Raw genomic sequence first — 559,287 nt, forward strand, 5'->3', positions numbered from 1 at the left:
ATTTATCTACTTGCACTTTGACATGCTTTCAAACTGCTAGGTTGGCAGGAGCAGGGAATGAGCAACGGGAGCTCACCCCATCACGGGGATTCGAACCGCCGACCTTCTGATCAGCAAGTCCTAGGCTCTGTGGTTTAACCCACAAACCACCCACGTCCTTTGCCACTCTTTTAGATGGCTTTGAAAGTGGATCAGACAGATTCATCAATGGGGCACAGATAGATTAGATAGATAAATGATAGATGATAGATAGAGATAGATAGATAGATAGATAGATAGATAGATAGATAGATAGATAGATATAGATAGATGATAGATAGATAGATGATAGAGATACACACATGTCCTCCAAGTTTAGAATCAATATGCCTCTGAATACCAGTTACTAGGGAGCAACAGATCTTGGCCTACTCCAGCAAAGCTCTTTCCCCCTAAAAGTTGGGACATATATGCCATTACTCCAATAGTACATCAGTCTCAATAATTTCCAGAACTTAAAGGAACCACTCCATCCATTCTTGGAGTGAAGTTCCAATACTACAGAACATAGATCTTTTGCCAGAACTAGAAGATTCCTTAATTGCCCACCACAAAAAGTCAGCCTCCAAAATATTCAACAGCAAATTCAAAAGGTTTGAATTCTAAGCTTTGGCTCAGCATTCATAACATTGGACTCACACTGTTAAGGGTGTTGTTTAAGCAAAAGGGCAGCACAACTTTTAATTATGAAAATTAAATTTCCTTATGCATGTTGGGAAGGGGTAAAGAAAGCATTTCCATTCATGTGTTTCACCCAGCTACATCTTTGCTCTCTCGCCTTCCTCTGGAACACTAACTACAACTTAATCAAACAAGTCCCATCTTCCTGCCTCCCACAGAACAGCTGTTCCAAACGTGAGTGGAATATTTCAGGGACTTGAGACCTTCAACGGCCTATTGCTAAAATGTTGGAGAGCACATATCTGAGCATCCAGTGCCAGCAGCTATGAACAGCCCGTTTGCAATATAGGGCTGATACATAAGATATACTTTCCTAAGGCTATTAAACAGTTCAGAGCTGGAGTGAGATTTGAATCAGGGATTTTCTGGTTTCCAGATTATGTACTGTGGCACAGGATTTTCACACTTCTCACAAACAGGAGAATGTGGACAAGCAGAAGAAGGGCAAGCAAGAAGAGACAGTGCAAACAGTCAAGATAATGGAGCAACAAAACCTCTAAGCTATCTAGAACCAACGTTCAGCCTGCCTTCTAACAGATAGGTACAGTAAAAATATTTTAGGGCCAAATAAAATTGCTTTATCTTCCTGCAAAGATGGCTAAGCCAGCATTTGGGACTGCTACAGCTGTAACATTCACATACGGCTTCTGGGCTAACCTAAAGGCTTTATGATCTCTGGGTCTCTCTGAATTGTGGCACTTGCAAACTTCCCAAGTCTCCTAATGATGCTTAGATCGAGAGCCTGCTGCAGCTGATAGATATGCACAGGAAGCCGTATGCAGGAAGAGCAGCCTTTTGCTTTTCCGGAATGATAAGCATATAGTTCAGACAGGTTGCTATCAAAACGCTAAACGAAGCACACCATTTCCGTTTGGCACAGCACTTTATATCCACCAGAGTGCTTCTTTCAAAGGAAGAAATATTGCTATTGACAAACTGAAATGTGCAAACAGGAAGGCACAGAGAAACATACAGACACAGGTTCTATGCAGCCTTAAAAAAAAAAACCCTAAATAGCAAGCTTAGCCAGGAAATGGAGTGTTCAATTGGCACTCAAACCAAGCTTTGTATTTCCTGACTGCAGTGAGTGCAAACCGGAGCTTTCAATGTTGCATCATTAACCCCTCCATCTAAATGCCTTTCCCTACTATTAAAATTGCAGTGGAATCGAAAGACTGGGGCAATAAGGAGGGAGGCATGCAGTAAAAATGCTTCTTCTATTCGCAAAGAAGCAAAAGGAGGTGGGGTGCAGGATTATAGGTGTGCCATCTCTTCTCAACACACCAAACAAGGCTTTTCCATTGGAAAACTACATTTCTCTCAATGGCGAGTTTAATATATTTTTTTTTTAATAAATATTTTATTCGATTTTACATAAAAGACGACAAAGCAAAACAAAAGCAACAAACAATACACCAAAAGCATACAGAATTACACAAACATAACATACTACAAACAACAGAAATAAAAACAATCTTATCTTCATATTGATCTTGCATTAACTTGTTTCTCTGACTTCCCCGAGTCTCCCTTCCCTGTATTCCAATTCATACAATTAAACAACAAATCCCTTCCCTCTGTCATAATTAACCTCCTTTCTGATTTGAATGTCTTAATATAGCTTATTCAATGCTTAGAACTTAAGATGTTGGGTCTTCTAATCCTTAAAATTTTACTCCAATAACCTTATACATTCAATCTGATGTTATTTTAACATTCATTAATCTTGTAGTGTTTCTGTAAATAGTCTTTAAATTTCTTCTAATCTTCCTCCACCGTCTCTTCTCCCTGGTCTCTGATTCTGCCAGTCATTTCTGCTGATTCCATATAGTCCATGACTTTCATCTGCCATTCCTCCAGCGTGGGTAATTCTTGTGTCTTCCAATACTTTGCAATAAGTATTCTTGCTGCTGTTGTGGCGTACATAAAAAATATCCTGTCTTTCATACGTACCTCTTGACTGACCATGCCCAGGAGAAAGGCCTCCGGTTTCTTCGGGAATGTGTATTTAAATACTTTCTTCAGTTCATTATAGATCATCTCCCAAAAGGTCTTAATCCTTGGGCATGTCCACCAGAGGTGAAAAAAGGTACCTTCAGTTTCTTTACATTTCCTACATTTGTTATCGGGCATATGATAAATTTTTGCTAGTTTGACTGGTGTTATGTACCATCTGTATATCATTTTCATAATATTTTCTCTTAGGGCATTACATGCCGTAAACTTTAGCCCAGTGGTCCATAACCGTTCCCAGTCGGCTAGCATTATGTTGTGACCCACATCTTGTGCCCATTTAATCATTACTGATTTCACTTCCTCATCCTGTGTATTCCATTTCAGCAGCAGATTATACATTCTTGACAATATCTTAGTTTTGGGTTCTAGCAATTCTGTTTCCAATTTTGATTTTTCCACCTGGAAGCCAATTTTTCTATCCAATTTATATGCCTCCATTATCTGATGATAATGGAGCCAATCACGGACTTTACTTTTTAATTTGTCAAAACTCTGCAGTTTCAATTTATCTCCATCTTGTTCTAGTATCTCCCAATATTTTGGCCAATTGGCCTCCATATTGCGTTTTTTGACTGCTTTTGCTTCCATCGGAGATAACCAGCTTGGAGTCTTGTTTTCAATCAATGGCGAGTTTAATAAAAGAATGTTTGTGCTGGCTGGGAAAGTTCCAACCAACAAGTAACTGGAAGTCAGGTGTCCTATGAAAGCATTCAAAAGACTTCACAAGGGTTAGAACTAGCAAGTAGAGACAGGTCCACCCACAGACTCCCAACCTTTCTGCATTGAGCAGAAAGATCTGAGAGGGTCTTCTGCTTGAATGCACTTGCAAGTCTCCCAACGGTCAGGGTTCCCGATCACAAGGGGCTTGCAAGTGCGTTCAGTCAAATGCGCTTATTATGAGCCCCATTCAGACCTTCTAGGAAGGTCAGGGGTAAAGCAGATGTCTTCAGCACATTTGTAGCATTGGAAGTTGAAGCCCTCTAGCATTCAAAATAATGCAGGAGTAAAGCTAGAGAGAAGACAATACATTTTGTACTTGGAATCATAGAATTGTAGAGGTGGATGAGACTCTTGAGGATCACCCAACCCCTTTCAATGCAGGAATATGCATTGTCCCATACAGGAATCAAACCTGCAACCCTGGCATTATCAATACCATGCTCTAACCGAATGAACTATCCAGGCATCTACACTATACACCTTCCACATTAACCTCCAGCTTTGATAAGATAAACTGCTGTTGTACTTTGGATGAGGCGTTTACCCCTCACTTCCAAGAGTCCCACAAGGCCTGGATAGGGATATAGCCATGCCTCGCACCTAAGTAGTTTTCCCTCTGGAGGAAACACATTTTTCATTTACTACTTTGTCCCTGGAGGCAACTTTATGAACAAACTAATTAACTGTCTGCTGCAACATACCCTTGTGCTATACTTCCAGCTTGTCACAGATGAAAACAGGGATTTGCTGCACTATAAAACTCCTATTCTCAAGTCAAGGATCACTTAGTAAGCTCCACTATGACTACAATACTATCACTTGGACGCTATATTCATTTAATCTACAACAGCCCTGTCCTTCACAGGTCCAGCAGCCAAGAGGGCAATGGTTATTATGGTGAAAGTTATAGCCCAACCCCCCCCCCATTTGTCTACAATACTATCCTCCGTGGTGAAAGAGCACTGATTACAGTGAGTGAAATGGCAAGCTAGTACCTCAATGCTCATGTGGTACGCAATGAGACACATGTGTTCTAGTCTTCCATGTTTTCAGACCCGGGGCCCACTTTGAACTCAAACATGCATTTGAGGACCTATTTCTTTTTTTAAAATTACCATAGATTTGTATACTGCTGCTGTTCCAGGTTGTGACCCATCTTAGATGACACTGCAACCCAGCAGCAGATCCTGGTCACTAGTTAAAGATCAATGAACGAGCAGACAAGGTGAATGATAACATTAAGCAACTTACCAGCAGCTTACACTAAAAAATACCAAAAGCAAGCATACTCGCATGGAAGAAACAGGGATGGCAGGATAATGATTTACCAGAAGCAGGGACAAGGCAATAGGGACCTTCTCTGGTAAATACAGAGAGTTGGCCTCTGTAGTAACTTCCTTCCTCTACTTTGGCACTGAGAGATGCCTCCAAACATTGTTGGCAAAAGCCAGCCAGGTGCCATTATCTTTCTAATTATTTAGTTCTAGGAAGAGAAGCCCTGTGTGTCTCAAAAGCTTCCTTTCATCATGTTTAATACCTGTGGGTTCAAATAAATGATTTTGTATATTCTGCTTTTTTTAACAAGTCTTACTTGAAAAGGGTTGCTGTAAAGAGTTGCTATAATTTTTGCAACAAGAACTACAATTTAACCTCTACTGGGGCTGTGTAGCTGAAAAGCAGCACAAATGTTCATATGTAAATATGCTGAGGAATCAGTTCAATTGTTGTAAAGGGGGCGGGAGAGCTGCAGCTAAACTTCTTTCCAACAACCCCTTGGATAAACAGACCTGTACAATTTAAATGCATGCAAGCCTACAAAAGATGCTGAATGAATTCCTGCTGGAAAAAAAATTCAGAAGTTTTGCATTGAGCCCTGCATACGTTTTCATGTAGCCCAGTCTACTTAGCGCTGGCTGGTGAGAAACAAATTAGATTATTTTAATCCATTTACACATGACTTAAACAATCTGTCCACATCACATTTTACTTAGCACAGGATGCTGTAACCTACAGAACCGTGCCAAGGAAAGACAATGGTCAACGTGCTTTCATTTGAGCAATTCACTTCCGCTAATTCACTTCACTTATTGTTTAAGCTTTCTGAGAAACCTACAGAATTCAATTTACATTTCCTGGCAAGTGGAACAGTTTAGCTAGTTATGTTTGTCCTCAGGTTGTAGCAGCACTTGCAGTACATTAATTGTAGATTGAGGAATTAAATTCTACTCCCACCAGTTTCAGTATGTGCCAGCTTATTGGACAGGCCTATGTCAATATCAACGTTTCAGTGTAATTCAAGCACCCCCTATCTACATGAAGTGATCCTCATAAGGGCATTGGAAGGGAATGTTTCCACTCTCAGAACTGTCAGAAGCCTGTATGTTTAGCTGTATGCTGCATACAGCTATATCTTTTTTAAAAAGTACAAGACCTGGAATCCACAGAAACCTAGTACATCTGTTAATGCAAAAAGCACTTTCTTAGTCCTCATTGTGGCAAAGAAAAGTTGCAAACAGTACGGCAGCATTTGCTGTAGACTCAGAAACCAGAGAGTTCATTGGCCGTGGGCACACAGTTCCCCTTCTCTCTCTCTCTCGTCATTTCCTAGTCTCCATAGGCTTCCTGTTTCCTCAGATATAAACTTGTAAATAGCCACTTGCCTAGTCTCCCGGAGCAAGCTAAAAACAAGCTCTGGGTCCACAATGCTCCTGCGATGTGGCCTGTCACACACTTCCATGCAGAAAAGGAGAGTGGGGAAATCCCAAGCGACTGAGTGGGCAAGTCTCCCCAGACAGACAGACTTTTGATCTAGGGCAGCGGTGGTTCCCAAACTTGTTTTCCCATGGATCACCTGAAAAATGCTAAGTGTCTTGGCAGACTGCTTATTGATTTTGCTGCCCGTTGTAGAAACTGCAATGTGCTACATTATATACTCTATGAATTTTAATTGCATTTTTACAGACACTTCATAGGCCACCAGAATGAAGCACACGGGCCTTACTTTGGGAACCCGTGATCTAAGGGCATTTCCCCTCCCCCTACTACTATTATATTGCTAATCACAATATTTAAATTTATTACCTGCCCTTCACCCTAAGGTGCCAGAGTAGGTTATGGCAATCGAAAAATGCAACATTAAAACTGCTTACAATCGCAAAAAAAGAGTGGGTCCCAAAAATGTACACACCTACTGCCAAGTTAGAGAGGTGCAGCTATGAGCCAAGTGTAAGAGCTAATCTCACCCTGCCCAGAACACAGTTCTCTGATCTAACAGCTGAAGCAGAGCTGCCTCCCTCTTCCTTCTGGGCTCGGAGGACTGGGCAAGAAACTGATCATCTTGACCAGGAGGAGGCAACCTAAGGCCTGGGAGCCAGATGAGGCCCAATCGCCTTCTCAATCCAGACTGCGGACAGTTCAGGAATCCGCGTGTTTTTACAAGAGTAGAATGTGTCCTTTTATTTAAAGTGCATCTCTGGGTTATTTGTGAGGCCTGCCTGGTATTTTTACATGAGTAGATTGTGTGCTTTTATTTAAAATGCATCTCTGGGTTATTTGTGGGGCATAGGAATTCGTTCTTTTTTTCCCTTCAAAATATAGTCCGGCCCACCACATGGTCTGAGGGACGATGGACCGGCCCAAGGCTGAAAAAGGTTGCTGACCCCTGATCTTGACACTTCAAAAATGAAGAGCTATCTTAAATCAGGATTCCATTGTACACAGGGTGCCCACCGACTGGATGTGCCTTCGTTCTGCCTTTGCAAGGAGGGGCAGGCACTGAAAGCATGTCTGAGGAGAAGTGGTTTCATTTATTTCTGTGCTTCTTCTGCAAGAAGAGGATGCAGCCAGAGTTGGCTAATTTTGCTTTCTCTCCCCGCCCCCCGCCGGCCTCACCCTTGTTCAGACTCCATTTGGGAGGCAGCCACAACACCAGTTTCTCCCCATCTCCCTTCCCATGTTTCCCCTCCCCTGACAGACTAGCCTTTTCAATGTCACACTAGGGAGTGTGGCACTCACGTGGCAATGGGCGCGTGCAGCATCTCCTTTACACACGCAGCACCACAGAAGCAAGACTGAGGGTAACCGGGAAGGAACAGGCGAGGTGTAGCCAGGCATTTGCAAATGCCATAACAGGCATGTTTTTCTTGCTAGCCTCAACTTCTACACTATCCTGGCTCCCCAGGTTCAGGAGGGGAAAGCGGGGGCACTGTTCTAGACACACTTCTTTTTACCTGAATAGAGTAGGAAGAGAAATGCTGGTGCAGCTGGTGGTAAAGGAAGCCGCAGAAGGCCAGGGCATGGAGAAAAAGCAACACTTCCCCAATTTTCAAGGCTGCTGTAATGACTTCCATTGTGCCTGACCAGAATATTTTGGAGAAAGCAAAACCTAAGGGTTTGTGAAGCAGTTTAAAAATAAAATGTGCACAACCGAAAGCAATTTTTGGTTTAATGTTCATTCAGGTGTTATTAACAGGCAGAGGGCCTTTTTAGTAGTGGTGCCCACCCTGTGGAATGCCTTCCACCAGATGTTAAGGAGTAATTCGATAACATTTAGGAAACATTTGAAGGCAGCCCTGTATAGGGAAACTTTTTATAATTTAATATTTTCTATGCTTTTCTAATATGTTTCTAATATTCTTTATGCTGGAAGCTGCCCAGAGTGGCTGGAGCAACCCAGTCAGATGGGCGGGCTACAAATAAAAAAATATTATCATCATCAACAACAACAAAGCCCAGGACTTTAGTAAGTCTCAGATTACTAACTGAGTGATCCTTCCTGCCTCTAAAGACCTGAACAGGCAGTTTTCATCACCACCACCTTAGCGTGGCTTCACCCAAACTCTCCAGTGTTGAAAGAATATCAAGGGATTCGTTGCTAGATGGACATTGTGAGTCTAGCAAGGCTGCAAGGAGAAAGGATGCTGAACTCTCTAACTCAGCTGGAGTCATCTGGTAAGCAGCCAAGGGAAGACTCTTGAAAGAGGAGGGGGAGAGCAGGAAATAGCAAGAGAGTTGTAGACATTTCATTTGTCATTCCTTCCACAATTTTCAGGCTGCAACTAACTGCCAGTGCCAAAACAGCACCACTAAGGCCCAGGAGGGAGGTCTCAGCAAACTTGGGAGAAGCCCAAGGTTTGCAGAAGTAGGAAAGATATTGGATGGCTTCAAAAGCATGAGGGGGTTTGACAAATTCATGGAAGATAAGGCTATTGTGATGGCTACTTAAACACAATGGTCATGTTCTGAGCTCCACTGTTGAGAGACACTATGCTTCTAAACACCAGTTGCTGGGAGTCACAGATGGGGAGGGCATTTCCAACATTCCCAGTGGAACTATTTTGAGAAGAAGTTATATTGATTCAGATCACCAACCAGGAAAGTGCCTTTCCTCTGCTAATCCCCAATACTGAGCATTAACTTCCTTTATTAATCAGTGCCTACATATACAATTAATAATCACTGAAAGAGAGAAAGCCTCACCCCTACAGTAAGTGGTTAGATAAACTCTATACAGCCAGTTGCTGGCATCTGTCTATCTTGGAAAACAATGGAGGAGTGAGCCTTTTGGGGTAGAGTCAAACTGTTTGAGAGTTACAGTGCCTGCTGTGGCTGTAGAGCATGGGTAGGCAAACTAAGGCCCGGGGGCTGGATCTGGCCCAATTGCTTTCTAAATCCAGCCCAATTGCTTTCTAAATCCGGCCCACAGTCTGGGAATCAGCGTGTTTTTACACGAGTAGAATGTGTCCTTTTATTTAAAATGCAACTCTGGGTTATTTGTGGGGCATAGGAATTCGTTCATTTCCCCCCCCCCCCCAAAATATAGTCTGAGGGACAGCGGACTGGTCCCCTGCTGAAAAAGTTTGCTGGCCCTGCTGTAGAGACTGATATGGGAGATACTTTTTTTGTTGCAGCTGGGGCAGATGAAGGCGTCTGCTTGCGCTACTTGCAGATGCACCATGGCAATTCTTCTCTCTATGCTCCTCCAAAAGGTCATTCCTCTGCTGGTCACTGCTATGGATGCAGGACCTGACTGCTTGTCTAGCAGCAGCAGCCCTATATATGCCCTGACACAAGAGACTCCTTGGTGTCTCTCAGCAGTTTGAAGTAAGCCTCTAATGCAGCCTGTGTCAGCCCTGGGTCCCCGGATGACAATGAACTAAAACTCCCATCATGCCTCTCTAGCAGGAGCAATGGCCAGGGATGATGAGAGTTGTAGTCCAACAACACATGGGAACCCAAGGTTGAGAAAGGCTGCTCTAGAGTGTTATCCGTCCACCTCACATATTTGGTGTTTTGTTTTGGGGTGTTTTTTTAAGAACTTGGAAGGCTGGCCTGCACTTTTAAGGCACTATTCAACTATTTTCGTTATTTGTTGTAGAAACAGGTCGCCGTTTCTCCAAGCTCCCCTCGAGTTCCTGCTCAGCTCAGTCTAAGCCTTCCACACGTGATCTGTGATAATGTGTCCCGGAGGTTTAATTATCCCACTTGCGCTAGCTAATGTTTACAGACTACGAGCCAAGAGTCCAATTTGCAGCAACGATTAAGAACTGTAAATCCAGAGGTCATTTAAAATAATGACGAGAGAGCTACCTATCGAGTGAGGGTTGTGGGTTTTTGTTTCTTGAGGTGGGGGGCTTGAGATATTGCCGGCCGTTTCTTCACGTTTCCACAAAGCTTTTAAGAGGCGCTTAGCAGGAGCCCAGCTCTTGCCATTATGGCCCAGGAGCAGGTCCGCCATGACCTCAATACATAAGATAAGGAAGGAAGAACGCCAGGTCAGCACTCACTAAGGCAGCAGCCACAGAACTCCTCTGCACCGTGGAGAACAGTCTGGAGATTAATATTTAACAAGGCAGAACAGAAACATAGCTACGTAAGTCTGCTCTTAAAATACTCTGCTCTGTACAGAGGACTACAGACCTAGCCTATAATGGAGACAGATCTATAGCAGGCGTGAGGAACCTTTGGCCCTCCAGATGTTGCTGAACTAAAACTCCAGCAATGGAGGTGGTCAATGGCCAGGGATGATGGGAGTTGTAGTTCACCAATATCAGGAAGTCTCCCACACCGGATCTCTGGGGTTGGGGGCATGTGGGATCCAGACAGAAGGCCCTGCCAGCACTGGGAAGCATTACAGAACCTTTCAAACACTGTTTTGGCTATATAAGAGCAGCAGCTCCTGAGAAAGTCAACTCCATTGCAGCTGTGGTCGTGGTTAAATGGCCCAGCCACCCACACATGGGTGGGGCCCAAAAACAAGACAATGAGCTCAGCATCCTGCTGGGAGGGTCCACCAATTCTGTTGTTTGGGAAAGGCCCACGAGATCAGGTCCTGAGCACATAGCTGCAAGTCAGGATCAAGAGCAAACCGCAGCTTGACCAAGTCAGCCCAAACGGCAAAACTATAGGTTTGCCATGAGCAAGGATTGGTTGGATGGGACTGTCATGCAGAGGGAAGTGGGCGAGCCTGAAGCGTTCAGCTACTTTGCAGCTGCGTGAGGATTCAGACCTGGGTCTCCCCAGGCCAGCACCCCACTGAACCAGCCTGTTAGTCCATCTAGTTCCCCACTGTCTCTTCTGACTGATAAGGATCTCTAAGGCCTCAAGCACATATTTTTTTTTCCTAGCTGCCCTACAGAAGATTCTTTTTGAAGTGGAAATGCCAGACATAAAAATTTAGCTCCCTGAAAAGGAGAGGGGGGAGATCTGATGAGAGAGACACATTTACACTTTTGGCTCTGCTTTGTAGTGTGTGTGTGTGTGTGTGTGTGTGTGTGTTCGCCCCACGGAATGTGGGAAAGGGTCTCTCAGGATCCTGGGAAAGGAGGAAAGAGGCAACAGGCCAGCTTGGACATTCCAGCTTTCTGCTACTACAACTGCTTGTAAAATGACCATTAAAATGTGACAAGGGGAAGAATCATTTTGATGTCCACTTGAAGATGAATGTAGATTACAAAATGGTGGTTGCTCAAGGTCCCTTTCCAGCTCTACAAGCCTATATTCTTCTGTGCTTAAAATACTATTAATAGTTTAAGGCAGACAGGAAGACAAGGGAAAGGAACAGAAAAGCATGCCAAGTTTGCCTTAGGAAAATGTTTACATTTCAGCTCAGAGTGGTTACATTTGCTTAGTCACGCTGATTCATAATAACTGCAATTTTTGAGAGGACTGAAGTTCAGGTCATTAAGCTAAACAATATGCATTTAGACCACAAGAATGTGAAAACAGCGGGTTAACTCCGCACTGGTTAATTTCAGAGAAGTACGGCATTAACCAAGGGAAAGCAAAAGTAAATTTCAAGAATTGTGTGCATGGCTGTTTATGCCCTTCAGCTAATAAAAAGAAAACAACTCGGCACCCAAGTAGAGCAGAATTCTCAATCATGAACCATTAATTATACAATCAGCATAAATTATGTAAATTAGCCAACTTGACAACCTCCCCCCTCCCTTACTGTATTATGTTTCTGCCAGTCATGAGAAAAAAGGTGGGGGAATGAGTGGCCTTAAGTTTTAACCCCTGTTTGCTGGGAATCCTTCCTAGCATCTTCTACTGTCAAGTATAACTTCAGAGCCATCGGTAACTAGAAACTTGCTTTTATAATGTAAGAAGTCCACAGGACGCAGAATTCTGCACAAAACATCAAATTTGTTGCTTGCACTGCAATGCAAATTACACAGAACATTCTGTTCTGAGGATCTTGGCTTTATCTCCTATTTTGCTGTGTCTTACAATCTCAGCTCCCAAGTTCTTTAACTGTTTGCATTTTTTTAGTTAGTAGCAACTCAAGCCTGATAACAAAGCTGGGAGTCTACTGGCCTTATCAGAACAGGAGATAGTAAGCAGGAACTATGCTATTAGGCAGGAGTCTCAGTGAGAACGTGCACCCACAGAGAACTGAACTGGCACCAAGCCTCACCTACCACCACTGAAATTAGACCACATTCACACCCTTCATTTAAAGCCCTGTGATAGACAACATGGTGTTATGTTAACATATGAGAGTGCTGGAGGTGAAATAGTTAAACAGGTTACCCAATCAGAACCCAGCGGGTAGAGTCAGAGGGACTATAAAACCAGCTCTGGGAGGGGCGAAGGGAGGAGTTCATTGGGAGTTGGGTGGTTGGTTGGAGTGGGAGTGAATTGGGATAGAGTCTGTGGGTAGGTTGAGTTAGTGTAGCAAAATAAGCTGAGTCAGGAACAGTTAGGAACTAGGAAGACAAGTAAATATCTGAGAGGTAATGAGAGAGCAGGTAGCAGAAGTTACAGGTCTGGACAGGCAACCCATGATTGTAATGGAACGATACCATTTATGAAACCACACGCTTGTTAAACTGCAATAAATAAACAGAAGTTTATGTTCCAATTTAACCCTGACCGGACTCAGTATTGTACCAGGTAGGGCCTGGGTGGTGGCAGCAAGAAATAAAGTGAGGGCACAGGGATCAATAGACGGTGAAACCTCCGGGGACCCTGTGTGATAGCCACACATGGCTTCCTCCAAACAATTCTGTTTTTTAAGGGTGCTGAGAGTTGTAGTGTAGACAATCTATCGCAGCCAATACACCTGGTGTACACCTGGTGCCTGCAACAGTTTCTCCCATTTGCAAAGGTGAACCTCCAAAAAAGTTGGAAACCCCCTGCTATTAACCACCGAGTACACAGTGGTCAATTGGTAAACCCAGAAAGAAACCTCCTAACAGTCGTCTTGCGGAATAAAGTAGGTATAGCTGAACTGACTCGAGGGGCCTACAGCAGCATGGTTATGGAACCGTCATCAAATGAGAAGCCAAGGAAATTGAGCCCAGATGGACGGTTTGGTTTGGGCTCCAGGGCAGAAATCCATTGCCCAGAGGCCTTGAAATAAAGCCTAGCCAACTTATGGAAAGGTTGTTTTTTTTTAAAGGGGGGGGGGGAAGAAGACCTCTTCCCAATGCTTGGCAAGCCTATGTGGGGAGAGAGTGGAGCAGCTACAATGGGGTGCCCATTGGGGAGCAGAAGGCAGAACAGTAACAGATGAAATGGGGTGGGCAGAGTGTTACAGGAGGGGAAATGGCTAGGCAGCAAGGGGGACCTCCAGGGGGTACCTTGCTCAAAGCCCTGTTAAGCCCATCATCAGCGCAGATTTCAAAAATGTTCAAAACACAAGTCAGTCCAGGAAAGCCTGCCCAGGAACAGAACTGCATGTGGGTGGTGAAATATCACAGTTGCTTGGCTATATTCCAGGTCTACTAAACAAGCCAAGAAGCACCTTTATGTGAATTTTAATGTACCCTTCTTAATATATCATGGTTGCAGGGGGCGGGGAGTTACTTCTGCAACAGACTATAAGAAGCCATAAATTGCCCAAGGCTCTGGGAGGCTACAAGGTTAGGTTACATACAGCTTTTTTTTGCCCCAAAACGTACTGACTAAAATGTTAGGACTCAATCTAAAATGCAACATATCCCTTCTTCCCCCCCGCCCCCAACTAACCACTGGTAGAACCGACTAATAAAAATCTAGCAAGCAAGAAAAAATATCAATGCACATGCAGTCTCCAGTGAAAGCAATGATGGAAGTCTGAAGCGTAAGCTTTTATATTCCAAAGATATATAGAGAGATTTTCAGTAACCAAGGCAAAAACGTACAAATATATCAAAAAGATAAACAAAGTCGGGGGGGGGGGAGTGAAGAAAAACGACCATCTTAGTCACAGAGTTATTCAAAGAATTAAGTTTGGCAGGGGCAACCTGTGCCATTTCTGTGTCCATGGAAATTCAGAGCAAAGAAAATGGCAGGGGATTTTGAAAGTGTAACTGAGTTGAGAGACGGCTTTGTTAATGTAGTGGGCCCTTAAGATTGGGGCAACAAAATATACATACTCCCCTTTATGTCTTACAAAGGATCATACTGGTATGGATGGAAGGAAAGCTATTAGCCATTAAAAAAACACTCAGTTACACAAAGGCCCAGCAGCATACATTTAGTGGGGGTGTGGGGTGTGGGAGTAATACTGTATGGATTTCAAAGACATGAAAAGGCAATGCTTTTTCTGGTAAAAAAAATAAGGTTCTGGTGCTCTTGATGTGAAGTGTTGTGGGTGCTAGCACAAAATGGCTGCTAATAGGTTGGTGTGGGCCTAGCCAGTACTCCATCCTGATAAATACTGTCACCATATAAGAGCACTGCTTATAGAAGAGCCTTCCAAACTGTGTGTCGCGACACATCAGCGTGGCAGCTACAGTGTGTAGGTGGGTTTTGCAAACGCTCCCTGTGCTCCTCTCAGGGATGAAAAGGAGTTAATTTAACTTCCTGTTTGCTAGCAAAACTGAATTACTGTGTTGCGAAATGATGCATATCTAAAAAAGTGTGTCACCAACATGAAAAGTTTGGAAAGTCCTGACTTTGAGGAATTACTATTCCCAATACGAAATTATTCCCAAATAAAATAAGGCCTACTGGTGTCATAATACTAGAGCATGTTTAGGTAGAAACCATAGTATGGTGCCTTAAATGTTGTTGACATCCCAGAACACATGCAGTAAACAAGTTTAGCAAAGCTAGCCACCCGCAGATCAGTTCACATCAGAACTGAACAGGGTTAAATTCCTCAGCATCACTCACTTTACATCATGGTTTCCAATCCTAGTTTGAAACCAATGCTTAACCTTAAGCCTAACTGTGGTTAAGGGAAAAAACAAACCATGGTTACACAGCAGTGGGGATCCGTAGCATTTTAATATTGCTACTTCTTTCAGAATGAAGAACTGCATGAATTTCCTTACTGAATACCAGAAACTGTACTAAAAAAATTGGAGAACCCATGTTAGAAAATGAAAGTGAGGACTGTGAAAACAAGGACTGACTCTAGAAAGAAATACAAGTATATTTTTCCAATTGGATAAAGCAGAGCAATCACTTCAGGCTTTTAAAACCACCTCCAAATGACAGAAATGTTTACCACTATATGTGAAGATTATTCTTGCAGGCAGTGATCTACAAGAATAATTTTCACATCTAGTGGTAAACATTTCAGTCATTTGAAAGTGGTTTATCCAATTGGATATATATATATATATATATATATATATATATATATATATATATACACACACACACACACACACATATATACACAACGGGGTTCAAACTAAGGTAAGTTGGGCTATCTGATGCACACCAAGGACACTTATTACAGGAATATGTCAACATGGTCATTCACCATCATTGCCAAATTACCAAGCAATTACTTGCTTCTGTGTTCAGCCAGTTTATAGGCAGATTTGTTCAGCACGACTATCTAGCGTCAGACGACACACAAGCCATCAAGAGTAGTCTCAGTGGACTGGAAAGCGAGACACAGACTTAGCATGTTTACAATTAGGTCTGGGAAGAAGAGCTAGAGTTATTAAAAGAAGCCTTTTGAGCAGGAACAGGTATGTTTATAATAAGCCTGTAGTAATTGGGAGACTCAAGGTTGGATTATACACTGCTAATTATGTATGCATCTACTTTTAATTCTCCATCTGCGATTTCTCAGAGACTATTTACAAAATGGTTTCCCTATAGACTGTCTAGATATTATTGATTATTTTTTTTCCTGTTACCATTCTTGTCTGTTACTAATGGGGCTTGAAATTAAAACAGCTTAATGTTTACTTTGCTTGCAGGCCGCCATCCATAACACAAGATTGTCTCCAGGATCAGAGTTTATCTAGAGTGTCAATCCGGTTTACCAGCAGAATCGCAGAGAAATGTAACAAAACACACAAAATACAAACAGAACGTATAAAATGTCTATTAAATTGCAATGTGCCATACAAATAAAAAATAACCATGCCAATTACTATGGAATAACCAGTAAGGGTCTATTTCTACTAAATGTAGTCTTTATCATGTTAGTATGAAAAAGCCCTAATTTTGTGTGAAAAAATGGACTATGGAGTATTCCATAGCAATTGCTATTATTTATGTATTGTTTATATGACACTTTGCATCTATAAAAGTATTAAGATTCTCATAAGTTCTGGGACTTGTTTGTGGAGTTGCAGAAACGACACACAGTGTTAGAAACTGGGGTAGAAGAGCTAGGAGCCAAATGACTTCTGGGACCTGGGTTGTGGGTGCCGAAACAGAATGTCTAGTCGCCACAGGACGGGGGTCGACAACACTTTTTATTTATTATATTGATAAGTATGAATTAATATCCAATTCACATAAGTGGCACATTGTTAATATCATATTTTAGGCAGAAATTGTTAATGCATGTTTAGTGTTTACAATAAAAATATTGGCACCATACTTCAGTATTCAAAACATTCTACTCTTTATTGTTAAACTCCTTAAAATATTGTCTATCCTTAACATTTACCGGTACTTTGAGGCTTCAAAGCACATACATTTCAGTAATCCTTGAGGGTTACCCAGGCACAAAAAATGGCACCCAGACTTTTTGAGGTGCTTGAAAATGGAGAATCTTTGGGCGCAAAATGCACCTGGCACCCTGCTAATTTCGAACCCTGATGACACAGGATTAATAAAAACTTGATTTAAGAATATTCAACTTCTAGTTAACCACAGTGCAACACACTCCCTTCCCCGAAACAGTACCCAAATGGCCGTCACAAAAACTGGGAACAGCATGAGCTTAGCTGTGTTCCGCCATCTTTACGCATGTTAATCTTGGCTGATAATGGAAGGCATACAAAAATTTAAGCCTAGCAGAGCTGACCTGAGTAACAATATATATTATTTAGAGAACACATGCTTGGCTAAATTAAAGACTAGAAAATAAAGTTCACTTTTCAAAACCCTGGGTCATAAAACTCCCATTAAACAAGATGTTCAAAAAGGAGTAGCTAAGGATATTGTAAGTATCAAAAAATGGGGAAATATGGCCCATATCTGTTAATGCACCAATTTCTAAACCTACTGAAAGCAATATTCTGTGAGTGGTTTATATTCTGCTCTTGAGTCTCCCGTTTCTGTAATTTTAATTACACAATAATAAATATTTTATGTTCTCTGTGCTAAAGGCAAAGCCTTTTGATTTTGTAACTAGTTAACACTACCCACACTCCAATTACCACAACTGCAGTGTCTTGAGAGCAGCTTCCTTCACATGTGCATATGCCCGCAAATAATAGTAACAACAACAACAACAACAACAACAATTTATTACTTGTACCCTGCCCATCTGACTGGGTTGCCTCAGCCACTCAATCCATTACATGTAATAGTATTCTGGAGGGAGTCTACAAGCACTTGGCCCAATTTAAGTAAGCATTCTCTCTACCCTGGGGGTGGGTACCCTTTTCAGCTTGAGGGCCGACTTCCCTTAGTGTGCAACCTTTTGGGGGGCCAGTGATGAAGAGCAAAAAGTGAAGGGGACCAGAAGCAAAAATGAGCAGAGCAATAGATGTGGCTCCTGCCTTTGTACAGGAGTCTACACTCCAGCCGTGCAAAAGTCAGTGTTTTCTACAAACACATACTTCATCAGGCAAGAAAGAGGCGAGCTTAACATGACACAGAGCAGGTGTAGCCTGAGTTGGGGGGAAGAGCCAGGTAGAGAAGTCTGGTCTGGAAGGTCACTTCTGGCCCCCGCAAGGTTCCTTTACCTGTGATATATTCCATTTAATGACAGTTGCAAAGACCACAGCATTACACAGAGCTCAATAAGAAGAGACAGCTACAGAACAGAGGTTGGGGGTGGGCAGAGTAGACATGCTGAGTAAGTTGTCCTTAAGGCTGCCATGCACTTCCGTAGCCTGCTGGCACAGCTGAGCCACTGTTAAGAGATTACAGAGCCTCGCAGTGACACTAAGCACATGGCAGGTCATCATTAATTTATCAGCTTCTATCAGAACAGGGCCTTTGATGGCATAAGTGTCAGAACAAGACCGACGCTCATTCGATCATCATCACCGAATGGCATGTTCATCTAAACCAGAACAGTGTTCGATAGACCAAAAGAACAACTTAGTTTCTCTAAGATGAGCCTAAAGCACTGAGGGCAGCTATCTTTAAATTCCAGAATTCCAGCCAGCCTTACATGGTGTGGTAAGAAGAAAAAAGAACACGTTCTGCTCCCCATTGATCATCATGGTCACTTTTGTGTACAATAGGTGCATCTAAATTAAAATTAAAAGCTCTCAGTTCAGTGGAGAGGCAGGAAAACTTCAGATTAAGTCCCAACCCAGTACATAAGCACAAATTTCCAGTCACAAACAACCACTTGGCAGAAATAAATGGTGTCCCCCTAAATAACATTCTGCCTCTACTTTGTTTCTATCAATGAAGTAGTAGGGTTGGTCTGTAGCAGTAATTTATTAAATTTGAACCTTACTGTTCCCAAAAATTATTCCCTTGTCATGAAGATGGTGCACTTGCCTTTCCATTAGATTTACTGCCTATGTGTCATTATTGGCTATATGGTTCAATTCTTGTAATAATTTAATAAGATACAAGAATATTTAATAATTCATTTCCTTCATCCTCCCTCCTATTTTAGTTCTTTCAGCTGCTTTATTTCTTCTCTTCATTTTTGCAAAATATCTCTAGGTTTTCCAGGGCTATGCATGGCTATCCATGCCTGCCTCCCACTTAAGTCAGACTTTTATCCTGTGATCTGACCACAAAGATCCCCAGAAAGGACCACATTAATCTGGCAACCACAAACCTACAGTTAAAACTGGAAATGCTTGGGCAGGGGGAAGAAGTGGGGAAATTAACCTGGTGCCTAAATACTAAATGTTGGTGACTGGCAGGTTTTACAAGGGAGAGTGTTTCAGAATAGAAAAATGTCTGTCTCTGGTGAGGTAGCAGCCACCACCTCACCTCTAAAGCCAACACACACACACACACACACACAGAGAGAGAGAGAGAGAGAGAGAGAGAGAGAGCACAGAACATCCTAGCCATTGGGTATGTTCACATCATATGGCAGAAGGAAGTCCTTATACCAGTCCCTGAACTTTTTGGGCATTCTGGCTCAAAACCAGCACCCTGCATTGTGATAAGCACTGGTAAGACAGCTAACATATTTTGAAACCACTAAAGTTTTCTAACACCAGAATTGGGGGTATCAGTCTTTCTCCTGCCTTTCTAAAATGAATTTATGAGGAAGAGGACAGAGAGCAGAAACCTCTTCTGAGTCCAAATGCCATTTGGCTACTACTCTCCAAAATGTGTTTCCTTTGTGGCCGTTGCAACTGGTCACTATCGGATCAGTTTTTAAGAATTGGTCCCTGCGTGTTTGGAATCTAATCTTTCCTCCTGCCTGTTCATTCCTGTTTACTAAGAGTGAAAGCCTGTGGGGGCAGAGATGGTCCGTCCCCCCCCCCCCCCATTTATTAAAACCATTTATATACCACTCTTCCCCTTTTAAAGAAAATTCCACCAGGGCAATATACAAGAAAACAGCAGAAAAAGGTGCACTCAAATCCAAAGTTAAAATAACATTAATTTTTTTATTTAAAAAACCCCACCAAATTACAACAGTAACAATAATCCATGGTAGCAAAACAAGTTCCTATAAATCCATCACCAGAAGCTGGGTATTATTTTTTTATTTAAAAACCCCCCAGCAATGTGTGGGTGAAGATGTGAATCTGTAATAGTCAATGAGACAATGCCATGGATAGGGACAAGGGGTTAAATCTCTGTCCAGCACTTTTAGAACTGTTTTGGCACTCAATCACAAATAAAGCAGAAAAACAGGAATGCAGTTATGAGGTCTAGGTGGAATTGCAGGTACGTCCTTCATTGTCTCCGATCTTATCCTTCCTCCCCATCACTTTTTGCCATCAGAAATTTGTCATTTTAACTGCTTGGCCCATGGCATTCACGCCGTCATTCCACCCAGTTCCATGCGGCCGTGCCCAGTCTCTGTAACCTTCTCCCTACAATCTTTCCCGTTCCATTAAGTGTCTATGGAGGTTTCCCTTTCACATCACCACACCACTCCCAAAGACGCAACTCGGCTGTAGCCTTTTGCCGTCGCTTAATGGCCCCCGTGAGACACAGGATTTTGTTCTCAATTAGCATTGCTGCTGCACTGCTTCCTTAAAATGTACATCACACCCCACTTGCTCGCCCCCATCACTGAAGTTCAACAAATGGTCTTCTGTTTGCTCCAGGCTCTGCATAACCCTCAGCCTGCAAAGGAAGGTGGGACTTACAGACCCAAAAGCAAAATGTGGATGCATGGAGCCTGACCTACGAGCGAGCGAGCGAGCCTACACAACATCCTCACCCCCAGCAGAATGCAAAAGTTAATCAGGAGTCCCAATGGACAGGTGCCTGTGTTTTTCCTGCCGTGAGTGTTAAACACACAATTTGTTTTATCCTGGAAAGTGTCGATTTGCTCAAGAGGCATAGATTTCTAAAAGTAGGCAAAACAGTTGCTTTCATACCGACAGCTGTAAACAGCAACTGCTCTCCAAGGGTACGGGGGGGGGGGCAGGAGGGGGCAGGATTCCCAGAGAATCCTATTTAGTCTTCCGTTTAGTTTTGCATTTGTGCCAATATACAAGGCAAAAGGAGCAGAAGAGGTTTAGATTTTCCATTTGACTCCTGCGTGTGTGTTTTTAAAAATGGTATTGCATTTAACTAATAGGGGCAGAGAAAGCCAGGCACCAGGTTGACACTTAATCATAGAATTGTAGAACTGGAAGGGACAAGGCTCAACTAGTCCAACCCTCTGCAATGCAGGAATTTTTTGCCCAACATGGGGCTCAAACACATGACCCTGAGATTAAGAGTCGCATGCTCAACCAACTGAGCTATCCATCAGAGCCCCAGCAAGGAGTCCTGCCCTCCTGGACAGCCAGCACAACTACTATAGGACCTTCCCAAACTAGACTGGGATGGGGGGTATCCCCAAGGCAGTCATAGGACCAAGAAGTTTACAGGCATATCAGCTGGGTCCTTAAACCAGCAGATAACACCAACTTGCCTTTTCCAAATGATTGCATTTGACAAGACTGGACTGACAGCTCTCAGGTGAGAGGGATATGCTACTACAGTGGTACCTCGGGTTACATACGCTTCAGGTTACATATGCTTCAGGTTACAGACTCCACTAACCCAGAAATAGTGCTTCAGGTTAAGAACTTTGCTTCAGGATGAGAACAGAAATTGTACTCCGCCGGCACGGCAGCAGCAGGAGGCCCCATTAGCTAAAGTGGTGCTTCAGGTTAAGTACAGTTTCAGGTTAAGTACAAACCTCCGGAACGAATTAAGTACTTAACCCGAGGTACCACTGTAGTTCCAGCCAAGGGCCAGTCAGGTATTAAGGAACAGTAATGGACTAGATGAGGGCAATAAATTGAAACTCAATCCTCAGGAGGCAGAGATGTGCTGGGGGGTGCTTCAACCAGTCCTGGGTGATACCTGCATTCTCCCTAGAGCAGGAGAGACCTCCAGATGTTGCAGAGGCTGTAACCCTATCATCCACTATCACCCCCAACACCTGTCATAATGAATGGGGGCCTGGTAGGGAGTTGAAGTTCAACAGAGCTACAGGTGAGCCACCTGGCACAAAGGATCAGGTGCTCAGTCTGGAAGCGCTATCAGATCTATCTTTATCACCTGTGGCTACCTCGGAACAGTGGTACCTTGGGTTACAGATGCTTCAGGTTACAGACGCTTCAGGTTACAGACTCCGCTAACCCAGAAATAGTACTTGGGGTTAACAACTTTGCTTCAGGATAAGAACAGAAATTGTGCTCTGGTGGTGCGGCAGCAGCGGGAGCCCCCATTAGCTAAAGTGGTGCTTCAGGTTAAGAACAGTTTCAGGTTAAGAACGGACCTCCAGAACGAATTAAGTTCTTAACCCGAGGTACCACTGTATACAAGTTTAGGAAACAAGCAGCAAACAGCATCATGCAACATGCGGGTGCATTTTCTATTGTAAATAACTGTCTTGAAAGTTGCAGTCCTCCCCCTCACTCACAACATCTGCCCATGTTGTGTGATGCCAATATTACTGCTTCTATACTCAGCGAGAGTGTTCCTGACTAACCCATCCTCTCTTGTTGCACTTCCAATGAAAATAAGTTTTACTACTGTTTATGCTTGCTTTGCTCTGTAGACAAAACAGAGGAGCAGCTGGAAACCTATCTGGGGAGGTGCCTCTTTGAACAGAAAAGGCTAAACTGCATTCCAGCTTCAAAAGTTCTGATGTCCTGGAAGACTTACAAGGGGGAGGAGAGGATATTTCGACACTTTTAAAGGTTACTTTGTAAGATTTAATTTGTGTTCTAGCATGCACTTGCACTGATGAAGTTACTAATAACAGGCTGCAGAGCGTACGAGCATTGCAGCCTAACACCCACCAGTGATTAGGTAGTGTTTATTACATGTATATATTGCCTCCCATTAAAAGAAGTCTGGAATCAATTCATCACCAAGAAAGAAAAAAATCCACGATAAACTCACATAAACAGATTAAAAAAACAAATTAAAACAGCACAATATCATATCATTTGTGCTTCACAAATTCTTGGGGAACTGCAAATGTATTTGCCTGGATCCAAAATGATGGCAAGGTTGGTGCCACGCAGGCCTCCCTGAGGAGAAATTTCTATAAACAGGGGGCTACTACAGAAAAGACCCATTCCCATACTTCCACCCTCCGGACCTCCCTTGTGGTGGCACACAATGAAAGGCCTCGGATTATGATCTCAGGACCCAGGCATTTTTGAGGACTGCATTTTGGTCGATCATTTGAGGCTGAGTTTTATAGTTCCCTTTTTTTGTACCTCGTAAACACTGGTGGCACACCACACATATACTATGGTTAGCCGTTATTTATATTTTTAAAAGAAACAGTGCAATTGGGATTCTTAGTTATTGCAGGGTTAGCCTTTTTTTAAAGAGGGGGAGAGCACACGTGCAGCATAGTAACAAATTCACATCTCTAGTTCACGATAAGAAATTCCGTAAAACTGTTAATAGCACCGAGAAATTACATTAAGGCAACAGTGAACATTTATTTCCATATTATTCATTCACACAGTCATAAGCCCTACCGTTTGTTGTTCAACCTGGAAAAAAGTATGAACGCCCTTCCCTGACCACCAAAAGGTCCTGTTCCGTGAAAAATTAAATCCTTAAGGAGCACCTATCTGTATACTGAATAGCGCATTGCAAGTACCATGGCAAACAAGCTATGCTTAGTAAACTGGCAAATGTCAAAAAGTTCTTTACCTCAGCGAAGTGGGAGGTCAGAGTGGAGAATTTCTGTGAGAATATGTACAAGGTTCAATCGGGCAATATAAAATGGCCAAGATGGCTACAGCATGACTGATTTAGTACAAAGCTTGTTTTTCTAGCGTGATCACTCAAAACAAGAATGATAGTACATTCATTTCCAAATATGAGGCATTTGGAAGAGGAGTAGGAATCAAAAGTTTGGTTCCCTTCCCAACCTCAATGACTCACACTTAATCATCAACCTTACCCTTTACTCATCTGGAAATTAATTATAGTACAAGTGATTACACAGAAACATTGGCAGGCCTCACTAGATGACTGGCAAAAATAAGGACACTTTCTACTTCGACTACTATGCCTGTTTGCCCTTCAGGAACCAGCACACCTTGGCTTAGCAACATCACATAGGATCTTCAACTTTAAATTTCGTATCTTCCAGCTTCACCCAGAGGCACACTTACTTGGAAGTAAGCTCAATTAAACCAGTGTGGTGTAGTGGTTTGAGTGCTGAGCTGAGATCTTGGGAGAGCAGGGTTCAAATTCCCACTCACTTTGTGAGCTCACTTGATGACTTTGGGTCATGCCCTGTTCTCACACTAACCTTCTTCACAGGGTTATTGTGATGATAAAACAGGGAGAGGGGTACAACATACTCTACCTCTTGGGGGGGGGGGGAGTGGGATAAGTGTAGTGCAGAAAATAAATACATACAATGGGAGTTCGTTCCAAGTAAAAATGCATCAGTTTGCACTGTCACTTTCTGAACACGTGCTTTCCCAGAAAGTCCCATTGTGAAGAGTAACGACTACCTTAAACTCCAATTGGGTTGGATCTAAACTTATAGTGCAATCCTCCACATTTACTCAGAAGTCCCACTGTGTTCAATGAGGACTTTCTTTCAGATAAACATAAACAGGACAGCATTATAATTTAGACTTGTGATGTTTGTTTGTTTGTTTGTTTGGCTGTAAACTGCTTTGGGTAAAATAAAGCAACTAACAAATTTAATAAATAATGATGATGACTAAACCTCATTGAGTTCAAAGGGTCCTTTCCTAAGCATGACTAAGTTCCCATTCAACCCACTGATTTGGGTGGGACCAAAATCAGTGGTACCTTGGTTCTCAAACTTAATCCGTTCTGGGAGTCCTTTCGACTCCCCAAACCATTTGAAAACCAAGGTGTGGCTTCTGATTGGCTGCAGGAGCTTTCTGCATTCAATCGGACGTTTGGCTTCCGAAAAACATTCGCAAACCAGAACACTCACTTCCGGGTTTGCAGCATTCGGGAGCTGATTTGTTTGGGAGCCAAGCCGTCCGAGTACCGAGATCCCACTGAAATTTGCTCTAGGTCAAACCCAGTCACTTCAGTCTTCCCATCATAATTTCATACTTCTGTATGGTCCTTACTTTAAAACAGGGACAAACCAATATGGTGCCCTCCTGATATCGCTCGACTACAGTTCCCATCAGCCCTAATTCTTATCCTTGGCCGATTGTCAAGGATGATGACAGGTGTAGTCCAACATCACCTGGAGGACACCACATCGCCCGCCACCACTTTGAAACGAAGTAGACTAAGTGGAAATGAGGAAAACATCTTAGTCCTTACTCTAAACCCATCATTCCATGCTGTCAAGACAAAATCCTCTATTGCCAGGGCCTACCAGAAGAAAGCCATCAGAACAGTGGTTCTTAGCACACTAGGAATCAGAAGGAATGCCATCTTCTTCAGGAGGCAGCAACACAGCCTGAGTATGGGAACAGTACCAGAATTCTTGACAGGATCTTATGCTCCAGACAAGGGAGGAACAAGACACTTTGATGGGGGGTGATAAAAAAAGCCAAATGAACTTCTCCCATAGCAATTAACATCTACCATCAGGAAGCTGCCTTATGCAAGTCATTACATTAGGCTGTCACACAGGAAGGGGAAAGAAGGGATGCAAGACCATCATCAGCTCTGCTCCCCCCCTCCATCAACTGTTGCCTGGCAACAGCCATTATATCAGGCAGCCACAGAGGAGGGAAGATATACAGGACCATCCCACAGCTGAGAAAACAACAACTTTTCCTCTCCTTGAACCCCTCCAACCAAGCTGATTATTAGAATTTATAACTAAAAACTCATCCCCTTGTTTGCTTCTTCCTCCACCCTCCTCCTCTTCAACCCATTTTCCTTTTGTGTCATGACATTCTACAGTGTACAGGGACTGGTCTTCTTTTTTCCCTGGTCTGTAAGCTGCTCCAGGAGCCTTGTTGGGTTGAAGAGTTGGATAAATAATTCTTTGATTAAATACATAAGCCTTTATTATCATTATTTGAAATGAGATTATAAGGAAGGGACTACAGCTTAGTGGCAAAGCACATGCCTAGCACAGAGAAGGTCTGAGGCTCAGTTGGTGGGATGTCCAGGTCAGGTAGCGAGTGGTGGGAAAGACTGCCTGATACCTTGCAGAGCCAATGCCAGTCAAAGTAGACACAATGGGCTGGATGAAGAAATAGCCCATACTTTATAGCAGGTGTGGGGAAACTTGGCCCTCCAAATATTGCTGAACTACCCATCATCCTTGGCCACACTTGTTAGGGCTGCTAGGAGTTATAGTTCAAAGGTTCCCAACATTAGAGGATTTCCATATGTTTCCAGGACTTGGGCAAGAGCACCATTATGTTTTTCCAGTGTTTCCATTCCTTTCAAATGGGGCTTGCATAGGATAATGTCCTGATGGATTGTGACCCACAGGTGACCCCAGCCTGCCAGTCTTCACAGCACCCAAGTCTCTCATTCAAGATGGCCACCTCACCTTGCCTCATGGCAGGGCTCCCTTTGCATTTCAACCCTCACTCATTTGCAACAACCCACACTCCTTTGTGGCACGCTTACGCACACATTTTTATCACCAACTCTTTAACCTCTGCTGAAACTCTAGATGGAATAAACTTTGGGAGATTTTATTTAAAGGATGTGAATAATTTAAGACCATAAAACATGAGGAAGTGCCTAGGAATAATGGAAGATGATGCATCACTTTGTGAATTAGCTAGAGGATTGTTTGCAGAGCTTGCACCAACTTCAGAACACATCAAGTTTTCTAACTGCCACTAAACTATAAACAGACCTTGGGAGTTCATCTGCCATGAGAGTTTTTAAAGTTTGGAATGCAAACACAACTATGGAGCCCTTCCTCGCCATGGTAGGTACAGGAGTCAAGCATGCAGAACACGAACAGGGAACCTGTAGTCCTCCAAATGCTGTTGGACTACAGTTTCTATCAGCCCCAGCCATTGTGGATTATGATCAAGGGAAGAGTCCAACAAGGTTATCACATTGCTGCCACTAGAATACAGATAGCCAGTGCAGATGCCCAGTGATGCCTTCAAAGTTAGACTCTGATTAATGCTTTAGCCAAACCTAATCAGCTTGGCATGGCTTTCCTTCACCCCTCCCTTGGTTGCCAGTCAGCAATGGGGACCCATAAGAAAATGAACACCCTTCTCCATGCAGAGAGAACTAGATCTAACTTAAAGGAAAAACAACTCCAATATCACAGGAAAAAGGCAAGTCATTTTTTGGGTGAAGGGGAAACAATGCAGCCCCCCATCCCCTGGCCAAAAAAACCAGAAGAAGTGTGCATGCATATGAAAGCTCATACCAATAACAAGCTTAGTTGGTCTCTAAGGTGCTACTGGAAGGAATTTTTGTGTGTGTTTCAAACCAGGGATCATCTATGATAGGATAAGGGATGAGATGCCGACTGCACTCATTTTTCACGGACAGCTCATTTGAAAATGAACTGTCACAGATGTACCCTTAATGAACTGCTCTCTTTCAAACTAGCGATAAAACAGTCATTGATACCGAAGGAGGAAAGATCTCGAGTCATACTAAACACAAACGTTGATTTGTTGTTAGGAAGGAAATCTACTGAATGTAGGCTTAGATTAAAATTTTAGTATCTTTTGAAGTCTCTTGCTCACTAGTGCACTACAGTCCCTTCCATACTGCTGCACACAGTCCAAGGAGACCTGACCTACGAAAGGGCTCCCCCCCCCCCATGAAATTAATGTGTTGGATTCAAAAGTGATGCGTTTTTAATGCTGTCGGGGGAAATTGGTAAAGAGAGTTACCTACAAGAATGCGTACCAAAAAAGCCAAGACTTCTACGCTAACATAGTATTCCCTTACATATTCTCTACATCTCTTACATCATGCGTCAGCAGAAGATAGTCTATGGGCAATAACCAGATTCCCTTAGAGCACCGAGTGTTGGGCTAGTTTGGTCTTGGCCTGATCCCAAGCCCAAGCCATGTTTTTAAAGCAACAGTACAGGTAGAAGCAAGGATGCTGGCAGTCACTCCCTTATGGGATTACATAATACCTGTTCTGCAAGGGCTATACGGATAACAAATTTGCTTCTAGGCACAGTTCAAAGTGCCTAGAATGATGACTTTTAAAGGCCTTGATGATGGTTCAGGTCCCAAATAGCTTAGGTACCTACTCCTCCTATACCAGCAGTTGATGGGAAGCCTTTTAGACCTGGTGGGTTACCTCTTTATATCCGCCTATCCCTGCAGGCCAAATTTGACAGGTAGGTGGAACCACCTTTTTCTCAATCATATGACTTCATAAGGGGACAGCAATGACTTTCAAGCACCATGCAGGGCTTGCAAAGAGCCCTGTGCTGTGCTTTGAAGCACTACTGTTCAGCAGGCTTGCCTTCAGCTCCCCACCCATGGTACACAGGCAGGGAGTTCTGCAAAGAATTGCTGCGCAAGTGAGTTCCGTGTGAGGAACTTGCACAGCCAGACCAGGCGCGTCCCACACCTGATTTGTTTAAAACATTTTTACCCTGCCTTTCAAACCTTCATTCATAGTCACTGCAAACAGAATATTCTTCTTTTAAAAGCATGGAGCCAACCGTAAGAGGATAGTACTGTACACCCTCATAAAATGTGAGAAAAAGGCTGGAAGTTGTTGCCCCATCCCCCAAATTCTAATGTTCATTATTTATACAGTGGCCTGGATAAACCTATACCCCATTCATGAACATACACATCCCATACGAGTCAGGGATTCACAAGTTTTAAAGTAGTATTACCAATAACAGCAGTCATTCATGTACTGAGGTTGATCTGTTTACAAGTGTCACATTATTCTAACCCGACTGAAACTAGAATTGAATATGACCCTAAGTTTACATTTGATCTAATTAGTAGATTTTCCTTAGGCAAACTGCAAACACTGAAGCAAATAATGCATCTGCCCAGCATGAGAGAGAGAGAGGGAGAAATGGCAAATGCTTCCTTAAGTCTTTACTTATACTTATATTAATTAGCTCTTAATGAGACTTGTTGCAGGAGGATCCAACATATTACCCAATCTCCTGCAGCCAGGTGGGACAATACTCAACTGAAAACTGCTATGCAAACCAAGTCATCTTCATAGAATTGTAATTCGCCACCAATCTGATTAATATAATTAAATGGCTATGCTGTTTAGCCATGTCTTAAAAAATCGAGGACCAAAATGATGAATTGTGACTTGTATTTTAAGAGACAGGAATTCCCCTAAGGACTTCTGCTCACAGATGGAATATCATCTACCATCAACCTTGAGCCTAGAACAAGTCCACACAAGCGGCTCAGTTTCTGGACACTATTTTGCAGCTACATAATGACACACAAGCACCACCTTATTATACAGAAAATCCACTGAGTGCTACACATACTTACACGGGTCCAGCTTCCACCCAGAGCACTCCACAAAATCAGCTGTCTGCCCCGCACTCCTGGCTGCATACCATAAGTTCGTGAATATAAGCTGCACTGGGGGAAAGTGATGCTTATATTCAGGCCAATATTGTAATAATCCATACAACAGTGTGTGTGTGTGTGTGTGTGTGTGTGTGTGTGTGTATATATCTCTCACAAGCAAAAAGGAGCATAAAGAAGGTCACAAATTCATTCCCCAGCATTTCCATGTAGGGCTGGGAGATCTACTTGTCTGAAACTCTGGAGAGCCACTGCAAGACAGCATGGATGATATTGAGTAAGATGGTCAAATGGTCTGACTGAATATCAGGCTGGGCAGTGTAGAAAAACTGATCAAAACACCCACTTCTCTCTATCTATGTCCATCACAGAAGTAGCAGCTAAGGTTCTCTATTCTAAAGCAGCCTGGTTATAAAATAAATTACCTCACTCCATTTCATCTAGACATGTTTTTATCTCTCTCTCTTTTTTCACAGCAGTGAAGCCTACAAAACAAGATTTGGAAATTTTAAAGACAGATTTGCAATAATTCAGCTGTGCGATCTTCCCCCCATTAGTCAAATCCTAAAATCCCCGCAGTATTTGCATTAGCTTCCTTTTATTTATATTCAGTTCCTCATGCCTTCTCTGCATCCAGCAGCTGACACACACTTTTAATTTCCTCCATGCTTTGAACCTCACTGGCTCCTTTCAAGTCTCTTCCACCATCCTCCCCTTTTCATTCCTCTCAGATAAAGTGCTGATTACCTAGAAGGCTTATCTGACCCAGAGGGCTAGGGGAGGCTACTATCTAGAATTCTGTTTGGCTGCTGCTGCTTGCGTCACTGCACATGGTAGCCAGAAGCTTACTTTCCAGTACAATACAATATTGGCAGCTACAGCTTCGGCAGTCGGAGGAAGACAGAAATAGGATTCAAATCCAGAAGATTTGGACGGAGTAGCCCTTTGTCTTTTACAGTGATTAAATTTAGACTTTCACAATGAGAACTGGCAGCCTGGTTTAAGCCACACTTGTCCAAGCACACACACAGAAAAGCAAGATGTCAAATGGCTCTTTCAAGGTTAGGCGTCGCCAGAAGATCTGCATGTGCTCTGATCAAGAGACAGGTGAGAGACAAAACCTGTTCCATATCCGCTCAGCAGTATGGAGGTGGCGACAGAAGACAAGCCAGTCCCTTTCTATAGGATGCACTCCGCGCTTTCTTTCTATTAAGGCGTGGCGTGATTTTGAGAGCTCCAAGGCAGGGAAAGGAAATTACAGCTCTCCAGATGTTGTTGAGGCTACAACTCCGAACATCCCTGACCGCTGGTCATGCTTGCTAAGGCTGCTGGAGGCCCACAGGCACCTCATCCCTGCTTTAAGCTTTCATACGTGGAAATTCTTTTGGTAGATTAAGCCAAGAAGTAGAACTAGGATCGCCCAGTGAACTCCACTGACGTGCAAGGATTCAACTGTGGACCTCCCCGATACAAACCCAAACAGTCTAACCAATAAAGCACATGTTATGGTTGTTGCTTTCGTTCTTGTAGGTATACTGGGTGTGGTTTTTTAAAGTGAAGTGGGAGCCAAGCATTTTTCAAAAAAATTAAGCAAACACATCTACAGTGGTACCTCGGGTTAAGTACTTAATTCGTTCTGGAGGTCTGTTCTTAACCTGAAACTGTTCTTAACCTGAACCACCACTTAAGCTAATGGGGCCTCCTGCTGCTGCCGCGCTGCCGGAGCCCGATTTCTGTTCTCATCCTGAAGCAAAGTGCTTAACCTGAAGCACTATTTCTGGGTTAGCGGAGTCTGTAACCTGAAGCGTATGTAACCTGAAGCATATGTAACCCGAGGCACCACTGTATTCTTTAACTATGCATCTCCCTCATGCCTCCTTTTTTTTTAGTCATGCATCTTGAGCTGCTACGACTTGCTTTCCACAGGGAAGGAAGTTGGGACAAGAACGTGCAATTCAACAAGCACTGGAAACTCAGTTTGAATCCGATGCAAACACCAACTGCAGAGATTTCTTTCCCAGCCCCCAGCTTGTATGCACACAGGCGCGCACACACACACACATAGCCCTACATTGCCCTGTGTGTTACATTCTCTAATCCTGGGGCAGCAGGACCATAGACATTGACACTACTAGCAAATTCAATCCCTTAGAAAAGTAATCTCTACACTAGTCCAACTGCAGAGCAGATGGCTTTGTACAACTGCTGGTATAACTCTGTCTTACACTAAAAATCAAATCAGTATTATCAACTTGTTTATCACTTTATACTGAATTGGGCTAAATCCACATAAAAGCAGAAAAATTAGGTATTAACCTAAAAAACAACAACCCACGAGTTCTTCCTTCTACACCTTAGCAAGGGGAAATACCTTTTCACCCCTCATTCACCCCCAGCTGTTGACATTCAGTTCTGTTTTAAAAGCAGGTTATGTGAGCTTATATGAGCGAATGCTAGTTATAATTTGGGGGGGGGGGGACTTATCCACACTGGGGTAAACGTATTTACAAGCTACTGTATTTGAAAAAAGCACAGTGCTGGACAGGTTTGCCACAACAAGAATGACACACATACACAAACACCAACCAACAGGTCAAAACATGTGCTGCAGTTACAACACCACAGTATGTGTCATATTTCCCATGAGTAAAACCAAAAGCAACCTCGCCTTTTTCAAGCATTTGTATCAGCAGCTTTCTTTGGGTGGAGCAAGAAAACTCTGAAGCAGGAGGTGGAAGGGGGAGGGGGCAAGGAAACTGCTTAACTCCTACGGTTGTGGAAAGGCAGGTCAAACTTTTAGCTGCTGGCAGTGCCAAGACGTAAAACCTGTTCTCCTCAAGCACTTCATGTGTAAACGCCAGTGTGGTCTAAACAGGAACAACATGCCAAATCATATTCAGGCTACATCTTGCTTGGTAAACGAAGAGGAAGAGAGCTTTTATGGGGAATTATGGGGGAAACCACTATGAAGGTTCATATAATATTACAAATGTGGGTACATTTGTAAGGATGGTTTGCCCTCAAGGCCTATTGCTGGCACAGCCGTACCCCTCTAGGATTCCCACACATCCTAAATTAGACCCAAGTTAAACTAAAGTGGAAAAAATGTGCAGCAAATTCCAAGCAATCCTGAGAGGGATCCATGCTAAGGTCATATGGCAGGCACATCAGCAGCATGAAATAAGTGCTCCCCAAGCTTTTAGTTGATGGATTCGTTAGAAGTTATGAAACCTAATGCAAGAATTGTGGTCTCCCGAGGATTTATAGAAGCAACAGAAAAGGGGGGAGGGCGACAAATGGTGCAAAGCAATAGCTATCCCAAGAGTGCCAATGCATTGTGCACTCTTCCTCAGGAGAGTCATGCTTAGTTATAGAAGATTCAGAGCATCATTGCAAAAAGCCTGCTAGCTGTAGAATGGCACACAAGCCATGCATCTGTATGTCACTGTATAGCTTGAACAGAGAGTCTAGCACCTTTCTTGCTTGGAACGAATGCTTAACTATCTGAGGCAAGGTGACCTACTCTAAGTTTTGTTTTCCCTTTTTATGCAAACTGCTTTGAGCGCAACTTGAATCATGAGTGAAGGGCCCAATTAGCGTTGGTGCATTGCCAAGACCTTGGCACGATATGCACTAGAGCCAATTAGATATCCAAATAAATAATATATTTGTGGGAAATGCGGTATATAAATAAATTGACTAAGGCTATAGCCCCTCCTACCACAACTGCACAGGACAGAACAACAGGAATTATATTCAAAATGCATTCCCCCACTTCTATCAATACTAATAGCACTTTTCATAAGCCTTCCACGTCTTTACAACAGACATGGAAGGTAGGTTAATATTATCCCCATATTACCGGGGGTGGAGGGTTTGGGAAGGGGGTAGAAGAGGCCAAGAAATAGGATTTTACTTAGAACCCAGTGAAGTCACAGCAGAAGTGATCCGGGACATTCCCACTATAGGCTCAGTCACTTGATCCTTGTAGTATGTCAGATGCAGAGCTTCCTACAGAAGTTCCCCTTTAGATGTTACCAAGAAGTGCCACAAGCTGATTTTTTTATTTTTGGGGGTGGGCGAACACAAACACCAAGCTGGCAGCCCTGATGAGTAACATCTGAAGCCACTCGAGAGTCAGAACTTCCTTTTAGAATATATCACATAGTGTACAGCCTCTAAAACACGGCTAGTCCATGTTTTTCCTGTATCTAAAGAACAAAATATTGAAGACTCAGTGGGAAGCAGAAAATACTTTGCTGCCTATCCTCACTTGACACCAGGTGGTGATGTGGGGGAAGCAGAAAGTTTGGTCACATTAAGGGAGAAAGAGCATTTAATTAATAAACTCACATTTGATTTTTTTTTCAACTACTGATGACAGCAGATTGATGTGTTTAAGCATAGATCTGACCCAAAAATCTAGAAAGGTGGATTCCTTTTTCATAAAAACAGTGCACGATTACAGAATGACTTCCTGCTTATTTCCCACAGGTAGAAAAGAAATTTTTCAAAAATCTTAATATTGAGCTTATCTGCACACTGTTTCTTTTCCAACTCTCATCCCACTCCTTGATCAGTAAGAAGAGTGGGGTTTTTTTTATTTTGTGCTTTAAAATATCATGCATTTAATATTTTATGCACTCCAGGCTTCCTAAAGTACATTGTCATATGCAACTGCATAAAAACACACATATTATATACATGCTTCTGTATATAATTTTATATATACTTAGGCTTTTTAGAAAACTGACAATGCACAAGCAGCTTGGGCATAAGTGGTTACTTGTTGCAAAGAGGTGGTCCAAAGCTTGATGGGGTCAGAACTGCCAATTGTGTTTCTAAATCCATTCAAAGCAGATTCCTCCTCCCACCCTACCCCACAGCCTGTCTCTACAGACACTTTTCTTCTAGCCAAGCACACATTGCTACTAGAGTTCAGCTGAGGAGAAAAACACCACAGGAGGACAAACTGTGATGAGGCAGGCAGGCACAGGTTCTGCACTCATCCACGTACTCCATTTGCTGCTCAAACATGAATCCCCAACACCCTTCATTCTGTGCGAATGGGGGAGGTAAGTGTTTAAGCACATAGCTCTGCCATAGTCACAACTAATTTGGGCCTTAACTTTTCAATGAAAAATGTTACTTGGATGCAGAGAAATATTCCAAGTAAAGGCAACATGGAGAACATTCAGACAGCGATACCAAACCACTCCCAAATTCAGTGCATGCCATAATAATAAAAAAAAAATGGGTATGAGAGGGAGAGAAATCTACTGTACAGTCATACCTCAGGTTGAAGTAGCTTCGGGTTAAGTATTTTCAGGTTGCGCGCTGCAGCAACCAGGAAGTAACTAAGCGCGTTACTTCCGGGTTTCGCCGCTCGCGCATGCGCACAGTCAAAATGATGTCACGCACATGCGCAGAAGCGACGAATCGCGACCCATGCATGCGCAGACACGTGGACGTGGGTTGCGTTCGCTTCTGGATGCGAACGGGGCTCCGGAACAGATCCCATTCGCATCCAGAGGTACCACTGAATATACTTATCACCACATAACTTTGCATGCAGAAGCTAGGAAGGGTAGTTAATGCTGGAGGCAAGCCTAAGGAAAGGTCCTTGGGACGAAGCAGCGTGAAGCCTAGATTATAGCCAGGCAAACATATGCAGCATGCAACAGGTTCCACAGTACTTTTATCTAGATTTTTTAAAAATAGTGAAGTTGCTGTAGCCTTTTCCTAAATATTATCCCCACAGAAATGTGTGAAAATAATCAGTGGGGACAGTGGCTGCAAACCTATGAGCATCTAGCGTAGGACTGCCATTCAACTTAGTGGGGCGCACTCCCAAGTAGACACACACAAAGGATTGTGCTGTTTAAGCCCTTTAGAAGTTACAAAGATCATTTAGACGGGTAGAAATGCATTTGAAGCACGCACACATACACAAGGCTAGTAGATAGACTGGAAAAAGGAGTAACAAATAAGATTCTTTTCCTCAGTAACGTAAAGGCCCCATCAGAACTATGTATTTAAAAGCAGTACCAAGCCACTTTAAACAGGCATGGCTTCCTGCAAAGAATCATGATACCTGTATTTTGTTAAGGGTGCTGAGAATTGTTAGGAGACCCCCATTCCCCTCACAGTGTTACATTTCTCAGCGTAGTTTAATAGTCAATCCATTTCCCTAGGGAACATTGGAAACTGCAGTTCTGGGAGGGGACTAAGGGTCCTCCTAACAGTTCCCAAAATTGTCTGGGAGAAACCATACCTGTTTAAAGTGGTTTAAAGTAGTGCAGATGGAGGCCTTAGACACAGGTTCTCTTTCATGGAGCCTAAATATTTCACTCCAGAATGTATTAATTATATGAAATAAACAGGTCAGCCCATTTTGAGGAGAACCAGCGTATCCTTTTAAAAAAATAATGCTTTACTTTTCCTGGCTGCATACCTGCAGCTCCCTTCTCTCAGAAATTTATCGTTTCAGCAATCTAGCACCATGCCAGGAACACAATTCATTTGGACTTGGTATGAATTACACACCAAATATTAAATAAACAGTGTCCACAGAGAATTCGCTTGCATTATTAAATTACATGAAGTAATTTATAAGTGTGTGCGGCGTGCGCATGCATACACAAGCATGAGACAGGGGTGGTTTTTTCCCCACCCCCACCCCGCTTCCCTTCTTTCACAAATTCAGGATTTCACATTACTACAGTAAACAAGCCAAAGAAGTCTCACTTCAAAAGTCATTTCGCTGCATTCATTTCGACATATTTGAAGTGGAGGGGGGGGGGAGGCATAACCCTCACAGTCTGATGTAATATACTCTCTCTTTCTACTTCCAGTTTTCTCAATGGCTTTTAAACCGCACACAAACACATACAAATTGAGATATGATCAGAACCCCAAAGGGAAACTAATGGAGAGAGGCAGAGAGAGAGAGAGAGAGAGAGAGAGAGAGAGATGAGGGGAAGCAGTCTGAAGGTAAACAGGCAGGGCTCTTGCTAAACCCATGAACCATTTCTCCCCCACCCAGCCAGCCACTTCTGCCTCCAGACGTTCACAGAAACACAGGGAGGGCTGTAGAAGAAGATACCCTTACAGACACACCCTCAGATCGGAGCAGACGGAATAGCCACCGTCCATTAAACACCCCCCTACCCCACCCCAGGCGTTTCAAGGGAAACACAGCCCCGAGGTGGAGCTGGGTGGGTGGAAGAGAGGAAGCCCTCGTTTGGTTCAAAAGTTTAAAGGGAAACGCCGAGGGATTGGACTGGGGGAGGGTCGGGGTGGAGGGGAGAAGAGGGCGACACCATGTCTCGCAGCCTGGGCTGGGCGCTACAATGTGCCCGGAGAGGCTTGCCCAGTGTCTGAGCTGGGTGCCTCTTTCGCCTTCACAACAGCCCTTGCCCACTTCCTGTGTGTGTGCGTGTTTGTGTGTGTGTGCAAGAGAGCGCGCGCGCGCGCGCGTGTGTGTGTGTGTCTAGGGGAGGTCCTCCCCCCCCCCTTCCCCCTGCCGTGAAGGCGAAGGGAGGCGACTGGCTTCCCCCTCCGCCGCCCCCCCAGGAAAGGCAAGCGAGGTCTCCCCGCCGGCGCTGCCTTCCCTCCTACCTACCTGGATGTAGTTGTTCTCGCAGTAGTCGGCGACCCTGGTGAGGTTCTGGTAGCTCTCGAGCAAAGCCCGCTTGCCAGAAGGGATTTCCTCCTCTAGTAACATCTGCAGCTCTGCCATTTTCCACCCCTCCGCATCGCTTCCTCTTGCATTAAAGAGACAGCGGGAGCTCCGCAAGCTCTCCAGCCAGCCCGCCTGGTATTGTGGGATTCCTCCTCCTTCTCCTCGCCTCGCTCTCGCCACAGAGACTTCGCTTCCCCCCGCCTCCCACCCACACCGAGCCGCTCTCGCTCTCGCCCGTCCCTCGCCAGCCTCCTTTTTCGCCCGCCTTCCTTCTCAGCCGCCGTCCCCCTCCCCCCCCCCGCCCCGCAGGAAAAGGCGACCGCAAGGCACGCCGGGAGATGTAGTCACGGCTCTTCCTTGCCTCCCTCCCTTCCTCTTTCCCGCTTTGCTCGGTCTATATTAGTAATAGGACGCGGCCGCCGTCATCTCCTTGCGCTCTGGCAGTGGCTTCGTTTCCCTGGGATCCGCGCGGGCGAACCCGGCAGGGTTTCCAAGGGATGGGAGAGTGACTTGGAAGGGATCCTGAGGGTCATCCAGTCGGACCAGTCCAACCCGCTGCAATGCAGGAATACGCAGCTATCCCGTGCGGGGATTGAACCTGCAAACCTCGGCATTATCAGCACCGCGCTCTAACCGATTTAAGCTGCCCTTGAGAGGCAGAAAGCTTTGAGTGCTGACATGCGCGTGCCGGAAATACTGTGGTTTCCCCACCCCCCAAGCCTAGCAAAATATAAATATTAGCCTCCAGCCCCATCCCCCCACAAACTGGACACCCGTCAGGAATTCTTTAGCTGTGGTTCCTGCAGTGCAGGGGGGGTTGGGCTAGATGACCCTCTGGGTCTCTTCCGACTCTGTGATTCTGTTGTGAACTGCCCTGAGATCTACTGATGAAGAGAGATACACAAATTTAATAAATAAGAATAATGATTGGGACACAGGTGGCGCTGTGGGTTAAACCACAGAGCCTAGGACTTGCCAATCAGAAGGTTGGCGGTTCGAATCCCCGCAACAGGGTGAGCTCCTGTTGCTTGGTCCCAGCTCCTGCCAACCTAGCAGTTCAAAAGCACGTCAAAGTGCAAGTAGATAAATAGGTAACACTCCGGCGGAAAGGTAAATGGCATTTCCGTGCGCTGCTCTGGTTCGCCAGAAGTGGCTTAGTCATGCTGGCCACATGACCCGGAAACTGTACGCCGGCTCCCTCGGCCAGTAAAGCGAGATGAGCGACGCAACCCCAGAGTCGTCCATGACTGGACCTAATGGTCAGGGGTCCCTTTACCTTTAGTCCTTATGATTACAGGGGGGGGGGGCAGCAACGTGTATGATGTAGACAGCCAGGTGCACCCACCCAAACCTCCAAAAGTGAAATTTCCACAGTACACAAGTGGGTTGGGCAGGACTATGCAGCCATAGTTGCAATTCATACAGAATTTGATGGGCCTAAGCCTCCTGACATCAGTGGGCTTTCAGGACATCTCATTCTGCAACAGAGATGGGAGTACAGCTAAATAAAAAGATTTGGGACCTATGAGATAGCTTTACCCTACATGTGCTCAGTCAACCACTTTGATCAGCTGTTGGCACTACTATAGGTGCCACATAATATCGGCTCTGCGTTTGTGCAAACTCGGTTGTTTGGTGTGGCAACACCCACACTGTGGAACTCCCTGCCTATTGAAATCAAGCAGGTGCCTTCACTACAGTGGTACCTCAGGTTAAGTACTTAATTTGTTCCGGAGGTCCGTACTTAACCTGAAACCGTTCTTAACCTGAAGCACCACTTTAGCTAATAGGGCCTCCTGCTGCCGCCGCACCGCCGGAGCCCAATTTCTGTTCTTATCCTGAAGCAAAGTTCTTAACCTGAAGCACTATTTCTGAGTTAGCGGAGTGTATAACCTGAAGCGTATGTAACCTGAAGCGTATGTAACCCGAGGTACCACTGTATACTCTTTTTGGTGACATTCCTGTTCAGACAAGCCTACTCATATGCTTAGGAAGTTGAGGTAATTTTAGTCTGTTTAGTAGTTTAACATGTAAGTTTAAAAGTGGAATTGTAATTTTTTCTTGCTTTTACTGGTTTATCTTTTGTAAACCACTCTGTTATTATTATTTTTTACAATCAAACAGTGTACAAATTTTATGAAACAGCTATATACATGTATGTATGTGATCTCTGCAGTGGTTTCCAGGCTCGTCCGCCCCCAGCCACTTGAAAATTGCTGAGAGTCTTAGCAGGTCACAATTTTGCTACTGGTTGTAGCATTTGTAATGCACTGGGCTAGATGCTGTGTGATTTTTAATTGTATTTCTATTGCTACTTTTATTTTTTATAGTGAGTGTCATTGTATTGCAATCTAAATTCCATAGAATTCAAACTGTAATACAATAAAATGCAATATAAAGATAAAAGAATCAATAGAAATGCAATTAAATAATCAATATGAATATTTATTACAGACACACCGTGGATCACCTGAAAGACGCTGTGGATGTACTGCAGAAGGTTAGTATGTGAGAAGGGCAGAAATAATAGTACAAATATGTAAAATGTTATCTTCGTGAAAGAGGAAAGCACTGAGGATTCTGACACTCACATCATTATAGGACTTTATAGCAAAGCATCTCCCTTCTCCATAGCTGGCACAAATGAATTTTAGGATGGAAGCCTTGATTATGAAACCTCACCATCTGCTTTGCTTATGGCTTCATGCTGATTGATTTTCATATGGAAAGAACATCAAAGGGATTGTGACAGGACATTCCGTTTCAAGGCAGTCCCAGAATCCTCTGCTGCTGCTTCTTTTCCTGCAGAAGTCACTAGCAAGAATGCCAATTAGTGCCAACTGCAAAGATGATAATAATGTGTAACATAGAGCTCAATGTACCCTCCTAAAACCAGGAATATCATTTCAAATTGTAGCTGGTAGGTGCCACAGCACCTACTTTAGAGATGGGTGAACAACCTTACTTCCTTCAGATTCACATTTTTCTGATCTTAAGTTTGGTTTTCCACATTTTCACATCAGCCTTGGTTTGTATCTTTTTGGGGGCGGGGGAGGGAAGTTCTAATAAAAATCCAGCAGCATTTTAATGCAAAATTCTCCTAACGTTTGTTTGCAATTTTTCCTACTATACGCATTTTTGCAAAGCTATTTCTCCTACTGTAGTACAGTCTAGTTACAGGTAGGTAGCCGTGTTGGTCTACTGTAGACAAAACAAAATAAAAAAATTCCTTCCAGTAGCAGCTTAGAGACCAACTAAGTTTGTCACTGATATGTGCTTTTGTGTGCATGCACACTTCTTCAGATATCTCTAAGGTGCTACTGGAAGGAATTTTTTAATCTAGTACAGTCTGCATGTTATTTTCACTAATAGATGCACTTATATATTGGAAAACTGCATTACAAAATTCAGACAAGTGTGACTTTGGAACCATGACTGTTTCTGTTCACGTATTGTTTCGGGAAGTGTGACAACTAGGTGGATAAGGTAGGTACAGATTTTGGCAGTGTGCACCTTACCAGCTGCCCAGTAGTGCTGACCCTTAATGCTGACCCAGGGTAGGGGAACATTCAGCCGCTCAGAATGTAAAACCAGTGGAATTTTAGAGATACAAATAAGAAGTTGTATCCAGCTATGTTCTGCTCAGAGTAGACCCATTGAAATGAATGGACCTAATTTACTTGTGTCCAGTGGGTCTGCTCTGATGATGAGTAACAGCGGATGCAGCCCAAAATTGACACCTTTTGACTGGACTGTGCAGCTTTGCATTTTAACGGTGGTTGGGATTAGCAATTATGATGCTTGCTTCCAAGTTGTAGAAAGCTTCATTGGGAGGGGAGGGGGCAGCCAGGGGGCAGGACGTTCTGCGGGGCCTCTTAGGAGTCTGCCTGCCTCCTCCCACTCAGCCACCCTACAGCTGAGGGGGAGGCCACGGGCGGACCGTTTGGGGCAGTGTGGAGCCTGCGGGCACCCAAGCCACTGCGTCACTCCCAGGAGAGACGCGTGGCTCGGGCGCACTGCAGGCCCCGCGTTGAGTGCCACCTGGCATTTTGTAACCCCCTCAGTGGTGACACCTGGGGCGAACCACCCCCACCGCACCCCCCTTCCTCTGCCCCGATTGTGCCGCAGTTAAAAGCACCACTGTGGGGACTAATGGAAAAGTTGGCAGCCCTGCTAGATATAGGCACTCATGAAGCCTAAGCACACATGGCCTGAAACACAGGTGCTGTCTATAGCTACACCCTGCTTTGCTTGACAGTTGAAACCACAAACTTTGGTGTGCTCCTGGATTACTGCCACTGAAATATAAAGTATGGAAAACACAGCAGTAATTGAAAGGTGTGTTGATACCTGCAACTGAACTAATTAATTTCTTACTGTCACAGATCACTAAGATTTGATCTGTGCAGAACACAAAAAGAATACTAGAGAAATTTACAGGGGGGGTTAAATGGGAGTTCTCAATGCTTTATATTTTCAGTCAAGATAGAGGGAATTTAGCTGAACGTTACTAGAATAATAAAGATATCCATGTTTCAGTGGGTCCTCCAGTTAGAGTTCATAATAAATGAAGAATCAGTCTCTTCCCCTAATTTGCAGTATAAGAGGGCATGAATAACAGATATAGCTCCAGTTTCACAGCAATGAAGGTCACTTCCAGATGACCTGTTTATTGAGCGTTCATTCTGATTACTGTAGTTTGTGCAAAGTTTGCGGGGAGGTTAGATGAGATTGGCTATTTATTGAACATTCATTCTTATTTGCTTGGGGGAAGCTGATACGATGTTGCATCTTTTCATCCAATAAATGCTGCAGAACAGGTATGTATTGGTAAGGCAATCAGTTCCGTCTGTCTCGTGTGTGTGTGTGTGTGTGTGTGTCTCCAGCCCCAGGGCTTTAGTGTACAGAGATTTGGGTTCTAGTTCAGGAAAAAGCTTCCGCTTATTCAAGGTGAGTCGCCAGCCTGGGAAGGAAAGGAGCCCACCTTTTCTGACTTCCTGCTGGGTGTGCTTTCTAAATGGCCAACGCAGCCCACTCTGATTGCCTGTTGCTAGGCAGCCTGTAGCATTTTGCAGTAGAAGGAGCAAGCACACTCCAGCCAGGCATTGCTAGGCAGCCAAAGCTGGTGGGGAGCCCAAAAATAAATGCAAGATTGCTGGTCTGAGAAGGAACAAAAAACAGAAAGGACAAAAATAAGCTGTGTGACAGCGCTTCATTATGTAACTTGCCCTATCTCCCCTAATCAATGAATACTGCAATTGTTTGCCATCTCTGTACCAATCTTTCCTTTTCCTATCTTTTCTCTTCTATATTCATGCCTTAAAATAAATAAATATAAGTCTAGACACTTCTGGGTTTTCTTCCACCCCCCTTTTCAAATATGCTGTGTGGAGGAATGTTATCTGTCTACAAACGCCATGTCAAGAAGCAGATGAGGTTCCATGCTTTATTACAAAACAGGGACAGTGAACCATCCCCCCCATGTTGATGGACTCCAATTCCCATCAGCCCCAGCCAGCACAGCCAGTGGTGAGGGATGATGGGAGTTGCAGTCCAACAAAATTCTGGAGGTCAACAGGTTCTCTGTGCCAGTAAGTCAGATATAGAGGAAAACAGAGATTAAGGATTCATTTTTATCAGAGGTGAATGGGTGTTTTTTTAAAAAAATAAATTGGCATTTCTGAATCATGCTTCTGCCAGGTTGAAGGAATTTGGTAAGTTTAGACTGGATAAGAGACAAGTAATATTGCATATTCATAAGGGATTTGATTTAGATTGTATCTTACTGGCCCGGTGATTTTTTCTACTTTCTTCAGTTTAAGCTTGAATTTTGCTATAAGAAGCTGATGATCTGAGCCACAGTCAGCTCCAGGTCTTCTTTTTGCTGACTGTATAGAGCTTCTCCATCTTTGGCTGCAGAGTTGTCTCTTGTGTTGTTGGAAAAGAGTGTTTGTGATGACCAGCTTGTTCTCTTGGCAGAACTCTATTAGCCTTTGCCCTGCTTTGTTTTGAACTCCAAGACCCAACTTGCCAGTTGTTCCTTTTATCTCTTGACTCCCTACTTTAGCCTTGCAATCCCCTATAATGAGAAGAACATCCTTCTTTGGTGTCATTTCTAGAAGGTGTTGTAAGTCTTCATAGAATTGGTCAATTTCAGTTTCTTCAGCACCAGGAGTTGGTGCATAAATTTGGATTACTGTGATGTTAAAAGGTCTGCCTAAGATTCATATCAAGATCATGCTATCATGTTTGAGATTGCATCCCAGTACAGCTTTCGCCACTCTTTTGTTGACTATGAGGGCCACTCCATTTCTTTAATGGGATTCTTGCCCACAGTAATAGATAATGACGGTCATCCAAACTGAATTTGCCCATTCCCATCCATTTTAGTTCAGTGATGCCCAGGATGTCAATATTTATTCTTGCCATCTCATTTTTGACCACATCCAGCTTACCAAGGTTCATGGTTCTTACATTCCAGGTTCCTATGCAATATTTTTCTTTACAGCATTGGACTTTCCTTTCACTTCTAGGCATATCCGCAACTGAGCAACCTTTCGGCTTTGGCCCAGCCGCTTCATCAGCTCTGAATCTACTTGTACTTGTCCTCTGCTCTTCCTCAGTAGCATGTTGGATGCCTTCCGACCTGAGGGGCTCTTCTCCAGTGTCATAACTTTTATATGCCTGTTGTCTTTGTCCATGGAGTTTTCTTGGCAGGTATACACAGTGGAAGTGAGGAACAGGTTTAAGGATTTAGATTTGGTGGACAGAGTGCCTGAAGAACTATGGATGGAGGCTTGTAACATTATACAGGAGGCAGCAACGAAAACCATCCCAATGAAAAGGAAATGCAAGAAAGCAAAGTGGCTATCCAACGAGGCCTTACAAATAGCAGGGGAGAGAAGGCAAGCAAAATGTGAGGGAGATAATGAAAGATACAGGAAATTTAATGCAGAACTCCGAAAAATAGCAAGGAGAGACAAGAGGGCCTTCTTAAATGAGCAATGCAAATAAATAGAGGAAAATAATAGAATGGGAAAAACCAGAGATCTGTTCAAGAAAATAGGAGATATGAAAGCATGAGTCTGACCAAACTATGGGAGGCAGTGGAAGACAGGAGTGCCTGCCGTGCTCTGGTCCATGGGGTCACGAAGAGTGGGACATGACTAAACGACTAAACAACAATAAAATATTGCATATTCATTGCATATCCATGTAGGTCACCATTATGCACCTTCAGCAGTACTGGAGACCTTGCAAGAAATATCTGAAGTGGATTTTCAGAAGAATGTGTGTGTGTGCGCCTTTTTTATCCCACTTTCCATCCAAAAGAGGCTTCTAGAGTGGCTTGTAATTGCCAGTTATATGGCAGTTCCTGCCCTCTGGCTTACAGTCTAAAAGACATCACACGAAAGGAAAAAGGAATGGGAGAGAGGAGGAAGAAGAAAAAAGCTCACACCCGGTATCTTTGTTACAGAGTGCACTTCTTGCCATGACCAGCGGGAATGGAAAGATTTCAAGATGAGGCGGAACCAAAAGTTGCTTGTCTTTCAGCATTTTTCCCAAGCACCTTATGATCACAAACAGTTACTAAGCAGAACAAGAAAAACAAAGGAGGCCAACTGGTAGAATACAAAGGAACGAATCTCTCTTGTGTTTGTGTTTTGCTGTAGCTGTATAATAAAGACACTCTCATTTGTTTCAGAATTCAGCTTCTCATCTCGGCCAATATTGCTTCTTACAGCACAGTGTGAAAGTTAGAGCTCTTGTCTTAATTACCATGAAAGGATTCCTTGTGCTTAAAAGGTTTATGGCTCCCTGGGGAAAATATAATGGTTGTGGGGAAGCAGAAGACTCTGGTTCATTCCTCAGATCACATCCATTTCTTCAATAATTTTTTATGGTGACTAGCCAAGGGCATTTTGATACCTGAAGCACAGAATCCTAAAGTCAATCCTTCCCACTAATAAAAATTTCCATTCTTTGGAAATGTTTTGTGTTTCCTCTCCTGTGCAAGGGTAACACATATAGCTGCTTTTTAAAGGGGTTCAAGAGCAGCATGGCTATCCTTTCCCCCCATATTGATGGAACATTGCTACTGGGCCAAGAATACAAGGGATTAAGCTACTTCAGGTGATAATGCACAAGCGGCCTTTTAGTATAACAGTTCTACATTCCAGCTTCACTTCTTTCACCAACGCTATCTGCATTTTAAGCATACACTGATCACTGTGGTATCTGATCATCAGCACAAGATATCTTTGGCAGTCATGTATATTTATTAGAAATACCTCTGCAATACTTGATTAATGCAGCAGGTTTAGATTTCAGTAAATATGAAAGGGAATTGAATAATGTTGATATAGCATAGAAAATGCTTGTGTTTGGATATGAACAAACAAGTTAATATGCTTGAGAACAGCTCCTGTTTATCAGTCAGCCTCAATTTCCTGTCTTTGTTCCTAGTAAATAACTGTCTCTGTTTTGTTGCTAAGGATGACTTGTTTTAATGTTTGTGTGAGTCGCTGGAGTTATAATTCTACAGGCTTAAGTTCCCTCCCTCAGGGTCTCCAGAAGTTAAATCTTGGAGAGGAATAGATGGCTGGATGCCTCTTGTCTAAAGTGCACACATGCCTATTTACTAATGTACAAGCATGAACACTAAGGCACCACACAGAGTATAGCTTTGCTATTTCATAAACTGCAGGTGCTGAGCTGTTGATGATAGTGCAATGCTTATTTGTTTAGAAAACTTATACACTGCCTTTCCAATGCAACTGCTTTGCTCAAGGCTGCATACAATTAAAAATAAAATGATCCTACAAAGAAATAAAGCAACAGTATAAAAATGGAAACAGGCTCAACAAATGCAAACCTTCTAAAATGAGGGTCTCCTACTTTTAAATTTTTATTTTTTTTAATCTGCCTGGTAATGTTTTTAACTTTAGATTCACTCTACTAACCTTCATCCATCCCATAACCACCTTCAGACATTTGGTTGTGGATATCAACAGCTTCCCTCATATCAGAGAAAAAGGAGAAATTATGTTTCCTTAGAATTTCTTAATAAAAACAAACACCTAGCTTTTTTTAAAAAAAGCAGGTGGGAAACAAGCTATTATACACATTATAATGAAGACACACTTATATGTGGAGTTACCTTATTTTTACAATTCCATATTTGCTGCATCTTATTGATTTAGCCAAAGCATAATCAGATCATACAAGTAAAATGTATCTGAAATGTTCTATTAATATTTAAATTGTGTGACGTCTCTTAGTGTTGCCATCGTTAAGCACAAAAAGCCACAATATACCCATAATGAGGCCTTTTAAGTTTTACAGTGTGAGAGGTGAAAGGGTATGAGAGAAAACCAATTAACTCTGAGAACAGATTCATTCTCCAGCTGCATTTCCTCCTCAAAGCCACTTGGTGGCGCTTCAAGCTTAAGGTGTACCTACAAGTAAAGGCCTTGGGCAATTCCTGTAATTCCAGAACACGCCCCAAACAAGATGCATTGATGTGGATTTCATCTTGTCTTGAGAAATGTTCTAAGAAGCGGGAAAGAGAAGGTCTGACAGGTCGCAAAATACAGACATCTCATCTGCTCTTAGCACATGGACGTTGCTAGGCAATAGGAAAAGGTCTAGGACCTGTGGCTGGGATCGCAGTAGCGCTGCATTCTGCAGCACATTCAGTCACCCTGGGTGAGTACAGTTTAAATAAACTGTGGTTAAAGGGGGGGGAGAGAGAGGTATGTCCCACCCCCGAAACACCTCTGAGTACTCACCTTATTTTGCTACCACCTGTAGCTTACAGAATCAAAAGGCAGAGATTCTCACAAGGAACAACTTTTTATTCAGCAGCCTTCTTTGACTATTTTTTACCCAGAAAGAATGGAAGATAGTGGTCCAAGCAGCAGATCCCTCCTGGTAGGGAGAAAAGCATTTAGACATGAGAAATAGCACCGTGCCACAGCTCATGAGCTAGGAAGCAGAAAGTGCCTACTTCAAATGTCACGTCATTCAGCCCTTCTATCAGCTGGTGTCACAAAGCACATTGCAGTTTTCAATGGTAGAAAGCAGTAGAATTCCAGACTATATCTCTTATATAGAGATCATCTTATTTATAGCCATCTGTGTATACGGTAGGGACGCGGGTGGCGCTGTGGGTTAAACCACAGAGCCTAGGACTTGCCGATCAGAAGGTCGGCGGTTCGAATCCCCGCGATGGGGTGAACTCCCGTTGCTCGGTCCCTGTTCCTGCCAACCTAGCAGTTCGAAAGCACGTCAAAGTGCAAGTAGATAAATAGGTACCGCTCCGGCGGGAAGGTAAACGGCATTTCTGTGCGCTGCTCTGGTTCGCCAGAAGTGGCTTAGTCATGCTGGCCACATGACCCAGAAGCTGTACACCGGCTCCCTCAAGATGAGCGCCGCAACCCCAGAGTCGGCCACGACTGGACCTAATAGTCAGGGGTCCCTTTACCTATGTATACAGTAGGGACACGGGTGGCGCTGTGGGTTCAACCACAGAGCCTAGGACTTGCCGATCAGAAGGTCAGCAGTTTGAATCCCCGCAATGGGGTGAGCTCCCGTTGCTCGGTCCCTGCTCCTGCCAACCTAGCACTCCGGCGGGAAGGTAAACGGCGTTTCCATGCGCTGCTCTGGTTCGCCAGAAGCAGCTTAGTCATGCTGGCCACATGACCCGGAAGCTGTACGACGGCTCCCTCAGCCAATAAAGCGAGATGAGCGCTGCAACCCCACAGTTGGTCATGACTGGACCTAATCGTCAGGGGTCCCTTTACCTTTACCTATGTATACGGTACTTTGGGAAAAAACAGGCATTTAACATTCCCATCTTTCCCAAGTTCAAGGTGGCTTATGAAAATTACAAAAGCACATTGGAACACAATATGAAAAACAAACAATTACCCAACAACTAGCTGCTGAAACTAAGAAAGAGCACAAGAAAAGCTCTGCTTGATCAGGCCAAAGCTCCACCTAGACCAGAATCCTGATCTCATTCTCATAGTAGCTAATGCCTATCAGGAATTAAGTGCAACAACACTCACACCAATTCACAGTAATTGGTATTACAGTCTCCAACAATGAAAGTGAAACATAGCCATCATGATAGCCTCATCCTCCGTTAATTTGAAAAATTCTCCCAAAAGCTAGCAAAGAAGGGGGTGGCTATTGATATTTTGTTTTATTAACCACCTTCACCACCCTAAAGTTCCAAAGTAAATAACAGCATTTTAAAACACAACATTAAAAACGGTTTAAAATAAATTACCAATCAGAATAATAGGGTGGGTCCTAAATGTGTGTGTGTTCTCCAGTTGTAAAGAGCTGCATCTTCAGATTACCACAAAAATTGTATAATTCCTCTTGGGGGGGGGGGGGCAAATTGCAAAACTAGGAGGCTGCCAAAGAATGCTCTCTCCTGGGCCACCCCACCCCCCTCTGAGGGCAGTGGAAATAGCAAGAGGGCCTCCTCTGTTGATCTTAACACCTAAAATGGTATGAATTAGGCCCAGAAGTGAACTGCCAACCAATGCAGCTGTTTTAAAGGTTAGATGACTTCTGAATGGAAACCTAGCCAGTAATCTGCATTTTTGAATAGTTGAGGTTTCTAAATAGTCTTCAAGGGCAGCCCCACGCAGGACACATTGCAGCAATCCAGTCTGGAAGTTACATGGCATGAGTGGAGAGAGGTACCATCTCCCAGCCTTTGAATGCCCTCTTCCACATGAGCCTGTTGTTAAATCCCCCATCATCTTTAGAAACCCTTCTCCGATTGTCCTTGGCTCTCTCAGAGATCAGGCAGCTGGCAACTGTGACGCTTGCTTTTATGTTTTGTGGCTCACTCGACACCCACTCTTATGCCATTCCAATGTTAAGTAAACACAAAGGCCATTACCTCATTTTCCAAGGCCTTTTCGGAAACTGTTTAATTTTTTTTTTACTTTATTTCTCTGACATTTATGTTTTTAGGGCTCTGCTGTTCATATTGTTTGATACATCATTTTATTTTTTAAAGAAACCTTTTGTATATGATAGCTAGCCATCCCGGGAGGAGCAGTTCTAAACAGTGTGGTCCGATTTATTTAAAACAAACTGCTGTAAAGGCCCTGACAGAGCAGACCTTGCTGATACTTAGGACCATAGGAAGCTGCCTTATCAGAGCATTAGTGCCATCAAGCTCACTGTTTGTGCACTGACCAATAGTAGCAATGCAGAGTTTCAGATGGGGTCTGTTCCATCCCTACTTAGAGGTGCTGGGGTTTGAAACTGAGACAAAACAGATGCTCTAGCATTGAGCATGCTCCTGTTTTAGTTGAAAATGGTTAGGCATAGGTTTTTAAAGATGCCTTTGCCAAATCTTTATCTGGAAAGGTAGCATGTAATTCTTGAACATAAATGTACTAAATATAATTTCCTATAGTAGAGATTCTAAGGGTTGTTTTTAGATGGGAGTAGCAGGTGTGCAAATGTGAAAAATAATACAGAACATATACGTAATATGAATATGAACATTCAATAACTAATCCCTGAAGTATTGCCTTGATGATTTTAAGTGTGTGTGTAGTAGTAACTGTGTTTTGATAATTTTGAAAGTGATCTGAAGATTTTAGCAATTTATACAATAAAACCCTGATGTTTCTACCTATTGCGATAAGAGTATAAATTATTACTATTCCCAAAGGAGTCTAAAACTGGTATGTTTATTCACTGAAAACAGAAAGAGCAAGGTTGAGCAGGAGGAGGGAGAATTCTTTCTTCTTCTTCTTCTGGTGAGCCACATTTAATGTTCCAGCAGTGAATTACTGCCTCCCCTCCCCACACCCCTGACTTTAACCTGTGAGAGTTTCTTCCTGAGAGAGGAGGCAGAGGAAGAGGAGGAGGAGGAAGGTGGCTGGAGGAGAGTGAAGAGCTCCCCAGCACTATTTGCAGGTGCTCTCAAGAGGCGGAGGAGGCCGAGAAGGGCAGAGAGGAGGAGGACGAGGAGGCCATTAGGCTAGTAGCCGTGTTTCCTCATGATCATCAGAAACTCCTGCTCGCTCACTTCCCCGTCTCCATTCAGGTCCGCTTCGGTGATCATTTCCTGCAGTTCCTCGTCCGTCAGCTTCTCCCCAATCTCGGAGGCGACGCGCTTGAGGTCTTTAAAGGCGATCTTGCCCCTTTCCGGGTCCTCGAACAGCTTGAAGGATTTCAGGATCTCCTCTTTGGGATCCGTTTCGGACATCTTCTTGGTCATCACGGAGTAAAAAGCGTCGAAGCCGATCTTCCCCGAGCCTTCTTTATCCACTTCGCCCACGATCCTCTTGATCTCTTCTCTGGTGGGTTCAAAGCCCAGGGCCCGAATGGACACCTTCAGGTCTTTCACGTCGATGGTCCCGGTGCCGTCGGAATCCAGCAGGTCGAAGGCATCGCGCATCTGCTGCTTTTGAGCGGGGCTGAGCTCAAGCTTAGGGCCTTTCTTCTTCCTCTGGGACCACTTGCTCCTATAAGCCATCCTTCGGGGCCCTCAAGGCAGCGCCGACCGGGCTCCTCAAGCCGTTCTGCCCGTTGCTACTGGCTGCTCCTCGCAAACGCCCGGAGGGAGAATGCTTCTGCCGATGGGGAGAAAACAGTTGAAGGTTGCCATGGCAGGGAGGATCATGGATGTCAGAGACCGGAAGTAGTAGAGGGACGGACTACATTTCCCAGCATGCTCCTCGAGGAGGCGGGGCAAGAATGAGCTGATCGCTGCTGTTGGGAGACATTTAACAGGAGAAGCCTGAGCCTTGGGCAAAAAAGGTGAGCGAACCTGTCACGGAAGGTAGGAGCGGGGAACAACTTGTGCTGTTTGTTCTGTTTTGTTATTTGGGAAATGAGGCGGAAGGTCAGCTGTTATTCGGCGCCGCCAGCCTTCTAGGCCGTGCTTAGGGATGACGCTTTGCTCTCAAAAAGTTGGAGGAGAAAAAACATTGTATTGTTATTTTTGTCCTTGCAGCTGTCAGGTTCTGTCTGTAATTGAGGGAATTGGGACTAGATATGTGTTGCTGGGAAGTCTCGCCCCCGATCCCCACCCCAAGAGTGTGTAATAATAGATGCCTAGTAATAATGGGTGGGTGTATATCGTTGTGTACTGGGAACAGGAAATCACTGGCGCTGAGGCTGGCTTTGCAAAGCTTATCTAAAAGCCCCCTGTGAGTGAGGATGGGGTGAGTGTAGATAAAAGTTGTTGGGAAGTTTTGAATTGCTTGTTTAGCTGTTCGCCAGGGGTGCGTGATGTCGCACTTGTCAGGTCACAACAGACGTCTAAGAAAGGAAATGACAGGTGCTGTTAAGTCCTGGGAAATAGCAATGGGATGGCCTGGAAAAAGTGGAATTTAACGGAGGACTGGTGTACGAGTGAATTCAGTGTATACCAGCAGTTACTCCAATACAGTCTTTTAAAACCACTTGTTCGAACTTCCTGATCAGGCTGGCGAAAGTAAGGTGAAACGATTAACCCCCATCCGTCCAAATCCCTTTTCTTTTAGCGCATGTTGCTAATGACACCTCTCATCCACTTTGAAGACGAGAGTACAAAATCTAGAGGATATGACCCATTTAGGCTGCAATTCTGTGCATGCATATATGGGAGTAAGCCCCTCTGAACCCAGTGGCATGAGCGCAGCCAGGATTTTTTTTTGGGGGGGGGAGGTGCTTTTGTTAGTGAGTGCAGGACCTCAGTTTGCTATGTATTTTAATTTATTTTTTATTGATTTGGGGGGGGGGCAGCTGCCCCTCTCTACCCCCCCCCCCGCTACGCCCATGCCTAGTAGTACTTACTTCTGTGTCAGCATTGGGTTACGAATCGTTAACCCCCCTAAGTATAATGATTTCGGAGCAAGCCCCATTGACTTCTTTGGGGGTCGGGCTTAAAAACATTCAGAAAGACAGGTCACGCGAGCTAAGTAATTGGGCCGTAATTGGGAGATGAACCTACACAAGACTTGAGCGAAAGGAGGGTAGTAAACACCCCTTTCCATGGCGCCTTTGGCACAACCCTTTACTCCCAATTCCATACTGTAACTGGAAAACAAATAGTTTATTATTCCCCGTTGATCCTTCCTCCCCTTCCTGTTCGCTGCCTCGCGTCTTTCATATTGTAAGCCTCTCGGGGCAGGGGCCTGTCTTCTTTCCAAAGCTGACATTATATAAATCAATAAAGATTAAACCGACAAGTTGTGTGCTGTAGAAGGGTGAAGCCGGGGCACTGTAAGGAGTGACAATCCAGGGTGGACTTTGGGTTTAGTTAGTTTACATATTTCTTTTCCACCACCACGCCAGAGTGGAACGAAAATAGGCAAGCCTCAAAACCACAGGCGTACGCCTTATTATTATTATTATTCCTTCACTTCGGGCTGTTTTACGAGGGCGCGAACACCGTCGCCTCCACGACTCCTTCCCGAGGCGACCGAGGGGCGACTGGGGCCGAGGGGAGCCCATCTTCTGTGGGGCTGGGGCGACTGGGGCTGTGAGGGGAGCCGCAAAGGCCTGTACTGGCTTTCCTGCCTCTCCTTGGCTGAAGGGGGCGGAGGCAGCCGCGGCCCTCGCGTCCCCTCCGCCACCGCCTCCTTCGCCAGACCCCCGTTATGTCCTGCGTTCACTCGGTTACAGGGAACTCCTGGGCGAAGGGAAGAAGCGGCGGCGGCGGCGGCGGCAGCGCGATTCCGGCGGCCGACGCGACAAGGGGCCCATCGGAGGGAAGAGGCGGGACATGGCGGAGACGGAGGAGAGAGGCGGCGGCGGCTCGCTGCACGAGACGCGCTTCGAGGCGGCCGTCAAGGTGATCCAGAGCCTGCCCAAAAACGGTGAGTGAAGCCCGGGAGGAGCGAGGAGACGGTTCGAGGGCCAGGAACCCGGAAGGTGGGGCAGCGAAGGCGACAGAGACCCCGAGGAGAGGGTGGGAAGCGCCGCCTCATTTCTGTGCCTCTTCGGGGGGCGAGGAGAAGGGTCCCCCTGAATTAGGGTTTTTCTCCATCCCAGCCACGCCACACCCACAGGAGCCGCTGCGAAAGACCTGCATCTTTTCTCTCCCTCCGCCACCCCCCTGCCTTCTCCTGCCAACCAGCTCTATTATGAATTCACTGGCCAATCTTGAAAATTTGCCATTTAAAAGACGGTTAAAACTGTTTGGAAAAACTGGCACAATACATTGGGGAATGGCCTTTCCTGGCAAGAGCATTTCTTTAGCAAGAACTCTAGTGCTCTTGGCTCTTTTTTTCCTACCTAGGCAACCATTTTAAGTTGTTTACCTTATTATTTGGAGGATTTGTATTCCACCCCTTGGGCAAGCTGACTGGCAGAACAGCTAGCATAAGATTTCTCTAAAAGTCTTTATGGTACAGTAGTTGGTTATTTAAATGCAGCAGGGTGAAGAACCTGTAGTCGGATAAAAAGACATGCATGCAATACCAAGAATCTAAAAGTAGGGAAGGTTTTCCCTTAGCACTGGTAAGGAGCAGTTGGAGCCAGGCAAACGTCTCTGGAAAGTACATTCTGGCTACCGCAACTCAGAAGGCCTTATCGTAGGCCTCTTCTCACCTTGCCTGCTAAAGGTATCAGACAAATTTTAATGGCCTGTTGGGTTGCTGAGGGAATAGGTGGTCCTTGCAGTTCTATGCATCCCTACTCTGAAGCCAAATTTGAGTACTTATACACACTTATGTGTATATAGAACTGCTGCCTTGATGCTCTTTGTGCATATTAAGTTCCATACAACAATTGTTCCTCTCCCCAGAATGAAACATTCTGCAATCTCTGTGTGTAATCCTGATACGTAGTTTAATATTTACAATGAAAAGTTAAGTTGAGAGCAGGACTAAAAGTAGTATGTCCAAAAAGAAAAGCTTCCATCTCTATTTAAGAGAGCCAAATACTCAGCCAACTCTGCTCCAGATTTTTTTTTTTAATGCCTTCAACTATTTTCTTTTTTAAAAACAAACAAACCAACAACCATGTTATCCCAAGCACTGCAAGCAAGGAGGGATTTGCCTTGAGCGTGTTATGTTCATACTTGATTTTGCGTTGGTAACAGCTTGTGGGTGTAAATGGTGTGATTTTCAAATCCCTTCTCTTTCCCACCCCACCCTTCTGTGAAATTGGCGGAGTCGCATAACACTGGAAAACTTAAGCTGCATTCGCTTCATACTTAAGCATGGTGTGAACATTTGAGACAGCCGTTGCACATGTGCAGATGACAGTTTCATGAATAGGGGCTTGGGGGATGGGGTTGCAGGGATGGGGAAATCAAAATGGGCATGCACACATTGAGTGAATACACCCTGCTCTAATGTTAACAACACTATGCAAATGTGGCCTGAAGCACAGTGGGATGAAATGACCTCACTGTGTTTTAAGTCGCCAATATGAACATACCCATAATATTAGAAAAGGAGAGGTGTCCTTCATAGTGTGCATGCTATAAATACTTTTCTGTCTCACTTTAGTAACAGAATCTTTAAAAAAATGTATCAATCTAAAATTTTGAGCTTGTGCAAGTTCCATTCTAAGAGCTAATGATTGGCTGGTGGTCAGGCATGCCAGCCATGTATAAAGTGGTAGCATAAGCAGTCAAGAAATCTTCTCCTTACCTGGTTTTCCGTAGGGCAGATAGTATTGGGGTAGCCATGGGAGCAGGGCCTATGGTAGAAACTGCTTGAAGCAGTTTGACAGGAATAACCTAACCATTGATTTAGGTAACCATAGTGGGGTAAAATGACTTTGGGGGTTTTTGTCACAGGAGGATCTGCTGTGGTATTTTGATCCTTGACAGGGCTTTGAATTTCTATAGCTTTTTTCCAGTACTGCAATATGTCTTCAACACAGGATGTGTGTGAGCTGCACCACAGTAGGGACAATTCTACCATAAAGCTAGCATGAGAGGTATCAACAGTCATGTTTTTTCTGTTTGTTTGGACATGTTACTTTCATTAATAGGCGAATCAACAACAGGGATGATATCATTACTTGAAATATCAAGGTGACTATGTTCCTTTGCACAAGTATACTTTACTCACTAGAGTATCCTTTCTGATTATAGAATGAAAATAAACGGACAGAAGGTGCAATTAGTTGATTTTTTAAAATCAGAAATTGTTGTGCATAAAGTCTTGAGTTTAGTCCTCATTATGGGTGTACTTAGTTCCCAGTAGCCTGGTGCTGTAAGTCATGCCGTCATGTTCTATTTATTTTGGACTGGATCTTTAACTTTGGACTGGATGCCTTAACTTAAGTTAGTTGAACTTTGGTCTCATTGAATACAGTGTGAACAATAAGTCATGGTTTAAGTTATGGCCCCTGGATTTCAATGGAACTTCAGTTAAATTAACCAAGTGTGAATCTAACCCTTTGAGTTGGCACAGAAATTAGGTGTTTAAAAATATCTGTCATTTATGGTGTTTCTCACTCTAAGATTATTTTCTCTAGGTTCATTCCAGCCAACAAATGAAATGATGCTCAAGTTCTATAGCTTTTATAAGCAAGCAACTCAAGGACCCTGCAGTAGTCCAAGACCTGGATTCTGGGATCCTATTGGTAGATACAAATGGTAAATATGATATGCAAGAGGTGTTTTAAGTTTGTATGTACACAAGCCCTGCTGTAGTGGGGGGCAGCAGGAAGGATGAATTACTGACTACTTTTTTTTTCATGGGACATTGCTGCAACTCACTGGTAGACCAAAGGGTTTGCATGCAGAACGTCCAGGTTCATTTTCCTACATCTCTAGGTAGGACTGGGAAAGACAATTCAAACTCCAAAGGGCCACAGCCAATCATGGTAGACAATATTGAGCTTGATGGACCAGTAGTGTGACACTGTATAAGGCAGCTTCCTGTGACAACTTGCATATGGAGAAAAGCCTTAGTTATAAAGAATATAAATGTGCACCAGATCACTGGTAGTAGGGGATGTTCTCAGCCTCTCTTTTTAAAAAACCAAGGCCTGGTATCATTTCTGAGATTTATGTTCCAGGTATTTTAACTTTGTTACCTGGGGAATTGACATGTGCATCCTGCTCTGCCTAGCACAGCATGATTACCTGAGCACTGCCACCTTCCCAGCTATTTCTGTTTAAAAGGTACCTAGTTCAGGAAAGAACTCAGTAGCTGTGAGGGTGCAGGCAAGATTAAGATAGAGATAATAATTGCGCAAAGAGACTTTCGGTACAGAAAATGTTTTTTCTGAAACTTGAAGAAGGTTCATTGACCACTGTCTACCAGCAGACTGCAAACTGACTTTTAGCAGACTGTCTCTGCTCCTCATGCTGATCTGCCACTATTGGGAAATATCTTAATAAAGATGGTGGCAATGTACATGTAAAATTGGTGGTCGAGCTGATGGAAGTGCAGTGTTGCCCCCATTCTTGTGCAGCATATGTTGGAGGTGGAGCTGGCCAGGTTAGACTGCAGTTTGGCTCTCCCTAACAGAGACGTTGTTGCTTGTAAGCACATGCAATAATTTCTCTCAGTTTACAGAGGTTTCTTGTCAAACAAGTTCTGCATGTTTTTGAAGCTCAAGCGTTTTTACCCATTAGCTATAATAGGGCAGAAATAAAAAATATGTATATGTAAGAGGAATCTGTATTTTTTTTAGTGACTTGGGAAGTATTATAGAGCTATACACACCTCACTAAAAAACAATGACGAAAGGGTTGATATTTGTTTTTTCGTTGCTGTCATTCTCAGTGCAACCCTCCAGAGGTGTTCTTTTTTTAAAAAAAACTTGTGTTATAATTAATATCCACAGCAGATTAGCAAAGTACACTTTTTATTCAGGCAAAGGTTAAATCAAATTAGGTACTCATTCTTGTCTTTGGAAAGGGGAAATAATAGTAAAGAAAATAATAATACCAGGAAGTAAGGTATTGTGGGAAGAGTGCTGCATGGAGACAATGCAATCTTGCTAACTAACATTTCTCTTAGTATTTTTTTTTAAGCTGCAGGAAATCACTTGCAGGGATATTTGGCTATTTTAAGAAGTAAACAAAACAAAACCCCAAATTCTAAAACTGTATTTTTTGGGGGAAGCCAAAATAAGTCAGAGTAGTGTGTCAAAGGTCCTTGATACACCTGGAAGGTTTCTGTGACACTTGTGCAGCTATAGTGTACAGGAGAATAGGAAAATGCAGTTTGAGGCAGGGAATAGGTATTGGGCAATTGCATTTTTGCAGCAGCAGCAGCAGCAGTGTTTTTTGCTCCAGAGCTGGATAATTGTGTCCGTCCTCCCCCCCCCCCCCCCGCCGCCGCCCCCCGGTGATTGCAGTGCTGTCTGTGACTTTCCCACACAGAGATTTGACTATGCACACAATAGACAAACTCATTTGAAAAGGCCATCTGGGTTATTGGACCCAGCTATTTATTTACTTGTTTCAGTTTTATATCTTTGACTTACCTGTTTCTCAAGCCTATTGCAAAGAGTTAGTACAAGTTATATATTCTGCAAAATGTTGTACATTTTGAACTGGGCACACAAGCTGAGTATAAATTACTCATAACTGTGGCCTACCGTCAGACAAAAAGTGAGAAGGAAAAGATGGAAACGAGGCCATTTATTAAATATTAAAAAGCACATTGTTTGAAGACTGAGAAACCAAGCCTATGTTAAATCTCAATCTTAGAATTTGTGTTACTCTACAGACAATGAGCACATATTTATGTACACAAAACTAGATAGTTTGTAGCGAGTTCTGTCATTGTAGAATCAAGGGCTTAGTAAGAATGAGCCTGTTGAATCTTACAGGAATTATAATTTTAAATGTCTTGAGGATATTTGTGATATTTATTGTAGGGATGCATGGAGCGCTTTAGGTGATATGCCCAAAGAAGATGCTATGATTGCCTATGTTGAAGAAATGAAAAAGGTAAGAGTTGCTAGGTATGTCGAAGAAAGCAAATATTCCACAATAATTTCATTTCTAGGCACATGAAGCTTGAAACTTGATTAGCTTCTAGCCAAGCTTCAAAAGGAATTGCTGCAAATTATTTGATGGACTTTACCCTAGGCAGCCTAGCTGTCAAAATGCTGAGAGCTTTAGGGATATTGCTGCCATGAAAGAGAAGTGAGCAATGCTTATGCAGTGCATTATGGAAGTTTATGGTAAGCAGCCTGCAGTGAATCACTGGAACTGGAGCTAATTCACAGCAAAAACAGAGATGAAGAGAGGCAATGGGCTGTGCAGGCTCTTTTAAAAACACTTGTACTGTAATATCAGTTGGAAGAGTTTCAGCTCCTCTGAGTATTTGTTAAAAGGAATGCATTACAAGAGTACTAGATGACTCAAAACTGAAACATGCAAAAAGCTAAACCTTGGGTACTTGTATACAGCTTGCACCAAGATTTCCATTTTGCTGTGTGTTTTCGATTATGTGGGGTTAGGATAGATGACAGTACTCTTTATATATTGGAAATCAATAGAACTATCTATCTGTCAATCTATAAATACTTCATAATAGCTAACAAAAATAAAAACACTGAAAACCTGCTTCGAGTACAAAGTCAGAATTTAATATTTATGCTAATATTATAGTGAACAGTAAACCCTGGTGTTAAGGCCATTGGAGGGTGTAGGAAGGTTAACAGAGATGGCAATCCTCATATGGGGTGAAGGTGCTGGATTGAGGACATAAGGAAAGGAAATTTCTGATGGGGAGAAAGAAGAGAGCAGAAAGCACGGGGAGAGCATGTGTAGGATAGGAGAAGGAAGGAAGGGCCCATGAGCGATGAAGGGGTGCCTAGAAGAGGTGCTGCAATAGCCTGGCAAAGGATCTAGCTTGAGGCTGATGGAAGCTCATCAGTGAGATACTCATCAGAGGAGATTGCGGTGTGGATTACACAGAGTCTAGAATGTTAAGGTGTTGGCAAATTCTGATTAATTTTGAGATTTGCAAGGGAGCTTTAAATATTCTTTAGGGCATTGTGCAGTTCATATTTAACTTCAACATGTGATTTGGTAGTATCCCAAAGCACATAATAAAAATAAAATATACACACTGTTGTTGTTTTTTGCCATGGTAAATGTATTTCTATATCTTCATATCTGAATCATGTCATCCACTTGCTTTTGGTAATCAGTAGTGCTACTCTGAAGTAAGTAGGCTGGGTATTGGAGTAAACTGGTTAGAATAGAAATTGAGTAGGCTTGAGCCTAAAATGAAAAGAAACATACTATACTTAAACTACTAAATGTAATTTGGGGCGTTGTTAGGATTAATGTAATACCACATGTGTTGAAGGAGCTTCTGATGAAATCATTCCAGTTAACATCTTAAATGTTTCCAAATTATTGTTGCTACAATATTATATATTGCCTAATGTTTTCTTTTGGGAAAGCATCTTTCATGTATAGATTTAACAGGCTTAAGCACGATAAACCTGAACCTCTGCCTTCCTTTCTGAGAGTAGTAGATAACAGAATGGAAGACAGCAAGAAAATATATCAGAATACTCTTATCTGCTGATGAATTTAGTTTCTCTGTATTTCCTGTACTGCCTGTTTTGTGGCGTCTTTATTCTGATAAATGTATTCATTTTGTAAAGGAGTTATAAATTATGAAAGAATATGCTCAGAAAATGTTACAATATTTTTATTCGCAAACATTTATGCTTTTGGCACAAAACCATGTGCCGAGTTACTTGAAAGTAAGTCCTACATTTGGTGGAACTTGTTTGTGAGTAAACAAGGATGGAATTTGGTATTTAAGTTGTTTAACATGTTTGAGCCTAGAAGTTTTTTGGATAAGCTCTTTGCTGTAGTGGCAAACATGATTCGCCATGCAGAGTTATTGGGAGAAACAACAGGAGTTTAGTTGTAGTAGTATTGCCTTTCTCATTTTCTTCAAAGGAAATTTATTTTAAAAATTATGAGTGTAGCTTCCTTAGCCAGCAGTCTGCATTCTCGCTTAGTATTCATATCCTTTACACAAACACATAAAAATGACAAATCAAGCCTGTTTATATTTGTGAGATTGGGCTGAATATACATAAAGAGAGGCAGTGATATTTGATAATTATATTTATTTATTTAAGGATTTATAAACTGCTTCCCAATGAATGTTTCTAAAGTAGTACAATGTAGTAATACCGAAAGAACAACACATATAGTAAAAATTAAGTATACTTAACAATCTATAAAACACTATCTTAAAAGCACTAAATTACAAGGTCCTGCATAGTATAAAGAATCAGTCTTCAGGGAAAGGCTTCTTAAATAGATATGTTTTCAAACAGCTGCCTAAAAGCTAAAATGCTAGTTGCTTGACTAAGTTCACTGGGAAGCTGATTCCATGGAGCTACAATCAAAATGCTAAATGTTTGGTTTGATGCCAGACATACCTATGGGGCATACAGAACAACACCCTATCAGAGCAGAGGAACAGTTATCAGACAGACAGCTGTATGGGGCAAAGCAGTCCCTCGGGTAAAGTTGATGTTGCAATTAAAGGGTTTCAAAATCCTCTTCTTCTTTGGCGACCACTCGTAGCCGAGTAAGATTGCCTTCCATGAACATGGTCTTCTTAACAGTGAGTCCATAAGTGATTGTGGAGGCCAGTTCTGGATCCACACGTCCTTCCACAGTGGGGACATAGGTTTCCATGAGGGAGTTGATCACAGTGAGGGTTTGCCGAACATGCCTTCCTCTTAGCACGTTTCTCCCTTTCATCCTGAGTTTGAGCATCTTCAAAGTCCATGATGCCTTTGGTAAGGCTCCAGTTGGAGCGTTGGCCGGCCAGTGTAGGTGGTGCAGGATTTTTTTATTTATTGTGATGCTGTGTTCTTGTGAAGTATTGCAATGTTATTAACTGATAAGCAATTCATAAATGTTTTGTATTCCTACAGATTCTTGAAACTATGCCAATGACAGACAAGGTTGAAGAACTCCTACATGTAATAGGCCCATTCTATGAAATTGTTGAGGATAAAAAGAGCAGAGGATCTGGCATAATAGCAGGTTGGGATATAAACTCTACTTATCTTAATTAACTGCAGGTTATATTAAGCTATGGTTTTGCAATTTGTTCAGCTTCTGTGAATAATTTTAATGGTAATTGCACTAATTGTTGTGAAACACCTCAGAGCCAGGTGCAAGAAAGCTCTTGCACAAAACACCTCTCTCCATTTTCCTGACATGCTCTAACTTCCATGCAAACGTGTTGCAAGTCTGTCTTGCCACCGTTTTCATAATATTAAAACACCTGCATGTCCTTTATTAATTCTGTTGGCTTAAGGTTGGCTGGTTTCACACAAACCACAATGAAGGTTAACCTGTTTCTTGGTTTGGACACTTCAACAACCCATGGTTACGCAAACTGGAAGCAAAAGCTTCTCAGCTGGTGGAATGCACAAGGCCATGGTTCTGGGGCTCATTCACATCAGGGTTTAGTGTAGGGTGTGAGAAACCTAAGGCTTGTTGTTGGACTCAAAATTCCATAAATCCCAGCCAGCTTGGCCAGCGGCGATGGGGGAGTGTTGTTGTTTTGCTTGTTTGTCTAAAACACACATATCAGTGATATGGAACCTTTGGCCCACATACCTAATGTGGACTGCCAGGCCTTCCCATTTGGCTCCCAGTGCTATTTCAGCAAAGTCATGCCTACCTGTCCCACACATTACCAGATGTGGGGCAGGTAACGGTGGGACTTGGTCAAAAGGGCAGTGCCTGCAAAAGCCTTTGCATGGTAGTTTTTCCCAAGGACCCAACAACCAGCAGATTGTCAGATGTTTGGGAGCTGCTGCACAAAGCGCTTTGCAAAGACTGTGCTCAGCCAAGCTCTGTGCTCGACCTGCTTAGGAAGCGCTGCAAAAGTGGCTCTGCAAGTTCTTTTTGCATTTCCCTCCCGAAAAGGGAGCATGTTTTTCCCAAAGCACTTCCCCCAGCCCTTTGAATAGAAAAGGCATTCTTGGCAGAGGGGAAGATGCTCCAGTCTTAGGAGCATTTCGCTCTCTGCAGAGACATCAAAGGGTCTCCATCTAGCCAACTGTTAGCTGATCATTGGTGAAAGAGCACATCTTCAAAGGCTGCATTACAGTAACCTTTTAATTTTAACAGGGGTCTATCACTTGATGCCATTATAATGTTTGATGATTGACAGATGGGTGCTCTCACTCACCTGTGAAAATGGCTCCCTAGTGGGTGAGGAGATAAAGATCCGGCCCACTGGACTACTCCTGATTTATATTCTTTAGCCAAAAAAGGATCCCAGAGTAGTTCACAGAAATCAGTAGTGAAGTAATCCCTTTTCTCAGATTTACAATCTAAAAGAGATGAGCGTATGAGGAAGAAGGGGTGGGCAGAGAAGAAGAGAAAAAAGAAAGCTCAAACACCAGTCCAATAATAACTGGAGGACTTTAGGTTCCTCTTCCTTGGTTTAGTATGATGTCCGAACATCTCTTCTATTGATCCTGGCTGCCCACTGCATGTACATGTAGCAAAATACATGTGTTTATCTATTTAACATATTCAAAGTACTGGCATGTCAAGTAGCCCTTACTGGTCAAGTGGTCAGTACTGAGCACCTCTGGCTTGCTGGGCTCTGCACTTAAGGTACAACTGATGCAGTCTACAGCCAGAACTACATTATTATGCAAATAGCCTGACATCAACTGGTTTAAAATATTGTCTCTGTGTATGTATTTGTGTGTGTGTGTGTGTGTGTGTGTGTGTGTGTATATATATATATATATATATATGTCTATATGTATCTAGTAGGTTCTCTAAAATTACATTTCTTGTCACTTGGCACAGAATGCCAACCACTACTGGCACATTTTAAAGACTTATTCCAGTCAAAGTACTACTCTTAAGAGGAAAAATAATAATTATGTAGCATGCAAATTCAAATATTCACTGGCATTAGCAACATTGCAGTGAGTTAGGCATAAATAGGTTCTCCACTATTTCCATTCCATTTTCATGCAAATGTGCAATAACAGATGTTAAAAATCTTTACCAATAACTGATTGTTTTCTTTCAATGGACAAAATATACGTGTCTCTGCTGCAACAAGCCAGCAGCAAAATTCAGAGCACATGTACTTGGTTCTTTGTGAATGCTAACATCCTGTGGTTTTGGAGCATGTGATGGCCTCAATTGATAGCCAAGTCTGGTATGACATTTTATTATGTAGTCCATTTCTCCATTCCAATGGGTATTCTACTGTTTACCTCAGAACTGCTATACCACTTGAATATTTTGCTTACAAAATGTGCTTGAATCATTTCCCAGTTATGGTTTTTCTTATTGTAGATTTAATATGCATATCCTAAATTCATACAGGAAAATTCAGTATCAAACAGTGGAACCTCTATGTAAAGTATTTAGGTCAGTGGGAGAAGGGAAAACAGAGGCTGCTATAACTGTTGTGGTGTATTAATAACTGATATTACATACAATACTATACTATATATGCCTACGCATAAATAATTCCCATTGAGTTCAAAAGGACTTACTCCTGAGTAAGTGGGTATAGGATTATAGCCTTGGGTCCCACTAACATAGGACTTACTTCTGAGTAGACATATATAGCATTGCATTGTTAGTGGTGTTCTTGTTCTCCTTGTTCTGAATAAGTCAGTTTTGTTACGTTTTCCTTACCAAAGTGCCGAACAACCTCATAGCTCTCTAGGTAATCTATGTCTCATTTATTATTTTAATGCACCTACTATAAAGGTTCTAAATTGAAACCAAACATTACTGTGCCAGGTTGATTTCTGACTGTTATAAACAATTTATACAGATAATTTATAGACTTCTTTTAGTTCTTATTATGCTAAACACACAAAATGTACAAAACCTAGATACCAGAACAGAAAACTAAAAAAGGGAACATGTGAGATTAGTCTCTGTCTAGGAAAGTGTGAGGAGAGTTCTTTCATGGAGGCCCTTTGCTGCTAGAGAAAGAGCATCGGGCATTTTTTAAAGTGCTTGTAAGGGCTGTAGTCTGGAGGTGCATTTAAATGTATCCTTGTCTCACTGATGTGCAAAGTTACGTGGTAGTCCTGATTTTAAGAAGCAAAAGGTGGTACTCATGTGGGGCATGCTAAATCCACACCTACCCATGGTTGCCTCCTTGCAGAATATATCCTGAAGGCTGTTTTCTATCAGCCTTGTTCTAATTTGAGATAAAAGTTGAGCTGATATTAAAGTGTGGGAAAGATAAGCACTGGACATGCAAAAGGGAATCTATATATCACTTGCGTACTCGCTAAAGGTAAAGGTAAAGGACTCCTGACAGTTAAGTCCAGTCGCGAACGACTCTGGGGTTGCGGCGCTCATCTCACCTTACTGGCCGAGGGAGCTGGCATTTGTCCACAGACAGTTTTTCAGGGTCATGTGGACAGCATGACTAAGCCGCTTCTGGCAAAACCAGAGTAGCGCACGGAAATGCCGTTTACCTTCCTGCCAGAGCGGTAACTATTTATCTACTTGCACTTTTTCGGCGTGCTTTCGAACTGCTAGGTGGGCAGGAGCTGGGACCGAGCAACGGGAGCTCACCGGGGAGCTCACCGGGGATTCGAACCGCTGACCTTCCGATCAGCAAGCCCTAGGCTCTGTGGTTTAGACCACAGTGCTACCCACGTCCCATACATAGCCTACTGGCTACTTGCTGTTTAAATCAGATTCTCCCAGGCTATTTTGGCCCTAAATTCCACATTGTTGCCCAGGCAGTAGAGTCCAGCTCACCCTGGAAACAAAACTGAAAACAAGATGACCAAAAAAGCAACAAAAGCTCCAACCAGTACCGGTAATTGTATGGTCATGCAGAGTGGAGATCTCCATTATCATCTGTGTCGCCACAGGTGCTATCCAGTAGGTGCATTTGAGAGTTGCACCTTCACATACACAGCTTATCCTAGCAGCAGTGAAGACCCTAGTTGCAAATTGAACGTTCAGCTCTCTGTGATGGAGCTGTGACCTTGGGGGAAGATATAAGTATTTCCAAGAAGAATTAAAAAACAACAACATGTGCACAGCCTCACTTATGCTCGGCATAGGGACAGTGATGTATATAATTGGGTCAGGTTTTCCTCATGAAAATCAGTATCCTTTTGAGAGGCACAAAAGTCTTCTAATTCCAATTAAAACTTCTCTTTCGGTGCAAAATAAATTTACAAAGCTAAACTTTTAGATAAAAAATAATGCTCTTAAGGGAAACATTTGAGGTGGGGTGTAAAAAAGTATGTGGAATTTTAGAGGCTTGTTGATGATTACAGACAGAACTTAGTGCAAAAGAAAGCATTATTTACCATGTTAAGTAATTTTTTAAAAGCCTCTTAACTGAAGCCAGTTATTTCAGTGTGCTGACATACCACAGAGGAATGAAATACTGCTCACAGTTTACATCCTTGGATTGCCATCTGTGTAACATGTGCGAGAGTGGAAAAGAGAAGCTTAGGAAATTACTTTCTTGTTGCTAATGTTGTGAAGAGTTTGTTTTGAAGGCTTGGTCTGATGCACTTCTGTTTTCAAAGCAAAGGAGCGCAATCTGTTCTGCAAGGGACAAACCCACTCTTAATCAGTAGCTGACCAAAATATTATTTTCAGGTTCGTAAAAAACACTAGACTCGAAAGAAGAATGTGGCTTCTACATCCAGCGCAAGAGGCCTGGCCGGCCTGCATGAACTTAGGGTAGGCTTGGAAGAGGCATGTGGAACACTGTGTTTGCATTATCTGGGTTCTGCAGAAGGGAATTGGGCAACTTTTTGCTTGAAGCGCTTGGGGCATTGAAGGGTTCAAGGGCCTTATTCTTTCTTGGGAAGCTAAACTGCATTGCTTTCTAAAAAAAATGTGTTGCTGCTCAAAATGGAGCCAGGCTTTCAGAAACATTTTTGTGGTGGTATTTTATGTGCCTTAAATTTAAGCTGCACTGAAGAGAATGAAGGGAAATATCAACATGGACTTATGTGCTCATAGGGCTGTGTATAAATAAAGAGGCCAAGTAGGTGTCAGAGTATAAGCAAGTGACTTTTTCCAAGTCTTTCTTTAAAAGCATGCTTATGAGATTTTAAATAAATGAATTAAGCTATACCATTCATTGGGACGATTTTGTTTCCCCCTTCACTGGTTTCAGTGCTGCTTTTTATTATGATGATAGTTATATGTTGGATTTATGACAATCTGGTTTTTTTTATTGATTGATTTTTCATTTGGATTGTATTTATATTTTATTTATTATGAGGACTTGATTAATTAGGCAGCATATAACTGGCAAAAATAAGCAAAATAAATCCAGAGTACCATAGTTCCATGAGCCCAAAGAGACTTTGGAGTTGTTTTTCTTGATTAGCAGCAACCACAACCCCTGGCCATGCCAGATGGCAAAGCATGTAATTGGAATGAAATGCGAAGAAAAAAGCCCAAGTAGCATTTTTTTGTTTTGAGCATTATTTGCGTAAGATCTGTGTATTCATCCAGAAACTGTGTCTTAAAGTAACAGCCTTCACTATAACGTCTTACAAAGAACAAAAACTTGACCTGAACAAAAACTTGACATATACTTATTTTTGCAGCTTCCAAGTGTTATATGTGGAAGTTTAGTATGAAGGTTGTATTATAGAAAATATGAAAAAATACTCATCACATGCTGCAACTTCCCAAATGGTGGTACTGTGTGTTTTAATACTCCAAATCCCCTTATCAGACTTCTTTCTGTTTTTGTTCTTTTTTTTATGGATATTCTGTTCTGATATTGTGTTTGCATGTTGCATGGACCAAGAACATAGTTGTATTGGGAATGGTTTGGCAGAGGGACTGTTGTGACAAGGGAAGTTGTAATCCTGTTCTTTTTTGTATTATTTCTATAAAAATTTTTTTTAAAAAAACCTCGATTTGGTTTGCCATTAGTTAGTAAATGTGTGTCTGTTTTCTTTATGAACATTTCTTACCCAATTCTAATAAATAGGTTTTCTGCATGTTACGTATTGAAGTTCCCCAAAAGCTCATTTCCTCCACGGAGAGTCCTTGCATTGCAAGAAGAGATTTTCTAGCAGAGGAGACTTGTTTCTGTTAAAGGAATGTTTGCTATTCTACAATAGTTCAGTGAAGTTCTGAAGGTGCAGAAAACTTGTAACATCTTATTTTGAAAATGTATCCCATGTTAGCTTTGAAACTTATTAGTTTAATTTCTAGGCTTGTGTGCTCATAATACTGCATTGTCTGTTTTCTTTGTTTAGCTTGGTTTATCTCACTTGGAGGGACGGAGGAGAAATTCAATTCTGTATTATTGTTGTTTATTATTTATTAAATTTGTATACCGCCTTTCATCCAAAGATCACAGGCTAGTTCACAACATAAAATTGCAAAATGCATAATAAAGAACAAACAAAAGCAAACCAATAACCCCCATCCCACAAACACATGCATTTAAAGCTGAATCTATCAAATTTACACTGTCCAGAATAATATGCAAACTGAAACACAACTATCCTTTGAAATGTGCACATATCTGAATTTTGTAATGCAGTTCTCCAGCCAACTGATGTATATAAAATGCTTTTACCAGGGGAAAGTATGTATAAAAATGAAGACAGTGGTGAAAACAACCAACATGTTTTTATTAAGAGAAATTAGCACTAAAATGGTGATGAATTTTCATGAGATTTTTTAAAAATTGCAAATTGCTGCAAAATGTGGAGAATGAGTTTAAGATTGGGGGGAAGTGAGAAACTGGGAGAATGAAAATAGATCCTTCCAGCTCTACTCACTGGTCACTACTTGAAGACTCCCTTTTTTCCCTTCTTGGGTCCTGCCTATGAAAAATATTGCCTGAATAGTTTGACGACATGTTTTCCCCATTTTTCTATAATGTAGAAACTGGTTTATGGTTCTTCAAACTCCTTTTGTTAATCTAGTTCTGCTTTCACTTGTTGTATAATCAGCATCTTCAATACAGATTACTTATTTAATAGTAAATAATAAATGCCTGTTCCGTGTTAAACACAATCCCACGTGCAAAGTTGTTTCTGTCGACACAAAACTATTTAGAAATAGGAAAGACTCCTTTTGGCAGCTATGAATCTGTGAAAGAACTATATGAAAACGCCAATGCAAAACTGGTTACCGGAAAGAGTTTTATGGTTTCTCTGAGCCATTTCTATTCCTGAACTCACTAGCAAATATTCTACGCTATTGGTTTTCAACTAGCAGGTTGAACTGAACTGAGTCACAGCCTGGGGGTGGGGGTCATCTGGGGGGTGACACCAGCAGCACTACCACCAGACACAAACATGATAAAATTAGAAGCTGGGGCCCATAATGCATATTTATGTGAAAGTGGACAGCAGGTCTGAAAAAAGTTGAAGTCTACTGCTGTTCTAAACTTTCTGTAGACCAGAAAAAAATTACAAAGATTATTAGAACCTTATAAAGCAAATATTAAGTGGTTTAGAAATACTTTTTAAATGATAGATTGGAAGCATAAAAACCCAAAGCAGATTACTAAAGTGTGAGATAACATATTTCATGAAATGAATAAGATCCTCCCTACATTTAAAGCAAATCCAGCCCATATTCAAAGCCCATTACTTCCCCCTTTGAATACTGGGAGCTGTAGTTTTCCCATCACTTAATTCCCAGCATCCTTAATAAACTACAGTTCCCATGATTCTTTGTATGGTGTGGATCTGTGCAAAGACTGCGTTGAAGCTGAAATTAAACCCAGAAATCAAAATATTGGGCAACAGAAAAAGATCAGGTACTCTTCTTCCAGTGCATTGGAGAGGCTAAATATCTTGCATTACTACACACGATTTACTTGCGTGCTACCACATATACGTGTGGGGCCAGGAAATAAATCAATAAATCAATTCAAACATGGAAATGGCGGGAGAGAGCTGGTGTCAGGAGTAGGTCAGCAATAAAAAAACTATAATAAAAAACTCTATATTTAAAGAATCCAAAACTGCACAGACCTAGTGATCACAGAAACTCTTCCCAGCAGGACTTGCCCCAATGAGGCAGTTGCGAGGACTGAAGGTCCCTGCCCTCCCACCGCCCTCTAAGGCTCCTCCTCTGGTTCCTTCCCCAGCAACCTAAGGGTCATTTGTGAAATATACTCAGAGTCGCAAAGTGATTTCATGCTCTTTATTCAGCTCATAGTGATGAGGAGGAATGAATGAAAGTCCCCTCAAAGTGTCTGCTTTATATACATTATTTACAGAATGGGCTGCACATGATTGGCTAATTCCGGAATTCTACTGTAAGCCAATCAGGTTGTGGATTCACTTCTATCTGGAGCATGATTGGGTGGTTCCTGCCAACCAATCATACTGCTGCATTGTTCTAGGACCAATCAGACTGCTGCATTCTGAATCCTATTGTTCTAGGACCAATCAGACTGCTGCCTTTTGGATCATATTGTTCTAGGACCAATCAGACTGCAGCAGTTTGGATCTTATTCAACTCAGTACATAACAATTTGTTTCATCTCTGCTCTGCTCTCTTCAGTTTTCTGTGTGTTCTGGGAGACCACAGGAAGCTTCCCTGGCTTCTTCAGAAGCCTACTTCCATTCAGTCTCTAGATCCTGCTCTGCTTCTGCTTCTGCTTCTGTGTCTGGGCTCTGCCGCAGCCTCTTCCTGCTCACTAAACCCTGTTACCTCTTCAGGTTCCAACACTTCCTCCTCCCAGTCTGCTCCCTCTTCTCCCTCTGACCATTTTTCGTCCCACCACCAATCCCCTGGCTCTGAGCTTTCTTCCCTTGGGGGGTTCCTTAGGGGGTTCCCCAACTGGTGCTTCCTCTGCATCCAGCCAGACCCTCCCCAGAGTCTGAAGAGGGCAGAGGAAGCCCCAAAGAGTCTGGAGGCACAGCAGGGCTTCGCTTTGGCCTCTCAGCCTCCCTACTTAACAGCCGATGAACGTGGTAGCATCCTCCAGCCTCCTGCCAGCCCCAGAGCTTTAATTCCAGTTGTGGATCTTTTTGGATACAGTATTTTTGGTCTAGGTTGGAGAGAGAGAGCGGTGGAGAGGGCATTTAGAGGGTACTCCTGACTACTCAATTTTTACGTACGCACGTGGCGGCCTGGAACATAACCCCTGCATTTGGGGGGGGGGACATCTGTATGCCAAGGCACATATGATTAAATTAGGGAACTATTATTTAATGAACACCATTTGTCAACTTCACCTAAGTGGGTGGTAATATGATTGCACCTCATGCTTTGTCTTCGTCTGCTGTTTCAAATTTTGTTCCCAAAACTACTGAGAGAGGGTGCGACATGAAAGAAGTAGTATAGTAGTAAGAAGGGATATCAGAGGTCAAGGATAGTGAAGAGAGGATGGGGAGAGAGTCAAAACTGGTACAGGTGGGTTTTTGTTTAACTGTATTCTATGACTGTGTCCAGTCCTGGGCACCACAGTTCAAGAAGGACACTGACAAACTGGAACGTGTCCAGAGGAGGGCAACCAAAATGGTCAAAGGCCTGGAAACGATGCCTTATGAGGAACGGCTAAGGGAGCTGGGCATGTTTAGCCTGGAGAAGAGGAGCTTAAGGGGTGATATGATAGCCATGTTCAAATATATAAAAGGATGTCATATAGAGGAGGGAGAAAGGTTGTTTTCTGCTGCTCCAGAGAAGCGGATACGGAGCAATGGATCCAAACTACAAGAAAGAAGATTCCACCTAAACATTAGGAAGAACTTCCTGACAGTAAGAGCTGTTCAACAGTGGAATTTGCTGCCAAGGAGTGTGGTGGAGTCTCCTTCTTTGGAGGTCTTTAAGCAGAGGCTTGACAACCATATGTCAGGAGTGCTCTGATGGTGTTTCCTGCTTGGCAGGGGGTTGGACTCGATGGCCCTTGTGGTCTCTTCCAACTCTATGATTCTATGACTTTCTTTCTTCTGCAACCTATGGAGGTTTGAGCCTTTCTCAAAGAAGGGTCCTGATTGGACTTTATAGCAGAGTTCTTGCATCCGTGAAAGATAGTTCAGTTGGTAGAGCATGAGACTCTCAGGGTTGTGGGTTTGAGCCCCACATTGTGTGAAAGATTCCTGCATTGCAGCAGGTTGGACTAGATGACCCTCGTGGTCCCTTCCAACACTACGAGTTTTTGATTCTGTGATCCATTGAATTGAACATAATCCTATTGTCTTCCTCTTCAGTCCATATGTGGCTAGGTAGGGAATGTGCTGGTGCTTCATAGGGAAGCCATATTGATCATATATCCTAACTAAAGTTCTGCAAGCCATATTTATGAGTGATCCAGCAAATAAAAATACCGTAGCCGTTTTCCTTAAACATCATCAAAATGGTTATTATTTGGGAATCATATCAATTTGGGGAGCTACTGTATTGCACTGGGACTGCTTTGTTTATCAAACAGATTTCCTTGTCTGAAACATTAGTCGACTCTGTTGTGAAAACGATCCACCCTTGTCACAGTGCCTGGAACAAAAGTATGGAAACTAATCTGCCTCGTCACCCTTTAATTTATCATATAGATCTGAGTAGCAAAGTCCCTTGCAGACAAAGGGAAGCAGTAAAACATGTTTAACAAGTCCCAGCTATTGATTTGCACAACAAGCAACTTGAATCAAAAGATTAAACATGCTAAAGTATTTGGCACCCCAAGTAAAAGTTATGCTAATACCGATCACACTCTTCTTGCCTCTGTTGTTTCACTGTTGCTCCGTTGGTAGACCTCCCCAAATCAGACTGAAATTAGTAATTAAAAAGAATCTTACTGAATTGAAGTGGCATAGGTGCATACATACTTCTGTTATTTAAGGCCAGAGCTAAATAATTCATCCCTGGAGTCAAGAAGTGACCTATTTTAATACCCTCACAGACTGATTATTATATATATAATGTTATGTTGGTACAAATACTGTATTGGCCTGAATATAAGCATCACTTTTTTCCAAATTCCAACCGTGAAAAGTTAAAGTATGGCTTAAATTTGCGACCTTACAAAAATTGGCTTTTACGATTTCGCTGCTGAAGCAGACATACGGTAAAAAGGAACTGGTGTGAGTGCCTGCGGAATTTTAAGAGAGTGGCTTATATTCGGGTATTGTCTTTTTTTCTCCCCCCCCCCCCCTTGAATTTAAAAGGTGCAGCTTCTATTTGGGCCAATATGGTAATAGTGTTTCAGGAAGACGTTGAATTTTCTTCTGGTTTCAAAATAGAGAATATATGACTGAATACTGAAGGCTTGCTTGACATTTAAAATTGTTGGCTTTGATAGTGACGGCCTATCTTGCATTCCTGTATCTGTAGCCATGTAATAATAATACAAAACTATAAGTTCTTTACTGACATAAATGTAGTAGATATAAAAGCTGAAGCATATCTATATCTGCTCTTCTCACACAACACTTTGCATTGAATACTTTTATAATGAAGTATCCCATTGCTAAAAGAAGCTTTCTAAGCCATGGAGAAGTTTGGCTTCTCAATAGTATTGGCGTACCTACGGTTTCTTGCCAAAGCAATGGATTCTGAACCAATAGCAAATAGTTAATGGTGTGTTTTGCCCGAGAGTAGAGAGCCTGTGGCCTTCCAGTTGTTGCTGGACTCCCAACTCTCATCAGCCCTAGACAACAAATTTCATGGCCAGGCATTATGAGACCTCAAGTCCAGCAACATTGGCAAGGTCACATTCCCTGCCCTTGAAAACCCTAAAAAATCCAAGTCTGGATTCAAGCTATGATAAGGAATTTTCACTTACCAGTAGAGATGCTGTGAGCCAAAGGAGGGAAAGTTTGGGGAAAATATATATAATATATATAATATATGAGACTTATATTTAAGGACAAGAGGTAGAAATTCTCTTGAATTATTTTTTTAAAAAAACCAAATATTTAATAACTACACAAATATTTTAAATCTTCTACAGTAAATATTCATTTTCTGAACTTGCTTTTAGACCTTGGATATTCGATAACGTCTATGCCAGCTGTGAATGGCAAATCTGAAAGCAGCGACAGCGGAGCAGAGTCGGAGGAGGAACCCCATCAGGAAGAAATAACAGAGCTAAAGCAGGTTGAGAAAGGTACAGCTTTATTTCTGAACCGCACCCACCTTTTCAAAGCTGTTTGTGCTTCTTTTTAGTCTTGCTCAAGCAGACTGTGGCTGCTGTGGAACACAAAAAAGCAATGGTCCCGTGTCTCCCTGCCCTACATTATTTTGTAAGAGTGAGCCTTGTTTGGAAACTTTAGATTTCAGAAGAGGCTTGGGAATCTGATTATCAAGATGTAATCCTGCCCCCACTTACCTAGGAGCAAATTCTGAACATGATGGAACAACATGTTGTTGGGATGTAAGCTTTTGTGTACAATCGTGGTGTTTTTTTTAATGGAAAGATATTTAATAGATTGGTAATAGGAGTGATGAGTGAATGCAGGACACGTAACTGCAGAGATGGAATGGGTGCCCACAATTTAAATACAAAGAAAGACACACAAAAAGTCAAAAGCAACATGCAGGTGGTTGGACTATGGGTGGTTCAGCTTTTCTTCCTTTTCTTTATTATTTTGTAACTGATGGAAACATTGCTTAATGAATTGTGTAGTACAAGTAACTTAACACTGCAATCCAAACCGTGGTCGGGGCTTAACTGGCTATCAGGCCCAGAGCCACATCCATAGCTCTGCCACCCACACAGCCTGGTGCAGAGGAGGAAGGGGACCACTTGAAGTCGTTACAGCAATGAGGCCCACGTTGGGCCCAGTGCTGACATGTCATTGCAGTGGGGCTGGCTTGGTATCCAGCAGATCCTGTGCTAGCTCAGCCCCTCGCTGTTTCAGGGCTTTCCGTAGGCTTTCACCAGTTGGGATCCTGGCAGTGGGGCTTCCACACATTTAGTTGGCAGAAAGGAGGCTTCCATAGTAGTGGAGTAATGCTGCCCACTTCATGGACAGAGACTGTCAGAGATGAGTAGAGTCAGTGCCAGATTTATGTATAAGCTAAACAAAAGCTATAGCTTAGGGTCCCACTCTCTTGGGGACCCCCAAAAAAATTGAAGGGAAAAAACCTGAATGTACATTTCCAAAATATAATATAAAAAACAAATAAAATAAAACCTACATACAGCAACAGTGTTTTGTGTTGTGTAGGCTCCTATGATGTAAGTAATGGGCCCCACCTGCTAGCCTGCTCCATAAAATATCACTGGTTTGCTCATTTCCATATAAAGGGTGCCTACATTCTGCATGGACTGGTTGCATGGCAACGTGTGCAAATGGCTATTACAGTGGTACCTCGGGTTAAGTACTTAATTTGTTCTGGAGGTCCATTCTTAACCTGAAACTGTTCTTAACCTGAAGCACCACTTTAGCTAATGGGGCCTCCCGCTGCTACCGTGCCGCCGGAGCACGATTTCTGTTCTCAGCCTGAAGCAAAGTTCTTAACCTGAAGCATATGTAACCCGAGGTACCACTTTAGGTCCATAAATTACCATATAGCATATATTCAACACAAAAAACAGTGGCAATTTGTTGTTGACAAAGGACAGCTGGACATAGAAAGGGCCCCATTACCTTCAGTAGCTTAGGGCCTCATCAAACCTAAATCCAGCCCTGAGTAGAGTTCATTAAATCTATGAACAAATAAAAAAGCAAATTTGTAAAAACTAGTATATTTCATAGTATAAGTCTGTTTGAAATGTTGTCCCCTTATTTATTGGTTTTACAGAAAGTGAGAGTCTGGGACCAGATTTGACGCCTGCTCAGGAGCTGGACTGTGTTGTCGCCAATGGCTGCTGTGAAGATGTCCCGAATACTGACATTCACAATGGCATACAGACTAAATCCGCTCTGAATGGTATAAATGTGGATGAAGAAGTAAAGAAGAGAGACAAGCGCCTTGAACTACCTATAATTTCTAATTTTGGGTCTTCTCACCAAGGTGCTTTCCTCATGTGCATTTTTCCAAATTAGTCTATATGTTTGTCAAGCAGAATTTTCCAGTGGTGAAGACTACCCTGGGAATTTGCTGTCTGGTTTGTAAAGATTATTTCCTCACTTTTTCCAAGCTGTAGTGGAAATGGTTGGAGATTTAAACTTTGGTCTGCTTGATAATATATTCTGTAAACTTGTTAAAATTTTTATGCCATATTTACTCGAGTCTAATGCACCATCGAATCTAATGCGCACCTCAGTTTTCAGAACCTTGAAACAAAAAAAAAATATTTGCTGGCGAATGTACCAGTAAATGTGTCATTGAATCTCATGCGCACCTTAATTTTCGCAATGTAATTCGTCCAAAAAAGGTACACATTAGATTTGAGTAAATACAGTATTTGACTGTAGTGTGCCCTCAGTTCATATACTTACTGTGTCTTTGTGTGATGGAGAATCAATGTAAACCCCTCCATGTACAGTAAATGACACTGAGGCTTCTTCTCATCTAACTGACAAGTTTCTTCCTCCTCCTCCCAAAGTGGTTGGGAGATTCATGCAAATAAAGTGCTTACCCAAAGGGCATCCATGTGGAAAATATAATTGAGAGAGGTGTGGTTCAAAGTAATTAGGATAAATTAACCTCAACAATCACATCTAACGATATTGCCCCGTTGTGAATAGCTATTGCAAGCCGTGCTTTCACTTGCTTTATCTTAAGCAAACAACTTACATAATAAGCTTTTTAATATTTGAAGTGTGATCTTGTGCTCACTGTTTAGACCAGCCTTTCTTAACCTTGGGTTACCAGATGTTGTTGGACTACAATTCACATCCACCCTGACCAGCGGTCTTGCTAGCTAGGGATGATGGGAGTTATAGTCCAAAATCTGGGGACCCAAGGTTGAGAGAGGCAGGTTTAGATTGATGATATATTTATAAGTTGATTGTAAGTGGACTTTTGTGCTGTCATTGTTTCATTCTTGCCCAAATTGGCCTGTTTGCACTTATTAAGTGTTTGGTCATATACCTGTACACACAGGTGCAAATGAAGATACCGCTGAAGAGGTCTCTAGCATTCAGCACTTGACAAGCGATTCGGATAGTGAAATATACTGTGATTCCATGGAGCAGTTTGGACAAGAAGAGGTACAGTTTATCAAGTTTTGTACTGAATGTGAAAAGGTAACATAAAGTGGCCAGAATCCAAAGAGACATGAAATTAGTTCTTTGAATCTACATAAACTTTAAACTTGTTTGCTTGAACAGCAATCCTCTCATGCCGCAAGGCAGACTGATGAAATCAGTTCCTGATATAGCATGAAGATAACTGCTCAAAGCCCAAAATTCCAGGGGTCTCACATAACTGCATTCTGTAAGCCTAAGCAATTATTTAGATTCTGCTAAATGGATGAAGGGTTAGAATCTGGAAGAAATAATAGAATGTACATCTAATACAACGCTTCCACAGTCTGTATAATGGTCAGCCTAGGTGTGGTTTTAAATGTGTCTATTGCTTTTAGCATGCTCTTTTAAAATATATATTCAGAAAGCAGGTCCTAGGGGAGCTGATAACTACTCTGATTGCAGCAAATGAGAAAGGAGAGTTTAACTCTTTCTTACCCTGCTGAGGTCCTTTCAAGCTGCTATTTACTTTAGAAAGAAATCTACATTTTTCACAACATGCATATTAAATGCAGAGGTGCCCCTGGACCACAACAATAGCCCACAAAAGATCTAACATAGGTGGTATGTTAGGTATATTAGGTATCCCAGCTTTATGGGAAATACTTTAAGGAAAATATAATAGCTAATTCTCTTAACTTGTAGATATTGGAGTCAACGAAAGGATTTTCAAAACATCCATTACATTTCTCAGAAGTAGACCACAGCAGTCTGCTGGGTGCTTCTGGTTTTCTTGAACTTGGAAACTACAAGACAGACGGTATAATGGTGGCTGCAATTGAAGGAAAAGGTGAAGTCAAGTGTGGTGGTGAGGATGGCAAGGCAAGTGATGGAGGCCCTCACAAAGAAAAGAAAGGTGGTGAAAAGGTGGATTTCTACGGAATCAGAAGAGGGAGAGGTACTGTTGGAATATTTGTTTTGTTATGTTCTTATGTAGATAAGCAAGGCTAGTGCCATACTTTTTATTTTATTTTTGTAATTTACAAAACAAATGTTTTCATAGTCTGATTTTTATATGGATTAAAAATCATGCCTTATTTCTCAATGCTTTCTCTTTCCCCTAAATTTAGGTCATAGAATGCACCCTTTGGGTGATGGCGCCCAAGGTGGACAAATGGGTAGTGGTGGAGATGGAGAACGATGGGGGTCAGATAGAGGACCAAGAAGTGGCCTCAATGAACAAATTGCAGTAGTGCTTATACGATTACAAGAAGACATGCAAAATGTCCTTCAGAGATTGCATGCATTGGAAACACTGACAACTTCACAGGTAAGATGTGCTTGTATTCTATAAAGTGATGTCCAGTGTTAGTCCGACTTTACCTCAGTGCTCCTACTCGGAGCATGACTTAGTTGGAGATCATCCTTATTCTTTATTTTAAAAAGCTTGATTATTGGAGTAATGTATGTAAGCATGTGTGTAATGTAGTGGAGTTTGTATGTAAGCAGGCTTAATTGCAAAGGATGGATGGCAGGGAAGAGGTGGCAAAATCATCACTCCAGGCATAAGTGTTCCATTTCATGATGTGAGCAACAATGTTACGTTGCAATGTTTCAGAAACCACAGTAGGAATATAATGTGAAGCTGTGAGTATAAATTTGAAACATAATTTGTCACTGTGTCAAATTTGTGTTTTATTTGCAGGCAGGAACTGCAACCATACATTCAAATAATCAGACTCCCTCACCTGCTAAGGTAAAATCTTACCTACTTTCAACAGAACAGCTTTGATTTTTATGTTGGCTTTCCTTTGACTGTATGTAGATTAAAATGGAACTTTTCATAACACAATTATCTTAAAAAGAGGTCAAAAAGCAGCGTTTTAAATGCTGTTGCCTTTTGTCTCCTGTTAATTTGATCCATTTGTTTTAGTTATTACCCTGATTAATCTCAAATATTTTTTGCAAGACAGATCTACAGGAGGAAATTTTAAAGCAGTTCTAAATGTAGAGACTAGGGAGGAATATACAAGTGACACAGTGCCCATTTGGGGCAGAACATACAGGTTCCAAATATATAATCTTAGATAGTTCTATGTCTATGTAGACATTTACCAACATCTTATATAACTGGAGAAATTATTTTTTTATGTGTTATTTTAGAGACCTTCCTGGTGGCCGTTTGAGATTTCTCCTGGTACTTTAGTCTTTGCTGTTTTCTGGCCATTTGTTGCCCAGTGGCTGGTACATGTGTATCTTCAAAGGAGAAGGAGGTAAGTGTCAATCCTGTTAGATTTGCTAATTTACTCTGCTAAGGCACGAGTTTGGATCTTTGGCCTCTCCCTCTCAATTTCCTTTCTTGATTGTGTATAATCTTATCAGCACGCAAGGATTTTTTTCACAAGGACCATAAAGATTCCATTTTATATTAGGGATATATCTTTTCACACAGTGTTTTGCTGGAATAGAACACCAGTCAAAGCAGAATCTTATGCCAAGCTGCCTCATGTGTTGCACTTGCAGAGTTTGTTGAGTAGTCAGTGCTGTCCAGTGGTCGAGTCTTAATTTTTTTCTGAAGAAAATAATGAAGACATCAGGCTTATTATTAGGTATGAGAGTAATGGACAGACAAATGGAAGATTTGTCCTGATAGCACTTGAATTTGGGGAATACTTCTCTTGTTTGGTAGGAATTTAGAAGCGCAAGTTTAATGTGAAATACGTTTTGCCATGAATGTATTCAAACTATTAACAATAAGTATTTTTTTTGTTGAAAATTTTCCACTAAACTTTTTCGCCAAGCCAAGCCTTGTATATATATTATATATAAAAGGGACCCCTGACCGTTAGGTCCAGTCGTGGCCGACTCTGGGGTTGCGGCTCTCATCTCGCTTTACTGGCCGAGGGAGCCGGCGTACAGCTTCTGGGTCATGTGGCCAGCATGACTAAGCCACTTCTGGCGAACCAGAGCAGCGCATGGAAACGGCGTTTACCTTCCCGCTGGAGTGGTACCTATTTATCTACTTGCACTTTGACGTGCTTTCGAACTGCTAGGTTGGCAGGAGCAGGGACCGAACAATGGGAACTCACTCCGTCGCTGGAATTTGAACCACCGACCTTCTGATCGGCAAGCCGTAGGCTCAGTGGTTTAGACCATAGCGCCGCCCACGTCCCACATATTATATATACAATATATATATATATATATTGTATCTGCTGAATTTTTGGACATTTCACCAACAACGGTCATGTTACAGGAATGTGTAAAGCAGCTTATTCATTTTAGTATTAAAATGAATAAAGTGAAACAGCAAATGGTATTAATCAGGGATGGTGTAATTCTAAGCATTTTAAGGCTTAGAACAAGAATATTGTGAAATGTTTATGGGTAAATGAAAGTGTTGGGGTAGCAATTTTGCATGCAATTTCATCAAAGTCGACAGACTGCTAAGAAGAAATACTTAGGATGGCATTTCAAGTTGGTGTTTTCTTCTCCCCTTCTCAGAAAACAGAACTGAGGATTCAATTCCTGATTTTACTTAAGGACTGCAAACATGGAGACTCTGGAAGGTGAATTAATTTAAGAGAACTGCAAGAACTGCAGATGCTGGGATGGCTACATCTTTCTTCTATTTTTTTCCTTTTGCACTACCTGGCATACCATACATGAATGGTCCCTTTCTCTTAGGTTACAAATAAATACAACTATCCCATCCAGCAATCACACGAACCCTAAATTAATTGTTTTGGAATGTACTTTTTGGATGAACAGTCTGTAGAGTTGAAGGCTATTACTGCAGCATCTACTGAGAGTGTTTCTTCTTCCCAAAGCTGGAATGAAGAAGTTCCTTCAATTAATGAAAAACAACAAAACAATAATGAAAGCCTGTGAATTGTTACTTTTAACATGATTTATTTTATAATGCCACAGAAGACTTTCCACATAGCATACAAAACATACAATAAGCAGAGGAAACTTTAAAGTCTAGAATAGTCCAAGTATCTGGATTGTATGACTGCAATTAACGTTGTAGCTCTGGGAGATCTAATATATAAATTGCTGCTACATAGATGAGGTAGTTTTTTAGGAAACAAATCAAGGGTTTGAAGCTGTAGATTGTACTTCCATGGGGACCATCAGTGCTTCTTTAAAAAACAAGTCAAGCATCTTAATTTGTTAGAACAGCAGTCAGAGTTTGAATATGGCACGATAGAGTCAGAACTCAGTACACAGAATAAAGTACATTAAATGGCCCTGGCACCCCCTAACCTATATTGTCTTATTGAAATTAATGGAACAAGAATGTAAGTACAGTTTATTGTAAATAGTCCTTAATGTTCAGTTTCAGAAGTTGCATAATATTAATTTAGAAGGTGTTCAAAATGCATGTTAAAAACCTACATTGCTGTCCCAGGAAATGTATAGAAACAGGCTGTTGTGAATGGATTGGCTCCAGTGCTAGGGCAATAGGAAGCTGCTGCTGCAGGAAAATCCTGCACCCAATACCTTAAAGGTGACTAAGCTGTGTTACATGTGCAGGCTAGACCTGGTAAAAGGGCCTCTATTATATATTTTCTCACTAGGGTTATAAACCTATGACTATTACCAAATACAGCAGGTGAGGCTTGTATGATTGAATGTTCCTCCATACCAGAAATTCCACATTATTTTAAATAAAAAAAGAGAGCTTTTCCTTACCATGTTTCTGTGTGGAGGATTTTTTTTAAAATTGGGACAAGCATTCAGTCCTCCCATCTTCTGTTAGAAGTAGTGACAGTCCTGGCACAGATTCAGCTGGTGTCAGTGTAATTTTGCCCCTCGACTCAAGCCAGTTAGCCCCTTCCTGCTCCCATGGCTAATCAGCACCGTCAGCTTAGACCACTGTGTGTGTGTCTGCATGTGCACACATGCACATGTGTATACTCTAAAGCAGCAGTTGGCACCCGAACTTCTGTTGCATTTGCAGCTTAGGGCCATTGCTTTTTAAAACTTTAGGGCAATATTTCTATTGTTTTAATATTTTTTACATACCTAATTGCTGCGGCATTTTCTCATACCCAGGCCCTTTACAAGTGCAAGTCTCTTTCCTTTAAACACTTTCAAGACAATTTTAGCATTGTCACTTTATTAGATTTCTACTTGATTAGATACCTATTTGAATATAACAGCCTGATAATTTCAGTAACAACATCTCAGACTACAACTAGAAGGGACTTTTCTATAGCAAACGAGAAAGCTAGCAATTAACTAACATTACATTTTGTTATATGATGTTATAAAAATCAACCTAAAGTGATTGCTTTTCAGTTTGTGTATTGAAAAAATAGAAAAACGTATTCTAGACCTGTGAAAAGAGCAGCAACTCCACAGCTGCTTACTCCTTCATGAACCTACTGCAGTCAACTGATCTACTTTAAAGTAATTTCTGGACTGTGACATTTTTTGCACTGTGTAACTCTTCCGAGTGATGCATTACAGAAAGCTCATGGGCAGTGTTGCATCTGCTCTGATGGCAAGGTCTTGAAGAAAAGCACCTTCATACCTGTTATATGCTATATAAATAATGTAATTACAGGAGTTAGAATTTCTGCCTTGTTTACTAGAACATGATTTTGAAGTTTAGTTTTAAAAGTTAGTTCATCTTAATCTACTGTAAATAACATTTAATAAAGAATGACAGGTGCATTATCCAAGGACATTTTATAACTGAATGATTGAATGAATGTAACATAGGCCTGTTTGAAGTTTTAAGATTTCAAGGTTCTCAAAACAGTGACCGGGTTGGAATATGACAATAAGAATACTCTTGTCCTAATTGTTCCAAGTTGCTTTATTCTCATCAAGGATGAAGGGGATCAGCTTCAGAAAATACTCTTTCTTAAAAAGGACAGTCTTTCTGCTGTTTCACAGCTGGTTTTCACAAGAGCTTCAGGGCACAGCTTAAGGAAGGGGAAGTAGGAGAGCAGCTGGGGAAATACAAAACTTTCAGTCTTCCCCAAAGGGTGGAGGGTGACAGCAGCAGGTAAACCAGGTAGTGTGTCTCCAGAACAGGTAAGTACTCCAGCAGATTGTCAGGTTTTGAGACTCTTTCCTCTAATAAGGCATTGGGGTTCAACTGGTGGGTTGAGAATCACTAGTGGGTCATGGCCTGACCCAGGGTGGGTCACAACAGGAGTGCTGTCACCATGCAAATATATGGTAAAAGATGAATAAATGGGCCCCCTTGTCAGGGTTAAAAGTGGGTCCTGGGCCTGAAAAGTTTGAAGATACCTGAAGGTACCATCACCACTGATTATATGGAGGAGGAAATTAACTGGAATTGCAAAGTAGGTAGGCTCTGAGAGCAAGCTAGCTCACAGTTCTCATTTTATTCATTTGCATTGACAGCTCAGTTGTTTCAAAGTATTGCTCCATACATCTTACAGAATACCAGTACACCTGCTGAAAATATTGTGTAATCATTTATTCTGGGCTGTTAAGATCAATTAATAACTTCACATCTTTATCATTTATTTATTGCATTTACTGGCAGCAGTATGTAGGCAGGTGTTAATTGCTGAATTACTCAGATTGCCTACAGGTAGAAAACTGACATTATACAGGTGAGATAACCTCTGTAATGACTGCTAGATAATTCAGATGATAGCTTCATTTTGAATATGATAATATTTTGAATTAAAGAAAGGTAACAACACCAAAAATAAAATGACAGTTGACTATATAGGTAATAGGCTGATTGATGGCATTGGTGAGGACCTAAACAATGTTCATAGGTAAGGTGGGTGGGAGAAACAGACCTTGACAATGACATTAGAGATAATTTAGTACATTGGCAGCTTAAGCAGCAGGACAGGCAGTATACAAATTACCTAAAGTATGTGGAACACAATGGGATAGGAGCATCTTCGGGCTGCTCTACAGGGACAGCTTGAAAAGTCAGAAAACAGTTTTGAATTGAGTCTGTAAAGTGGCTGAATTGGAGGCACCAAAATAATCACTATGCACTTAACCTCCCAGGTATGCTCAGCAACAAAGCAGCTCTTCCTCCCAACGTTTGACATTTTGTTCAGTGTCACTGTGTTATACCACCATTAAATACGTAATACTTAAAGACTTACATAAGGTGCTGTAAGTAGACTAAAAATATAGTTCAGAAGCTGTTTGGAATGAATGGTTTCAATACAGCTTATAAGAAATATATATAAATATATATGCAGAGTTAAAAGCAAATCAGGTTTTTAAAAAACTTAGGTGCGTTAGAAAATACAGAGTAAAACTTATGTTAAGGAAGCTTCTTAAATGTGCCGTTCTCTGGAAAATAATTCCATTTTCCCGTACTACAAGCTGAATCCAGATACTGTTAGATGCTGAGCATTATTCCTAGCTTCAAAATAGGAAGTATCTGTTTCATCATTTGGCTGTGGTATGAAGGGCATGGTCTGATTATGCAGATTATCCCAGTCCACACCATGAAAGAGGGGGTGAAGTTTCAGTTCTGGAATAAATTTTTTAACACAGGTTAGATTTCTTTGCATGAACACCTTGCACTTTCCAGCTTCTTTGTCTAATTCTGGATGTCTGCAATGTATTTTTTCTTAAATTTGTCTGACTGTATTTAGAGTCATAAGACTGAAATTAAATGTCTGTCTTAGTAAGGGTTTGCCAACGTACTCCTGCCCTTATAGATTTGAAATGTTTTTGCAAAGCATTCATCAAAGTTCTCTTTCTACACTAGGTAACCCTAAGCCAGCACTTTGTTCCCAGAACTTGCATGCTGTAGACAATATGAAGCAGTCTCTAGACAGCAACTCCATGATGTGTGGATTTGATAAACCAGATTCACACTAACAGGAAAAAACAGAAGCAGTAAGGCAGTGTGGTGTAGTGGGTAGAATGTGAGGCTGGCTCAGGGAATCTGGGATTCAAACCACTGCTCAGCCTTGAAGCTGAATAAACAAGCCATGGCTGTATCTCAGCCTATCCTACTCTTTTGAATTGCTACAAGGGTAGAACCACATACACTGCTATGGGCTCCATGGAAGAATAAATAAAATGGTTCTTGCCTTTCACTGGATTTTCATCTTGTGAATTTTGTAACCTGGCAGCTATAGTGTTGGGCTGACCATCTTCATGCATAATGACTAGAAATGGCTATAGCAGATAGTCTTCCCTCCAATAACATATGCACTCAAACTGCAGGTTTCTAAATTGCTAAAGAAAAATCATAATGGTAACATTAAAGAGAGAACTAACATATACTAACCCTTGAGTCCAGCTCGCTTACTGCTCTCAATGGTTAAAAGAACTTCTATGGCATTCTGAGCACCATCTGACAATTTCTCTTCATCTTCAGGCCACGGAATATCTAGAAACACACACAAAACATCTCTGTACTTATGCTGGCCCAACAACCTTTGAAATTAATTTTGCTCGAAAGTAAGGTAATTTACCCCTTTTCAGAATATTCTGGAATACTTGTTGTGGTGTTTCGTCATTGAATGGTGGAATTCCAGTTAAAAACTCATATAAGCAAACTCCAAGTGCCCACCAGTCTACTGCAGGACCTGAAGTGAAGAAAGTCGACATAAATTGACCACCATGAGAGGTATTATGTAAAGGTGTATTGCCTGGGAAGATACCGAGCGCCCAAACACCTGTTATTCATGAAAGCAGCATACAAGGCAGAAATTGTTTTCTAATCACCTTCCCTTTTCCCTTCTGCTATTCCCAATATGTTAATGTTTCCTTAAAACGACGAAAGGCAGAGCAAAGCAAGTCACCTCCCATTCTAAACCACCCTGGGACTTGCAAAGACCAGTTGTGTAAGCAAACAAAAACTCAAAGGTCTGCATTTCCTAGGTTTTAAAAAGGAACCAAGCACATAATTTAGAGCAGTGGTGGCCAAACTTGTCTCTCCAGCTGTTTTTTGACTACAACTCCCATCATCCCTAGCTAACAGGACCAGCGGTCAGGGATGATGGGAACTATAGTTCCAAAACAGCTGGAGGGACAAGTTGGCCACCACTGATTTAGGGCTTCATATTCAAAATAAATTCTGAGTTGACTAATGATTGCAGAGAACAAGTCATTATTATAAAAACACTGTACTTTTCTGTGTATAAGACTGTTTTTTTAACATAAAAATTATGTTTAAAATAGGCGTCTTATACATGGATAGTGCATGGGGGGAACGGGGATGTGGGATTAGTTTATACTGCAAGCCAGAGATTGTCAGCAGCATGTCATTGGTGGCTGCGGCAAGGGGTGGTGTTGACTGGCTGTTGCTGCAGCAATTGGGCGGGCAACTGGCTGCTTCTGCCAGCGAGGAGACATATGTTAGGAGGGGCAATCCTCTCCCCTAAAAGCTCAACAACTCTGGGCAATCTCTCCCCATTTTCTTAATTTTTAGTCCCCCCAAATTGGGGGCGTCTTATACAGGGGCTTGTTATCCACGGAAAAGTACAGTAAACCTTTATGTGAATATCTAGTGTAGAAATAGGCACCACAGAAGCTCAGACTCAACAGGACGTTCTCTCTGCAGTGCTAATAGGACAGCATATGGCGAACTTCCACTTACTTGCTCTTTGACAGCTTTAAGGTTTACAAAATTACGCCTAGCATGGAGAAGGTGGACAGAAAAAAGCCCCACCCCCTTTTCATAACACTCGTAGACATCCAATGAAGGAGAATGTTGGAAGAATTAGGACAAATAAAAAATACTTCTTCACTCAGCTCCCCCAGGAGGGCAGTGATGACCACCACCTTGGATGGCTTTAAAAGAGGATTAGACAAGTTTTTGGAAGAGATGGGTATCTGTGGCTACTAGACATGATGGCTTTGCTCTACCCTCCACAGTTGGAGGCAGCAATACATCCAACCACCAGTTGCTGGAAACTACCCGAGGGGAGAGGGTTCTTGTGCTCATGTTCTGCTTCCTGGTTTCCCACAGGCATCTGGTTGACCCCTGTGAGAACAGGACGCTGGACTAGATGGGCCACTGGCCTGATCTTAACAGGCTATTGGTATGCTCTTAATGAAACTGAATACTGATCAAGTGCAGTCAAAGACCAAGCAGGCAAAGCTGTTGAGACACCACAAGCCATTAAAAAGCAACATGCACCCTGCAGCTGCTGCACAGCTAAAGCTCCAGACAGCCCATTGTGTCAGGAAGGAAGGATGCACTTGCTGTGAAAACTTGCTTGCACTGCAGATGCTGGTACATTTTCCTGCTGTTTCACCCACCCCCACTGTCCAATGGGTTCTCAGTACACAGCGGTGAAACCACTCAAGAGTATGTGCTTGTGTGCAAGTATACGACAGGTGAACTGAATGACCCCAGTCATCAGACCTCAGCAACTTCGGTAATTGCAGAAGTTTCTGCTAGCTGGTAAATTGTTTGGTTCATACGTTATATCTGTATTTGAATACTCAACGGCAGATAGTCAGGAGCATACACATGAGAAACCAGCCCATTCATTTAATCAATAAGGTAGTTTTCATATGAAATAAAAACTAGGTGTATCAAGTTACCTAAAGCCTCTTTCTACAATTCAGTTTAGCTCTTGATTTCTAATAAATATATATCCAGCAATCAGTGAAGCAAGTAGCATTTAATAATGTGAGAGGATTTTTTTTGGGGGGGGGGGAGTAGGAATATGCATAAAGCTGTCAAAGTCTAATAAGATCACATCCTATAGGAAGTGTTAAGAAAACTGTATTTCATATTTGATAAAATGGCCACATTTTTCAAGACAAGTTTCCTGATTTTCACTACAAGACAACCTTATATGGTTAAAAGTCTAATGGCACACAATTCCCACACTTATGCATTTATAAATGACACTGTGGCCATAACTCCCAGCATTATTACTTTTCTTCCTGTCAATTCTGTCCTTAGACTCTGCTTCTATATATCCTCAAGCTGTCCTTCTCCCCTGATGGATCTGTGCAGATTACACCAACTTCTTTACCCCAATCTTAAGTGCCACTGTAGATGGATCCCTCTTGGTATCCATGACTAGACAAGGAGCTGCAGACACCACAGGACCCAGTTTGCCCACCTCAGCTCTAGTTTAGTATGTGTTTTGCTGAAACCAGATTGTCCTATTATAGGGAAACTATGTTCAAAAGAAGGATTGTAACTTGGGTGTGTTGGTTTCCTCCTGTGAGAAGCCAACATTAATTCTACAGATTTTTCCAGGTGATTAGTTACATGCTATTGCTACTGCATGTTAACCTTTGCAGGACAGACCTACTAACTGCAATTAAGAGAGGTAAAAGGAATTAGTATGTTTCCACCCTCCACATGAGATTTGTTCTTTAAAATATCACAATCATCATCATCTCTATGCAGCAGGCTTCAGAAAACAAAAGAATGGAGCACTCTGCTAGGATTACAACACGGCATTTGTAAGCAAGAAAGGAAGGACAAGGAAATGTTTTACTTATTGCCAGTATGGTCAGGAAAGAACAATGGAATTCAAGATCTTCCATGGAATGGGTCTTATGCCATATTAAATGTGCTGGACATTAAGATGCCACGGTGTTTTTATTACTTCTTGTTGCTGCTGCTGTATAGTTATTTATTTCTACCCCACCCCCTTTCCCTGACAGAACAGGGAAAAGATGCAGCAGCAGAAGCAGATACAACTATATGCCAAGTCATGCGGATCTCTCACTTTCTTTCATCTTAAACAGTGTGATCAAATTATGCTTTGACTGTTCTGTTAAGTGCTATAATCAAACTTACCAGTGACCTGAACTCCTGTGTGTAAAAAAAAAAAACACCAGGGAAACATTTTGATAAATATATATAAAAAACTTCATTACATTGCACTCAGTTTTTACATTTTTCTAACGAGTAACTTTTTACAAATTCACCAACACATGGTATTTTTATAAAGACAAGTATCCTAGCTTTGCTTCCTTAAAATGGTTAACTTAATATATAAACACACAATGAATATTTTGCTACATTGTCTATTTATCACATACTAGCAGAGATTAGAGGACGGTTTATAAATTTTGCAGGATCAAATGGCAATACTTGCAAACTATATTGCTCCAGGGTGCAACTCAAGGGTTGTATGTATGAATGCACCTGCTTAAGCTAACAGTGCACATACAAAAAGCAGCTAGTTAAGGATAACCATATTTTCTTATGCACTTGTTTCTCTCACATTGGGTCATACCATTTTTCTTCCTGTCATTCTGAACTGGTGCAAATCCAGAAAAACCTAGCCAGGAGAACAAACCAAACTATTAACCCATGGTTTGATCCTGTTTTGTTCCACCCCAATGTGGGAATAAATCATAGTTCAAAATCATCTGCAATGGAATTTAGACCATCCATAATTGTGATTTAATGAAACACTGAAAGCAAAAACTTTCACTTTCCTTCCCACCTGTGCAAAGAAAATTGAATTTAGGAAACTTTTAGGATAATAGTGCAATGAAAGACTAAATAAGGAAAAGAAAACACCCTTAACCCTTAGGAACTTCTAAAGTTAAACACAGATTCCAGTCATGTCTAACAACAAAGTGCTCTCAACTGCAGTGAGCCAGATCTCACTACAAAAATGAGGAAATGTGTGTAACAGATACATGAAATTATACTGCAGTTTGCTTACCATGAGCCTTTGCTAAGAGGAGCTCGGGTGCCAAGTAGTCAGGGGTTCCTAAAATGCGTTCTCTCTCTACTGGAGTAGCTCCTCTTCGGACACTCTTGGGGGTCCTGAATGGTGTACCACTGTTTCCTTGAGGGGTCTGATGTCCAAGAATAGATATATCAAACACAGGTATCAAACATGCTATACATTTATACTTTCACATTGGCTGTAGGCTCAATTACTTGAACTGTGGAGCCGAAAAAGCATCCAGCAAAGATGGCCCCTCTGAATCTAAGCCTCCTAATGAGGACTTCTCAAGCAAAAAGGTTTTCCAATTGCCTCCTTTTGTGCCAAGTCTTTCTCACATTCCATTAAGAAATGCCTTCACTGAATATGACCATTTTAAATGGTTTTTAATAATAAATGACATTTGTCTTATCAAGGCCTCTTGCTACACATGAACAGTGAGTGTGAAAGGAATGAGAGATTCTGAATCTTTATTTCTAAAATCCATTATGAAGCTAGGCCAACCACTCAAGGACAATGATGAAGCTATGGATGTGTCAAATCTCTAGAAGAAATGCACTCATGAAGACTGAAAGATGTGCCTGGGAACTGCATCTCTCCCATAAGATCTACTCTTGGGAACTTCTCACCCTTCTTCAAAGAGTCCACCAGCAACTCTTATTAATTAGTCTTAACCCAAAGACTTCCAGGGATGTATTTTTCAACAATGCCCTCTATGATCAGTATTATATGCAGCTTTTAGCAGTAATTATAGTTATTATAAAAACATAGGAGGCACTGTTTATGGATCCAGAAAGTAAAACGTGTTCATTTTTAAGGCATGAACATCACTAAGACTAAACTGCACCATTTGACCAAGATGCTCTTCCTAAAACAGCACTGAAGAAAATGCACAACAGCCACAGAGAGAATCTGTCAACAAAACAGATTTACATACATATATAATTGTATTTGGATGCCGCCTTTCCACAGTTCAAACTATGCTCAAGGTGGCTTACAACATTTAAGAAATAAGTAACTGCAACATAACAAAAGTGGTCATAAACAATAAATACAACATCAAAAACACACAACCAAACTGAATAATTTCCACATAAACCATAAGATCTAAAATCAAGATACAGAAACCTCCAACAACAAAAATCCGCAAATAACACGCCAGTCCAAGAGTCTGTTCAGCAGCCTCAGCTTTTGGAGTTGGAGTCAGTCAAGGCTCTGCCCTCCCAGACCAGGTAGAAAAGGCCTACAAGGCAGTGACCAGGTCTTCCAGGACTCACAGCAGTATAAGCATGTGAACGGGATCGTGCATAAATGGACTAACTCCACCCTCTAGATACTAACATGCATGGTTGACATGTACCACTACCCCAGCCAATGCACAACTGACATCAGTCCAAAAGGAGCTCTGCATAGATGCACATGCATTGGGCTCCCCATATTGAAACATAAATTCTGATTGACAACAGTTCATGTTCCCATGGAAAGATCACTATATATGTACATCATAAAGGGCTGGGGGTTTGGCCATTGTGTGCATTAGCATACAGTGGTACCTCGGGTTAAGAACTTAATTCGTTCTGGAGGTCCATTCTTAACCTGAAATTGTTCTTAACCTGAGGTACCACTTTAGCTAATGGGGCCTCCCGCCGCCGCCGTGCAATTTTTGTTCTCATCCTGAAGCAAAGTTCTTAACCCGAGGTACTATATCTGGGTTAGCGGAGTCTGTAACCTGAAGTGTCTGTAACCCGAGGTACCACTGTATAAAGCTGAGTTAGCCCATTTAAGATCGGAAAGCCTCATCATGTGTTCATACGTAAAAAGAGGACTTTGCTTAGTTGCACCCACTGATTTGTCATTTGTGTAAATGGAATCTAATTTCAACTAAACTGTCACCAAATGAAAAGAAGAAATGTGTACCCTCTTCTTCAAGTTAACTGCTTCCTTCAGAACCTCCCACAAAGCCTACAACCATTTCACACATAATGACTTCCCTGCGCAGGAAATTATACTGTAATACACAAAACCTATTTCAACACATAAGTGGCGCCCATTAACTGGCAGTAAATTCCCCATGGTGTGGTCATACACATTTTCACCAAAGTACATACAAGGTACTTACAACTTCTAAATCTGTGTAGGAATGAGTTAGATGTGGAACGGCTAGAGCCTGTTCCTTCTGCCAAGAAATATCACCAGTGATGTATCCATTTTTCTCAATATTTTCATATTGCAAAGCATTGGGGGGGGGGGGGAGTTAATTTTTTCTAAATCACTTATAATCAAGTATTATGTTCAAATACACCATTATGAATCAAATGTTGTTGGAAGAGGAAGGAGGAGGGAGGATCAGGCTAAGGAGCCTGCGGTCCGTCCGCCCCTTTGGGGAAGCTGGATCTGCTGGCCACCTAGCAGCGTTGTCCCTGCTGGGGGAAGTGAAGGAGGCAGGCGAGACGAAGCGACACTCTTCAGTGAAGCGGGAGGAGGAGGAAAGGAAGGGAGCCCTTACGGAGCCCCTTCCTTTCCTCCTGCTGCTTCGCTGATGAGGCGCTGCGCTGCTCTGCTGAACCCAGCAGAGCAAGAGGGAGAGCTGCACAGCACCTCTTGGTCTGCTGGCTTCCCAGCGAAGCAGGATGAGGGACGGAAGGGGCTCCGTAAGGGCTCCCTTCCGTCCCTCATCGTGCATCGCTCTGAAGGCATCACAACAAGAGGTGCCGTGCAGCTCTCCCTCTTGCTCTGCTGGCTTCAGCGATAGCTGCGGAGCCTGCATTCGCTCCATAAGACGCACACACATTTCCCCTTACTTTTTTGGAGGAAAAAAGTGCATCTTATAGAGCGAAAAATATGGTAACTGAAAAGGCAGCTATAACTCTGTCCCTTCAATAAGGGCATTTGACTTGTATCAAGTGGCCCTTTGATACTGCACAATGTTCAATAAGCCTGTTTCGTACCTACCTGAAATACGTTGTAAGGTGCTCCCTTTTGTGCAGGTGTAACAGTCATGGGATAAGAGCCACTGCAAGCAGAGATATCCATTCCTTCTACAGTCATCCAGCTAATTCTCGAAGGCTCAGATGTATTAGACACACTGATCTGACTGTTGTAACTCCGAAAAGCAACCACATTTTTCTTTAAGAGTTTCAGTGCCTTCATCTCCACAGATGAAGAGCAGTTATTGTCAGTGTGCATTTCAGTGACACCTTTCAGGTTTTTGTCCTGCTCATGATGCAATGGTTTGCTCTCCTGGACAGCATGTACTTCTTCACTTCTTGGCAAGGCATCTGGGCAATAAGGTGATGTTGTTGACATGTTCTCTGTTTTTAGCTCCTCAAAGGTGAGATCTTTAACGCTTCCATCGAAATCGGAAAGGCGCTTTTCCAAGTGACTCTCTGCAGTAGATACTTCTCGAAGGGACAGATCCGAGTCTACACTCATGCTTGCTAAAGGCTTTTCATCATCAATGGACAAGAAACTGGAATTCAAGTGTTCCTTTTTCTCATTTTTTTCACAATCTGCATCTAGATCATGCATGAGATTCTTTGCTATTAGAGGATTGGCTGGTTTGCAACCCCTGTTTTGTTCAGTGCAACAGCAATCTTTTGCTTGAGCTTCATTTGTACAGGTCTCTTGCAGGTGTCCATCAAGTTTTAAAGAACAGATTTCAGTTGTTAAACCCGTGCTTTGTTTCTCTGGAATTTTACAGCCCCGTTTGTATTCTGAATTGCTTTTTTTGGCAAGGATCCGTTCTTGTGAAGGGCTGGTGTCAATTGATTCAAAAGATCTTTTGACACCTCGCATCTCCAACATTGTCTCCTTATCTCCCAAAAGGGACAAGTGGTAACTAGATTTTGCAACCTTTTTAGTCAGAGCAGGTTGTTCCGTACAGCCCTTTTCTTCCCATTCTTTATATTCTGAAAGACATTTTCGGCCGAGGTCTTTAATAGCGCTAGTCCTTATAGAAATATCACATGAGTCAAAATGTCCAATCCGTCCTTTGCGCCTGTTCCCAGAGTCATTGCTGCTAATAGGAGAGATGACAGACTCCAGTGTTTTCTGCTTTAAGCCTTTAGCATCATTGACAAGCAGAAAATTTGTATCCTTGGCCTTCTCTGGTACATTCTCTTTGCCTGGGGCAGATGAGAGTATATCTTCTGCTTCCTGAAAATCAAGTACTTCCAAATGTATGAAAATGCTTAAAAGAATTAATAAATTATACAAACTTATTATACTATTCCCTATTCCTCCTTTTAGTCGAGACCCCCTGTCCCAGGGCAGCTTAACAACATACTGTATATTAAATTTGCAGTAGATTAAAACAAAAACCATACACAATTAAAAGGAATACAACAGCAACACAAAACTGTTTCCCTCCAATTCAAGTGCTTGCAGAAAGGGTTTGGTCTTGGCTGCTTGCCAAAAGGTGAGCAGGTTTCTCTAGGATGAAAATCTAGACACCAAGACTGAGAAGGCTTTGCTTTGTGATACATCCATCATACTTCAGATAGCTTCTGGGGTGGAAGGGGGCAGGAGAGAGAATAGAACTGGGCCCTCAATACAGACCTGAGTGCCCAAGAAGGTTTGTATAGAAAGGGGCAGTCCTTAATCATGGTGGTTTCTTGTTTGCATTTTCCCAGCCAAAATCATATCCACCATACTAAACACTTAACAGGTGGAATAAAACGCTTTACGAACAATGCACTCTGCTGCACATACATCATACTTGAAAAAAGAGCTGTGTAATCGTACAGCAAAGAAGTCCTAGGTGCCTGTTCTGGCGATACTCCTCTTCCCCTTACCCCAAATCTCCTATGCATCATAAAATCAAGGGCAGATCTAAGGTTTCTTCATTCTTACAGGAGCACCATAATCTTTCTATTTAGACCCTATGTGAAAGCAGAACTTGATTTGTTGCCCCAAGAGACCTTGTGTTCAAACCCACACGGTTTCTCCTAGTTCGGGGCTTGTGTTTCTTTACACAGCAGCATGTTTGAAAGAAGGAGAACAGGAGGAGGTTATGTGAGCCCTAGGATTACTATATGCCTACCTTGGAATCTGCTTGTACCTGTACTGAAAAGCCCAAGAAGATAGAAGGTTTAAGGACTGCCCTTCTGGGAGGTTAACTTTTTTAGGCTTTGGAATGTGGTACAATGCCCTCCTCACAGGGTAGATTCTGAATGATTTATTTAGAGGAAGAAAAAAAAGAAACCATCAGAAAGAAAAGAAGTTGTCCTGACCTGCACGTCTTTTTCCCACCTGGGGCTGCTGCAGCACTCTGACTCCATGCTGGATAATTGGGTGCGGGAATGGCTACTGGCGCTGGAGGTCCCAAACCTTTTCCTGCACTGATGCAGAGTTGGGGTCAGACTCCTCACAGGCATTCCTGGTGTTATAGGCGCAGAATCTAAACCTTCAGAAATAGAAATTCATGTTTTTATGAAGACACAAAAAGCATTGTAGCCAGTTTCATGGCAAATCAGCTCAACAGTGAGGGAAGACTAGAAAAAGTATGTAACTATCAGCTTGCCCTGCCTTACAGCCCCCCCACCCCCCCGCTCACAATTCCAGAAGAATTCTTGATAATTATTCTTACTGCAACATTCAATATGAATAATACAATAGAAGTACATTATGCAAGTGGCAATGAAGCAAGGTCTTATTTCAATTATTATAAAATACAATCAAGCTATAAAAAGCAGTAAAATAAATGCAGTCAAAAGACAAAAAGGGGGAAATGGGATTCGTGTGCAATATGGAGTTCTGCCCGGTGGGGAGGGTGTGAATGTGGTTGCTACACTTGGTCGCTACATTACACTGGCACCAAGATTAGCCACTTATCTGGAGGAAAGAAACCATCTCAATAAATAATATGAAAGAGAAAAGAAAACAAGGCAGTCAAGGCAGCTAGAATGCCCACCCATCTATCCTGGAGAATAAAACTGCATTCACATCACAGCAATTTGGTTTCTCTGTTGAAGGCTGAGGCTAAGACAAGCCCCAAATCTCAAAAGTTTAAAGACTATTTCAATAAAACAGTGTGAACCCTAGTTCTGTATATCTGAATTTCTTTGGGTTCAGCCACCAGAAACCTTTCTGGGCAGCTTGCAATACAGAAATACCGTATACAGGCAGTGACCATTTTAGGCATGTCCAATATGTGCATGACCACATGCGTGCACACCACACTGAAGCTGGAAGTGTCACAAAAGGGGGTGTGGCGATCACACACAGGGCCCCTGGACGTTTGACGGTCTATTGACGCTGTGCCACCACTGCGATTGCTTTTTCCTGTACCCTGTATCTCACAGGGACACACGGAGTCCAGTCAGTTGTTAACATAATCAAGTTTATTTTTAAATGCAGGAACAAGCTTATGGTTTCAGTTAATTTTTCTCTTGTCAGTTTCTTATTCTTAGTTCCTAACAACTCCAAACTGATAATTCCAACTATCTATCTGACTCCACCTACCAATTCCTCTCACTCTCTCACAATACAACTCTACCAACCCACACCTAAACCTCCCTCTTCCTTCTTCAACTCCCAAACCTCAACTGACTTTCAAAACCTCCCACTCTAACTTTTATTCCCCCCTTGCATTCTCACTGGCCAATCACATCACATCTATTTTAACCCTTATGACCCATCCTAGGAGGCAAACGCCACAGGGGGCAGAACGGGGTAGGGTAGAGGCAGAATGGGGTGTTTGCAGGCTTTCTCAATGGTGTTTCAAATACAGGTATACACAATTTCACTTAAATGCACATAACCCCTACATAAATTGGGAGTTGCCTGTATTAATAATAAACACCTACAAAACACCACCACACACAAATCTCAAAGCTGTACAAAAAGCAGCATAAATGATAATGAATAAATTAAAAGTTAAAAGAACCTGGAGCTGGAAGGAGACCACAATATGTTCCATGGCCTATGTTCCAAAAATGGGTCACCACCTGCCACATCTCTGATGGCAAGGGCATTCACAAGAAAGTATTAAGACACATGAAGATAGGAAACTCTTTTATACTTACATGCTTTCAGTAGCTTGTTTGACACAGAACTGTAGTCTTTGTGGTTCACGGATAGCGGGGAAACAAATCGTTGAGAAACCTGAGATGTATTTCCACAAAGAGGGCTTGGACTAGGTGCATGCACTGTCCCTGCCACTGGGGTATACTGTCAAAATGAGAAGCTTGTTCAACAGATACACAAACAACCAGATACAAGACAGTCCATAACATTTTATTATTTCATATCCTATACACACTTGATGTAACTGGATCTTTGCAACAAAAGGTTCTTGTAACATGCTTTATGCCAGGGACAAGGAAGTTGTAGCCCTCCAGATGTTGCTGGACAAGAACTCTCACCACCCCTGGCTATTGGCCATGTTAGCTAAAGTTGATGGGAGTTGGGGTCCACAACATATGGAGGACCATAGACTCCCCATCCCTGCTTTACAGGGAGAAGGAAACATCAGCTGAAATTCAGGGACTGTCTAATACAGTGGTGCCTCTCAAGACGAAAAGAATCCGTTCCGTGAGTAGAAGAAGAAGAAGAAGAGTTTGGATTTGATATCCCGCCTTTCACTCCCTTTAAGGAGTCTCAAAGCGGCTAACATTCTCCTTTCCCTTCCTCCCCCACAACAAACACTCTGTGAGGTGAGTGGGGCTGAGAGACTTCAAAGAAGTGTGACTGGCCCAAGGTCACCCAGCAGCTGCATGTGGAGGAGCGGAGACACGAACCCGGTTCCCCAGATTAGGAGACTACCGCTCTTAACCACTACACCACACTGGCTCTTCGTCTAGCGGTTTTTTCGTCTTGCGAAGCAAGCCCATTAGCGGATTAGCGCTATTAGCGGCTATTAGCGGCTATTAAAGGCTTAAGGGATTAGCGGATTAGCTGCTAAAAGGCTATTAGCAGCTTAGTGCCTTAGAAAAAGGGGGTGGGGAGCGGAAAAAAAACCCCAGGAATCGCAAGGCATTTTCGTCTTGCGAAGCAAGCCCATAGCAAATTTGTCCTGCGAAGCACCTCCAAAACGGAAAACCCTTTCGTCTAGCGGGTTTTCCATCTTGCGAGGCATTCGTTTTGCGGGGCACCACTGTACTCCAAAAGACTGAGAACTTTCTCAGGAAATTCATTAGAACCAGGAAAAGAGTTGTGCTCACAGGTTGAGAAACATGCTTTCCATGCAGGAAGTCTCAGGATCAATACCTACCATTCTGTCTGAAACTGCCAGTCAGTGCAGACAAAACTGAGCTTTATGGACCAAAAGTATAAGCCAGCTGCCTATGTTCTAATCATCTGGGAAACAGGAAATTATTTTGTCTACTTACAAAACCCAAGGAACTGATGAGAGACAGCACTTGTCCAGGAGTGCGTGAATAGTCTTGCATAGGTTTAGACATGGATGGTGTAGTGAGAATATCCATCATATTTAGTTCTGAAGAAAGAGTAAGAGTATTAGGGCCTACTTTATAATTTAGTTTTAAAAAGTATTTTTAGACTGCAGTGAAGCGCATTTAGCTCTAACTTTAGACTTGGCTATAGGCCCCATATGAACAGCAGAAATGGTGATAGGAGCACCAGGTTGGGAAAATGATTTCACATCATGAGCTGGTTTGTACATAACACTAAGCCAAACAATGGTTTAGTGTGAATATGTGGTTCCTGGAGAGAAAATGCTGCAGCTACAACACTCTTCCCTCAGTCATCTTGCTACTGAGCTGCTGCGAGCCAAGGCATCATTTAGCTCATGGTTTGTCTCGCTCCAGATAAACCATAAGCTGCAACAGAGGCTTAGGTTTACAGCAGAGGTGGGGAAATTCTGACCACCAGGGGGTCTGATTTGGGCTTTGAGGCCAATTTCCCATCCACCCCCTGATGCAGGGAGGACAGGGCTTAATCCTGCACTGGCTGCTGGAGGAGACAAACCACAAGCCCAGATTCAGATAGCACACTGAGCCAAACCATGGCTTAAGCTTATGGTGTATATCAGCAAGAGGTCCTGGAGAGGAGCACAGTGGTCACAATTTCCTCTCTAGGAACCCTCAGACTTGTGCATTTGTTCTAAGCCATGGTCTGACTTAATGTTATATTTGAACCAGCTCTACATCCAAGTCTTTCCTCCATCCCCAACATCTCCCTTGGATGTCCCATCACCTGAGGGAATTAATTGTGCTGTACTGAATTGTTATAATCTGTGTAAGATGCGCTGGGGATTATCTGATCAAATGGTATAAATCTTAGTACATTGTTTAGCTATTTATACTTGCACTTACCAGTAGAGGTCACTTCAAGCCAAAATATTTTATTCAAATTCTATAAGCTTGAGCATAGTAAAACTAAAAGCAGCTCCTTACAATGTTGGTTTTTTGGCAATGTGGAGAGTTCCAAGCTTCTCCAAATGTTTAAATAAGAAAAAAATATAGGCATGTTAAAGAGGCTTGTTTTGCATGTAGCTGGCAGCAGTTCCCACACTGTGGCTCTTGGAAAATAACTCTTTGAAGAAATTGCTTCTTTTGATCTACACAGAAGCATATACCTAAGGAAGGTCAGGATTGCTACTGAAGATGAAAAATATATGTGAATCAGATTGAATAAGTTTTACAGGGGGGAAAAACTTATACTGAAAAATACTTACATTACACCTTGCAAATATTTCCCTAAGAGTCACCAGCCTGAAAAACTATTTGACTTTCACATGTGCCAGCATTTAACTTACGGCACAATCCTATGCTTGTTTACCAGGAAGCAAGTCCTGCTATTCAAGGAATCCTACTTGCTAGTGAGTGTTTATAGCAGCTTTCCTCATCCTGGCATTTTGGATGACCATTCCCATCAGTCCCAACCAGCATGACCATTGGTCAATGATGATGGAATCTGCAGTCCAAAACATACGGAGGGCCTCAGGTTTGGTAAAGGCCGGTTTATAGGATTGAAGCAGTTGTCACAAGCCACCTGAAGGAAAAAAATGGAGAAGTTCATTTTTTTCCTCCAGGTTGCTTGTGGCAACTGCTTCAATGTCCCTTAACTTTAAAAAAATGTCCCTTTCTGGTCACCTGCAGGTGACGAGGCAGACTTGTTAACAATGAATCTTTGTACATCTAAACTAATGCTAAGCATCCATATATATCTGGGAGAATTCCAATCATCTCTTAGATACACACACATATACACATGTGTACGCATGAGATGGGCTGCGGTGTATACATGTCTCACCTCTGTTCAGAGTAACTCTGGAGAGACCAAAGTCTGTCAACTTAATGTGACCCTCATTAGATATCAGCATATTGTCTGGCTTCAGGTCTCTGCAGGTATAAAGAAAATGAAATAACATTGCAGCACAGATGCAGGTGGCTTATTGTAACATGGGGCACTATTTTCAGAGGTCACTCCCCACTTCCCACAAAAAGCTATCAAAGGAACATTCATGATTCATGCTAGGTCAGTAGGTCTAAGCACCAAGTAGCTTTGGTAAGAAATAAGACTACTAAGTTTGCATGCGAAGGACACAAATCCCTGTGCTTCAAAAGAAGAGGGCGTATTTGTCCTGTGTTAGTAATATTAGTAGCGTTATTTTTTGCCATTAAGTATGATATAAATGTAATAAATAACAAAAAAAATAAAAACAAAAAGGAGGTGGTAGTGTAAACTCCAGCAAGACACCTCAACAGGTACATAGGATTTTTTCTTCCTTTGCTGAGGTTTTGCATTTGTGTTAATGTTACTTACCAGAAAACAAAATACCATGAGGAGAACAAGCTAAGTGACATATTTGATTCCTTGAGGAACTGTGGTGAACTGCCAAGGCAACAGCTAGACTGACATTAAAAGTAACATAAGAGGGGAATTCAATTCTGCCTTGTTTAAACACCTGCAGTCTCCCTGGACTCAACTAAAAGTGGAATGAAATGCAGCAAGAAAGGCATCAAAAACCAATTTTACCTGTGGATTATCCCATGCCTGTGAAGGTAATCAAGAGCCAGTGCTACTTCAGAAATATACTTCACCGCCATTTCTTCATCAAAATAGCCATATATGTGAAGAAGAGATTTAACATCTCCACCAATGAGATACTCCATTACCTGCCAGCGAAAAATGTTACTATAAAAGACATTCATTGTTCTCTTGGGTTAGAGGTAACATCTATTATAATTCTATGCTTGGAGTGTGGGTGAAATTCCTGATTTCCTTACATTACTGTTTTCTAGAATGCATGCCAGTTTCTAGAGAGGCCATGTCAGATGTCATGATATAGGCAGAAAAGGAAATTAAATTATGGGGATTTTTAAAAGGGCCAAATCAATGATGCCTTAATACAGAGATATACTTAGGGTCTCTACAGCTTGTTTCTTTTCCAATTTGACTATCCTGAAAAAAGGTCAAAGTTGGTCAAGAAGAGAACAGAAAACAAAAAACAAATTTGAAATGTTTTTAAATGCTACCTTTCAGAGAAGACAGACTTCTCTAAAACTGGCTGGGGAGCATATTTTGGAAGCTACCTTAAGGCACTGTAAGTAGTTTACTCACCAAGTAGACATTGTTGGCAGACTGAAGTGAGTAGTATAAGTGCACAATGAAAGGACTTTTACTGAGAGCCAGGGCATCTCTCTCTGCCTGCACCTGATGGACCATATTCTTATTGATCAGGTCAGCTTTTTTTACTACCTGTAAAGCAATACATGAATGGGTTGATAAACAGAGGAGGGAGGAATTCATTGTTTGCTTTTTAAAATGTTTTCATCTATCCAATATGTCACACTTTCAAAAGATACTTACGTTTCCAGCATATCAAACCAAGTAGTAAGAAATAACTGAAAATGCTATTACTGGTAACTGGTAAAATAAAGGCATACAAGCTAATACAGCAAATCTGAAACCTAGGGGCTAGTCTCAACTCACTTACCTAAGAATAAGCCCTACTGAATTCAACAGGCCTTCTGAGTGGACCTAGTTAAGATTGCATTCCGAAACAGTAACAGCCAATTGAAGCACAATGGGTGTCTAGCTAAAGTGAAAGAAAGTGTATATTTGCTTTGGAAATAAATAGCTTGTGGAAATAGTTGTGGGAGGAGGGGAAGGAGGCTTGGAGCATAACTGACAGCATGTGACACCTGTAGGCGGGGCCTCCTTGGCTAGGAGCCACTACAGAAAAGCCTCTATGTCTCTCGGCTCCACCTTCGAGGAGGTGGGAAGGCACCAGTCAGATGGCAAACAGATGAAAAATATAGAAGAAGAAGAAGGAGGAGGAGGAGGAGGGCCGGATTTAGGTATAAGCTAAACAAGCTATAGCTTAGGGCCCCACTCTCTTGGGGGCCCCAAAAGAATTTAAAGGAAAAAACCTGGATGTACATTTCCAAAATATGAGATAAAAAACAAATAAAATAAAACCTACATACAGCAACAGTGTTTTGTGTTGTGTAGGCTCCTATTTTTTATGTGCAAATGGCTTTAGATACTTATTAGGTCCATAAATTACCATACAGTGGTACCTCGGGTTAAGTACTTAATTCGTTCTGGAGGTCCGTTCTTAACCTGAAACTGTTCTTAACCTGAAGCACCACTTTAGATAATGGGGCCTCCTGCTGCAGCTGCCTGCCGGAGCACAATTTCTGTTCTCATCCTGAAGCAAAGTTCTTAACCCGAGGTAATATTTCTGGGTTAGCGGAGTCCGTAACCTGAAGCGTATGTAATCCGAGGTACCACTGTATAGCATATATTCAACACAAAAAACAACGACAATTTGTTGTTGACAAAGGACAGGTGGACATAGAAAGGGCCCCATTACCTTCAGCAGCTTAGGGCCTCATCAAACCTAAATCCGGCCCTCATAATAATAGTAATAATAATAACATAAGGAAGCCGGTGGGCTCACCTTGACAGCGTACAGCTTCCCCGCTTTGCGGCCCAGGTAGACCTTCCCGAAAGCGCCTCGGCTGATGGGCTTGACGATGGCGAAGTCCTCGATGGAGGGCGGCTGGGGCGCCGCACCGCGCCTCGCCCGGGACGAGCCGGGCGCCGTCTCCTCACGCAGGCTGCTGTCCTGGGGAGGCGCCGCCGCCGGCTCCACCGACCCCATCCTCGCCTCCCTCCTCCTCCGCCCGCTCTCTTCCTCTCCCGTCCCCCCACCCGGCGCGGCCCCAGCCCTAGCTTCGCCCCGCGACAAATTCAAAGCTAAGCTCCGCCCCCCCCAGCGTGCGTACGTATGACGTCGGACGTCAACTGAAAAAAAGGGGTGGAAACGGTCCGCACGCCGGACACCCGGCCAAGTCGTAGAGGTAGACTCGAATTAAGAGGTTTTCGACAAACACTTCCGCCTGAGCATCGGCGTCTGTCGCCCTCCCGTTGGACTTCGAAAAGCGAAGGATATTGTCGCTTTTCAACACCACAGGGCGGGGCTGCTGGTCTGATATTCAAGAGACAGGGCGTGTTCGTTTCATCAGATGTCAAACAGATAAACAACTACAGTATATGGCTTTTAGAGGACATCTGAAGGAAGGGGTGTTTTTAATGCTTGATGTTTTTTATATTTTGCTGGAGTGCCTGGGGCACATAAATAGTAAAATAATCATCACCTCATCTCTCTGTCCGGAGAGAACCAACAACCACAATCATATCATGCAAGCTTTCAAGTTTTCCTGATCTCTTCATCAGGCTGCATGCTAAACAAAACAATGGAGTGGAGGTGGGGCGGGGAATAGAATTGTCCAGGAGTCCTTTATCTTTAAGGGTGTGCGAAAGGCAGAAATTAGATGGATATTGGTGTCTAATATCACCATTGGAATGGATGAAGCATCACCAGTTCAATTGCTGTATGTCATGCACCTATTAAAGGTCAAGGAACCTGGAGTGGGGGAGGGGGGTTATTGGAAACTTTTACGTGATTGTATACGTTTTAACAAAGTGTAAAGAGTAGGGTTAAATGTCAATAAAATGTAAAAAGAGATTTTGTGACAACTCAAATGAATAAAGCCAGTGCTTTTTTTCTAGGGGTATGCATACCGCTAAACATTTTGTGAATCTTTGTACTTTTGTCCATTTCCTGCATTTATTTTCTCCGATTTGGACTATAAAATGGTGATTTTCTTGAGTCAAAATGAGAGTACCCCTAAACATTTTTTTTAGAAAAATGCACTGAATAAAGCAGATGTAGTTGTTGAAAAATGCACATTTTGCATTTCGTTGTCATTTAACCCCAGCTTTTACCTGTCCGTTGAAGATAACACTTTATGTATTTGATGCAGTGAACTGTGGGTCAATGAAAGATTGTACCATAATAAATCTGTTGCTGTGTGTGTCATTTTGTATATAATCTGTCTATATAAATATTAGCATTTATAAATTGCTACTGAGTTCAAGGCCAAATGTGGTTTTGGGAGAAGGGCTATAGCTCAATGTCAAGATCTTGTATATAGCTTGTATATACCTTGTATACAGGCCCCAGGTTCAGTCCCCAGCCTCCACATAGGGCTGGGCCATGGTGAGAACAGGGTGCTGGACCTGGACTAGATGGGCCTCTGGCCTGATCCGGCAGGCTCTTCATATTTATTTATTCATTCGTTTATAACCCACAGTGCCTCCCCATTTTATCCTCACAACAACCCTGTGAGGTAGGTTAGGCTGAGGGTAAGTGACCCATGGGTTTTGAACCTTGGACTCCCAGGTCCTAATCTGACACCCTAATCACTACACTGCCCTCTTGTGTTCCTGCTATGCTCTTTAACGATGATAATAATGCAGGCCGTGCAGCTGGGTTGCCTGAGTGAGGTTTCTCGGTAGGAAAAGCATTAGCAAGCAACACGAATGCAATACGAGCTGCTCCTCTGCACCCCAAAGCATCTAGCTCTAGGAACCCCAACGGTGCATCCATCCCGCACTCAAAACTCCCCGCTGAGTCCTAAGAGCCGCTCCACGTTGGCTAAGAAAAGGGGAGAGACCTGCGGGTGACCCGGAAGCACTTCTTCCTGGGCCGCCTACATCCGGGCTAGCGGACGAGCGTTCGCGTCGGGTTCGTCGCGGGCTGTGCCGGCGGCAGGAGGCGGCCATTTTCCATGAGAGCGGAGTAGCCTCCAAGTTCCTCTTTTCCCCCTGCCCAGGAAGAGCCCGGAAGGGCCGAGAAGCGAGGCCCCGGCCTGACGCTGCGGAGAGCGGGCCGGGAGCGGCGACGATGTTTTCCTTCTCCACCACGGTGCAGCCTCAGGTAAAGGCCTCGCGGGGGGAGGGCGGGGAGTCTCGCTCCGGGAGGAGCAGCTATTGTTCTGCGTAGCTACTCGGGCTGCTGGGAGAGCCGGGCCCAAGATGTCGCCGCCGCCGGCGGCCGCGGCTGGAAAGAGATCTGGGGCGGAAGGAGAAGTGGCCGCCGGCTGCTCGGCCACTTAGAGAGAGGCGGGTTTCGCGCCGGCTTTTCTCGGGAGCGAGTCGAGGTTTCGCGACCCTACAAGAAGAGCCCAGCTGGATCCTGTTTCCGAACAGACAGCTTCCTCTCACGAAGCCCGCAAACAGCCTCCGGAGGACAGTGGATTGGCCTAGTATCGAATATCCAGGGCTCTGCTGCTACTGAATATGGAGGTTCTGCTTAGCCACCCGTGTTTAAAATCTCCGTGGGTCGCGGCGCCGTTCTCAATGTTATCACTTTCCCCTTTAAAAAAAGTAATCAGCGCAGCATGTCTTTTATTTCCATTTGCCAGTTCGGACGCTGGTGCTTGTGCATTTCATTAGAAAAGGGACAGATTACTGTATTTTCCCGTGTATAAGACTATATTTCCTCCCAAACTTTTAAAGTTTAAAATTGGGGGTCGTCTTATACACAGAATGTTTAAAATATTTATTTCTTAATTTGGGGCTCAAAAAATTGGGGTCGTCTTATACATGGGAGCGTCTTACAGATGGAAAAATATGGTATCCATGCACCTTACTGAGTGACATTCAATGTCATGCAAATAGACTTCTCTCAACCCCTTTCCCTACACAACCATCCACATCCGCAGTGGAGGCCCCCCTCAAAATAATAAAACATCTGAAACAGGTTTGGGGGGAATAGCGGGGCTCAATTCTTCCAGTCTGTTTACTCCTAGAAAAACACTATAGTGTTTATCAAATGATAATAAAATTATGAATCTTCGTTTTAGCCTACCTGCTTAATTGACTTTTTTCTGAACTAAAAAAGCCCAAGCACTTCAAAGTTTCCCTAATAGCATTGTTAGACACACAAGTTCTAGGTAGGCAGGTCTTGGGTTTAAAGGTCAGTTGGGTTGGTGTATAGTAGAGCATAAAGAATTTTATTATCCGTTAAAAAAAATTTAGAAGATTTTGTTTAGTTGTCATGGCTAGCAACTGTTGGTAGGCTAATCGTCCGTGAATGCTTTATATGGTTTAAATTGATGTTATGTTGTCATGTTTAATGTCCTAACATCTCAGAAAAGCATCTGCACCCTTCCTATCTAATGCTGTACAGTGGACGCTCGGGTTGCGAACGTGATCCGTGTGGAAAGCACATTCGCAACCCGCAGCCCCACATTTGCGCACGTGCGGGTCGCAATTTGGTGCTTCTGCGCAAGCGCCAAAACCCAGATGTAACCCATTCTGGTACTTCCGGGTTCAGCACAGTGCACAACCTGAAGCGTCTGTAACCCAAGGTATGACTGTAGTTGCCTTTTGAAGAATTTTGTATGATGTAACATTGTCCATGGATGACATTTATTGCATTCCTATGTAGAATGCTTTTGGGGGGGGGGCAGTAAATCATGCACTTGAGTTGGGGGAATGTTGAAAGCAAGATGGGACACCAAACAGGTATGTCAAGTTTCCTGTTAGAGTAGTATGTAAAGAAATGTGTTGTTGTTTTAAAAGTCCAGTCGTACCTCTTGTTACGTCAGTCTAAGGTTGCGTGTTTTCATGATACGAACATGGCAACCCTGGGAGTGTATATTTCCAGGTTTTACCGTGTGCGCATGCGCAGAAGCACTCTGAACTTCACGTGTGCAGAAGCAGCTCTCTAGTTGCAGACTTTTCGGGGTGCGAACGGCACCCTGGAACAGATCGAGTCCGTAACTAGAGGTACCAGTGTATGTTCTGTTTTGTTGAAGCTTATGCACTTAAGCAATTTCTTGTGATCAGAAGAAAAGCCAATGAGAGATGAGCCCTGAAGCAAAAACAGTAGAAATTGATTCTTCTTTGAGAACTGCTGAATGCACAGCTAGACAGAAAGAATACTAAATTACATTGAACCCTGCCTTTCTTTAAATATCAGGAAATTTGCGAGAGGCTGTTTCTCCTAATAAGCAGGGCACTGGTTTCTTGGTACTGAAGGAAATTAACCATTTCCTTGCAATAATATGTTCATTCTTTTAAAAAAGTTGTTGCTTTGTGTTATAGAAAACATGCCCAAAGCATGGTTGTTTTTAAAAAAGAATAGGAAAAAAGATTTGTTGTAAAAAATCAGATTAGATTAACGTAGTCATTTTAAAGGTAGTGCTTTCACATAAACTTTCTTTTATACTAGGTCACAGTTCCATTGAGTCACCTCATCAATGCCTTCCATTCACCCATAACTCCAGCTCCATCATTTGCTACACCATCTACCCAGTGTGTACAAAAGGAAGCAGCACCCGAACATGAGGTACAGAATAGTGAGGTAAGAATCTTCTGATAGGAGTGATAGGTTTATTTGTGTTCATGTATTGTTTAGCATGATTTAAATTTGCTTGGTGCCTTACATGTGGCATAAAAAGGAATCTTATAAAGCGAATTTTGATACTCCTTTTAGTATTCTATACTGTGCTGTAACAATCCAGATGGAGTAGTATTATTATATACAAAGCTCTCCACTTAGTTTTGAAAAGTAGAATTTTCTGATATGCAAGTATTCATTTGTGCACAGCTGGTTAAATATTTTCTGTGCACTGCAGTTACAAATATAATGACAATTGTTATTAAATTTATTACCCTGTTCTACTGAAGTTGCCTTTTTGAGGAATAAGACAACTTACTTGGTCTCTACCGGACATGTTAAAAATTTTTTTGGAAGGATTCTTTTAAAGACTTTTTTAGAACAAAAACTTTTTTAAAGGACTTGATTCTTTTAAAGGATTTTTTTCTGGGAAGAGCTTTTTTAATAATCTTTTTCAGACCAACACGGCTACCTACCTGAATCTAGAGATTTGGGGTTGGGTTGCAGTCCTGCATGCATTTACCTGAGAATAAAGTTCAGAGTTAACATGCATAGGATTGTATTGCCAGTTACAGCAGAAATTATAACTCTTTGATACTGTTAGTTTACGAGGATAACTAATGTAGAGCTACAGCCCTTCAGTTTGAATTAGCGATGTATATTTTGCAATAAGGTCAATGATAATTTCTTGATGTTTGAAACTGCACCTAATAAAGGCTTTTATTGTACATAGATACTACTTTCATTTGCTTTGAGTAAAGAGCAGTGACTTCAACTTAGAAATTGTATTTTGGAAATTAGTGACTGCACAGTTTAAACAATTGATGGAAATAAGTTGATATTTTGAATAGCCTCAATGATTGGGGCTTGTGGGAATGAAATGGGAAAAGTGTGTGTGTTCCAATCTGCTTCTACTTTGGGGATCCTTTTTAGAATCATAATAGTTGGACATTTCTTCTCTTTTTCTTGTTTTGAGTAATCTGATGATCTTAAACATTTCCATTCTTCATCTGTTCTTTTTACAGCCAGTACTTAATATACGAGACCTAGGACTTTCTGACTTGAAAGCTAGCCAGTTTGATGAACTAGTGGACAGGCTACTACCTGGCTATCGTGTAGAAAACAAAATCTCTTCACACTGGCAAACATCGTATATATCTGCACAGTCCTTCTTTGAAAATAAGTATGGTATGTCTTAGGATATTATGGCAGTGAAAAGTTGAATCACTTACTGAATTGAAGCCAAGGCAGCATCACATCCCACCTCTTAATATATGGTTCCAGTGAGATGCTTGCTTTCTGCTTCATTTCCATGCTTATTTCTTCTATAAGGCCTCTGTAATGCAGGGATGGCAAAGACATTTCAGCATGAATCCTCTTTCCCTTCTGGGCATCCTTCAGGTGGATGTAGGAGTGTGTGTGTGCTGAGCAAGACCAGAGGCAAAAGTGGGCAGAGCAACAAACATGAGTTTGTGCACCACAAAGTAGTTGCACAATTGTGTTATTAGACATAAAACACATATTGCTCACATCAGTGGCCATAGTTAAGAGCAATAAGAAACATGCAAAGAATGTGTGCACACCCATTTAATTCTATATGGGACTGTACCTGAACTTAGACATGTAAAGAACCACTTCCCTGATTTCATATGGTGAGTAAGAACTTTGTTGAGGCAACTGAGTACTGGAGCTTTTATATACTTAAATAAGTGATTCTTTTACAGGCGTAGTTCAGTGTGGGCTAGTAAACATTTTTGTGGACCTTTTTTTCAGGGCTGCTTTTCATAATATTACAGGGACTGAATAAAGTATTATTTGCAGCCTAAGAATACAGAAAGCAATCTTGTTCCCAAGAGGAAGCTCTGTTAAGCACAGCAGGACTCACAGATAAATGTGGATAGGATCAGCATGTTCATTTGAGAGTGAATCAGACTGATTAACTCTCAAATGAAATTAAAAATGTGAAGTTTATTTAAGTTATATACGTTTTGAAATAGATTTTGGAGACTCATTTTATCCTGTAAAATATTTTAAACCTATAAAGATTTTCTAAAGCCATTGTTTAGCTTAGTGATTGCAAAAGAATAATAATGTTTTTATGGTAACTTCCTAGGTTTCGCAGATGTCTTTAGTGTCTTGCGCTCATCTTACCTGTACAGACAGCATCCTAGCCCCCTCCAGAGTGTATGTTCAGATCTTCAGCGTTGGCCAGGTATGAAGTAAGAATATTCTTCTTGATTAAATTGATTTATCTGGCTGAAGAACGTAGTATATACTACAAGATGAATCCTGAGTTCCCATCAGTGGAACTCTGCTCACGTGATGCTTATTAGAGGAAGGAGGTTTTTCTCCCCGACTGATTCCTGTGCCTCTGAAAAGCTGTTCCAGAGGGTTGGGACTTATCCCTGCTTCACAGGAGGTGGACCTGGAGGCTGGGAATGGGACAACTCTGGATCAAACTCTCTAAAATTACCTATAATTTGTATGATATAGATGAAAGTATTTTGCATTTGAACATATTTAGAGTATATTATTATCTTTACTCAGTAGTCATAATAATTAGTTGTATTTTTGAAATTTTACTTTCATTGCCAGTGGTTAATGTAACACTTGTAGTGACAGTCAAGCCTTCTCAGGTTTCTGTTTCTCACAAGTTTAGAATTCTTGACTGAACTTCATTGAAGGGAAGGGAGTTAGTATATAACCTAACTAGCAATTGCCTAACTTGCAACTGGTGCAGGTACTCTTATTTGTCTGTTATTTACGGTTTCTATGAAGTTTGGAGACTCCACAGGAGCTTTTGTACATATGAATGTTCTGTATTTAGCAAGATCTTAGAACATATTCATTTCCAAAATGTCCTTAAAAATTGCTTGCCGGAATAGAGTGAATTGTTGTTGCTATAGGATGGCGAGTCTTGCTGCTCTTTTAAATAACATAACTGGGATCCAAAGAGCAGCCTGAAGAGTGCTTAATGGGGGGCTGAATTTTCAAATTTGAACAGCAGCCCCTTCCCTTCTTTTCCCGTGCTGTATTAAGCTGCTTTGAAACTCTAGATATTTTTGTATGTGATTGCTGTACAGCATGGAGGAGTACTGTTTTGGGGAAACTACTCAAAACACAGATACACCCACCCACCCACCCACCCACAAAAGCACAGAACCTGGTGTTTGGCTCTTTGCATAGGCTGTGTTTCAGGACTTACACTAAAAAATTAAGTAAGGAAAGAATTTGCATGAGAACTTCTGTTACGTTATCTTGAAACAATGTGTTATGTTTTTTAAGTTTTTATTCAGACACGAGGTTTTAAGACACTGAAATCAAGAGCAAGACGGCTGCAGTCTTCATCAGAACGATTAACAGAAACAGAAAATGTAGCGCCCTCATTTATAAAGGCAAGTCTAAAGATTTGTGTGTAACAATCATAACCTCTTCTGATGCCTGTTTTATACAGTGTCTTAAAAAATACCTGACCCATTAAAAATTGGAAGCCAAGCCCCTCTTCTCAGGCGTTTGTAGACTGAAGTAATTGAGGACAGGTAAAAGGTGATTGAAAGGGAGGGATCAGGAAGAGATAAGGGATTTATGAATCATGATGGTAGTTGTTAGAAAGCTGATGTAGGAAAAGATGGGTAAAAGGGATAATTGCTGATAGGAGGTATACAAGCAGAATCCTTCTGAAATACGTAGATGACTAACTATATACCTTTTCACATCTAGAATGTTAACAATTTCAGCTGAATGATACTGTAATCCAAGCACTGTAAAATCCAACAGACAAGAATGTCCTAGAGACTGATGGATAGTGAGATTTCACTGTAATTATTTGAATTGCTGCACAGAATTCTAGGGTGCTGTCCAGTTACAGTAATCTGCTTGTACAACAGACTTTCGCTCACACCAACTTTCCATTCCTCCCCACTGTGGCCTCCTGCTCTGGAGGGTTCCCCCGCCCTGAGCAGGAGGGGGTGCTTCAAGGGGAAGGACAGAAAATGGAAGTCTTGTCACATCCACTGCCACAAGGTTGGCTCTCACCCCGCATGATGCACTTGCGAGCCTTTCCCTTGCAAGTGGTAGCATTACTACTCTAATTATCCATTCATATAAAATGGAAAAGGTCAATGCATGCTGGACCTTAAGAGAGAGGAGAGTGCTCTTCTGCTCATGTTCTGTCCCTGTTTCCCACATGCATCTGGCTGGCCACTGTGAGAACAGGATGTGAGAATAGGTGACCTGATGCAGCAAGCTATTCTTATTAATGTGCCCAAAAATCTGACCCCTGATTTAAAAACTAATGCAAGTGTTTTCTCCATCAACTCCTTAGGGTCTCCTACTGAGAGATAGAGGACCTGATGTTGAAAGTGTAGATAAACTAATGAAAACAAAAAAGATACCTGAAGCTCAACAAGATGCCTTTAAAACTGGATTTGCAGAGGGCTTTTTGAAAGCACAGTCACTCAATCAACGTAATGGTTTGTTTGTCTTATTCAAAGTGTTCTGTTTTGTATATGCGGTGTTAGAATGGTGTTACAGGTCACATTTAAAATACACGGTAAATGAACCCCCTTTGTGCCGTATCCATATATGGTAGAAAAATAAGAATTAGGCAGCAGGTTCTTCATTGTCATTGTCCCACAATGTCATCCCCTTATCAGTTAGTCTAGTTTATTCAGTTTCCTTGGATTTTATACAGTACAAAAATTGCTTGCCTAATATATATTTTTCTTCTTCAGATTCCATAAGACGAAACCGTTTCTTTGTCCTTGTTCTGATCCTGCTTGGCCTATATGGTTTGTCAAAAACTCCTTTTTTATCTGGTAAATGCCCCTTTATGAATACTGGTTTGTTAACTTTTCATTCTTCTTTAATCTTTCATTTCCTGTTTTGCTTTGTAAGGCTAGTCCGTTATTTTAAGTCTAGATTAAAATCACAAGTTGAATGAACTCAAAAAGTGGTGTACGCTACTCCAGGTGAAAACATCTAGTGTTCTTTTCTCTGAAAGGAGTAATAGTTGGGAAAATATATCTTAGTAAAATTTGAACAAGAACATTTCATAGGCCTCACTTTTCTTAGGACAGTTGAATAGTTCGTTTTAGCAGCCTAAGTAGTTGTGTCTCCTACTGCTTTTCAATACAGTCGTACCTTGATTCTTGAATGGAATCCTTTAGTTTCTCAGATCAGACCATTATTTTTAAAGACAGAGTTGTATAGATCTAGTGTGTCATAGAATTACATCTAAGGATATTTCTTCAACATTCTTCCAACCCAAGTAAGTTCTTGGATTTCTTCCAGAAGCTTTGGCAAAACGTTGGCAGTGAGTTCAGTAATGGGTCATTGAGAGTTCCTCATTGTAGAGATGTGGTGTGCAGGTGATATGATTCAGATGTTGGAGATGGGCATGGGGGTACACTGCACAAGTCTTCATAGGTATAAATATTTGTTTAGCTGGGACTCAATGAATGGCCTGATAGTATTTGATGCTGAATCATTACTGCAGCTAAACAGATGTGGGCATAGTCAGTTCTACGAGCCACACGTAAGAGTACGATACACGTGAACTAAAGAATTAATTTTTTAAAGAAATGCTTAGTTGAACATTGGTAGGCACAAAAATTGCTATGACAAATGATACTGACAAAATGACTTGTCAATACATTAATCTGTTTTAACCTTTGCTTTTAGTGCGTTTTCGAACAACTTCTGGGCTTGATGCAGCTGTGGACCCTATTCAGATGAAAAATGTTACCTTTGAACATGTCAAAGGGGTAAGTTCAAATGCCTGATGTCCACCAACTATTGAATTGAAATTCATCTATGTAATATATTGATATACCACACAATACTTAAAACAGTTTCTAAGCAATTTACAAAAAACAGCAAACAGTGACACACAGAAGCCACAGTGTAATGCAGTGCAAAATTTGAAGAAAACTGCAACAGAACACTATAAAACAAAAATCCAAAAACCAGCACAGCAGCACATGTTGAAACATTTTTAGGGTACAGGATCCTTTCCTTCTTCAGCCTTCCTCCTGCTTGGACTGACAAATATAGAAACCACTTCCTGTGAATGCACCCTGAGGTCACACACATCCACAGACTACTGGCTTTTCCATGCATGTGGATCATGCAATAAACCCAAGATGAATATTGGAGTGGGTCTACCAATATAGTTGGATGGTGGCCTCTCACACTAGCTTTTCTAATATTTGCCAATATATGATGTGCCTCTTGTTGCTCAGCTTCTGGCAGCTTATCTTTGCTGTGTCAGGAACTGTTCCATGATGATGCAGTGTAGCATTGCCAGCGTAGGTGGCTACATTCTCCATTTGCCTCCTGTAATGACGAAATTCCCCTCTGTTGATTTTCACAAAAGAATTACCCATGGAAAACAAATTCTACAGATGGATCCCTGTTACTTTTTTAAAAATCAGACGACACAAACTACTGCTTCCTTACATGCACCTCTGAGTATTGTGTTTTCTCTTAAATTGTTCCATCATGATCTTACACGTGATCACAATTGAGGTTTAATTGCTCCCCCCCCCCCCCCAGCACTGTACTCTGATAAATTATGTAGGAATTAGTTCTTTCCCCCCTTTTACAGTTCTAGAGACTTTACCTAGTATATGTTATTAACTGTATGCCTTGGTTTTTCAGTAAATGTTTTATGTTGAATAAACATAGGCCAGAGACCAATGTAGTTCTGTGTCTGTTGTCCAGTGAGACTTTGGACTTTCTTAAAATAGCAGCCTTCCTCTTGCCACAGGGCAAACTGCTTTGGGAAGCATGGGAGTTTCCAGGCCAGCTGACTAAACAGCAGAGGGCCTTGTATTTTAAAAGGAAAAAAGTTATACTGGGGGTGCACATGAGCCTTTGGCTGTGCTTAAAAATAGCTCAGGATTGTGACCACAAGTCTACCTAAAGCTAATTTGGCCAAATTATAAAACAGGTCTTTTAAAAATGTTGGCATAATATATTTATTTTTAAATTTTAATTGAATGAAGGTTGAAGAAGCAAAGCAAGAGTTGCAAGAGGTGGTAGAATTCTTGAAAAATCCTCAGAAATTTACTGTACTGGGAGGAAAGCTTCCTAAAGGTAAGTGTTAGCTTTTGATTATTGACCGGTGCTTTCATGGGGGTGTTCATACCACTTGTTACATTGCAATCCTATTTGATTTATGTGAGGCAGGTAATAATGTGTTGTCCCTGAGAGGGATATGTAACCTCATGTGCCTCTTGCATGAACATTGTTAAAATCCTACAGCAGGTATTCCTCCACCGTCAGAGGCATTTCACAGGGTCCCCTCACTCCCCCAACACACCCTTGCATTGTGGGATAAATTCTACCAGTCCTGACATACTGGGAAGGAAACTAAAAAAAGAAAACTGCAAAGGGAAAGGAAGAATATATCCAAAGCAGGCATAGAAAAAGGCAGTTTGTCCACCTTTGCTACTCCTCTTTTTGGATTGCTCTGCTCTTTGTCTCTTTTAAATTTGTATTTAGTTCACCCCTCCCCTTTTGTAACTCTTGTGAATTAACCCTTTTCACTCAGGGGAGTGTGTTTGTTGTCCAGATTTTCTTTATGTATACTCTTTGTATTGGGTGGGGAACCTCTGGCCTTTGGGCCTAATTAAGCTTTGCCATTTGGCTCAACAGGCTAATGACCTGACATCATGTATGATATCAGAACCGGTGTGGGCTGGTAAAAAGGTAGCTGGGCTCTTCCAGAAAGGGCTTCTGAAGTTTACAAAGAGCAGCACAGGGTTCTTTGCAAGCCCTGGGTGATGCTTTGAAATCCTGACAGTCAGCTGATTGTTGGGGTTGGAAGCGCCATGTCACCTGACATTGTGATGTTAGGTGATAGACAGATGAGTGGTCCTGCCCTTATATTAAATACCTGCCAGATCCAGAGCCACATCCCTAGTTTGCATCGTTATCCTCCTTCTAGCTGGGCTGAAATCTGCAGTGACTAGGTTCACTTGTTGAGAAATTATAAAAATTGGGGTAAGCATGGGTGATAATCAGTTCTCCGTATGCTTTGTCATAATTTTATTTCATTCTTACCCCAGGTATTCTGTTGGTCGGACCACCGGGAACTGGCAAAACTCTTCTTGCTAGAGCTGTGGCAGGAGAAGCTGATGTTCCATTCTATTATGCCTCGGGGTCAGAATTTGACGAGATGTTTGTTGGCGTTGGAGCCAGTCGCATCAGAAACTTGTTTAGTGAGTACAACTTAGTTTTCCCTTGAACATTGGCTATTTTCATGAAGCATGTATACCTGAAGGAGCATCTCCACCCCCATCGTTCACTGAGGTCCAGCTCTGAGAGCCTTCTGCCGGTTCCCTCATTGCAGGAAGTGAGGTTACAGGGAACCAGGCAGAGGGACTTCTTGGTAGTGGCACCTGCCCTGTGGAACACCCTCCCATCAGATGTCAAGGAAATAAACAACTATCTGACTTTTAGAAGACATCTGAAGGCACCCCTGTTTAGGGAAGCTTTTAATGTCTGATATTTTAATGTATTTTTAACCTGTTGGCAGCCGCTCAGAGTGGCTGGGGAAACACAGCCAGATGGGTGGGGTATAAATAAACTAATTATTATTATTATTATTATTATTATTATTATTATTATTATTATCTTATTTCAGGAGTGTGGATAAACACACTTTGAAATCTAGCAGTTTCTTACTGAATAAATGCTCTTAAGTCTAATCTCTATTAAAATAAATAAGGCTCTAGCAGGCATCAGGAAAATTCAAAAACATTCTCTTATTATTATCATTATATCAAAAGTCTGAATTCTGTCTGAACAGTTGTAACCCAATATACGTATGTATATATTCATTCCAGTCTGGACCTTTATCATGGGCCCATTGTTTTATCCGTAATTCGGAGAACAGTTGTTTTCCTTTTGACTGTTTTCTAGCTAAAATAGCAGTAGAGACACCGAAAAGCTATTTTTCTGGAAAAGTGCAATTCATGAGGGTAGCCAGAATAAATTTGTGAATCTCATATTAGAAATGTGTGACTAATACAAAATGGTGTTTGTAGTATGAAGAAATAAATTTAACATGTTGCATTCTTAGGGGAAGCCAAAGCAAATGCACCATGTGTTATATTCATTGATGAGCTGGATTCCGTTGGTGGCAAAAGGATAGAGTCTCCAATGCATCCCTACTCAAGACAGACTATAAATCAGCTCCTTGCTGAAATGGATGGGTAAATACTAATTTTCTTTCTGAGCCAAGGGATTATCTGTATTATAGGAACATCACAATAAGGAGAATGAGGTTCATAGGGAGAGGTGTGTAGCCCCCCCCCCCCCAAGCAGTAAAATAATTTGAAATCTGATATGTCACTTGGAAAGAATATCATAGCCATTTAAGGCATGTTCAGATGCCTGGTATCCCCCTATATAGCAGGGTAGCCAAGCCCTGGGAAACCCCAGATTACTAGACTTTAGTTTATACTGATGCTGCTATTCCAACTAGTTAGTAAGCCTGCAGCACCCTCTTCTTTCTTTCACCAGGGCACAAAGTGGTTGGTATGCAGGCAAGGATTGTCTAGGTGCACAGCACAGCATAGTTTAGTTAGTAGGGATGATGCCTTGGTGGTTACACTAGAGTAGCAGGTCTACTGATCATGCTTTGGGCTGGTGTCACTAATTACAGCCTACCTACAAGCCTGTTTCATCGAGCCATTTGCCTTGATCACTGCTAATCCAGATTTAGGACATGTCAACTAAGCTTTCAAATTTGCAGCCATAAGATGGCCATGAAAAGAGGATAGATTCTGAGTTCTCTGAATACCAGTTGCTGAGGGGCAAAAAATGGGAGGGCATGCCCTACCGCGAGGCTTCCTAGCAGCATCCAGCTAGCTGTTGCTGGAAATGGGATTTTGATTCACTGGACCTTTGGTCTGGTCTAGTAGGTCTGCTCTAACGTTCTTACTAGTATTCTTCTGGCATGCCTGCAGATTTCCAAACAAATGGATGAGCCCCACTCTGGAGCCTTAGATTGCTTTGAGTCATGCCCAGTAAAGGGCTTGCAGTGTGCGTTAAGCCCTCACTGGACTGCATGGACATTGCTGTACTCATTGTAAGAACAGAGAAACTCTTCACACAGAAGTATATTAACAAAAGCTCTCTTCTCTCTCTCTCTCTCTCTCTCTCTCTCTAGCTTTAAACCCAACGAAGGCGTCATTATCATTGGTGCAACAAACTTCCCTGAAGCCTTAGATAAGTATGTGTGTGTGCGTATATATGCATAAAACGTAACTTTGCATGGTTTGATTTTGTGCATATATGACTTTGGAAGCGTAGGTCAGTAATAGCTATTAAAATTTACAAGGTACTATTCTTGCATCATGTCTATATTTTTATCTTTGAAGGCAGCACTCAGAAGGACTAGCCCCTTCTAGCTATCATTATCAGGAGCAGCAAAAATGACAGCAATGGCAGCCGGAATGTATCTATGAAGTGTTGGTTCATAAAGTACCTTTTGCCTTGGGGGTTCCTGTAATCCAAGGAGGGTTGTGAGGAGGCCATTTGCTTGTGTGAAACGATCTTTAGTAGGTCAGAAATATATTAGCTGCTCACTTTACCCCATCATGTTCTTAACTCTTTAAAAAATAAAAATCTTTTAAGTCATCTGGTTAGCAAGGATCTTAAATATATTGAATCATTCACAGAATTGTTTTTCCTCCCCAATTAGTGCTTTGATACGTCCTGGCCGCTTTGACATGCAAGTTACAGTCCCCAGGCCAGATGTCAGGGGCCGAACAGAGATTCTGAAATGGTACCTGAATAAAATAAAGTATGATGAATGTAAGTATAAATACACAACTGTTATCTTGGGGGCAGGCAATACAGAAAGTTGTTGCAGAGTTGCTGTAAATTTTAATCTGTTTCTAAGTTGCTCTGTGACCTCTCTAATTTAGATCTGTGTTTTGAGTTCTGAATCGCCTTGAATAAAACAAATCTCTCTGTTCCCCTTTCACTATACTGAGGAATCTGAAATGGCTGTAGCTTTTTTCCCCTTTTGGCCAGAGTGGATGAAATTTAGGGCACACGAGCTATTCCAGTGGATTAGGTAAAGGTAAAGGGACCCCTGACCATTAGGTCCAGTTGTGACCAACTCTGGGGTTGTGGCGCTCATCTCGCTTTATTGGCCGAGGGAGCCGGCGTACAACTTCTGGGTCATGTGGCCAGCATGACTAAGCCGCTTCTGGCAAACCAGAGCAGCGCACAGAAACGCCATTTACCTTCCCGCCGGAGCAGTACCTATTTCTCTACTTGCACTTAACGTGCTTTCGAACTGCTAGGTTGGCAGGAGCAGGGACCGAGCAACGGGAGCTCACCCTGTCGCGGGAATTCGAACCGCCAACCTTCTGATCAGCAAGTCCTAGGCTCTGTGGTTTAACCCACAGTGCCACCCGCGTCCCTTTCCAGTGGATTAAAGCATGCTAAATTGCAAGCAAATAGGTCCAGGGGCTTTTTGAGAGGTGGGGAGAGTAAAACAGATTTATTCTGCCCCCCCCCCAATCTAATTGGGTGGTGGTGGATAGGGAATAACGTCTTAATAAAGAAAGCATAACTGTTGATGTGCTTTAGCAAAGACCATTCCAAGCTCTTCAGTACTCCACAGGCAACCTTTTGGACAGCCTCACTATTTTCAATGTCCACAAACATATAGGAAAATATGGAGCTATAAGGTAAAGAAAAGTGTAGAAACACAGCAACACAAGACTTTGTAGAGGACCTGATCCGTCGGTTTATTGACATTGTACTTTGATGTGGGGACGGGAGGAAAAACCGCAATTCACTCCAGTTTTTGGCCCACACACAAAACCCCTAGTTATTACATGCTTGTGATTGAAATTCAGAATCTTGTCACCAGTGGGAGCCAGAGTCTTTGAATAAACCAGTGCTCTGTTCTTGATCCATATTGTGATTATAGTGGCAATAAAATTAAAGTTTGCTTTAATGTGAAAAGCAGATTTAAAGAATATTAATTTCTCAGATTAGGTTGATATAGGACTTTGTGTGTGTGTCTTACTGCAGCTATTGATGCAGAAATCATTGCAAGAGGAACGGTAGGATTTTCTGGAGCTGAGTTAGAAAACCTAGTGAACCAAGCTGCATTGAAAGCTGCGGTTGATGGGAAAGATATGGTTACTATGAAGGAGCTGGAATTCTCAAAGGACAAAATTCTTATGGGTAGGCTATTTCTGAATTTGAATTTCTGAATTCAGCGAGGTAAGTATTTTGACCTTGGGCACTTCGTTGAAGTTAAGTTACAAATACAGCGCTTACATGCTACACTGAGGGTTTTTGGGTTTGCAGAAATACAAAAAAGGGGGGAACCCCCAAATAGCCCAGTGAAGACAGAACATGCTCAATAGCCATGGAGCTCTGATTGGTGGTTGACTATTGAGAATAAACAATAGCAAACTGTGGGGCGGGGTGAATGGAATGGAGTATTCTGGAACGGAGTATCTTGGCTGGCACCTTGAGAAGAGCATTCCCCAGTGCAGTGTTTTGCTTGTTCTCCTTGGATATACTAATAGCAAAATTTAGTGCTGAGTTATGGCTGTGGAGCCCAGGTGGGACTTCTGAGCATGTGCAGGGGAATCTCAAGGTTTGAAGAAGTAGAAAAAATATTTAGGGAGGAAACAAATAACGGGACAAAAAACCCTTCAGAACAGTTCAGTGGACTGAGCCTACTAAGTCTCCACTTCACTGTCTGCATGGTGGTGAGAAAAGCAAACGGGTGTGGGTGTGGGTGTGCGTTACGAATAGAATGGAGCATCTGCTTGCATTTGGTCACTTTTCAGCTTCTGTGATTTCCTTTCTTTGATTTCAGGCCCTGAGCGTAGAAGTGTAGAAATTGATGATAAGAATAAAACAATTACTGCCTATCATGAATCTGGGCATGCCATTATTGCATACTATACTAAAGATGCGATGCCAATCAACAAAGCTACCATTATGCCACGAGGGCCAACACTCGGACATGTGAGGATTTTGATTTTGTAGAGAATACCCACTTTTGACTAGACTTTGGCCGCTTTACTGCTTTACTTTTTCAACAGAGCTGATATCAAACACCTGGCAATATATTTCCATAGTATAATGCAATTAAAATGAGCACCTGGTTGGTTGCCGTGGCATTCATAATGGAGGTTCACCTTCATTACGTAGGCGCCAGGCGAAAATGTTTCTCTATAACCAAGCCTTTGGCTGATTAACATCCTGTGGCCTTTTAAATGTGTTTGAGGGGAGGATTTACTGGTTTTTGTTTTTGTTTTGCTATGTATTATATGTTTTCATTTTGTATCTTTATGATCTGAACCACCCTGTGATCTTCAGTTGAAGGGTGGTGTACAAGTTTAATTATTATTATTATTATTAATAATAATAATAATATAATTGACATTTTAGAAATGTATTATATACACCCTGCAGTGCTGTCAGTTCAAAAAAGACAACCACATTGTGGATGAAAACATTCATTCATCTGGCTCTGCTGCATTTTGAACTTTGGGACTGTATTGCCCAGATACATGCACAAAATTGTTTCATAGCAGAGTTGGAGGTTTCCTACTCCTGCTGCAGGGGATGTGTGTAGAAGGTCTGTTACCTTTAGTGTACCGTAAGCCAAGATTGGCCATCAGCAAAACGTTGCTGTTGATTTGTTTCTCGCTAAGATACCGCATGACCATGACAGGTCTGGACAGAGCCTGCAAGGCTGCAGGTGTCTACTCTTTGGGAAGCAGGTTTTAGTTTGGGGTAGAGAAACCAACAAACGTCTCAGAAGAGTATCACGGCAGTTAGTATCCTCTAACTCGCCTTTGTTTCAAGATTGTCAAAGCAACTACAAAGTGTAATTTGCTATTTTCGTGAACTTTAATCTCTGCTCACACAATTTTGTATTAAAGGTGTCTTTGCTGCCAGAAAATGACAGGTGGAGTGAAACTAGGTCCCAGCTGCTTGCCCAGATGGATGTTAGCATGGGAGGAAGAGTTGCAGAAGAACTTATATTTGGGGGTGATTACATCACAACAGGTCAGGAAAACCCCGAAAGAAACAAGATTAGTGTTCAAAATGTTTAACTTCTAAATCGGAATTACTTTTGTATAATTTCTTCTGTTGTTGTTGTTCATTTAGGGGCTTCTAGTGATTTTGACAATGCTACTAAAATAGCAAGGCTCATGGTGACTAGGTTTGGAATGAGTGAGAAGGTAAGATCTAAATATCTCCTGTTTGAGTTTTGGATGCTGTCCTCTTTTCTCTCCGCATTGATTAGGAGTCCTTCAGGACGTGGTATCAGATCCTTGTATTAAATTGCTGTTATCCCTCTCTGGATCTTGAGACGGTAGTGCATTATAAAGCGAAATGTACGTTAAAAAGTGAGACTGTGTATGTGACCAACTCAGCCTTACGGATTATCAAATATATGAACAGTGGGGGTGAATAAGAAACACATTTTGTCATTTTTCCTTGGAAATTATACAAAGCAATTTAAAGTATGGACTTGACAAAATAGTAGTGATAAATGAGACACTGCTGCTCTCCTGGCCTCCCAACGCAGGGTCACTGGCACTTACCAAGAGGGGTGGGGTGAAGCATGGGAGTATTAGATTGGTGCAGAACAATGGAGCCAATCTCCCCAAGCTTCACCCCACCTCTTTCCCTCTGTGTTGGAAGTCAGGAAAGCAGCTGTGCCCCACCCACAGCACCTCACCAGCCGCTACTGTATATATTCATTTCACAGCACATTTGGGGGGTTGGGGTATGCACATTTTTGCTCTATACCACAGGGAGAGCTCAATCAAGCACCAGAAAGCATTTACTCCTTCTGCCTGTATTCCCTTATATGTTTTGTTTCCTCCTGGTCTGCCCCTTCCTTTCCGTCATCACAGATAGTGAGATTTCTCTTAGATGCATGATCTTTGTAATCTTTTTAAAAAGCAACAAGACGATGATTAAAAATTAATAGTGAATAATTTAATAGGATTATCCAGCAAAATGTGTGATCGGTGACGAAGGCTGCAGTCGTATACACTTGCAGGGAGTAAATAAGTCCAGTTGTGGACAGTGGGACTAACTTTTGAGTAGACATGATTAGATTTATGCTGACAAGCTCCCTCCCATCCAGATTTAACAAGAAAGCTGTGATATAGTGCTGGGATACTTCTGTGTACAGCCACAGCTGCTTAAATATCAGACACTTTGAGGGCCTGTTGCAGCACAGTAGATATTATTTGCTGGGATGTTAAATTGCACCACAATTGCAATGTAAAATGTCTCTTTCTCTTGTCTCTTTCTTTTGCTTTCTATAAGCTTGGTGTCATGACCTACACAGATACAGGGAAACTCAGTCCCGAAACCCAGTCCGCAATTGAACAAGAAATAAGAATGCTTTTAAAGGTAAGAAAAAGTGTGATGGAATAACTGGAATAAATACTGGGTGAATAAAGTTTTCCTTTCCTTGGGTTTCATGTATATATCTAGTAAACCATAAAAATGGCCTAAATTCTAATTCAGTTCATGGTCCTGTTAAAAGTTCAGGAACTTCCTTTAGCACTTACTAGCAATAGACGTTCTTCTAGCTCCTTGTTGCTAGTAGATTCCTTTTTCGTATTCAGTTATTTATCTACCTTATTTTTCCCTTCCATCCATTGTGTTCCTTACTTGTTTTAAACTAAAAGATTTTATGGAGTCTGGTTTCTGCAATGAATATACAAGAATAAAATTGAAACGTGAATATTTGTGCCTTTATTGAAAATATTAGTTCAGGGGTCAATCTTAAAACAGTTTTTAGAATACATGTCTTCGATTTCCAGTTTCATTGCAAATGGTTTTTTTTTATTCTGTGATAGGAATCATACGAACGAGCGAAGAATATATTGAAGAACCGCACAAAAGAGCACAAGAATTTAGCGGAAGCATTGCTGACCTATGAGACTTTGGATGCCAAAGAAATTCAGATTGTTTTAGAGGGGAAAAAACTAGAAGTGAGATGATAACTTCCTTGTTAAGCGTTCTAATGGATTACTTGCAAGAATGCAGTAGTCTACTTATGCAGTGTAGCTCCCCCCCCCCCGATGCGTGTGTGGTAATAATCACATTTCTTAAAGATAAGCAATTTGTCTTGTGTGCTTTTGTTACATTTTACCTAACTTTTTGTATTTCCATAGAAAGAGATGCCAGGAGCAAAAGAAGTCCCCACAAGTATAGATAATACGATCTCAGGGTTGAATCCCGCTTCTTTGGAAACCTCAAATACTGATGCTGAATAGTATGTTCTTAACATATCTTCCCTAGCTAATTGCTCCATGTGGACTTGGACATGTTCAATCTTGCGGCTTGAGATCCCTTGAAATGCTGCAGGATTTACAAGTTGCAGAGGGGATGAGACCTCCATTTAGTCTTAATTCCATGGGCAGTTTATAAAACCACCACTCATCATTTAGGGAAAAAACCCACAGATTTTATTTAGCAGGTCACATAAGACTACAGGAAGCTGGGAACTGGCATTGCTGTAACAGAGCTGCTCCTTGCCCCCCATTGGTCTTCTTATAAATGCCAGGGTGTTGGAATCCTGGAGCACAATAACTGGGCAAAGAAATAATAGGGTTTTCTGTTTGGATGCCTTTAGATCACATGACAGGGGAAGGGGACGGAGTGGAATTTAATAGCTATGAAGAATTGCACTGCCTCTTTGGAGTCAGTTGGGAAGACATTTCCAGTTTAGTTTAGGTGGTATGGGGGTGTAACTGCATTGCTCTGAAGGGTGCTATCCTGTTGGATTTTAAAAAATGAGATCGTGTACAGCTGTTTTGAGAGCTCCATCAATTTTCTTAGAAGGCCGTATTGCATCAGTAGGAGAGTATTTTAGATTCCTCTTTTTGTTCCTTTTAAATCACAGTCCATTTCCCCCAATAAAAATACAATTTTTTAATTTGAAATCTTCCAAGTCCTTCAACCCAGGTTATGAGCACATAGTACCCAAACAGTAAAATGTGTTCAGTTATCTTCTGAAATGTTAAGAGTTGGGCTAGGGTGGAGTGGGAAACAATTGCTAGTAGTGCTAGTGTTTTGTGGGAGGATGGGCAGTGGGTGGGGTATTCTCACAACTTTAACCCCTACACTTCTCCATTCAAAAAAGGCATTTAAAAGAGAAAAGGTTTTGTGCCAGTCAGTGGGGGGAATGGAAGAAAGTTGGCAGTGAACTTTCAGACTAGTGCTAACATGACGTTGCTGTGAATACAACTTGACAGTGTACTTACTTTTGAATTGGTTTAAGAATTCTTTCAATTCAGCAAATTCAGTGCAACTTTCTTTTTTTGCTTTTCCCATTCAGCTAATCTAGTAACACATGGAGGGACCTCAAGACCCTGTCTTAAAGCAGAATACCAAGCTGCTATGCTGACACATTACAAATATACTCTTTTGTAGTGACTTACAGTGAAAGATGTGCAAATAAGGCATGCGTGGCACCTTTTTTAAAGGCAATAAAGGTTTGTTTTAATTATGCAGAAAGCTTTTCCTCATTGTAAATTGCTTTATCTCTGGTTTCCCTCTTATGTAAATTGAGGTGTACAAAACATATCTTAAACCTGTAAATAAATTTGAGAGTTAACCGAAATGTGGAATTTTTTTAGTGAACTGGATTTCCGAAGAATCTTTCGTTCGTTTCCTTCCTTCTTTCAAAATTGATTTGTTTGCTGTTACTTCAGCACATCAGAGAAAAATAATGCAAGGGGGGGAGACAAGAGAGGGAAAAATCCCAACATTCCCTGGCTTCCCATCAGCTGGAAAATGTACCCATGGAAAGTTCTCTATTATACAACAGACTCTGCTCCATCTCAGCAAATTAATATCATATGCCTTTCATGCTATAAATTTGAACTGCATCTGCACACCTAGCTACCATATATGCTAATAATACAAAATTTTAATTAGCAATAGTTCCTATTGATTATCCAGATTTAATACTATTCCTCACAAAAGCTAGGATTCTGAAGTGAGATATCCACACAGCGGAAGTCGCCTTGAGTTCCAGTCACAACAGAGAGACAGCTTAAGGTCCAAAGAGTTTGACTGCTGCAGAAGATCAGGCTTCAGTAATACAGTTCGGGACTTGATATATTCATACACTTTGTAGGCTTTGAATAATTCATGTCACCCTGCATCCCATTGGACACTCAACATTCTGAGGCCGCCCAGCAATTCTCAGTCTTCATTAAGCTGCTTGGTTGGGTTGGCTGAACAAAGTCTCTAATGCCTCAAGTCACCAATGTGTGCACAGCCTATGACTGGCAGAGGCCGCAGGTTAGCACCACTGTCTGGCTTCAAACTTCTAGAGACAGCCACGAGTTTAAACTTTAAAACAAAGATAGCCTTTAATAAATGTCAGGCTGGTTGGATGCTACAGCAGAAGGTGTAAGATCAATACAATGAGTTTTGTTTAATAGGGTGAGAAGGAAAATACATGCTAATGAATGAAAACCTGCAGCAGGCTAACCCAAATGGAATAAAACTTACTGTCTGGAGCAGTTCCTTTACTTCTGGATGCAAAGAGGCCTTACACTGAACATTGTTACTGACTCCAGTACTCAAACCACATAATTAAAAAAGCTTATTTTAAGGGAGATAAAGGTAAAAAAGGTGGGGAGAGAGAGAGAGGGAGAGAGAGAGAGAGAGAGAGAAAGGGTGGAACTATTTAGGCCTGGGTAGCACAGATAAGCAGAACTAGTTGCACTAATAACAACCCTAGCTGAGAAATCAGACACAGTACAAATTTTGCTTGGGCTTGTTAGCCAACCCTCATTTTTAGCAGCCAGAGAGGTTCTGCTTTCTGCTCTACAAAGGCTAAATGAGCAGGTCCTTTTTTGTTTTCACTTTCGCAAAGAAGGGGGAGGGGTTCCTATGGGTGAAGAGCTGTGCGTCAGATGATATGCATTTCAAACAAATCAGCCCATCACGCTGACATAATCTGGTGGAGGTGTTGCTAAAGGTTAATTCAGGGCACCAAGCTTTTTGCAGTGGGGCCCAAATTTCAATCCCCTTGCTCCCCCTCTTTAAAAATATTTTGAAAGCTTTATTTATAGCGCAGTTGGAAGTCCTGCATAGAATATTATTCTCCAAACCCCAGTCAACCACCATATTAATTTTCTAGAGGCATCAATGCACATCAATTACATATGCAAATTATATGAAAATTTATGTGCTGGGCCTAGGCTCTGGATCATTTAAGTTTCAATTTATTTATCTACATAATTTATTAATCATTTTATATCAAGGGAACCTTTTTGACCAGATCTCTCCCCATCCTACGGTCCAACTTTGACATGTGTGTAGAGGCAACTGACAGATAAGGTGGTCCCGTCAAAATTGGCCCACAGGAATGGGGTAAGATGGTGCCCAAGCAGAACTGAAGTCCCAATGCATCAGCTGATGGGTGGTCCCTTCTGCTGGGATTGGTTGTATGTGCAGCTGATCTAGCCCTATCTCTACCTGCCCTGTGCCTGACACCACATGTGATGTCAGATGTAGGGCAGGTGGGTATGGTTTGGGTAAAATGGCCTTATGGGCCAAATGGCCTTATGGGCTTGGCAGGCCAAATTTGCCCCATGGGCTCAAGATTTTCTGCCCCTGATTTACATCCAAGCATGTCCAAGCTGTGCAAAAGAAGTAATTCAGGAAAAAGCATAAAATGCATTTTTAAAACCTAGAGATTGACACAAGGCATAGTAATAATGTGCATCATTTTGAAAGAGGCACTTCTTGGCATTCTTGCGTTGCCAGAGATGCTGCAATAGCTTCTTTTCTAATTACTTACTAAAATTAAATGTTTGGCCTCCACTGAATGCCTCCACTTGCTGATGCAGGTGCGTTAGGCATGGGGAACCTCTGACCCTAGTGGTTTGACTTCAGATCCTGTTCGCTCCAGTAAGCATGGCAGCATGCATCAGGCAGACACAGAGATTCATATCGGTCACATTCCGTAACGTGGGAAGCGGCTCCATCGTGCCAGGAGACGCTTACCTGGATGGTTCAAGGATTTCACCACGCCCGGGATGCGCTCCAGAAAGGTCCGGAGCCAGAGCGCGCTGTCGTTTCTGAGAGAAGCCTCATCCTCCTGCAAGTAGTAGAAGAGGCGCAGCGCTTTGGCTGCCCGGACGGGGCGCGCCGGCCCATCCCCGGGGCCCAAGTCGAGGCCTCCCAGAAAGGGGGGCAGGAAAAGGGGGTTGGCAATGAGCGGAGGGACGTAGAGCGGGAAGGTGAGGTGGGGCAGCAGCGCCTCGATGCGCGACCCGCCTTGCACCAAGCTGAGCAGCGGGTTGGCGCTGCTGCAGTTGTGGCCGGGGCTGCTCCGCGCGCAGAGCCGGGCGAAGGGGAGCGCGGCGCCGTCGGGGCTGCGGAGCCCCCGCACCGCCTGGTCCAGCGCCAGCAGCTCGGCGAAGGCCTCCCGGGTGAGGAGCGAGCCTCCGCCGCGGGCCACGGCCAGGAGGGAGGCGAAGGAGCCCTCGGTGCGCGCGCGACAGGGGCCTCTCCACGCAGTCCGTGTGGCAGTCGAGGCGCGCCACCGCCTCATTTCCCTGGAACTTTTTCTATTTCTTCTCACAGCGGCGAAGAGAGCCGGACTCAGGACGGAATTAAGACCGTTATCCGAGTAAGCCAGGCGTAGGGCAGCCCGGCCCCACTTAGCACGAGTTTCTAAAATATATCGAAAAGGGGGAATTGAGCGGGAAAAGATGGTAAAAATGGCCGCTGGGCGGAGGTTCGCCCTTCGGGAAACGCCCATCCGTAACCGCCTCAGAAGTCGGTTTGGGGGGATTCTGAGGGGAACCCCCTTCAGCGACGGCATCAGTTTCTTGGCTGCAATCTGGCTGCTATGTCTGAGGGAAACTCCGGAGAAAATCCAGAACGAGAGGGCGCAGTGCCTTTTTAAGCCAAGATGCAATGAAAGTGATCTTTTAACCAGTAACCCGTTTAACTGGGAATTTCCTTCTACTCTACTCGACTTTTTCCGCAAGGGTGGGCGACCTGCGGCTCTCCGGATGTGCTTGATGACTGGCCGTTCTGGAGAGGGAGTCCTAACATCTGGAGGGCGACTGGTTCCCCACAGTTAATCTAGGCTGTGTTTAGAAAAACAGATGCACATATACCATATTTTTCGCCCCATAGGATGCACTTTTTCCCCTCCAAAAATGAAGGGGAAATGTGTGTGTGTCCTATGGGGCGAATGCAGGCTTTCGCTGAAGCCTGGAGAGCAAGAGGGGTTGGTGCGCACCGACCCCTCTCGCTCTCCAGGCTTTGCGCACCGGGCTCCCACGGCTTGCGGAGAGTTGCCTGTTCTGGGGTTGGGGGAAGCTGGGGCTTCCCCCGCGCCTGGGGGGGAAATAAAAAGTTTTCCCTTTATTTCCCCCCCCCCAAAAAAAACTAGGTGCGCCTTATGGGACGGTGCGTCCTATAGGGCGAAAAATACGGTACTATATTGTTACAGACCGGAACCATTTGTTATCCTCAGCAAACTTAGCCGCTTTCCTGTTCACCCCCAACTCCAGATCAGTGTGAACTGGTTAATTTATTTTTCCTCACTTCACATAAGCTTTCCTGCTTACAAGGAGGAGCAAGTACTTATTCAGGACATTGAAATTCTTCTACCTATACACACCCTTTGGAGTCCTGTGGCATTAGAGGCATCACCAGAGATCATCCACACATTTTCAAGCCTGTCTTTGCAACCCTAACGACTGGAACATTTCCAGGGAAAAAAGAAGCTGAAAATATAAAGGCGCCAAGTAATGCATTTGCGTGTTTTGTGTTTGCACGGCACAATCGCAGTACTAGCCAGATTCCCTTGATTTGCTAGCTCATCATCATTTGGATGAGCTCCAGCCTAATGAAATACTGGATCAGGGAGAAAGTTGGGTTATTCTTTCAGTTCTTCCAAGAATTTTACTATGCAAGCTGGTGTTTCTTTCAAAGACTGTGTTCATACTTCTGTTTACTGTACACTTGCCGCATTTCCAGTGCAGAGTTTTTAATTCATGTTCCCATGACATGTTATGTATTTTGTACTCCATTATAAAATACTGCTGACTGGAGTCCTTAAGCCACTCCTAATTTGTCTCTTTCCTGCCATCAGCACTCTGAAACAGAAACAAATCTGACAGTAATGAAGCTGTCCTGATGAAGGCAGAAGTCGAAGGCAGAAAGAGGCATGAAACACACTGGCGGGGGGGACGACAACAACAACTTAATAGCGCTCTGAGGCAGGAATGTGAACACACCCCAAGTATAAAAAAAAATGTATTTTACTTTCAGTTTTACTTCTTATGCACATGACCTGATTTTTTAAGGAACTTGCAGCTGCAGCTGCTGTTTTGATAGTATTTAGCTCCTTCTGATAAAAAAATTAATGATGGGTGTGCCACGTATAAATATATATATATTTTAAAAGCTTGCTGAAGACCAGCTAGGATCCAGAAGAGCAAAAAGGCACAGTTCTTTAAAGCTAGCACTAAGAAGATTTCACAGAGGTTGAATGAAGCAGTTTCGGAATAAACTGTGGTGAGAAACTGCAGATTCACAAGAGTTCATGAATCTAGAAATGATTATAATTATGTGATTGCCAAGCAAGTTCTGTTCAATGCCACAGTGAAGGGTTTTTGGGTGAAACGTAATTTGGGACACAAGTAAGGCTTATATGAGGGGCTTCGGGATACAACAAATAAATGGCATGGAAAAATAAAAGAAAGGAAAATAATATTCAAGAAATAATAAGACAGATGAGAGACAAAATAAATTGATCAAAAACCCAAAAAATGAAAAAGAAAGCCAAAAATAAAGATCTTACAATCACATATTTCCAACTTATTAAAATAAGGAAGTAGAAAGTAAAATAAAATGCATGAGACTGAAGGAAGGTGAGGACAAGTGACCTCACCTAGGCCCGAAGTCACCCCCCACCAAAGCAGGCTCAAAGCTTCTCAAAGCTTTTCAAAATCATTTTCTCAGCAGCTAAGCATCAGAAACATTCCGCTCTGCTGTGACAAAGGTAGAGAACAGTCCATTGTTTCTCAGGCCTTTCTCATGCCTTCTGGCCTTGCTAAAAAACCACATTGCAACTTGCTTTCTGTCTGGGAACCATGCCAGAACAAGAGATTGAAACATATCTGAGCACTCTGAAACCCCTTTCCTGGGAAGGGTGGCAAGAGTCCACAATAGTCCCAAGACAGCTTTCTGTTCATGCTCAGAGGACTCCTGAGGGAGGAGAAAGGAGGAGGGAACGAGAAAGGGGTATGTATGCTTGTGCACATGACTGTGAATTCGTGCATGCTTTTTGTGACTTATCACACTTGCTCCTTCTACCAGTTCATGGATGGTAGAAATAAAAGCCTTTTCTCAGAAACTATTCCTTGAGCATCTGTTGACTCCCACTTCCCTTTCCTGGGCGCAATATTTTTCCCACCCGAGGGCAAAGCCTCATAAGGCTACAAGACAAAAGATATTTTCAATTGGCCAATAAAGCCAGCAGGATAACAGGATGAATCATAAACAAAATAATAGATCAAGGAGAAGAAACTACTGCCCCGGAAAAAATTAAAGTTTTATAAATTACTACAAAAAGCTGTATAAAACAGAGTTTAAAGATGAAAACAAAATAAAAAGAGTATTTGTTACAGAATAATTTACTGTCAATATTAGAAGAAGAATATAAATATTTAAATGCCGACATAGAAATAGAAGAAACTGCGCAAGTAATTAAAAAGATAACAAACGGGAAATTGCCAGGGCCTGGCGAAATTTCAATGAAAATCATGTATGTATAGACATAATGTATGGATCACACAATTTTACATGTACCACCTGCTTCCCCTAAAATATTGCAAAGAACCATGGCAACAGCACAATGATGAACAAATGTGAGTGATCCAGGAGACCACCCAGAAACTTATTAAGAGGTGTATAAATCACCTAAGTAAATACATAAATCTATATTTTAACTGGGGCTGCATTATCTTTCTCTCGTGTGCTAAAGAAAGCAAGTAAGGAGACAGAGGAGAGCAAAATTTCCAAACATTCCTTGGCTTCCCATCAGCTGGAAAATGTAGCCATGGAAATTTCCTTATTATGTAACAGACTGCCCCAGTTTGACATACTAAAATAATATGCCTTTCATGCTATAAATATAAATGAACCGCATCTGTGCACCTAGTTCCCATATACGCTAACAATCAATATTAAATGTTGATTAGCAATAGCTCTTACTGATTCTCCAGATATAATTCTATTTAATTCTTGTCACCTAGGCAGTCCAGGGCCCCTATGCACACTGCCCAGGCATGCGCCCTGGGGAGATCACTAGGTGGTGTGACTTCAGACCCAGAGGTGCACTTGATAGTCTCTGGAGACAGATAGATGCCAACAACAGTTCCTCCAACAATAAATTCCACAATGCTTTGAAGTTGTAAAAGATATGGAACAGTAGGTAGAGAAATAAATGTCAAGTGATAATAATCAGTCCCATATTTCTGCTGTAGTTGGCTAAGATAATTAAATAGCGAGTATAATTCTCTGTGTGCTTGTTTTTTAAAATAAAAACCATGTTTAGGACTCTCTAAGATGATGTACTTTCAACACATATGGAAAAATCTGCAGGCCTCACTAAAGCTGCAAAGAAAAAAAGGGTTTTGTTTTTTGCCAAAATCCAGAGGAAGAAAAATAAAAGCCAAAGCCTTAAAATGGTTCAGAAAAATAAATCTTCCAGAAATCTTTAGTCTCAAAGTCTCTGACAATCTTTAAATGAAGCGAGGTACCAGACCTTGTACGATGAAAGACAAGCTGTGAAGTTTTGTGTATTCAGCAAATATGATGTCCAACACCGAACAGTGATTCTGGATATTGACTACTGTTTCGTAGAATTCTTCGTCAGCATGGTTAGTAGCACGTTGTTAGTAGCAGTGACTACATGATTACATGTACAACTCCCATAAGCCCCACTGCCTCGTGTGTCATAACCACGCTGGATGGGGCTGATAGGAGGCTGGTCTAAAGTGCTGTTTCATTTCCTAATTAGGTTAACATACTTCATAGGGGCATAGAAAAGTGAATATGTCACATGCAAAATCATCCAAGCTTTTGTAATATGCCACATTGTTTCGTTTCCTAAGAAAAGATGTTTCCTTGTTTCATTAATATAGCAGCAGTGTGGGATTTTATCACTTCCTATGTATTATATTTTTATCCTCCATTTTAAACATTTGTTGGAAAATAATAAAATGCCCCTTTTGATTTGCTTATTAGCAACCTTCTTCACAAAATGAAGGTTCCTCATCTTGTGTCTTTGAGGTGCATCACCAACCAATGCATGTTAGCATGTTATTATTTTACAAAGATCAATAATGATTTCATGAGAATTTAGTTTTATGAACCATTTTGAATCATCTTCTTTTGCTGCTTTTGTTTTTGATGTTTTCCTTTTTCCTTTTGCAGTTTTACCTGGAGCGGCTGGTTTATCCATGTGTGATGGAAGTATATCACCTTAGAAAGTCATGAACATGGTTATTAAAAACAAGCACACATAGAATTATAGTTCCTATTTAATAATTTGAGCCAACTTCAGCAGAAACGGGACTGATTTTCATCACGGATACCGGTATGTATTTCTCTACCTACGGTTCCACATCTTATTTTTAAAATTTGAAGTATTGTGGAATTTGTTTTTGGAGGAATCGGACATGGAGGAAGGGGTCAATTTCCTTCATCTTCATCTGTCCTCATCTTGGTATAAGGAAACATTTTTTCTATTTACGGATTTATTCTAGGCATAACCAAATTTTGCTTGTTGAACCTTGTCTCATTAGATAAGTGTTAAAGCATTCCCACTCCTTTTGAACTACATCAATTGGTTTATTCCTTAATGATTCGGTCATTTTTGTGAGTTCCAAGTACTTGCTTAACTTTACTTCCCATTCTTCTCTAGTAGGGATCTGTTCACTTTTCCAGTACAGTACTTGGCTACCAGTACCCCAGCTGCCGTCACTACGTATAGAAATAATTTTGTTCTTTCTTTTGGGATATCCTTGGTTAAAATCCCAGGAAGGAATGCTTCTGGTTTTCTGGGAAATGTGAATGTTAATAGTTTTTCCATTTCTTTGTAGATCGTGCCCCGTAATTTTTTTATTCCTGGGCACAACCACCACATATGAAAGAAGGTTCCCACTTGTGATTTACATCTCCAACATTTGTTATTGTAGCTTTTGTTGATTTTCGCCAGTTTTACCAGGGTTAAATACCACATGAACTGCATTTCCATGAAGTTTTCTTTAATTTGGTAACATGCCATGAATTTTAATTTTATCTTCCATAGCTTCCCATTTTTCGAATTCTATCGGATAACCTAGGTCCACTTTTTCATTACATCTTTTATTTCTTTGTCTTTTAAATTCCAATTTAAGAGTAGCCTATACATTTTTGAAAGTTTTTATTATTATTTTGTAATCATTCTTTCTCTAAATTTGAGGTTTTGTTATTGAATCCTTTCATTTTTTGTCTTTTTCTAGGACTGCATATAGCTGGTGGTATTCTAGCCAGGTTATTCCTAACTTTTTTAACTCTTCATGTTTCTTCAATTTAGGGCAGTTGTTTTGTTCTTCTACTAAGTCCCTATAAACTGGCCAGTTATTCCTCGTGTGTGTTTTTTTTGTGTGTGTGTGTGTATTGCTGTTGCTTCAATAGATGAGAGCCACCATGGGGTTTTCAGTTCCAGTAGTGGTAGATATCTTTCCCATACAGCGTACAGGGCTTTCCTCACTATATGATTTAGGAATCCTCTGTGGTTCCTAACTTTGTCATGTCCTAAATAACTATGCCAATGATAGACATTGTCCCAGCCATCTATGTCCAATATTTCTGTATTTTTTTAACAATATCCAATCTTGGATCTAAGTCAGACTTGACGCTTCGTAATATAATTTAAAATCCGGGACTGTAAAGCCTCCTCTATCCATAGTCTTCGTTAATAGTTTGAATTTTATTCGTGGCTTTCCCCCCTGCCAGATAAATTTTTGCAAGGTATTTCTGCCAGTCTCTAAAACATTTAACCCCATTAATGATTGGTATAGTTTGAAATAAAAATAACATCTTTGGAAGTATTGTCATTTTGATTATTGACATCCAAGACAAATTTAGCCTCCCCCAGGTCTCCAAATCTTTTTTTATTTATTTGTATAAGTTTATATTTTTGTTTGTAATCCAAACGCCCAAATAGTTCACTTGGTTAGTTTTAATCCTGTTAATCATTCTAGTACTTTCTGCTCTTTTTTGTTCACATTTTCCACTAATAATTTGGATTTCTCTTTATTTAGTTTGAACCCCGAGACTTTCCCAAATTTATTCATTTTTAAAATGGTTTCCTGTATACTCTCGGCCGGATTTTCAGTGGTTATGATGACATTGTCTGCGAAGGCTTTAAGCTTGTAATACCTATTTCCTAAATTGATACCTGTTATTTTTGGTTCATTCCTTATGGCTGTTAATAAAGTTTCTTGTATAGTAATAAACAAAAGCGATGACAGAGGGCATCTGTGTCTTGTTCCTTTTTAAATGTTGAACTATTCCGTAATTTCATTATTTATAATTAATTTTGCTTTCTGATTGGCGTATATAGCTTTGATTCCATTAATTATCTTGTTTCCTAGTCTCATTCCTTTGAAAGTTTTCAATAGGAAATCCTATGAAGCACTATCAAAGGCCTTTTCAGCATGTAAGATTTTGTGATCCATTCATTATGTCCCTGCTTTCCCTAAAATATTACAAAGAATCATGGCTACAGCACAATGATGAAGAAATGTGAGTGATCCAGGAGACCACCCAGAAACTTATTAAGAGGTGTAGAAATCACCTAAGTAAATACATAAATCTGTATTTTAACTGGGGCTGCATTATCTTTCTCTCATGTGCTAAAGAAAGCAAATAAGGACACAGAGGAGAGCAAAATTTCCAAACATTCCTTGGCTTCCCATCAGCTGGAAAATGTAGCCACGAAAATTTCCTTATTATGCAACAGACTCTGCCCCAGCTCGACATACTAAAATCATATGCCTTTCATGCTATAAATATAAATGAACTGCGTCTTCACACCTAGTTCCCATATATGCTAACAATCAATATTCTACTAAATCCCTATAAACTGGCCAGTTATTCCTCATGTGTTTTACATGTAATAATGTAGTCACTGCTACTAACAATATTTTTTGAACAACATATAAAGTCAACTACAGGTGGTACATGAGCACTGTTCCACAGCATTTGATATATTCATTTACATACATTCATTCTAAATATGGTGGGGCATGTATTCTTTTTCATTACTGTTTGTATTATAATTTATAATTTTTGTAAAGTGATATGTGCATGCAGGTCATCGTCTGTAAAATTTTAGTTTCAGTTTATGAAGCTATTCTATATCCTCCCACCACTCTGACGAAGAATTCTACAAAACAGTAGTCAGTCTCCGGAATCACTGTTCAGTTTTGGACATCATATTTGCTGAATACACAAAACTTCACAGCTTGTCTTACATCGTACAAAGTCTGGTACCTCGCTTCATTTAAAGATTGTCAGAGACTTGAGACTAAAGATTTCATTTAGTACTTGTTATGGTTTGAAGGAATTCTATAAAGATTGTTTATTGTGTATGTATATGGTCATTGTGTTGCCTAGACATTGCTGACATACTCTTTGCAACACAGGGGTTTGTTTGGTTACTTCCAGATTTTTCGGGCTACAATTCCCATCAGCCCCAGCTAACATGGCAGTGGGGTTTATGGGAGTTGTAGCCCAAAACATCTTAAGAGCATCAGGTTGGGAAAGGTGGCTTTAAACAACAGCATTTTATCATACTAGAACGGATTCAGAACAGGGAGCAGGAGGCTATCTCACTTCACTAGTCCAAGCCTTCTCCCTCACCACAAGGCAGGCCCACTTAGCCACCAAATACCCCAACCAACTCTTACCAGAAAGATCACAGCCTGCCACAAGGAGAAAATAGTTGCACTGCATGCAGAAAGCTGCTTATAAGGCAAATACCCCAAGGTGAAATCTTCCAAATGTGAGTGATCAAGAAGCTGTGTAGGAAACCTGCTTGGATATGTTACACCCATTATCCATCTGCTATTTTTGTGTCCTTGATTGTTAATATATGGAGGCAATCCATTTTTTTATTTAAAAAAATGTTATTACAGTCTCATATATTGATAAGAGTGTTGTGAGTGCCAGAACCAAAAGGACATTTAGGCAGCCACAAAACAGTTGTTGGCACTCCATAATGTTGAGTACTGCCACAAAAAACCCCTATATGCAGAACAAACCAGGAGAGCAGTAATAAGTCAGATTAGTGAGCAGAAGAGCAAGATTCACATTAATATCATAGAAGCTCTGTTAACTACATATATTGTCCAAACATACTCCCAAACAGCTGAACGTTTTGTCCTAGGACAAATACTTAGTATTATATAGGTGTAAGGCTTACTAGATTTTCACTTTAAACTTTGTAAATCCTAATGGACACAATGATTTAGCCTCATACTTGTAACATCTTTTTGCAGTTAATCACATGAGAAGGTATTATCATAGCAATTATAAACTATGACTCCCAGAAGCTGAGTTTATTCTGTTTTGCCCTATGTATTATTTGAGTGAAATACTTCATCTTATAAGGGACGCGGGTGGCGGTGTGGGTTAAACCACAGAGCCCAGGACTTGCCGATCAGAAGGTTGGTGGTTCGAATCCCTGCAACGGGGTGAGCTCCCGTTCAGTCCCAGCTCCTGCCAACCTAGCAGTTCGAAAGGACGTCATAGTGCAAGTAGATAAATAGGCGGGAAGGTAAACGGCATTTCCGTGTGCTGCTCTGGTTCGCCAGAAGCGGCTTAGTCATGCTGGCCACATGACCTGGAAGCTGTACGCCAGCTCCCTCGGCCAGTAAAGCGAGATGAGTGCGCAACCCCAGAGTCGGCCATGACTGGACCTAATGGTCAGGGGTCCCTTTACCTTTATTTACTTCATCTTAGGTAAGTGCTCTAATTGTGTTTGTGTAGATCTGTGTGTGTGTGTGTGTGTGTGTGTACACACACACGCGCACACATAGATAGATATCTGAATGTATGGCGAGAGAAAGATAGTATGTATTATTATGCTGTATGTACATAGCACATTGGACTTACAGCTAAGAATTCATCAATGCAAAAATGCTATGTGGTAAAAAGAATTTGTTTTGGTCAGATGACAAAGCATACTTTTTTTTGGAGAAGCAGAAGTCTGTATTCAATTGGAAAGCAAAATATGAAAGTTGCACTCCATGGGAACTTCCCAAGCATGATGTAATGGAAAGGTGACCATGAAAAAATGATGAGCTAGCCAACTCGAAACCTTTATAAATGAAAGATGCAAGGAAGTCTCAGCAGTTCTAGCACTTACAGAACCTTAGTATATGAGGACTTGCCCCCACTACGGTTATAGCTTCTTAGCGAACTTCAATGTATACACAGCACAGAAGATTTCACCAGCAAACTTCAAAAAGCTGTGTACATTAAAACAACTGGAGGTGAGTCTGAATAGCCTACTCTTGTATGTATTGATGACTTTGATTGTTGTGCATGTTTACTTTACATAAGAATATAGTCTGTTCCTTCAATTTTTTTTGCATTTTTATTTTATTGTTTGCAGTTTACAAGTATCTGGGACCCAAATAGTTTATTTGCTGTGGGCACGCTGGGTAAAATTTTGAAATCCTTTGTATTCTAATAGCAGCACAGCTCTATTCTATCCTTTGCATACCTCATACCTTGCAGAAGGCCTGGTTGTGCTGGATGTGGCATGCAATTTGCACCAAATGTTGTTTGAGTTCTTTTTTTACAAAATGTGGCCATAGAGGTTGCAGTAGAAGAGGCTATCTGCTGTTTTGCTGCTACAAAAACAGTAATAATTCCACTTAGCCTTATATACACTAGTGGCTAAAATTGTGGAAACCTTTTTTAAAAAGTGTATTTCCGAGGTTTGATGGCTCATAATGTAATGAATGATATGGTTTGAATGGACCAAAAATGGTTGAAGACCACCACCACAAAATAGATGCTGTTGATGAACTAATAATGAACTGTGTTCATCAAAAAGCTAATGGTATGTGCATGTTCTGGCCAAGTGAACGGTACACACAAAGAAGCGTAAAAAGACTGGCTGTACTACACTAGTTACAAACAATGAGTGTTGTAACATGCCAAAGAAAGGGAGAAATGCCAAGATTCAGATGAACAACAAGAAGACTATATAAGATGAGACTTTTCAGATCGGTCTGTGTGTCTGACGCAGACGGGATTCCCACTGTCTGGTCACCCATAGCTTTTACTGAACCTAATCAATTCAGTAAAGAGCCGGTGAGTATGGATGTGTGAATGAGTGCATATTCCCTGTCTTGTTATATGCTATGTTTGTTAACCAATAAAGCAGTATTATATAGAAATTCCAATATATATTGGTTGTCTGAGGTTACTTGCACTTTCCTAGGGTACACTGGGTCTCATCATGTTAAACACCTAAACAGATAAAATAATTCATACCAGACTCCCTGCAAGGTGGGCAGGATAGATAGTCTGTTGATGCCAATGCCTAAGCCACTACCGCTCACATTCTGCAACCAATAAAGTTGTGGCCTAAATTTTGCCCATTAACATTAACCTAAAATTCTGTGTCCTTGTATCTTGGGGGTGGCTTGGGGCTTTGACACACAACCTATTTGGTCATAACAATAAAACCACTTTGTTTTGGAGTAATACCATAAAATTATATATCAATGGAAAGCTAATTTAATGAGGAATGCAATGCAACAAAGTTTATTCAACTATCTGTATTCTATCAAAAGGTATAGCCAAATAACCGGAAAAAGGAAGCACAACTTGCTTAGGTTGATATGCAGTAGCTTTCCTTCATTTGAATGTAGCCAAGGAGAATGAGTGTTTAGAGAGCCAATCAGGTGTCATCTTGTTTTGGTATTACTGGTGGGTGGAGGAGTGGTGTTACGAGCTATCAAATCTTGGAAATACACTTTTCCCAGAAGGTTTCCACAATTTTGGCCACTAGTGTAGATGCCTTAATATTTTACATTAGGAAGATGGGAAAGCATCTTTGGACAGGTCAGACTGTCTGTACATCTGGCCCAGTATTTTTTAACTAGCTGGCAGCCGGCACTCCTCAGTCTTTCCCATCACCATCTGATGGTTTTGGCTTGAGATGCTGATGCTTGAACCAAGGACTCTTTGCATGGAAGGCATATGTGCTATTACCACTGAGTTACAGCCTCTCCTTTGTGCTCTCTTATGGGGGGGGGGGAATGCACTACGAAATAATTAAGGAGCCCCTACTCCCAGCTGTTATTTAAAAAGGGGGGATGGGACAGATGAAGATGTATTTAACATCATGTCTACTTTGGTCCCCAGCGGTAACTAGAATATATTGGCTCCATCTAAATGTCCACTTTCTGGCTGGTGCTTGCCATTAATTAAGCCAATAATGATTGGTCATTGCCATTATGTTCCCTTAGGATTATCCCCAAGTGACCACACAGAAATCATAGAATCATATCATTGTAAAGTTGGAAGGGACCCAAGGGTCATCTAGTCCAACCCCCTGCAATGCAGCGCTCACCCTGTTGGGGAAACATATTTTAATTTTAGATGTGGATTCTTTGAACTAATTATTTTATACTTTTCAGAATAAAAGTAAAAAAAACGATGGAAACTGAGGATGAAATTGCCATTGTGGGGATCGGATGCAATTTTCCTGGAGGTGAGCACTGCTCCTTTAAATTACATATTAAGTTTAAGTCAATGTGTAGTGGGTGCTACCAGAGATCTTTATATTAGAACTAACAGGGAATATGATTATACTTCTAGTGCAATGATACAGCAGCATTCATATAGCAGCTTTTTAATGATCATAATCGGTATCAGCTCACGTGGTAAGGCTGAATCATGGATGCACACTTCTGATATACAGTTCTATGATAAAATAATATAGAATCATAATATCATAGAACTGGAAGGGGCCAAGAGGGTCATCTGGTTTAACCCCCTGCAACGCAGGAATCATTTTGCCAAACATGGGTCTCAAAGCCATGACCCTAAGATTAAGAGTCTCATGTTCTACTGGCTGAGCTATCATGTTGAGTTATTTACTCAGAATTTTTTAATTGTCTTATACAGTGGAACTTTGGTTTTTGAGCATCTCGGAAGCCAAACGATTTGGAAGCCGGATGCCAAAAACCCGGAAGTGAATGCTTCTGTTTTCTGAATGCGCCTCAGAAGTTGAACAGCTTCTGAGGTGCGATTCTCCATTTTCTCAATGGACTTTGCCGATCGCCCATCGGTTGTCGAACAGTCTTCCAGAGCGGATTACGTTCGACAACTGAGGTTCCATTGTAGTTTCTGTCAAACGAATCACACCAATAGAATTTAAGTTTCTATATTAATAAATAAACTATTGGGAAGTAAATAATATATTTTCAACAGGTGAAGGAATTGATAATTTCTGGCGAGTTCTAGTGGAAGGCAGAAACTGTGTTGTAGAAATACCTCCGGAAAGATTTGAAATCAAAAGCTGGTATGATCCAGACAGTCACAAACCAGGAAAGACGAGCACAAGACATGCCGCTTTTACCGAAGAGTAAGTGTTAACGCTTAATCACACGATGGTGGAAAATAAACTGTGAATCAGCTCCAAGGAAGCAGAACACTAAACTGTTTTTAATATTTTTTATTGTAAAGTAATTTGCCTAAACATACACATTTGGTGTATGTTAAAGAAAATAGATAATGCATTTCAAATACACTTTTCTATGTGTGATACCAATCATTTTTTCATAGGAAGCAAAAATGGTTTTGGTGCTATAGGCTTGAAGCAGTTTTGCTTTAGCTTAATATGATTGTCCCATGGACGGTACAATTCCTGATGAGTTCAATGGGCTTTGCTCCCAGGTTAACTGGGTATAGGATTGCAGCCTGAACTGTATAACTATTTAAGTCAGTTTATTTGGAAATAGAATTTACTGCAAATTGTTTCTTAATCTTAATTACACAGTATGTAAATTATTTTCGGAATCTGTGGCTACAGCATGTGGGTGCGTGAGATGGTGGACACTGGCTTAAAAGTAGCTTTGAAAAAGAATTGGATCATAGAAATTTGTCCATCAATGACTATTACTCAGGATAACTAAATGGAACAGCTATGGGTTTTTTGTTTTGTTTTTAATCCACAAATTTAAACTGTTTCAGTTTGTATTTTAATAGATGTGCAGTTGTTTCTTGAACATCTTCACCAGAATATTTTTTATATAGCCTATTTACTCATGGAGGATTTTATTGTATTTCCCTTAATCATATGGCAAATCCTATTTTATCTCTTTTTTTTTGGCAATTAAAGCGTCCATTTGAACTGGGCTATCAACTTGTTTTGTTGCATCTACTTGTTTTATATATAAAACAACATCCATAAGTTATTATCCAATTTTGAGAATAACTGCATATAAGCAGTGAACACTTGAATACTGTTTGTGAAGTAGCAGAAGAGGACTTTTGCCTTCCTATCCTGCAAATGAGCTTTTCAGAAACAGCTGTCTGCCCAATATTGCAAATAGGATGCTGGACTAGATAGGCCTTGATCCTAATGGCTGCTTAACCAGTCACAGGGTGGGCGGCTTGGAAGCCAGCCACAGCAAGCTCCTATCCCTGGGGAGCAACACCTGAGCAAGGTGGTCAGCCATTGGAGAATTCCCAGGCCAGCTGCCAGGGATATGTGGGCTTTCCTGCCATCTGTTTATTTGAATTTCATTTTATTCAGTGTTTTGATAAGAGCTGAAACTAGTGTGGAATCCGAAATATTCAGGCATGTGAAATGTTATGACTTGGATCCAAAATCTAGAAGAAAGCCTCTTCCCTTTGTGGAACGCCTGTTTCTGATTCAACAGAAGAGAGTAGTCTTAACTCTAAATAAGTCCTTTCATTTGCAAGAGCTCTTTCACAAGACTTTCCACTAGTGCTTTTCGAAATCTTTGAGTGCCCCTCTGTATTCTAAAGCTTGTATCTTTATTTACCATGTGTTTAATATAGCCTTTTGCTAGTAAGGTTCAGAACAGCACCCCTACATTTTCTCCCTCTACTCATGGTACTTTGGATCCAATTCTACAAATATTTATGTCCAGTATCCTAAGCCACTATTAAGTAGTGGCTCTAACTTTTCTTCTATTTTCATTCTACCTTCCCCAAGAACTAATGACCAAATTATTAAAACCTTTTATTTTAAAATGATTAATGGAAATAATTTTCTAGAAGTCAAAATATTTGATTGTCTTATTAATGAATGTGCTATGAGTTGGTTGCGTATTATTTTCTCCTACTTACAATGTTATTATCTGACTTCTGTTTTGTAGGTTTAATGCATTTGACAACAGGCTTTTTGGAATTAATGATGTGGAAGCTGAGCGTATGGATCCCCAGCAAAAATTACTCCTGGAATGCACATATAGAGCACTGGAAGATGCAGGAGTCCCTAGAGAAAACATAAGTGGTTCAAAAACAGGGGTTTTTGTTGGTGAGATGATAATTTGAAGCTTAAAACAGTTGCACTAACTTAGGAGCATAGACTGGAACATATAGGGCTGGTCTACATAACTCTCTTAGGTTGCAATCCTATACACACTTAAAAAGGTAAAGGTAAATGACCCATGACATTTAAGTCCAGTTGCGAACGACTCTGGGGTTGCAGCGCTCATGTCTGCAGACAGTTTTTCTGGGTCATGTGGCCAGCATGACTAAGCCGCTTCTGGCGAAACCACAGCAGCGCACAGAAATGCCGTTTACCTTCCTGCGGAAGCAGTACCTATTTATCTACTTGCACTTTGACATGCTTTCAAACTGCTAGATTGGCAGGAGCTGGGACTGAGCAATGGGAGCTCACCCCGTCACGGGGATTCGAACCCTCAACCCTAGGCTCAGTGGTTTAGACCACAGCACCACCCACGGCCACGTACTTACTTGGGAGTAATTCCCATTAGCTTAGATTCTACTCAGTTATGAATAGAATTTTCCTATTGTGGTGGTGTGTTAATGAAGTCTTATGAACACTTAAGGTTCATTTGCAGATCACTTAAAAACAAAAAAAAAGTGATTGGTAAGGGTGAAGTAGCACCCAAATATACATCAGAACATTTGAAAAATGGGTTCAACATACCAATATTTATTGAACAAATGAACTTTAATTGATGTCAACAGGTAACACATGCTAATGTAATTCAGCCCACTGTTAAAGATAATTGAGAGTATCTACTGCTGTGACTACACAATATTTTTGAAGAAAATGTGAAGTTGTCTATTCAGTAAATATAACTGTGCTTAAGAGCATTACAAGCCAAAGAAAGTTTAAACTGATATAATTCAAGAAACAAACATGTATCTATTGGTTACATGAACAACGCTGTTGATGGTGATTAATCAGTTACATGATTTGCAGTTTTTAAAAATAAAGTCTAGTGTATTAAGAGAGCTGTTGGACTTTATGATCATTAAAAGAACTTCTCTGACTATCAGCTGCTTTGAACAGAACATATAAATACGGATTTTATAGTAAATAAAACACATAAACAATACTATGCTATAAAGCAACATTTATGCAGTATTTCCAATATTCAGTTCAAATTTGAGGAATAATACGGTTTTCATATTATTAGTGATGTATGTAAAACATTCTTGTAAAACATGATCATTTGTACAGCAACGCTGTTAGGTAGGTGAACTGCATTCAGGTTTTATATACTGGAGACCTGTGGAGAGATTAGCAGAGAGCTAGGAAATGCAATTTATGGTGGATTTATTTTTTTTAACCCTAGTCTCACAACTTAAAGTCTATCCACTTAGCTGATCAGTACTCACAAACCTGAATAGCTGCATAGCATTCCCTTACGAAGATGACTCATTGAAAAGCCTAATCTTGTTGTGTAGATTGAAGCATGTTGTGTGTGGCAGATCTAGAGCAATAAATGCAATCAAGTTGTTCAGAATGAATACTGTACTCTCAATGTACTATGCTGGTAACACAGTACATCTTTGGTATTCACAGGTATGATGAATCAAGACTACAGGCTAATGAGTGGCAGAAACCCCAATGAAGCAAGCCACTACGATGGCACTGGGACAGCAATGAGCATAGCTGCTAACCGGATTTCATATACATTTAATCTGACTGGGCCATCGGTTGCCATCGACACGGCTTGCTCCTCATTTGCTTATGCTTTGCACTTTGCTTTGCATGCAATTAAACAAGGTAATGAGATGTAATAGTTTTCCATTCGTTCATATTCTTCCTTTCCTCTAAGGTCCTCAAAGTGGCAAACAAGTCCCCACTCCACGCGATATTGCCTCTCATATTTTATTCCCTATTTAGCAGCATCAGTTGCAAGGCACAGTAAAATATTGGAATATGTTTCTGGAAAGGTGTGAAGTTTGTATGTTGTGAAAGCCTCCCCCCCCCCCAACCCCCAGCCTTCTGAAGGCCACAGGCACTCACAAATAAGACTGACATATTTCAAAGTATAATGCTGGGATTTATCTTGGTCTTCCTTACACTATGCTTATTGCGGGCCAGTTATGTCATGTCATACAGGGTGCATTTTGTAATTTAGGTATGTTGCCTCACAGACCATAAACTCCAGTAGGCAAGCACTGAATGGAAGTGAGAGAGAAAAGAGCTTATAGGAATGATGTAGCTAACCGTAAGTTAGGAAAATAATTTTACATTAATTTAGTGACAAGTTGTAGACATTTGCTTTACTCACACTAGAACATTTTAAAGAGAACAACAGATTTCCCCTCACAAACAATGAGAGACTTACTGTTACATGTTGAGACCCCGAAACCACCCCCTCATTGATGAATAAGACACAAGGGCACAGGTATTAGGTTAAATGTTATTGGGCAAATTTAGGCCACAACTTTATTGGTTACAGAATGTGAGTGGTTTTGGCTTAGGCATTGGATTGACCCGACTATATCTGACTCCTGCCCGTCATGCAGGGAGTCTGTTAAGGGTCAACCACGGATAGGGGGAGCCCCGTCCATGCAAACCAACTCGAGCTAACCCAGGGTTCCTGACAGGATCATGCCATGGCCCTAGCCCTGCCCCAGGCTTCGGACAAGATCCACACCCCTGGATTCCTTTAACAGAATGCCCTGAAGCTTGGAGGGGCAGGCAAATGTGTGTGTTTTTATACCAATGTAATCTTTTCAGAAGACTAAATACTGAGCCTTATGCTGAACAGAAATGCATTCATTATTTTACCCTACAGGAGACTGCGAAGCTGCTCTTTGTGGAGGAGTGAGCTGCATAATGGATCCACAGGTCTTCATAGCTCTTAGTAAAGCAAAGATGCTATCCCCTGAAGGAGTCAGCAAACCGTTTTCTATAAAGGCCGATGGCTATGGAAGGGGAGAAGGTTGTGGAGTTCTTTTGCTGAAATCGTTAAAGAAGGTATGAGTATAGACACGGGATTCACAAACTCCTGACTCTTAATTCATTAAACCTAGGAATTATGCCTAATTCTATTTATAAAATAGTCATAGCTGGTAGAATGCTCACCATGTCTCATAATCTTTGTTATAAGAGAGAGAGCATATCATAAAATGTTAACTGAGTTATATTGCACTGGCTGTGTTTGCCATCCCTATGTTTCACAACTTTAAGAAGCTTTACCTCTTTTCATCTTCTTTAAAATAGGCGCAGGAAGACTTCAGCAAAATATGGGGTGTCATCAACGTGAGTGCAGTCAACCAGAATGGAAGATCCGTCACACCAATCACCAGACCATCTCAAGAGGAACAGGAGAAGTTGCTGCTCAGCATCTACCCAGATCGTGTTGATCCATCTGTTGTGCAATATATTGAAGCACATGGCACAGGGACACCTGCAGGAGATCCTGTTGAGGCAGAGAGCTTAGGTAATGTCATTGGTCAAAAGAGGTCTCCTAATCTGCCCCCTCTCAAGATTGGCTCCGTTAAAGGGAACATTGGGCACACAGAGTCAGCTGCTGGGGCAGCAAGCTTAATCAAAGTTCTTCTCATGATGCACCATGGGAAGATAGTCCCATCCTTGCACTTTTCAGAGAGCACCAGCAGCATAAATACAGGGAAACTGAATCTCTCCATCCCAACAACAGTGGAGAAGTGGGATGAGTCTGCTGAATATGGCAGAGTTGCTGGAATCAACTGTTTTGGATTTGGGGGCACCAATGCCCATGTGGTTGTCAGACAGTTTAAACAAACCCAGGTTATTTCTCCAGTCCAAAGGCCTGTCGAATTATTTGTCATTTCGGCAGCTTCAGGAAATTCTCTCAAACGGGCGATAGAAGACACAGCTAGGTACCTTAATACAAGTGACTCAGTGACACTCCCAAATCTGGCCTACACATCTGCTTGTAGAAGAAGCCATATAAACTACAAGTACAGAAAAGCATTTGTGGCATCTTCACTACAGAAACTAGAGCAACAGCTTTCCCCTGCAGTTGAACTGGAAACAGCTCCGCTGAAGAAACCGCCACAATTAATTTTTGTATTCTCTGGTAACGGTCTGGATCTGAAAGGGATACCTGAGATATTGCTAAGGTCTGAGCCAGTGTTTAGAGACAAATGCAAAGAAATAGAAAGGCTGTTTCTAGAATACCTTCCCACAGGAATCCTAAAATCAAAAGAAAATGAATACAAAGATTTCTCCAGGCCTGAAGTTGCCCAGCCCTTACTCTTTACACTGCAGGTGGCCTTGGTTACACTCCTGCAACACTGGGGCGTTAAGCCAATTGCTGCTGTTGGCCATTCAGTTGGCGAAGTAGCTGCTGCCCATTGTGCTGGCTTGATTTCCCTGGAAGATGCTGTCAAAGTCATCTACCACAGGAGCAGGCTGCAGGCTAAAGTCACTGGAGGCAGAATGCTGGTAGTTGGCAACATTCCCGTTGCAGAGGTGTCAGCAGCCCTTGGAGCATATTCAGGGAAAGTCTGTGTTGCAGCGTTTAACAGTCCTTTGTCATGCACCTTATCAGGAGATGAAGCGTCTATCCACGCCATTCAGAAAGATCTGGCTGAGCGCTTCAGTAAAAGAAACATATTTCTTCATGTTTTAAATGTGCCAGCTGCATATCACAGCCAAATGATGGATCCAGTACTGACTGAGATAGCAGAAAATCTATCAGAATTAAAGAAAGGGAAGCCAGAGATTGACCTAATTTCGACAGCAACAGGGAAGGCCGTTTCAGATGGTGATTTTGTTACAGGCACCTACTGGGCCAGACAGGTTCGGGATCCTGTTTTTTTTGCAGAGGCTATAACAACTGCAGCAAAAAGCAGAGATGATCCTGTATTTGTGGAAATTGGTCCCCAGCGTGCACTGAAAAGGTATATAATTGAAGCATTAGGGACACAAGCTAAAGTTTTTCCTTCCTTGCACCTTGACAAAGAATATATGACACTTCTCACACTTGTTAAAGGCCTTTTTGAATTGGGAGTCAATCCAGATTGGGAGCACATCTATGCAGGATATCAGGGTGTACCTGCAGCCTACCCCAGGTATCAATTTGATCATAAGACGCTGATGTCATTTTTAAACAGGCTCCAACAGGCAACTCAAACCAAGCTGAACACAAACCACCTGTCAATTCATAATGTCAGCAACGGCAGTTCAGAATTCAAGTATTCCATATCTCAGACAGTGACTCCCTATTTGTACGAGCACAAGCTCAATGGTGTTGCTCTGGTTCCTGGTGCCTTTTTTGTTGAACTTGCTTTGTCAGCTGTGTTGGCTAGATCAGGAAGAAAGGAGCCCTTAAGTTTGTATCAGATGAGCATGAAGTTTGAATCGCCTTGTGTTTTAAGTGAAAATTCTCATGATTTGAAGCTAAAAGTGGTATCACAAAAGGAAACAAAAGATTTCAAAATACTGTCCTCATCTGGTGCGGTATATGCATCTGGACAGATCACATGGAACCAAGAAACCTTTCTTGAAGAAAATAACATTTCATATAGACATGTTTTTCAGCGTTGTAAATCAATTGTCAGAAAGGATGAAATATACGAAGCATTATCTCGTTTTGGATTTCAGTATGATTCAGTATTCAAGCAGCTAAGTGATGTGTTTTATTGTGAAGAACTGAAGGAAGCCATAACCACCATTAAGGTGAACAAGCAAACCAGGGAAGAACTGCACAAGTATTTTATTCATCCAGTGATATTAGACTGCTTTCTGCAAATGGCTGGTGTGATGACCACAAAAACCAGGAACAACTGTACAGGGTTTCCTTCCAACATAGGCAGCCTTGTAATTGTCCGACCTTTGGAAGAGGAAATGATGATATATCTGAAAACAAGTAAGTCTACTGAGAACTATTTAGAATTTTGTGGATGCTTCACAGATAAACAAGGCTCTGTTTTGGTTGAGATTAAACGTGTTGGGATCACTCTTCTGAAGAGAACGTCCAATAGTGATGATCCTTTCCTTTTTGAAAATCAGTGGAAAGAGGTAACCCCTTCCCGGATTATCCAAACCCCAGGAGATGCACCCAGAGCTGCAGTGTTTGCTGACAAAATTGGAGTTTCTCAACAGCTCAAAAAATATTTACATAAAGATTCTAGGTTTTTGATGTATGAAGACTGGGAGCGATTACTGGTGTCAGGAAGCACAAATTCAGCTGCTCAGGACAAAATTAGGCTAGAGGTACAGGACTACAGTGATGTTTTGTTTATGTGGGGAATTCAAAGATCAAATGGAGAAAATCCTGAGAGTGTTGTTGCAAGCTTATCCAAATGTTGTGAAGCTTTCCGGCAACTTGTCGTTGCATTGAGAGAGAAGAAGAGTCAGGGTTCCATCAAGATAATTACATATAGAGCAACAGGCAGGACTGTAGACCACATTAACCCTGGCTTGGCTTTGTATGGGATGGTAAGATCCTGCATTCTTGAAGTTCCTGAAATCACATTTCAGATTATTGATATCGCTTCAACAAGTACAATGGACATAGCAGTTTTAGCAGATGTTTTAGTAGAAAATGAAGCAGATAAATATCCTGAAGTCTGGATTAATCAGGGGAGAATTTACGCTTCTGAAATTAGATGTACACAGGTTAATGGCAGGTCCTATAATGATCCTTCTCAGCCTCTTCAAGAATCTGAGCTGTCAACTTTTTACACTTCTGAGCCTCATGAAGTAAGAAATCTATTTGCTGAGCCAGCTGACCACATTGAGAGTTCTCTTGATAATCACAATGTTGAAGTGCAAGTTGAGAAAATAAGTATCCATTCTGAAGACTATTATCCTGTTAGTGTTTCCAGCTGTAACTTTGGAAACACATTATACTGGAATTCACAGACCATTGATAAATACAGGTTCTTGGCACTGGACTACAGTGGGACGGTGGTTGCAACAGGCAGTGATGTAAAAAAGATCAAAGTGGGAGATCATATTGTATCATGCTACCCAGTGGCTGCATCTTCAAGAATCAGGATTCCAGAAGCAGTGTGTTTCAAAACCCAGAAATTTCCATGTTTTCAAACTGTACCCTATGTCTCCTTCTTCAAAATAGGATGGGAAATTTTGCACCAGATGTTACCAAAGATGAAACAGAATAGATTTTTAGGCATTATTTCTGATGAACCACGGTCGGTTTTGTGTAAAGTGCTTGCTTTGTCAGCTCAGGAACAGGGCTGGAACACCATCTGTACAGCACTTGACAGCAGCCTGGAAAAAAGAGTAGCTCAATGCAACGCCCTTGTCTTTCTGCCCTTCCTAGAAAGATTACCCAAAGACGTCTTAGCCCGTCTTTCACATCTTCAGGATGTTGTGGTAATCGATGGCAACCACCATTCTGAACACTTGCGATCTCTAATTGGAAGCGGTCATGAAAACTTTCAAATTCATATTCTCAGTCTTGCAACCATTTTTCAGAAATCATCGCTGAAACATTCCCACAAGCCTTTCAGTGACTGGTTGAAATCAATGCAACGCAGGCAATTCAAGGGCTTGCCTTGTTCCGTTTTTCAGCCGACAGAAAACAGTGAGAGCATAGACACGATAACATCCTACTTTACCTGTAAGGCTGTCTCATTTGCTGTGCTGAAAAGCAATGGGCAGAACAGGTGTATTTCTGACATACCAGTGCGTGAAGCAAAGCGGAAGATGTTTAAGCAGAATGCTGTTTACATAGTCATAGGAGGACTCACTGGGCTTGGCTATGAAACTGTTAGATTTATTGCTCAAAATGGAGGAGGATGCATCGTGATCCTTTCAAGGAGAAAGCCCAGCATTGAAAAGCAGAAGGAAATAAGTGATTTGCAGATTCAGAACAAGTGGAGCAAGATCATCAGTCTGCAGTGCAATGTGATTTTTTGGCCTGAGGTTGAGAAAGCAATCAGTTCAATCAGCAAAATCTTTCCAAAGTGTCCACTCAAAGGTGTTTTCCACGGTGCTGTGGTTTTGCATGATGGGCGCATTGAAAATATGACGCTCTCTAGCTTTGAGAAAGTTTTAAGCCCAAAGGTTGCTGGTGCCATCAATCTGCACCACGCCACTCAGGGACAGGCTCTTGATTATTTTGTATGTTATTCATCTGTTGCTTCCTTCATTGGAAATTCATTGCAAGCAAACTACGCTGCTGCCAATTCCTTCCTGGACCTTTTCTGCCAATTCAGAAGAAACTGTGGACTGTCAGGACAATCCATCAACTGGGGTGCCTTGAATCTGGGACTACTGGAAGGTAAAAATCAACTTCAAAAATTGGTGGAATCAAAGGGTATATCAGTTCTGCAAGTGGATGAGATCTATGAGAATCTTAAAACAAGCTTAACTCTGAACCACGCTCAGCAAGCTGTCGTGAAGCTGAACTTCAAAACAATGCTCAACCATTACTATCGTCAAATTCCAGCAATCAGAAGTCGCCTGCATACAATTATGATTGAACATTTTGGCAGTCAGGCTGAGCATTTTGAACAAGCCATGTCCAAGGATTTTGCTGCACAAAAAACTGAAGACTGTATCATATCATTGGTGAGTCAGCTCACTAGTACAGATCCAAGTGACATTACAACGAATACACCCCTTTTGTCCCTTGGCATAGATTCCATGTTGGCCATGACTCTGCGCAATCTCATTTATCAAGAACAAAAGGTTGATATACCACTTGTGAAAATTCTTGATCCTCATAGCACAGTGCTTAGTTTAGCACTGCTTTTAGAAGAATGTTCTAAGGAACCTGGGGAACCTACTGTATGTACTCGAGTATAAGCTGACCCGAATATAACCCGAGGCACCAAATTTTAGCACAAAAAACTGGAAAAACTTATTGACTTGAGTATAAGCCGGTTCACCACACCACAAATCTGCTTTTTGGCTGCTCGTTCCTCCTCCGCTGCTGCTGCCAAGAGCCTCCCTATAAAACGAAAAGAAGATATTATTATGGAAAAACTAATACTGAACCATCTTCAATAAAAGCATCCTGGGCCGCTCATCCTTCTGCCACCGCCTTTGCCGCTCGCAAGAGCAGGCATAGGAGCCACGGTTGGGAGAGGCACAGCACAGCTCCTATGCCTGCCCTTGCGAAACATGGGCGGCGGCGGGACTAGCGGTGAGAAAGGGCTCCTTTCGGGCTGCTCGTCCCTCCGCCACTACCGCCTCACTCAAGTATAAACCGAGGGGGGCTTTTCCAGCATAAAAATATGTGCTGAAAAAGTCGGCTTATACTCGAATATATACGGTAAGTGATTTCTGAGGGGAAAATGAACTGTGAAGTAGAAATCTGAAATATCTTTTCCTAGCTTCAGTGTTGATTTTATTTGCATCATTTTTAAAAAATCTAATTTTTCTATTAATAGTGACCCTCAACAAGAACCATAATTTGGATTAACTAAATAGATGTAATTATAGTCTTAGTTAGTGCCAACTGCTATTTCACCACAGACACCGGTAATCATTTATATCTGCTGACAGTTAAGCTTTTCATGTGAGGACTTATCCATACTTACCTTGTGCTCCACTCTTTCCAGACACAGGTTCGTGCTTTAAAGCTGTGTCTCCAAGCATGTGTGGTTTTTGCCCTAGAGCTTTCCCTGCAAAAACCCACTCTTTAGCTCTCAGTCGGTGCAAATGTCAATTCAGGCTTTCAGTGGGTTGAAGTTTGCTCTGACTGAGTGCTAAAATGCAGGTTTTCATGGGGAAAGCTCCACAGCAAAAAAATAAAGGGGTGCTGGGACATGGAGCTTTAAAGTACTGTATGGAAAGAGCAGAGGAAAGGTTGATAAGCCCAGAGGCTCCCGAAAGAGCTTACTCTGAACCATTTTGGGGCCTTCTTGGTTTGCCCTTCCTAATGTCTTGGCATGCTTAAGACAAGTAAAGTGGTTTACGGGGATCACTTGCCCTTTATGAAAGGGTGCAGAGGCTGAGCTTGAGTTTGAACATTAAACACAGGATTTTAAAATGAATGTAAAATGTGTTTCAGTTTTGTTTTTTAATCTAAAAGTCATTTGCTACACTACAGTATGTTTTGTATGTTTATCTTCTCCCTTTTGAAAACTGATCAAGGAAATTCAAACAACCATTACAATACAGAGCATTTTTCACTGTGATCTCACAGTTTCCAAGGGAGATACGGCATAGTGCTTTGCTTCTGCCTCTCCTGGGTCTTTTAAAAAGTGAGCTGAGCAGAGGGCTGTATTTGGAGTTCAGTCCTCACTGCCATTGGCTGCCTTCATTCCCAGGTCTGTATGCAGTATAATTAACATTACACTTTCTATAGATTTTGCAGACTTTGGAGGTTAGTTAAGTATCATATTAGTTAACTTTGCATATCATGTTTAAAATTGTGAAGTTCATATCCCCCCCCCCCGATTTTTAATGTGGAAGACGTTTTTACCTTCATTACTACTTTGTACTTGCATATTTTATAATTTTATGCTATACAGCGAAGTCTTTTTGCTTTTTGCTTTGCATCAAAAATAACCATTATTACTCTTTGTGGTCAAATAAATTACATTGTTTTTAATCAGTTAATAAAGGTGTACTTGTTTTTAATCAGTTAATAAAGGTGTACTTTTTTGTGATTAAATGGAATGTTTATTCTTAATGTAGCCTTATGAGGCTTTGCCCTCGGGTGGGAAAAATATTGCGCCCGGGAAAGGGAAGTGGGAGTCAACAGACACTCAAGGAATAGTTTCGGAGAAAAAGCTTTATTTCTACCATCCATGAACTGGTAGAAGGAGCAAGTGTGATAACTCACAAAAAACATGCACGGGTTCACAGTCATGTGCACAGAGTATATATCCCCTTCCAGTTCCCTCCCCCTTTCTCCTCCTTCTTGAAGAGTCCTGCCTATGAGTTCCTCTGAGCATGAACAGAAAGCTGTCTTGGGACTCTTGTGGACTCTTGGCACCCTTCCCAGGAAAGGGGGAATGAGAGCCAAGAGGTCGAGGAGCCCTGGTGGTTCATCATGTCCAAGGTGTTGCAACCAAATGAGATAAGATTCAGTTCTCAGGCCTGAGTATTCTTGGCATTGCATTGACAGAGTCTATTCATTAGCCTTTAAAAGTAACATTTTGCCTATGCACAGCATCTTGTGATAAACAGAGAAAAACTTTAGCTGTGGATTTTTAGGAGAGAGAAAAGGAATTTTGGACAGTTTTGAGGCCTGCCTGGGGTGATTTCACAGACAGGATTTGGGTATCCTGTCCCTTCATTAATACAAAAGGGGGGGGGGGTATTTCAGATTTTTGTTGAAGGGGGACAAGACTCTCAGCATGTTTTAAAGATTCTTTGTAGGTATATTTAATATTACTTTAGTAATAATTCTTGCATTACAAAATATATTTCATTTTTTTTCAGCTGATACCTATAGATTCTTATACATGTGAGTGTACAAGGAAGAAATTTATGTTTAGTGCCGAACAGGGATGGGAAACCTGCAGCTCTTCAGCTATTGCTGGACTCCAAGTCTTATCTGTTCCAGCCAGCAGGGTCAATGGTCAGGGCTGATGGGAGTTGAAGCTCAGCAGTGCCAGGGTGGGAACCAGCTCCCATCCTTGCTCTAGGACTTGGGAGCTGACCATGGCCCTAGTGGGGATTCCTTCTGCATCTCAGTCAGGGTACTCATTCCTGAGGGTAGCTCATACACTGAAGCCTCTTAAAAGTGACTATGTCTGTTCATTACAGTGGATTTGATAATGGTCTCAAGTTTGTAACATGCCATGAGTCCTCCTTTATAATGGAGAAAGGCAGCCCAGAAATGGAAGAAGTCACATTGTGTCACTGATACTGCAAATGTGGGTGGAATAAGGCCTACTTACTGAGGACAGAGTGCAGCAGGGCTTATTCTAAACTACACCCCCCCACTGCAATTGTAATTCCCCCTCCTCAAACTTTTAGTAAGCAAAAGAAAGGGAAAGGGGGAAGGGGTGGAGAAATGAAAATTATCAGCAAAATAAAGGAAGAAATAGACTGCAAGGCTGAGGAAATCATTGGTGGCAAGGAAAAAATAGGTACATAAAAGAAGAATTCACTGGATGCGAAGATACAGGTTTGGGACAATTTCTCTTTGGTTCACTCATATGTGAACTGCACAAAAAATATTTCACACTCTTCCTCTTTTTCTTCTTCTACACAGCACAAAATGTGTCTAGCTGCATGTTAGAATAAATCATGGCCTTGATCATGGGCTTGATCATGGCCAGATCAATGTTTTCTAATACATGTTCCTGTAGATGTCTAATTAAGGCCCAGTCATTTCTAGTAAAGTGGCTTGAAAACATGTAAACAATATGAATATACAGATAGACTGTTCTGATATGACTGACATTTTTTGTTCCACTGAGCATCATAGGAGAGGTATGTTAGTGAACATTGGCCTTATTAGTTAACTTTTATGTGCACAGAAATTCACCCCAAAATGCCAGACACTGAATAGAAACAACAGAGGATGTGCAGTGCCTATGTACTCTCTTCTTGACGCTGCCAGAGAGATCTGTGCAGCTGCATAATTTTTGTGGTAGTATGAAGATTTGTAAGAGTGGAGTGGGGGATATAAGTTGATTATCTTCTTTTTTTGCTATAAGCCCTAATCTCACCACATATTGCTTTAATTAATTTCTTAATTTTCTGACACCCTGAGTAAAGACTTACTTTTAATTGTCAGTACGCCTGCTCCCTCGGCCAGTAAAGCAAGATGAGCACCGCAACCCCAGGATCGTCCGCAACTGGACCTAATGGTCAGGGGTCCCTTTACCCTTTACTATTTGTAAACTGATAGGTTTATGGTACTTATGCAACCAAAAAGCCCCAAGTTCTCAGAAGAGTACTTTTATACAAAGCTAGTAAATGCATATTAATAATGGTGAATACAACAACAGACACAACGAAAAGGGGGAGGGTGTGCATTGTGGCAGAGAAATATGACAAAAATTCTGCTGATGTGGCCAACAGAAAATACCTGAAACTTAGATTTCTGACAACAAGAGGAGACTGAAATGAAAACTATAGGTTTCTTTGTGCTGTTCCAAGAGATTGAAGCTATGTACACATTAGTGGCTTAGAATCACAGAATTATAGAGTTGAAAGGGCTCTTAGAGTCATCTAGTCCAACCCCCTGCAATGCAGGAATCTCACTAAAGCATCCGTGACAGATGGCCACCCAACCATAAAAGTTTGCCCTGCCACCGCTGCATTTCAAGTGACATTTGCATGTTTCTGTGCACACCAGAGACAGGGCAGAGATATATTTATCCAATGTGCATTACGTGTTTGGTCTCCCCATGCCTGCAACCCCTCCCCCTCGTCACTTCTAATCCTGAAGCTGACATCTGCACATGCACAATGTTGGTCTCAAATGCGCACACCAGCAGATCAAATTACAAAAGTGGCTGCGTGGGGTGGGGGTGGGGAAGGAGGTGGCCTGTTTTTCTGTGCTTGTATGAATTGATGTTTGTGGGGTGTGGGGCAGAATGGATGAATAGGCTGGGAGTCACAGGGAGGAGGGTGGGGCAGGGAGAGGGAGGGAGAAGAAGCAGGGGCGGAGGAAGGGGGTGCGACGGGGGCGGGTCGGCCCGGGTGTCACCACTGAGGGGGTGACAAAATGCCGGGCGGCACTCAGTGCAGGGCCTGCAGCGCACCCGAGCCACACGTCTCTCCTGGGAGTGACGCAGTGGCTTGGGCGTCCACAGGATCAGCGCTGCCCCAAATGGTCCACCCACCACCTCCCCATCAGCTGTAGGGCGGCTGAGTGGGAGGAGGCAGGCAGACTCCTTGGAAGCCCCGCAGGCGACTGTCCCTGCCCCCATGAGCGACTGGCCCCACCCTGTGGTCACGAGCGCTGCCCCAGGCGCCCGATCGGCTTGCTCCACCGCTGAGAGCAAGCATGAGTAGGGAAATATAAATGGATAGCTGCCGACTGCTATGTGAGTCCCACCACCAGGGGCGAAATTAGGCTTTATTTCAGCCAGGCCAAAGACCCAGTTGGGCACCCCCCATGCGCTTTTGTGCGCACACACAGGCCGGGAGCCTCACTTGTGTCCCTCTGGAGGCTTCGCCTGGGGCAAACAACCTGGATAGTCCCCCCTGTAGCTACAGCTCTGCCCACCACCACCACTTTGCCCCAAGGGATGCAGCCCTCAACCCATAAAAAGTTGATTATTTCTTATTTTAAAAACACACAGGGACACGACTGGCAATTATGCATTTAGCATCAGATCTAGTTTGACACTGAGGAATGCTTTCGGTTGGTCAGGGTGGAGATGGAATATACTGACAACTGGCTCTCTTTCTGTGGCTCCCATAACATATATGAGTTGCAGCAACTGGCCAGTAAAACCAATCTCTGCCTATTACAATATGAGACACTTATAATTATGATAGTGTTATCCACTGTGCTAAAAAAGTAAGATTTATTTATCTTGCCTAGGATCTCATAATTCATTTAGTGGTCTGAGGCTGTTGCTTCTGCCATGACAATTTTATCTTTCTGAACCTTATTCATGTTTCATTAGCTTCTGTGATCTCTGACTGTTGAAACACAGTGACAAAACCACGTGCTGTTTACTTGCCAATTAAGCATGATGCCTGTTCTGGTATAACCAGACAGCCTAGCCTGAATGTGTCTAGAAAATATGAAGAACAACTAAGGAAGCCATAGACTTTTGTACAGAGAGTAAGGACTGGGGATTCATTGACAGTGTAACTGATAACTGATCCTTATAAAGAGCACATGGAACCTGGGAAATCCATGCCTAAGGTAGGTGTTATTAAACAGAGGAAGTATTTGTTGCAGAAACAAACAAAATGGAGAAGTGCATTAAAAAAAAGCATGGGCTTTATTTATATGTGCTTGTGTTTGTTGTTGGTATATCTTAAAAATGTAAACTGAATGCTTCAAGTTGTTCTCTGTACTACTATTGTACATTATGTGTATGTTTTTCAAGCTTTTTGTTTATGTGAGTATCTGCTTATAATGTTTGAGGTGTGTGTGTGTAATATAGATTGAACAATTCAGTCTTTTCTCCTTGGAAAAGATAACATTCTGTTCTGTAGCTGATTAATTTGAACATAACTTTTATTGATGATGTTTTGGAGAAATGGGCACCCAGGACCAGTTTGCCCCCATCACACAAAGGTGGTGTATATATCTCTAATGCATACACACTTGAAGTTATCTGAAATCATAAAGTCGTTGAGCAGTTAATATTTTACTTGTGTGTTTCTAACTGCTTGTAGAAACTAATAGAATGTGCTTTATTTACACCTACAAAGTTATTCAGCTGCTTTTTTTAATGTGCCCAAGATGCTTTTATTGAAAATGGTTCAATATTAATTTTTCCACAATAAGATCTTCTTTTCATTTTATCGGGAGGCATAACAATTGTTTCATGATTTCCGTAAGGATATTGGGCATGATGCAGCCAAACTGAGTACCGACAACTTTTTTTCTTTTAATAAAAGCACTGGTCTTAATGCTATATGATATACTTAGGATAAATATGCATATTTGCAGGCATGTGTGTCCCAGAGAACATGAGTAGAGCAAGCGTGTTACTTCAGAAATTTCAAAGCCTGGCGCCTTACATATTTGTAGGTGCCAGGTGAAAACACCCCTCTTCACCCAGGCCCTTTGAACTGTGTGGGGCCAGAGCGCCAGCTCCTTGGGGTCAAGGCACTGGGGGCCCCTGATCTTTTTTTTACGGAGCTGGGCCCCCTCACTGGTCAGATGACTCTCTCAATCCGGAAAAGGTGAGGGGTGGGGGTATTGCTTTGTTTGTTATTACATTATGTACTTTTGTGTTTTTATATTGTAAACTGCTCTGTGATCCTTGTAGGTATATACATTTAATAAAAAAATCAATAAGTAGATATATACATTTAATCAAGAAATTATTCCGTACTTTCCAGTGCAATTGCCCACCAATCCCCTTATCCCAAAATTCTACCTTTTCTGGTGTGTGTGGGGGGGGGGGGAGTGTTTTTGTTGCGCAAGAGCACCCTATCAACTTTAATTGTGCAGCCTGAATTTTTTGGTATGTGACTGAAGCCTATCCAGAAATAGCAAATCTGGAATAACCCCTGGTACAATTTTATAAAACTTTCCAGAGGCATCTGGTTAGCCACCGTCGGAAACAAAATGCTGGTGTGCAAAGAGGAGAGCTTCTGTGCTCTTCTGAAAACATCTTATTTGTGTGGGAGCTGGGAGGATCCTCAGGTTCATTACGCTGTGACTACATTGTTAGTCATCAGTTAAAGGAAGAGACTCTGTGCATTCCATCTCAAAGGGAGGATGCCTCCGTCCCCTGCTCTTGCCAGTAGCAGAACTGCTGCATTCCTAAACTGTTGGTAGCTGTTTCTGCAAACTGGTTCCGATAATCATCTCACGCCTTAATGTACTGATACTCAATTATGATTTGTCATTATAGAAAAATTGTCCTGGGGAGTAAGGAATTAAAATTGTTGTTTTAAATGTCAATAGCACAATGCAGAAATAGACCAGGTTGAAATTTCTGCAAAGGGCAAAGTATAGGCGCTTACACAACAATTGCTTAACATTAACATAAACAGCCTCTTGCAAACAATGCAAGTGTGAAATACTTCACAGAGGGATGGGATGTGAGTGGGATATTTTTATTTTTATTGGACTTTCTTCGATAGCTCCTAATAAAAGAGAAAAGCTCATTTTACACAGGAACATCTTTTGTAAGGAGTAAAGTGAGTGCAGCTGCTCAATTTATATATCTAGGCCAGCCAAAACAGGATGTTTATAAACAGAAGCTGGAACGAATTGGGGAGAAAACTCAAAAAGCTGGAAGCTTACTCGTCTTATAAGAAAAAGTATGAAATCTAACCCCATAAAGACCAGATGACTAGATTCCTACCCAAATGTATCTTTCTGCCCTTCAAATAATTAGGACCACTTCATTGTCTCACTTGATGACAGCCGATGTCCACAACAGGATTCTCCTTTGCTGTGAAGATTTAGCCATCTCTGGCTTCCTGTTTATTAAAAATCCATCTTGATTTGTTTGAAGGGAGATTATGCACTGGCTTTTCATTGAGCTTCCATTGTGATTTGTTTGCAGGGAATAAATAAATGAGGATGGATCCTGGGGTGGGAAGCATATCAGTACAGTGGTACCTTGGTTCTCAAACTTAATCTGTCCCAGAAGTCCGTTCCAAAACCAAGGCACGTTTTCCCATAGAAAGTAATGCAAAACGGATTAATCCGCTCCAGACTTTTAAAAACAACCCCTAATACAGCAATTTAACATGAATTTCACTAACAATACAATTGATCCATAAAATGAAAGCAATAATCAACTGTACTATAAAATAAATAAGTTTTGTAGATGATAAAAATAAAAATTATTATTTTTTCTTACCTGCACTGATGGTTGTCATTGTTTGGATGGGTGTGTGTGTGTTATCCATTTCCGCAGTCACGCACTCACTCAATCGGTTGCTGAACTGGGTTCCACACTGTCACAAAAACAAATTAACCGAAAAAGCCTCATAAACAAAAACGCAAAAGAAATAGCAAAAACAAGAGTACCAAACTTAATCTGTTCCAGAAGTCCATTTGACTTCTCAAATGTTCAAAAACCAAGGCGCAGCTTCTGATAGGTGAAGGCACCCCAGAAACAATAGCCGACAGCCACATTGGACGTTCGGCTTCCAAAAAACACTTACTTCCGGGTTTTCGGCATTTGGGAACCAAGGCGTTTGAGTACCAAGGCATTTGAGAACTAAGGTACCACTGTAATAGAAACATTTTATTTTATTTTTAAAAGGTTAGATGTTAAGGGAGAGGCGCCAGGTTTCCCCCCAAGACTGGTGTCTGTGTGTCTGTGTGTGTTGCACCAGTAACCCTCAATATTTGGGGGGGGGGGCGCTGGGCCCCTTCAAACAAATATTGAGGGGCCTGAAGACACCTCCACCCCCTAGAATTGGCGTACCTGTAGTACGTCAAGTGTAAGTTACCTCACGCTCTCTAGAGCACTTTCCCCATTACAGTGGTACCTCAGGTTAAGTACTTAATTCGTTCCGGAGGTCCGTTCTTAACCTGAAACTGTTCTTAACCTGCTGCTGCGCCGCCGGAGCAAAATTTCTGTTCTTATCCTGAAGCAAAGTTCTTAAATTGAACCACTATTTCTGGGTTAGCGGAGTCTGTAACCTGAAGCGTATGTAACCCGAGGTACCACTGTATACTCCTTATTAATATCTATACAGTACCAATCTCTGAGGTACATTGAGATTCAGATTTGATCCTGTTGCAATAAACAAACAGAACAGCAGGCAGCAACCTACAGGTCACCTGGGCAACCAAGCACAGATGAAGGGAAAGTTCAAGGTATATTACCTTTAACTTATCTTTCCCGCCCCGACCTGGCCACAGTGATCCATGCGACGGTCATCTCCAGGCTTGACTACTGTAATTCGCTCTATGCAGGGCTGCCCTTGAAGCTGTCCCAGAAACTCAAGCGGGTACAGAATGCTGCAGCAAGGCTCCTCACGGGGTCTCTGCCATGGGAGCATATTCACCCAGTGCTTTTCAAGCTGCACTGGCTCCCGGTGGAGTACAGGGTCAGATTTAAGGTGCTGCTTTTGACCTTTAAAGCCCTTCACGGCCTAGGACCCTCGTACCTACGGGACCGCCTCTCCTGGTATGCCCCACGGAGAGCCTCAAGGTCCATAAATAGCAACACCCTAGTGGTCCCAGGCCCTAAGGAAGTTAGATTGGCTTCATCCAGAGCCAGGGCCTTTTCAGCTCTGGCTCCGGCCTGGTGGAATGCTCTGTCTCATGAGACCAGGGCTCTGCAGGATCTGATTTCTTTCCGCAGGGCCTGTAAGACAGAGTTGTTCCGCCTGGCCTTTGGCTTGGAGCCAATTTGATTCCCTCCCTCCCTTTCTTTTTTCCTTTCCTTCTCCTCCTGCGATGAGGCTACATTTTAATATTTTAATGTTCCATTATTTTAATGTATTTTAATTTTGTTTTTAAGTTGTAATCATTCAACTTGTTTTTATTATTGCTTGTAAGCCGCTCTGAGCCCAGCCTTGGCTGGGGAGGGCGGGGGATAAATAAAAATTATTATTATTATTATTATTATTACTATTAAAAAGAGGTAAGGGGGATTTATTGTTTCGCCGCCCTGAGAAGTGTAGCGGCGTGAGGGGAATAAGGGTCTCTCGGCAAGCACCGTTGACAGGATCCTTTGGGGGATGCTATGACTGTTTAATGGGGCAAGATTCTGCTTTAAATGTAAAGTGGAAGGTGGGGCCTTGGAATTCCCCTCAGTACTCACAATCTGCCCCTCAGGAGAGTCTTAAGTCTCGAAACAATGACTTCCCCTTCAGCAGCCAACCCATGTATGCGTATCAATCTTTATGGAACGGCCTACTTTTCTTACGCAGGATTTTGATGTCAGTCCTCTTTCTTTGACCTCCACAATATACCTTGAACTTTCCCTCCATCTGTGCTTGGTTGCCCAGGTGACCTGTAGGTTGCCGCCTGCTGTTCTGTTTGTTTATTGCAACAGGATCAAATCTGAATCTCAATGTACCTCAGAGATTGTTACTGTATAGATATATAGTACACACGCGCGCACACACAGACACACATTTATGAACTGATCTGCTCTTCAACGAAGAATATTACTCTGCGGTCATCACAAAGGGTTGCTTATATTTCAAGGAGTAGTCACCAATTAAAAATAAATACTTACAACTCTGCCTTTTTTTCCACAGGACGATTGCCTTCTTCAGTGACCAATGCAAGTAGAAAAATAAAATAAAGATGGCGTCTGAGAATGAAATAGCTATTGTGGGTATAGGATGCAACTTTCCTGGAGGTAAGTCTTTGAGAGGGGGGGAAGTGATATAAGAAAGTTATCCATGTTTCTTTCCCTATTTTTATTGTTCTATGGCATAAAGCTTTCTCATGATTCAAAGTAAGAGTAAACCAAGAACTCAGCACTAGTTATTGAGAGATACCAATACAGTGGTACCTCGGGTTACATACACTTCAGGTAACATACGCTTCAGGTTACACACTCCACTAACCCAGAAATAGTGCTTCAGGTTAAGAACTTTGCTTCAGGATAAGAACAGAAATCGTGCTCCGGCAGCGCAGCAGCAGCAGGAGGCCCCATTAGCTAAAGTGGTGCTTCCGGTTAAGAACAGTTTCAGGTTAAGAACGGACCTCCGGAATGAATTAAGTACTTAACCTGAGGTACCACTGTATTTAAACTCTTGCTAGAAATATTTTTAATATGTCCCTGTCATGAACATGGAGAAGTGAATGTCTGTGATATTGTGAAGTCCACTGCAAATTCAGGTTTGTTACATGACAAATCTTGGAATTTTGCATCTCATCAATACTCTTTAAATGTCTGATCTAACTTCCACAACAAGCACATATCAATTTAATTATGTATTTTGCCTTCCTGAACTTGGAATATGCTAACCTAAACCGTATGCCTTCACAACTAGATGGCTCTCATCTGCGAGACGCCATCCAAACAAATATGGTAGCAGCTGAATGCAATTTTCATAGGAACATCATGCAGAAAAATTACAGACAGTATGATGAGATTATGTGATTTAGGAAAAGGTCCAATTTTCTATGAAATTTGAAATTTTGTAGCACTTGAAATGCAAATTTAATTTGTATCGCATTTTGAAAGTTGGATTTCTCATGTAAATTCAGATAAACTGAACAAGACAGGTTTGACATTTTGAAAACGGAAACAGTATATTTTAATACATCTAAAAATGTATATTTAAATCTTCATGCAACAGGTGAAGGAATTGACAGTTTCTGGAAAGTGTTAGAGAATGGCAGAAACTGCACTATAGAAATACCTCCAGAAAGATTTAACATTAGAGAGTGGTATAATCCAGGTGACGACAAACCAGGTAAAATACGTACAACTCGTGCTGCTCTTCTTGATGAGTAAGTCACATATTTTGCTAATAAATCCTTCAGACTTTCTAAACTTGCACATTTCCCCCTTGAAATGACTCGCTGATGTAATATGTGTTATTATATGAACCTTTCAAAATATCTCTTAAAACTAACGAGCAATCTCAAAGTGCTGCGTTATAATGAATGCATTTCCACACTACGGGAGCTGCTTTGGGTGCAAATCTTATGCTGAAATTGTACACTATATGAACTTCACAAAAAAAGGTGATGTCATCATAATCCTAATGTCCCTCCACATTCTGCTCATCAGCTACAATTTCAAGTGTGGGTATTAATCTCTTTTCCAACTACATGATCGGAAGGCCTTGAGGGCAGGACCCGTGCTGAGGTGGTGTTGGTGAGCAGCATGAGCAGAGGCACATTTTAAGCCTCTGAAAAAGTGACTGTTTAATAATCGCCACAACAATAACAAATTCATTATTATCATTATTATTTCTTTCCACTTTATACCCCACCTTCCATCATGGAATCCAAGTTCCAGGCATTCACCAAGCCAGGTACATCTGGACCTGCTTAGCTTCAGTAAGGAGATGTCCCTAAGTGCCTTCAGACCAGATGTTGTCTCTATGCTCCTCCAAATGTCCCATAAATCACAGCCAGTGTGCCCAACAAATGCCTCATTCTTGCTTCAGATCTTGCCCTGGGACTAAGGCAGCTATAACCCATTTTAGCACTGTTGTCTCCCACATGAGAGTTATCCTTATTCCCAGCGCTCTTTTTCTAGAAAAAGAGGTGGTGGAACTCACAATGAACACCTCCCTTGTCCTCTTATAATGGCAATGGCACCCAACTGAGTGCCAAACTGAGTTCCAGTGAGTTCTGGTGAGGGAGGGGGAGCCCTGATTATACTGCAGTGCAGCTTTTCCTGGTGCAATAGTTTCAAGCCATGGTGTTTCACTGGTATTTCCACCAGCTTCATACACTGGTGCCTTGGTTTAAGAACAGCTTAGTTTATGAACAACTTGGATTTAGAATGCTGCAAACCTGGAAGGTGTTTTGGTTTGTGAACTTTGCCTTGGAAGCAGAACATGTTCCGCTTCCCGTTGAGTGTGTTTCATTTGTAAATTGAGTCCCTGCTGCTATGGGAAAGCACACCTTGGTTTAAGAACAGACTAAGGTACCACTGTGCTATGAAATCACATGGGCACAGTGTCCTATTTGCTGTGTCCTATCTTGACAATTTATGTGCTGGAAGCTGTACGCCGGCTCCCTCGGCCAATAAAGCGAGATGAGCGCCGCAACCCCAGAGTCGGTGACGACTGGACCTAATGGTCAGGGGTCCCTTTACCTTTACCTTACAACATGTAGTATTAGGCTTCAATGAATTTTAAGTATATCTTATCAGAGCATGTTGGATTAAGCAGTATGTGAATCACACCATATAGCATGTCATACCTCCATTTAATTTTTTTAGATTGAATGCATTCGATAACAGGCTGTTTGGCATCAGCAATGAGGAAGCTGAGCGTATGGATCCTCAGCAGAAGTTACTCATGGAATGTACCTACAGAGCGCTGGAAGATGCAGGAGTCACTCCTGAAAACATTAGTGGAACCAAAACAGGGGTTTTTGTTGGTAAGATAATAGCTATGATGCAGAAGATTTTGTATATTTACATTGCATACCATATATCTGCTTTAGAGGTGGCCACAACGATTGATAACACCACATCTATATGGGCGTTTACACCTGACAATTCCAAATAAAATGATGTTGGAAGACCCTAGATAATTGCTTTGTCAGAATTGACAATATTGGATCATATTGTTAGGCCTTTAAAATATGTCTTTCCAAGTAAGCTCCTAAATTCCTCTATTCCCCAGCAAAGGAAAAGGCCACAAGTTTGGTAATTTAAAAATTGGTTTACTTACAAACTCATCAAATATCAGCTTCATGTGCTTTTCCATACGTTCATCAGAAAACATTGCACAGGCAGGAAAACTTAGCTTAGTTACAAAGTGGTAAAAGTTCCTAGATTTATTGGAATATGAACACAAGGGTGGCTGGTGAGAGCCATATGGCTGAGCTGGAGCAAGCAGCTCAAACTTCTTCACACACTGAGTTTCTCAAGTAGATGGGACAATAAGCCTGATTACCTATCTCATCAAAAGGTTAGGGGAAGTGACATAGCTAAGCTTGGCAGGAGAGCTCACTCTGTGTTTTTAACCCCTTCATGCATTAATAAAACTTAAGCATGTTGGTTGTGCGAGGCTGGTTATCAGATTTACTGTGAAGGGAAACTGAGATGGGGAAACACATGCTGCTTAAGTGCCTTAGAAGAAGCACAGAATAAAAGTGAAATAATAAATAATTGTAGGCTAGGAGGTGAAGGATAAAAACCAGTACAGTGGAACCCCGGTTGTCAAACACTTCGGAAGTTGAACGTTGCGGCTTTCAAACGCTGACAACCCAGAAGTGAATGCTTCCATTTTTGAACGCGCCTCGGAAGTCAAATGGCTTCTGAGGTGCATTTCTCAATTTTTTCAGTGGATTTTGCTGACCGGCAATTGCGCCTCAGTTGTCGAACGTTTTGGAAATCAAATAGTCTTCCAGAACTGATTACATTTGACAACCAACGCTCCACTGCTTATGCCGTGCCTGATCCAGGAGAGGCTAGTTTAAAACTTGGAGCACCAGCAGCATAAATACAGAGAAATTGAATCTCTCCATCCCAACAACAGTGGAGAAGTGGGAGGAGTCCAGGGATTTTGGCAGAGTTGCTGGGATCAACTGTTTTGGATTTGGTGGGACCAACGCCCATGTGGTTGTCAAACAATTTAAACAGGCCCAGGTTACCCTTCCAGCCAAAAGGCCTGTCGAATTATTTGTCATTTCGGCAGCTTTAAGAAGTTCTCTCAAACGGGTGATAGAAGACACAGCTAGGTACCTTAATACAAGTGACTCAGCGACACTCCCAAATCTGGCCTACACATCTGCTTGTAGAAGTCACATAAACCACAAATACAGAAAAGCGTTTGTGGCATCCTCTCTCCAGCACTTACAGAAACAGCTTAATTCAACTGAAATGGAAACTGTTTCCCGGAAAAAGCCTGCAGAATTGATCTTTGTGTTCTCCGGTAATGGTTTGAATTTCAAAGGGATATGTAGAATCCTGCTGAAATCTGAGCCCGTCTTCAGAGACAAATGTATTGAAATCAAGCAATTATTTCAACAGCTTTCACCCACTGGAATTTTGAATTTAACAGAAAGTGAGCACAATGATTTGCCCAGGCTTGAAGTTGCCCAGCCCTTACTCTTTACACTGCAGGTGGCCTTGGTTACACTCCTGCAACACTGGGGCGTTAAGCCAATTGCTGCTGTTGGCCATTCAGTTGGCGAAGTAGCTGCTGCCCATTGTGCCGGCTTGATTTCCCTGGAAGATGCTGTCAAAGTCATCTACCACAGGAGCAGGCTGCAGGCTAAAGTCACTGGAGGCAGAATGCTGTGTTAAAATTGAATTTTCAAACTTTAGCTGATCATGTTTTATCTCAAAATTTGTCGTTGAAGAGTCGTTTTTATGAACTTGTTTCTGAAGAGACAGGTAGTAATCCTGAGCTTGCTGGAGAAGCTGGATTCAAAAACCACTCTCTAAATGAGCCTGTAGATTATGCAATCGCACTTTTGAAAAGCCTGGCTAAAACAATCCCTGTTGATCTTTCAATGCACACGCCACTTTCATCATTGGGTGTAGACTCTACATTAGCCTTTACTCTACAGAATCGTATCTTTACGGAAAGGAGAGTGGAAATACCTCTCACAAAACTACTTGATCCTCAGTCCACTGTGTCAACTTTAATCTTATACTTGAAAGAAAATTCTGACACAACCGATTCTCATGTTGTGGGTGAACATATCAGATGACACAGCGATTCTTCAAACAGCTCTTGTTTATTCACAGGCCAGAACAGAACTGAACTGAAGGGTTCAGCCAGCCTGCTTATATAGAGCTCCAGTACAACGCAACTGTAACAACTTTCTGTAACTATCCAATCACTGAACGTCACTTTCAATCCCTTATTGCATATGTGGACCTGAGTGAAAACTATCTACAGTATCCCTCTGCTGGCCAGGGTGAGAACTTCAGTACATAACAGTACCAATGTTGGAAGCTGGTTGTAGAAATGCATTTCCAGGCATTATACTAAATTAATTATCAGTAATGGCTTAATGTTCAGGGTTTGTTTTTTGCAGTTCAGACCTCAAAACCCCTTGATCGCCACGGTACTACTAGTCCCCAATATGGAAACCTCTCTCTATATAGGACACGTTCTGGCTATGCCTATCACCCCAGTCTGACGGGTAAGACATGAGCACAGTAGGTGGCTTGTGGCAGAAGATATAAATGCATATGACAAATGGAACAAGTCCAATGTCTTTTCAGTTTGGTGCACAATACAGTATTTCTATTTAGCCACAAATTTCTGATTGTGCAAAACAGTTAGACGTATCTGTATGTAACACTGCAGTCCAACACAGACCTACCTGGGATGAAGCTCAGTTGAAAAAAATTGTGTTTATTTCTAAGTAGGCATGTAGAGTGTTGCTCTGGAGGCATGAATATGATTGCAGCCTTCAATTTTTACCATTCAATTCACTGGGCAACCATTTTTTACTTTTTGAATGTTGTCTAAATTGCTACAACTGATTTAGGGTATTTTTGCACTGCTGAATCAGGAAATGGCATCCGTTTCTCTCCATCAGGTCAGGTTTACTGTAAACTGAATGGTGGGCATTGATAAAGGTAAGTACGCGTAAATTGCATGTTGCTTCACCATTTTTCAAACTTCAGGGCTTGAACTTCCGTTTCTTGGAACTCCAGGAATGCTCAGCGGCAGGGAGGTCTCTCTTCAGAGTCCAACAGTAGTCAGCCATCATGACTGTGTCCCAGCGACCCTGATACCTGATCTCCATCTTTTTCATGTCCTGATGGAATCTCTCCCCCTGCTCGTCACTCATTGAACCCAGGTTCTCAGGAAACCGGTCCATATGTGAAAATAGGTAGTGCATCTTAACGCTCATGTTGCAGCCCAGGTTTCTGAAAGCAGTCAGCATGTTGTTGACAAGTTCTGTGTAGTTTCTGGCCTTATTGTTGCCAAGAAAGTTATTCACTACCAGAACAAATGCCTTCCATGCTTCCAGTTCCACTTCGTTTACTGACTTTCCAAACTCTGGATCTCTGATGAGCTGACGGATCTGAGGACCGTCAAAGATGCCAGCTTTCAACTTCTCCATGGTCAATCCTGGAAAAGCCTGGCACAAGTAAGTGAAGCAGTCACCATCCTTGTCCAGAGCCTTGGTGAACTGCTTGATTAAGCCGAGCTTGATGTGCAGCGGTGGGAAGAGTATTCTGTCTCTGTCCACCAGAGGGTCGTTGATGACGTTCCTTTTTTTTGCAAGGGACCAATTCCTCCCGCACAGGCCAGTCCTTCTTTGTGTAATGCTGAGGACGGTCCCTACTATCCCACATGCACAGAAAACATGGGTACTTGGTGAAGCCAGACTGTTGTCCCAACAAAAAGTTCATCATCTTCAGGTCAACACAAATAAACCACTTATGCTGATCATAACCAATTTTCTCCAGCACATACTTCACCGCTTCATAGTTCTCCTTCAGTGTACTTGAGTGAGCCAGGGGTATAGAGGCAAACTGGTTGCCGTTGTGTAGCAGAACACATTTCAGTGATCGCTTGCTGCTGTCAATGAACAGTCTCCAATCTTTGGGTTCGTACTGTGGCACTCCAAGCTTGAGCAGAAGCTGCGCAATATCTGCACAGTACACCAAGTCCTTCTCTTCCGAGAAAAAACGGAGGTTTTATGACTTCAAATTGATCCCTTTTTGACATAATCACCCAGAACTTTTGGACGTGAATACTTCTTGTCATTAAAATAATCATTTCCAATCAAAACAATTATTCGACATGACATTTTACCCCCTCCAACTTCTAAAATGCTTCACACAAGCGTACATGTGAACAAAACCGTAAAAAAACCACATGTGGCCATAGCTCAAAAACTTGACCTGATTGAGCAAAACCAATGTGATTTTTAGATTCAGCGCATCAGATTCGTCCTAAATCAACTGAAGAAACGCAAACAAATTTGTTGTTGACCAGTGATTTGCTGGTAAGTACAATTGATTCTTTTTTTTTTACTGTTAATTGCTAGGTGGAATAATGAATTATATGGGAAATGTATTAATTGTAACTTTAGTATAGATAATTAATTTGAATGAAGATTTATAATGGGTCTTTATGCAAAACATATCCTAATTTGTCTAAATAAAGTCTTTAACTGCATTCAAAACAGTGTTACTCTTTACCTACTTAGTCTTATTTTATTCTGTCCCTAACTCTTCTACCACCCCTCACACAAGAACCAACTGCACTAACCGTTTCTCTATTTCCATCTGTCTGCCAACTGCTTTCCCAACCAACCAACCCACTAAAACCAACCCAAACCTCGGGCTAAGTCGTTTTAAAAACAGGTAGACTGCGCCTCTGGCTTTTCTATTGGTCTACCTATTAACTCTTTCTCTCCCCCTGTACAGACATGGGAGAGAGAACACTGAGGAATAATAATAATAATAATAAATTACATTTACACCTCGCCCTCCCCAGCCAAAACTGGGATCAAAGTGGCTAACATCAAATATATGACATATTACCATAAAATCAAGCAATCAATTAAAATACATCCTACCTCCTAAAATCAAGTCAGAATCAAAGTAAAATCCAATCAGATGGCAGCCCGCAAAGTAGGGATGGGGACCTTAAATGCTCACCAGGAAGAGCCCACTCCTGCCCTCTAGGTAATTAGTAATTATTGAACTGCTCTCATTGTAATATTGTCATGTTTACATTAGGCGGTTTCATAAAATTTATATCTTAGAAAGGAACTCCTCTAGTACTGGAGCTCTGGGCACTGACTGGAAGCTGTCTATTTGGCATTTTACTACAAAAGCCGAAGAAAGTTAGGAACACAGGAATAAAAATGAGACCGTGAACAGCCCCAAACAAGATCACCAGAAACATTATCTTAAAAAAGGTTCTGAAGATGTAAGAAGATGCCATGGAGAGTACAATAACTCCCAAGATAGTGGAAATAGCTCCCTGTGTAACAGGGTAGCCAAGGTGGTACAAAGCATCCACAGCCTTGTCATTCACTTTGTGTTTCTCACTGGCAACAAAAGCATAGGAAATATGGGCTGAGAAGTCTACTGAAAACCCTATGCAAATTACAAGGTTGATCATGGATATGGAATCAAGATTCACATTCCAGAAGGACATGAAACCAGCTACACCGACAATAACAGAGGCAACAGCAAAGGTTACCCACAAAGAACAAAGAGGATTGGGAATGAATAGTAAGGAAATGAGTAGCATGGCTCCAGCAGCAATCACAACATTTTGAACTGTGTTCTGAACGATCACAAGATATTGATCAAAGTATATAAAAGCTGGATGATAAACCATTAATGGTACCTTGCAGTCCTTAGCAAGGCCTCTCAGTTCATTTAAAAGACTACTCTCATCCACTGCAGTAGTAACATTGACTGTCTGTATGAAAAAACGTGACGCTAATATTTCTGTACCACTAACATTAACATCCCACTTGAAGTCTGGATTAATTCTAAAGAGGATGGATAAATTGTCAATGAAAAGCCTACGGTCATCTATATTGAAAGACATAAGTTTAGCGACATCTTGGTAAGTTCTCAACCAGGACACTGATAAATTCTTGTTGATGTAGGATGAGCTTTCTAATGCATTCATACAGTTTTCAACATCTGCACGGACAGATGAATTCCAATAAGCTTCACTTTCAGTAACAACCACCATAACCCTTGGGCCGTATTCTGAAAAATATTCCTTTTCCCATTCATAATACTGGATGACATAAGAATTGTCACTAGCTAGATTTCGAAGATCTATACCTTCTTGGACTTGAGTGCAGCCAAAAATACTACTACCCAAGTATATGAGATAAAGGACTACCACAAGCACCTTGGTCCAGCTGTGCATAAGGAAGGGACCGTAATACTTTCTAAAGAATCCATTCATGGGGTGTTCAGTCTCTGCTCCAGTGGACTCATCAAAAGACCCTCCTACACAGCACATGTTATATGTGGAGCCCTGAGAATCCTGAGGCTCACTGTTCACTTTCATGAATGTGAGCCAGTGTCTGTTGCTTTCTTCTCGTCTCCCATTTAAAGCAAGAATGGCCCCCAAGAATGTCAGGTTATATAAGTAGCAGAACACAAAGGCTGTTCCTGTATAGATGCAAAATGCCTGAATGGACTGGAAGGAAGTTGCAATTCCAATGTAGAAGGCTAAAACGTCCGTGAGGGTCGTGATGGTAATGGACACAGCTGCTTCTCTGTAGGTGTCAGCCATTCGATCTCTGACACTGTCCTTCACTTTAGTCTTCTGCCAGCAAGACACCAGGATGAACATGTCATCAACACCAACCCCTGAAGAACGGCAAATATATAACATATTAGTTCCTATATGTCATGCGAGAAGAGAAATACAGTGGTACCTTGATACTCGAATGGCTTGGCTCCTGGAAAAAACGGCTCCTTAACGCCGCAAACCCGTAGCTATGTAAGAAAATTTTCACCCATCATCATACTTAAATATATTAATGAAAAGCCCAATGGAGAAGTCAGGAGGAATGTGTACATTTGCTCACTTACCAAGGATAAGAAATGGCGAATTTGCAACTGTGACAACAAACGGCACCCCACAAAAGAGCAGCAATCCAAAGCTGCTGACGACAGATAAGCCTGTTGACAGCACCCCAAAAGCTGCAACCCACACTTTTGTCCGTACACAGTCCAGCCTGGAAAACAGATTAAGAAGATTCTAATTTGATTCAGAGTATCACGGTACACGTGCTAACCCCCCCCCCTCACTGAACCAAGCTAAACCCGTTAGCACCAAATGGATCGGCTATGCATGCACTGAAGCTGTGTGAAGCTTTGTTTTGAAGCTCTAGTTGCACAAAATATCTTAAAAAAGGATGCAAGCCTCCAAGCTCCCCAGAATGCTTCATCAGCTAGACAGTAAACAAACTAAGGAGGGGGGGAAAACAAAGTTGGCTGTTGGTAAGGCCACTGAGTCTGCATTCTTAAGATGGAATATGGGAAAGATGGCCGACATTCAGATGAAGCTTGGTAGATCTACTACCTCCTCTTAAGCCTGCATACACATGATTAATAATAATAATAATAATAATAATAATAATAATAATAATAATTTATTATTTCTACCCTGCCCATCTGGCTGGGTTTCCCCAGCCACTCTGGGCAGTTTCCAACAGAAGGTTAAACATACATTAAAACATCAATCATTAAAAACTTCCCTAAACAGGGCTGCTTTCAGATGGCTTCTAAATGTCATATAGTTGTTTTATTTCTTTGACATCTGATGGGAGGGCGTTCCACAGGGCGGGCGCCACTACTGAGATGGCCCTCTGCCTGGTTCCCTGTAACTTCGCTTCATGCAGGGAGGGTAATTCCAGAAGGCCCTCGGCGCTGGACATCAGTGTCCGGGCAGAGCGATGGGGGTGGAGACACTCCTTCAGATATACTGGACCGAGGCCGTTTAGGAGTTTAAAGGTCAACACCAACACTTTGAATTGTGCTCAGAAATGTACTGGGAGCCAATGGAGGTCTTTCAAGAACAGTGATATGTGGTCTTGGCGGTTGCTCCCAGTCACCAGTCTAGCTGCCGCATTCTGGATTAGTTGTAGTTTCCGGGTCACCTTCAAAGGTAGCCCCACGTAGAACGCGTTGCAGTAGTCTAAGCGGGAGAGAACTACAGCATGCACCACTCTGGTGAGACAGTCTGTGGGCAGGTAGAGTCTCAGCCTGCGTACCAGATGGAGCTGGTAGACAGCTGTCCTGGATACAGAATTGACCTGCACCTCCATGGATAGCTGTGAGTCCAAAATGACTCCCAGGCCGCGCACCTGCTCCTTCAGGGGCACAGTTGCCCCATTCAAGACCAGGGACTCCCCCATACCCGCCCAGCCCGTCCCCAAAAAACAGTACTTCTGTCTTGTCAGGATTCACCCTCAACCCGTTAGCCTCCATCCATCCTCCCACTGCCTCCAGGCACTCACACAGGACCTTCACCACCTTCACTGGTTCCGATTTGAAAGAGAGGAAGAGCTGGGTATCATCTGCATACTAATGAACACCCAGCCCAAACCCCATAATGATCTCTCCCAGCGGCTTCACGTAGATGGGGGAGACGTCAGAATCCTGAGGCACCCCACAAGTGAGAGCCCAGGGATCTGAACACTCATCCCCCACACCACTTTCTGAACACGGCCCAGGAGGAAGGAGCTGAACCACTGTATAACAGTGCCCCCAGCTCCTTTAGCCCAGGGGTTAGCAACCTTTTTCAGTCATGGGTGGTCCACTGTCCTTCAGACCATGTGGTGGGCCAGACTATATTTTTTTGGGGGGGGGGGGAATGAACAAATTCCTATGCCCCACAAATAACCCAGAGATGCATTTTAAATAAAAGAACACATTCCACTCTTGTAAAAACACACTGATTCCCGGACCATCCATGGGCCAGATTGAGAAGGCGATTGGGCCGCATCCGGCCCGTGGGCCTTAGGTTGCCTACCCCTGCTCTAGACAGTACAGAAAGATGTTATGGTAGATGATGTCAAAGGCCGCTGAGAGATCCAGCAGGACAAGGAAAAAGCTTTCATCTATGTCCCTGGGGAAATCCAGCCAGATGGGTGGGGTATAAATAAATTATTATTATTATTATTTTCCATAGCCCTCCGGAGATCATTGACAAGAGCGACCGAGACAGTTTCAGTCCCATGATGAGGCCTGAATCCTGATTAGAAGGGATCCAAATGGTCCATATCCTCCAAGTGTGCTTGGAGTTGTTCAGCAACTGCCTGCTCAATCACCTTGCGCAAGAATGGAAGACTTGAGACTGGGAGATACTGGCTGGATCTAAAAATGTTTTCTTTTAGAAGCAGTTGAATGACTGCCTCTTTCAGCTGTTCTGGGAAGGCTCCCTTACAGAGGGAAGCCTTCACCACCCCGCAGAGCCCATCGCCAAGCCCTTCCCAGCTTGCTTTTACTAGCCAGGATGGGCAAGGATCAAGGAGACAGGTATTCGATTTCACTTGTGCAAGCAGCCCATCCACAACCTCAGAGGTAACAGATTGGAACTGATCCCATGCAACTCAACTAGACAGGACTCTAGCACTTTCCTGCCCTGGCCCTGCTCCCACGGTGGAGTCTACCTCTTTCCGAATCTGAGCGTCTTTACCTGCAAAAAACTTTGCAAAATCGTTGCAGGAGATCTTGGGGTCTTTACCAGGCCCCGGTGGCAGAGGTGGTTCTGTTAAATTGCGAACCACCTGAAAGAGAATTCAGGGAATTCAGGAATTCCTTTCAGGGAATCAGCTGAAAAGCCATCAACATGGGATAAAGCATCCCCTATCACACTGTGGAAACCCACACCAGTACCAACACGTGCCGCATTTGCAGCATGTAGCACATTCACAGCATTCTTACATGCCGCATTCCCACTTGCAACATTCTCATGCCCCCCATCTTCCATTACCCACTCCTCACCCCATACACTCTTCCCACGTGCGACATCACCACGGCCAGCCGGTGCCCCTTTCTAGTTCAGCCAGCACTAAGCCCAAACATAGCGGCATCAGCACAATAGTCTGGAACCAAACTCTTCTGCCAGTAATTGTAGCTCTAGACATGCACTTACAGGAAGCAGAAGCAGCCTATAAAACTGGAATTGTTTTTTATAATAAATAAATAAAAAGGAAAAAAGAAAAGAGACACATGATACTGTTCTAGGACAAAACATTCAGCTGTTTGGGAGTATGTTTGGACAATATATGTAGTTAACAGAGCTTCTATGGTATTAATGTGAATCTTGCTCTTCTGCTCACTAATCTGCTCTCCTGGTTTGTTCTCATGCCCCCCATCCTCCATTACCCACTCCTGACCCCGTACACTCTTCCCACGTGCCACATCACCACGGCCAGCCGGTGCCCCCTTACTGCTCTCCTGATTTGTTCTGCATATAGGGTTTTTTTTGTGGCAATACTCATCATTATGAAGTGCCAACACCTGTTTTGTGGCTGCCTAAATGCCCTTTTGGTTCTGGCACTCACAACATGCTTATCAATATATGAGACTGCAATCACATTTTTTTTAAATAAAAAAATGGATTGCCTACATATATTAACAATCAAGGGCACGAAAATAGCAGATGGATAATAGGTGTAACATATTCAAGCAGGTTTCCTACACAGCTCCTTGATCACTCACATTTGGAAGATTTCACCTTGGGCTTTTTGTCTTATAAGCAGCTTTCTGCATGCAATGCAACTATTCTCTCCTTGTGCAGGCTGTGGTCCTCCCCCACAACAAACACTCTGTGAGGTGAGTGGGGCTGAGAGACTTCAAAGAAGTGTGACCAGCCCAAGGTCACCCCGCAGCTGCATGTGGACGAGCAGAGACGTGAACCTGGTTCACCAGATTACGAGTCTACCGCTCTTAACCACTACACCACACTGGCTCTACATTTTAAGGCTTTGGCTTTTATTTTTTTCCCTCTGGATTTTGGCAAAATAAAAAAACGCTTTTTTCCCTTTGCAGCTTTAATGAGGCCTGCAGATTTTTCCATATGTGTTGATAGTACATCATCTTAGAGAGTTCTAAACATGGTTTTTATTTTAAAAAACAAGCACACAGAAAATTATAGTTGCTATTTAATTATCTTAGCCAACTACAGCAGAAACATGGGACTGATTATTATCACCTGACATTTATTTCTCTACCTACTGTTCCATATCTTTTACAACTTCAAAGCATTGTGGAATTTATTGTTGGAGGAACTGTTGTTGGCATCTATCTGTTTCCAGAAACTGACAAGTGCACCTCTGGGTCTGAAGTCACACCACCTAGTGATCTCCCCAGGGCGCATGCCTGGGCAGTGTGCATAGGGGCCCTGGACTGCCTAGGTGACAAGAATTAAATAGAATTAAATCTGGAGAATCAGTAGGAGCTATTGCTAATCAACATTTAATATTGATTGTTAACGTATATGGTAACTAGGTGCACAGATGCGGTTCATTTATATTTATAGCATGAAAGGCATATGATTTTAGTATGTCGAGTTGGGGCAGAGTCTGTTGCATTATAAGGAAATTTCCGTGGCTACATTTTCCAGCTGATGGGAAGCCAAGGAATGTTTGGAAATTTTGCTCTCCTCTGTGTCCTTACTTGCTTTCTTTAGCACATGAGAGAAAGATAATGCAGCCCCAGTTAAAATACAGATTTATGTATTTACTTAGGTGATTTATAAAGACAAGGTGATTTATATAAATACAAGAATCGTACTTGGAATCAGAAGAAAGACTGTGTGATCCTGACATTATGTCCCTGCTTCCCCTAAAATATTGCAAAGAATCATGGCTACAGCACAATGATGAACAAATAATAAGTTTCTGAGTGGTGTTCCTGGATCACTCACATTTGTTCATCACTTTTACTTAGTGTCAGATCACCCACATCACTAGAGGTGAACACCAGGTCTAAGGTGTGTCCGTAACTATGAGTTGGGCCAAACTTACACAGGGACAGCCCCATGGAGGCCATGCTTTCCACCAAGTCCTGAGCAGCCCCTTGTAAGGTCATGTCAGCATGAATGTTAAAATCCCCTAGGACAACCAAACTAGGGGTCTCCAGGAGAACATCCGCCACGACCTGAAGCAGCTTGGACAGGGAATCCTTGGTGCAGTGGGGAGGTTGGTACACCAGACGGAATCCTGTACTGGCCCTATCGCCCAACTTCCAGAACATGCACTCAGAGAACTGGGTCTTCCCAGTAGGACGCCTGATGCAAGCTAATGACTTCCTAAAAATCACTGCAACCCTCCTCCCCACCCACATGACCTGGACTGCTGTGTGTAAGAGAAACCTAGTGAACAAGCAGCAGCTAAGACAGGTCCATCTGCTTCATCCAAACAAGTCCCTGTTACACATGCCAGGTCAAGTCCTCCATCCACTATCAAGTCATGGATGGCTGTGGTCTTATGAATCATTAACCTAGCATTGAAGATATCAGTATGAAATAGCATTGCCAACAGGAACTGTACGTTGTAATCAGCGGACATGACAACCTTTGGACTTGACTATTCTTGGACTTTATGACAATAAAAAATATTAACAGTAATCTTATATGATATGTTATTGTCACCAGGAGCTGTGCTTTGCATTTTTTTGCATTTGCATTTTTGCATTTGCATTTTTTTGATAAGACGATTAGATTACAGTTTTATTATATATAATGTTATGTTACTTTACAGCCAGTTACGTGTGTGTTATGGTATATTGCAAAGAATCATGGCTACAGCACAACGATGAACAAATAATAAATTTCTGGGTGGTGCTCCTGAATCACTCACATTTGTTCATCGTTGTGCTGTAGCCAGGGTAGGAAAGTGCTAGAGCCCGGTCTGGTCAGGTTGCATGGAATCAATTTCAGTCTGTCACATCCGAGGATGTGGACAGGCTGCTTGGACGAGTGAAACCGACCACCTGTCTCCTTGATCCTTGCCCAGCCTGGCTAATAAAGCAAGCTGGGAAGGGCTGGGCGATGGGCTCTGTGGGGTGGTGAATGCTTCCCTCTGTGAGGGAGCATTCCTAGACCTGCTGAAAGAGGTGATCATTAAACTGCTTCTTAAAAAAACATCTTTAGACCCAGCCAGTATGGCCAACTATTGCCCAGTCTCAAATCTTCCATTCTTGGGCAAGGTGATTGAGCAGGTGGCTGCTGAACAACTCCAGGCACACCTGGAGGATGCAGACCATTTGGATCCCTTACAATCGGGATTCAGGCCTCATCATGGGACTGAAACTGCCTTGGTCGCACTGGTTCATGATCTCCGGAGGGCTAGGGACAAAGGTGAAAGCTGTTTCTTACTTCTGCTGGATCTCTCAGCGGCCTTTGATACAATCGACCATAACATCCTTCTGGACCATCTAAAGGAGCTGGGAGCACTGTTATACAGTGGTTCCACTCCTTCCTTCTGGGCCGTGTCCAGAAAGTGGTGGTGGGAGATGAGTGTTCAAACCCCTGGGCCCTCCCTTGTGGGGTGCCTCAGGGTTCTGTCCTCTCCCCCATGCTTTTTAACATCTACATGAATATTTATGCTCCTAATCTATCTCTTGGCCCCAGGTTATCTAGAAACTAGAACCGGCTGATTACCTAAGAAACTGAAAGGAAGTTGGCTCAATAATTTCTATTTGGCATCAGCTATTATCTTATCGTCTGTTGGAGATATCAGTAAGCTTCAGTGGCAACTACTATAAATCCTTGCCCTCGCTAGCGATTCTCTGGAAGTGTTAGCACCTGGACTCTGGCATTTGCCAAGGCAAGGTTAAACTCCCCCGAAGCAGAGGGTCATCAGAGAACTGCTGGTATTCAATTACTCCATGCCCTATATCTATTATGGTCCTTAACAGGAAGAACTGTTAAGGACCTGGGAATCACGCTAACCTTACCTCATAGCTCTACGGAGCCACGAAGGAGGCAAAGCAAAACCACCACTTATTTTCCCCAAAAAGAAGTGAGCAAGAGAGTTCAGAATGAGAGCTCCCTAGACGAAGTTATCCCCCAGCCTCCCACTGTGCTGGTCAATACAGCTCAAAGAACTACGAATAGACCACGAGAGTACAAACCATTCAACAAACTTGGCTCAAGAAATAGCCTTAGCAGAAAATGTCCCGAAGACAAAAACAATTAATACAATGGATGTTAAGCCTCAAAGGCCATCCCCGGATCCCGGGAAAAAAACATCATAGCCAGTGACTCACTTCTAAAGAAAATAGAAGTGTGGGGCGAGTACCTGCAGGATCAGATACATCAGATATGCACGGACCTCCTCAATATAAAAAAATTCTAGCAATAACAAATGGGCTCCTCTTGACCCTAGTGGACAATTTCAAGCAACAGGAAAGAGCATCAGACCACAAAATGAACAATTCCTCTGGTCCAGATGCTATAAATCACACATTACATACCAACAAACCATGGGGGGGGGGGGGAATCAGAGCCCAAGAAGAAGAAGAGCAAAAACATTAATAATTTAAGGATGTCCAGGATAACTCACCACACCTGTAAGAAGTAGTGGCAGAAATCTGCCGCAACTGGAACAAATAAAGCCATGCATCAGGTAGACACAGAGAGTCATATCGGTCACATTCCGTAACGTGGGAAGCGGCTCCATCGTGCCAGGAGACGCTTAGCTGGATGGTTGCGAGGTTCAAAGATTTCACCAGCTGAAAGAGTCTCCTGCTGCTATTTTCTGCAGATGCAATAGAGGTGGTGAAGAAAGTCCTCTTCGCCGTCGCCATCACCACTTGGTAGGCTCAACATTGAGCTCTAACCTGTGTCTGGTCCGATTCAGAATGAGTTTTCCATCACCAGCCCTCTAAGCGATTGTTTCATTGCCCTCAGCTCCGGGGAAAACCACGGGCCTGTCCGGACTCCAAAGGGCGCTTTGGAGCCAGACAGTCGATAGCCCTGGTTAACTCCGCATTACAGCAGGCTGAAAGGCCTTTAACATGGGATAAAGCATCTCCTACCACTCTTTGGAAACCATTTGGATCCATTAAGTGGTGGGGGCAGACCATTCGGATCGGTCCCACCTCCCTGCAGAGGGGAAGGGTCACAGAGAAGTCGAGTTGCACCAAAGCATATTTGAAGCACATTCTTTCCTTCAAAGGATACTGGGCATGGTAGTTTACCTCTCAGAGTTACAATTCCTAACACCCCTTAACAAACTACAATGCCCAGAATTCCTTGAGACGAGGAAATGTGCTTCAAAGGTAACACAGTCTCACATTCAATCTTTCTTACAAAGATGCATACGTAATGGCTTTGCCACCAGTCAACTTTTTTTTTTAAAACTTCCCTTTGCTTTACAATCTAGCTGATGAAGAGGACTGGCGGATGAGAAAGCTGGAATACGAATTTGTAACACTGTGGAATATCTATTATGGGTCAACATATACTTTTTATGTTAGAGGCTGGGTATCCACAATCAAGAGAAAGAGAAAGACAGTAGTGTACCCAGACGCAGCATCCCCACCCCCAGGAGGCAGGCCTGAAGGTGAAAGGAGAAGACACAACAACATATATTTGGGATCAAAATGGCCACAACTTTATTGAATTCAGATGTAGGTAAACCTTGGCAGGCATTGGGCATGTATCCCTCTCAGCCCCTTGCTGGGGGTCTGAGGCATGACAGCATCAGTTAGGAAAAAGATGGGACCAACGCAATACAGGAATTTGCGCAGCTGGTCCCTCCCCAAATCAGTGAGGGTAGTTCTATGGCCCCTCCGCCATGCGCTTGTGAACAGAGACTACCCTCACGACCCCTCTGACGGGGTACCCTGTAATCGCTGCTGCATGAAGCTGGGGAGTCACCCCTTCTTCAGGTGTTTGAGTAAAGGATTCTGCCCAAGGCCTAAACCGCCAAAGTTGTGACAATTCCTGTGGGGAAGGCGAAGCGTCCTACAACCATAGCAACCGTCCTACAACCATAGCAACGCCCGCATACCTGGGAAGAAAACAGGTTAGTCTGCAAGAAAACAATATTAGAGAGAGGTCTGGGTGGGTGATGATCTGGGGCCGACTGAGCTGCCAAGAGCTGGCCCCTTTTGCGGTCTGCTCCAACTGCCCTACCTTCAAAGCTGCCGCGGATTGGCCAGAAATTTCAAACTGGATTTGGCAGGAACCCAGAAGCCACTACGGCGGCCAGGGGGGAGGAGTCAACAGTTGGGGCCAATAGGGCGTGGCTTCAGAAGGAGGGGGAAGCGCCCTGCCAGGTTGCAACCGCCACCCACCTCTGTACCAGGTAAGCGGCCATGATTTTTTAGAAACCAGAAGCTGTCAGAAACTGATCCTGCCACTCTAGGCAGTGAAAACATTGCATCTTGAGCTACATATGAGGGAGGCCAATATAGTGTAACAGTTGGACTGGGACCAGAGAAACGGGGGTTCAACTCCCCACTCACCATGAAGGTCACAGGATTGTGATGAAAAAATGAGGAGCAGGCGCACTGAGGTCTTTGGAGGAAAGGTGGATTACAAATAACAAGGAAATTGTTAAACAAATTTATAACAATAAATATTAAACGTAATAACATTTTTTCTGATGCAGCTAAATGCCTTATGCATAAATTATTTTTATAAACAAAAAGTCAGAAGTGGGCTTCTTCTTGCAAATTTAAATAATGGCGGGGGGGGGGGGATACACTCTCACAAAATGAAAAGATAAAAATTATTTCCCTTTTCCCAGCAATTACCTTGAGCATGACATAATTGAGAAGAATATTGTTAAGGTATACGTGATGGAAAACAAAGGGACCACTTCCTTAGTATTTTTTTCAAACTCTTCTTGTCTGGACAATGAAGTAAAATAAGCCACCTGCCATAGGGAGCGGGGGTGGGGGTGGTGGAGGAGAAGAGAAGATCACATGTTAAATATTTTCTCTCTCTTAATATATAAATCTAAATGCTCACAAGAGTATAAAGACAGGGTGCAATTAGCAGAATATAAGTGGGACCTGAAATAAATTTTGCAGCATGGAGTGTTCCTGTACAGGGGCCCAGGATAGCAAACAATAAAAACATCTTTAAAACAATTCCAATGCAGGTGTAGACTGGGAAAGATCTCTACTTCAAAGGCTTGCTAAGAGCAAGGTTCTTCAGTAGGCACTTAAAAGGCAGCCGATACAGCGTCTGTGTAATATTCAAGCAGTGGGGAGTAATTCCAAAGGACAGGTGTCACAGCAATAAAGGCCCAAGTCCTACATTGTGAGGAACAGACCTCCTGATCAGGTGGTATCTGCTGGAGGCCCTCAGTGACTTGACTTGCCATATAAGGGGTGAGGTGGTCTTTCGGATAGCCCGTCCTAAACAGTGCAGGACTTCATACACCAAGGGTTCAAGTTAGCCAGCTATGCCCACTTTCAGAATAATTCATTTCACCCTGCATCCCATTGGACACTCAACATTCTGAGGCTGCCCAGCAATTCTCAGTCTTCATTAAGCTGCTTGGTTGGGTTGGCTGAACAAAGTCTCTAATGCCTCAAGTCACCAATGTGTGACTGGCAGAAGCTTCAGCTGAGCACTACTGTCTGGCTTCCAATTTCTAGAGACAGCCACGAGTTTACATAACTTTTAAAATGGGATCAGACAAATCCACGGAGGATAATAATACCGATGGCAACCAGTCATGATGCTATTCCATGTCCAATACCAGAGTACTAATTGCTGAGAAACAAGAGGAAAAGAGGGATACAATCCTCATGTCTTGTTTGTGGGTTTCCCATAAGCATCTGCTTGACCATTATGGATGAAAAGGATGCTTTGGTCTAATCCAGCAGAGCTCTGAAATTATTGTGCTCACCAACTAAGGGCCTTGGATCCACTTATTTTAGGACTAGTCTCGAGTTGTACAGAAACTAGTAGCACTGAGAACTAAATTAACTTTCAACTTGGTGTTCCCCACCTCTCTGTTAAAAGTTTATTGGAGCAGGAAGAGGAAAAAAGAATTCTGCGGGAAGCAACATGGAACTGAACAATTGTCTCTTTATTTCCCCCTTTATCTGGGGGTGGGCAGGGCAGGGAACAGAAGCCGTTAGTCTTCCTGTTAGGCCTGCCAGTACAACTAACCAAATGTTGAGGATTGTGAGGGAGAAACCCCATTTCTGCTGAAAGATACATCTTCCATATATTGTTTAAATATGCATATTATACCCCACCTGATATTTATAATAAAAAAATTGTCCAAAGGAGGCAGGATAATTAACTTTAAAACAAAGATAGCCTTTCAATAAAATGTCAGGCATTGATGTCTGGTTGGATGCTACAGCAGAAGGGGTAAGTTCAAAGCAATGAGTTGTTTAATAGGGTGAGAGGGAAAACACATGCTAATTAATGAAAAGCTGCAACAGACTAACCCAAATGGAATAAAATTTACCTGTCTGGAGCAGTTCCTTTGCTTCCCTTCTGGATGCAAAGAGGCATATTAATAGCCTTACACTGAACAGTGTTACTGGCTCCAGTAGTCATAATTTGCATCATTTTGAAAGAGGCGCTCCTTGGCATTCTTGCGTTGCCAGAGGTGCTGCAATCGCTTGTTTTGTAATTACTTACTAAAATTAAATGTTTGGCCGCCACTGAATGCCTCCACTTGCTGATGCAGGTGCGTTAGGCATGGGGAACCTCTGACCCTAGTAATTTGATTTCAGATCGTGTTCGCTCCAGTAAGCATGGCAGCATGCATCAGGCAGACACAGAGAGTCATATCGCGGCGGCATCGTGCCAGGAGACGCTTACCTGGATGGTTGTAAGGTTCAAGGATTTCAGCACGCCCGGGATGCGCTCCAGAAACGTCTGGAGCCAGAGCGCGCTGTCGTTTCTGAGAGAAGCCTCATCCTCCTGCAAGTAGTAGAAGAGGCGCAGCGCTTTGGCTGCCCGGACAGGGCGCGCCGGCCCATCCCCGGGGCCCAAGTCGAGGCCTCCCAGAAAGGGGGGCAAGAAAAGGGGGCCGGGAAGGTGCGGAGGGATGTAGAGCGGGAAGGTGAGGTCGGGCAAAAGCGCCTGTATCCCGGCCGGGTCGCCTTGCACTAAGCTGAGCAGCGGGTTGGCGCTGCTGCAGTTGTGGCCGGGGCTGCTCCGCGCGCAGAGCCGGGCGAAGGGGAGCGCGGCGCCGTCGGGGCTGCGGAGCCCCCGCACCGCCTCGTCCAGCGCCAGCAGCTCGGCGAAGGCTTCCCGGGTGAGGAGCGAGCCTCCGCCGCGGGCCACGGCCAGGAGGGAGGCGAAGGAGCCCTCGGTGCTCAGCCTCTCGGCGGAGAAGCGCCGCGCGTCGTCGGTGGGGAAGTGCGCCTGCACGAAGCGCCGCTCGCTCTTGGCGGGGCCCCCGAGCGGCGTGAACTGGCCCTCGATGTCGTTGTCCTCCAGGCTGCTCAGGAACACGAAGCCGGCGCCCAAAGCGGCCGAGAGCGCCACGGGCACGAGCAGGAAGGGCCACGGGTGCGCGCCCACCTGGGCGCCCAGGGCCCGCAGCGCGCGCGACAAGGGCCTCTCCACGCAGTCCGTGTGGCAGTTGAGGGGCGCCATCGCCTTTTCTCTTTCTCCTCCTCCCAGCGGCGAAGAGAGCAGGAGTTCAGACCGTTATCCGAGTAAGCCAGGCGTAGGGCAGCCCGGCCCCACTTAGCACGAGTTTATAAAACATCTCGAAAAAGGGGAACTGAGCGGGAAAGGATGGTAAAAATGGCCGCTGGGCGGAGGTTCGCCCTTCGGGAAACGCCCACCCGTTAACCGCCTCAGAAGTTTGTTGGAGGGGAGGGAGCGAGGCGATGCTGAGGGAAACTCCCTTCAGCGAAGGCATCAGTTTCTTGGCTTCAATCTGGCTGCTATGTCTGAGGGAAACTCCCGAGAAAACCCAGAACGAGAGGGCGCAGTGCCTTTTTAGCCAAGATGCAATGAAAGTGATCTTTTAACCAGTAACCCGTTTAACTGGGAATTTCCTTCTACTCGACAGTCTTTTTCCCGCAAGGGTGGGCGACCTGCGGCTCTCCGGAAGTGCTTGATGACTGGCCGTTCTGGAGAGGGAGTCCTAACATCTGGAGGGCCACTGGTTCCCCACAGTTAATCTAGGTTGTGTTTAGAAACACAGGTGCATATATACTATAGATTGATACAAAGCAGAACCATTTGTTATCCTCAGCAAACATGGTCGCCTCCCTGTTCACCCCCAACTCCAGATCAGTGTGCACAGGTTAATTTATTTTTTCCTCACGTCGCATAAGCTTTTCTGCTTACAAGGAGGAGCAAGTACTTATTCAGGACTTTGAAATCCTGCTACCTATACACACCCTTCGGAGTCCTGTGGCATTAGAAGCATCACCAGAGATCATCTACACATTTTCAAGCCTGTCTTTGCAACCCTAACAACTGGAACATTTCCAGGGAAAAAAGAAGTTGAAAATATATAGGCTCCAAATTCTGCGCCAAGTAATGCATTTGCGTGTTTTGTGTTTGCACGGCACAATCGCAGTACTAGCCAGATTCCCTTGATTTTCTAGCTCATCATCATTTGGATAAGCTCCAACCTAATGAAATGTTGGATCAGGAAGAAAGTTGGGTTACTCTTTCGGTCCTTCCAAGAATTTTACTATTCAAGCTGATGTATCTTTCAAAGACTGTGTTCACGCTTCTGTTTACTGTACACTCGCCGCATTTCCAGTGCAGAGTTTTTAATTCATGTTCCCATGACATGTTTCCATGACATGTTATGTGTTTTGTACTCCATTATAAAATACTGCTGATTGGAGTCCTTAAGAAGCCATTCCTAATTTGTCTCTCTCTTGCCAGGAGGCAGGAATGTGAACACACCCCAAATATAAAAAAAAAGATTGTATTTTACTTTCAGATTTACTTCTTATGCATATGACCTGATTGTTAAGGCACTTGCTTGCTACTGCATCTGCTGTTTTGATAGTACAGTGGTACCTCGGGTTATATACACTTCAGGTTACATACGCTTCAAGTTACAGACTCCGCTAACCCATAAATAGTACCTCGGGTTAAGAACTTTGCTTCAGGATGAGAACAGAAATCGTGCTCCAGCGGGGCAGCGGCAGCAGGAGGCCCCATTAGCTAAAGTGGTGCTTCAGGTTAAGAACAGTTTCAGGTTAAGAACGGACCTCCGGAACGAATTACAGTGGTACCTTGGGTTAAGTACTTAATTCAAACTATTAATGAAGACTATGGATAGAGGAGGCTTTGTGGTCCTGGATTTTAAATTATATTATAAAGCGTCAAGTCTGACCTGGATCAAAGATTAGATATTGTTAAAAAAATACGGAAATATCGGACACAGAGGGCTGGGACAATGTCTATGGTTGGCATGGTTATTTAGGACATGACAAAGTTAGGAACCATAGAGGATTCCTAAATCATATAGTGAGGAAAGCCCTGTACACTGTATTTAAAAGATATATACCACTACTGGAACTGAAAACCCCATGGTGGCTCTCACCTATCGAAGCAACAGTAATACACACACACAAAAACACACAAGGAATAACTGGCCAGTTTGTAGAGAATTAGTAGAAGAACAAAACAACTGCCCCAAATTGAAGAAACATGAGGAGTTTAAAAAGTTTAGGAATAACCTGGCTAGAATACCACCAGATATATGCAGTCCTAGAAAAAGACAAAAAATGAAAGGAAACGAAACCTCAAATTTAGAGAAAGATTGATTACAAAATAGTAATACAAAATTACAAAATAGTAATAAAAACTTTCAAAAAATGTATAGGCTACTCTTAAATTGGAATTTAAAAGACAAAGAAATAAAAGATGTAATGAAAAAGTGGACCTAGGTTATCCGATAGAATTCGAAAAATGGGAAGCTATGGAAGATAAAATTAAAATTAACGGCATGTTACCAAATTAAAGAAAACTTCATGGAAATGCAGTTCATGTGGTATTTAACCCTGGTAAAACTGGCGAAAATCAACAAAAGCCACAATAACAAATGTTGGAGATGTAAATCACAAGTGACAACCTTCTTTCATATGTAGTGGTTGTGCCCAGGAATTAAAAAATTATGGGGCATGATCTACAAAGAAATGGAAAAACTATTAACATTCACATTTCCCAGAAAACCAGAAGCATTCCTTCCTGGGATTTTAACCAAGGATATCCCAAAAGAAAGAACAAAATTATTTCTATACGTAGTGATGGCAGCTGGGGTACTGGTAGCCAAGTACTGTACTGGAAAAGTGAACAGATCCCTACTAGAGAAGAATGGGAAGTAGAGTTAAGCGAGTACTTGGAACTCGCAAAAATGACCAAAACATTAAGGAATAAACCAATCAATGTAGTTCAAAAGGAGTGGGAATGCTTTAACACTTATCTAATGAGACAAGGTTCAACAAGGAAAATTTGGTTATGCCTAGAATAAATCCATAAATAGAAAAAATGTTTCCTTATACCAAGATGAGGACAGATGAAGGTGAAGGAAATTGACCCCTTCCTCCATGTCCGATTCCTCCAAAAACAAATTCCACAATACTTCAAAGTTTTAAAATAAGATGTGGAACCGTAGGTAGAGAAATATGTATCTGTGATGAAATACATATCTGTGTTTTTAATAACCATGTTCATGACTTTCTAAGGTGATGTACTTTCATCACACATGGAAAAACCTGCTGCTCCAGGTAAAGCTGCAAAAGTAAAAGGGAAAACACCAAAAACTAGAGGAAGCAAAAGAAGTTGATTCAAATTGGTTCAGAAAACTAAATCCTCATGAAATCATTATTGATCTTTGTAAAATAATAACATGCCAACATGCTTTGGTTGGTGATGCACCTCAAAGCACAAGATGAGGAACCTTCATTTTGTGAAGAAGGTTGCTAATAACCAAATCAAAATAGGCATTTTATTATTTTGCAACCAATGTTTAAGAAGACGAAGAAGAAGAATTTGGACTTGATATCCCACCTTTCACTCCCCTTAAGGAGTCTCAAAGCGTCTCACAATCTCCTTTCCCTTCCTCCCCCACAACAAACACTCTGTGGGGTAAGTGAGGCTGAGAGACTTCAGAGAAGTATGACTAGCCCAAGGTCACCCAGCTGTTGCATGTGGAGGAGCGGGGAAGCGAACCCGATTCACCAGATTAACGAGTCCACTGCTCTTAACCACTACACCACACTGCCTGAAAATGGAGAAGTAGGATAAAAATATAATACATAGGAAGTGATAAAATCCCACACTGCTGCTATATTAATGAAACAAGCAAGGATCTTTTTTTAGGAAACGAAACAGAATTAGATGTGGCATATCACAAAAGCTTGGATGATTCTGCATGTTACATATTCCCTTTTCTATGCCCCTATGAAGTACGTTTACCTGGTTAGGAAATGAAACAGCACTTTAGACCCGCCTTTCCAAACCTGGTGCCTTCCAGATGTTTGGGACTACAACTCCCATCAGCCCCTGCCAGCATGGTTATGACACGCGGGGCATTGGGGCTTATGGAAGTTGTAGCCCAGAACATCTGAACAGCACCAGGTTGGGGAAGATGACTTTAAACTACAGTTTTTTTATCATACTAGAACAGGGATTTAGAACAGAGAGCAGGAAAGAACTATATAATTTGACTAGTCCAAGCCTTCTCCCTCACCACAAGGCAGGCCCACTCAGCCACCAAACACCCCAACCAACTCTTACCACCAAGACCACAGCCTGCCACAAGGAGAAAATAGGTGCACTGCATGCAAAAAGCTGCTTATAAGGCAAATACCTCAATGTGACATTTTTCTTCTGATAAGGTTTAGTTGCTTATTTCCCCCAACTGTAAATAAAGACAAGAATGGTACTTGGAATCAGAAGTAAGATTGTGTGATCAATACATTATGTCCCTGCTTCCCCTAAAATATTGCAAAGAATCATGGCTACAGCACAACTTGACCAGACAGGGCTCTAGCACTCTCCCACCCTGGCTACAGCACAACAATGAACAAATGTGAGTGATTCAGGAGCACCACCCAGAAACTTATTATTTGTTCATCATTGTGCTGTAGCCATGATTCTTTGCAATATATACCAACACACACGTAACTGGCTGTAAAGTAACATAACATTATATATAATAAAACTGTAATCTAATTGTCTTATCAAAAAAATGCAAATGCAAAAAAATGCAAAGCACAGCTCCTGGTGGCAATAACATATCATATAAGATTCCTGTTAATATGTTTTTATTGTCATAAATTCCAAGAATAGTCAAGTCCAAAGGTTGTCATGTCCACTGATTACAACGTACAGTTCCTGTTGGCAATGCCATTTCATACTGATATCTTAAATGCTAGGTTAATGATTCATAAGACCACTGTCATCCATGACTTGATAGTGGATGGAGGACTTGACCTGTAACAGAGACTTGGTTGGATGAAGCAGATGGGCCTATCTTAGCTGCTGCTTGTCCACCAGGTTTCTCTTATGCGCAGCAATCCAGGTCATGTGGGTGGGGAGGAGGGTTGCAGTGATTTTTAGGAAGTCACTAGCTTGCATCAGGCGTCCTACTGGGAAGACCCAGTTCTCTGAGTGCATGTCCTGGAAGTTGGGCAATAGGGCCAGTACAGGATTCCGTCTCGTGTACCAACCTCCCCACTGCACCAAGGATTCCCTGCCCAAGCTGCTTCAGGTCGTGGTGGATGTTCTCCTGGAGACCCCTAGTTTGGTTGTCCTAGGGGATTTTAACATTCATGCCGACATGACCTTACAAGGGGCTGCTCAGGACTTGGTGGAAAGCATGGCCTCCATGGGACTTTCCCTGAGTAAGTTTGGCCCAACTCATAGTTACGGACACCTCTAGCGATGTGGGTGATGTGACACTAAGTAAAAGTGATGAACAAATGTGAGTGACCCAGGAGCACCACCCAGAAACGTATGTTTAGGACTCTCTAAGATGATGTACAGTGGTACCTCAGGTTAAGTACTTAATTCGTTCCGGAGGTCCGTACGTAACCTGAAACTGTTCTTGACCTGAAGCACCAGTTTAGGTAATGGGGGCTCCCACTTATGCTGTGCCGCCAGAGCCTGATTTCTGTTCTCATCCTGAAGCAAAGTTCTTAACTTGAAGCACTATTTCTGCGTTAGCGGAGTCTGTAACCTGAAGCATATGTAACCTGAAGTGTATGTAACCTGAGGTAGCACTGTACTTTCAACACATATGGAAAAATCTACATACCTCATTAAAACTGCAAACGAAAAAAAGGCGTTTTTTTATTTTGCCAAAATCCAGAGGAGGAAAAATAAAAGCCAAAGCCTTAAAATGTAGAGCCAGTGTGGTGTAGTGGTTAAGAGCAGTAGACTCGTAATCTGGTGAACCAGGTTCACGTATCTGCTCGTCCACATGCAGCTGCTGGGTGACCTTGGGCCAGTCACACTTCTTTGAAGTCTCTCAGCCCCACTCACCTCACAGAGTGCTTGTTGTGGGGGAGGACCACAGCCTGCCACAAGGAGAGAATAGTTGCATTGCATGCAGAAAGCTTCTTATAAGGCAAATACCCCAAGGTGAAATCTTCCAAATGTGAGTGATCAAGGAGCTGTGTAGGAAACCTGCTTGAATATGTTACACCTATTATCCATCTGCTATTTTCGTGCCCTTGATTGTTAATATATGTAGGCAATCCATTTTTTTATTTAAAAAAAATGTGATTACAGTCTCATATATTGATAAGAATGTTGTGAGTGCCAGAACCAAAAGGACATTTAGGCAACCACAAACAGGTGTTGGCACTCCATAATGACGAGTATTGCCACAAAAAGCCCTATATGCAGAACAAATTAGGAGAGCAGTAAGGGGGCACCGGCTGGCTGCGGTGATGTGGCATGTGGGAGGAGTGTACGGGGTGAGGAGTGGGTAATGGAGGATGGGGGGGGGATGAGAATGTTGCGAGTGGGAATGCGGCATGTAAGAATGCTGTGAATGTGCTACATGCTGCAAATGCGGCACGTGGTGGTACTGGTGTGGGTTTCCAGAGTGTGGTAGGGGATGCATTATCCCATGTTGATGGCTTTTCAGCTGATTCCCTGGTGGCCCGCTGGATTGAGGAGTTGACCAGGGCTATCGACTGTCTGGCTCCGAAGAGCCCTCTCCGATTGCATGAAGCCCGGACAGCCTTGTGGTTTTCTTCAGAGCTGAGGGCAAGGAAACAATCGCTGAGACGTCTAGAGTGTTGGTGGTAGAAAACTCATTCTGAATTGGACTGGACACGGGTTAGAGCTCAGTGTTGAGCCTACCAAGTGGTGATAGTGACGGCGAAGAAGACTTTCTTCACCGCCTCTATTGCATCTGCAGAAAATAGTAGCAGGAGACTCTTCAAGGTAGTTCGCAATTTACCATCGGGGCCTTGTAAAGACCCCATGATATCCTGCAACGATTTGCAAAGTTTTTTGTAGATAAAGTTTCTCATATTTGGAAGGAGGTAGACAGCACTGTGGGAGCAGGGCCAGGGTGGAAGAGTGCTAGAGCCCTGTCTAGTCAAGTTGCATGGAATCAATTTCAATCTGTTACATCCGAGGATGTGGACAGGCTGCTTGGATGAGTGAAACCGACCACCTTGATTCTTGCCCAGCCTGGCTAATAAAGCAAGCTGGGAAGGGCTGGGCGATGGGCTCTGTGGGGTGGTGAATGCTTCCCTCTGTGAGGGAGCATTCCTAGACCTGCTGAAAGAGGGGATCATTAAACTTCTTCTTAAAAAAACATCTTTAGACCCAGCCAGTATGGCCAACTATTGCCCAGTCTCAAATCTTCCATTCTTGGGCAAGGTGATTGAGCAGGTGGTTGCTGAACAACTCCAGGCACACCTGGAGGATGCGGACCATTTGGATCCCTTACAATCGGGATTCAGGCCTCATCATGGGACTGAAACTGCCTTGGTCGCGCTGGTTGATGATCTCCGGCGGGCTAGGGACAAAGGTGAGAGCTGTTTCTTAGTTCTGCTGGATCTCTCAGCAGCCTTTGATACAATCGACCATAACATCCTTCTGGACTGTCTAAAGGAGCTGGGGGCACTGTTATACAGTGGTTTTACTCCTTCCTTCTGGGCCATGTCCAGAAAGTGGTGGTGGGAGATGAGTGTTCAAACCCCTGGGCCCTCCCTTGTGGGGTGCCTCAGGGTTCCGTCCTCTCCCCCATGCTTTTTAACATCTGCATGAATATTTACGCTCCTACTCTATCTCTTGGCCCCAGTTTATCTAGAAACTAGAACTGGCTGATTACCTAAGAAACTGAAAGGAAGTTTGGCTCAATAATTTCTATTTGGCATCAGCTATTATCTTATCGTCTGTCAGAGATATCTGTAAGCTTCAGTGGCAACTACTGTAAATCTTTGCCCTCGCTACTGATTCTCTGGAAGTGTTAGCACCTGGACGCTGGCATTTGCCAAGGCAAGGTTAAACTCCCCTGGAGCAGAGGGTCATCAGAGAACTGCTGGTATACAATTACTCCATGCCCTATATGTATTATGGTCCTTAACAGGAAGAACTGTAAGGACCTGGGAATCACGCTAACCTTACCTCATAGCTCTACGGAGCCACGAAGGAGGCAAAGCAAAACCACCACTTATTTCCCCCAAAAAGAAGTGAGCAAGAGAGTTCAGAATGAGAGCTCCCTAGACGAGGTTATCCCCCAGCCTCCCACTGTGCTGGTCAATACAGCCCAAAGAACTATGAATAGACCACGAGAGTACAAACCATTCAACAAGCTTGGCTCAAGAAATAGCCTTAGCAGAAAATGTCCCAAAGACAAAAACAATTAATACAATGGATGTTAAGCCTCAAAGGCCATCCCCAGATCCCGGAAAGAAACATCATAGCCAGTGGCTCACTTCTAAAGAAAATAGAAGTGTGGGGCGAGTACCTGCAGGATCAGATACATCAGATATGCACGGACCTCCTCAATATAAAAAAATTTCTAGCAATAACAAATGGGCTCCTCTTGACCCTAGTGGACAATTTCAAGCAACAGGAACCACAAAATGAACAATTCCTCTGGTCCAGATGCTATAAATCACACATTACATACCAACAAACCATGGGGGAAGAAATCAGAGCCCAAGAAGAAGAAAAGCAAAAATATTAAAAATTTAAGGATGTCCAGGATAACTCACCACACCTGTAAGTAGTAGTGGCAGAAATCTGCCGCAACTGGAACAAATAAAGCCATGCATCAGGTAGACACAGAGAGTCATATCGGTCACATTCCATAACGTGGGAAGCGGCTCCATTGTGCCAGGAGACGCTTAGCTGGATGGTTGCGAGGTTCAAAGATTTCACCAGCTGAAAGAGTCTCCTGCTGCTATTTTCTGCAGATGCAATAGAGGTGGTGAAGAAAGTCCTCTTCGCCGTCGCCATCACCACTTGGTAGGCTCAACATTGAGCTCTAACCTGTGTCTGGTCCGATTCAGAATGAGTTTTCCATCACCAGCCCTCTAGCCCCCTCAGCTCCGGGGAAAACCACGGGCCTGTCCGGGCTCCAAAGGGCGCTTTGGAGCCAGACAGTCGATAGCCCTGGTTAACTCCGCATTCCAGCAGGCCACCAGGGAATTGGCTGAAAGGCCTTTAACATGGGATAAAGCATCTCCTACCACTCTTTGGAAACCATTTGGATCCATTAAGTGGTGGGGGCAGACCATTCGGATCGGTCCCACCTCCCTGCAGAGGGGAAGGGTCACAGAGAAGTCGAGTTGCACCAAAGCATATTTGAAGCACATTCTTTCCTTCAAAGGATACTGGGCATGGTAGTTTACCTCTCAGATGTCCAGGATAACTCACCACACCTGTAAGAAGCAGTGGCAGAAACCTGCCACAACTGGAACAAATAAAGCCAACTCATAAGGTGTTAAAGAGACATGCAAAGCGGGCACATCTAAGACAAAATGTAAGCCCCTACCTGAGAAAACAATTCCAAGCGTGATCAAAGAAACTATGCCATCCACGGCTGTACCCCACCAGAGCCCTTCCAGGGCATCTCTAAAAACCGCAGATAGAAGCGGTGACCCTAAACATTGATGGGAATTCACCGCAGGATCGGCTAGCTTTGTGTCCAAAAAAAAAGGATGGAACTTGGTTCTAATTCCTCAGAAGCTCATTTTGGCCAATTATCCAAAGCCCATGTGCTGGGACGGATCGCATGAAGCACCTTCTGACCATTCCATCACATAGCTGGAGCATGGACAATCACCCAATTGAGCAGGTTAAAGCCTTTAAATACCTGGGCATAGTCTTCCAGTCATCGGGGTCATGGGATGTACACCAAAAATGTGTTAAAGAAAAAGCAGCCCAAAGTGCTAAGATGCTGTCCCATTTTTTCCATACGAAGGGCAGGAAATACATCCCAGCAGCCCTAGAAGTTTTTCAAGCCAAATCTTTGGTTCAGATACTTTCTGGGGCCCAAATTTGGATGGGTAATCATTGTAGCATTCTTGAAACTGTCCAATCCAAATTCTTAAGGCAGATTTTTTTCTGTACCACCTTGTGTCCCAAATGCAGCATTAAGACTGGAGGCAAGTCTTCCCTCTGTAGAAGTTCGGTTCTAGCAAATAACTTAATTTTTGGCTCCATCTAAATCTAAATCCATCTACTGCCCTTAGTGACACAAGACCCCCATAAAAGTGTGTGGTCTAAAATTGTGCACCAAAAATTCCTCTCCTGCGGACTCCACCCACATCAGCTTCTCACAATGGGCTTTATTAAAGCAAAAAAGCTAATTGGACGTCGTTTGAAGGACTTAGAGCAAGAGAACAATCTGGCCCTTATAAAGAAACTCTGTCCTTGGTATGCATTTTTTCCCCCTTCTCAGTTTGATTCCCTGGCACCATATTTGTGTAAATTAACTATCCCAAAATACAGATGTGCCTTCACACTGGCCAGATTGGATGTGATGCCCTCTGCCATACTTGAAGGCAGATACCAAAAGATTCCAACTGAGAAACAACTCTGCCCCTGTGGAGATGGCAATCTGGAAACAGTGGCTCATGTTCTCCTGTCCTGTCCCCTTTATAAAGACTTGAGGAATGAGATCATCACCCCACTCTTACCATCCCAGGCCACCCAAATGCGGCCACATTGTTCTTTCTTTAATCAGATCAAAATGATCAGACAACAGCAAAGGTTGCTAGGTTTATTGAGGGTGCAGTGAGATTAAGAGCCACTATCTGAATAATAATCTTTTTACCCATTGTTGTCTTTTTAATTGCATGTATTGCTTGTTTTATATTGCTGTGGCTGTTGGCTAATGCGAATAAAGTTTATGAATTATTATTTTTTTAAAAGAAAAGCCGCTGGGAGAGATCATCGGGGGGTTTGGGCTGGGTGTTCATCAATATGTGGATGATACTCAGCTCTACCTCTCTTTTAAATTGTAACCAGTGAAGGCAGTGAAGGTCCTGTGTGAGTGCCTGGAGGTGGTTGGAAGATGGATGGTGGCTAACAGATTGAGGTTGAATCCTGACAAGACAGAAGTACTGTTCTTGGGGGACAGGGACGGGCTGGTGTGGAGGACTCCCTAGTCGTGAATAGGGTAACTGTGTCTGTGAAGGACCAGGTGCACAGTCTGGGAGTCATTTTGGACTCACAGCTGTCCATGGAGGTGCAGGTCAATTCCACATCCAGGGCAGCTGTCTACCAGCTCCATCTGGTATGCAGGCTGAGACCCTACCTGCCCGCGGACTGTCTCGCCAGAGTGATGCATGCTCTGGTTATCTCCCGCTTGGACTACTGCAATGCCCTCTACGTGGGCTAACTTTGAAGGTGACCCAGAAAGGCCCAGCTAGTTCCGGGATTCACCTGTAGGCCAATCAGGTTGCGGATTCACTTCTACCTGGAGCTGGATTGGGCACTGCTGCATTTTGGATCTTATTCAGCTCAGTACATAACACCCCTCCCCTCTAAGTTGCAGTCCAGCCAGGGATGTTGCATTCATAGTCCTCAAGGTACGCCAGCTGCCTACGTGTACGTTACGGCCTGGGGTGTTCCCTCGTCGGGTTTGGGTTCTGGCTCGTGTTCCGAGAATGCTGGCTGCAATGGGGCCATTTGGTCTGGTGCAACCGGCTCACTCAGTCATGGCTCTGTTTCCAGTGTCCTTTAGGCCTTGTGGGTCCTCTCTGTATTTACTGATTCTGCCTCCCCTGCTGGCCCCTCCTTCTCTACAGGCCCCACTGCCCCACTGTTCCCTTTGTACTCCTTTGACCTGTCCTCCTCCTGGTTTTCTCCTGGGAATCGTTGCCGTAGCTGGTCGCAGTGGCGGCACCAGCATTGCCCCCCCATCCGTTAACACCTTGTACGACACGGGGCCAGTGACCAGATGGCTGCGGACGTAGAAGTGGACGGTACCAGTGCGACTTCCAGCCATTTGGTGTAGGAGTCCACCACTATGAAGAATGTTTTCTCCTGAAAGGGGCCAGCAAAGTCCACGTGCAGGCATGACCATGGTGCTCAGACGGACTCCCAGGACTGGACTGGGGCCCTTGGGGGATCTGGGCGGGATTCTTGGCAGGCCTGGCAGTGTTTGACCCAGGCCTCTATCTCTCTGTCAATCCCTGGCCACCACACATAACTCCTGGCAAGGGCCTTCAATCTCAATACCCCTGGGTGTGTTTTGTGTAGGGCTGTGAGGACCCCTTTGCTGCATTCTGGATCCTATTGTTTTAGGACCAATCAGGCTGCTGCATTCTGAATCCTATTGTTCTAGGACGACTCAGACTGCTGCATTTTGGATCCTATTCAACTCAGTACATAACACTATTGTTGGACTTTATGACAATAAAAGCATATTAACAGTAATATTATATGATATGTTATTGCCATCAGGAACTGCTTTGCATTTTTTTGATATGACGATTAGATTACAGTTTTATTATATATGATGTTACATTATTTTACAGCCAGTTACGTATGTGTTATGGTATTTTGTAATGGAAAGGTTTCCATGAAAAAAAGATGGGCTAGCCAACTCGAAACCTTTATAAATGAAAGATGCAAGGAAGTCTCATCAGTTCTAGCACTTGTAGAACCTTAGTATATGAGGACTTGCCCCCACTACGGTTATAGCTTCTTAGCGAACTTCAATGTATACACTGCACAGATTTAGCCAGCAAACTTCAAAAAGCTGTGTACATTAAAACAACTGGAGGTGAGTATGAATAGCCTACTGTTGTATGTATTGATGACTTTGATTGTTGTACATGTTTATTTTACATAAGAATATTGTCTGTTCCTTCATTTTTTTTGCATTTTTATTTTAATGTTTGCAGTTTACAAGTATCTGGGACCCAAATAGTTTATTTGCTGTGGGCATGCTGAGTAGAATTTTGAAATCTTTTATATTCTAATAGCAACACAGCCTCCTCTATTCTGTCCTTTCCATACCTCATACCTTGCAGAAGGCCTGGCTGTGCTGGATGTGGCATGCAATTTGCACCAAATGTTGTTTGAGTTCTTTTTTTACAAAATGTGGCCATAGAGGTTGCAATAGAAGAGGCTATCTGCTGTTTTACTGCTACAAAAACAGTAATAATTCCACTTAGCCTTATATACACTAGTGGCCAAAATTGTGGAAACCTTTTGAAAAAAAGTGTATTTCCGAGGTTTGAGGGCTCATAATGTAATGAATGATATGTTTTGAATGGACCGGAAATGGTTGAAGACCACCACCACAAAATAGATGCTGTTTGATGAACTGTGTTGATCTAAAAGCTAATGGTATGTGCATGTTCTGGCCAAGTGAACAGTACACGCAAAGAAGCGTAAAGACTGGCTATACTACACTAGTTACAAACAATGAGTGTTGTAACATGCCAAAAACATGCCAAGGACGAAGGACTGCCAAGAACATGCCAAAGAAAGGGAGAAATGCCAAGATTCAGATAAACACCAAGAAGACTACTGTATTTTTCGCTCTATAGGACTTACCCGACCATAAGATGTATCTAGTTTTAGTGGGGGAGAACAAGAAAAAAAAAATTCTCTCCCTCTCTGTGCAGCGCCCCTTCAGTGAAGCAGCAGGAGAAACAGAGCCCCTTCCATTTCTCCTCCCGCTTTGCTGAAAGGGGCGCTGCGCAGAGAGGGAAAGCTGTGCAGCGCCTCTCCAGTGAAGCAAAGCCAGGAGAGCAAAAGGAGAGCAAAAGGGATTGGTGTGCACCAATCCCTCTTCCTCTCCTGGCTTCAGTGAAAGCAACGTGAAGCCTCTGTAGCATAGCAGGAGCTCCCGGAGGCTTCGGGCGGCTATCCCTGAAGCAAGGAGAGCAAGAGGGGTTGGTGCACAATGACCCCCCTTGCTCTCCTGGCTTCAGTGAAAGCAACGTGAAGCCTCCGGGAGCTCCCGCTGCGCTCCGGAGGCTTTGCGTTGCTTTCACTGAAGCCATGGAGCATGCATTCACTCCATAAGATGCACACACATTTCCCCTTATTTTTAGGAGGGGAAAAGTGCGTCTTATAGAGTGAAAAATATGGTATATAAGATGAGACTTTTCAGATGGGTCTGTGTGTCAGATGCAGATGGGATTCCGCTGTCTGGTCACCCATAGCTTTTACTGAACTGAGTGCATATTCCTTGTCTTGTTATATGTTATGTTTGTTAACTAATTAAGCAGTATTATATAGAAATTCCAATATATATTGGTTGTCTGAGGTTACTTGCATTTTCCTAGGGTGCACTGGGTCTCATCTATGTTAAATACCTAAACAGATAAAAGAAATCGGCTCCACCTCTTAGTGGGGATGCGTTGTGGGCGAGCCACCAAGCCTTCCCCCTCAGTGTGGGGGCAGGACCGTGACCCGCCTTACGCTGGGGAGGCCTGGCCATGCCGGTTAGCCAGGCGGCCAATCAGGCTGCTTGGGGGGCCACTTTAAACAACAGTGCGGCGCTGAATCGCCCCTTTTCAGCCTCATGCTGCAGATCTCTCGCCTTCCCACCCTTTGTTAAGGTTGCGTCCTTGGCCTTGCTATGGACTTCAGTTGGTCACCGTTGGGGGGCCTGGTAGGAATTATTTCACTTGGCAAATTGGCACTGGCCACTTGGTTTTCGCCTACCTCGTAGCAATCGTCACAACTTTTAGGTGGTTAGGCATTGGAATAGCAATGTGGGGGGGGGGGAGGGGAGCGGAGGGGCAGCCATCACCTGCATCTCCGTGCTCTAGGGTATTCAGTTAAAGGAATCTGGGGGTGTGGATCTTGTCCGAAGCCCGGGGAGGGGCTAGGGCCATGCTACGACCCCAGTGGGAACCCAGGGGGTGCTCAAGTTGATCCACATCGGTGGGGCTCCCCCTACTGGTGGTTTACCCTTACCAGACTTCCTGCAAGGTGGGCAGGATATAGTCTGTTGATGCCAATGCCTAAGCCACTACCGCTCACATTCTGTAACCAATAAAGTTGTGGCCTAAATTTTGCCCATTAACATTAACCTAAAATTCTGTGTCCTTGTATCTTTATTCTTATGGGGGTGGCTTGGGGCTTTGACACACAAACAATTTGGTCATAATGATAACACCACTTTGTTTTGGAGTAATACCATAAAATTATATATAAATGGAAAGATAATTTAATGAAGAATGCAATGCAACAAAGTTTATTCAACTATTTGTATTCTATCAAAAGTTATAGCCAAATAACTAGAAAAAGGAAGCACAACTTGCTTAGGTTGATATGCAGTAGCTTTCCTTCATTTGAATGTAGCCAAGGAGAATGAGTGTTTAGAGAGCCAATCAGGTGTCATCTTGTTTTGGTATTACTGCGGGGGTGGGGGGGGGGAGAGCGGTGTTATGAGCCATGAAACCTTGGAAATACACTTTTCCCAAAAGGTTTCCACAATTTTGGCCACTAGTGTAGATGCCTTAATATTTTACATTAGGAAGATGGGAAAGCATCTTTGGACAGGTCAGATTGTCTGTACATCTAGGCCAGTATTTTTTAACTAGCTGGCAGCCGGCACTCCGCAGTCTTTCCCATCACCATCTGATGGTTTCGGCTTGAGATGCTGATGCCTGAACCAGGGACTCTTTGCATGGAAGGCATATGTGCTATTACCACTGAGTTACAGCCTCTCCTTTGTGCTCTCTTATGGGGGGGGGGGATGCACTACGAAATAATTAAGGAGCCCCTACTCCCAGCTGTTATTTAAAAAGGGGGGATGGGACAGATGAAGATGTATTTAACATCATGTCTACTTTGGTCCCCAGTGGTATTGGCTCCATCTAAATGTGCACTTTCTGGCTGGTGCTTGCTATTAATTGAGCCAATAATGATTGGTCATTGCCATTATGTTCCCTTAGGATTATCCCCAAATGACCACACAGAAATCATAGAATCATATCATTGTAAAGTTGGAAGGGACCCAAGGGTCATCTAGTCCAACCCCCTGCAATGCAGCGCTCACCCTGTTGGGGAAACATATTTTAATTTTAAATGTGGATTCATTGAACTAATTATTTTATACTTTTCAGAATAAAAGTAAAAAAACCGATGGAAACTGAGGATGAAATTGCCATTGTGGGGATCGGATGCAATTTTCCTGGAGGTGAGCATTGCTCCTTTAAATTACATATTAACTTTAAGTCAGTGTGTAGTGGGTGCTACCAGAGATCTTTATATTAGAACTAACAGGGAATATGATTATACTTCTAGTGCAATGATACAGCAGCATTCGTATAGCAGCCTTTTAATGATCATAATCGGTATCGGCTCACGTGGTAAGGCTGAATCATGGATGCACACTTCTGATATACAGTTCTATGATAAAATAATATAGAATCATAATATCATAGAACTGGAAGGGGCCAAGCGGGTCATCTGGTTTAACCCCCTGCAACGCAGGAATCATTTTGCCAAACATGGGGCTCAAAGCCATGACCCTAAGATTAAGAGTCTCATGCTCTACTGGCTGAGCTATCGTGTTGAGTTATTTACTCATAATTTTTAAATTGTATTTGTCAGGGGTTCAGGAGCAGAGTCACTGGAGAGGGAAGAAACAGAGAGCGAGGGGGAGGAGTCGGAAGGAAATGTCAGCGGCGACAGTAGTCCAAGATCTCTGAGTCTCTCCAGTGACTCGGAGGATTCACAGAAAGGGGCCCCCATGGTCAGGGCAAGGGGAGTGCCCAGGGGGACACCTCGGGAAGAAGGGGACTCAGAGAGTAGCAGCTGGAAATCCGGACCAGCGTCCCCCCCAGAGTGCAGTAGGGGGGAGGAGTCCAAGGCATCGGGATCAGGGAGCGCGCAGGCAGAGGGAGAACGTGAGGCAGGAGTGGCCACACCCTCGTCAGGGAGCGAGGAAACGGTCATCCGGAAAGTAAAACGCGCGCGCGCGCCAAGTTCAAATGTACAGGAGGGCGGCAAGGTGGGCAGCCCGGGTAAGGAGCCAGGTCCTAAAGCCCGCCGAAGAGAGGGGGAGGAGTCAGAGGGGTCTAGCTCCGCATCGGAAGAGTCCAGGAGGAATGAGACCCCGGGGGGTAGTAAGACCCAGAGGAAGAGAGAGAGAAGGAAGAGGTGGAGTAAGATTAGAGTCTTGAACTGGTGCACGGGGGGTGGAGATCCAGACAGAGCTTCGCCGGTCTAGAGTCCAGACGTAGGGCTGGGACGCTGAGACTTGTAAATGGAGACTATTCTTCAATAAAGACTTTGATACTGTACTATCGGCTAGCGTTGGTCCTTGGTGAGCTGGGACCCGGAGCCAGCCCTGACAGTAAGCTCTGTCTCCAATTTTAAAGTTTTGGCACCAAGAACCTCGCCACGTGAGTCGGCGCAGCGAGGACAGAGGAGGGGTGCTTACAGAGCTCACAAAACTCAGGCAAGATGACGACGGAAGAGAAGATAAAAGCCCTGCAAGAAGCGGTGACACAACTCAGCACTGAGGTAATTGCATCCAGGAAGAGAGAGGAGGAGATGGTTACCTCCTGCCGGGATCTCCAGGCCAGGTTGGACGTGCTTTCCAAAGAGGGGCAAACGGGAGCCAAGGCAGAAGGCATAGGTTTGGGGAGAAGGGGAGGAAGCCTTGTATCGCATTTCGACGGGAGTTTGCAGCAGTACCCCAACTTCAGAGCAGACCTGCTGTTTGCGCTGGATTTACTTGACAAAGACTTTAGAGATGAGAGAGAGAGAGTGGGGTTTATCTTGTCCCATTTGCATGGGGAAGCCAAAACGTGGCTGCGGAATCTATGGAGGGACAATGATCCAGCGCTCCAAGATGCGAAGGCTTTTATTAAAGCAATGGACTCATGCTTTTTATCAAAGGTAGACGTCGATATTGCCAGGAGGGACATACATGGACTTAAACAAGGCAAAGCCAGCGTGCGGCAGTACCATACTCGATTTTTCGGACTGGTTCATGCCCTGGGGTGGGAAAAAGATTCTGCGCCAGTCAGAGACCTCTTTTGGGAGGGGTTGAATGCAGATGTAAAAGCGGAGATTGGAAGAGGGGAGAGACCAAGGAGCACCCAGCAGGTAGTCCAGAGGGCTCTGGAGATCGGGGTGCATCTGGAAGAACGTCCTTGCAACAGGGAGGAAGGGCGTTGGGGAAGGGCACCAGCCAGAGCACCTCCCTTCTTTCCCAGAGAAGCAGCGCGTGCGCACTCCACACCCTCGCAGGGAGGGGGAGAAGAGCCGATGGAGATAGGAGGTGCCAGGGCTCAGTCAGCTAACAGAGCCCTAACACCGGGAGCAGCCAAAACGAAGCCTCCTAGAGGGAACAGGAAGTGCTACATCTGCGACAGTGCTCAACACATGGCGAAAGAGTGTCCCCAGAGGCTCCACAAGCACACTGCAGCCTCCGCAACAGTCGCTGAAGCAGCTCAATTGAAAACGCAGCAACAGTTAAACGACAGAGTCTGGCTGGAGGAAGAGGCACTGGGGGCCAGTCAGACAAGTCAATGAAACAATCCCCAGCACTTTTGCAACCCACAGACCCCCTCCCACCCAAACCAGTGGTGCAGCTTACAGCGTCTCTCCAACTGCCCAATGGACGCACTCTGGAGGTGCCGATCACCATTGACTCCGGCAGCAACGCTGACTTTATGGGACTGGAATTCATTCAGCAGCACAATATACCACTGCTACCAGCCACGCTGCCCCTGAACGTTGTCACGGTGGATGGCAGAGACTTGTTAGGGGGGCAGGTGGTGCAACAAACGCAACCAATGGTGATGAGGATTGGAAATCACCGAGAAGTCATCAGCTTTAATGTCACACACCTGTCGGACACGCCGGTAGTCCTCGGCATGAGTTGGCTGCACAGGCACAGCCCAGCATTGGCGTGGTACCAACGCCAACTGACCTTCGGCTCCTCCTATTGCGCCGAACATTGCATCCTTCCTAGCCCGGAAGAAGGAGGGGACGACCCGCAGCTACAATTAGGCACGCTGCAAGCAGTGCCTCGCAAGTATGCAGCGTTTTTGGAGGTTTTCTGCGAGAAGGAAGCGGACAAGCTGCCCCCCCACAGGTCATATGACTGCAAGATTGACCTCCTGCCAGGAGCGACGCTGCCAGCCGGGAAACTGTATTCCATGTCTGAGGATGAGCTGCAGGAGCTCAAGGAGTTCATAGACCTCAACTTGAAGCGCGGTTTCATCCGGGAGTCGAAGGCAGCGGGGGGCAGTCCTGTATTCTTTGTGAAGAAGAGGGACACGCCCCAAAAAAGACTTGTGGTAGACTTCAGAATTTTAAATTCCAGAACCAAGCCCGCGGCCTTTCCCATGCCCAAGATAGATGACCTGCTGGCGACGGCGAGGAAAGGACGCGTTTTTACAAAGTTGGATCTGCGAGGGGCGTACAACCTGATTCGCATACGGGAAGGAGACGAGTGGAAGACTGCCATGTTCACGCCCCTGGGCACATATGAATACAGAGTTATGCCCTTCGGTTTACAAAATGGCGCCCACTGTTTTCAAGCTTTCATGCATCACGTCCTGGCGGGTCTCCTCTACAAGACATGCGTCTGCTTCTTGGACGACATCCTGATATTCTCAGAATCGGAGGAGGCCCACGAAGGTGACGTCAAGGCAGTTCTGCAGAGACTGCAGGAGCATCGGCTGTATGCCAAGCTGGAGAAGTGCCAGTTCGACAGGACGGAGGTGGATTTCCTAGGCTACAAGCTGTCGGACAAGGGGCTTGCCATGGACAGCGCCAAGGTTCGCGCAGTGTTGGACTGGAAGAGCCCGCGCAATCGGAAGGAGGTCCAGCGGTTTGTGGGGTTCGCCAACTTTTACCGCAAGTTCATCAAGGGGTTCGCGATGCAGACGGCGGCCATTACTGACACGCTCAGCTCTAAGAAGAAGAAGTTCATCTGGACGGAGCAAGCGGAGCAGTCCTTTCAGAACCTTAAGCGTCTCTTCTCGTCCGAAGGGCAGCTACTGCATGTGAATCCCAGCAAACCGATGAGGGTTGAAACAGACGCCTCAGACAGAGCCGTGGGCGCCGTACTGTTGCAGGAGGACCCGCATGGGAACTGGAGACCGTGTGCCTTCTACTCTAGGAAGCTCAGCAAGTCGGAGCAAAACTACACCATCTGGGACAGGGAGTTGCTGGCCATTCATGCAGCATTCAAGGCATGGCGACACTTCCTCGTCGGGGCCAAGCACACTGTGCAGGTCCGCACGGATCATAAGAACCTGGAGTACTGGCGCACGGCAAGATTCCTAAACCAGCGGCACATCAGATGGGCGGAATTTTTCGCGGATTTCGACTTCAGGATAGAATACATCCCAGGCGACAACAACATCATGGCGGATGCACTGTCCAGGAAGCCGCAATACCTCGAAGAGGCGGCACCAGCAGCGGCCAAGCACATTTTCGCTCCGAAAGCGTGGGCGTGCGCTGCAGCAACCGTGGACTTGGAGGCGGTCCGTCGAGCACTGCAGAGGGACCCCTTTGCACAAGCCAAGATGGAGGAGGTGCACAAGGGCACGGTGAAGGACGACGAGTTCCAAGTACGAGACGGATTGCTCATCCGCAGAGGGGCCCTCTACGTACCGGGAGACGACCTCCGGGCGAAAGTACTGCAGCAGTTACACGACGCACCCACCGCCGGGCACTTTGGCAAGGAGAAGACGGCAGAACTCGTTGCCAGAGATTTTTGGTGGCCCAAGATGCGGGGGGAAGTCGCGGAGTACGTCTCGAGGTGCGACACCTGCCTAAGGGCCAAGTCAGTCCACAAACCTCCGGCGGGACTGCTCGAACCGCTGCAGACTCCGAGCGAACCGTGGGAGAGGGTGGCCCTGGACTTTGTCACGGATTTACCCAGCTCAAGGGGTAAAACGGCAGTGCTAGTGGTGGTGGACATGTTCACTAAAATGGCCCACTTCATTCCGTGCGCGAAGGTCGCCACGGCAGAACAGACCGCCAAACTGTTCATAGACCACGTCTTCAGAGTGCATGGACTGCCACGGTCTATCTTGTCCGACAGGGGGCGCCAGTTCATTTCGAGCTTCTGGCAGAAGCTGATGGGTTTCCTGAACGTCAAGATCAACCTAGCGTCGGCGAGACACCCGCAGACCAATGGACAAGCGGAACGCGTCAACGCCGTCATGCAGCAGTACCTGAGATGCTACGCAAATCAACAGCCGACGACATGGGTGGACTACCTGCCGCTCGCTGAGTTCGCTTACAACAACACGAAGCACGTGTCCACAGGGGTGACGCCGTTCTTCGCCAACAACGGGAGGCATCCCAGAACCTTCCCGGGATTAGAGAGACTGGGGGAGGGGGAGCCACAGGCAGCGGAAGTCTTGGCGGCGGAATTGCAGGAAGTCCACGAGCAGCTTAGGAGGCAGTTAGAGCTGGCAAAGCACGCATACAAACTGCAGGCTGACAAGCACAGGAGGGTTGGTGAAGACATACAGGTGGGAGACTGGGTGTGGTTAGCGGCCCACGCAGTGCCGACCAGATCCTTAGCTAAGAAGAAACTCGGACATAAGCAGCTAGGACCTTACCTAGTTGAGGCACAGATCAATCCGGTGGCCTTCCGGTTGACACTTCCGGAGGGATCCAGAATGCACCCAGTATTCCATAGGTCGGTGCTCACGCCCTACAAAGCACCTCACCGATTTCAGGCGCAGGGCACGGCACCAGACCGGTATGAGGAGATCCCCCCAAGGAGGGAGTCGCCAAGAAGGGAACCCATCAACCAGGTCACAGAGATTTTGGACTCGAGATGGGGGGAAGAGGGAGTAGAATATTTTCTCGCAAGGGAAGGTACCCCGGCCAGCGCCAACAGTTGGGTGCCGGACTATGCCCTGGACGAGCCTCTCCTCAAAGAGGAGTTTCATGCCTTGTTCCCACACAGGCCCATGCCAGCCGAGTATTTCGACGACTGGCTTTTCACACCCACGCTTTCTACCAGCACGTTCCAGGGATTTACCTCGGACGAAGAACCACCATTAGACACACGTTCACCGGAGGGCTCGCCCTCGGGGTTTGCCTCAGACCGCTCGTTTTGGTGGGACAATCGAGGAGAGGAGAGGTGGCTGAGGGGCCCTTGGCAGGCAACGGACCCAGAGGGGAACGAGGGTGAGAGGGACATGGACGTGATGGGGGAGGACGTTGGGTTCGAGCATGGCGGCACGGAGATGGAAGCAGAGGAGACCGAGGTCGGCGAAGACATGGAGGACGAGCCGGATTTCTCTAACTGGATGCACGCCACGGGGGACGAACTGTATCCACCATTCACCCCCACAACGACGGAGCACCCAGCACCCCCGCCGGAGGAAGGGGAGGGGGGAAGGGGGGGCTTCGAGGGGGGGATGGATGTCAGGGGTTCAGGAGCAGAGTCACTGGAGAGGGAAGAAACAGAGAGCGAGGGGGAGGAGTCGGAAGGAAATGTCAGCGGCGACAGTAGTCCAAGATCTCTGAGTCTCTCCAGTGACTCGGAGGATTCACAGAAAGGGGCCCCCATGGTCAGGGCAAGGGGAGTGCCCAGGGGGACACCTCGGGAAGAAGGGGACTCAGAGAGTAGCAGCTGGAAATCCGGACCAGCGTCCCCCCCAGAGTGCAGTAGGGGGGAGGAGTCCAAGGCATCGGGATCAGGGAGCGCGCAGGCAGAGGGAGAACGTGAGGCAGGAGTGGCCACACCCTCGTCAGGGAGCGAGGAAACGGTCATCCGGAAAGTAAAACGCGCGCGCGCGCCAAGTTCAAATGTACAGGAGGGCGGCAAGGTGGGCAGCCCGGGTAAGGAGCCAGGTCCTAAAGCCCGCCGAAGAGAGGGGGAGGAGTCAGAGGGGTCTAGCTCCGCATCGGAAGAGTCCAGGAGGAATGAGACCCCGGGGGGTAGTAAGACCCAGAGGAAGAGAGAGAGAAGGAAGAGGTGGAGTAAGATTAGAGTCTTGAACTGGTGCACGGGGGGTGGAGATCCAGACAGAGCTTCGCCGGTCTAGAGTCCAGACGTAGGGCTGGGACGCTGAGACTTGTAAATGGAGACTATTCTTCAATAAAGACTTTGATACTGTACTATCGGCTAGCGTTGGTCCTTGGTGAGCTGGGACCCGGAGCCAGCCCTGACAGTATTATACAATGGAACTTTGGTTTTTGAGCATCTCGGAAGCCAAACGATTTGGAAGCCGGATGCCAAAAACCCGGAAGTGAATACTTCCATTTTCGAATGCACCTCAGAAGTCGAACGCCTCTTCCAGAACGGATTACGTTTGACAACTGAGGTTCCATTGTAGTTTCTGTCAAACAAATCACACCAAAATAATTTAAGTTTCTATTTTAATAGATAAACTATTGGGAAGTAAATTCCAGCTATCTAAAATAATATATTTTCAACAGGTGAAGGAATTGATAATTTCTGGCGAGTTCTAGTAGAAGGCAGAAACTGTGTTGTAGAAATACCTCTGGAAAGATTTGAAACCAAAAGCTGGTATGATCCAGACAGTCACAAACCAGGAAAGACGAGCACAAGACATGCCGCTTTTACCGAAGAGTAAGTGTTAACGCTTAATCAGACGATGGTGGAAAATAAACTGTGAATCAGCTCCAAGGAAGCAGAACACTAAACTGTTTTTAATATTTTTTATTGTAAAGTAATTTGCCTAAACGTACACATTTGGTATATGTTAAGGAAAATAGATAATACATTTCAAAGACATTTTTCTCTGTGTGATACCAATCATTTTTTCATAGGAAGCAAAAATGGTTTTGGTGCTACAGGTTTGAAGTAGTTTTGTTTTAGCTTAATATGTTTGTCCTGTGGATGGTACAATTCCTGATGAGTTCAATGGGCTTTGCTTCCAGGTTAACTGAGTATAGGATTGCAGCCTGAACTACATAACTATTTAAGTCAGTTTATTTGGAAATAGAATTTACTGCAAATTGTTTCTTAATCTTAATTACACAGTGTGTAAATTATTTTCAGAATCTGTGGCTACAGCATGTGGGTGCGTGAGATGGTGGACATTGGCTTAAAAGTAGCTTTGAAAAAGAATTGGATCATAGAAATTTGTCCATCAATGACTATTACTCAGGATGACTAAATGGAACAGCTATGGGTTTTTTGTTGTGTTTTTAATCCACAAATTTAAACTGTTTCAGTTTGTATTTTAATGGATGTGCAATTGTTTCTTGAACATCTTAACCAGAATGTTTTTTATATAGCCTGTTTACTCATGGAGGATTTTATTGTATTTCCCTTACTCATATGGCAAATCCCATTTTATCTCATTTTTTGACAAAAAAACCGTCCATTTGAACTGGGCTATCAACTTGTTTTGCTGCATCTACTTGTTTTATATATAAAACAACGTCCATAAGTTATCATCCAATTTTGAGAATAACTGCATATAAGCAGTGAACACTTGAATACTGTTTGTGAGGTAGCAGAAGAGGACTTTTGCCTTCCTACCCTGCTCACGAGCTTTTCAGAAACAGCTGTCTGCCCAATATTGCAAATAGGATGCTGGACTAGATAGGCCTTGATCCTAATGGCTGCTTAATCAGTCATAGGGTGGGCGGCTTGGAAGCCAGCCACAGCAAGCTCCTATCCCTGGGGAGCAACACCTGAGCAAGGTGGTCGGCCATTGGAGAATTCCCAGGCCAGCTGCCAGCGATATGTGGGCTTTCCCACCATCTGTTTATTTGAATTTCATTTTATTCAGTGTTTTGATAACAGCTGAAACTAGTGTGGAATCCGAAAAATTCAGGCATGTGAAATGTTATGACTTGGATCCAAAATCTAGAAGAAAGCCTTTTCCCTTTGTGGAACGCCTGGTTCTGATTCAACAGAAGAGAGTAGTCTTAACTCTAAATAAGTCGTTTCATTTGCAAGAGCTCTTTCACAAGACTTTCCACTACAGCTTTTCAAAACCTTTGAGTGTCCTTCTGTACAGTGGTACCTCGGGTTACATACGCTTCGGGTTACATGCGCTTCAGGTTACAGACTCCGCTAACTCAGAAATAGTACCGCAGGTTAAAAAATTGCTTGGCAATGGCATGCCAACAGCGGGAGGTCCCATTCGCTAAAGTAGTGCTTCAGGATAAGAACAGTTTCAGGTTAAGAACAGACATCTGGAACGAATTAAGTACGTAACCAGAGGTACCACTGTATTCTAAAGCTTGTATCTTTATTTACCATGTGTTTAATATAGCCTTTTGCTAGTATAAAGGTTCAGAACAGCACCCCTACATTTTCTCCCTCTACTCATGGTACTTTGGATCCAATTCTACAAATATTTATGTCCAGTATCCTAAGCCACTATTCAGTAGTGGCTCTAAATATTCTTCTATTTTCATTCTACCTTCCTCAAGAACAAGTGACCAAATTATTAAAGCCTTTTATTTTAAAAAGATTAATGGAAATAATTTTCTAGAAGTCAAAATATTTGATTGTCTTATTAATGAATGTGCCATGAGTTGGTTGCATATTATTTTCTCCTACTTACAATGTTATTATCTGACTTCTGTTTTGTAGGTTTAATGCATTTGACAACAGGCTTTTTGGAATTAATGATGTGGAAGCTGAGCGTATGGATCCCCAGCAGAAATTACTCCTGGAATGCACATATAGAGCACTGGAAGATGCAGGAGTCCCTAGAGAAAACATAAGTGGTTCAAAAACAGGGGTTTTTGTTGGTGAGATGATAATTTGAAGCTTAAAACAGTAGCACTAATTTAGGCGCATAGACTGGAGCATATAGGGCTGGTCTACATAATTTTCTTAGGTTGCAATCCTATACACACTTAAAAAGGTGAAGGTAAATGACCCATGACAGTTAAGTCCAGTCGCGAACGACTCTGGAGTTGCAGCGCTGATGTCCGCAGACAGTTTTTCTGGGTCATGTGGCCAGCATGACTAAGCCGCTTCTGGTGAAACCAGAGCAGTGCACGGAAATGCCGTTTACGTTCCCGCCGGAGTGGTACCTATTTATCTACTTACACTTTGACGTGCTTTCGAACTGCTAGGTTGGCAGCAGCTGGAACTGAGCAATGGGAGCTCACCCCGTCACGGGGATTCGAACCCCCAACCCTAGGCTCAGTGGTTTAGACCACAGCACCACCCACGGCCACGTACTTACTTGGGAGTAAATCCTATTAGCTTAGATCCTACTCAGTTATGAATAGAATTTTCCTATTGTGGTGGTGTGTTAATGAAGTCTTATGAACACTTAAGGTTCATTTGCAGATCACTTAAAAATCCCCAAAAAGTGATTGGTAAGGGTGAAGTAGCACCCAAATATACATCAGAACATTTGAAAAATGGGTTCAACATACCAATATTTATTGAACAAATGAACTTTAATTGATGTCAACAGGTAACGCATGCTAATGTAATTCAGTCCACTGTTAAAGACAATTTAGTGTATCTACTGCTGACTACACAATATTTTTGAAGAAAATGCGAAGTTGTCTAGACAGTAAATATAACTGTGCTTAAGAGCATTACAAGCTAAAGAAAGTTTAAACTGATGTAACTCAAGAAACAAACATGTATCTATTGGTTACATGAACAACGCTGTTGATGGTGATTAATCAGTTACATGATTTGCAGTTTAAAAAAATAAAGTCTAGTGTATTAAGAGAGCTGTTGGACTTTATGATCATTAAAAGAATTTCTGTGACTACCAGCTGCTTTGAATAGAACATGTAAATACGGATTTTATAGTAAATAAAACACATAAATAATACTATGCTATAAAGCAACATTTATGCAGTATTTCCAATATTCAGTTCAAATTTGAGGAATAATATGGTTTTCATATTATTAGTGATATATGTAAAGCATTCTTGTAAAACATGATCATTTGTACAGCAACGCTGTAAAATGTGAACTGCATTAAAATGTGAACTGCATTCACATTTTATATACTGGAGACCTGTGGAGAGATTAGCAGAGAGCTAGGAAATGCAATTTATGGTGGATTTATTTTTTTTAACCCTGGTCTCACAACTCAAAGTCTATCCACTTATCTGATCCACTCACAAACCTGAATAGCTGCATAGCATTCCCTTACGAAGATGACTCAATGAAAAGCCTAATCTTGTTGTGTAGATTGAAGCATGTGGTGTGTGGCAGATCTAGAGCAATAAATGCAATCAAGTTGTTCAGAATGAATACTGTACTCTCAATGTACTATGCTGGTAACACAGTACATCTTTGGTATTCACAGGTATGATGAATCAAGACTACAGGCTAATGAGTGGCAGAAACCTCACTGAAGCAAGCCACTATGATGGCACTGGGACAGCAATGAGCATAGCTGCTAACCGGATCTCATATACATTTAATCTGACTGGGCCATCGGTTGCCATCGACACGGCTTGCTCCTCATTTGCTTATGCTTTGCACTTTGCTTTGCATGCAATTAAACAAGGTAATGAGATCTAATAGTTTTCCATTCGTTCATATTCTTCCTTTCCTCTAAGGACCTAAAAGTGGCAAACAAGTCCCCACTCCATGTGATATTGCCTCTTATATTTTATTCCCTATTTAGCAGCATCAGTTGCAAGGCACAGTAAAATATTGGAATATGTTTCTGGAAAGGTGTGAAGTTTGTATGTTGTGAAAGCCCCCCCCCAACCCCCCCCCAGCCTTCTGAAGGCCACAGGCACTCACAAATAAGACTGACATATTTCGAAGTATAATTCTGGGATTTATCTTGGTCTTCCTTACACTATGCTTATTGCAGACCAGTTATGTCATATCATACAGGGTGCATTTTGTAATTTAAGTATGTTGCCTCACAGACCATAAACTCCAGTAGGCAAGCACTGAATGGAAGTGAGAGAAAAAAGAGCTTATAGGAATGATGTGGCTAACCGTAAGTTAGGAAAATAATTTTATATTAATTTAGTGACAAGTTGTAGACATTTGCTTTACTCACACTAGAACATTTTAAAGAGAACAACAGATTTCCCCTCACAAACAATGAGAGACTTACTGTTGCGTGTTGAGACCCCGAAACCACCCCCTCATTGATGAATAAGACACAAGGGCACAGGTATTAGGTTAAATGTTATTGGGCAAATTTAGGCCACAACTTTATTGGTTACAGAATGTGAGCGGTATTGGCTTAGGCATTGGATTGACCCGACTATAGATGGCTCCTGCCCGTCACGCTGGGAGTCCGGTAAGGGTCAACCACGGATAGGGGGAGCCCCGTCCATGCAAACCAACTCAAGCTAACCCAGGGTTCCTGACAGGATCGTGCCATGGCCCTAGCCCTGCCCCAGGCTTCGGACAAGATCCACACCCCTGGATTCCTTTAACAGAATGCCCTGAAGCTTGGAGGGGCAGGCAAATGTGTGTGTTTGTATACCGATGTAATCTTTTCAGAAGACTAAATACTGAGCCTTATGCTGAACAGAAATGTATTCATTATTTTACCCTACAGGAGACTGCGAAGCTGCTCTTTGTGGAGGAGTGAGCTGCATAATGGATCCGCAGGTCTTCGTAGCTCTTAGTAAAGCAAAGATGCTATCCCCTGAAGGAGTCAGCAAACCCTTTTCTATAAAGGCCGATGGCTATGGAAGGGGAGAAGGTTGTGGAGTTCTTTTGCTGAAATCGTTAAAGAAGGTATGAGTATAGACAAGGGATTCACAAACTCCTGACTCTTAATTCATTAAACCTAGCAATTATGCCTAATTCTATTTATAAAATAGTCATAGCTGGTAGAATGCTCACCATGTCTCATAATCTTTGTTATAAGAGAGAGAGCATATCACAAAATGTTAACTGAGTTATATTGCACTGGCTGTGTTTGCCATCCCTATGTTTCACAACTTTAAGAATCTTTACCTCTTTTCATCTTCTTTAAAATAGGCGCAGGAAGACTTCAGCAAAATATGGGGTGTCATCAACGTGAGTGCAGTCAACCAGAATGGAAGATCCGTCACACCAATCACCAGACCATCTCAAGAGGAACAGGAGAAGTTGCTGCTCAGCATCTACCCAGATCGTGTTGATCCATCTGTTGTGCAATATATTGAAGCACATGGCACAGGGACACCTGCAGGAGATCCTGTTGAGGCAGAGAGCTTAGGTAATGTCATTGGCCAAAAGAGGTCTCCTAATCTGCCCCCTCTCAAGATTGGCTCCGTTAAAGGGAACATTGGGCACACAGAGTCAGCTGCTGGGGCAGCAAGCTTAATCAAAGTTCTTCTCATGATGCACCATGGGAAGATAGTCCCATCCTTGCACTTTTCAGAGAGCACCAGCAGCATAAATACAGGGAAACTGAATCTCTCCATCCCAACCACAGTGGAGAAGTGGGATGAGTCTGCTGAATATGGCAGAGTTGCTGGAATCAACTGTTTTGGATTTGGGGGCACCAATGCCCATGTGGTTGTCAGACAGTTTAAACAAACCCAGGTTATTTCTCCAGTCCAAAGGCCTGTCGAATTATTTGTCATTTCGGCAGCTTCAGGAAATTCTCTCAAACGGGCGATAGAAGACACAGCTAGGTACCTTAATACAAGTGACTCAGTGACACTCCCAAATCTGGCCTACACATCTGCTTGTAGAAGAAGCCATATAAACTACAAGTACAGAAAAGCATTTGTGGCATCTTCACTACAGAAACTAGAGCAACAGCTTTCCCCTGCAGTTGAACTGGAAACAGCTCCGCTGAAGAAACCGCCACAATTAATTTTTGTATTCTCTGGTAACGGTCTGGATCTGAAAGGGATACCTGAGATATTGCTAAGGTCTGAGCCAGTGTTTAGAGACAAATGCAAAGAAATAGAAAGGCTGTTTCAAGAACACCTTCCCACAGGAATCCTAAAATCAAAAGAAAATGAATACAAAGATTTGTCCAGGCCTGAAGTTGCCCAGCCCTTACTCTTTACACTGCAGGTAGCCTTGGTTACACTCCTGCAACACTGGGGCGTTAAGCCAATTGCTGCTGTTGGCCATTCAGTTGGCGAAGTAGCTGCTGCCCATTGTGCTGGCTTGATTTCTCTGGAAGATGCTGTCAAAGTCATCTACCACAGGAGCAGGCTGCAGGCTAAAGTCACTGGAGGCAGAATGCTGGTAGTTGGCAACATTCCCGTTGCAGAGGTGTCAGCAGCCCTTGGAGCATATTCAGGGAAAGTGTGTGTTGCAGCGTTTAACAGTCCTTTGTCTTGCACCTTATCAGGAGATGAAGCGTCTATCCACGCCATTCAGAAAGATCTGGCTGAGCACTTCAGTAAAAGAAACATATTTCTTTATGTTTTAAATGTGCCAGCTGCATATCATAGCCAAATGATGGATCCAGTACTGACTGAGATAGCAGAAAATCTATCAGAATTAAAGAAAGGGAAGCCAGAGATTGACCTAATCTCGACAGCAACAGGGAAGGCCGTTTCAGATGGTGATTTTGTTACAGGCACCTACTGGGCCAGACAGGTTCGGGATCCTGTTTTTTTTGCAGAGGCTATAACAACTGCAGCAAAAAGCAGAGATGATCCTGTATTTGTGGAAATTGGTCCCCAGCGTGCACTGAAAAGGTATATAATTGAAGCATTAGGGACACAAGCTAAAGTTTTTCCTTCCTTGCACCTTGACAAAGAATATATGACACTTCTCACACTTGTTAAAGGCCTTTTTGAATTGGGAGTCAATCCAGATTGGGAGCACATCTATGCAGGATATCAGGGTGTACCTGCAGCCTACCCCAGGTATCAATTTGATCATAAGACACTGATGTCATTTTTAAACAGGCTCCAGCAGCTAACTCAAACCAAGCTGAACACAAACCACCTGTCAATTCATAATGTCAGCAACGGCAGTTCAGAATTCAAGTATTCCATATCTCAGACAGTGACTCCCTATTTGTACGAGCACAAGCTCAATGGTGTTGCTCTGGTTCCTGGTGCCTTTTTTGTTGAACTTGCTTTGTCAACTGTGATGGCTAGCTCGGGAAGAAAGGAGCCCTTAAGTTTGTATCAGATGAGCATGAAGTTTGAATCGCCTTGTGTTTTAAGTGAAAATTCTCATGATTTGAAGCTAAAAGTGGTATCACAAAAGGAAACAAAAGATTTCAAAATACTGTCCTCATCTGGTGCGGTATATGCATCTGGACAGATCACATGGAACCAAGAAACCTTTCTTGAAGAAAATAACATTTCATATAGACATGTTTTTCAGCGTTGTAAATCAATTGTCAGAAAGGATGAAATATACGAAGCATTATCTCGTTTTGGATTTCAGTATGGTTCAGTATTCAAGCAGCTAAGTGATGTGTTTTATTGTGAAGAACTGAAGGAAGCCATAACCACCATTAAGGTGAACAAGCAAACCAGGGAAGAACTGCACAAGTATTTTATTCATCCAGTGATATTAGACTGCTTTCTGCAAATGACTGGTGTGATGACCACAAAAACCAGGAACAACTGTACAGGGTTTCCTTCCAACATAGGCAGCCTTGTAATTGTCCGACCTTTGGAAGAGGAAATGATGATATATCTGAAAACAAGTAAGTCTACTGATAACTATTTAGAAGTTTGTGGATGCTTCACAGATAAACAAGGCTCTGTTTTGGTTGAGATGAAACGTGCTGGGATCACTCTTCTGAAGAGAACGTCCAATAGTGATGATCCTTTCCTTTGTGAAAATCAGTGGAAAGAGGTAACCCCTTCCCGGATTATCCAAACCCCAGGAGATGCACCCAGAGCTGCAGTGTTTGCTGACAAAATTGGAGTTTCTCAACAGCTCAAAAAATATTTACATAAAGATTCTAGGTTTTTGATGTATGAAGACTGGGAGCGATTACTGGTGTCAGGAAGCGCAAATTCAGCTGCTCAGGACAAAATTAGGCTAGAGGTACAGGACTACAGTGATGTTTTGTTTATGTGGGGAATTCAAAGATCAAATGGAGAAAATCCTGAGAGTGTTGTTGCAAGCTTATCCAAATGTTGTGAAGCTTTCCGGCAACTTGTCGTTGCATTGAGAGAGAAGAAGAGTCAGGGTTCCATCAAGATAATTACATATAGAGCAACAGGCAGGACTGTAGACCACATTAACCCTGGTTTGGCCTTGTATGGGATGGTAAGATCCTGCATTCTTGAAGTTCCTGAAATCACATTTCAGATTATTGATATCGGTTCAACAAGTACAATGGACATAGCAGTTTTAGCAGATGTTTTAGTAGAAAATGAAGCAGATAAATATCCTGAAGTCTGGATTAATCAGGGGAGAATTTACGCTTCTGAAATTAGATGTACACAGGTTAATGGCAGGTCCTATAATGATCCTTCTCAGCCTCTTCAAGAATCTGAGCTGTCAACTTTTTACACTTCTGAGCCTCATGAAGTAAGAAATCTATTTGCTGAGCCAGCTGACCACATTGAGAGTTCTCTTGATAATCACAATGTTGAAGTGCAAGTTGAGAAAATAAGTATCCATTCTGAAGACTATTATCCTGTTAGTGTTTCCAGCTGTAACTTTGGAAACACATTATACTGGAATTCACAGACCATTGATAAATACAGGTTCTTGGCACTGGACTACAGTGGGACGGTGGTTGCAACAGGCAGTGATGTAAAAAAGATCAAAGTGGGAGATCATATTGTTTCATGCTACCCAGTGGCTGCATCTTCAAGAATCAGGATTCCAGAAGCAGTGTGTTTCAAAACCCAGAAATTTCCATGTTTTCAAACTGTACCCTGTGTCTCCTTCTTCAGAATAGGATGGGAAATTTTGCACCAGATGTTACCAAAGATGAAACAGAATAGATTTTTAGGCATTATTTCTGATGAACCACAGTCGGTTTTGTGTAAAGTGCTTGCTTTGTCAGCTCAGGAACAGGGCTGGAAGACCATCTGTACAGCACTTGACAGCAGCCTGGAAAAAAGAGTAGCTCAATGCAACACCCTTGTCTTTCTGCCCTTCCTAGAAAGATTACCCATAGATGTCGTAGCCCGTCTTTCACATCTTCAGGATGTTGTGGTAATCGATGGCAACCACCATTCTGAACACTTACGATCTCTAATTGGAAGCGGTCATGAAAACTTTCAAATTCATATTCTCAGTCTTGCAACCATTTTTCAGAAATCATCGCTGAAACATTCCCACAAGCCTTTCAGTGACTGGTTGAAATCAATGCAACGCAGGCAATTCAAGGACTTGCCTTGTTCCGTTTTTCAGCCGACAGAAAACAGTGAGAGCATAGACCCGATAACATCCTACTTTACCTGTAAGGCTGTCTCATTTGCTGTGCTGAAAAGCAATGGGCAGAACAGGTGTATTTCTGACATACCAGTGCATGAAGCAAAGCGGAAGATGTTTAAGCAGAATGCTGTTTACATAGTCATAGGAGGACTCACTGGGCTTGGCTATGAAACTGTTAGATTTATTGCTCAAAATGGAGGAGGATGCATCGCAATCCTTTCAAGGAGGAAGCCCAGCATTGAAAAGCAGAAGGAAATAAGTGATTTGCAGATTCAGAACAAGTGGAGCAAGGTCATCAGTCTGCAGTGCAATGTGATTTTTTGGCCTGAAGTTGAGAAAGCAATCAGTTCAATCAGCAAAATCTTTCCAAAGTGTCCAATCAAAGGTGTTTTCCACAGTGCTGTGGTTTTGCATGATGGGCACATTGAAAATATGACCCTCTCTAGCTTTGATAAAGTTTTGAGCCCAAAGGTTGCTGGTGCCATCAATCTGCACCACGCCACTCAGGGACAGGCTCTTGATTATTTTGTATGTTATTCATCTGTTGCTTCCTTAATTGGAAATCCATTGCAAGCAAACTATGCTGCCGCCAATTCCTTCCTGGACCTTTTCTGCCAATTCAGAAGAAACTGTGGACTGTCAGGACAATCCATCAACTGGGGTGCCTTGAATCTGGGACTACTGGAAGGTCAAAATCAACTTCAAAAATTGCTGGAATCAAAGGGTATATCAATTCTGCAAGTGGATGAGATCTATGAGAATCTTAAAACAAGCTTAACTCTGAACCACCCTCAGCAAGGTGTCGTGAAGCTGAACTTCAAAACAATGCTCAACAATTACTATCGTCAAATTCCAGCAATCAGAAGTCGCCTGCATACAGTTATGATAGAACATTTTGGCAGTCAGGCTGAGCTTGTTGAACAAGCCATGTCCAAGGATTTTGCTGCACTAAAAACTGAAGACTATATCATATCATTGGTGAGTCAGCTCACTAGTACAGATCCAAGTGACATTGCAATGAATACACCCCTCTTGTCCCTTGGCATAGATTCCATGTTGGCCATGACTCTGCGCAATCTCATTTATCAAGAACAAAAAGTTGATATACCACTTGTGAAAATTCTTGATCCTCATAGCACAGTGCTTAGTTTAGCACTGCTTGTAGAAGAATGTTCTAAGGAACCCGGGGAACCTACTGTATGTAGTCGAGTATAAGCTGACCCGAATATAAGCCGAGGCACCTAATTTTAGCACAAAAAACTGGGAAAACTTATTGACTTGAGTATAAGCTGGTTCACCACACCACAAACCTGGTGGCGGCGGCAGCAGCGGAGGAAGAAAGGGCTGCTTTCGTGCTTCTCGTTCCTCCTCCACCGCCAACAGCAGCAAAGGTGGAAGAGGAGGAAGGAGCAGCCCAAAAGGGCTGCTTTCCTCCTGCTTGAGCCTCCCTATAAAACGAAAAGAAGATCTTAGTATGGAAAAACTAATACTGAACCATCTTCAATAAAAGCATCCTGGGCCGCTTGTCCTTCTGCCACTGCCTTTGCCGCTCACAATAGCAGGCATAGGAGCCGCGGTTGGGAGAGGCACAGCACAGCTCCTGTGCCTGCCCTTGCGAGACATGGACGGCAGCGGCGGCGGGACTAGCGGTGAGAAAGGGCTCCTTTCGGGCTGCTCGTCCCTCCGCCACTACCGCCTCACTCGAGTATAAACCGAGGGGGGCTTTTCCAGCATAAAAATATGTGCTGAAAAAGTCGGCTTATACTCGAGTATATACGGTAAGTGATTCCTGAGGGGAAAATGAACTGTGAAGTAGAAACCTGAAATATATTTTCCTAACTTCAGTGTTGATTTTATTTGCATCATTAAAAAAAAATCTAATTTTTCTATTAATAGTGACCCTCAACAAGAACCATAATTTGGATTAACTAAATAGATGTAATTATAGTCTTAGTTAGTGCCAACTGCTATTTCACCACAGACACCGGTAATCATTTATATCTGCTGACGGTTAAGCTTTTCCTGTGAGGACTTATCCATACTTACCTTGTGCTCCACTCTTTCCAGACACAGGTTTGTGCTTTAAAGCTCTGTCTCCAAGCATGTGTGGTTTTTGCCCTGGAGCTTTCCCTGCAAAAATCCACTCTTTAGCTCTCAGTCGGTGCAAATGTCAATTCAGGCTTTCAGTGGGTTGAAGTTTGCTCTGATCGAGTGCTAAAATGCAGGTTTTCATGGGGAAAGCTCCACAGCAAAAAAATAAAGGGGTGCTGGGACATGGAGCTTTAAAGTACTGTATGGAAAGAGCAGAGGAAAGGTTGATAAGCCCAGAGGCTCCCGAAAGAGCTTACTCTGAACCATTTTGGGGCATTCTTGGTTTGCCCTTCCTAATGTTTTGGCATGCTTAAGACAAGTAAAGTGGTTTACGGGGATCACTTGCCCTTTATGAAAGGGTGCAGAGGCTGAGCTTGAGTTTGAACATTAAACACAGGATTTTAAAATGAATGTAAAATGTGTTTCAGGTTTGTTTTTTAATCTACAAGTCATTTGCTACACTACAGTATGTTTTGTATGTTTATCTTCTCCCTTTTGAAAACTGATCAAGGAAATTCAAACAACCCTTACAATACAGAGCATTTTTCACTGTGATCTCACAGTTTCCAAGGGAGATACGGCATAGTGCTTTGCTTCTGCCTCTCCTGGGTCTTTTAAAAAGTGAGCTGAGCAGAGGCTGTATTTGGAGTTCAGTCCTCACTGCCATTGGCTGCCTTCATTCCCAGGTCTGTATGCAATATAATTAACATTACGCTTTCTATAGATTTTGCAGACTTTGGAGGTTAGTTAAGTATCATATTAGTTAACTTTGCATATCATGTTTAAAATTGTGAAGTACATATCCCCCCCCCCCAGATTTTTAATGTGGAAGATGTTTTTACCTTCATTACTACTTTGTACTTGCATATTTTATAATTTTATGCTATATAGCGAAGTCTTTTTGCTTTTTGCTTTGCATCAAAAATAACCATTATTACTCTTTGTGTTCAAATAAATTATTGTTTTTAATCAGTTAATAAAGGTGTACTTGTTTTTAATCAGTTAATAAAGGTGTACTTTTATGTGATTAAATGGAATGTTTATTCTTAATGTAGCCTTATGAGGCTTTGCCCTCGGGTGGGAAAAATATTGCGCCCGGGAAAGGGAAGTGGGAGTCAACAGACACTCAAGGAATAGTTTTGGAGGTAAAGCTTTATTTCTACCATCCATGAACTGGTAGAAGGAGCAAGTGTGATAACTCACAAAAAACATGCATGGGTTCACAGTCATGTGCACAGAGTATATATCCCCTTCCAGTTCCCTCCCCCTTTCTCCTCCTTCTTGAAGAGTCCTGCCTATGAGTTCCTCTGAGCATGAACAGAAAGCTGTCTTGGGACTATTGTGGACTCTTGGCACCCTTCCCAGGAAAGGGGAATGAGAGCCAAGGGGTCGAGGAGCCCTGGTGGTTCATCATGTCCAAGATGTTGCAGCCGAATGAGATAAGATTCAGTTCTCAGGCCTGAGTATTCTTGGCATTGACAGAGTCTATTCATTAGCCTTTAAAAGTAACATTTTGCCTATGCACAGCATCTTGTGATAAACAGAGAAAAACTTTAGCTGTGGATTTTTAGGAGAGAGAAAGGGAATTTTGGACAGTTTTGAGGCCTGCCTGGGGTGATTTCACAGACAGGATTTGGGTATCCTGTCCCCTCATTAATACAAAAGGGGGGGGGGGTGTAATTTCAGATTTTTGTTGAAGGGGGACAAGACTCTCAGCATGTTTTAAAGATTCTTTGTAGGTATATTTAATATTACTTTAGTAATAATTCTTGCATTACAAAATATATTTCATTTTTTTCCAGCTGATACATATAGATTCTTATACATGTGAGTGTACAAGGAAGAAATTTATGTTTAGTGCCGAACAGGGATGGGAAACCTGCAGCTCTTCAGCTATTGCTGGACTCCAAGTCTTATCTGTTCCAGCCAGCAGGGTCAATGGTCAGGGCTGATGGGAGTTGAAGCTCAGCAATGCCAGGGTGGGAACCAGCTCCCATCCTTGCTGTAGGACTTGGGAGCTGACCATGGCCCTAGTGGGGATTCCTTCTGCATCTCAGTCAGGGTACTCATTCCTGAGGGTAGCTCATACACTGAAGCCTCTTAACAGTGAATATGTCTGTTCATTACAGTGGATTTGATAATGGTCTCAAGTTTGTAACATGCCATGAGTCCTCCTTTATAATGGAGAAAGGCAGCCCAGAAATGGAAGAAGTCACATTGTGTTATTGATACTGCAAATGTGGGTGGAATAAGGCCTACTTACTGAGGACAGAGTGCAGCAGGGCTTATTCTAAACTACACCCCCCCCCACTGCAATTGTAATTTCCCCTCCTCAAACTTTTAGTAAGCAAAAGAAAGGGAAAGGAAGGGGTGGAGAAATGAAAATTATCAGCAAAATAAAGGAAGAAATAGACTGCAAGGCTGAGGAAATCATTGGTGGCAAGGAAAAAATAGGTACATAAAAGAAGAATTCACTGGATGCAAAGATACAGGTTTGGGGCAATTTCTCTTTGGTTCACTCATGTGCACAACAGCACAAAAAAATATTTCAAATTCTTCCTCTTTTTCTTCTTCTACACAGCACTAAATGTGTCTAGCTTCATGTTACAATAAATCATGCATAGGTTACAGCACACAGATGACTTGATCATGGCCAGATCAATGTTTTCTAAGGTATGTTCTGGTAGATGTCTAATTAAGGCCCAGCCCACCAGTCATTTCTAGTAAAATGGCTTGAAAACATGTAAACGATATGAATATACAGATAGACTGTTCTGATATGACCATAGCTGTCAACTTTTAGATTTGAAAATAAGGGATCAGCAACCTCGAAAATAAGGGATCAGCAGCCTCACCTGTCCCACAAAATGTGTCTAGCTGCATGTTAGAATAAATCATGGGCTTGATCATGGCCAGATCAATGTTTTCTAATACATGTTCCTGTAGATGTCTAATTAAGGCCCAGCCAACCAGTCATTTCTAGTAAAGTGGCTTGAAAACATGTAAACAATATGAATATACAGATAGACTGTTCTGATATGACTGACATTTTTTGTTCCACTGAGCATCATAGGAGAGGTATGTTAGTGAACATTGGCCTTATTAGTTAACTTTTATGTGCACAGAAATTCACCCCTAAATGCCAGACACTGAATAAAAACAACAGAGGATGTGCAGTGCCTATGGACTCTCTTCTTGACATTACCAGAGTGATCTGTGCAGCTGCATAATTTTTGTGGTAGTATGAAGATTTGTAAGAGTGGAGTGGGGGATACAAGTTGATTGTCTTCTTTTTTTGCTATAAGCCCTAATCTCACCACATATTGCTTTAATTAATTTCTTAATTTTCTGACACCCTGAGTAAAGAATTACTTTTAATTGTCAGTACGCCTGCTCCCTCGGCCAGTAAAGAAGATGAGCACCGCAACCCCAGAATCGTCCGCAACTGGACCTAATGGTCAGGGGTCCCTTTACCCTTTACTATTTGTAAACTGATAGGTTTATGGTACTTATGCAACCAAAAAGCCCCACGTTCTCAGAAAAGTACTTTTATACAAAGCTAGTAAATGCATATTAATAATGGTGAATACAACAACAGACACAACGAAAAGGGGGAGGGTGTGCATTGTGGCAGAGAAATATGACAAAAATTCTGCTGATGTGGCCAACAGAAAATACCTGAAACTTAGATTTCTGACAACAAGAGGAGACTGAAATGAAAACTATAGGTTTCTTTGTGCTGTTCCAAGAGATTGAAGCTATGTACACAATAGTGGCTTAGAATCACAGAATTATAGAGCTGAAAGGGCTCTTAGAGTCATCTAGTCCAACCCCCTGCAATGCAGGAATCTCACTAAAACATCCATGACAGATGGCCACCCAACCATAAAAGTTTGCCCCGCCACCGCTGCATTTCAAGTGACGTTTGCATGTTTCTGTGCACACCAGAGACAGGGCAGAGATGTCTTTATCCAATGTGCATTCCGTGTTTGGTCTCCCCATGCCTGCAACCCCTCCCCCTCGCCACTTCTAATCCTGAAGCTGTCATCTGCACATGCACAATGTTGGTCTCAAATGCGCACACCAGCAGATCAAATTACAAAAGTGGCTGCGTAGGGAAGGAGGTGGCCTGTGGGGCAGGGAGAGGGAGGGAGAAGAAGCAGGGGCGGAGGAAGGGGGTGCGACGGGGGCGGGTCGGCCCGGGTGTCACCACTGAGGGGGTGACAAAATGCCGGGTGGCACTCAGTGCAGGGCCTGCAGCGCACCCGAGCCACATGTCTCTCCTGGGAGTGACGCAGTGGCTTGGGCGTCCACAGGATCAGCGCTGCCCCAAACAGTCCACCCACCACCTCCCCCTTAGCTGTAGGGCAGCTGAGTGGGAGGAGGCAGGCAGACTCCTTGGAGGCCCCGCAGGCGACTGTCCCTGCCCCCATGAGCAACTGGCCCCACCCTGCGGTCGCGTGCGCTGCCCCAGGCGCCTGATTGGCTTGCTCCATCGCTGAGAGCAAGCATGAGTAGGTAAATATAAATGGATAGCTGCCGACTGCTATGTGAGTCCCACCACCAGGGGCGAAATTAGGCTTTATTTCAGCCAGGCCAAAGACCCAGTTGGGCACCCCCCATGTGCTTTTGTGCACACACACAGGCCGGGAGCCTCACTTGTGTCCCTCTGGAGGCTTTGCCTGGGGCAAACAACCTGGATAGTCCCCCCTGTAGCTACAGCTCTGCCCACCACCACCACTTTGCTCCAAGGGATGCAGCCCTCAACCCACAAAAAGTTGATTATTTCTTATTTTAAAAACACACAGGGACACGACTGGCAATTATGCATTTAGCATCAGATCTAGTTTGACACTGAGGAATGCTTTCGGTTGGTCAGGGTGGAGATGGAATATACTGACAACTGGCTCTCTTTCTGTAGCTCCCATAACATATATGAGTTGCAGCAACTGGCCAGTAAAACCAATCTCTGCCTATTACAATATGAGACACTTATAATTATGATAGTGTTATCCACTGTGCTAAAAAAGTAAGATTTATTTATCTTGCCTAGGATCTCATAATTCATTTAGTGGTCTGAGGCTGTTGCTTCTGCCATGACAATTTTATCTTTCTAAATCTTATTCATGTTTCATTAGCTTCTGTGATCTCTGACTGTTGAAACACAGTGTACAAAACCACGTGCTGTTTACTTGCCAATTAAGCATGATGCCTGTTCTGGTATAACCAGACAGCCTAGCCTGAATGCGTCTAGAAAATATGAAGAACAACTAAGGAAGCCATAGACTTTTGTACAGAGAGTAAGGACTGGGGAACTGGGGATTCATTGACAGTGTAACTGATAACTGATCCTTATAAAGAGCACATGGAACCTGGGAAACCCATGCCTAAGGTAGGTGTTATTAAACAGAGGAAGTATTTGTTGCAGAAACAAACAAAATGGAGAAGTGCATTTAAAAAAAAGCATGGGCTTTATTTATATGTGCTTGTGTTTGTTGTTGGTATATCTTAAAAATGTAAACTGAATGCTTCAAGTTGTTCTCTGTACTACTATTGTACATTATGTGTATGTCTTTCAAGCTTTTTGTTTATGTGAGTATCTGCTTATAATGTTTGAGGTGTGTGTGTGTAATGTAGATTGAACAATTCAGTCTTTTCTCCTTGGAAAAGATAACATTCTGTTCTGTAGCTGATTAATATGAACATAACTTTTATTGATGATGTTTTGGAGAAATGGGCACCCAGGACCAGTTTGCCCCCATCACACAAAGGTGGTGTATATATCTCTAATGCATACACACTTGAAGTTATCTGAAATCATAAAGTCGTTGAGCAGTTAATATTTTACTTGTGTGTTTCTAACTGCTTGTAGAAACTAATAGAATGTGCTTTATTTACACCTACAAAGTTATTCAGCTGCTTTTTCCCCCAGGATGCTTTTATTGAAAATGGTTCAATATTATTTTTTCCACAATAATATCGTCTTTTCGTTTTTATCGGGAGGCATAACAATTGTTTCATTATTTCATAAATTTTATAATTTTCATAATTTCAATAAGGCATGAATCCAGCCAAACTGAGTACTGGCACCTTTTTTCCCTTTAATAAAAGCACTGGTCTTAATGCTATATGATATACTTAGGATAAATATGCATATTTGCAGGCATGTGTGTCCCAGAGAACATGAGTAGAGCAAGTGGAATTACCCCTTAGCTGAAGCATGTTATTTCAGGAATTTCAAAGCCTGGCGCCTTACATATTTGTAGGTGCCAGGTGAAAACATCCCTCTTCACCCAGACCCTTTGAACTGTGTGGGGCCAGAACGCCAGCTCTTTGGGGTCAAGGCACTGGGGGCCCCTGATCTTTTTTTTACGGAGCTGGGCCCCCTCACTGGTCAGATGACTCTCTCAATCCGGAAAAGGTGAGGGGCGGGGGTATTGCTTTGTTTGTTATTACATTATGTACTTTTGTGTTTTTATATTGTAAACTGCTCTGTGATCCTTGGATGAAAGCAGGTATATACATTTAATCAATAAATTATTCCGCACTTTCCAGTGCAATTGCCCACCAATCCCCTTATCCCAAAATTCTACCTTTTCTGGTGTGTGGGCGGGGGAGTGTTTTTGTTGTGCAAGAGCACCCTATCAACTTTAATTGTGCAGCCTGAATTTTTTGGTGTGTGACTGAAGGCTATCCAGAAATAGCAAATCTGGAATAACCCCTGGTACAATTTTATAAAACTTTCCAGAGGCATCTGGTTAGCCACTGTCGGAAACAAAATGCTGGTGTGCAAAGAGGAGACCTTCTGTGCTCTTCTGAAAACATCTTACTTGTGTGGGAGCTGGGAGGATCCTCAGATTCATTACGCTGTGACTACATTGTTAGTCATCAGTTAAAGGAAGAGACTCTGTGCATTCCATCTCAAAGGGAGGATGCCTCCGTCCCTTGCTCTTGCCGTAGCAGAACTGCTGCATTCCTAAACTGTTGGTAGCTGTTTCTGCAAACTGGTTCCGATAATCATCTCACACCTTAATGTACTGATACTCAATTATGATTTGTCATTATAGAAAAATTGTCCTGGGGAGTAAGGAATTAAAATTGTTGTTTTAAATGTCAATAGCACAATGCAGAAATAGACCAGGTTGAAATTTCTGCAAAGGGCAAAGTATAGGCGCTTACACAACAATTGCTTAACATTAACATAAACAGCCTCTCGCAAACAATGCAAGTGTGAAATACTTCACAGAGGGATGGGATGTGAGTGGGATATTTTTATTTTTATTGGACTTTCTTCGATAGCTCCTAATAAAAGAGAAAAGCTCATTTTACACAGGAACATCTTTTGTAAGGAGTAAAGTGAGTGCAGCTGCTCAATTTATATATCTAGGCCAGCCAAAACAGGATGTTTATAAACAGAAGCTGGAAAGAATTGGGGAGAAAACTCAAAAAGCTGGAGGCTTACTCCGTCTTATAAGAAGAAGTATGAAATCTAACCCCATAAAGACCAGATGACTACATTCCTACCCAAATGTATCTTTCTGCCCTTCAAATAATTAGGACCACTTCATTGTCTCACTTGATGACAGCCTTTGTCTACAACAGGATTCTCCTTTGCTGTGAAGACTTAGCCATCTCTGGCTTCCTGTTTATTAAAAATCCATCTTGATTTGTCTGAAGGGAGATTATGCACTGGCTTTTCATTGAGCTTCCATTGTGATTTGTTTGCAGGGAATAAATTAATGAGGATGGATCCTGGGGTGGGAAGCATATCGGTACAGTGGTACCTTGGTTCTCAAACTTAATCCGTCCCAGAAGTCCGTTCCAAAACCAAAGCATTCCAAAACCAAGGCACATTTTCCCATAGAAAGTAATGCAAAATGGATTAATCCGCTCCAGACTTTTAAAAACAACCCCTAATACAGCAATTTAACATGAATTTCACTAACAATACAATTGATCCATAAAATGAAAGCAATAATCAACTGTACTATAAAATAAATAAGTTTTGTAGATGATAAAAATTAAAATTATTATTTTTTCTTACCTGCACTGATGGTTGTCATTGTTTGGATGGGTGTGTGTGTGTTATCCATTTCCGCAGTCACTCACTCACTCACTCAATCGGTTGCTGAACTGGGTTCCACACTGTCACAAAAACTAATTAACCGAAAAAGCCTCATAAACAAAAACGCAAAAGAAATAGCAAAAACAAAAGTACCAAACTTAATCTGTTCCAGAAGTCCATTTGACTTCTCAAATGTTCAAAAACCAAGGCGCAGCTTCTGATAGGTGAAGGCGCCCCAGAAACAATTGCCGACACCACATCGGACGTTCGGCTTCCGAAAAACACTTACTTCCGGGTTTTCGGCATTTGGGAACCAAGGCGTTTGAGTACCAAGGCGTTTGAGAACTAAGGTACCACTGTAATAGAAACATTTTATTTTATTTTTAAAAGGTTAGATGTTATGTGAGAGGTGCCAGGTTGCCCCCCAAGATTGGGGTGTGTGTGTCAGTGTGTGTTGCACCAGTCTCCCTCAACATTTGGGGGGGGGGGCGCTGGGCCCCTTCAAACAAATATTGAGGGGGCTGAAGACACCTCCACCCCCTAGAATTGGCGTACCTGTAGTACGTCAAGTGTAAGTTACCTCACGCGCTCTAGAGCACTTTCCCCATTATTCTCCTTATTAAAAAGAGGTAAGAGGGATTTATTGTTTCGCCGCCCTGAGAAGTGTAGCGGCGTGAGGGGAATAAGGGTCTCTCGGCAAGCACTACTGACAGGATCCTTTGGGGGATGCTATGACTGTTTAATGGGGCAAGATTCTGCTTTAAATGTAAAGTGGAAGGTGGGGCCTTGGAATTCCCCTCAGTACTCACAATCTGCCCCTCAGGAGAGTCTTAAGTCTCGAAACACTGACTTCCTCTTCAGCAGCCAACTCATGTATGCGTATCAATCTTTATGGAACGGCCTACTTTTCTTAGGCAGGATTTGGATGTCAGTCCTCTTTCTTTGACCTCCACAATATACCTTGAACTTTCCCTCCATCTGTGCTTGGTTGCCCAGGTGACCTGTAGGTTGCCGCCTGCTGTTCTGTTTGTTTATTGCAATAGGATCACATCTGAATCTCAATGTACCTCAGAGATTGGTACTGTGTAGATATTTAGTACACACACACACACACACAAATTTATGAACTGATCTGCTCTTCATCGAAGAATATTACTCTGTGGTCATCACAAAGGGTTGCTTATATTTCGAGGAGTAGTCACCAATTAAAAATAAATATTTACAACTCTGCCTTCTTTTCCACAGGACGATTGCCTTATTCAGTGACCAACGCAAGTAGAAAAATAAAATAAAGATGGCGTCTGAGAATGAAATAGCTATTGTGGGTATAGGATGCAACTTTCCTGGAGGTAAGTCTTTGAGGGGGGGGGGAGTGATATAAGAAAGTTATCCATGTTTCTTTCACTATTTGTATTGTTCTATGGCATAAAGCTTTCTTGTGATTTAAAGTAAGAGTAAACTAAGAACTCAGCACTAGTTATTGAGAGATACCAATACAGTGGTACCTCGGGTTACATACACTTTGGGTAACATATGCTTCAGGTTACACACTCCGCTAAGCCAGAAATAGTGCTTCAGGTTAAGAACTTTGCTTCAGGATAAGAACAGAAATCGTGCTCCGGCAGCGCAGCAGCAGCAGGAGGCCCCATTAGCTAAAGTGGTGCTTCAGGTTAAGAACAGTTTCAGGTTAAGAATGGACCTCCGGAACGAATTAAGTACTTAACCTGAGGTACCACTGTATTTAAACTCTTGCTAGAAATATTTTTAATATGTCCCTGTCATGAACATGGAGAAGTGAATGTCTGTGATATTGTGAAGTCCACTGCAAATTCAGGTTTGTTACATGACAAATCTTGGAATTTTGCATCTCATCAATACTCTTTAAATGTCTGATCTAACTTCCACAACAAGCAGAATAGCACATATCAATTTAATTATGTATTTTGCCTTCCTGAACTTGGAATATGCTAACCTAAACCTTATGCCTTCACAACTAGATGGCTCTCATCTGCGAAACGCCATCCAAACAAATATGGTAGCAGCTGAATGCAATTTTCATAGGAACATCATGCAGAAAAATTACAGACAGTATGATGAGATTATGTGATTTAGGAAAAGGTCCAATTTTCTATGAAATTTGAAATTTTGTAGCACTTGAAATGCAAATTTAATTTGTATCGCATTTTGAAAGTTGGATTTCTCATGTAAGTTCAGATAAACTGAACAAGACAGGTTTGACATTTTGAAAACGGAAACAGTATATTTTAATACATCTAAAAATGTATATTTAAATCTTCATGCAACAGGTGAAGGAATTGACAGTTTCTGGAAAGTGTTAGAGAATGGCAGAAACTGCACTACAGAAATACCTCCAGAAAGATTTAACATTAGAGAGTGGTATCATGCAGGTGACGACAAACCAGGTAAAATACGTACAACTCGTGCTGCTCTTCTTGATGAGTAAGTCACATATTTTGCTAATACATCCTTCAGACTTTCTAAACCTGCACATTTCCCCCTTGAAATGACTCGCTGATGTAATATGTGTTATTATATGAACCTTTCAAAATATCTCTTAAAACTAACGAGCAATCTCAAAGTGCTGCGTTATAATGAATGCCTTTCCACACTACGGGGGCTGCTTTGGGTGCAAATCTTATGCTGAAATTGTACACTATATGAACTTCACAAAAAAAGGTGATGTCATCATAATCCTAATGTCTCTCCACATTCTGCTCATCAGCTACAATTTCGAGTGTGGGTATTAATCTCTTTTCCAACTACATGATCGGAAGGCCTTGAGGGCAGGATCCGTGCTGAGGTGATGTTGGTGAGCAGCATGAGGAGGCACATTTTAAGCCTCTTTGAGTTCTTTTTTTCTGAAAAAGTGACTAGTTAATAATCGCCACAACAATAATAAATTCATTACAGTGGTGCCCTGCAAGACGAATGCCTCACAAGACAGAAAACCCGCTAGACGAAAGGGTTTTCCGTTTTTCAATGCACTTTGTAGGACAAATTTCTCTATGGGCGTGCTTCGCAAGACGAAAATGTCTTGCGATTTTTTTTTCGCTCCCCACCCCCTTTTTCTAAGGTCCTAAGCTGCTAATAGCCTTTTAGCAGCTAATCCACTAATCCCTTAAGCCTTTAATAGCCGCTAAACCGCTAATAGCCCTAGTCCGCTAATAGGGTTGCTTCGCAAGACGAAAAAACCGCTAGACGAAGAGACTCGCGGAACGGATTCTTTTCGTCTTGTGAGGCACCACTGTATTACCATTATTATTTCCTTACACATTATACCCCACCTTCCATCATGGAATCCAAGTTCCAGGCATTCACCAACCCAGGTACATCTGGACCTGCTTAGCTTCAGTAAGGAGATGTCCCTAAGTGCCTTCAGACCAGATGTTGTCTCTATGCTCCTCCAAATGTCCCATAAATCACAGCCAGTGTGCCCAACAAATTCCTCATTCTTGCTTCAGATCTTGCCCTGGGACTAAGGCAGCTATAACCCATTTTAGCACTGTTATCTCCCACACGAGAGTTATCCTTATTCCCAGCGCTCTTTTTCTAGAAAAAGAGGTGGTGGAACTCACAATGAACACCTCCCTTGTCCTCTTATAATGGCAATGGCACCCACCTGAGTGCCAAACTGAGTTCCAGTGAGTTCTGGTGAGGGAGGGGGAGCCCTCATTATACTGCAGTGCAGCTTTTCCTGGTGCAATAGTTTCAAGCCATGGTGTTTCACTGGTATTTCCACCAGCTTCATACACTGGTACCTTGGTTTAAGAACAGCTTAGTTTATGAACAACTTGGATTTAGAATGCTGCAAACCTGGAAGGTGTTTTGGTTTGTGAACTTTGCCTTGGAAGCAGAACACGTTCCGCTTCCCGTTGAGTGTGTTTCATTTGTAAATTGAGTCCCTGCTGCTATGGGAAAGCACACCTTGGTTTAAGAACAGACTAAGGTACCACTGTGCTATGAAATGACATGGGCACAGTGTCCTATTTGCTGTATCCTATCTTGACAATTTATGTGCTGGAAGCTGTACGCCGGCTCCCTTGGCCAATAAAGCGAGATGAGTGCCGCAACCCCAGAGTCGGTGACGACTGGACCTAATGGTCAGGGGTACCTTTACCTTTACCTTACAACATGTAGTATTAGGCTTCAATGAATTTTAAGTATATCTTATCAGAGCATGTTGGATTAAGCAGTATGTGAATCACACCATATATCATGTCATACCTCCATTTAATTTTTTTAGATTGAATGCATTCGATAACAGGCTGTTTGGCATCAGCAATGAGGAAGCTGAGCGTATGGATCCTCAGCAGAAGTTACTCATGGAATGTACCTACAGAGCGCTGGAAGATGCAGGAGTCACTCCTGAAAACATTAGTGGTACCAAAACAGGGGTTTTTGTTGGTAAGATAATAGCTATGATGCAGAAGATTTTGTATATTTACATTGCATACCATATATCTGATTTAGAGGTGGCCACACAACGATTGGTAACACCACATCTATATGGGCGTTTACACCTGACAATTCCAAATAAAATGATGTTGGAAGACCCGAGATAATTGCTTTGTCAGAATTGACAATATTGGATCATATTGTTAGGCCTTTAAAATATGTCTTTCCAAGTAAGCTCCTAAATTCCTCTATTCCCCAGCAAAGGAAAAGGCCACAAGTTTGGTAATTTTAAAATTGGTTTACTTACAAACTCATCAAATATCAGCTTCATGTGCTTTTCCATACGTTCATCAGAAAACATTGCACAGGCAGGAAAACTTAGCTTAGTTACAAAGTGGTAAAAGTTCCTAGATTTATTGGAATATGAACACAAGGGTGGCTGGTGAGAGCCATATGGCTGAGCTGGAGCAAGCAGCTCAAACTTCTTCACACACTGAGTTTCTCAAGTAGATGGGACAATAAGCCTGATTACCTATCTCATCAAAAGGTTAGGGGAAGTGACATAGCTAAGCTTGGCAGGAGAGCTCACTCTGTGTTTTTAACCCCTTCATGCATTAATAAAACTTAAGCATGTTGGTTGTGCGAGGCTGGTTATCAGATTTACTGTGAAGGGAAACTGAGATGGGGAAACACATGCTGCTTAAGTGCCTTAGAAGAAGCACAGAATAAAAGTGAAATAATAAATAATTGTAGGATAGGAGGTGAAGGATAAAAACCAGTACTAGATGTAGATTTGAGTGTAAATTGACCTTAAAAACAAATGTTCTGTATTTACAGGCCTGATGAATCGAGACTATGAATCTATAACCAGCAGGGCAGTTGCTGAAATAAACCATTATGATGCCACAGGGGCAGCAATGAGTACAGCTGCTCATCGGATTTCATACAGTTTTAATTTGACTGGACCATCAATTGCCATTGATACAGCTTGTTCATCTTTTCTCTCCGCTTTGGACCTTGGTTACAAAGCCATTAAACAAGGTATTCTTGGTTACTAGGTTTCTTATGCATACCATTAACCGTGATTCCCAAACTCCGCCCCCCCATAGACTACATGAAAATTGCTGAAGGTCTTAGTGGATCACTAAATGATTTTTCTGTGTATTATATCAACTGTAATGCACTGTGCTAGGGGCTGCATGGTTTTTATTTGTACAGTGGAACCCCGGTTGTCAAACACTTCAGAAGTTGAACGTTGCGGCTTTCAAACGCTGACAACCCGGAAGTGAATGCTTCCATTTTTGAACGCGCCTCGGAAGTCAAATGGCTTCTGAGATGCATGTCTCAATTTTTTTCAGTGGATTTTGCTGACCGGCAATTGAGCCTCAGTTGTCGAATGTTTTGGAAGTCAAATGGTCTTCCAGAACGGATTACGTTTGACAACCAACGCTCCACTGCTTATGCCGTGCCTGATCCAGGAGAGGCTAGTTTAAAACTTGGAGATGAGAGACAAAGATGTGCCCAACAAAGGATTTTGCAAGAGAAATCACCATGACGGCACAGATGGTATCAACACCTCGTGGCTATGTGAATGAAATATCCGTTTTCCCCCTTTCATGATTTCAGGCTCGTTTTGTTTTTCTGTACCTTTGCTATAGGAGACTGTGAATCTGCTATCTGTGGAGGAGTAAATTGCATCATAGAGCCTTGGAAGTTTGTATCTCTGAGTAAAGCAAACCTTTTATCACCAGACGGAATTAGTAAACCCTTCTCTAAACATGCAGGTGGCTATGGAAGAGGAGAAGGATGTGGCGTTCTTTTATTAAAGCCACTGGTAAAGGTAGGGTGTTTATACTGAACTCTCAATTTCCCAAATGTTCCAGGGATGTTCATTGGGTCTAGTGTGCTTTGGAAAGGAGAACACCAGAGACTTGCTGTCTTTGTAATATTTGCTTTTTAAAAAATATGCCCAAGCAGAACCTAAGTGGAGGCAAACAGGCATTCCTTCAAGGTAACACTGATGCTACTCTTATCTCAAATCTCCAGAAACAGTTCCAGAAAGATTCTCTGCCTGTGGCCATCTACCTTTGGCTGCTGTTTCTTGGCATGATCCTCTGAACTAAAAGTTTTAACCTCCGAATTCTGATTGGTATCTAAATTAGAAGTTATTGGAGAGATTCCCAATTATCATGAGACTCTCTTCTAAGCAGATACTATTTATTTATTATATTTATACCCTGTCTTTCTTCAAATGAACTCAAGGTGGCATACATACATTGTGCTCTACCCTGTTATCCAATGACTGAAAGATGGTCATTGATCTAAAGCCACACAATTAGATTAATGACTGAAAGCGGATTTGAAACTTGATCTTCCCAGTACTAGTCTGACATTCTGATTACACCAGACTGACCCCTTAATTTACTCACTAATGAAGTATTCCAAACTATTAACCAGAAAACAGTCCAACAAGAAATAGTTAGCCACATAATAATTACAAATTTCCCCAATATCCCTCGAAATAAATGGCTGGAATAACTTGCTGTTCTTGTACTGTAAGTAATGCTTAAGAGTAATACCATGGCGCAGAAAAAAAGCGAATTCAGCATAAAGTTGTATATCCTACTGCCCTGCAGTAGGTAGTTTGGGATCATGGACTTTGGTAATTATATCACCAAAGCAACATGTCACGGGAATTTACAGATGAGGAGAAGATTCAGTGTTACTGAAAGGTCCAAACACTGCTCTCAAACAAATTCGATCAGTGCTGTTGCTGTTAAAACAAATCTAAATATAATCATGCTGCAATAGTTACTTAATGTTTGATAACATCGTGTATTCCTTTGTCCACAAATAGGCACAGGAAGAATTCAACAAAATATGGGGCATCATCAGCATCACAGCAATCAACCAGAATGGACGTTCTGTTGCTCCAGGCATGCGATCATCTCAAGCAGCACAAGAGAAGTTGTTACTTAACATTTATCCAACATATATTGATCCTTCAGCTGTTCAGTACATTGAAACAAATGGTCTAGGAATCCCCACTGAAGATGCCACTGAAGCAGAGAGCTTAGGCAACGTCATTGGCAGAAAAAGGCCTCCAGATTTGCCCCCTCTCAAGATTGGCTCCGTTAAAGGGAACATTGGGCACACAGAGTCAGCTGCTGGGGCAGCAGGCTTAATCAAAGTTCTTCTCATGATGCACCATGGGAAGATAGTCCCATCCTTGCACTTTTCAGAGAACACCAGCAGCATAAATACAGAGAAATTGAATCTCTCTATCCCAACAACAGTGGAGAAGTGGGAGGAGTCCAGGGATTTCGGCAGAGTTGCTGGGATCAGTTGTTTTGGATTTGGTGGGAGCAACGCCCATGTGGTTGTCAAACAATTTAAACAGACCCAGGTTACCCTTCCAGCCAAAAGGCCTGTCGAATTATTTGTCATTTCGGCAGCTTTAAGAAGTTCTCTCAAACGGGCGATAGAAGACACAGCTAGGTATCTTAATACCAGTGACTCAGTGACACTCCCAAATCTGGCCTACACATCTGCTTGTAGAAGAAGTCACATAAACCACAAATACAGAAAAGCGTTTGTGGCATCCTCTCTCCAGCACTTACAGCAACAGCTTAATTCAACTGAAATGGAAACTGTTTCACGGAAAAAGCCTGCAGAATTGATCTTTGTGTTCTCCGGTAATGATTTGAATTTCAAAGGGATATGTAGAAGCCTCCTGAAATCTGAGCCCATCTTCAGAGACAAATGTATTGAAATCAAGCAATTATTTCAACAGCTTTCACCTACTGGAATTTTGAATTTAACAGAAAGTGAGCACAATGATTTGCCCAGGCTTGAAGTTGCCCAGCCCTTACTCTTTACACTGCAGGTGGCCTTGGTTACACTCCTGCAACACTGGGGTGTTAAGCCAATTGCTGCTGTTGGCTATTCAGTTGGCGAAGTAGCTGCTGCCCATTGTGCTGGCTTGATTTCCCTGGAAGATGCTGTCAAAGTCATCTACCACAGGAGCAGGCTGCAGGCTAAAGTCACTGGAGGCAGAATGCTGGTGGTTGACAACATTCCCATTGCAGAGGTGTCAGCAGCCCTTGGAGCATATTCAGGGAAAGTCTGTGTTGCAGCATTTAACAGTCCTTTGTCTTGCACCTTATCAGGAGATGATGCTTCTATCCATGCCATTCAGAAAGATCTGGCTGAGCACTTCAGTAAAAGAAACATATTTCTTCATACTTTAGATGGGCCAGCTGCATATCACAGCCACATGATAGAACCGGTACTAACAGAACTCTCAGAAAGCCTATCAGGATTAAAGAAAGGGAAGCCAGGGATTGAGCTAATTTCGACAGCAACAGGGAAGGCCGTTTCAGATGGCGATTTTGTTACAGGCACCTACTGGGCCAGACAGGTTCGGGATCCTGTTTCTTTTGCAGAGGCCATAATGACATCAGTAAGAGGCAAGGACAACATTGCATTTGTGGAAATAGGTCCTCAAAGAGCTTTGCAGAGATACATCGTTGAAACATTAGGGACGCAAACCAGAGTTTTTCATTCTTTGCAAACGGATAGGGAATATGTGACTCTTCTTAATCTAGTGAAAGATCTTTTTGAATTGGGATTGAATGTGAATTGGCAGCATTTTTATGAAGGTTATCGAAGTGTACCATCAGCTTATCCCAGGTATCACTTTGATCATCAGAAACTCATGCTGCATCAGAAAGCAAACAGCAGAGGTGTAAGCTCAAGCCATTCTTTAATTTGCAGTACAAATAAGGATAACTCAGAATTCATTTGTTCTATCTCTGAGGCTCTGAAACCACATTTATATGAGCACAAGAACTACTGTGCTGCATTAATTCCTGTAGCTGTTTTGGTGGAACTTGCTCTGGCAGCTGTGATGACGAGCTCAAGGCCAAAAGTACCCTTAAGTTATTGTCAAATGAATATATTTTTCCCTGCACCATGTGTTTTAAATGAAAATCTCCAAGCTTTGAAGATAAAGGTTGAGCCACAACAAACAGTGTCAAAGTTCAGAATACAATCAGGTTCAGCTAATACAGTTTATGCTTCGGGACAAGTCAGAAAGAATCCTGAAACATCAATTGAAGAAAAGAATATTTCCTTAAAAGACATTTTTCAGAGGTGTAGATCTGTTGTTAGCGAAGATGAGGCTTATGAAACATTGGCTCAGTCTGGATCCAACTATGATGCTACTTACAGGCAGCTAAGTAATGTATTTTATTGTGAAGACTTGAAAGAAGCTGTGACAACTGTTACAGTGAAGAGACAAACAGTAGAAGAAATGTACGAGTATTATATCCATCCAGTCCTTTTAGATTGTTTTCTGCAAATGGTAGGTATTCTGGCTGCAGTTACTTCCAATAACAAAGTAGTTTTACCTTCTGGTATAAGTAGTCTTGCAGTTGCTCGATCATTGGAAGAGGAAATGATTATATATTTAAAAACAACCAAGTCCACTGACAATTTCTTAGAGTTTTGTGGATGCTTCACAGATAAACAAGGCTCCGTTCTGGTAGAACTGAGATGTGTTCAAATTAATTTGGTGCCGGAAATTCCCAGGAAAGAAAATGAATTGTTGTTTGAAAACCAGTGGAAGGAAATAACTTCTGATCAAGCAATGCATAATCTGCCCAAAGCACCTCGAGTTGTGGTGTTTGCTGACAAATTTGGAATATCGCAGCAGCTCAAGAATTACTTACATAGCGAGTCTAGATTTGTTGCGTATCAGGAATGGGAGAAATTGTTGGCAGCTAAGAGAACAGATACCTATGCACAAAGTAAGATTAATATGGAACTGCAGGGATATGATGATGTTCTGTTTATGTGGGGCATCCAAAAACTGAATGAAAATTTGCCAGAGAAAGTGGTGAAACATTCAGTAAGATGCTGTGAGGCATTTCGCCAAGTTGTTATTGCATTAAAGGAGAAGAAGTCCCATTGCTCCGTTACAGTAATCACTTACAGGACATCAGAAAGGAAAGTAGACCATATAAACACTGGCTTTGGTTTGTACGGCATGGCTCGAACATGTATGGTTGAAGTCCCGGAAATAACGTTTCAGGTTATTGACATCAGCTCTACAAATGCAATAGATATCTCGGCCTTAGCTGATGTTTTAGTAAAATATAAAGCACAGGATTATCCAGAAGTCTGGATTGATGAGGGACGAATTTATAGTTCTGAAATTAGGCGCACACAGATTGAACCCACAGCCTTCAATACACCTTCCCACCCACTTCAGAACTCAGACTTCTGCATTTTGTATACAGGAGATCCATACTGTATGAATGATCTGTCAGTTAAAGTTGCCAATTCACGTACTCAACTTGGCAACCACAGTGTTGAAGTTCAACTTGAAAAAATAAGCATCCACTCAGAAGACTATTTCCCTGTTAGCATGTCCAGCTGCAAGTTTGGGAAAACGTTGTATTGGAATTCAGATACTATAGATAAACACAAGCTATTAGCTCTAGACTTTACTGGCACTGTAACAGCAACAGGTAGTGAGGTGAAAAAGGTAAAAGTGGGAGATCATATTGCTTCATGTTACCCGGTTTCTGCAGCGTCAAGAATTAATATTCCAGAAGCAGTTTGTTTCAGGACTCAAAAATTTCCATGTTTCAGAAATATACCATGCACTTCGTTCTTCTGGGTAGCAAGGGAGATTTTTCATCAAACGCTGCCAGTGCCAAAACATAATGAAATATTAGGTATTGTTTGCACTGAGCCCGAGTCAGTTTTGTGCAAAGTGCTTACTTTTTCAGCTCAGGAATTAGGTTGGAAAATAATAGTTACAAACCATACAACTGGTCTATGGCAACGTGTTAATCAGTGCAATGCCCTTATTTTTCTACCTCCACTAAATGGACTATTTAAAGAGGGCCTAAGCTGTCTTTTCCATCTCCGAGATGTTGTACTGGTTTATGGCAATGAACAACCAGAATGTTTGAGGTATCTGGCTGGGAGTGATCATGAAAATATCCATATTCACACTGTCAGTCTTATCCGCATTTTCCAGAAAGCATATCTGATACGATCTCAGAAGGAGATGTATTGTTGGCTGAAGTCAATGAATATGAAACAATTAAAAGATATCGCATATTTCATTTTTCAGCAAGCAGGAAAGCATCTGAGGCCTGATGTTGCATCCTATTTCAACTGCAAGAATTTCCCAGTTGCAGTACTAAAAAGTGATGAGGAAGACAGCAAGATATCAGATATACCCGAGACTGAAACAGACAGGAGAATGTTTAAGCAGAACGCAGTTTATATAGTCGCAGATGAATTCACTAGGCTTGGCTTAGAAACTGTAAAATTTGTAGCTCAGAATGGAGGCAGGTGCATTGTGCTACTTTCACAGAGGAATCCAAGCGCTGAGGAGCAAAAAGAAATAAATGCTCTCCAGGATCACTGTGAAGGGAGCAGAATAGTCAACTTGCAGTCTAACGTTGTTTGCAGTTCAGAGGTTGAGAAAGCTATCAAGTCAATCAGTAAATTTTTCCCAAACTCTCCTGTTAAAGGTGTATTCCACAGTGCTATGGCTTTACATGATGGGCTTCTTGAAACCCTCAACATGTCTAACTTTGAGGAAGTTTTAAATCCAAAGGTAGCAGGGGTAATCAATCTTCATCGTGCCACGCAAGGCAGGGAGCTTGACCACTTTGTATGTTATTCTTCTATTTCATCGTTTCTTGGAAACGCAACACAGTCAAACTATGCAGCTGCCAATTCCTTCCTGGATCTCTTCTGTCATTACAGGAGAAACAGTGGCCTTCCAGCGCAGTCCATTAACTGGGGTGCTTTAAATCTCGGAGCCTTGCAAGATCAACAACACTATCAAAATTATAGGTTACAAACGAAAGGAATAGAGGATCTGCAAGTGAATGAGGTTCATGAATATCTAAAACGAAGCTTAATTCTGGATAAACCTCAGCAAGCTGTGTTAAAATTGAATTTTCAAACTTTAGCTGATCATGTTTTATCTCAAAATTTGTCGTTGAAGAGTCGTTTTTATGAACTTGTTTCTGAAGAGACAGGTAGTAATCCTGAGCTTGCTGGTGAAGCTGGATTCAAAAACCACTCTCTAAATGAGCCTGTAGATTATGCAATCGCACTTTTGAAAAGCTTGGCTAAAACAATCCCTGTTGATCTTTCAATGCACACGCCACTTTCATCATTGGGTGTAGACTCTACATTAGCCTTTACTCTACAAAATCGTATCTTTACGGAAAGGAGAGTGGAAATACCTCTCACGAAACTACTTGATCCTCAGTCCACTGTGTCAACTTTAATCTTATACTTGAAAGAAAATTCTGACACAACCGATTCTCATGGAGCTGAAGGTACTGATGTTGGAAGCTGGTTGTAGAAATGCATTTCCAGGAATTATACTAATTAATTATCAGTAATGGCTTAGTGTTCAGGGTTTGTTTTTTGCAGTTCAAAACCTCAAAACCCCTTGATCGCCACGGTACTACTAGTCCCCAAAATGGAAACCTCTCTCTATACAGGACACGTTCTGGCCATGCCTATTACCACAGTCTGACGGGTAAGACGTAGGCACAGTAGGTGGCTTGTGGTAGAAGATATAAATGCATATGACAAATGGAGCAAGTCCAATGTCTTTTCAGTTCAGTGCACAATGCAGAATTTCTGTTTAGCTACGAATATCTGATTGTGCAAAACAGACGTATCTGTATGTAACACTGCAGGCCAACACAGACCTACCTGGCATGAAGCTCAGTTGAAAAAAAATGGTGTTTATTTCTAAGTAGGCATGTAGAGTGTTGCTCTGGAGGCGTGCCTATGATTACAGCCTTCAATTTCTAGCATTCAATTATTTAAGTACAATTGATTTTTATTTTTTTTACTGTTATTTGCTAGGTGGAATATGAATTATATGGGAAATGTATTGATTGTAACTTTAGTACAGATAATTAATTTGAATGAAGATTTATAATGGGGTCTTTATGCAAAACATATCCTAATTTGTATTAATAAACTCTTGTGTGGTTCTAATATTTGTATTGGCCTAGGAACAGGAACAGCAATGCTTGTGGATGTGTGGAAATCAAAAATAACTTCAGGGCACATGTATTGTGGGGGAATTCTGTATTCGGAATTATGGAGCTACTGTATGTACTTTTCTTACTTGTAAGATAAGAGAGGGAGGTCCAGCAGCAGCTGTTTTAACCAGCTGTCATTGAAAATCAAGCCTCCACATCATGTCAATTGACTGAATTCAAATTCAAACCACAGAAAAATTGTGTGTGTACACAAGACAGGAATTCAGAATAGGCCAAGAAGACACCATAACGGCAACAAAATGGGACAAGGACCATTTTCAAAGATTCTACAAAGGTTAGAATCAGATTTTTAGATGATGAGACAGAAGGTAGACACAATATGCTTGGAGAACACAACCAAACTCTCCCTCCTCCGTCCCAGCCGCAACATTCAAAAACACCCTCCCAACTCACACATGAAAACAAAGTTGACCACAGCCAATCACAAACAAGCAACCACACCCTAGGCAAACCCCAACTTCTCTCACCACCAAAGGAACACAAGCGAATAGAACCTGCACAAACGATGCTGACACAAAACCCCACACATACATTAAGTAAAATAGAAACATCCCCACCCCACCCACCATGGCCCCCTCCACCTCTTCCCCCCTTTTCTTCCTAATGTAACACTAATGTCTCAACAAATGAAACTGACCTGTAGAAAAGGTAACTCGAAAAAAGAGACATCACACATATTTTTGTAAACCAAGAAATCTTAAAAAAATTACATTAAAAAAAGAAATAAAAAAAGAAAAGAAAATATGACACAAGCAAAGCTTGATATATTGTACATTTTGGGTGCTAATATCACAGCATCACAGAGAACATAAGAGATTCTACCTTAGTAGGCCCCTACAGATCTGGGATAAGGAGGGGTACCCACTTCAATGGGTGGTATTTCCAGGCAGGTTTGAAACGTGGCTCAACTGAAAGGGGTTTTGAGGCGCTGTCAATCAGTGGAATGTTGGTGCCTGAAATATCCTAAGCAAACTGCTGTGTTCAGGGCTTTGCAACACCTGACAATCAGCTAATCATTGGGTCTTACGAAGCCCTATGAAAAGTGCTCTGTAAGACCCATGTGGGCAAAAGGGCCACCTGATGTAATCGTGATGTCAGTGGTCCTGCTCACTTTCCAAAGTTGGCCCGCAAGTGGTGGGAGAGAGAACACTGAGGAACAATAATAATAAATCTTATTTATACCCTGCCCCCCCAGCCAAAACAGGGCTCAGAGTGGCTAATATCAAATATATGACATATTTCCATAAAATCAAGCACTCAATTAAAATACATCTTACCTCCTAAAATCAAGTCAGAATCAAAGTAAAATCCAATCAGATGGCAGCCCACAAAGTAAGGATGGGGACCTTAAATGCTCACCAGGAAGAGCCCACGCCTGCCCGCTAGGTAATTAGTTCCATTATCGAACTGCTCTCATTGTAATATTGTCATGTTTACATTAAGCAGTTTCATAATACAGTATTTGTATCTGACAAAGGAACTCCTCCAGCACTGGAGCTCTGGGCACTGACTGGAAGCTTTCTATTTGGCATTTTACAACAAAAGCCGAAGAAAGTTAAGAACACAGGAATAAAAATGAGACCGTGAACAGCCCCAAACAAGATCACCAGAAACATTATCTTAAAAAAGGTTCTGAAGATGTAAGAGGATGCCATGGAGAGTACAATAACTCCCAAGATAGTGGAAATAGCTCCCTGCGTAACAGGGTAGCCAAGGTGGTACAAAGCATCCACAGCCTTGTCATTCACTTTGTGTTTCTCACTGGCAACAAAAGCATAGGAAATATGGGCTGAGAAGTCTACTGAAAACCCTATGCAAATTACAAGGTTGATCATGGATATGGAATCAAGATTCACATTCCAGAAGGACATGAAACCAGCTACACCGACAATAACAGAGGCAATAGCAAAGGTTACCCACAAAGAACAAAGAGGATTGGGAATGAGTAGTAAGGAAATGAGTAGCATGGCTCCAGCAGCAATCACAACATTTTGAACTGTGTTCTGAACGATCACAAGATATTGATCAAAGTATATAAAAGCTGGATGATAAACCATTAATGGTACCTTGCAGTCCTTAGCAAGGCCTCTCAGTTCATTTAAAAGACTCCTCTCATCCACTGCAGTAGTAACATTGACTGTCTGTATGAAAAACCGTGACGCTATTATTTCTGTAGCAATAACACAAACATCCCACTTGAAGTCTGGATTAATCCCAAAAAGGGTGGCTAAATTGTCAATGAAAAGCCTACGGTCATCTATATTGAAAGACATACGTTTAGCGACATCTTGGTAAGTTCTCAACCAGGACACTGATAAATTCTTGTTGATGTAGGATGAGCTTTCTAGTGCATTCATACAGTTTTCAAGATCTGCACGGACAGATGAATCCCAATAAGCTTTGCTTTCAGTAACAACCACCATAACCCTTGGGCCGTATTCTGAAAAATATTCCTTTTCCCATTCATAATACTGTATGACATAAGAATTGTCACTAGCTAGATTTCGAAGATCTATACCTTCTTGGACCTGAGTGCAGCCAAAAATACTACTACCCAAGTATATGAGATAAAGGACTACCACAAGCACCTTGGTCCAGCTGTGCATAAGGAAGGGACCGTAATACTTTCTAAAGAATCCATTCATGGGGTGTTCAGTCTCTGCTCCAGTGGACTCATCAAAAGACCCTCCTACACAGCACATGTTATATGTGGAGCCCTGAGAATCCTGAGGCTCATTGTTCACTTTCATGAATGTGAGCCAGTGTCTGTTGCTTTCTTCTCGTTTCCCATTTAAAGCAAGAATGGCCCCAAGAAATGTCAGGCTATATAAGTAGCAGAACACAAAGGCTGTTCCTGTGTAGATGCAAAATGCCTGAACGGACTGGAATGAAGTTGCAATTCCAATGTAGAAGGCTAAAACGTCTGTGAGGGTCGTGATGGTAATGGATACAGCTGCTTCTCTGTAGGTGTCAGCCATTCGATCTCTGACACTGTCCTTCACTTTAGTCTTCTGCCAGCAAGACACCAGGATGAACATGTCATCAACACCAACCCCTGAAGAATGGCAAATATATAACATATTAGTTCCTATATGTCATGAGAGAAGAGAAATACAGTGATATCTTGAAACTCGAATGGCTTGGCTCCCGAAAAAAAAAGGCTCCTTAACGTCGCAAACCGGTAGATATGTAAGAGAATTTTCACCCATCATCATACTTAAATGTATTAATGAAAAGCCCAATGGAGAAGTCAGGAGGAATGTGTACATTTGCTCACTTACCAAGGATAAGAAATGGCGAATTTGCCACTGTGATAACAAACGGCACCCCACAAAAGAGCAGCAATCCAAAGCTGCTGACGACAGATAAGCCTGCTGACAGCACCCCAAAAGCTGCAACCCACACTTTTGTCCGTACACAGTCCAGCCTGGAAAACAGATTAAGAAGATTCTAATTCGATTCAAAGTATCACGGTACACGTGCTAATCCCCCCTCCCACTGAACCAAGCTAAACCCGTTAGCATCAAATGGATCGGCTATGCATGCACTGAAGCTGTGTGAAGCTTTGTTTTGAAGCTCTAGTTGCACAAAATATCTCAAAAAAGGATGCAAGCTTCCAAGCTGTTGGTAAGGCCATTCAGTCTGCATTCTTAAGATGGAATGTGGGAAAGATAGCAGACATTCAGATGAAGCTTGGTAGATCTACTACCTCCTCTTAAGCCTGCATACACATGATACCTAATAGTAATAATAATAATAATAATAATAATAATAATAATAATAATAATAATAATAATTTATTATTTCTACCCCACCCATTTGGCTGGGTTTCCCCAGCCACTCTGGGCGGCTTCCAACAGAAGGTTAAAAATACATTAAAACATCAATCATTAAAAACTTCCCTAAACAGGGCTGCCTTCAGATGTCTTCTGAATGTCATATAGTTGTTTATTTCTTTGACATCTGATGGGAGGGCGTTCCACAGGGTGGGTGCTACTACCGAGAAGGCCCTCTGCCTGGTTCCTGTAACTTCGCTTCTCACAGTGAGGATACCGCCAGAAGGCCATCGGCACTGGATCTCAATGTCCGGACAGAGCAATGGGGGTGGAGACGCTCCTTCAGGTATCCAGGACCAAGGCCGTTTAGGGCTTTAAAGATCAGCACCAACACTTTGAATTGTGCTCAGAAATGTACTGGGGGCCAATGTAGGTCTTTCAAGACCAGTGTTATGTGGTCTTGGCGGCTGCTTCCAGTCACCAGTCTAGCTGCCACATTCTGGATTAGTTGGGAGTTTCTGGGTCACCTTCAAAGGTAGCCCCACATAGAACGCGTTGCAGTAGTCCAAGCGGGAGATAACTAGAGCATGCACCACTTTGGCGAGACAGTCTGTGGGCAGGTAGGGTCTCAGCCTGCGTACCAGATGGAGCTGGTAGACAGCTATCCTAAATTGACCTGCACCTCCATGCACAGCTGTGAGTCCAAAATGACTCCCAGGCTGTGCACCTCCTCCTTCACAGACACAGTTGCCCCATTCAGGACCAGGGAGTCCCCCATACACTCTCACAAAATGAAAAGATAAAAATGATTTCCCTTTCCTCAGCAATTACCTTGAGCATGAGATAATTGAGAAGGTTATTGTTAAGGTATACGTGATGGAAAACAAAGGGACCACTTCCTTAGTATTTTTTTCAAACTCTTCTTGTCTGGACAATGAAGTAAAATAAGCCACCTGCCATAGGGAGCGGGGGGGGGGGGGGAGGAGAAGAGAAGATCACATGTTAAATATTTTCTCTCTCTTAATATATAAATCTAAATGCTCACAAGAGTATAAAGATAGGGTGCAATTAGCAGAATATAAGTGGGACCTGAAATAATTTTTGCAGCATGGAGTGTTCCTGCACAGGGACCCAAGATAGAAAACAATAAAAACATCCTTAAAACAACTCCAATACAGATGTAGACTGGGAAAGATCTCTACTTGCTAAGAGCAAGGTTCTTCAGTAGGCACTTAAAAGGCAGCCGATACAGCGTCTGTGTAATATTCAAGCAGTGGGGAGTAATTCCAAAGGACAGGAGTCACAGCACTAAAGGCCCAAGTCCTACATTGTGAGGAACAGGCCTCCTGATCAGGTGGTATCTGCTGGAGGCCCTCAGTGACTTGACTTGCCATATAAGGGGTGAGGTGGTCTTTCGAATAGCCCGTCCTAAACAGTGCAAGACTTCATACACCAAGGCTTCAAGTTAGCCAGCCATGCCCTCTTTGAGAATAATTCATTTCACTCCGCATCCCATTGGACACTCAACATTCTGAGGCCGCCCAGCAATTCTCAGTCTTCATTAAGCTGCTTGGTTGGGTTGACTGAACAAAGTCTCTAATGCCCCAAGTCACCAATGTGTGCACAACCTATGACTGACAGAAGCTTCAGCTTAGCACCACTGTCTGGCTTCAAACTTTTAGAGACAGCCACTAGTTTACATAGCTTTTAAAATCTATCCATTTGCTCATGCTTTGAGTCACTGAGAATATAAATCCAATATTGCATACATGCGTACATAGATATATATATGCAAAATTCATGAAAGATTTAAGAATTTTACGAGCAATATGGGCTTTATTAATAAATGATGGCTATTTAAGTACCTTTCCTTACAAAGTACTTAAGAGAGCTTCACCGAGGATAATAATACCGATGGCAACCAGTCATGATGCTATTCCACGTCTCCAGCTTCAGAAGCAGCCTGCCTCCAAGTACCAGAGTACTAATTGCTGAGAAACAAGAGCAAAAGAGGGATACAATCCTCATTTGTGGGTTTCCCATAAGCATCTGCTTGACCTTTATGGGTGAAAAGGATGCTTTGGTCTAATCCAGCAGAGCTCTTAAATTATTGTGCTCACCAACTAAGGGCCTTGGATCCACTTATTTTAGGACTAGTCTCGAGTTGTACAGAAACTAGTAGCGCTGAGAACTGAATTAACTTTCAACTTGGTGTTCCCCACCTCTCTGTTAAAAGTTTATTGGAGCAGGAAGAGGAAAAAAGAATTCTGTGGGAAGCAGCATGGAACTGAACAATTGTCTCTTTATTTTCCCCTTTATCTGGGGGTGGGCAGGGCAGGGAACAGAAGCCGTTAGTCTTCCTGTTAGGCCTGCCAGTAAAACTAACCAAATGTTGAGGATTGTGAGGGAGAAATCCCATTTCTGCTGAAAGATACATCTTCCATATATTGCTTAAATGTGCGTATTATACCCCACCTGATATTATACCCCACCTGATATTTATAACAAAATAATTGTCCAAAGGAGGCAGGATAATTAACTTTAAAACAAAGATAGCCTTTCAATAAAATGTCAGGCATTGATGTCTGGTTGGATGCTGTAGCAGAAGGCGTAAGTTCAAAGCAATGAGTTCTGTTTAATAGGGTGAGAGGGAAAACACATGCTAATTAATGAAAAGCTGCAACAGACTAACCCAAATGGAATAAAACTTACCTGTCTGGAGCAGTTCCTTTGCTTCCCTTCTGGATGCAAAGAGGCATATTAATAGCCTTACACTGAACAGTGTTACTGGCTCCAGTAGTCAAACCACTTAATTTTAAAAGAATTTTTTTAAGGGAGATAAAGGTAAAAAAAAGAGAGAGAGAGAGAGAGAGACAAAAAGAAAGGGAGAAACTATTCAGGTCTGGGTAGCACAGAGAAGCAGAACTAGTTGCAGTAATAACAACCCCCGCTGAGAAAACAGACACAGTACAAATTTTGCTTGGGCTTGTTAGCTAACCCTCAGTTTTAGTACGCAGTGAGGTTCTGCTTTCTGTTCTACAAAGGCTAAGTGAGCAAGTCCTTTTTTGTTTTCACTTTCGCAAATAAGGGGGAGGGGTTCCTATGGGTGAGGAGCTGTGGATCGGATGATTTGTATTTCAAACAAATCAGCCCATCACACTGACATAATCTGGAGGAGGTGTTGCTAGAGGTTAATTCGGGGCTCCAAGCTTTTTGCAGTGGGGCCCAAATTCATTCCCCTTGCTCCCCCTATTTAAACATATTTTGACAGCTTTATTTATAGTGCAGTTGGAAGTCCTGCAACGAACATTATTCTCAAGACCCCAGTCAACCACCATCAGGTCAGATCCTGATTCTCCCCATCCTATGGTCCAACTTTGACAGGTGGGTAGAGGAAATTGACAGATGGGTGGTCCTATCAAAGTGGGCTAATGGGAGTAGGGGAAGATGGTGCCCAAGTAGAATTGAAGTCCCAATGCATCAGCTGATGGGTGGTCCTTTCTGCTGGGATCGGTGGTATGTGCAGCTGATCTAGTCCTATCTCTACCTGCCCTGTGCCTGACATCACATGTGACATCAGATGTAGGGTGTGTGGGCATAGTTTCAGTAAAATGGCCTTATGGGCCAAATGGTGAAGTTTGGCAGGCCAAATTTGGCCCATGGGCTCAAGGTGTTCTGCCCCTGATTTACATCCAAGCATGTCCAAGCAGTGCACAACTAGTAATTCAGGAAAAAGCAGAAAAGCATAAAATGCATTTTTAAAACCTAGAGATTGACACAAGGCATAGTAATAATGTGTATCATTTTTAAAGAGGTGCTTCTTGGCATTCTTGCATTGCCAGAGATGCTGTTTTCTAATTCCTGTGGTGACACACATTGCTTACTTACTAAAATTAATGTTTGGCGGTCACTGAATGCTTCCACTTGCTGATGCAGGTGGGTTAGGCATGGGGAACCTCTGGCCCTAGTGATTTGACTTCAGATCCTGTTCGCTCCAGTAAGCAGTAAGTAATGCATCAGGCAGACACAGAGATTCATATCGGTCACATTCCGGCTCCATCGTGCCAGGAGACGCTTACCTGGATGGTTGCGAGGTTCAAGGATTTCACCACGCCCGGGATGCGCTCCAGAAACGTCCGGAGCCAGAGCGCGTTGTCGTTTCTGCGAGAAGCCTCATCCTCCTGCAAGTAGTAGAAGAGGCGCAGCGCTTTGGCTGCCCGGACGGGGCGCGCCGGCCCATCCCCGGGGCCCAAGTCGAGGCCTCCCAGAAAGGGGGGCAAGAAAAGGGGGCCGGGAAGGTGCGGAGGGATGTAGAGCGGGAAGGTGAGGTGGGGCAGCAGCGCCTCGATGCGCGACCCGCCTTGCACCAAGCTGAGCAGCGGGTTGGCGCTGCTGCAGTTGTGGCCGGGGCTGCTCCGCGCGCAGAGCCGGGCGAAGGGGAGCGCGGCGCCGTCGGGGCTGCGGAGTCCCCGCACCGCCTGGTCCAGCGCCAGCAGCTCGGCGAAGGCCTCCCGGGTGAGGAGCGAGCCTCCGCCGCGGGCCACGGCCAGGAGGGAGGCGAAGGAGCCCTCGGTGCTCAGCCTCTCGGCGGAGAAGCGCCGCGCGTCGTCGGTGGGGAAGTGCGCCTGCACGAAGCGCCGCTCGCTCTTGGCGGGGCCCCCGAGCGGCGTGAACTGGCCCTCGATGTCGTTGTCCTCCAGGCTGCTCAGGAACGCGAAGCCGGCGCCCAGCCCGCCCGTCAGCGCCAGAGGCACGAGCAGGAAGGGCCACGGGTGCGCGCCCACCTGGGCGCCCAGGGCCCGCAGCGCGCGCGACAGGGGCCTCTCCACGCAGTCCGTGTGGCAGTTGAGGGGCGCCATCGCTTTTTCTCTTTCTCCTCCTCCCAGCGGCGAAGAGAGTTAAGAGAGTTCAGACCGTTATCCGAGTAAGCCAGGCGTAGGGCAGCCCGGCCCCACTTAGCACGAGTTTCTGAAACATCTCGAAAAGGGGGAACTGAGCGGGAAAAGATGGTAAAAATGGCCTCTGGGCGGAGGTTCGCCGTCCGGGAAACGCCCACCCGCCTCAGAAGCCGGTTGGGGGGAGGGAGCGAGGCGATGCTGAGGGAAACTCCCTTCAGCGAAGGCATCAGTTTCTTGGCTGCAATCTGGCTGCTATGTCTGAGGGAAACTCCCGAGAAAATCCAGAACGAGAGGGCGCGGTGCCTTTTTAAGCCAAGATGCTTCGTCTCGGCAGTCTTTTTTCCGCAAGGGTGGGCGACCTGCGGCTCCCCACTTCTGTTTACTGTACACTCACCGCATTTCCAGTGCAGTTTTTAATTCATGTTCCCATGACATGTTATGTATTTTGTACTCCATTATAAAATACTGCTGACTGGAGTCCTTAAGCCACTCCTAATTTGTCTCTCTCCTGCCATCAGCACCCTCAAAGAGGAACAAATCTGACAGTAATGAAGCTGTCCTGATGAGAACAGTCAAAGGCAGAAAGAGGCATGAAACGCACTGGCGGGGGGACGACAACAACTTAATAGCGCTCTGAGGCAGGAATGTGAACCACACCCCAAGTATTAAAAAAAAAAGTATTTTACTTTCAGTTTTACTTCTTATGCACATGACCTGATTTTTTAAGGAACTTGCTTGCTGCTGCATCTGCTGTTTTGATAGTATTTAGCTCCTTCTGATAAAAAAAATTAATGATGAGTGTGCCACGTATAAATATATATATATATTAAAAGCTTGCTGAAGACCAGCTAGGATCCAGAAGAGCAAAAAGGCACTGTTCTTTAAAGCTAGCACTAAGAAGATTTCACAGAAGTTGAATGAAGCAGTTTTGGAATAAACTGGTGAGAAATTGCAGATTCACAAGAGTTCATGAATCTAGAAATTATTATAATTATGTGATTGCCAAGCAAGTTCTTTTAAATGCCACGGTGAAAGGTTTTAGATTTTTTTATTGTACAGAATGATGCTTGTGCCGGATTTCAGAAACCACAAGAATATAAATAGATTTCCTGCTCATATGACATACTTGTAGATATACTTAGGATGTGACATACCAGATTTTTAATGTGCATGTGGCTTGCACAGCCCTGACTTTTAATTGCACTCTTTCTCAATGTTTTCCATCCACAGCTGTGGATGCGCTGCTGTTCTCTCCCACCCCCCCCCCAAGAATTCCAGAAACCTGTGGTCCATTGTGGGCATGCCTGCAGGTGTTTGTTTCCCTGTGCTTGCAGTCACTTTATATATATGTTTATGTATATGCACGTTTTCCAAAATATCAGACATGTATTTTTCCCTCCTTACTGTACTATCCACAGGTCAGTAAAATCTATTTACTCTTAACCGTATATCATTTATGAACAGGTTAAAAAGCACTGGTTCCAATACAGATTCTTGGGGAACCTTTCTTAGTACATGACTCTCTGGACCAGCCACAATATCTCAACCTGATTTATCTCACAGCATTTTTGTGAGGATAAAATGGAGAAGAGGGGGCCATGTATGCCACACTGAGCTCCTAGGAAGAAAGGTGAGATATAAATTTAAGGTAAAGGTAAAGGTAAAGGTACCCCTGCCCGTACGGGCCAGTCTTGACAGACTCTAGGGTTGTGCGCCCATCTCACTCAAAGAGGCCGGGGGCCAGCGCTGTCCGCAGACACTTCCGGGTCACTTGGCCAGCGTGACATCGCTGCTCTGGCGAGCCAGAGTCGCACACGGAAACGCCGTTTACCTTCCCGCTAGTAAGCGGTCCCTATTTATCTACTTGCACTCAGGGGTGCTTTCAAACTGCTAGGTTGGCAGGCGCTGGGACCGAACAGTGGGAGCGCACCCCGCCGCGGGGATTCGAACCGCCGACCTTTCGATCGGCAAGCCCTAGGCACTGAGGCTTTAACCCACAGTGCCACCCGCGTCCGAGATATAAATTTAGGAATTAGTAAATCCCTCCATTGTGAGAATTGTCCATTTATTCCTCCTCTGCTTCCAGCTACTGATGCAAAACTACTAAAATTGCTCAGGAACCTTGGGTGAGGGACTTTGTCAAAGGCTTTTTAAATATCCCAAGTGTACAGTGCTTACTAGATAACCCTGAGGGATAGCTCAGTTGGTAGAGCATGAGGTTGTGGGTTGTAGGTTCAAGCCCCACATTGGATGAAAGATTCCTGCATTGCAAGGGGTTTGGACTAGATCAGGCATGTCCAACAGGTAGATTGTGATCTACTGTTAGATCACTGGACGTTTGTGGTAGAGACTGGCTCCCCCTAAAGCTCAACAAGTTTGGCTCCTCTAAAAAAAGCTCACCAACTTTGACCTGAACCGCAAGAAAACGGGGCTTTCCTCCTCCCTAAAAAAAGCTGAACAACTTTGACCTGAACCCTCCAAAAAGGGAGTAGATCACTGCCAGTTGTTTACTTTGTGAGTAGATCGCAGTCTCTTGGGAGTTGGCCACCTCTGGACTAGATGATCCTACTGATCCCTTCCAACTCTATGATCCAAGCTTCAAGCAAGCCCCATGCACAAGCTTATTAACACTCCCAAGGAACTGTGAAAGATTAATGAGACACAACTTACTTTTGCAGAAACCATGTTGATCCTGCTTTGGAAGATTTGGGTTTGCATATTTTTGATTAACTTTAATAATGCTTTCCACCCACCAATTTACCTAGAACACACGTTAAACTAAATGGCCTACAATTTCCTGGATTCCCTCTGGATCCATTCTTTAAATTGTGTGCTACATTGGTCACTTTCAAGTTTTTAGGAATGGAGGCCAATCTTAGGAACTCGTTACATATTATTTGTTAGGTCAGCAGTTTCACGTGTGAGTTCTTTAAGAACTGTCACTGTTGGGCTAAAGTGGGGGACTCCCATTCACATCCCTTTCTGGTCATGAAGTTCATGGGGTAACCTTGGGCCAGTCAGTTTGTCAGCCTAACCTACATCAGAGGGTAGGCTGGAAAGATAAAACAGCAGTGTGGTGGAAATAACCATTGACACCACAATGAGGAAAAGTAGGTGTTGTTTTGGAAAAAACGCCCCCAAAGGTATAAAAGTAAAAAGCAAGGGAAACTAGTCCTATACCAAAATTAAACGGTATCAATAGGGTTCATGTGGAGGACAGCAAGGCTCACTTTAGATCCTCACCCTTGAGCAATGCCTACAAGTAATTACAGTGGTACCTTGGTTCTTGAACTCAATCCGTTCTCGAAATCTGTTCGACTTCCAAAACGTTCGCAAACCAAGGTGCGGCTTCTGATTGGCCCCGGAAACAATGCCGACAGCTGAAATGGACATTTGGCTTCCAAAAAACGTTCGCAAGCCAGAACACTTCTGGGTTTGCGGCATTCGGGAGCCAAGCCATTCGGCAGCCAAAGTACCACTGTAATCCTTGCATGGACATTGGGATGGGAGTCACTGACAAGAGGTGAGGTTTTGCTCTGCTCCACGTATTAGCTCTATGAAGGTCATGCAATTTTCTGATGAGGGCTACAGTCTGCAGTGGGGTAGCCAAGATGATGCCCTCCATGTGCTGCACTTCAACTCCCTTCAGTCTCCAATTCCCATCACCCCCAGCCAGCATAGCCACTGGTCAGGGATGATGGGAACTGTAGTCCAACAAACATTGTGACTGCACTATGTTGGCTGCCCTTGGTCTCCAGAATGTGTGAAATGTCAGTGGATGAAATATTGCTTCATATGAGCTATGGAGACAAAGATGTTCTCACTCGTATTTCTCTTTGTATCATACAGTGGAAGAAAGTTTCGGAGAATATCATAGGCATCAGTGCAGTTCTTACTCCATTGGCCGATTTATAAGCATTGCTGTGCAATGGATTCTGGCGCTCAGGAACCCTTCACCCTCACAACAAGCATGCACAAATACTTGGAACAATGTTTGCTGGGACTGGGACAGATTTGCCGGCAAGTCCAACATGGTGGCTATGGGGGATGGCTATGGTTCAGTGGCAGAACGTGTATATTGCATGCGCAACATCCCAGGTTCAATCCTCAACTGGGAGAAAACAGTGTCTGAAATTTTGGGAAGCCACTGTCAATCAATGTAGACAATACTGAGACAGATGGGCCAATGGTCTGACTCAGGAAAAGGCAGCTCCCTGTGTTCCTATGACCAATGTTTTTCATATGTACATTCAATGGTTTTACTTATAATTACAGTATTATATATTTATTTATACCCCACCTTTTTTCCTGATGGGACTCAAGGCTGCTTACATGTAAAAAGGAAACACTAAAGAAAACAATTAAACATTGTTAGAAGTAAAACTACACACATATGTAAAATCTATTAAAAACACATAAATAATTACAATAAAAACAGCATGGCACCAGCCCTCATTAAAAGCAGGCAGTTCCCAAAAGCCTTTTGGAACAAAAGCTTTCACCTGCTGGTGGAAGGACAACAAGGAGGGAGCCAGTCTAACATCTCTAGGGAAGGAGTTCCAAAGTCTGGGAACAGCCACAGAAAAGACCCTCTCCCTACCAAGTGTGCCTGGGAAGGTGGCAGGACTGAGAGAAGAGCCTCTCCCAAAGATGTCAACATCCAGGCAGGTTTGTATGAGGGAATGCGGTCTTTCAGATAGCTTGACTAAAGCTGTGTAGGGCTTTAAAAGTCATAACTTTGAATTGTGCAAAGAAGTCATGTGCTCTCCGGTCTACGATCTGGCTGCAGCTTTTCGAGCCAGTTGAGGTTTCTGAGCACTTTTCAAAGACACCCCACATAAAGTGAGTTACGGTGTTTTCATTTAAATGCTAAATAGCATGGGGGCAGAATAGAACCCTGAAGGACCCCATAGGCCAGGCATGGCCAAACTTGGCCCTCCAGATGTTTTGAGACTACAATTCCCATCATCCCTAGCTAACAGGACCAGCGGTCAGGGAATGATGATGGGAATTGTAGTCCCAAAACATCTGGAGGGCCAAGTTTGGCCATGCCTGCCATAGGCCAACAGCCAAGATGTTGAACAGGAGTCCCCCAGGACCACCTCCTGGGTTTACCCATCCAGGAAGGACAGTGCCACTGTAAAGCAGGACCTCCAAGTCCCAGCACAGAGAGATACCATAGTCCAGATCTTTCCAAACTTTTCACGTTGGTGACACTTTTTGGACATGCATCAATTTGCAACACAGTCATTCAGTTTTACTAGCAAACCGTAGGTTAAACTGACCACTTTCCAGCCCTGGCAGGAGCGTGGGGAGTGTTTGCGTGACACACCTACACACTGCAGCCAACACACTAACGTGTTGCAACGCACATTTTGGAAAGCTCTGCCACAGCTGATGGTATCAAAAGCTGCGGAGACATCAAGAAGAACTAAAGGATCTAGCACACGGTAGCTCTCATATTTTCAAGGATCCTGTCCACATCCTCGGGCTGTAGTTTGAAAAGTCCAAAGCAGACTCCAAAGTTACATCCACTGGACCTGTATCAACTACAGTATCCGAATCTGAAGAAATCTGAGAGGTTTTGTCAACGAAGTGTTGAGCAAATTGTACACAGTGGTCACATGGACCAGAGTGTAAAAGACCCCGGACCACTTGAAACAGCTCTGCTGGATGGCTCGTTGCTGATGCAATGGAGGCAGAGAAAAAAGATTTAATGGATGTTTGCCAGAGATGCATGAGCTTCTCGTTAAGGAACCCTACCAGACTTACAATGAACTTCATAGTTCCACAGAATGTGAATTGAAAACCATTGCAAAAGCTACTTGTGTGACTAGCACAACCATATTCTAGGTCAGGGGTCAGCAACCTTTTTCAGCTATGGGCTGGTCCACCATCTCTCAGACCATGTGGTGGGCCGGACTATATTTTGAAAAAGGGAGAAAAAAAAGGAACAAATTCTTATGCCCCACAAATAACCCAGAGATGCATTTTAAATAAAAGCACACATTCTACTCATCTAAAAACATGCTGATTCCTGAACCGTCTGCGGCTGGATTGAGAAGGCAATTGGGCCGCATCTGGCCCACGAGCCTTAGGTTGCGTACCCCTGTTCTAGGTGGTATTTACAACTGCATATGCCAAACTATTTTAAAAGGAGAGAAGGAAACGGACTGTGATTTTCCAGTGGCAAAATAAAACAGTTTGAGTATTACAAAAATTCAATATATTTGAACAGAAGCAGCAACTTAAGACTAAAGAGAAAAAACAAATGGCTGTAACAAATTTGTAAAATTTGCATCTGTAATGTTGACCTCCGCTGATCCCCCACCCCCCCAAAAAACATTTGTCATCAATGTCACCAGCCATATTAACAGACTGATCCTAAAGATAGTGTAAGTTGTAGCTGAACTGGTGCACAGGGCAACACACTGCAATATAGCTGTCAAGTTACTCAGAAGCCTTGTTCCATCTTGAGATGAAGCACAAAACTGAACTTTATTTTCCTGTTCGGTCTAGTCTTCTTCCACAGTGCCATCTAGTGACACTTGTGTTCAAAGAGCTAACTCCTCGCCCTCCCTGAAGTTAGCACAGAAAAGTAAACACAATAAATAAATAAACTGAATTATTTTAATAGTATACATTACAATTTTTGATGGAGGTCTGGAGAGATCACCTCAGCTTTCACCTTCATTATGTCCTGTTGACAGTCAGCCCTGTTTCACATGAGAATTGCCCCTCAGTGCTTTTAAGGCTTGAATCCACGGCACCGATTTCAGATCTTCTCTTTTGACAAACCTCACATCAACGATTCTGTTTCCTTTACCGATGATGATGAAGTCTGAACTGGGGGGCACTCCAGAATACAAACTCTCCCATTTAAAAATGGTTTACACAAATACAATGAGAGCCCAGATCGTATGAGATTTGGGCCTGGACTTAATTTGCCTCATACAGGGACCCACACTGCAACCAGCTAGACTTCTCCACACACTGCACCCCCTTATCTAGGTGCCCGCCATGGCTCTGAACCCAAGGCACAGCTGGGACGCCAACACAAAAGAGGAGAAGCAAAGTGCTTCTGTAAAGGCAACCGTCACAGCATGTTGTTAAGCTCCTTACAGGCCCCCAAACCATCTTTATCCCATTCTACTCTTATCTGGGGCGCACCATTGCTATGGTGTCTGAACCATGCCATCACAAACAGGCAGGTAGTGTTTTTGGAGTCTGCAGATGAACCTGAACAGTTGATTTTAAGGAATAATATCCCCAAAAAAGAATGTTAAAAACACAGGAATAAAAACGAGACCGTGAACGAGTCCCAACACTATAACCAGAAACATTATCTTAAAAAAAGTTCTAAAGATGTAAGTGGAAGACATGGACAGCACCAGGATACCCGCAATGGTGGAAACAGCTCCCTGTAGGACAGGGTAACCAAGGCGGTAGAGAGATTCCACTGCCTTGTCATTCACTCTGGGTTTCTCACTGGCAATGAAGGCATAGGAAATATGGGCTGAGAAGTCTACTGAAAACCCTATGCAGATAACAAGGCTGATCATGGATATGGAGTCAAGGCTCACGTTCCAAAAGGCCATGAAACCAGACACACCAACAATAACAGAGGTAATAGCAAAGGTTACCCACAGGGAGCAAAGAGGATTGGGGATGAGCAGCAAGGAAGTAATTAACATGGCACCAGCAGCGCTCAAAACACTATGAATGGTGTTCTTAATTATTACATTGTATTGATCAAAGTATATAAAAGCTGGATGATAAACCATCAGTGGTAACTTACAGTCCTCTGCAAGCTGTCTGAACTGGTTTAAAAGTTCCTTCTTCTTCTCTACATTGGTAATATTGATGGTCTGTACGAAAAATCGTGACACTGGAATTTCCATAGCACTAACATTAACATCCCACTTAGATTCTGGATGTACTCTAAACAGAGCTGATAAATTGCCAATAAATGAACTTCGGTCATTTAAATTTGAAGAAATGCCTTTTGCAACAGTTTCGTAAGTTCTCAACCATGACTCTGAAAGATCCTTGTCCACATAGGAAAGATCTTCCATTGATTGCATACACTTCTCAAGATCTGCACGGACAGATGAATTCCAATACGGTATGCTTTCCCTAACAATAACCATGACCCTGGGGCCATACTCAGAAAAATATTTTTCTTCCAGGTCATAATACGGAATGACATAAGAACGATCTACAGCTAGATTTCGGACATTTATTCCTTCTTTAAGTTGTCCGCACCCATAACTACTACTTACCAGGTATGCCAGATACAGGACTGTCACAAACAACTTGGTCCAGGTATGCATCAGGAAGGGGCCAAAGTAATTTTTAAAGAAGCCATTCATGGGATGCTCAATCTCTGCTCCAGTGGACTCATCAATAAACCCTCCTATACAGCACCTGTTATACATAGGGCTCTTCGAATCTTGAGGCTTATCCATCACTTTCTGGAACGTTAGCCAATGCCTGTTGCTTTCTTCTCTTCGGCCATTAAGAGCAATAATTGCCCCAAGGAAAGTCAGGTTGTAGACGTAGCAGAAAAGAAAGGCTGTGCCTGTATACAAGCAAAATGACCGAATGGACATGAAGGAACTTTCAATTCCAATGTAGAAGGCTAAAACATCGGTAAGTGTTGTGATGGTAACGGAGACAGCTGCATCTGCGTAGGTGTCAGCCATCCGATCTTTGACACTCTTCTTCACTTGAGTCTTCTGCCAGCAGGACACCAGGATGAACATGTCATCAACACCAACCCCTGAAGAACAGGAACTATTGATCATGCCAGTTGCAAACATGCCACAGGACAAACATGTGAATATATAGATATATACAAGAGGAACACACCTAGACATTTTTTATTTACAGATTAGTAAGTTATATTAATATTGCAATTCTATATATAAAACAGAGAGCCCTGTGATGCCTTAATAACAAAAGACTTCCGTTGGAGACAATGGCAAGCTTTCCCCCAGACTTCACTGTAGTTATGGACAGGATGCCATGAGCTAGACAGAGACATCCAGCCTGTGTTCTACCAGTTCCCCACTCTGGTGCACACAACTGGGACCTTACAGTGCAATAATATACCTCTCTACTCAAAAGTAAAGGTAAAGGGACCCCTGACCATTAGTTCCAGTCGTGGCTGACCCTGGGGTTGTGGTGCTCATCTCGCTTTATTGGCCAAGGGAGCCGGTGTACAGCTTCCGGATCATGTGGCCAGCATGACCAAGCCGCTTCTGGCAAACCAGAGCAGCGCACGGAAACGCCGTTTACCTTCCCGCCGGAGCGGTACCTATTTATCTACTTGCACTCTGACGTGCTTTTGAACTGCTAAGTTGGTAGGAGCAGGGACCGAACAACGGGAGCTCACCCCATCACAGTGATTCGAACCGCTGACCTTCTGATCGGCAAGTCCTAGGCTCCGTGGTTTAACCCACAGCCCCACCTACTCAAAAGTAAGTCTCACTAAATTTAATGCGGCTTACTCCCAAGTAAGTGGATATAGCTGATCATAGTGCAGATCAAAGAATTGGAAGGGGCCCTGAGGTCCATCTAGTTCAAGACCCTGCAATGCAGGAATATGCAGCTGTTCTGTACCCTAAGAAGATTAACCATGACAGAGCACCATAGAGCAGAGCTTTCCAAACTGTGTGTCGCGACATGTTAGTGTGTTGGCTGCAGTGTGCCGTGCAAACGCTCCCCGTGCTCCTCCAGGGACTGGAAAAGGGGTTAGTTTAACCTACGGTTTGCTAGTCAAACTGAATTACTGTGTCACAAAATGACGCATGTCTAAAAAGTGTGTTACAAGTATGAAAAGTTTGGAAAGCTCTGCCATAGAGAAACTAGAATTCTTAGCACAGTTCAGGAAAATAATAGATGGGTGAAAGTTCTCTTTCATATTTAGATATTCTCATCAAAAGCCCACTGGATAGAGCATGAGGAATGCACACATTTGCCCACTTACCAAGTATAAGAAAGGGTGAATTTGCAGCCGTGATAACAAATGGCATTCCACAAAACAGCAGTAATCCAAAGCTGCTGACGACAGATAATCCTGCTGACATCACCCCAAAAAATGAAACCCAAATTTTTGTCCGTACACAATCCATCCTGTAAAGCAGATAAAGAAGAACATATCTAGATTCAGAGTTTCAATGTGTATGTGCCAATTTACGCCCTTAGAGAAATGGAAACTGGCAGAGGTATCAGTACTGGATTACCCAATAGGCAGACTAAGCATGTGTTTAGTGTACCAATGATCAAAAGCCACTCTAGGTAGTGGTAACACCGTCTCTTCAGTCTATGTGTGGGCTTCGCTCTGTCTACACTGTAGAAACTTGACCAGCAGACACCCAAAAAGCATGGAAAACAGATTTAAAAGCATCTAGTGGAATATGGCATTTCATGGTACATGTGCCAATTTGCTCCCTCCTGCGTATTAAAGATTTGCCCATGTTGAAAAAGAGGGATGTTCCGTGCAGAGCCGTAGCTAGGTGATCTTGCGCCCCTGACAGAACCGTCCAGATTGCACCCCTTAGCCTTAGCTCTTCTTTCCGCCTCTCTCCAACGCCCCCTTCCACCCATTCAATTCACCCTTTATTTAAAACCATTTCTTATAAGGCAATAATCAATATTTATATTTATGGACACATTTTTAGCCTATTTTGCACCACCCCTAGCTATGGCCCTGGTTCCCTCCCTCTCCCAAGAATTATGGGGTGAGAAGTTACCTTGCACATGATACAATTGTAAAGATTATTGTTAAAAAATACGCGATAGTGGCCAATGGGATCACTTTGCCAGTAAGTCTTTCCAGTTCTTCTTTTTTTGATACTGAGGAAATATAGAATACCTGTCAGGTTAGGGGTGGGGAAAGAAGGAAGAACATAGAGTGTTAAATAATCTGTCCCTTGATTTATAGCTTAATGTTCTCAAGGGCTAAGAAGACAGGCTAAGAATAATCATAAAATGAATAGTTATTATTATTGCTCGTTCCTTCATAGTATTTTTTTTTTAGTGTGATTACTGATGAGCTCCAAAACATGGCAACTTAATTCCAAATTAAAGCGTGTTGCATGGCGATCTAAAGTAATAATAATAATAATAAATTCACTTGCCCAGTTTTCCCCAAGATGAGTTTCATTTCAGAGGACCCTCCTACAAGTGTCAATTTAGGAGCGGCTGGAAGAAAGCCACTTACCCGGATGAATTTGAACTTTAAGGAGTCCAGCACGCCGGGGATGCGCTTCAGAAAGGCCTTCAGCCAGATCTTGCTGGCCTCGCGCCTCGAAGACACGTCATGCTGCAAGAAATAAATGAGGCGCATCGCTTTGGCCGCGCGCAACGGGCGCGCCGGGCCGACTCCGGGAAGCAGCTTCTCCCCACCCAGGAAGGGGCCGAGGAAAACGCCGCCGTCGGCGATGGGGAAAGTCAGGGTGGGCAGCAGCGCCTCGATCCTGCCCGGGTCGCCTTGCACGGCGCTGAATAGCGGGTTGGGGCTGCTGCACGTGGCGTTCTCAATGCGCGCGCAAAGGCTGTCGAAGGAGACGCCCCCGACGACGATCCTCCGGAAAGCGGCGTCCAGGGCCAGCAGCTCGGCGAAGGCCTCCCGGGTGAGCAGCGAGTCCCCGTCGGCCACGGCGATGAAGGAGGCGAAGGAGCCCTCGGTGCTCAGCCTCTGCGGGGAGAAGCGCGCGGCGTCGTCCGTCGGGAAGTGCGCCAGGACGAAACGGCGCTCCGCCTTGGCGGGGCCTCCGATGGGCGTGTACATGCCTTCGAGGTCGCCGAGGTCGTTGCGGGGCAGGTACTTGAAGCCGGCGCCCAGCCCGCCCGTCAGCGCCAAGGGCACGAGCAGGAAGGGCCACGGGTGCGCGCCCACCAAGCCGCCTAAGTCCCGCAGCATGCGCGACAGGGGCCGTTCCACGCAGTCCGTGTGCAAGCGGCGCAGTCCCCGGGCCGCCATCGCCTGCCTGCTTCTTTCCCCGCCGAGACAGCCGCTTGCGGCGTCGGGGCCGGCTGCTCTGCGCGGTGGGCGCCGGTCTTCCCGTCGCAGCGTGGGCGTCGCCGTCCGTTGCCGGGCGGGCGTTATTTCTCCTGACGTGGCTGCGTTCCACGCGCCCGCCGCCGTGGCCTCCTGCTGGGACGCGCAAGGCCCGGCGGGCGTCATATCAGAGGGAAGCGGGGCTGGCCCTCGGCTGCAAATGCTCGGGCTCGCGTTCCATCTGGGAATGCCAGGCCGGATTTAGGTTTGATGAGGCCCTAAGCTAGAAGGTAATGGGGCCCTTTCTATGTCCAGCTGTCCTTTGACAGCAACAAATTGCCGCTGTTATTTGTGTTGAATATATAAAGGTAAAGGGACCCATGACCATTAGGTCCAGTCATGGCTGACTCTGGGGGCGGCGCTCATCTTGTTTTATTGGCCGGGTCATGTGGCCAGCAGGACTAAGCCGCTTCTGGCAAACCAGAGCAGCGCATGGAAACACCGTTTACCTTCCCGCTGGAGTGGTACCTATTTATCTACTTGCACTTTGACATGCTTTTGAACTGCTAGGTTGGCAGGAGCTGGGACTGAGCAACAGGAGCTCACCCTGTCGCAAGGATTCGAACCGCCGACCTTCTGATCGGCAAGCCCTAGGCTCTGTGATTTAACCCACAGCGCCACCCGCGTCCCCTAGGGGTCTTTACCTTTACCTTATTCATTTCATTGGGTCAATACTTTACATTTCTCCCTGTTAAAATTCATCTTGTTTGTTTTTGCCCAGTTCTCTAATCTGTCAAGGTCGTTTTGAAGTGTGATCCTGTCCTCTGGATATAAAGACCATTGGTCTGATTATGTGAAATTAGTAATAAAAAGTATTGCAAGAAAGACCTCAGTGCAACAGTAGCCTCTTCCTCTTGCGGCTCACATCAGTTATGCATAATCTGTGGATTTAAAAGGGTAAATAAATTATGTGAACAAATTTGGTTTGTGTTCACCATTCCTGAACCTGAGTTAACACCTGAATGGAGGGAATTTCTGTATCTGTGTCCGCTCAGAGCAGAATTCTTCGGAGGAATATAAGAGAGTGTTGTGCATGTGCAGAAATTAGCCTATTGTCCTGAGGTAAAATTTACTTTCTGCCTTCCATCCATTTTGCCCCGGCCCTGCCCACCACTGGCGTGTGCTCCCCCACTCAGAATGTCGTCCAGAAGGGAAGCTTTTCTACTCCCTATTTACATTGTATACTCCAACAATGAATAAAAGTAAAGGTAAAGGTACCCCTGACCCTTAGGTCCAGTCGCAGACAACTCTGGGGTTGCGGCGTTCATCTCACTTTACTGGCTGAGGGAGCTGGCGTTTGTCTGCAGACAGCTTCCGGGTCATGTGGCCAGCACGATGAAGCTGCTTCTGGCGAACCAGGGCAGCGCACAGAAACACCATTTACCTTCCCGCTGGAGCGGTACCTATTTATCTACTTGCACTTTGACGTGCTTTCGAACTGCTAGGTGGGCAGGAGCTGGGACTGAACAACGGGAGCTCACCCCATTGCGGGGATTCGAACCACCAACCTTCTGATGGGCATGCCCCAGGCTCTGTGGTTTAGACCACAGCGCCACCCGCATCCCTGCAAAAATGCATACAGTACTGTAATATTGAAGTTTCACACACATGGAAATTCCCTTCTCACAAAGAAGAGGAGAATCCAGATTCCGTGCTGTTGGAATTTCCCTGCTGCCAAACTTCACATTGACTGTCCTGTGTCTTCTACTTATGGGAAAGAATTCTGGACTGGGGGAATCTCAGAATACAACCACCTCCAGTTGAAAAGGGATTTCTTGATTTGCCTCTTAGAAGCATTCATACCACCACCATCAACACAGACAGTGCTCTCTCCTTTCCATACCGCATCCCCTTATACATATATTATATCGTTTCGTTCCATTTTGCCGCTGCCATGACTTAGAACCTGAGGAACAGCTAGGACAAGAAGCCAGGAGTTTCTGCTAAGATTAAAGGGCAATCGCCACAGTATGTTGTTACAGAATGAGTTCAAACAGTCACCTGAGCAATCTCTATCCCACATTAATTTATTTTGGGTGTACCATACTATCAGCAAATGACTGAAATATGCTTTGCCAAATAAACTTGTATTGTTTTGGAGTCTTGTAACAAACCACAACACATTTCAAGTGAAAATTTTATGCCAAGTAGTGTATTTACATAACATAAACAGGAAAATTAGATAGCTATGGAACATAAGGAACAACTGAACATATTCCTTCAATTTAACAAGCTATTTGCAGGCAATATAGATTGATTATGGTTTTTCCTTCCATGTTCACAAACACTAGTTCCATTTTTCATTCTAAAACCTCAGTTTCCCCATAACATTTCCTTCTAGAAAACGGAGTTCCTCAATCTTGTTTCCATATGAACAATGTTTTCCTTAAACACTGGGTGATTTTTCAATGCCCTTGATATCGTTTTGGTCCTCTTTGTTTGAAACTTCACCACAAAACCCAAAGAACGTTAAAAATACCGGAATAAAAACGAGACCGTGAAGAGACCCGAAAAAAATAACTAGAAACATTATCTTAAAAAACGTTCTAAAGACGTAAGTGGATGACATGGGCAGCACAAGGATGCCCACAATGGTGGAAACAGCGGCCTGTAGGATCGGGAAACCAAGGCGGTAGAGAGCTTCCACTGCCTTGTCGTTCACTTTGGGTTTCTCACTGGAAACAAAGGCATAGGAAATATGAGCAGAGAAGTCTACTGAAAACCCTATGCAGATAACAAGGTTGATCATAGATATGGAGTCAAGATTCACATTCCAGAGGGCCATGAAACCAGTAACACCGACAAAAACAGATACAATAGTAAATGTTACCCACAGAGAGCAAAGAGGATTGGGGATGAGCAGCAAGGAAGTTACTAACATGGCACCAGCAGCAATCAAAACATTTTGAATGGTGTATTCCATTATTACAGCAAATTGATCAAAATATATAAAAGCTGGATGATAAACCAATAGTGGCGTCTCACAGTCCTCAGCAAGTTGTCTCATTTGGTTTAAAAGATTTTTCTCATGTACTGCAGTAGTAACATTGACGGTTTGTATGAAAAACCGTGATGCAACTATTTCAGTAGCACTAATATTAACATCCCACTCATACTCTGGATTTGCTTGGAAAAGAGTCTTTAAGTTAGTCATAAATGACGTGCGGTCATCTAAATTTAAAGATGCCCCTTTTGCAACCATTTCATAAGTTCTCAGCCATGACTCCGATAATCTCTTATCCACATAGGAGGACTCTTCAAACAACTGCATGCAGTTCTCAAGATCTGCACGGACAGATGAATTCCAATACGGTATGCTTTCTGTAACAGCAACCATGAGCCTTGGGCCATACTCAGTAAAATGTTTTTCTTCTGAGTCATAATACGCAACGACATAAGAACGATCTACAGCTAGGTGTCGAACATTTATACCTTCTTTAAGTTGAGTGCACCCGTAAACACTACTAACCAGGTATGCCACATACAGGACTACCACAGACAACTTGGTCCTGGTGTGCATCAGGAAGGGGGCATAGTGATTTCTAAAGAAGCCATACATGGGATGTTCAGTCTCTGTCCCAGTGGACTCGTCGAAAGCCCCTCCTATACAGCACCTGTTATACATACGGCTCTTTGAATCCTGAGGCTTATCCATCACTTTCTTGAATGTGAGCCAATGCTTGTTGCTTTCTTCTCTTCGGCCATTAAGAGCAAGAACTGCCCCAAGGAAAGTCAAGTTGTAGATGTAGCAGAACACAAAGGCTGTGCCCGTATACAAACAAAACGACTGAATAGACACAAGGGAACTTTCAACTCCAATGTAGAAGGCTAAAACGTCGGTAAGTGTTGTGATGGTAACAGAGACAGCGGCCTTTGCATAGGTGTCAGCCATCCGTTCTATGACTCCCTTCTTCACTTTAGTCTGCTGCCAGCAGGACACGAGGATGAACATGTCATCAACACCAACCCCTGAAGAATAGAAAAATATTTAACATACCAGTTCCAAACATGCCACAGGAGAACAATATGGATATTTACTAGGGAAACACACCTAGTCATTTATTGACAGTGGTACCTTGGTTCTCGAACGCCTTGCGGCTCAAACGTTTTGGCTCCCAAATGCTGCAAACCCAGAAGTGAGTGTTCTGGTTTGCGAACCTTCTTTAGAACTTGAACATCCGACGCGGCTTCCGATTGTCTGCAGGAAGTTCCTGCAGCCAATCAGAAGCCGCGCCTTGGTTTTTGAACAGTTTCGGAATCTGGAATGGATTCCATTTGAGAACCGAGGTATGGCTGTATTTACAAATCGGAAACCTACTTTTCTTTATAAAATGATATTTGAGTGCTTTACAAAGAACGTTCAGGAATTTATAACAGCAGGGATGGAAAAGCATTGGCTTGCGTAAACACACTGCGCACAAAGCAAGCTTTCCTTGTTCCACACAAGTTTTCATTCTGGCCACATTCCCCTCCTGTAGGAGGAGCAATCAAGTCCAGATCTGCCCTTTGCTAATAAATGTTTTGAAGGCGTGTAATGAAAAATGTGTGCATATGCCCATTGATAGCATCATAGAATTATAGTGTTGGAAGAGATTGGAAGAGACATCTGGCCCCGCCCCCTGCAACACATGTGATTTAAAACTTTTCTGCTTATGCAATTTCAAATAAAAAAACAAGAATTAGCATTAAATTCTCCAAGTGATCACAGATTTATATGGAATTACTGCCCAATACCTACTTTAGGCACACCCATCAAAAGCCCAATGGATAAGAAGGCATGAGGAATGTATACACTTACCAAGTATAAGAAAGGGTGAATTTGCGGCTGTGATAACAAATGGCACCCCACAAAACAGCAGTAATCCAAAGCTGCTGACGACAGATAATCCTGCTGACATCACCCCAAAAACTGCAATCCAAATTTTTGTCCGTACACAATCCATCCTGTAAAGCAGATAAAGAAGAATTATGTTTGGGTTCAGAGTTCCGTGGTAATGTTCAAATTTGCAGCTTCCTTGAACAAAATGACAGTGCCACACAGCAGTTGCACGTATTTCTTACAACTGTAAGAAATAGAAATACTCTAGGGTTTAATAATGATGGAGTTCACAGATGGCGAATACTTGCATTTTAAAGAAACTTATCTTTATGATTTGTAAAGGAAACCTTTGTATGGGTTAATACTTTATTATCTCTTTGGAACTGTGCTGTACCTTTGTCCTTTGGTTTTTACGGGCTGTGATGTTTCATAGGTTACATTTTTAATTTGTTTTATTTTTGTTATTATTGCACTTTTTATTATTAACTTTTATTAAATTTATATACCGCCCCTCAACCCAATGATCACAGGGGAGTTCACAATATAAGAACACAAAAATACATACTAAATCAAGAAAATATTATGGGGGGGGAGAGAGGAAAAAATAGAAACAGTAACTTTAAGAAATTGAAACTGACAGAGAGTGAACAAGCCACTCTAGCTATTGAGAACATTGCCTCTTCCGTCTACTAGTGGGCTTCACTCTACATAGTAGGCCTACATTTGGGCCAGATCTCTGACTCCATTTTGCTGCAGTGTTTTTCATGAGACTTTCACTTCATTTGCTGAGTGACACTTTCCCAATTAGCTATCAATACAGTGTTACCTTGGGTTACAGACGCTTCAGGTTACAGACTCCACTAACCCAGAAATAGTACCTCGGGTTAAGAACTTTGCTTCAGGATGAGAACAGAAATCGTGCTCCAGCAGTGTGGCAGCAGCGGGAGGCCCCATTAGCTAAAGTACCTGAGGTTAAGAACAGTTTCAGGTTAAGAACGGACCTCCAGAACGAATTAAGTTCTTAACCGAGGTACCACTGTACTGGGATTTCTTTAAGCAGATCTATCCATCTACAATACTTCACTTAGCTAGTGCATATTGCAGATCTACCCGAGATGGTGGGGGGGACAGGGATTTTCCCTTCCTCTCCAAAGAATTAAGGTGGGGAGATTACCTTGCACATGATACAATGGAAAAGAATATTGTTAAAAAATATGTGACAGAGACCAATGGGATCACTCGCTTGGTAATTTTTCCAAATTCTTTCTGTCTGGATTCTGAGGAAAAATAGGTCACCTGCCAAGTGAGGAAAGAAAGAATAAGACAAACTATTGCATAACAGAACTCTTAAGATGTAGCTTAATATTGTGGAGGGTATCAAGGCTGGCTAAGAAAAATCATAAAATGAATGGTTATATTGTAAATTCCTTCACTGCATTATGTAAACAACAACAACAACAGTTAGTCAGAAGCTCCGGAAAGTGGCAACTTCATTCCATGGAAATACCTTTTGCACGATAATTAAAAAAACTCTCTGCCCAGTTTTTTCATGCCTGTTTAATTTCAGCAACCCTACACGTGTCCACTGAGAAGTACATCACATTTTACTTCCATGTTTAGCGGACATAGGACTGCAGCCTAAAAAAGAATTCCTCTTCCATATCAGTTTAATATAATCTAAAAGATTGAGGGTGGTCTGATTTAAAGCTCTGCCTTTGTTCATTCTGGGGATGGAGGGAGGGAAGATTTCCAATGGTTGCTCATCTTCCACTGCTCCCCTTCGGAGCACCAAGCCATTTTTTAATAAAGGATATGCATGTTTTTAAAATGTGTATTTTTGAGGTTAGAGAATATAGGTCATGGCACCCACGTGCATCTTAATCATAATGCTGGACTCTGATCTCAGGCCTGAAGAGCCCTCTGATGTCTATTTACCTGGGCCCCACAATATTTTATTCAAGTTGGCACCCTTGGCTGTATGCATATAAATTCGTTATTATATTGTTATGCAAGGGGAGGGTTGCATCCTGCAGGTGCTAGCTAGCCCCATCCTAACATATAAACCATAGAGTCAGCGCAGCTCTGAGCTTCCTCTGCATCCCTTTTCCGTCCCGGCTTTTGGATGGCAAGGGTGGGGCAGGGCCTGTCCTCCTGCTTCTATTGCCCTAGGAGCCTTTCGGGCTAGGAAAGCCAACCCACGCTTGAGAACCTCGACGGCTTTTTATCGAAACGAAGGACGCAACTGCCGAGCACAAGGCAGCGCCGTCGCAAAGCGGTCTGCCCGGAGCTGCGCGCCTCCCGGGACGTGCACGCGCGGCGCTTACCCGGGTGAAATGGAGGTTCATAGTGCCCAGCACGACGGGGATGCGCTCCAGAAAGGTCTCGATCCAGACCTTGCTGGCCTGTCGCTGCGAAGCTCCGTCCTCTTGGAAGAAGTAGACGAGGCGCATCGCCCGGGCTGCCCGGACGGGGCGCGCGGTGCCATTTCCCGGGCCCAGCACGACGTCGCCCAGGAAGTAGCCCAGGAACACGTGGCTCTGGTAGAGCGGGAAGGTGAGCGCGGGCAGCAGCGTCTCTATGGCGGCCGCGTCGCCCTCGACGGCGGTGATCAGCGGGTTGGGACTCAGGCAAGTGTTGTTCCAGCGCGCGCAGAGGTCCGCGAAGTTTCGCTCGCCGGCGGTCATGGCCCGCACCGCGGAGTCCAGCTCCAGCAGCTCCGTGAAGGCCGCCTTGGTGAGCACCGAGTCGCTGCCCCCGGAGGCGGAGGCCACGGCGATGAAGGAGGCGAAGGAGCCCTCGGTGCTCAGCCTCTGCGGGGAGAAGCGCCGCGCGTCGTCCGTCGGGAAGTGCGTCCGGATAAAGCAACGCTCCGCCTTGGCGGGGCCCCCGACGGGCGTGTACTGGCCCTCGATGTCGTTGGCCTCGCGGCTGCTCAGCATCACGAAGCCCGTGCCCAGCCCGACGGTCAGCGCCACGGGCGCCAGCAGGAAGGGCCACGGGTGCGCGCCCACCAAGGCGCCGAAGCAGCGGAGCGCGCGCGACAGGGGCCGCTCCACGCAGTCCGTGTGGCAGCCGCGGGGCGCCATTGTCCAGGCAGCCGCGACGTGCGGGCCGCGGGGCGGCTGCTCTGCGTAGTGCGGCCGCTCTTCCCGGGGCGCCGTCGGAGGGTGGGCGCCGCCGTCCGTTGCCCGGCGGGCGTTATTTCGCCAGGCGGTGCTGCGTTCCAGTTCCACGCGCCCACCGCCGTGGCCTCCTTCTGCTCCGGCTCCCAAGGCGCTGCAGACTTGGACGGAAGGGGCGGCAGTGGGGGGTGGACGTCATATATGGGGAAAGCAGGGCTGGCCCTCTTCGGCCCCTGCTTGGGCTCGCGTTCTGTCTATCTAGCAATGTCCACTTTTTGTGCAACAAATCTTTTGCGTTGTTGGAAATGGGAAAGATATTCGCAGCAGGAACTGAAGGTTTCCATCCCAAGCACAGCACAATTAGAGTCGACATGAGTTAAGCTCTATAAACTTTGGGTGTAAAATGCTGATGTATTACATATGAGATTTAATACAGATTTTCTCTTAGTAAGTGTATTGGCGACAACTGCAACGCAGTAGGAATAGTGAGTTACACCTTTGGGCCTGACACCCCACCTTTGGGGCGGGTGCATCCAAAAGTTGTTAAGCTTCTTTTAGGGAGGTCGGCTACAAATCTGCCCTCTGCCTACCCTCTAATCCCGCTGACTTCATGCTGTCCATTGCGGACCGTGCACACACATACACACCCCCCCCCAAGCGACAGCTTAGACACTGACACACAGGACGAGAGGCCAGGAGTTTCTGCTAAGATTTGAATGCAAGTACTGCAGCATGTTGATACAGAATGGCTTCAAACAGTCATCTATAAATAGGAAGATTAGTAGAAAGGGAAAATGGATCATATTCCTTTGGGTTGACAAGCTATATCTAATTTCAAGACCTTCAGAGGAGAGATGGATTGGCTTTAGCTGCAGGTAGCTTTGGTGTACCTTCCCATATTGACACTAGGTAGTTAAATAATGTTGTCATCTAAAAGCCAAGTTCCTCAATCATGTTTGCATATAAACAGTTTTTTCCTTAAACATTGGGTGAATTTTCAGTGCCCTTGCTATTGTTTTGGTTCTGTCTGCCTGAAAATCCCACCCCCAAACCCAAAGAATGTTAAAAATACAGGAATAAAAATGAGACCACGAAGAGACCTGAAAAAAATAACTAGAAACATTCTCCTCAAAATGGTTCTAAAGATATGGATGACATTTACAGCGCAAGGATGCTCACAATGGTGGAACAGCTGCCTACCTGGACTACTGCAATGCACCCTACGTGGGGCTACCTTTGACAGACAACAAGGTTATCATGGATCAACAAGGTTGATCATGGATATGGAGTCAAGAGTCTCATGCCAAAGGGACATGAAACCAGTAACACTGACAATAGCATATGCAATAGCAAATGTTACCCACAGAGAGCAAAGAGGATTGGGGATGAGCAGCAAGGAAATAAGTACAGTGGTACCTTGGGTTAAGAACGTAATTCATTCTGGAGGTCTGTTCTTAACCTGAGACACCACTTTAGCTAATGGGGCCTCCCGCTGCTGCCGTGCCGCCGCCCTGTGATTTCTCTTTTCATCCTGAAGCAATGTTCTTAACCCGAGGTACTATTTCTGGGTTAGTGGAGTCTGTAACCTGAAGCATCTGTAACCCGAGGTACCACTGTAACATGGTTCCAGTAGCAATTCCAATCATCCCATGGCTGCGGAAGTAGCTGCCCCGTTAAATCTGCTCAGTTTTTTAGTTCCTCGTCATTATAAATCTGAACATTTAGTTCACCATAAGCAAATACTTACTCTCTTGTTATGAGTAAATCTGGCAAAGAACTAAGAGTTGTATTTTCATTCACCAAAATGATTGTATTGTCGGTGTGCATTCGATGCAAGAAAGACTACCGGTAGTTTCAATTCACAAGTGAAGATGCTGTACCAACACTGCTTCAGTCTCTATTCAAATAGCAGGCAGTGACATAAATTGCATGCTCTGCTCTCTTCTGATCTCTTTATCTAATGCTTTGGTTGTAGCCCAGAGCAATTATTAGCAATTGCACCTTATAACATGAAGAACAGGTATATCTCAAGAGAGGGAGATTTGACACTCCTTGGAGAAGGAAATTGTATGTGCTTAAAGCTATCTTGTGTATGTATTTAAAAGGGATTGTTTTGAAATTTGTCTGGCTTTGAGATGCAAGTCATATAGGTATAAGGTTTCTCAATCACCTCATCTGTTAGCTCATGCCTTACAGCTGGGATGGGGGACCTGTACCCCCCCCCCCACCGATGTTGGTGGACTCAGATTCTCATCCGCTCCTGCCAGCATGGCCAGTGGTTAGTGATGTGTGGTGGCAGGAGTTGTATTAAACCCACTCTCTCAGATATGTAAAATTAAATTGGCCACACGATGGCACCAAATACTCAGCTGTAAAAAACTGATAGTCATTCAGAATAGTCAGGATTGTTGACCACCCTTGAAAGATTAGTTTGTTGACTTACTTAGTTTTTAGGTTTTGTTCTCACACCTTGGTGATGTTTCCAAGAAAACGTTCCCTTTAAGCTAACTCTGTAGGCACCTTCGCATTTCTGATGGTAAAGGTAAAGGGACCCCTGACCATTAGGTCCAGTCATGACCGACTCTGGGATTGCGGCGCTCATCTCGCTTTATTGGCTGCGGGAGCTGGCATACAGCTTCCGGGTCATGTGGTCAGCATGACTAAGCCGCTTCTGGCAAACCAGAGCAGCACACAGAAACGCCATTTACCTTCCCGCCAGAAGGAAGTATTTATCTACTTGCACTTTGATGTGCTAGGTTGGCAGGAGCAGGAACCGAGCAACGGGAGCTCACCCCATCGCGGGGATTCGAACCGCCGACCTTCTGATCGGCAAGCCCTGGTCTCTGTAGTTTAACCCACAGCGCCACCCACACCCCTATTTCTGATGGTACATCTGCTGATATTCCTAGAAACACACCTGCCGAGGAATTTCAGGCGCATACCTTCTAGCTTCAAATATTGCTCCAGTCTGACAAATTCTAGTTTCTTGTACCGATGGCTTATTTCATGTGGAATCGTTCACACGACAAGATAGTTTCATGGGGATGAACATGAGAATGCAAAAGAAAAATCACTTGAGCAGAGAGAGAACTGAGTCCCTAACCCTTACCAGCAAGCTACTATGAGCAAATTTATTCATTTATTTATCAAAGGTATATCTGCTCTTTCTCCCAAAGGAGTCCAAGGCAGCAGCATTAGAACTGCAGAAAGTTAGATTTGATTGCTGTTTTGGCAAAGGTGGAGCTTTAGAAATTATCTGCTTTGAATAGTAAGCACTTTTACTGCAGCTGCTATATTATTATACCCTCAGCTTCATGAAGTGTAAGATCTAGGATCTGAAATAGATGTCTGCATGGATATGATTAGGATATGATCTAGGATCTGAAATAGATGTCTGCATGGATATGATTGGCTGCAAGTACCTGGCATCTGTGCACAGCATCCTTCAGGCAGCACTATACTGTATGTTCATTATGGTAAATACCATTGTAACATTTGTGGCTCAATAGCAAACGTGCAGGTTTGAGGGAACAATCCTAAGCATAAAAAGCAAAGATAGCTGTGCTCGTCTCTTAAATAAAAACTCAAAACTCCACACACAGGTAATGCCTTTAAAAACAACAAAAAACAAAGCCTTTTTAAAAAGGGGCAAGTTTTCAAGTTCTCAGGCAAGACGTTAGCACAAAGCAAGGTGTGGCGAGAAGCACCCTAAGCATAAATTAATCACAAATTACACATGAATGTAATGCTACTGTTTGTTCTGTTTGCTGCCACAATGTTTTCTGAATGCTGGCGGTATATTTTGGCCAACAAAGAAGTAAATGAGACACGGCAGGACGTTCTTCTAAGTAATCATGCTTAGGATTTGACTTTATGTACAACATTTCAGATTTGTGATCCCTCTATGGGGTATTACCATGAGAGAAGCAGAAAAGATAGATAAGTAATTTTTTTCAGAGTGACTTTGGAAATAAAAATGGCTTATCCAGACATTTCCAAAATTCCTGACATGGTTCCAAAAGTCGGAAGGTATATTGCGTTCAATAGTTTTCCAGAAGAGAATCCATAATACACTGCTGGAAACAAAAATGAAAAAGGTACTGCTGAAAGCATGTTGGGCATTTGAGCAAGGAATTATTAGGCTGTCGGGTGATTGTTAAATTATCAGACTGGTGAAGGGTGCCATTGAAAGGGTCACTGGGAATGATGGATTGCACCACTTAGCTATACCTTGGTGGAATAGATGGCTAATATTTTATTTTATAATATTCTTTTTTTATTTCTAATTATTAATTGGCAGAAGTCCCGAAACAATAAAGAACACGACCAAATAATGTATGCGCTGCACAGGAAAAACAAAGCAAGCTAATATGCACATTCTATTACAAAACTATGCTTTGGTTTTAAATCATTATTAGCCACTTTAAAGAAAAGAGGAATGCTTCCCTGAGATCGCAACCACAGTGCTTTGTTTACGTAAAACGTTGCACTAAATGTTGTTCTCCCCGATAACATCTCTCCAATATTTCTTTAGAGTTTAGGCATGAAACTATTTTTATGTCTCTAGGAGAGATGTATTTTCTTCTTGGAACTTTGATTAGAGTTAATGGAAATTTGCTTGTGTGTAAGAATGTGGTTGGCAGGGTCCACCTTGCTTGTTTAAAGTTTAGGCTAAGGATTCAAGTCAAAGAAGAATAGTTACAGAAAACACACAGAATGAGTGGGAAAGAAGCCAAACACCTTAATCTTTGAATTTAGGTCCAACATAATCATAGGAACACAGTGGCTCAATTTGCATATCAGGGTTAAACCATATTTAATGGTTTACCATGAACATAGAGATTACTTCTGCTTTTCTCCTTCCACAGCACGTACGAGTAGCTTAGCACTACATCTGAACCGGGGGTCGTGGTTTGACTTAAACAAACCAGGAACGTTAAGCTGTGTTTCAAATAGTAGTCTGTTTTGAGAGAAGCAAGCTATGATCCATGTTTCACACAAAACACTAAACCAGGCATCGTGCTTTGTTGCTTTTGCTTGTTCTGTTTTATTTATTCCGTGTTTTATCCTTCCATTTCTCCCTTTTTGAGCATAGGATGACTTAATAAAACACTAAAACAACCACCCAACACAAATAAAACAGCCTTACAGTTACAGAATAACAATAAAAATGCAATAGAACAGGAGCTGTAGGACCACAAAAGTTAGAGGAGGAAGTAGGAGCCATCTGTGCATTCACAGCAGCCCATTAACTATGGTTTACTGTGTCGTGTGAACCCAGCTGAGATGTGAAGATTACAAATGTACAGGGCAATATTTCCCAACCTGGTGCCCTCCAAGTGCTTTAGACTACAACTCCCATTTTCCATGCCTATTGCCCATGCTGGCTGGGGCTGAAGGGAGTTGTAGCCTAAAACACCTGGAGAGCAAGGCTCACCACATAAGGAAAGGGGAGAGAGGTGTGGTGAGCAGAGGAGAGAATATCTAAATTACTTTCCACTACCACTATTTTAAATAATGATTAGCCAAAACCACTCATCATACAAGGATTCTAATCTGGATTGGGGCTCTGGTGGTAATCTAAGGGGGTTTGGCCCTTTGTCTCCTACTATGGTCCTGATCAGTCCTCTGTGACTGCTATCTGCATTTCAAGAAAAGTGCCCATTGCCATGAATGGGAGCTTTTCTTAAAATGCAGATAGCATAAGTCAGGGACTGAAACATCAGGGGTGCAAAGGGTTAAAGCAGGGGCTGGCAAGGTTTACCTTGCCTGGGCTGGTTCACTCCAGCGGAGAGCCCTCCATTGGCCACACTGCATGTGCACCCGCAATTTCTGGCATCTGCATCTGCACAGACGCAATTTTTGGCATTGCGAAAGTGAGTCCCTGCACTCGCTGAGCGGGCGGCTTGTAGGCCGGTTAAACAACCCCCGTGGGCTGAGCTCAGCACGCCCCAAGCTTCTGCTTTCGCGCAGTCTTCCGCTAGCCGTGGGAGAGCCGCACGACTTTGCACAGCTCTCCCACGGTTTGCGGATAGCAGCCTGTTCTGGGGGCTGAGGTCAGGGGAAGCTTGGGCTTTCCCCACCCCAGCCTCACACCTGGGGGAAAAATTTTTTTCCCCTGTATTTCCCCCCAAAAAACTAGGTGCGTCCTATGGGCCGGTGCGTCCTATGGGGCGAAAAATACGGTACATTCTAAAACCGAGGTACCACTGTATGTGCATTCATAAATGGAAGGGTTTACACACACACACACACACACACACACACACACACACACACACAGTGTTACTGTTGTATCTTCCCTGCCCATCCACTTAGTAGCACAGTAATTAAATCCAAGTAGTTGAGCAACACAGGAAAAACAGTTGGCAGCCATTGTGTATCTGTAGGTGTAATGCTGAACTCAGCTGAACCATAATCTCTTTTCCACCATTGTATATGTGAATGTGCTTAAACACATTTAGTGTCCATTGTTTCCTGCTCCCCCTCTCCATATCACGTGACAAGAGACCTTTAAAAGCCATATTATTAGGTGACATCATTTTATATTTTATCTGTTGGACAGCAGTGTGGTGTTTTGAAGAGTATAGCAGCTGTCTCAGTGGTATATACAAAGTGTTTCACAACAAAGATGCAGTGTTTGTCCTTAAGAGCAGAGCAATATGTTTTTCATGTAACTGCAATCTAATAGGAACTAGAGGCTTCCTGAAAAGGGAATAATATGAAGCACATTTTTAATAGCTATCCTGCAATGCAAAAATTGTAGTGAGGCAGTAGGTAGACGGGAGCTAGCCAAAGAATATTGAAATCCTTCAAAATATGGTATGGATGATCCAGCACATAAATCCTTCAAGTTGTAGAATATGGATATACAGACATGATTCTAGACAAAAGGATGCATGGAAATTTGTGGGCATGTTCACCTTTTGCACTGAAATCTAAGACAAGGAAATGTGCCTCTACAGAAAGAGGGCAACCAGTTCTGGGCACAGCAACAATGACAAACAATGGACGGTGCGAAGTGGGGGCGGGCAGGCATAGAATTTTTGGCTTCGCACAGGGCGCCGCTGAAATTTTAAAGCCCAAAGTCTGCCACTACTGGCAGCCACCACTTTTTTTTTTTACCTGCAACAACTCTAATTGCAGGCTGTAGCATCACTCTAGGACAGTGGTTCCCAACCTTTTTTTGGCCAGCCCCACCTAAGCATCTCTAAAATCCTGATGCCCCCGACATATAATTCTTATTATTCAAAATGTGGACTCCTATTCACGTGGAGGAAGCCTAAAAGGCCATTCACTGCTAATAACTCATTCTCGAATTGCCCCCCTTAAAAATCAAATTGCCCTCCCCCACGTTGGGAGCCATGGCTCTAGGACTGTTCTAGGGGGAAGAAAATGGCAGCAGCTGCCCAGTAACTACTGTTAGCAGCACTGCTCCTGGCAAAGGGGTGGCACAAGCAACAAAAACAGACAAAAAAGCTGCGTAGCACCAGTAGGCAACACCCTAAACTTTAATTTTGCTTTGTGCCTCCTGTTTTTGTTTAACAATATTGAACTAGTCCTTCCATTTTTGCCACCTGCAAATGGAGAAGTGAAGTCAGGTGGTAGGCAAGGTGAAGGTGGGATTTTACCATAAACATAGTCAAGTTTGGCCCTGAGAATCCCTGGCCTGAATAATATATATCAGCCTTTCCCAACGTGGCGCTCTTCAAATGTTGTTGAACTATAAGTCCCATCATCTCTGACTGTTGGTCACGTTGACAGGGAACCCTTGGGATTTGTAGTCCGAAACATCTGGAGGGATAGCTCAGCCTAAGACTCTTAATCTCAGGGTCGTGGGCACCAGGTTGGGAAAGGCTGATGTATGTCTTTATGTATTTGTTTCTATACAAGAGAAGCCGGCAGGTGGCAGTAAAGAACCATTAGGAACTTAGCTTCGCTCCTGGGTTTTGTCAGACTGACAGTAAACTTTGTGTTTACTACAAAAAGTTTCCCCCCTCCTGTACAGTTCTTTGCATAATCTCTCTGCAGCTATCATTTTTCCAGTGGAAACACGTATGGTGCATCTCCTCCCTGCAAACAATCACATTGACAATTACCTTAATGGAAAATCAGATGGCTACTCGTGGCCTTTGTCTGGGTTGAATCCACAGTGGAAGCCATCCAGGAAAATCTATTGGCCACAATTACGGCACTGACGAGTAGCGTTAGTAGATTTAACTCTCTCTAGAGAGGCCTAAATCTAGACCCAATTCAACAAAAGGCTTTATCTGTGTTACTCTTGCAAAATAATAATAAGAAAAAGCCTGACAGAAAAGCCTGAGGCACCAATAAACCACACTATGAGCCCCAGAAATATCTGCATTCCTGGTATGAAAGGTGGGACTAACAGTGCAGGGAGTTTACCGTAGGGATAGGAGATGTAAGCAAAGCCTCATTAGATGAAAAATTCATTCCACCTCTTCTCAGTAGACAAAGGTTTCAAATGGCAAGTCTCCTAACAGGTGCACAAAATATCAACGGTGGAGACAGAGAAATTCAGCCGTGACTTATTTTCACTGGGACAAAGAGAAGGTTATTAAATACTAAACATAAAATAGTTCTGTTTCAAGACTGTCAAGACACGTATTTCTGCATCTGGAACATATTGTATGCCAGCCTCGTGTGTTAAGTGGGGAGCCTTAAGCATATATGAGAAAATGGAGCGATAGAAATGCATGCTCACACTCAACCCACTTGAAGAAAAGCAATAAAGGAAGAACTGAAGAAATAATAAATCAACCCCTTCCTCACCCCTTGGAATAAACTGTTCCTCAAGTGATCAGTTTTCCCCAAATAGGCTTCTGTTCTTACAGATAAACAGGCTCTACTGCACTTCATGGTGCAGTAGTGCAAAGGCCTGTCCCATAAGCCCATTTGTTGTATTTTTAAAAACCTTTTCCAAAATATTTCTAGTTTTCCCCTCCTTTCCAGATAAAGCAGTACTGCTGTCTTATGGCTAAAGGCCTCTCAGGGCTAAATTAGGTGACAGTGGTACCTCGGTTCCCGAATGCCTCCATTGTCGTAAGTTTTGGTTCTCGAACGCCGAAAACCTGGAAGTAAATCCCTCCATTTTTTAATGTTTTTCGGAACCTGAACGTGCGATGCAGCTGGTGAGGTGAGGTGAGAATGTTCTCCGCTAGAAAATTCTCTGGAGAATATTCTCCACAAATCGTAAAATCTGTGTTGTCTGTCTACACAGCTGCTTTAAATGTACACACCTCATTAATTGAGAATATTCTTGAGAATATGCTCCAAAAGATTATTCTCGAGAATTTAACATCACTAGACTGAGTGCAAGAAGCTCTCGAACATTTCTGAAGCCGAATGGGCTTCTGGAATGGATTATGTTCAAGAACCAAAGTACCACTGTATTATGACTTTATATGGCTTCCATATTGTCCAGTACCAAAATTCGGGAATGGTATGCTGACTGTTACTGAGAATTTCTACTGCAGCACTGGTCACCATCAGGAATGTGTAGCTCTGGCGAGGAGGGTCTTTGTGTGATCAAACCAGCCTATGTAACTCACTTAGATTATGGTCCTCAAGTGGAGCTGCAACATTTCCCCATGTCCTCTGTTTACCCACTATTAACCTTCTACTGTATTCTGAGAAAGATGAACTGGAGTGAGCAGACGAATTCAGGGATATGGGCATGTAAGTGCAGGTAGTCTTAAAAAGGTGCATCAGGTACCTCAGTGGCAGGAACCAATCTCTGGCTGACTCCCTTCTGGTCTAAGGGTGTCTGTACAAAGTCTAATAATAGTGATAATAATTATATATTTATACACCGCCCATCTGGCTGGGTTTCCCCAGCCACTCTGGGCGGCTTCCAACCGAATATTAAAAACAATACGGTGTCAGACTTTAAAAACTTCCCTAAACAGGGCCACCTTCAGTTGTCTTTTAAAAGTAAAATAGTTATTTATTGCCTTGACATCTGCTGGGAGGGTGTTCCACAGGGCAGGTGCCACCACCGAGAAGGCCCTCTGCCTGGTTCCCTGTAACCTCACTTCTCACAGCGAGGGAACCGCCAGAAGGCCCTTGGCGCTGGTCCTCAGTGTCCAGGTTGGATGATGGGGGTGGAGACGCTCCTTCAGGTATACAGGACCAAGGCTGTTTAGGGCTTGAAAGGTCAGCACCAACTCTTTGAATTGTGTTCGGAAATGTACTTATCTGGATGTCTTCCAGGAGGGGCACGGAAGCCTTTTCATTTTGAGGGCCACATTCCCTTCTGGGCAACCTTTAGGGGGCCACATGACATAGTGGGTGGGGCCAGGAGCAAAAGTGGATAGAGCAAGAAATGTCAGTTGTGTCTTTGCACAATAGGCTAGTTTTTACACACATGCATGGAACCTTCTCACAAACCTCTCAACTGTCCCCAGAAAACTGGGACATTCCATTTTTTTCATGCAAGAGTACAATGGTCATTTGGGGTGTCGTGATCTCACCCCCCAAAAAAAGTGCTTTTGGGGGAGCAGTGATCTTGCATGGGTCACATGACTAGCACAGGCGTCCGGCCCCGGAATACGGCACCCCAGTTTTCCTCCTTGGCTGAGCAATTTGTGACCATTAATGTTAAAAATTTGGCCATGGAAAATTTCTGTGGTGTCCCCCTTCCCTTGATGCCCTCAGCATGTGCTTATTTTGCTTCATGGTTAATCCAGCCCTGGAAAAAGCAGGATCGTCTTAAATTCTTATGTTCCTACTAAGGGCGTTACTTAACCTTTCATCTGTATGTGCAGTTTCAGTAAGGCCCAAAGGTCATCTGCTAGATGCATTCAAGGTTAAAACATTAGGAAAGAACCTGATTCCTACCCCAGTAATACCTAGAGCAATATTATCAAATACAGTGGTACCTCGGGTTACATATGCTTCAGGTTACACACGCTTCAGGTTACAGAGTCTGCTAACCCAGAAATAGTACCTCGGGTTAAGAACTTTGCTTCAGGATGAGAACAGAAATTGTGCTCTGGTGGTGCAGTGGCTGCAGGAGGCCCCATTAGCTAAAGTGGTGCTTCAGGTTAAGAACAGTTTCAGGTTAAGAACGGACCTCCAGATCGAATTAAGTACTTAACCTGAGGTACCACTGTAACCATTTAATAGTAACCAAACAGGTCATAATTATGATAGTAACACACACACACACTGCCTATGTGAAGCATTTTGCAAATAGCAGTATAAAAAGACATAAGAGCATAAAAGAAGATTAAAGCATTTTAAAAGGAAGATACAAGTAACTGAAACCGAACGAGTAAAATTATTTTCAGCTGGAAGAATTCGTCTCCGTAAGCTTCCCCCAATATTGTGCTTATACCGTAGCAAAACTATTAACACAGGACAAGCAGCCGCTGTTATTTTAAGCAAGGAAGCCTACGCTTTTGGCATGCATACTAATGCTTTTGGCCAATTTCAATGTTCATAACAATAATTATTCAGTGTAAAGAACCACTGAGATGGCTGAAGATACTGGGCACCATGTGCAGTCTAAGAAAATCTCTGTGTGTGACTGCATCCCCAATAATGCTCCTAAATGGCGGTTTTCCTTCTTAAAATGGTCCCTTCCACAGCATCTCATAGGTCTGGAGACTCAATAATGGAGAACCTGGAAGAGTGTGTACTGCAATGATAAGGTACATGTGTTTGAGATGCTCTGGTGAATATGGCTTGCATCAGTTGGCCGGTGCAGGGAATGCTCTCCTCAGTGACAAGTCAATCAGAGAGAGCAAAAGCAGTACAGTGGTACCTCAGGTTAAGTACTTAATTCGTTCCAGAGGTCCGTTCTTAACCTGAAACTGTTCTTAATCTGAAGCACCACTTTAGCTAATGGGGCCTCCTGCTGCTGCTGCGCCGTCGGAGCACGATTTCTGTTCTCATCCTGAAGCAAAGTTCTTAACCTGAAGCACTATTTCTGGGTTAGTGGAGTCTGTAACCTGAAGCGTATGTAACCTGAAGCGTATGTAACCCGAGGTACCACTGTATCTAGGAATCTATATATCAGCCAGCGGCACCAGATTGGCTCTCTGGCATTAGGCTGTTCTCCCAGTACCCAGCTGAAAGTATATTGTTTAGAGTTGCTTTTTTTGGGGGGGGGGTGCTGTATGCAGAGACCCTCCTAACCCCTGGATCCAGCAATTGTTAAAATATGAGCGACCCTAGCTTCCTGTTGAGGCGATTGCCTGGGTGATGGGCCATTAAGGAAAACGAAAGGAAAAGGGCTCTTTGTGTGACGACAAGAAGATGAAGTCTGAGTTTAGAGTTGATGGTTTGTGGTGAAATGACCTAGAAGTAAAGCAGCTAGCTAGAGAGAGAACCATGCCTGCTTTCTGCTGGAATCCAAACTACGGGAGAAGCAAGATCCGTTTGGGGTTGTTAATGCTGCGAACCCCTCTATGGTAGGCTCAGGTTGTAGCAATGTCTAAATAAACCATATTTACAGTCACTGCTGTGCCTCAGGAGACAGAGGAAACGCAAAGCCTCAGTAAGCGCCTAGAAGTCCTGGAATCTCTCACTGCTTGGAGACGGGTGGCATCCAACATTTTTTTTATATATATAATTTTTATTAACAAGCCAATCAAATCACATCACATTAATTCCAAATTAATTCCAAATTACACAGCCAAATTTTTAAATTTTTGTTGGGGGTACCCATGCTTTGAGCTCAGAAAGGGATCCAAACATCTCTCTTGCTGCTGCTTTGATGCTCACAGTTCTGTCCAAATAATAGTCACCGTTCTGTTCCATCTTCTCTTTGTTATTTTCCTCATCTTCTTATTGTTGTCATTTATTCCTTTCTTTGTGACCTCTGGTAGTCTCCACAAGCGGGTTGAAAACAAACGTTATTATATCCTGTGTGGATTTTGCACTCCTCCAAGAGCCATATCAAAACAGACGCCATTTCCGCACCTCCGTACAAAACATTCCCAAAGTCTGTCCATTAATTCCCACAGGCCTGCCAGGGTGGCATCCAACATTATGTAAATTCCCCCCTCTGATCAGCAGACCTGGCAGAGCGGAGGGGAAGAGAGCAGTCCACAAGGCTTCCCAACTGAACCCCATGATTCTGCAAAAGTGGCTGCTCTAGAAGCAACAGCACCTATCAGGTTCCTTAGGGGGACTTGAGTTTTGAATGAATACATGCTCCCTTCCTTACAGAGGTTTTTTTTTGGGGGGGGTGCGCAAAATATTTGCCAATGTGGGGTCACAGGGTCACAGATGGCATAGTCTTTGTTGCTAGATCTGCAGGTTTTCAGCTCTTTTTTTGGTCTAGGTACAATAATGACAGCCAAGAATTCTGCCCTAAATGGAGAACAGAAACTTTAAAATGTCTCAAAGTTGTGTAATAAAAGGAGCCATTATTGACACACACACTCGTTTTACCTAATAACGATGGTGCGTTTCATTCCAGTCATTTAAAAGGCATCTTTATTTCTGCAGAGGAAAGGGAGGAAATCTTCTAAGATTCTGTAATGTAAACATGTGCTGACATTAATTATTGTAATATTTATCTGCAAAACAGATGGTAATGCTTTCCAAAAATGTGTGAGCAGCGATCAGAATGAATTTATGGAGGCATTACTGCTTCTACCGTGCTCTCATCTAGGTGTAACCTTGGTCTTTGGTCCATGCAAAGGGGCTGCCTTTTCAGTGAAGTTCTACCAGACAGATGGAAAACATTATTAACTACTGTTTTCCTTTCTTGTCAGAAATGTTTTGTCTAATCATCACATAATTACACATCCATATTGTAGTAAATCACGCTATATAAACATTTCAAACAGAGTGGAACTATTAAGGTGAAATGCAAAATATTCCAGACTTTAAAACAAAACAAATATGAAGTGAACCGTGCTGAGTAAGAAAACGCTAAAATCAAGGTCAGACAAAAATATAACTCCATGATTTTGGCATTTGGCTTTCACAAGAGCTACATTCTGTTAACCCACAGACGTTAATATCCTGGGTGCTTTGATAGACTCCCCCCCCCCCCCGCTTCCTTTGGATATGCTTCGGAAAGAAACTTCTATTTCTAGTTGGTGTTCCCTTCAAAAAAGTGAATGAGTGGCTTGGATTGGGTCCATCTTCCACATGGTTGCCCTTTCCTTCAGTACAAATGGCCCGTAGCAACTCTCTCTCTCTCTCTCTCCCCCCCCCCCGGCTTCTTCAGCTGGTCACCTATCATGGGCAGAGCCAGGATTTTTGTTGAGGAGGGGCAGGACTTTGTTAGGGGGGCCAGAACTGATGTGATCGGTCAGTTAGTTAAGTACAGTGGTACCTCGGTTTAAACAGTCCGGTTTAAGAACGATTTGGTTTCCAAATGCCACAAAACCGGACATAGTGTCTTGGTTTGAGAACTTTACCTCGGTCTAAGAATGGAAGCCAAATGGTGGAAGGGCACCGGTGGCGGGAGGCCTCATTAGGGAAAGCGTGCCTCAGTTTAAGAAAGCTTTTGGTTTAAGAATGGACTTCCGGAATGGATTAAGTTCGTAAACAGAGGTACCACTGTATTTCTTTTGTTTTACTAGGAAGGTCAGCTGCGCCCCTGCTCCACCTTGGCTATGCCCATGTCACCTGTCACATACTCTGCAACATTCCACCAATGAAAATACAGTAGTAAAGGGCGTGTTTGGGACATCACCAAGGCCCACCACCATTTATCACTGATGAAGATTCTACTCCACATACTCTACAATGGTCAAGAGCTGCTGGAGTTTGAACTGAAGTGTCTTGGGGTTTGTGAGCACCACTCTGTGGTGAACCACTGACCTGCATGTTTCAGCTTTTGCAGTTTAGTGTCCTCAGCCCCTGGACTGACTCCACTCACCCTGGCTGGTCATTGTATCCTCCTGGACCTGCACCTTAGGACACTTGTAGTGATTTATAAAGCCCTGAACAACTTGGGACGGAGATATCTGAAACTGTGTCTCCCACAAAGAGGTTCTTTCATATGTGGTGGACTTGTAAAAGGGTAAAAGAGTACTGGGAAACGACCCATAATGAATTGGAAAATAATGTTTAAAAGTACTTCCCCCCAAAAAAACAACAACAACAGAGTCCTTTCTGTTGGGGATAATTCAGACTGAAATTCCCAGGTGTAAAAAAAAAAGAAGGTATTTATGTATGCTACTACTGAGGCCCGTGCCTAGTTAGCCCAAAAATGGAGGGAGGTTCCAGTTAAAGAAGAACAGAAGCTTAGGTTGATAGAATATGCACAACTCGCAGACTTAACATATAGAATAAGAGAACAAGAAGAACATACGTTTAAAGAAGATTGGAAAATGTTTATTGGCTATATGGGAAATAATTGTGTACAGCTGAGAACGCTGGCAGCATTAAGATAAAATCAACAGTGTAAATAAGTTTTGATGGATGCAATAATGGAATACTGAATGGTATAGTTTTTTGTAAAATATGCAGGGATTTCTGATACGTAAAATGAACCATGAAAAGAGAAGAAGGCAAGTCATTGGTATCTTAAGGATGTAAAATGAATATTCTAAATTATAAAACAGGAAAATTTAATAAAAATGATACAAAAAAGAAGAAGGAACTGTCTCCCATACCTGCCTTTGCATTAAGATCGACACCCTGGGTATAAGACCTATTTTACAATGGCACCCCAGTTTTGCCTTCCTTTGGATATTTGACCAGCACCAATTTTGTTCTTCAAAGCTGCCTTTCTTTTCCTTTTTGCAGGAGGGATTCAAGGACATAGTGGGAAATTTCAGGTTGCACAATTAAAGTGGATTAAAGTATTCTGTCATCGTGCTGCTAGAAATTCACTTTTGAAAAAACAAACAAAACCCCCCACATTTTTTATGGTTAGGAAATGGTTGGCATCTATCTGTGTTGGGAAACAAAGGAGGAGTGTGCTTTTGGGAGTGAAGTCAAACTGTTGGAAGATTGCAGCACCTGTTGTGGCTGTAGAGACCGGTACAGGAGAGACACGCTTTGGTGCAGGTGGGGCAGATGAAGGTGTCCAGCTGTGCTGCTGCAGATCCACCATGGCGTTTCTTCTCTTCCTGCCATGTTTGCAGACATTTTTGTAATGCAGAGTTGGCCTGCGAATGGGCTTGGCGCCTGAAGCACCAAATAGCATAGAATGAATAAAAATAAAAATAAAAAATTACTTATATCCCCCCCCCCCAGCTGAAGCCGGGCTCAGAGAGGCGAACAACAGTAAAAGTAACACAGTTTACATAAAATCACAATCAATTAATAGAAATACATTCTAAAATCAATTCATTCTAAAATCAATTCAGAATCAAATTACCGTATTTTTCGCCCTATAAGACGCACCGGCCCATAGGACGCACTTATTTTTTTTTGGGGGGGGGAAATAAAGGGGAAAAAATTATTTCCCCCCCCCCCAGCCCCAAAGAGCAAAGAAGCCATGACAGCGAGCGGGATGGATCCCGCTGGCTTTCCTGGCTTTGTTTTTAGCCTTGGGGCTGGGGGTCCGGGAGTGAAGGCGAGGTTGCGCAACCTCGCCATCTCTCCCAGAGCTTGCGGGGCTGGGGGCGGGGGAAGCCCGAGCTTCCCCCGACCCCAGAATGGGTCCGAGAGCGATGGCGCAGCTCCTGGAGCTTGCTGGGCTGGGGGATAGCTTCCTGAAGCCTGCATTTGTCCCATAGGACGCACACACATTTCCCCTTCATTTTTGGAGGGGGAAAAGTGCGTCCTATGGGGCGAAAAATACAGTAATGGCAACCATTGGGCTAGAGTTCTATGAGGATTACCAAAGGCCTGGTGGAACAGCTCTGTCTTGTAGGCCCTGCGGAAAGATGTCAAATCCCGCAGGGTCCTAGTCTCCTGTGACAGAGCGTTCCACCAGATCGAGGCCACAGCCAAAAAAGCCCTGGCTCTGGTCGAGGCCAGCCTACCCTCCCTGTGGCCTGGGACCTCCAGGATATTTTTGTTTGAAGACCATAATGTCCTCCATGGGACATACCAGGAGAGGCGGTCCCATATGACCTATAAACACTACAAGCAAAGCACAACGAACATTCATTGCCATATAACCTCCCCACAAACAATTCAGAATAAATATTCAACAAAGACCAAATACAACCTAACCTCCGTATATGCTTTGTGCAGAATGGTCAATAAATAGGTCACCTGGAAGAGACCTTTATTACATGTTTTGAATGCTTGTGCTGTGATTGTTGGGCTGTGTTTTTAATCTCCTCTTTGTATTTATTATTGTATTGCTGTAGTTTTAAATTTATTATTGCATTCAGCCCAGATACCACGTTTAACATATTTTAAACAAATAAAGCCACGTTGCTTTCTCACAGACACAAGGTCTGTCAGGAAATGGCTCTAGGTGACTAGTCAGCAATGTCCTCCATCTGAAATGCAGACTTCTGTTTATGAGCATGACAAAGAAATTGTCCCGTCCCTCAGCTTGATGGAGGCAGACTGTGGTCTGGTCTCACAATGGGTCTGGGGTGGAAGCAAAAGGGAAAGAATTATTGACAAAAATTTAAAAACCATCTAGAAAGGCAGTCTATGGCTAGACCAATTCAATATGTAGGAAACAATTTATGAACCTATAATGTTCCCATCTTCAGCAGAAAGTGAACTCTGGCTGTCCGGACAAATCTCTTATTTCACCCACACAAACAGACCTCTTGCTGTGCTGAAAGGCAATGCACTAAACAGAAGGCCAGTAGACTTGCAAAAAAAATAAAAAGTAAACGGGGAAATTATTTAAGCAGAGAGTACCTTGTTTACAAAGGGCAAGTCCCAGGGTTTGAGTTAGAAGTAAAATCCATAACCCAGAGTACACTTCAGCACTGAAGTGAGTTTTTCATTCAGAAGCCTGAAGCCTAGACCAATAGCTTTAGGAGCTGTTTATTGAAAACCATATATCTGCAGCACAAGGTCTCTGTTAAAATTGAAATACTAGTTTTGGGATCCAGATGTAACAGCTGGAGACTAACGTTTGGGCCTTTAGATTGAACTAAGACAGTCCTAGCTACATTACAATAGTTTATGTTGGCTAGATAGATTCATTTTGACCTACTTTCTCCAAATGGCTAACAGTTTTCTCACACACTGACCTCTCCTGAGTTATGGTGGCTTTGGTGAAAATTTCCAAACAACCCTCTTTAATTCATCCATGATTGATGTTGCTTGTTGCCTGCTCCAGATTTAATCTGTTTATTGGCCTGCCCCTCTTCTTTGCTCCCAAACTTTTCCTCTGAAAACCGCTCATTTCCTGCCAACTTACTGTTGTCTCAATTTTGCACCTACCCCTGGTTGAAACTTCAGCAGGAGCATGTGATAGAATTGTACCTATTATTCTCAAAAACCTGGTCACTAGGAAAGTTATCAGGGTCATCAATCAGACAGGGTGTTCGCTGGCAAGAAAAACGGTAAAGTTAGCATTTAACAGGATTAAAACCAAAGCTCCTTATGCTCTTTTCTTCTGTATTGAATTAAAGTAATGTCATTTGGGTTAGAAGATGATTTCAGTGTTTGATGTCAACAAACAAAACGACTGTGTGTAGTTTATCTGTTTTATTTAGTTTGTTAAAAGATGGCATTTACTTCAGCCACAATCTTAACATGGTGTGCAATGTTTAATGTTTAAACATGAATGTTGCAGTGTACAAAGATTTTATTACATGCCCACATCTTTCGGAGGATCAGATACTTGGATTGGCTACAAGACAGAAAGTTAAGGGGGGGAACTGCATGTCTACTTGTTGTGGGGCCTAAAAGTTCTAAATTTCATCCTTCATGTTTTCAGGAATAGAATATGGGGTGGTGATAATAACTCCATTCCGTGCTGCATGCTGTTTAAAGTTGTATTCATTAATTTATTTTTAAATCACATTCAAATGTTTTATAAGCTTATGAAATCAACCTAAGGGCTGGATCGCATTTTTGCAGCATTGGGGAGTCATTAAGCCTCTGAAGTGAGGCAAATGTGCAAATTGGTAACATGTGGCTCTTCCTCATATTCACACTTGTAAAATTCAAAAGTCCATTTGGAGAAAATGTGCATCATGGGTTTTGCTAACGAGTCAGATCAGTTTGTTATCATTCCAAAACATAGTGTGTGACATTGAGGCTAATTTCATTGAAATCAATGAGACTTAACACCCATGCCACCTGTAGGTGTTTAACAGTATATATTTAAATGCACTGCCTCTTTTTCCTACAGAAGTATTTAGCTGCTCTGCATACTTTGCAGTATTGCAGCAAACCTGAAACATGGACATACGTAAGAAGCAGAAGGAAGAACAATGGGTCATTGTAAAGAAAATGAAAGTTTTGGTCTTCGCAGCATCAGACATGTGTTCTTTTGCTGCTCTAAACGCAGCATTGCTGGCCTTTTTGTTTCTTTTACTCCAATGGCATCTGGACATCTGGAAATAGTACGACTTGTGGCAAGCATTAATAAAAATTCGAAAATGCCATTAAAGTAGCAGTGCGCCAGCAAAAAAATTAAGGAAAATTAGCTGAAACTAATCAAAAACACATAAACCTGAAATCGTAGATTGCCAATGGAAAATTCTGGGAACACACTTATTATGATAGACTAGGAATATGTATTTACACATTTGTGAATATTAGTCAAGCTGTATTATATTACCTAGAAATATATATATAAGGAGAACATTTGGATGAGAAAGGGGAGAAGATTGTTAAAAGGTTAGAGGAGGCAGGAAATGATTCATAATGCAGCACTGTGGAACCCAGAATCACTCCCATCGGCAAATGAAGTGCAGATTATAATGAAGGGATGATTTACACGTAAAATGTCTCTGGAAAACAACTGCTAATGCTACAGACATTAGATAGCTCTAGAAATCCAGTGAAATCCAATGAAACTGATCTGCTAAGATCTGAGATTGTGCAGTTCACTGTTTTGTAAGACAATGTAGGTGGGTGGCTTGAATGGCAGAGAAACCACTCCCATCTTGAAATATAAGTAAACATCACATTCAGTGCTCCAAGTGTTGTGGGGCTGGGGGGTGGGGGAAATGCAGGAGTCCCTTAATGAAATCCACAAGCTCTACCTCCTGACTCTCCCCAATATGAACCAAATCATGAGGTACTCCTCCCACGAATGTGAGTTGCTTTGTAAAAACTCTTGCGGAACACAAGGAAGAATATTCAGTGCGAAATCTCACACCCCGGCCCCGGTAACTCTGTTCTAGTCACCAGATGCTATGAACATTAGACAAGTGAGATAGATTGAAATGCTGAAATCAAAGAACCAAAGGGAAGCAGAATTGGCTGTGGATGCAGGAAATCCAGTGGGACGTCGGCACTAATCACCAAGCAGCGCAGGAATCTGCAATTCTGTAATGCTCTTGCTTTCAAGGACTACTTAATAACCCTGTTCAAGTGCCTGTCCCAGAAGACATTTTTTCCTTTGCAAGTAGTTCAGGCTTAATATCATTATGGGAAGATGGGGAAAGGCTCTTTGCTGAAGTAGTTTAACCAGTCCCCATCCCATTTGGTGCCAGATTCTCCCCCCCCCTTTTTTTTCTTGGAGCAGGACCTGAGACAGCTGAGACCTTAAGAAACTCATGCCCTAACTAGACATTACAGGCATTGTGTAGCTGCTGCTGATTCTTGTCTGCCACATATTTCTTTCCTGTAGTGTCTAGCAAGAAATGCATGAGCCACCATTCTATTCAGCATTTCTTCACTCCTTGCAAATGGAAGGCAATAATTAGGCAGGTATCGCCAAACTTTTTTAGGCCTGTCAATACATTTGGATTTTTGAGCAAGTGCTACCCTCAGGCCACTTCATTTCCATCTTCTCAGATCGGCCGCCACATCAAAGACAGGGAAGACACCCATACGTACTTTGCTTTTCAAAGCCATCCGGATAAAAGTTGGATCCAGTAGAACGAATCTGAGCATTGAAATGCAGAGATGAAAGAATAAATGGGAAAGAGGGTCACTCTTCCTTCTTCCACCCTTCGTTCTTTCCAGAAGAGAAGATAACCACTCTCACCATTTCATGTCATGACAAAGACATGGGGAAAGGACTCCAAGGTCTTATGAGAACTAGAGGGAGACCTCAAGAGCACCATCTGATCCACAGGTGCCATGTTGGCAACCACTGAATTAAGAGTGGAGAAATATTGTATGACATCATGTCATTCAGCTCCTTTATGAGGCATCAGCAGGGAAATGCATGGGGTGGCATGGGTCAATGGTAGACAAGATAGCATCTGAAGGGGGATACAGCTGTTCAAGAATTAGTGGGATAGGCAGAATACTGATGTGGCTGCTAATATTGTCTCTTTTGATAGTCTCTGTTTTGTTTTTAAATTATTTGTTATGTAGTATGGAGCAGGGGCTACTATATATTACATTATCACAGAGTTCTCTGGATTAATAGCCCTACGTTTTAGCATAATTTGGGAGTGTATACTTTGTAAGTGCATCCATGTCTGAATTTTACCTCCAGTTTGTAGATGTACAATGAAATGAGTCTGACAATCAATTAAGCTAAGAAATTTGGCTATCTTAAAAAGACTTCCAACACATGGTGCAGTTTACTGTACTATTTATATTTCAGTTATTGTGTTTACATCTTAATACATGCTTCAATTTGAGAAAGGTGGTCAAGAATTTTTAACAAATGAATAAATTAGCCTTCATTTGCATTTGATGCCATTGATGCTACTTCACATGTGAGAACATACTCATCTACAGCTCCTAGTTGCTATTATGATCCAATTTACTATTATGGCATTAAAATTGTTATGACATTTATCACTACAGCATTTACCTTGAGTCATGCATGGTTTGCTATCGGTGCAAGTTTAAGCAAGATATGTGCCATCACTGTTTAATGTAATTATTCTTGCGGTGCTTATGCCATGTGGCCGTTGCTAATTAACCTTTCTCAAGAGGAACAAGGCTGAACTTCATCGTGGGAGAAGACAGGCCTGAGGAAGTGATATGAGTCAACACATGTAGCTGATCACAAAGGAGGTCACTGTGTTTTTCCTACTGACCCATAGAAGGTTTCCAAGTAAGATGGGTATATTTCCCTAAGACAATTCATTCTGCGGGCAAAAGCTACAGTCACATGAAATGAATTATCCTTCTCCCCTTCTTCACCCTTGTTCAACTTTTGGCATACGTACCAGATGTCGTTCATTAGATCTGTCAACAAACGAACAACTGAACCTCAGATTTTCAACACATGTTGCAGTGAGAGAGTGCAGAGATGAAAGGCTGTTAAGTGACCCAGAGACTCTAGCACGAATATGACAGAGCCATATATATGCCTGGTATATATGGGACAAGCCCTTTTGCATGGACTTGGTTTTCAGAGGCAGAGCGGGCATTAAACATGTAGGGAAGTTGGGGTATTTCAACACATGATTTCACTACATTAATACCCTCAGTTCGCTACATGATTAAATCTCATTTGAACAATTCTGGAGGCAAAATATAATGTATTTGCTAAACTGGTGGTGTTTCTCCTTTTTTAAAAACCTAGTGTCACAGTGAACTTAGTGGTAACCCTAGGGAAGGTGAAAATACATTTTTCTTTGTAAGGAAACACATTTTTTATCTGAGCTAGGGTTGCCACAGAACTCTCCTGGACACTGGCCTCTTAAAATGAAAACACAATGTTACAACTGTTCATCCATTTATCTAATAAATGTATATTATGTCTCCAAAATTGTTCAGGGTGGCTTACAACAAATAAACTCAATAACAAGTATAAAGGAGATACTAAAATTTATTTAAATATTATTGTTACATTGAAGAATTCTGGTTTCTAGCTTACATAGTCTTAGACATTGCTACAAAACATGTTAAACATGATTTTCTTCCTTTACTACATCAACAGGAAGATGATGTCATTCATTTGGCCAGATACTGCCCATTATGAAGAACTGACATTCCACACAAATAATGCCAACAGGAAATGGCATTACATAATGCACGGTCTTTTTAATTTTTGGTACATTTTGCTACAGAATCAGCTCCACAATTTCCCCCCAAACAATAGTTTCTTCCATCCATATTCACAGGAGTATTATATTTTGATTATCATGGATTATCACTTGAAAAAAACCCCAGAAACACAAGTTTGAATGCAACCGCTCCTGTAAGACATATATTCTACTTTAATAATTTAAGGTCAAAACCTGCATTGCGAGACCAGGGCTACAGGGTCCAACACTAAAATGGTGGCATTCTTGTTAGAATGATGGCTTCTTGTCAGCAAGGTTGCTTAATTAACACAGACAACCAGAGAGAAAAGTCTTGTTAATACACAGGCCAGGTGATCTGGGAAGCCAAGAGGGCCCCAGTTATGCTTGTATAAGTCTTTGGTCCCCCACTTTGAGCAACTTATTGGACAGATCAATTGCTGTCCTTTCATTGCATGCCTGCTTGCCTTGGACTTGCAGCTGCTGCCCTTAGAATATGGGTAGACAAACTAAGGCCTCGGGGGGCCGGATCCAGCCCAATCACCTTCTAAATCCGGCCTGTGGACGGTCCAGGAATCAGTGTATTTTTACATGAGTAGAATGTGTCCTTTTATTTAAAATGCATCTCTGGGTTATTTGTGGGGCATAGGAATTCGTTCTTTTCCCCCCTTCAAAATATAGTCCGGCCCCCCTACAAGGTCTGAGGGACAGTGGACCGGCCCCCTGCTGAAAAAGTTTGCTGATCCCTGCCTTAGAATCTGACCTTTTCCTTGTCTTGGACCACGGACCACGCTACTTGTCTGTGGCCTCTTTGATTGCTTCCCAAGGAAATATACACAGGCTGCATCTGCATGCCAGTTCCCTTTGTCCCCCTTCAACTAGCAACCAGTCGCACTGCACCCTTGACACCAGACTGCTCTGACTGCCCTGTTTTGGACTCCCCAACACTCACCGCAACACAAAAGCTTCAATTACTGTAGTTATTTTCCTTAATGCTGGAATGATTAATCTGATGCTTAAGATGCCGCTGTACTATAATTCCCATAATTGCCGACAATTGGCCAAGGCTGATGGGAGTTGCCAGTCCAACAACATCCTAAGAGCCACACAATCTCCCGCCCTGCCTTTAAAGCCACCAGGACAATTTGGATGCCAAATGATTGCAAAATGTGTTCCCACCTGCTCTAGGCATTCAAAAAAGGGGAAGTGAACCCCAGAAGACAGGCAAGGCCAACCTAAGAAAATGCGTTTTTTAAAAAAGCATTTTTGAATAATTGATGTCAGCCATATACTGTACTGTACTTGTATGCTGTTACTGTATAGTTAAAGCTATGGTTTTCCCAGTAGTGATGTATGGAAGTGAGAGCTGGACCATAAAGAAGGCTGATCACCGAAGAATGGATGCTTTTGAATTATGGTGCTGGAGGAGACTCTTGAGAGTCCCATGGACTGCAAGAAGATCAAACTTCTCCATTCTTAAGGAAATCAGCCCTGAGTGCTCACTGGAAGGACAGATCCTGAAGCTTAGGCTCCAATACTTTGGCCACCTCATGAGAAGAGAAGTCTCCCTGGAAAAGACCCTGATGTTGGGAAAGATAGAGGGCACAAGGAGAAGGGGACGACAAAGGACGAGATGGTTGGACAGTGTTCTCGAAGCTACCAGCATGAGTTTGACCAAACTGTGGGAGGCAGTGGAAGACAGGAGGGCCTGGCGTGCTCTGGTCCATGGGGTCACGAAGAGTCGGACACGACTAAACAACAACAACTGCCTCGGTGGCTCCGTGACTCATCATGACAACACGCAGCGCAGCCTTTGAAATACGTTTTAAGCGGACCCGGCGCTTTCCAAGCCGTGTCGCCTCCAGGTGCTGCCAGGGAAGAAAGGCTCTTGTTCTCTGAAACTGGGGAGCCTGGGCCAAGTCAGGCTCGGCGCCATGCAGCTTCCTTCCCGTGCTCCCGGCGAGCTCTCCTAGGGACGCCTCCTTCCACCTGCCGCTGCGCTTTGAAGACTCATTCCTAAGCTCATCACACCGACGAGGAAACAGCCCGGGCGTCGCGCCTGCGCCCCAAGAGCCCACTGGCTCGCGCGGCGCACCGCCACCTGCGGAGGGGCGGAGCCAAGAGCTGGGATGTGGAAGTCGCCTTCCGCGCGCAAGCGCACGAAGGCGGCGCCTGGGGAAGGCGGATAAGGGCGAGTCGGAGGGGGTGGGGTGGGCGCATGCGCAGAAGACGTGGCAGTCTGCGTAGCAGGGACGGAGGAGCTGGGTCGGTCGGGCCAGAGGCCTCCGGTTGTCGGGATGGACGAGGATATTTTGACCACGCTGAAGATCCTCATCATCGGAGAGAGCGGCGTCGGCAAGTCTAGGTGAAGCTCCTGCCCGCTAGGCCTCGGCTGCCGCCTCGCCTTTCCTCCCCTGCCCCACCCCGAGTAGGCCTTGCCGGGCAGACGCCCCCCCAGCAGCCCCCCTCAGGCCTGAGGGCGCTTCCGCCCCCTTGTCGCCGGGGAGGGGCAGGGGGCCAAGACCCCCTCCCACTGCAATTGCCCCCCCCCTTGCTTATTAGGGCCTGTTGCCTATGGACTTGGATGGGGTTTACTCCTGAGGAAGCCTTGGCCGGATTCAGGCCTTTACTCCTGAGGAGGAGGGAGGGGCGGGTGGCGGGGCTCCAGCTGGACTGGACACCACGCCCCCTGCCTTGGGCCATTCGTCCCTGGGGGCGTCCCCTCCCTTGGCTGCGGCCAAAGCTCCCCCTCTGGCTTGTTGTCTCCGCAGATCAGGGCGACGCCTTCTGCATATGCACAGAGGCTCGGTTTCCTCCACACGCCGGCCTGTTGCTTGATTATTGGAGCCTTTTGGTTCTGGAACAACATCCCGGGTCTCAGCCCCTTACCTCGCAGCCATTGCATCTGGTTCTTGGGCAACCACGAGAAGGTTTCATCGCCCCTTCTCTGAACTTTGCCTTTGCAACGTGTCTGGGGAGAGTAGGGCACTGTCAGGCTTGCTAGGTGAGGAGCCAACGGGTAGGATCACACGTCGAAGTAAGAGTTGGTAACCAGGGTTTATATTGGAGAAATCAGGATTCAAATGGTCTTTTCCCTCTCTCGTTAAAATGTTTATAGCCCTACCCGGTGCTGTTTGCCTTGCTGTGAAATGTAGCTCGTTTATAAAACAGTAACTCAAAATGGAACAAAATGATAAGGAGATGCCACTCTTAAAATAAACAAACTGCAGTGTTAGGCAACAAATGCCTGAGGGAATATAACCAGGACTTGACCTGGTTCTGGAATCAGTTTAGGTTGGTGCCAGGCAGGCCTCTTGGAAGGTGAAAGGGCGTTTCACCATGGAGCATAGGGCCCTTCCCATGTTTCCACATAATGCACAGCAACTGAAATTGGGACAGCAGATGTTTTTGGAGAACAGACTACAGTCTGTCAAGCAGGCTCTCCTCATGAGTCCCAATTTTAGAGAGATACTCCAAGTACCTAGATATGAAGTTGTTTAAGGATCTGCATTCCCTCCCTAGTGGTGTTTGCTGTCATAAATAAATATTCTAGCCCCTTGTTCTAAAGGGCCTCCTTTGTCTATGTGTGTCTTGCTGAGCTTCTGTTCATATCTGGGCTCCTTCTCATTTCTCAATCACAATAACCTTTGCCTTGTCTACAGTGTCTCTCTCACAATTACTAGCTAGATTCCACTTAATCCCTGTTCTACTATTGCTGGGTTGTGAAGTACAGCCCATTGTGCTGTGTCTGTGTCATAAATTGATCATCAATTTATTCATCATGTGAACTGGTACACTATTTGGACATCCTTTAGGATACAAAGGAAAGTATGCAGAAGAAACAGCCTATATTGAAAGACTAATTCATGACCTTAAAACCACTTTCATAACATTATTTCACATATATCTTGTCTGTATAAATGGCAGACATTTGTTTCTGCCCATCAGTGTGGTGTTTGACTCCATGGCAGCACCATCAATGCTTCATGTTATTTGAAGCCAGTGTTCTTGTATATGTTACACCAGTATATTTAGTAGCCAAGTCTGCTATTTTGAATTTACAAAATTGAAGAGGCTAACAAATTTGTGGAGGATGTGTGTATAAAGTGCAGAGTCAGTGCCCCACCCCCTTGTACATGACTCTGTAAGATGTTGCAAGGACTCAGTGCTGGCAGCCAAGACTTTAGATTTTTTCTCGATTAGGTAATCTCCAAGTATGTGACCTCAGAAAGCTTCACTTTATTACAGCAGGCTGCTTACCTGTAATCCGCCGTAAGGAGAGCTATCAACTTGTTTTTTTGATTCCAAACTAACAATTAAGCCTCTGGAATTCTTGCACTTTGGAAAGTAGTTTGATGCTGTGTTAGCTATACAGTTGAGATGCTTTCACAGACCTTTGGTTTCCAGTAGGACTGCAGATGAAGGACTGGCAGGGGAGGAGGAGAGGGAAGAGTGGTGCATTTTTATGCGCACAGTCCAGTGTCATATACATGCTTTTGAGTGAACTGTTCTTGGTGAGAGAACTTGATACTCTAGTTATTTAGAAAGAGTGATACCTTCCAGAGACCTGAATTCTGCTACTGTTGGACCCTGGACATTTTCCATCAGCAGTGTAAAAGAGTTTCATGTTTAAGTAGAATTTCAGTAGGTGGGATAGACTTTAGCAGACTTGTAGGTGTAACCTTGTCACCAGTGTTCAAGACTCCTATTGTTCTAGGTGCATCTTGTGACAGGGAATTTCATTGGTTGCAGCAGTTTCTGAGCTCTGGGTGCAGTACTGTGCCGAAGATTTCAGATTAAAACTGCAAAGTGGAAGGAAAGGAGGACCCTTTTCTGCCTTCCCACTTCCAGCTACTTTCTAAATACTGGAGAAGAGACCCTCCTAAGAATATTAGGGGGGTGGGCAGGGGAAGGACTAGACCATATGAAAAATGAACATACTTAAACTGCAGTTCATTCATTTTCAGGTTTGTATTCTTGTTACTTATTTAGCATATTTTGTGTGCTGTGCTGTGTGTGTAAACACATACAATATAGTAATCCTTACAGCAGAACCGTGACAACATGGTGAACCTTTGGTCCTCCAGCCACCATGACTAGGGATGATGGGAGTTGCAGTTCAACAACATCTTGAAAGCCAGAGGTTCCCTAGCCCTAGAAGAGTGATTTGTCGTTCAGTTTTCAAACAGAGCCTTTCTTTGCAGCTAACTTCTAACCACTCAGTATTACATAGCACATTCACAAGTCCAATGGGTATCTCCTGATGTTGCTATCTCAACATTTTAACATTCTTCTACTGCTGTGCCGTATCAGCAATGTAGATTTTGGCAAATTTCCTTTTTGGAATATGGCAGCCCTAACATACCCTAGTGAGTTCATTAAGTCTAGAATGGAACTCTGTGGCACTGACTTGGCCAGTCTTTCTCAACAGAGCTGCAAGTTTGCTTGCACAAGAGTTAATGTTAAAAGAGGATAAGCTTATTTTCTGGAGGAGGGAGAGTTGACTGTCCTAAAAAAAATTGAAATCTGGTAGGGGAGAGGGTGAATGTTCTGTTACAATCATGTTACTTGGCAACGCAAATCTGAGATCTGTTACAAATGTCTCTGGTTGGATAGATATATCTCTGAAATATAATTATTGCAGTGCTCATTTTCTCCTCCTTTCTCCATCAAATGCCCTTCTCCTTTGTGCAGCCTTCTGTTACGGTTTACCGATGATACATTTGATCCAGAACTTGCAGCAACAATTGGTAAGTTTGTGATGCCTCTGTTATTTAGATCAAATTCAGACTATTTGATAGTAATGCTGTTAAAAGTGGAGACACTTGCAATGGAGAAAGTTGATCCCTAATAAGGAAAAGCCGCAGCACTGGCACAAAAACCAGGCGACATTTGCTGTAAGAAATTTGCTTAAATTGGAAGTTTAGACACCTCTCACCCCGACCATGCCCCCATTGTAAAAGGGAAACATAAGGAAGCTGACAGTGTAGTTTACTCACCTTTTTGTCAGCATTGCAGCTACGTCTGAATTTGATGACAGGTTAGATTCTGACAAGTCAGATTCTGCATATGCAGAACAAAATAGCTGCTAGTAATTTGAAAACTGCAAGGATCAAATATAGTGATATCAAATATTATAAATTGGCTGAACCTGTGAAACACTTCATAGTTAAGTCTGATTTTGACATAAGCCCTGAATGAGTGAGTGATGGTAGGAATTCGAAGTATGTCAAGTGGAGACACTACTTGGTTTGGAAGCCCACAAATAGTAAACGCACATGCTTTGCTATCTGCAACTTGTCTTAAAAACTTTTCAGGAGGAGTTGAACTTCTTAATCCTTCTCCTTGTCAAAATTGATACTGTTTTTCAAGCATTTAGCATTTTAAAGTGGGCATTTCTACAGAAACAATGTAATGGTCTCTGTTTTTTGTGTTCATGTATTCTGCATATGTTGCTAAGACTGTACAAAGATCATGGCTATATTTAGCATTTTGGTTTGTTTGGGAGAAGATGTTAATAGCTTTGAATTGTGAGGCCTACATACTTCAGCAGTGATGAGGTCAAATAGATCAAAGGATAAAGCATGGAACTATAGCATTTGAAATTTACAAGGCGGGGCTGTTGGAGAGGATTCTGTAAGGGAGAAATATGACGCTGGTGGAATTTGTCATGATCAGCAGGAGTTGCCACAGCTGCCACATAAGATTTTGATGAGAAATAGCAGATTCAAATTTAATGAAAATCACATGTAAACAAGTAGAGAGCTTACATTTGTCTACAGGGGACTTTTTTACTCCAGAAGTGAACCTCTTTGTGAAAAAGAGCATCTTGAGTACATAAATTTGGTTGCAGAGCAGGCACAAACCTTCCTCATTCATTCTGGATGGTTGTCTTGACTGCAAGACCATATAACACTGGTCCTAAAGCCATATAACATTGACTCCCAGAGCACAGTTCAAAGTGTTGGTGCTGACCTTTAAAGCCCTAAATGGCCTTGGCCCTGTATACCTGAAAGAGCATCTCCATCCCCATTGTTCAGCCCAGACACTGAGATCCAGCCCCGAAGGCCTTCTGGCAGTTCCCTCATTGTGGGAAGCGAGGTTATAGGGAACCAGACAGAGGGCCTTCTCAGTAGTGGCACTTGCTCTGTAGAGCACCCTCCCATCAGATGTCAAGGAGATAAATAATTATACAACTTTTAGAAGACAGCTGAAGATAGGGAAGTTTTTAATGTTTGTGGTTTTATTTTTTTATCTATTGGAAGCTTTCCAGAGTGGCTGGGGCAAACCAGTCAGATGGGCGGAGTACAAATAATAAAATTATTACCACCACCACAGTTATCATTATTAGATGCTGCTGAAGCTGATTGTCCCTTCCTTGAGTTGTCTGATGACATTATGGGCCCTCTTACATTTCTATCTCAAAACAAATAGCAAAATGAACAGAGGTATATCTATCATTCTTTTTCTGCCTCTGTTTTGTGAATGACTTCTGCCAGCCAAGCAATGCAGAGATGGGTAGTTTATTATGGAAGTCACCATAGATACATTTTCTGGGCAGCTAATTGCAGCATTTGTTACACAAACGTTGCTTCGGTATTGGAACTAGTTTTGTATGATGTAGGGTTCATGAAAATGTACACTTGCTTTCTTGTTTCTTTCTTGTTGCATGTGGCAAATTAACCCGAGATTCAGTTTTCCTATGTGACGTTGATGTTTATGTAGAAGTTATGACCTTGTGTAAAATGGGTCGCTTGGTTCTCTGCAGTAGTTTGCCTTCAACATTTAATGTTCTTAGTGTTGGTTTGCTTTTGAGCTTTATTTAATAGCAAAACATAGAGCTAATTAAAACTTGCTGCTTTTTTCACCTATATCTTGCCACATGTTGCAATCTTGCAGTTCATCTGAAAGCATAACAAGTCATAAACACACGGAATCTTTGTCTATCTCCAAATTATTGTGCTAGCATATTAGGTGCAGATAGACTAATGATTCAGAAAGAGCCAGAATTATTATTATTCCTATCATCCCTGAATATTAGCCATGCTGGCTGGGGCTGATGAGAGTTGTAGCCCACAATATCTGGTATGTTTTCTGTTTTAACTTCTGTCCTTTTCTGGAGAGAGCATTAAGTATTCTTCTCTTGTAGGTGTTGACTTCAAAGTGAAAACAATATCTGTTGACGGAAACAAGGCTAAACTAGCAATCTGGGTAAGTCCTAATAACGCATGTGAACCTTGCATTATTTAATGATGTATGGATTGATTGATTGATTGATTGATTAATTGATGTTACTCAGATGTTGCTTTTCCACAATGGGCCATTGCCAAAGTGGCTTACAGCAAAACAATATTGATACCTGAAGACTTTTTCTGGTGTTATCAAAGCCAGTCCTGGCAAGCAACAGTGTACCTTTTGTGTTGAGCAACTGGTCAGTAGACTACAGTTCAATAAAACATTGCTGTGGCGAAAGTGAATCTGCATATTGAAAACTTCTGCAGGGTTCAGGTACTTCAGCAAGGAAGTTCCCCACAGGGTAGGGCTGGGCGATTTAGTGATGCATCGTACAAAATAGGTTTGAAGTGCACATTGTAGTAACGGTTTCATAATATTTGACATGGCAAATCGCAATGTGTCCATATGCTTTGTAAAAAATTGTGATGTGGGAAAAACCATGAAGCCGGTCATCGCTTCTCTCATGATTCCTGCTACCCTTGTTGCTCTGGACTATAAAATAAGAATTGTAACAATATGTTAAAGGTAAGTGAAAATGTATCAGTTTTAGAAGCCTAAGTAGTTGCAGTTGCTAAGACAATTGCCCCATCGCCTCCAAATAGTTACATCCTTATTTCAGACATTGTGGTATATCGGGATATCACAATGTTTAGCTGGTGAGATATGTTGTGATATATGTTGAGAACAGACATTGATCAGCCCTGCCATGGGGGGAACTAGCACACATGCACAAATCAAGCAGCTTTGAACTCCCCATCAATCAGCTGATGCATGGGAAGTTCAAACCTACTTAACAGTTGCAGGACCAAGGTACATCTCAACCCAACTCAAATTCTAAGAAAAGTATATGCAATAAAATAAATATCAGTATGTAATCAACATTTATTAATCAGTTATTTATTAAAGTAGTGAAACAATACTATTCTTTTTATCTTCTCTAATGAGATGATTTGGCTTTTGAATATTGGGCTGTAAGTTTGTGGATTTGAGCCTTAAGTCACAGCATTGTTTGACATTCAGCCTGTTTATTTGTTCAGAAGAGCACAAACATGGCTGAACCCAGCTTTAGCCATGCATGATGTTGGAAATACCAGCAGCAGAGCTTCCTTATTGGCAAGGGAAGTGCACAGTGTACATGCTCCTGTGGCTCATAGTTCCTATTAAAAATTTTTTTTGTACTGTGCCTCATAAAATTATTTCCTACCCCAGGCCCTTTTTAACCCCCTTTCAATCCTTTAGTCTTTATTTGCCCTCTGCACAGTTCTACTGCCCTCAGGAGGATCAATATTGACCACCTTGGGAAACCCTGCTATAGAAGAAGAAGAAATGGCTAGATAAGGTCTATAGCACATGGAAGGAGGAACTTTGTGCATATTTGTTTGTAATGGGCAAATAGAATTGTATGTCTATTGCCATAGGCTTTCACATAGTAAAGACCTGCTGTACTCTTCACATGATACCTTTGTAGAATCCAGGAAGTGTATCCTGTTAAGCTTTGGCATGAAAAGGTTTGCAGTCTTGAAGATGCAAATCAGAAAGTTCTTTCTAGGTGAAAATACAAAATATCAGGATGCATGCTGCCTGTTGTGGGAGTTTCAGGAAAAATCTGTTTAACTATGTCTAATCAGTTCTTAAAATTGTCTGAATTTTTTAGGACACTGCAGGTCAGGAAAGGTTCAGAACGTTAACACCCAGCTATTACAGAGGAGCACAGGGTGTTATATTAGGTAAGCATGCAGCTGGTTACTGCTTATCTGTACATTTTCTGGTATAGGGCATGATACTGAAACTCTTGGCCTCACTGTAATTTTACCATTACACAGGCAAATGGGTGGCAAATTAGAAATAAGAACTGTGGGAATTGCTGGAGGGTGGAGTTCTGTAGTAGCTCTTGCTGTTTCTTTTCCTTCTCTGTCTGCAGGCTTTATATTACTGGGTGAAGAAGCTGCAGGTGGTTTGTTTTTTTCAGATTGAGTGCAGGGTGATGTTTTTCTCCAGCCACTGTGCTCCAGTTCCCCTGCCCAGCTGCTTTTCTCCCAGGGGACAAGATACAGGCTCTTGAATTTCTCCCTGTGTGTGCTCACATGTAAAGCAAGTGTGGAAGGAATTTTGAGCAGGCACATGACTGACAGGCTCAGGGTTACACATCCTCGAACTGCTATCTGCTCAATCTGATGACACAGGCATCTGCTTCACTTAATAAGAGAGGGGAGAAAGGGAAGCTACAGTGCATTTCTGGGCAGAGTTAGCTCTTTCATAGAAAATGAAGGAACATTCCTCCAGGTAATCCTTGAGGTGCTTGCTTGGGAACCATCTCCAACTTGCTGTAGTAGTACATTTTAATAGGTTCCTCCATCTTCGCTTCATTATCTACCCCAGGGGTGAGCAGACTTCAAGCATTGTGTTTTAATAGTACCCTGAGATCCACCAACTGGAGCCAGATTCAAAAGAAGACATGTCTATAATTAAACAATTCTGAGTCCATGAAGTCGTGTTGAGTACCAGAACTGAACGGAGCTTGCACCCCACCCACACAAAATCCACTCCCCTCAATCAACATAATTTGGGGGGGGGGGGTAATTTTTTTGCCAATATACATCAAATCACAGAGAAAGCTTTTGTGCCTCCCTGATCTACCAAAGGTTCACGAGCTACTGAAACCTTTTGTAAACAATATTGCAATTGTGTTGGCTTTTCAATGAGGAATAATGCAGTTAGGTTCTCAGTGAGATAACTACCTGGATTGGAGGCCGGAGCCATCCAGTCAGACTTCTTTGTCTAAATACATTACCTGGGCTGAGTCTCTTATAAGAGATTAAGCAGATGTCTAGTTGTCAGCAGCCACTTAGCTTTGATCAGTCAATGGCTGGCAATTCAGAGGAGTCTCAACCTTGCAAAATGGACTTCTGGTTCTATTGTTTGTTGTTATTAATAAAAATATTTGTATACAACAAATTCATGTAAAATGCCAAGGTGTTGTACAACAACATATACAATAAAATACCATAAAACAATAGAAAATAATCATTAAGAAGACTAGGCAATAAAAAAAAAGTTTGAATAACTACATAGGCCTGTTGGCATAAAAAGGTCTTCAGGTGACAGCTGAAAGTCAGTAGCAAGGATTACAGTGGCTGATTGCAGAAGAGGACTCAGAGGTAATAAGGGAAGAGCCACAGTTCAATAAGTCATTTACTGGTATCATGGCTCTGTCTAGTTTCTAAACTTTGTTGTCATAACTAAATTCAAGGCTGGCCATCTCATTAGGCAAGCCCCTTCCCTGAGGTGGCGTGGGATAGGTGGAGGATTGGTCCCACCTGCAGATCAGGCATTCTCCAGAGCCCTTTCTCGGTGCTATGGTGGGGTGGATGGGTAGGTAGGTGAGTGAGTTTTGCAGTGCTGCAACTAATTTGGCAAGAGAAAGGGTTATAAATTTGAAGGTGAAATGTTTGTTTCGTTCTTAACCTTGAAATACATGCATCACTGACTGCTATTAATTCTTGATTTCAGTTTATGATGTCACAAGAAGAGACACTTTTGCTAAACTAGACAACTGGCTAACTGAACTAGAAACATACTGCACAAGAAATGATATAGTTAAAATGTTAGTAGGAAACAAAATCGATAAGGTGAGTAGCCCTGAAATACATTTTCCCCCTGTGATTCATAAGCTTTTTTTTATAAGTGTCTGACAGTTCTGCTTGTTGTAGGAAAACAGAGAAGTTGACAGAAATGAGGGTCTCAAGTTTGCCCGAAAACATTCCATGTTGTTCATAGGTAAGTCCTTAAAAAGGAATGCAAAGTGTGGTGGAATGTTCTGTTTAGCTGCATTTGTTGTACGACAAGAAATAATGGCTAGGGTTGTGGTGGTGCATGTTTTGGAGAATTAAGCTGTATTTTAGAACAGCAGGATTAATGTAAGCTAAGTAAAGTTGTGGAACTAAATTTGCAAAGTATATGCCACTGCATTGTTACTTTATGTGGGCTATGAAATATGACAGCTGTACAGCTGATGTCACATTGGTTCTTGTTTGGATGCCATGAGTACCATCCACCAAGGTCTGTTGATGATGTCCTTTTATTTCAATGAATTGCACAGAGGAATATCCCGTGGGTCCCATTAATGGGCAAAGGTGGTGAAATGGTTGCAGTTGCCTTGATTTAAATACTGTTACATTACCTTCTGCGGGGACGTGGGTGGCGCTGTGGTCTAAACCACTGAGCCTAGGGCTTGCCGATCGGAAGGTCAGCGGTTCAAATCCCCGCGACGGGGTGAGCTCCTGTTGCTCAGTCCCAGATTCTTCCAACCTAGCAGTTCGAAAAGATGCCAGTGCAAGTAGATAAATAGGTACCACCCCAGTGGGAAGGTAAACGGTGTTTCCATGCACTGCTCTGGTTCACCAGAAGCAGCTTGGTCATGCTGGCCACATGACCCGGAAGCTGTACGCCGGCTCCCTTGGCCAGTAAAGCGAGATGAGTGCCGCAGTCCCAGAGTCGTCCGCAACTGGACCTAACGGTCAGGGGTCCCTTTACCTTTGCACCTTTACATTACCTTCTAGCTTGATTTCAAGAGTCTCCCATTTCATGCACCTCTTTTGCTAAGAGAGGTAAAGATAAATCTGCTTCTCTCTCTGCGTCCCTCTTCCCTGAGGATGCAGTTTCAAAGAGGAAGGTACCAGATTCTGCCAGTAGCTCCTGTGGGGGTTTTGGTGTGCTTTTCAGCAGAACAGGTATTGCTGCTGCTGCTGTCTCCTCCAGGCACTGACATCCTCCTTTCTTCTGACATGACTTTAGTTAGCAATCTGTCTCTCCCTGAGAAGGCCTGAGACCATCTTTGTTCACTTACAGCTTGACACAGTGTGTTCGTATGTACCGTTTGATGAAATCTTCACGAAACACAAATCTTGGGGATGAGAAACTCAATATTCTTTACTTACCGTGATGCAAAAGCCTTTTCCCAAACTATCAGTTTCACTAAGCTAAGTCTTCAAGAATTTTGCACCTAGATAGGTGTGCAAATGACAAAGTCATGGTGCTGTCTGCTTAATGGTGCACCCATGGAAGAGGAAGTTGGGACAACACACAGTGACACATGTCTAACATTTCATCTCTTCTTCCCCCCTGCAGAGGCAAGTGCAAAAACATGTGATGGTGTACAGTGTGCCTTTGAGGAGCTTGTTGAGAAAATCATACAGACTCCAGGACTGTGGGAAAGTGAGAGCCAAAACAGAGGTGTAAAGTTGTCAAACAATGAAGAGGGCTATCGAGGCGGCTGCGGTGGCTACTGTTCTGTGTTATAAACTCCGGAAGATTTATTCATTGGTATATTTAAATGGATAGTGGTGTCCTCTGTACATAAATTTACATCTGCTATTTTAGGGACCTTGCGGTTTGCACATATTTGTGTATCACGGCAGTGAACATTTTTCTAGGAAAATGTGCTCTGCAGCTTTTCCAGTTGAGAAGTGTTATGGATAGCATGCCTAATTTGAAACGTATAGGTTCTTTTTATATGTAGCATAAGAACTTGTTGCAGGAAAAAATACACTCAAATTTCATAATTATCATGGAATTACTTTGGGGAAATATTTCAAACACATGTTGGCTTCATTCTGTTTAACTCGGGTCTTTAACTCAACTATGGCACTGTTTGAGGCACACAAATCTCAAATGGTACAAGTCGATACATGTAAAATTTGCACAATTTTATTGGAAAAGGCCTTTTCTTACCAGTTTAACAGCATGGATATACAATCCCTTTTTAGCTTTAAGCAACACTTTTTCTAGCTTGTAACTAATCCCAGTTAAAATCTGTGATCTTGAAAGAGGTGCAAATTACTTTTGGCGGGGGTTGGGTGAAAAGAGGAGATTTTAAATTTTTTCACTTCAGTGAATACTATGATTGTCTAAGTGGATTTTTTTTTTAATCCTGAATGTGTGTGCGCGTGGCACTCTTGCACCATGGCATTTATGATGTAGTGTGCTATGGACCTGCAGGAGAATTTTTTTCTTTAGGTTACAGGCTTAATGGAGTCTCATTGTGAATCACTTTGCCAAGCTTTGAATGCTTGTTTCTAAATGTTAGCAATGTAATTTAATTTCAGTAACTCAAAACTGTTGCTCATATGTAATTTGAATGGTCTGAACCAGATGACTGCTCAACTTGTGGCTGTTGGTTCTGAAGCTTAAATAATGTTTAAAAGCTCTGTCTTCTGGGTGTGTATGTGTAAGGCATGTGCTATTTCATTGGAATTTGCTGTAACAAACAGCCAATGAATTGCTCGTTTCAGAGAACTTGTATAGACTAATAAATTTTTTTCACAGTATTCACTTTTTTGTAACATCTTCCTCATGTACAGGTGAATTTTGTAAGACACAATTGAAGATCTCTTGGACTATTGATCCTGTAATAGACAACACTAATGACTTAAAATACTGTGGAGGACTGATATTTTGCAGTATGAGCTACTGTGCAATTTCCTGTAAATATATACAGTAAACTGAAATACCTTTATAATGTTGCTTTTTTGTACACTTATGGGCTGCACACCATCTGGTCTTTCACCAAGTATATCAGCTGTTGTCACTTTAAATACATTTTACTTAAACCTTTAATTTCGACTTTCTACACTTGTTGGGAAACTATTAGAGTTTTGAAGTTCTATAGCCAAACATTGTAAGTAAAGGTTCACACTCCTTAGGCTGAATGAACAGTTTCAGATGTATGCCGCCATTTTAATATATGGCACATTTACTGAACTGCTTATTGCCCAGTGTAAAGACGGCAAAATGCCTCTTGAATAGATGGGAGAGAATCATATATTATTGCAGAGAGGTGTGTTCCTAACTACAGAATAAAGATTGAAAAGCATCTGCCATCTTTTTATCATAGGATATGTGCTTAAGTTTTGTGTGGTGTCTTGTTCTCCGTATTCCTGTTCTTCAATAACCAAAGGAACCTTTGCATTTCACTTGGGATAGAGGCTGAACTGATTAACTGAACCAGTTGTTGCATTTGCAAAGATTCAGCTTGTATCACACAGCTTATCCCTTTGGTATTGCACTTACTGCAATGGCTTTTCCAGTTGATGAAACTGGATCAAGTAGCAGCTGCATCAGTTGTTTACTTTTGGCACTTATCCAATTCTCTCAACCATTCCTCATAAGGCTTAGTTTTCAGACTCTTGATCATATTATCACCTCTCACACATACCAGCCTTTCAGTATCTTTCTAAATTGTGCCCAGAACCAGACACAGTACTCCAGGTGTTGCTAAGGCAGAATAGAGTGGTACTATTACTTTCCTTGTTTGGGACATGCTGCTTCTAGAATAGCATTTACCGTATTTTTTGCTCTATAAGACTCACTTTTTCCCTCCTAAAAAGTAAGGGGAAATGTGTGTGTGTCTTATGGCGCGAATGCAGGCTGCGCAGCTATCCCAGAAGCCAGAACAGCAAGAGGGATTGCTGCTTTCACTGTGCAGTGATCCCTCTTGCTGTTCTGGCTTCTGAGATTCAGAATATTTTTTTCCTTGTTTTCCTCCTCCAAAAACTAGGTGCGTCTTGTGGTCTGGTGCGTCTTATACAGCGAAAAACACGGTATTTTTCTTTTTTGCTGCAGCACCACGCTGTTGACTCACGTTAAGCTTGTGGTCTACTGAGACCCCTCAATCTTCTTCAGATGTACTACTGGTAAGCCAGGTGTTTCCCATTTGCGCAGCTGGTTCTTCCTGTCTTAAGTGCAGAACCTTACTTTTTTCCCTATTGAAATTCATGTTAGTTTGGGCCTAGTACTCCAATCTGTTAAGGTCAACTTGAAGTCTGATTCTGTCTTGTGATATTAGCTACCCCTCCCAGTTTGGTGTTACTTGCAAATTTAATGGGCATTGCCTCAACTCCTCCAAGTCATTTATAAAGACATTGAACTACAATAGCCCCAGGACAGAACCCTGGGACACCCCACATGCCCCCCTTTTCCCCAGGATGATGAGGAACCATTAGTGAGCACTCTTGGGGTTTGGTCAGTCAACCAGCTACAAATCCATCTAACCATTACCTCATCCAGCCCACATTGTACCAGCTTCTCTGCAAGAATACCACTGGGGACTTTGTCAAAAACATTACTGAAATCCTGATATACTGTGTTCACAGCATCTCCCTGATCCAGCAAGCTTGTAACTCTCAAAAAAGATTCATCTGACACGGCTTGTTTTTGAGAAACCTATGCTGGGTCTTAGTAATCATAAGCGTGCTTTCTAAGTGCTCACAGATTGACCGTTTATTTGTTCTAGGGCCTTTCCTGGTATTGATGTCAAGCTGACCAGTCAATAGTTACCTGGGCAATCTTTTTTGGTGGACAATAGTCTGAAAAAAATCATTTTCTGTAGGCATCTTCTAGGATGTGTGTTCAGTTTATGAGAAGCTGTCAAGCAGCTGGTTGTTGCCCTGCCAAACAGAGTGCTCTAGAAAATATCTCATAATCCTTTTTCTGTAGTGTAGGAACTCAGTGGCCTGAAGCGCTGTGTAAAAAGGACTCCCTTTAAGGCAGACAAATTGGAAACGCTGAGCTATATAGCATTGTGCTCTCCTGAGAGAAAGACTATGGAGACCTACAAGTCAGTCACATAAATATGTTCAAGCTTTTTGGGTTTTAGTTTTGTTGCCAGAGTTCAAAAGTTCATAATTCATCAACAGCTATTGTAGCTTGCTCTCTTCCGTTGGAGCAGAAACTACCAATCGATATGAAAATACATTAGGGGAAAACATAACTTGGCCCCACACGGAAATGCATTTAGAGGAAAACAGGCAACTCTTAATTTCTCTGGCAGATGTGGAGTTGAATTACTAGATTTTTTAAAAAGAAAACACACACATTTATTTTAAATTCTAATTTGAAGAGGACTTCCACTTATTTTGTGCCATTTTTATCTTTCATCTGACAGGAAAATCTGCCCTCCTAATTTGAACAACTTCCCTTCCCCTCAAGATTATAGTCTTGTCAACACTATATAGTTGAAACCACATTAGAATGGTTGCTAAAAATACATTATCAGCCACATGTAAGTAATTAGCATTAGTGCAATGCTTAGCATGGTTGGTGAAAGGTTCCATGCCTAAGTTGAAATAGTAGGAAAAAGTGATGAGAGCAGGAACTGCTCAGCTGCCCAGACCTCTCCAGCCACCTGAGGCTCAAGATACAGCACTGTTAATGGTGGCGTTCACAATCTTGGCAAAGGTGCATGCGTGCATCATGCAAATCTATTGCATAATATTGACAAGCAATGAGCACTGGATTTTCCTCTTTTGATTTACTGTTATTTTGCAATTTCCCTCCTTACAAAATTAACTAGCATTTAGTACAGCATGGACGCGAGTGGCGCGGGTGGCGCTGTGGGTTAAAGCCTCAGCGCCTAGGGCTTGCCGATCAAGAGGTCGGCGGTTCGAATCCCCGCGGCGGGGTGCGCTCCCGTTGTTCAGTCCCAGCGCCTGCCAACCTAGCAGTTCGAAAGCACTCTCGGGTGCAAGTAGATAAATAGGGACCGCTTACTAGCGGGAAGGTAAACGGCGTTTCCGTGTGCGGCTCTGGCTCGCCAGAGCAGCGATGTCACGCTGGCCACGTGACCCAGAAGTGTCTTCGGACAGTGCTGGCCCTCGGCCTATTTGAGTGAGATGGGCGCACAACCCTAGAGTCTGTCAAGACTGGCCCGTACGGGCAGGGGTACCTTTACCTTTACCTTAGTACAGCATGGAAAGGTTGGTTCTGTTTTTGGCATATCTGTTTTTGGGAAGAAAAGATCTGTTTGGTGGGCAATTCCTACGCCCCATCAAGAGACCTGTTTCCCCAGGATGGTAGCGGTGGCTTCTTCAACCCACCAGTCTATTTGGGGCTGCAGCTTTCCCTGCCCTTATTTTTCCCCTCCAATGCATTCCAACAAGACCTAGTCTCCCTAGGAATGTATAGGGATAATGATGGATGACAGCCCCCAAAGCAGGTGAGGAGGGAAAGCTTTCCAAGGAGCCTTTTGCCCTCCCCACAATGTCCTTGGCAGGGGTGTGCTTTCCCCCCTTTACCAACCATTGGGGGGGGGGGTTACTGTCCATTTTCTCTCCCCCCCCCCCAACCAATTAAACCCCTGTGCAATCTACTGAAATGCATAGGGGTTAAAAAAGAACTCACTGTTGCATTGAAGTTGATCCCAGCCTCACAATGCAGTGTGGGGTTGCCAGGGCTGTGTAAGGAGCAAAATGCAGCCCCCAGAACTATGCCTGGGGTGATTGCCCCTTTGCCCCTCCCCCCACCGACACCACTGAACCCGGGACTTTTTCTGTGGTAGGAGTATGGTCCTCCATTGAACTATGGCTCATCTTTAGGAAGCAGCGAGGGCAAGACAGAATTGCAACTGCAGAACTCATTGCGTGCTATGCCAGAAATGAACTGATCCATTGTCAGGGTTTATTTTTACGATCCACTAAGTGTGTGGCAACTGCCCTTTTCAGCCTGTTTGTACTAATCTCCATCTGCGGTGCCCTAAGCTGAGGCCTCTGCGCATGCTGGTGCCCCATGCAGAACTTTGCACAAACGAGCCGCTTGCACATCACCCACCGCCACTTGAGAAGCTGCTCATTTCATGCAGCAACATGCAGAAAGATGGAGTCCTGCTATTTATCTAGGCGTTTCTACGCTGCACAGTCAACTGGGTCCTCTGCGCAGTTTGAAACTTGAAACCCACTAAATGCAAATGCAATCAACCATACTGCTCTGGTCAGACCTCACCTGGAGTACTGTGTCCAGTTCTGGGCCCCACAGTTCAAGAAGGACACTGACAAACTGGAACGTGTCCAGAGGAGGGCAACCAAAATGGTTAAAGGCCTGGAAACGATGCCTTATGAGGAACGGCTAAGGGAGCTGGGCATGTTTAGCCTGGAGAAGAAGAGGTTAAGGGGTGATATGATAGCCATGTTCAAATATATAAAAGGATGTCACATAGAGGTGGGAGAAAGGTTGTTTTCTGCTGCTCCAGAGAAGCGGACACGGAGCAATGGATCCAAACTACAAGAAAGAAGATTCCACCTAAACATTAGGAAGAACTTCCTGACAGTAAGAGCTGTTCGACAGTGGAATTTGCTGCCAAGGAGTGTGGTGGAGTCTCCTTCTTTGGAGGTCTTTAAGCAGAGGCTTGACAACCATATGTCAGGAGTGCTCTGATGGTGTTTCCTGCTTGGCAGGGGGTTGGACTCGATGGTCTCTTCCAACTCTATGATTCTATACTCAAAACAATAATATTCCTTCTAGAAATTGCAGAGACTCCCAAGCCATTCTTCCACTGACGCTCTTTTCCCATTTGCTGCGGAACAAAAACCGGAGAGGTGATTGGAAGCCCAACAAGGTTTTTCAGGTACAGGAAGCCTGTTCATGGGCTGACATGGGGAGTGTCCATCTTCTCACATAGCACTTCAAGAGACACAGGATTTTGATCACGCTACCTGGATTAATTAGCTGACTAACATCAGGCTATTTGTACTATCTGTGACTGTTTCTTGCTAGTGCTTCCCTGCCCCACTACAGGTATTAATAAATACTCTCAGTAACACTAAGTAAACAATCTCCAATCTGCTGCAAAGAGGTGTACCTATTTAACATCCATTTAAGGTCTACTGATCACGACTGTAATTTTTGCTGGTCAGTTCCTGCCATACAATGTTCTCCTTTATATACCTGCCAACTGAGCTTTTACTTCATTCATCTGATGAAGTAGACCTGAATCCAGGAACACATTTGGGGTGTGTGTGTGTGTGTAGGGAATCGAACTAGATTTATGCACATTTGAAATTGTATTCCAGTCCTGAATAGAATGTGACAGAATTTAAAAGACCCTTCTGCTGTTAAAATGCCCCAGAAGACAAGGGGCAGATCCATATGCTTGGAAGGCTCTTCCAGGTGTCCTCTTTGTGAGGAGCTTAGATGATGCTATGCCAAAGCACTTGCCAGTGCCTTGTCCTGTCATTTTCCTCATCATGAGGAGTCTGATCATTTGAGGAGGCAGGTTTCTTGTTCAAGAGCTCTCAACACCACCTATAAGTAAGTGCACAACCTGAATTTGCAGGCATGCGATGGGATCTCACCTGAAAACAGCGATGGTCTGGAAGTGCCCTGACTTGGTCTGTCTTTAGCTTTGTGTTCTAGCCTCAACTCTACATTGGCTGAAAGCTAGCCTGGACATTGTGGAGAGCTGAGCAGGGCTGGTATTTTATAGCCCCCCACTATTATTCACAGGCATTTGCACATTATAGACAAACCTACTCATGTCGTAGTGTTTAAAGTAGCTCTGGGAGACGTGTGTTTGTGTATTCTTTGCTTTTTCTAGCCCCAAGCCTCTGGAACCTTTCATGCAGGCTTAGCTTTGGCCATTTAAGCTTGCCAGCAGTCCTTGCCTCTTTTCATGCTTTTATCTTTTAAAGGGAACAAACGAAAACATACCTCTGTGGCTGTGTAGCACTGATTTTTTTTTTTTTTTTTTATGAACTCCTGTCAAATCTCTTAATCCCATTTTGGTGCTCTGGAGCAATTTATTTCTGCCCCCAAATCCCCCTTTTCTTGTCTGCCAAAGAAAACACTGGGCACTGTGCAGCCCATTTCAAAATGAAGTTGTTGTTCAGAGAAGTCTGCTAGTAGTAAAGTTAAAAAGGACAAATTCAAACCTGTTTTTCATATCTGAAAAATAAAATAAAATACAAAAACACTCCGTTTTTAATGCCCATATTACAAAGCCTAGGTGGAGCTTGGAACTGAAATTGATTTCCTTACTGAAATTTTATACAGCCTTTTAATACTAGCCCTTTTCTTTTCTTTTAAAAATCTGAATTGAACGCTATTTAAAATACTGTCACACATGAATATGCTGTAAAGTGCATCTAGATTATCGGTGAGAAAATAACACTCCTCTGTTAGTCAAATTTCCAGTGTTTGAAGCCAGTGGCTACTACAATGTAAGTCTCTCACACACAATAGTCAAGCAAGACAATGCAAGAGTAAGTTAAAGTATATACAGTACCTCTTCAGAGCTGCAAATTATCAAAACTTAACATTGTAAAGTTCCCCAAATCTTTTAGATTTTTTAAAAATCCTCTTTGCAGCTGGCACTGTTGGGGGTCAAAAATGAAAATGAAAAAGTACCCTATAATTTTCTCACTGCTGGTGGCTGTACAGCTATCCTATACATAACACCAGCCAGCAACCATCTAATTTTGAAATCATCTGCTTAACCTAGTCTATTCTGAAATACAAAGGGAAATCTATCCCTGAATTATTTAAAGCGTGAGACCAGATAATAGTGCACAAATTTGTCTAGCTGGCCTGCTCCAATATGCAAAGACAATGAATTTGTAGCTTTAAAGGTAAAGGGACCCCTGACCATTAGGTCCAGTCCTGGCCGACTCTGGGGTTGCGGGGCTCATCTCGCTTTACTGGCCGAGAGAGCTAGTGTACAGCTTCTGGGTCATGTGGCCAGCATGACTAAGCCGCTTCTGGCAAACCAGAGCAGCACATGGAAACGCCGTTTACCTTCCCGCCAGAGCGGTACCTATTTATCTACTTGCACTTTGCTGTGCTTTCAAACTGCTAGGTTGGCAGGAGCTGGGACCGAGCAACGGGAGCTCACCCCGTCGCTGGGATTCAAACTGCCGACCTTACGATCGGCAAGCCCTAGGCTCAGTGGTTTATTCTGATATTCTGTGGATATGATTTGAGATGTAATTGTCTAATTTCTACAGATTAGATTTAATCACAAAGATTCCAGAGGGCTACTTCTTCAGTTTAGGAAATAGCAGCTGCCTTGGAATTTGTGGAAGGGAATTAATGGGAATCCAGATGGGGAGATACGTATGTATCAGCATTTTAAAATGCCAAATGGCCAGAGTTTGGTTCTTGGGGTGCCCTAATGCTCAGTTGAACCCACACCGAAGGGAATCCAGTTGAATGAGTGGAAGAAGTATGCACAGGGGTCCCTATCCTGTTTGGACTTTCGTAGCCCTTTCTTTTCCTTTTAATATGTATAAACAATATTTTCAATTTGCCAAAGACAGTGTGCGTAGTATTTACAAAGCTTGAAAAGTGAAATAAGCATGGAATTTCCTTTCTCTAAGATCCACCAGCCGCCCCCACCCTTGCCATAAATTAGAGGATACGCAGGACAATGTTATTTTTCATTGTTATCTTACGAGCAAGATCAGAATTATCTTAGAAGGATAATTATCCCAACAAGGCAGAGCACAGCTGTTTTAAAGAAGAGTGTTTTTCAAAGGCACTTCCATAAGATGGCAGCAATTCTTTAGGTGAATTCAAGAGACAGGCGGCGAAGGAAGATGTCATAGGGAGGAGAACTGCTGAAACCCAAAAGAGGCGTTTCATTTTCATGGGCTTTACTTTCCTTTGCTTTCTGACTTTCCTGCCATCAATCAGTCAGGTATCTGACTTATTTATTTCACCTCTTTCCATTTTCATCTCTTTCTGTGTGTAGATATAAGAGTCAGGCGCTTTTACCATACGATTTTTTATCAGCTGTTGTTGAAGTTGGTTTATCAGCTTTGGGAGAAAGTGACAGAGCAGAACGATTCAAAATATTTGATTGTATCGAGGAAGAGTTTCTTTTGAAATAAATACTGATGCTCGCTATATAACAGCATTATAAAAATACACAAACATATACCAAGGTGAAATCTGATGATAAAATTAATGTTTTACCAATTAAAAGTCATGTTTAGAGTTAAATATTTTTAGGGGTGAGCTAAAAAAAGGAAACCTTGTTTTTCAGCCACAGAGCATTTAAAGATTTGTTTTCAATATTTCCTTTTAATTTTCCTGTCTAACATTTCCCACCCACACAGGCTAGTTCAACACTTATTTATATGTGGATTCATTGCCTTTAATTAATTTGAGTTTGTTCATTTCTTTCAATTTGTTACATTTTATTATTTAATAAGTTATATAGCTTCCATAAAATAGCTGGAGGAATGGCTATTGATCTAAGATTAGAAGATTGTGCTCTTTTTAAATTTATGAAGTGCTTGTGAAGAGGTCATCATATGGCAGGTACTTATGCAAAGGGAAAGAGGGGCATGAATTTAGACAAAAAGCAGCCACCATTTTTTAAAGGATAAGTCTCACTGCAATGTGGGTGATTGCAGCCTTAGCCTTAAGGATGGGATGGATAAGAGCCAGCATTCTGAATGTTTCGAAAGTTTCTGGTGTTTTTTTCCTTTAATTTACCAGCTGGTTTTTAATTGCCTCTTCTGGTTTACAGTAAACCAACCTAGCAAATGTACAGGAATCAATTTTAGAAGTTAATTACGAAAGCGAAATGTTGGGAATGGAAAGAGACACTTAGAATGTGTATTACAGATGAAGCTTTGCCATTTATTTTGGGAAAGGATCCAGTCCACGTTATAAGCATACATCTGAAGGAAAACCATTTCAAGATTTTATGTCAATGGCATCAAAATGACATTGTGTATATATGTAGCCTAGTTGTGGTTCAGCAGATTGGAAGGATGATATGTTTAATGCTGGTGGTTATGTAATTGGATTACCTTATAATAATAATATTTTTTCAATCGCTTTCAAACAGATGCATTGTATTGTACAGTGGATTGATTTGGAAATAATAGTTTATGTATCTTAGATTACAAGGCCCTGCTTGTAGGCATGCAATATAAGAAACAAAAAGATAGTCAAAGAGCATGAGCACAACAGGGAAGGAAAAGCTATTTGTGGGTAAGACTTGCAGTATATTTAGAAAATTTTTATATGTGCTATTCCTATACTCATGCACTTACCCAGAGACTTGAAAAGCAAAGTTAGATTACAAATCATGAATGTAGTGGTGATGCAAATGGATATTATAAGACGCCTTTATATCAACAGCTTTAAAACAAACCATGAAATGACATGGAAAATATTTTTAAAAACCCAAGCAAATGAATGCAGAAGTATGATTTGGATAAAGAGTTTTAAACATTTTTTGAAATGCAGGTATATAGTTTGACAGACTAGATATGATCTTTCTTTGAACAAACTTGTGATTGTGGCTTTATGTATTTTGTAAGTCTTTAAGGGGAATTTTTGTGTGTTTTAACGCCGTCTCTTTCTTTCCCTTAAAATACATAACGCTCTATGGAATTTTAAAGCAAATGCACAGATATCTAAAGCATATTTAGGAGCTGATAAAAACATTAACATTAGAAATGGTCACACTCCAGCCATCCACGATCAATCCAAAGTTAATGAGACTGAAAAGCATCAAATTTCAATTGGGAGAGTTAAACACATGCTTAGAAATTTTCCGAATGAGACAAATGAGGGTTAAGAGGGCTCTTGTCACGTTTAATATCTGATGGGGGCTACAGGCTGTTATTTAGTGGTTTACCAATGGCATTTTCTTTGAGATCTGAATTTCCAGTTTTTAAGGGATTTTCCTAACAATGTTAAGTTACCAAAATAACAATGATGCTTTCCTAATATTTTTCTTCAGTTCACAGTCTGGTTAGCTTTATTAGGATAAGTAGCGCATTTATTTCAAATTCCTGCAGACCGATTACTCCTTGTGGATAACCAGCCCAAATATCAAATAGTGTCTAATTCTGTGGCACGTTGTGGACTGTATAATACTTTCTCTAACTGCATGCCATCTTCTAACAGTAGTTCCACCGAATCACTACATAAAGACAATGCTGTGTTTAGCTGCCCCAGTAATTATCTCCCACATTTTGAAGAACATGAAACAGGCAAGTTTTGAGTTTTAGGATCGCGTCCAAAGAACTTGATTGAAATGTTAAGAACACACCCTTGCTGGGTCAGGCCAAAGGCCTATCAGTGGCCAACGAGGTCCCCTTGAGAAGCTCACATGATGGGAGAAGAATGCAGACAGCATTGCTCAGACCACTGGACCAGCTTCAGGGTTCTTGCATTAATAGACATAGCCCCCATTCCTGACCTTTGCATATTCTGGCTGGGACTGATGGGAGTCAAAGTTGAACAACATCTGGAGACCCTATCTCCCTATCCCTTATGTAGACAGTCCTGGGGAGAATCCAGAGATGAAGGACTTGAAGGCAGGAGTGGATGTGTGAAAAATGCCTTCACAGATCTGAATCCACTTTAATGGCAATGCTTTTCAATGGACTCACATGTTCAGGCACTGCTGTGATAAGGCATCAGGTGGTGTCTGACACTTGATTTGTCAATCCATTTACAGGCTGATGCAACAGGGGATGTGAAGGATTAAATGGCTCCTCATCTCCCTCCCAAACAAGGCACGTTACTTCAATAAAACTCTGCTTCTTGCGTAGTTGACGGCAGTAATTTTGTTCTCTTAAGTCACTCCGGCAGAATAAAGGACCTTAAGCAAACTGCTGTTGTACATTACCACATGTTACTTACAAATTTGATTCTGAGGTTAAGCCGCAAAAGGGGAGCCTGGCAATTTGAGGTTTTGATAAGGTCCTGTGATTTACTCTTGATGACAAGTCTGGGAGACAAAACTGCATTCAGCGAATACGTGTGTTCTTTGGTGAATTTTATGCTTAGTCCAACGCGGTGAATGGAATTGAAAGCTTGAATGTCATTCTGAAAGAATGCGTACACACAGCGTAAAAAGAAGAAGAAAAAGAAACAGACCATGGAAATAATTTGTAATTTAATGTGATCATAAATATAGAGCCTCATTATATGATGCCACAGCAGTCCTTCACTGTCTCCTGCAAACCCTTTTAATAGGGGAAATTCGTATTCCTTCCTTACTACAACACACAAGGCCCCCCCCTCTCTCTGTGCATGTATGTGTATACATATCTTTTAAACTGCAGTAAGGGCTTGATTGACGTGGTATTCATTTCATTAAAAAGAAACAGCAGATGTGGAAGGGAAGTCAGTACAAAGCCAAATTTCTTTGGTGGGTTATTTGCACCAAGTATGCAAGCCACAAGGGCATTGCTCTTCTTGTTCTTTTGGTTGAGATTTGGAGAAATAGAGGAGGAGGACGAGAGAGTTTAGTGTCGCTGTGTATTTGGGCCTTTCTTGTGAATGAATGTATTCTCCAGTAGCACCTTTCTGATCTCTTTTTCAGGTGCTGACAAATAATAAATACATAGCGCAAGCAATATGTTAGGTTCTTTCTGTCCTCCCAAGTGAATACAGTACCATGTTATGCAAGCCTACTCGGAAGTAAGTCCCACTTTGTTCAGTGGGGCTGGCCCAGAGTTAGGTGTGCTTAGGACCTGAATCTGTATAAATGCATCTGTTCGCATTTGTCTCTTGCTAGCCTTCCCCTTCTTCCCCCACCCTTTGACGACCCCCTCCTCCCAGTCTACATTTTGATAGTAAATTCTTACAGCAGGAAACTCTCTCCGTTTTATTGCTTTGTAGATGTATACCAAAGATGGTGAATCTAGGATTCCCCCACCACTATAAGACATTTGATCTGATTCATTGAACTGATTCTGTTCCTAAAGAAATGACCGTATTTTTTGCTCTATAAGACTCACTTTTTCCCTCCTAAAAAGTAAGGGGAAATGTGTGTGCGTCTTATGAAGCGAATGCAGGCTGCGCAGCTATCCCAGAAACCAGAACAGCAAGAGGGATTGCTGCTTTTGCTGCACAGCGATCCCTCTTGCTCTTCTGGCTTCTGAGATTCAGAATATTTTTTTTCTTGTTTTCCTCCTCCAAAAACTAGGTGCGTCTTGTGGTCTGGTGCGTCTTATAGAGCGAAAAATACGGTAATTATGCTTTATCTCTGAGTCTAAAAATAGTCCATCCAGCTGCATGATCTGGGATAACTAAATAAAATTAGATCATAACGCAGCTGCCAGAATTCCGATTAGAGCTAGATGAGATGTATATCATATTATACCAGATTTGCTGATTGCCAGTTTCATTATGGACTCCAATCAAGGTGCTGATTTTAACTTTTAAAGCCATATACAATTTGGAGCAAGAACATCTTAAGAATCACCTTCCTCCATATCAGCCAGCCAGCCAATCTGCTTTTTGTGTTTTGATGAGCAGCAAAGACTGATTTATTTGAGAGAGCTTTTGTAGATTATTGTCCTTTGATTGATCTAACGTCAGAGCAGATTTGGGGGGAAAACAGGGTGGTCTGTAGGGTAGAGGATTGTGGTCCATGTCTTCCCAAACCAGCAGTGGGAGCTTGCTGGATGCAGAGTAAACAGGAGTGTTGTACACAGCCATACTCATGCATCCATTAACTTCAATTGGTCTCCTCTGACTATGACATTGGATATTCCCCAATGTTATAGCCACCAAGCTTGACAATAAAGGTAAAGGGCTTCTGACAGTTAAGTCCAGTTGTGAATGACTCTGGGGTTGCGGCGTTCATCTCGCTTTATTGGCCGAGGGAGCCGACGTTTGTCTGCAGACAGTTTTTCCGGGTCATGTGGCCAGCATGACTAAGCCGCTTCTGGTGAACCAGAGCAGCGCATGGAAACGCCATTTACCTTCCGGCCGGAGCGGTACCTATTTATCTACTTGCACTTTGATGCGCTTTCGAACTGCTAGGTTGGCAAGAAAGCTTGACAATAGTGCAGCCTAATGCAGCACAATACAACAAAATTTTGGACACAATCCATTTGAAGTTTTCTCTACATTTAATGGATGAAATTTTTTGAAAGCAGCACATATTTTTCACAGCTCTCATACATTTCAGTGGGTCTTGCACAAAAGACATTCCCAATTGACTATGTCCATTGTTGTATACAACTCTGGTAATATTTTTTTAGTATAGTGCGAAGAACAAGGTTAACAAGCAAAATGGAAACATATATGATCTCTGCCTACCGTACTGAGAGAGCATTGCTGCTGTTTTTAACCACATACTCATAACTGTCTATCCACGTATAAAGATGGGAGTTCCTTACGGAATCCACGTATGGCAATAAAAATCCAATTTATGTACCCCAAATAACTACATATGTTACATAATTAGAATACCTGTGAGGACTCTTGAAAAGTATCTCGGCTATGGCAAGCTTTTATTTGAATGTCGTCTCTTCAGATTGTGAAGTGAAATGTAGCTCTCTCTATGCCGTGTTATGAGAACCATCTGGAGAGACTGGCAGACTGCTTAGCTTGACTTTAAGAACACTGCTGGGTGCATATTGTGTACCTTTCTCTGATACTTTAATCCATGATAAAGACAGATGGCTCACTTTTGCAATATTAAAACCATATTTATTAGCGATAACCTCTCTCAAGGAGGAAAGAGAGAAAGAGTAAGCCTGAACAGAGGGAGGCATTCAAGCGTATTTCTTTGGGAAGAAATGGTATCAACAGAGTTCACTTAGCTACATATGGATAAGATAAGATTGCTGAGCCACCTAATAAATTCATTGGAGAGTGGAGCTACTCCAAAACGTTACATATTCAAATAGTAGGGTGATGTATTGCCCTGCTGGGAATTTTGCTTCTCTTTCCTGATATCTGATCAAGATTTAGCTAACATAGATAAAACTTATATATTCCTGTGAGCCTTAGAGAGAGAAAATATTTCAATTTAATTCAGATAACTCTGCCATCTCCTTATGATTAATGTGTCTTGGATTAGCAGAATTGGTTCTAATGCAGTCAGAAAGATGGGATTTTAAGACTATCCTGGAGATATGTGTGTGTGTGTGTCTGTGTGTGTGAAACAGACAGAGAGAGAGAGAAATACTGTAGTTAGTATATATAAGTACCGATATATATAATAACTATATATTTTAAGATATATTTTTATTTTTATTAATAGATGTATATTTTTAACTGCTGATTTCGTGTATACTTGAAATTTTGTTTAGGTCTACTTTTTGTCTTCTGACTCATGGATAATTCTAATGTATATAATATTTTCTGTGTAAATTGCTTAGAGGTTCTGACAATTGAGTGGTATATGAATGATAATGAATAAATAAATAAATATTGCTACTTGATAGAATGCCAGTTGAAGTCAGAAAATGTGTTATAAAAATGCTTACACATCAAAATTTTCATTTTGTCCTGGAGGGAGAACATTCAGAGGGTTATGAACTAAAGTAAGAAACCAGACACTTACTAAAGAAAACTGTACTGATAATTAGAGAGTATTGTAAGCCAATGTTCAAAGCCTTTATTTTTCTAGTTCAGAGTCTTCAAATGAATTTTTAAATGACATTTTATGTTTTTTGCATGGGCGAGACAGATTTTTAAAAGTAAATAAATAGAGTTTATTATATTTAGGAGGATTTTGTGTGTGTGTGTGCATGTTGCATTCTTCATTTGACCACATATGATTTCTATAAAAGTGCAAATTAACTTTCTGAAATAGATTTATCAGATAATAAACAGTATCAGGTAAAAGGGGAACATAAGTACTGTTTCTAATTAACACCAAAAGAATCTGTTCTCCAACAATGCTGAGGTGATTTATTTATTCAAGGTTCCCAGCATTTTTCCAAGCAACTAAATGAAGTTTAACAAAGAGAAAATCAAGCATTGAACTGTCAAGAGTGGAAATGCTATTTGCAGCCTTTGGGTGGGGGGAAGGAAATACAAGTGCTGGAAAGGTTTAATATCAGGGGACTTCCACTTCATTTGATATCCGCGAGGTATAGATTCTATTCTTCGGAGAGTGCAGAGGTAAGAACTGAGTCTGTTCCTAGAAGCTGCCAGACCAAATCAGACCATCTAGCTCTCCATGGACTGGCGGCATAAACAAAGGAATCTGCCTTCTAGTGAGTCAGATCATTGATCCACCTAACTTAGGACTGCCTACACTATCTGGTAGCAGCTCTCTAGGATTTCAGACAAAGAGCTTTCCTATCCATACCTGGAGATTTTGGGGCTTGAACTTGGGATTTTTTGCATGCAAAGCAGATGCTCTACCACAGAGACTTTTTAAAATAATAATAATAATAATTCTTCAGTTTGTGCTCTTGTAATTTTGACATTTGAAAGAAGGTAAAAAGTGTCAACAGAACCTTTTGTTTTAAGGTAGGGACTTTTTTCTGAAGGAAGTTTTTTCTTTAGGATTAGCAGCACAAAACCTATTGGGGCAGCATCTGCATCTAAAGCAGTGTTTGGATCTCCAGCCACTTTTGGACTACAATTCCCATCATCCCTGACCACTGGTCTCGCTAGCTAGGGAGGATGGGAGTTGTAGTCCCAAAACAGCTGGAAACCCAAGTTTGGGAAACACAGGTTCTAAAGCATCACACTTTGTCATCTGGGGACTGCATCCTGCAGAATATGCCTGTCCCCATATGATCCTTTTGTTGTTGAAATCACCTGTTGGAGTCTTGCTCAAGTGTCCTGAAAATGATGAGATGGAACTGCAGATATTATGGTGATGGACCCAGGAATCTGGATTTTGCTCCCTGTTTCCACTAGCCTTTGCCATTAGGAAATTATAGAAAGCCTTTCTTTTTCCAGAGGCAGAGCTCTGTAGGTCTGCTGCAGCAAAAGCAGCCATGTGGCACCTTGAAGACATAGCACCTTTATTATGACAAAATCTTTTATGGACTACAGTCTACTTCATCAGATGCAAGAGGTGTTATCCTGAGTTGCAGAAACATTTTGTTTACATAGTGTGATTCTTTATTTTATTTCACTTTAGACGCAAAGACAGATTTGGGACTCATCGAGTAGCTCAATTGTTAAGGCAGCTCCATTAACAGACAGAGAGCTTGAAATCTGGTATACACATAGTTCCAAGTAGCCTGATCTGAAAATACAACCATTTCCTTCCTATGTTTTGCTCAGAACTTGAAGCATGGGATTAATCAGCTTGTTAATAACAGCAGAAGCCAAGCCAAGCCACTCATGCAATGGAACAGGTCTTCTTTCCTCCTCACACACTTTAATAATAACACATTCATTTAGGGGGAAAGAGGTTTCTAGACACATCTCTCTACATCGTTCTATTATTACAATGCAAATGTGGGGCAGTTATTTAGACAATGGTCTTATAACACCTGTCTATACACCCTAATTTGTTTTACTTTGTGGTAGCCCTCCTGTTCATTCTGCTGAGTGCGGTCCTGCCCTCTGCCCTGAAGTCCTTCTCTGATGTCCCCACTGCACAATTAATGTAGCTCATGAACCACCATTCAACAATCCCAACTGAAGAAGAATTTGTAGCAGCGCCGAAGAGGAGGCCCATACCACAAACAGTATTGTTATAGGGTTTTTTAAAAGGGGGGAAGAGTCTGGATGAAATCTGGCTGCTGCTGGAAGCTGGAGACAGAAAGAAACATCTTATTCTGGGTTACTCAAGAGCTGTGGTTTGGGGTTTCTCTGGAACCCTAATGGGGAATCAATAACTGGTGGGGTGTTGGGTTCTGTGAGCTGCTCCATCCTATGCTCAGGTTGTATATAAGTGTAAATAAAACTATATATCCTAAAGACATCACAATCGACCTTCATTCCAAGGAAGCCAAACCCAAACTCAAGAGTCTCTCACTGCTTGGAGATCAGGGTGCACGCAACAGTATTTTGAATGTGTGAGCAGAAAGTAAAGGATTCATTTCCAGAGAGAGGGAGAGAAAGAGATTTACTCCTGTCATCTATATCCTTTTCTTTGGGTCCTTTATAGCTTTGGCTGAAAATGATATCACCACGGCTCTCTGCATACCACATATTTAAATGTAGTTGTTGATGGTGATTGTACCCAACATCTCTGAGGTTTTGGAGCGTGACTTTGTATTTTGAATAAGTGATGCTGTTCCATGAGATTTCTAAAAACTTGTCAGCTGTTGTGGATTATATAAAATAAATAGATAGATAGATGGAAATATCCGTTGACAATGCACCAGTCTAGAAACATAACCCTTCCCTGGACCCCGTGATTATGAATAGAGAGGAAATACTTAGACTGTGGTGCTGAATGAACTTATTCAGAAGTGCCAGTGTCTTTGATGGTACTTCCAAGGGAATAGAAAGCTGCAAGATCACAGGATAAGTATTTTATTTATGTGGTTGTCAAAGAAAATCAGTATCTAAGCCTTAATACAAAAGTGAGTGCAAGAATTCTTGAAGAACACTCTAATACCGTATTAGAGACTCCAGTAGTAAACCTCAAGGCAACACAACTTCACTGTTTATTTTAAAAAAGGTGTTGTTGTTGTTGTTGTTGTTGTTGCATTTAAATCCTACCTTTCCACTCAGGAGCTCAAGGTGGCATACATGGGTCTCGCCCTCTTGATGTTCTTTTTTACAACAAAACTCCCTGTAAGTAATGGGAAATCAAGAGAGTTCAAGATTATGGGGATGTAGAAGCTGCTCTCAGAGGTTTGTGGTGTAATGGCTTGTGAAAGGGCTTTCTTGGTGATGGCCCCCCAAACAGGGAACTCTGTTCTCCCAGAACTTCATCTGCCACCATCATTACAGCTTCCACCAGTTGCTGACAATGCAACTCTTGGCCTTTGAAAACAGAAGAATTGATTTTGGTGTTCTCCTTGTATTGTGTTATATGCATTATTGGGGTTTTTTTTTGGGGGGGGGGGTATTATGGGAAGGAGTTTCTGTTTTCTTTCGCTGTTTTAATTGTGCTTTTGTATTTTGTAACCTGACCTGGGACCTTCTGGTGGAGAGCAGGAAAGACCATATTAATTAATAATAATACCCGTAACCTTATAGGAAGAGAGGGGAGCATGTAATGGGTAGTAGTGCATTTATCTTAACACCTTATGCTCTCTAAAAATATAGATGGTCTGTTTCCAGTCTTAGCGTCAGTCATGGAAAATAGATCTTACTGCTTTGATTACGTCAAAATCCAGTGTCTTTGGGATGAAGGCAGGATTCCAGCTTTCTGATTGACTATAAACATCACCATCATGGCTCACCCACAACAGCTGGCGCCCACATTGGGTAGAGCGATTAGGCTTTTAGCGCTTGCAGCTTACTCCGAAGTACACAAAGTCGAGAGTCCCCTTGGAAACATTGGCTGTTTCAGGAACCCGTGGATAAACATGGGGTCTTCCAGGAGCTGGCAAGCTTTCCTCTACTGCTTGTTACTCTCTTTGTCTCTCCAGCTCAACCTGTAATTGAAGACAACTGCTTTGGCGGCTCATTTTCGGCAGCTGTGAGATGAAGTGGAGAGTGAAAGTTTCCAGACGTGGCACCCAGTTGCCAGTTTTATTCTCCTCTTTACATTTTTTTTAACTGACCAGCTTGGAAGGCATTACTCTATGTCTGACCTGCATGGCCTTCTTGTCCTTAGTCGCATGTGAGTCGGAGACTGGCTCTGCACCTCTTCCATTCTTCTCTCTTCCTGGACCACCCCTCTTCCTCCTCAGTTCCTTTCCTCTTCATCTTATCTGCCCCACTGAAGAATGTTGTCCTGGCTGGTACCAGCCTGCATTACCTAAAAGCATAGAATTGCAGCATTGCAAAGTTGGAAGGGAATCAAACAGATATCTAGTTCACCTCCCTGAAATGCAGGAATCTCAGTGAGAGCATCCATGTTGCACCCCACCCCACCCCTGGACACACTGAACCTCGAAAAGCCCATCCATCACATATAAAGGGTATCAAATCATTTCAGAAGTCAGCAATCTTTCTGGGCCAGTGAGTACATTTGGGATTTTGAGGTAGTACTGTGGGTGCTATCACAAGATGGCTGATGCAGGGAGTCATGGACTGGCTGGATCCCAGGAGAGATGGGAGGCCAAGAGGCAGAGATGAGTCAGGCTGGTGGAAAAGCCATGGCGTCTCCCACTCCTGCTGTGACAAGCTCACCTCCCCCCCTGGTCTCCCAGGACCAGGAGAGGTATGAAGTGGGAGGAGCAAAGACAGGTGTGGCAGAGTAGTCTCAGCTTGCTTGGGAAAGATCTGGGAGAGGAGGATACTTAGGTAGCTGTGGAAAAGTGGGGACCTTCAGTCTCTGCAACTGCCTCATAGGGGCAAGAAAAGTTGCTGTGCTCATTAGGCCTAGCACTCCTGAGCAGAACTTGGTTTTTCTAATATAGAATTAATTTCACTTATTCCATGTGATTTATTGCTGGCTCACTATACAAAAAATGGCTGCTGCAGAAAAAGAAACAGGACCACAAAAAAGTAAAGAAACGGGACCACAAAAAAGTGAAGCCCCTACATCATAAGCCCTCATATTATTATTATTATTATTATTATTATTATTATTATTATACCACCCTATACCCAGGGGTCTCAGGGCAGTTCACAGAATGAAATCAAGATATAACAATACAAAATACACAATAAAAATAAAAGCAACAACCCAATAGCCCCACCCCCACATATCAGTGTGGGGCTGGGAAGACCCATATATCAGTCACCACCACACTTGTTCACACAGAGCGGAGCTATTTGCACCTTGCCTCTGTTCAGATCAGAAGGTAGGGTGGGTGTCTAATCCCAGCAACTGATGAAATGGGGACACATCTCAAGGAAGCATGTTCAACGTAGGAGAGGCCAAACCACTGCAAGCTGAGCAGGAGAAGCAAGCAGTCTGTCATGGATCGTGAATTTTTAAGGGGATATATATATAATGTTTCATATATCCCACAGGATGTACCAGTGGGCATACTGGCAACCATTTAGTCATTCATTTAAAATATTTATATCCCACCTTTAATCAAAAGCTATCGGAGTGAATAGCAATAACCTCCTAAAATAATACATCACTCCAATAAAATCAACAATATATGAAGCATCCTATGGCTGCACATTAGTGGCAAACATTAAAAGCCTGTATAAAAAGCCATGTTTTACCTGGTACCTAAATGTGAAAAACAGGTGCCCACTGAATTTCACGGAGCGAGAAGTTTCAGAATCAGGGTGCCACTGCTTGGAAGGCACAACTGTCAATATATTTGCATCCAAATCGCCCTTCTAATTGCAATGGCTCAGTATGACTGACTTTCTCTGGATTGAAGCCACAAAGGCTAGTTCCTGGGACAAATGTCCCATTCATCATATAGGTGGGTTGACCCTGGCTGCACTTCCAGCATAAATGCAGAGGAAAATCCCATGTGATGGTAAAATCCTCTTAGAGCACGAAACATCCCAGCTCACTTGCTTGCTTCTTAGCAAGTGAGCACCATATTCGAAGGGTTTGGTTTACTTCCCAGACCTCAAGCCCTTGGCAATTGTGGGAAATTGCTGGGAGCTGGAAGAGTCATCAGAGACTCTGCATACGAATGAACAGCCTGTGGATCCTTGTCTTTGTTCTGAATCCTCATGCAGTTTCACCCTGACATGGGATGGTTTTCATTTGTGCTTTAAATAGGGCAGGGTTGAAACTCCATGTTGATATTAAGAGGCAGAGGGACGATCTTTCAAATGGCTTCAGGATGCCACAGAAAAAAAGCTGCAGATGGTTTAATAACTAAATAGCAATGATTTAGCTGGAGAAAAGCAATAAAAAAAATGGCAGGGTCATCTGGGAATGAGGGTGGTGGCAGCAGTAGTCAGCTGGATATAAATGGGTTTTGGGTATTGTTGAAAAGCTATACACAATGCCCAATCCGTTGTGAATATGTTGTGGAATTTTTGCAGAATAAGACACATAGATGGTTGGGGGATGCAGTCCTGAAATGCATACAGATACTGAAGTGGGAACTGAACATATGCTAAAAGAAGACAGTTTAGTATGGATGGCCCTGATGTTGCAGAGTTTTGTACTTGTGCCACATGACAGGCATTTATCGGGTCTAAACAGTACCATCAGACCCTCCAAGTGTCCCTATTTTCCAGGGATAGTCCCAGATTTACAGGAGCAGCCCCAGTTTCCAATTTAATCATGAAATGTCCTAAGGATGTCCCTGTTTTCATCAGAGAAATGTTGGAAAGTATTTACCATGTGCACAGTTGTTATGGCAAATATAGCTCTCAGGAAACCTAGGCTCTTGGCCTGAGTTTGCTGCTTGGGTGGGTATCGTTGGTGCAACTCTAGGATCCAGGGACTGCTGGTTCGCTGCTGGAACAAGGGTTCCTGGAGATGAGGGAACTTCCTTGAGTCATGGTGGGGGAAAAGAAGTTGTGCATCAAGGAGCTGCTGAAGGCAAAGACACCCCAAGGTAGGGAGAAAGGGACTGGGTGAAGAAACTTCTGGTCCCTCTGTACCTCAGGCCTGTAACGAAAGGAATGCTTACCATGGTACTTACCTGACCTGATGATTGTCCCACCTCAGGGCTGGAAACATTACATGACCCTAGAACAGCTTGGTGAGCCATCCACAAATATGGCGCTCCTATTTGTCAGAGGACAGCCCTGTATCTGAAGGGCTGTCAAGTCTAAAGAGAAGGAACCATCAGAAGGCAGAGCACCAAGAGCCTTGAAGACGTTTATCACCATTTATCACCTGGTCAGCAGCAGCAGTTGAGGTCACCTGTGGGATGTTACTCTACAGTGGTACCTCAAGTTAAGAACTTACCGGTAATTCGTTCTGGAGGTCCGTTCTTAACTTGAAACTGTTCTTAACCTGAGGTACCGCTTTAGCTAATGTGGCCTCCCGCTGCTGCTGTTCTCATCCTGAAGCAAAGTTCTTAACCCAAAGTACTATTTCTGGGTTAGCAGAGTCTGTAACCTGAAGCGTCTGTAACCCGAGGTACCACTGTGTTTCTGTGTGAACTATAGTAATTGTTTCTAAATTTGCACCCCTAAATGTACATTAGCATATCCGTCTCATCTTTTGTCGTCCTTTTGGGGAATACCGTATTTTTCGCCCTATAGGACGCACTTTTTCCCCTCCAAAAATGAAGGGGAAATCTGGGTGCGTCCTATGGGGCGAATGCAGGCTTCGCGGACCTCTCCGCAAACAGCAGGAGCGCTCCCGCTGCTTGCGGAGAGGTGCCTGCATGCTGAAGCCTGCGCGCGCTGAGCTCAGCGCGTCCAGGCTTCGCGGACCTCTCCGCTAGCAGCGGGAGCGCTCCCGCTGCTGGCGGAGAGGTGCCTGCATGCTGAAGCCTGCGCGCGCTGAGCTCAGCGCGTCCAGGCTTCGCGGACCTCTCCGCTAGCAGCGGGAGCGCTCCCGCTGCTGGCGGAGAGGTGCCTGCATGCTGAAGCCTGCGCGCGCTGAGCTCAGCGCGTCCAGGCTTCGCGGACCTCTCCGCTAGCAGCGGGAGCGCTCCCGCTGCTGGCGGAGAGGTGCCTGCATGCTGAAACCTGCGCGCGCTGAGCTCAGCGCGTCCAGGCTTCGCGGACCTCTCCGCTAGCAGCGGGAGCCAGCACTGGGCTCCCACGGCTTGCAGAGAGCTGCCTGTTTGGGGGCTGGGGTCGGGGGAAGCTCGGGCTTCCCCAACCCCGCGCCTGGGGGGGAAATAATTTTTTTCCTTTATTTCCCCCCCAAAAAACTAGGTGCGCCTTATGGGACGGTGCGTCCTATAGGGCGAAAAATACGGTATGTTTCCTCTTTTGTTGGCACTGTGCAAGTGACCCCACCCTTACAAAGCTCCCACAATCCCCCACTGGCAGCAGCCACCGTATTTCTAGAGTGTCGTTTCACATAATTGAATGTGCATTATTGTCTGTTTCCGAACAACAGCAACAGCAACAACAGCAGCAGCAGCAGCAGCAGCAGCAGCAGCAGCAGCAGCAGAAAGACTTCTTCTTTTTTCAAATCTGTTTTTATTTATGTGAATATTTGTGCACTTACTAATACTCAGCCATCTGACTTATTCAGTTCTGTTGACATGGCCTGATTTGTTGTTGAGAAGGGCGTGTTCTAATGTGTCATCAGCTACTTATTGTGCGGCTGGGTGTCTGTCTGCAACATGCGACATTTCTATTGTTTTCTAGTAACCAAATGTTCAGATTGGAGGATAACGTGGAAATACAAATATATAACTCAGCAATATTTGTAAACATACATTTGCAAATAAAGCACCCAAACCACCAACCCTGCTTGTTTCAGTGAGGTTTTGAACATGTAAGTGTTCTCTGCTACTTTCCCAGTTTCCTGATTAATACATTTCTTAAATTAGGTGTCCACCATTCATTATGGATGGTAATGGTAGCAGCTGTTCCCTGCCCTGCTCCCTAACTGGAGACTTTTTGAGTTGCGGCCCAGCTGTTTAGCCAGCTGTCCCCAACCCCAGTGGTTCCTAACCTTCCCCCACTGAAAGACCATTGAAAATTGCTGAAGGTGTTAGCAGACCACTTCATGATTTTTCTGCTTGTTGTAGCAGTTATAATTCTATAAAATACAATATAAGAAATAAAATATACAATATAAGAAATAAAAGAAGCAATAAAAATTGCAACTAAAAATCAATAGGACTATTTAATGTGATGGATGTGCCATCTCCTATCTTCAACCACAAATTCCAGGTAGACACACAGTAGATGCCTTGCAGGAATCCTGAGGACCACTGGATGTTCAAGGTTTCCTTTCTCCTATAAAGTAGCTGCTACTAACCACGCTGATGGCTAGTTTTAGAGTGTTAGAATCTCTGAATTCTATTAGCTTTTGGGGTGGGTTAATCTGCCTGTTTTGGTTTCTCTCAATTTATCCTTTTTCCAATCTAGATCTCCACACATCTGCAGCGATTTGCCATTTCCTCATATGCTGTTTTGACTTATGTGCACATTTTGTGCAAGCAGTTTCTCCCAATTCTCCATTTTTGTATGCTGTATTCACTAATATATGCATCTTAATGCAAATTTCTCCCAAACGCATACACTTTTGTACACGGTGTTTGATTGGGCAATCACACCACAAAATTCAGAGAATAGTGAATTTTGAAGGGCAAGTGTGTGTTGGTTCATGTGTTAGTTTCAAATGTGTGATAAGATGGGGCTTAAATTTTTTTTTTTTTAAGGCAAACAAAATAAAAATTCCCCCCCTTTCTTAAGTAACTCAGATGTAGTTTTGTATATGGTGATCATCACAGGCTATGATTCCTAAGTTGCAGTGGAGATCATTGGCCCTACTCCTTTAAACAGCACTTTGCATCAGGTCCTCACCCCTCACCACAATTTTGCACCTGGCTCTGGCTGGTGCAACTTGGGAGTCTAGTAAAAAACAAAGCAGGTCCCACAAGCTTGACGTCTAGCCACTTCTGCTCCAGGCCACTCAGATAAATGAGGCTCCGCAGTACTTTCTTTGGATCAGAAACTAGTGTTGTGTGACATTATGTTGTCTCTAGTACTAGAGGAGACCCAATGAAATGAATAAGGTAAAGGTAAAGACCCCTAGGGGACGCGGGTGGCGCTGTGGGTTAAACCACAGAGCCTAGGGCTTGCCGATCAGAAGGTCGGCGGTTCGAATCCTTGCGACAGGGTAAGCTCCCGTTGCTCAGTCCCAGCTCCTGCCAACCTAGCAGTTCAAAAGCATGTCAAAGTGCAAGTAGATAAATAGGTACCACTCCGGCGGGAAGGTAAACGGTGCTTCCATGCGCTGCTCTGGTTCGCCAGAAGCGGCTTAGTCATGCTGGTCACATGACCCGGAAGCTGTACGCCGGCTCCCATGGCCAGTAAAGTGAGATGAGCGCCGCAACCCCAGAGTCGGCCACAACTGGACCTAATGGTCAAGGGTCCCTTTACCTGTACCTTTAAAGGACCCCTGGACAGTTAAGTTCAGTCAAAGGCAACTATGTAGTTGCAGCGCTCATCTCGCTTTCAGGCTGAAGGGAGCCAGCATTTGTCCGCAGATAGTTTTCCGTGTCATGTGGCCAGCACCACTAAACCGCTTCTGGCGCAACGGAACACCATGACGGAAACCAGAGTGCATGGAAACATTGTTTACCTTCCCACCACAGTGGTACCTATTTATCTATTTGCACTAGCGTGCTTTCGAACTGCTAGATTGGCAGGAGCTGGGACAGAGCAATGGGAGCTCACTCCATCACAGGGATTTGAACCGCTGACCTTCTGGTCAGCAAGCCCAAAAGGCTCAGTGTTTTAGACCACAGCGCCACTCACGTCCTCAATGAAATTAATAGACCTCAGTTCATCATGGTCATTAATTTAAATGTGTCTACTCTGACAAGGAATAGCATTGGATAAAGGTAAAGGGACCCCTGGCCATTAGGTCCAGTCGTGACCGACTCTGGGGTTGCGGGTCATGTGGCCAGCATGACTAAGCCGCTTCTGGCGAACCAGAGCAGTGCAAGGAAACACCATTTACCTTCCCACCGGAGCGGTCCCTATTTATCTACTTGCACTTTGACGTGCTTTCGAACTGCATTGGATACAGCCCCTTATATTATTCACCTCACATACACACAGAATCACACACACACACACACACACACACACACACACAGACACACACCCTTGGTTTAAAATGTAGAGATATTATTGTTTTGTGAACAGCAATTTAAAACAACGTTGAGTTTTCATTATGAGGAAGAGACAGAGAGCTGTGGTGTGGCTTTTCCAATAACATCTTGAATGTGTAATTTTGCAATATTGTCTGTATGTCATTAATGGGATCCTTATTGTAGGCATAGCCTTGAAGTAGAAAATGGAAAGAGAAAGGCTGCTGCCTCGGTGATTTCTTGACCCTGTGTTCTTCATTATGCTCTTTTGTTTTGTTTTGTTTTTCATAGTATTTTCTGGGGCAGCTCATCATGCTGCTTGATGATCAGAGAGAAGGCAGGTTAAGCATCCCTGCTTCGTCTCACTCTCAAACATTTCAGCCGTGACATTGCAATGTCTCAGTGGAAGCAGAAAAGTGCCTCAGATGTACAAGGCCTTCTCCTGTGTATGAGGCGATGCATGCAGATGAAAGCATTCTGCTACAAATATTTGATGCAGAAATGCTAAATGGTTTGGAAGAGACTACAAAGAGCCACTTACTGGAATTAGTACCAATGCCAGAGCTGACCTAACAAAAGCAAGCCTTTTCCGTGGCTACTGGCCGGTTATACAGGAGAATGTGGCCGGCATTTATAGTGCAATCCTGTACATTTCTACTAAGTCACATCTATTTTTCTATTTTTGTGTCAAACATCCATATTTTAGCTTGGGTGAAAGCTTTTTCAAAACAAAACACTGCTACACATCAGGGTTGGCTAACTTGTAGGCCTCCAGAAGCTGTGGACTCCATTTGCCCTCAGCCACACCCAGTCATAAGGGGTGATGGGAGTTGCAGCTGAGCAACACCTGGAAGGCCACAGATTGGGCAGTGTAGCATAGTGGTTAGAGTGCTGGACTAGGACTTTGGGAGATCAGGGTTCAAATCCCTGCTTTTCCATAAAACTCACAGGGTGACTTTGGGCCAGACAGTCTCTCCATCAAACCAGCCTCACAGGGTAGTTGTGCGGATAAAACAGGGGGGAAGAGTGAGTCCCACCTTTTCCTGCGTTGCAGGGGGTTGGACTAGATGCCTCTTGGGGTCCTTCCAACTCTACAATTTTATGATTCCATACACCATATATTTTAATCAGTATTATATCTCAAACAGTTGTGAGGAATTCTGGGAAGGGTGGTTAAAGGGCGCTGGGAAATGTAGTTCTGTGAGGTCAGCACCCTTAAGAAACTGTTATGTACTGAGTTGAATAGGATCCAAAAGGCAGCAGTCTGATTGGTCCTAGAACAATAGGGTCCAGAATGCAGCAGTCTGATTGGTCCACAGGAGCCACCCAATCCAGCTCCAGGTGGAAGTGAATCCGCAACCTGATTGGCCTACAGGTGAATCCTGGAATTAGCCAATCATGTGGGGCCCATTGTGTAAATAATGTATATAAAGCAGACATTCTGGGGGAACTTCGATTTCCTCCTCACCACTATGAGCTGATTAAAGACCATGAAATCCACTCTCGACTCAGAGTATATTTCAGAAACTAAAGTTTCCACGATTCTTTGGGGAAAGCCATGGCTGTTAAAGTGATATGAGTGTACCAGTATTAAGCAAACACTGGCAATTTTGACTTCTGTTTTACTGAAATTCTCCATGAACCCTACAGTGAAAAAAAATGTGAAGGTTATTGGATGTCACCCTTAAAAAACAAACAAAAAACAACAACCTGCGTCTCAAATAGGGACTCTTTGCCCAATCTCCCTAACACCTGGGATGCATGGTGCTCCAAGAGAGCATCTTAAAGCATACAAATTTTATTCCGCTCACATTTGAAATGCCAACATTATAGGTAGCAGAAGTCAGGCTGTGGCTCCCATCGAAAAGAATGATTCCTGAAAAATGCATAGAAACCTGAAAAATAGATGAGTGTGTTCTGAAAGCACTAAATGCAGAGGAAGGTTTTATGAAATAAGGCTATGAAAATAATTTTTAAGGTACCTGTCGCCCCAGTGCATATGCTTAGCTGGCTCACAGAGAAACTTGTAGCCGATGTAGCTTTTCCTGATAATTTTGTGTTTTAATGTTGTGACCCTGAGCTGGGATCATGGAGTAAAGGGCAGATAATAAATAGATAAGTAACAACAGGGAAAGGTGTTAATGACATTGTAGTATGTCTGGAACAGAAGCTGATGACTTCTTTCTCTGGGAACAGAATCACAGAAGAAGAAGAAGAAGAGTTTGGATTTGATATCCCGCCTTTCACTCCCTTTAAGGAGTCTCAAAGTGGCTAACAATCTCCTTTCCCTTCCTCCCCCACAACAAACACTCTGTCAGGTGAGTGGGGCTGAGAGACTTCAAAGAAGTGTGACTGGCCCAAGGTCACCCAGCAGCTGCATGTGGAGGAGCGGAGACATGAACCCGGTTCACCAGATTACGAGTCCATCGCTCTTAACCACTATACTACACTGGCAGCATTTCTGCAGGTTAAGGCAGTCTGTAGGATCAGGAGTGTAAAAATATACAGTGCTAGGATAAGCATGTTAGAAGAGGACAGACAGGTGACAAGACTTCATCAGAAATGGCATAGAAAGCGCAGGGTACCAGTCAGGCTTCAGGCAGGCTCACAGTTAAATAGGTGCCCGTCTACGATTTCCCCTTTCTCTTTGCTTCTCGAGTATATGCTAAACTACACAAACCCTGCAGTACGTTTGCAACTCAGACTGTTTTACTGCACATTAAGGTAAGAGTGTTTATTTATGCAACCTCACTTCCAATAAAAGCTGAACTTTACAGAGCATTATATGGTGTGCGCTGTGGATGCTGTGTATTGCTAGGTCACACCATAGATCAAGCCTGAGCTGCCAAACACCCAGCGAGGAACTTTGAAGTAAACTCTCGCAAGAGGCGGAGAAGAAAATGGAGCCAGAAACAATACAGGTTAGAAAAATGTTTATTTTAGTTAGCAAAAGAAGAAAGAGTTGGACTTATTAGATGTATTTTTCCTACTGTATTAATTCTGGGTTATGTTCCTGGAAATAATGACTGGCTCAGGACTTCCTGGAGTTAGCCCAGTTCTGTCCTCAGATCGCTGCATGCCATTAAAATGGGCTAGTGGCTGTGCTTGAGTGAGGGCCTGTTTATAGGGTTCTGCACTGAACTCTTTCCTTCAGTTCAGCCAACCTCTGGTCTGTGGTAACACACATACATTGCGCCGGGGCGAAGGTGACAAGTGGTTCCTTCGTTGGGGTGAAGGTCTGTTGCAAAGTGAAAGATTTCACTAGCTCATAACTTGGCTGTGACTTTCCATCCAAGTGGAACAGGGAAACGTTAGGGGAATCTAGCTCTAGAAATGTCTAGAATAACCAGACTCTCACGAGACACCTCAAGACAAGAAAAGGTAACGAGGTAAGTGTATTGTGTGAACCAGGCCATGATGGGATCGCTGACCGAAAATCCCACAATCTTAATCTAGTTGTGATAATTGTAGCATTATATTTGTAGGATAACTAGCCTCATATAACCGAAATGCTTGAGTCTAATTAATGCACGTGCAGGTTTATGCCATAGAATAAGCTGTCCTACCAGGCTTACCTAGGCACCTTGGGAGGAAGGAAATCAAGTCTATTGTTCCCCTCCATCTACCATGTGAACTCAGGCATGTAAAGAGGTCTGAGCTGGTTGCTCCCAGCTCAGACCACATAGCTTTCTTATAAAGCCATTGTTGTGTTCCTATACAAATAATTTAGGAACATTCACCACACTGGAACTAATATAAGTTTTACTGCCTATGTTTTCTGACTGCTATATGGAAAAGCACATGAACCTGACCTTTGAAGAGTTTGTAAGTAAATTATTTTTAACTTACCAAATGTGTGGTCTTTTTCTATGCGGAGGAAAGAAGAGAATTTTGGAAGAAACTTAGAAGGACATATTTTAAAGGTCTAATAGCCTATATATCCATGCTTTACTTTGCTGTATGTTTTGAGATTTTAAATCTCTGCTGGGGTTCTCTCACAGAAGAGTATCTGTCCCAAACCTGGATTTTAATTAACCAGGAAATTCTCCTTTTATACCTATTTTTCAATCCCAACCAACAATATTTCCTATAAAGAATGTCATGTTTGTTCTTCTACACATAATTCAGAGGCAAAACATATGCCTCCCGCCAACGCCATTCCCATCCTTTTGCTCTCACTACTAACAGATCTTTCCATTAATCGAGTAAGTGTGGTCATCTGCTTTAGCCAGTTGCTCACAAAATGAAGGCCAAGTCACATGATCATGATGAGTCACATGCTGTGATCTCATGAGAAGTGAATGTGAGTCACATCTGAACATGTGGCAAAGAGGTCGTTTGATCACTTTGTCACTCATGAAGATTGCTTTTCCGTGTGTGATAAAGTGAGTTCATTTTTCCGCTCACCTCATTACGCACTAAACAGTGATCTTAGTGGGGAATGGAGCAATCAGTGGTGAGAGTGACAAGAACTTCCAGGTACTGAATACTGGCTAGACATAATAGACTTCTGGCAAAACATTCACATCTGACTTTATGGTGCAACATTATGGGAGTTCCAGAAAACCATAGGTCTAATCCACTTTTGTCATTAAGAACAATCAAACAAGCAGATTTGCCACACAATTTGCTTTGGTAATACATTCTCTTCCTCTGGGTTTTCCACATGTTGACAGTCACATTTCCCTTCTTTTCACTGTCCTTGGGTCAGCTGAAATTTATGGAGGGTGTCATTGTTAGCAACATTAAACATGAAGCATAAAGCTAGCCTTGTATCAGGGTTTACATTTTGATCAGTAAGTTCAGATATCTTTGCAAGGGTCTTACTCAAAAATATTGTGACTATTTTGTGGGTCCACCACATATGAGAACATGAGCCTTTTGTTTTGCAAATTTTCCAGCTTACTGGGCTAACTATTTTGTTAATGTGGGACAAATAAAGAAGGGTAAGGATTTTGTTAGTTTCCCCCTCTGATTTCTGCTGGCAATTATTGTTCCCACCACATAGCTGCACATATTTCTGGTTGCATCCCACAGCCCTCTGTCAAATAGTTCCTTGGATTTTTAAGGCTGCACAGTTATTACAATGACCTTTTTACCAGTAGTCGATAATCAATAAAATGGTGTTCGCATGAGAAGTGAGCATTAGGCTCATCTACACATGTGGCGATAGGTGAAAAAGGCATCTCATGGAAAAAACACATTGTGTTTCTGTCATATGGTGCTGATATGTTGACTTTGTTTTAATTTTTGTCTATAATTGAGTTTTAAAGTTATTTTTTTTTAAAGTGGAGTACACCTTTAAAAAAAGAAGTGAATTAAATGGCTTCTAGTTAGCTACTCAATAACAGGAAGGAAAACTATGGGTTGTAGCCAACCAGCAAACCTAAGTTAGATATCTCCATTAATTTCATGGGGTCTAAATACAGTAATCTTCATAGAATAAACACTGGATACAACCCCATGTTTCTTTCTGAGGATCATTCAATGACTACCTCAGAAGGAAAAGAGGTACTTGGATTTTTTTGAACTGCATGCTTTCAGAACCACCATCTCTCTTGCTATGCATAGAAACATAAGAAGCTGCCTTAAACCAACTCAGACCATCAATCCATCTAGCTTAGTGTGGTCTAACACTGACTGGCAGCAGTGCTCCACTATTTCAGAAGGACACATTCCCATGCCTACCCTGGAGTTGCCGGAGATTTAACCAGTGACCTTCTGCATGCGAAGCAGTTGCTCCCTGGCTGAGCTTGGGCTCATTTTCAGCACTCCGTATCTTTTAACGGTTTAGGTAAGCACTCCACAACTATTTCACATTTCCATCTGTTCAGTTCTGCTCTGATCTAATTAGCTGAAAAATAGCATATCATATTCTCCCCTCAGGTTGAGTTCTTGAGGATGTGTGTGGCTTGTTGTCTATTATTTGTGTACTTTTCACATTCTCGTCTCTTTCATAGTTATCAAATGTGCTGTGTGGAGAAATATGCGCTTGCACTCATCTTCATGGCGGTGTCACAGCAGCTAATGATGGCATTTCCCTCTCAGTGTTGGCCTTAGATGAAGACATGCACATGTCAGCAAAACCGAACAGAATGGTTTTTGTGAAGAAGGAATCTTGGTTTGGGGTTGAGCCTCATACCAGTTCCATGCAGCTCTTCATTAAGATGCTGCACACATTCAGCAACAGAAGAGAAAATGTTTGTCTAATTCTTGTGACATAATGTCATGAAAAGAAATTGTTTCCATAATACTCTTTTTGTTGATCTTTCCACTCTTGGAAATGTGAGGAAGCACCATAACTATACTTCTGCAATCTTCTAATGCTGCAATAACTGAGTAGTTTCTCAAAAGGAAAACTATGATATGAATTTGGCTGAAACAGTAAAAAAATAATAATACAGGTACCTCTTAGGCTTTGAGTTATTTTCAAGCTCCTGGGGTGGTAGGTCTCAACAACCATGCTGCGGTAGCTTGTAATATTTTGTCCTTCCCAGCAAATTCACACTACGGATTGTTTAGGACCATATAAGTTTGCTGATGGTAATGGATCTGGTCTAGTGAGTTTTTTTGAGTTTGGATTTGATATCCTGCTTTATCACTACCCTGGGAGTCTCAAAGTGGCTAACATTCTCCTTTCCCTTCCTCCCCCACAACAAACACTCTATGAGGTGAGTGAGGTTGAGAGACTTCAGAGAAGTGTAACTAGCCCAAGGTCACCCAGCAGCTGCATGTGGAGGAGCGGGGAAGCGAACCCGGTTCACCAGATTACGAGTCCACTGCTCCTAACCACTACACCACGCTGGCTCTCTTTTAAAAAGCAGTTTTAAAAAGCAGTCATTTGGTCACGGTTCCCAACTCCATCAATCACGAATCCTTTAGCATCAGTAAACCCATCCTTGAATTTCAAATGTTTGCTAACGTCTGATTTAGGAATATGTTTAATAAAACAAAACCCAGATTCCTTAAGCACAGGGGAGAAGAACCTGCAACCCTCCATACGTTGCTGGAGGACAACTGCTCATTGCCTCTAACAGCCACCTGTCTAGAAACATCTAGAGCAGGGGTCAGCAAACTTTTTCAGCCGGGGGCTGGTCCACTGTCTCTCAGACCTTGTGGGGGGCCAGACTAATTTTTTGGGGGGGAAATGAACGAATTCCTATGCCCCATAAAGAACCCAGAGATGCATTTTAAATAAAAGCACACATTCTACACATGTAAAAACACCAGGCAGGCCCCACAAATAACCCAGAGATGCATTTTAAATAAAAGCACACATTCTACTCATGTAAAAACATGCTAATTCCCAGACCATCCGCGGGCCGGATTTAGAAGGCGATTGGGCCAGATCCGGCCCCCGGGCCTTAGTGTGCCTACCCATGATCTAGAGGGCCACAGATTCCTCACCCCTGCTAAGTGAGGGAGCAATGGCACATATTAGAGGGGGAAATGAATAAACAAACCCAGAGCTTAGTTAGGTCACATGTATGAGAGTGGGCCACTCTATAAAACAGAACAGCACAGCATAAGTGCACACATTGGTTTCCATGTCTTGGAGCACAACCTGACTCTTTGCAATGCCCAGGCCCTGTCCCATCATCAGACCACAAATGCTCTCTGCCACTTGAGATATACATGCTGTAGGTTAGCCCCTCACAGCTTAGCATATGACTGAAATTCGCACGAGGACTTTGCACAGGCCAAGCAACCTGCATGCAAAGATTTGCCGGTGTATGTTGACATGGTAAGTGTGCGTCCTTTGTCACTGCACACATTGTTATCACTCAGCTGGCTTAATTTGGTTGTGAAATTTTGTTTCTGGAACATAGTAGTTTGGTTCTAATTGTCAGGTGTTAGTTATTACTTGTAGAGCTTTGGAAAGACTGTGAAAACTGGCTGCGCACAAGGCTTTCTCTCGCCTGCTCGTTTCTGGCTGAGATCAGGTTTAAGGCTTATTTTCATATGAGTGACTCCAAAGAATAGCTTGAAAAGCTTACATTGTGGCATATTTTATTTGGATTTATGGACACAGTAGATCTATTTACATGTGAGTATGTGTCTAGAATATGCATATGACAATTGGATTGTCCTAGTAAAATTCTCAGTTCGTATCAATTTGCATGACACAACAGTGTTGCTACATTACAGCTTCCAGATGTGGAATAGAAACAATAAAATCACACGTCATGTAAGTGTATTTAGTTTCAATTTGCAAGCTGTTCAAATGCCAGCCATGATCCTTAAGAAAAAGCAAATCCTGAAACAGCCAAAGAGGGGGAAAATGAGCTGACCTTATCAATTTTCCATTTCACCCTGTTTGCCTATACTTAAACAACTTCTACCCACTAGCTCTACCACCATTTTTTTTTTAAAATGTAAAATGTATTATCATCTGGACTTTTCTCAGATTTTTTAAAAGCAATTAGTACATATGGAAATAAGCCCTATGCTTGATCATAGCCAAGAGAAAAGGATTTCTGATCCATCTGAGTAGCCAGTTTTCACAGCCTTTGCTTCCCAGTTAATAAATTACACCTGACCACTGATTGCTAAGTTGGTAGGATGCTTCCTATAGCTTGGTCATGATTCAGTTTGACTGTGCAAAGATTGAAGAACTGGATAGGCTGACAGTGGATTTAGTTGCAAAGAACACTAACATTTTTGGTCGTGTTTAGAGGTCTGATATTACATGGAATTTTGGCAATGTGTCTTGTCTCATGATGTCGCCCAGTGTATTCCTGTCTTTAAGAAAACATCTCACAGGAATGTGACTGATGCCTTGCTCTTTTGAGTAACTCTACCAAAGGTGCTGGAACTTAACTCAGTCCCCACCACCAGCACAGTAACAGCCATGTCAATCATTTTCAGCACCTATTTATAGGAGAAGATGACCTCTAGCTTAGATGTGTTTTTTTTTTAAGGATTAGGAGTTTCCAGTGGAGCTAAGAGGAGGGAAAATGTACTTTAACCGGCTACCCAGCAACATGAGTCAGGATTGCCCTGCCAGTCTATCAGGGATTAGTCAGTCAGTCAGTTAGTTTGTTTCATTTGTATACTCCCCTATACCTGCAGGTCTCAGGACAGTTCACAGGATAAAATCACAATACACAAAATACATACAGTGGTACCTCAAGTTAAGTACTTAATTCGTTCCGGAGGTCCGTTCTTAACCTGAAGCACCACTTTAGCTAATGGGGCCTCCTGCTGCTGCCGCACTGCCGGAGCCCAATTTCTGTTCTTATCCTGAAGCAAAGTTCTTACCACCCCCAAAAAAACATTTTAAACATAAGAGCAACACTGATGGCATCAGTGTGGGCAGATTACGTCTATTCAAGGCAAGGCATGCTGGCTTTGGCTGTGTATACACTCTAGCTGAATGTCACCCCAATCTCAAAGCAGTGAGAGATTCTAGGGTTTGCAGCACTTACCCTGGGTTTGATTTCCTTGGAACGAGGAGCAGCAGACGCTTTCGTGTCTTTAGGATATACGGTTTATTTACACATATCCACAACTCGAGCCTAAGATGGAGGAGTTCACAGCATTAACACCCCAAGAGGGCTTTTCTCATAGCCACAGGTTGGATTCAGCAGAAAATGAATTATGTCTCTGTGTCCCAGCTCAGCTCACCCGCAACTGTCCTGGTTATTGTGGAGTGAGAGGAAGGCGCACACATTTTCCCTCTAGCTGAGAGCAACATCTTTGGTTATACTAATGAAGGTACTTAAGTGGCAAGCTAAGGCTATCTTACAAGTGCTGAGTTAGCAATAGAATCCTCCATTCGTTTTTACCTTAACTGGGTACAGGTCACCAAGAATTGGAAAGGGACTCAGAGCATCATGTAGACCGACCGCACAAACCTATACTTTTACAGCACATTTGAAGCACATTTTCTCCCTCAAAGAATTCCGGGCATTGTAGTTCATTAAAGGTTGCTGGGAATTGTGACTCTCTGAGGAGTAAACTACAGGGCCCAGAATCCTTTGAGGGAAAGTATGTGCTTTGAATGTGTTTTAAAAGTATAGTGTGCTTGCAGCCTAGGTGAATAATTATATCCCTTTTGGGAGAGAGTCCTTTTCACAGTGACCAAAATGTCCATGAGAATCCTTTTAGGATGATATTAACTAAATATTCACAGTTTAAATAAGGTTTAAAATGGTTTAAAAAACCAGTTTAAAAATGGTTAAACTATTACTTCACTCAGCCTCGTGCGTGGGGCAGGCTCAAAATTAAAACAAGCAAATAAACAGATTATAGCTCTATCAAATGTTTTCTTCATTGAGTGGCTGATGTGGAATCGGAGCAAAATTCCATACATGGCGATAGGCTAAAAGGCCAGAAGGTCAATCCTTTATGCCAGGCTAAACATGGATATTCTCCGAATCAGAAGTAACTGGCTCATGGAGCAATGTTTATATCCCACCTAACCTCAGATTACTCAAGTCACAGCCACTGCCAACCACAACAGCTCAGCCTCCTCTTTTCTAAATCATGAGCTGCCACTCATCTCTGTATTCCAAAAGACATCCAGGAATTTTCTCCTGAGCGTGTTATTTAACACTGAAAACTGGTGCAAACAGTCACCCTGTTTGTGGATGCTGCGGTTTTTTCTATGTGTGCCCCTGGGGTGGTTACCCCTTGCTCTTAGCCAATGAGGGTGCTCTTTGTGAGCAGGCAACCACTTGGCAGATCCTCCTCAATGTGGGAAGTGGGCAAAGTCGCAGCTTCTGCAAATGGAAAGTTCACCAGATGCCCCACTGATCAAAAACAGCAGCATGGATGTTAACCACAAGCAGAGAAGCTGTGCGCTTTTAACTATCTTGGACGTAAGTAGCAATTCTATCAACCGATACATCCACAGATTCTGGGATGGGCTCAGGATCAAAATAGCATAGCAAAGACAGCCTTGGGTGTCCCCAAACTTCATTTTGATCTTGAGTCTGCAATCTACGCTCTCCAGTGTGGTGTAGTGGTTAAGAGCGGTAGTCTTGTAATCTGGGGAACCGGGTTCGCGTCTCTGCTCCTCCACATGCAGCTGCTGGGTGACCTTGGGCCAGTCACACTTCTTTGAAGTCTCTCAGCCCCACTCACCTCACAGAGTGTCTGTTGTGGGGGAGGAAGGGAAAGGAGAATGTTAGCCGCTTTGAGACTCCTTAAAGGGAGTGAAAGGTGGCAGTGGCGTAGCGTGGGTTGTCAGCACCCGGGGCAAGGCAAGTAATATGCGCCCCCTAACCCGGGGCAAGGCAAGTAATTTGCACCCCCCCACTGCACTGTCCCTCCCCGATAGTCCCTCGCTCTCTCTCCGCACCACACGCCTGGCACTCTCCCCTCCACAGTGGGCGGCGACCCGGCGGCTCGGATCGGATTCGCACAGCCAGCACTGCAGTGAGAGAAAGTGAGTGAGCCAGGTAGGGGCAGAGAGCTGTGAGTGCGAGAGCGCCCCCCCAGATGTTGCGCCCGGTGCGGCCGGCCCCCCCTGCGCCCCACGCTACGCCACTGAAAGGCGGGATATCAAATCCAAACTCCTCTTCTTCTCTTCTTCCTCTTCTTCCTCTGAAGGAAATTTGCATGGCACAGTTCTCTTGGCTACCATGAACCAAAGATATGAATTGGATTGGCCCTAGGTAGGTGTCATGGACTGGCTGGTTACAGAGGCATGGTAGGAGGAACCAGATGAGGATCCCCCAAAGGAAGAAGGCTCAGAGCCTGGGAGTGGCAGTGGGATGACAATGGGTGGTCAGAGAGAGAAGATGGAGAAGACTGGGGGGGAAGTGGTGTTGGAAGCTAAAGAGATAAAGGGCTTAGTGAGCAGGGAGAGTCTGTGGCAGAGAGAAGTCTAGAATCAGAAGGAGGAGAGGAGGGAGGCCCAGAGGCAGAGATGAATCAGGCTGGTGAAGAAGCCAGGCTGTCTCCCCCTCCTGCTGTGACAAGCTCCCTTCCCATCTTATCTCCCAGGAGCAGGAGAGGTATGAAGTGGGAGGAGCAAAGGCAGGCATGTTGGTGTAGTCTCAGATTGCTTTGGAATGACCTGGGAGGGGAGGAAGACTTAGGCAGTTGTGGGAAGGTGGGGACCTTTAGTCTCCAAAACTGTCTCAAACAAGCAAGACCTACCAATAAGAGTTGTTCTGCTCATTGGCCCTGGCCCTCCTGAGTAGACCTTGGTTCTTCTAATAAAGAGTCAACTTCATTTATGTGGTTTATTTCTGGTCTTCTCCTGACAGCAATGAGTGCTCTCAAGGCACCTTATCAGTTGGTGATATTTGACTTTTACTCAATCATTAGGATTCCACGAATCAACAGCTACAAAGTAGATGCAGTTTTCAATCCACAGTGTTATATTTGTTTTTCCATGGTCATTCTATATTTTTTTTGGTGAAATTTATCCAAAGCCAGAAAACTATTTTCCAGTATTAATAGATAGCTTATGTACAATAGCAAATATTCTACTTGGAGAATGTGCAAAGAAATAATCAGGTTTTGTACTTTGAAATAAGCAGTTTAAGCAATACGGTCCTCTTGCTTTAAACAATACAGCCCTAGTTATTACATTACAGACAAAAATTACTTTCACAAGGTCAAAATCAGCACCAGATTGGCTGAGTGCAGAATCACTTTAAAGACAGATTTGTGCCATGTGGAAATTACATGTCAAAATGGCGATCAGGAGACACACATCATGTTCCGATTTTTGTAAAGCAATTGCCCAGACTCCTCTGCCATCCCATTACCATCCTGACTAATATCCTGCACATGGGATGAGTATATATGATATGAAATGGAAGACAGTATGGCCTTCATTCATACTCAACCAGGGCAAAGTTTGAATAGTGCCATCTAAGAAATCTGTGGCAGTTTGCATACCTTATTAAAACAATCTGGTCATTGTTGTGTAGACAGTGTTGTACCAAGCCCTGTGATGGAAATTATTGAGAGTTCTGCAAAGAATTAGTGTAGAACAATGCCCAAATCATTCTTCCCTCCAACAGTGAAGTAAGGTGGTTGGGTGCCAATCAGGTTGGAACTGAAATCAGGACATCCCCCACAATATGCAGTATAGTGGCTTCTACATATTCAGGCCTAGACACATAGTGGCACATAGGTTTGCGGATTAAAAGAAACAACTATAAACTGCACCCGATACGAATCTCTGAGTTCGAGGAAAGTAGGAAGCTGATCCAAAGAAACTGGGGGTCAGGCAGATGGTGTAAATCTGAGGGAATTGCCCACTTACTTCCCCCCCTTCTCTCTCTCCCCACTTCTCTTTCCCCCACAACCCCATGTTGTCTATAACAATAATGTCTCAAACTGAATGTCATTGTCCTGTGTGAAATACTCTATGATTTGAAAACAGAGACACCGAATGTACTTTTGTTAGTCGTTAAAATCTTTTAACAAAGACATATTTAAATCCGGAGCAAATTGGATGCAGCAGATCTGTAGGGAGCTGGAGTAGGATACTTCCATATCCCTGTCCCTCACCCTCTGCAGGCCACGTTTCGCAAGGAGGTGCAGTCTCCCGCGTGTCAACCAACTGATATCTTAATGAGGTCAGGTGACCCATTTTATTTTGCCCGCATGCTTTACAATCAAATTGCATAGGCCAAGGTCCAGTAAACAGCTGATTCTCCATGCTTCCAAAGCCCTATACTTTTGCAAGCTCCTATAACCATAGCAGCACATAAAAAGACACAGAGCTTTGCAGGCATCACCATTCAGATATTTGGTGGTGTTTCTGCTAGACCTTGATTTCAACTCAGTTATATCATTACAGGTTCCACACCTGACATCATTTATCATTTACCAAGTTGGTGTGTGAACCGAATGGGCTATCTATAGCCATGGAATCTTCTACATAACTGGCACCACACACTCCTTTTTCTTTCCCCCATTTTGTGGTTAGTGGGACCATTCTGTTATTGGTGGGTTTGGGATGCAAAGTAATAATTTGTTTCATTTGAATTGGTTCTCAGCTTCTTACACATTTCAAAGTGGTTTTATAATCCAAAATTCCAATACTACCTTCAGCTCAGGAGAAGAGAGAAGGGAATGAAAACATTTGGGAGATCGTTACTGATAAGTGGATGACTGAAGAAGAAGAAAAGTTGAATGGCTTCTTCGAGCAAGTATCTAGGGGCAAACACCTTATAAAAAGCAATCGGCGATTCGTCCAATCCACTTTGACAGCTTTTCAAATATTCCACCTTAAATATGTAGCAAAATGATCTCACTTCAGTCTGTGTGTTTTTAAATAACTTGGACCCCGAAATCCTCTTAATCCTTCCTTGGAATAGCCCAAGCAACCAAGTAGCCAAACTGGTAGTCACCGTATTGTGATGCCATTCAGGCTTGCAGAATTCTTGTGCTTCTTCCCCTCTTGGATCAGCTGCAGCCTAAGTCACTTTCTATTAGCTCAGCAAAGCACAGAAAATCATAACAATAAAAATGTTAAATGTGCTGTGGAATTTCATTCTGCTTCTATAATGAGCTTAGCAAACCCCTAAAGCAGAAAATGCATAATCTCAACCAGATTTTAAAGAGCATTTTTGCCTGCTTTCTTGGAAGAAGAGCCAGTCAAGCTGGACCAGACATTTTCTTCAGAAGCAAAAGCAGCGGCTTTATGGGTCTGCTGCAACAAGGCCCCAAGAGCCATTGATTCCCATTAAAGCTATAGGCAAGTCAACGCCATGCGCAACTGCATCCAAGAAGAGTAAAGTTAACAAACCGCATGTGTGCTGTTAGCCTTTAGATATAGCGTAATGGTCTGGATTTGGGTGGCAATGAATGGAACTCTTGGTACTCAGACATGGAGACAGAGAGCTGGACTTTGTAGCAGCACCAAGTTCTGCTTTTTATTACTGGATAATATGCAGCCCAGCAATAACTCTTGATTTCAGTAATGCCTCCACCAAGTTCCCCTTTATTCGCCTTCACTTAAAGTGGCTCGCTTCCCAGCTATGAAGGTAGCTCTCTCCATCAAATTCTTCAAGGAACTTATCCCATGAGAAATTGTAGTAGTCCTCTCCTTAATTAACAAACCTGACTGTGGAAGCTGTGATGAAGCTTTTCAGTTTCCCCAAGATGTCATAAGTTTGCAAAACCACAGGTGAGAAAGGTGTTGAATGAGGAAAGGATGGAGAAGATGCTAATCAATATCTCAGAATGAGTGTGTGAAAAGGGTTTTTTTCAATATACATGATCTCTGAATATTGTGAGAAAAAGCTTACATGGTGTAGAAAGAAACACTTTTCATGTGAGCAAGTTAGTTGCAGTCATCTTTGAAGAATTATCCTTCCCACCTCTTCCCTCCCTTTTATCTATCTTTATCTTCCTACATATCTGATTCAAAACAGAAGACCGTATTTCCAATAATTCTATAGAGGCCGAGCGCTGCATCAACAAGGACATAATTTAATTATTCTAAGCTTCGTTTCTTCCCAGTAGTTTTGTACCACCCAAAGGAATGGCATTTGTTTTTCAGATCCACTAGCTTTTGTTCGATTTTAAAGGAGGGAAAGATATTTCTTTGAAAAGAAAGGCAATATACAATTAATTTAATCAATTATAGTTGTATCATTTTCTCATTTATTGCTGTTACAGGTACTGAAAAATCTTAATAAACTACTGATCTGATCTCTGAAGAACTTGACTGTCTTTGCACAACCAATAACTTTCAAGAAGAAAGATGAAGACTGCCTTGGGAACACCTGTTTGGATGCTATCTGAAGATGCCAGAATCTGACAATAGTTAGTCAAACATTTGATTGGATCAAGCAAAGGTCACTTTAGGAAGAGGGGACCTGTTGCACAAAAATACTTGCACATGTGCCTAGAACAGAAAAAGGCAGTGGAGAGAGGGCAAAAGTGGCTGAGGGAAGGAACAACTCCTTCCTCCATATGCAATCCTGTCTAGCTCCCCCTATTGGTGTGGATGACATGTGAACAGCAATGACTGTCCTAGGCTGGAGAAAAAAATGGGAATGGAGGAACACCAACGTCCCAAACACATACACAGAAAAATCAGGTCCAAATACAGGCCACTTTAGAAGCACCCTGAGTCTCTAGTCCACTTTCTCCTCCAAGTGAAACTAAACCTGATCACATTGGCATTGCAACCCCTCATTGTCCAGGGTTGCAGGGAGAATCAGACTATTATTTTGCCTTCAGCCTTGGTGGATTATGCAACATCATTGATAGCAATTGTTTCTTTTTCCATTCATTTTGGATTTATTTTCCTTCATATCCAATACAGATTTTTTTGGATACCTTATTTGGACTACCTTTTCTTTGTAAAAGCACAAGGGCACAGCTGATGTTGTTATATGTTAATAGTATTTTTTCACAACTAATTCAAATAATTTTAGTCTATGATAATTTTAAATAAATAAATGTGTGGTTATTCCATTTGCAGTGCATTTTACTTTTTTTCTCCTCCTAAAAACGTATAAAAGAAACCCAGTGGCCTGAGCCACATTTTGATCCCCATTTTCAACCTGACCCACTTTGCTGCTGCTCTAGCTGTGTATACACCATAAAAGAACATTTCCCATCACTTCCAAATAATCCTGGGAACTGTGGTTTAATTAAGGAGCCAGTGTGGTGTAGTGGTTAAGAGCGGTAGTCTCGTAATCTGCGGAACCGGGTTCGCGTCTCTGCTCCTCCACATGCAACTGCTGGGTGACCTTGGGCCAGTCACACTTCTGTGAAGTCTCTCAGCCCCACTCACCTCACAGAGTGTTTGTTGTGGGGGAGGAAGGGAAAGGAGAATGTTAGCCGCTTTGAGACTCCTTCTGGTAGTGATAAGGCGGGATATCAAATCCAAACTCTTCTAAGGGCACTTGGCATTGTAGCTCTGCAAGATGTAGATTACAGTTCTCAGGATTCGGCGGCGGCGGCGGCGGCAGGGGAATATGTGCTTTAAATGTATTATGTGAAACAGCCTAAGTCTCACAGCAACATGTGCACAATATTTTTCTTAATTCTTTGGTCTATTGAAGGTATCAGCTTACCAGCCCTACCAATGGTGCGGTGATTCTATGAATGTTGTGGGGATGCCATATGACCACACCCTGATATGTAAAAGACCCAGTGTTTGATACTACTGACCCAGGAATAGGTTTGTTGTTTTTTTAAGACGAATGATTGTGGAAGGGCTAATGCCTATCCTGTTTTAGATTTTGCAATGTAAGGAATCAGGGACCTTCATTAAAATGGTGAGTGCTTGTCCATGTTCTTGGCCATCTCCCCAAGACCCAAGCCAAAAATGTAGCTTCCCTCCAACATTTCTTCAGTGAAAATAAGAACATCCTAAGGAAAAGCGGGACATCTCTGGAATCAAATCAGAAACCGGGATGTCTTCTGTAAATCTGGGACTGTCCCTTGAAAATAGGGCCTTGGAGGCTCTGGCCAGTGCCCTCCTTGTACTGTGTGTGAAGATATCTGAAGTGATAGAAACTATGGTGATAAGCAGTATATAAATGATTAGAATAATAAATAGGTGGAGTGCCCATCTGATACCCTTAAGAGAAATGTCCAAAACAGTCGTGCTTTTTAAATGAAGAGGCTCAGTTGTGCAGCGAGGCTTCCCACTTCCTCTGGTGTTGCTATGGGCCTTACTTGCCATGTGGTGCCAGGAACATCCTCTCTGTGCAATTTCGTTAGCTGCCTATTTGCCTGTGGAAAAACAAGAGACGGGCAGGGCCTCCCACCTGCCAGACATCTTGACAGAAAGCTGGTCTACATGTCATTCTCTCTCTCTCTCTCTCTCTCTCTCTCTCTCTGAAATAAAGATCTGGAGCCCATTGAGATTTCAAAACACAGCAGCCAGGCTTGCAAGTGGTCCAGGTGATCTGTGCAGCCAGCCTTCCAGTTTCTGCAGTGAAAAACTGGCTTCAGCTATGTGATTCTACAGATGGATGAACCTCTAGGCATATTCTTGGTAGTTAACCATCCAAGCAGGCTCATGTGATCTGCTATGCTGATTGCCCATTTAATTAGTACCATTATCCCCTCTTTAATGGCCGAGAGACGGAAAGCCAGCTCCATTTTTGAGCAATAGAGAAGTATTACATTTTATTTAGGCACCACTGTTTCCTAGACAGGCTATTCCAATTAAGTCACCATGGGTGGTCACGGTGAGATTTCCCTTGTTGCTTTTCATTGGTCTCCAGTCTGTTTGTCTTTCTTTTCATTGGTCTTCAGTCTTATTTATCTTTCTTATCTTGCCCTGCTCAGACATTTTGAAACTCAAAATCATACAGGCTGAGCTTCGGTTCTCTCTGAAAACAGAAACAGATACAACAGAAATAAGCCGCTTCTTTTTGTTTTTAATACAAAGGGTCAAGCTGTGAACGCAACACATGAAACCAATAGTCTGCTTCATGTGAAAAACTCTTGTCTGAAGAGAACCTTTCCACTGCTGCTGTTCTGTACAAGGATGACAGATTAATCTCCTTTCCTCCTTTTTCACCTTTCACATTGATGCTTTGCAAATGGCATCACACTGATGGATGAAGTTATAAATAAACTACAACTGTAATATCAATGCATTAATCACCCAAATTTAGTAGTTTTAAGATGATAGAATGCCATCCATTAGCTGCAGAGTTGACAGTTTGCAACATACCTGAGAGCAGGCCTCATCTTTCCTTTTTTAGGCCATCTATTTCTTTTTCAACAGGAACATCTGGTCATTTCAAAACTGTAATTTGCAAACACTTTAGCTCACAATGGAATGTCAAAAAGCTGTTCTGAAAAGCTGAGCTCTTTTCTTGTGCCAAGCTAGTTGGACTAGAGTGAGCAACTGTTGTTATAAATCTGCCTTTTGCTTTTCCAACCGCTCTACAAATGATGAAATCAAATGCTCCGCAAGGCCTTGTTAGCGACTGGCACAGAGCACTATGGCAAGAGAGGTTAGAATACCGACACACCTAGCCGCATGTGCAGCAGCAATTGGGTGCGGGAGAATGAGAAACCAGTTACATTTTATGTAATCAGAAAAAGAAGCACACGAAAGTTCCTCTGCAGGGCTCAGTGAACAATGCAGATGCTCTCTTTCCTATGGCCTCATCTGGCCTTCAGGCTAAGCAGCTGAACATCTTCTCCTGAATGTCTTAACCATATAGTGAAATTGCAGCATGCTGCAGCCACAGACTTGTCATGGATTTGCTTCTTCCACGTGAACTGTCCCATGTATTCCAGTCATCTGATGGGACCTGTTCTCTATGTAAATTTGCATTCTGAATTTAGACTTCAGACCACAAGGAACAGGGCCTTGTTTATTGTGGTGCCCTTTTAATTATGGAATTCCTCCTGGGATGGTCACAAGGTCGATTTCTTTCGAGCTTCACAAACCTGTCAAATACTTTTATAAATTAGTTTGGAAGGCCTTTATGGTAACAAGCTAATATGGCGGAGTAAATTTATTATTGTGCTCCCTTTTCTTCTGTTGCTGCGTGTGTTTTCTGTTCTGTGTCGGCTGTTGTGTTTGAAATGATTGTAATTTATTTTATGAAACATACTTGTAAATTACACTGAACAGAGTCTGCCTGGACTATAAAGTGGAGAATAACTTAGGGAGCATATTTTGATGGTAAATGTGGGGAGATATTCTTTTATTTTTTGCTTTTGAACGGTAAGTAAACAAAGTTTAAATTATGTCTGTGTTCTAAAAGAAGTGCGCTCTGCTACTGCCGTGGAGTTTGGGTTCCTGGCCTTCATTTCACTGGATAAATATGCAGTTTTTAGAGCCAAGATTTACGTTTGTTCCCCTCACCCCCAACATCAGACTACTTTACAAAAAGATTGCATGTGTTGCTAGACTTGAGAAATGAACAAATTACATTTGCGACTGTCTTAAAAGTAGGCTGTTTTATTTCACTAACAGAAAAGATACTCTGGCTTTCTCCCCAGTAATTCGCAGGGCAAAACTTTATTAATCCACGCTGTGCAGACGCTTGTGTCATCCTATGAGCAAATTGCAGATATTTCACCTTTTTAAACATGTCCTGGTGTGCTGTCATTTCCACTAAGAGGCAACAGTTATGCTCTGAAATGTCACAGCAAGAATGGATTGTTTGATACCCATGGAAAGGGCAGTCTGGTGGGGAGGATTTTGGGTGTGATGGTTCCACTTCTGGCTTTAATACTGTTATCAGAAAGTGGCTTTAAGGGACTTCTGCTCAGACCCCTTGACTTTTTGATAGTGGTCTAAAAGTCCTCCATGCTGTTTTCCATTTACATGGAACTGGTAGGAGAGTTAGGCCAGGAAAAGTTTAATAAGTACAATGATGATATCCAACTCCTCCCTCTTGTACCATCAGGTTGGTACTGCTGGACCACTGTCTGGAGGCAGTAATGGGCTGGATGAAGAACAATAAATTGAAGTTGAATCCTGACAAGATGTACTGTTTGTGGGCAGTCATCATGTCCACTCCAAATTTGTGCCGGGTTTATTCCTTAGCCTTTTCTTTTCCCAAAGATATCCTGCAAGGCAACAGAGGTTTAGGATAAGAGTTTTCCTTTCCCCTAGATGGGCTACATTCCCAGGTTGATGAGCTCCATCTGCCCCTCACTCCCCTCTATAGCATATACAAAGACTCCCTTCTTGACCATCGAACCCACTATTGGTCTCATTCCAACTCACCAAGGGTTTGAGACCCATTGGCTACCCTCACCTGGTTTAGCAGGTTAGTCACAGCTCTTCCCAGGGTGTGTCTGCTGCCAGCTTCTAGAAGCCACAGGTGAGAATTGAGTGCAGAATGGGGACCAAATGTCCCCCCACCAGAGGTACTACTCCGCCCCAGATACGCCAATATATGTGTGTGTGTATATAAATGAGCTTCTTATGTCCCTAAGGAGCAGCGGCAGGCTAGCAGGAAGAGGAGAGAGTGAGAAGGCTCACAGTAACATTTCACAACTCAGAAAAATTGCTATGAAATTGCTATGGTATGCTGGTTTGACAGCCATGGACAGAAAGTCCCTACAGAGGGTGGTAAATGTTGGGATACTGCTGGGGAGACAGGGGCATTTGGCAGCCCCCCCGCTGGCTCCAGCCACTGGCCGGCAGCCGGGCGATCTCCAGTCCTCGGAACAGCATCAAACAGTGACACAAGCCTCAGATACCTTTAGAGACTTGGCACATACTAGTCAGCAGAGTGAGTAACGTCTCACAATGGACGTGGCGGACAAAGACATGTGTAAGCATTATTTACAGGCGTTTATTCAGCGTAGTTCAGGAACAAAGGAAAAAACATGTCTGCTTCCCTTCATGTCCAAGCAAACAGCAAAGCAAAAGCAATATACAAACGGAAGTTCCCAGCAAGCCTGTGCTGGAAGTAAACAGGCATGTGACACACAACAGTCATGCCTGTTCCTTTTAAGGTGGAACGGAACGATATCCTAACAGTGAAGACAGCACACGATATCATGGGCTGTCCCCTGAGTCTGCTAGATGTCATTGCAGGAGACCGTTGCCTCAGAAGAGCGAAGAACGTTCTCAGGGATGACTCACACCCTGGCCAGCACCTTTTTAATCTCCTGCCTTTGGGCAGGAGATATAGAAGCATGATAAGCCGCACCAAAAGGTTAAAGAACAGTTTCTACCCGTGGGCTGTGAGGCTGCTGAATGGAAGACAGCAACATTGCAGCTGACGTTTGGGGTGGGTAGTCATATGACAGCATACAGAGTGTAACAAGGACTGAGAGTTTGTGGGAGGGAGGGAGGGAGGGGGGACTCGTTTAATCTCACTGTAAACAAGTGGTACAGTGCAGTGGCGTAGCGTGGGGGGTGCAGGGGGGGCCGGCCGCACCGGGCGCAACATCTGGGGGGTAGGGTTAGGGGGCGCAAATCCATGGGTTAGGGGGCGCATATCCACGGGATAGGGGGTGCAAATTACTTGCATTGCCCCGGGTGCTGACAACCCACGCTACGTCACTGGTACAGTGACAATAAAGTATTTCTAGTAACTACAGTCATACCTCGGGTTCCAGCTGCTTCAGGTTGTGTTTTTTCAGGTTATGGACCTCCGAAACCTGGAAGTACCCGAACAGGTTACTTCTGGGTTTCGGCGGTCGCGCATGCACAGAAGCACTAAATTGCAATCTGCTCGTGCGCAGACACAGGTTGTGAACGCTGCGGGTTGTGAACGTGCATCCTGCACAGATCATGTTCGCAACCCGAGCGTCCACTGTATTTCTAGAAAACACCAAAGTGCATGAATGGGGAGGGGGAGAGGTGGCAAGTAGATGGAGGAGTGGGAGCATGAGAGCAGACAGGAGGAGTGTCTTTTACAGGTTCTGCCCCAGTTCATTTAGCAACACCCTGGCATGCAGGGGTTGAGCTGCTAGAGCATTGTCCACCAGATATTCACACTTGGAAAACGTTTCACCTGCTTCATTTGTTAAAGCACAGATGCAGGGACAGGTTTTTGCCTTAAAGTGGCACACCTAAGTGAGTGCCTACCTACCGAATAAGTGTCAGCCAGGCTGATACACAGGAAGAATTAAAGTTCGCCAATCATATACAAGCAAAAGAAACAAACCTTTCTTATTGGCTTGCCTTCAGCAGCCTCAAGGGTTCAGTAGCTGCCATGGCTATTATTCTCTCCCCCTCTCCCCGTGACATCTATAAAAGGCTATATATTTTAAATCTGCTATATCTTGTGCAGACATATGGATGGGAAGCACAAGTGCAAACAGATGTGGCCAGACAGACGAGTGGAGAACCAGATGTGTGAATTTCTTTCAAACAAGGGGAAAATTCACCCACCCATAAATTTTCACACAGTCATTGAAAACAGAAAGGAGTGAAAACTTATCAGGTGCATTTCTTGTTGATTCAGACGTGCATTTAAGCCATCAGTTAAGTTTACTGGGGTTTATTTTCTCCTTTTAGGGCTTAAAAGATAGAATGCAGCTTATATTAGGGTACACATACATACACACATACAGATCAGATCAGCCACCTGTCGGGGGGCGGGGGCTGTATTTGAAATGCCAAGACAAGGAACTCTGTTAGCCAAACAAAGCAGCCTGAAATGTAGAACAAACTTTCCTCAATCTCCACCACTTTGGTAATCATATACCTTGGGCCTCATCCAGCATGCTTTAATGAAGTGAGTGAGCCAATGTAAAGTTTTCTCTTATGTGCTACTAATGGTGATCTGACACATGTCAGATGAAATAGAAGAAAGGTAATATATTAGATGATGATTATGATAACAACAATAATAATCTGTTTCTCTGGGCATTAGTTTCCAGACGTTCTTTCTACCTGTAGTAGTTTCATGAAATACCGTACTTTTCCGTGTATAATTTTTTTTTTTAATTAAAAAATTATGTTCAAAATTGTGGGTAGTCTTAGACATGGATACAATCTCCCCCCATTTTCTCAATTTGGAGTCCCCAAAAATAGGGGACATCTTATACATGGGGGTATGTTATACATGAAAAAATACGGTACTTCTCAAGTTTTCCCCATCCTTATAGCACCGTGTGCTGTATTTATACAAATAATAGATTGATCTTATAGAACTGCTGTTGAAGCCCAGGAGTGAGTGCAACATGGGGAGGCTGTGGGCTATTTTTTTGTTAATTGACAGTTTATGCAAAAGAGGAGAAAAAAGTTACCCAAGTTACCACTAAGCTGTGGTATTATATTATATTATATCTGATATAAAGACAATCCTATTTCAAAAGCGAAGGCTTAAAATGATAGTGTTGGACAATAAAGAAGGGAAAGGCTAGAGTAGAGAACAATCTAGAAAGTAGCTAGATTGGCTTGATCATTCTAACCTGGCAGCCTGATAGGCCATCTACACAGGGGGAAATTGTACAGCTGTTGCATTGAATTAACAAAAGTTTGATTTTCTGAGGTCTAAGAAAACAAAATGGAAGCTGAACAGGGGAAACGCTAGTTGAAAAAGTGGGATATAAATCCAAATAAATAGAAGATAGATGGATCATCATCATTTTTTATTTGTATGCCAGTGTGGTGTAGTGGTTAAGAGTGGTAGACTTGTAATCTGGTGAACCGGGTTCAATTCCCCGCTCCTCCACATGCAGCTGCTGGGTGACCTTGGGCCAGTCACACTTCTCTGAAGTCTCTCAGCCCCACTCACCTCACAGAGTGTTTGTTGTGGGGGAGGAAGGGAAAGGAGATTGTTAGCCGCTTTGAGACTCCTTCAGGTAGTGATAAAACGGGATATCAAATCCATACTCCTCTTCTTCTTCTTCTTCCACAGTTAAAAACAATGCTCAAGGCGGCTTACAACATGACAAGATTTACATAATTACAAAAGTCATAAACAATAAATAAACCACATCAAAAAAATTCACAACCAAATGGAAAACAATTTCCACATAAATCAAAATCTAAAACTAAGAATACAGCATTGATATCACAGTTTTAAATGACATAGGCAAAAAATAACAGCAATTTAAACAAAAAACCAAACAAAACAGAGCCCTCTCTGCCCAGCAGCAGTCCTTTATAGAGCCCATCAGGCCCCACCGTAGGTCGGGTGTTGAGTGGCAGGTCTGGGGACCTCAGGCGCTGAGCAGGGGAGTCCTCCTGGGTGGTAGCAGCAGCAGCAGTCCTAGATAGATAGATGATAGATAGATATTGGGTCAACAGGGCCAGCCCAAGGTATTTTTGCTTCCTGAAGCTAACCAGACTAGATGCTTGAATCTTGTTTCCACACAGGCACCAGAACAGTGTTGTCTGCCTCATCTAAGGGCCACAAGCTAGCTTAGAAGGTGCTGGACAGTCCTTGAAGGGGCCACCCAGTTCTGCCCTCCAGCACCTCAACACAATTCCCTGGCCCCCAGCTTTTGCCGCCTGAGGCAGTTGCCACACTGTGCGTAATGACAGGGCCAGCCCTGCTTACCAAGGCTCCTTTTCTAACAGAAGCAAAACACAGGTTGTATTATCAAGAGCAGTAAATTCACGCTTCACTACAGAGAAACTCCAGTAGCTTAGGAAAACAATTTTTACCTGGATGTATTTCCTGTTATTACTGGTTTCTGTAATTAGGGTCAAATAAGGGGGTAACTAGGGGTGGTGCCAGTGCCAGGTGTAGAAATAAGATGAATGAGTTTAAGCAGACTACCCCCCCCCTTTAAAGGGCTATTGAAAACACAGCTCTGAAGTGAAATAAATCTACCTGCTTTACAAGATCCACACCTCCCTATTTTTCAAGAGGGACTCTGTGGTGATTATTGCCCTTAACCTGTTTTTTTCAGAGGCTTGACAAAGGCCAACAGATTTATGTTTTTGGAGAGTAAGCAATTCTGCAGAGATTCAAGAGTTCATAAAAGCAAAGTTGGTATGACCTAGCTTCCAAGTGATTTCTTAAAGTAATATAATGCTAATGCAATGTAAACAAATGGGAGCACCTGTTGTGCTTCAGCAATGAGCAGGGCTGAATTCTGTGGTAATGCATTTATTGGCTGAGGTAAGCCAACCCTCTGTTCTTTGCCTAGATATTAGAAAGGCATTTTCAGAGCTGTAACTGGAGGTTCCTGTGCCAGAGGTGAGTCCCTACTTTAGCATATTGTTGCTGTTGTATTTCAACCTCACCTTCGAAGCAGCTGCACCCTGGCCCAGTACTACCCAGGCTGCTCCATTTGTTAAATCTCACTTCTCTTTTGAAGAAGTAAATTGTCTCCAGTCCAATGGGAATGGATGGAAAGTATAGCGAACTCTGGGAACCAGTGGATGCTTAAAAAACAACCCAGTATCCCTGATTTACACATTTAAAAGACTCACATACTATAGTATTCTCAGGATTATACAATTTCAAAAAACAAATGGGAAAGTTAGTGCGTTTATGACAAACATTCTAGTCCAGCCTGCTCTCAGACATGGAAGTTTACTATAAGCAGGGCGTTTTTCAAATTGGGTAGCTTTCAGACATACAATCTGCAAGCTAAAGTTGTATAGGAAGGACCCCAGGCCTACTCTGAGTAAAACTTAGTTGAATACTATGTTACATTGCCTCCTTGTCTCATGATACCACAGCACTCATCACTTTTTGTTTGTTTGTGTTTCTACATGTTGTTGGGCTCCATTATCAAGCAATGGAGATCACATCTAAGCCCAAAGAAGATAATAAATTCTGATAATCTTACTTCTCTCTCCATTTTCTACTTAGGCCCCATCTGCACTGTGCATTTAAAGCAATGCCATACCACTTCGATAGTCATGGTTTCCCCCAAAAGGTCATGGGAAGTGTAATTTATTCATGATGCTGAGAGTTGTCAGGAGACCCATATTCCCTTCACAAATCTACAATTCCCAGAGTTCCCTGGGAAGAGGAACTGATTGTTAAATCACAGTGGGAACTGCAGCTCTCTGTGAAGAATAGGAGTCTCCTAAAAACTCAAAGCATCATTAACAAACTGCAGTTCCCAGGATGACACACCCTCCCGCATTGCTCTGGTGAAAACAGGGACGTCCTAAGGAAAAGTGGGACATTCCTGGATTAAATCAGAAACCGAGATTGCTTCTGTGAATCCGGGACTGTCCATGGAAAATAGGGACACTTGGAGGGTCTGGGATCATGTGGGAAAAGCCATGGCTGTCTAAAGTGGTACAATACTGCTTTAAATGTATAGTGCAGATGGGACCTTGGTCAGCAGAAGTACATCCCAAATGCCTTTACTGGTCTTCAGCTGTTTGGGCTTAAATGCTTTGGGTATTAGAGAGTTGCTATGGTGCTGTGTGAGACGTCTCATGAGCACTTGTGTCAGATGAACATAAAATGAGTTTACTCCACTCCCCTTTGCACAGGTGCAAATTATGGCACAAGATGCAGTGGGACCCCAGGTCTTACACTTAGATTATGTTAGCCAGAAACCCTATCATGTGGTGGAGCATGAAGAATCTGTTGTAAAGGCAGTTGATGGAATTTCCCAGTGGGAAAGACTAATGGAAAGTCCATGTAAGAAGTGTGAATGAAATCCACGAGCTTCGTAAAAAGCTTTGGCTGTAACCTATCAAATGAGGAGATGCTTAATTTATAAAACATCTTTACTTGGGCAGGGGGTTATTTACAACACGGGGAAGGTCAATTGCCAGTAGAGAAGCAGGAGAACGCTTGGGTGGTTACAGAAAGGCAAGTGGGTTTGGCTTCTGTACAACATATTTCTAAAGATCAAGGAGCTTATGGTTTATGGGTTGCTAACGGCTGTAGAAACATTCAAGGCAAGGGGACTGGTTTGTCTCAGAGTTGAGCAGAGATGTTGCTACCATCTTGTTGGCATTTGCAGGGGCTGATGGGAAATGAAGTCGTGGTCTTGGCCCCAGACTGCTAGGAAACTGGTGGTGTTGGCAGAGGAGCCAAGAAATTGGTAGCCCCGCAAGGCAGCAACGGGGAAGAACTGCTGAAGCTGCCCAACATTGTGCCTCTTTGGCAATTTGAGGTACGTACACAGTAAGAGGCCAACTTATGTTATATCAGTTTAGGTCCATGGTGCAAAAGGACAGAAAGAATGCCATGCTTTCTCTGCTTTGTTAGTGAAGAGCCAGCTATGTAGACCAGGCTTCCTCAACCTCGGCCCTCCAGATGTTTTGAGACTACAATTCCCATCATCCCGGACCACTGGTCCTGCTAGCTAGGGATCATGGGAGTTGTAGGCCAAAAACATCTGGAGGGCCGAGGTTGAGGAAGCCTGGTGTAGACTATTCTGGTTATGCTGATCATGGGACAATACTGCTGTGTGTTGGGGTGCCAGTTATGCGTGAGTGCAAGGCACTCATAATACTTGGATTTAGTAAAGGTTGCTTTCTGATTTGTGTACCTTTGGGAAATTGGACAAGGCAACTTTAAATTAAAATAAATGCATTAGTTCTGCTTAATGAATGATAGAAATAGTCAGCTAATAACTGCCACACCATTCCCTATCACACCCAAGCTATCCAGAGTCGGAATGAACCCTTTGAGAGAGCATGGACTGGGTGATCTTTATGAACCTATTAAAAAGTGTGAAATCTGGGGAAATAAAGCTTTGCTTTGAACCATTGCTTTTAAATTAAAATGGAACAAGCCCAGGTAACACCTTATGCTTTAATATTCTTTCTAATTCTTTCCCTCATAACTGGATAGAGATTAGTTTTTTTAAAAAACAAGTTTCTTGTGTGTGGTTATAGGGAACGATAGTTATCACCCAAAATATTCCGCGTCAGAGGTGTCAAATTAATGGAGGAGAGCAACCTTTCAGCCCAACCATGTGTGATAGCTGTGAAAACAAACCTAGGGAGATGAACATTCCTCCACCTGCAGCAAGTTAATTAGGCAAGGGATCTCCTGAGCCAGTTTCTAGAAGGGGAATACTTTCTGCTTTTAGCCAGGGTGGGATTTTGATCAAACTCTTGGAATTCTCCACTGCCTTGGGTGATTTGCTGTGCAGGTTGCTGCCAGCTGGACGGTCTGCTCTTCTTGCCATAGAAAAAGCCTCATCAGTCATTCATAGTGTTGAATGATGCAAGAACCAATATTCTGCAGGTGGCCTTTCCAAAAGGAGAAGAAGATGGGGTGGATGAAGGCCCATTATTTCTGGAGTTTATAGATACTGTGACAGTCAGAGATGCTTCTAAACTTTCTGTTGAGATGTTCGAGTTTGCAAACAGGGGGAGGGGAACGTCGTTGCAATATTCATCAGTTCACTGCTGTCAGTTGGTGGGATTGGCCAATTAAGCTTGAATGAAATGTCTGCCTGCTCTTTAAAAAAGTTCCAGTCCTTAACATCAGCGACAGAGGCTCTGCTCATTGTCCAGCTCATTTATGAAATTAGGTGGATGAATACAAGAGATGGAATTATTTCTGCAGCCAAACTAAGACTGTGGAATTTCTTACCATTTCTGCATAATTCCCTCTCTGTGCATTTTAGACATTTGATTAACACTTTTGTTTTGTTTTGTTCCAGTTAGCTTTTAGAGTTTGACACCCATTTTCATTTGGGCAGTGCCTGCTTTTAATACTGGCTTGTACTTTGCATTTTGATTTGCCTTGTTTTAACCTTGCGTTTATTTTTGTGACGTGCTTTAACTTTTTTTATAAGCTGCTTTTGATGCTTTGTACAGAGAAGTGATTTAAACATAAGAAATAAAATAAACAGACGAGAGCATACCCTCAGGCTCAGTTTACACCTTACCTGGAATATAATGCTTGTCACACTCACTTTGGTTGGTCACACACCCTTCTCTGCCCACATTGTTGGGGCACAGCATGCGGCTGGTAGTGAAGGTTGAATAGATCTTACCATAATTTATCATTTGCTCACCGAGAGCCAATGCTATAATCTCAGACCAAAGTTCCCTGTTATTACAAGATTTCAAAGTATCTTCAGATTTAAAATTATAGTAACGCAGAGTAGGCCAAGAGCTCTTAAATCATTTTCTTAAGCTTCCTTAAAGATAAAAGCCTCTGTAAGAGGCCAATAAACTGGACTCTTGCTGCACACTTTCTAGTGCAGCTGGAATGGGCATAGTGTGCTCACATGATGTCGTTTCCAGGGACTGTATGGGGGGGGGATATGACTGTCACTACATCATTACACGGGGGCAGCCATCCCTTCTGCATTCAGCACCTGGAAGCAATGTTGTGGGATAATGTAGTGCTACGCCTCTTTCTGGCAGGGGGATTCATGCTTCCTAGCCTTTTGGAAAGCCTCTTATCTTTAGGGAAACTAGATAAAGATGAAAATAGTTTTAAAGTCCTCAACCACTTCGTATTACTGTAAGATTACAATGTGCGTGCACACACTATGCAGGCCACGGAGGCACAGAAAATATAAAATAGCTATAATCAGTCTAGGTTGGAATGATCAAAATATTAAAATTCGAATATTAAAGTTTGCCAAGGGACACTTCCAGGCCATCACTCTTTTCAGCTGGAATTGAATTGCATACAAGCAAATTCAGGTGCGTGCCTCCTTTTCATGCCTACAGTAGAATGCAATGTGCATGAGCTCTACTGTGTTCCCATTCATAGCGTAGAAATACCTCAACTGAAATAGGAAAATATGATCTGCTGTTTTCTGGAACAGCTCTCCAGAGTCCAGACTGACCATGGTCCATTGGCTGTGACCCAGACCCCTATGGCTGACCCTCCAGCAGTATAAGACAAAACAGTCTTTTAGCAGTAAGAACACCAAGTTAATAACACACTGTTTCAACTATGATGTAACTCATGTTGTGGATATTCCTCTTCAGAATTCCCTTGTATTTGTGTTAAAATTCGTCTCTGCAGTACTCTCTGCAATTCTTCATTTGTTTGTTTGAAAGGACTATGGAGAAGTGTGATTTTTTTTAAAAAACAACAACAACACAGATCCTGGCACTTCTTTGTGTACCTTCTATTTTAAAAACAAAAGGAAGATCTGCTTTTTTCGAATGATGTGTCTGGGAAGTGCATAGATGTGTTGCCCATAATATGCCACCAGACGGTGTAATAATTTCCACACAATTCATCAACACCTTTAGTCTAAACGACTATGTACAGGATTCCAGGCAACATGTGTTTTCCATGTGTGTAGTGTTCCAAACAACGTGTTTCAACTTGTCGTAATATAATCAAAGGTCCTGCTAATTACTTCAGCGTGCAGACTATGGCACTCCCGGCTCGTCATATAACCACTCTGAAATAATTTTATTAGGGAGCAAAGCGGCTCAATAACACTAATTAATTGTGTTTCTTGGACCACTGAAAATGTGTAAGTGGAAAGAGAGTAGTTCTGGTACATTTCCCACCAGGCTGACTTTTGCACTTTTGAAACATGCTTCTCTGTCATGGTCATTATAGCAAACGAGAGAGAAAGAGAGCTGGAAAGGTGCAGTAGGAGAGCATTCCAGACTTATGATTTGAGGCTGGAGTTGGATATGCAATGCTGGTCAGAAATTCACACTCTGGCAGATAGGTATGCCTTTTTAGGCTGTTTGCCCACTAAGTTCCAATGGGGGTGGGGTGGCGGGTAGAGACAGGCTTGCGGGGGGCAGAGAATGCCAATATTTATGTACCAATAGGTGATTCTAGGATCCCTTTGGTGTGGATGACATGGGAGAATGACCATATTAACCAAATATGAATGTTGATGTAAACTGATTGCTAAATGTTTGTGCCAATGTAACTACTAGGAGCGGACAAAAATTGCCCGAGACATTTCAACAGGGCTTAGAGCTCCTCCAGACAGCCTATTTATTCAGATTTCATCCTGATTTGCTTGCACAAAGCTTAGACGGTAGTTAGATTATGTACCTTCTTGATCAAGCATTCATCCTGATTAGTTATATGCCAATGAGTGTTCATCTTGATTTGCTTGTGGGGTGTTTACAAACCTTTCCACTCATTCATTCCTTCTGCACATTTAAATGCATATCCTTATCACGTTCCAAACCACAAAAGTCTGTGTTTCATTTTTAAGGTGGATTTGTTGCCATTGAGCACTTGAATTGCACAATCCCGAAGTTCTTGTGTGCACTTGAAGCCCTCCTACAAAACTCTTTTAGGGAGGAAATTTCCAAATTCATTTTCAGTTTTGTTTCCGGTGATACTTCCTGGGACAGTTTTTCTATCTGTAAATGCTCCATACCATATCAGAGTGGCTTGTGAAAATACTCAGAATTGTACAGTATTATAATTATTAATTAATTAAATTTCTTTACTGCCCTTCATCCAAGCCTCACAGTGCAGTTTGTAATATAAAAACACAAAAATACATAACATGGTAGCAAACAAGAACAATAAGCCACCTACACACAGTTTAAAGGCCATAGATTGTTTAATTAGCCAATGGCTAACTAAAATATTTAAAAAGAATCGGATAAGAAATAGTCCTAATTATGAGTTTCCCTCTGTTGATACAAAAGTGGTGATATTTTTTTAATTACTGGATCCAGAATATGAACTTAAAATGAATTTGCCAGTGATGTTGTGAATCATTTCATTCTGCTGGGATCTTACGTCTCTTGGCTTTGAGGTTGTGTGCTACTTTCATTTTGTTCTTCCCCTTCTTTATTTATTTTTTGTACTTAGCATTTAATTCTTTTCATTAAACAAAAATACTTGAAAAAAGTTTTATTGTTACCTTTCGATAGCCAGTGTGGTGTAGTGGTTGAGAGCGGTAGTCTCGTAATCTGGGGAACCGGGTTCGCTTCCCCGCTCCTCCACATGCAGCTGCTGGTTGACCTTGGGCCAGTCACACTTCTCTGAAGTCTCTCAGCCCCACTCACCTCACAGTGTTTGTTGTGGGGGAGGAAGGGAAAGGAGATTGTTAGCCGCTTTGAGACTCCTTAAAGGGAGTGAAAGGCGGGATATCAAATCCAAACTTTTCTTCTTCTTCTATCTTGTGTGCCATTTGTAACATGGGTTCTTTGTCCCATCTTCCCAAAAGGGAAACATTTAAAAATAACCAGGAAGCCATACCCATGTTTTAATTAAAAGTCAACAATTTTCAGCCTGACCTACATGAACCAACATAAGAAGTATTGGGTTCAGGGATGAGATAGCTATATCAGCACAACCAACAAGATGCTTCTGCAGCATTTTCTTTCAGCTTTGGATGCAGATAGCAAAACTACCACAGCAGTTACCTGAAAGCAAAATTCAAAATCAATGTGGAGATTCTTCTCTAAAAGAGTACAAGGTGGCTTCCAGACTGTCAGTATTTTGTGAGAGGGATTCAAGTTCATATTCCCAACCCATCCCATCATTCTTTGAATTCTGAAAAAATTGTATAGAGGTTGTATAGATTAGAGGCCTGGTCACTGTTTTGCATTTTGGGGATATAGAGTATGAGAGGATTGGCACACTCTTTCACAAATAGTGGCTGGATAATCTAAATGAACTGCAGAAATAAAGAACCCAGGAAGTTCATTAGTGTTTTATGAGCCTCCAGTGACCTGTAAAATTTCACAGGGCTTCTTCTGGGTTATGTGGAAATCTTCAGTGAAGCTTCCACCAAGTGTGTTTGAGGAGAACAGGACCAGAACACAAACTGAGGATCTTGAAGCACAAAACATTATTTATTACCCTGACTTTCTTACTTCAGAGCTGGTGTACTACCTGACACTCATTACAGCATAGCTGAATGTTAACCTATAAAGTAAGTAAACCACTTGGATGTTTCTTATTAAGATATATGGCAATTAGTCAGCCAGCTTCCTCACTAGGCTGCTTTCTTTGCTATTCCATAAAAAGGGCCTAAAATGCTGTACTTGGCACAATTCTTCTGCACTACCATTTTGTTGCTGTAATGGGAAGGCAGCAAAGGGTAGCTAAGTATAAATTCACCTAATAATGTTTCCACATGCCCATGTTTAATGTCCAGTTGTAAATCCCTGCTCCACTAAATGCCATTTTCATGCTGGTACATGTCACGGTGAAACAGATACTGAGGTATATTTTATAATATAAGCTGTAGATTAAATTCCCACCTCTGTCGCCTGTGAGGAAACTGTAAAACGAAGACTGCTGCCTATATTTTTGTTTCTGAAGGGCCCCCGCATAATGCTGCTTAAGAGTACATCTAATGTTGTGGTTTATTTATGACTGATGATGTGGTAAATGCTTTACTCTAAGCTGTTGTGGTTAAGATAGAATTAGTGGAGAAAAACTGCTTTTTCTAGGAAACTGAGAACATAATGGAAAGTTTTGTTTAAAAGGCAATCCATGGCGTGTAAGCAATCGGCATCTAACAGCTTACCATGTTATACCTTTCAATGAAATGATGAGAACTCAGAACAGTTTCTGTGGAACAGAAAGTTCCAAAATGGTCACATGTGTGCCTTCCTATAAAAGGAAGTCTTTCGGGGGCAGTTTGTATAAAGCCTGGTGAACTGGTCAAGCCAGTTATTTTGCTGAGATAATGGCTGCTTCCCACATTAAATGGGGGGGGTGCCCTTTGCGTGGTCGTGCGCAGCTCCCTGAACCCTATGTGGCACCATTAGCACAGGCTTGGCTTCGCCTTCCCCAGGTGGGATGCCTGGAGGTCCCCACCTACCTCAGCCAGTTGCCCAATCCCGCCTGGGGAGGCGTTGCCAAGGTGATCAGGCCAGATAGGGGGAGGAACCATCTGCCCACACAATAGGGGGAGGATCTTACCTGGGAATCGTCAGTTGGCTCCAGAGCTTGGCTGGCCACATAAGCATCTTAAAGGGTTAGCTAAGAAGAAACGTGTTGTCATGGGACTCAGCTACATTAGTAAAGAAAAAGTGTTTTATATGTTTTATAACGCTGTGACACCAGGCGGCGCTTTGAAGTTCCATCTTTTGCCAATGCGATTTCCCACTTTGAGGTTTACAGCATGTTTTCCTGAAATGCTTTTTTGATGTGTTGAGATCCAGCCACAGTAGGCAAATGAAGGTTCTTCCAGAAGGCATCTCTCCAGCTTGCTCACCTAGGTAATCCTAGGATGGGAGAACAAGAGGCCAGGGGTGTGTGTGTTTGGTTGATACCGGGAGCTGAAAGGAGATAGAGTGGCTTGTCTTACTCTGTGTTGGACCCAAGGCTGTGGCTTGTGGCTCTCCTTTGCTATTGGGAAACCTAATGGGCAGCAAGATCTGTTGGAGTTGTGATGCTATGAGCCCTTCCATCCAATGATCTGGTTGTATATATGGGTAACTAAAACCATATATTGTGAAGTCACCATAGTCTGTTGACCTTCATTCCAGGGAAACCAAAGCCTGGGTAAGTGCTGGAACCCCTGAGTCTCTCACTGCTTGGGGTTTTAAAGGTTTAAAACATGTGTTTGGAAACTCCAGGACATGTTGGCTTTCCTGCTAAGAAGAAATGGAACAAGTATGTTGCTACCTGGCTCTGAAACATGAGCAGATGAGGGCAACAAAGATGGCAAAGGGCCTGGAGACTCAGTCCAGTGCAGAAACGTAGAAGGAGCTGGGTTTGTTTAGCCTGGAAAAGAGATGATGAAGAGGTGATATGGCAGTCATCTTCAAACAGCTGAAGGACTGTCAGACAGAACAGAGGTAGCTAACCTTCTTGGGGCTTCATTATGGCCAAGTCTCTGGATGCTACATGTAAAAGCTCTCAAGGCTGCCTTCCAGAAGGTGCTGCTGTTTTAATTTATGTTATCATTCATTATTAAATTCAGTAATATAGACATGGACAAATTTGGAGGGGGGGGGAAGGTCTTGCTTTTTGGCATCACAATAACAAGGGACCTGCAGGAGCAGTCAGATATATATATATATATATATATATATGCAGGTTTTGGTGTCCTCGGGTGTCTTCCCGTGTAAAAGTTGGGGTGTCTAGGCGACGTTTCGACGAGGTCTCACTCGTCATCTTCAGGCTGGTGCTTTCGGCTTCTTGTTACTGGAACAGAGCAGGATCTCAGTGTTTGAGTTCCTATAAATACTGTTGAGGAGGTGTGGTGTATAGCCTCCAAAGTTCTGGGCAGAGAGGAGGTTCCCAGGCTAGTGTGCCTTTTCTTCTTTTGTTCCTTAATTACTTGAGGGATATCTTGAGTGATTTCTTGAGTGATTTCCTGAATCCCACTTAGGTGGGTCATTAGGTGTGGATTAGTTGCTAAAGCCTTCGTGTCTTGAACTCTTGAACTTTGTGAAGAGTTTTTCTGAGAAGATGGCTGTACTGCACTTGGTTGTGCTCTGGCTTGGCTTCGTGTATAGGGGCGAGCTGTGGTTTTGTGGCCTGTGCCAGCCAGATCTGTGTAGGGATTGCAGGGGGGTGCAGCATCCGGAGGTGCCACCCTGGTTTGGCTACTGGATGGTGTCTGTAATTTATCTGTGGAGAGGGTCTGGGTTTGGGTCTGGTGTGGTTGATTGGTGATGGCGTTCTGTGTGCCTCTGGATCTGGTGTCGGATTTTGTGGGGAGGGCTAATTTCCAGATGTCTGGCAAGCGGGATGTGTCGTCACGCTTGTTCATGTTGTGAGGGTGTTTCTCTATCTCGATGGCTTCCATGATTATTCTCTTGTGGTGATGTTCCATGTTAAAGAGCAATTTGGAATCTGCAAAATTAATTTCGTGTCCTGTTTCTTTCATGTGTTGGAAAAGAGAGGAAGTTTTTTCTTCTTTTTTGACGGCATTCTTGTGTTCTGCGATCCGTGCATTTATTCGTCTGTTTGTTTGTCCAATGTACGTGGCTGGGCAGACTTTGCAGGGTATTTCATAGACCCCTTGGTTTTCCAACTGAATTTTATCCTTGGGGTTTCTGAGGATATTGGCTATTTTTTGGTTGGTGCAAAAGGCTGTTTTGATATTGTGTTTATGGAGGATTTTGCTAATTTTATCTGTAGTGCCCTTGATATAAGGAAGGAGGGCTATGCCATTGTTTTCTTCTGTGTCTTGGTTTTTGGGGGGTGTTTCTTTTTGGATTAGCTTCGTAACCCTGTTTTGCTGGTATCCATTGGCGATTAACACATTTGAGAGATTCTGTAACTCAGTTGTCAAGTGGTCTTCGTCAGCCAGGCGTTTGGTTCTGGAGATGAGAGTCTTGGCTACGGAGTTTATTTGTGCAGGGTGGTGGTGTGATTGTGCATGTAAGTAGCGGTTGGTGTGTGTTTTTTTCCGGTAGATAGTGTGTCCTAGGGAGCCATCAGGTTTTTTGTAGATTAGGACGTCAAGGAAGGGAAGTTGGTTGTTGGCTTCTATTTCCATAGTGAATTGTATTTTGGGGTGTAGGCTGTTGAGATGTGTGAGGAAGCTATCCAGTTTTTCCTTCCCGTGTGGCCAAATTACAAAGGTGTCGTCAACATATCTGAGCCAAAGTTTGGGTTTGTGTTCTGACTTGTCTAAAGCATTGGTTTCAAAGTGTTCCATGTACAGGTTAGCGATGACCGGTGAGAGGGGTGATCCCATAGGTGCTCCTTCTATCTGTTTGTATCTTTGTCCATTGTGGATGAAGTACGTGTTGGTTAGGCAGTGGTTGGTCAGGTTGATCGCAGAACACAAGAATGCCGTCAAAAAAGAAGAAAAAACTTCCTCTCTTTTCCAACACATGAAAGAAACAGGACACGAAATTAATTTTGCAGATTCCAAATTGCTCTTTAACATGGAACATCACCACAAGAGAATAATCATGGAAGCCATCGAGATAGAGAAACACCCTCACAACATGAACAAGCGTGACGACACATCCCGCTTGCCAGACATCTGGAAATTAGCCCTCCCCACAAAATCCGACACCAGATCCAGAGGCACACAGAACGCCATCACCAATCAACCACACCAGACCCAAACCCAGACCCTCTCCACAGATAAATTACAGACACCATCCAGTAGCCAAACCAGGGTGGCACCTCCGGATGCTGCACCCCCCTGCAATCCCTACACAGATCTGGCTGGCACAGGCCACAAAACCACAGCTCGCCCCTATACACGAAGCCAAGCCAGAGCACAACCAAGTGCAGTACAGCCATCTTCTCAGAAAAACTCTTCACAAAGTTCAAGAGTTCAAGACACGAAGGCTTTAGCAACTAATCCACACCTAATGACCCACCTAAGTGGGATTCAGGAAATCACTCAAGAAATCACTCAAGATATCCCTCAAGTAATTAAGGAACAAAAGAAGAAAAGGCACACTAGCCTGGGAACCTCCTCTCTGCCCAGAACTTTGGAGGCTATACACCACACCTCCTCAACAGTATTTATAGGAACTCAAACACTGAGATCCTGCTCTGTTCCAGTAACAAGAAGCCGAAAGCACCAGCCTGAAGATGACGAGTGAGACCTCGTCGAAACGTCGCCTAGACACCCCAACTTTTACACGGGAAGACACCCGAGGACACCAAAACCTGCATTCCTGTACCCGTGAAAATCTACGAAAGCAAATATATATATATATATATATATGGCAGTATCACAACAGAGGACCCACAGGAGTGAAGGGATTTCTGTGCCCAATAGGATTTTTGTGTGTGATGTTTGATTTTAAAATGGCAAACACATTGAGAGTCCTCCCTGCTTTAATTTGCAATGTGGCCCTCATGACTAATGGCTCTCTCCTCCCTAAAAGCTTAATTTCCTTCTCAACTTACTTCTGCATAAACATGCAGATGATTAGGTTCTACTGGAGGTAACGATATTGTAACAGTACACTTCCTTTTTTCCTTTCCTGTTACCTATGTCAGTTCATTTTTCCACTGCAGATTCTTAATGAAGAACAGTGCAAGTGACAATGCTGATTTGGCTAACTTGCATTTCCTTACACTAATTCCGCCCCCCCCCCTCTCCAGGCCAGTGCAGTAATAGCCCCTGAGGAATTGAACCTTTTCCTTGGAACAACAGCACCAACAAGCAACAATGCTTAATCAAAGCACGTGCCAGGCATTGCTGCTTTTGGAGACCCACCCACAAATATTTCAGACTCCCATGTAGCAAACACAATAGGGTAACTTATCCCCAGGAATGTACATGGACACTGAATTTCCATCCTTGGAGCAGACATGGAATTTACACCTAAACCATCTTCATTTCAGAATAATCCAAGGAAGATTTGCAAATTATTCAGGCCTCATAGAATGCAAACCTGAGGAGGGAAGGAGGAATTTCCTTCAGGTCACAACAGCAAGGAGAAATAACAATGCTTTCTTGTAGCTTCATAAATCCTCTCCTTGCCAGTTGATTAAAACAGTACTGCTTCTTCCTCCTCAGTTCTCTCTGTTGTAGCGCAAATATGGTAGGTTTGGGGAAGGGTCCTGCCTCAGAGGCACCTTCCTTCTGAAACTCTAGAGAGCTGCTGCCAGTCAATGTAGTTAATATTGAACTAGATGGATAATTTGTCTAATTTTAGTATATAGTTAAAGGTAAAGGGACCCCTGACCATTAGGTCCAGTCGCGGACGACTCTGGGGTTGCGGCGTTCATCTCGCTTTATTGGCCAAGGGAGCCGGCGTACAGCTTCTGGGTCATGTGGCCAGCATGACTAAGACTAATTTTAGTGTATAGAATCATCTTATTCAGAATGGCATAGGTGACAGGACAAGATTAACTGCTTGTGAAGTCTGCATACTTAGACTTGGGCAGTTACACTAGCGCAAGAGATGGTCCAGTTCACTACATGAGCAAACCTACCCCATGTGTATTATCCTCTTTTGAAGGATCACGTTAGAAACCTAGAATAGTACCGCTGGAAAAGGACACCAAGGGTCGTCTAGTCCAACCTCCTGCAATGCAGGAATTTGAGAAATCCATAGCAAGACCTTTGAAATTTAGGAACCTCCGAGCAGTTCTAATCCTAATCATTCAACTCTCTTCGTCATCCTACTGGCAGCCTCTACTGAACATGTGCCAGATTTGCTCCACCCTTGTACGTTACTACCTTCAAGCATGTTTATGAGCACTGCAAATGAGAGAGAAGTTGGGCGGCAGATGTGCCCACAGTTGAGATCAACTGCCTCCTAGGCCCCAGTGCCGTCTGGTAAGATTCAGATAGCATTGTTGTTGACAATCATAGACAAAATAGCTAGATGCCAAATTGCTGCGAGGGACCAATGCACACTTGTAAGCATCTTGTTGCCTCAAGGCTTCTTTTACTTGGTGCATTTTATTATCTGCAACCAAAACTGTCTATTTAAAATTCATCTGCTGTGGATAAGAATACATAGCATGGCTCTCTCTTAATAGATACTCAGTCATTTTGCATGAATCTCATGCTGCCAAAGAGGTCCTGCATCCACTGGACTTTTCTGGTTTTCATTTACTTTATTTTAGGTACTAGTCACCAGAAAAGTTCTGAAAAGTCTGCAGAAAGACAATGGCTCCTTACATATGGTAATGTATGTGGCCCAGCAATATGGAACGTTTGCTGGATGGGTGAATGGGAAATTCCTTGCTGTTTGGCCAACTTCACAGCACTCAGGCAGCTAAAGAAGCCATAGCAAGAGGCCAATTTTTCAGAACCTCTGGTTCACTAACCCCACAGCGTTTCACAGCCTTCTTATATTTAGGAACCTCAACATCTGAAGAATCTAGTCTCTACTGCATATCACAAAGTCATATTTATATTTGTTTGAAAGAGAAAGCACTTTGCACAGCCACCTCAGAAGTCAACCACAGAACCGGAAATAAATTCCAAAGCTTGTCGAGAAACCTGTCATTCCTCCCCCTCAAAATAATGTAACATTGTGATATCATAAAAGAAAGAGATGTCCCTTATTTGTGGTTATTTACGGCACTGTAAATCAAGTATGTACCGTCAAGTGCCAATGAAAATTGTTTAAAAATCAGCCTTAAATAGCTAAACTCTTAGCAGCAGCTCATAAAATGAGTCTTGGCAGGTCTTAGGTAGTTATGGTTAGAATGACAGTCCTTTAGGGACTTAAGATAGCCAAAAGCAGTAGTAGTTAAGTACAGAGCGATAGATGAGGGAGTCTGCCGGCCGAGGCAATTTTGCAGCACACTCTTGAAGTCTTAGCACCTCCAAAATTGTGCTGTGTTTGTTAAGTCCAGCAATGTAGAACTTGACGTGGGAGGTGGGAGAAATAAACACTGTCACCTGCTACATCCGTCTCTGTTCCTCTGAGGTAATGACAGTGAAAAAGGAAGTGGCCTTTACTGAGGTAAAAAAAACCAAAACAAAACCCTGCACTCCCAGAGAAGTAACAGGGCAGTATATCACAATGAGAGTGAAGACAGACGCACATTTTAATAGTAGTCACAGTAGTGTGATTCTGTATTTGCAGTTTGCTTTATAGACAAGCATATCAGCAGTTCATCTACTGATTCAGTGTTCAGTTTTGCTTCTGCACTCACATATGGGCGGTGTAGCTTTTTAAAAATATAGACAGAGTTAGATGTGTATATTTTCTCCTTCAGCTTACTCTTTTTTAAAAAATAGCTGTAGCCTGCCATAGTTATCATGGAGGGAAGCAACTTGAGCTCAAAGCACTGTCTGTAGCCAGTTTGGGTCACTTTATCCACACACTCAAAACTTGCAGACCTGATAATTCAGAGTGTGTGCTGGGGCAAAAGGAGGATGTTTTATCTTGAACATCTGTTAAAACATGGTGCCTACCTTTGCTCCCAGAGGGCAAAAGACAATCAGCCAGCAAGAAACACTTTCAATTGTTCTGTGATAAAAGTGAGCAGAATATCATCTGGTGTAAAGAACCAGCGTATTGTAATATTCTCTCCAGGAAAGGTAGGGGGGAATGAAGTGGGGCGGAGCGATCATGTCCAGCAAAAGTCTGAACAGGAAAGTAAAAATATCTGAAGAAGGAACCAACAAGACAAATAAAAGAGAACATCCATTAAGAAACCAGACCTCAGCTGCTTAAAAAGTCAGGTGCGTGAGTTATAGTTGTCTTGAGCCAGACCTAACATCCACTGCCAACAACCACATCCACTGCCAATAAGCCAAGCTGACATAACAGTTGCTTTAAGAGAGTTTGGGGAGGGGAGACTGAGGGTGGGGAAGGGGAGGGGGGTGGCGGCGAATCTACAGCTTTACGTGTCCATGGCCTCTTTTCTCTTTTAGTCATTTTTTCCTCTTAATGCGTATTTTCATCGTGGTCCTCTTTCTGCTCTCTTCTGGAACAGGAGGCATTTAGCAATGTGCCCAAGGGTTGGTTTTTATTATTTATTTTAGGGTTGGTCTCACAATCACTGTTGTCTGGGGAAAGCCAAATATTCAGTTTACATTTAGTTTTTCTAGGTGACCGTCAATGATGCTTGCCCTTAATCTGCAGACTTTGATTTATGGAGGGATGTCTCAAACCTGAAGCATCATGGACTGGCAAGGCATAGTATCTGAATATTTCAACTCACACCTCCACATACACCTACCTATCAAAACTGCCCCCCCAAACCCAGCAATGTCCAACACTAAGAGCTGTCTGACAGTAGAATGGACTCCCTCAGATGGTGGTGGGCTCTCCTTCCTTGGAGGTTTTTAAGCAGAGTTTGGATGGCCATCTGTCATGGATGCTTTAGGTGAGATTCCTGAATTGCAGGATCTTGGACTAGATGACTCTCAGGATCCTTTCCAACTCTGCAATTCTCTGATTCCCTCTGTGAGAGCCAGGAAAGGTCAGGAACGCATTGTAGGCCCATGTTTCAAAACTGCATTTCGTTTCCTGCAACAAAAAGCTTCTGGAAAACGTATTCCCTTTAGGGTATGTTTGGTGTAGCAGGTGCAGTGGTAGCTCTGGGGCTGATCGGCGCTGTTCGTTGGCAGCTTTTTAAAACACCCGGTGATGAAACTGAACTGACAGTGAACTTCTGAAGGCAAACAGTGCGTTATCGAGCCAGAACCAAAGACATTAAACTCGAAGGTCGGAATACAAAGCATATGTGCTTATGATCCTTTTAAGCAGCCAAAGGACCTGGCACAGAATTGCTATATCATAATACAGACTATTCTCTGTCTTTTAAATACTTGAGCACAAATTAGATGTGATCTTGCTGTGCATCTGTTATCACGACGATACAATCAGCTACCATGTGCCAGGTCTCTGCAGCAAGCCGCTGCCTCCTACTCCTAGAACAATTTCTGTATCACATTCCACATAAACTCCTGGGCAACAGTCCAGTACCAAGTTAAACCTATTGACATCAATGGGCTCAAGCGTGCTTAACACTCTTTTGGATTGTAGCCCTGAGATATTGAGCAACAACTTAATGCGAACAGAACATGCATATGAAATCTATGGCCCAAGGAATGATCATTTATTTCCAAAATGGCAAGCTTGTTTTTTTATTTTTATTATAAATAAAACCAAGTTACTTATTTTATTAAAACGGTTACATATGTTGAAACAAAGACCAGCCATTTTAATGATGCTTGGTTTTCTACATCATAAATAACTGAAACTCTGTTAGTTGTTGGCTCACCGCTGAGCATGCTTCTTGCGTTTTTAAGAAAACTTTTAAATCTGTGTTTCCAGAAACTATGCAGCAACAAGAAGACTTAATTAAAGTAAAAACGTAACAAAAAAAAAAACAAGGACAAGTGTCTCTTAAGTTTGAAACTCGAGGGTCTAATTGAATGTTTGTTATGTGTGGAAATCAACTGGCAGTTGCAAGTGTTTACAGCTAAGGGGCTTCAGGAGTGTGTGGTTGCATATCTTGGCACAGAAGGGAATTCGTGTGAATAACATCAGAGCCTGTCCATTTGCAATGCATTATGAACCCACTGGATTGGCCAGGCTTCATATAAATGTTAGGCACCTGATCTCCTGCCCTTACTTTGACAAAGAACAGTTCCTTCTGATGAGTAATGTGTGGATCCCCCAATTCTACACCAGAAATAATTTGGGAGATCCTAATTTTGTTGCTGAACTTCCTGTAGATCAGTGTTTCCCAAATTTGGTCTCCAACTGTTTTTCAACTAAAACCCCCATCATCCCTGACCACTGGTCCTGCTAACTAGGGATGATATAGTCCAAAAACATCTGGAGACCCAAGTTTGGGGAACCCTGCTCTAGATCAAGGTTCTTCAGTCCTGGGCTCCAATATGTTAAGCTACAGCTCTCATAATCCCTGACCATTGGCTAAGCTGGTTGTAGAAAATAGGAGTTGGGAGTCCAGCTTCTACAAACCCATGTTGAAGAACGCTCTAAATATTCGGCAACATTACCTAGGCCCAAAATTAGATTCAGTCAGTACTGATCAACCTCACTCTGCCCCTGTTGGCCTCTTCCGTTTCCCACACCTAGACAATATGACAAAGAGAGCTCCTGGTGGATGTTGCAGTGGACCCCCCCCCCTTTAGACATATCATTTGGGGCCACCATATATTATGTGAAATGCAGTATTCATTGTTCCCGGAGTCCATGTGTACTGCCCCCTCCCCATGCCAGGTTGAACCATAATAGATGGCTTGCAGTAATATCAAAGTACCTTGGGAATCACATTTCCCATATTTTCTGGCAGCCCTAGATACTGCTATGCATGCTTACAACATGTATAGCCTAAAAGAAGCCCCATCACGGTGCCTGCAGCAACCTCACCCTGTGATCCCCTCACTGAGGTACAGTTGTGAAAGGAAACTGGCATTGAGGAGGGCTCCAGGGAGGACGTTGCCCTGAAACAGGCACATTTTGATTTGGGCTCTGGTGGGATCTAGGCTTGATACTAAATAGACCTGGGGAACAAAATCTGTGGTTAGAAACCTGCATTTTCAGGCTGTCCCACAACACCCCTTCCGTCTGTGGTGTTTGGGCTCTGGAGCCCATCTCAAAGCTCAGCTCCAACAGGTTAGATCCCTGAACTCAGGGACTCATGGCTGAAAATCACACTTTCCAGGTCTGCTCACAGTTCCAGCCTGGCCCTGACACCGAAAGGATGGACCAAAAATATTGCTACCCCCAAACGGCTGCATTGCACAATCCGAGATGCTCTATGCACTCTGGAGAAACATTGCACCTCTCAGAGTACCTGATTTTTCATAGGTGCCCCTTAAAAAAAAACTTATACACACTTGCACACAGAATCTTTGATACTAGCAAGTCCTGTGGCTTTCGTTCTTTTCAGTCTGATGTCGTTCTGAGTAAGCATGGTTAGTTTTGTGCTGTTAGTACTTCCGTTTTGTTGCCGATCACCCAAATAAAAAGCAGAGAGAATATGTCTTACAGAAAAGTTTGGCAAGACAGTTTATTGTCACAAAATAGTTAATAACAGAATAACTTATAATAGTATGAACTAAAGTGAAGTGTTTACTCTGTTTTCTTTAAAAACTCACATTGTTATGACAAAGTCTAGTTGGTCAGGTCTGAAAGTCACTGTTGTGGGGGGAGACCTCTTTTGCATGAAGATGCAAGTCAACCAAAAGTATCCTTCAACTGTTCATACAGTCGTAACATATATTTCCTGCTTTTTATGTCAATGCAAAATAGCAATTTTAAAAAAGTAAAAATATATATATTTATGTACAAAATACTTTTTCATATCAAATCATTTTAATTGTACACTTTAAAACAACCACAACCACAAAATGCTATGTTACATCAAGATGCGTCCTACATGTTACATCGAGATATCTGCTATCTAGATTATATTAGTGCAATTGGAACTGGCTATGCTTGAGCAACGCATTGCATACCTGAAAGTCAGCTTCACCAAGGGTTTTGATCTTCCTCACTATACGGGAGTTTGCCATATATGTCAAGTAAAGAAGGAATGGGTAGCTTAGAAGTTCACTGGGTCTTATTAGAAGCAGAAGGGGTAGGAGTAAAATTTCAATAGGTTACCCAAACAAAACAACCCAGTTCAGATTATAAATCGAAACGTAGTTTATTTTGCTCTGGCTGTGTTGCCTGATCCTCATTATTGTATTGCAAACTAGCAAATCTACAAGGACATCCAGTTCCACACTGTGTCTTGCGCTGATCCATGCATGTAAGGTCCTGAAACTATCCCTCTTTCTGCATCTGGATAGCTTTTTCCACTGGAAAAATTGAACTCACCCAATACCTGCATAGAAGATGAAATGGATCAGGTTCTAGGCATTTTGCTTAATGATCTTTGCTGTGACTCTGCCCACCTCAAACAGGGTTTGGTCAATTTTTTTTTTTATGTAGCAAACTGGGTTGAGTATAAAAACAGGATTAGCAGCTTTCCTGGACTGAGAACTCATTTCCAAACTAGGATCTCTAACTAGATTTACAGATTTACCCTGGATACTGTTATTCAGATGTAACATTAAAACTGGTTTAAGGAAAATAAGCTAGGTTTCCATTTCCCCTGAATTGGACTCTGGACAATCAGCTCTTTTCCCAGTTTTATTTTACTGACCCGAGTATAAGCTATATTTGGCTTTACTGTTGCTTATTCAAGAGTGTAAACCTGATTAGAATATTTTTGTATGGTTGGAGCAAAATATACTTGCTTTAGTCAAATTTAGGAGTTTAAAATGGTGTTTCTAATGCCCAATTTAGCATCTACTTTGACTTTAAATTGCTTCAGTGCCACAATTGTTTGGTGTGTTGTGTGTGCCCCATATGTTTTTAATTCCAATGATTTGCTTTATATAATATATAGATTTCATTATGCCTTCTTTCCCCCCCCTTCATTGAAATGGGGATTTTCTTCATTTGATACATTCCGTACCAAAATAAAAACATTTTGGACGCATTAAGGCAATAACAGTTTCCGTCGTGGAAAGTTATTGAGCTCCAGTATAAATAACAAACTGAAGCATAGGTTGATTTGGTACCAGGAAAGTGATCTGCTTTGTTTACTTACATAACAGTTTCAATAAGTCAGAAGGAGAGCTTAAAAGGAAGGAATCCCAACTAGATTTACTGATGGTTTCATCATTGGAACTTAAACTATCACAATGAGTCTTTTTATAGTTAAACATTTGAACTACATAAAAGAATCAGAGCGTGTTCTTATGTAAGGCTTAAATCCCCTTTGAACTCTCTATTGTTAACCTCCAATCTCTGTCAATGGACTGACTAGGCAATCTGAGGAGAGGCATTCTAAGTAATGTGAATGACCATTCTGGTCAACGTACATTTTTCTTCACATAAAACACACACTCAAAGGCAGCCCTTTTAGTCCATATGAAAGAAAAAGCTCTAGGACTGGGCAATTCCATTATACAGTGGTGCCTCGCAAGACGAAAAGAATCCGTTCCGTGAGTCTCTTCGTCTTGCGGTTTTTTTGTCTTGCGAAGCAAGCCCATTAGCGGATTAGCGCTATTAGCGGTTTAGCAGCTATTAAAGGCTTAAGGGATTAGCGGATTAGCTGCTAAAAGGCTATTAGCAGCTTAGTGCCTTAGAAAAAGGGGGTGGGGAGCGGGAAAAAACCCCCAGGAATCGCAATACATTTTCGTCTTGCGAAGCAAGCCCATAGCAAATTCGTCCTGCGAAGCACCTCCAAAACGGAAAACCCTTTCGTCTAGCGGGTTTTCCGTCTTGCGAGGCATTCGTCTTGCGGGGCACCACTGTAATGGTTTTGTCCACCTGTGGCTATTGGAGGTCTTTTTTCCCCTTTTTACATTCACATTGCAAAGGAACTGAAGCAATGGCTTTAATGTACGTAATCAGGATTCTACTTGAAAAAAGATGAGACTCTTCCCCCACATACAGTATTGCACTTATGAAAGGAATTATTCTTTGTATTTTTTTAACATATGGCAAATGCAGTCGGGGGGGGGGCATAGAGGCATAGCAACGTTTCCCCCATTTGAATTAGAAAAACCCCACATTACTTGTTAACATAGTGGACTTTTCCGTTGTAAAATGTCGTAATTTCACCGAAGAGATTTATTTAATCCATACAAGGCAAATGCTCCAGGGCTTTTGAGAAACGTCTACCCTTTTTCTGAGGTCAGCTTTAAACTGGTCAGGATGCATTTAGAAATTACATGCAAAGGTTAAGCGTTGTGGCGTTGGCACACTTTTGAGGCACAGTTGTACTGAGCTATGCCCACGTTCTAGCTTATTGTACGAAAGCAAGGCACTTATTGTTATAGCAATGCAGCGCTTAATGTGCAGTTTGATTAATACAATAAAATAAGTTAATAGTTTTGACTTAAAAAACAAACAAACTTGGGAGGCTTCGCCACCCATAATTTACATGCCCTTTATAGAACTGCTTTTATATTTTATTCCAGAAATCAAAATATTTTAGCCTGAGGGAGCATTTGTTTATTGCCATCGTTGTGCATAATTCATTGGGAATGTCTCTTGCACAAGCAACACTGAAACGAATGGGAATCGTATGAGAACACGCCCAGGCTCTTGAGAGATTGCCATTGATTTCAAGCATGCCTGCATGGCAAGAACTTCCCATTCTTATTTTTACTGACCGTGCTACAAAAGGAACCTGGTTCTCAATTCTTGCTGCAGACCTCTCATTCTGATCTTACGGGTGGAAAACCAACGGCATGAAAAATACATGTCCACATGTGTTGGAAAGAAAAGCAACAACTCTCTTTAAAACGGTGGTACTAGTGGCACTTTGACAGTCTTTACTTCTGATATGTGTGACGATTTCTGAATGATGCAGCTGGTTGTCCCCTGGAGTTTGTCCTTTCCTTGTGCAAGGTTTGTTAAGGCCATCGCTGCGTTGATCTCCTTCCAATAGGTCTCATCTTTGTTTGATCTCTTTCTGTTAGCTGCACTAGAATCAAGCAACAAAAAATGTTTCCGTGTCTGATGATGATTCTTGTCAAGTACTTAGAAAGCGAGGCAATGCATTTTACAGCATTTTCATTTTTAAAGAAGTCTTCTTTTTTTTTTGGCCAAGATAAAACAGCAGAAGGCAAAGAAAGAGAGATGGAGAAACTGAACTACAGTGACACAGCCCACTAAAATTATATAAATATTATATTATATTAATTAAGCAATACTTATTTAGATTCATTTTATTAATATTTCCAGTACGCCTGAGAAGAACATCCCACATAAAAACAACAACATGGAAGCGAACCTTGGAGCAGACAATAAGTTTCCCCAAATTCCCATCTTACTGTCCTTCATGCAGCAGTTACAAATTCATTTCCTGCACCTTTTTTGCACACAATGAGGGCAGGATGCACAGGGATGAATGAACTGTCTAAGATAAGGGGGTGTGTGTGTGAAATAGGATACTTATTCCCCCAAAGTTAAGGGATTTCCCCAGTGGCATAGCGTGGGGGGTGCAGGGGGGGCCGGCCGCACTGGGCGCAACATCTGGGAGTTAGGGGGCGCAAATCCACGGGTTAGGGGGCGCAAATCCACGGGTTAGGGGGTGCAAATTACTTGCCTTGCCCCGGGTGCTGACAACCCATGCTACGCCACTGGATTTCCCCTCCCCTCCTTTCCCACGTCTCAGCTTGCAAATGGGGAAGAGTCGGCTTCAGCACACGTTCTCTTTTATTACAGAGGAATCACTTCTTATGTGAGGGCTAGGTTTCGAGGATTAAGCGAAAACCGCACCTAGCCCAAAATAACCCTTTGAGCCACCCTGCCTTCTATAGGCTGGCTAGTGAGGGGGAAAGGCCTGCTTGGTGCACCCTGCTAGTGGCGCATCTTTGGCCAGCAGCACAGTGGCTCTGGGACTTGTGGGGATGCTCCCTTTAACTGAGCACACCTTGCCTAGGAAGAAAGGCCGAGAGCTGAAAACCTCTTTCCATGCCAGGCCTTGACCTTTGGGCAAGGCCTGCTGGCGGTGTGCCCTGTGAGTGAGCTGCCTTTGGCTCTTGCATGATCTCACGGCAAATCCCACCAGTCCCAGAGCCATGGTGCGCCACTGGCCAAAGTCACCCTACTTCCAGGTGTGCCAAGCAGGCCTTGCCTGGAACCTCCGGTCCTTCCCCGCGCCAACCCACCTTCAGCCAGGTATGGTTGAAATCGTGTAAGTCAAATGCACATAAGATGTGGGTTTTGCAAAACCCCTCCAGGCTTGCTTGCCAAATACCTGGGGTGTGGCTGGGGAAACTCAGCCAGATGGGCGGGGTATAAATATTATTATTATTATTAATTATTATTATTATTATTATTATTATTATTATTATTATTACCTGAGGTGAACAGGGCAATGTTTGCCCATCCCCACTCCTTGCACCTTACATAGACTTCTGAAATAGGCAACTGGCAAAGGTAACTTTTACTCACCTTTCACACTTACTAGGTCCATTTTCCAGAGTTTCTGAAAGGAGATAATAATCTGGTTAATCCACCATTTTCATTCATTCATTTTTAAAGCAGCCCTGGATAGCATATGGATGGCAGCCCTAGTTTCAGACACATTTTTGCTCCCAAGGTCAGATCTCTGATTTGCACAACACTGAAAATGCATGGTTTAATGGAGAACATTCATATTCAGTCTAGAGCAAATGAATATTCCCCCCCCCCCACTACATCCCTGTTGAGAATTAACATTCTTATGCTGAATAGGAACAACAATGCAATCTTGAAGGGACCTCCAGAAGAAGGAAGAAAAAAACACCACCACTGGGATTCACTGTCATTAGAAGATTCTCGCTGAAACACATTTGCCTTGATCCAGGTAAGTCACACTGCACCTAGAGTCATTATCTAGATCTGGCCTGAGGTCAAATGGGCTTGTACACTTTGCGAACTTCTCTTCTTAATTGGTACCAGCCTTATTCAAGGGTTTCGTTTCTCTTTGTGTCTTATAACCTCAGCAATGAAGGTGGTCATCTAGATGTGTTTAGCATCTGCTGTGTGAATGGGCTGTTAATCTGTTTTTAAAGCAAGATAAGTGCAGTTTTTAATTCATAAGAGCTGCATGCTATTTCATTTCAATGGGGGAAAGAACTATAAAATAAAAGTGAGTTGAAAAAGCAAGACCAGACTAAATATTGCAACACAGGAAATGTTTTGTAAGGCCACTGGAGGTTGCATTTGTGGTTGCAAAACTCTTAATCATTATTCAGTATGCACCATGAAAGCTATGACTTCACTTCGCCAAACCTTTATTAGGAATTACAAAAAAGCTATGAAATCTTAACAGTGAGGACAGTGGACACCGTCCACTCTGTAGACCAGGCCCAGGCAAACTCGACCCTCCAGATGTTTTTGGACTACAACTCCCATTATCCCTGACCACTGGTCCTGTTAGCTAGGGATGATGGGAGTTGTAGTCCCAAAACATCTGGAGGGCTGAGTTTGCCTATGCCTGCTGTAGACCAAAAGTATGAACAAAGTTGATGAACTGATGCTTCTAAGAATTGGTCACCTTCATGTCTCATTGACTTCATTGCACTGTAGTTCTGACTACCCAACATGTTTCAGAGTGCAGCCTCTTCGGAAGACAGAAAGGTCATTTTCAAAGGTGGCACCATTCATCATTGATGGAGGAAGTGATCACTTCCTAGAGTCCTTGAGGATGAAAGACACTCTTATGCAGTAACTGGTTGCTGGCTGTTTCCCCCTCCTGCTTGTCTCCAAGACTTCATCATTTCATTAACACCAGGGGAGTGCTATTTTTCTGGTTGGTTAGGAAGGCCTCATCCTGTTTCCATCATTTGCCTCCTGCCTATTGCTTCCAAGAGGATTATAAATCTCCTACCATTCCGAGTTCTTCACCCTATTAATAGACGTTTTCAGCATGTGACAATACTAACTCTGTAGCATTCAGTGCCCAGAAATTAGTCATTGGTCAATACTAGCTCTGTGTTGCAACATGCTGTTTTTCAGTACCATATATTTATTATGCTAAAATTCACTCTGAGTGCCGCAGATGCACACTAAGGTTACAATACTACTATTACAGCCAGCTATAACAAATTGGGAAGAGGTGCTTTATAAAGATAGGCAAACCATCTCTGGTGCCAACTAAGGGGGCCATTTATCTTACTTCACACATGGCAGCCCCCTGCAGTTAGCGTCCGGACAGCAAATAGAGGGCTTATCCACACCAGAGCAAAATGTGGACCTCATCCCAGTGTTGTCCCAGACCTTTACCTCATTAAATGTGGTCCGTCCCCCGCCCCCCTCCCTGCAATCCTGGCCACTTTGGACTTTACAATGATTGAAAAGGGGCAAAGCTCTAGGACAATACTAGAGTAGGAAGGTTGCCATGTGGACACCCTTAAATTAACGGGGAGACAGGCAAGTGATGATCCACATTTTGCTCTAGTTCGGACAAGCCCTGAATAGGCACACAAGTCAGCTAGCAACCTGCATGCTGGAGATGTATACACACAATGGAGAAATGTATTTCTATTTACATTATAGCAGCTATTCCTAAATTTGCATCCTTTTGCACAAACCAGCACATGGAAATTCCATGCTAATCTGTGTCCTCTTTTGTACCCTGTTCCCCAATTTTTAAAGATAGTCCTTTCCTATTCCTATCTAGTTTGGAAAATTAAAGCTTCTGTGTTGTTTTCCAAGGTGTCTGCAAATCCAGATGATTTGCAGATGAAAGCAGAGCTTTATTAGGCCGGGGCTGAGACACTGAACCTTGGCAAGGGTTGATCATGGCAATAACCTGCTTCAGTTATTGTCGGCAAGTCCCTGATGGAGGGAATAATATTTTTCTGTGTCTCCTCAGAGTCCAGTAAGCCCTGGAGCCTGTTCAAATATCCTGAGAGGGATTCCAGAATCTGCCACTGAAATCTAGGATATTCCAAATTTTGTTAGCATCCTCATTTATATGGCACCCAGCTAAAAATCTGCAACACTTCATGTATCGGTTCCCATTTAAAACATACTCCTATTCTGAGATAATGTGTGTAAGAACCTCCCAAAGAGAGCTGCAAAAGAGAAATGGGAAGGGACTCTGTACACAAAGAGGCTCTTATGTGTACAAAGCACAGCAGAAAGGGAAGGGGAAAGCAAGCAAGTTCTTTTTTGGGGGATAACTTTCCAATATATTTCCTTCAGTAAATACCAAAATCCAAGACTTATCACTCACGTCGCCTCCTGGGAACATAGCACAGTGCTTATTTTGAGAGTTTTATGCATTGCACACTACTCCAAAGAACACTAATGGTGTACAAAGAAACAGTGGAATTTTGCAAAAATTTAAACAATGGAATAATGCTGTCTTGAATTATACCACAGCTGAGTTAAATAATGCAAGTGTTAAATAAGTCACTCATCCACAAAATTATACATTTCTTGGTGTACGTTAGGCTTGCCAGATGTGCCTTGGCTTGTTTTTTCTCTCTGAAAAGGACCATCCTTTTAACAAAGCAGGATATCGCTTGCTGGGTTGCCTGTGTTCCAGCTCTTCTTTTTGCGAAATATAAACTTATTAAAGAATATGTAATCTTACACACTATGCTGCTAAATAATATTTCTGTATTTGTGATTCCTTTTTGAAAAGAACATCAAATAAAATATTATTCAGATACACACACACACACACACACACACACACACACACTATCTCAATTTTTTTGCAGGCACATATCAAAGTGATGTATTCTATTCAGCTTGGCATCCTGCTCCCATATGCAACTGCACAATTCATGCACTAAGGCCCTACTCTTCAGAGCAGACTTTGCCATCTTGGTGTCCTTCAGGCTGGTTGGGGTGGGGCGGAAGAGAGTTGTGGCCCAAAATATCTGGGGGCATCAGAGGGTGGTGCTTTTCTGTGGCAATGCCCCACGTTTTTGGAGGACCCCCCCATGTGCATTGTGCAAACCTTGTTGACCAACTCAGGGCAGTTTTACTTTTTTTGGCTTTCTACTTTATGATACATTGTTCTGTCTTGACTGCTGTCGCTGCATTTTATGGCTATGGTTTTTATTGTTGGAAATTTGTTTTATTAACTTAAGGTATTGCTTTTGCTTGAAAATTTTGATATTTTTATTGGGTTATTGAAAACACTCAAAGTTTGCTGTTGGAGGAAGTTATTCTCCTCACTAAAATGGCTCCCATTTCTGTTCTTTTACCGTTTTAGCTCATCCACCTCCACATCTGCAACAGGAACAGGTTTTAGCGCAATAAGGATTTGCTTAATTGAAATAACAACATTAACTCCTTTGAAATGGGGGGCACTCTAAAAATATGAAGATGGTTGTTACAAGACTCAAGCATATGTCTATTTTGATGTTTCTGTCGGTAATGACATCAGAAAAGCAAAAGGCTCCAGTTGAGTTAGTTAGCCATGACTATGTACCTTTAAAAACAATAGTACTTGTTTGAACTTGTTTCATTTCTACTGGTTGTGGCTAATTTTAGCTGCACCAGGGTCAAAGTTTTCAGGCAGAGCTTTCCATTGCTACTCCTTTCAGTGTTTCCTGCTGTCTGCCATTCTGTCCTTACAGTTCTAATGCTCCACCTAATGCTATGTATAATATATGGAATCTAACCCTACTGTCCTGCTCTGCTGGGGCTCACTGGTGAACAGGAAGCAGTGCCCAGAGCTCCTTCTGCTACAGGCCTGGCAGTTCAGGACCTTGGGCAGCTCCCCTAGGTGCCCTATGGAATGGAAGATGTTCTCTCAGTGGCTCAAAGGAATCCAAAGGCTCTTCAAACAGCTCTATGCCCCTTGGAGAACTGTCCACAATTCTCAAAGGGCCCACAGCCAGTTTTGCACTCCCATGTTCCTGCATGGCTGTGGAGCAGGAGAAGCTATAGGGGGAGTCATCTTTACACTCTGAGGATCATGGGAGAGCCATGCCCCCAAGACAGGACATCAGGCCTATGATGGGTGGGGGTAGCTGGGTACAGTTGCCCCAGGCCTTGGGGGTCTAAGCTGGCAGGGGGTTGGGGGGCCCACCAGGGACTGGCTGCTTTTTTTGGTGGGAGTTTATAACTTTATTCTAATAAAACTCCTGCCCTGGGCCTCATACAAGCTCTGCATGGGACTGCAAGACAGTATAGAAGAGGGTGCTGAGAGCTCCCCAAGTGTGAGTCCTCTGAATCAGAAACCTCGTTAAGACAACACTGGGATTGGGATACAGGGGGCATAACACCTCTTGCTCCAGTATTTGAGACATGGTAAGAATACTATAGTTATTTATTTTTTTAAAAATTATATACCACTTGGTTGTAGGAAACAGTTTACAAAAAGATAAAACAATAAAACCCTCACTAAAAAACCCACAAGCATAATTTAAAACATGCAGAAAGTTAAAGCCACAATAGACACACACTTTAAAGGTAAAGGCAAAGGGACCCCTGACCATTAGGTCCAGTCGTGGTCGACTCTGGGGTTGCGGTGCTCATCTCGCTTTATTGGCCAAGGGAGCCGGCGTACAGCTTCCGGGTCATGTGGCCAGCATGACTAAGCCTCTTCTGGTGAAACAGAGCAGCGCACGAAAACACCGTTTACCTTCCCGCCGGAGCAGTACCTATTTATCTACTTGCACTTTGATGTGCTTTCAAACTGCTAGGTTGGCAGGAGCAGGGACCGAGCAATGGGAGCTCACCGCATCATGGGGATTCGAACCGCCGACCTTCTGATCGGCAAGTTCTAGGCTCTGTGGTTTAATGACACTCTCTCCCCCTCTCAAACACACACACACACACACACACACTTCAGAGAGGAGCCACACCTTTCAGTTCCCTGGTCCAAGAACTGCTCCTCTCCAGACTCAAAGGACAGACTTCTCGGCCTGTTTCCTCTGGCAGGTCTCCCTCAAGCCCTTTGGTATCTTCCCCAAATCAGCAACACCAGGCTAGAGAAGCTCACGTGCAGGGGTGGCTAACTGGTGGCCTTCCAGGTGGTGCTAGACTACAGCTCTCATTATGCCAGATCACTGGCTATGCTGGCTGGGGCTGGTTGGAGTTGGGAGCCCAACCGCAGCTGGAGGGGACCGCAGGTTAACCACCCCTTGTCTTAGGGCATGTCACTGGCTTCTCCTAGCTCTCAGATACTCCAGTCTTCCTCAGCCTCCCACAAGTTGAACCTTGGAGAATTACTGCCATGCGACTGTGCAGGTTCATTGTTCGCTCTGCTATACTTTATTCAAAACATTCAACAAGTACTTGCACCCCAACCTAGCCCTCCTTTGCTGGAATGACTACAATTAGGCCAAAGGCTGAAGAAGAGCCAAAATGTGGACCTTGTCCTTGCAAACACTACCAACGGGGCTGTGTTGGACCAAGGACTCCACACCACCAAGGATGGGAAGGTGGCAGGGCAAATTTGGAACAGCAGTGCCTTCCACAACCCTGCATTCGTTTCTTCTAAAAACTGGAATGAGAACATTAGCTCAGACGTAAAGACAAAGTAAAGTACAGAGTGTATGTTTGGCAGTGTACTGAGCAATTCTGATTTTCATATCAAATCTGGCATAGGCACGTTCAACTATTTCTCTTCAAATCTCGTGTGAACTGGTTTTTGTTACTTTTGGAGATGACTGTGTTGACCCAGATTTTCCAGATAACCTGAAGCAGGAAAGAGTGGGAGGAAGAAAATAGCAAGGCAAGGCTCAACAGCACACACAGCTATGATTTAGTGTAGTTTTCTAGGTTATGCGCAGTTCTCCCAAACCACAGTTTAGAGGCACAAATGAGGTTTGCATGCATCATAAAGTTTCACAGTGTTAACAGCAAAGGGCAAAGCTGGGTGAACTAGAGTTCATAAAATCATGTTGTTTCAGAAGAAATGTCACAAATGCTCATATGGATTCCAAAACCAAAGTTCACATGGAATTTTACCAAAACTAAAATATGGTTTAAGATTAATAACATCTGAATGAATAACGTTCTTTTGTTATATTCAAGTTTTAGGCCACCCTGTTTTGGGGGAATGCTTGGACTTGGAATCTGCAATAAAACAATAAACAGGGTGGCGATACAATGGCTACTGCAATAGGCACAAGATAATATCACCAAGGCAACTATTTGCAAACAAACAGATAGTTTGTTTCCAAAATAGATTTTATCTTAAATAATTGCAAATGCAGTAAATAAAGAGTCCACTTGTGACATATCATTTGTTCCGTGCTCAGACGTCACTCCGCTAATTAGGCGTTTCATCCCCAAAGGGCTTAGTTATCAAGCTTTGTAGTAAATCATATACATATATAAACGGCTTAAAGCAGGGGTGTATCTGTCCCCATCAGCATGTTTCCATGGGGAGGAACATAGAAAGAGGACAATGTCCTTCAGTTCATTATTTACGGCATTTGCAATTATTTAAGATATAACCTAGGGCACAAGGAGAAGGGGACGGCAGAGGACGAGATGGTTGGACAGTGTTCTCGAAGCTACCAACATGAGTTTGACCAAACTGCGAGAGGCAGTGGAAGACAGGAGTGCCTGGCGTGCTCTGGTCCATGGAGTCACGAAGAGTCGGACACGACTAAACGACTAAACAACAACAATAAGATAAAACCTATTTTGGAAAGAAACTACTTTTGACATTTTTACGGGTGTTTATTGTTTGTTTACAGATAGTTGCCTTGGTGATATTACCTTGTATCTATTGGACTTGGAACCTGGCAACTAACAGGGGGAGGGCATGCCATGGAGAAGGCATCCCAGGTTCCCTTTTGATCCTAAATTGATACTGAATGATAATGAAAGACATTAGCTATCCTGATTTGGGATTGTAATGGGACAGTCTGATGTTCAGGTATGATGGAGGTAGTGATGGCCTGGTTTGAAATTGGACTTGGCCATTTCTCAAAGTAGGGACACAGGTGGCGCTGTGGGTTAAACGACAGAGCCAAGGACTTGCCGATCAGAAGGTCGGAGGTTTGAATCCCCGTGACGGGGTGAGCTCCCATTGCTCGGTCCCTGCTCCTGCCAACCTAGCAGTTCGAAAGCACGTCAAAGTGCAAGTAGGTAAATAGGTACCACTCCAGCGGGAAGGTAAACGGCATTTCCGTGCGCTGCTCTGGTTTGCCAGAAGCGGCTTAGTCATGCTGGCCACATGACCCGGAAGCTGTATGCCGGCTCCCTCGGCCAATAACGCGAGATGAGCACCGCAACCCCAGAGTCAGCTACGACTGGACCTGATGGTCAGGGGTCCCTTTACCTTTTATTTCTCAAAGTATTATAGAATTGCAGAGTTGGAAGGGATCTTGAGGACCTTCTAGTTCAATCCCCTGCAATAAAGGAAAATGCAGCTGTCCTTTGCGGGAATCAAACCTGCGACCTCGGTATTATCAGCACCATGCTCTAACCAACTGAGCTATAAGGAAATGTCAGAAACACCCCCCCCCAGCCTTATTCTAAACTTCAGACACTGGCGTGTTCCTGCAGACATCGTTGGGGCCACAATGGATCCCTGAAGCCTCCTCCAGCACAGGGCCCCTGCAACTTGCTCTGCCTCCCCACTTACCTGGTAATAAAGTGGGGCCTTCCTCACTCCTTGACACTGTGAATCATTCATGTGTCATTTCCCAGGACATCTGAGTCCTTAGTGTAGGTGCCAGGCACTCAGCAGAACCCCAGGTATTAAGAGAGTGCCTGACGTGCTTGCTAAGAACTCGGGCACTCCAGGAAAAAATTACATTTCCCTCAGTCCCTGTCACCATTACAATATTCAAGGTACCAGGAAGTACATGCTCAGATTATTTTCCAGCCTGGGCAAATTTTAATGGGGATACTGCACTTACTCACAATGTGGTCAAAGGTTATATGCTAAAGAAGCGAATATACAAGCCAGATACTTATAAATAGGGGCTTCACTACTAGATGGAACCAAGTTATTTAGTGCTTTTAAGTCCATTACTGATAGGAACATATCAAAATAGACATTTTCTTGGGTCTTGCTACAATTAGAGAGCAAATGAAACCAAGTAAGTGAGGACTGGTTCTGATGCAACATCTGACATTATGGGCCAGTTTGTAGGCCTGGGAAAAGTACATCAGGATTTATTATCTATGACTTGTAGGCCACTGACAAACCCACACGAAGAATTGTGAGAACATAAGAGCATAAGATGAGCCGGCTGCTTCAGGCTAATGGCTCATCTAGTCCAGCGTCCTGTTCTCAGTGGGCAGCCAGATGCCTGTGGGAAACCCTTAAGTAGGATTCCAGCACACACGCACACACACACATTTCATTTCCAGCAACTGGCATTCCCCAGCATTGCTGCCTCCCATCTAGGTGAAGCTGGGACAAATAGCGTACCTGAAGGAGCATCTCCACCCCCATAGTTCAGCCCAGACACTGAGGTCCAACTCCGAGGGCCTTCTGGCAGTTATCTCATTGCAAGAAGTGAGGTTGCAGGGAACCAGGCAGAGGGCCTTCTCGGTAGTGGTGCCCACTTTGTGGAACACCCTCCCATCAGATGTCAAGGAAACAAACAGCTACAGTCAAACCTCGGGTTACAGGCGCTTCAGGTTGCGTGTTTTTGGGTTGCGCACTGTGCCGAACCTGGAAGTACCGGAACGGGTTACTTCTGGGTTTCAGTGCTCAGGCATGCACAGAAGCGCTAAATCGCGCTTTGCGCATGTGCAGAAGTGCCGAATCACAACCCGTGCATGCGCAGACATGGCACTGTGGGTTGCGAACATGCCTCCCACACGGATCACGTTCACAACCCGAGCATCCGCTGTATCTGACTTTTAGAAGATATCTGAAGGTAACCCTGTACAGTATAGGGAAGTTTTGAATGTTTTGTTATTATTTTTTATATGCTGGAAGTGACCCAGAGTGGGGTACAATTTATTATTATTATTATTATTATTATTATTATTATTATTATTATTATTATTATTGATGCAGACCCTGTTTTAAGAATGTGAGCAAGTTGCAGAGTGGATCTCCATTAGAAGCCAAGCCGGTGCATTCACTCCATCTCAGCCAAGCACTTAAAACTTTTCTAGGGATTTGCATAGTGCCTGGTTGTGATGGAAGCACACAAGTGTGATGGCAGCACACCTGGCACAAAGGTGGCAGGAAGCTTTAAGCCCTCTTAAACATGTGTATCACACGGAACAGGGATGGCTAGCCTGTGGCATTCCAGACACTGTTGGACTCTGGCTGCCACTAGCCCCTGATGGCCTGGCCAATGGTCAGGGGTGATGGGAGAAGCTGTCCAGCAACATCTGCAGGACCACAGGTTTCCCATCCTTGATATGGATCATATATTCCAATCCCTTCAATGGGATTCTTCTTTATTTTTATTTTTATTATGCTAGGGGCAACCCACTTTGCAACTTGCTCTGCATGAGAATACATACCACGATTGCACACAAGGTGTCAAAAACTCTTTTTTCACTGATCGGTTGTACATTCATATATCCTGTCTATTCTTCAGTCCCCTTATGGTAAAATCAATAAAAACATCCCGAAAACAAAGAAATTCAAGAAATACAGCAGCCAATTTCTTAACTCCAGCTCCTGGTGATCGAGCCAAGAGTCACATTCTCTCCTCCTGTATTGTTTTAGAAAACTGGAGCAGAAAACTTTTAAAGTGTAAAAGAGAACTAAGAAGAGTTAAGAAGTTAAAATTCTAAAATACAGCCAGGATAGGCACTACTATATAGACACCTGTTGCTTTTTGCTTTAAATCGCAGGGGGAAAGGATAGATTTCAAAGCCATATTTCATCCTTAATGCTGACATTGTAGCAGTAAAATATGATTTAGTTATATTGGCTGGATATGGAAGCAGGTATTCTCTATAATGCACAAAACTAGGTGATTTTAAGATTTCTTCACACATAAAAGAGCTGCAAAGTAAGGGGAATTGCTCTAATTCCCTGCTTGTCTCTTACCAATGTACTCCAATAAAAAGAAACAGATTATTCAAAACTGATCGCTTGCTCCATTTAAAGATTAATGCCATAATTCTACTGGTAATTAGGCCCACTGAAATGAATCAGCTCATGCATGCTCAGCTCTGCTGGATTGCATCCCAGATGCAAAATTGCTGGGTCTGGGGCTGTGTGTAGTTAAGAGCACTGCATTAAATAAAGAAAAATCTCAAACCATAATGATCATTGCAGATGAGGTCCTTCTGGAGTGGAGTCAAGGTCAGTGATGAGCAGGAGGGGAAAGAGAGACCCCATGACATATTTTCTTCCATGGGGCCAAAATGTCGCTTAAGGGGCCTGGTTGCTCCCAATCATCTTCCTTACACCATTTTTATTCATGCCAAATTGCGCTGTCTAGACAGTCCCCTTTGGAGCCATGTGTCAGAGTTCTAGTGCACTGGTTGTAAATTTCTTGAATGATTTGCTTCTCTGACACTGACTAATTAGACCTCTCAAATGTCTGAGAGAATATACATGTTGCTTATTTCCCCTTCCCCCATACATTGTAAATGAATGGGAAGTTGTGCTGTCATTAAATCTGTTTCTGGCTGAAAAGGACAAAACACTGTTCATTGATGCGAGGGCTTGAGACAATTGTAAGTCAGTCAAAGCATATAACAAAGGCTTTTCTCCTTTGGCAAAACATGTGAATGTGGTGGTGGATGTAATGCCTATTATCATCATCATCATCTATTTAATTTGTATACCGTCCTTCATCCATAGATCTCAGGGCAGTTCACAACATAAAATTAAAATATGAAACCCACAAAATACATAGCAAAAGTAAGAAAAACAACAAACCAATAACGCCCCCCCCCCCTCCAATAACACATTTAAAAAGGCATCAGATGTCAATCAGCCAAAGACGTGGTTGAAGAGGAATGTTTTGTCTGGTGCCTAAAGGTTTATAATGAAGGCCAGCAAACAGGGTGCCACTGCAGAAAAGTCCCTGTTCTTGTGTTGCCACCCTCTGGACCTCCTGTGGAGGAGGCACACAAAGAAGGTACTCCGAGAATGATCTCACTCTACAGAGAGAGGTGGCCCTTGAGGTGTTGTAGTCCTGAACCATTTAAGAAGACTGGGCAAATTTTTGCACTGAACTCCTCATCAAAAATGAGGATTTGAAAATGGATGTTAGCCTTTCCGACACGTGTACAGATTTTGCAGAAAGTAGTTGGCTACTAAATAAGTCTTTAACAATGCTGGCAGCAGTCTATAAATCTTTAAAGCCTACTGTGTTAAATGGGGTTATATTCTGCTAGTTTGAAATAAGGTACTGATGGGGAAGAGCAAAATAGCAGTAAATGTGAAAGGACAGGAAACACAACTGAGATACACACAAAATCTATGTACACACCTAATCGAGTTTTTGTGGGTTACATATTTTGATGTCCTTTGAAGAAAATATTTTCGACAGTGAAAAGAAACAGCTGTTTTGTTTTTCAAAATTGAAACTTTCACTGCACTTGTATATTTAGCAGTACTGAATAATACCACTCCAAAAGCCGGGCAATGAATTGCTGAGGAAGAACATTGTTGCAAAAACAGGTTGCTTCTACTGAAAATACAGGGGCTTCAAAAGTTTCCCATTAGTACTTGTTGGCTAATATAAACATGCAAGCTCTGTCTTCCTAATCTGCCTGAAATATGGTTAGAATTTAGGTGAATTATCACATCTAATCAAATACATGTAAAAAGCAGCTGAGCAGTCAGGGCTGGTGTCAGACTCACTCTCTCTCTCTCTCTCTCTCTCTCTCTCTCTCTCTCTGTGTGTGTGTGTGTGTGTGTGTGTGTTGGACTCAGTGACCCCCCCACCACCCCAACCAAGGTATGGCCAAGTCATGCATGTTTTATCCAAATAATAGATCAAGAAAACAAATACATTTCATAGATCCACAAACCAAGGAATTGCATCTTGGGAAATTTAAAATGGTGGCTGGCAATGAGAGCTAAGCTTGGCTCTCATTCAAAACCAGCACTGCCCTCTGGGTTGGTCTGGTGAGGTGTCCTTCATCCAAGTCCTTGGATTCTTGAAAAGTGCACAAATTCTGGTGTTAGACCTATGAGTAGCACCCAATCCTATGAATTCCTGCGCTAAACATGAACTGTGTCGCTTGATTTTAAGTGGGGAGCCACAGTGCAAGAACACACTATTGATTAGAATACAAGCAGGTGGGGGGGGGGGCAGAACTATGATCAATAAAGAGCTTATGACTCTTTTTGTAATTGCTTGTAGAGATGCCAGTGAAGTTCTCCTCAGTCTGCAGAGGACCAGTGGGGTGTGTGGGTGGCTGGGAGCTTCCTGCCCCCTGCAGCTTTTGCCCTTGCAGTTTTTTATGTTCCCCCTAATAGTTCAACATTGCTCCATTACACTGAATGGGGGTATATAAGAATCTGAGAGCTGGGCCATTTTTGTGTGCCTTGGCTTGGGGAAATGATCTGAGATCTTCAACATTTTGAGGAAAGATCTCACATCATTTCCAAGTTAATCTGAGGTGAGCTTGGAAGAGTCACCCATTGCTAATTGCTTGGGCCTCCACAGAGGACCTAGAAGCCCTGGGGCTTGTTAGTCTCTTGGTCTGGATCCATTTAAATGAAGCTTCTTGAAAACTTTTGGTCCTCTGGTAGCTAATAAAAAAAGAAGTACACCAACAACTTCAACTTATATTCAGCTGTGTTGACGTAGCTGTAACTTAACAAAGTCTGCCTCTAATTATACATGGCAGTCATCTGACCACAGATAAACAGATATTACACAAACCTTTGGAGGGAATAATATTTGGCTACTATAACTTTTGGAATAATTTACTCCACATCCTGACCTTAAAACACCAAAAATGATTCATAACGTTTTTGGGATCTGAGCATAAATATTTTTACTGAACAAAGAGATTGGCCTCCCTGACCTCCATGGGGTTTACACTACGTGCGAGACTCACGAAGAATAATTCTTTGTTTAGGGGCATCGTAGTACATTGGTGAAAGATGGTGGCTGGAGGATTTGGGCTTCAGCCTAGCAAATATCAATAGTGTGTCTCCCACTGGCTTTCATGGGCTCCCGCCCAAAAAACTGCAAAGCAAACAGAACAGAATGTCACAAGAGTGATGGCTTTCACTCCTTTCAGAAGGAAACTCTCTGTATCATAACAACCCTCATGTAACTATAAATTACTCAGCTATCTCCCGAGAATGGAGCCCAGACTGAAGCCTATGTTAATGATCAAAACCCAAGCAAATGCACCTTGCTGTGCTTTAATTACAAAATCTATGTATTTTAAGCAGAAACTTATTTACTCTGCTGGCAGATATTTATACAGTGAGAAAAAAATAGCACATATTTCTTGCACTATTGGATGATATAATCTAAACTAAGGTTTCTCCTCACACTAGGCAAATGTTGTTTTGAAGCACACTGGCACAGGCAGTTGCCAGCTGCCTCATAATTGGAAGCCGGCCAGTGTTAATTTGTATACATTGGTTCACAAATGGCATATACTTCTAGGAAGGTAAAGCAAGTTTTGCCTAATAGCCCTGGAGACCTCAGGATTGGCAATTAATACACACAAGAAGCTGGAAATGGTGGTGCAATGTCAGCATGGCGACAGTCTGACTGCTACTGGAGTCACCAAGCACGATGAACCTGAAGAGTCTCACAGATCACAATCTGCACATTTAAGGAAAGGGTGGGTTGATGTCAGTCTTGTGTGTTCTCTATTTCTCTTTCTCTGTGTGTAATACTAAGATCCCTGTGGTCCCCATACGTGTTTTAAATTTCTAAACCAAGGGCGGATATTAGGATCTTGTAACTGTTAATCCATTGGTGTTAAGTGATCTTGAGCATATGCACTCTTGCTTAAGAATGTAGGCACCTTCCTGTATCGGAATCAATTCTCCACAATATTCATAACTTTTAAAACATGCATTCTTCTCCCATCCCCCCCACTTTTATTCTAAAACTATCAACCACCTCAAGCCTTTTCATCATATGGAAGATGTTCCACTCCTTTGTCACTTCCATGAAGAGCAAAGAATGTCCTCTAGATGACTCCAGAATCAGAGGTCTAATCCCAATGGATCTTTCCAATGAGAGAACTTTCTCCATTGCCAACCTGGGCACCAGTTTCAGCTAACAAAGTAGTGGAACCTATCCAACAGTTTAATTCAGTAGAGGCCCCTAAAGTCGATTGCATCCCAGTGTAACTCAAGAAACATTGGTGGACCCCTCTGCTAGCAGCTAAATTAGTATTTACTGTACTGTTTGTAAGCTGACTCGACATCACTTTCACAGTGGCAACACAGGCTAGGAATTTATCAGACAAATAAACACCAATTTTCAACATTCTGTTCTCTAAAGTAGTCCCTAAGGAATGGCTTAAATTTAAAATGAAATTAATGGAGAAACAGGTTTAAATACTATAAATATACCTATTGATTGGCTACCTTGTTTAAACAGATTTAAATAATATAGGCACTAATTAAAATAAGTATAACTACAGGCATGTGGCATGCTGAGGTTTTATATGGCGGGTCAGTCAAAACCTTTTTGCATATGCAGGAAACCATCATTGAACACTCACTCTGCCAATACCTTTACCATTCTCACCTGTCCCTGAAAATCTACACCCATAGGCTGCTCACCAACTGCTTAGCATGCCTGGAGCTACTAACCTCCAGTTGTGGTCATTCATTCTTTCACTTTACAAGAGATGGAGACCAATACTTTCAATATACAAGCATCACAGAGATGAGTAAGCGCTCAGAATTTCCCCTCTCGGTCTCTCCCTTGGGCCTCCTTTACAGAGTCTAGCACAATCCCCACCCATTTCAATGAAGAGAGCACAGAAGAGCCCCCACAGATATAAAATCACCCCAAATTCTAAGCAAAGACTGCTTTGCTTTTTCCAGCTAAACTTCTCCCATACTTTCACAAGTTGCAGCAAAGGATCAGTCTAGCTCCAGCGTCCTTCCAGCCCAAATCCAGTGTTCAGTAATATGCAACTAACTGGACTGACTTGCAGACAAATTGCATTTTCAGATTTTTCAAAAACATACAAAATTATTCAAGCAAAACAAGAGTTTTGCACAATCAGCAAATGTTTTGCATAATAGGCAAATTCAGCTGCCCAGATTTGGAATATAACAACAACACCCCCTAAACATGTACAGCCCCAGACAAGGTATTGCAGGGCATCCAGACTGTAAACTAGGTTTGTGGCAGGAATTCTCAATTTCTGGCCTTTGGGTGTCACAGGAATTTTTGTACTGACAATAATAAACAAGAAATTAAAAGCACAGGAAATGTAAAATTAAGGGTGCTTGAGGGATTTGATCTTTGTGAATTCATAGATGTGTTGCCCTGATCCACACCTCTCAAACTAATTGTGGATCTGAAGTCATTTAGAGATAATTATATTTCCCAAATGTTTGGACATACTTCTTGGCACAAAAACTGTACCAAGACGAAATTTAAAAATTCATGTTTTTGAGGAGGGGGGCATGCTTAGAAACGTGGATGATGAAAGAAAATACGTTTAAAAATATATATTTAAATGCATTTCTTGTGCAGGTTTTTAAAATGTTTTTGTAGGTTCATGTGGAAATAGAATGGAAACAGGGCAGCAAACACACAAGCAACATTGGCTTAGATAGAAATAGACAGAGTAAAATATTCCTTCAGCATTTTATCAGACCTAATACGCAATCTAGCCCAAAACGCCATTCGCTTTTGGAAGTACCGGTAATTAGTAAAAAAATTCTTTTGCACACTTGATACTTAAATTTCAAAAATAAAATAAAATAATACCATGAAGAAGAAGCCAGACTTTGACCATAAACACTCAGACTTCCACTTTTCTTTATATAAAATCTAAGATGACAACTGAGCTGGGGAATTCTTTTTACAACAAGGATGAAATCTCCACTAAAATATTTAGAACAGAAAAAATTATCTGCTTAACCTTAGAGAGGCCACTGTGGTTCAGAGATAAAGTGAGGGAGGATAAACTCCACACACTGAACAAATGCAACACTGGAAACTGAATAGGGCAAACATTTAAGAATTACTACCACATATTTCACTCCCTCTCAGTTTAAATCAAGATTGCTTAAGCAAGTGAAATCTGTCCAGGGTCTACTGAGAATTGTCTATCTCTTTCCTCTATTTTCTTCCTCTTGCTTTTTATTTAAACTCCATTTTGCTTCTGCATTTTGCATATCGATTGCTATTCAGTACCTCAGACAAGGAAACATGAAAGGAACACAGAGGAGAGAATATCTACATAATTATCTTATGGAGGTGACAACACTTTGTTATATACAGGGTTTAAGTCATTCAAGAACAGGATCCAAGGGGAGGAACAACTCTAGAAAAACAAGCGTTCTTGTCTGGTTGACTGGCATTCAGAAAGTCAGTCCCTATTGCCCACAGTAACAATTTGTAGTCTGTTTGGCAGAGCGAGGAATCTCACTGCAGTCTCCGTGGTTTAAAGAAAATGTATCTACAGCAGCTTGGATCCGAGTTTAAAAAATGTTCCATGTTATTTTAGTCCAAGGCAAGCCTTTTAAAATTAAAAGAAAATGTTGCCTTTAATTAAAGATTAAGCAGTGAAAGTTCTTTTTAAAGGAACGCGCTTTTCTCACAAAGTAGAAGAGTGAAAAGAAAGTAGCTGGATTTTAAAATCTGCTGCTCTCTCCACAGAAAGGCTACCCTCTCTCTCTCTCCGGCCCTCCCTCTCTCTGAATGCTTTAAAGCAAAAATATGTGAAAATCATTCATTTGTGGAACAATATTTCGGATGCTTTTGCCATTGCCGTTGTGGATATTTGGCACAACCAGACTTTTTCCAGAATTTTAGCAGCGAGGCTGGAATGAGAAGGTGGGGCAGAGATACACATTACGCTCCGCTAAACGCAAGCCCCTCGCCGGAAAATTTACTCCGTTTTGCTGGAATCAAATGATTCTCCGTCAGGTATGTGCAACGTAGCACATTTCACCACCGAGCAAAACGAAAATATGGGGCTTTCTCCAGAGCCCCACTTTGGCAAGGTGGTGAGGTGCTACAGTAGGAGAAGCGGCTGCTCTCGAGAAGATTTTCAGCAACAATGGGGCCATCTGAAAATCATTACTGCACAGCAGTGGATTTTTCCACATGTTCATATGCTGGACAAGCAGGTTGCCCTTGAAGTATTGTTCCCTGGGGGGAGAAGGAAAACCCAGAGAAAAGTACTCTAATGTCAGATCACTGTTTAGCTAGAGCCAGACAAAAATATGGGCCAAACGATCTTTGGGCCACGCTGCTGGCAAAACTATAGGGTGAAGGGAACAGTGAGAGCTAATGGAGAAGAGAAAGGAATGAGGTCTGTGATGAAGGCAGGGATGGCAAATCGGAGGGGTTTTTTCTAATGCCGAAGAGAGAAGTAAATATAGAACTCTCTTGTCTTTCATTACTTCTCACAGTAAAGACATCTATTTTCATAATGCCAAAGGACTTAGAAAAAAATTACTCTTTCTCCCTGCGTATAATCTCTTGCCTCTGTTTTTGATACAGCTGTTTAAAAAAAGAAACTGTTGGAGTGACAGAAAATTAGGTTCAAAAGGGAGAAAGATAACACATGTATGGAATTTGCTGTGCAAGTTTGCATTACTTGGGCTCAAAGAAGGTAAATAAATTGTCAGAAATGTGTAGGGTTATTTGTATTTATTCAAGGGAAAATATTTTTTAAATGAGTTAAACTAAAAACATTTTGTTTCTGTTGGAAAGGCAAAACAGAAAATGTGTATCTACCATTCTGAAACAAAACATAAAAGCAGTATGCATTTACACTCCAGACATATTTCAGAAGCATGGGATTAATGTCAGTGATGCCAATCATACTGTTATTATCATTACTGATGTTGTTATAAGTAACAAATACATATTTTCACAAATTGAATTCTTGTGCTTCTGTCTATAACTGCATGGCATAGGATCATGCTATATGATCCTTGGGTTCCCTTCCAACTCTACAATTCTAAGATTTATGACATTTTGTGTATCGGAGGACTCTGCTATGGTGTTTTCTTTTTTCTTGATTTCCGTAAAAACCTGCAGTTCATATTTTTACACTGAAGTGATGTCACTGAAAGAAAAATGGAACTATTCCTAAAAGGTTTGACATGTGCATATTGTAGCACAACAAGATCACAGAACAGATTGTGCTCTTTTGAATTTGTAGAAGCAAGACAGATTAAAAACCCTCCCGTTATGTCTAAGCAAGCAAGGATGTTCACCCCAAGACTTGGATAAAGCTCACATTTTTATAGAATGTCTAATTTTGCACATAATTTACACAAATGAATTTTCCACACTACAAACTCCAAGCCTTCCAGTTGTATAAATGTGAGTTACAGCACATAACATCTAGTTATGTGATATGAAGTTATCATACCTTTCTAGTTAATACTGAAGCACAGCCCTTTATACTATAGAGACCATCACATTTTCTATATTGCCTGGCACCTTCTGATATCATCCCAAAATATTACTGCAATCTGCTATAACAGAACCTAGATCACTGGACAATCGGAAAGAGAACAGTGGTGTTAAAATGCACACAGAGAACATCTGAACCACCAAATTATTATCAGTTCCCCTTAACCACATACACAGAGTCCTCTAAACATAGCAGCATCTGAGCACAGTTTTTAATGTGGGGCCACAGGAGCATAGGGAATGTACAGAATATAGAATACTAGTGCAATATAAGTCACTTCCACACCATAAATTTAAAGCACACTGCTTTCCCCAAAGAATCTTGGGAACTGTAGTTTTCTTCCTCATAGAGCTACAATTCCCAGGACCTTAGCAAACTAAAGCTCCCAAGATTCCTTGGGAGAAGCCATGTGCTTTAAATGTGTGGTGCGGATGTGACCTATGGTCACCACAAACAAGACAATTTGCTTCTCCAGAGACAAATGATGAAGTACCAGTCTCACTCTTCTTATAACCTACCAGTGTCTTACAGTGAGTGAAATAATGTAATCCACCAAAACAGCAACATCTAAACTGTATTCCTTCCTGGAAACCTTCGGCTGTCAGGTAATTCTCCGTCAGAAGATCAATAATGGAGAATTGCTATTTAAATTAGAATTGGTTAGTGAATGTCTTCATCCATATCTAAACAATGAGGACTACTGTACTAAGGATCGAAAGTCCCGCTCCTAAAAATATTACCATTACAATGAAAGATTTGAAAGAAAGAATTCTTTTACACTTTGCTGGGAAATTTGAGAGCCTCGTCAATTAAGGACTAGAAAAAGAAAATCATTGTATTGAATTTAGAGGGAAAGCATTAAAAAAAATTTATTGCAGGCATTTGGCACTTCCCCCTAGAAAGTTGAATATATAATGTGGATATCCAAAATGGTTACCAGTCAGCTAACTTCCTTGTTATATGGAGGGTTTGTCCTGTTTCTTGATTATTTGGAGAATAAATGTAAAAGCTGAGTAACTATTCATAAAACCTGTGCTACCTTTTAAGAACAGATTAATTGACTGCTGCAAAAATTATCATCACAAATAACTGACATCAAATGGTTCTTTTTACCACCTATTTTTTTGGGGAAAGCTTTTGGGTGAGGTTGTTAGATTTCTTTTGGCTGCTCTGACTCAGGCCAAGTCCGTTTTCAAAATGCTGCAATTCATTTTATCACTGCTGGAAATTAGGTTCTCTGTTGCGGATTGATGTCAGTTGTCATTGTGTTCTGTTTATTGTGTTTCATTATTATAATCTGCATCTTCTTGTTTTCACTGTCAACAGCTTTATGCATTTATAAAGAAAAGTGGGATATAAGTTTATATGAAAACCCCCCCAAAAAAGTACATCTAAGCAAGGAGTTTATATATTTATTTAAAAGCATTTCCAAAATGCTTAATATTTAAAATCTCTTAGCATTTACAAAATGAAAACAATCCAACCCCCCCCCCCCACACAAAATCCTTGAAGCAAAATAGCTTCATGGATGCCTTTGGAAGGAAGGGTGAGATATGCATTTAATTAATTAAGTAAGTAAGTAAATAAGTAAGTAAATACAGAGACAATAAAGAGAGAAGAAGCAACAACGGTGTCCAATCTTACAGGTTAGGAAAAACCTGAACAAAAAGACATAAGATGTCTGAAGCAATTGATGGATGATGCTTCATATGGTGTTCCATAGTGAGGGCAATATCAGAAAATACCATGAGGGGATCACAAGGCTGTGACATTCTGTAGTGTCAGGTGCCACAACTAATTTTCTCCCCTGGTGATCTAAGTGATCTTACAGGGTTAGCTAATCTGGTTCCAAGTTGTTCAGGGCATTAAATGCTAGTCACAAAACTTGAACATGGCCCAGTGGCAGCTGCTGCACTTCCGCTCCACAACCTAGAAGTAGCATTCTGTACCACCAGCAGCTTCCACACAACTCTCAAGGGTAGCCCCACACAGAGGACATTACAGTAGTCTAATCATGAGTTTACCAATGGGTGAATCATGGTGGCCAAGTTATCCCTGTTCAGGAAAGAGTCTACTTGGCATGTTAACCTAAGTCAAGGAGGTTACCTGGCCTGCCAGTGACACAGATGCATCTAGGAGCAGCCCCCCACCCAAACTATGTAACTGTGTGACACCAATCCAAATTGACCAGAGCTGGGAGCTGCTCAGCCACAGAGTCTTTGTCTCACCAGGATTCTGTCTTTGTCTGTTGGCCCTCCTGCAGCCCAACAATGCACCCAGGTGCTGATTAAGTACAATCACAGATCTCCAGATTCAGATGTAAGAAATACCGTTCAGTGTCATCAGGATACTGATGATAACATGCCCCAAATCTCCTAGTGACATTGAAGAGCACTGGAGACAAAATAGCACTTGTGGCACCCAACTGCCTGAGGGCAGATGCATAACCCCCCAGTGCTATCCTCTGAACCCAACTTTGTAAGCAGGTGCCACCATAGCCCAACTCACAGAGCTGGTCCGAGATGGTAGTGTGTGGTCAACAGTAAAATGACTGGGAGATCAAGTGAGGCCAATAGGATCAAACTCCTCCTTTCTCCCGAAAAAGGTAATCCACCTGGGCAACCAAGACAGATTCTGCCCCAAGCCCAGGCCTACACCGAGATCAGTATCATCAAATTCCTCCAACTGTTTGCAGATGTACCACGGATACCCTTTTAAACACTTTATCAAAAAATGGGTATTTGTGACCAGGGACATTACCGCCTGCTATAAACCATCAGGCACCAACACCTCATGCAGATACATGTCAACCACTCCCTGAACCATCTGGCTACACCAGGCTAGCTACACCACCCATGGTGGTGAAGATGCAACAGAACATACAGTGGTACCTCAGGTTAAGTACTTAATTCGTTCCGGAGGTCGGTACTTAACCTCAAACTGTTCTTAACCTGAAGCACCACTTTAGCTAATGGGGCCTCCTGCTGCTGCCGCGCCGCTGGAGCATGATTTCTGTTCTCATCCTGAAGCAAAGTTCTTAACCTGAAGTACTATTTCTGGGTTAGTGGAGTCTGTAACCTGAAGCATATGTAACCTGAAGCGTATGTAACCACTGTATTGTGCTGAAACCACTACAAGCATCTTATCCACATTCTCACACCTCACTGGAACCCAGCTGGTGTGCTTGCACTTATGGAAGGGCTGTTGATCCCAGTGGAGGTGTCCATTAACAGATGAAGAGGGAAAGTGATTTTTGCTATTTCTGCCATCCCAAAAACAAGTCCTATGGAGCTTGGGGACGCTCCGAAACAAAGTGGAAGGTAGAATTGGGGGGGGGGGATTGTAGAGGGAATGAAACAGCTTCCCGCTTTCGTTAGCTGACACCTACACTGGATCAATAATTCTTCCATGAGTGCAAGAATACCTGTTCGACTCCTTCCACCAAAAGCCTGCAATATTATGCACACTTGTTTGGGAGTCTGAACATACCCTTTTGGAGCACAAGGGGTTGGTGGTGGTAATTCTGTTTTACTCATCTCCTCTCAAGACAAATCTGTTGAAAGGTTTCACAGAACTGGTGAAGTATTGCCAATTAGAACATAAAACTGAAGGTGACTGGGATAAAAAGACCCGCAGCTTTATGGTGTGTTAAAATCAGTGGGATTTTCTTTTCTTTTTGCTTCACTGGAATGCAGATCCTACCCTAAGTGCTCCTCAGAAGATCCACTGATACATACTAAAAAAATTCTGGTTTCGCTCAGCCAAGCGCTTCCATCATGGAGTCTCTCTGCTGTTGCAATTATGACCATACGTAAATCAGTTCTTAATATCATGGTTAGGTAAAACACAAAACCACAGATCTATAAAGAGGCACAGGATTTGCTCAAACATAAGGATATACTGGTTCATCAACTTTGGCATTGCATGAAACAGTCCATGAAGTCACAAAGAACCTAACTCAGACAGGTAAGTTAGGAAACTGCCATTAGGAGTGAAGAGTATTAGCTTGTAAGAACATTTTTGACCCTTTTCAAAATCCACTTGGAAAAGGTACTCTTAGGGGAAAGCCCTCTTGTAATTCACTTTAACCATCAGTCACAATCATTTAAAATGGAATGAGACACAATGGCTGTTAGAAAGAAACTACAGAAGTCCAGAGATACCAAAACGTTTGCAAAACAAAGTGCTGTTTATTTCCAAATGCACCCGATTCAATTTATTTTAACAAATGATACCACCAATAGCCTGGAAGCCCAAACAGCTTCTCTGCGTGTGAAGGGACAAAGCCAACAGTCATGTAGTCTCACTTCCAGCAGCTGATCAGTACTGGCCCTTGTTGCCACTGGGGAAGAGGTGGGGTATCTGGACTCAATCCCAATGCCCTCTTACCCTTCCCAGGAGAGACCGGGTGCTCCTGTTCCGGGAGTACAAACCCTGCATCAATGTGTGACCATTGTTTGGTTGAACAGCGGGAAGAGCCATAGTGCATCTATTTGCACAAAGAAAGTCTTATGTCCAATCCCTGGCGTCATATCCAGGTAGGGCACTGGAACACAGGTGAGAGCTTTATTAGAAGGAAGGGGACACACAGGCACTGTCTAGTATTTTTAAAGAGCAAATCTGGTAAGTCTGATAATTTGGTAGCAGAAATAACAACTAAAGGTGAGGGGCTGCGATGAAATGGGAAATGGCCCACGTAGACAACAGCTACAAACCGACTAAAACCAGAATAAGGGGAAATGTAACTGGCTGAAAAACACTGCACTTTTAGAAAGTAAAAAGCTTTTAAAACCCCCCATTTTATACCAGGTCTGCCGGGGAAGCTATTATTTCTTTTTCAGGTACGTCTACTCTCTGCAAATTGCCTCCAGTTTTATTTCCCCCTTCAAAGAGCAAGAGATTTGCAAGTGCATTAATACACAGACAGATATCATTGAGAGGTACCTGCTTAAATCCATTCAGCACAGATGGGAGAATAAGCCCGGTGCTTTGCCAAGTTTCAACCCAGACTGAATTTCTACAGCTGGATTATAAAAGCTTGGCTATGTATATTTCAAAAAAGGATTTTGTGGAAATACTGATACAACCTTTAAACGCAGTGGTACGAACAGCACCGTGATAGCCTAATTTTACACAAGGGGCATGGGCCGATCAGACAGAGGCACAGGCAGAATTTAACAAATTGTTAGTCGCCATTGTCTTATTTACATCAAGCAGTGGCAATAGACTGGAGCCTACAAAAATACCTCCCAGGTATAAGGTTTCAAGTCAGACATTTTTCCAGAAAGAAATGAAGTCTTTATGGGCTCTCCTTTCCCTTCATATTACTGCCAAGAACTACAGTCTCCCCAAATCTAACTCCCCCTCCACGCTACTGTTGAATTAACATTTTGGGCTTTCCGTTAATCATACTCTTGCTTCCTCATGAGTATGTATGTGTGTCACTTCCATTCAACTGAGCACTAAAGCTTTACTTCAAACATGTGCTCACACAGGGTGGGTGGCGAATGGTCGGGTGACAACATTCTCCTAAAAATCCTGTTAAAGGAGAGAGCTCTACTCCTGAAAATTGTATTTTATCCATATGCACAGGCTTTAGTGTACTAAAATGTACACACACACACACACCTGTCCGGAGGTCACAAGGAGGAACTGGAACACTCAAACCAAGCACAGCAGAAGGTAGATGATCAACACAAAGCACTAATTGAAAAATAGCTTAATCGTTTTCAACATTTAAGCTTTGGGCATGCAATATTAGAAACCAAACAGTCTTTCAGAAAGGATTTAATGTGTGCAATTTCAAGGGCAGTTCTTCAAAGTGAAGACATGACCCCTTCCTGCATATACTTAGGGTCAAACTGCGCATGACCCTGAACATGTCAACTACATCAGTATATTTAAAAACTTTCACTGCAGGTGTAGGGGCCTCCATTTTGGGAACTTCAGCAGACAGGGAGAGGACCACATGCTGCAGTCAGTTCCAATGAAAATCTGGGAGGCGCACAAGCTGTTAAACATTTCTCAAAACCGATGTGGTTTCTAGTGGTGCACTTAGCATCGCATGTTGTTTGCCCATCATGCTGCTGCTAGACACTTTACACAGAAGCCAAAACAAAACAGTATTCACCACAGTAAATACAGTGCAAAATGAAGCAGATTCCCCATGCACTCAATAGCCATATACTTGGGAGGCCCAGCCAATGGCGGCTTGCACATCTCCCCTTCACACCTCACGTGCAAAGATTCCACAGAATGTGGCTTTCTCCATCTTCTGTATTTTCACTTCAATTAGAATCATGGCGCTTTCTCTGCGCACATACGTTTTCCTACACATCCATGCACAGCCAGGGTGAATGATGCTGTACATAATTACTCCAGTGCTCATAAGCAGGCATTGGCTGCCCATACATTACCAGGCCAAGTTCAAGCCTCCCCCCCCCCCATTTACAAAGCCTTTAACAACTTGGGTCCAGGACACCTTGAGGACTGCCCAATCCCTTATATTCCTGCTCTATCACTACCGTCTTCAGGGGAGTGCTGCCCCATGACTTAGATGCAGAGTATCTACCACGAGCCATTCGTTCGGTACTGTGGGCTCCATTTTATGGCGCTCCCTTCCAGTTGAGGTCAAACTGGGCCCCTCACAACGGAACTTACTATTTTATTCCAGCAGGTGTTTTGATTGAACTCTGATTTTACAGTTTAAACTCATTTTTAGCCTTATTGGGTCACCGCTTAATGACAACTGTGATTAAGTGGTATGCAAATTGTTGGAATAAATTGCAGCTTCAACTCACAGCAAGGTCAGAAAGCCTCTTTGCTGAGTATCTTCAAGAGGCAGCCGCTTCCACTGAGCAAGCAGGTTGCATATACTGCCCCTTGAGTCACTCAGTTCCAATTTACTTTCATAAGGAGGTAGCCAAGTAGTTGCTCACCAGGCTTTTAAATTGTCCTCCCCATGGGACTATGAAATTAGTGGCATCTGCTTGTAACAAAACCGAACTGGATTGCACCAAAGCCCCCTCCCCCCCACTAAGCTAAGAGGAAACTTTTCAAAATTTTGCAAGCTAGGTGAGTGTGAGTGTAATGTCAGTAAGAAATACGATATGTGACCCGTATATATCCAGTGGGACATGAATTAACTATTCTAACCCACCTGGCCTTAAAGAAGATTTAAAATTAAATCAGCAATTTATTGTTTCTTCGGAGTCTCGTTTTCTTTTCCAGGTTTCACACTCTTTAAATATGCTATCTTTAAAATGGTGGCTTTCTTACAAAATTTGGTTGGCCACAATCCTAAATGGGGACCAGGTGCTGGAAGAGTTTCACGGAGGCCAGAATAGGACTACAGGAGTCTTCTTTTTTTAATATTGCCCAGATCCTTACACACCTTAACTGGATGGAGATTAGAAAGCTTCTTGGCCCCAGTACAGGAAGAGTGAAGTCATGACTAAGCCCCATTGGAGCAAGTGTGTTGGGCCAACTAGAAGGAGACGGAGACAGATTTGTGGACTCACCCCAGTCACACAGCAAGGAATGTCGAACCCTTCCCCATCCCGTAGCTTCACTTCTCCGTTATAGTCATCTAGGCTATTTATCCTTAGCCAAATGTTGATGCCAGAAGTGTGCTCAACTAAAAGGAAGGCACTTCTGCAGACAGGTGAACCTGGATTTTTAACAAGGTGCTGCCATCAGGGGGAGGAAAAATGGCTTTGGGGTCCCTCCTTTTGCTTGCCACTTCTTTGCTGCATCATCATCCTGTACAAAACCTCCCACAGTGCGACAACTGAAGCAAGAATACTATTAGCCCAACGATGGAAGCAAGAGGAACTACCAACAAAAGAAGACTGGCAGGTGAAACTGATGGACTATGCCGAGTTGGCAAAATTAACTGGGAAAATTCGGAACCAGCAAGACCCGACTTTCCTGAAAGATTGTAAGAAATTTATGATATATTTGAAAGACAATTGTAATCAACTGACGTCGCTTGTAGGGTTGCAAGAAGTTTTGTAAGGGGGACTATATGAATTATTGCAAAAAAGGACTAAGAAGGAGTTTATTTAGTGTTTGGATTTTATAGCAATAACTATTAAAATAAAATGCAAAATCAGAAAGAAAGTTAGAAAACCATTAGTCGAGGTTGACGGAAGTCCTAGGCTGTGATAGCCAAAGGTCTGTTATATTGTATAAGATGGGATGTTATGTTTGGAATACGTGTGCAAAAACAAATAAAAATTATATATACACCGTATTTTTTCCTCTATAAGATGCACTTTCCCCCTCCTAAAAAGTAAGGGGAAATGTGTGTGCGTCTTAAGGAGCGAATGCAGGCTGTGCAGCTATCCCAGAAGCCAGAATAGAAAGAGGGATTGCTGCGCAGCGATCCCTCTTGCTGTTCCAGCTTCTGGGATTCAGAATATTTTTTTTTCTTGTTTTCCTCCTCCAAAAACTAGGTGCGTCTTATGGTCTGGTGCGTCTTATAGAGCGAAAAATACAGTATATATAACCTCCCACAGTGCTGCTTTGCTGCAGAGGGTCCCCTCAAAGTCATGGATCTCCGCTGTGCCTCACCTGTTCTGTTTCGCCAAAGCACAACCAACAGCAGCGCCATAGCTAAGTTGGGAGATGAGATCCTCTGATATTTTCTGTCCCTAGGGGTGAGTAAGGAAGACAGTGGTGTGTGTGTTCAGTGATAGGCTGCAAAAGTTTAACGTCACAGGATTATAAAAGTTGAGGGGGCTTTTCTGAAAAAATACTTACCATTGCCAAGTCTGAGCATGTATGTGGGGTTGTGAGAAGCAATTCAGCAGCTAAAAACTAGCAAAATTATCTTCCAGTGGGTCTTACGTTAAGCAGGAAGAAATAATGCATCACTAGACCAAGGAGCAGGCAGGATGGGGTAAAATTGTACAACCTGTTCTAGCTTAACTCCAGGTGACAATGCTGACTTGCTCTTAAAGGTACCCTGGCAATTATTTTAAGTGCTGCCTTTTTGGTCCAAAAGATTTGGAGAAGAAACAGAAAAGGGAGTGAATAATAAGAAAACAATATAATGTGGTAGCTGCTCACCTTGAGACTTAATCCCAGTTCTGGGGTAACAGGAAACCATGGTTTCCTGCTAAAACAGGGAGGGGGGTAATCTAGCCTTCCAGATGTTGCAGAATACAATTCTTTGCTGGCTGAGGCTGTAGTTGTTGAAGTTTAACAACACTTGGGAGTGGGGAGCACAAGTTTCCCACTCCTGTGCAAAAATGTAGGCTTTAAAAAAAATTGTAGTGTTCGTTATCATGTTAATGTAGATATATACACTATATTATGAAGTATTGCAGCATAGATATATCATTGTGTCCATTGAACCTATATGTTTATTATTGTGAACTCTTCAGGGCATAATTTAGGGTGGATCTGAAAATGATCCTAGAGTGTTATCTGAAGGCAGAAGAGGCCCCCATTGGGTCCAGTGCCTGAGTGGCAGGCTGCCTAAGAGCCACATGTACATCTCCTTGGATTGCATGGATTATAAGTGCAGGATAAAAATGAAATAAATAAGATGACTAATAAGCAGCTGCAAGCCTCTGGCTGCTGCTTTCCCCCATCCACACACCAGGAGGAAGAGATTAAAAGCATCTGCTTCTTGTTTCAAACCAACCACACTTCCCTGGGATGTTGAAACCCTTTACTTTAAATGATAACTTTCACCCCCCCCCCCAAAAAGAGACACCTCAGTTTGATTCTGTAATAATTGTTTAAACAATCCACAATTCCAAGCTCCAGCATCACAGGGAACTGTGGTTAGTTTAAAACCAGAAGCAGATGCTTCTCATCCCACCCCCCCAGGCAAGGAAGGAAAACGAGAGAGGAACATGTATTCACGTAGCACAAAACCAATGTTATCTGTTACGTCCGAACCCAGGCATCAGCAACAGAGCAAGAGAGAAATGCAAATAAGACAAGGATGTTTCAGCACTACCTAGGATGCATGGTCAGAATACTTTTTTATAAAGGGAGGAGTCACACATGCAGGTATCATCTTTTATATTGCCAAGGAGCAGGTTATATTACCAAGGATAGTAGATTCCTATCCATTCCAAAATGGATAAATCTGGTTAATGTCATAAATGGTTTAGCTGACTCTATAGATGCGTTTAAAAAAATTAAAATAAAAAATCAATAGAAACTACTTGGTTGTCACTTGCCCTAGAAGCCACCATCAGTATCATTAAGTACCGTATTTTTTGCTCTATAAGACTCACTATTTCCCTCCTAAAAAGTAAGGGGAAATGTGTGTGCGTCTTATGGAGCGAATGCAGGCTGCGCAGCTATCCCAGAAGCCAGAACAGCAAGAGGGATTGCTGCTTTCACTGCACAGCGATCCCTCTTGCTGTTCTGGCTTCTGAGATTAAGGATATTTTTTTTCTTGTTTTCCTCTTCCAAAAACTAGGTGCGTCTTGTGGTCTGGTGCATCTTATAGAGCGAAAAATACGGTAGTATCAAAATACAACCTGTTTTCAGGACCTGTGATAGTCATCTTACAGTGGCAATTAAAGCTAAGAGTTTAAAAAACAAGAATGCTTTAAAACGCCTTTTAGCCAACTTCTTTTTTTTACAAATATCCCATAAATATTACACGTCCTTTACATATCAGTAATGTGAATTCATGCTTTATTTGACATTCTCATTTTCCTGCTGCATGTCTGGTTTTGCACTTTGTAGGGGCGGGCATTTGACGACAATGCCCCTTTCCTTTAGAGAAATCTACAGCACATTTCACAAAAATGCAGTTCAGATGTTCAGGAGTGGCTTGAGGGTTTTGGGGTTGTTGTTTTTTGCAAGCCCTTGAATGGTCCTGGAAAAAAGAGCAGCACTTATTGCCCTTTTAAAAACCAAAATAAAATACATGTTATGTTTTGTAAAAGTTAACTGGAAACAACAACAAAATTTGGCAAGGCAGACAAGACAGTATACCTATGAATCTGGCCTCTTCTGAACAGCCTTTCAGTTAAGATGTAGAGCACTCTGACTTTTCAGAAGAGCCACTGGGAATTGTGGTGCTGCATCTATTGCTACAGAACATATTAAAGGTCAAGCGCCATAAATAGAGGGGCAAAAAGGGAAGTCAATAAGAAAGTGAGGAGAGATCCAAAACCCACAAATTCCCCTCAATGTAAACACCTAAAATAAGCAATAGTCTTCAAAAACAGCCTTTTCAAGATCTCCCCATCTAAATTGCTTCATTTTTAATTGCTCTGGCTTCCCGACCAACACAAATGCAAATAAAATCAACGACAGCCCCATCTTTTCAGTTCTCCTTTGTTCTGTTGTCCACTGCTCTTAATTTCTCGATACGATCTGGAGCTGCTGCTTTCAAATAAGCTCTGGACTGAAGTTCTTAAGAGTTCAATTTCTGTTAAGACGAAGCCTGTGTATACACTACATCTTTGAAGCGCATTATTTTCCTCAAAGAATTCTGGGCACTATAGTGTACACTCCTGACAGAATTAATAATTCACAGCAACCCTTAACAAACTACAGTGCCCAAAATTCTTTGAAGGAAATAATGTGCTTTAAAGAGGCAATGTCCCTAGAGCGCAATTCAGGCCCTAGAGCTCAATTCAGCTCAGACGTGCTGTGGCTACTCGGTGGCAATGCACTCTGTGCTTTCACAGAGGCATTCACAGCTATTCTTACTTGCTATGTTCCAGGAATAAGCTCTGGTATCAACACCAAGTGCTGGCCCTGAGATCCAACACCAATCAAACCCAAATACAATGCATTTTCCATAGTTACCACAATCTGGGTAACGCAACTCATACATTTCAGTGAGGCAAAAGCCACAATCTTCCCACTCAACACTACTTGAAACTTCTGCGTATAACTTTTACATGTACCAACCAGCTGTCAAGCAAACAATCCATCTTGGTTGTTATAATCACAGATCCTCCGCTAAATTGCAATCAAACACAATTTTTATCGCGTACAGGCCAGCAAAAGTCTACAGTGGTACCTCGGGTTAATAACTTAATTCGTTCTGGAGGTCCGTTCTTAACCTGAAACTGTTCTTAACCTGAGGTACCACTTTAGCTAATGGGGCCTTCCGCTGCTGCCGTGTGATTTCTGTTCTCATCTGGGGTAAAGTTGTTAACCCGAGGTACTATTTCTGGGTTAGCGGAGTCTGTAACCTGAAGCGTCTGTAACCTGAAGTATCTGTAACCCGAGGTACCACTGTATTTGGGAAAGCAGCATAGCAACGAAGCAAAACAGTGCTGGCTGCCCAGCCCCACTCCTTGCCCAATGAAGCCTTGCTCACTGGGGTTGCGTGGCTCCAGTGGCAGCTTCCAGTGAGATGTCATGTGACTGCAGTGGCAGCAGGGGCAGGTGGGATGCCCGCAGGGGCACTGCCCCATAGGATTCCACTGCCAGCGGCGGCTGGTTTGCTCTGCCTCATGGGCAGCATAGCCCTGGGGTGCCACATTACATGCTGACAACTACACTAAATTGAGATGTTGGGTGGTAGTGTGGTTGGTTCAGAAGCTTTAATCGTCTGATGCACAGAATTTTGCCACTTTGATTTGCACACAGACATTAGGATGAGTAGATAGCGTGCTGCAGCTCTATATTCACACTGTTTGGTCAGTTGTCAGTTAGAGACGGCATAACCCTCTTAAGAGAACTGAGTTCAGAAGCTGGCTGGCAGAATGTTGATTGGCTGGCCCCAGTGGCAATCACTCCGAACAGCACAGTCTCATCGCAACAATTATGTTATACTTGGGTCAAGATGAATGGTAGGAGAACAGAGGGGAGTCTCATGTAACAGCAAAGTATAACAAATAAATATATGTCTATCTATATCTATCTATCTATCTATCTATCTATCTATCTATCATCTATCTATCTATCTATCTATCTATCTATCTATACACACACACACACACACACACACACACACACACACTTGGTATGGATGCTAATAATTGTGATTTAAGATAGCTTGAACAAACCAACATTCCAAACTAACACTGCAGGATGTAATTAACGTGGCAGAAACTGACTTGGAATACCAGACAGTTTACGTTATCGCCAACACCTCTTTCTTTCTTTCTGTTTCTTTCTATGCTTTCTATTGAACCATTTTTGCACAGGCCACAGGAGAGGTTTACAATAGAAACAAACAGACAACAAAATCCAGAAAAACACACACAATCCATTTAGAGCTTACAACAAGGAGCCACAAAGTGGCAATTAGGTCTCTCCTCCTCCAAATGCCCTCTGGAAAATAGGCTTTGTTAATGGCCGCTAACTGTATTGCTTTTTACATAATTGCCACTGTCTGTTCTTTTTGCATTTCATTTCCTTCTGACCTCACTCCCCCGCCCATCCCGTTAAATGCCTGCCAGTTTAGGATTGCATTTCATACATCTGATGAAGTGGGCTTCAGGCCACTCAAGCTTATGCCATAATAAATGTGTCAGGCTTTAAAAAGGTGCCACAAGACCTTTTTTTGCTGCAACAGGCTTATATGGCTCCCCCTCTGGAAAATGTTTTTGGTTCTGTAATCCAAACTGTATGTATGGAAAGAGGTCAAAATAGCCACACGCTGTTAAGTTCCACTAGGGTTTTTATATGCAGACGTTTCGGAAGACCTCAGAAAATGATAATACATTGTTGAGGATTTAAAAAGAGAGAGAGAAAAAAGAAAGATGCAAGTTATCTTCATGGCATTTACGGAACAGACTGATCCAAGATGGCCAAGATGTTTATAAAAGATAGTAGTAAAATAAATTCTGGAATATAATATATTTTAGAAGTAGATGCAAGGGCTCAATACAACACCACGCCATGTATAAAATAAATTTTGTTCTTTCAGTTTTAGTATGCGCGGGGTGGGGGGGAACCCACTAGAATTGTTTGCAGCTATGAACATGCTATGAATCTACCTCTTTGTTGCTTTGCGCTTTGAATAAAAAAAGTGTTGCAGTGAAAGGTAAGTGTGACTGCATGCTAAATAGGAGAGGTTCTTCACACATAAAAACAGGGAGATTAGAGCGATCGTGTAACAATTTGTAGCTTGTTTTTCCAAATGCTCAGCCCGTTAATGCTGCAGCGGTTATCGTACAGCTGCCGCAGCCTATTAAAAGAGCCTTTTTTCCCCACTCAAAGCTAAAATGCTGGCAGGCAAGAGACAGAGTCCAGTAACAATTTGATTACTCAAGATTATGCCCGTTTTTAAAATTCCAGTTGTGTAAGTATAGAAAACCAGAAGTTTACTTGTCTTAAGTTACCGTGTGCTCATTTGAACAACACTCATTTTAAAACTAAAATTTGGCAGGCGATTATCACATAATGTAGACCAAATGCACTTGGAATGTTGAAAAATAGCTTTCGAAAAACCAAGAGATTTCACTTGGAAAACACTAACTATGCAACCACAGCTCCTACTCTACGCAAAATGTTTTAGAGCACTATGTTATACTGCACCCAGCCAACCCCCTCAACTCAAGGTGTGATCATTTACTCTTCAAGTGGAAGACCTGCTGAAGTTCTGGAAATCTTGAGGATTAAACCAAACAGAACGTGCATGTCTGAAATCCAGCCAAGCAATCTTCAGAATCCCTACAAAAAGCCTTGAACAGCCTTTCCCAACATGTTGCTCTCCAAATGTTGTTGGACGTTGGCTCCAACCATCATGGCCAGTGGTCAGGGATGATGACTATACAGTCGTACCTTGGTTGTCAAACACCTTGCGACTCAAACGTTTTGGCTCCCAAACGCCGCAAACCTGGCTTCCGACTGAGTGCAGGAAGCTCCTGCAGCCAATCGGAAGCCGTGCCTTGGTTTTCGAACATTTTCAGAAGTCGAACAGACTTCCGGAATGGATTCCGTTCGAGAACCACGTTATTACTTTATTAATCCAAGCATACCATATATGTGATAAGATCAAACAAAGGATGCCCTGAACTGATCCAGTTTTAGAAAGTTTCAGTTATCTGTAGTTTACCAACCCATTCCCCACAGGTCTTCAAGAATGAGGCACTTCTATCTTCCATGGCTGGAATGATTAATATCCCAGCTAAGTTCCTAACTGGTAATTGCTGCCAATCTGTATATGGACTTATCTGAAGATAGGTGTGCAGGAATATTTCAAGATGCGCGGTACCCATTTCAGTACTGGTAGTCTAAACTCAGATATTTTCCACTTTCAGTCACACAAACTCTTTTGTGCCTTTCTTGAAGGAAAAAACAGTACCGCAAGTGTATATACACATGCTTGGATACACAAATTAAGAAGACTGTATTTCATAATCTAGTACTGATCATGGCTATCCAAGACAGGTTCTGGATGAGTCTTGGTCACCCATAAAGCCACTGTATTTTAACTGAGCCGAAGTAGATCAACGAGCTGTGTCCTCATGTTGGAACTTATGACTGGTTTTCACATTCAGTTTATCATAGCAACACTTGGGAGGCTAACCAGGTCATTCACTCTCATCCGAAAACATCCATCTGCAAAAAACCCCAGGAAAAACCACAATGACCTACCTCACTAGGTTGCTGATGAGATGGCTGCATTTTCATGGTACTTGCCATAATTAAAAGTGCTATGATTTATAAACACTCTGAGAAGACCAATTAGCACCACCAGGAGCCATAACATTTGTTTCCAGGTGGAATGAATGAACAAAACACGAGAGCTTTGGAAATTATACCCTACCTGTCCGATAGACAAAGTTGCCTTCAGTCTCGGAGGATGACGGAGACACCAGTTCCTCTTCAAATTCATTGGAGCTAAACGAACCCGAATGATTCCTTTGCCTTGTTTTTTCCATCATGGCTGCATTTGTGGCCATGACGTGCCTCAACGAGTCATTCAGGTAGCGGTTCAACAAGCTGTTTTTGTATTTGGGGGGCGATACATAATCCTCATTGGCACTTCCTTCTGGTCTAACTCCAGATTTAATTACTGAGCTTTCAGTCTTAATCACGGTGTGATGAACGGGCGTGTTGTATCCCCCTTCATTCATATGGCTTCTGGGAGGGTTTTCGCCATCTGAAGAGAGAAGACCCATCAGAGAACACCATTACCTATGTATCTTTTTTAAAAAATGTTTTTATTCATAATTCATCTTTTAGAGGATGAGATCAGACTAGATTATAAGAAGGGCCGTTTTGAAAATACATAAAATGCCACCAGTCACTTCCCCTGCCTCATCTAAAACCAGTTTCAGATTATTTCTTCAAACTGACCATAAATCACTCCATGTAATTCGCACTGAAGATCAAAAGAATGCTCAAGAAATACCTTACCCCTTCTTCTAGTTTGAAGAAATAATCTGAAACTGGTTTTAGATGAGGCAGGGGAAGTGACTGGTGGCATTTTATGTATGTTTTATATGCTGAACAGGTCGTGAAATTAAATTTGGTCAAATGGTGTGGTGCACCATTTGAGAATTGCTGAAATCAAATTGTTGATGGGCATCTATCGATGACATGCAGGAGTGTTGCTGACGTTCTGTCAGAGTGATCACCACCATTATTTTAGGGAGTAATGTAGCACAAAAGCCTAGATGGACCTGACTTTTTGGGGTGTCTGTGGCAGCATTATACATCTCATTATATATGATAAGGCTATTTTTAGCCATCTCACACCTTGCTTTTTCCTGTAAGACCAATTGCAGTCATTAACAGTCGTCAACAGGTTTACCACGCCTATCAGCCAATCACCCATTCCCACCACCCTTCTGAGTAATACCCCTCCCCACCCTCTCACTATATATAAGGGTCTGGTGACTTCTGTTTCAGTGTATCTGAAGAAGTGTGCATGCAAACGAAAGCTCATACCAATAACAAACTTAGTTGGTTTCTAAGGTGCTACTGGAAGGAATTTTTTTATTTTGTTTTGACTGTGGCAGCAAAGATAGCCCTAGGAATTGCAGCCCAATCTGACAAGGGATAGTTTCCATCTTGCAAAAGAGAAAACGCAGTGGCTACCTAATATTCATTCTGAGGAAATGTAGGCAGATGGCAAAAGAATTCCTTGAACTGCCAGCATCTGACCAAAATGGAGACAAAATGGACCAAGGCTCTGATGCCTAGCAGGTGCTTCCACAGAAGTCCTAAAGCCATCAGCTGCCTGGATATTCAGTCATAAAAACATTGTAAAATGAAATAAAAAGTACAGAGAGTAGGGATCACCTAAGCCCTATGGCTTCCAGGATTTCATCTTCCTCAAAGCCAGAATGGATGCTTCTTAAATTTTAGCATGCATATGTGTTGCAGCTTGCAAGAACACCAGCTCCTTGAGAATTGTCGGCCACTTTCAATTTTACTGGCTTTGCTTGGACATCTACAAAAATATATATTGAAAACAAACCTTCTGAACATGAATCATCGCTGCTTACACTAAGTCTTTCAGCATTTCCTTGAACATACTTGTTGTACAGCTTGATTCGCAAAGCCCAGCTGAGGTCTGGTTGCCGGACAGTATTTTTAAGGCGGCGTCTTGCATTGGCAAACCAGTTTGACACCTAAATAAAAGACAAAATGCATTAGTTTTCTCCCTCCTTCAAGAGAGAACTGAAGAGTTTTCTCACTGGCGTGTGTTTTGTGACATATGAAAGAGAAACAAGTAGACTGTTCGCATTTTTATTTCATCAAAAGCCAAAATGAAAGAAGTATGAACACTGAAAATATTTAGTTCTTAATCTAACTTTATTAAGGGACGCGGGTGGCGCTGTGGGTAAAAGCCTCAGAGCCTAGGGCTTGCCGATCGAAAGGTCGGCGGTTCGAATCCCTGTGGCGGGGTGCGCTCCCGTTGTTCGGTCCCAGCGCCTGCCAACCTAGCAGTTTGAAAGCACTCCTGGGTGCAAGTAGATAAATAGGGACCGCTTACTAGCGGGAAGGTAAACGGCGTTTCCGTGTGCAGCTCTGGCTCGCCAGAGCAGCGATGTCACGCTGGCCACGTGACCCGGAAGTGTCTCCGGACAGCGCTGGCCCCCGGCCTCTTGAGTGAGATGGGCGCACAACCCTAGAGTCTGTCAAGACTGGCCTGTGCGGGCAGGGGTACCTTTACCTTTTAATCTAACTTTATTAGAAGCCACCTTTATGGTTTTAAGGTAAGCAGCTTAAATATATGCATAAGCCTTCATCCCAAGGCCACGTCTATATCATCTTGCACTTCTGTTGCTTCAGAGGAACAAGGAAGAACAAAATACTGCATTGTCCCTCTTTCAGCAAGGAGGATGCAACAGGTTGCACTTCCTGTGACAATACAAACATGAAGCACAGCTGCAATTTCAGGGGTTCTGAGTTCAACACTTCCAATTTCTGCAGCCCAGCCATGCAGTCGTGAGCTTCCGCTGGCAGTGGTTACTGATCAATGCCATACCCTCCAAGCATCCTGATTTTCCAGGGACAGTCCTAGGATTACGAAAGTCACCCCAGCTTCTGATTTGATCCTGGAATGTCCCTATTTCGCCTGCCAGTGCTGCTGCCACCGCCAAGCTCAAAAAGGAGGATGAGCCAGCGCTTGTCCTGAGCGATGGGGAAGGAGCATCCCGTTACCTCTCCGTGGCCCTGGGCAACTTGTAGCGGCTGCTGGAGAGCAAGCAAGGAGGAACGGAGCGCAAAGAGTCTCAATATAAAAATAAGAATACTTTGTGCATCCATTCTGATCTTGCCCCTTTCTAAAATGTGTTTATTGGCGTGTGTTTTTCTTTTTGCACATCCACCAAAGAATAGAATAAAACTGGAATTAAGGGGTTTTCTCAGCACGATGGAGGATGTGCCTCATTGTTTTGTTTTTGTTTCAATTGCTGCTATTTTTTACCTATGTCATTTTAAACTGTGATATTAATGCTGTATTCTTAGTTTTAGATTTTGATTTATATGGAAATTGTTTCCCATTTTTATATGGTTTATTTATTGTTTATGACTTTTGTAATTATGTAAATCTTGTTATGCTGTAAGCTGCCTTGAGCATTTTTTTAGCTGTGGAAAGGCGGCATACAAATAAAAAATGATGATGATGGTGTAGTAGTGGTGGAACTTGCCCTTCTTCTGATAGGAAATGCTCTGCGTGGGGGAGGGATGGGGGGCGAGTGAGAAATGCTCCTGTTTTCATATGAGGAATGTCATAGGGTATGCAATTCATACATCTGACAGAGAGGATTGTGAGGCTAGCACAAGACCTTGTAATCTGGAAGTCACAAGCACCGTCTGACACTAGGCAGACTGACCAGCTTTCCGACTCTGTCTAAGACCATTCATATGCTCAGCATCCCAGTGGGAGACTTTTAATGTCTGCAGCAGTTGTCAAAGGCAATGCATTCGCTTGCCAAAGAGCAGCACGGAAGCATACCTTGGCCTTATCAGACTGCCACGTGCAACAACAGAAAGTAGGGTATTATCCACAGAGCTCTTTACAACAAGCAATAAAAACGAGTGTGATTTATGTGCGTGTGCTACTATTTGGTTGAAAAGGCCAGCAGCAAACACCGCACTCTCAACATTTCCATGTCAACCGCAAGCATTATTCATGCGAATATGAACAGCTCCTCTTTGAAGCATTCCAGGAGAATGAAAAATCTCACAAATAAAATAAGATAGCTGTTAAAAACAAGAATCCCCAAAGATTTGGATTTTGGATTCTCCCTTGGCCCCATGGGGGAAAAAACCCCCAATCATTTTAGGTTGGGGGATCAAACTTCTCTATGGGTTCCAGAGCCCCCAAGGAGGGAACTATATCCTGAAGAGTAGCAACTGTTAGTAAACAGCCAAGTTTTGACAGTCCCCCAAAGAAAAAAACAACAGCCCCCTGGCCAACAAGGACAGCTGAAGCATGAACTATATCCCTATTATATAATGTGACAGACTAATATGTCTCATATTAGTTGGCCATAACCCAGCATCATGCAAAATCAGCAGTGGGTTGTTGTATATAGTTCCAGACCCACAGCAGCACAGTCAGATTGCTGGCTGTAGCACCAATCATCTAGTTGGGAAAGGGGGAAGAAAGGGATGGATTCAGCTGCCTGCTCTCTTCTCACACAAATAATTGGGCATGCAGCCCTCACTCCCAGAATGGGGCTTTCCGGGCCTGGGAAGCAAACACTCAGGAGCCATTTTCACACACGGTTTCTTAAACAGCAAGGCATATGTCCAAGATGCAGGGGTAGCGAACATGGTGCCCTCCAGATGTTTGTTGGACTAAAATGCCCATCAGCGGCAGCCAGAATGGCTAATGGTCAAAGTTGGTGGAAGCTGTAGTCTGGCGCCATATTGGCTACCCCCAGCCTAAAGGCATGTGATGCAGCCACTTTGCTGAAGCTGAGCAGCCTCAGGTTCAATTAGTGCCTGTATGGGAGATCTCCACCCAAGAATCCAATGTAATACCAACTTGAGTTTCATCATGGAAGAATGGCAGGATATAAGTAAGTAAGTGGGTGTGCGCACAGAAATGTGTGTCGTGCTTTTCAGGTTAGGGAGACGTGACTAAACTAAGGGAACAGAAATTACCTACAACTCCTGACCAGGAAGATCAGAAATCAAGAAGATAGAAACTTTACTAAGGAATGGGATTTTTTTTTTAAAAAATAATAATTTATCTTGGAGAACACTGTAAACAACTAAAAGCTTTGGCAGGATTGTAACAACACTTGTAACAAGAACTGTGGGAAAATAGGGAATTTCAAGAAAATGGAGAACTTGTAAGATGTAGTAAAAGAAAAAGGGAATGTAAATGGAACCCATGGAGGGGTAGAGGGAAGTTCAAGGATTCAGGGAATCTTTTATGTGTATGATTATTATGAATACTATTTGAATATAAATGTAAATTGTAAAAACTAATAAAAAATTGTAAAAAAAAATAAATTACTTACAACTCCTTAGTTCCTGCTACTTACTCCTATAAAGTGTTTCCATTCAGCAAATGTGTTTCCTGGGCTTGGTTTCATTTAAAAGTGGCAGCTCCATTTTCCAAAACAGCAAAATAATGTGCCTATCTTTATCTTCTTTGGTTGAATTATAATTATCATCCCATACTACACATTGTTAATAATCAAGAAGGGGACTGTAACTTAAAATACTCCCCCTTTCAGAGGAAGTTGCATCCTATATATGAATGTGAAAACCTGAATATTGCATGATCCTTAGCAAGCCAGAACCAGTCCATTAGTCATACTGTGGCAAATAACTTCATATTCAACAATAAAGCCATTCATATTTCCACTTCTGGAAAGAATGTTCCTTCATCCCCCCCCCCCCTTAAATTCATAGGAATGGCTAAACCCAAATTTAAAATAAAATAAATCCACCCCTACGGGAATAGGGCAAATGAAAACATGACATATTCATTGCAAATTAGCAGGACAAATTGCTAGCCTCCAAATTGGAGGCTAATTGGCGAGATAAATATAGGCTGTGGCTTTTAGACGGATATGGCTTCCTGTTCCAGTTCTGCTAGTTTCAGGAGTATAAAGTTTCGAACTCTAAAGCAAACCGGGAGGGCTGGCGGCTAATAACTTGTACTACATACTGCTCCATTGGCTTTGCTAGGGTTGCATGAATATAAGCAGCATTCAGCCTACTACGTTTAGGCTGAGTGGTTCTTTTCCCAAGTCTTCTCTAGAGGCCTGGGGCCCTTACAAATTTCCTTTCCACCAAAGAATCATCAGCTTCCACAGGAATAGACAACATATATCGGGCATCTCATCAGCCTGTGTGCTATTGGCCATCTACCCCGGGACCCACCAAACTCTTCTGTACAGGCCATTTGCCCCTCTTGAAAAAAAAATTCCTACTCTCAGCCAGGTTTGTAGCGCTGAAGACAAATTAGGAAGCTGCAGAATGCCTTTGCCTTTTGTTTTGTCCTCTGCCATGTGGTCTGCACCTAAAGTGTCCACTTAACACATTGCCAGAAAATAAATAAATGAGAGCATCACCAAAATTGATGACCTCTGTGTGCATATGCCAATTGAGTTGGTGCAAATTCCTATAATTTAAATAGAAATACAGTGCACCTCCCTACAGTTGAGAAAACTGACCAGGTGACTGCTCAGTCTGCTGCCCAGGTGGTGGTAACTACTGATTGACAACTTCAAGGGCCCTCTTGCTCTCTTCTTATAGTAAAGGTAAAGGACCCCTGACCATTAGGTCCAGTTGTGGCCGACTCTGGGGTTGCGGCGCTCATCTCGCTTTACTGGCCGAGGGAGCCTGTGTACAGCTTCCGGGTCATGTGGCCAGCATGACTAAGCCGCTTCTGGCGAACCAGAGCAGTGCATGGAAATGCCATTTACCTTCCCACTGGAGCGGTACCTATTTATCTACTAGCACTTTGATGTGCTTTCAAACTGCTAGGTTGGCAGGAGCTTCTTATAGTACTTCATCTTTAAACCAGACTTGGGCTGCACAGCAGAGGACTGTCCTATATAAAATAGGACACATCACCACCACCCACCTCTCCCTTCGCCCACTGGCCAGGTTTCCACACCCCACTAAGTGGACCAAGTCATGCAGTTGGTGGCTAGTGGCCACGGGACTCCTTCCATCTACCTGGCTGGGGCTAAGGGAAACAATTTGAGAGCCAACAGGAGCCATTTTTTTTTTTACATTTGGCTGGTGAAAAAGGAACCAGGGGGTCTTCCAAAAGGCACACTGCTGGTTTTGGGAGAACTGATGGCATTTTTACAGCTAAGCGCTTGTCTGCGTGCTTGCCTAGTCCCCCTTTCCGGGCTTGTACAGTTAAAAGAAATCGATACTGCAAACATGCCTTGCAAACATAGGTCTCTAGTACGGTACTTCCTCAGGGGCCTGGATAGCTCAGTTGGTTGGAGTGTGGTGCTGATAATGTCAAGATTGCAGGATCGATCCCCACACGGGACAGCTGCATTACAGAGGGTTGTGCTAGATCAGCGGTTCTCAACCTATGGGTCCCCAGATGTTGTTGGACTACAACTCCCATCATCCCTGAGCTCTGGCCTTGCTAGCTAGGGGTCATGGGAGTTGTAGTTCAACATCATCTGGGGACCCACAGGTTGAGAAAGGCCATGGTAGATGATCCTCCCAATTTATGACTCTATGATTCCTCATAAACACACACACACACACCTCCCTAACTGTAAAACTTCCACTACTCAGGGAAGTGTGAAACACTATTTTAACTTTCTGTAGGATTTTCCTTGGTGCATGAGAACTGGTTTTGTATGTATGTGTGTTAATGTAGATGGAACTGAAGCAAGAGTTAAGAAAGCAGAAGACAAAAAATAAAAACCTTGGGGATGCAGAGACAATACGGACAGAGGAAACAGCCAAAAGTACTCAGCACAGAAGAAGAGAGGCGAGGCCACAGGCAGGGTGAGAGGAGAGCACATCTTTTAAGTAGGCTTACTACATTTAATTGATTCAACACATCTTGATTTGACTAGAAACATTTCCCCAGTTAAGCAGTTTTTAAAAGCCACCATAATGTAATAACAAGACAAGCTACATTGTAAAGAAAGGGTGGCCTTGCATCCTAGCTGATGGATGACAAGTCCTCCATTTGAAGGGTTGTCAGATAATGATCGCTGTTTGAAGGCCTTGCTCGCTTTGAAGGCCTGTGCTTTAATGATAAAGTGACACTAGAAGGGAGAGCAGAAAAGGCCTTGAAATTGACCATCAGCGGTTAACACCTGGATGGCAGACTGAGTAGGCACACAGGTCACCTGGTCAGAATGTTGTATCGGGAACAACAGTAGTACGCACCGGGAATCTCATTTTCTGCATGCATGTATTACATGAAAGAAACACATGCAATTTAACTGTGATTCCTGCATTGCAGGGGTTTGGATTAGATGACCCCTGGGGTTCCTTCCAATTCTACATTTCTATGATTCTCCACTACAGGAAGATGTATTGCATATCTATTTAATTTACAGTAATCACTTCTAAGTTTGGATCTATGCGCAGGGCAGTATCTAAATAGATCCACTAGCCCAAGGCTTTCTGCTTGCACATCCTAACTTCTCCCTTTCCAGATGCCCTCCCCAAATGTGCCTCAGAGGACTGGGGGAAACCCTGTAACCAATTTCGGTGTCACCAGGCACAAGGAGAGGAATTTCCTTTGCACAGCCGAAGGTCCTTGCAGTAGTAGATTTATTTATTTGCACGCGGCCCAGATAAATTACCATATACAGATGTTACACAATCTGCATCCTCTTGCAATTTTTTGTTGTGGCATTTATCCATGTGTAAGCAGCCGCCCTATTATCTGAGTAACTTTGTCCTGCACAAGGCAGAAGTGGAAATGTCCCTGAAGACCACGCTCACAGTCTCTAAATATTAAAACTATATTTTTTCTTTATATGCACAGGTGTAACCAGTTAATTAGCTAAAAACTAACATGATTTTTGTAACTGGTTGGCTGCCCAGCTTTTACTTGTTAGCAAACACTTCTTGAAGTGGTATGCATGGAACAAACAAAGATACTGTGATGAAGGGAAGGCTTGACAGAACAACTTAACATAAAGCTATGGCTCAAACACAAGGACAGCAGGACTGAATAAAAGGAACACAGCAAGTGTTAAGGAATTGGACAGATTGATGTGAAAAGGAGGAGGCCAATCTAAGCTTCAGGAATGTAAGCCTAGGAAATACAAATCAGGAAAACACATTTTATTTTGGTCTCCTCCAGAAATGTTCTGGCACTGTACGGTGCTAGATTAAAGCCAGTTATGCAGCACTATTTGATAATCTGGAGTGTGCAGCTTTTGGGAACAAGAAACAATTTTTTCCAAGTAGATGTGAAAACATGACCCAGTTCTCACAGATACATCACTGTCAATCTGAGTCAGTTTGACTGCAGTGGGGCTGTTCTGCAATCACTCTGGTGTGATTTGTGATAGTGCCCCTGTCTCGGAGGATCAGTTCTTTGTAAGCAGTAATCTGCTCTGGACCACAACTTCATTCTTTCCTTTCCCTTGAATGATGTGTTTTCATGCAGATGTGAGAGCATTTCTGGGCAAAGTGTGGAAGGAGCATCTGGATTATTATTATTATTTTAATATTATTATTTTTTGCTTTTGGACTACATGTCAACCAAGACAGATCTGCAGGCAACAAAGGAAGTGTTCTTTTACCAAACATGGCATTTCATTTCTGAAGAACATAATCCCTGAGAAGTCAAGAAGGCACGGTTTAAAAAACTTTGGCCCTTAAGTGCTCTCTAACCCAAGTTCTCCTAAAATGAATGGAGGCTGGACAGTGTTTTGCGAAGGGTGTTCCAGAAAGGCTGCCGTGAACTTTGTGCGATCATTACCTAGTTGCGGAAGGCAACTTTGTCCTCCAGGAACCCCTCAATCTTTGGCTTTAAAAGGGGGTGTGGGGGTACCAGGCACTGTCAGGGCTCCCCCAAGAAATTTTGCTGCCTGAAGAAAAGGATAAGTTGGTGCTCCCCATTTCATGTACAGAAGCTTAATTGTAATAAAACCTCAAAGTGGTTTACACAAAGAAGAAACCCGTAAAATTTGGATTAAAATAACTATTTGAAACATTAAAAAACCAGTCAAACGATAGGCTAAAACCCAGATTAAAACATATGCCAACCTTTTACATGTCTGGATAGGCTTGCCAAAACAAAAATGTTTTTAGCAGGCACTGGAAAGAGTGGAGGAAGCTGCCTGCCTGGCGTCAATAAGCAGGGAGTCGCAAAGTGTGGGTACTGCAGGACTGAAACATTGATTTCTTAAAAATGCAGAGCAGTTTTTACGTGGAATCTGTAACAATGCCAGTTCTGCAGATTGGAGCAGTTGTGTGGGTTTACATGGGTGATATAAGAAGCTGTCTTATACACAGTAAAAACATTGTCCCATCTAGTCTAGTAATGTCAACACTGACTGGCAGCAGCTCTCCAGGATTTCAGGCAGGGGTCTCTCCCAGCCCAACCTGGAGATGTTGGGGACTGAGCCTGGGACCTTCTGCAGGTGCTCCACCACTGAGCTACAGCCTCTCTGCTGCATCTTCCTTCAACGTTGGAGATGAGGGAGCAGCCTCCATTACACCTGAAGGCAGCAGGTTAGCCTAGGGAAGAGAGGCCACGTGATACACACAAACCAATTTCTCCTCCCAAGGCCTTGCTGCCATCTGAGTTGGTCATCTCACTCTGCTTAAAGGTAGGGCTGTCTCTGGGTAACAAGCCTTTCCCTTCATATAACTGGCCTTCTTGCAGTCTCTCTTATCTGAAACGAGAAGTGAGCTGGGTTGGGAGAAAAGGGCCTGGACGAAGAGGCAAACCACTGGAAGGAAGAGCCTGCTCGTTTCCCAAGACATCCCTTTGTTCCGGCAAACCAACATCCTGCAAAGGGAGCCGAAAGCTGCTGTGACTCACCTTTCCTGATCCTCCACCCGATATATGTTTCTCCCACCTGAGCTCCCTTCCAAAATCTGAGCTTGGCCGAGGAGGACGTAGTTTGGGCAGTGGGATATAGGGAGATGCCTCCCATGCAATTATGTCACACCTTGGTTTAAAAACACACAGATCTGCTGCAATCACACCTAGTTTAGCCTGAAGATGCTCAGTACAAGTGGGGCAACCAGGCCAGCCCATCTTCAGAGATGGTGCGAGTCACACAGGTAAGGGGCATAGCTCATTCTTACCTGCACCAAAGTCATCTGGGAGCCAAGAGCCAGCAAGATCTTCTCGGTCTTAGTGGGGTATGGGTTGTCTCGGTGCTTGTACAACCACTGCTTTAGCGGCCGCGCCATGTCCTGCAATGCCTGGCGCTTGTGCCTCACTTTCCCACTGTTCTGTCGGGTACTGTATAGTGCAAGGAGAAAGAGTTTGAGGGTTTGAGAGGATTATAGCCAGGTGGGCCTGTCAGCATGCCCTATCGTCTCCTATCTTCCTTACTCTCAGTACCATAGCACAAAAACACTAGGCAGTCAAACTCCAAATCAGATGCAGAGTGGGGAAACTGGGGATTTGTGAAGGGGAATGTCTTGGGGTGGGGGTATCCTCCATGCCAAATGGAAAAAGATGCTGGAGAAAAAGAGATAAATGCTGTACAAGTCCTGTGCTTACTTAACTCTGGTAGAGGGCACCTGAAGGCCTATTTGAAGTGGCATGATACTGCTTTAAATGTATAGTGCAGATAGGCCCTTAATTATGAACCACTTCAGTTCCATAGCTCTCAGTGGAGCACATCTGACTTTAGCTAAATGCGGAGTGAAACCTTCTCCCCGTTGATTCAGACGTGAATCCCACTGCGTTAAATAGGACTTGCTCCCAGGATTTCAGTGCCTTTTAGTTAGTGTCTGTTAGTACTTGCAGCTCCCAGGTATCCTTACCACTAAACGCTATTTCCAGCAACCGTTGAAAACAACATAAAGAACCTGGCCGGTCAGACCAAAAGTCCATCTGGTCCAGATGTCTCCAAACATCTCTGAGAAGCCCACAAGCAGACAAGAGTTTTTTCTACAAGGATCTAAAGAAACTGCTGGAAACCCCCACCCCACTTTTAAATTGCTTCATGCATTATAGGAATAGGCGAGAATCTGGATGTGCAAATTATACATAAGTAAGTATTTTTCAGGTTTTTCCACCAAAGGTGCTCACTGGTCACAAATAAAAGGAGTAGGGCTTGCCTCATCTCTATTTCTTTTTCCTAGCCTGCGTGGAAGACCATAATGACATTAAGGAATATTTACGTACGCACTGCATTTGTTTGCAATAAGCAAGCGAGATTCAAGGCCGTCGCTCAGGGGCCAGAGGCAGAGGACCTGCCAAGCTGAAGGCTTCAGTAACTTGAACTGTTCTGCTACTGCAGCTCTGGAGCCTGCATATGGTCTCTTAGCATCTTATGAAAACAACAAGCCTTCCCCGAGTAAGGAAGCTGCTGAAACGCTGCCTGACCTTGGAAGAGCGATTTAAAATAATAATTCTTAAAGAGGTAGACAAAACAGTATTTGCTAACAGAAAACACTTGGTATTTGACATAAATAACTCTTTCGCCTCTTCTTTTATGTTGGGTGAGCCTGCAGACTTTGAGGGGGATTCCCCTAGTGAGCCTTGGGGGGGGGGGGGAGAGAGCTGAAGGTAAGTCAGGAGTCAGAGCAAGCAAGTACAGCACAGCTGATAAACTCTCTCTCTCACACACAGGCCATTCCTTCAACTCTGCCTTTTATTATTATTATTAATAATAATAATACTAACAACTTATTATTATTTATTATTATTTATACCCTGCCCATCTGGCTGGGTTTCCCCAGCACTCTGGGCAGCTCCCAACAGAATATTAAAAATACATTAAAAACTTCCCTAAACAGGGCTGCCTTCAGATGTCTTCTAAACGTCAGATAGTTGTTTATCTCTTTGACATCTGATGGGAGGGCGTTCCACAGGACAGGTGCCACTACCGAGAAGGCCCTCTGCCTGGTACTTCTTGCAGTGAGAGAACCGCCAGAAGGCCCTCAGCGCTGGACCTCAGTGTCCGGGAGAATGATGGAGGTGGAGATGCTCCTTCAGGTATACTGTGCCGAGGCCGTTTAGGGCTTTAAAGATCAGCACCAACACTTTGAATCATGCTCGGAAACATACTGGGAGCCAATGTAGGTCTTTCAAGACCGGTGTTATGTGGTCTCAGCAGCCGCTCCCAGTCACCAAGGCTCTCCATCAGTGGCGCACAAGAAAGCATGTACCAACAGAGGCATGGGAAGAATAGCAAAAGGCATACCAGCTCCAAGTTAAAATGGACCAGTCCAGCATTATGTGCACCCAGCACTGGGCTGCTGCACACAAACTGCTCTGGTAGACCAATGGGAGCAAAGTCAGATTACTGGTTATAGTTAAGTGCCAGTCCAGAGGTGGAAGCACAGGGATGCATTCAGTCCTTTGTATTCTCCTCAAACCATCCCACTTGGGGCTCAAGTTCTTGGGTGGGGTTCTGTGTGCAGCAAAGCATGCATTCCAGAGCAATGTATACAGCAGCCTTCCCCAACCTGGTATCTTCCAGATGTTTTGAACCATGACTCCCATCAGTCCTCGCCAGCAGGGTTGGGACCCTGATGGGAGTCCCACGATGGGCGTTGCAGTCCACAGCACTAGGAAGGCATCAGACTGGGCAAGCAAACCTGCACTGAGGGCTGCAGAATCAGTTTCAATCATTCCCAAGGCTTGTTCCTTGCTCATCAGAGGAGTGGAGGGGGTAACTGTAACAAATGCAGGGGTCCTGCAAAACTTCAAGGCGCCAAAATAGGGCCAGTCTGACCATAGCCTTCCTCCCGTAGAAGACTGCTTATTGCAAAAATGGGTGCTTATGAGTTACCAAAAAAAAAAACTAAATTCCAGACAGAAGCTCTGCCACTGTCCCTTTCGAGTCCCCCCAGTTATCTACAATTAATATCAGCACAGACTGTTAGAACAAGAATTTTTAAAAACAGGAAAGGAAGATCCAAGTCCAGCTTGTTTTGGTATTAAAGCCGTCTGAACATCGGATTACTCAACATGTTGCAGCAGTCCGTTTCCCATGCTCCTCTCCAGTGCTCCCAAGTGCACATCTGTTTATGGTCTAGTTGCCACGAGAGCACCACCCTTCCTCACATGTCAGGAATTTGCACATCAAGATCAAGCCAATCTTAAGTGGAATTAATTTGGCCTTCACTCACAACCCAGTGATGATAGGCCATTAATATTTTAGCTCTGCTCCAGATAATAAAACACTCATAATGGAAGACGTGATATCTGTTGCCAGATAATGAGCTGTACCTGGAACTTTTCACTGGGTGAAGGAGAAGGTTTTGCTTGGTGGAATGAATGCACATTCCTACACCAACAGAAGTCCATCCAATGGCAGGTATTAACAACGTTTTTAGACATCTGCTGGTTTTTCTGGCACATCTCAACAAATGCCAAGCCTGGTCTTAAACATCGTTCAATGGGACTTATACCCACGTAAGTCTGCATAGGATTTCAGCCATAGTGCCCTAAACAACTGCATGCACAAGTTCATATCTAATCACAACCTGATTAGATACAATGGGAAGTTTGTTCCTGACAGAGAACCAACCAAGGATATTTTGATGGCCAAAGCAGAAAAACTACACACACACACACTTTAGGCTGAGGCATAATCCACCGGGATGTTCTGCTGCACACAAGCCCTGTTTTAATATCTTCAAGCTGCTCAACAGCATGGCTCTGATTCATTTCACTAGGACCTGTGCAGGATAGCTTCCACGGGTCGGATCTGTCCTTCTCGCATTCTGCTACCCTAATGACTTGCGGCTTGAGATTGTAATACCAAATCACTTCCAGAAGGTGCTGCTCTCAGGCTACATCTGCGGCTTGTTCCATATCTGTCCCCCCCCTCCCCAAAATTCCCAGTTCTCACCTTTTTTTTTTTTTTTAGCCTCTTGGGCTTTTTGCCTTCTAACACTTTATTTGAAATCTAATTCTGCCTGAATCAGCTGGAAATAAAATCTTGATGAAACACAATCACCCTCTTGCCAACCTGAAATGCTATTAGAAGTATGAGCTGATGCAATCTTTTAAAATTGGTAACTCAGCTATAAAATATATTGTTTCAGTCTTTAGCATTCTGGACATCTCTTAAGCACCGTATTAAATTTATCGAGTTATCACTTGACTACAGATGCGCAGCCTGAGCTTACACATGTTTATCCTCAGGCTTCTCACCTTTTGTTCAGTGGAACTTGCATGCAAAAACAAGAGTGTCTAGAATTATGCTGCTGAAAGATGAAATGGGGGCACCCCTCTCCCTTCTGCCTGTCCCTGAACAGGCAAAGTAAAACTGGGTTATTTGGGGCATGTGATTTTCAACACTATCCTAACTGTATCTACTGAATTCAGTGTGGCTTTGCTCCCAGGTAAGTGGAGTTGGGATTGCAGCCTTAGTGTGTAGTAGATGAATTCTTGGGTAAAAGCACTCTGTATCCCAATGTGTCAGTCTTTGCTGGCTGGGACTGAAGGGAACTGTAATCCAAAACACGAGGTCACCACATTGAAGAAGGATGCAATAGGTGTTGTAGCAATTAATACAAAACAATCTTACTCCTGTGTTCCATTCTTTGGAAGAAGGCAACTTTTAATAAACTTTTGTAATATACTGTAAACAATGCTTTTGCAAAATACAGGGTTGCCAACTTGAATAAATAATTGGGGGGGGTCCCAGCTTAGCCCCACCCTGCATCGTCAATCACAAGACATGGCACATACACACCATTTGAATGGTAATGTCCATCAACTGGGGGGTGGAGTGGCCCCCCCAATATTTTATTGGGGGAGCAAAGGGACCTCGGCTCCTAGGAGTTGGATCCTATGGCAAAATACGTTTTATATATTTAAAAAAACCCGGCAAGAACTCTAGACAGCAATAATTTTGTCAGTCACTGTTGGTATGTCCTCAATCCAATGAACTCTTTTGTTAGTCAGTTCAGTTACTGTCTATTGCACTGTCCATTGGTGGTTTGCTGCTTGCCACATGGCCTGTCTCTTACAATGGGTAATATTTTGCTATAGATTCTAAGTTTATCACTAGAGTTTACTTGCTTCCAGATTTCATGTTTTGGATTTAAATCCACCCTTAAATTACTTAGCTTTCAGACAGCACCCTCTCTAATCCTCTCTTTCACACTCACACCATATGCAGGGAGCAACCGGTTTCTGGATGTAGCCCTAAATTTGATACACTTGCCTGTAATCACTCCAATATTTTTACACCACTATCTGCAATGCCATAAACCTTTTTTTTTCTGGGAGACAGCTTCACTGAACACCACAGTGGGATTTTACATAAACCTTTGGACTAGGATCTTACAAACATCAATGGAGGCAAATGCAAATCATGGGGATTTGTTTTCAAGTCGTCATAAGAAGGGTGGGTTCTCTAAATCTATTTAAAGTGCCCTAGCTGTTCAGAAAGGGAATGTTTGTGGGGCGAAGTTTTACAAAGCCACTAGATCAGGCGAGTAAGGGCTTGATTGAATTCCTACGAGGCAACATTTTTTTGGTTATTGTTAAAAAAAACAAAAAAAGAGCCTATGCTTATTGTTATTTGTGAACTGCCTTGAGAAACTGAACTGTTTTCAGGTCCGGCTGAAAAGCGGTACATAATTAGGATTAATCCAACAACGCAAAGCTTCCCACATGATCAGAGTTGCGTCTCTCCCACCCCTCGCCTTCCAAACCATCGGCCTGGGGGCTCCTACCCTGTTCTCCTATGTCGAAGGCTGAGGTTGTCTTTCATGGACGGGCTGTCAGGAATGAGGACCTCCGGGTGGGCGGACACGTCCAAGACCCCGGCGTAAGGCCGGCTGCTGCTCCTCTCCCTCTCCTTGGCGGCGTCTTCGAAGAGCACTTGGCTGCTGAGCTTATTGAAGACGATCGTGTTCATGGTGGCGGGGAGGGCGCGCGGGCAGCCCGGCGGCCGGGGCTGAGGAGAGTCTGGTCAGCCGGGGCGAAGGAGGCGCGCGCTCTTGCGCTTCAGGGGCGCCGAGGACTCGACGGGCGCTGCAAGAGGAGGAGGAGGAGGAGAAGCATCGGGTTACTCGAGGGGGTGGGGGAAGCAGCTGAAGTCGCCGGAGACGCCAAAGCCGAGGAGATGGAGGCCGGCGGGTTTGGCAAGGGATGGGGGAGCGGCCCGCTGGGGCGGCGCGGAAGGGAGCGCGCTTCCCAGGGCGCACTGTTTGGGGGCAGCAGGCACCGGAGGGCTTTGGGGCAAGATGCACAGAGTCCCATGCAGCAGAAGGAGCAAGGGCGCCCTTTGACCCTACTCAGGGAAGTAAGGCGCATCCCCATCTGACTGCCCCACCTGAGCAGGACTCCAAGCGCGCCGCTTTTTTGACCCGCTATCCAAAGAGCTGTTGTTAGAACTCGGTCTTAGAGGATGCGTTTACACGAAGGGAAGGCCTTTTAAGAGTCCCAAGCATAGCTGTCAACGTTTCCCTTTTTTAAAAAGGAAATTCCCTCATTCCGAATAGGATTGCTTGCAAGAAAACGGAAAAGTTGACAGCTATGGTCCCAAGCCATTTCGGTCCCCGCAGATCAAGGGGGGGGGGATCCTGCGGCCCTCCAGATGTTTGCTGGACTCCAGTCCCCATCATGCCTGACCATGGACCGTGCAGCCTGCGGCAGATGGGACTGGAGTCCGGCAACATCTGGGAAGCCACAGGTGGATGGCTTGGGGTATCAGGATCCACCCTCAAAGGTTGCCCACACACACACTGAACTACCAGGACACCTTTCTTTTAAAAAAGGGAACGTTTCTTGAACGGAGCTTCAGCCCACGAAATTTAAGTCGTATCCCAGTTCGTGTCACACACACGCAGTGCGAGGTGGGTGGGAAGCCAAGCCTCCGTTTCCATTCCAAGTCAGTCCAAAGTGCCATTTAAACTTCAAGTGATGGCCCTGGTCTAGCAGGTGTGGAGGGAGCATCTCTTACTGCAACCCTCCAGGGTTCCTGGATCTTGGGGTTGGCGAGGTTGTCTCCTCTCTCAGCCTAGAAAGCTGCCTTATATCGAGTCAGACCATTTGCCCCATCACGTTCTGCATTGGTCCCACACAGCCAGTTTCCAGGGTTCCAGTCCTGCGTGAGACTGAACCTGCGATATTTTGCATGGGAAGCAGATGCTCTACGACTGAACTACAGTCACCTGCCTTTAATGCAGAAGGGGTGGGCGGGATCTTGTTTTCAAAAAGCATCGCTTGAGGTGATGGCTGGTGCCCAGAGGCGGAGCCAATGACAGGCAGTGACTTTGTCTCCATCTTCTCTCTTCCCTACTGAAGGGCAACACTGAGACGACAGAGGAGGAAGCTGGCAGCCTAGTCACCCTCTAGACTGGTTTTAAGGAGGAAGAGAGGCAGGTGGAGGGGAGGCCAGACGGAGTGTCCCGTTTTCCCCGGGGAACCAGCATCCGCTGTAACAAAGCCTCAAACGTTCACGTCAAAGTCGACAAAAAGGACATAGGCAGAACATTTCTTCCCCGGGGATCTTGAGGCGTCCATAGGATTCTAATCTTCTTCCTTGCGCGAACTCAAGGGGGGCTGGAAACGAGGAGAGGCCACGGTCCGTTTCCCCTCTGGCCAGGGCAGGGCGAAGAAAGTAAGGCAGAACCGCTGGACCCATTGAAAGGGGGTTGTTGAAACGGGGCAAAAAGCGGGGTGGAAAACCAGGAATTAAACGAATGTAATAGGCGTTCCAGGTGAAGGATGGAAACGCTTAACATTTGGCGAGGTGTGGAGGCGCTCAGACTTTTCCAAAACTGAGGTGTAAAAAGGCTCTGCTTTATCCCTTTTCTTTCCCATCCAATCCCTATTAACGAGCAGGTGCCACAAGCAGCAGCCGAGAGGTCTGAAAGCGGGTTGTTAAACCGCAGATGCGTAAAGATCGAAAGGGCTTTTTCTATCTGCGGTGTCAAATGCGCTGTTTGCGCCACGTGTTGATAAGGGGCAGTGCGTGTCTGGGATAGCGACACGGGTCTCCAATGTTGTCTGTCTCTGAAGGTCCTCCGGTCCAGGCGTCTTGACAGGGGAAGCTCAAGGGATAATTTCAGCCTGACGTGTGAAAAGGCGTCCTCGTGAAAAACACGTTAGGTGCTCAGAGCAGGCATAGGCAAACTCGGCCCTCCAGATGTTTTGGGACTACAATTCCCTGAGCACTGGTCCTGTTAGCTAGGGATCATGGCAGTTGCAGTCGCAAAACATATGGAGGGCTGAGTTTGCCTATGCCTGGCTTAGAGGAACTGCGAGGTGCCGGAGCTTTAGACCAGCGGATGACCCTAAAACCTCCGTCATATGACCCAGGCTGCAATGCATTGAGACCATTCAAGCGTGTGCGCGCGCAGAGCCAACGCTTAAAAAACACCTTCCACATCTTAAAGAGCGGGCTCCCAATTCAACTTGTGCTTTAAATGAGCATCCTCTAGATTTCAGGGATGGCCATCAAACTGAACGGGGGGATAGCGCACAAAAGTGAAAGGAAATATAGGAATGGAGGCGCGCGCACAATCCTCTCAAGTACAGACGAGGAAGATACTGGACCTCGGTTTCTCACCTGTCAAAATGGGCCAATAGATACCCTCTCTTGGGACGTAAAGGAGGGATAAAACAGTGTAATAACCATATAATGTACACAATTGTGGCTGTAGGCATCCGTCTGTCTGCAGTGCGCCTGGCGCGGGGGGGGGGGGGGGAGTCGTGAAACTCTTGGAGAGTTTCAGCGCCTGCGGTGGCTGTGGAGACCGAAACGGGAGAGCGCAGTGACCAGGAGTTGAAGATGATGGTTGGCGGGCATCTTCCTGAGAACCGGACCGGCAGCTTCGCTCCTCAGTCCGTCTCCCCCGGGGGCAAAGCATCCCTTCTCGCGGCGGTGTATTTGGGTGGCTCCCAGGTCTCCTCTACTGGCTTACACTTGAAGAGGGGACCGTCCGCCTCTCCCTTCCCGTCTCAAGCCGGCGTCCATAGCACCCTGACACACCTAGACCATTGTGTCCAGGCACAATCCACGCCGCAGGCTGTCAGATTCTTCCGCAGAATGCGGCCGCCCGCAGCCCAGCTCTGGCCCCGGCGTCTCCCTTTCCCTCGAGGCCGAGGATTTTCTTTCCACCTCGCAGCCCGGCGGGATCCGAGCCATCAGCTGCACCACGAGCAGCGGCTCCCCATCCGGGAGGGGGGGGGGTCCGCCTTCCGCATGGTTTTAAAAACAAGATCGGGGCCCTTTTCTTCCTTGGGCTGCTCCCGGCCTCTCTCCCTCCCCCCAACCCCCCCCCCCCGAGAGAGAAAGTACCACATTCTCCGCCAAGCAGCCAGCGCGCGGCCGCTTTTCCTTGGCCGAAAACGTCCGAGTAACCAGAGAAATTAACTCGACGGGCCACTGTCAATATTTGCAAGGATGTCGTTCAGACTCTTGTTTGACTAGTGCGCATGAAAAACGAGCAGGGCCGAGATCCTAAGCACACACGCGCGCGCCGCCGGATTCGCCAGGGCTCCAGTCCAAGTCCGCGCGTGTTGAGGACCAACTCTCCCCCTGGACACGCGTGTCTATGAGCGTGTGACTGTGTACACGAATTCGTGCCCACTACAAGCGACTCTTTATCCTGCTCCGCGGGGTTTTCTGCCCGCCTTTTTGGATCCCACCCAACCGCAGAAATTGTCCCTATTTAAGGATGGCTCCTTCCTAACGCTTGTAGGACGGTGGTCCCTTTTTCCCTCCTTGTTTTGCGAGGAAAATGCCTCGCCCTGCCCCTCCCCGTCCAACACCACCTTCGCTTAGGTTTAGCTCAGGAGGGGGCGGGGGGGGTGGGTCTCCCACGTTACAAGCCGTGTAGACAGAGACCACGTATGAATCCCAGGCAAGGACCACAGTTGTCAAAAGGGAGAATCTTTGGACATATGATGTTGGAAGAAATCTATTTCAACCACGCTGATAATAGGAGAGGAGAGTGATGGAAAGCAGTCACTAAACTGCGTCTCAATGAGCTCTTGCAAAAACATAGGAACCAAAAGGGGCGGGAAGGCGGAGCGGAGCAGGTTCTTGAACCAGCAAATCTTGCAGTCAGACGTCTCCAATTCCTCGTTAACACACAACACGTCGGTGCCTACAACGCGTGTCCTAATTTATGGCTTTTGCAAACGCGCGCGCGCACACAACTCGAACTCCAATGCCCCAGATTCCCGGGGACTCGGAAAGGAGCCGAGCGCCACGACCCCGGGCTGCCCGCAGCGAGACCTGCCTCCCGCAATGGTCGTCGCTCCGCAGAAGCCTCTGGGGCGCCATCGGCAGGCCGGCCACATCCGCTCCTCCGGCGCCGCAGGACAGCAGGCGACCGGCCACGCAGCGCCGCCCGCGCCACGAAGGGGGGCAAACAAATGAGCGCCTCTCTCGGAAGCCCAGGGCGGCGCAAAGCGGACTCGCCCCGAATGACACAGGTCGCTTTTCACAAGACACCCCGCAAGGTATCCAATGAGAAGGATGCGCGTCTGAAACAGAAACGCCAGCGCGCTCGAACGGGCTCGCCACGAAAACCAAAACCATCCCGAGGCCGCTTAAAACACACCACCGAGAGAGTCCCTCTCTCTTTTCAAATCACTTTAAGTGGCCGCACCTCCTCCTTCCCGCTGATTATGCCACTAAAACGCCCTAGTTACCTTCGCGCGTGCCCAGCATAGGAGTCGGGGGCCGCAGTTACGCGGGCGGGCGCGCGTTGCCTCTGGGCTCCTCAGCGCCGAGGGCGCTTTGCCCGCTCTCGCTGCCCCTGCCGGGACTGCGCGGGGCAACTGCACGCTGCCCTCTCGCGGCGGCGCTTTTTACAAAGGGGCAAAACCACTAAAGACCCAAAATTCAGGGGAGTAGAAGGGAGCGCGACCAAGGAGCGGGGGCACGAGGGCACGACTCTGTATCCGGGGCAGTGGCGGTGCTGGTTGGCCTTGCGCGAGCGAGTGTGGGAAGGTGGAGAGGTCAACCCCCCCCCCGGCCTCCGGCGTCCTTTGGTTTGGTCGGGTTCAGTCTGACAAATGACGCGCGCACCTTCCCCCCCATGCGCGAGGCAGGGTCCCGTGGCTGTACCTGGCGCCTGCGGCTGAGGGTCGTTGCTGGTGGTGGAGGTGAGGTGGGTCCGGGCTGCCGCTGTCCTCGCTTCCTCGCTTGCCCGGCCGCTCCTTCTCCCATCCCCGCTCCCGCCGCCCGTTTTCAGCGCGCGCAGCAGCCCCTGAGAGCTCCTGAACCACAAGCTCTGACCGCGGCCGCCGCTCGCCTTTATTGCCCAGGCAGGAGCTGCCGGGCCCCGGAACGTGAATAGCCGCGCCTTCTCATGTTTCCCCTCTGGCCAGCTCAGCCTGCGAACATCCTCCCCCTGCCGTATCCAGCTTCCCGGGCAGCTCCGGCTTGGAAAGCCCGCGGCGGTGTCTGTCAAGGGGACGGCGAGGGGAGGGGGAGGGGAGGAGCGGGGCCAGGCTCGGCCTGCCGCCTTCTGCTCCTGCTTAGGGGAGGCCAAGGTGCACCTGAAGGCCCTAAGAAGAACCCGGGGCGTAAGAAGCAAGTTAAGGTCACCATTGTCTTCTAGGAAAACCAGAGGGCTCGAAGAAGCCTGGAGACCTCTATTCCTGTCTGATGCTCAGAGGTTGCAGATCCAGTGAGAAGTAAGTTAAATGCCCCATGTATATAATTGCAGTCTAAATCCATTGTGCTCACCCGGATTTATTTCTGAGTAAACAAGCTTCGGTTTGTAAAGTGACTATCCCAGTCTCCACATTTGTGTAAGAAGCCCCATTGGATATGCTGGGACTAAGCTCCGAATAAACACATGCAGTATCTGGATGGGAATGGCGTTGCCAGGGAGAAGCCCTTGTCACCGACAGCGCCATCCTAAACATGTTCAGAAGTGAGTGCCAGGATGCTCAATGAGACTTGCTCCTGGTTAAATGTGCATAAGGGTCCACAGCCTCCGTGGTCTCGTCACTTCCTTGGAAGAAGCTGGAGAAAGAGAAAATCGCTTCTAGATGCTGGGGGAAATTATGGCTGCTTCTGTGCAGGTGACTCCCAAGTCTTAAAAGAATAAACACAATTCTGCACTTTTCTTCCCCCAGACTCTCTTGCTTTCCCATTAGCCAATCACTTCTTGATAGATAACTTGATGCACAACTTCTTTTTTTGTAAACCGTAATGAATTATATCTATTTATGCTACAAAAATCAATCTACATCCCCACAGGTGTGCCTGAAACTGATGCTTTTCCATTGGCAGCTGAAGACTTTTTGACAAGTGCTTGGAAGGGATTTAATCTCTTGTAAGCGATATGTCAGTCATATCCTGTATTGCTGCTGTTGTGCCTCAAGCAGGACTGTTTTGTTAAGTCAATGCTGGCTTGTATTTTAAAGGGTTTTAGATGCTGCTGATACGCTCTACTGTTTTATTTCGTTTTTATGATATGTAACCTGCTCAGAGAACACCCAGGGAAGGGCAGACTTCTAAATGAATCCATCAAGTCCATGTGTATTTTGAGCTACGGTTGTTTTAGGCATCAACATAGCCTATTATACATGTGCAATATATAGCAGTTTCTTCCTCTTACCAGGAATTACTTGAGGTTCAAAAGGGGGGTACACAAAAGGGCATTTGGGGAAGAGAGAAGAGCCTAACTGCACAAATATGCTAAACATATTTCAAAATGTGCTTTTAAAGTTTCTGTTTATTAGAAGTACTTGTTAGTCCCAAGCAACGGATGACCGTTCTCTGCATCAACACTAAATTGAATGCTAATAAACCATTTATCACCTGAAGAACAATTTCACCATGCTTCATACCACCTAACAAAGCAAGGTAGACAACAGGTTGCAGTTCTGTGTAGACTTACGTGTGCTCCACAGGATCAGGCAGCAAGTGGATTTCAAAGGCACAGTTACTGCCTCACTCCCACATTTAAATTCTAAACTTACATGCAATTCAGTGCTGCTCCAAAGGAGCACTGCGCACATATGTTCCTGCCCTCATCAAGATAAGATATATTGCCCCAGGGGATGGCCTATGCTGAGGACACATGATGCACTAATTTTGCTGAAGCCTGTGCCTGGATACTTTAACAACAAAACTTCTTGGGTCACCTTAAATACTTCATCACTTTATTATGGCAAACTTTTATGAACTGCAGCCACTTCACCTGATGCATGAACTGTTCCCTTTTTTTAAGGGAAATTCCCTTATTCCGAATAGGATTCCTCGCAAGAAAAGGGAAAAGTTGACAGCTGTGATGAAGCAGGAGCTGGGCATGTATGTTTGGGTGTCATAAACAGTGGAGTCAAAAGAAGATGAAATGCAGAAAAGTACAGATAGTGATAATGACATTATTATCTGTGACCATTTACCAAAAAAAGTCATTGACAGCCCAGGAAACCCTAGTAAGCCAATTAACACATGCAGCTTTCTCAGTAGTCTGCAATCTTGGAAAATGGCCCCAACACCAGCAGCAGTAGCAGTTTTGCAGAAACTTAAGGGGGGGAATCACTTATATGATTAATTGAAACTGCAGTTGTATACTCAGCTTAACCAAGAATAAGCACCACAGAATTCTTTGTGGTTTACATCTGAGTAAATATAGGATAGGATTGTGTTGTTATGCTTTGGAAGACATGATTTGATAAATTGTTGCTGACTGGTTTTACCTCATGTATTCTGTTGTTTTATCGGGTTTGGTTGTTGTTTTATGTTTTAAGTATTGTAAATAAGATTGCAAGTTAATATTGAAAAGCAGGTGATTGTTGGTGTTTAAATGTAAAATAAACACATGGCTGGAGCAGGTTAACCAAGCCATCTATGCCAACTTTGCTCTGTCCTGAAAAAAAGAGGGAAATGTTTCAGTGTGATATAGATTGTATACTCACTGGAGAACTACATGATCTCAAATATTTATACATTACCATTTATATTTACATAGTATTGTTAGTGTACATTTTGATTAAAGATAAAATAATAATAAAAAATTCTAAAAATGGCACAAAGTAGTGCTAGGCTGGGAAGTGGGAAACGGAATTGTGTGTGTTCTTTGCTAGTGATGGCATCAACACATGCCAATAGGTGCTTCTGATAAATTGTGCAACCATATATATATATAGAGAGAGAGAGAGAGTGTGTGTGTATAATTGCTCCTTTGGCTTAAAGCTGAGTTTTCCCGGTTGCAGAACTTATAGCATGCATGTTCAGAAATAAGTGCTGCTGAGTTCAGTGAGATTTAGGCTTCAACCCTATATACTGGATGCAATGGGGTTTCACTTCTGCATACACATTCATAGCATTGCACCTCAATCCTAATGCCACTTACCTGGGAGAATGCGCCATTGAATTCAATGGAACTTACTTCTGAGTACATATGGCCAAAATTTAGAATTGCAGATTTATTCTCTGTCAACAGAAGAGAACCTCCTCTGGACAGTGCCCAGTGACTTAGTAAATGTTTAACATTTTCCATGCAAAACCATATAAGGCTGAACTAAGTTGGTTGTTTTGAGTACCCATTGAAATCAATGGGACTTAATCATGACCAAAATGTCCCATCCATCTGAATGGGAATTAAGTGCACCTAACTTCATCAAGGTCCAGCCCACAGTCTGGACTTTTTAAGCCTGATTTTTTTCTTAAATGAGAGGAAACTCTATAAGTCTGACTCTATAAATGTTGTGAAGAGAGAAATATTACATTAAACAATAACTGGCTTTTTAAGGGCTTATTTAGGACAAATGCCGCATTAAAAAACACAAACCCCACCATGCACAAGTTGACTGTAATATATTTAACAAGGTACATAATGTACATTTGCCTCTTCTTCCCACACAGTCTCTCCTCTGCCAATATCTCAGTTATTGGTCTATTATTACTTTCAATCCTAATTAATACCTTAGGGCTTGTTGGCAGTAGTCAGGTATTGCAACGCTATGTTCTATAACCTTACAAATGTGCTGAAGTAAGCAGAAGTTAGAAAAGTGAGGTCCAGGACAGAAGATCATAGGACTCTTGTCAGATACAAGAGTGCCAAATACAGGCTATAGCTTGAGGCTATGGCTCAAAGTGAAGGGCAAATAACACATACAGATAGGAGCACAACCGGAATGTGACATTAGCTAAACAAGGTGTCTAACTTGCCACTGATTGATGCACGGAACACGCTAACGCTGACCCATGCAGTTTGTTTACCAGCTCCATCTGGTACGTAGGCTGAGACCTTATCTGCCTGCAGACTGTCTCGCCAGAGTGGTACATGCTCTGGTTATCTCCCGCTTGGACTACTGCAATGCGCTCTATGTGGGGCTACCTTTGAAGGTGACCCGGAAACTACAACTAATCCAGAATGCGGCAGCTAGACTGGTGACTGGGAGCGGCCGCCGAGACCATATAACACCGGTCTTGAAAGACCTACATTGGCTCCCAGTACGTTTCCGAGCACAATTCAAAGTGTTGGTGCTGACCTTTAAAGCCCTAAATGGCCTCGGTCCAGTATATCTGAAGGAGCGTCTCCTCCCCCATCGTTCTGCCCAGACACTGAGGTCCAGCTCCAAGGGCCTTCTGGCGCTTCCCTCACTGCGAGAGGCCAAGTTACAGGGAACCAGGCAGAGGGCCTTCTCGGTAGTGGCGCCCGCCCTGTGGAACGCCCTCCCATCAGATGTCAAAGCGATAAACATCTACCTGACATTCAGAAGACATCTGAAGGCATCCCTGTTCAGGGAAGTTTTTAATATGTGACATTTTAGTGTGTCTTTCATCTTTGTTGGAAGCCGCCCAGAGTGGCTGGGGAAACCCAGCCAGATGGGCGGGGTACAAATAATTAATTATTATTATTATTATTATTATTATTAGCCGCTTTGAAAGCCTGGTGTTAGACATCTTGGGAACACTCTGCTTGAATACTTTCTCAGGAGACACCAGCTCCAGTTCAATCTCGTTGCACTTTGTTGCATGCGGCAGTGGCTGTGGCTGGGGGTGCACATCCCCATCTGCACCAGACCCATCTATCAGGGTACAAGAGGGCGAGGGATAGGATATGAGTCAACACATTATCCACATGGATCCATTTCCCTTGCGGGAAATGATGGATTTCTTTTTCAAATGGCAAAGTTTATTTTTTGTGTGATGACTGTTTTCCGAAGAACACGAGGACATCCTGAATCAAGCCAATGGCCCATCAAGTACAGCACTTCTGTTCTCACAGAGGCCAACCAGATGTCCGTGGGACACTTGTAAGCAGGTCCTGAGACCAGCAGCACTCTGCCCACCTGGGATTCCCAGCCACTAGCATAATGCCTCTGGCAGTGGAGACGGAATATAACCATCACAGCCAGTAGCCATTGATACGCCATCGTAAAAGGAGTTACATCATTCTGCTCTCCATTTCTATGATGTATTTAATCTAGGGTGCGATTCACAACAAGACTGTATGGACAGTTGCCTCCTTGACCACCAAGGCACCAAACGGCCAGCCATATTTGTTGCAACAGCATCCAGCTCTGAACAGTGGGTTTACCCTGAGGATGCACGCAAGTTGCTTAAGGCCACCACAAAAAAATGTTCTCTCTTGTTCTGCCATATTTTTAAGTCAATGAACTGGGTGGTTTCTCAGGGACAAAAATGTGGTCTCAGTGACCACAAAGTGCCCTTCATTTAAAAACAACAGTGGGTTACCTGAGACCTGCACCTCCCTACCTTGTTGGTTAAAATCGATCGCTTCTGCTAAAACCACAGGAATAGTACTAGAATAAACTTGGCCAAAGAGCTGGTTTATAGCTGTAGTATTTCCTTGTGTGATGCATAGTTAATCATCCTGTCTCATGTGAAATTTTGTTGTGATCAGACAGATTCATAGTGAATAGATCAGTAACTATGAAACGTAACAGGTAAGAATGGAACCTCCAGAAGCAGGTGCAGTATCTCTGATTACCAAATGCTGGAGACAAAGAACAAGGAATGGCTATCGGCATCTTGCACAACTTGTGAGCATCTGTGGGGTATCTTGGTTGCTTGCTTCTGCCAAGGCAAGGGTGCTGTGCTGGAACCATCTTTGGACTGAGCCAATTGGGCAGTTGTTACGTTCTTAAACTATACTGTCTCCTCGCTATAAAAGCCAAGACAGAGCTCTATGTACTGGCAACCTTTGTCTCTTTATTCGTGGTTTCAAAAGAAATAAATCCTGCCACCTAGATTGCATCTCTGAGACTGAATTGGGAAATACAACCCTGCTGCCACACTTGGTAGACAAGCTGTACAGACGGGGAACAAATTAAATCGAACCATCTCACTGCCTGGTTGGGAAAACTAAGAAATGAAAAGAAAAATCCAACTTCTGGAAAGCAAGGCTGTTTGGGGTGGGGTGGGGATGTGCTCTGTGGGGAAAGCCCTGCCAAAGACACCGACAGAAGAGCAGGAGATCTTGGCACCAATGCAGCAGCACCATCCATGCCTTTAATGTAGTGAGGTCTACCAAAGAATCACATGTAAAATATCTCATTCTTTCTTACACACACACACACACACACACACACACACACACACACACACTTTCCATATTCCATTCCTTAGATCAGAATCTGGAGGAAAAAAAGTTGTTAATGAAAACAAGGTTAACTCCTGTTTCTATTTTCAGAGCTTGTTTAACATTCAGCATGGGATACAGAATGCAAGGCTTTGTGTTTTTAATTAAGGCTCCTTACCCCAAACTTCTGAAACGTAAATCAGCTGCTCTTAGCTAGAGAGCTGGCTCCTAACTCTGGTCCAGCCATGCTGCATCCTCTCTCCAAGCGGGGGGAATAGATGACAACAAGCAGCTGCTTCTTCAGAATCTACAAGAGGTTAGCAGAAAGCAATCCATACTCAAATATCAGCTGTGTGTGCTGAGGTCATGTATAAATGGAAAGGGTTGAAGCTGAAGTTTCGGAAGGGAGGTCAAACATATTGCAATAGACCCAAAATCAAAGTTCATGATGAATCCACCTGCACAGCCCCTGTTGGGATGAATGAAAGGTGCTTCAGAGTACAGAAAGATAATGTAAAATTATAGGAGAGAAAAAAAGATGAGTGCAACAAGGAGTTAAAGACTAAAAGAAGATGGAGATTTTGTAATCAGATGAGATAACGAATTACCAAGAAACATTATTATCTGAGTGGATTCAGATGTCAGATAGAGCATTTTTCAAAACGAGATCGTGTTTCCTTGGGATTTGCTGTTAAGGAAAACTTTAAAACAGAGACAAGATCTGTAAATGCTTCCAAATATTGAGGTTAGGGGGGCATTGCAAACTGTGTAATGCTATTACTGACTGAAAAGTGCAATGAATCGGTTTTATAAGCATTCTGTCATTAGTGATGCAATCCTTAAATATGTACTTATTTCCCTCTTGTTGCTAGCCAGATTGGTTATTACAGAGATAATGCTATTAGCCTCACAGCACATTCAGTCAGATTAATTTGCTACAAGCCATTGGTCACCACAGACATACAGATGTATCATCCAGCAAGTAACAAAATCTCGATATTTTTTAAAAATGAAACCGTCTCAAGAATCTCTTCCAGAAACCTATCCCCAGAGGAAACAGGCATGAAACAATACACTGCATAGTGAACAATATCTCCCACATTTCTCTGTCCAGAATTATAACTTGCAGGTATTCCAGAGTATCTCCCTTCTAAATATACTATGGGGATAGCCTGAAGTCTCAAAGGAGTAAATACTTTCCTCATCACATCAACAAATAATTTTAAAAAATACACTGGAGGACCATAATTAGATTTAACAGAACAATGCTAACAGAATGGTGAGAACTGCTTAGTTTGAAGATAACATCTAGCTAACAAAAAAAGCTGCATTCTTTAGCTTTATTTTTAATACACAGTTTCTCCAGAATTTCAGGCAGAGAATCTTTCCTGTAATGATGCGTCAATACGCTTTTTTTGCTGTTGTGGAATGTTTTCGGCACATTTATGTGAGAAAGCGATATTAAAAGTAAAAATAAAACAAATCCCATATGGCAGGTGTGAAGAACCTTAGTTCCCGGGGCCGAAATCTCTAGGCCTCTGTCTACTGCCCTCAGGACTCTCATTGACTAGACCACGCTGCCTCTCCGCCAGCCACTCAGGTGCCCTTTGGGGAAAGGAACTAGGCATCTTTCTTGTTCATGCCTCACAAAGTCCAAATTGCCGAGACTCTGAAATCAATACTTCCTTCTTGATATGTCAACTTTGTTCTGAGAGGGCTTTGCGAACGAACGCTCTGATCCCAGTAAAGAAGAGAGGAGTCTGTTAAGGGCTCGGTTGAGGGCTGCTGCGCTGGAGACAGTTGCCGGCTGATGTCATTGATGTATGGCACTAGTTTCCTGGTGTTGCATGGTATTCCATCTCTTTGACATACAGCCTTCTGCTTGCCATCTTTCCCTCATTTCCTGCGGTTTGTTTGGCTTTCCTCTTTGCTTTGGTTTTCATTCATACCTCTCTTCCCATATAAAGCACTGGTGATATTTAATGAACTCTTTCACCTGATGAATTGGGCATTATGTGGCCTAGCGGTGGCAAGTCCACTTGGCAAGTGTGCCACACAGATCAAGGCCAAAGTATGAGGTTGCGCCGGTCTAGTGTGCAAGGATGTACCTATGTAACGCCCGTGTTTGGTAGATCAATGCCTAAAGAAGAAGCACTTGGATTCAAAAGTTGCCAAGGTCTACTTGTTCCAATGAGAGATAACTTTCACACACACCCATCTCTACTTTTACTGAGGGGTTTACAGTAATTCAGGAAAAAAATATTCCCTCAGAACGTGCAGGCTGGTGTTTGGCTGCTTGAGGCAAAGAACAAGATGGCGTCCCTTTCCTCATTCCACACACAGAAGCTGACCAGAATGACAGCTAATCTTACTTCAACGCTGAAAACAGGGAGCTGCCTTAGTAAGACCATTGGTCCATATAGTTCGGTATTGTCTACACTGTCTGGTAGCAGCACTCCAGCGTTTCAGGCAGAGGACCCTCCCAACCCTGCTTGGGAGAGACCAGGTATTGAACCCAGAATGTGGGCAAAGCAGATGTTCGCAACTGAGCTATGGCTCTTTCCCACTGATGGTGGGGCAATGTTGTCCACCAAACCCAAGGACAGCAGGCTAGCTTAGAGTAGGGTTGCCATATTTCAGAAAGTGAAAATCCGGACAGAAAAGTTGGCAAAGTTGTTGAGATTTTTTTTAGTTCTGCCCAAAGTTGCTGAGCTTTATTTTTTTTTTTTTTGCAAAATCGCAAAAATGGAATGTTTTGGAGCTATTTCTGAGGAAACGCCATACGTCTGGATTTTCCAGGACATTTCCTTCCGCCGATTTCTGCCAGGACACTGCTTATAACCAAACAATTTAACCCCTGTGTTGCAAACAAAAGTCAGTAATATCCAAGGCAACACGATGACCAAATACAATGATACAGTATCAATATACACTCCTTCTATAATATATGAAATCACATAAACAGAAAACTTGTGAATCTCTGAAAGTCACAAAATATGCACTCTTAATGGATTCTCTTGAAAACATAAAACCAAATAAAGAGACTTATAAGACTTATGTTTATTTGGTTTTAGGTTTTCAAGAGAATCCATTAAGAGTGCATATTTTGTGACTTTCAGAGATTCATAAGCTTGTAGCTGCAGTATTCCAGATATGTCCAGACATATGGCAACTCTAGCCTGAAGGTCACAGGGCTACCTGCTCCTGATAAGAGCTGTAGCCACTGTCTCTCTGCCCCATCCACTGCTTGCTGCCCCTGTGTCAGCCACCTCACTCTGCCTAATAGTTCATCTGGTTGAAATGAAAGGCAGAACAGGTGTGCGAGGGATGAGACAGGTTCTGGGATCATGGAACTGCAATGCTTGCTCTGTGATCTCCCTAGTGTGTAAGTCAAGAAAATTATCTATGCAATTAAAGGGTGAAAGTGTAGAAAGTGCACTTTTAAAAGTTGTGTGAGAGAGATTGTTTTATGAAAGCCAGTGGCCTCGCCCCCCCCTCTAAATTAGCAAATAGTCAAATCTGGCTGATTTGATAGACCCATCTCCTTACCTGATGAAGTGTTCTGCTAACACAGTTTGCTAGTAGAAAGCACATAAACACCAACCTTAAGAGGGAAAATGCCAAACTTTAAGTATGTGGTTCTTCAAATAGTACTCAAAATCTGCTACAGTTATTGAGCTGAACTGCATAGCAATTCATTGAAACGCAATATTTTGTCAGTCCTGGTAACCGAAACTGAGAGCGCCACCTATTGGTGATGCTGGGGAATTCCAAATGGAGCTAAGAGAGCCTTGAAGTCAACTCAAGAAACAGGCAACTAACCTGCTCCTTGTGCAGTCCTAGAAGTTTTAGGTCAGGTTCCCCACCCCCCCCATTTCAAAACACTTCTTTTTTTTTTTTCATTTCAAAACATGCTTTGAAATGAAACAGAACTATGAGTATGTGATGTTTCAACACAATGACACTCCATAAATAAGAGTACCATACCTACACATAGGTTGCATTCATACCATAGGTATGAAACTGTAGTTTGCCCCTAACAAACAGAACAGCCTAGAGTGACACAGGGGCAGCAAGCGGTGAATGGTGCAGAGAGACAGTGGCTACAGCTCTCCTCGGGAGCAGGTAGCCCTGTGACCTTCAGGTTAGCGTTGCCATGCGTCTGGACATATCCGGAATACTGCAGCTACAAGCAGTGTCCTTCCTGGCAGAAATCGGTGGAAGGAAATGTCCTGGAAAATCCATACATATGGTATTTCATCAGAAATAGCTCCAAAACATTCAATTTTTGCGATTTTGCAAAAAAAAAAAAAAGGTCAGCAACTTTGGGCAGAACTGAAAAATATCTCAACAACTTTGCCAACCTTTCTGTAATAATATGGCAACCCTACTCTAGGCTAGCCTGCTGTCCTCGGGTTTGGTGGACAACATTGCCCCACCATCAGTGGGAAAGAGCCATAACTCAGTTGCGGCATCTGCTTTGCCCACATTCCGGGTTCAATCCCTGGCATCTCCCAAAAAAGCTCCAGGTAAGGAGAGTCCACCACCTTCCAAGGGAGTCCATTCCACTGTCAAACAGCTCTTACTGTCAGAAAGTTCTTCCTGATGTTTAGTTGGAATCTCCTTTCTTGTGATTTGAAGCCGTTGGTACTGGTCCTAATCTACAGAGCAGAAGGAAACAAGCTTACTCCATCCTCCATATGACAGGCCTTTAGATATTTGAAGATGACTATCATATCTCATCTCAGCCTCTTCTTTACCAGGCTAAACTTCCTGTACCCAATTCCCTCAACTAGGCTGGGTATACAGCACACCTTTAAAGCACCCTCCCATAGAATCTTGTGAACTGTTGTTGTTGTTTAGTTGTTTAGTCATGTCCGACTCTTCGTGACCCCATGGACCAGAGCACGCCAGGCACTCCTGTCTTCCACTGCCTCTCGTAGCCTGGCCAGACTCATGTTCGTAGCCTCGAGAACACTGTCCAACCGTCTCGTCCTCTGTCATCCCCTTCTCCTTGTGCCCTCAATCTTTCCCAACATCAGGGTCTTTTCCAGGGAGTCTTCTCTTCTCATGAGGTGGCCAAAGTATTGGAGCCTCAGCTTCAGGATCTGTCCTTCCAGTGAGCACTCCTTAAGAATGGATGCGTTTGATCCATTCATTTGATCCATCCATTGTTTGATCCATCCATTGTGAACTGTAGTTTACCCCTAACAAACTTCCTTGGAGCTTTTAAAGCAGTGGTTGGATGGCCATCTGTCATGGATGCTTTTACTAGAGATTCCTGCATTGCAGGGGGTTGAACTAGATGACTCTCAGGGTCCCTTCCAACTCCACAATTCTTTAATTCTATGATTCAAAGCTGCCTAAGTGTTTGAGGCCAGGTTCCTGTGTAAATACTAGGAAAGAATGTCTACAAACATCATTTCCCTCCCCTCTCATGTTTTTGTTCCCCAACAGGGTGAGGATAACACAAAAGTGAATTGTCCTTTGAGGAATTAAAATGGAAACAGTGCCATAACAGCAACTTAGGAAACTCATAAGTAAGAGGATATTGGACTGATTGAAATGGACAATGAACACATTCTCTGCCGTACACTATTTTTCTATTAGATGCAGAAGGAGCAGTGGCAGCCTGAGGGTCCATTCATTATATATGTAACACTTCTGCAGTTGAATCGTTTTCACGCCAGCTGAACGATACTTTAGAGCTAGTTGTTTGCATCCCGTTTGCTGACTTTTAACATTAAAATGACTTTTGCTGTAAAATGGGGGTGGGCAGGTAGCCGGTAGGAGGCAGGACCCAGACTCCACATTTTCAAGGCTGGAAAACTAGATGGGAAATTAAAAATGCTCACATGCACATGCTGCCATGAATTTTCAGACTTTCTCCTCTAGCAAACTGAATTAAGACACATTGCCGGAAAGGTACTGCTGAATTTACTCTCATGGCCTCAGAGGACTGGGACTGGCTACCCTGCAGGATGGCCTATGCTTTGATCCTTGGTTGCCACCACCGCTGGGCAGCACCATAGCAATGAGAGCTCAATTTATGCCATTGAAGGGGAGCCATGAGGTGCCTGCAAAGATGCCTTTAGTGGTTCACATGGGCCAGTGACCACATCAGTAGAAGCCAGCTATCAGAGGACTCTGTGCAGATTCAACCATCACATCTATACCTTGGATCCCCCTTTGCACGAGTTACCTGATTGCAGTGGTGGCCAAATTCAACGCTTACTGACTGCAGTTTATTCACAACTTAATTGGCAGAACTTTCTTCAAAACAGAACAAAAACATCAAAGATGCATCCAACAAATTCTTGAAAAGAACTTTAAACAGGATTGAGATCAAAACTCTATCTCTCCCCTGTCCCAGACTCCTCCACAGCCTGAGGCTGTGTGCTCCTGAAGAACTTCATTATTTACATCCTACTTCCACGGAGCCTGGGAACAAAGACTCCAACCCACCACCCTTCCAAGATGGCGAACTTGCAATTCAATAGCCTCCCATGTGATCTAAAGTTAAATACCTCATCAGAGCTACCAGAGAACAATAACAGTTGATTATCAACCTGCCTAGGAGTTTAGCTCCTATTGTTTTTCTCACTGGTGAGAGCCAGTGTGGTGTAGTGGTTAAGAGCAGTAGTCTCGTAATCTGGGGAACCGGGTTCGCGTCTCTGCTCCTCCACATGCAGCTGCTGGGTGACCTTGGGCCAGTCACACTTCTTTGAAGTCTCTCAGCCCCACTCACCTCACAGAGTGTTTGTTGTGGGGGAGGAAGGGAAAGGAGAATGTTAGCCGCTTTGAGACTCCTTCGGGTAGTGATAAAGCGGGATATGAAATCCAAACTCCTCTTTAGCTTCAATGACATCTCCCAGTTAAACCCTTTCAGCAATACACATAGGCATTCTCCATTTCACTGCCAATTAAGCAATTATTCTTAACATAGCACTCCCAGAGCTGGTGTGCCAAGCAGACCTTGCCTGAGAAGGCCAAAGCTTTTTCCACACTGGGTGACCCACCCCCCACGCAGATCTGATGCAGAAAGTGTTTCCTTACTAAACTTGCCTAATAAAATGCTTTCACAAATCCACTTTTGAATGCAGATATTGGGTCACCTTGTGGTGGCTTTTCCATCCCCAAAAAAGGTCACATGGACTAACTGCCCCTCTCGCCGTGCATCCATTATGCTTCCTTTGAGTGCGAAGCTTTCTTCATAAGGCTCTTCTAGGAACAACCTAACATTAAGAAATCTGTTACCTGATGCAGAACTCTCATGTGCGGGATTCCTGGGACCTTTGGAGAAGAAGGAGATTTGTACAATTGACTACAGTCTTTGTTTTCTCTTGTTTTTGTCTTTAAAAAAGCACACAGAAAAGATGAAACACACAAGTTACTTGTATTTCATGTAAATTTGGATAAAACATCTGTGTTGCCAAAAATAACAGCAGGAGCTGGCAAGGAACTGTCGAGCAAAAGGGTGTCTGGCACAGTACAAAGAAGTAAAACTAGAACAAATACTAACACAGAGCGTAACCCACAAGGCTCCCTCGCTTACATAAAATAGGCATCTGTTGTGATACATCAAGCTTTAAGATAGGGTTTGATTAAAAAGTGAAGGTGACCGGGGGGAGGGGGGGGATCTGCTTGTTAAGAGTAGCCTATTAAAATGGAGCAGGCAGATTCCTTCCAGGAGAAGTGCTAGTACGCTGCCTTCAGCATCTTGATAAGAACGGCACAGTGCTGAGTGGTGTAGAACATTATAGCCCAGCCAGAGCTGTAAAATATAATTGGTGAGTCTTTATCTTTCTTCTTGGTGAGAAATTCTATACAGTGCCGGAGGAATGACAACAGAAATGATTCCCGTTAGTCTGCTAGGTTTGGGCCAAAAAATTCTCCTGGCCTAATTCCACAAGGGGTTTTGGGGGGGCGGTTAAAGTGTGTGTATGTGTGTAAATGAGGCTAACCTAGGGTTTGGCCCTTGAAAGGTAAAAGGCAGGTCACCAAAGCCCTAGAGTGGGGTTGGGCTGTCTGAGCCCATAAGTGTGGCTGAGCCACACAATCTCTCTCCCGCTCTGCTATTCCCGAATCCAGGGGAGTGTGCAGAAAAGCTTAAGAGATGACAGACAAGGAGACCGCAGCTTTTCGGCTGGGGAGCAGTTTGCTTTCCAAATCTTGGAAGTCAACTATGAAAACAGCCAGCGCAGAAATGTTGAGCTGGGCTGGGGCAAGCGGCTTCAGGATTGCCACCACGGTTGGCAAGAGATGTGACATGATGTCACCCTAACTACTATTTCTGTTATTTGAAAGACAAAGAGCTTAATTGAAGTGAAAAAAGGGTTTGCGCCAGCCGAGCGCTTTTCAGGAGATTATATTGGTAGGAGTGGAAAAACCAAGGGAATTGAAATGCCTGCAGACAGCGAAGGCAGTAGGAAAGCACCCTCGAACCAGAAAGAAAGAGCAGCAGAAATAGCCAGTGAGGCAGACAGAACAGAAAGTGTAGGCAGAGGAAGGGGGGAATAAACAAGGAATAGACACATATATAGATATATACACACACACACACATATATATATATATATACATATATATATATATACATATATATATATATATATATATATATATATATATGCAGGTTTTGGTGTCCTCGGGTGTCTTCCCGTGTAAAAGTTGGGGTGTCTAGGCGACGTTTCGACGAGGTCTCACTCGTCATCTTCAGGCTGGTGCTTTCGGCTTCTTGTTACTGGAACAGAGCAGGATCTCAGTGTTTGAGTTCCTATAAATACTGTTGAGGAGGTGTGGTGTATAGCCTCCAATGTTCTGGGCAGAGAGGAGGTTCCCAGGCTAGTGTGCCTTTTCTTCTTTTGTTCCTTAATTACTTGAGGGATATCTTGAGTGATTTCTTGAGTGATTTCCTGAATCCCACTTAGGTGGGTCATTAGGTGTGGATTAGTTGCTAAAGCCTTCGTGTCTTGAACTCTTGAACTTTGTGAAGAGTTTTTCTGAGAAGATGGCTGTACTGCACTTGGTTGTGCTCTGGCTTGGCTTCGTGTATAGGGGCGAGCTGTGGTTTTGTGGCCTGTGCCAGCCAGATCTGTGTAGGGATTGCAGGGGGGTGCAGCATCCGGAGGTGCCACCCTGGTTTGGCTACTGGATGGTGTCTGTAATTTATCTGTGGAGAGGGTCTGGGTTTGGGTCTGGTGTGGTTGATTGGTGATGGCGTTCTGTGTGCCTCTGGATCTGGTGTCAGATTTTGTGGGGAGGGCTAATTTCCAGATGTCTGGCAAGCGGGATGTGTCGTCACGCTTGTTCATGTTGTGAGGGTGTTTCTCTATCTCGATGGCTTCCATGATTATTCTCTTGTGGTGATGTTCCATGTTAAAGAGCAATTTGGAATCTGCAAAATTAATTTCGTGTCCTGTTTCTTTCATGTGTTGGAAAAGAGAGGAAGTTTTTTCTTCTTTTTTGACGGCATTCTTGTGTTCTGCGATCCGTGCATTTATTCGTCTGTTTGTTTGTCCAATGTACGTGGCTGGGCAGACTTTGCAGGGTATTTCATAGACCCCTTGGTTTTCCAACTGAATTTTATCCTTGGGGTTTCTGAGGATATTGGCTATTTTTTGGTTGGTGCAAAAGGCTGTTTTGATATTGTGTTTATGGAGGATTTTGCTAATTTTATCTGTAGTGCCCTTGATATAAGGAAGGAGGGCTATGCCATTGTTTTGTTCTGTGTCTTGGTTTTTGGGGGGTGTTTCTTTTTGGATTAGCTTCGTAACCCTGTTTTGCTGGTATCCATTGGCAATTAACACATTTGAGAGATTCTGTAACTCAGTTGTCAAGTGGTCTTCGTCAGCCAGGCGTTTGGTTCTGGAGATGAGAGTCTTGGCTACGGAGTTTATTTGTGCAGGGTGGTGGTGTGATTGTGCATGTAAGTAGCGGTTGGTGTGTGTTTTTTTCCGGTAGATAGTGTGTCCTAGGGAGCCATCAGGTTTTTTGTAGATTAGGACGTCAAGGAAGGGAAGTTGGTTGTTGGCTTCTATTTCCATAGTGAATTGTATTTTGGGGTGTAGGCTGTTGAGATGTGTGAGGAAGCTATCCAGTTTTTCCTTCCCGTGTGGCCAAATTACAAAGGTGTCGTCAACATATCTGAGCCAAAGTTTGGGTTTGTGTTCTGACTTGTCTAAAGCATTGGTTTCAAAGTGTTCCATGTACAGGTTAGCGATGACCGGTGAGAGGGGTGATCCCATAGGTGCTCCTTCTATCTGTTTGTATCTTTGTCCATTGTGGATGAAGTACGTGTTGGTTAGGCAGTGGTTGGTCAGGTCCAAGATGTATTCGGGGGGATTGTATTTGTTTTGAATGGCTGTCAAGGCTTCATTAATGGGCACTTGTGTGAAGAGAGATACAACATCGAAGCTCACAAGTAGGTCATTGGGTTGTAGGTTTTGCTTCTTTATTGTTTCTATGAACTGGAAGGAGTTTGGAACGTGTGAAGAGATGGATTCTGCATAGGGCTGAAGTTGCTTGGCGAGAAATTTAGCGAGATTTTGTAGAGGTGAGCCTATGGAGCTGACTATTGGTCTGAGTGGTGTTCCTTCTTTGTGTATCTTGGGGAGGCCGTAGAGTTTGGGGCATCTGGATGATTTTTCTCTGGGGATGATTCTTAGCTGGATTTCTTCACTGATAGGAGAGGCTTTTATTTTGGATTTGGTGGTTTTTTCCAGATAGGTGGTGGGATCTGTTTTTATAGGTTGGTAGGTAGGGTCTTGGAGTAGATTTGATAGTTTTGCTTGGTAGTCCGATGTGTTCATCACAACAGTGGCATTACCTTTGTCTGCTGGGAGAATGATTATGTTGTTGTCTTTCCTCAGGTTGGTGAGTGCTTTCTGTTCTTCTTTGTGTAAATTGCTTCTGGGTGGTTTGCTGGAGCAGAGGATGTTGGTGACTTCAAGTCTGATTTTATTGGCTTCATCTGGATTGATTTTGGTTAGGCTAGCTTCGACTCCGCATATGATGTTTTCCGTGGGGATGCGTCTCGGGGCGACTGCAAAGTTGAAACCTTTGGAGAGTACTTTGGTTTCAGTTGAGGTGAGGATCCTGTCTGATATGTTATGTACTGTTTGTTTCATGGGTTGTTGTGGAGGGTGGCTGGGCTTCTGGCGTTTCTCTAGTTTGTGGAGTTTGTTGGTGTGTGTGTCTGTCTTGTGTGAGGTCTCCGTTTCAGCTCTCCAGACGGCTAGTTGTTTGCATTTGTCCCAGAGTGCAGGGTGGATTTTGTTACAGAGTTTGAGGTGAAGAGTGAGTAGATCTTTGTTGGTTTGGTTTAGTAGGTATCTTTTCTTGTGTAGTTCGTTTCTGATTAGAGATAGTTCAGTTCGTTTCAGGATCCTTTCGGTAGCTGGGGTTTTAGAGTGGAATTTAAGTTGGAAGCATGTGGGAATTAAGTTGTTGTCTCGGCAGTTGCGTAGGAACAAGAGATCACATAAGATGGTGGCTCTTCGGATTTCTAGTTTCTCGTAGGTTCTTGTCAGCTGGAAGGTTTCCTCCCCGTAGAGGTGAGATATTTGCTTTCGTAGATTTTCACGGGTACAGGAATGCAGGTTTTGGTGTCCTCGGGTGTCTTCCCGTGTAAAAGTTGGGGTGTCTAGGCGACGTTTCGACGAGGTCTCACTCGTCATCTTCAGGCTGGTGCTTTCGGCTTCTTGTTACTGGAACAGAGCAGGATCTCAGTGTTTGAGTTCCTATAAATACTGTTGAGGAGGTGTGGTGTATAGCCTCCAATGTTCTGGGCAGAGAGGAGGTTCCCAGGCTAGTGTGCCTTTTCTTCTTTTGTTCCTTAATTACTTGAGGGATATCTTGAGTGATTTCTTGAGTGATTTCCTGAATCCCACTTAGGTGGGTCATTAGGTGTGGATTAGTTGCTAAAGCCTTCGTGTCTTGAACTCTTGAACTTTGTGAAGAGTTTTTCTGAGAAGATGGCTGTACTGCACTTGGTTGTGCTCTGGCTTGGCTTCGTGTATAGGGGCGAGCTGTGGTTTTGTGGCCTGTGCCAGCCAGATCTGTGTAGGGATTGCAGGGGGGTGCAGCATCCGGAGGTGCCACCCTGGTTTGGCTACTGGATGGTGTCTGTAATTTATCTGTGGAGAGGGTCTGGGTTTGGGTCTGGTGTGGTTGATTGGTGATGGCGTTCTGTGTGCCTCTGGATCTGGTGTCAGATTTTGTGGGGAGGGCTAATTTCCAGATGTCTGGCAAGCGGGATGTGTCGTCACGCTTGTTCATGTTGTGAGGGTGTTTCTCTATCTCGATGGCTTCCATGATTATTCTCTTGTGGTGATGTTCCATGTTAAAGAGCAATTTGGAATCTGCAAAATTAATTTCGTGTCCTGTTTCTTTCATGTGTTGGAAAAGAGAGGAAGTTTTTTCTTCTTTTTTGACGGCATTCTTGTGTTCTGCGATCCGTGCATTTATTCGTCTGTTTGTTTGTCCAATGTACGTGGCTGGGCAGACTTTGCAGGGTATTTCATAGACCCCTTGGTTTTCCAACTGAATTTTATCCTTGGGGTTTCTGAGGATATTGGCTATTTTTTGGTTGGTGCAAAAGGCTGTTTTGATATTGTGTTTATGGAGGATTTTGCTAATTTTATCTGTAGTGCCCTTGATATAAGGAAGGAGGGCTATGCCATTGTTTTGTTCTGTGTCTTGGTTTTTGGGGGGTGTTTCTTTTTGGATTAGCTTCGTAACCCTGTTTTGCTGGTATCCATTGGCAATTAACACATTTGAGAGATTCTGTAACTCAGTTGTCAAGTGGTCTTCGTCAGCCAGGCGTTTGGTTCTGGAGATGAGAGTCTTGGCTACGGAGTTTATTTGTGCAGGGTGGTGGTGTGATTGTGCATGTAAGTAGCGGTTGGTGTGTGTTTTTTTCCGGTAGATAGTGTGTCCTAGGGAGCCATCAGGTTTTTTGTAGATTAGGACGTCAAGGAAGGGAAGTTGGTTGTTGGCTTCTATTTCCATAGTGAATTGTATTTTGGGGTGTAGGCTGTTGAGATGTGTGAGGAAGCTATCCAGTTTTTCCTTCCCGTGTGGCCAAATTACAAAGGTGTCGTCAACATATCTGAGCCAAAGTTTGGGTTTGTGTTCTGACTTGTCTAAAGCATTGGTTTCAAAGTGTTCCATGTACAGGTTAGCGATGACCGGTGAGAGGGGTGATCCCATAGGTGCTCCTTCTATCTGTTTGTATCTTTGTCCATTGTGGATGAAGTACGTGTTGGTTAGGCAGTGGTTGGTCAGGTCCAAGATGTATTCGGGGGGATTGTATTTGTTTTGAATGGCTGTCAAGGCTTCATTAATGGGCACTTGTGTGAAGAGAGATACAACATTGAAGCTCACAAGTAGGTCATTGGGTTGTAGGTTTTGCTTCTTTATTGTTTCTATGAACTGGAAGGAGTTTGGAACGTGTGAAGAGATGGATTCTGCATAGGGCTGAAGTTGCTTGGCGAGAAATTTAGCGAGATTTTGTAGAGGTGAGCCTATGGAGCTGACTATTGGTCTGAGTGGTGTTCCTTCTTTGTGTATCTTGGGGAGGCCGTAGAGTTTGGGGCCAAGCAACTTCAGCCCTATGCAGAATCCATCTCTTCACACGTTCCAAACTCCTTCCAGTTCATAGAAACAATAAAGAAGCAAAACCTACAACCCAATGACCTACTTGTGAGCTTCGATGTTGTATCTCTCTTCACACAAGTGCCCATTAATGAAGCCTTGACAGCCATTCAAAACAAATACAATCCCCCCGAATACATCTTGGACCTGACCAACCACTGCCTAACCAACACGTACTTCATCCACAATGGACAAAGATACAAACAGATAGAAGGAGCACCTATGGGATCACCCCTCTCACCGGTCATCGCTAACCTGTACATGGAACACTTTGAAACCAATGCTTTAGACAAGTCAGAACACAAACCCAAACTTTGGCTCAGATATGTTGACGACACCTTTGTAATTTGGCCACACGGGAAGGAAAAACTGGATAGCTTCCTCACACATCTCAACAGCCTACACCCCAAAATACAATTCACTATGGAAATAGAAGCCAACAACCAACTTCCCTTCCTTGACGTCCTAATCTACAAAAAACCTGATGGCTCCCTAGGACACACTATCTACCGGAAAAAAACACACACCAACCGCTACTTACATGCACAATCACACCACCACCCTGCACAAATAAACTCCGTAGCCAAGACTCTCATCTCCAGAACCAAACGCCTGGCTGACGAAGACCACTTGACAACTGAGTTACAGAATCTCTCAAATGTGTTAATTGCCAATGGATACCAGCAAAACAGGGTTACGAAGCTAATCCAAAAAGAAACACCCCCCAAAAACCAAGACACAGAACAAAACAATGGCATAGCCCTCCTTCCTTATATCAAGGGCACTACAGATAAAATTAGCAAAATCCTCCATAAACACAATATCAAAACAGCCTTTTGCACCAACCAAAAAATAGCCAATATCCTCAGAAACCCCAAGGATAAAATTCAGTTGGAAAACCAAGGGGTCTATGAAATACCCTGCAAAGTCTGCCCAGCCACGTACATTGGACAAACAAACAGACGAATAAATGCACGGATCGCAGAACACAAGAATGCCGTCAAAAAAGAAGAAAAAACTTCCTCTCTTTTCCAACACATGAAAGAAACAGGACACGAAATTAATTTTGCAGATTCCAAATTGCTCTTTAACATGGAACATCACCACAAGAGAATAATCATGGAAGCCATCGAGATAGAGAAACACCCTCACAACATGAACAAGCGTGACGACACATCCCGCTTGCCAGACATCTGGAAATTAGCCCTCCCCACAAAATCTGACACCAGATCCAGAGGCACACAGAACGCCATCACCAATCAACCACACCAGACCCAAACCCAGACCCTCTCCACAGATAAATTACAGACACCATCCAGTAGCCAAACCAGGGTGGCACCTCCGGATGCTGCACCCCCCTGCAATCCCTACACAGATCTGGCTGGCACAGGCCACAAAACCACAGCTCGCCCCTATACACGAAGCCAAGCCAGAGCACAACCAAGTGCAGTACAGCCATCTTCTCAGAAAAACTCTTCACAAAGTTCAAGAGTTCAAGACACGAAGGCTTTAGCAACTAATCCACACCTAATGACCCACCTAAGTGGGATTCAGGAAATCACTCAAGAAATCACTCAAGATATCCCTCAAGTAATTAAGGAACAAAAGAAGAAAAGGCACACTAGCCTGGGAACCTCCTCTCTGCCCAGAACATTGGAGGCTATACACCACACCTCCTCAACAGTATTTATAGGAACTCAAACACTGAGATCCTGCTCTGTTCCAGTAACAAGAAGCCGAAAGCACCAGCCTGAAGATGACGAGTGAGACCTCGTCGAAACGTCGCCTAGACACCCCAACTTTTACACGGGAAGACACCCGAGGACACCAAAACCTGCATTCCTGTACCCGTGAAAATCTACGAAAGCATATATATATATATACATACATACTTTGGCTTAGTGAAATGTCAAGCGGTGGTCTAGTGGTCTTGCGAGGCTGAGTTCGGACATGTGCGCCCATCACTTGATAATGATTATAATATCAAGAATTGCCACATCAATGCCACACTTGCAATATAAAGTTCCCAGGGCAGTTTACAAAACATAATGCCATTAAAAAAAAAGCATTAGTTGCAATAATAATAATGAAACATCAATTTAAGAGCAGCATTTGAGTAGTAGCTTTTTAAAAGGCTTTGTGAAACAAAAAATGTCTTAGCCAGAATAAGTCTCCAGGAGAGAGGAATATTAAAGGTGGGACAACGAAGGAGGCCTCTCTCTCTCTCTCTCTCTCTCTCTCTCTCGTTTTCCCACACCTCTTATGGGGGCTACCCTAAGGCAAACCTCCACAAATGACCTCATTACACAGATTGATTTGTGCATCACATATAAAGTACCACAGGCAGAGCTTTAAATTCATTTCCTCTCACCTCACCCAAAACACAGGATCAATGGACACAGTTCACATCAGAGGCGAGTTTAGGGCAGCCCATCCAGCTCTGCTGCACTGGATCAGGGTACTGCAACCATGACATAGTGAACTGAACAAAATGGAAATCAAGAGATGGATTGGGGAATTTTGGCCTCATGTAGGGCACCACTGAAATCTGAAAAACCAAAATCCGCTCCTGTTCACGTGTTCAGCATTGAGACAGTAATGAAGCAATGAGGTGTGATGTGGAGGCATGTGAGAATCAGCCATCATTGTTGTGATACCCATTGGCAGATGCCTATCATTTTGATAATTGTGCAGTCATTAAAAAAGATAAGAGGAAACCAGTTTGTTTACTGCTGCTTCTATTTTTTTTAAAAAAGATCACCTACATATGCTAGTGCTTTTAAACCTACCACACAGCCGTGAAGATGTCTGAATTTCTATTCAAGGACCCTATTTCCTGAGATAAAGAAAGATGAAATGTTAAAATGGTTAGTATACATACACATCTGATATTTCCTTAACAAGAGCAAGATAAAACAGTGTGTAAGTGGGTCATAACATATTTTCATACGCTTGAACTTTAAGGGGAAATGAATATAAAGCTCACATTTCAGTGCCTATTTGAGCATCCTGGGACAATTGATTAGTTGATAATGAGTGTCTGTCATCAAGTAATAAATCATACAAGCAGGAAGTGATAAAAGAAAGGCTTTCTTGTCTGCTGACAGACATTTGTGGTGAAAGCTCAAGTATTTCTCTTCAGTTCAAAGGAGGGAAAGTCCTCTCTGTTGACTCTCTTCCTAAAGTGCTATAGTATTTCCCTAGGAGAATGGTTTTGTGAATGGTAAAGATATCCCACCCCCCACCCCCAGCTTCTTAATGAAAGAAGGCTTAGTGGTTTTGACATCTACTGGGGTTTTGTTGATTTACACTCACCAAGAAACTGACCCAAGCAAATTGGAAAAGATACCAAACGCATTCTGAAAGCCTCAACTCTTGAGAACAAAATGAATGTTGCCAACCACCTGCCAACTAGAATTTAGATTTGAAAAATACACTTAAAGAAAAATCAGAGGACAGAACTGCTTCAAGACATTTTGATGCCATTAGACAGAAAATAAAAATGGTGTCCCCGCTGATGATAGTCAAATAATAAACTGAGTAATGAACTCTGTCCCCTTAAAGGTACTCCCAAGATCTCCAATCTGAGGTGGGCTGCCTCACCCCGTGAAATGGTAGGGCCGGCCCTGGAAAGGAGTGCAGAATCCTGTAAGCATTCTGATAACAATCCAAAAAGAATGTTTTAGTTTATGAAAAAAAATAAAAATGGAATCAGCAGAGATTGCTTTATAAGGTTATTTTTGGTTTATTATCCCATGCAATATGTAGGATAAAGCTACTGCCTACTGGGGCTCTCAGTGTCCATGGCGATGCAGATTGCTCCCAGAGAGGCTTACAAATGAATAAAAATAGCAGAGTCCCTGTCCTACATCAACAGGCGCCATATCAGGAATACAGACTTTGGGCATTTCTACAACACAGGCTGAAAGTGTCTACCACTCACCTGAAGCAACTCTGGAAACTGTGGGGAGAACTAGGGATTTTCAAGAAAGAATTCTAAAGATTCTCTCTGCTTCCCATGATTCTTTGGGGGGAAGCCATGACAGAGTGGTAAAAGAGCACAGGGTGCATTTGTACTGTAGATGTGTTTTGAGTCAGAAGAGGGACGTGGCAATGAGAGAGTTCCAATGGGAAAGCGTAAAATACTTGTTTGTTGTATTTTTCTCATTTAGTGACTCTAGTTGGGAGTTTTAACACTTGATCTTCTAATCATGTTCATAACGTGACTCTAATCCAATTAAGTGATTTCTTTAGCGCTGCTAGAACTAAAGTGATATTTGGGGAAGTCTTGGAAGCATGTGGACAATTCCGTCTGTTTGAAGTAACTGTGCATTTCCAGATGTGAAGCTGGGGGCATGTGGTGTATGCCGTCCTCTCTGGAGATTTGTAAGTGCTCAAACAAGCAAAGCCATAATGACAGAATGATTAGACAGGTTTAGCAAGAAAAGAATTGCTCGAGACGCCCAGGAATGAGGCTACAACCACACACAGTAAGGGAAAACATCTTTATTATATGCCCATCACACGCACGCACACACACAGAGAGATGTAGAGAGACAATGTTCTTAAACTTACATTTTTTCGATAACTTCTGGTGCAACTTTAGAAGAAAAAAAAAGGACTAAAAGAGGGACTGAAAAAATAGTATGGTAAATTAAATTAAAGAAGGATTTTTCCAAATTTTGTTCCATATCTACTTCTTGTGTTAATTCTGATCAGATGTAAATCAGCCGTAAAAATAACCCAAATGCACATTTCTGAGGCATTCTAATCCAGTGTCTGCCCACTCTGAGCTTGCAGGCTGCAGTACTGAAAAGGGAAGTTCAGAGGACGTGGTGAAAACTGTGTTTGGAGCTTCAGCCGTACTTTGCTTTCTCTGTAGCCAGAGCCAACCTTCGGATGTTTGCTATGCAACCAGCTGCTGCTTCCTGAAGCGTTTCGTCCGTAGAGCCTGCCATACTCAGCAGAAGCTTGTTAAAAAATAACAACATGCAAGAGAAAGAAAAATGAAATGAGAATGAGCTCCAAACCAAAACCATTATACCGAAAATAAATTATTTTAAAATAACATGCCTAGAGAAACATATCCAGTAATGAATGAAAATAGCCATATGTTCTGCAGCTCTGGAATGGAGTTTTCAAGGCTGGATTCTCTAAAGAATCCATCCACAGGACGAAAAGTGGCCAAAAGGATAACAGAGTTCCAAAAAGCCCTAAACAGATGTATTTAAGATAAGCATATCAATGGTTGTTAGGCAGAAAACACAGGCTATTTCTCAGAAAGGTTGTTTGAAGCAAAGAGTAACCACCCTCATTAAATGTCATGATTGAAACATCCAGATATTGTCACTGGTTGAAGAATGGATTTGGGGTGAGATAATTCATTAGCATGACCCAGTGTGACTGCTCTGATGTTTGTTCCACAAAATTATTCACAAAGATAAAACTGATTCCAGGGTCAGAGTCTTCCAAAAGTCTTCCAAAAGCTGAATTTCTTCCAAAAGCTGAATTTTATTACCATGCCACACATCACTTTTTCCTAAGTGGAGATAAAGTATTTTGTTATGCATGTATCGTGACATGTTATTTTCTGCTGAAGGCACACAGATGGGGTAGCCAGTACAGAAAGGGGCTGTCAAATTTTCTGTACCCATATCAGAAAACAACTCACGTCTGCGTGGGCATTAATTGCTGTGTAGGCAAAAGTTCAGTAGCATGTGCCCATAAAGGTAGAAATGAGATGTGATGCTCAACAAAAGGCTGACACTAAAATGCTGCTCTGCCCCAGCTCCACATCACTGGCTGCTGATGGTGGGGGATGGAGAAATATGAGGAAACAGGAAGGGTAGGTCTGTTATTAATTATTATTTGATTATTATTACTATTGTATTAGAATTGTTCGTTGCTTGCTACCCAATGTCTCCAAGTGACTTACAATGCATTATGTTACATTATGTTAAATGTTAGGGGGTGGGGGTGGGAATTCAAGATGGGACTGTTCTTTTCAGCAGAAACCTAAAACCTTTAAGCCCATAGATGCTTAGGATAGTAAATGCCAACCACTGCATTGGTGAATTTCCCTAAAACTTGATGTTATACAGTCAATGGAAAAAATATTACTCGGTTTTGCAGGTGCAAACATTCAGGGTTGTGATTTCAGATAAATTCTTTTAAAAACTGTGGCCTGTCATCAATTTTCTGACAACCAACAGCCCAATTTTTCTTTTACGGTGTGATCAGCCAAATCCAGCCCCCCCCCCGCCCCCCCGCTGCCCATGGAAATACTCTTAGTGCAGAATCAACCACATGGCAGCATGCCTACTTAAAATCTATGCTCTCCACCAATAAAAGGTTGTTCCCGGTCTCTGTTGCAATTTTGCGGCAGCTAGCCTGTGACACAACTGCTTAAACATTTATCTTAAAGGAGCTACACAGAACCTCGCATTTTGAAAAGCTTCCCAAACTTTTAATGTAGCCTCGGGTATTTTGAAGTCACATAGCCTTAATTAAAACCCTTTTTCTTCCCAGCCTGCAGCCCTGAGTATTTTGAATCCACCCAAACAACACTGAATCAAACCACAAAAAAATCTGTTATCACTCAGCCCTTGTGCATATTTTTCATACAACTCCAGTATTACATAAAATTATGAACTGCTGAATATAAAAGCAGAAATTGAACACAGACTTAAGACCTATATTCTACCTTTCACTAACCTTCCAGTGGTTGGGAAACACGGATCACAGCTGCACACATATGGAACATGCTTATGCAGATCAAAGCATTTCATACTTCAGGAAGCATTTGTGTTAGACTAATGCACTGAATAAGCATCTTGCCAGTCACCCCTCACCCTCTGACCTCTCAATGTAACTTGTAAAAACATTTCATTTTCTTGCTTGAATTCCATTTAAAAATAAAATAAAATAATACTAGGTTTCGACATACAGAGCACAAAATCCACAGAATCACATAACTCCCAAGGTAGGATTTTGCAACATGGTCAGCGACTACACCAACTCAGAAGAGCAAAAGCAGGATTTTGCCTTAATCCAAAGCACCATTTGCAGACTTGCCTATATAATTAAAAGACACGGTGCATTTATATAAATTTAATAAATAAAATTAGAGTCTGTTACCAGGGTGTAGCACCTATATTGCAACACCTATGTGAGTTCACAGACAAGGCCAACGCACTCGCAGAGAAGTCAATGTATATTGCTAATGTGAGACTAAAAGAGCAGCACTTGGGGACAGTGTTATAGCACATGGGGCACCAGCAAATGATCACACCGCTCTGCCTACAGGCTGAGAGTTCAATCAAATATTCCACTTTCTCTATAGACAAACTGGCCCTGTCTATGCCAGTGCACTTGGTTTATACACCAACTGAACGTTCTTGCTCTCAGCCTCAAGGGAAATATTGCCACATTGTGGCTTGGGAAGGAATTTTTATATAAGCAGATGCCTGGAGGTTCTGGAGCTTTTATCTTTCCTTAAGACAAAAAACCCCATAATCACCAGGAAATCTGTTTACGCAAGAATTCCTTCCCGATCCACAACATGCTAATAATATCTTGCTGAAAGCAAGAATACCTAGTGTCTGATTTTCAGAGAGGAGGCCATCGGCAGACAATCAGTTTACCTGGTAATTACCAAGTGATACATTTAACGCCTGCTTCTTGGGAGAAAAGCAATGACAAACCTAGACAGCATCTTAAAAAGCAGAGACATCACCTTGCCAACAAAGGTCTGTATAGTTAAAGCTATGGTTTTCCCAGTAGTGATGTATGGAAGTGAGAGCTGGACCATAAAGAAGGCTGATCGCTGAAGAATTGATGTTTTTGAATTATGGTGCTGGAGGAGACTCTTGAGAGTCCCATGGACAGCAAGAAGATCAAACCTATCCAGTCTTAAGGAAATCAGCCCTGAGTGCTCACTGGAAGGACAGATCCTGAAGCTGAGGCTCCAATACTTTGGCCACCTCATGAGAAGAGAAGACTCCCTGGAAAAGACCCTGATGTTGGGAAAGATGGAGGGTACAAGGAGAAGGGGACGACAGAGGACGAGATGGCTGGAGTGTTCTCAAAGCTACCAGCATGAGTTTGACCAAACTGCGGGAGGCAATGGAAGACAGGAGTGCCTGGCGTGCTCTGGTCCATGGGGTCATGAAGAGTCGGACACGACTAAACGACTAAACAAAAACAACAACACATTTAACACATGCCGGGTTTCATTATCTGTTGATGGGCACGGCTTGCATTGGAGGAAAATGCACTTCTTAAATACAATGGAGTGCTGTGACTGAAAAGTGATCTGTGACATGTCTGCACAGTATGACAACTGTTGGCATACCTTATGAATGAACACTATGGTGTGAGAATTAGTCTGCAAATCATGCTTTTGTGGCCCCACTCAAAGGGCTGCTAATTTCTGTAACAGTTATAAAAACTAAAATTAACGTACAGTGGTACCTCTAGTTACGAACTTAATTCGTTCCGGAGGTCTGTTCTTAACCTGAAACTGTTCTTAACTAGAAGTGTGCTTTTGCTAATGGGTCCTCTTGCTGCCGCTGCACCGCCAGCACATGATTGCTGTTCTCATCCTGGGGCAAAGTTCTCAACTCAAGGTAACTCTTCCAGGTTAGCGGAGTTTGTAACCTGAGGCGTTTGTAACTCGAGGTACCACTGTAGTCCCAAAGTTAGGGCCCAACCTAGATGACAGGTAGACAACTGGAACTTCTGTCACTGACATCAATGAACAGAGGAGAAGACTCAGATGTTTCTGTGCTTTATCGATTAATAGCAAAAGCATAGCGCTTGCCTAGGAAATGACTGCATTGCTCAGCTCTGTTTCTCTATATCCTTTGTGTTTACTGACGTGCTTTCTGCCACAAAACTCCTAAAATGTCACCCCCTATTTATGTTTCTTTCCACGAACTGCAATTCTGATCAACTCTAATTGCAACATGTTCCCTCAGGCATGCAGCAATTTTCCTGCAAACCTTGCAGATGAGTTAAAGGCAGAAGTATTCCATGTGCCTGATTCAAAACCAAAAATATGCATGCACATAGTGTACATAGGGTGGTTTCAATAAAGCCTTAAGTATGGCATTTTGAAAAATAGGCTATTTACAATTATATCCTGCATGTTCACAGCAGATCTTCTGCCTTCCTCAGTGATGAACCCCAAAATAATTTTCACAGTAGAAGTCCTTTGGATGATTTTGACTTGGTAACCAATTCATTGAACCAGATTCCTATGACTAAAACAGCATTTGTGAGTGCCTCTTCCCAGGGAAGTCCCTCTAAAACTATTGCTTTATCCTTTGTTTCTTTCATGATTCTTTACCCTTCTGGAGCCACTTCACATCTTTGTGTGTGTGTGTGTGTGTGTGTGTGTTTAAGATGTTTTAAGTCTGCACCTAAAAATATAAAACATGGGCATGACAAATTTGTGTATCCTTACACTTGGCAAGCTTCCTGTTCTAATGAGGATGTGAGTCACAATTCCCACTAGCAAAGTCATCACACGATCAGTTCCATTATACTGGCGTATAATTGATAGTTTTAAAAAGACATTTCATAAAAAGTCTCACTGAAAACATAAACCGCAAGATGGCATTCGGCTTGTTTGGGACAGTATGGCCACAGGCAATACCACGCAAACAGGAGAGCAACTCTGCCATTTTTTGTAAGTCTGGCAAAATAAACAAACAAGGGGTTCATTAAAAATAAATAGATCCTGGGCTGATTCATTTAGATTCTACAAACACGCTCAACACATATGCATACAAGAATGCGTATTTTTGTTTAAATGCATACAAACCTCATGTGCTTTGGGGAAAATGCATACCAAAATACTGTGAATTGTAGTGTGTGTGTATGTAAAACAGATAGGGGCTGAGACAGGACAGAACAGACTTACAAATACACACTGAAAAAAGTCTGATCCATTCCTACATCAGAAGTGTAAAGGCAGTAGCTGAACCACATGTGGGGAGGTGTCCATGTGGGCCCAACTTTCTCAAGAGGTCCATTGCCAAAGAAGCTTTCAAAATGAAACTTCTAATGTTTTGGGGGAAATGTGTTTTACCCTTCTTGGAAATAAACTGCAATCATACCTAGTAATAGAGAGCAACAGAAATACTGATCTTAGCTTGCAATATATTTATTCAACTTAATGTCATCATGGCTGCTTCATTTCACTATCACAATGGCAGGCTATTGTTTCTGAGTGATGCTAGAAATTGCTGGTGACACTTTTCTATTCCAGTTTAGTGCTTTGCTTCTTTCACATACTATTTTATGAAACGATGTCAGATTCCTTGTGCTGTGATCTTCTAATTAGCAAAAGGAGAGGAATAGTAGCCATTCTCCAAAAGAACATTTTACATGATTTTTATAATACAACATAAAAAGAAAATATTGTCTTGAACTAAAACATATGGTGGAAACACATCCAAAAAAGTATCAGTCTAGATGCAGCCAACGTTTTGCTTTCAACACTGAATCAGAGACTGGAAACATTTGAGGCACCCAGGTTTGTGTGTTGTTTTACACATGTAATTTGCCTCTGTGGAAAAAAAAGGCTTCCTGTTTGATTAAATGATAAATAATACAACATGCGGTACAATCCAAAAATAATTAGGGTGAAAACTCAGTTGCCATTTCACTGCTACTTAAATCCAGAGCTTCTTTCTGCTTCCAGATGAACGAAAGGGTAACACAATATTTGGAACGCACACACTGCCGAAAGAGAACTTGGCCTCTGATACTGTGGCCGAAAGTGAACAGATTCCAGCTGAAAATGGACACTGGGAAATTCCCTTTTGGACTGAAACCTAACTATTGGCATGCCATCAGAGGATGCATTAAGCCAAGATGCTCACTAAGCCCTTACCCCAGAACAAACAGGAGATGTCAGAAGGTGGATCCAGGGGCCTGACTGCCTTCTTTTCAAGTCTTTCTTAGGAACACTTATGGTAAGGCGTCTCCTGGTGTACCAATGGCCCATCTAGTCCAGCATCCTGTTCTCAAGGTGGCCAACCAGATGTCTATGGGAAGGCCAAAAGGAGGACTTGAGCATGACACCACTCTCCCTCTCTTTTGGTTTCCAGCAGTTTGTATTCAGCTCTGACAGTTGGTAGGCAGAACATAACCCTCGCAGCTAATAGTCATTGGTGGCCTTTTCCTCCATGATTGTCTAATCCTCTCTTAAAGCCATCTAGGTTGGTGGCTATCACTGACTCTTGTGGGAGTGAATTCCACCGTTTCACTATGCATTATGTGAAGACGTGTGGTGGAGTCTGCCCCTTTTATTATTTTGAGTTTGTTGGACTCTACACCCTCTTTTTATTGGACTCTATTTTTGTTGGATTCTATCTGCCTGCAATTTGGCAGGCTTAATCCAATCTGGAGGGGCTCCTATACCTGTAAATTTCACCCACTTTGGCAAAAGAGGGGAAAGTAACATCAGATTCTAAATTATCCATTACAGTGAACTTTTATACAGAGTTGTTCAGAACCCAAAACACAGACTGAAGTGGAAAGAGCACAGAGTGACCCAGAAACACACAGTATCAGAATCTGTAAAAACATACAATTACAAGGGGACTCTTGGAACTTGTGAATGCCTCTTCCTCATATAGGTAGGTTTTAGATGTGTACTACAGATTTAAAACCAGAATCATTTTAACCTTCATAGGTAAAAATATCATTTGTATTTAGTGAACGTCTTTTAAGTGTGGGGAGCCACTTTTAAATAGCAGAAATATGTGCTGTCCTTAGGAAAGAATAACAATTACTCCTTTTTTCATCCTTAGCATAGGACCAGAGGGATTAAAATTACAAGATGGTGGGGGAAGCTTATAAATGTTGTCTAGCATGCTTTAAAGTTCCTGAGAGTATAAACCTAGAAAACAAGAAAGCTAGTTAACTGAAAGTTACTCTTACGGGTGACCCACATTGATAATTACAATGCGTCGGCTTGGCTCCACAAAACCATTGTTAGCACATCATCTGTTATCACTATGTGAACACAGTAACTGTCAGCTTAATGCAAGATTAATAAATGTTTATGCATTGACTGGAATTTCAGCTGATGTTTTACAATGGTGTTTGCACGAGGAACATGGCAGAAACAACGACAGAGCAACAGTGGGTGGTCCCTATGGAAATAGGCAATAGTTAGTGGATATGCAGACTTTGAAACCTATTTTTGAAAGAAGTTAAAGGATTTGGATCAGTCCAAACTAGTTACAATGAGGTATTATCCAAAACTGTGAACACACCACTGGGCAATAATTAACTGTAGATAACTGCAATTAGCAGGGGGATCTAATCCTGTGGCAAATGCTATAATAATCTGACATATGGATATGGGCTGGAATCCAAAGTGGTGTGTGTGTGTGTGAGAGAGGGGGGGGGGGAGTTGCTGGTTGCAATCTGCCCCCACCCTTGGAAAACTGCTATTGAAAATCAGGATGTCCTAAGAATGGGCTTCCAAATAGCATAACTTGTGGTCATGCAAGGTATTTGAGGGAAGTCCTAGTGTGCATGACAAAGCATTTGGGCATGTGCTTCTGGCTCTTTGAATCCAGGCCATGATCTTAGTTCAGCTGTATTCAAGCATATGTAAGCTGTATAAATAATTTTTGAGTCTTTGATGTGGCCACCAACACACAGAAGGACAAGGTTGGAGGTAGACAGAAATAAAGGAAGAATAGAAAATGTAGGAAAAGAACAAAAGGGGAGGACAGGAGAAGCAAGAAAGAGCAGGAGATGCAGAATCGTTGGGAGAGGACAACAGGGTTTGGTGTGCAGTGAGTTTATCCTGTTCATTGGTTTCCATGATTGCACATCCTTCCTCTTTCTCCACAGGTTAAGTGAATAGTCTTGGAGAAAAAGGAAGGGTAAGAATCTGCAATCAGAAAAGGGACTGGTGGGGGAACACCTGCTCTCTGACCAGGGAGCAAGAGGATCTAATGCAACAGGCAAACATGATCTTCCCAAATGTAGACCTTTCCTCTTATGTCAACAGAGCTCCAATTGCTCCACTAGCTTTTATAGAGAACAGAGACAGGCTTATGAATAGGTAGTACATTAATAAGGAACCATATTTGGACTCTGGAAACAGTAAAGTGTGGGGTGGGGATACATTACCCATCAACACTTGACAAAGTTCCCCATGATATTCTTGCAGAGAAGCTGGTAAAATGTGTGCTAGACAAGGTAACAGTTAGGTGGTTGAATGACCAAATGCAAAGAGTACTCACTAATGTTTCATCATCATCCTGGAAAAAAGTGACAAGTGGGGTGTCACGGGGTTCTTTCCTGGGCCCTTTATTGTTCAACATATTTATAAATGACTTGGATGAAGATATTTAGGGGGTGCTCATCAAATCTGCAGATGACATCAAACTGGAAGGGGTAACCAATGTTGTTGAAGAGAGGATCTAGAGATCTCAGTAGACCACAAGCTTAGCATGAGTCAACAGTGTGATGCAGCAGGGAGGGAAAGAGCTCATGCTATTCTAGGCTGAATCATCAGAAGTAATATTGTCACTCTATTCTGCCTTGGTCAGATCACACCTGGAGTACTGTGTCCAATTCTGGGTGCCGCAATTTAAGAAGGGTATCAACAAGCTGGAATGTGCACAGAGGAAGGTGACCAAAATTATCAAGCGTCTGGAAGCCTTGTGTGGAACAGTTGAGGGAGTTGGGTATGTTTAACCTGAATAAAAGGAGACTAAGAAGAGATATGATAGCCATCTTCAAATACCTAGAGGGCTGTCACGTGGAAGATGGAGCAAGCTTGTTTTCTCCTGCCCTGGAAGGTAGGACCTGAATGGCTTCAAGTCAAAAGGAAGGAGATTCCAAGTAAACATCAGGAGTAACTTCCTGACAGTAGGAGCTGTTCAATAGTGGAACAGGCTCCCATGAGAGGGAGTGGACTCTCTTCCTCGGAGGTTTGAAAGTAGTGGTTGGATGGCCATCTGTCATGGATGCTTCACTGGAGACTTCTGTATTGCAGGGGGTTGGACTAGATGGCCCTTGGGGTACACCTTCCAGCTCTACAGTTCTATGTTTCTAGGATTGCAGAACCTATCCCTTTCTTCAATACTGCACTATTAAGTTAGACTGAGAAGGGGAAAGGTCAGGCTGGAGACCCATTGACTGGAATGGGAGATGCTACCTGGCTAAGTATTCAACTGAAGTCCATTTTGAGAACTATTAGTCTACATCATTAAAATCAGAATGTTGGAGTCTATACACAACTCTAAGAGTTTTGGCTCAACATTTAGAGAAACTCAAATCACCGTAAACATTCAGAGAGTACAGAAAGTCTTATGGGATATAAAATTCATCCCTTGAAAAGCAATAGGAGTTTTGATAATCCAGAAAATATGAAGCCAAAGGTCTTATAGCATACTTTCACCTGAAGTGTTTTTTCAATTTTATGTTTATGCTATTGTATTTTGAGAGACGATTAACATACAAAGAAGGCACTTGAACTGACAGACAGGACAAAGTTCTTTGTGATAGATATATTGCACACACACTTGCTTCCATTCAATGGAAACTCATTTTACCAAGATTAAAAGAGGAGCCAGGTGACTCACCATGTGCAATAGACATTAGGGGGAATGGATTTTGCCAGACTTGTTGCTTTTCTCCTCGCTGTGTACATCTGCACAAGTCTCACCCATGGGAATCACTCTCTTCAACCATTGCCATATCCCCCTTTGCTTATCTTTTATCTGCCGTAGATTCTCTTTTCTATATTTATTTCAATTGCTTTGTATTGTTAGCAGCCTGAATTTCCCTTTTCCTATATATTAATGTAAGGTAAGCAGAATTCTTCTTTTCCAAGTCCTAGCTTTCTGCTAGCATTTTATTACCTTGACTACTTTTCCAGTCTGTATTTAAAAGGGCTATCTAAAGACTGCATAAAGTTCAGAGTACAGAGCTAAAATATTCAATAACACCACAAAGACTCTTTCTCAATGGGTTTAAATCAAAAACAGAAGTGTAAGCAGATGGATATGTGTTGTTCACTAACATCCTGGCAAGGTGGCCCAACAGATAGCTCCGTTAACCAAAACTTGACATAGTTATATATGAGGGGTATGCAATCACTGCATGATTCAGTATGGACTCCTATTCAGCACTCTAGAAAACAGCCTGATTTGATCTGAAGTGTTTCAGATGTTGCCAAATTCAGCCTGGGTCAGAATCTGAATCCTGATTTCAAAAACCAAGTTTTGCAGACACTGTTCAAATAGCCAAATCACCCTTAAATTGCTTCCAAGGTCCCCAACTTCAGTTAAAGGCACTTCAAAGAGATGCTGCTTCACTCTGGTTTAGTTCAGGCTTCATTCAAATCTGCTGCAAACCCCTACTTTATATGATATTTCCTCTCCAACGCCACCAGTTAAGCTAAACTTGGGGAAGCTTTATCCAATGTGCCATTCTGAAGAAGTTTGTTCTATGGGAATGTGGAGTGGTGATAACGCAACTGTGGAATGTCTTCCCCAAATACACCCATCCTGCTGGTTCTCTGTTGAGTTTAGTTATTTACACACAGGATCTAGGCAGATCCACTTTCTGACAATAGTTTACTTTTCTGTGGGGTGTGTGTTTACAAAAAGTTATGTTCCTTATAGCAGCTAGGATGCTACAATATTTTCTTTCTATCCTCTGCAATTTACATGCCACAGTGTAACTGTCTTTTTATACCAACGCGCTGCTAAATGTGCGCCAAGCATTCTGACCCCAATGGATAGGGTTTTGACAGGTCCAAACAAATGAAGTACTGCATTTGGACATGGAAGACCAAAGTTCAAATCTCGGCTCAGCCTTGGGTTCACTGGGTGGCCCTGACCACGGCAGAATCTCTCAACCATAAGGAGCTTATAGTGCCCCAACAGAATGCATCCCTCTAAAATGGATAATAAGAGGATGGGCCACTGGGCCCATCACCTCCTGGCAAATAGAAGGGGAAGAAATGGAGGCAGTGAGAGATTTTACTTTCTTGGGCTCCATGATCACTGCAGATGGTGACAGCAGTCACGACATTAAAAGACGCCTGCTCCTTGGGAGAAAGGCGATGGCAAACCTAGACAGCATCTTAAAAATCAGAGACATCACCTTGCCAACAAAGGTCCGTATAGTTAAAGCCATGGTTTTCCCGGTAGTAATGTATGGAAGCTAGAGCTGGACCATAAAGAAGGCTGATCACCGAATAATTGATGCTTTTGAATTATGGTGCTGGAGGAGACTCTTGAGAGTCCCATGGACTGCAAGAAGATCAAATGCATCCATTCTTAAGGAAATTAGCCCTGAGTGCTCACTGGAAGGACAGATCGTGAAGCTGAGGCTCCAATACTTTGGCCACCTCATGAGAAGAGAAGACTCCCTGGAAAAGACCCTGATGTTGGGAAAGATTGAGGGCACAAGGAGAAGGGGATGACAGGGGACGAGATGGTTGGACAGTGTTCTCGAAGCTATAAACATGAGTCTGACCAAACTGCGAGAGGCAGTGGAAGACAGGAGTGCCTGGCGTGCTCTGGTCCATGGGGTCACGAAGAGTCGGACACGACTAAACGGCTAAACAACAACAAAATAAGAGGATGGGAGGAGGTCTAGTGTATTAAACCAAAATGATTTTCAAAACCTCTGTACTGGGGCATAAAAGTGCAATTGTCAGAAGCCCAAGAATGTTTACCAATAACTAAGTCTCAGCCCCAGGGGAAATCAGCTTAGTTCATCTGATCTGCAGCTACATTTCTGCTAGAGCTGGAGCTCTTTCAGACATTTTGTCTCTAAACATTACATTTTCTTAACTGCTTTTCAGTCTCTAAACTTGTACTTGTCTCAATCCAGAAGTTTATTTATATTTCCCTCAATCCAGCAATTGTTGGTTTTTAAGTGTGGGAGATCCAAATAGGAGCTTTCCTGCTCTAAAAGCTGAGCACATTTCTTTCAATGAAAGAAGAAACATATCCATGTGAAAGGAATGTGATAGTCCCCATGGCCGTGAGCTCCTCACAGGTGCTCAAGCTCAATGTGGGTCTCCATACTGACTGAAACTGAGGATGTGTACAGGGCAAGAACATGTAAGTAACGAGTCTATTATGAAAATGTTGTGGCTGAAGTTCTGCTGCACGTACAACCTTCTCACCAAGACCACACACAGGAGAACTCATTCTTGTGGCTTGAGAAGAAGCAGAATTTGCACGGCATAAATTCGTGGGCTCTGGTGTCAGTCAAGAAGCAGAACTGTGCACATCGTTGATCGGCTTTCTTATTCACAAAGCCACTGCCCCCTACTTGTCAAAGTTCATTCAAAGTATAAAAAGGGCAGTGGTGGGGAGACCTTCAAAAACCAAACACCATTTTTTAAACGTAACAATTATGTACCTTTCAGAATTGGTGCCAGAGTTTTCTCCCCTCACCATCCCTTTTCCCTGTTGTGTCATTTCTTTTGGATTGTGAACCTGTAGGCAATGACTGTTCCCCACCCCACCCCCAAAAAAATCTCTGGACAGTGATTAGAAAATTGTGGGGGCTTTAAAATTTATTATAAAAAATACATATTTATTTATTTATCTTGCTCTATCATCACCATCGCTGCTGTTGCTGATGATGCTGTTATTTCTGTTAATGTGACTGCTGATAATGATGATGATGATGAGGATAATAATAATATCCCAGCAGTTTGCAAATAAAACCTAAAAAAAGAAGACACCCCTGAATGGAGGAAGAGGCAAGCAGGAAGATGGAAGCAGGATTCAATCAGGAAGTTTCAATGCCTGGCCATTTATCAATGCAAAGTTGCAATTCCATAAGGAATTGCAGGTGAAGCATAATAAGTGGGGTGAAGCAAATGTCAAATTAATATATTCTATACATTTCTGCAGGCCTAAGAGGATCAAAAACATTATTTGATATTTTTGCACACCTGTAGAGTAGATCTGAGTAGAAGCTTTCCAGTTTCCACCCTTAGGGCCCTATCCAGGCCTAAATTGTCCCACCAGCTGCTGGACTTCAGAACTTTTACAAGACTGAAGATTTTTTAAAGGTGCGGCATGACCTAGAGACTACAAATAGATATATAAGCTTCGCCACTTGCTTGGAGCCTGCCAAGCAACCAGCCAACAAAGAAAGAACAAAGAATGAAGCGCATTCCTCTCCTCTGTAGCTACAAAGACATGAATGGAGACCTTGCTGTAAAAACGAGACTCCCCTCCTCTACCTGTTTTACTTCCATAAAAATAAATCGGTATAACAGCTGCTGCTTCCATATTAATGCACACAAATAACCAATCCCTGGTATGTTACGCAAAAATACATTGCTATGGCATCACTGAGGTGGCCATTATCTACTAGACGCTGCAAAAATGCTCCCAAGAACTGAAAAGACCCTCACGTTCTAGAAAAGGGTTTCAATAAATGCATACAAATGTGGTGACCCCAGAGTGCGAGTTCAATAGTTACAAATTTTATCTAGTTAGTAAAATTAAACTTGCTGTTTTCAGGCAGAAATGTATCGTATTTTCAACGAATGCCAAAAAGGCTAGTCAAGAAGTCTGAAATACCATTTTTATTGTTATTTCTTATGTTCAGCTTCTGTGAATAGTTTCTTTTGCAAGGAAACTATTTTCGCTTAGCTCAATGCCAAAAGTAATAACCTGGCACCCTGCCTCCGTGTGCTAAGCCCAGTATCTGCCAGTTATAAGAAACTCATTTTATTAACTGTACATATAACTTTTTAAAATATATATATATGATAGTACTATTTACAAACAGTGTTCCCCCAGGAGGTCTTCTTCTAGCTTTTTCAAATTAAAGGCACCCTAGCCAGGATTCAAAGCTATTCAAGTACAAATCAGGGGTTCTGTCATCCGCCTTCACTAAATGCCACTTAGGTAGAACAGGGAACTTTCCAGAGTTGCATGAGAGGCAACACAAGGAGATCCATAGGACGGAAAAATCAGTGACCCCTCTGTGCACGCATGAAGAATGCTTTCCACTCATGCAAAGGGTCCTTTGGATCCCAGCCTGACTTTTCAACAAAGTCTCCTAAACCGAAATTTGCCTTAAGACAATTGCAAGAAGCTGCTCAGTGTATTTCTGTGGTTTAGAAACGATGCCAAGTCGGAAGGAAAGGACATTCCCTGCATTCTCTCAAGCAAGATAAATACAGAAGAGAAACCTAGATGAAAGATGGAACTGTTATCTACGGCCCGTGCCAGATTCTTTGGCTTTTTGGCAAATCCTCTTAAAGTTGGAAGACTCGCCCGAGAGCAGCAACCTTTTCCATTAAAATGAGCAGTATATATTTGGGTTTAGCATACCTTGTTTATATATTCCGAACCTTCAAAACTGTCTTATTTAAAAACGTTTTAATGATTCCTTCTGCACAAATTGGCTACAGCTCCCCTTATTTGAAATGGCTCATTTATCACCAAAAGGGCTGCAGGGCTCTGCTTCTGTTGAACTGCTCCAATAAACCTACAGCTTGGTGGGACAGGCTTCTTTTTATAAGACGAAAAGATATTCAGAACATGCCAAGATAAGGGTGCCAATTTCCAAATTTGTTGTCCAAATGTTCCTAAATTAGAAACGTACCAAAGCAGAGACTAAAGAAGGTAATGATAAGCTCATCTCAGGGGCTGTTACCATCTCTTGCCTGGGATTAGACTGACAATGGGTCTTCGCCCGAGTTGCTGTGGTTGCCGAACACTTGATGATTAGCAGCTTAATGTGTGAACTGACTTCACCACTGAAAGGCAGGATTTCAGAGCTGACACAAGCTAATATAGTGGTGCCCCACAAGACGAATGCCTCGCAAGACGGAAAACCCGCTAGACGAAAGGGTTTTCCGTTTTGGAGGTGCTTCGCAGGACGAATTTGCTATGGGCTTGCTTTGCAAGACGAAAATGTCTTGCGATTCCTGGGGTTTTTTTTTCACTCCCCACCCCCTTTTTCTAAGGCACTAAGCTGCTAATAGCCTTTTAGCAGCTAATCCGCTAATCCCTTAAGCCTTTAATAGCCGCTAAACCGCTAATAGCGCTAATGGGCTTGCTTCGCAAGACAAAAAAACCGCTAGACGAAGAGACTCACGGAACGGATTCTTTTCATCTTGCGAGGCACCACTGTATAAAAATGGAATTACTGTATTTTTCTGTGTATTTTTCATATTTTGGGGGACTCAAATTTAAGAAAATGGGGGGAGATGGCACAGAGTTGTTGAGCTTTTTTTGGGGGGGATTGCCAAATATCGCTCACCCTCACGCGCATCACATAATCCGCTTCTCGTCTGTCCCCTCACCAGCAGAAGCTGCCAATTGCCCGCCCAATTGCCGCAGCATCAGCCAATCAACACCAGCCCTTGACGCAGCCACCAATAACACGCCCAATAGCCGCTGACAGCCACGGCAGCAACCAATCAAACGTCTACCCTATGCACTATCCATGTATGAGACAACCCCCACTTTTTAGCAGAAATTTTAAAGAAAAAAACCTAGTCTTATACATGGGACAGTACGGTAAATCTGTGATGGCCCATTCACATATGCAAACCATCAGGTGATGAACATGCCCGGGTGAAGCAACCATACATCACAACCTTTTCAAAAAAGTGAAGTGAAGGTATCTAGGTTGTACTCGTCTGCCTCTGCTTACGGTATATGGCAAAAAAGATCAGGTCTTTTATCAGGAGACTGAAATCTGGAGAGGACAACAAATTTACTGAAAACTGGAAAGAAAAGTGTGCAGAATATCCTGGAGATAGTTTTCAATTGGATCAGGAATATCAATGTTGGTGATACTACCTCCATTTCAAACATATATATTTAGGTGCAGTTTCCTAGTTTCTAAGTTTTGTTAAACACTGCTTTCTTGATCCACCATTGAATTTTTGAAACGAGGACTTCAGAGCAAAAAGCTTTGGCAATAAATCAGCTCAAAGCAATAATATTTTTACAGGGTTTAAATTTTTCTGAACAATAAAAGTCCCAAAATAATTATTTGTGAAGTGTGTTTGAACTGCATATACGTTTCTTATGTTCCCAGAATAATAATTTGTAATTAAGTACTATAATGACTCCATAGATTGTAAATGAAAATGAGCATTTTAAAGATGGAAAACGCAAATTTTATGCGAGCTTTAAAAGTAAATTGGGCAATTAAAATAAATTAGTCATTTTTCTGGCAGTTACCTATTTAGTCAAACATCTATTTGTTACTACAAAGACTTACCAATACATGTATTATTATTATTATTTTTTACTTTGCTTACCTGAAGAAAGATAAAGATGCTTACAGCCCAATCCTAACCATGTCTACGCAGATATATGTCCTATTAAATTCAATGGGTTTTACTCCCCCCAAAAAGTGAAGTTAGTATTGCAACCTTACTCATCACCCCCGTCCAAGAAAAAATGTTGGGTGGCTATGAGATTTGGGTTTAAACTTCTCAGATAAGAAAATGTTACATTTCTCATTTGTCCAATGGAACAGTGGTACCTCAGGTTAAGTACTTAATTCGTTCTGGAGGTCTGTTCTTAACCTGAAACTGTTCTTAACAGGAAGCACCACTTTAGCTAATGGGGCGTCTTCCACTGCTGCCGCACCGCCAGAGCACAATTTCTGTACTCATCCTGAAGCAAAGTTCTTAACCCGAGGTACTATTTCTGGGTTAGCGGAGTCTGTAACCTGAAGTGTATGTAACCTGAAGCATATATAACCCGAGTTACCACTGTATCTAGAGCTATTCAGACACTCAAGAGGGGCAGAAAAAAATATCCCTGTGGATGAAAACGACTGTATAGTTAAAGAAAAAATGGGAATAGATAATATGAGGGATGCATGGCACACCCACCTCTTTTTCTTGTCTCTTGCCCGCAACACAGAGAGGGAAAAAAGCATGTGACAGGATGTTACTGTGCTCCACATTTCCCCACCCCCTTAAGCAGCAGCAGCCAAATACTGGAGGTTCCCGACCTCTATGGTTGTAATTCGTGGGCAATCATTTACCGTATTTTTCGTCCTATAGGGCGCACCGGCCCATAGGACACACCTCGGTTTTTTGGGGGGGAAATGAATAAAAAAAAAATTATTTTCCCCCCTAGCTGCGGCTGCCGCCCCAAGCCTTGCAGACACCCGCCAGAAGCAAGGGGAGCCCTCCGGAGGGCTCCCAGTGCTTCAGGTGGCAGGGTGCCGCCCCAAGCCTCGCAAGCTCGGCGGGACCTCCCGTCGGGCGCGCAAGGCTTGCGGACACTCGCCCGAAGCACGGGGAGTCCTCCGGAGGGCTTCCCGTGCTTCGGGCGGCAAGCTGCCGCCCCAAGCCTCGCGCGCTCGGCGGGACCTCCCATCGGGCGCGCAAGGCTTGCGGACACTCGCCTGAAGCACGGGGAGTCCTCCAGAGTTCTTCGGAGGGCTCCCCGTGCTTCGGGCGGCAGGCTGCTGCCCGCAAGCCTTGTGAGCCCGTGGGAACTCCTGCAGGGCTTGCAAGGCTTGCGGATAGCTTCCTGAAGCCTGGAGAGCAAGAGGGGTCGGTGCGCACTGATGCCTCTCGCTCTCCAGGCTTCAGCGAAAGCCTGCATTCGCCCCATAGGACGCACACACATTTCCCCTTCATTTTTGGAGGGGAAAAAGTGCGTCCTATGGGGCGAAAAATACGGTAATTTTATCCGGATTCTAATTTTTAAGCTGTATTTTAATCAGTTGTTTGATTGTGTTTTAATGTATTTGATATTTGATGTTAGCTGCCCAGTATGGCCGGGGAGGGTGGGGTATAAATAAAAATTTACTTACTTACTTACTTACTTACTTACAATGATGTATGAGAAACCCATAGCAGGGTGGCATTAGGTCATGAGGCTTATTGTTCTTCATGTTATGGAGGGGGGGGGGGAGGAAGGAAGAGATTCCTCCACCACTTACCTTTACCACCCCGTTTTCATGCATTGTGATGCAATTGTTGGGATCCTCTGATAGCTGATAGAGGGCTTGTGCAGTAGCTCGATGAACTTCTGGGTCACTTGATTTCAGGTAACGCACTAAAGGGGCAACGGCTTTGGTGTCCCCAAAGGCGACCCTGTTACTTCCCCACATACAGCAGCGAGAAATGGCCTCCGCTAAATGTCGCCTTAGTTTGTCATTGTTCTAAAAAAGGAGGAAAAATAGGTCCGTTATTTAGTTAGCCTGGAAATGTACTCCTAGACTTTTAAATCAAGGTTAATACTGGAAAATACAGGAAAATACTGTTTACACGAAATACAAGCCATGCTCCCTTGCAAAGCCATACGGCCACTCTGTTGAGGTGTCTATTTTCTTATCTTAAAGCAATAGCTTCCTTAAACTGACTTATAACATGGTAAATAGTGAATCTGTTATGTTAATAGAATATGCACTCTTTCAGTTTCAAATCAGTATCAATACACACACACATGCAGGCTGGTGTGTACACTATGGGCTACTTATACATAAGCTACAAACCATGAATTAGCGTAGGCGTAGCCAACATGGCGGAAATCACCATATTGGCTACCCCTTGTTAAGGGCTTAATAGACAAGCCCCAGCAAATCCAAGCAAAGCATCCGGCTCAGTCACACCCTTTCTCCTCCTCCCTCACAGTCAGGACTTTAGTCAAGTTTACTTCTAGTTTCAAATCATATATGTTTTATACTACATGTAAACCAGGAATTCTTGTATAAATTTGAGAACGGTTAGTTGCTCAACAAGCCAACTTCCTGGGTTATGAAGCTGGCTTCACTACCCATAGTTTGTTTTAATCCTGCTTCACAAATAATGCTAAACCAATTTATTTATTTTTTGAAAATGGAAGTAAACTTGGCAAAAGTCCTCCTCTTGGTTTTGCAGGAGGATGAGAGTGAAAGGGGTAGTGTATGAGCCAAATGCTTAGCTAAGGCTCACTGAGGCTTATCCACATAGTGCTAAACTGTGGTTAAGTGTTCTGTGCACATGAGCCTTATAAACTGATTTTTAAACCATGTATTAAAGTGAGTAAACAAGGAAGTATCATTTTAAAAAAATAAAATGAAGGCTAGGTAAATACATCATTTCAAGAACAAAATGCAGCACATAAAGAAATTCTCTGCCTAGTCTCTAGGTCATCCTATGTTTCTTTGTAGTTTAAAGACATAAGGTCCTGGTCTTCTCAGCTGCTTCACAGTAAACCCCATACCTAAGGCTTTAATTCTGGCCCTTTTCACTTTTAACAGAAGCTCCTGGTTTTCCCCCAATGGACTTTGTTTCCCTTTTCTTCCATTCCGTGATAAAGTGAGTCCTTTCAGCAGCCACACTTAGGATGCCATCATGCAGCAGGTTTCAGTAAACTATCAATTGTTAAAACGTATTACAAAAAATGTATTACTTACTGTATTTGCTAGTTTGGACAACAAAGGGACAACACCATGATCTGTTATAACAGCTAAGTTCTCTTGATCTTTTGCTATGTTGGTTATAGCAGCACACACACTTGCCAGAACTTCTTTATTCTCTGATTTTAATAAGTTGACTATCAGCTCTAAGCCACCAACAAAGGAACGAACCATTTCACCAGCATCCTGAGTGAATAACAAAACAAAACAATTTACTTAATTGGCTAAATCTCCATTTAATGTAAACAATGGTTCTATGAAAACGCAAGTTGCTTTTGCTCTTGTTTTTCCATTTTAGAGCTAATTTCACTGCCCGTTCTTTCTCTCAGTTTCCAAATGTGATTGTCCATTATGGGTTGGATCCAGGCTTAGTCGTGCTGAGAGTAGACAACGGAAATTAAAGCTAGGATTTAAAGCTAAATCATGTTGATTTCAATGGACCTGTTGTTACCATGATTAAGGACTTAATCCAAGCACAGCCTGCAGTGTTCCAAACCTGATGGTTGGTTGAATACCAAAAGTGTTCCTATGCACCTTTCACTGTACAAATCCAAACCACAACTAATCAATACGAGCTGCATTGTAAAGTAACGTGAATCCTGAGATGTTGTCTGTGTTGTGTCAGGATTTATGTGATTATTGAGCAGCCTACATCAGACATGCCCTCCTACAGAGAAATGTAAAATGTGAATGTACTATAGGAGAATAAATATGGTATAAGTAAAGGTAAAGGGACCCCTGTATATTCAGCATCTATTCTTATCCCATGATCATGGCAGCAATTTCTCTAGTCACTGTAACCTCATGAATAACTGCAGAGTATATTTGTGGAGAGGTCCCTCAGTTACATATTACATTTCTTCATTTCTCAGAACTATTCTCACAATAATCCTAAATCAGGTTTCTCCCCGCACCCCTTCACAGTCTAGGCTGGGGAAAAGACCCCTCATTACAGATGTGTACAAGAGCAACACTGAAGAATAAACAAACTTCCCCAAGGTCACATCAAAAGTCAGTTTGTGAGTGAGTCCCAGAGATACTAGAGCCCTATCCACTGGAATCTTTGGGGTGCTGTGGACCATGTGATTTGCAGGACCAGATCATCATCGCTTGTTGATTTTAATATCAACATTCCTTGACATATATATTGGTCTGCCAAAATACTGAAGTTTGAGACCTCTTTCAGTTCTCGGAACGAGACTCTCTTCTGAGTTTGAAGTACTGTAAACTAAATGCTGCTTTGAAAAGGCACCGTGTTTATAAATATTCTACCCTCATAGATAAAAGCTTCCCAATAAAAAAACAACACAGTAGTATTTTCCTTTTAGAATATCTTAGAAAGCTTAAGATGTCAAAGCCAATTTATCAACTCTGGCTACTTTTGCCCAAAAATGTGATGGTGTGGTTGAGCAAATAAACTTGAGTTACCAAGAGTCCTCTGTGGACTCCATTTCCTTCTGGAGACCTGTCCCTGTCCCGTTCCATGGTTTGCCATTTTGCAGCACACCCAACTTTACCGGAGGGCAGGAAGGAGGAGAAGGTTCAGTTTGCCTCTTTTGCATTTCATAAAGTATCATTATATGAGAAAGGAAAACTAATGGCATAACGTAAGAGATAAACACATGAGGCAAACGTCTTGGCAAATAACTATATAAGGATGGCCAACTTTGATTACTGTGCGAAGCGGGGCACACAGTTCTATAGACAGGAGTCTGGTGGGCCAGAAGTGTTTTCTGCCATATTAGGTGACTCCTTCATGAGTGGTCAAGCTCTATAATGAAGTTTAGTGGCCCCTATCTATAAAGATCCTCTTGCCATAAAGATGCCTCAGATTGCTAAGCAAGGTAGCTATTCTCCTTGCCAACTCAATGCACCTTCCAAATTTATCAAATCGGTACTGCTATCTCATTCAGCCAAATTAACCTGAGGTTTTGCAACATAAAGAAGGAAAGCATGCCTTCTTGGCTTTGCTGGCTATGGGAACACACTGAAACACCCTAAACGGCTTTGCAAAGGTAACTGGATAATCCATGGGTAGGCAAACTAAGGCCCGGGGGCTGGATCTGGCCCAATCGCCTTCTAAATCTGGTCCACGGATGGTCCGGGAATCAGTGTGTTTTTACATGAGTAGTGTTATGTATTGAAGTTCTCACCCTGGCCACCAGGAGTATTGTGTATGTAGTTTTCACTCAGGTCCACGTCAGTTATTTTATGCGGGAAACCCTGGGTTGCTGTTGCTACAATGTTGACAGCCAGCTGCCTATAAAAGCAGGCCGGCTGAGCTGTTTGCTGTTCAGTTCTGTGACAGCTTACAAATAAAGAGCTGCTTTGGAGAAATCGCTGTGTCGTCTGCTATGTCTACCCACTATTCAACAAGTAGAATGTGTGCTTTTATTTAAAATGCATCTCTGGGTTACTTGTGGGGCCTAGGAATTTGCTCACCCCCCCCAAATAATATAGCCCCCCCCCCAAGGACTGCTGAAAAAGTTTGCTGACCCCTGGGCTAATCCCATGCTGCAGACTACTGGGGAATTGAGCAGGGTGTCACTCAGAGATGCACACTAAGGAAAACAGGCACTCCTGATTGGCTGGCACACTGGCAAAACTGCCTCCCCCCCCCCACAAGGCCATTGGCATCATTCATGCTATATAGAGATGCTGCATGGTTAAATTCCTTCAAGTAATATGGAGAAGGTAGCACTTTCTCTGTCTCCTATGTGTGCTCAGAGCACAGTACAGAATGCTCTTCCCATTCCTATTTTATTCACAGTTTTATGTGCCGAAATATAAATGGACTGGGAGAAACATAGCAGTAAACAAGCATAGCCTCAGAAACAATTGTTTTTCATTCTTTTGTAAGAAAAGTACTCAAAATTAAGGGGGAAATCAAACTAACTTTCTCACTGAAATACAGAAAATAATAATGGTAATATGAAGAAAAGTTTTTGCATGTAGAAGTTGAGGTCGGCTCAAGAGACCCTTACCCACAATTAAAAGTGTTTAAATCATTTTTTGATCCTATCTGTCTTTGTTTAGGATCAACAGAGCAACCATGCTTGAAACAAGGAAAACTTTGTAATTTCTGAATGTTTCTTATGTTTACATTATTCAGCATAGGGAATAAAGGAGTATCTTGACTACAAAATGACTTTCCAATATCAACAGAGCTCAGAACACTTTTCACTGCAATTCTTCATAATTATTTGCTTTGATTGGCTAATGCACTTCCACTCTGTCACAGCAATTACTTCTACCGTTATGGTTTGTAGCTATTGAATTAACCAGCTAATTAATCTAAATCTACTTCTGTTATGGTGATTCTGTTGCCTGCTTGGCCGCTCTTCTCTCTCTCTCTTTAATAAAACATATTAAAATAAATGTTTCAATTTTATATATATACCCTACCACTACAAAATAACATTAGTCACCACCAAGCAAAGTAACACTGCTTGCCATAATACACAGAAATGCTCTGCTGGGCTAACACAACCCTCCCTCCCTCTATGCACCAATATAAACAGCTCAGGTATATCAGGACTTCTGCTTGTAATGGAGGGAGGGAGGGAAGACTTCCCCATACAGGGAACCACTTTTGTGACCTGTACCATAGCATAAAACTAAACTATCTGCCTTAGTTTTAGTATTCAGTAATTTTCAACTCCTTCCTGCAACATCCTTGCTTTCTGTTTAATCCTGCAGCCCTGTGCATTCAAGGTTTTGGGGATTATCCATTCGATAGTGTCCTACAAAACCGCAAATATAGCCTACCAGAGGCAACGCATTCTCCCATATGGATCAAAAGCATTTTGACTACCTAGTGTAAGAGGAAAGAATAGAATGTCTCAGCTTGCTCTCCACTGACTCCAGTGGTTTAGCACCTCTGATCTGCTGCATTGTTTAGAATCTGGATGAAAACCAGAATTTATAGGCTATTCTTGTTTTCATAGAATCATGTTTTGTTTCAATCCCAGTTAAATTACGAAGTGTAAAGAAGAGCTTCGGTTTCCCCCTTTCGTTATCAGTACATCTAAATCCAGCATTTCATGGAGAGCCTATTTTGCAATTGACAATCACAGCTTTTTGCATCTATAGTTCAATACTACCACCCTTTTTACTGAACTATATGTTTGGTGTGAATTTTTTAAACATTGCTCTTGCTTGGGGATGATATACTTGTCTCTTGGAGGAGAGGTAATGGCATATTTGGGTATTGGGTGGTTATCGCTTCTCCTGGTATGAGAGAAGCTTAATGCAAAGTTTTGAGTTGCTGGCATATTATGCTAGCTAGGTTATACAAATTGAATAACATCTCTGATCCAAAATGTGGGAAGGGCTGTAGGCAAGTCTTGATATGCTGCAATTTACGATAGTGTATGTAATATAATCCAATGTTGTTGGAAGTTTGCTATCAAAGCAATTTAGTAACAACGTGGAATTAAGATCAATATGGTAATAATCTGTAGCTTTAATATATGTTTTGAGAAAACCCCATTTTAGCAGCGTAAACTTTGGGCTGCCTTGCTTACCATGGCTAAAATTTTGATAGGCAATGGAAGGATTCCGGAGTTTCAGAAAGCAGTGGCTTTTAAAATAACGGGGGCTCTTACAGGAGCTAGGAGATGGTATTTGAAAAAGATGAAGTATCACCAGATGGGCAGCATCGAAATCAGATAGATTATATTCTCTGCAGCCAAAGATGGAGAAGCTCTATCTCTTTGATCTTAGTTTCAGCCGCTGATGTTGTGTGTGTGTATACACATAAACTTTCCAGGTCTTGTTCTTTTCTGGGCTTGTTTCTAGATACAGTGGCACCTCGGAAGTTGAACGTAATCCATTCCAGAAGTCTGTTCAACTTCCAAAACATTCAGAAACCAAAGCACAGCTTCTGATTGGCTGCAGGAAGCTCCTGGTAGCCAATCAGAAGCCAGAAAAGCCCTGTCAGACATTTGGGTTCCAAAGAACGTTTGCAAACTGAACACTCACTTCCGGGTTTGTGGCGTTCGGGAGCCAAAACATTCAATTCACAAGGCGTTCAGGATCCCATTGTACCCTGCTAGATCCCCTCCCCCCCCTGTAAAATGCATAGGGAAAGATCATTGCTTTCCCTTATTTGAGGGAACTGTCAGTGGCTTTGTACCATCAGCAGCCATCCCACCAATTCCTACTAACAAACAACTTAGTAAAATACTTAGAAAATATTTTCTCACCTTTGCATTTTCAATGCAAGGACAAATAGCCCAGGCTGCACTCGCCTGAACATCTGGATGAGGGTTTTTCAGCAAAGACCATAACAAACGAACACCATCCAAACGATCAATTATCCTAGTAAAGAGAGGCATTGAAGATATCAACTGAAATAATACTTAACATTCTATTTATTAGATTGTTATTGCGCAAGACCCATGTGTAAACCCATGTTTTATCATTGAAACATCCCAACATCGTTTATAAAGCGTATCTGTAGAAATGTGGCTTTGAACGAGATACACTTTTTCAATGAATCCTCTACATTCCCCCGCCCCGCCCCCAGCACTTTACCTTAAAATTCTTTTCTAGAAAGTATAAAATAAAATAAACGGCATTATATAGCTAGGACCCTTGTAAACTTTAAAAATGAGCCACGTGACTTTTTTAACAAGCTGCATGCAAAGTCGAACCAAAATTCAAACATACTAGTTTCTTTCATATAGCAACAAATACTTTCCAAAACAAATATTTATGCCAAAAAACTATGTACTTAACTCTATATTGAGTCTATGTTTAATTTATTTACCTTGCTGTATGACATATTTTAAATTTCTATGTTGCTAACCTAACATTTGGAATTAAAATGGGTCACACCACAGTGCACCCTTTGTGGGGCATGAATAACGTGCAACTTGTTTCCTATGTGCTCCCCACTGACGAGACTAACACTGAATACCGTGTTATAATTGCTTAAACATACTGTAATCAAAGTATCTTCATGTCTAGCTGAAAAATGAATTATCATCAGAGTCATCTTTAAACCATCTGTCTTATGTTTATATATCAATCAGTCTAGGGGATCATAACTTCATATTAAAGTCCACCGAGTACTTTAAAACGAAGAGGAAGACCAAACAAAACTTAATATCCTTTACAAACATGGCTTTGTTCAGGAAGATATGTAAAACTCAAAGCAGATGAAGTGAAGATAAAGACAATCAGGCATACTTTGATTTATAACCTCAAATGTTTAATTCTACACAGTTTGTCCACATCTTTAATTGTGAATACATTATTTTGGAAATAAAATAAAATACAGATTTTTACCCATGTAAAAAAAAAATCAAGCAAGAACATCTAATTTCTGTTCATTATGTAAAATGAGTTTGCCAGGAATGAAAAGTAAGTAGAAAATCAGGCCAGTACGTAATCATACAATTATTTTGATTCAGACAGAATGATTTAGGACACGAACTCTCTGTCTAAAGTAAGTGCAGCTTTATTTAAATTGATGCAACCTGGTTATATAATTTTGCTTCCAGCATCCAGGTATTTGGGAGAGGAGCAAGGACAATGTGAAATGTTAAAACAAGGCAGGCCAATTTACATGGCCAGTACAAAGAACAGCAAAAAACACAGAGGAAATCCAAGTTTAGACCACAAAGCAGTGATAAAATGATGACACAGTACACACAAGAACATATAAAAGGGTTATGCAAATCCTTCTCTGCAGAGGCGGTTTTAGGGTAGCACAACCAGTGCAGTTGCACCACAACAATGCTGTAGAACAGATCGCGAGAGGAGTGCTAAATTTCAGCATTATACAGGACACTGCTGAAATTTGAGAGCCCCAAGTCCACCACTGTCCTCTGACATGTTTAGCAAGGGGTGGATTTCTCCTCCTCATATGACTGTGGAATGGAGATTCCTATGCAGAGGGAAAACACCAGGGCACAAATGTTTGGGGCATCAGGTTGGGAGGAGGCCCCAGCCACTATAATAGGTGCTGCCACCCCCTCTTCACCTGTCTTCTCAGAACTGCCTGCTTCTTGGCCTATACCAGGTATATTTGCCTTCACGTAGCCAGTTGGCAGTTTCTACTAGTTGGCTAGATTTCCATCACCTGCTCTTCTTTTCTGCCTGTTGAAGATCTGATATTTATAAAGTGTGGTCCATTAACCCCAAAGCATGTGTCTTCATTCAGCCTGGTGTGTGTGTGTGCACTACTATTCTTCATCAGGAAAGAAAAGTACAGTGGTACCTTGGTTTTCGAACGTCTCCGTTGACAAATGTTTCAGTTTTCAAATGCAATAAACCTGGAAGTAGGTGCCTCGGTTTTCGAACATGCCTCAGAAGTCAAACAGGAAATGCGGCTTCCATACTGAGTTTTCCATATTGAGTTTTCTGTTTTCAAACTTCTGGTCTGAGTTTTCAGTTTTCAAACGTTTCAGAACTCAAACGGTCTTCCAGAACGGATTACTTTCGGAAACCAAGGTACCATTGTGTATCTAGATAACTTTAAAATCAAACTTACCTCCATTGATTTTAGAACTATAATCACAGTATTTAAGGAAACCAGTATTTCATCATCTGTAGAACACTTAAAAACGGTGCCTCTTACTGCTTCTCATATCAATCCCCAAGAGGCTGGCCATTAGAAATCACAGATTAATAGTTAGAAAACTTTAGCTTGACAAACCATAATAGTAAAAGGATCGAGACCACCCAATGAATCCATGCTTTACTGTGGAGTCAAGAGCATTATCTTTTGAAACACCATCTGGGGCACTCTGCTTGCCTTCAAAATACCAGTTAGCACCATTGCTATGGCTGCTGTAACATTATACTGCCTTGAACTTGTCTTCCTTCCTGCCTCCATTATCTGAACTAGTCTATCTACACTTGGTTGGCCTTGATAGCTCCAGACCCCCATGCACTAGACTGCTTGATCCTGCAACAAAGGTATCACACATTGTCACACTAACTCATAGCAGTACAAGCTTCAGGGGACAAAGCATTCCCTTGCAATGGTGCTGAAAGATGAACCAGGTTCGCTTCCCCGCTCCTCCACATGCAGCTGCTGGGTGACCTTGGGCTAGCCACACTTCTCTGAAGTCTCTCAGCCTTACCTCACAGAGTGTTTGTTGTGGGGGAGGAAGGGAAAGGAGATTGTTAGCCGCTTTGAGACTCCTTGGGGTAGTGATACAGTGGGATATCAAATCCAAACTCCTCCTCCTCTTCTTCTTCTTCGTCTTCTTCTTCTTCTTCTTCTTCTTCTTCTTCCTCTGTGCCCTCTTGTCTCCAGGGCTATGTCAATTAGCCGTAAAATGAAAAAAGAAGCCTTATAAAAGTAAATGCACAAAAACAAAACACACTCCTAGGAAGAGCTTCCGACTTGGAACTGGTTCTATGGCCTTAACATGAATGAGATATTGGAGAGCTTTTTTGACTCTTCATTGTTTCTTTGGTTTGCTTGACGGAAAGGAGAAGCCAATCCAAGGAGATACAAGATATAAATTCTGGGGATTAGCATTCTGTCATCATTTGCAGAGCTCATGCGTGCACCTCTGCCTCTCCTTCTCGCTTTATTTTTAAATTTTGATTCAGTTTAACAAAAATCACATATATTTGCAAAGCAAATTAACAAAAAAAGGATAAATTGAAAGCGTAACATTCATAATTTGGTATGTCTTACATAATTTCAAATAAGTATTTTGGATCATGTGAAAAATATGCTTTGTTATGCCACCATTCAGTAATCATTGCTCAATTATGTCCACGTCTCTTTTGCTCCAGATCTCTGCAAACTCTGAAAGGTTTCTTTTCCTGGTATTGGAGGGGGGGGGGGTGCGTTGAGAGAAGGAAGAAAGCTTCTTCCCAGAGAGCTGCTGAATTCTGAAACTGCTCTTCAGCCTTAGAAGAATGCCAGTTTTACTTCTCCTGCTATAGTAAACATAGGAAAAGAGAGATGGGGGGAATTGTTTTGAGGTAGAATGCTTCTTGCCTTCATTCTTGGCAGGAACAAGTTTGGACCAATACAGACCGAGAGGCTCTCTCCACAGCTTCTGGTGAAATTGCTTCAGCCTAGACATCTTCTCTTCAGTGGTAGGAGGCTTCCACTTCTATGGCATCCGGAGAATTGTCTGTTAAGAAGGCTGTAATTAAATGAAGTTGCTTGAGGCCGTGCTTCACAGGGGATATTAGAAAAGGGCAACCAACTCACTGGGTCCACATGAAGGTGGGTCTCATGAAAGCTTCTCTCACTAGGCTCTGAGAAGCCTTAGGGGTGGCTGGGTGTTGGCAGCCAAGCTTATGAGCAAGGATTTGCTTCCTACTGATCAGCTTGACTGGCTGTTGTTACTATAGTTGATAACTTGGACTACTTAGCAAGACTCTTGCGAAACCTAGGAAGAGTTTGCATCACATGTCCAAGCTGCTACTTCTGTGGGGCTGTTGGTTTGAGTCTCCAAGATGGAGACATATATCATGTCCACCTGGTTAGGCAGGAGTTAACATCTTGAACAAACAAATATTTGATGTAATATATTTAATAGGGATGGGGTGATTTTTATGGGGGGGGGGGGGGTTCTCTACCTGCCTGCCTGCTTCCTGGAATCCTGTTCAAGCGGTTTGTCTGCTTCTGATCTATCTGTCTATCTGACTCATCCGACCTCCTTACCTGCCATTTGTACTTCTTAAGAGCTGGATCTATTCCGATCACAATTCTCCTCAGGAGTCTTCCGGCACCACATGTTTACCCAGAGGTCCTGGGGACATTGTTCCATTTGACTTTGCCTTCTGCTGTGTTTTGCAGACTAGCTGTGGCTGAGGCTCATCCAAACGCCCCTGACAGGATATGATTCAACACAGCACGTCTAATGGTTTCTTAAAATACTGCTGTACATAAGCCAATCTTGGCTACACAGCAGAATTGATTGCTTGTGTAATTTATATTGGAACATATTGGCTAGACCTTGATTATTGTTTGGGCAGTTGCTTGTTTAACCAAAAAGCCATTTGAAGATCTCCTGAATTGCCAGGGTTAAATCAGTTTTACTGCCAAGAGAGCAGTTCTAAATGAAGTCTCTCTTTCTACATGTTAACAATCTTATTCTACAGCAAGCCATTTCTGTGCTCTAATAATTTGATATTGAATATTTCCAGGATAAACAAGCCCCAGACTTACTCAAAGACACATGCACACACCCTCAACATCTGTTTCTTATATCTATCATTCTTTTTTGTTACGCCATTCTATGCCAGGGCTCTTGAGAAGTCTGACTGCATCTCCTGCCAACTGAGACCACATACACAAATGTAAACAGTGTTATACTGACTATATATATATATATATATATATGGTATATAGTGCTCCTTGGTAAGATTACAGGTTCCAAGACTTACAAAGCACAATCTCATCTTTTTGAAAACCACAATGCAACTCTTTTAAACATAAAACAAAACACACACAAAAATGGTTACAAACGGCTTTGATAAATAGTATGGTAAATCAGGGGCTCAAGCTGGTTAGAAAAGGTCTTTCATTTTAGTGCATAAGATTCAAAATCCTAACACCAATAGTTAGGTTTGATGTTGAATAAAAGGCAATATAAAACCTAACAAAAAATGTAAATGGACGATAGAATTAAAGGCGACTGTACAGGATCGCTAACATCACCAACACAACTACAGTTGGAAACAATTTTCCAAGAACAGATTCAAATTAATCTACAAAGAACTATTTATGACAGAACTAGTTTCATTGCCCTGTGGATGGCCTATATAGCATGATTTAGTATCATCGGAGTGATCTGTGTGACACACTTCACCTTTGCTGTTTGCACTGAAACTTTGGGCGTCAGAGGACACAGGTTGTTACTATACTGAAAACACAGGATTGAGTCAACTGACACAAGAGAAAATTTACTCCACTCCAGTTTGCTGCATTCCCAAAAGTGGGTAAATCCTTACAGAATGCTGCAGACTGGCTGCTCACTGAGCCTGTTTTATCTTCCTTATCTTGTCTGCACTGCTTTTTCTTATTAATTCCCCCTTTCCACTTGTGTGTTATTGGGGAGGGAATAGACAGCAAGGTTTGGAGGCACAACCATTTAATTTGAAGTTTGAAATGTGAAGCATGACTTTATTGCCCTCAGTTTTATAGTTACCAGTATCTACAAATAAGACATCTGTAGATAATGAGATAAACATTGGTGCACATGTTAACACCTTTTGAAAATCCTTAACGTTTTCTAATGCATCATAGTTAATACTGGGGCTGAGCAACTTTTCTTCCTGTTTACGTTAAAAATGGGACACCTTTTAAGGCACTGAAAAAAGGGATAGAATCTTCTGGTTCTTCTTCCTCAGAAATTCATTTTCTCGATCATAAACCAAATACATAGAACCTGCATTTTATTGAAAAGAGCAAATTCTGGCTCAGGACTGCAAGCTATTACAGTGAATGCTTCCTGTAGTGAAAAGAAGAGAGGTCAGAACCATAATTCAGTTAGAGGGAAATGGCCCAAGTTTTATTTTTGCCTAAACTATCAGCAGATTTCCTTTCTCTTAAACAGGCCGAGCTTTGAAAGACCACAATTTTAGGCATCAATTTGGGTTGATTTGGGTTCTTTTGCTGACTACATTTCAGCATGAAGCTGCCCATACTGGACAGAAGAGCAATAGGCTCTGAGCAGCAGAGCAGTCCTGGGGTTTTGCTTCTGCCGATTGGTTGTTTGGATTTATTTTCTGATTTATGGCACTGCCTCTATTAGGTTAATTAAAAAAATAATCATCTACGATCATCTACAATTCTTTGTGAGACACGATGTGCAAGTGATTCAATCTATGCACCCCTTTCTACCACTTGACCAGCCCTGTTCATGTACATACGGCATGTTTACACTTCTGCACTATCTTGCCACTGGGTGACAGCCAAAGCATGGAAACAAATGCCCCTTTCAGGCAATCAGAATCACTGCACCGCTCCGTGAATATCAAGTGGTTTAGGCAAAACAGAACAGGAGGAGCAGAAGATAGCTATCTCCTTGCAACCTTGTTGATATATAAGCAGAGAACTGTGACTTTCCTCATATAGAGTAAAAGCAAAAGCCGACCTGAACATTTTACTGGAACATTTCTCATGAAATTTTAATGCTGCAGCCTCAAACTGTACAAGCTTTACATTATGCAAGGCAAATATCAACAGTTCTCTTTATAAAACACCAGCCCTCTTCAGTTCACGATCATAGTGTGCAATGCAGGGGGGGGGGGAAGAAAAATTAGTTTGGTATTTGTTTAGTTTCCATGTACAGCTACTGAAATATTCAGTTTAAATAGCACTTCAGGAAAGCACTCTTAGAGCTCCAAGTATGCAAATTATTTTTTCAAGCCTAGATGTGCAGAAAAGTTGGCAAACACACTTCACCCAAAAGCACCTCAAAACAGAAATTTATAGTCCAGTTTTAGGTGGCTAGGATTCAGATATTACCTGGGCAGAGGCCACAGCTTGGTGGTAGAGCATATGGCCTGGAGGCTGTAAATTCTGGCATCTTCAGGTGAAATGGACTGCTGCTTACTGAAGAAGACTGTACTACGCTAAATGGACCAGTGGTCTGAGTCACTATAAGGTAGCTTTGTAGGCTTATCGGGCTTGAATTTTCCAGACCTTGGAAGGTACTGATATTTATCTTAATATTAGATACTATTATTCTTTAGTTCTCCTGCATATCTTTGTACAATGTGGGTGTATGTGGGTGTATATATAAAATACTATTAGATACTATTAGAAGTGAATTCTTCTGATTTACAAAGTGGACTATCGAAGCTCAGAAAAATTACTTTCCCAATTAAAAAGCCTCTCTCTACATAATCTGGCTTCCATGTTACATTACTGCATGTTTGGACACAGGGGCCAAAGACCCAAAGATTCATCAAATGTGGCTCACAGCTCTGAACAGCTGTTGTCTCCTTTCTTCCACTGAGAGTTTACAAAGCAGTTTGTAATATGGCATCTAGGAGTTCCATTTAAACAACAACATATTTTTTTTATTCCACTGGGTTAAGCTAAAGAAGTTGTTTGGATTTTGGCCAAATATTACAAATACTATATTACATCTTCTATGCTTATAATATTTGTAAGTATATTTCATGTCCACCACTGACTTCACAAAAAAGAATCTATATTGTTGAACCACTGGAGCCTCATTCACAGCCAAATATTTTAATTCTGTAATAAATATGATAAACTAGGATATTCCATTGCATAGATGACAGCTCTATAGGGCTGAGGCATCTTCAGTCCCCCTAAGTCTGCTGGGCTGGGGCTGAGGCCCTCCAATCTTGAGGGGGCAGAAGAGGCTGAGTCCTTCCTTGCCCGCCCATCTCCCTCCTCCCTTTTTGTCTGCTGTGCTCAGCCACCTTGGGAGATGCTGCATAGCGTCTGTGACAGTCGCATGATGTTGTGATGCACGTGACATATCACACACACACACATGCCCCCCGCCCAATGTTGGGCACAACTCGATGCCTCTGTTCCAATGTATGAGCAACATTTTGTTTATAAAAAAAACGAGGAACCTTTCCTTGTTTGGTGCCTTCATTATACAGTGGTACCTCGGGTTACATACACTTCTGGTTACATACGCTTCAGGTTACAGACTCCACTAACCCAGATATAGTGCTTCAGGTTAAGAACTTTGCTTCAGGATGAGAACAGACACTATGCTCCGGCGGCGCGGCAGCAGCTGGAGGCACCATTAGCTAAAGTGGTGCTTCAGGTTAAGAACAGTTTCAGGTTAAGTACGGACCTCCGGAACGAATTAAGTACTTAACCCGAGGTACCACTGTACATCTTTAGGCTCCAGGCAAAAACGATCCTCTTCAACCAGGCTTTTGGATGATTAATATTCTACTGTCTTTTAGATGTGTTTGTGGATGCGGGGAGTTATTGCTTCATTTTGTTTTAACCATTTATTTTTGTGCTTTCATTTTGTGCTTTTGTCTTCTTATCTTGGGAACCGCCCTGAGATCTTCAGATGAATGGTGGTATATAAATTTAATGAACAACAACAACTACCACTACTACTACCACCACTACTACTACTTACATCATATTTTCAGGTTCTGTTGCACAGGATCCCACTGCTTTGTTGACATTTACCAGGAGAGCCTGATTGGTTCCAGTGAGTAAAGCGACAAGGGATGGGATTCCACCACATCTGCGGATAATGCTCCGATTTGCTTGTTCTTGGCAACATTCACCCAGCGCTCCAACAACATTCACAAGGACTTCTTCTGGCTGATCTGTTAGTAGGCCAACCAAAGTTTCTATAGCTTTGTACTCCCGGAATCTAAAACAAAATAAAGTAATGTAAAATATCAGAGTTAACTTCACCAGGACGATATTATACTGAAAACATTTATGGAGCTAATCCTTCCGAAATCACAAATTGGGCACAATATTTCAGGAACTCTTTAAAAAGCATTGGCGTTACATTGTGCATGTATTAGGCTTTAAGGGCATATCTGCACTACACGTTTAAAGTACCGTATTGGTCTGAATATAAGCCACACCTTTAAAATTCAAGGGGGTGGGGCAAGGAAAAAAAAGACAATACCCAAATATAAGCTGCTTCCTTAAAATTCTGCAGGAACTCACACCTGTTCTGTTTTACCGTATGTCTGTTTCAGCAGCAGGATCATAAAAGCCTATTTTTGTAAGGTCACGAATTTAAGCCGCACTTTAACTTTTCACAGTTGGAATTTGGGGAGGAAAGTAAGGCTTATATTCAGGTCAGTACAGTAATTCGAAATCAGTTTAGCTGTAATTGTTAACTTCAAAACCACAGGGAACTATTGAGTTTGAGGAAGGTGTTGAAAACTCCAGTAGAAATTCCTTAGCCTTTTCTACAGTTCTCACAATCCTTTAATTAGTTCTTAAAGAGATTTGAAGCTGAATTATATATAATACAGATATAGCAGAAGGTTCTCCTATCTCCAGAGAGGGTACATGGGATAGGGTATGCTGTATAGCGGCACTACAAATATGGAAACCTCTCTCTCTCTACAACTGGCAACTGTCATTTTGGCCAGTATTATTAATGCACTGCTGCAATTAAGGACCTGTGGGTACAGGGCAATATACAAATTTAATAAATAGTAATGAGTGGCTAGGTGGCTCCATGGGTGCCCTCTCTAGGATAGCAGTTTTCAGGATGGGTTGGCTTTTTTTTTTACTAGCTCTTGTACCCTGCCATGGGACCAAAAGAGGATGCTAAAAATATCCTTAAATAAAATACAAAGATCACTGTCACAATTCTTTAAAATACATGTCTATATTCATGAGAGCTAGCAGCACCTCTTAACATAATAGGATAGCTCCTCTGCTGCTTTGGCAGCCAGGCAAGGCATGCAGGCCCCCCTGGGCACCTTTGTGGAGGCATTTGGTCACTGAAAGAACCCTCCCTAGTTGGCTGGTGGTGAGTGGAGCACGCAGAGGGGTTTGGAGGGAAGAAAGGCAGAGAGAGTGGGCAAGAGTGGCAGGGGGAGAATGAAGGAAGGGATGGAGGAAGGAGACAGAAGGAAAAGCAGCAGGCAGACAGACAGACCAAAGGACGCGGAGGCAGGGCGGTGGAGCAGAGCAGAGGACGTCACTGGCAGAGCATGAAAGGCAACGAAAAAGCCTCTCCTCCCGGAGGGGAGGGGTTGTGACTGAGAACCGTTCCTGCGCTCTGCAGGGGGCGTGTCGGCCCCTGCTCAATGTCCCTGCTGACGCGTCACGCTCCCGGGTCAGTCTTCCTATTGGTGGGAAGCTCAGGGGCGGGGTTTAGCCGCTCAAATGCGGCCGCAGCAGCTCTTTCCCAAATTGTGCTGCCATTCTTCATTGAGTCACCCACCCACCCTTCCCTCTAGTCATCCTTTGCGCATGACCTTGCTATGGACCTATGGTTGGTTGCCTTGATTGTCCAAGGGGCCTGGTAGGAGTTTTTTCCCAATTGGAAAATTCGCACCGGCCACTTGGTTTTTCGCCTACCCCGAAGCAATTCATCACAACTTTTCCGGTATTGGCGGTTAGGCATTGGAATGTGTTGTTGGTCTGTGGAAGGGCAGGGTGTGGCCATCGCCTACCCCTTCACATATGGGCATTCCATTAAAGGAATCCGGTGGTCATGGATCCTGTCCGATGCCCTGCTGGGGGCTGGGAGCCATGGCACGACCCCCAGTGACATCAGGGGAGAGCTTACAGTTGTATTTGCATCAACAGGCTCCCCCTACTGGTGGTTAACCCCTTGTAGACTCACCCCTCTCTGAGTGGGTGGAGTCAAACTTTGCTGTTTTCCAATGCCTAAGCCAATACCTCTCATATGCTGTAATCAATACAGTTGTGGCCTTTTCTAGCCCATTAACCTAAAATACATGTGTCTTTCTTATTCCCAAGCGAAGGGGGCGGGTCCTTGAATCACAAGCAATCTTTTTGAGTTTCTTGTCTATGGCCTCTCCCAGCTTTGGAGATGCTGATACACCTTGCCAAGGGTGCAAGGTTTTTTTTGGGATGTGTGTGTGCCAATACAGCTTCTTGCCAATGGCGCAAGACAGTAGGGTACACCTCTGACCACGAATGCACATTTGCAACATATATAAGGTGACTTTTAATCATGCGTAGAGCTGTTAAATCTCTCTTACTTGGATGTTTGTTTTGTCACTACATGAAAAGATGCTAAATATATATAGCTGACAATGTGAAAATGTTATCCATACTTTGTCACGTTTTCTTTGCTGATTGCACATTTCCAGATTGCTCCGGTCACTGCTGCCAGAAGTTCTTTGTTTCCAGAATTACCAAGCAATGTAGCAAGAGGTTTGAGGCCTCCATGCTGCCTAACGAGCTCACGTGTTTCCTGGTCTTCAGCACACTATGTAAAAGGGAAAAAAGCCAGAAAAACTATGAGCATACATAGCTGAGGCCTATAAAACAGGCTTACACAATGAAAGTAATGAGAGCAATCCAGAGCAATGCTGCGTGCTCACGTCATAATAAGTTCAATGGAACTTGGGCCCATTTAGCCTTGTCTCTAGTATGTAATTAACAGCTTCACTTGCACTGCAAAAGCCTTTTCCAGTCAAAAGTTTCATTTGCAATCCAGTGTGAATATGCTGCTCCTGTGCCAGAAGACTTCTCCACTAACTTCATTGTTAAAAGTGGCTCCTGCATCCATGATGGATCTGTCTCTGATAACAAAGTCAATGAGGAATCCCCTTCGAAGCAGACACTTTATGGAGCAGGATTTCAGGATCTTCAATCATTTTGAACACATTAAACTTCAGGGTCCCAGATTAGGGAACAACACCCACCCACCCACCCTAGAGAGCAACGGTTCTCCACCTGTGGGTCCCCAGATGTTGTTGGACTACATCTCCCATCATCCCTGAGCTCTGGCCTTGCTAGCTAGGGGTGATGGGAGTTGTAGTTTAACAACATCTGGGGACCCACAGGCTGAGAAAGGCTGCCCCAGAGGGTTTTTACATAGCAGTGGAACCACTACAGCAGTCCCAGTCCTGCTGCACGCAGAGGACAGGATGGGAGGCTGGCTGGTTGTTGTGCCCATCTGGAACTGGTGCAGCAGCTGGGGCTGAATAGAACCCGATGGCATCATGTGACAGCAGCAGGGCTACCACAGCAACCAACAGCTCAGTCCTGCCCCAGTCTCCTGCCAAAAAGTCCCATTTCAGCACTTCTGCCAGCATGTTTGACATGTTTCAGTACCTCTGCCAGCCTGCACGTCAGGTAGACAGAAAGGGAAGCTCCACACCAGCCAACCCTGCCCCAGCCCGGCACAAAGGGGGTTTGGATGACTTTGTAACCTTCCTAGCTGTACCATTGAAATTGCAAGGCTGTACTTATTTTATATGCTTTGTAGCCATTTTGACTAGGGCATCCAATACAGTTGGCAGCATCTTACAAAGCAAGGCAAGGACATGTCGCGAACTGGGTTGCTTACTATTCCTTACGGAACTTTTTGCTCTAGTTGAAGTACTCGTCTGCCTACTTCACCACTATCATGCTTATAAACTCATGTTAACTATGGAGTTTTTCAGTCCTCTTGGTAGTGTAGGAGGATACAACTCGCTTTCCACAGAACTGCCGGACCTGTGCAATATTACTAGATGAAATAATATGCAGGAAACCTCAACTGGCCTGGAAGCATCCCTTACCTTAAAAATAGCACTGGCACAATGCATTTGAAGCTCTTCATTGTCACTGTTCAGATTTTTCACAAGATTCTCTATCATCTTCTCATTTTTAATTGCGAGTCTGTAGCTTGGCTACAAAGGCAAGTTTTATGTATTAAGTTAAGGAATGTATTAACAGATAAATTGCTATTATTCAAAATGCAGAACACGATAGTAGAACCTTGATGACCCAAACCATATTTATGCAGAACCTTTACAGGGAACGCTCTCTAGCTTGTTTACAATAAAATTGTTGTTTCAAGTATGGCAGCACACACCATGTGCATAAATATACCAAGATACTAAGTGGTCCTGAGACTCCAATTAGAACAATCCACCACATAGTTCTATAGCAAAGATCCTAAGCTTCATAAACAGAAGATAATTTGTCCTGTGATATTATAATTCTAGGTTATGCTTCTCTAGATAAAAATGTTAAACACTGTTTTCTCCTTGTTTGATCTTAACATTTGTCGTAGAAGAAAACAAATAATTAAGATAAAAACTATAAGAAACTAGTTCAGTACAGTATTTCATACCTTGGACATGCTTCCAAGATTAAGTACTTTTAAGTCTTAAGTCAAGTCATTTTATTACGGTCAATGGGATACGTTTCAGTATGTTGTTTAGCACTAGTACGTAACTTTTGTTGCAGATGAATTATTCTGTCACTACAAGCAAGTAACATCAATCTACCTGTTCAGCACTGGAATAGTGCTTCTTAGAAGGGAAGATGGATCTAGAAACTGGTGTGTGAAGAGTGCTTGATCTAGCAACAGGTAACAGGGGACTTTTGCATGGTTATACAGCCTGTTGCTAAATATAAAAAATGCAGGCATACTCAAAAGCGTATAAGGGTTTTTTTCATTGTAATTTGAGCTTTGCCATAGGTCAGTGTTGGAACACATGTTTTACATGCCAAAGGTCCAATGCTCAGTCTCTAGGTAAAGCTAGAAGAGTATTGTCTGAAATCCCAGAGAGGTGCTGTCATTAATATAGATACTACTGAGCTAGGTGGACCAAATGTCCAACTCATTATAGGATATAAGATAAGGTGTCCCTTTGACTATTGGCAGAATATGCTATTTTCATTTTGTATTGTGTAATGTTTAATTGTAGCCATTGATGGAGTCACATTTTTATTCATTAAGATGTTAAAAAATATTACTGAATGAACCTGAGATAAGTGCTATTTTATTAACTGAATTCATTCAATATTTTGTGGGATATTTGTTAAATATCATTTGTAGTGCTTTAAAAAACCCCACAGTTTTAAAGCATTTGTCCACTTTTTGCTGGATCTCAGATTCTGCTCAATTTCCACCTGCAGAAAAGCTCAGATGCTTACCTCAGACGCACACTCTTGCAAAGTTCCTACTACGGGTATTAACATATTTGAATGGGGGGACTTCAGTAACTGAGCCAGCAGGGGGATGCCTCCGGCTTTACGTATTGCTTCTTTATTCCTGGAACTTTTGCTACAGCTCCAGAGTGCCAAAGCTCCACATCGTGCCACTTCAATCTCTTTTCCCTGGAGTGGAGTGAGACTTGACGATCCCATGGATGAGCAGTCCAATAGCCCAACCTGATAGAAAAAGACAGATCGCTTATTGTCTTTAGTGAATGTCAGCAATAAAGGCAAATGTAATGTGCCCATACCAGAGAGCAGCATTGTGCATAAGATGCATCTGCCTCTAACTGATGTACTGAAGGTGAGTGAAGGAAAGAGATTACACCTGTTCTCACACTGATGTTAGTTTCTGGGCCCAATTCAAGAAGTTGTCTAAAACATCAAAGCATCTGAAGGCTGCCATACTTCCACTACCATGAATGCCTATTGAGATTCTGTGGCAAAGCCTTTTTTCCATGCATCATCTGAGAGGTGTGTTTCGTGACTGCCTATGGCCAGCATGGCCTTTAAAATGCTTAGTCCAACCCTCCGGAATTCCTTCCCTAAGAAACTTCGCCCATATCGTAGCTTTGTGGTGCAAATAATGATAACTTTAGCTTGTAAGGCATTTGACATTCATTGGTACATTTGAACTTACAGTGGTACCCCGCAAGACGAATGCCTTGCAAGATGAAAAACTCGCTAGACGAAAGGGTTTTCCGTTTTCTGAGTTGCTTCGCAAGACGAATTTCCCTATGGGCTTGCTTCGCAAGACGAAAACGTCTTGCGCCTTTTTTTTTAAACCGCCAATGCATTCCTATGGGAAACCGTCAATACACATTGGTGCTTCGCAAGACAAAAAAACTCGTAGAACGAAAAAACTCGCAGAACGAATTAATTTCGTCTTGCGGAGCACCACTGTATATAAATTCTGACCATCCTTTCCTGTTAGTTTAAATTGTTTTTTTTTTATTTTAGAATTTTAAAATCAAGCTGTGATTATAATTTTAGTATGTTGTTTCAAAGTGCTTACTGAAGACACTGCCTTGAGTATTTTTATTTATTTATTTAAATAAGGCAGGTTATAAGTTATACTATAAACTTTCCAATGTAAGGATTGGCATGTGCAAAGGAATAGAAGCTACCACAACATTGATTTCTGGATTGGAGCAACTGAAGCAAAGATGGTGTTGCAGAAATGCCTACCTTTTATCAAAATAACGAAAGAAGATAAAGTGAAGATGAAGACTGTGATGCCAAGATTCATTATTGTTTATCAGGTCTACTTACTAGTCTCTTGATTCCACCATGCTGCCGGACTGTTCTCCGGGCCCTCTTGAATCTGGCCACATTAGCAATGGTTTCAGCTGCCAAACATTTCAGATCTTGGTCTAGAGAATCAAGTATCTTAACCATGATCTGTAATCCTCCAAGATCAGCAATTGTACGTCTGATTTGTGGATTTTGGCTAATTTCCTTCAGGATTTTTAATGAGCCAATCTAATCAGAGAAGAAATTACACAAGATTGTTTAATGTGGATATAGAGTTTGATTATTCAAGTAACATATGCTAAAATACTGTACGGGTAGACAGCTGAATGCAAAGAAGGTAAAATCATGTGGGATAGTGAGACTGCTTTCTTATGAGATTGTCCCCAGAATGGATGGGGAAAGCAGGGCTAAGCAGCAAGTGCCTTCTGACTCGTGATAAGGAAAGTAGCAGGAAAAAGGCACTAGAAAGTGTGGGATAACACTTCCTTTGACACAATGTCATCTAACCTTGCTGCAAACAAAACCAGAATGAACACGCACTAAACAAGTGCCTTAGCAGTCTTGTGTTGCTGAAAGGAAGATGTCTACACAACAGAAACCTACCATTCCACAATCTTTTTCTGAGTTTCAGCTGAGCTAAGCTATGGTTAACTGTGGTTAACATCCCAGTTTCTTACTTTTCATTCTGAAAGGAGAGCAACTTCATAAACGCTAGACAGAATTTTGAGGGAGACTGAGAACGGCTCTGAAGTTCAGAGTCGTTTTATTTTCGTGTTATATTACAGACAATACTAAGCTGTAGTTGCATTAAGGAGTAAGAGACCCAGTGCTAATTGGGAAGTATCTGTCCTGGAAGTAAATATACAATTGCTGGATGACAGCTTCTAGAATCCATATAAAGCCCAATTCAATCTGACAATTGAACTCACCTTACATTTGATTTCTTCGGTATCAAGCAAATTAATCAGCACTTCAAGGCCGCCCACATCTCTGATTGCCAACTGACAAGTTTCTTGAGACAAGTTGAAATCTCTCATTGAACACAATGCAATTACAGTAGCTGTCTGGTTGCCAGCCTACAAAACAGAGAAATTTAAAATGTACAATTAAATACAACTTTGTACTATACAGTTGAGGGAGTTGGATACGTTTAGCCTGGAAAAGAGGAGATTGAGAGACAATATGATAGCCATCTTCATCTATCTCAAGGGCCGTCACATGGAAGATGGTGCAAGCTTGTAGAGTAGGACTCGAACCAATGGATTCAAGTTACAAGAAAGGAGATTTCGACTAAACATGAGCAAGGACTTTTTGATGGCAAGAGCTGTTCGATGGTGGAATGAACTCCTTCGGAAGGTGGTGGACTCTCCTTCCTTGGAGGTTTTTAAGCAGAGGTTCAATGGCCATCTGTAACGGATGCTATAGTTGAGATTCCTGACTGCCGGGGGTTGGACTCCCTGTTCAAAACTCCCATTATTCTAGGTGCATTTTGCAACAGGGAATGTCATTAGTGCAAACACTTTCTGAGCTCTGGGTGCAGTAGTGCACCTAAGATTTCAGATTAAACCTGCAGAATGGAAGGAAAGGGGGACCTTTTTCTGCCTCCCCACTTCCAGCTACTCTCTTAAGACTGGTTAAGAGACCCTCTTAAGAATATTAGGGGGGTGGGCAGGGGAAGGACTACTAGACATGTGAAAAATGAATGTAATATTTTAGCTGATGTTCATTCATTTTCAGCTTTGTCTTCTTGTTATAAAAAAGCACACCTAGACATTCCATTGTTGTGCTAACAACCTAGGTTTAAGGTGCCATCTAGCTCCTAGTTTTCATATCTCAGTTTATAACACTGGTTGGACTAGATCAAACATAGGCAAACTCAGCCCTCCAGATATTTTGGCACTACAACTCCCATTATCCCTACCTAACAGGACAAGTGGTCAGGGATGATGGGAGTTGTAGTCCCAAAACTTCCGGAGGGCTGAGTTTGCCTATGCCTGGACTAGATGACCCATGGGTCCCTTCCGACTCTATGATTCTAAGAAATATTCTGACACAGAAAAGGCATAGCTAGAAAGAGGACAGAGTAATAAACACAAACAAAATGAAACAGGACAATAACCATATTGTATCCTTTTTGTTAGAGTCTATTTGTTCATTTATTTCTGATTACTTTTTATTATTTATTTTATTACTACAGCGCCCACTGAAGAAAGCCCTCTGGGTGGTTTACAAAAGTCAGTATCATACATACACTATCCTACAAAACCATATAACAATCCCCATTAAAGCAACATAAAGATCAAAACATTTTACCAAAAGCTACCATAAAAACAAATCAACATAAAATTAAATGAAGACCAGCCTAAAACCAGTAAGAAGAAACCAATTTGTCCAATCTAAAAGCATTAGAACATTTGAAATTAAAAGTTCTGCGAGACTGGCACCAAAAAGATTGTCATTTTATTTCTTTATTCCTTTATTTGGACAGCACCAGTGAAGTATAAATATTTCCAAGTCTGTTCAATCAAAGGTATATCTAAATCTGAACTATACTCTTCCTAGCACTGGGTATATATTTATCTATTATATCGTGGCTGACATACAACAATGACATTCAATAGCCTTCTTCCACCTGCCTTGCTCCACCCTCCAGTCTCTGCTTCTCAATTTGTATTGTATTATTTTATGCACTGTGGCTTGCCGTTGTTTTACTGATTGTAGTTTAGAAATTATTTAATGTAATTGTTAAAAGTGGATTTCTGTTTAATTTTTTATATGCTGATACTTAATATTATTCTGTACTATTCTAATGATTGTTGAATGTTACTTTATTTCATGTACGTTGCTTATTTTAAAGTTATGTTTTATTATCACATTTTTGCATTGCATTAGATTGTTATAAGGTGTACATTCTTTGTTTCTTCGGCTTGTAAACCGCCTTGGGTGTTGTAAGATAGAAAGACAGTACAGTGGTACCTCGGGTTACATACGCTTCAGGTTACAGATTCCGCTAAGCCAGAAATAGTACCTTGGGTTAACAACTTTGCTTCAGGATGAGAACAGAAATCGTGCTCTGGCAGCGCAGCGGCAGCAGGAGGCCCCATTAGCTAAAGTGGTGCTTCAGGTTAAGAACAGTTTCAGGTTTAGAACGTACCTCCGGAACGAATTAAGAACTTAACCCGAGGTACCACTGTATACAAATTAAAAGTGATGATGAATGACGATGATTCAATAAGGATGTGTTATGGAAAATCTAGGTGTGAGGCTGCTCAGTCTCCCAGCTCGTCAGGCCGACCCGCGGGTCCTTGCGGAATAAAGGAAGGAGTCCAGCCAACCGGAGCAAATAGCTGTAAACCAAAGTTTATTGCGCAATAGGTTCAAAGAGCAAATTTGAACCCCGAGGATGGGGTGACAAAGACTTTTAAAACTTTCCCACCATATCGCAGAATACAGTTCGTACAGCATCATTGCTACATCACTGACATGTCACAAAAGGGGAGGGGTTAACCTTGGCAAACATGTCCAGACAAGTCCTTGGTACAAGATTAGCATAAGCAGACATGGCAGGGCAAATCTCAGGTATAAGATTAGCATAGACAAATATGTCTTAAGTACCCACTACCCAAAAGTATAATAGAAGTTCCTTTACATGTCTGGAGCCCGAGGCAAGTCAGGTGATGAGATCTGGCTTCCTTTGGCTAACAATGAGCCCAGCAATTGTCACCTCTGGGAACTTTCTGGAGTCCTTTTTCAAGGGGAAAATAGCTTTGGAATGGAGGAAACTGGGAAAGGAGATGATTTTATATTATTTTTAAAGCTAGGTAACTTCCCTGAGCTGTCAAGGTGAAAGGATACATTCAGGAATAATATCTGTAACATTTAACTTTAAAGATGTGGCCCCCCCTCCGGTAATTTCCGTAACAGATGCAATTCTAATCCCACCCCATCTTGACGGTGGAGTGGCAGGTAAAATAACATGCAGACATCTCTAAGCTGGCCTCTGCAGGGGGAGAGTACCGCCAGCAGAAAGCCCTGAAATGAGGTGTTTCAGTGTGACATTGGGCACTTTGGAGCCCCAACAATCCCAAGAAAGATTTGATTCTAGGAGCAATCAGGAGAAGTAGCCTGGAGCTGTTGCAGCAAAATACCTCCCCCCTCTTTTTTGCCCTGGCATTCGATTGGGTGGCGGATCTGTCACTCCATTCTTTGCAAAAATGCTAAAGCAAGTATCTATTCACTCACAATAAATCTCAAGTAAAAAATATCCTTTTTTTTCTCTGCTTTTCAGGATTGCTTACACAGTTTAATATAGATTTTTTAAAGCAAAACCACAATAAAATATTTTTCATATGCTCTGACACATTAGTTCTATAGCATAACCATTACTACTGGTTGCCACTGGTTGCTTTCAAGGGCAAGTCTTAACAAACATGGAAATGGTTAGTTTTCTATTAAGTGTCCACAAAAGCTGCATCATGTTGTTACAGCCATTGAAATCGGATACAGTATGTTGGATGCAAAATAAATTCTACTGGCATTGCAACATTCACTTTTAAAGCTTTAAATTAAAGGCAGATTTCATTTCAGAAAGTCTAGCCCTTCTTATAGGATGGTTCAGCATAAATATCCACAAATTTAAATGAAAATATAATGTGAATTCTAAAAAGAATGTGTACCATGCTCACAGAGAAAACGTTTTCTAACCAATCTCTGGGCGGCAGCTGAATTTCAGCATCAAGGCAAATGACAGCTGTAAATAAAGAAAGCCATCCTTCTGAAAATATAAGAAATAGCCCGTTTAACTCAGTGGGTTTAAAGGAACAATAACAATTACAGTATTACACAATGCAAAAAAATGTAGAGAGGTGAATACCAAACCGCATACATTAGTTAATACAAAACAATTACAAATATGAAACTTTGTCTGCCTAATGACTTTTCTTGTGAGTAAGCCAAAGTAAGGGGAAATAATGGAAAGATGTCTCTGTTACTCCTTATAGAAATTTCTCACTTGGTTAGCACAATGGGTCTGGTTCACAAACTCCACAGGCTCCTTGGAGTCCATATGGCTCTTGTAGAATTCGATTCTGAGCATTCTCTTCTACACAGATCACATCCAAAAGAGAAGCCAATGTCTCATTTCCCTGCATATATTCCTATTTCGACTACTCTGTGGGACAAAAGGAGCTCTGTTGTCAACCAAAGGAGACCTTTTGACAGAGAGATTATAAAAAGGACTCCGGCACACATGGATGGATACGGGAATATATTACAAACTGCTGTCATATCTGCTTGACTATACCTGCCCCCTTTTGAAAATGCAAGAGGGGAAAAAAGAGATGTTCCTCTATATGCACCCATTAATATTATATCTTCCAAAGCACTGTTGTTATTGAACAAGCTTTAAAACGTGTTAACGTTTGTAAGCACAATTTTAAAAGCTAGGCTTACAAGACTTTAAATGTGAGCGATCTAGAGCAGTATTGTCAGGTTCTTGGGGTTTTTTGGGGGGGGGAGAGGTGAATCAAGCAATATAGATTTAGCAGCCATTATCTTAATCAACTAATGAAGGAGCTGGGAAGTTTGACTCTTAAAAGGCTATGCTCTGATTACATCTCAGGTTCCATGAGGGCTAAGCTTACTGCATCACAGCAAAGTATATTGCTAATTAAATGAAACTGTGATGCAAAGTTCAGCTTTTTAATTTGAAACGATATTTAGTTTATGCACAACTTTTACTTAAGCAGGTGTATTACTAATACTACTATTTATTTAGAAATATCCTTTTATTGGCTGAAGGTGATTTACAAAAATACCATAAAAAGAACTAAAAAAGCTTATATATATATATATATATATATATATGCTTTCGTAGATTTTCACGGGTACAGGAATGCAGGTTTTGGTGTCTTCGGGTGTCTTCCCGTGTAAAAGTTGGGGTGTCTAGGCGACGTTTCGACGAGGTCTCACTCGTCATCTTCAGGCTGGTGCTTTCGGCTTCTTGTTACTGGAACAGAGCAGGATCTCAGTGTTTGAGTTCCTATAAATACTGTTGAGGAGGTGTGGTGTATAGCCTCCAATGTTCTGGGCAGAGAGGAGGTTCCCAGGCTAGTGTGCCTTTTCTTCTTTTGTTCCTTAATTACTTGAGGGATATCTTGAGTGATTTCTTGAGTGATTTCCTGAATCCCACTTAGGTGGGTCATTAGGTGTGGATTAGTTGCTAAAGCCTTCGTGTCTTGAACTCTTGAACTTTGTGAAGAGTTTTTCTGAGAAGATGGCTGTACTGCACTTGGTTGTGCTCTGGCTTGGCTTCGTGTATAGGGGCGAGCTGTGGTTTTGTGGCCTGTGCCAGCCAGATCTGTGTAGGGATTGCAGGGGGGTGCAGCATCCGGAGGTGCCACCCTGGTTTGGCTACTGGATGGTGTCTGTAATTTATCTGTGGAGAGGGTCTGGGTTTGGGTCTGGTGTGGTTGATTGGTGATGGCGTTCTGTGTGCCTCTGGATCTGGTGTCAGATTTTGTGGGGAGGGCTAATTTCCAGATGTCTGGCAAGCGGGATGTGTCGTCACGCTTGTTCATGTTGTGAGGGTGTTTCTCTATCTCGATGGCTTCCATGATTATTCTCTTGTGGTGATGTTCCATGTTAAAGAGCAATTTGGAATCTGCAAAATTAATTTCGTGTCCTGTTTCTTTCATGTGTTGGAAAAGAGAGGAAGTTTTTTCTTCTTTTTTGACGGCATTCTTGTGTTCTGCGATCCGTGCATTTATTCGTCTGTTTGTTTGTCCAATGTACGTGGCTGGGCAGACTTTGCAGGGTATTTCATAGACCCCTTGGTTTTCCAACTGAATTTTATCCTTGGGGTTTCTGAGGATATTGGCTATTTTTTGGTTGGTGCAAAAGGCTGTTTTGATATTGTGTTTATGGAGGATTTTGCTAATTTTATCTGTAGTGCCCTTGATATAAGGAAGGAGGGCTATGCCATTGTTTTCTTCTGTGTCTTGGTTTTTGGGGGGTGTTTCTTTTTGGATTAGCTTCGTAACCCTGTTTTGCTGGTATCCATTGGCAATTAACACATTTGAGAGATTCTGTAACTCAGTTGTCAAGTGGTCTTCGTCAGCCAGGCGTTTGGTTCTGGAGATGAGAGTCTTGGCTACGGAGTTTATTTGTGCAGGGTGGTGGTGTGATTGTGCATGTAAGTAGCGGTTGGTGTGTGTTTTTTTCCGGTAGATAGTGTGTCCTAGGGAGCCATCAGGTTTTTTGTAGATTAGGACGTCAAGGAAGGGAAGTTGGTTGTTGGCTTCTATTTCCATAGTGAATTGTATTTTGGGGTGTAGGCTGTTGAGATGTGTGAGGAAGCTATCCAGTTTTTCCTTCCCGTGTGGCCAAATTACAAAGGTGTCGTCAACATATCTGAGCCAAAGTTTGGGTTTGTGTTCTGACTTGTCTAAAGCATTGGTTTCAAAGTGTTCCATGTACAGGTTAGCGATGACCGGTGAGAGGGGTGATCCCATAGGTGCTCCTTCTATCTGTTTGTATCTTTGTCCATTGTGGATGAAGTACGTGTTGGTTAGGCAGTGGTTGGTCAGGTCCAAGATGTATTCGGGGGGATTGTATTTGTTTTGAATGGCTGTCAAGGCTTCATTAATGGGCACTTGTGTGAAGAGAGATACAACATCGAAGCTCACAAGTAGGTCATTGGGTTGTAGGTTTTGCTTCTTTATTGTTTCTATGAACTGGAACACACATACATACACACACATACACACACACATGAGAGAGAGAGAAACAATACAAAATGAAATGAAAACTTAAGGTATTATGTGGTTGCACTGCTTGTTGGAATGAAGGTGTTAAGTATCCCAGTATGATCTTAGCACAGGGTTTTTGTTTTTTGTTTCAAAGAAAAACACAAGCGTGTTTCTAAATGTTCGTTTTTCTGCTCCAACTTTTCATTCTATTTTGCAGAACACAGGTCAAGCTGCAACTTGTTAGAGATGAGTTATGGACAAGTATAACTGAGTTATGGAATAATTCCTTGCCCCATTTCCTGAATCCTCTGGAGTTCTTGGGCTACAGCCTGGCAGTGAATAAAACATACAGATTAAAATAACCAGGGCCAGTGGAAAATCATAACCATGATAAAAATCACAGATTCCATAATGTTCACATTACATGTCTGTAGTGCGTGGAAAATGACTATTGTTTAAGAGCTAATTAAGGACTGACACCGTCGGGCCTGGTATGTCTCAATAACAAGGGAGTGCATGCAGTAAAATTCAGATTAAAACTATTACCAGGTTTTCTGCTAACAAAACAGAATAAAAAATAATAATCACAAGACACAGAAAGAACCATTCTTTCCATATTGGAATCAAAGGGTGGTACTGGGCCATTGCTTATACCTCTCAGCTACATGACTCCCTGACCTCTTCATCTTGCAAAGCGTACAGAACGTACATTGAGGGAGACTAAACATAATCTGGACTGTGGCTTGTCTCTCGCTGCTGGTAGCCAAGATTTGCACTTGGCAAAAGGAGAAGGGCAGAAATGGGAAAGATGAAGCAGACTGGCAGAGGCACTGGGCCTGTCATTCATATCACTGGTTCCCAGGGAAGACTGTAGCGCAGTCTCGCCCAAACTGCTGCCTTCCAGACATTTTGCACTACAACTCTCATCACTCCCAATCAACGTGCGATGCGTAGTCCAAAACGTCTGGAAGGCTACAGAAGGCTGCTCTAGAGTGTGGCGAGTTCCTCCTAAACGCTCCGCAAACAGCAATAAATTGGGACACTTCGTTGTTCATTTTGTTCTGATATGGTGAGGAACTTGACCATTATGTGACGTAAGCACCAGCGGCTAGCAAACACATACTGGATTTCGCACCTGTAAGAAATAGCAACACTGATATATGAAATTCATCTTTCTGAGGCCTAAATTGCACACTGCGCATTTTAACGGCAACCTGATGGCACCTAAGTGATTAAAAAGTCCCTTCTGTGGGTGGAAACTGGGAATAGAGGAGCAGGAGGTACAAGGCATCACTGCTCCAACCTCAACTCGCAGACACACAGCAGGAGATGAACCACCACCACCGAAGCTTGCACACATGCATCTAAAACCTCTCCATAAGCTGGTTTATGCAGTCAACATGTATAGGAAACAAATTTGGAGAAAAATTAAATGATGTGCTTTCCCTTCAGCAATGAGAATCAGGGCATTGGGAAAAGGGGTGGGTGCCGAGACTGGCTCAGTGTTTTACAGCAATATTGTTAAGTGCACTTTTTGAAAGAATGCATACCCTCCAACACATTGAGTCCCAAAACCAGGATGCACATCTCCCGTCCGTGCTCCTGCATGAGTCACGTGACCCACACGAGATCACAGAGCCACTTTTTTCAGGGCCATGGTCTAATGGCACACAAAAACATATGCTTCGGGGCATTGCTTTTTAGGGCGAGACCTTGGTGCAAAATTGCACAAGATCACAGCGACCAAAACGGCAACCATGCTCTCGCGGGGGGGAAATGAGATGTCCCAGTTTTTCTGGGACACTTGCAGGTTATGAGAGTGTACTTTTTTGTGTGCTTTTTTTTTGCCAGCTCACATGGGCATTTGGTGTCACTGCTGGTGCTGCAGTGCACAAAAGCCTTTTAAACTAAAGGTAAGGACTCTTAAGGTTTGTGCGAGTCTACTCTGTTTTTCACTTAAACCCTGAGGTCCACCAAGTGGAGCCAGGTACAAAATAGTGGCTCAGAAAGGTGCAACAAGGAACTCTGAGCACACACTAAGCTTGGAACCCAAGCTTTCTTGATATCTGCAGCCTAATTTAGGAGAGAGAAAAACTGTGATTGTTGTTGTTGTCACTATCATTAAACCAATGGGAGGTGAAAATTCTGCTGGCCTAATACAAATTACTCAGAGATAAAGCAACAGATGCTGATCAACTTTCACTCCTGTTTCATCACCAAGCTTCTACGACGCTCCCATAGACCAATCAGAGGACACATGGCAAGGACATCACTTCGGAAACTGGTGCTTCTGTCTGATGTCAAATGCCAGAGAAAGTACTGCACACTTCTCAAAGTGGGGCTGATAATAGGGGAGGAAGCTGAGGACGAACTGCTCTCAGCATCTGGCAAGAGTTGCAGCTGCCACAAGTGGGTGTGGGGTCATGGCTGGGCCTGCAACAGTGTCTGCGAAAGAAATTTAACAAGACTAATCTGGGAAGAACCATTGCTTCTTCAGGCTGTCAAGGAAACAACAAGCAGCTGAGCCTGAATAAAAAGTTGGGCAATTTAGTTGCAATGGAGCCAATGGATTTTCCAAGGGAAAACTAAACCATATGAACAGAGTATTTAACTACAAGGGGAACAATGCTTTCAGGGAATAAACAATTCACTGGCTCAGCAAGCATACGTCTTAAACTCACTGAAGAAGACTACTGAGATCTCAGGGCAAGTCTGAAAAATTACATCTCTCAGATTGTGGCATCTGATTCAAACATGCAGTACATGGGCCCGCATGCCATATGATAGCATGTGGAATATTACCTAGTTTTGATCAGTTTAAAGAATTTTGTTTTCTTTTTTAAAAAAGTGATATAAAGAATAAGAAAAGAAAACAATTTAAAGACAATTCTACCCACGACGTCCCACCCTGCAAAAACTCTGAATTTTCAGTTGCCAGATGGACACCCATTTCAGCCTCTGAACGTAGAACATCTGAGTACCTTGAGCCTTGTTGGATTGGTCCAAAAATCAGTCTAATCCAACATAATGTTTCACATAATGGCTGACCAGGTAATTCCAGGAAGCCCATAATAAGTCCTCCCCATTCCCCCCCCCCCCGAACCATGAATCCAGTAGCATATCCATATAGCCTCTCGAAATGACATTTCTATTTAGCTGCTCTGCTTAAAAGCCCTTGTGGTTTTAAGAGGTGGTGCAAGGAATGGATGCCAATTGTGGCACAAGCTATAAGGGTATCTATTGTTGAGAAATCCCCTAGAGAGAGCAGCTTGCACAGCTTACACACGAGTCACATCAAAGGATTTGACATTTAATTAAATTGTTGAACTGTAAACTAATTATGCACAGGGCATACGTAATTAGCCTTTTTGAGGATGTCCAGCTTGGCTGCTCCATAATGGGCAGATTATGGACTGTCAATAACTCCTCAATTAGATGGGACAGTCAACATAGTTTTGGATCCTTTTTATTTGCCAGATATACCTGAGTTTTGGTCCAAGCACCAGTAATTAGCTGGAGCTAACCATAGTTTAGACGTCAAACTTGAAGAAGAAGAAGAAGAAGAGTTTGGATTTGATATCCCGCCTTTCACTCCCCTTCAGGAGTCTCAAAGCGGCTAACAGTCTCCTTTCCCTTCCTCCCCCACAACAAACACTCTGTGAGGTGAGTGGGGCTGAGAGACTTCAAAGAAGTGTGACTGGCCCAAGGTCACCCAGCAGCTGCATGTGGAGGAGCGGAGACGCGAACCCGGTTCCCCAGATTATGTGACTACCGCTCTTAACCACTACACCACACTGGCTCTATCATGCTTTGTGCTCTAGGGATGCAGACATTTTGTTCCTACTTCATCTTTCCTGAGAATCCCGATGCTTTCCAAAACTGGGACCTCCCAAGGCTAGAGCAACATCCCAAACCATGCTTCTGTTTGTTGTTCAAATTTAACATCAAATCACTGTTTACTCCAAGTGTGGAAGGCAAACCAGCTTCAAATGGTGGTTTCACATCCTGGTTTGGCAGCCACTTCCAAACCATGGTTTGCAAAACCCACTGTGTTAAATTGAAGTGCTTGGCCTTTACATCTGAACTATCTCACTGCTTTATTTGAATGCCAAATATCTCGGGATTGTTGTCAAATGAAAAGATGTGAAGGATTGTTGGCTGTGACTGCATTCCTACCTTCATTCTCAGAATTTAATATGTAACTTGTACTCTGCATTGTCGTAATCCTTTGAATGGGGACCCACCTAACTTGCTATGCCATTACTTTAAGCTTTTGTGTTATACAACTCATCCTTATCTCCAATTTCCATTGATGTCATGTTTAGGGCAGTGCTTTCTTCTTGCATACTGTTGCGTTCCTATCTGCCTACATGTCTCCCGAGGTAAGTGGCTCCTGGTTTCTTTTGATGCAAAGCAATTCCAGTTGAACCAGTCCTATTGTTTATTGAGAGGCAATCAATGTTAGATCAGGATCCATTGTTGGAAGAACTTCCTTCTCTAAAGATCTCTGCATTGGCAGAGATATTGTGAATCCCCTAGAAAAGACCACAAGGTGGACTAGAGCAGCACTGTTGTCACTCCAGGCCAAGACTCTTAGAGTCCATCATTTCAGGCCAATATAATTTGTGATACAATCCAGGTGGCAGAATATTTTGGGTTTCCAAGTCAAACACAAGTGGTCTATCACATGAGACATTAGATCAGGTAAAACAACTGCAGGTGTCCCTCGGCAACAAGCTCTTATGGCGCTAAGCACCATGGCTCTTTTTCTTTATCATAGCAGAAACAGGCATCAGCAGGAGTGGTGACACACTGTTAGCTTATGTACATAACATGAATTACACTGTGTCCTACAGGAATCCAGTGGTGGTCCTCAACCACTTAAACTGCAGTGAATGCTTGTTTCCAAACTCTGCTAGAATATAGTAATGTGGAAGAGTAGAACTGAGAAAGTATACAACACAGTACTTAAAAAGCAAAGTAATTTTGAATCTCTACATTTATGAATGCCCTTCTTTAGGCATTCAATTGATTACATTATTTAATTATCTGGGGTTTTTCCTGACAAAAGGTTGACTCTATATGCTTCAATCTTTAACTTTTGTGACTACTACAGTCATAAATTTTCCTTTATCAACCAACAGAGTTTTGAAGAGCCAGCATTATCTTTTCTTTCCTTCCTCCCCTTTCGGCCTTTTCTTCTTCTTGTAGAGTTCCCTTCTTTCCTTTCGAGTGCTATTTGCATGAGCAATTACATTACCATCTACACTTAATGGATCGTGAAGGGAAAAAAATCGAGTATAACTAGTTCATAACTCATTTTCCAGCTGCTATCTGTGCAGCTAATTTGATCCAGCAACATCATACAGTGCTTAAAACAATCCATCCAGCAAAAAAGAATGAAACAAATTAAAAGGCTTGTATAACTTTTGACATTTATGGAAGGGTCTAGAGGAAAGCAGTCTCTCGATTTTTTCCCTAAGCCAATCTTAAGCAATTCAACTTTCCACTCTATGATTATGAGCATCTAAATCCAAGCAGATAACAAGAGGCAAATAAACATTTATTTTGGAAAGCTACTATGATGGATATATGGCCTAATTAGGAGCACAGCAAAGGACAACGCAACAGGACTGTCACCACACTTCCCTTTCATGTAGGGAGCCTGCGAGTCACTGTTTATCATTCACCCTTCTCTTTTGCAATCTACAATGGTCTTTTAGCAGCTATTTCCCCCTCTGTCATCTGCAGAACATTAATTTGTCACAAGGTTTGAAGACTTTTTTTGTAACTGAAAATTGATTTGGAACTGTTGATAGTCTTTATTTATATGTATATCGTGAATTGGCTCGACTGTTGACTATTGTCTTCCCCCAGCCTTTAGTAATGAAGACATTAAATACAAATGTTCTATTATTTATGGAATTGATAGTGTTGCCTATGAAACACAGCCTGTGCCAAACTATACATGAAAAGTACCGTATTTTTCGCTCCATAAGACACACTTTTTTCCCTCCTAAAAAGTAAGGGGGAATGTCTGTGCGTCTTATGGAGCGAATGTGTGGTCGATCGCTGGCTCCCTTTCCAGCCTCACCCCCTTGCCCAGGCCTCCATTGTTGAATGTTCTGCAGACGGAGGCTGTTTGTTTCCCCAGCAACATGTGACTGGCTGATTAGATTATCTGTCTGGAAACTGTAGAAACAGCTCCCTTTCCTTTCCTAAAGAAGCTGCAGAACTGTGAGTTGAACCCCATAAAAACAAGTTTTTTTCCCCTTTGCAAAGTAAGCTCAACAACTTTGAGCTGATCCTCAAAAAACAGGGGCTTTTCCCCTTTCCTCCTCTAAAAACTAGGTGCGTCTTATGGTCAGGTGCATCTTATGGAGCAAAAAATACAGTAGTACATGCAAGGTACGTTAGAAGATCGGGCGGGGGAGCTGGAGGAACAAAGAGATAGGTCTAATTGGAATGACTAACTAATTTTGTACCTCTTGCCTAAAAGAACAGATTGGACCAGCCTGGGTAGCTCAGTTGGTTAGAGCGTGGCACTGATAACACCAAGGGTGAGGGTTCGATTCCCATATGGGACAGCTGCATACAGAGGTTTGGACAAGATGATCTTCAAGGTCCCTTCCAACTCTACAATTCGATGATTCATTGATTCTATGAGATTTCTCAACACTCAGTTCAAGGCCCTGGCTCAGGTGTCCCATTTGTCAGCAATGGCAGTGGCCAGGAAACAGGGAAGGGGGTAGTGGAACCCAATATGTAATTTTAGGCAGGCAGAGATTCATCTGGTGTGCCAGGGTTTTGGAAATCCCATTGTCTCTCATCACCCTCATGCCATGAGCCTTATGAATGGCCATGCTCAAGGTATGTTCACCAAATGAAATAGAAATTAGAGGAAAGATCAGCTAAAAATGAATACATCTGCCTGCCAACAGGTGTATGCATGGTTGTTGTTTTTTAACACACACGCAATAGCGAGAGGGGAAATCAAACAGAAGTGTAGAGTAATCCATCACAGCAGTTAATTAGAGTAAGCATCGCTGGAAGAAATAACTAATCAATTATGAAATCAATTAGCAAAGAAGAATTAATTCCAGAGGGAGCAGGTGTTTAAACGCCGCAGGGAAGAAAGCAGACAAGGAGTCTGAGGTGGAAGGATTGGAATTAACACAACAACATATTCTGAACTACAAATGGCAATGAAAACTATTGAGTAAAAGACACACAACAACAACAACAACAACAACAACCCTGGAACGTCACATAAAAACACAGTAAAATAAGACCAGAACTGACCAAGTGATTAAAAGCTCTTCTTCAAGAAAGGGCGGAATGAAATGAACTGTCACTGAAGACAAGAGGCAACTCAGAAGCCTCAGAGAGTGATGGCACTTTTCTACCTTTCAAGCAAGTGGAAGCATAATGATATCCCCCTGGGCGGTGTCCTAGAGGCCTCTGGAGAACCCTTGGTCTCCCATCATCCTCACATCATGAGCCTATGAACTCCTCATGGCTTGCTTGTATCATGTTTCCTGCAACTAGCAAGTGTGTGTATGGCACAATAATAGAACTCCTGTGTGTTGCTTGATAGTTTAAGAACACAAATTTGCAATAATCATCTAATGCTAGTTTATGTTTCTTCATACTTCTGTCATAGTCAAGCAGAAGTGTTCTGGAATTAATTATATATGCTTTATCTGTATAGACCAAGTCTGCTGTTCTTCCTAGTCTTCCAGACAAGAAATGGGAGATAAAAGGCCATGCTCTTTAAATTTAATAGAAATTCTTACATGGCGTTTTCATATGTATGTCATAGATAACATAGGAAAGTGGAAAGAAATTGAGGGTCTTCCATTTTAAAACAAAGCACAATAAATAGTTTTGTTTTTCATTATAGCTACAAAACTGATACTGTGGGTCACTGGTTTACTTTTACAGAAAAGAGATTTATGCTGTTGTTGTTTTGCTCTTGTTTAGATCCTTGCTTGTACAAAGATTGCATGTCTGCTCCTGTATCTCTGCATTTTCTTTCATTTTCAGAGGCAAAAATAAATACAGCTCCACATGACAGTCTTTTTTTTGCCCGTTGCAGCAAATCAGAAACCTGAACCTCAAGTTTGTATAACTGTCATGTAAGAAAACAAACTCGTGAGGATAAAGAGCTTCAATCTGAGTGAATCTTATACAAAGCTGCATACAGTCCTATTTATCACGCCTTCTCCAAATGTAGATACTTATGTAGACAAAACAGCACCATCCGTGCACAACAGAGATGTTACCAGCAGACCTGGGAAAAAATTCAAGTTTTCCAGAACTCCAAATACTTAGTGAGGGAAACCCCAAACAGCCCAATAAACACTGAGCATGCTCAGTGAACACTGGAATGCTAACAAACAGCTGGGCAGAGGTCAGAAAACTGGGAGGTGAGAGGGTAATTGAGTATCCTGGGAAACGGCATGGCTGGCTAGCTGGCATTCTGACTAGAAATTTGTTGCTGATCCCACTGGTATCAGTGGTCAATGAATTTTCTCTCTCTCTGGATTAGCAAACTGTGGACACAATCCTCAGTCTGCTGGACTGAAACAGCCTTGCTATTCCACTCAGATTCAACATGCATACCAGTGGAGCATGACTGATGCTGCGATCATAGGCATTTGTTTGGAGTAAAAATGGAATTGCAGGTACTCCTAAAAAATAAATAAGTTAAAGCTTCCAAAAGAGAAAAATGGTGCAATTTGAATAGCAACATGGGAGAAAAGAAACAAACTGGAATGAAGTTTCGTATTCAGTTAGAACACAAACACAATTTTATTATTCGCAGCGTTCTAAATAAAAGTTAAAGTTTGTTTACCTTTATATATTTCACTAATTTTTGAATTTGCCAATATTCCGATGGCAAATCAGTGTTAATCTCCTGGTGGCGTTCAGGTTGTTCATCTTCCTCTTCACTCTCTGAGGAACTTTCACTAACATCTTCAGACTTTGCTGGAAGCTTACTAAACAAAAAAAATAAATAAAACCACTTACATTAGATATTATGGACAGAAAGATGAAATCTATCAGACAGTTTTGGTGTGCAACTTCATCCTAATGTGGTTTCCAGAGAGCCCTTATGCATGCCACACTGAAATGGTAATCTGCATATAATGCATATTAGCAACCTTTCATGTAGTCATGCAGGCACTGTTTATTATGATCGTAAAACTAGTGTAGGTGTTGGAACACTTGTTATTATTATGATTTATTAAATTTGTATACTGCCTCCATCCATAAATTTCAGAGCGGTTCACGACATAAAAAATACAAGCTAATAAAACACGAAATACCTAATCAAAACAAAAGCTAACCAGTAACACACACCGCCACACACATTTCATTCTGAGGACTTTGTTGTTGTTTAGTCGTTTAGTCGTGTCCGACTCTTCGTGACCCCATGGACCAGAGCACACCAGGCACTCCTGTCTTCCATTGCCTCCTGCAGTTTGGTCACACTCATGTTTGTGGCTTCGAGAACACTGTCCAACCATCTCGTCCTCTGTCGTCCCCTTCTCCTTGTGCCCTCCATCTTTCCCAGCATCAGGGTCTTTTCCAGGGAGTCTTCTCTTCTCATGAGGTGGCCAAAGTATTGGAGCCTCAGCTTCACAATCTGTCCTTCCAGTGAGCACTCAGGGCTGATTTCCTTCAGAATGGATAGGTTTGATCTTCTTGCAGTCCATGGGACTCTCAAGAGTCTCCTCCAGCACCATAATTCAAAAGCATCAATTCTTCGGCGATCAGCCTTCTTGATGGTCCAGCTCTCACTTCCATACATCACTACTGGGAAAACCATGGCTTTAACTATGCGGACCTTTGTTGGTAAGGTGATGTCTCTGCTTTTTAAGATGCTGTATAGGTTTGCCATCGCCTTTCTCCCAAGGAGCAGGCGTCTTTTAACTTTAGTATCGCATAACCAAAACATTTAAACATGCATCATCTCTGCAACACTTAACAACAGTCCAGTAAGGTATACTCCGTATACCAAGCTGAAGCCAAGACAGACTGGCTTAGCATCTGAGCTCATGCTCTGAAGGACAAACTAGATGTAGGTTGGGGACACATGGAGTGTCTCCTCACAATTTTTGATTTTACTTTATTGCAGCATTGGGAGGTTCCCACGTGCCATTTTTCCCCAGTCAACTTTCCCTACCCAAGCAGCTTTTCTCTTACATAGAGGGGGGGAATACATGGACACAGTATCGTTTATTTGTGTGCATTTAGAACAGAACACCGAGGTGGGCAGAATCTTTCCTGGGAAACAAAATGTTAAGCACTCTTCCCCACCCCACAACCCATCTGCTCCACTAATATTATGTTATAGCTGTTTTATAATCAAGTTGGCTAGTTTCAATAACTAACTTCATTATGTTACGTTTACACAATCCACTGTTGTGTCCCACACAGGGTAGGGGATATCTATTTATTTAACATCAAAATTATTTGTTACGACCCATATTATTAGTTCATGTTGATGAACTCTCTGAAATCAGAGAAAGAATGTGACTGACTATGACAACTCTTGGAAGGGAGGCATTCATTTGCTTTTCAGATTTTGATACCAGATCAGCCCCACAACATTAAATAAAATAGAGACACGGGGAAGAGATTACAAAAAAAATAAAAACAAAAACTCGCCTGGAAGGGATACTTCAATTCCAAGAGCAAAGGCTTTTTAAAAAATCAATCTGTCCCTGTACCCTGGTTAAGAAATGTGAGCTAAGGAACTGTCTGTTAAGAGCCAAGTTACTGGTACAGTAAGCCAAGCAATCATCTCCTCTCTGACCATGATTGGAAAAATGGTAGCAGATGCAAGGATGAGACAATCCTGCCAGAACCAACAGGTTTATATTTTCAGCTTGGGAGTTCCCTCTTCGGTCATGCACAGGAGTGGGAATAACCAAAGAACTTTCCATTTCAAAAACAACCAAAGAGTCTCAGTTGATGATAGCACAGTCTAGTTTAGACTATTTGATTAGATTTTTTGCTAATTTAAGGTGCTGATATCACATAGTTAGCTTACTGGGGGTTTTTTTTCCATTCAAGGAAGAGGCATGTAACATTCGATTGAGAACCACCCAGAGTGGCTGGGGAAACACAGCCAGATGGGCGGGGTATAAATAATGAATTATTATTATTACTATTATTATTATTATTATTATTATTATTATTATTATTATTATTATGTTTCCGAGCACGATTCAAAGTGTTGGTGCTGACCTTTAAAGCCCTAAACGGCCTTGGTCCAGTATATCTGAAGGAGCGTCTCCACCCCCATTGTTCTACCTGGACACTGAGGTCCAGCACTGAGGGCCTTCTGGCAGTTCCCTCACTGCGAGAAGCCAAGTTACAGGGAACCAGGCAGAGGGCCTTCTCGGTAGTGGTGCCCTCCCTGTGGAACGCCCTCCCACCAGATATCAAAGAGAAAAACAACTACCAGACGTTTAGAAGACATCTGAAGGCAGCCCTGCTTAGGGAAGCTTTTAATGTTTGGTGTATTGCAGTGTTTTAGTATTTTTTTGGAAGCCGCCCAAAGTGGCTGGGGAAGCCCAGCCAGATGGGCGGGGTATAAATAATAAATTATTATTATTATTATTATTATACATAGAGATTACATACCCTTTACCAGAACCGGGGGATGTTGCTCCAGTTCTTTTCTTGCCTTCAGGAGGGGTCAGTTTCATTTCCTTTTCATCCTTGGTTTCTTTCTTTGCTTTGCCCCTAAATATTTAATTTTTGTTTGTTAATATGACATTCAACTTTATTGTGAATACACCATAAATGTGTGTGTACATTTATATCTAAAAAATTTATTTGATCAATCAGATAGATTTAAATTGCTTAATGCCACCAAAAAGGCCAAAAGATAACCTGTTTTTAAGGATATAATACTCCCTGACTCAGGATGTCTTTACAAATTAGCAAGAAGGGCTGCTGAATTTTAAAATGTTGCCCACAATTTAATGCACATTTAAATGTGCACTGAGTCTAATGATTTCAATGGACCTGATCACACTTAATTCTTTATTGGCCCATGGTCATGCTATTTAGCATGAAAACACTCAGTTGCACTTTTTCTTCTTTTTTTCCAGCAGTTTTCACAACAATGCAGGCCATATATACCATATTTTTCGTTCTATAAGACACACCAGACCACAAGACGCACCTAGTTTTTGGAGGAGGAAAACAAGAAAAAAAAATTCTGAATCTCAGAAGCCAGAACAGCAAGAGGGATCGCTGCGCAGTGAAACCAGCAATCCCTCTTGCTGTTCTGGCTTCTGTGATAGCTGCGCAGCCTGCATTCGCTCCATAAGACGCACACACATTTCCCCTTACTTTTTAGAAGGGAAATAGTGAGTCTTATAGAGCAAAAAATATGGTGTTGTCTTCTCTTGGAAATTTTTTAACCAATGACCTGCTCTTGTATTACACTTGTTAAGAAAAATACAAAACATTGCCCAATTAGAAAAACCAATTAGTTTTTAAAACCTCAAAATTCTTTAAAGCCCGCCCCCCCCATTAATACAAATGCAGTGTGAGGGTGGGGCAAGAACTTAAATAAAGATTTGGACATCAAGGAGAGAGTGCAGTCCACAAACCTACTGAACTATTGGGAACCTGCAGATACGGACAATAACAGCATCCAGCAATGAGCCTAAGACGTTCTGTTCTGACCATGACTTGGTTTGGCCTTGGTAGCTGGGCCATTTGTGTGTGTGTGTGTGTGTGTGTGTGTACACACACACTATCACAGCAGGGTTGAAAATCACACACATGGGCAATCACAGTAAACCTCCGGGAATAAAACATGTTTTTTAAAAAATAAAAGCAAAACAAAAATGTAAGACTATTTAATACTACGTACAGCATTTTTCTTCTAGCTGGGCAAGTGAGAGAAGTCTCCCTGTGCCAGTACTACTGACCACAGAAGCAAGCTGATTGTACTGAATCATTTGGAAGCAGAACAAGAAAATTCTGAGAAAAGGACCACAGATACTGCATTACTGGGGAGTACCGGTAGTATTTCCTTAAAATACTAAAATATTTCCTTAATATATATTTATCTCCTTATATATATGGGTGTTGCCCAGATCTTTTAAAAATAATACTTGAACTTTTGGGGGGAGGGTTAAAACCACATAGTGCTAATTGTTTCTTTTAAACCATTAATTTTAATTGGCAATATCTGTCAAAAGAATTACATACTCTCGGGAGCCAGGCATGCTCTTCCACTTAAGAGATGGTTCTAATTTCTTGCTCTCAGTAGGCTTGGTTTTTACATGAGGACTCTTAGGCTTCTCATATACATTCTTTTCTGCATAGTCGTAAAACTTTTGGGCTTGGCCATAATCATCTGCCTCAACCGCTTCCATATGTTGATAATGTTTTTCATACTTTGGTTCATCAAAAAAAGTATACTTCTAATAAGAGATGAAAATATTTGAGGGGAGGGGGGAGAACATCACATTTCCACATGAATAAAACATGCTGAAAAATTTGCAAGCTAAAGGAAATCTAGGAAGATTGGTTTTATAGGGGTTTTTTTTCTGTTGGCATATGAAAAATTCCAGCATTCCTCCCGGTTTACAAAAGGGGGAAAAAAATACAACCTCCCTATTAATCAACACAAGATTAAAAATTAAAAATTTAACATTTTTAAAAAGAAAAGATTATGATTGGCAAAATCTCAAAATGGCAACATCCCAAAATGGATCTAATATTGACTTACTAAATAAGCTTGTGATACAAATATCACAAGTTATTAAGGATCTACGTAGATTAATATCCAGTTTTACAATGCAAAGTGGCTCACGTGAGGAAAATATAAGGGATACATTCAAAACAATACACTTGAAACAAAGCAAAACAAAAACAGCAGAGGATTCAGCTGGAGCAGTAGCCTAATGCAGCTGGTGTCAGAGAACTGCCTTGCAAGGTCCTTGAGAACACTGACAATTTTTCCTCCTAGTGAACAAGCCTAGGAGGCATGGGAAATTTACCAAATGCAACTCGGAAGAAACGTTACTGAAAGGTTTAAAAGAAATTAAATTCTTAAGGACATTAACTATGAAACAATCTATATTGAATTGCCATCGCAATAAACATTGAAAAATGTAAAGAAAGTGGAAAACCTCTAGTAAAGAAAGCTCGCACATGTTTTATATTGCATATTTTGTGATCTATGCTGTAGGGTCTATCGATGAAAGGCGGTTTATCGATGATGATATTATTACAGTTGCACCTCAGCTCCCGACAATAGAAAACCGGAAATGACTGTTCTGGTTTTCGAACGTTTTTTGGGATGCTGAACATCTGGCGTGGCTTCTGCTATTGTTTCCAGTCATGAACCAATCGGAAGCCGCACCTTGGTCTCCAAACGTTTCAAAAGTTGAATGGACTTCCGGAACGGATTCTGTTCGACTTCCGAGGTATTATTATTCCTAATACACTTGTACTAAAAACACAACTGGACCTAGCAAGTTACGAGTCTCCATATAGGGGAGGCACTTTACACCGTATTTGATTACAACACCCCCCTCTGTAGCCTATACTAGATTTGGGAAGTGTTTGGCCTTCCTGATGTTGGTCAGCCCCCATCAGCCTCAGGTAGCATGGCCAATGGTCAGGTTTGATGTAGTTCAACATCTGGAAGATCACCGCTTACACCAGGCATAGGCAAACTTGGCCCTCCACATGTTTTGGGGCTACAACTCCCATCATTCCTAGCTAACAGGACCGGTTGTCAGGGATGATGGGAGTTGTAGTCCCAAAACATCTGGAGGGCCGAGTTTGCCTGTGCCTGGCCTGCACAATAGTTGCACTTGGATGATCATACATTGGCTTAATAAGTAAAAAGATCACAATAAACCACAACAATCAGCAACAGCAGCCTTTTCACAGCACGCCTTTCAGGACACAAATCTTCCCAAGACTGTTTGCAAGTAGCATTAAACTACTTTTTTAAAAAAGTACCCACAATAAGCATTAATAATATATTTAATGTATATAAACAAGTCTTGTGCTCACAGCCCTTTCCCTCCTCACTTCTCAGCATGCTTCACTTATCCTAGGATGTCTTCAATTAGCAATAATCTCCCATCACATCAGAAACCAAGTTCAGGGGGGAAAGCCAGAATTTTAAACCATATTTTGAAGTTGGTTTAGGAACCTGGCTTGTTCCAAACTTGGTGATGATATTCTCCCAGCTTGAATGTAACGGGAAACTAAGTTTAACTGAAGGCTTCCTAGTTTAACTTCGGCACAGCAAGAAAGATGGGAAGTGGCGGCATCTTCACAAACGAGGTAGTGAGAACTCTGTAAAATGCAGTGACTGAGGACTAAGTAAAATGTGATGTGAGACACATGTGCTACCATATCTACCGACAGCCAAATGGTTTCCTCTCCATGTTGACTACTTCTGGGGAGTCTTCCGATATTGGCAAAAGTAACCATGTTTCCTGGCACTGGAGAACTAATTAAATAATAATAATAATTCTGAGAATCTATAAAATACTCTGCCTGTATTTAGTTTTCAAACCTTTTCCCTCCAATACTACATTATACTATTTATTGTGTTTTATTGGATTTCCTATCCCATCTAATATGCCATTATATATCTGTAAGGAGATGCATTTCCTAATGTTGAGTTACTGGGCTGCATGGACCTGCCTTCCTGGAAAATGACCTTGTCTGGGAATTGAATCCACGATCTTTCCCTCAGAGTCTAAGTAAAAAACATGAATTTACAATAACAATAACAATCTTTTGCATGGATTTTGACTACTGAGCAGACAGGCACTACTGTAGTCTCTATTTTTTAAAATTAAAAACAGAAAAAGAAAATATGTAGACATACAGAAATTTAGATTCTAACATGTGACATAAAAGAAAAAAGAGAATACAAAGAAAAAATGGAGAAAAATAAACCAGGTATATTATCCATCTCTTGCAGTGACAACTACAAAAAACCAAGAAAAGATCTGCCAATAAAGTAAGGGAGGGGACAGATTTTAATTACTGGCTTCCTCTTATTATATTTTTCTTCCCTTTTTGTGTGCAGAAGTGCTATTTTACAATAAAAATTTGTGTGTGAGGGGGTTCTTTTCAAGAAAAAAATTAAAGCACCTCCCACCTCTGCCAGTATAGAAACCAACACTGAGACAATAAAGAGAACCTATTCTAGGGTCAATAAACATGCTATTAATTACTCATATTCCATCCACATTCATCAGAATGCAATATAGGTAGAACCTGAACACAGGAAGTTCTTAGGTAAAGACACATTTATAAACCACAAAAGCACATCCACCCATCCACATCTGCAACTGTGTTTCATTGTTCCCAAAAGCCACAAATCAGATATGAATAAATATGGGGTGACAATATACAAAACACAGAAATACACCAGCTGATAATTATGCTTCCTCAAAGGAGGACTAGTGGAAAACGATGGATGGCTCTTGTGCCTTGCTTATGGTAGCCTTATGCTTTCTGGGGATTTGTTAATTTCAGTTAGGTCTAATTTCCCCCTTTTTACATGGAGGTAATCTAAAGTTTTTTCACTGCAATTTCATTTATGTTTAACGTACAACACTTTTATTTTGTTAATAACATCTCATCTTTTTCACTTTGTTTTATATATTAGTATATTTTATATTAGTATATTAGTATATTAGTATATTTAACCTGTGAGGACTGAAACATACTGTTTCAAAAGAAACTCAGTAAGCAGGCATGTTGGAAGAAGGCATAGACAACACACCATCAAGAAAATTTGCTTCTGTTTGCATTATTCATTATTGTTCTTCTCACATAGAAAGAAGTGATCTCTTGTTATCCATTGACTTTATCTGTGCTCTTTAATTAAAGCCTGAGGATATCAAGCTGTCCAACAGTAAAACTCGTTTACTGAAAACATTTAAAGCACTTTTTCAGCAGATGCACACACATGGCTATTTGCTGTATAAAATCCAGATTTAAGAAATAAAATGTTGCACTACAAAAAGCACTTGTATAAAAGGCATTAAGAGTTCCTGTGAAATGCTTAATATGCCCAAAAGAAACCATACAACCCAGGACATAAGTGGCAGCATAGCAGGGTGGCAAACTATCCTTTCCTGAGTGTACAAAAATGAGACAGAAATAAGTTTATCATGTACTGTAAAATCAAGATAGTGAGGCTGCAATCCTAATCTCACGTATCCAGGATAAAGCCCAACTGAATTGAATGGGGCATATTTTTTAATATACATATTTAGGATCGCAGGCACAGATGGCTTTGCAATTGACCGTTAGCTACTTCATTAACTTTGTCTCTAAGTTGCCACAAGAGTCTTTGTCGGTTCTGCTGCAAAACAGGGCTACTGCGCCTCTGGAAATTCATTAACTTTGAAAAGGAACACACAGGGAAAGTGTTTAATTTGTAAATAACTGTTGATGTCCGAGATACGCTACGCATATTTCTGCATTGGTGGATGACAAAACAGAATGAATACTTGTGCAAAATAAAGCAATTGCAGCAAAATGGAAAATACTGGATGGATGAGAAAATTAATGTCAGAGTGGACTGAGGCATGCTTGTACATCCTTATCAACAAGTAGGATTATTTTGGAAATATCCAGCCATTTTTGAGCTGCTCTTGTTTGCAATTAATGTGTTCGATTACAATAATTAATTTCATTTCCAGTCAGATCCCTTGTCATCTTTTCCCCTTGGAAATGAAGCAAGAGACCCACTGAATGGTTACATTATATTTTTGCTCTGGTTTCTGCGAGTTTTATTTGCTCAGCCAGGGGAGGTGTAGCCTGATGATAACCCTGCACTTTCTTTTTTCAAGTTTGTGCAGGGTTGAAGTCAAAGGTGTCCTTACACCTGTAAGAGACAGGCATAATGTGCTCATGGAAGACCTACTTTAACCTTGTCCTAGGGGTCCCAATGGGATGCGGGTGGCGCTGTGGTCTAAACCACTGAGCCTAGGGCTTGCCGATCAGAAGGTCAGTGGTTCAAATCCCCACGACGGGGTGAGCTCCCATTGTTCGGTCCCTGCTCCTGCCAACCTAGCAGTTCGAAAGCACATCAAAGTGCAAGTAGATAAATAGGTACTCTGGTTCGCCAGAAGCGGCTTAGTCATGCTGGCCACATGACCCAGAAGCTGTCTGTGGACAAACGCCGGCTCCCTCAGCTAATAAAGCGAGATGGGCACCGCAACCCCAGAGTCGTCTGCGACTAGACCTAATGATCAGGGGTACCTTACCTTTAGGGGTCCCAGTTTGGCCCACAAGACTGTTTTCTCTAAGCCACACCCACCTGCCTCACAAATGATATCAGGGGGGCAAAGGAACTATCAGAAGCATTCTAGTGGGCACCTGGTTGTTCCTCTGCAAGCAGGGCCAAATACATGTCTTGCAAGATTTATTCCAATCAAATCTTTGGTTAAGTATGGGAGCCCTTCGGTTTTCATGCATTTCAAAACTGAATGATGCGGCTGGGGGCAGGGACAGAGAGAGAACCTCAGTACTCTAAGGTTCTACAGTCATACTTTCCAGTCATGCCCCCTTATTACAGTTCCTATTTCTTGCAGAGGGCAAAGGAGGCATCAAAATTTAGTTTTCCCCGTCCTCCCAAGACTGCACAGTGCAGTATACCAGTTTGTTCCTTAGAGTACTCTTGTACACTTAAGGCACAACGTAGGAGAGGCAATCTGAATGCACGAACAAATCACACTCACTGGATCAACTCGGATTAGTCTGATGCATATGTAACTGGGCAAACAGCTGCAGTTTTTAACTTCAGGATCAATAAATCTTGAAACGGAGTCCTCCCAGCACTCAGAAAGGTAATAGATATTATCCAGAGCATGGAAAGTTTCAGACTAAGAGAATCTACAGCACAGAAGATGAGATTTTTAAGACTCCAAAAGGTCTCTCTTCTTCCTGTTCCTCTTAAATTGCCTGAAATGTGCAAACAGGAGGCAGTTTTCTTACCATAAGCTGTAAAGCAAAATTATTCCAGACCTCACATGGTGGAGTGACTCTCTGTACTTCTGGTCGACACCATATATAACTCTTAAATGTGTTGGGCTTCAACAATAAACAGCTCTTTCCCACTGTAATACTATCTTCTTCTTAATTTTTTTTTTAAATGTTCGATAGGAATTTAAAGCAGACCTAGCAGAAGCATTAGCTTCTCTGTCTTTTCTCACCAGTAATCCAAGCACCAGCCTCCCAGTGCCTGAAAGTATAAAGGCTAGTGTTTCTGGATATATCTATAGCACACACATATATTCCATTTATACCAGGTTAACAGTCTGCAAAGAATCCCGAGAGTTAATTCTAATTTTGCAATACTGATGAGAATCCCCAGCATCTCCTCAAACACCTACAGCTTCCTGAAGAGAAAGCATAACTTTTGAATTACTTTTAAGTTCGCACTGTGGATGTACCGAGAACCTGGGTCTCTGTTCTGGAAAAAGAGAAGATGGGACTCTAGTTTTGAGTTTTTTAAAATATATAGCTCTAATGAAAGCAAACAGGATTGCCAGTTGCTTACCAAACATTCAGCGTATGCTAGATTTGGCAGAGTATTTAGCAGAATATTTCTTATCTTACAAAAACTGTCAAGTGCTACTGGAAAGCCAAGGCAATTCTGAATGAATTATCTAGGCAACAGGTTGTATCCTGCATTTTCTTTACTTTAAAAATACCCCTGGATTGTATTTGGGAGCTCCCAGTTTAATAAGGAAACAATATTGTCTCTGGTAAAACGGAGAGTCCAAATCTTAAACTTCTCCTCAGATTAAATATTGAAAAATACAGTTTTCAGGAACTAAGTGTCAATTTAAATAGGCTGTATATTTAAAGCAAATTTGCGGTTTTCATATCCTGCCATAAACCACTGAGTACAATGTTTCAGGATTCTTTAATATGTATCTGTTTACTGCAGCCTTGTGCTGCACTGAATGATGTCCCCAAATACAGCAGCAGCTTTTAGGGGGGGGGTGGAACTATGGAGGGAATGACAGCTAGGAACTCTGTGTTCATGAGCATAACACCCTGTTGAAGCTGGCCATTTTAAAAAATAAAACCTTAAAATGGCCGTGTGTCCCCCCCCCCCCGCCAAACCGCAATCACTGAAAACCTGAAGACAGTTGTCTGCTATAAGAACTATGTGACACTGTTAATTATAACCACTGTGTGAATTTTACTCTAAGGAATAAAATGTGTTTCTTATCCAGAGTAGCCAGGAATACTTGGATTTTAGAACTACTTAGCACGGAGGTAACACATGCTGTGTGAGCTGGAAACACCCCGACTGTGTCTGACGTTTAAACCAAAGACAATTCTTGTAAAAGGAGAAATATTCCTTTTATTCAAATCATAAGGGGCAAAGCTAAAAAGAGGAATGGTTTTGATCACTGAATGCACTGTCAAAGACAGTTGACCTTTTTCATTAAAATACGATATTTTCCTGCTTTAAGAATTGGAGGTCTGCTCAAAGAGAAACCATGTGTAGGACTCTAAAGGAAGAGCAGCAGCTATTTGCCAACTGCTGCAATCCTAGGCAAGCCATGGAAATAAGTTGATATAGCTTCCAAAGAAATGTGCTTAGGACCTGGGTGAAAAGTCCAGAACCAATGCAATGTATATTGGCAGAAGTCCAGGCTTACAAAAGAGAGACCCCCTTCAACAACTTGTTTATCTGACCTACACATGCACACACTGCCTTTGTCGATTTAGGGGAAACTGGTGGAAGAGAAGCCACCATCAGTGGAGACCGAGACATGTCCACCGAGTGTCCCTGCTGACACTTGTCCCTGTCTTGCTCTATCTGGAGCTCTGGGGGAGTAGGTTCAGCCTCTCCCCAGCCAGCCTTGCGTGTGCCTGTGAGTTAGGTGTCCCATGTGGCACGAACCAAGCTGGTGAAAGGCTGCTTGGCCTCTCTTGGAGCAACAGCTCCCCACTCACCCCAGCCCCCTTCCTTCCATGAGCAGCAAAGGCCCCCAATGCTTGGAGCCAGACACCTCATTTGCCACTTCTTGCTTCCTGGCCTGGGGTGGCCCCCAAAGGTGAGAGACCCCCCCCAAGGTGTGGAAGTCAGGGAGAGGGGAGTGGCAGTGCAGACTCGAAGGCAAAAACTGTAGACCTGGCAACATCTTTAGGAAGACTTGCAGTGAGAGGCAGGCAAAGTTTCTGCCCAAAACTGCCCTGTGAGAAGAGTCTTTTTCTTAACTTGGTATTCTTTATTTTGCTTTATTATTATTATTTTTAAAGGAATTAAATGTAACTTGTAGGCTGCTTTAGAAAGACTTGTCTTCTGAAATATGGGATGTAAATAATTGTAACAAGGATAATAAAACATTTTTTAGTGCATCAGATCCCAGCAATTTTTTCCAATAAGCCACAATAAGCCTTTGACCAGGGGTCAGTAAACTTTTTCAGAAGGGGCCGGATCCACTGTCCCTCAGACCTTGTGGGGGGCCAAACTTTTTTTGGGGTGTGTGTGAACAAATTCCTATGCCCCACAAATAACCCAGAGATGCATTTTAAATAAAAACATTCTACGCATGTAAAAACACGCTGATTCCCGGACCATCTGCAGGATGGATTTAGAAGGCAATTGGGCCGGATCCAGCCCCCAGGCCTTAGTTTGCCTACCCATGCCTTTGACTAAGGCTAAGTATATTCAATCTAAAGAGCTCTTTTCCTGCTCTCACCTTCTTTAGTTGGAAGTCAAGGGACTGTATTACACACTTAGGTAACAATTACTTTTTAGAATTGTTTGCATAACTTGCAGTTCTACTATTTTGAACACTGTGCTTTTATCCTACGCTTTTGGAAACTCAGATTTCATTCATAATGCAAAATAAAACCAGCTCAATTCTGCAAAAAGGTATATAGAAACAGATAAGTCACTAAGACTTCGATCCTATACCCATGTACCTTGAAGCAAACCCCAATGAACAACTATGAAATATATGATTGTATGGTAAAACTCATTTCCATATCCCTGTAAGCCAATCATTTCTAATACTTTGTGTTTCTGTGTATGTGCCGCTACCACTTCGGGGTGTTGCTGCTGCTGTTGTTTTACAATCAATGCATAAATTTTATGGAAAAATAAATAAATACCATCCTAAACATAAAAACAATTCAGCTGTTTATCTCTGCAAACTGTTACGACAGGTTATTGGGGAGTAAGTCTGAAATGAATACCTGTTTAGCCATGTTTTCTACAAATGTTGCTGATCTTTCCCTTAAAAACGTGACAAGATCTTTGTATATGTCACTCATTCTCTCGTAATTGATTTCATTCTTCTCTTTTTCCTTTCCCTGTAAAAAAAGGAGTAGTTTACAGTCTTGCATAATCTCACAACCAAAATGTTTCAGTCATCAGAATCATAGCCTTACAGTGAAATCCTATGTATATCTGAGACGTAAGCTCTGTTGAGTTCAACAGGACTCCCTAATATAGGTGCTCAGGACTCTAGTCCTTGCCTTGAAATAATTCAGTGTGGTTCAGTCCACTCTGCCTTGAAATTGCTCATGAGGCTGAAGGTGAGTGCAAGTTGCTCAACACAACACTCAGTGCAACCTTAGTCCACTCTTTTCTCTCATTTGCTACAGTTTATCTCAGCAGTATCATTCATTCATTCATTCATTCCAACAACTATTTCTGAGAGTTTACATGTATCTTCTTGATAAATCATTACTGTAATCAGAGAGCAATTTGTTTTCTAATTTATAAACTGAGGTATAAAAAGCGTAACATTAAGAACAACAAAAATGTAAAGCATGTAGGAGGTGAAATAAGCATTAAAACATCTGTGTGCTGAGCTAATTTGGTATTTGAAAGCCTCCCTAATTTTAAAAAATGTGGAAATTACTCATGTTGGATAGCATGACGTGGATCTTTAAACACGGGGGAGCATTAGTTTGACATACACATTCTCAACTGTTTGGAAATATAAGGCTAAATAGATGAGTCACTGAGCACTTTCTTTGGTACAGTCCCTTTTCAACCTGTGTAAAGGGTTAAGCAGAAGTAAAGGTAAAGGTAAAAGGACCCCTGACCATTAGGTCCAGTCGTGACCGACTCTGGGGTTGCGGCGCTCATCTCGCTTTATTGGCCGAGAGAGCCAGTGGACAGCTTCCGGGTCATGTGGCCAGCATGACTAAGCCGCTTCTGGCGAACCAGAGCAGCGCACGGAAACGCCATTTACCTTCCCCCCAGAGCGGTACCTATTTATCTGCTTGCACTTTGACGTGCTTTCAAACTGCTAGGTTGGCAGGAGCAGGGACCGAGCAACAGGAGCTCACCCCGTTGCAGGGATTCGAACCACCGACCTTCTGATCGGCAAGTCCTAGGCTCTGTGGTTTAACCAACAGCGCCACCTGCTAAGCAGAAGTACTAGCATCTAAAGCAGGGTTTCTCGATCTTTTTAAAATCTATGCCCCCCACTTTAGCTAACATAAAAATCCCAAGTCCCCTGCCTTCAAACATGGCTCTCCTAATTATTTTATTGAAATGTTGTGACTTTTTTTTTTACTTATATTGTACATATTTTTTGGAAACATTCCACCTCTCCCAAGTTTGTCACATGCCCCCTGGTTGAGAAACACTGATCTAGGTTAACTGACCTGTTTCCATGTTTGGTTCAGAACTCGCTGCTCATAGACAAATGCAACTTATCTGAAGTTTTGGCATGTTCTTAACTATAAATGTCATCAAGGTTTACTCTTGAATATAAGTATTACTTACTCCATTTAAAAATACTCCTGCCGTGCTGCAAGTGACGTACATAAGATCTGTGTCAACTGGTTTAATGGCCAAATAGCAAATTTCACCATGGACTTGTCTCCAAGGTGGGGCACGGCATCCATTTGAAAATTCATAGTCTGTAATCAAACAACAGCAATGTTTGGCCCAAAGCTGTGATGTATATGACTAGCATAGAGGCATGAAATCATTTTATTAAAATAGTAAATATTGTTAGTATTAATACAAATGAAGAGTGAAATCCTGAGATATTTCATCAGTCACTTTGGAGCCCCTAAAGAAGGACATGAGGGCAAAGGCAGAGTGAAATTTCTGCTGAATGGATGCTGATAAGCCATCCGATAACGTAGGTGCTAATACACTAGCCTATATTTTCAATCACTGTGCAATTACAAAAACAAGATATGGATAAAAAGTGGAGTTTGGACCTGATGTATATTCCAGTGATTCAAGGACTGCATCTTCTTTTGCTCCCGAGAAACGTTTAAGGAGTTCTATTTCATTTTTCACAACAGCTGGAGTTAACCTCACTTCTCTGTAATTAGAATAAATGAGTTATATTCTAATTGTCAAGCAGATATTTATAGTATTAATGGGGAAGAAAGGAATGTTGGGTCTTTCTTAAACCAAGGCTTCCAAATGGACACTTGATATACCAAACAAGGCCATTCAGATGATGCAACCAGGTCACTAGCGACTGTGCTGTTGTTCTTAAATTTAATCACATTTTTCTCAGAAAGGGCAAATCTGGATTTAATGAAAAGTTTGAAATTGTATAGTGGCCTTGGGCACTATATACTGCTCTCTCAGTTCTGTGGATCTCTACTGCTGGCATTCAGAGTCATATTGTTCCTCAAACTGTAGGTAATATATAACCAGCATTAGTAGCCATTGATAGCCTAATCATACATGAATTTGTCAAATCCCTTTCTAAAGCTGTCCAAGGCCCTACTATATCATGTGGGAGTGGATTCAGTTGTTTAGAAATAATTCATTTTGTCTGTCCTGAACTTATCTTAAGATCATATTGCACATATTTGTACTGCAAGATTATAGAAAACATTAAAGATATTTTCATACCTTTAATTTTTGCAAACCTGAAAAAATCCCTTTCAAATCACTTGGGTTTCAAATTAATAAAGCTAAGTGTAAAACCTTCTTTGCTAAAACCAGTGGTTTTTTTCTGAGGGTACACAAGGGAACGCAGTACCGGCACCCCCCTCCCCCCATGTTAAAAGTGTGGCACTTACTGTAACATCTTACATAAAGTAAGCCTGCATGAGAGGCTTAGGTTTTGGCATGATAAAGTGGAATACATATATATAACGAATACTATCTGAAATACACTCACTGTGAAATCTGTTTTAAAGAGCTGTTAAGTAGTTGCATATCCAGTTGCTGGAGAAGTAAGGAAATCTTCATTTTCATTTCATTATCAGAAGCCTCTTCTTTTTTCATTTTGTCTAGTAAACGAAGCATGGACATATCCTCTCCTTCAATTGTCCCATAACCGGGGCCAAGAATTTTCACAATGGGATCTCTATTGGCTGTAAAGAATTCATAGTAGTGTAAGAAATTCAGATAAACATCACACCAGGAAGTTAACAGCTGAAGTTCACATGAAATAACTTTGCATGAATAGCACAGGGTAATGTTTTAAATAGGCCTAAAGGTTACTCAATTTTAACATAGTTTCTGACTTTACACAAAGATAACAATGTGATTCCCCTCACAGTTAGTCCTTGTCATACTTTATATTCTTTTTAAGGCAAGAAAAGGGCAAAACATGGATGGGGTCAAAAAAGCTGCATCCCTGTATGGCTGAGAAGCTTCCAGTTGGGTGGGCAAATAAGTCTTGAATACCTTCAAGGCATGCACGAGTTTCTTTTAGGCATTTTTCTCCAGCGACACGTAGCAAACGAGACAGTTGCGCAAAACTGCGAACGCTGATAGTTGATCCTTTGAGCAGGAGCAGCGGCTGCCCATCTTTGTCTAATTCTTGAGACTTAGCTGTTTTTTCACTGGTAGAATAAAACAACAACTTAATATGCAAGAATTCACAACAACTGGATTTATTTTTTTAACAGACCACACCTACGAAAACAATTTTATAATAAAGCATACATAGCATTGGGGAAAATTGCAAGAAAGACCTAAAGTTGTAATATGAACAATGGGGAAAAGTGACATTGAAAAAATTTAAACTTATGTCCACCCCAGTTCATGTAGGTTGAAGGTGGGCTTCCTATATGCTAGCACATGCTCTTCTCCTTCCAGTCTATGATAATATTTCCAGAGACAACGTCAGCTTTAATCATATGCTTGTAACTCGCTGAGATGTTACAGGTATTCACTTAGCAGTTGTAATACAGCAATTGCTAGTAAAATACTCACCATTATGATTGCGGAGAAGGGGGAACATAAGAGAGGACTCATGTACTGACACTTGGAAGCACAATGTATCTGTGTCTGGCATATTATCTGAAGAGGGTTATATGGAGGCCTCCCAAGTACATGCTCTGTCCTCATCTCAGCAGTGTCTCAAATGCACAACAACACTTCACTTTTCCCATGGGAGTGAGACCAGGTTTCAGATCCCCACTTGGCCACTGGGTGACCTGGGGCCAGTCACTGCCTCTTGGCCTAACTAACCTATCTCACAAGGTTGTGGGGATTAAATGATGATGAGCAGAAAACTATATGTATGCCACCTTGAAATTCTTGGAGAAAAAGGTGGGCTATAAATGCAATAAATAAGTAAGATGCCTAGTCACTTATATCAGAGATGACAGAAGAGATTTGCTAGGGAATACCTTAAGGGCAAAGGTTAAATGTGCATCTTGCACCATTCTCCATCATCCCTGTTTCCTAGGAGGTGTGTGTTTTCCCTTTCCTAGAGGCCTTGTACATTCCAGTTGCCCTTTCCACAGAATGTACAATAATGGGAATGAAACCCATTCCCTGCATAATTTGGCTATTCCGGTCTGGGTTGCACCTCTTCTTCTTTCTGCCATAAAAGTCTACCAAGGAACTGTGGTTTACTGAGACATACAAGCCAGGCCACTGCATCTCCTGGATGTACTGTACAGAATACAAAATTTGCAAGAGTGATGCAAGTTGTTTAAAAAGAATGTAGTAGGAGTATTCAAGAGGCAGAGGGATTAAAACCTGCTTCTGACAATGCTTTCTACCCTTCTACAGTCATTCTTCTTCAGGACCTCTTTAATATGCATGCCTGGTCAGAGCATCAGTAAACACAGATACCTATGGGTACAACAGAGTCAAAGATAAGATTTATGTTCCATTGAATCAATGACAAAGTGCTTAACTTGGGTTGGAATTTCCCCTTTGCTATTACTACAAGAACTGGTGAGCTTTTGTCACTATGAATCTATGCACAGGCTTGTGAAATCTATTGAATTCCGGATGGTGTGAAAATGTAAGTTCAAAGTAATAGGAGGAGGACCCAAATGGGTGGAATGGGAAGTTACAAATCACAACATAATGTTTTCCATTCTGCCTACTTCCTACAACATCTATACACAGAAAACAAGAAATGTTGCTATGTTATAAAGGAGTGATAAAGAACAATAACCTTAATGGGCAGGTTTCACTTTTTATACTTACATTATTTCAGAAATGGTCATTGACCTTGGTCTTACCTGACTTCATAGCCTGACTCAAACATTGAAGGCTCTAGTTTTGTCTGCCATTCAAGTGGTTCCTTAAAGACAAAGGCAGCTTCTTGAGGATGTTTGTTGCTAAAGCTTTCCGTAAACTTAATGATTTCATTCAAAAGTGATTCATTCAGTGGTGTGATTTCCAACGTTCCTTTTCCAGAACCAGCAGCAGTCCACTGAGCTGCTCTTGTCAATGCTACTCCCATGACGTAGGCTCATTCCAGTGTCCTTTCCCTTCATGAAAGGAATATAGAAAACAAATACTTAACAATATATTTTGTATATAGAACGACACCAGGGTCCAATGAAGATAGATTTTGCTGTTGCAGCAAAAATGCAAGGTAAGGTGGCAAGTCTAAAGGCAGGAGGGACAAAGCCATGCCCATCTCCTGTCATGCAATCCTCTCAAAACTGCTTACTACTAGATTTTATAAATGCAGTAATCCCTAGTCCTGCAGAATCCCAGCACACTCTGTAAAGGGTATTGATAGCTGTACGAGAGAATTTTAGCCCGTACAGCTTTTCTCAGCTGCACATTTTACCTGGCTCAATTTCCTCTTCTCCATAGTTTTTAAACACACAGGTCTGCTCTCTTTTGCACCTAATGCACAGGATGCCATTACCACACAAAAGCAGTAAGGCTGGTTGACATGTCCCAGCTTTCGGGTGTAAAAATGGTGTCAGGAAGGAACATTGCCAAATCTGCAAAATGTCAGAGAAAACCCCGGATGTATGGCAATGCAATAGAAAAAGGAGTGGAAACAGCTCCAATACTTCCCCTATTTGGGGGGGGGGAGCAACTTTGCGGGTGTCAAGAATTTTACTTTTTGAAATATGGCAACCCAAGTTACTGAACTTCAGGTTGAGCTGGGAATTGAACGTGGGTCTTCCCATTCTAAAGCTTTTTTAAAAAAGGTAAGAAAACCCAGAACTTGTTATAGCAAAGTACAATCAAGCATTAAATTCAGCCATGGACTTGGGAACTGATAAAGTGGGCAAAATGTAAGTCACCACCACACAAAAAAACCATTTGTAGGGGGTTCCTTCTCCAAATTATCCAAAAACTTAATCTTCAACCGGTGAGTCAGGACCAACTGCTGGGTCACAACTGTTCGAAGGCTGGCTCATAACAAGCACACCACCCCGCCAGAATAAATAGCAAATCAAGTGTAATTAAGAAGTGGATCCCCAAACACATGTTGCATTGGGGCAAAAGCTCTCTCCTGGGTCTGAAAAGGCTGAAGACGACCACTGCTCTAAATACCAGCCAATCTCTTTAGGACAGTCAAGGATCAGCATTCAGAAAAGACGCTTTTTAAAGATATATATAAAACCGTAATGAGCAAGACAAGAGAGAGGACTAGTAACAACAAAATCACTAGCAGTAACCTAGAATTTCCTTCTCTACACCTGTTGCTTCATAGCACGATGCAGTTGCTGGCAATTTCATGGCTACGGTTTTCTGGTTTAGCTAAAAGGACAGGAGATGATGATGCGTGCAAGAGCCCAGTTGCGAGACGGGCGCCCCCTAAGCATCCCCCCACCCACCCAAACACACCCCCGTCATTGGCTGAGGAAAAGGGGGTGCTGAGCAGGCCCCCGCTTGGATACCTTCAGGAAGATGAGGAACAGCTATATAAATGCACACACACACAAGTATCTGTGGCCACACTGTCCCGGTTCTCCTTATCCCGGGCTGAGCTGGATCCGCGGAAGCCCCTCGGGGACAGCAGTCGGGTGACCTGGACCAGAAACAAGGCAGGGGCACCAAGCCCGAGGCTCCCTCGCCGCCCCTCGTTCCCGACCGGATTCTTCCTCCGCTACCCTCGCAGGTGCCACCGCCGCCGCCACCGGAGAACAAGCGCAGCGTGGTTGCCATGGAGACCGGAGGGACCAGAGCATTGCGGTTGCTAGGAGACTCCCGTAAACAAAGGCAGGCGCCTCCTTCACCGCCATTCGTCGGGGGGGGGGGGTTCCTTCTAACAGCACCGCCCTCCCGAAGGGGAGGGACGCATCTGTGGCAACGTGGGGGTCCCTTTCCTCGACTGGCTGCCCGAGACGTCAATCGTCTCGCCCACCACCCTCCTCGCCAACCACGCAGCGCGCGCGCGCACACACACACGCTGTACTGCAGGGAATCTCGAGGCCGTGTTTTATTTTTGTTTTGGGAGGGTGGCCGCCTTTTTTCTTCTTGCTGTTGTTAAATGACTGGGGATCATTCAGAAGCCCTTGCCGCAGGTCCTCCAAGATCTGCCAGGGCGTGCTTGATCTTTCTTTTGCCTAAATGACTGTGTAAGGATGAACACCTTAGCCAACACCTAAAATGCTTGCTTAAAAAGTCAATCATCACTGGTGGTTCGTTTTTGAATATATAATTTTATTCTCTTCAGCACCCCCTGCCAAAAAAGGTGAACATAATTACAAACCGAAATGGAACTATAAAAGTTACAGCAACAGCAACCATAAAATTAACTCACAAGTCCCAGTGTTTCAAAGATAGAAGGACAACAGCAGGGATATATTTCACCATGCATTGTCCCAAAAAGAATATTTGCCCTTTATAACATTTAAATGCTTTTTTACTATTCAGATTCAGGCTATTTATATTTGGGTGGGGAAAACATCAATGCATGTATTGTTCTTTTCAAGTATGCAAAAGCGACAGAGAAATTGGGATTAGACAAAATGGGATTTTGGGGATCGTCTCCAATACTGTTGTTATAGAGCTGTGAGGTTCAGTTTCACAGAATGAGGGATGTTTAAGCAAGTCAAGCTAAGTGAAGAAGCTTAGCCTGACATACTCTGTTTTGTTGGGGAAATGGGCCTTTGCATAAGTAAAGAGTTGATAGTGTGCAAATGATTTGTTGCGTCAGAAGCAAATGGACAGAGACCTTTCTGGATGGGGTTTCTTTATCCTTCCCTTGTCTGGATGTGATGTGATCAATGGGTCAGCCAGGCTGTCTTGAAAGGGCACAGAGACCTGACTTGCTCTGCATAAAAATCCAATGCTAGGGCATGGGAGGGATGGTTCTCCTAGAAAGCTAATGTGCTCAGCCTGTGTATGTGTGTAAATAAACATGATGTCATAAAAATACTACCAGTCTCATTTATCTTCATTCCAAGAGAACCAACACCAAGGTAAGTGCTGGGATTGCTGAAACTTCACACTGCTCAGGAGTGTGTAGCAAGGGGGAAACAACACAACAGAACAAACACATGATAGTGTAAGAGAAGCAATCTATTTACATATTGTGAGACTGATTACCTGTGTGAGCACAAAAAAACAAAAAGTAGCCATTAATAAAGCACAAAAACTTAATAAAAAAGACCAATTTGTATTGTGCATGATCTCTCTCTCATTTGGAGATTTAATACAGTATAGAGAAGGAATGAAAACCAAGTGGTAATAATAGAAAATTGCTTCTCTTCACTTTGAGTTGCTTAGACTTGGCAGGAAAGCTGCTCCAGAATCATACCTATCCAGTCTCTCAGCTGTTTGCATAATTTTGCCCATGTAATGTTTGCTGTGAGATGCAAATGGAAGATACAGACATTGTAGGAGACCAAGGGATTGTTTAGACCAATTTAGTGTAATAAGACCAGCGCAGGACCTTTTCACTACATTTATATGAAATTAAATTTATATTACCTTATGCCACTGGATACTCCCGCCAGGCATGAAACAATTTCTTATCTGCTTATACCTTTTACTACATTCTTTGTAGCGTCATGGAGGCTATGTTCTAATGGCTAAGCAATTTGTCATTATCTGCAGGCCTCAGGAAAAGGGTTTCCAATTTTCAAGAAATGCACTTTCCATCTAAAGAGCTTGAACTGTCTGCATAAGATCCATTACCTAATGAATGACTGAAATATCCCAATAGTTGTATACCAGGTGTATAAATGTAGATGCCTGAGTAATCTTCCAGTTTGGACTATATGTAACTTTGGTGCTATTAACAAAATTAAAAGTTCTTTAAAAGTATAACATTCAGTATCTTTCGAACCCTATTCAAAAAGATGTGGGGCCTAGGGGAATATCATGGCCTTTGATATTTTTAATCCACTCCTATATATTTTTTTTGCCAAAATCCTTGAATTTATTTAAAAGACCACCATATATGCTTAAAGGAGCCTCCCTTCCCACATTATTTCCAACAGACCCTATTACTCTTTTTACATATGTATTGAATGTGCACAGATGTTACATACCACCTGCTCAAAATCTTATAAATTAACTTCCCTCAGAGAAGCACTTAAATGGGTTTGTTTTTGTACCATATATCTGCCCAATCCTCCTCAGTTATTTCCATCTCCAAATCCTTCTCCAAGCTTAACATATGTTGTTTTCTTTTCTTTTTTAAAGTGCTTTGCAAAAAAACACTTGTTCAATTCTGAAACCAAACCCTTCAAATCTACTTAGCAGCCCCCAACAAGTGCTCAGACCTAGTCAAATATCTACTTGACTTCATTTTTACAAAGTGCTTCTTCACTGGCAGGCAGTGGGAAAATGAAGCTTGATATGTTTTACCATATATGATTATTTCTCATATATTCTAAATCGATTGATAATATATCAAAATGTATCTAACCCACATCTGTTCCAAAACTTGTAAAAATTCTTTCTTGAGAAATTCTGGACACCTACATAGATTTGCCCCTTATGCATATTTTGCTTATATCCACAAGCTGATGATATAAGCTTGTATCTTTTCTCTGCACGAGCAAACATAGCAAGAGTTGTTCTTTATTTCCCTCAAAATCCCTTCAGGGCTTGTCAGTATAAGTGTTCACCCAGACAAAATTTGCCTTGATATAGTCGGATGAATAATTGGCTTGCCAGTTCCCCCGTTTCCATCGGGTAAGGTAACCCTATCCCCTGATTTATGTCTGTTGTCCAGATTTTAAAATAGCCGGAGATAAGTATACAATAATCACAGCAGCACATTCATTTTGTTCTATAGCCAAGTTGTCAGTTCTTTTCTGTTCACTGCCTCAGCTGATCACCTTTCATTATCCATGGAGAAATATGCTATGAAAGACCATTGGCAAAACAGGGTGTATCATTTCAGGAGGTGAAATTTAATTTTTGCAAATTTCTTCAGGGAGGAGTCTAAAAATATGTTTTGGGTGTGAGGAATTTAAAACTGCTATTATTTTTGTGATTGGACAACATTTAGCTTGGTAAATCTACGTTTGGTTAAAAAGCACATTAACTACTCTCAGAAAACCAAAGAATTTTAATTTTAGCTTCTGAACATGTCAGGTAATACTAAATAACACTAAACAACAACAACAAAATTTCAAGTACTTTGCAATCATTTTTTATGGTTTCCAAGCAATTTTACACACATTTTACTTACCAAGCAAAACAAAATTATATTAATTTAACCGAAATATCTTTTGAATTCCTAAGTCATGTTACAACTTTTTAGCACCCTTCATTTTTTAAAGTTGAAACATTCTATATTATTGTTGATTATGATTATGATTATGATTATTTAGTATTATTTAGTATTATCTGACATTTTCAGAAGGTAAAATTTGAATTCTTTGGTTTTCCGAGAGTAGTTTATGTGCTTTTTAACCAAATATGCCTTAATACGACAATAAATCAGTCAGCCTCTAAAGTGCCACAGTGCTTTTTCTAATGAAATCTGTTATACTACTCACTATGCTCTGAAGATGACATGGTTATTGGCATTTAATTTACCAGTATATAGGGCATGGCTGAATTCACAGGAATGCTAGACTTAACATTATTAAAAAGTGAAGAGAAGGCAGCTCTTTTCCCTACTAGGTTAAAAAATATCAATTAGCATCATGGGGCTTATGTAAACAACTTCTTGCTGGCTCATAATCTGTTTATGAGTCAAGTTGTGCTTGGAGGCTCTTAACTTAGAACCAGAGGCAAGTTTGTATATTTTTCTTTGAGGCATCCAGGCAGTGGAACACCACAAGTTATAACCTGTTTTTAAAACAGCTCGCATGGAGCCATAAACCTCAGATGTTGCAGGTCAACTGGTGTGGTCCACTGACTTCAGTCTGCGCAGATCTTCACAGCCCTACAGTCACTGCACAAGTCATGCTCTTTCAGTCAAAATTCCCCCACACCTGGCAAATGCAAATGAAAACTTTTAAAAAGGTTTCCTAAACCAAAAAGGAAACATTCTTAGAACACATTAACAATTCAAATGCTGCATGAATGTAATAATATGACATATTTTATTCAAGCTTATGCTTGGTTGAGGTCAATTATTTTCAGAGACAGCCACAATGTTTTGAGGATATTCTACCAGAGGAATGGGTTTTGTGGATTTGGGGGTCATGCAGAAGCATTGATTGTGTGAACTGGCACCTGACATGATCACACAAAAAGCAGCAGCCACATGACCCCCCACCACCTGAACCCATTATACCTCTGCCTTTTCCCAGAGGAATAAAGACCATTGGCTGCAGGAGCTGATCTTTCAAGGTGCCCATTTTTGGTACTGTTATGTACTGAAGTTCTCACCCTGGTCCAGCAGGGGGATACTGTAGATAGTTCAGGTCCACATATGCAAATAAGGGATCGAAAGTGATGTTCAGTGATTGGATAGTTACAGAAAGTTGTTACAATTACGCTGTTCTGGAGCTCTACATAAGCAGGCTGGCTGAACCCTTCAGTTCAGTTCTGTTCTGCCCTGTGAATAAACAAGAGCTGTTTGAAGAATCGCTGTGTCGTCTGATATGTTCACCCACAACTTAACAGGTACCCACTGCCATTTATAGAGAAACAAGAACACCCATATTTTCCTCTACGGAAAAACGGCCTCTTGACTAGGAAATAGTTGGGTAATATTTCTAAGAAATATTAACATCTCAACATTCATCATTACACAAATGCAGGAAATAAGTGATTAAGCATTGCCTCTCAAAGCAACTTAAAACTCCAGCGTATTGCGTGGAAATAAAACCCTCATGGGAAATTTCAGGCTTCCAAATGCTCATTCCTTACAGCATCATTCACCTCTGGCCCTAATTTTGGCCTTTGAGTTGGCAAGGAGCATATTCTCCAGGAAGAGATTCTCCTTCTTTATACCTAAAATCCTCATGGGTTTCCCCCCATATAACAGCGTGGACCTTGTGTCTCATCTCCCCCTATGTTTTGCTCCAGCTGTGGTCAATTAGAAAAGCTGATTACTGACCTCATGGAGGGCCCCACACTCTCACCGATTCTCAAGAGCTCATCTTGAAGCCAAACTGTTACACCGAGTTAATCAGCGGTAAATTACTGTCTGTCAGAGAACCAGCAATATGTCTTTTTGCTAGACATTCTTCCCCCGCCCCCAGTCTGTATACTGCATGTATTGAAAGCACTATAATGCCAAGAAATATTCTATATTGTTGACCTTCAAGAAGCCAGCAGTGAAAATAGTTATCTGTTTTTGAAATCAAAGCCAACTTTGTATAATTGGCTAGGTCAAGGCTATGGTTGTATGGAAACCATATCAAATTAAAGAACACAGACAGAAGATAGTGGCTTGCCAATTTGCCCCAATCAGATAAATATGACAAAAAGATGGAGTAGATGCAAACTACATTGTTTGAAACTTTGAGATTGTTGAACACTCAACTCGTCCCTTTTGCCTTGCTTAACTGCTTGCATGCTGTGGAATGGTTTGTGAACATTCCGGTTGCTGAGTTTAAAAAATAATCGCCCGTGTTGAAGACCTTGAGCCAGATGGGGCTGTTGGTGGTGAGAATTAACATAGGAAAGAGCCTTGCTGGATCAAATCTCCATCCAGCCCAGCATTTTTGTTCTCTGAACCACCTGCCCCCAGAAAGCCAACAAGCTGGGCAGGAAGACAATAGCCCTCATCCAATAACAGGGATCCATTGGCATGGTGCATTTGAACCTAGATGTTCCTTATACACATCCTGACTGCTAGTCATTCTGTCCTCAAGGAGTTTATCCAGTCCCATTTTAAAGTAATTTTCAAGCACCGTATTTTTCCATGTATATGACAAGGTTTTTATATTAGAATTTCATGTTAAAATATGTGGGTCGTCTTATACACAGATAGTACATAGTGGGGACGTGTTATTGGTTGCTGCCAGGAGCCGGAGATTGTCAGTGGCTATTGGGCGTGTTATTGGTGGTTGCCGCAAGGGCTGGGCTTGATTGGCTGTCGCTGCAGCAATTAGGCAGGCGATCGGTGGCTTCTGCAAGTGAGGGGAAAGTCGATAGATGGCTTTTGCAACGCTAGTGGCAGCATAGGTCAGATATTTTCTTAATTTGGAGTCCCCCCCAAAAGGGGGCGTCTTATACACGGAGGCATGTTATACACAGGAAAATATGGTAATTTCATCACCACAAAAGGGTGGCAGCAAATTGGTAGGTAGTTCTTACTTACTTATTGCAATTACACTACAGCCCACCTAAAAACAACAACCGCCAATTTAAAAACAACAACCCTGATATATCCCACCTTTCAGGGTACCAGTTCTTTCAAGGCCGCTTACAAGTTACAAAAAACCCCCACAGCATTTTAAGATCCACAGCCAACAATACAAATATATAACACAGGATCTTTCCCCCAGGACAGTAGACAGGACAGTGTTAGATTGGCTAAGGTGAATAGATGCATGTCTGTACAGTGTATGACTGGGTTATGTGACTAACTATGAATGGCTTATGTTGCTTGGAAGAGATTAGTACATGAATGGGGAGAGGGAGGGACACATAAATAGGATGGCTGAATGGAAAAGCTGGTTGAGTTTGAACATATTAGTGAATGGGGAGTAGATGTTAAAACACTATTTCAAATCAAACGTTCAGCCAGTGTCAACAACTTACCACTATGAAATAGAGAGAGCCTCAAATCTGGAACATTATGCCTATAAATTCCTTGTTCACTGCAATAAAACAGGTAATATCTATGCTTGATGTAACTGTCATATAAATACGGTCTGTTGATTTTAAGCACCTGAGATGTTTCTACCGACATTATTAGAATCAGAGTCTTTTTAAAACACACACAGACACGTTCTTTTCACACTGGCAACACTACTCATTCATTTTTTTCTCAGTCACCTTTATCAGTCAGTGATGAAACATAGCCACTGGTGCATGTATGTGTTGGTGTGTGTGTGTGTGTGTGTGTGTGTAAATAAATTGTGTCTTTAATAAAGTGAGATACACCAATAAATCATCATGGAAGCCAAATTGGATTGAACAGATATTTTTGAGCTCATTTTGCATCATTAACATGGCATAATAGGTAACAGTGTTATGCAGAAATCAGAGCAATTGTGCACATAGGTGTTAGGGAGAGACTAGGTGATGTAGTTAATTACAGTGGTACCTCAGGTTAAGGACTTAATTCGTTCTGGAGGTCCGTACTTAACCTGAAACTGTTCTTAACCTGAAGCACCACTTTAGCTAATGGGGCCTCCTGCTGCCGCCGCTGCGCCACTGGAGCACGATTTCTGTTCTCATCCTGAAGCAAAGTTCTTAACCTGAAGCACTATTTCTGGGTTAGGGGAGTCTGTAACCTGAAGCGTATGTAACCTGAGGTACCACTGTACACAACTTCCACCGCTTCCCTTGCCAATATGCAAATAACTGTAGTGCTTTAAAAACACTGCTTGAGAGAAGAATGGGGAAGGAAGCAAGACTGTGAGAAGGGGCTGCTGAGGAGGCTCTAAACATCCCAGCTATACCATAAGAACAGAAATAGAGTAATGCTGGATCAGACCAAAGGTCCAGGTATTTTGTTTTCCAAAGTGGGTAGCTGTATGGTTCTGGAAACCCCCCAAGCAGGGCATAAAGTTGGATGCTCTCTTATGATGTGGCTTTCTAGCAAGTTTTGCACTGCCTCTGAACATGAAGGCTCCATTTTGTTTTCATTACTAAATAACAAATAGACTTGTTATCCATGGACTTGCTTAAATCTCCTTTAAAGGAGTCAGTACCATATCCTGTGGCAGTGAATTCTATACATCAGTTGGAATGTATCTTGTCTGTCCTGAATCTACAGCAATCAGCTTCATTCGGTGAACCCCAGATTTTAATATTGCAGGAAAGATTTTTTTAAAAAAATCTCTCTCTCTCTCCACTTTTTCTCCACCATACATACTTTCATAAACCTTATTCGTGTTTTCCCCCTTAGTCATCCTTTTCTTAAAAGCCACAAACACTTAGCCATTAGGTCTTGTGTTCCAAGTACCACCAGGATCTTACACCACAATATCGAGTATTATGAAAAACAAAGTATTCTTGGCCAGTTGTGCCAAATTTAGCAGGTAAACATTAAAACGCTACAAAAAAAAAGAAGAATCCAGGATCTTGCCTCAATAGTATAAGAGAGGGAAAGTATAAAAGTATTTCTTATGTATTCAGATATAGTATTTCCAGAACCTGAAAACAAGTTTCAACATCTGGATTCACCTCAGAGACTATTGGAAGTTCGCACCACAATAAACTGGTCAATCAATTTCATTAAATGCAAGGTAGACAGAGACTGGCATGAAAAGCTTTCCTGTATACTAATAGCAAATTCATTCTCCAGGTATGGGTCCTTGTGTAGCCAAAGCAGCAACATCTACACATAAGAAGAAGCAGGTTACCAGCAGGCTTAGGGGAAGCTCAAGGTTTGCAGAACTACAAAAAATATTAAGGGGAAAAATGCCCACGGAAAACTCAGCTTGCTAAGTGGTCATAGAATGCTGAGTGTTGGGTGGGGATGAGAAAATGTGGGGGGCTGAAATGGCTGTCAGGAATGCTGAACAGGATCACTCACCCCAAACTGCAAGACTTTGTTGTAGGTTCCACTTGAATTCTATTTACACACTCAATTTATGCATGCATTCATAATGTTTACTTTGTGAAAGCAAATGTCTCTGAAAACTCATGCCACAATAGACTAGAAAGTCTCGGAAGTGCTGCAACACTCTGAAGTTTTGGGTGTTACTACAATGGCCACTAATCTAGGCAACAGAAATAATCAATGGGATACCACCTTAGTAGCCACAGTCATTGTTTAAAATATAATTTTATTTATAATTTTCATTTACAACAATTATTCAACAAACATTCTAACATATCAAATTTTGACTCCCTTCCCCCTCTTTCTGCAGTTCTTTACATTTACTTTCATCATTTCCTGCATACTCCAAATTATCTTAACTTATTCTTTTCTTCATCTATTCTCATGTACATCTCATATACATTTTTTTTGAAACTACAGGTTTTTACAATAATCCTGCCAATGTCTTGATCTGTTTAAAATTTGTTTGTAAATACTCAAGAAAACATTTCCATTCCTTTCTAAAAAGTTTGTTCTCTTGATTTCTGATTCTTTCGGTAAGTTTCACCACAGTCATTGGACAAACTCTGATTTGCCTTTTTTTCTGTATGAAGATACCAAGGTAGTGCTGTCATTTTGCAGAGCTGATGAAGAAAGGTGGAACAGCTATTTATAAATGTAATCAGGCATGGGACATTCCTCATAACAAGAAAAAAGTGTCAACTGAGCACATGTCATGAGATTGACTATGAGACTGGGAAAGCATGTATTTACAAGCTTCAGCTGATATTTTCCAGATAGAGACAGTATTTTCTGTTCCTTGAAAATTGACTTATTTCCAGTTTTTGACTTTGTAAGTTATTTATTAGGAACAGTCAAGGTTACTTCCAAAACCAGCATCTTTCAGAACTATCCAAGCAGTCTTTAGCAACTGCATCCTTGACCATTATGGCATTTGGAAGAAATAAGTAAATCCCTGTTTACTTTTTGATTAGGTGAACACATGCTACAGGTCAGATGACCTGGACTGGAACAAGGTTTAAGAGCTGAACAGCAGACAGCTCAAGGTATCAGTTGTGAATTCAAGGGAGGAGGGGAATGAAGTCTTTCCCAATGGGATTCAACATGATGGGGGGAAAGTATGTGATTTTCAGAAGAGGCTGTCTGGCCAAGAGATGATGCTTTCAGCAATCTTCAAGAAGAATAAAGGCTGCCTAAAGTGAGACAAGATATTTGGGATAATAAATTGAGGATTAATAATATTCAGGCAGTTGCTTTTCTTCACAATGACAGGGAATGAGATTTTGCAGGACACTTCTTGAAATGGCTTCCAGATGGGAATGCAGGGCACACTATCCAAGACTTAATGTGATTTAGGGAGAGCTTAACCAATAAAAAAAGGAGGGATGATGCACGTTTCAAAATCAGAATAATATTGTGCTCTTGTTTTCTACCTTCCTCGTTCTGTGGCTTTATTTGCTTTGGCATTATGCAATCTACTGCTTCGGTACATATTTCAAAAAAGGAGAGTGGCTAGAGAGATCAGGTGGAAAAAAATTACCAAAATGGGATTAGTTTTCATTCTTAATGGAGTGATTAGCAGAAACATACCCTTTTATGGTCTTATTGGAACCTATGTGATCATCTCAATATAAACAATCTGTGAATCTCCCCTTTCAGTATTCTGGTTTGTGGCTGTTCTTAAGAGTTACATTGCTTCTCTTGGAGTGGAATGAAACAAGGGATTAAACAAGGAGAAAATCAGGAGCTCCCAGAGACCTTTGGTTAAGCATATGAGCTAAAACCAACATAATTGACATGCAAAACCTGTTTTTCATATGATCTCTTGGGGTATCTTGTTAACATGCAATGTCAATTATATATTCAAAATATAGTCAAATTGCAGGCTCTGGTCCAGCGTCTTCCCATCCCCGCAACACGGCAGAGGTAGAGATAGGTACATCAAACAGATTTATTTTGGACTGGGGCTCAGCCTGAAAGAAGAGAAAATGATAGCATGGAAGTGCCTCTCAACAATTGCAGAGCATGTCTCCCTTACCACTGGGAAGCTGCAGTTATGCTCTGAGTTTTTGAGGAGGCCCTGGGACAGCAGCTTGCTCTGCAAAATGTTGCTGCTTCCGATTGCGCCAAGTCTTGACTCTCAACAGATATCTATCACCCTATATCAGCACAGCCATGCTGACTGGGCTGCATGCTCATTACATGTTCAAAGCACATTCAAAGCATATTATTCCCCTCAAAAAATTCTGGGCACTGTAGTTTGCTAAGGCTTGCTGGGAATTGTAGCTCTGTGAGGGGTAAACTAGGTAGAGGTAAAGGGACCCTTGACCATTAGATCCAGTCGTGACCGACTCTGGGGTTGCGGTGCTCATCTCGCTTTACTGGCTGAGGGAGCTGGCGTACAGCATGACTAAGCTGCTTCTGGCAAACCAGGGCAGCACATGGAAATGCAGTTTACCTTCCCGCCGGAGCGGTACCTATTTATCTACTTGCACTTTGACGTGCTTTCAAACTGCTAGGTTGGCAGGAGCAGGGACCAAGCAACGGGAGCTCACCCCGTCACGGGGATTCGAACTGCCAACCTTCTGATTGGCAAGTCCTAGGCTCAGTGGTTTAATCCACAGCACCACCCATAATTCTTTTGAGGGAAAGAATGTGCTTCAAACATGCTTTGAAATGTGTACTGTGTACAAAACCTCAGGCTGATGGGAGTTGTAGTTGTAGTTTAAACCATCCGGAAGGCACCAAGTTAGGGAAGGCTGCCCTGTTAAACAGAAATAAATATGCACAAATATTCACAGGCACAATAAAAATGTGTAGCCGCAATGTTGCCTTCCCAGTTTTCCTTCAAGGAGCTAGAGGCAAATGTACAATTGCAAAGCAGACTGTAACATTTTGCAACTGCAAGATTTTGGTGGTGACAAAAATCAATCTTTATTTCCACTAAGAAAGCAGGTTCTAAAATAAACTGGACTGGTTGCAGCTTGGTTAAATAAGAGCTGCTAAGGGGTGGGGAATCCTTTGCAGTTGTATCTGGTTTCCGTCACCATACTGATCATATTATGTCAGCAGTCAAGTGAAATATAAAGAAATATTATGTTAAAGCCAAGGAATACTTCCCCCAATACTAACCCTCTCACTTGGATGACATACGGATGCTGTTGAAGAAGGAAGTTAAAATGGGGTTGCAGGTTTCATTCTACATCCATCTCAGTTAGGTGGCCAAATTACAGAACAAAAGATGCCCTTTTATCAACGCGGTTTATATTGTTTAACCAGAGCACAAGTATGTGTTACAATACGTGTCTTCCTGCATAGTGTACATTCTGATACTCTTCATTCAGCCAATTTTCTGGTATTTTTCTCAAAGTCTCTGCCATGGATATTCCAATCGTCCATATGGGTACATTTACTCTTCATTTTTTTTCCATTTCCTTTTCTGGTAATAACTTTTCTAAATCAAGCTTTTTCGCTGAAAAAACTGGAGCCATTCTAGCCATGCTGAAGGAACCAACGCCTTCCAGGTTTGGTAATTACATATTTTATTGTTGGAAGAAACAAATCGAATGGTTTCCTTTTTCTTCAATTAGGACTTTATGTAGCACTAGAGATTTATTCCCAGACTCTTTCATTGGACGCCCAGTAATGTATTGAAGAATTGGAGATGCATTTATTTTAAAGTTCTTTATTTCTGAATGCTGCTTTTCCAAAAAGTCACGTGATCAGTTCCAGAAAGTTATTTACTCTGATTTGTTTGAAATGGTGGCATTGGAAGCTTAATAGTAAAACTGGATTACATATGTTTTTGCCAGATAGTAACAGTATTCTTTTTATATGCGTAACATCAGGTTTGATTCCCATTGTTGGTACTTTATAGAAGGCAACTGAAAAAGTACAAGGACCTTATGCGATGTGTAGTAAAAGAAATATATAGTTGCTCCAGGCTAATTTCCCATTATGGTGCGCATTGTGATGGAGTTTACTGAATGTTACCACATCAAGCAGTTACTGGAGTTGAATGAGCCATCATAGATCCAATAGCAAAGATCTTCCATCTCCCTGACATGCCTCAGATGAGAGGAAACAGTACACAGAGGCCGATAGACTGATCTTCCTGGAATACTGGGACCAATGGGAAACAAAATCTCTCTTTTTAAGGCCAAATGAAAGGAAACAGACTTTTTCTCACCTTCTTTCCTGTCTGTACAAGCCCAGCAGGCCTGGCAATTGGTGCCCCACCAGCTCCCACCGCTGGCATTGGCTACTAAAAAGAATTAGGAGTGTGCTTTGTCTGGGTTTGTACCATGGATGAAAGTTCAGCTTCCAAATGCACTATTTGGATTATTTTATTTTATTTTATTTATTGCATAGTTAACCAAGTACATTGCAGGCAGCTCCCCATTTATGTGAGTTCAAGGCATGCACATGTGCGCATTGCCACAAACCCAAAAAGGGACGAAAAGAGTGCAAAATTGGCAAAAGAAAATGTGCAAAAACAGTGTCTAGTAATCCCACAAGCTTTGGCAGTGCATTCCCAGGAGCCTTTGCAGTACATTTTAAAGAATGAAATACAGTGTATGATAACAAGCCATGGTTTCCCCTCAATATCTTCAGTCTAAGTGGTTATGGGCTCAATTCCACCTCCTTGTGTGCTCAACAGAACTCTCTCTCTCTCTCTCTCTCTCTCTCTCTCTCTCTCTCTCTCTCTCTCTCACACACACACACACACACACACACACACACTGGATATACACAAACATTCTTGCTGTTACTTCTTATTTCCCTGCATCCCCTGCTTAGTTAAGTAAGTGTAGATTTTTATCCCAGTCTGTATCTGCACTGTACTTGTTGTTGCTTTTTTATTTGGTTTTTATTGTTTATTTGTGCTTTATGGGAAGCTATTTCTGAATCAAATAAATAATGGCTTGGCAATACCTTCAGCATGCAATAAAGGCAAAATGAATGCTAAACAAATGTAATAAATTTGTTAATATTTTCCATCTTCAAATCAAATGAAGGCTGGGGATTTTGCTAATTTCAAAAGCTTGGCATCGCCCAGAGAGCTTGCAGTATTACAGCTGTGCATGGCAAAATGTTCCACATATTTACCATTTTTATGATTAGCTGTTTTTTGGCTGCTTCTTTCTGTGTGTGCCTCTGAATACACTTTCAGTCACAACCTGCCCTTTGTCATCTGATTGTAGCACTAATAACAACATATGGCAGAACAGTCAGACACATCTTCAGGAACTGGGAAGTCTAGGACTTTAGGCAACCATCGCGTAATCCCACCCTTACCCACTCACCTGGGATTTTCCATTCTCTCAGTCTCACTTCTCTTGCTCCTACTACATAAAGCCATCTTTTCCACAGCACCGGGCCTCTCCTCCCCCTGCCGCTCTTACTGAGATGGTTCTGAAAATGAGGTGCTGGCTTAGGCCTGCAGCAGAATGAGGGAGTCTGAGTGGACTGTGACACTACTGGCAGCATTTTGTGGTGGGCAGGGCGGGAGAGGGGAGGCATTTTTAATATTTCTCCACAAAATGTTCCTGCAAGTGAAACAGCTCACCCTTCAGGGAGAAAGATTATAGCTCAGCCTGCCGCCTGGGAAATATTTGAAATTAAATAACAGGTGGTATTAAAAATATTATATACAGTGTTATATAATACTGCATATATGTGTATATACTGTATATATATGTTTTCGGATGTCTCCGTTGCCGAACGTTTCAGTTTTCGAATGCCGAAAACCCAGAAGTAAATGTTTCCGTTTCTGAAAGCGCCTCAGAAGCCGTTCGACTTCCAAGACACATTTCTCTATTTTCTAATTGGATTTGCCAACTGCCCATTGTGCCTCAGTTTTCGAATGTTTTGGAAGTCAAACAGTCTTCCAGAACGGATTACGTTCGAAAACCTATGTACCACTCTATATCTTTCCCAACTTATGGCTGAAGTGGGGCAAGTCCATTCTACACATTCTATACCACTTTACTCTGTGTTGTATGCTCATATGAAATGTTTTAAAAAAATGCTCTCAATCAATTGCTTTAAAAAGTAATAATACATGAATTCAGTGCCAGTCAAATTTCCCAACGATGATGCTGATGCTTCCATTAAGGAGCTATGAGAAAGGGTCACATTATGAGAAATATTCATCTAGCAGTTAAATGATCTTGTGCCTAAGTCATTTGATTTACTTTATGTCAAGGGTAAGGAGGATAGGAATTGAGGGAATGAGCAGCGTCAAAAGGCTCAAGGGATACCCTTTTAGTCAGCTAATATGTAATTCTACCTTTGAATAGGATGACCATGCCTCCTGTTTTACAAATGGCAGTCCTCTGTTTGAAGGGCTATCATAGGACTTTCTGCTGTTTGAAGGAACCGACTGCTTGCAGGGCTCCCCAGTCTATGACCGCTTTGAAGATAAATAACTCTTCAGAAGAGAGAGCGGGGCCTTGAGGTGCCAGACTGAGTAGGCACACAGGCCAGCTGGCCCCAGTCTTCCCCACTATGGCGAGATGTATGGTATAGAAAATGGTATGTAAATTCTACCAATTATTTCTAAATCTGCAATTGCACACATCCATTGGCATTTTGTTTTCCCTCTACTTTTTTGGTCACGCATAAGCAGCCAGCCTTAGCTTCAAAAGAGAAAATGTCTGCGAATACGGAGGAAATATCTATTTTAATGCTTTGTTCAAAAGGAGCCTGGACATTTGCAATTCTACTCTGGGTGAAGCGTGCCTTCCTGTTCTGACAGCATATTGTCCCTCGTCCACAAAGTAGCTTTTAGGATTTACAACAAGACGCAGATCCAGACACAACTTCTAAGAGCTGTGTAAATCTTACCGGGTTCAGAGGAGCCTGCTGTCAGTTTTGCAGGCTCAGAGTGTTCTTTCTGGTGACATCAATCATGACTCAACCTGGCCACCAGTGCCACAGATGACAAAAGAGACCTATTTTTAAACAGTGACACCGATACAGCGAGGAGAAGCCTGCCTTGGGCCAGAATTATGTCAGCCTTGCTGTGGATATTCAGAAAGCATGTGCTATGTTATTTTGGGAGTATTGTCAGATGGTCTTGTTGTGGTCTCTTAGATTTGTGAAAATGCTCCCCCCCCTCTCACTTTTTAAGGGAACATTACAAAACTGCTGGGCCAGAACTGCCATCTTGCATTAGGACCAAGATGTGGGATAGGAAATGGTTCTTCTCACTGTCCTTTAACTCCATCAGAGGCAACTGCTCCCTAGGAAGGACAGTTGGTTTATTATCTTTGGACTTTGGCAGACACTTGTATGGTACAAAGCCTTAAGACTAAACTAGATGCCACAAACCTCTTCTACAGGTAACATCAAGCCAGTGTTCCTTTTTAAAGCGGAAAGCTACCTCAGGAGAAGGAAGAAAAGATAAGTGGGGATGCACCCCTTTCCTCTCTCCCTCCTAGGGGGAATACTATAGGAAGGGACCATTGGTAAGAAATCCTGCATTTAAAGGAGACTGTTGGCCCCTCCATATATTCTGTTTATTGCAGATTCATGATGATTTGATGCTATTGAGCCCGGCCTTGGCTGGGGAGGGCGGGGTATAAATAAAAATTATTATTATTATTATTATTATTATTATTATTATTATTATGGTCACAGGTAGAGCCTGCTTCCAATTCTGTTTATGTCTGCAAGTTTTGGGGCAGGCACATTGCTTCCCTTCCAACCAGTGCATATCCCAGAACTTCCTGCTGAAAGCCCATCACTTTTTAACACCACAAATGCTCTCATTTAGTTTTGCCCTGCTTTCTTTGAACTATAGCCCTTCAAGAGAGCAATGATGCAGTAGCATTGGGGAAACATCACAAAACAAAGGGCTCGTCCACATTTGTCCTGCGATTTCTAGGTATGGGCTCAAGCGTGTTTTTCCCCTCTCTTTTGTCTTGCTGCTTTCGCTGTCTTGTATACTGCTGAGTTGGAACAAATGTCAATTGGGTTTTCTGCAGATTGACATTTGCTCCGATTCAGCAGTAAACAGTGGGTTTTCTCAAGGAAAGTAATGGGACAAAAGAAAAACGTCTCAGACCTGCGCCTAGAAATCACACGGCAAGTGGAAGTGTGGGTGAGCCCAAACTGAAGCAGATTATTGTGTTAAGAACATGTTGCAGAATAAACCACTGCAATAAAAGCACCAGCCTGAAGGAGATGTCAGTTTTCAGCAGTTAGTTTCCCAGATTAAAGCCTTCTCATCATTTGCAACGCCAAGAGTGGGAAAAGCCACCAGTGTTCAAGAAGGAAAAAATATTGGTCTCAGCTGAAGTTTGATATCTTAAAGAAGAGTTTTCCCTTCTTAACATTTGCTAGCCATAACTGTGTGTTTTAAGGGTTTCACATTTTTAAAGAATCCAGTATAAAATTTTGACATAAATACCTAAAGAACACCTGATGATCTTTTCATCTGCTGTTCTTTGAAGCTATCACACCACACTCCAATACCAAAGATTTACAAGGCCACCTTCACGTTCCTTCTCCCGTCTTATGCCTACATGTGTCTGCTACACTCTGCTGTTCTTCAATATAACAAGGTGTGATATAACAAGCTTACAGGTGTAAGCATGCCACTGAAACTGTTAATGCCACATTTGAAAAAAGCAGATTGCTAACATTTAGGACAACGGCCATTTTACTCAGAGTTAATATCTACACTTATATAGAAGAACGGCATTTTTTAACAAAAATAAAAATGAAAAACTTGCCAGCTGCACAAGAGTTCTGA

General features: G+C 42.7%; 14 protein-coding genes and 3 long non-coding RNA genes across 45 annotated transcripts in view; 8 read left to right on the top strand and 9 right to left on the bottom strand.

The window, feature by feature from the left end:
• Nucleotides 1–37,401, bottom strand: part of ABI1 (abl interactor 1) — a 95,586-nt gene extending 58,185 nt beyond the window's left edge. For 9 of the 12 annotated variants that reach the window (XM_083406598.1, XM_083406599.1, XM_083406595.1 and 6 more), the window contains exon 1: nt 37,048–37,395. In XM_083406598.1, the coding sequence (XP_083262724.1) occupies nt 37,048–37,164 (117 nt within the window). In that variant the 5' untranslated portion in view covers nt 37,165–37,395. Of the gene's footprint in view, nt 1–37,047 lie in introns of all 12 variants that reach the window. The other 3 variants (XM_083406594.1, XM_083406592.1, XM_083406601.1) reach the window with 1 other exon arrangement.
• Nucleotides 37,402–38,406: 1,005 nt separating this feature from the next.
• On the top strand, nt 38,407–40,528 carry LOC310661367. Its single transcript, XR_014503915.1, has 2 exons — nt 38,407–39,107; nt 39,562–40,528. It is a non-coding gene; the product is annotated as an uncharacterized lncRNA (long non-coding RNA).
• Nucleotides 40,529–49,816: 9,288 nt separating this feature from the next.
• Nucleotides 49,817–50,626, bottom strand: LOC310661065 (centrin-2-like; the record flags this gene model as incomplete). Its single annotated transcript, XM_083406827.1, has 1 exon — nt 49,817–50,626. One exon carries the CDS (start codon nt 50,624–50,626, stop codon nt 50,129–50,131), a length of 498 nt encoding a protein of 165 aa, XP_083262953.1. The 3' UTR covers nt 49,817–50,128.
• Nucleotides 50,627–50,818: 192 nt separating this feature from the next.
• On the top strand, nt 50,819–81,789 carry ACBD5 (acyl-CoA binding domain containing 5; the record flags this gene model as incomplete). Of its 5 annotated transcripts, none has more annotated exons than XM_083406573.1 (13): nt 50,819–50,910; nt 52,762–52,955; nt 55,573–55,693; nt 57,934–58,006; nt 60,982–61,093; nt 73,005–73,130; nt 74,771–74,983; nt 76,019–76,125; nt 76,807–77,059; nt 77,232–77,431; nt 77,807–77,857; nt 78,265–78,374; nt 79,606–81,789. In XM_083406573.1, the coding sequence occupies exons 2-13, from the start codon at nt 52,862–52,864 to the stop codon at nt 79,616–79,618; spliced, it is 1,473 nt and encodes a 490-aa protein (XP_083262699.1). In that variant the 5' UTR covers nt 50,819–50,910; nt 52,762–52,861. The 5 variants fall into 5 exon arrangements, with proteins under 5 accessions (XP_083262699.1, XP_083262700.1, XP_083262696.1 ...); XM_083406574.1 differs by having other exon boundaries at nt 50,904–50,932; XM_083406570.1 differs by lacking the exon at nt 50,819–50,910 and adding an exon at nt 51,172–51,317.
• Nucleotides 78,388–101,874, bottom strand: MASTL (microtubule associated serine/threonine kinase like). 3 transcript variants are annotated; one of them, XM_083406209.1, is made up of 13 exons: nt 101,608–101,819; nt 100,263–100,400; nt 99,678–99,817; nt 98,952–99,040; nt 97,067–97,173; nt 95,762–95,906; nt 93,968–94,140; nt 91,689–92,891; nt 88,731–88,866; nt 87,851–87,865; nt 84,552–84,665; nt 84,365–84,466; nt 78,388–78,673 (listed from the first exon to the last, which is right to left on the bottom strand). In XM_083406209.1, the coding sequence occupies exons 1-13, from the start codon at nt 101,809–101,811 to the stop codon at nt 78,663–78,665; spliced, it is 2,577 nt and encodes an 858-aa protein (XP_083262335.1). In that variant the 5' UTR covers nt 101,812–101,819; the 3' UTR covers nt 78,388–78,662. The 3 variants fall into 3 exon arrangements, with proteins under 3 accessions (XP_083262335.1, XP_083262333.1, XP_083262334.1); XM_083406207.1 differs by lacking the exon at nt 78,388–78,673 and adding an exon at nt 80,000–83,596 and having other exon boundaries at nt 101,608–101,818; XM_083406208.1 differs by lacking the exons at nt 78,388–78,673; nt 87,851–87,865 and adding an exon at nt 80,000–83,596 and having other exon boundaries at nt 101,608–101,874.
• A 1,738-nt stretch (nt 101,875–103,612) lies between these two features.
• On the top strand, nt 103,613–124,054 carry YME1L1 (YME1 like 1 ATPase). Of its 5 annotated transcripts, none has more exons than XM_083406317.1 (21): nt 103,613–103,932; nt 106,234–106,365; nt 107,427–107,589; nt 108,515–108,613; nt 109,687–109,796; nt 110,726–110,867; nt 111,135–111,218; nt 112,084–112,166; nt 113,409–113,499; nt 114,474–114,626; nt 115,490–115,622; nt 116,582–116,644; nt 117,116–117,228; nt 118,465–118,620; nt 119,267–119,418; nt 120,342–120,468; nt 120,571–120,644; nt 121,747–121,833; nt 122,286–122,420; nt 122,604–122,704; nt 123,770–124,054. In XM_083406317.1, exons 1-21 carry the CDS (start codon nt 103,900–103,902, stop codon nt 123,771–123,773), a joined length of 2,235 nt encoding a protein of 744 aa, XP_083262443.1. In that variant the 5' UTR covers nt 103,613–103,899; the 3' UTR covers nt 123,774–124,054. The 5 variants fall into 5 exon arrangements, with proteins under 5 accessions (XP_083262443.1, XP_083262442.1, XP_083262445.1 ...); XM_083406316.1 differs by having other exon boundaries at nt 103,713–103,932; nt 110,726–110,873; XM_083406315.1 differs by having other exon boundaries at nt 103,715–104,381.
• Nucleotides 124,055–126,460: 2,406 nt separating this feature from the next.
• LOC310661070 (uncharacterized protein) lies at nt 126,461–254,561 on the top strand (the record flags this gene model as incomplete). The annotated part of the gene is made up of 4 exons (XM_083406832.1): nt 126,461–126,884; nt 128,564–128,713; nt 251,053–251,218; nt 253,438–254,561. 2 exons carry the CDS (start codon nt 126,461–126,463, stop codon nt 128,569–128,571), a joined length of 432 nt encoding a protein of 143 aa, XP_083262958.1. The 3' UTR covers nt 128,572–128,713; nt 251,053–251,218; nt 253,438–254,561.
• On the top strand, nt 136,887–152,575 carry LOC310660795 (phthioceranic/hydroxyphthioceranic acid synthase-like). Of its 2 annotated transcripts, XM_083405976.1 has the most exons (8): nt 136,887–137,024; nt 139,188–139,261; nt 139,984–140,137; nt 141,900–142,060; nt 143,585–143,788; nt 144,810–144,991; nt 145,238–150,763; nt 151,256–152,575. In XM_083405976.1, the coding sequence occupies exons 2-8, from the start codon at nt 139,207–139,209 to the stop codon at nt 151,256–151,258; spliced, it is 6,285 nt and encodes a 2,094-aa protein (XP_083262102.1). In that variant the 5' UTR covers nt 136,887–137,024; nt 139,188–139,206; the 3' UTR covers nt 151,259–152,575. The 2 variants fall into 2 exon arrangements, with proteins under 2 accessions (XP_083262102.1, XP_083262101.1); XM_083405975.1 differs by lacking the exon at nt 151,256–152,575 and having other exon boundaries at nt 145,238–150,873.
• Nucleotides 156,329–240,843, top strand: LOC310660797 (uncharacterized protein encoded by LINC00614). Of its 5 annotated transcripts, none has more exons than XM_083405980.1 (7): nt 156,329–156,767; nt 228,625–228,728; nt 229,686–229,839; nt 231,644–231,804; nt 232,633–232,836; nt 233,454–233,635; nt 234,653–240,843. In XM_083405980.1, the coding sequence occupies exons 2-7, from the start codon at nt 228,674–228,676 to the stop codon at nt 240,194–240,196; spliced, it is 6,300 nt and encodes a 2,099-aa protein (XP_083262106.1). In that variant the 5' UTR covers nt 156,329–156,767; nt 228,625–228,673; the 3' UTR covers nt 240,197–240,843. The 5 variants fall into 5 exon arrangements, with proteins under 5 accessions (XP_083262106.1, XP_083262105.1, XP_083262107.1 ...); XM_083405979.1 differs by lacking the exon at nt 156,329–156,767 and adding an exon at nt 224,004–224,706; XM_083405981.1 differs by lacking the exon at nt 156,329–156,767 and having other exon boundaries at nt 226,110–228,728; nt 231,644–231,780.
• On the bottom strand, nt 163,369–164,386 carry LOC310661182. Its single transcript, XR_014503819.1, has 2 exons — nt 164,298–164,386; nt 163,369–164,193 (listed from the first exon to the last, which is right to left on the bottom strand). It is a non-coding gene; the product is annotated as an uncharacterized lncRNA (long non-coding RNA).
• Nucleotides 169,577–251,007, bottom strand: LOC310660848 (patched domain-containing protein 3-like). 2 transcript variants are annotated; one of them, XM_083406210.1, is made up of 5 exons: nt 249,948–250,986; nt 183,419–184,650; nt 181,381–181,502; nt 171,694–171,839; nt 169,577–171,468 (listed from the first exon to the last, which is right to left on the bottom strand). In XM_083406210.1, exons 2-5 carry the CDS (start codon nt 184,199–184,201, stop codon nt 169,883–169,885), a joined length of 2,637 nt encoding a protein of 878 aa, XP_083262336.1. In that variant the 5' UTR covers nt 184,202–184,650; nt 249,948–250,986; the 3' UTR covers nt 169,577–169,882. The 2 variants fall into 2 exon arrangements, with proteins under 2 accessions (XP_083262336.1, XP_083262337.1); XM_083406211.1 differs by lacking the exon at nt 181,381–181,502 and having other exon boundaries at nt 249,948–251,007.
• On the top strand, nt 196,293–218,604 carry LOC310660796 (phenolphthiocerol synthesis polyketide synthase type I Pks15/1-like). 2 transcript variants are annotated; one of them, XM_083405978.1, is made up of 7 exons: nt 196,293–196,793; nt 200,101–200,174; nt 207,410–207,563; nt 209,547–209,707; nt 211,243–211,446; nt 212,467–212,648; nt 212,895–218,604. In XM_083405978.1, the coding sequence occupies exons 2-7, from the start codon at nt 200,120–200,122 to the stop codon at nt 218,436–218,438; spliced, it is 6,300 nt and encodes a 2,099-aa protein (XP_083262104.1). In that variant the 5' UTR covers nt 196,293–196,793; nt 200,101–200,119; the 3' UTR covers nt 218,439–218,604. The 2 variants fall into 2 exon arrangements, with proteins under 2 accessions (XP_083262104.1, XP_083262103.1); XM_083405977.1 differs by lacking the exon at nt 196,293–196,793 and having other exon boundaries at nt 199,556–200,174.
• LOC310661354 (uncharacterized protein) lies at nt 241,592–261,796 on the bottom strand. Its single transcript, XM_083407203.1, has 8 exons — nt 260,816–261,796; nt 260,346–260,467; nt 259,580–259,725; nt 256,844–258,370; nt 248,770–249,584; nt 245,522–245,643; nt 244,196–244,341; nt 241,592–243,969 (listed from the first exon to the last, which is right to left on the bottom strand). The coding sequence occupies exons 1-8, from the start codon at nt 261,779–261,781 to the stop codon at nt 242,363–242,365; spliced, it is 5,451 nt and encodes a 1,816-aa protein (XP_083263329.1). The 5' UTR covers nt 261,782–261,796; the 3' UTR covers nt 241,592–242,362.
• A 1,868-nt stretch (nt 261,797–263,664) lies between these two features.
• On the bottom strand, nt 263,665–269,669 carry LOC310660849 (patched domain-containing protein 3-like). Its single transcript, XM_083406212.1, has 4 exons — nt 268,799–269,669; nt 267,649–267,770; nt 266,454–266,599; nt 263,665–265,624 (listed from the first exon to the last, which is right to left on the bottom strand). The coding sequence occupies exons 1-4, from the start codon at nt 269,558–269,560 to the stop codon at nt 264,042–264,044; spliced, it is 2,613 nt and encodes an 870-aa protein (XP_083262338.1). The 5' UTR covers nt 269,561–269,669; the 3' UTR covers nt 263,665–264,041.
• Nucleotides 269,670–294,697: 25,028 nt separating this feature from the next.
• On the top strand, nt 294,698–307,307 carry RAB18 (RAB18, member RAS oncogene family). The gene is made up of 7 exons (XM_083406807.1): nt 294,698–294,931; nt 298,261–298,316; nt 300,716–300,777; nt 302,456–302,528; nt 304,312–304,430; nt 304,512–304,578; nt 305,929–307,307. The coding sequence occupies exons 1-7, from the start codon at nt 294,864–294,866 to the stop codon at nt 306,099–306,101; spliced, it is 618 nt and encodes a 205-aa protein (XP_083262933.1). The 5' UTR covers nt 294,698–294,863; the 3' UTR covers nt 306,102–307,307.
• A 70,270-nt stretch (nt 307,308–377,577) lies between these two features.
• Nucleotides 377,578–379,629, bottom strand: LOC310661234. The gene is made up of 2 exons (XR_014503849.1): nt 379,556–379,629; nt 377,578–378,421 (listed from the first exon to the last, which is right to left on the bottom strand). It is a non-coding gene; the product is annotated as an uncharacterized lncRNA (long non-coding RNA).
• Nucleotides 379,630–379,901: 272 nt separating this feature from the next.
• ODAD2 (outer dynein arm docking complex subunit 2) lies at nt 379,902–541,834 on the bottom strand. The gene is made up of 28 exons (XM_083407204.1): nt 541,327–541,834; nt 539,698–539,949; nt 537,899–538,056; nt 537,387–537,582; nt 536,464–536,570; nt 536,018–536,154; nt 534,472–534,588; nt 525,466–525,680; nt 523,879–523,980; nt 521,078–521,222; nt 505,402–505,548; nt 504,491–504,700; nt 503,159–503,395; nt 501,793–501,903; nt 500,338–500,492; nt 497,688–497,930; nt 488,820–488,934; nt 483,610–483,798; nt 482,152–482,373; nt 464,063–464,171; nt 463,777–463,801; nt 439,101–439,543; nt 433,747–433,987; nt 428,179–428,338; nt 418,922–419,075; nt 417,263–417,598; nt 382,555–382,588; nt 379,902–381,079 (listed from the first exon to the last, which is right to left on the bottom strand). Exons 2-28 carry the CDS (start codon nt 539,919–539,921, stop codon nt 380,893–380,895), a joined length of 4,719 nt encoding a protein of 1,572 aa, XP_083263330.1. The 5' UTR covers nt 539,922–539,949; nt 541,327–541,834; the 3' UTR covers nt 379,902–380,892.
• Nucleotides 541,835–559,287: the final 17,453 nt, after the last annotated feature.

This window comes from Podarcis tiliguerta, assembly GCF_965153285.1.
Source record: "Podarcis tiliguerta genome assembly, chromosome: 12".
Taxonomy (NCBI): Eukaryota; Metazoa; Chordata; class Lepidosauria; order Squamata; family Lacertidae; genus Podarcis; species Podarcis tiliguerta.

Bases quoted from the DNA above. Each gene is read 5' to 3' on its own strand.
- LOC310661354 (XM_083407203.1), bottom strand. From the start codon at position 261,781: ATGACGCCCGCCGGGCCTTGCGCGTCCCAGCAGGAGGCCACGGCGGCG. The intron at 260,468-260,815 runs GTAAGTGGCTTT...CTAACCTGACAG, and splicing joins TAAAGTTCAAATTCATCCGG to GTATTCTATATTTCCTCAGT. The intron at 243,970-244,195 runs GTAAGTGAGCAA...GCCATTCTTCAG, and splicing joins TTCGCCATTTCTTATCCTTG to GGGTTGGTGTTGATGACATG.
- LOC310660795 (XM_083405975.1), top strand. From the start codon at position 139,207: ATGGAAACTGAGGATGAAATTGCCATTGTGGGGATCGGATGCAATTTT. The intron at 142,061-143,584 runs GTGAGATGATAA...TGGTATTCACAG, and splicing joins AAAAACAGGGGTTTTTGTTG to GTATGATGAATCAAGACTAC. The intron at 144,992-145,237 runs GTATGAGTATAG...TCTTTAAAATAG, and splicing joins TGCTGAAATCGTTAAAGAAG to GCGCAGGAAGACTTCAGCAA.
- LOC310660848 (XM_083406210.1), bottom strand. From the start codon at position 184,201: ATGGCGCCCCTCAACTGCCACACGGACTGCGTGGAGAGGCCCTTGTCG. The intron at 181,503-183,418 runs GTAAGCGTCTCC...TCCCTATGGCAG, and splicing joins TGAACCTTACAACCATCCAG to GTGGCTTATTTTACTTCATT. The intron at 171,840-181,380 runs GTAATTGCTGGG...TCTGTTTTCCAG, and splicing joins TCAATTATGTCATGCTCAAG to GCTGGACTGTGTACGGACAA.
- RAB18 (XM_083406807.1), top strand. From the start codon at position 294,864: ATGGACGAGGATATTTTGACCACGCTGAAGATCCTCATCATCGGAGAG. The intron at 298,317-300,715 runs GTAAGTTTGTGA...CTTCTCTTGTAG, and splicing joins AGAACTTGCAGCAACAATTG to GTGTTGACTTCAAAGTGAAA. The intron at 302,529-304,311 runs GTAAGCATGCAG...TCTTGATTTCAG, and splicing joins AGCACAGGGTGTTATATTAG to TTTATGATGTCACAAGAAGA.
- LOC310660849 (XM_083406212.1), bottom strand. From the start codon at position 269,560: ATGGCGCCCCGCGGCTGCCACACGGACTGCGTGGAGCGGCCCCTGTCG. The intron at 266,600-267,648 runs GTAATCTCCCCA...TCTGCTTTACAG, and splicing joins TCCATTGTATCATGTGCAAG to GATGGATTGTGTACGGACAA. The intron at 265,625-266,453 runs GTAAGTGTATAC...TCTATTCTTCAG, and splicing joins TTCACCCTTTCTTATACTTG to GGGTTGGTGTTGATGACATG.
- MASTL (XM_083406207.1), bottom strand. From the start codon at position 101,811: ATGGGGTCGGTGGAGCCGGCGGCGGCGCCTCCCCAGGACAGCAGCCTG. The intron at 99,818-100,262 runs GTGAGTAAACTA...TTTCGCTGGCAG, and splicing joins CTGCCAACAATGTCTACTTG to GTAATGGAGTATCTCATTGG. The intron at 92,892-93,967 runs GTCAGGACAACT...CTTGATTTTCAG, and splicing joins GGTGGGAAAAAGACGTGCAG to GAAGCAGAAGATATACTCTC.
- ODAD2 (XM_083407204.1), bottom strand. From the start codon at position 539,921: ATGGGAGTAGCATTGACAAGAGCAGCTCAGTGGACTGCTGCTGGTTCT. The intron at 538,057-539,697 runs GTAAGACCAAGG...TTATTCTACCAG, and splicing joins GAGTCAGGCTATGAAGTCAG to TGAAAAAACAGCTAAGTCTC. The intron at 497,931-500,337 runs GTATGGATAACA...ATTTTGTTTTAG, and splicing joins AGCAAAGAAAACGTGACAAA to ATTCCGGGAGTACAAAGCTA.
- LOC310660796 (XM_083405978.1), top strand. From the start codon at position 200,120: ATGGAAACTGAGGATGAAATTGCCATTGTGGGGATCGGATGCAATTTT. The intron at 207,564-209,546 runs GTAAGTGTTAAC...TCTGTTTTGTAG, and splicing joins CATGCCGCTTTTACCGAAGA to GTTTAATGCATTTGACAACA. The intron at 209,708-211,242 runs GTGAGATGATAA...TGGTATTCACAG, and splicing joins AAAAACAGGGGTTTTTGTTG to GTATGATGAATCAAGACTAC.
- YME1L1 (XM_083406315.1), top strand. From the start codon at position 104,295: ATGGAGGTTCTGCTTAGCCACCCGTGTTTAAAATCTCCGTGGGTCGCG. The intron at 107,590-108,514 runs GTATGTCTTAGG...GTAACTTCCTAG, and splicing joins CTTCTTTGAAAATAAGTATG to GTTTCGCAGATGTCTTTAGT. The intron at 120,645-121,746 runs GTAAGATCTAAA...GCTTTCTATAAG, and splicing joins GGTTTGGAATGAGTGAGAAG to CTTGGTGTCATGACCTACAC.
- LOC310660797 (XM_083405980.1), top strand. From the start codon at position 228,674: ATGGCGTCTGAGAATGAAATAGCTATTGTGGGTATAGGATGCAACTTT. The intron at 228,729-229,685 runs GTAAGTCTTTGA...TTCATGCAACAG, and splicing joins AGGATGCAACTTTCCTGGAG to GTGAAGGAATTGACAGTTTC. The intron at 231,805-232,632 runs GTAAGATAATAG...CTGTATTTACAG, and splicing joins CAAAACAGGGGTTTTTGTTG to GCCTGATGAATCGAGACTAT.